At 40.5% G+C, this 576,716-nt stretch overlaps 2 protein-coding genes, 1 long non-coding RNA gene and 2 pseudogenes across 14 annotated transcripts in view; 3 read left to right on the top strand and 2 right to left on the bottom strand.

Moving 5' to 3' along the window:
- The first annotated feature begins 99,289 nt into the window (after positions 1 to 99,289).
- On the top strand, positions 99,290 to 443,807 carry JAZF1 (JAZF zinc finger 1). 5 transcript variants are annotated; one of them, XM_082472112.1, is made up of 8 exons: positions 99,290 to 99,642; positions 209,951 to 210,007; positions 282,530 to 282,602; positions 391,460 to 391,656; positions 435,304 to 435,473; positions 441,263 to 441,344; positions 442,926 to 443,003; positions 443,524 to 443,807. In XM_082472112.1, exons 1-7 carry the CDS (start codon positions 99,528 to 99,530, stop codon positions 442,973 to 442,975), a joined length of 744 nt encoding a protein of 247 aa, XP_082328238.1. In that variant the 5' UTR covers positions 99,290 to 99,527; the 3' UTR covers positions 442,976 to 443,003; positions 443,524 to 443,807. The 5 variants fall into 5 exon arrangements, with proteins under 5 accessions (XP_082328238.1, XP_082328237.1, XP_082328236.1 ...); XM_082472111.1 differs by having other exon boundaries at positions 442,926 to 443,807; XM_082472110.1 differs by lacking the exons at positions 442,926 to 443,003; positions 443,524 to 443,807 and having other exon boundaries at positions 441,263 to 442,396.
- LOC309665487 (heterogeneous nuclear ribonucleoprotein A1 pseudogene) lies at positions 391,663 to 399,165 on the top strand (annotated as a pseudogene). The gene has a single exon. The product of its transcript is annotated as a heterogeneous nuclear ribonucleoprotein A1 pseudogene (transcript).
- TAX1BP1 (Tax1 binding protein 1) lies at positions 443,660 to 536,020 on the bottom strand. Of its 6 annotated transcripts, none has more exons than XM_082471792.1 (21): positions 535,864 to 536,004; positions 530,611 to 530,727; positions 527,527 to 527,695; positions 516,326 to 516,428; positions 510,995 to 511,182; positions 507,214 to 507,372; positions 492,483 to 492,631; positions 492,283 to 492,373; positions 484,902 to 485,087; positions 478,676 to 478,900; positions 477,942 to 478,088; positions 477,456 to 477,579; positions 476,118 to 476,215; positions 472,842 to 472,967; positions 470,153 to 470,224; positions 457,134 to 457,317; positions 456,628 to 456,776; positions 446,216 to 446,298; positions 445,437 to 445,592; positions 443,983 to 444,151; positions 443,660 to 443,906 (listed from the first exon to the last, which is right to left on the bottom strand). In XM_082471792.1, exons 2-20 carry the CDS (start codon positions 530,667 to 530,669, stop codon positions 444,022 to 444,024), a joined length of 2,598 nt encoding a protein of 865 aa, XP_082327918.1. In that variant the 5' UTR covers positions 530,670 to 530,727; positions 535,864 to 536,004; the 3' UTR covers positions 443,660 to 443,906; positions 443,983 to 444,021. The 6 variants fall into 6 exon arrangements, with proteins under 6 accessions (XP_082327918.1, XP_082327919.1, XP_082327917.1 ...); XM_082471793.1 differs by having other exon boundaries at positions 443,660 to 443,887; XM_082471791.1 differs by having other exon boundaries at positions 443,660 to 444,151.
- On the top strand, positions 492,638 to 507,207 carry LOC309665526 (endoribonuclease YbeY pseudogene; annotated as a pseudogene). The gene has a single exon. The product of its transcript is annotated as an endoribonuclease YbeY pseudogene (transcript).
- Positions 536,021 to 562,596: 26,576 nt separating the features above from the next.
- The window catches only part of LOC309665631, a 20,590-nt gene continuing 6,470 nt past the window's right edge, over positions 562,597 to 576,716 (bottom strand). Inside the window, exon 2 of the long non-coding RNA XR_014266595.1 lies at positions 562,597 to 576,716. This exon is cut by the window's right edge and continues 756 nt beyond it. This is a non-coding gene — a long non-coding RNA (uncharacterized lncRNA).

Genomic DNA, 576,716 nt, shown 5'->3' with positions numbered 1-576,716 from the left:
TGGCAGATTTCTGCATTCAGTTCTTACTCAAAATCAAAGGGGAAAAAAAACCTCCTAAATATAAAAGAGTTCAGCCAACAAAAGATACAGAATAACCTTTCAACCATGAAAAATGGTGGGTAGTCTGGGACTTAAGGACAGTTAGGACATTTTCCCTTCATAGCACAAGCTCATGTGGAAGTAACCAACGGTATCTAAATGGTATCTTAGAATACTGTTTCTGCTTATACAAATTATTTTTTGTAGAAACAAAAGTTTGAAATTCAAACCAGGTAATTCTTACTCATTCAATAAAAAATTTTAATTACTTTTATTTTAATTGTATAAGAAATATTATTATACAGTGTTTTAAATATAAATATAAGAATTTGAAAAAATAAGTCAAAACAAATTGAAAAGGGAACCACGATTAACATTTTGGTATGTATCTTTCCAAATGTTCTTCTCCTCATTAGAGAACAAAACAACATATATGTGTGTGTGTGTGTGTGTGTGTGTGTGTGTATATATATATATCATACATTTTATTTTTACAAAAATAGATGACCACAGAAATTATGTCAACTCATATCTCTGCAATATCAGTTTGAGTATCTGCATAATATTATTATAATGTACAAACCATAATTTGTTAAACTGGCCATGTTTAGACATTTTTCCCACTTTATCACTATTATTTATTTTGCTAGTATTTAAGTTGCAATGTAACTGGTCTTAACAGATATTCCTAATTATTTTCTTGAAATATATTCCTGTCAATGGGATTGCTAATTAAAAGGATATACTCATTTCTAAGACCTTTGGCCTATTTTGCCAAATTTATCTCCATTTATGCAGTCAGTAAGTATACACTGAGTGCCTGCTGTGTGTTCAGTTCCATACCAGAGTCTGGGTTACAGCAGGGAGTAAAATAGGAATAGTACTCGCCTTTACAGAATTTACAATCTAGACAGAGAGCAGAATTAAGCAAACACCCACCTATAATAAATCTTGAGGGAAAAGAAGAGAACACCACGAGAAAACCTACCCTAGGCAGGGCTGGAGGATGCATGCCAAGGAAGTAACACTGTTGATGCTGCTGCTGAGACCTGAAGGCGGGAGTGGAGGGACAAACATTCTGAGAGAGGGACCAGCCAGGTGTCAGGCCTAGAGAGAAGAGCTCCACGAAGGAGCTGGAAGAAGCCGTGGTTGGAGCGCAGTGACTGGTAGGGACGGAGCCTTGGCAGGGGCCATCCTAATTGCCAAGAAAGCTATCGTTGAAGGGTTTTCAGCAGAAGACTCACATGGCCTGATTTATGTTTTATAAAAGATTCCCTCTGGCTTCTATAAGCAACATAAGTCACAAGACCACTTAGGAGATTAATTCAGTTGCCCAGAAGATCAGTGATGGTGTCTTGGAAAGAGGCAGTGGCAGAAGACATGGAAGGACTTAAGATATATTTGGAGGCATATCCATAGGCAATGGGGACTCAAGCACACAAGAGGGACCATTTTCCTGGACCCTCATAATACTATACGGTTTTTTTATAAAAAAAATAAATTAGTAAAATAAATAAGTACAATAATAGTGATAAAATAATTTGAATAGAATTTCAATGTTGCTTCCATTTGTATTGTGTTGACTATTAACCCTTGAACATCTTTTACCTGTTTATGGCAATTTGCATTTATTCTTTTGTGCCCTGCCTAAAGGGTTTTTTGTCCCCTTTGCTACTAACTTGTTCTTTTTCTTGTTGCTTATGTATTTGTTTCCTAGGGCTGTCATAACAAAATACTACAAACTAGGTGTCTTAAACAACAGCAATTTATTCTCTCACAGTCTGGAGACTAAAGTCAAGGTGTTGGCAGGACTATACTCCTTCCAAAGCCTCCAGGAGAAGATCCCTCTTGCCTTTTCCAGCTTCTGGCAGCCCAGGCGTTCCTCAGCTTGTAGGTGTATCACTTCAATCTCTTCTTCCATCTCCACAGGAGTTTCTCCCTGTATGTCTGTCTGTATCTCCTCACCCATAAGGACACCAGTCATATTGGATTTACAGACTACCCTATCCTAATAGGACCTCATCTTAACTAATTACATCAGCAGTGACCCTGTTTCCAAATAAGGCCACACTCTAAGATACTGGAGGTTAGGACTTCAACATATCTTTCTGGGGGACACAATTCAACCTGTAACAACTCGTAGGAGATCTTCACAGGCTGCAAATATTTTTCTCAGTTTGTCATTTGCCTTTTTATCTATTTCGTGATATTTGGGATATATAGGTGGTTTAAATTTTATTTTATGATTTAGTCTATCAATTTTTCTTTTTTTCAGTAAATACCTGTTGAGTGCCTACTGTTTACCTGATGCTATTCTAAATGCCCTCCATCCAAAGATGAATGAGAGTGGGTTCCTTACCCCTGTGTGCTCACAGTCTAGGAGGCAGACATGCAAACAAATATAGTTCAGTATGACCACTGCAATGATAGAGATTTGAACTAAGTAGAGAGTGGCAAAAATGAGGAAATATCCAGCTGAGTTTGGGTAGCTGGGGAACCTGCACGGAGGAGGTCATTGGGTAGCAGTTAAGGAATACCAAATTTCACTAATTATGCCTCAACCAGTAAGGTTTCTGGCCAGCTGTGTATAGAGTAGCCTATTCAAAGTGTGCCCCATGGACCACAGCAGCAGTGTTACCTGGGAGCATGTTAGAAATGCAGAATCTCAGGCGCCACCCCAGCCCTACTGAATAAAAATCTGCATTTAAACATCCCTGCATGCTTTGTATACAAAAAGCATGAAACATGAAAGTTTGAGAAGCACTGCCCTATTCTTTGGAAGTTATTTTTTTCAGATTCAGTCACAGGCCTCTGTCTGCAGTTGTAAGGACATAATTAGAAACTACCCTAGAAGCCTTGTAATACAAAGGCAAACTTTTAAACTCTTCCCATGTGTATGTCAAGATGCTGATTAGTACATCAAATGAGCAGCCTTCACCAAATAGCTTCATAATCCATGGGAAACGAGACCCAGTTTGCACATTTCAGGGTAAGCACAGTGGAAGCCAAGGGGACGATTTGCTCTAGGGATGACCCTGGCATGACCCTGTGATTCAGACTGAAGATAAGCTTCCAAATCCATGCCCTGGATCAGCTGTTCAAAGGGGATTTGTCTCCTTGGTTATAATTGGTCTCCCGCTTGTATTTTGAGCAGGTGGTTCAGGGAACAGGGAAACTTCGTTTTATTTGTTTAAGCAGTCAAATAAAGGAAACGTTTCTTTGGGAAAAGAGAGCGACAGGAGTGGTTTCTGGTGTGGTAATTGGGTAGAGTAAGCCGGAGGAGGTGGAGGAGCAAGTGATGGGGAGAGGAGAACTCTCTCACTAAAGTGTAACAGCTGCTGGGTCACTCAAAAGCCAAGTTCAATTCTGTAGTGAAAAAGAAGGGACACAAGGTTAGATGACTAGGTTGCAGGTATCAGATACCACAGTCTCCAGATAGAAAATATTCCTTAGGAAACATGCAACATGTCTGAAGCCAGCCTCCTGGCACTCTGCAGGGTGTACGCGACCTGCCCACACAACCTCTCCCTCGCTTAACTCAGTTACGGTTTTCAGTAGAACAAAGACTAGAGTCCGTCTTAAAATATGCTGAAAGATGTAACGGAAGCATTCAACGCACACAGTCACCAGGCCACTTTTTACTGCCTGCCTAATATGCGTTCTGTCCACCAAGAACTTGCCACTGATTTTAGAGGAAACTTAGGGGAATTCATTTCCACTCAACAAATAAATATCGAGACTTGCTGCCTGCAATTTACTGTACAGGTTAGGATCACCGTGTGCAGTTGGACAGATAGACACTGCTTCACTCCAGGCACCTTTAGAGTTGTGCACCACACAGTCCAGACCAGCACACACCGCTGGGACCTGGGGAGAAACAAAGATGATTAAGACAAGGGGCCTATATTTAAGGACTTATGATTTGATATAAAATTAAAGAGCTAGGAAAATACATCTAGGAGAAAGCCTCAAATTTCTTATGACCTATGAAAATGGGAGCTAGAAACTTTAAAATCCATTCATCTTCATAAAATGTGCATAAAAGTTATTTTGAGTTTCATGGACTATTTATTGAATATGTTTTAGTTGGACATTTAAAGCTTCTGTTATTTTTGAATTGCCTGTTTAAAATGTATAATCTAGACTTTTATGACTGTTTTTAGCTTTCTTGTGAATAAGTGAGATTTTTTTAAGGCAATGCTAGGACAATGGGAATATGGAATGATTTGTCATGCAGAGCGTCACAGACAGCAGCCACCTGAAGGGAAAAGCTCACTTTGTTTTCATATTTCTTTTTCTAATTCCGTCTAATAATGATCAATTTAAATGTCTAGTCTATGGGCATACAGATCTTGAAGCAACATATTTTAGGAATTTGAAAGGTGTTAGATAGTTGTGAGTATAAACTTATTTCTAAAATATTTTAAATTTTTATTCTTAAAAATATCATATGCCCCTGTTGTACACCATGTAGAAAAATTAACTAAATGTGGATCATAGACCTAAATATGAGTTAAAACTATAAAACTTTTCGAGAAGAAAACATAGGCATAAATCTTAGTGACCTTAGATTGGGCAATGGTTTCTTAGAGATGATCCCTAAAGCGGAAGTGACAAAAGAAAAATAAATTAATTGGACTTCATTAAAATTAAAAATGTTTTGTGCTTCAAAGGACACCATTAAGAAACTGAAGAGAAAACCTGCAGAAGGGGAGAAGATACTTCAAATCATATACCTGATAAGGGACTTATATTCAGAATATATAAAGAACTCTTACAACTCAACAATGAGAAGACAAATAACCCAGCTAAAAAATGGGCAAAGGATTTGAATAGACAGTTCTTTAAAGAAGTAAACAAATGACCAATAAGTACATGAAAAGATGCTCAGTATCATTAGCCATTAGAGAAATGCAAGTCAAAACTTCAGTGAGATACCACTTCACATGCACTAGGATGGCTATAATCAAAAAGGTGTATAGGGGGCTTCCCTGATGGCGCAGTGGTTGAGAGTCTGCCTGCCAGTGCAGGGGACACGGGTTCGAGCCCTGGTCTGGGAAGATCCCACATGCTGCGGAGCAACTAGGCCCGTGAGCCACAACTACTGAGCCTGCGCGTCTGGAGCCTGTGCTCCGCAACAAGAGAGGCCACGATGGTGAGAGGCCCGCGCACCACGATGAAGAGTGGCCCCCGCTTGCCACAACTAGAGAAAGCCCTCGCACAGAGACGAAGACCCAACACAGCCAAAAATAAATAAATAAATAAAATTAAAAAAAAAAAAGTGTATAATAACAAGTGTTGTTTGTAAGTATGTGGAAAAGTTGGAACCCTCATATAGTACTAGTGGGATTGTAAGATGGTGCAGCCATTTGAAAAATCAGTCTGGTAGTTCCTCAAAAAAGTCCCTCAAAAGATTAAACGTAGAGTTACCATTTGAGCCATTCCACTCCTACGTATATACTTGAGAACTAAAGTATACTTTCACACAAAAACTTGTACACAAATGTTTGTAGGAGCATTATTCATAATATCCAAGAAACGGAAACAAGCTACACGTCCATCAACTGATAAATTGATAAACAAAATGTACTATATCCATATGATGAAATACTATTTGGCCATAAAAATGAATGAAGAATTGATACATGCTACAACATAGATGAACCTTGTAAACATGTTCAGTGCAAGAAGCTAGACATAAAAAGCCACATATTGTATGATTCCATTTCTATGAAATGTCCAGAATTGGCAAATCTGTAGAGACAGAAAGTAGATTTAGTGATTGCCAGAGACTAGAGAGAGAGGTGAAGGGGAAATTGCTAATGGGTACTAGGTCTTTTGGGGTGATGAAAATGTTCTATAATCAGGTAGTGGTGATAATTGCACAACCATGTGAATAGACTGAAAAACATTGAATTGTACACTTTATCTTTTTATTTTTCTTCCAGTTTTATTGAGATATAGTTGACATATAACACTCTATAAGTTTAAGGTATACAGTATACTGACGTGACTTAATATGTCATGAAATGATGACCACAATACGTCTAGTGAACATTCATCATCTCATAGAGATACAAAATAAAAGAAACAAGTTTTTTCCTTGTGATGAGAAATTTCAGAATCCACACTCTTAACAAGTTTCATATATAACAAAAAGTGTTAATTATATTAATCATATTATAATTGTATACTTTAAAGGGATGAATTTTATGTTATGTGAATAATATCTCAGTAAAGCTATTATTTTGAAAAATGTATGTCCATTTGAGAAAGGGAAAGAACAGAATGGGAAGAATTCACCTCAAACCCTAACATACAAAAATTCTCCTGCAAATATTTTTTTTCAGAAAGATGAAAAAACTAAAAAGAATGCATAATTTGTCAATTTATAGCTCAAAAATGACTAGATACGCCACAAACAAGTCACGCAAGTGAATTCTATGTGGAAAAGACCCTGAGGGCTCTTGCATGAAGCTTCAGTACACCCTCTAAAATGAGGCTTCTATAAAAGGTGTGCTTACCCACTGCAAAATGTAGGAATACAGAATCATGATATCTACAACCTACTCTCAAACTGTTCAGCAATAATAATGACAACAATAAGTGTAAACATATAGAGACAGATAAAGAAAACATGGTAATAATAATTGATGAATCTAAGTTGAGGGTATATAGTAGTTCGTTATACAATTCATGCAAGTTTCCTCTAAATTTGAGTTTTGTTTTCAGAATAAAATATTAGAAAATAATAAGGTGGATTAAATACAGCAACTCTCATTTTGGGGGCCTAACACAAGGTCTCTAAAATTTACTATGTGCATTCACCTGTTACTTGAAAAATTAGATGGGGTGGTGGCAAAGGGCAGTAAAAATAATGTCCCCACCCCACCCCCACCTTCCCAGTCGTGGTTTATGATGTGGGTTTCTTGGTGATAGGTGGCATTTGAGGAAGAAAACATATCCTACCCCAACCAGTAACTTAAGAGCATCCCAGTCCTCACTCTTAGCTGGTCCAGGTACCAGTTTGGAATACTGTCATATGTGCTTTCATCTGGGTTTCTTCTTCTGCTCCTTTATTCCAGAATTATTTTTAAGTGGTTAATCTGTGTTATAAAAAATGTATTTCTATACACATAAGAAAAGGATGCCCACTAAAGTGGCAAGGGAGGGAGTAGAGAGAGGTAGGAAGGGATTTCCACTTTTTATTTCATATATTTACATGTATCTGTATTGTTTTAATTTGCTTTAGTGTTCATCATGAGCAGGTACTACTTTTATAATTAAAAACCACTGCTCAAGTTTCTGGGATGAAATTACATGATCTCAATAATTTGCTTTAAGATATTTCAGCAAAGAAAAAAAGGAAAAAGAAAAGTAAATGTGGCAAAATCTGGATAATTGTTGAATCTGGGGTGTGGGCATATGACCATATTGTACTCTCTACTTCTGTATATATTTAAATTTTTTATAATAAATATTGTTTAAAAGACCACTGTGAAAAAATATTTTTTTAAGAGCAGGAGAATGAGGAAGAAGAAGAAAGTAGCACCCATCCCACTAAACTATATGAAAATTGACTTTGCCTTCATTTTGAAAAATATTTAAGGGTATTGGAAAATGCTTACCCTGGGTCAGGGACTGGAAAATGTTTTCTATAAAGGGCTGGATAGTAAATATTTTAGACTTTACAGGGTTATAGTCCCTGCTTTAACTACTCAGTTCTACTATTGTGCTGTAAAAACAGCCATAGACAATACATGCAGCTGTGTTCCAATCAGACTTTATTATGGACACTGAATTTGAATTGCATATAATTTTCACGTCACAAAATGTTATTCTTTTGATTTTTTTCAACAATTAAAAAATGTAAAACCATTCTTAACCTGTAGGCCAAACAAAAACAAGCTATGGGCTAGATTTGGCCGCCAGGCCATATTTTGCCAAACCCAGCTCTATACTGTCTGAAAACCCTTACCTTATTATATATACAATGCAAAAGTGTATACATAACTTGTCAAAAAATGCTAAGCGGGGTTAAACCAAAATGTGAATAGTGACTATGTTTGGGTGATAGACTTATAGGTGATTTTTATTTTCTTTATTTTATTCTTCAGCATCTTCCAAATTTTTACAATAAGTATATATTTCTGGTAAATGATGTTTTTAAAACAATAATTTCACTGACCGTGACAAGAAAGACAGGAAGATATAACACGGAGTTTAAGCTCCTGCCCATCTGTCCTGAATGTCTTCTGGAGTCCAAATCGAATTAAAAAACTTCTGAAGATTTCCTTCCTGTTCTGGGATTCGGCCTCCTCACACAATCAAATGCCTGTAACATAATTCCCTTCAATTTGGAAAGCAATCCTCTCTCTTGCTTCACTATGAAAGTAAATTTCGGAAATTAAGTCTTGTAGGCTGAGGGGCCTCATCCCCCGTTTGGGCAAATGTGATTAGCAATCGCATCTGGTGTTCAGGGAACCAGGCGGTCTTGCTACTCTCAAACCAGCCTGGAAATGTGAAACACAGTAGAAAAAAATGCCCTGCGAAAGGCCACAAGGGGGCAGAGAACCTGCAGCCCAAAGAAAAAGCAGGCTTGGCCCCAGAGAGAACATACTCTTGTAAATTGCCCCAATTATCTAAATCCCTTTCAGAAACCAAATTAGGAATAGTATACAGACTTTGATTTGTTCACATGAAATGGTAATTCACAAAATTGAGTGTGCCTTTAACTAGAGTCTTTCAAAAAGGCCAAGCCAATTTTTTTTTTTTTTTCTCATGGTCCAAGCTAAAGGTTCTGGAAAATTTACACATTTTCCTCCCCAAACAGGGAGATTTGTTCTACCTCACAAGCAACCATTGCTTTACAAAGATCATCTTTTTTATTTCTTCATATGTAGCAAAAATCAACCAAGTAAAACTTAAGTGGAAAAAATTCCCATTTTTACAACTCCCCCCCGTAAGAAAAAAAATCTAGTAATCAAATGAACTACAAGTGGTATAGACAAAGGAACCACACTAAATCTGTTTAACCATATAAGTTATTCTAATAAAGTATCCTAATACAGTTTCCTAAGTATGATATTGTGATTTACAATAAGAAATATATATTTGGTCTTGGTCCCTTATATCTGGCACAGAGCTCCTAAAACCCTTAGACTTTCTTGATGAGAGTGGTTAAGGTGTCTTTTGTTATGTTAATGAGTGGCTTTTGGGAAACCCCTGAGGGTGGGGGCTGGTAACCAGTGGGGCCAATAGAAAGTAAGATATTTCTCTGAGTTCTGTGAGCCACTTTAGCAAATTAAGTGAACTCAACAAGGGGGTCCTTGGAACCTCCAGTCTATCTGTTGTTTTATATCCATTTTATGTATAAAACGGATAACTAATAAGAACCTGCTGTATAAAAAAATAAAATTAAAAAAAAAGTATGTTTGTCAATATAAGAAAGCTTATACAGTCTTCCTCTTTCAGTGGGAAACTTGCGAGAGGGTGGAGTGTGCTGATAAGCAGGCCTGAATTTTGGTATGTCTAGGTAAGAAACAGATAGATGAGATTTTGCATTTACAATAAAGGAAATAATAGTTCTATCTACACCCAAGTTCATGGTGATTACTTAACATGTGAAAAGTGCTTGTCATAATACGTGGCACTTAGCGCTGAATAAATGTTACGTATAGTTACCATTAGCTGTTTATTATTTCCTAAATTTTTATTTCTTCTAAATTTGTGAATTAGTATTTTAGAAAAACACAGTTTTCCACCTGTGTGTTCCCTTTGCTTCTCACACAGAACCCTTCACTTTTGGTCAGCAAATGTGTAGGATTTTTTTCCCCACAGCAAGCAATTCCCCACAGCCTCAGCTGGATGTCCTATAGCTCAAGCCTGACATGCCCAGAGATAGCGTCAGATCTCACAGGTTAAGTGCTCAGTCCTACAGGAGTGCCTCTCCATCCCCACTTCAGACACCAGTCACAAGCCCAGGTTCTCACTTGTGCTTCTGACTGACCCAATTTTGTTCCTTTTTATGGCTGAGTAATATTCCATTGTATATATGTACCACATCTTCTTTATCCATTCGTCTGTTGATGGGCATTTAGGTTGCTTCCATGACCTGGCTATTGTAAATAGTGCTGCAATGAACATTGGGGTGCATGTGTCTTTTTGAATTATGGTTTTCTCTGGGTATTTACCCAGTAGTGGGATTGCTGGGTCATATGGTAATTCTATTTTTAGTTTTTTAAGGAACCTCCATACTGTTCTCCATAGTGGCTGTATCAATTTACATTCCCACCAACAGTGCAAGAGGGTTCCCTTTTCTCCACACCCTCTCCAGCATTTGTTGTTTGTAAATTTTCTGATGATGCCCATTCTAACTGGTGTGAGGTGATACCTCATTGTAGTTTTGATTTGCATTTCTCTAATAATTAGTGATGTTGAGCAGCTTTTCATGTGCTTCCTGGCCATGTGTATGTCTTCTTTGGAGAAATGTCTATTTAGGTCTTCTGCGCATTTTTGAATTGGGTTGTTTGTTTTTTTAATATTGAGCTGCATGAGCTGTTTATATATTTTGGAGATTAATCCTTTGTCCGTTGATTTTGTTTGCAAATATTTTCTCCCATTCTGAGGGCTGTCTTTTCATCTTGTTTATGGTTTCCTTTACTGTGCAAAAGCTTTTAAGTTTCATTAGGTCCCATTTGGTTATTTTTGTTTTTATTTCCATTACTCTAGGAGGTGGATCAAAAAAGATCTTGCTGTGATTTATGTCATAGAGTATTCTGCCTATGTTTTCCTCTAAGTTTTATAGTGTCTGGTCTTACATTTAGGTCTCTAATCCATTTTGAGTTTATTTTTGTGTATGGTGTTAGGGAGTGTTCTAATTTCATTCTTTTACGTGTAGCTGTCCAGTTTTCCCAGCACCACTTATTGAAGAGACTGTCTTTTCTCCATTGTATATCCTTGCCTCCTTTGTCATAGATTAGTTGACCGTAGGTGTGTGGGTTTATCTCTGGGCTTTCTATCCTGTTCCATTGATCTATATTTCTGGTTTTGTGCCAGTACCATATTGTCTTGATTACTGTAGCTTTGTAATATAGTCTGAAGTCAGGGAGTCTGATTTCTCCAGCTCCGTTTTTTTCCCTCAAGACTGCGTTGGCTATTTGGGGTCTTTTGTGTCTCCATACAAATTTTAAGATTTTTTGTTCTAGTTCTGTAAAAAATGCCACTGGTAATTCGATAGGGATTGCATTGAATCTCTAGATTGCTTTGGGTAGTAGAGTCATTTTCACAATACTGATTCTTCCAATCCAAGAACATGGTATATCTCTCCATCTGTTTGTATCATCTTTAATTTCTTTCATCAGTGTCTTATAGTTTTCTGCATACAAGTCTTCTGTCTCCCTAGGTAGGTTTATTCCTAGGTATTTTATTCTTTTTGTTGTAGTGGTAAATGGGAGTGTTTCCTTAATTTCTCTTTCAAGTTTTTCATCATTAGTGTATAGGAATGCAAGAGATTTCTGTGCATAAATTTTGTATCCTGCAACTTTACCAAATTCATTGATTAGCTCTAGTAGTTTTCTGGTGGCATCTTTAGGATTCTTTAGGATTCTCTATGTATAGTATCATGTCATCTGCAAACAGTGACAGTTTTACTTCTTCTTTTCCAATTTGAATTCCTTTTATTTCTTTTTCTTCTCTGATTGCGGTGGCTAGGACTTCCAAAACTATGTTGACTAATAGTGGCGAGAGTGGACATCCTTGTCTTGTTCCTGATCTTAGAGGAAATGCTTTCACTTTTTCACCGTTGAGAATGATGTTTGCTGTGAGTTTGTCGTACATGGCCTTTATTATAACAAACATAATTCTTCATAAATATCAACAACCTAGGATCACAGTACAAGAACAAAACACTTGAAATCACCTCTACCTCCAGCTGTGCCCCATTTTTGCCTTCCCATCACAGAAAAACTCCTTGAAAATTTCTCTACTTGCTGTCTCTAATTTCTCTTCCCCTTTCTCTCTCCTTTTAATTAAAAAAAATTTTAATTGTTATAAATGCACATAACAAAATTTACCATCTTAACCATTTTAAATGTACAATCTGGTAGTGTTAAGTATATTCACAGTATTGTGTAGCCAATCTCCAGACCTTTTTCATCTTCCCAAACTGAAACTCATACACATGAAACAACTCCTCATTTTCCCTGCCCCCAGCCCCTGGCAACCACCATTCTACTTTCTCTCTGAGTTTGATTATTCTTTTTTTTTTTTTTTTAATTTTCTCCCCCTACTTATTTATTTATTTATTTATTTATTTATTTATTTATTTATTTTTGGCCATGCTGTGCAGCTTGTGGGATCTTAGTTCCCCAACCAGGGATTGAACCCCGGCCCCGGCAGTGAAAGCGCCGAGTCCCAACCACTGGACCGCCAGGGAGTTCCCGAGTTTGATTATTCTTGATACCTCATACAAGTGGAATCATGCAATATTTGTGTTTTTGTGACTGACTTATTTAACTTATCATTTCATTAAGGTTCATCCATGTTGTAGCATATGACAGAATTACTTTATTTTTTAAGGCTGAATGATATTCCACTGTGTATGTGTTTATCCATTCAGTCATGATGGACGTTTGCATTTTAACAAGCCCTGCAGGCTAAATTTTGAGGTCCATTGCTCTAAAGGTTCCAATTAGATTTTTTCTTGTTTCTTTTTTAGGCTCTTCTCCTGAAAAACTCCCGTGAGTGGGACTCTGGTAATGAAAGTGTTAGGAGCCAGAACCAAGTTATCTGTTTGGTGAGTCATTTGTAGATGTTTGTATTTTGGGAACTATATGCATATTTTGAATAATTAAGCTAAAAAGGAAGTGGAAAACCCTTGAGCTCAGATTTTACTCCAAAGTGACTGTTTCATTCATGTTATTGAATGCTTTGGACTGTCTCCCTGTAAAGGAGAGATTCTTATATAAAACTTTCTCCACAAAAGATTTTCTCTAAGTTACGTTCTTTCTATGGGGCCTCCTGCACAAAATAAATTTAGAAATTGTTTTGCAACAATACTGATGTCAGCAATAATAACCTCTTTTGTTTTATACTAAAAGGAAGTTTTTGGAGACTTGTTTAGAATTGTAATATATCTACTGCAAAGATCCACTTTTGTAGACATAAACTTATGATGTCTGGTGCTGCCAGAAAGATAAATGTGTATGTATGAAAACAATAAACTTAATAATATCAGGCAAAAATGAGACTAAAAATGTCTTCCAAAGAATCCTAAACATTTGCAAAAGTGTGAGTTATCCTTTGTGATAACTCCTGCCAAATTATGTTGTGATTTTCTGAAAGGTTGTTTGGAAAAATGTGTGCTCCAAGGAAATAAATTAGTATGAAAAGATAGAAGACAAATGAGAGTGTTTTCTGTATCTAGAGGTTATGTATAATGAGCAGTGATAGAAGAGAAAGACAGTAAAACTCCTCCAACAACATGATGGTAAATCCCAGCAAAATTTTTCTAGTCCCTCAAGTTGAAACAAATCAAAATACGCCAGTAAATTGGCCTTAACTCGTGTGTGATATATTAGGTGCTGAAGTGAAGTAACTGGTGATATGGCTGCCTTAATCTGATATAAATTAAAATCCTCCTCACTCCCATCCCTTTCCTTTAGAAATGGAATTATTTTCTTGTCTATTATTTTTCAATTACTCTTTGCTCTTTACTTTGAGGTCTCAACTTCCTGGTTTTTTTTTTTTTTTTTTTTTTTGAATGCAAATAGCTGGCATTTACTGGGCCATTGCCCTGGGCCAGACACTACACTGAGGATTGCTTTCACTATTTCATTCAGTTCTCCCAATGCTCTTGTGAAGTGGGAGGTGATGCCCTCTTGGCAGATGAGGGACTGGAAGATAGAGTAGGAAACTTACCCAAGGTCTTACTGTGGTAACTGGTATAACCACTACCAGGAAGCAAAAAGTGATCTGTCTTAATTATGGTTCATGTTCCTAACCAACTTTTTAAAAACAAAACCAAAACAAACAAAACACCAGATCCCTAAACTGGAGATGAACTGTCTGGGAAGTACTTGCAGAGATGAAGTCAAGTCATAAAGGGAGATTTTAATTCAATTAAGGGGATCAAGTTGTTTGTAAAGAACACTGCGATTCTCAGGAAACCACAGGAAGGCTGGATTCCTCACAGAGAGAGAGAGGAGGAGGGAGGATTTTTCCTCCATGTAATAACCATGAGCAGCTGTACACGCCCTTAGAGCAGTGGTTCTCAAAGTGCAGTCCCTGGAACAGCAGCACCAGCTACCTCTGAGAGCTTGTTAGAAAGGAAAACTCTAAGGCCGTACTGCAGAGTTAGTGAATTACAAACTCTGGAGTGAGGCCCAGAAACCTGCATTTTAACAAGCCCTCCAGATGATTCTGATGCAAGTTCCAGTTTGAGAACCACTGCTTTAGAGTTTATTTTGTCAACTGCTAGGAACCCTGATCAACATAACTTATTACAAACAAGATTAGCAAGTTTAAATTTTGGACCTGTCTACATGGCACATTTAATCTTAACAAATTTAAGAATGTTCATCCAATTCAGCCAAGTGCTTTGCAACCAATACCTAACCTAATGCTTTAATCCACTAGGTTTAAAATAACAGTTTCAAGCATTCAGGAACTTACTATGTGTCAGGTGCTATTCTAAGTATCTTAAATTGATTAATTCATTTAGTCTTCATAACAATCTGTAAGATGTGTGCTATTCTGACTGTCTTTTTATTGATGACACTTAGGCTGAGAGAGGTTAAGTAACCTGCCCAGGTCACTGAGTGAAAGTTGAACCCAGGTTACTTGAGTCTAGAGTCCCAGTTTCTAACTGCTGGACTATCTTGGAGACAAAAACTTTTTTAAAGAAATCTATTTAATGGAGTATTTTTAGGCAAAATAAAAATTTTTTTTAGGCTAAGAAATTTGAATATTGAAGAATTTTAATCCTCTCTGTCAAACCAGTCAGTCTATAAGAGACAAATATCAGAGTCCTTCTAGATGCATTATTGTGACAAAGAGTCTTCAGAAGCATTCATCAGTTCCTTGGGAAATTTGGAAGAGATACTAGGCTTAGGTGATTTCATGCATGTACTGATTTTAAGATTCAGTGAGGCTATTTCTGAAGCAATTTCTTTCCCTTCTTTCTTCAAATGATACTATGATCTTCACCATGTAGTAGTACATTTATCCCCAAATATAACAAAGAACCACACGAGAAAGCATATTGCACCAATAGATCAAATATCCACTCCATTTCTTATACTTTGGCCTAGAATAGTAAATGGAGAGAACGATTTTACGGCAAGTCCCATGACTTTTATTTTCAGCGTTTAATTATGTTTTTTTTTCAGATCCCTACTGGATAGCTGTCTTACTGGCTGTATATGGATACTAATTACTGATTTATTAGCATGTACATAGTTAACTAAACACATAAAGTGAGAGGCTTGTGAATTCAGAAAGTTTGAAAAGCTCTGCACTGGCCCCTCCATACTCCATGGACTTTCTGAAGCTTTGCCTCATTCTAGGGTAAAAGCTGGGTGTCCTGTACCCTCTGAAACCTGGAAAGTTTCATGACTGCTGCTTTGTAAAAGGGGTCTGTTTTTGAGTAACTGAAGAGGAGAGGAAAGGCTGGGATAGCACATGGGTGCCAGGCAGGATGGGTCCAGGCAACCCGAGAGCAAGTCTCTCTGCACTCAAGATAACGTCTTAGGATTTTGTTGAGAAGGACTCTGGAACAGGGTAATCTGGCAAGAACATTCCAGGCAGAAGAAACAGTAAGTTCGAGACAGAAAGGAGGTTGGCATGCTTGAGAAATTGAAGGTGGGTGTGGCTAAAACAGGGCTGCTCAGAGTGTTGTCTGCAGCCAGGTGAGGAATTTGTGCCAGAGTGTAAATCAAAGTACTACTCCATCAAGGAAGCTTTGTTACCACAATAAAAAAAAAACAAAACCTGAACTAAACAATGTACTTAGTGATGTGATTGCTTCCCTTATGGCACATATTCTTTTTTTGGTTTTGCAGAAATATATACAGAATATTGAAGAAGTAGAGTTTAAGATTCTGTAAATTTGATATAATTTTTGTGGTTTAGTAACTTAAAGATATTCTAATATCTCTTATTACTAAAAAGAAACACTGATTAAAAAGTAAGTCAATATTTTACAAATCTTCTACAATCCAATCACTACTACACTTTTATTTTTAATAGCATTCCATTCTTTGTTCCTGTGCATATATATCTTTATGCAGTTAAAGTCATATGGTACACATACTTCTGCTTTTCAGTTAATACTGAATCACATGCATTTTATAAATCTATAAATAGAAATAATAAATGTCACTTTAACAAGTACATAATAGTTCATTGGGTTTTTAACAGCTGACTTAAGCATCTACCTTTCATGAGACATTTATTTCCTTTTTTTCCCTCTACTATAAATAACCTGGCTATGAAAATCTAAGTGCATACTGCTTTTCCTTTTTTTGGATTATGTCCTTAAAACATCCCCAGAAACTGAATTACTGAATAAAAGAATATTTTAAAATGTGGGTTAAAAGGACCTGCATTTGCTGTACATTGCCTTATTGCAATACATTGTTTACTAATTTAAAATTTTATCTGCAGGGCTTTCAGTGCAATGCAAGACAATCAGTACCTGTTAAACTTTTTTCTTTAGAATCCTCAATTCTAAAAGAGTTGACATCCAAAAATGAACTTGTGCCAAATATTTTATTATATATGCATATATTTCTATAATTCAGTTAATAAAATAATTAATAAAATTATTTATTGCAACAGTTTCTAGGAAACAGTTTCATTAACATCTGAAATTTTAAGCACTCAAAAAACAGAAAAAGTCCCCTAATAGCTGTTGGTCCCTTGGAGTCTTTCTGTAATCCTGGCATTTTAAAGGCACCCAGTCATATATGCCTGTTACCAGGATAAACTCAGGTTGTGACTTCAAGTTCACTCTACTACAAATGAGGCAGGCTTGTACCTGCAGAAATGGGAAGAATCTAATTTATTGCACGTGGAAATTAGGAAATCAGACACAGAAGAATTCACCTAGATGTACCCAGGGACAAGCCAACCAAATTAAAAAGAGAGAAGCTTTACTTAATCCCATCTAGTTTTTTTAATAGCAACTATTTAGTTTTGATGTATTAACTAAATTACAGAGCTGAACACAAAGATTCAGCTTCTGTTTAGTCTTTCAAAGACATTAAGATCCTAGCCATTCTTTCATTGTTAACAGTATCATGGAATTTCAAAGGGAGTCTTTTCTTTTCATGACTTCCTGGTCACCCAGTTGTGACAGGCCCACACAGGTAGAAGTAAGAGATGTCGATGGCCCCATGTCTGATCCTTGTCCCCCATGACTCTAAAAAGAAGACATAGTTTAAAGAGAGCTGGGCCCAAAGCCAAAATGTGATTATATTGGTTTCCCCTCCATATCAGCATTCCAGGCCCATTTTGGCTTTTATCAGCCCTGAAAAGGAATTGGCTGCATTCAGCAGACAATTATTGTATATACCATGCTGAGCATTCAATAACATCCTTCCCTCTGTTCTGTGTGTGACTTTGACACTAACCCCTTATTAAATCCAAAATGTAAAGGGTAGAAAATATCACTTTTCCATGGGAATGTTTACTTGTGGCATTCTGCAAAGAGCATGCTGAGTGCTGCTTGCCACCTGAAAGGGTTATCGTTTCAAACTGTAAGTCACACTGTACTTTGAAGAAACTTCCCAGGAAAGGCCGACTAGAGGTACAGCTTTAACAGTGCTGAATGGAGTTGCAATTTGTGGACAAAGGCTCCAGGCCAACGGTGAGACCAAGAGGCAGTATCATAAACAGCAAGAGTCCCTTTAGGTAGCAGCCTCTTTACCCATAGTCACTAATCAAAGGGCTGGCTCCTCATGTGCTTAAAGTGGACGAACTTCTCATTTCCATTAGGCCTCTTCAGGCACACGTATGCAGGCACACACACCTACACCCCAAACACACACATACCGACAAATCTTAATAACCGTCTTCAAAAGATGAGGGTTGATAGGAAAAGTTAAGGCCCATGTGCAGTCCACTGCTACGTTAACTGGCTTTGCCATTGGCAAACCAGCAGGCAGGTTCTGCTAAAGAGAAGATTCTTTCTGAGCCTGTATCAAAATAAACCTTAATACAAAATATCTCTCTTGAGGATTTATTTTTAAAATGCATTTATTGAGAAAATATAAATTTTAAGGAAAAGGAAATAACTAAAAGAATATTTCCATTGAAATTTAAAAAGTAAAGTAAGTCAGATGTTTTTGAGATTCATGTTTTCAACTCAATAACATCAAGTGTTTTTATATTTAGAATCAAGATTTTCTCTGCACTGGAAATACTCTGATAATTTGCATGCTTCCAAGGAAATTGGCTAATGGGTAGATTGTTGTGTTTTTTTTTAATTTTTTATACAATTTTTAAAGATTACATTCCATTTACAGTTATTATAAAACGTTGGCTGTATTCCCCGTGTTGTACAATACATCCTTGAGCCTATCTTACACCCAATAGTTTGTACCTCCCACTCTCCCACCCCTATATTGCCCTTCCCCTCCCACCACTAGTAACCACTAGTTTGTTTTCTGTATTTGTGAGTCTGCTTCTTTTTTGTTGTATTCATTGGTTTGTTGTATTTTTTAGATTCCACATATAAGTGATAGCATACACTATTTGTCTTTCTCTATCTGACTTATTTCACTTAGCATAATACCCTCCAAGTCCATCCATGTTGCTGCAAATGGCAAAATTTCATTCTTTTTTATGGCTGAGTAGTATTCCATTGTGTATGTGTGTGGCCACCACAATGATATGTTTCCCCAAATTTTTTTAATTATAAGAAAAAGAAAATGGGCAAAGGATATCCTTTGGACAAAGGAAGAAAGGAAAGCCCTTTGTTACAGAAGAATGCCTTCAAATAAATGTAGAAGCAATAATAGAATTAGAAAAATCATCTTTTTTTAGTCCCCAAAGTAATAACTGATTTGGCAAATATTATCAGTGGATGCTAAAACACAGTGCAAACAGAGTTTCACCCCACAGGTTATTAACTAAATGCAAGGAGAAAATGTATGTTCCCAATGGAGAGATCCAGTGGTTACCACCTTAACCAAGTGGTCAAACCTGAGGGCTGGTTCCCGTGGGGAGACCCGAGTGTGTGTGCAAGCCCACCTCACATTTACAGGGCCTGGGGTCCAAGAACACAAGGAGGCCCACATGCCACTCTTTAAACATTAAAACTTGTGAATCAAGCTACCAGTTTTCATAACGTATATTTTATTCTCAGACCTTGACAAATACACCTTTATAATGTTTATAATATAAGTATAAAGCTATGGTTTTTATACAGGGAGTTTTAAAGCACTGAAAGCTGAAAAAATATCAAAGACAATTGAATTTAATTACTATTGTACCCATGTGAGTTTTGTTTGATGCACTGTGATGTTGTAATAAAGACATACATAATTTTATTATATATTTATTTTAATATATTAACATTTATTGCCTCTCAGTAAAATCAAAGTTATTATAATCAATAATTTGACATAAATTGCATCCTATAGATAGTAATAATCTAAAGAATTAGAAATATAAAATGAAATTACTTATATAAAACTTGAAGCAACTTTAAAAATGATGATGGTGATGATAATAATAATAGAGCTGATGATAATAACAATAATAGTGGTAGCAGCAGGCCTTACTCTGATGCAGGCACTGTTCAAAGTGCTTTACGTATGTTAATTAATTTCATCTTCACACCAGCCCTCTGAAGAAGGTTTTAATATTATTTCCGTTTTACAGACCAGAAACTAAGGCAAAGATTGATGAGCAACTTGCCTAAACTCCTAGAATTAATAAGCACTAGAGCTGGGATTTGAACCCAGGCAGCAGCTAGGGATGAACTGGAAATTAGCGCAGAGCAAAGGAAGTGCCGGTAAACGTGAGAGCAATTGACTTTGTATAATGAGTTACTTACATTAAAAACATGAAGGGCTTCCCTGGTGGCGCAGTGGTTGGGAGTCTGCCTGCCAATGCAGGGGACGGGTTCGAGCCCTGGTCTGGGAGGATCCCACATGCCGCGGAGCAACTAAGCCCGTGTGCCACAACTACTGAGCCTGCGCGTCTGGAGCCTGTGCTCCACAACAAGAGAGGCCACAATAGTGAGAGGCCCGCGCACCACGATGAAGAGTGGCTCCCGCTCACCGCAACTAGAGAAAGCCCTCGCACAGAAACGAAGACCCAACACAGCCAAAAATAAATTAATTAATTAATTTAAAAAAAAAGAAAAATCCTGCTTGATAGGCTGGATTCATTTTATATACATAGAGTAAAATTTTGCAAGATTGGTAAAACACAATGCAAAGTAATATTCAAAGAGCTAATGTCAAAGTAAAGCACTCTACCACAATGAACTCTGAAATGTTTACTTTAAACTGTTATTCAAAAAGAAGGAAAAAGCAATTAAGAAATCCAGATTGCAGAAGAGTTGGAAGGATTGAAGCTCATTTGTACATGTTTGTCAGGAAGTTCTCATATCATATTAAAAAAATGAGAGAAAAAAGTAATTCAGCAATTAATTTTAGACTTAGGTTTCACTTCAGTATTCTACCTTTCTTGATCTTTCCTATAAAGTAAAAAGAGCTATAAACCAGAAAACAACAAACATTAAATTGAAGTAAAATATTCTTATTCACATAAAGAGAATACCTCAACGCATCCATGGTTTTTGGCGACGTCAGGAGTTCTGTCTGCACACCATTCGTAACTTCTCCATCTTCTGAGTCCTGTGTGTAATTCTGTAGTGAAACAAACCCATAAGCATGTGGATACTATGCACACAGAACTGAAAATTTGAATAAAAATTCTCAACAGGAAAAAAACATGTAATGGTATTCAGAGTATCCAAAATTTGAATATATTTTATCAAAAACATAAATTATACAAAGAAAAATGTAGAAAGTTTAAATTTATTTTTATATAAGCTTTCCAAAAATACCATTTTCTTCCAAATATTCAAAATAATATATTGAAAGGCAACTGCAATTTATTATTAACAAATAACAAAACTTTTAATGAAAAGTGTGTAAAGCTGAAATTATACTTAATTTTTTGAAAATGTGATGAAAGCTTATTCAATATTTTTATAAAAATACATTTTTTTGTAATTTTAGTGTTCCGTATTCATCCAGTTGCCTATGTAAATATTAGTATCATATTCATACATATATAAAAATTGTTTGATATTGCAAAATATGTAACTTACACACACCACATGAATTTGTGAGGATTTCCAGAACCTCAATTTCCAATGTGAAGAGAAGCAAGAAAATGGACGCTTGGCAATACTTCATTATGCAAGAATTTTTTGCACTCCTGCTGAGAATAATGATTTTATGAATTAATTTGTGTTTTCTCCCAAATAAGTACTTCTACCCCTCACCTCCTTCTCACAGTCTAAAGCAGTGTCCCTCCATCATTGGCTGTAGGGACAGCTCTAAACTTGCAGGGCATTTGGTCAGAAGCACTTTGTGTTCCAAGGACATCGGTGTGGAGAAGCATTTCCATGGGACCTGAATGGTGTCTGTCATCAGGAGGACCCAAGGCAATGAACTGAGAATGATAAACTTCCTATAAGATGATTGGCTTGGTCTCCTCAAAAGTTAACATGGATGAGAAGTATGAGGAGACTGCTCTAGATCAAGAAACTAAGGACACACATCAATCACACACAACAGGTGAAGCCTGATCTACAACTGGTTCCTAAAAGTAAAACATTTATAAAAGGTTTGGGACAATTAGGGAAATTTGAGTAGGAACTGATTATTAGATGATGCTATGAAATTATTGTTAATGTTCACAGTTGTAATAATGACATTGTAGTTATATAGGAGAATGTTATTTTTTAAGAGGTGTATGCTAAACTCTTTAGGGATAACATCATGTTAAGACGTTAGCAACTTACTTTCAAATAGTTCAGCAAAATATGTTTCTTAACCAAGAGACTGGTAAACATCCATGTCATGGTGAATAGGTTGTGGTGAACGGACCCTGTTACATTCCTCTTGGGTGTGTAAATTTATGACCAATGTCAAATGTGCAAATCCACAAATCTTTTAATGCAAAAATTCCACCCCTAGGAATTTTTCTTACAGGTATATGTGCAAAATGATACATGTCCTTTGGTAGGGAAATGATAAAATTAATTATGGTACATCCATGCAGTGGAGTACTGTGCAGAAAAAAAATAGAAGGTTTTAAGTTAGTGATGTGGAAAGATCTCTAACATCCATTACTAAGTGGAAAAAAAGGCAAGGCTCTGAAAAGTATAATAGTATGCTCCTACTTGATTAAGAGGGGAGAAATGTTTATGCATAAACTTCTTTTGGCAGGATACACAGGAAGTTAAAATGGTTGCCGGGAGGAAGAGAATTAGGTAGCTGGTGGGACAAGGATAAGAGCTTTTATACTTTTATAAAAGTATAAATGACCTTTATACTGATGACCTTTTATACTTTATAAAAACTATCAACCAAATTAAACAGTACATATCAACATGAATGTCAAAGGTTTAATAACTATAATATAGAGAGAATTTTATAGACCAACAAGAAAAAAAGGGAAAGAGTGGGAGCTGTCTGCCTTGGCTAGGGTGGATGGGGAGTATTTTATCATTGACCTTGTTTAGAATGCTGGTGCAGACTGACTCTCAGTAGGTTTTATTATTAGTTAAAAATTGTCTAGGGGTTTCCCTGGTGGTCCAGCGGTTAAGACTCCACGCTCCCAGCGCAGGGGGCCCGGGTTCGATCCCTGGTCAGGGAACTAGATCCTGCATACCGCAACTAAGAGCCCACATGCCACAACTAAATGATCCCGCATGCAGCAACTAAGACCCAGCACAGCCAAATAAATAAATAAATATATATATTTTTAAAAAATCATCTACACCCAGTGTAGACTGCTTTCATTCCACTGCCCTTAATATGCCAATGTCCCAATTCACATACAGAGAGAAAGGAAGAGAAAGAGAAGGGAGGGAGAGAGAAAGAGAAAGAGAAGGGAGGGAGAGAGGAAGAAAAAAGAAAGGCCACATCAAAATATGTTCAATTTTATTAGTAATCGTTGAAATGCAAATTAAAACATTCATGGAATAATGTTTTTCATCTGGCAAAAAATAATTTTTATAAAACAGTAACATATTAGCAAGTGAATGAAGAAGTGAGGATGCAGATTTTTTACATTTACATTTTTAGATGATCATATCCACTGACCTCATCATTCCATTTCTGGAAATTTATCTAAAGAAAGGAATCAGATGGGAACAAAAGTATTATTTACAATAGCAAAAAATACCCATAATATGAATGTAAATAAATTGTTATATCTATATTATGAGAAATGATGTAATCATTAAAAATGTTATAAAATAATGTTAAGTGACTTGGAAATGGTAAGAAGGCAATTAAAACCATATGTACAGAAAGAAACCATTTTTTGTGGTAAACTTTACATAACATAAAATTTACCATTTTGACCATTTTTAAGTGAACAGTTCTGTGGCATTAAGTACATTCACAGTGTTGTTTCAACCATCACTATCATCCATCTTCAGAACTTTCTTCGCCTTGTAAAACAAACTCAATGCCCATTAAGCAACAACTTCTCATTCCCCCATCCCTCCAGCCCCTGGAAACCACCATACTACTTTCTGTCTCCATGAATTTGACTACTCTAGGTACCTTATATAAGTGGAATCACACAGTATTTGTCCCCTTATGATGAATTTACTTCAGTTACCATAATGTCTTCAAGCTTCATCCACACCATAGCGTGTGTCAGAATTTCCTTCCTTTTATAACTGAATAATATTCCATTGGATGGATATATGACATTTTTGTTTATCCATTTATAGACATTTGGATTGCTTCCACCTTTCGGCTCTTGCAAATTATGCTGCTGTGAACATGGGTGTACAAATATCTGTTTGAGTCCCTGCTTTCAGTTCGTTTGGGTATACACCCAGAAATGGAATTGCTGGATCATATGGCAACTCTACTTTTAATTTTTTGAGGAACCATCATAGTGTTTTCCATAGCTGCTATACCATTTTTCTTTCCTACTGGCAATGCACAAAGGTTCCAATTTCTCCATATCCTCACTAACACTTGTCATTTCCTGTTTTTTAATAATAGTCAATGGTTGTGAAGTGGTATTTCATTGTGGTTTTGATTTGCATTTCCCTAATGATTAATGATATTGAACATCTTTTCATGTGCTTATTGGAAAGAAACCATTTTTATAAAAGAAATAAACTTTTATATAAAAATGTAAAATTTCCTTCATAGGGGAGGAAAAAAGAAAATATAAACATCAGAATATTATCAGTGTGCTGAAATACTGTCCAGCAAATATTGACTCCCTTCCCTAGTATCATCATGGGAGGATATACTTCCCCACCCACTGAAGTTGGACTTCCTGTACCTTGTTTTGGCCACCAGTGGAGCATGGACAGAAGTAGCAGTGTGCCAGGTCTGAGCTCAGGTCTTAGAAACATCACATGTTCCCACTCATCCTCTGAGCAGACATTCTGCAGGTAACCACTGAGCCTGAGCCACAAAATGACAACTGTGGAACAAACCTGAAGTCCTGTAACCTGAAACAGCTGCTGGAGCTGACCCATAGAATTGTGATCAAAAGGTAATTGCTAGTTGTAGTATGCTAGTGAGATGTTTCAGGCCATTTGTTACACTGAAAAGGCTAACTGGTACACAGAGGTTATCTCTGGTTAGTGAGATTGAGTGATTTTTCCCCCCCTTATTTGTATTTTTATAGTATTTTCCAAATTTTCTATAATTCTCTATTTATTGAAGATTTAAAAAAATAACATGGGGGACTTCCCTGATGGTGCAGTGGTTAAGAATCTGCCTGCCAATGCAGGGGACACGGGTTCGAGCCCTGGTCCGGGAAGATCCCATATGCCGCAGAGCAACTAAGCCTGTGTGCCACAACTACTGAGCCCATGTGCCACAACTACTGAAGCCCGCACGCCTAGAGCCTGTGCACCACAACAAGAGAAGCCACTGCAATGGGAAGCCAGCGCACCACAACAAAGAGTAGCCCCTGCTCAATGCAACTAGAGAAAGCCCGCGCACAGCAACGAAGACCCAATGCAGCCAAAAAATAAATAAATAAATAAATAAATTTATTAAAAAAAAAAAATAAGCTGGGATATTTCATACCAAATTATTAACAGTGGTTATTTTTGTTACTGACCACATAGTTTTAAATACTTTTACTTAAATTCTGAATTTGTTTCACAATGAACATGTCTTATTTTATAATCAGAAAAAAATAATAAAGGCTTTTTTTTCTAGAACAATGGCCATTCAAAAATTCCAAAAGGAGTTTTCAGGAGTTATTAGTAAAGCCAAGTAGAGAAGGATAAAACATGCTTCCTTATTGGTTACCTGGGCTGGGAGTGGGAAGGGTAATGACTGTATATGGGCACTGGGATGTTTTGGGGGTTTTAGAAACGTTCTAAAATTGGATTGTGGTTACAGTTGTACAACTCTGTAAATTTGCTAAAGCTCATTGAATTATATACTTAAAAAGAATGAGATTTAAATAATTATATATAACCTCAATAAAATGTTAAAAAAAATTCTTCCTTTACATGACAATTTAAAGAAATAAGGTTTAGCTTCAAGAACTGGAACCACAGATAACTCTCTGAATAACAATGCAAACTATAACAACATTAAAAAATAAATGTACAAACTCTCATTGAAAAATTAGAATAATTAAAAGGCAAATTTGTGTGAGAATATGAAGCAAAGAGTCTTTGAAAAAAAGTTCCTAAATTTAACAGGAACATTTTACTTTCACTGAGCAAATTGTGATTTGCCAATTATAATCTATCACACACAAGGGTGGGGCTTGGGGGCAGAGGGGTAGCAATGGGATCAATTCATGTTCTTGGAAGCCAACACAACTTGAGGATGGGATAGCAGACAAAAGTGCAATAGCACCCAACTTGCTAACAACAATTGCAATATGACAGGCAACTTTTCCTTCCCTCATGTCTACAGGCTAACTGGTCAGCTACTAGTTGAAACTTGAAGGATATAAATGCGTATGTTGTAGAGTACCTTGTAGGATCTTGGGATATAACCAAATACTCCAGGGTCACTTCAGAGGTGAACTTATTCGAATTGAAATGATTTACAAATTAAGTAAAGTAGTTTCAAGTCAGTTAAAGCCCTGTGTCCCAGCCCAAAAGTCCTAAATCAGCCCCTCTGTCTGGAAGTCATCTGCTTGTCAAACCTCTAGGCTAACATTTAGCTCTTGCAACATGAAAGTTGCCATGACAACTGAGGGGAAAGTTTTGGTCAACAGAGTATAATCCAAAACCAATTTTTTAAAAAAGCAGCTTCTCTAAGCCAAAGGGGATTCAGATGATACACACCCAGAAAGCACAGTGTCTCACAGGTATAAAACCTGGGGGTCATGGGGCAAGAAACAAAAAACTAGATGGCAGAGTCAAATGGATAAAACAGGAAGCATGGCTGCCCAAGCACCTCTTTACCTCGGGCATTTTGAACATAAGATGTCCAAGAAATGTTTGTTGGTTTGATCTGATTGGGCTCCAAATCCTTATTTCATGTCCCAGAGACGAATGAACTTGTGTCATTTGAGCTAAAGCCCAAACACACTAAAAGGATATGCATTTCCAGAAATCCCAGAACTTGAAATGATTAAGATTTTATTGCTACATTTCCTCAGCCACCCTAGATGTAGTATTTGATTTGAGTTCAGTTCAAGGGAAAACTGCTTTTGCAAAAATTAAATTCAATTAAGAAAAAGTGGAGAGTAAAACATTCAAAAATAACTTATTTTTGAAGTGTATTTTTGGGGAAATGTTTCTCTGTATATAATGGGAATTTGCTTATTTTTCTGTGCATCATCTATTCTCTCCTCATCTGATGACTGCCCCTGATTTCCCATCTCCCATTTTCAGCTGTGTGGTTCAGGGGAGCTGATTCCATTCTAAGTTTCTGGAAGATACTGTGACTAGGCTTGGCCAAAGCAGAATCTTTACCCTCTCCTGGTCATAATGATTGGTTCAGGATTGTACACATGACCTACTCAGAACCAACAGAGTCAACTCTGGACCATTCTTTGAAGGAACTGAAAGAGTCTTTATAATGTCTTCATGTCCTTTTGGGTTGGAGGGCACTGTGGCAGACTGCAAATATACCACTACATTGACCAAAGGACTTGTTTTAAGGCCCTGCCTCCTACAAGCTGTGTGACCTTGGACAAATCACTTAACTTCCTTGGGTCTCATTTTACTCATCGAAAATTCCTTGAGGGTTTCTGTGAAGATATTATAAAGGATGCATATGTGAAGGCATGTTATAAATTGTAAAGCCTTACTGAAATGTAAGACCTTGCCTTTTGTCTTCCTAGCAGCCAAAACTGTAGTAAGCATGTAGAGATGTTTGGGCCTGTTCAATGCACTGGAAAACAAAGAACATAACCCAAGAAGAGAATCTGAAGCCACAGAATGTCAGATCCAAAAAAGACCTTGGAGGATATCTGGTCCGACCCCCTCATTTCACAGTTGAGGAAACTTGCTCTATCTACCCTTGAAAGGGAGGAAATGAGATAAGAACGACTATTGCAACCATTCAGCCAGAGTCTCCACATTAAATTAAAGCAATCAGATAATAAACTATGACCTTTAAGCCAGAACCATGCCTGTGTTTGAATAATATGGTTATCTTCTGCCCGCCGTAAACAGCCTCACCTCCAGGGAAATGACAGCTACAGGAAAAAAAAAAAAAAAGAATTTACCAAAGGGTTCACCTCCTCCACACAGCTCAACCCTTTGAGTTCTAAGATGGGAGGAAAAGAATTTTGCAGTTGGAAAAATTGCTGAGCCATGTGTCTGAAATGCTTAACAAATCACAGTGGGGACTTTATTTAATTTTTTTTCATTTTCCCTGTTGGTGAGAACCACTCCTGCCAAGAAATTGTTTGCCAAATGGTGACTTCATTTATGATGCCGGCAATGTGATGTTTAACAGCTGACATTTGACTACTTTTAAAACAATCATCCCTTAGCTTATACAGCAACAGAAGTGTTACAAAAATTTAGAGGAGGCTATGTAATGTTCAATAAGTTTGTATGGATAAGAAGGCATGGAAGAAATCATATCTGGTCGATATTTTTAAGCATTATAATAATAAAAACACCTAGTACAAATAGTACTTTATGTATATTAAATAACTCAATCTTCAGAATAACTCCAGGAGGTAGGTACAATTTTTATCATCTAGAGGTCTGAAGTGAGGCACAGAGAGGTTGAGTAACTTTCACAAACTTACTCAGCCAGTGAACAGAGTGACTGGGGTTTGAACCTAGGCATCTGTAGGCTCTGTAGTCTGACGCTTAACCACTCTGCTAGACTGACCTAATGGTAATCTTTTGCATAGAATGCCTTATATGTTCTTAAATAATTTGCCTATAAAATTAAAATAAGTTAAAACATCTACTCAAATTTATCTTTCTAAAAACACTTTTTAGAAAGCAGAGTGACATGAGTGAGAATGCAAGCTTTGGAGCCAGGTTCAATTGATCTTGAGTTCAGTGACTGGCATAGCTGTTATGACCTTGGGCAAGTTCCTGAACCTCTCTGTGCCTCAGTTTCTTCATCTGTAAAGTAGGGATAATAATGTTACTTAAATCCTAGAGTGGTGCTGGGGTTAAATGAGATAGTTTATGTAAAGTGCATATCCCAGTGTCTGGCATGTAGAATGGCCTCAATAATCATCACTCATTATCATTACTAATACCAATATCATCATTACCCTGTGTATCAGACACCACTTCAGTTTCTCTCAGTCTTACCTATCTCTTACTCCAGCCACCCCTCCCTACCCACTTTTCACCCCAGGACTGCAGCCCAGTCCTGCACAGGCTCCAATCTGCTTCTCCCATTGGCTACCTCCCAGGGCCTCACCTTAAACCCAGCTGTGCCCCTGTCACCTCCTGCCCTAGGACATCCCTGTTGACACCAGTGCGTGAGACTCCAGGGGAAACTGCTTGACACAGGAGCATATGCAGCCCAGAAGTGCTGGCAGTGAGCACTCCCAGGCAAAACTTTCACCCCTTCTTCTCCCTTGTCAGAGGGTGTATATGTTTGCTAGGGCTGCCATAATAAAACACCACAGACTGAGTGGCTTGAACAACAGAAATTTATTGTTCCACAGTTCTGGAGGCCAGAAAGAAGTTCAAGATCCAAGTACTGGCAGGATTGGTTTCTTCTGAGATCTCTCTCCTTGGCTTGTAGATGGAGACCTTCTCCCTGTGTCCTCACATGCTCTTTCCTCGGTGTGTACACATCACTGGTGACTCTGTGTTTCCAAATATTCCTTTTCTTAAAAGGACATCAGTCAGATTGGATTAGGGCCCACCCTAACAGTCTCATTTTAACTTAATCACTTCTTTAAAGACCCTATCTTCAAATAGTCACATTCTGAAATATTAGGGGTTAGGGTTTCAGCTTATAAATTTGGGGGGGACACAATTCAGCCCATAACAGAGGGTCCTGAGAGGCATTTTATTAGGCCCCTCAGAAAAACTTATAGGATAGAGCAACCAGTTGACCAGAGTGGTGGCCAATTTGAAGTATACCCTTCTCCCTGCTTTGTGTCTCCGCCCTTCTTTGGGATCACACTCACCAATGAAGTCCTTGCGTATGAGCCTTGGCCTTAGGTTCATCTCTCTGGGGAATTTGACCTAAGACACCTGTTGGAAACTGTGGATGGTGTCCCATCAGAGGGCCAATCAGACCAGTCAAATGTGACCCCAGCTGTCCTTTCAGCCCTCCCTGCCCAGCCTGCATGGGGCTGTGTGATCAAGCCTCTCGCTTGTCCTCTCCAGAACACGAGTCCTCATCTTCAAGTGACAGGGCTGGGTCCCTTCCTCCCCTTCAAGTTCTGTAAGAAAGCTCAGTTTCACTTTCCTATGCATGACCCTTATTACCTTCCTGAAATGAGTTATTATCTCTATCTAATTTTAATATAAATACATATTCTGGGCTAATTAGGAAGATTAAAATGTTCCAGATTCGCACAAAAAAAGAGGAAATCACAGTCCTTCAGAAAGTACCTAAATTACTGCTTGAGAATTATATAGGAAAAGTTAACAGATGTACAGCTGGCCAATCCCAGATTTTAATTAAAACCCATCTTTTATTGGTCAAAACATGACTAGTGTGACAGCCAAGCCAAAAGAGAAAGCTAGATTAAGGCACACATGCTCTCACACACACATACACAAACACATACTTAGCATTCTGGTATTTTATACTATATGGAGGCAGCAGGATGTGGATACAAATGGATTTTTCATGTATTTCTCTTGGCATTATGGCCATATTTAATGTAGCATCCAGTGAAGTTGAAATTTTAATTAAGTTTATGGTCTGACCATCTGTATTTGTTTGGAATTTCTGCCTCTTCAAAGCAAAAATGTGAACCTGGCTTTAGACCTGGAAATATCTCAGGCTGCAACCAAATGCATTATCAACAAACTGAGACTGTGTGGTCTGAAATATAAAATAAGATTAGAAGAAGGGGAGCCCATTATCAAAATATCACAAAATACCTGTATATTAATTATGCAGTCACCAGTTTATTCTGACATGCTTCATGGAAGATAAAAGGGAAATTTTATAGTTTTTCAATGGAAAAAGAGTCTTGGCATCAATAAACTGCCAAGGAATCAATTAAATACATTTTATTTGTTTCTGTGGGTTTGGATGCTACTTTTCTTTTAATCTTCACTCCTTGCATTTTATAACTTGATAAAACTGATGTACAATCTGGATCCAAATGTTTTAATCATTTAGGCTCCTTTTCTCTAAAACAGTAAAAACTCATTAATGTACACCAAATAAGAATAGTAAGCGTGGCCAATATAAATTGGTAAAAAGTATTTGTATGTATTATGCTTGGGAGCAATACAAAATATTCTTGTAAAATATTGCATAGTACAGACATTATGTAGACCTGCAGTCTCTTGCCTGCCCTTTGGGGGATGAATTGAGCTGCCTCTAGTTTACCTTTTCATTCTCTGTGAGGTGTTCATTAAGTAAATTAAAAGTATAACTACATGTCCAGTTTGAAATGGCAAATCTGGGTAGAAACCCTGAAACAGCATTGCCTACCTTCCTACTAAAATTCATATGAAGACCCAGGAAACAAAAATTCACAATACTGAAAACAAGGACAGTTAACCCACTGCCAGAATCTGGTAGGTCTTCCCAGTTCTTGCCTCTAGAAAAGGAGATTGGCTATCTAGGTAGAAAACTGTTTATCCCTTCACCACCACCCTGCTGCACAAATACAAGTCTAGGCCAAGCAGAAAAGGAGGAACTGTCCTATTATATGACGGCTGCTTTTTGAGGCAGTCAGGGCCCTGTCTCTACCGCTAAACTCTCCCATTTTTGAAATAACTCTCTTCTCTCAAACTTGTCCATTAGATACATTCCTGAATTTACTCAACAATTATTTATTGCATGCCTACGATGTGCATGCCAGGCACTGTTCTAGAAGCTAGGGATACAGGAGTGAACAAAAATAAGATCTTGTGCAGCTTCCATCGAACAAGACATATATCAGTTTTATGTCCATTTAGAGATTGACACTCAGAAAACAACTCAGCAGGAGGTGAGAGAGAGAGATGGGAGTAATAGTGCACCTTGGGAGGTGTGGCCCCTATGAAAAAGTGCTATAGGGGGAACACGGAAATCTCAAGTTTTTCTTGTGTTCCATCCATTCAGAGTGACGATGAAATGGGTCTAATGAAGCCCAGCAAAGCAGAAAGAATCCTGCTAGACAGCGTGGAAGTGAACCTGTTCTATGTCAGGTGGGTTAAGTGCTATGGAGGAGACCAAAGCAGGATAAGGGGACAGGAATGTAGGGATGGGGTGGGAGTGGGGACAGAGTGGTCAGGGGAGGCCTCCCTGAGGAGGTGACATGTGAGCAGAGCCCTGAAGGACGTGAGGAGGTGAGCCATGCAGGTGTTCGGGGAAGAGCAGTCCCAGGCTGTGTGAGTGTCAGCCTCCACCTCCAGGCCCTGGAGTGACTCCTGGTGTGTGCTTCCAGTTTAGTCAAGGCCCAGCTGTTTCCGTCAACAGCATCTCCACAACATCTTCCTCCTTCTGTGCTCTAGAGCCTTCTTTAATCCTGATGTCTCCACCCCTGGGGAGCTGGCTTCAAGCCCAGCCTTTATGGTGGAGGAGCTGCAGGAGAAAGGAAAAAATAATAATAAACTGAGTGGCATAGACAGAAAGTATATCCAGGGGCTTTACAAAAATCGTATTTCCATTATACATATTCTAGAGAAATTATTAAATTAAAAACAAAGAACAATCCAAACAAGCCGGGAGAATGAAAGGTTACCTACAAAAGGGTACAAATCAGCTCACCCCAGACTTGGCCTCTACAATAGCAAATTCTAGAAGACAATGAAGATATGTCTGCAGACTTTAGGAAAAGGATCGTGACACCAGAATTTCACATATATATGTAATTGTATATGTCATTCTCAAGGATGTGGCATCTCAGAACATGAATCATTCCTGTATCCTACTTGAGGAAATTTCTAGAAGATATATTCAGATGACCAGGATATCAATGAAAAGAAGTCCCGAAAGAGGAAGTTGTAGCTCAAAGGTCAGAAGGTCCCTCATCTACTCAGATCAGGACCTAAAATCAGGAGCTCCAGCAGGGGTCTGACCGCAGGGGCAAAGCTTGGCCCTACTGTGCTTCCTTCAACACAGCCTGTCCTGTGCGCCTCTTTCCAGTTTCCAGCGCCAGGAAATGGGCTCATTGAGCCATATCCTTCAGCTTTCATTTCAGAGGAAATCTTATGCATGCTTAATGGCCACTGACAACAGTAATGGATCGTGTTCTCTCCCACTGCTTGCTAACAATGGCTACACTGGTCACTCTGTTAAGAAACTGAACCAAAGAATTACTTTTTAAAGGTGCTTTCCCTGCACAAAAACAGCATGACATAGTGCAACATAATGGCCTCTTTTTTTTTCTGCCATTGAACATGACTGATGATTTTCTATACTTTTAGAAGTCATACTGAATGAGTGCTGAGTCATAGAGGTTTGATTGGGAAAGACTACTAAACCACCAAGTAACAGATCTGATATGTCACTGAACCTCTTCATACCCTCTTTCTTACAGGACCTGCAAATGTTCCTCAGTTAACAAATCTTTAATCCAAGATAATTGCAATCATGTGGGAAAAAAAGTATGGAAAAGGAATTGCAAGGAAATGCACCCAAAGTATGTCTGGGCAGTGAATTTCTAGGTGATTTTTTTCCTGCTTCATATAGTTAGCAGATTTTTTTTTACATAATTGACCACTTTTTTGGTGTTTTTTAAATTGAATTGTAATTGATTAACAATAATGTATTAGTTTCAGGTGTACATCAAAGTTATATATGTATATAAGAATATATATATATTCTTTTTCAGATTCTTTTCCATTATAGGTTATTATAAGATATTGAATATAGCTCCCTGTGCTATACAGTAGGTCCTTGTTGTTTATCTATTTTATATATAGTAGTGTGTACATGGTAATCTCAAACTCCTAATTTATCCCTTTCCTCCCCTTTTCCCTTTGGTAACCATAAATTTGTTTTCTATGTCTATGAGTCTGTTTTTTAAATAAGTTCATCTGTATCATTTTTTTAGATTCCACAGATAAGTGATATTATATAATACTTGTCTTTCTCTGTCTGACTTACTCAGTCGATAATCTCTAGGTCCATCTATATTGCTGCAAATGGCAATATTTCATTCTTTTTTATGGCTAATATTCCATTATATATATATATGAGTATATATATATATATGAGTATATATATATATATATATATATGTATATATATATACACACAAACACACACACCACACTTCTTTATCCGTTCATCTGTTGACGAGCACTTAGGTAGTTAACAGATATTTTTAAAACAGACTTTTAGGAAACCAGCATATGCAATTTTGTGTATACCATGTAATTGCAATTATGTAAAAATGTATACATGGAAAGGAAAATAAATCACAAAATATTTCTAAGTGAGACCATTGATACATTTTTTCCTTCGATTTTATTTGTAAATTTTCAATAAAAGCAGGTATTACATCTGTAATGGAAAATGTTTTTCTTAAATTAAAATAAGATGGTGAGTGATTTGAGCTTGCTTAAAGAGAGCAAACAGACTGCTATGTGGATGCCAAAAAAGTAACTGCTAATTATACGCAATTCTCATTTTCATCAAAACTGATCAGGCAGTTTCTACTTATACTTCTAGCAGAAGCCAGTCTTTTTAGCGGAAAGAGTGGAATTTCTTGTATAATATTTTAGAGTTCAAACTGCTCACATAAGCTGTTCAAGACCATTAGTAAAAATCTGTACTGAGCAAGTCCACATTAAAAAAGGATTTTCTATAGGGGGAAAGGGAACAGACCATCAGTCATAGCGTCAAGAGGGATTAAACAGTCAGATCTTTCTAGGTCCAAAGCAGATCCTGCCAGGTGCTCAGAAAGAGCGCTGGTCTTTTGCGTAAACCCCATCATACAGCCTGGTCCAGTTTGGACACCAACTCATTCCTTAATTCCCTTCAGACCCCAAGGTTAAAGTTAGAAAGACCCACAGATGTAGGATGCCAAGTTCACTGTTTTATCTTAGAACATGGTATTGACTCAACATTTGAGAGTTGAAAAATCTGCTGAATGTGCTCCCCTTTACTGAAGGATTGGAAATAACAAAAAGAAACAAGTAAAAAATCAAAATAAAAGCAAGAACCTTCAAGCTGAGTCATAATAGGCGTGCTTCCAAATGGGAGTCATCTGCTAGCTCTGTCTCTTCTTCCCTGGCGTGCAGCCAGCATCTTGCAATGGCTGGTACCTTCCCACAAGAACATCCTAGACTCAGTTTTCTTCTCCCCAGAGCCCAGGCCCCAGGCCCCAACCAATGCTTGAATGAGAACCTTGCACTTGAGGATCTTCTGCCTTCCAGGATGGCTGACCATCCAAGAAGCCCTGACCTTCAACGAACATCTCACTCCTGTCGCCAACAGGCAATGCATCAGGATTCAACCTGACATGTTACCTTTTCCAAAGTTTGGGACATTTTGTCTAAAGTAACACCAAAGGGAGTCATACACTAAAGGTGTTGGACTTTGCCATTCCCAGTCCCACTCCCACCCTTTGCAGGCTTCCCACCTGCAAAAAACAATCTAGACTTTCCTCCTGCTCCAGCTCACCTCTGCTCCAGCTCTCCTGGTGAAACTATTTGGTAACTCTTTAGGAAGCAAAATCATGTCCAGATTCATAGTAGTCTAAAGCTGCATTAAGAACAAACAATCATATCCTACAAGAAACAATCTGCCAAGATTTCATCTCACTCACAATGAAGACGGCCTTTTATTTTACTTTGCTGATCTATTTAGATTTCATTGTCTTAAATCTTTCCACTTCTGAGTAGATTTGTTTTTCCTTTGAATTACCGAATGGCTCATTAAAGAGGCTTTCCCAAAACAGTGTATTCTCAAAGTGTAAATCAAGGCACACTTTCTCCAGCCATGTTTCTCAGTTTGTCCACAGCTGTCCCGCCTCAGAACGACTAGTGTGCTTTTTAAAAATGCAGATTCCCTAGGACCTGCCCAAGATCTTCTGAATCAGAATTTCTTAGGAATGGGCCCCAGACATTCCATTTGAAAGCAAATTTCCGGAGGAAAGAATATATGTGGCTCACGGTATGTTTGCAGTTAATATGTGATGAATAAATTAACATGAAAAGGGGGAAAAGTTTTCTCAGTGCTTCTAATGCAAACTAAAGTATAAGAACCACTGTTTTCTCTAGAAAAACAAACTGAAGTTAAAAATTTTTGATCTGTTCTTTCCACACTCCCTTCGATGTTTTTCCATCAATTCCAAATTACTAGAGTTCAGACTGAGCTCAAGAACCATGTTGCATACCACTTAACGATAGGAAAAGGGATTGAAGACGTGCTCTTATACAGAATTCACAACTTCAAAAGCATCTGACTTCAAAAGCATAACAACAATAGCCAATATTTATCAAGCACTCACAGTGGTCCATGTGCTTTACAGACATTATCATACATAATCCACACTATGAAAAGATAAAATCTTACAAAATAGATGCCATTATTCCCATTTGGCACTTGAAGAAACTGACAGAATTTGAACCCAGGTGGTGTGTTTTGTCATCCACAATTTGGGCTTTTCCTGCTGTGGCCTGATGGCTGCACCTACCCTGAGTTTTCTTTTGTTTTGCCCAAATGTATTCTATATGCTCACCAATGCCTTCAATTACTTACTTAGAGCTATCCCATTAACTTAAAGCTTTGTTTTCTGCTAAAACTTGCATTTTATTACTCTCCGGGCATTAATATCAGATTAGTTACTGAAAAACTTTTGATAAGGAAAGGATGGCAAAAGTGTAAAAGGTTGGATGCAGAGGGTGGGAAGGAGGCCTCTGGCATCACTGAGGAGAGGGCACCCATGATCAGTGGCTGTTACCCTCACAGTTTTACCCAGGACCATCTTGCCCTGGAAGCCAATACTAACCTCTTAAGGTCCATGGTCACTGAGGACAGTCCTGTTATGCCAATAACTAAGCTTTTCAGAGGATCTCTGTATACGTATGAAAAGGGGGGAGATGTTAACCACCTGGAGAGAGACTAAGTATACAGTTGATATCAATTAAAATAGGTATGTTTGTTATTCATGCTACTTCTTTGTTGATCTCTGCTATAAAAATCGATGCATTGGGGGTGTGATTCAATCTGGTAAATCACTTTTATGAACTTTTCCTTAAAAGTTAGACCAGTACCTGGCCCTCCATTGTTCATAAAGGAAGTGACCCCAAAGAGGTGGTTTAGCATCTGAGAAGGCAATGGAAGGTGGGAGAAATCATGTAGAAGTTGGGCATTTGCTTCTTAATTTCACTATTTCCATTTTAGAGTATGTTTTTTAACTGCCAGCTCTGTGAGTTCAGGGAAAGTGTCTCTCTGGCTTACTGGCACCTAGTACTGCAGCTAGACCAGAGAAGGTGCTCATTAAACATTTGTGATGAATGTTGTATTTAAAGCCTTTCAGAAAACCCTATGTCAGCTTTGTTACAGTGATTCTGTATTTTCTAAACTCTTACAGAGCAATAGAATTAAATGCAGTAACAACGTCTTGAGTTGTGAAATAACTGAGCCCGTATGTAAGATTTCAAACATTCTTTTTTGTTATTAAAGATCTAACTAGAAAAATGGAATAAAACAAAGTATGATAGATTAGAACAGTGTTGAAGAATCACATCAATCCAAATTTTAAAATATCACAACAATGTTTGTTACTATTTTTCTCTTTCCTTTTGTTCCAGAATGATACTACTTGGTCCAGGAACAATGAATCATTTGTCATTATGCTCTTTTCCAAATAAAATAGCTATGTAGGGTGGATTTATAGACAAAAGCCTTCTTCGGTCTAAAGACAGGCTAGGGTAATATGTTTAAGACTGGTGATTAATTGCAGTTATAGGAATGTCTTACTTAAGTTTTAAAGTCTTAAAAAAAATCAGTCTTTAGGTTGCTCCAAGTTTGTTGCTAAGCATCATAAATATGGATAATGTATTATTTCTTTATGGAGGTATAACTCTTAAAGTAAAATGGCTTTGTTTTGTTTTCAAAAGTATATACTATTCAGGTCTATTGGATGTGGAGTCATAAACAATCTATTGTGGTTTATGTTAATCCTATAAGAATCATTGATACTTCCACATTAGAATGAGAGAATTATAGAATAATAAAGTTAGAAAAGACTTCAAAAGCCCATAAGGTATGGGCCTTGTTGATACTCATATTATGGGCTAAGCAATATGATAAAAATTCTTTAAAATATGCATTCCCTCTGACCCAGTAAGTCTACTTCAAGGAATTTATCAGAATGTGTGTAAAGATATATGTATAAATATGTACATCATATCCCTATTTATAATGGCATGAAATTGGAAACAGCCTAGATGTGCAACAGTGGAAGATTAGTAAAATACTTTATGGTTATCTCTGGTCATTTGCAACCACTGAAGCATATTTGTTGATATAGAAAATGTTCACCGTCTATTGTGAAGTAAAAGCTGAGAAGGAGACAAAGTATGGCTGGTATGATGCCATTTTGGTGAGTACAAAGCTGTGCTTTTATGTGTGTGCATGCACATGGGGGTGCCCACACACACAGGAAGAGAACCATCTAAATATTTATAGTGCTTGGATTGGATATTTCTTGTGCCTCACATCCCCTTACTCAGCCTTTTCACTTTAGTCATTGCTGTTGAAACCAGGTGAGCAGGTGTTTTCTCAACCTACTGATTTATCTGCAGAAACCCTCTCAACCTTCTGAGGTCTGTGCAGATTTGGAAGAGCAAGAGAGTTCATGCCCCGTATGGTGACCCCTGACCAAGGGAAGGTGGGAGTCAGTGAATAAATATTTCAAGTAGTGTGCTGGCAAGTGTTTAACATCAGCTCTATGACAAAAAGAGGCCTGATTTGTGGCATTCACCAATTTCCCTCTGGGAAATACCCCCACTGTGGTCAGTTTCAAGCAACCAACCTGATGTCACTGAACACAAAGTTGGCAAGAGACATGCACCGTAGACTGCGGCAAGCTGGGCCAAACAGGCTCCAGCACACCACTGAATGATACCCACCTCTTCCATCTCTTGAGCGGACAATCTACAGCACATTCTATACGTCTCATCTCCTCAGATGGTACCCAGTGATTGAGTCCTACTTGCCCAGAGTGGTCAGTAATTTGATAATATACCTTTGAATTGCCTTTCCATCCTTCCCTATTTCCGTCTCTCCAGTCCTCCACTGTTGTTCCCTGGGATCACTTCCCGAAAGAAACAACCTGAGCCCTTGTCTAATGCTCTTCCTGTGGAAAGCCAAGGTAAAACAGAAGTTATTTGGGGATATGACCATTCTGAGTAGCTTGAATTTTTTTATTTGTGCTTTGTAGTGTCCTCAGTTTCTTGTATCCGTTATGTCACTTATGTAATTTAAAGGAAAATAAGTATTATTTAAAACTATGGAGGGTGGGATGAATTGGGAGATTGGGATTGACATATATACACTATTTTTAACATCTTTATTGGAGTATATTGCTTTACAATGGTGTGTTAGTTTCTGTTGTATAACAGAGTGAATCAGCTATACGTATACATATATCCCCATATCCCCTCCCTCTTCTGTCTCCCTCCCACCCTCCCTATCCCACCCCTCTAGGTGGTCGCAAAGCACCGAGCTGATCTCCCTGTGCTATGCAGCTGCTTCCCACTAGCTAGCTATTTTACATTTGGTAGTGTATATATGTCAGTGTTACTCTCGCACTTCGTCCCAGCTTACACTTCCCCCTCCCTGTGTCCTCAAGTCCATTCTCTACGTTTGTATCTTTATTTCTGTCCTGTCCCTAGGTTCATCAGAACCTTTTTTTTTTTTTTTGATTCCATATATATGTGTTAGCATATGGTACTTGTTTTTCTCTTTCTGACTTACTTCACTCGGTATGACAGGCTTTAGCTCCATCCACATCACTACAAATAGCTCAATTTCATTTCTTTTTATGGCTGAATAATATTCCATTGTATATATGTGGCACATATTCTTTATCCATTCATCTGTCAGTGGACACTTAGATTGCTTCCATGTCCTGGCTACTGTAAATAGTGCTGCAATGAACATTATGGTACATGACTCTTCTTTTTTTTTAAAACATGGATTTAATTAATTAATTTATTTATTTTTGGCTGTGTTGGGTCTTCGTTTCTGTGCGAGGGCTTTCTCTAGTTGTGGCAAGCGGGGGCCACTCTTCATCGTGGTGCACGGGCCTCTCACTATCACAGCCTCTCTTGTTGCGGAACACAGGCTCCAGACGTGCAGGCTCAATAGTTGTGGCTCACGGGCCTAGTTGCTCCGTGGCATGTGGGATCTTCCCAGACCAGGGCTCGAACCCGTGTCCCCTGCATTGGCAGGCAGATTCTCAACCACCATGGGTTCGCCACCAGGGAAGCCCCATGACTCTTTTTGAATTGTGGTTTTTCTCAGGGTATATGCCCAGTAGTGGGATTGCTGGGTCATATGGTAGTTCTATTTTTAGTTTACCTCCATACTGTTCTCCATAGTGGCTGTATCCATTTACATTCCCACCAACAGTGCAAGAGGGTTCCCTTTTCTCCACACCCTCTCCAGCATTTATTGTTTGTAGATTTTTTGATGATGGCTATTATGACTGGTGTGAGGTGATACCTCATTGTCGTTTTGATTTCCATTCCTCTAATGATTAGTGACGTTGAGCATCTTTTCATGTGTTTGTTGACAATCTGTGTATCTTCTTTGGAGAAATGTCTATTTAGGTCTTCTGCCCATTTTTGGATTGGGTGGTTTGTTTTTTTGATATTGAGCTGCATGAGCTGCTTGTGTATTTTGGAGATTAATCCTTTGTCAGTTGCTTCGTTTGCAAATATTTTCTCCCATTCTAAGGGTTGTCTTTTCGTCTTTTTTATGGTTTCCTTTGCTGTGCAAAAGCTTTTAAGTTTCATTAGGTCCCATTTGTTTATTTTTGTTTTTAATTTCATTTCTCTACGAGGTGGGTCAAAAAGGATCATGCTGAGATTTATGTCATAGAGTGTTCTGCCTATGTTTTCCTCTAAGAGTTTTATAGTGTCTGGCCTTACATTTAGGTCTTTAATCCGTTTTGAGTTTATTTTTCTGTATGATGTTAGGAAGTGTTATAATTTCATTCTTTTACATGTAGCTGTCCAGTTTTCCCAGCACCACTTATTGAAGAGGCTGTCTTTCCTCCATTGTATATTCTTGCCTCCTTTATCAAAGAAAAGTTGACCATATGTGCGTGGGTTTATCTCTGAGCTTTCTATCCTTTTCCATTGATCTATATTTCTGTTTTTGCGCCAGTACCATATTGTCTTAATTACTGTAGCTTTGTAGTATACTCTGAAGTCAGGAAGTCTGATTCCTCCAGCTCCATTTTTTCACTCAAGACTGTGTTGGCTATTCAGGGTCTTCTGTGTCTCCATACAAATTTTAAGATTTTTTTGTTCTAGTTCTGTAAAAAATGCCACTGGTAATTTGATAGGGATTGCATTGAATCTGTAGATTGCTTTGGGTAGTAGAGTCATTTTCACAATATTGATTCTTCCAATCCAAGAACATGGTATATCTCTCCATCTATTTGTATCACCTTTAATTTCTTTCATCAGTGTCATAGTTTTCTGCATACAGGTCTTTTGTCTCCCTAGGTAGGTTTATTCCTAGATATTTTATTCTTTTGTTGCAATGGTAAATGGGAGTGTTTCCTTAATTTCTCTTTCAGATTTTTCATCATTAGTGTATAGGAATGCAAGAGATTTCTGTGCATAAATATTGTATCCTGCAAGTTTACCAAATTCATTGATTAGCCCTAGTAGTTTTCTGGTGACATCTTTAGGATTCTCTATGTATAATATCATGTCATCTGCAAACAGTGACAGTTTTACTTCTTCTTTTCCAATTTGTATTCCTTTTATTTCTTTTTCTTCTCTGATTGCTGTGGCTAGGACTTCCAAAAGTATGTTGAATAATAGTGGTGAGAGTGGGCAACCTTGTCTTGTTCCTGATCTTAGAGGAAATGGTTTCAGTTTTTCACCATTGAGAACAGTGTTGGCTGTGGGTTTGTCATATATGGCCTTTATTATGTTGACATAGGTTCCCTCTATGCGTACTTTCTGGAGAGTTTTTATCATAAATGGGTGTTAAATTTTGTCACAAGCTTTTTCTGCATCTATTGAGATGATCATATGATTTTTATCCTTCAATTTGTTAATATGGTGTATCACATTGACTGATTTCTGTATATTGAAGAATCCTTGCATTCTTGAGATAAACCGCACCTGATCATGGTGTATGTTCCTTTTAATGTGCTGTTGGATTCTGTTTGCTAGTATTTTGTTGAGGATTTTTGCATCTGTATTCATCAGTGATACTGGCTTGTAGTTTTTCTGTGTGTGACATCTTTGTCTGGTTTTGGTATCAGGGTGATGGTGGCCTCACAGAATGAGTTTGGGAGTGTTCCCCCCTCTGCTATATTTTGGAAGAGTTTGAGAAGGATAGGTGTTATCTCTTCTCTAAATGTTTGATAGAGTTCGCCTGTGAAGCCATCTGGTGCTGGGCTTTTGTTTGTTGGAAAATTTTTAATCGCAGTTTCAATTTCAGTGCTTGTGATTGGTCTGTTTATATTTTCCATTTCTTCCTGGTTCAGTCTCCGAATGTTGTGCTTTTCTAAGAATTTGTCCATTTCTTCCAGGTTGTCCATTTTATTGGGATATAGTTGCTTGTAATAATCTCTCATGATCCTTTGTATTTCTGCAGTGTCAGTTGTTACTTCTCCTTTTTCATTTCTAATTCTGTTGATTTGAGTCTTCTCTCTTTTTTTCTTGATGAGTCTGGCTAATGGTTTATCAATTTTGTTTATCTTCTCAGAGAACCACCTTTTAGTTTTATTGATCTTTGCTATCGTTTCCTTCGTTTCTTTTTCATTTATTTCTGATCTGATCTTTATGATTTCTTTTCTTCTGCTAACTTTGGGGTTTTTTTGTTCTTCTTTCTCTAATTGCTTTAGGTGTAAGGTTAGGTTGTTTATTTGAGATTTTTCTTGTTTCTTGAGGTAGGATTGTACTGGTATAAACTTACCTCTAAGAACTGCTTTTGCTGCATCCCATGGGTCATCGTGTTTTCATTGTCATTTGTTTTTAGGCATTTTTTGATTTCCTCTTTGATTTCTTCGGTGATCTCTTGGTTATTTAGTAGCGTACTGTTTAGCCTCCATGTGTTTGTATTTTTTACAGATTTTTTCCTGTAATTGATATCTATTCTCATAGCATTGTGGTCGGAAAAGATACTTGATATGATTTCAATTTTCTTAAATTTACCAGGGCTTGATCTGTGACCCAAAATATGGTCTAGCCTGGAGAATGTTCCATGAGCACTTGAGAAGAAAGTGTATTCTGTTATTTTTGGATGGAATGTCTTATAAATATCAATTAAGTGCATCTTGTTTAATGTGTCATTTAAAGCTTGTGTTTCCTTATTTATTTTCATTTTTGGATGATCTGTCCATTGGTGAAAGTGGGGTGTTAGAGTCCCCTACTATGATTGTGTTACTGTCGATTTCCCCTTTAATGGCTGCTAGCATTTGCCGTATGTATTGAGGTGCTCCTATTTTGGGTGCATAAATATTTACAATTGTTATATCTTCTTCTTGGATTGATCCCTTGATTATTATGTAGTGTCCTTCTTTTGTCTCTTGTAATAGTCTTTATTTTAAAGTCTATTTTGTCTGATATGAGAATTGCTACTCCAGCTTTCTTTTGTTTTCCATTTGCATGGAATATCCTTTTCCATCCCCCCACTTTCAGTCTGTATGTGTCCCTAGGTCTGAAGTGGGTCTCTTGTAGACAGCATATGTATGGGTCTTGTCTCTGTACCCATTCAGCCAGTCTAGGTCTTTTGGTTGGAGCATTTAATCCATTTACATTTAAGGTAATTATCGATATGTATGTTCCTATTACCATTTTCTTAATTGTTTTTGTAGGTCTTTTCCTTCTCTTGTGTTTCTTGCCTAGAGAAGTTCCTTTAGCATTTGTTGTAAAGCTGGTTTGCTGGTGCTGAATTCCATTAACTTTTGCTTATCTGTAAAAGTTTTAATTTCTCCATTGAATCTGAATGAGATCCTTGCTGGGTAGAGTAATCTTGGTTGTAGGTTTTTCCCTTTCATCACTTGAAATACGTCCTGCCACTCCCTTCTGGCTTCCAGAGTTTCTGCTGAAAAATCAGCGTTAACCTTATGGGGATTCCCTTGTATGTTATTTGTTGCTTTTCCCTTGCTGCTTTTAATATTTTTTCTTTGTATTTAATTTTTGATAGTTTGATTAATATGTGTCTCAGCGTGTTTCTCTTTGGATTTATTCTGTATGGTATTCTCTGTGCTTCCTGGACTTGATTGACTATTTCCTTTCCCATGTTGGGGAAATTTTCAACTATAATCTCTTCAAATATTTTCTCAGACCCTTTCTTTTTCTCTTCTTCTTCTGGGACCCCTATAATTCGAATGTTGGTCCATTTAATGTTGTCCCAGAGGTCTCTGAGACTGTCCTCAATTCTTTTCATTTTCTTTTCTTTATTCTGCTCCAAGGCTGTTATTTCCACCATTTTATCTTCCAACTCGCTTATCCGTTCTTCTGCCTCAGTTTTTCTGCTATTGATTCCTTCTAGAGTATTTTTAATTTCAGTAATTGTGTTGTTCATCACCATTTGTTTGCTCTTTAGTTCTTCTAGATCCTTGTTAAATGTTTCTTGTATTTTCTCCAGTCTGTTTCTGAGATTTTGGATCATCTTTACTATCATTACTCTTAATTCTTTTTCAGGTAGGTTGCCTATGTCGTTTTCACTTATTTGGTCTTGTGGGTTTTTAACGTTGCTCCTCTGTCTGTAACATATTTTTTGTTGTTTCTTTTTTTTTTTTTTTTTTTTGGTGGGTGGTTCTGTATTCCTGTCTTACTGGTTGTTTAGCCTGAGACGTCCAGCACTGGAGTTTGCAGGCAGTTGGATAGAGCCAGGTCTTGTTGCTTAGATGAGGACCTCCAGAAGGCCTTACTCCCATTAATATTCCCTGGGGTCTGAGGGTCTCTGTTAGTCCAGCGGTTTGAACTCAGAGTTCTCACCACAGGAGCTCAGGCCCAACCTCTGGCCTGGGAACGAAGATCTCACAAGCTTTGTGGCCTGGTTAAAAAAAAAGAAAGAAAGAAAAAAAGGAGCAGTGCAATATCAAAGAATAAAAAACAAAATAAAATTAGCAAGATAAAAAATATATTAGGAAAAATAAAACTGTAATTGAAACAACTGCAACGAGGTAAAATAAAACCACAACAGAAAAAAGAAAAATAAATAAAAGGGGGGACGGGGAACAAGCCAAAAGGAGAGAACAATAACAAAGTATAAACAATAAACTAAAATTAGAAGAATAAAAGATTTATTAGGAAAAATAAAAATGTAAAAGAATCAACAACAATGAATCAACAAGGTAAAACACAACCCCAATCTAAAAGAGGAAAAAAGAAAAAAAAAGCCTTGGCTATGGAGGCAGAGTTTAGGCAGGGGTGGAACGTAGGCAGAGGCGGGGTTTAGGGTGGGGTGGGACCTAGGCGGGTGGGGGGGGTGACGTTTGAGCGTGGGGTGGGGCCTAGGCTCAGGACCCACGTAGCCGGAAAAGGCCTTGGGAGCAGGGCCTAGGCAGGGCCTCTGCTTAGGACCTGCACAGAAGCAGAGAGGCAGCACGCAGAAAGGAGGGCCTCTGGAGTGTGGGGTTCTGGAGTTTGGAGGTAGGGCCCTGAGTGAGGGTGTGTGGGCGGGGTTTAGGCCCAGCGCCTTGGAGGGGGGTCTCCGAGTGTAGAGGTCAGGCTCTGGTGGGGGTGTAGGGGCGGGGCTTGGGCTCTGCGCTGCAGGAAAGAGGCTCCGAGGGTAGAGGATAAGGCCCGGGAGCCCAACAGGCTCCCTGGTGCCTAAGTGGACAGGGAAGGCACTGGCTGCATTCCCTTCTGTTCCTTCGTGCCCCTCCTCCCCATCTCCCCCAGGGTTTCACCTGTCCCCACTGGACCCCTAACTGTGGGTGGGTCCTGCTGGGTGTAGGAACTCCTCCTCTCCCCCAGCCACCCCTCGGGGTGCTGGTCCTAGAGGTCCGGACTTTACTTTTGCTCCCCCTTCCCTCCCTCCCATTCCCTCAGTACCCACGTGGCTGGAGGGGGGGGCCTCGGTGGGCACAGGATCAGGCCCCGGGATCTCAGCAGGTTCCTGGGTGCCCAAGTGGGCAGGGGAAACCTGGCCATACTCCCTTTTGATCCTCTGCCCTCCCAGTGGTTCCCCAGTTTCCCCCTTGGGGCGTGGGATCCCTTCCCCTCCCCCAGCCACCCTTCAGGGGCGCCAGTCCTGTCCCACCTCCACTTCTCCTCCCCCTTCACTCCCCCCACACCCCATGTCTTACCCAGTTGCTGGGGGTTCCTCCCATCCCCTTAGGTGTCCGTGGTCCCCCACCAGTGCCTGGTAGGTGCCCTAATTGTGTGGAGACGCGAATTCCACGTCCTCCTAGTACGCCATCTTGACTCTGCCCATCTATATACACTATTGATACTGTGTATAAAATAGGTAACTAATGAGAACCTACTGTTTGGCACAGGGAACTCTACTGAGTGCTCTGTGGTGATCTAAATGGGAAGGAAATCCAAAAAAGAGGGGATATATGTATATATATAGCTGATTCACTTTACTGTACAATGTAAACACAGTATTGTAAAGCAACTGTACTCCAATAAAAATTTAAAAACAAATAAATAAAATAAAATTGTGGGTAAATTCTGTATGTCATACTAGGGTCCCTGTAAATTGGAGCACATGATACAATTTAGGTAGGTCTAGCTGCCTCCAGGGCTCACATTTGTTTTTCTCCATGCCTGCTGGTCCTGTTCTCCTATAATGCAGACATGAGACTGATACATAGGATGGGGAAGGAAAGAAGGATATGCCCAGGAAAGCAAGAATTAATGGAATAGATAATTTTTATTTATTTTTCTTGTTGGCTTATTTTTGCTTTAATCCCATCAAGGGTCACATATAGGTATTCATTAAAGGATAATGGAAATAGTAATTATAGACATGAAAGTTATGATTCACAAAGCTTAATGATGAGAAAAAGAATGTTGGCATACCATTCATATTTAGAAAGATAATCACTAAGTATAATGAGTTTTCAAAACTTGCCGGTTGACAAGGAGGCGATAACATTATCATTATTTTCAGGAAATACTTCATCTTGAGAAAACCTCTGTAGGAAAAAAATCTTGTAGTTAAAAGAGAATTTAGTTAGGCATCCAGATACAAATGTCTGTAGATATTATAAATGGTAATAATTATTATTATTATAAATGGTAAGGGGGATATATAATAGAACAAATATTTTTGTTTGCAGTGTAAAAAAACCACACATATATGTATTAACCCCAACAATAAATATGTGGGACCCATATCAAAAATTGCCAAGTTTGGGCTTCCCTGGTGGCGCAGTGGTTGAGAGTCTGCCTGCCAATGCAGGGGACGCGGGTTCGAGCCCTGGTCTGGGAAGATCCCACGTGACGCGGAGCAACTGGGCCCGTGAGCCACAGTTGCTGAGCCTGCGCGTCTGGAGCCTGTGCTCCGCAACAAGAGAGGCCTCGATAGTGAGAGGCCCGCGCACCGCGATGAAGAGTGGCCCCCACTTGCCACAACTAGAGAAAGCCCTCGCACAGAAACGAAAACCCAACACAGCCATAAATAAATAAATAAATAAACTCAAAAGTTAAAAAAAAAAAAAAAAGCTCGTAAACTCAGTGATCAAAAGACAGGCAACTCATTTAAAAAAAAAAAAAAAAAAAAAAAATTGCCAAGTTTTACTGAGGGATATGAGTCTTAGAAAAATGGAAGGACTACCATGTGAAGGGATTTGGAGTCCTTAACCTAATTTCCTTTCCCCCTACGATAAGGTCAGAGATTGTTTTGAACCCCCAACAGTTACAGTGCCAGACTTCAGAGAATCTTTTCAGGATGCCTCTTTCCCATTTGCTCCGTCTGGAGTGTCTAGATGTGTGTGTATTATATATACATATATGTGCATACACACATACATGCATGCACACACAAAAATGTGTGTATATTTATATACATACATATAAAACCATAACTATGGAAAGAAATACACCTAAAGGTTTAAAAAATCTATATGCAGTAGATTTATAGTGACATTTATTTTCTTCTTTGTAGTTTTTCCATTTTCTGCAATAAGAGTATATATTATATATTCTATAATCAGAAAAGAAGTATTTAAAATCAAATTCAAATGGGACAGAACAGTTTTAGACTCTCAGGTACTTATGGCTAAGTTCTCCCCCTCAAGCCTGTATCACTACCCACCTGATGGCAGTCATCAAAATTCAGTCATCAAGTTCGAGGCACTTGGGGGTCCAGGCTTCATAAATTTGGCCTATTTCAGTGGCAGCACAGGTCACAACTGGGAAGCTTAAAATCTACATAGCTGAAATGACAATATGACTTAGCAATGTCTTGGAGTTCGAGATGCTAAGACACGAGTTCAGTGACAGGGTGCTATTCTTCTCTTGGGCAACTGGTTTATCAGGTGCTGGTTTTTATTTCCCTCTTTCCTCAGAGTGAAATTCATGTCACATCTTTTCCAACTCCATATGATATTAAAGTATATATTTTGGGAATATATAACATTTTGCTTGCTCATAGTTTCTCTTTGACCTGATTATCTTTTTATTTTGGCATTATTCTACTGTATTTTATGTCTCGCTATATAATCTGCCTGAAATCATTTTGGAAGAGAAAGGACACAAAAATCAACAAACTAAACAGAGTTAGGAACACACTGAGTTCCTCAGGGCCTTCCCAAGACTCTGGGAGCTCCCTAAGAAGCACCGGTCAGTGCAGGGGAAAGAATTAAGTGGGGAAAGGAAGACCAGCTTCCAAACATGCCCTTCTCACAAGTGAGGCCTGAGTCAAGTTGCTTAGCTTCCCTGGACCTCAGTGTATGGAAGGTTTGCTTTCTTCCCCCAGATTCTTTGGAACTTCCTCTTGTCCTGGTTTCCCTGACTTGTAAAAGCCATACACATTACCTGCCATAAAGTAAGTGTGGATGCTGAGGGCCACCATTTAACAAATGTTCTACGTAGATGTGTATGTAGGGCAGTATGGGACATTAAAATTTTCATACTTTTTACCCTAAAACCCAACTTCTCTGGGTTAATTCTGAGAATTTCTTTCAAGACCTATTATCAAGATATTTATAGCAGGTTCATTCCTAATGGCAAAAAAATTTGATACCAGATAAATATTCAACTATAGGGAACCAGGATAAGTAGTTTCTCAAATGTAATTTAAAAATTCTAAATATTAAGATGAGGTAGAAATGGGGAAAATAATATGTATAATAAAAACAAAAGAAAACATATAACTAAACTGTATATATACATATATGTATATATATATACACATTATATACATATATACATGTATGTGTATATATACACATTATATACATACATATATATTATATATACATATATATACATATTATATAGTCAGTATGACTGCACAGGGATTTAAATGGCTGAGTTTGAAGTAGAGTTATAAGTATATTTTGGGGGTATGACAGGTAGGAAAAAATTAAATGATTATTGCTAGTATCAAGTCATTGATTGCTTTGAACAGTTAAGTTCAAAACTTCGGATAGACTTTTACTTATGCAAGTGTTAGTGCCCATAAATGTATTCAAACCATAAATTCTTCAGCCATGGATCTGATAATCATTTGAGAAAATGTCAGCGTAAATTATTGCCTCATGAAAAACTGGGCAACTTCTCTCACGGTTTTAACAGTTTTCAGCTATTTTTGGCTTTAACAGGACTGTTTTTTCCAAGAGTTCTTTTGCTTCTGCTGCTTATTCTTTACTGTATGTCATAATTCTATGTTTGTAGCAAAATAATCATTTCTGTAGCGACCAACTGGGATGTCTCAAGGAGAAGATTATGACTTCAGGAAAGGAATAAACAATAGGAGAGAATGAATAATGAAAATAATCATGATTCTTATTCTCAGTAAGAATAGAATATGAGGATGAGAAAGTATCTTACAGGTCTTTGAGAATTATTGCAGCCTTAAAAATACTACTTCAGCCAGTTTTCCAGGAGACGTCAGTTATTCCAGGAGGCAAGCTCCTCTTATACCACAGAGCACTGTATGCATAAAAGAGGTGAGGGATGGAGGGAAGCCTAATAAAGTCTCCATAACACTTTGATTTACTATTGTGTATTAGAAAGAAATGCATAGGTATATGTAAGTACACTACGGGGGCAGAGCTGAACTACTCTTTTTTAATTTACTCTTTTTCTAGAACAAAAGGAATTCATGGGGAGTAGGACAGAAAGAGTAAGCCATTCGAAGACTTTGTTTAAATGAAGCAGGGATTAATTTGGTCTACACTTTTTTTTTTTTGAGTATGAATATTACTGTATTTATTCTCATAGAGGCAATTTTTCTATAGCTTGAACAATTAAAGAACATTCTGGATGAATCAAAAATATAAAACAGTTATCAATAGAATGTACTTGTATCATCTGTATTTTAGAGCAAGTATTACATAGTAAAGTGATTAATAACATGGCCTATGGGCAACCCTAAATGTGTAGCACGTCAACATATAGCAACTTGCATGTTCCACAATTTGCCCTTTGGGCTCTACACTAGATCTACCTTCGTTGTCAGTTACCTCAGCCAGCCAGCCAACATGCAGTCGGCCAATTCTGAGGAAAGATAGCCCCGCAGAACACCAGGAAATGTTTTTTGAATTTGTTTTCATTGTGGTATATGTTATAGATGGTAAACTGCACATATCTCAATTGTGTAATTCTAGGACTTTGACGAATGTGTGTGTCCAGGTAACCACTACCCAAATCAAGATAGACATTTCTATCACCCCAGAAAGCTCCCTCATGCCTTGTTCCTCCCCTCTTGCCTCTACCAAGGTAACCACCATTCAGATTGCTTTCACCTTAGATGAGTTTTGCCTGTTAAAGAACATTGTATAAATGGAATCATAAAGTATATGTTCTTCTGTGTCTAGCTTCTTTTGTTCAACAGTTTTTGAGAGTTTTTGAGATTCATCCACATGGTTACATATATCAGTAATTCCTTCCTTTTTATTGCTGAGTAGTATCCCATTGTATGAATGGCTCATTTTAATTTGTGCATACTGATTGATCATTTGTGACCTGTCTATATCATATAAATTGTAAACCACAAGCCAGCCTGCTTATATGACCTATACTTCTTCTCTCATCTAATGATCAATATTTTGCATTTCTAAGCATTAAAATGATGTTAAAACTCTATAATTTGGACTGATAGAAAAAGCCAAAAGAAAAGAACATTTTTAAAAGCAAAGTTTCATTACTTTCATATTTATACCTGAACTACTAGCTACCCTTTTTGCAAAGCGGAGATTTTCTTCTCAGGACTACTTTAATGAATCCACAGGGATTTTAATTAGCACATCAATTACGTCAGAGCTACCACAGGGCAAATTTTGTGGGGCAGGCAAACTTTGATTTGGAAATCCACCCCCATCGCCCCTTTCATTGCCCCCTCTTCCTTCTCAGGGCTCTTTACCCCATGCCCTCCCCAGGACGGCTATCCCAACTCCAGTCTCACATGGCCTTGGTCACAGCTGGCTATGACAGATGGAAATGGTTCTAATAAGTTAATTCCAGGGGTTAGATAATGAGGGCTTAAGGGGTTTTCCTTGCCAGAGGGAATTTACATTTTAAAAAGGGAAGTCTTGGAAAGCAATGCCCAGCATGTGGAAGGTAATCCATAAACGTTATCTCCATTCCCTTGAAGAACCAAAGTTATGAGACTTTAAAGTGAGATAGAGGACAAGATAGATATTGTCAGAACAAGATATCATAGCATCCTTTGAACTCTACTGAATTCTACTCACAATGTTGTTGCGGAACTGCCAGCGAGCATCTTGCTGTTGCAGAAAGATGAGCAGAAGAGTGGACTCTGACACAAAGAGGAGCAGCCTGCGAAATCATACCCGTCCTGGGATCGGACATCCCTTGGACTTCCTTTACTAAAGCTCCAGCTATGGCTGTGTGTGATCCTTCACAAATGGGGAAGAACGGTACTTAGAAATACTAACCTATGCTCCTTCTTTCCCCAATATTCGAAGCTACCCCATCCTTCCCCCAATTCAGAGAGCACAGGGTGTGTGTGTGTGTGTATGGGTGTACCTGTGTGCACATGCGCCCTCAGAGTACGGTTGCCATAACAGAAATGCAAAGAGACAGAAAAGAGACGTTGACTTTCAAAAAGGACTTTTGAAACTAGAGACAATAGTTTGAGATAAAGCATCTTTGAGTTTCAAAAACCTGGATTATCAGAATCAAAACCAAGATCCTTAAGGACTAGAGGCATAAAATGTATCCTATTATTCACAAATTTGGAAAAAACCTTTTCCAAAGGAGACACAGACCTTTCAAACAGAGAGGAGGAGAAAGCAAGCTATTTAGACACTGGTGGGTGTTCCAAAGAAGGAGTCAGATAGGTAGAGTCTCCTGATAAATTTGAGGATCTGAGAGCAATCAATGGCTGTGTCTCACTCCTTAGCTGAGGTGCACTGAAGTAGCAAACCTTGCCGCGATCTCCCACACTAGCATAGTAGGACAGCAGCAGTAGACGAAGTACAGTCTGTGTAGGCAGAGAGCGCCTTAGGCACCCAAGTCACACAGGAGAGTATTTGAAAGTCCTAAAGGAAATTACCTTGATGCCATGGTAGCCTCTAAATATACCAGCAAGTTATCCCAGAGGTGCTGGATCGGAAAGGCTCGGAGACCACATTAAGATGTGTAAATCACACAATTTATTAGATCAATTTAAAACACACAACAAAACAAAGAGAAAGAGATGGGGTCAGGTAGAATACTTAGGAAAGGGTGTGAGCAAGATGGAAGGACCACACTACCTGAAACCTGGCTTATGCAATGCTCGTAGGACCCCTCTCCCTGCCCCATCAGCCTTTCCAGCTGATGGTGTGGCTACAAGGACCAAAGATGAGGTTTGAGCAAAGAGGCCTAAGATACAGAAGATGCCTGGGACCAACACAGACACTTGTTTATAGGAGAGACACAGGGGTGTGTAGACCTGGCCAGAGTTGTGGCTCACCAGTTAGCCTGATGAGCAGCTGTGGATTTTATCTAGCAGAGGACATTTGGGGCTAGCATGGGTGTCACCAATGGCTGGCTAATGTAAGACCTCATGAATGTGGAGTGCTTCATAGCTCCTGCGTATTTAGTATATTATGAAGATTAGGTGCTTCTGGTGCCCCATGTATATTGAGTGTTTTATGAAAATTAGGTGTCTCTTTGTTCTTGCCTTTTCGTCTGTGTTCAGTACACATAAGCCTCACTTACTTTATGTTTAACATGTCTCACAAGTTACTAACTGAACTTATCTGTATTTAACACATTTAATGAGTGTTATCCCATTTCTTTTTTTCTGTAACAGAATTGAGTATTCTCAAATATTAGAGAAAGTGAATATTCACCCATTACACACATCCCCGCACACACACCACAAGGTCACAAACAATGTTTATGGGTTGACCTGCACACCAGAAGCTACAGTCACCTGAGAGACCAATTACCAGAGACCAAATAAGAACTCAGACGTCTTGGCAAATGACAGTTGGGAGACTGAGACCCAGAGACCCTTCAGGAGTCTTGTCAAACTTAGATTCAACTGACAGAATAAAGAGAGGATGGGGGTCTGCTGAACTGACCGAGAAACCCTGGCTTTGACTGAGTTTGCCCAACGTTGATTATGTTTTTCCACCTCTGGGAAGAATAGGGGCTCTGGATCTGTTCTGTTTAAGATGGCAGATGGCTACTATATTTGACAGTGGCAATACAGAATATTTCCATCATCCAGAAAGTTCTATGGGACAGAACTTCTCTAGATATAAATTGAGTTATAGAAAAATAAAGTATATCCCTGGAACACCTAGCCTTATAGACTGACATTGTTATTTGTTATACATATAAACATTCATTACTGGGGTATCATCGACACTACTCTCTTTTTTGCTTTATTTTCTCTTTGTTTTTAGCAGACAGAAATACTCTGATTCAGCCACTTACTCTCACTTAACTATTTTCTGTGTTCAGTGGCCTATGTTTTCAAGAGAGCTAGCTGCAGGAAAAGGATTCATGCAGAACAGAGTGAAACAAACCCTGATAAAAGAAAGAGAACCATAGTATCATTTGCTAGATAAGGTCACACCTAGGGGAAAATTTAAAGACTTTGCCTTTTTCTCTGGGTGAGACGGGAGCCATTGGAGGGTTTGAGCAGGGGAGTAAGATGATCCAATGCATGTTTTAAGAGGCTCACCCTGGCTATGTGGAGAATTAATGGGAAAGGTACAATGGTGGGTAGAGGGAGACCATGTATTGCAAATAATCCAGGCTCAAATGCTGGCTCCTTGGCCCAGGTTTATGGTAACAGAGATGCTGAGAAGTGGTCTTCTGAATATACCCAAAAGGAGAGCTGCACTATTGCTAATGGATTTCAACTGGGGTAGGAGAGGAACCAGGATAAATCAAAGTGCTTTGGCCTAGGCAACTGGAAGAAGAGTGTCTCCATTTATTGAGTTGGGAAAGCCTGCAGAAGAATAAGAGTTGGCAGGGGGAGTGTTTTGGAACATGTCAAATTTGAAATGACTATTTATTCATCACGCAAGTAGAGACACTTTATAGGTAGCTGGAAGTACAAGTCAGCATTTTGTATAAAGTTGAGTGTTATCAGCCTATAGATGCCATTTAAAGCCATGAGGCTTGGATAAGATCATTTCAGGAATAAGTAGGTGAGTGTAGTTAGGAGAGGCGGTCTGAGGACTGCTCCCCGGGGCCCCCGATATTTAGAGGTGGCACCAGAAAAGAGAGCTGAAAAGAAGCAATCAGCAAAGTCTGAAAATCAAGATAGTGGTGTCCTGGAAGCCAAGGGGAGAGGGTGAATGAGTAGATGATCAGCTGGGGTTGGTAGGTTGCACAGGTGTGAACCATGAATTGACCATTGAGTCTGGAAACAGAAGGCCATTGGACGTTGAAGAGAGAGGTTTTGAACGCATGATGGGGCTGATAGCCTGATTGGAATGTGACTCAAGCTTCCTGGGATGCCTGGTCAACTCTGTAAAGTGTAAACACACACAGAATTTAGAGCACTGAAGGAACTGATAGATGTTATTGATTTTGGTGGACCAAATGAAACAAATCTATAGAGAGATATGTTTCACAGCTGGGAGACAGGGCAAGAGCAACAGGGCAAGAAAAATAATGAGAAAATCAAGAATTTTGTGGTATTAAATCACACTGAAAATATATCAATTATTGAGGCTTTGGAAACACTCAAGATTATTTGTGTTACTGTTAGATGAATTTTCCTCATATTTAATTCTCTGGCGTTTCCTCTTAAAACTCTTGGTTTTTCAGATTTACTCATAAACTGTAGCTGATACTTTAAGAGGGATCAGATTAGTGAGATTAATAGAGAGTATAATCTGCCTCATTAGAAGGTTGTTGGTTTTTTAAAAAAATAAACACTTGATTTTGTTTGTTTGGTTGGTTTTGGCCGCGCCGTGCGGCTTGTGGGATCTTAGTTCCCCGACCAGGGATTGAACCCAGGCCCTCGGCAGTAAAAGCGCAGAGTCCTAACCACTGGACACTGCCAGGGAATTCCCAGTACTTTTTTTTAAGTACAGAAGAGTGTATAGTTAAAAGCCCCACCCTGACCACCTCGTCAGAGGAAATTTCTTCTAATCATTTCTGGGTTTGGTTATTTTTACACAATAAGCTCATGTTTCTTTTCAAAACTTTGTCAGTTTAAGGGATTATCATTCAAAAGATTCAAGATCATTCAAGGGTTTGCCAAAAAAGGATGGAGACTTAATTCATTTTCATTATTCTCTTTCTCCCCTCCAAAATGTTGATGGCTGTTTCTTTAGTTCTTTGTATAAGGTACTTGGATTATCTATTTAAATAAACTTCCAAGTTTTTCATATCAACTTTAACCATTACCTTCTGACTCACTGCTTTGATAGATAAGTATATTAAGACCCTTTTAGAAGTGTTTCCAGATACACCTGATAAAAATAATTTTAAGAGCATGATCGTTTGAGGTGAGGGAGTTACTTTTACTCCCCTCCCCCAACCCAATCAATCCCCGTCCATCTCTTTATCCCTGTCTCTGTTAGCTTGCTTCAGGCCACCAACCCCCACTGTCATTTCTGACCTGGATTATTGAAATAACATCCTAAATGCTTTCCCTCAGTCCTTTCGTATTTTCTAATCCAGAGGCACTCAAATTTCAGCGTGCATCAGAATCACCTAGCAGGCTCATTCAAACACAGATTGCTGGGCCCCACTCCCAGTGTTTCTGATTCAGCAAATGTGGAGTAAAGCCTGAAAATTTGCATTTCTAACAACTTCCCAGATGAGGCCAATGCTGCTGGTCCACGGTCATACTTTGAGAACTACTCCTCTATTACTTCTCCACACTGACACCAAACCCCTAAGCACCAGCATGAAGGATCCTTCATAATCTGACACAAATTGTGTGCTTTTTTAAACAGCTTTATTGAGATGTAATACACATACCATACAATTCACCCATTGAAGTGTACAATTCAGTCACTTTTAGTATAGTCACAGAATTGTGTATACATCACCACAATCAATTTTAGAACTGTGAAAGAAACCCCACATACCTTAGCCATCACCTCCAATTTCCCCTATCCCCTCACCCCAGCCCAAAGCAACATTAATCTATTCTCTATCTTTTTAGAGTCACCTATTCTAGACATTTCATATAATTGGAATCATACAGTATGTGGTCCTTTGTGCTTGGCTTCTTTCACTTAGCATAATGTTTTCAAGGTTCATACAATTATAGCATGTATCAGGACTTCCTTTCTTTTCATTGCTGAACTATATTCTATTGTATAGATATACACTTTATCCATTCGTCAGTTGATGGACATTTGGGTTGTTTCCATGTTGGGGCTATTACAAATAATGCTGCTGTGAATGTTTGTGTACAAATTTTGAACAAGTTTGTGTGGACTTATGTTTTCATTTCTTTTGGGCAATTCCTAGGTGTGGAATTTCTGGGTCATATGGTAATTCTATGTTTAACTTTTTGAGAAACTGACAGACTGTCTTCCAAAGGTGTTACACTGTTGTACCTTCCCAATAGCAGTGTATTTCTCCATATCCTCACCAACCCTTGTCTTTTTGAGTATAACAGTGCTAGTGGGTGTGAAGTGGTATCTTATTGTAGTTGTGATTTACATTTCCCTAATGATTAATAATGTTGAACATTTAAAATTTGCTTATTGGTCATTTCTATAACTTCTCTGGCGAAATGTCTATTCAGATCCTCTGCCCAGCTTTTAATTGGGTAATTTGTCTTTTTATTATTAGTGAGTTGTAAGAGTTCTCTGTATATTTTGGACACTATACCTTCATCAGGTATACTATTTGCCAAAAAGTTTTCCAGAATAGGAAAACTGGGGGTCACTTTCTTAATGGTGTCCTTTGATGCATGATTTGTGTGTGTGTGTCTTATTGGTCTTAGTATCCCAAGAACTTAACACAGTGCAGACATACAGTAGACATCAACCTGTATTTGTCAAATGAATGAAAAAATTCAATCAATTTAGTTAATAGGCTATAGGTAAGATTCCACAATATAATAAAGAAGCATAGAATATACTAGAGCAAACAGTATCCAGACTCCTCTTCTTAGTGATAGAACCTTAATTCACATTTCGGCACACTGCCATCCCACTCTCCCTTGTAACAGTTGGCCATGTGACTAAAATCTGACTGAGATGGAAGTGGAAATAATATGTAGAACAGCTGAAATCTTCCCAAAGGGAAGGGGCCACACCAATTTTCAGCCCTTCTTTTATCCTGATGCCTGGAACTACGATGTGATATCTGGAACTCTAGCAGCCATCTTGGACAATGAGAAAAAAGAGGCAGAAAGCTGGAAGGGCCCCCCTGACCCTGAAGACCAGTGAGTTTCATACCACCTTTTACATGAAAAATAAGTGTACTTCTAATTTTTAAGCCACTATTTTTGGAATTTCAATTATTCTAAGACTATCTAATTCTCCCTGATTTATAAAAGCCCATACTCTTTTCATTACACTACAGGATTCAAGGCACAAAAATGCCTTTGTCATTATTGTTGAATTTAGCACACTTTGTTGTCATTCATTAGTGTTCCTTTAAGCATCCCCTGAACTTGGGGTCAATGCCAAAGTTTCCCAGTCTCTTGGAGTATCTCTGATTTATTGAAAAAGAATGGGACCTGGAGTCAGACGGTCTTATAGTCAATCCTTGCTCTGTCTCTTAATAAACCTTGCTGAGCCTCAACTTCTTGAGTCAAAGGGTCATAACAAAACCTACCTGCAGGCTAGCTAGGAAGATAAAAGGAGATGAGGCATGTGAAGCACACAGAGGAGTAGGTGGCACATAGCATATAAATGCTTCTTCCTGCTCATATGGGGTCTCTCTAGAGAGCTCAGTTCAGAAATTAGTTAATTTGAGACATCCTTGGGTATTTCATGGGATCCACAGGAGACATGAGACAACTATGATTTAAAAGAACTTGAGCAGGATTATAAATTCCATGAGGGCAGGGGCTGTCTTATTTATTGCTATATCCCTGTTGTCAAGGGATATTGGCTGAATGAATGAATAAAAGTATGTAAGTTCCATGGCCCCAATGCCTCAGAATCCATATTCCCCTGAATGTAACCCAGACTAAATATAGGCCAGTGTTATATGTGAAAGTGACCAATCAGACCTATGTTAGGATCTCCTCAGGCCAGTGCCAGAACAACTTCCAAAACACCCCCTATAGCTGTTTTGGGGTCCTTGAACTCTGCAACCTAAAAGAAGGGCCAAGATGCTCAGCCATCAATAATAAGCAGCAAGCAATGGGATGCAAGCAAAAGTCACAACATGGCAAAACAGAGGCAACCTGTGTAAAATCGACTTAAATCGCAGATGCCAGGGAAGATTAAAATTCCCCTTCTTTTTTTTCCCACTTTTTTCTCTTCTTGGGGAGAGTATGACTGGGGGATAAATTCTGTGCCCAGGTCCTGCTTTACCTGCTCTGTTAAAAAAAAAAAAAAAGCTCTTCTCACCCCCAGAGCTCTTATGAGCTAATTACTTAAAATTTCTGTGAAACCTTTTAGAAGATATAATATCCCTATAGCGATTCTAGTAGATGCCTCAGGAGAGAAGCAGCATTCTCTCTCCTATTTTTATATTTTAAAAGGTTTAACTAAAGCTCCATGCAATCCCCCTGGAAATTCCCTCCTAAGGTCTGTGAATAAGCTGGAAACAGCTACCAGCGTCTCTGACTTCAGATATTCATTCTGAGAAACAGGTGCAAGACTGGTCCCGCATATCAAAGTACAGCATCAGCGTTGATCCACATAAAATTTTCGGGAAGCAGATTTTGCAGAGGAGGTAAGTTCAATATGTGGGGAAAAATTTGGAGCCAAAATCCTTCCCATGAGAAGTAGGGAAGGAATGAAAAAATATGACCTTCCTCTCCTTGGCAGGGCATTTGCTATCCTAGCCAAGCCCTCGTTACCCGAGAGGGAGGACCAGGGCACTTGCTCACTGTGTCACCCACCAGTAAAAAGTTCTCAGCATGACAACTCACCAGTCCTGCCCTTCGTTTACTTTCTTACTTTCCTGTAGTAGAGCTACATGATCTGTCGATCTTCATTACTTTATTACTGAAGGAATGAAGTGCTGACATGTTCTACAACATGGATGTACCTTGAAAACATTATGTGGAGTGAAAGAAACCAGGTCCAAAAGGTCACATGTTATATGATTCCCTTTATATGAAATATCTAGAATAGGCAATCTATAGAAATAGAAAGTGGATTCATGGTTACTTAGGGCTGGGAGTGCATGAAAGGATGGGGGAGTGTTAGCTCAAGGATATGGGCTTTCTTTTTGAGGTGATGACAATATTCTAAGATTGACTATGGTGATGTTTGCACAGCTCTGTGAATATCCAAAAACCATTGAATTGTACACTTTAGATGAGTACAGTGATGATTTAGATGATTTGTATGGTACTTGAATTGTATCTCAAGAAAGCTATTACCAAAAAACAAAAACAAAAAACCTTTTATGGCTAGTTTTAAATCACATTATTCTTTATGTAAAAACAATGAAATATCAGAAAGAGAAATTAAGGAAACAATCCCATTTATCATTGCATCAAGAAGAATAAAATACCTAGGAATAAACCTACCTAAGGAAGCAAAAGACCTATACTCTGAAGACTATTAGATGCTGATGAAAGAAATTGAAGATGACACAATCATAGGGAAAGATATACTGTGTTCTCAGATTGGAAGAATCAATATTGTTGAAATGACCATACCACCCAAGGCAATCTACAGATTCAATGCAATCCCTATCAAATTATCAATGACATTTTTCCCAGAACTAGAGCAAAGAATTTTAAAATTTGTATGGGAACACAAAAGACCCCGAATAGTCAAAGCAATATTTTTTTGGATCCATCTCCTAGAGTAAGGCAGACAAAAGCAAAAACAAACAGGACCTAATTAAACTTAAAAGCTTTTGCACAGCTAAGGAAACCATAAACAAAATGAAAAGACAACCTATGGAATGGGATAAAATATTTGCAAACGATTTGACCGACAAGGGATTAATTTCCAAAATATATAAACAGCTCATACAGCTTAATATAAAAAAAAAAACCCAGCCTAATCAAAAAGTGGGCAGAAGACCTAAATAGACATTTCTCCAAAGAAGACATACAGATGGCCAACAGGCACATGCAAAGATGTTCAATATCACTAATTATCAGAGAAATACAAATCAAAACTACAATGAGGTATCACTTCACACCAGTCAAAATGGCCATCATTAAAAAGTCTACAAATAATAAATGCTGGAGAGGGTATGGAGAAAAATAACCCTTCTACACTGTTGGTGGGAATGTAAGTTGGTGCAGCTGCTATGGAGAACAGTATGGAGGGTCCTTAGAAAACTAAAAATAGAGTTACCATATGACACAGCCATCCTACTCCTGGGCATATATCCAGAGAAAACTCTTAATTCAAAAAGATACATCACCCCAGTGTTCATAACAGCACTATTTACAGTAGCCAAGACATGGAAGCAACCTAAATGTCCATTGACAGATGAATGGATAAAGAAGATGTGATTGTTATGTACACACACACATAGATACACACCAATGGAATATTACTCAGCCATAAAAAAGAATGAAATAATGACATTTGCAGCAACATGGATTGACCTACAGTTCATCATGCTAAGTGAAGTAAGTCAGACAATGACAAATATCATATGATATTATTTATATGTAAAATCTAAAAAAAATGATACAAATGAACTTATTTACAAAATAGAAACAGAGTCACAGACATAGCAAACAAACTTATGGTTACCAAAGGGGAAAGGATGAGGGGAGGGATAAATTGGGAGTTTGGAATTAACATATACACGCTACTATATATGAAATAGATAACCAACAAGGACCTACTGTATAGCACAGTGAACTATATTCAATATCTTGTAATAACCTGTAATGGAAAGGAATCTGATAAAAGAATACATATATATATAACTGAATCACTTTGCTGTACACCTGAAACCAACACAACATAGGAAATCAACTATACTTCAATAAAAAATAAATTTAAAAAATTTTACATAATTCTTATTTTTTTAATTAATTTATTTTTATTTTTGGCTGCCTTGGGTCTTCATTGCTGTGGGTGGGCTTTCTCTAGTCGAGGCGAGCGGGAGATACTCTTCATTGTGGTGTGCAGGCTTCTCATTGCGGTGTCTTCTCTTGTTGCAGAGCACGCGGGCTCTAGGTGTGCGGGCTTCAGTAGTTGTGGCACGTGGGCTCAGTAGTTGTGGCTCACGGGCTCTAGAGCGCAGGCTCAGTAGTTGTGGCACACGGCTTAGTTGCTCCACGGCATGTGGGATCTTCCCGGACCAGGGCTCGAACCCATGTCCCCTGCACTGGCAGGCGGATTCTTAACCACTGCACCACCCCAGAAGATACTAGGTTTTCAGCTGTTAATAGGTGTAATAATAATTAATTTTTTAAAGTTTCCATAGTCAAAGCAATTTGGGAATGACAGAGTTAAACAGATTTAAACAGGATCTTTACTGTTGTAGTGCTCAGAGTTTTAATAGGCTGACATGCATTGTGAATCTCTAAGAGCGGGATAAGAGCATGCATGGTTTACTAAACTGGTTTAATCTTGAAACTTTTCGTCACAGAGCATCGTGCCGAATCAGTCTTCCATGACATTATGCTGGTAAATGCTGGTATAAGTCTCTAACCTCAACAGGAAACCCTGGAAACAAATGTTATTACGTAAAAATTAACACAGGCCTCCACAGTTGAAATATTTTCAATTACACGTCTGCATCCATTTTTAAAATTCAATCACAAACGTTTTTGCTTTGTAAGTTCTTTTCATTCTATATTTAAGATCTATAAACATCATGAGTGTGGTTTAGAGTAAAAATTCACTTCTTTACTAAATAAGTAATTCTCTGGTATAACTCCACTCACTTCTGTGAAATGGAATTTGTATTATTTTCCTCCTGAAATAGAAAGGCACTCTAAGAACACATAAAAATCCTCAGTAATCCTTCTATCCCTGACCCATAGATCAAATCATTCTCTCAGAATTCCACTGACTGCATTTCTCAGCAAAGATGTATTGGCAGGCTAAATGGGAGAGGTTTCAAGTTACTCAGGCTTTATTAATTTTACAGAATATGCTTTGAAGTACTAAAAATAATAAAAGTGAGCAGCACATTTGAAATTAGTGAGCAAATGTGTGGGGACATTACTCTTTCCTTTCTACCCCGTTGTTCTCTACTGATGACACTACAGAAAATACAGTAATCCCAGCTACATCTTCCTCTCTTCACTGCTTGCGTTCCATTGCCCAGACTTATTTAGAAATAACAATTTAAGAGGAAACGGAAGGAAACTAACGATTACTGAGCATAAGAACTCAACAGACAGAAATATGAAGGAAGAGTCCTCTAGTCTGAGGAAGCCACCAAGCTGAGAAACTTTAAATGAGGGTGACTTCTCTTAACAGGTCTCTTTGGTGACTAAAAACAGGCAGCATTTATAGTACTTTCCAGTATACAAAGCACTGTCATGTGCAATATCTTACTTAACCCTCAAATCAACCATGAGAGGTGAGTCCTCTCTCCCCATTTTACATATGGGGAAACTGGGGCCCAGAGAGATTAAGAAACCAGCCCAAGATTCTCAGATAGAATATCGTGGCACAGTGATGTAGCTCCGACATTTCTGGATTCAAAATGTATGACTGCTCTTTCCACTGATACTCAACCGGGAGAAGTTAGAAAGCCAGGCTGGGGGGAGGTTGTGAAGGTCCTTGAACGACAGATAAGTTTATACTTTACCCTGCAGGAAATATGATTATTATATTATCTTATCCAAATGTTTACAGATTCAATATGCTTGGACAAATAGATTAGCCGTTTCTGATTCTCCTAAGTTCCTGAGTATGTCTAACCCTCAAATGAGTTCATTATAAGCATCAAATATTCTACTTGCTGTTTTTACCCAGTTTACAAATGTTCATTGTGCAGTTAGGCCAGGAGCTTTTTGCCAGAGGTCAATATCAGTCATTCACAAAGGACACAAATAACTCCATTTCCTAACTGTATGTCTGTACCTGTAAGTTTTATAATGGAACAGAAAGCAATATGGCAGAAAGGTTTTTTTTCTTGAAGTATAGTTGATTTACAGTGTTGTGTTAGTTTCAGGTGTACAGCAAAGTGATTCAGTTATATATGTATGTGTATATATATACTCTTTTTCAGATTCTTTTCCATTATAGGTTATTACAAAATATTGAGTATAGTTCTCTGTGCCATACAGTAAATCCTTGTTGTTTATCTATTTTTTTATATAGTAGTTTGCATCTGCTAATCCCAAACTCCTAATTTATCCCTCCCCATCCCCCTTTCTCCTTTGGTAACCATAAGTTTGTTTTCTATGTCTGTGTGTCTATTTCTGTTTTGTATATAAGTTCATTTATATCTTTTTTTTAGATTCCACATGTATGTGATATATATTTGTCTTTCTCTGTCTGGTTTACTTCATTTAGTATGATAATCTCTAGAAGCATCCATGTTGCTGCAACTGGCATGATACACCACATCTTCTTTATCAATTCATCTGTTGATGTGCATTTAGATTGCTTCCATGTCTAGACTATTATAAATAGTGCTACTGTGGACATTGGGGTGCAGGTATCTTAAAGTTTTAAGTCCAGTTTTATGTAATAATTTACTAATATATTCAACACACATTAAATGAGCACCTACTACGTGTTAGGCATCATGCCTGGAGCTGGGCATTCAATAAATGAAGATGACACATCCCTATCTTTATAGAGCTTACAGCCAGATACAAGAAAGCATCCAGGCAAACAGAGTGCCCTGTGATAAAGGATATCACAGAGAAAATACAGAGGGGCTTAGGAGCACATAACCTAGACCTAGCGGGTGGGGAGGTTTCCCTGTGGAGGTGGTGTAAAGGCTGAAGGACTGGCAAATATAACAGTGACAGGACTGAGCGCAGGGATTCCAGTCCTGGCTTTGCATTAGACTCACCTGGAGAATTTTTTAAACTACTACTATCCAGACCCCACCCATGCCAATTCAATCTGAATCTCTGCAAGTAAGGGCCAGGCAACGATTTTTATAAACCTCCCCAGAGGATTCTAATGTGTGGCCAGGTTTGACAATGGCTAACTTACATAGTTACTGAAAAGTTTTTCAGAATGAAAACTACATGAACCACCTCTAAATTCAGATGTAAGTCCCATGTAAATTCAGAAGTAAATCATTTTAAAATGATTTTCTTAGTTACTATAATGTGACCTTTATCTTAATTATCTTGGAGTTCAAAAATATTTATGGCTACAGAGGTAATAAAACTTCTTTAAAAAAAAAGATGAATCTGAATAGTCTATTGCTAACTTTTCCTAATAGTGAGGGGAAAAATGCTTTGTGGTAAGTACCACTGTGTTTACCAATATTTTCTGCTCTCCTCTCATGGGCAATGTGGAGAATTATTCTTCTTTGCCCCTTTGAAATGATGAGTGGTCATGTGACTTTCTTTAACCAATAAATAGTGAGCAGAATTGACATGTGTCCCTTCCATGAGGAAGTGTTTCAGAGCTGGTCAGCTATGCTCTCTTCTCCTGCTTCAGAGATCCCTGAAGAATGGTGTTGACATGGGAGCATCAGAAGATGGAGGGACAATAAGGTCCAAGCAGCCTGAGCCACTGCTCAAAGAGCAGTCACCTTGCAGAGCCACACAGGTGGGCTCAAGAAATAAATGTTTGTTGTTTTAAAGGGCTAAGATGTTAGGGTTTTTTATCACTGCAACATAACGTAGCCTCACCTGCCTTCTTATACTACCTTCTCAATCAGGTGGATCCCTATTTTTGTATTTTCTTTCTCTGATTCACAGACTTTCTTTTTTTTTTGGTAGATCTTTATTGGAATATAATTGCTTCACAATACTGTGTTAGTTTCTGTTGCACAACAAAGTGAATCAGCCATATGCATACACATGTCCCCATATGCCCTCCCTCTCGAGCTTCACTTCCATCCTCCCTATCCCACCCCTCTAGGTCATCGCAAAGCACCGAGCCAATCTCCCTGTGCTATCCTGCTGCTTCCCACCAGCCAACTATTTTACATTTGGTAGTGTATATATGTCGATGCTACTCTCACTTCACCCCGGCTTCACCCTCCCACCCCATGTCCTCAAGTCCATTCTGTGTGTCTACCTCTTTATTCCTGCCCAGCAACTAGTTTCATCAGTACCATTTTTCTTTTTTTTTAGATACCATATATATGCGTTGGCATACAGTGTTTGTTTTTCTCTTTCTGACTTACTTCACTCTGTATGACAGACTCTAGGTCCCTCCACTTCACTACAAATAACTCAATTTCGTTTCTTTTTATGGCTGAGTAATATTCCATTGTATATATGTGCCACATCTTCTTTATCCATTCATCTGTCAATGGATATTTAAGTTGGTTCCATGTCCTGGCTATTGTAAATAGTGTGGCAATGAACATTGTGGTACATGTCTCTTTTTGAATTATGGTTTTCTCAGGGTATATGCCCAGTAGTGGGATTGCTGGGTCATATGGTAGTTCTATTTTTAGTTTTTTAAGGAAGCTCCATACTGTTTTCCATAGTGGTTGTAACAATTTACATTCCCACCAACAGTGCAGGAGGGTTCCCTTTTCACCACACCCTTTCCAGCATTTATTGTTTCTAGATTTTTTGATAATGGCCATTCTGACCGGCGTGAGGTGATACCTCATTGTAGTTTTGATTTGCATTTCTCTAATAATTAGCGATGTTGAACATCTTTTCATGTGCTTCTTGGCCATCTGTATGTCTTCCTTGGTGAAATGCCTATTTAGGTCTTCCACCCATTTTTTAACTGGATTGTTTGGTTTTTTTGATATTGAGCTCCATGAGCTGTTTGTATATTTTGGAGATTAATCCTTTGTTGTTTCATTTGCAAACATTTTCTCCCATTCTGAGTGTTGTCTTTTTGTCTTGTTTATGGTTTCCTTTGCTGTGCAAAAGCTTTTAAATTTCCCATTTGTTTATTTTTGTTTTTATTTCCATTACTCTAGGAGGTGGGTCAAAAAAGATCTTGCTGTGGTTTATGTCAAAGAGTGTTTTTCCTATGTTTTCCTCTAAGAGTTTTATAGTGTCTTACATTTAAGTCTTTAATCCATTTGGAGTTTATTTTTGTTTATGGTGTTAGGTAGTGTTCTAATTTCATTCTTTTACATGTAGCTGTCCACTTTTCCCAACACCACTTATTGAAGAGGCTGTCTTTTCTTCATTGTATGTTCTTGCCTCCTTTGTCGTAAATTAGGTGCCCATAGGTGCGTGGGTTTATCTCTGAGCATTCTCTCCTGTACCATTGATCTATATTTCTGTTTTTGTGCCAGTACCATTCTGTCTTGATTACTGTAGCTTTGTAGTATAGTTTGAAGTCAGGGAGCCTGAATCCTCCAACTCCATTTTTCTTTCTCAAGATTGCTTTGGCTATTCGGGGTCTTTTGTGTTTCCATATGAATTTAAAATTTTTTGTTCTAATTCTGTGAAGAATGCCATTGGTAGTTTGATAGGGATTGCATTGAATCTGTAGATTGCTTTGAGTAGTATGGTCATTTTCACAATATTGATTCTTCCAATCCAAGGACATGGTATATTTCTCCATCTATTTATGTCATCTTTTATTTCTTTCATCAGTTTTTTATAGTTTTCTGAGTACAAGTCTTTCATCTCCTTAGGCAGGTTTATTCCTAGGTATTTTATTCTTTTTGTTACAATGGTAAATGGGAGTGTTTCCTTAATTTCCCTTTCTGACTTTTCGTTGTTGGTGTATAGGAATGCCAGAGATTTCTGTGCATTAATTTTGTATCCTGCAACCTTACCAAATTCATTGATTAGGTCTAGTAGTTTTCTGGTGGCATCATTAGGATTTTCTATGTATAGTATCATGTCATCGGCAAACAGTGATAGTTTTACTTCTTCATTTCCAATTTGAATTCCTTTTATTTCTTTTTCTTCTCTGATTGCTGTGGCTAGGACTTCCAAAACTATGTTGAATAAGAGTGGCGAGAGTGGATATCCTTGTCTTGTTCCTGATCTTAGTGGAAATGCTTTCAGTTTTTCACCATTGAGTGTGATGCTTGCTGTGGGTTTGCCATATATGGCCTTCATTATGTTGACATAGGTTCCCTCTATGCCCATTTTCTGGAGAGTTTTTATCATAAATGGGTGTTGAATTTTGTCAGAAGCTTTTTCTGCATCTATTGAGATGATCGTATGGTTTTTTTCCTTAATTTGTTAATGTGGTGTATCACATTGATTGATTTGCATATATTGAAGAATTCTTGCATCCCTGGGATAAATCCCACTTGATCATGGTGTACGATCCTTTTAATGTGCTGTTGGATTCTGTTTGGTAGTATTTTGTTGAGGATTTTTGCATCTATGTTCATCAGTGATATTGGTCTATAATTTTATTTTTTTGTGATATCTTTTTCTGGTTTTGGTATCAGGGTGATGGTGGCTTCATAGAATGAATTTGGGAGTGTTTCTCCCTCTGCTGATTCAGACTTTCTATTCATATACTTATCCATAATCAGTATTATAATTAATATCCTTCCCTCTTTCCTCCCTTCCTTCCTTTCTCTCTTCCTTCCTTCCTTCCTTCCCTCCTTAACAGTTAATTTAAAAGGTCACTGAGGAGGCCCAAGCAAGGACAGCACGAAAGCAGTTGAATGAATGGTGGCCCAGCAGGTTAGAGAATTTGTTGCATACAGGGGGATTGAGCAAATAAGTAAATATATTGAGGATTATGGAGCCAGATTTCTTGCTGTCAGATAAGGGAATTAGAAGTATAAAAAGGGAGAAGGATAATGAACCCTGTTATATTGTGTTTGAACTGAATTGGAAGTACTGTTGTGAACTCGGATAGATAGATAGGGAGGGAGGGAGGTAGATAGATAGATAGATAGGCATATAGTGATATGAATATAGATGTATCTCTGTTCTGTTGTAGTTCTGTCCACTGAGAGTTCCTGGAAACTGCAATAGCCCATAGCAATAAGCATACTCAGCATGCAGATCTTGATTTCTAGAAACTGTTTTCCACTGACAGTTGAAGAGGTCTAAGAAAAAATGACTGATTTCAGGACTGGGGCAGCAAAAGCACAAGATGAGTATGAAAGGTAATTTAATGTCAGGAAGTAATGAAGTATGCAAAAAATGATAAGGGCACATCAAAAGGATGTAGAAGCCAGTTTGAAGAGCCAACCACTGGGCAAATCTGGGACAATTTGAGATCAAAATCAATAATGATAGGGATGAATTATACCCCATTGAATAAAATATCCTTTTAGTCCATGCAGGTTTAAACAAACAAATGAATAAATGGGAGAAGGAAAACCTCTTCCATTTAGTAGGTTGCCAACTATTAAACGTAAGAGAAATAAAAAAGAAAATCACCATTATCCAACAATCTTAGCAATACTCAATTCAGGCAAGAAATGTCAATGGATGCTACAATTTGTGGGTAAAAGATGACAAATAGAATATTTACATAGCCTCAAAGTATCTCCTCACGAAAGACTTACAGTTATAAAGGGGAAGGGACTTCCCTGGTTGTCCAGTGGTTAGGACTCTGCACTTTTACTGCCAAGGGCATGGGTTCAATCCCTAGTCAGGGAACTAAGGTCCGCAAGCCTCGCAGCACAGCCAAAAAAAAAAATGAAAAGAAAAATTATAAAGGGGAAAAGAATAGCTTTTCAGTGAAGTAAGCTGACAGACACTACCTTATTCAATTGTAACATTAAATGTAACATGACCAGATTGAAATCATGTGCCACCTGACAGGATACAAGGAGAATTTAGTATTGCTTTTCGGGTATTCCTGCCAAAAATGCACACATAACCTGAATCTAAGTATAAGGAAACATCAGACAACCCTAAATTGAGAACCATTCTATAAAATAACTTGCCTGTTGTCTTAAAAAATATGCTAGTCCTGAAAGTCAAGGGAGGACTGTGGAATTGTTCTGGGTTGAAAGAGACTAAAGGGGTTTGACAACTTAAAGCAACAGATGATGCTGTATTGGGTCATTTTGCTATGAAGGACACTGCCAGGACAGTTGGTGAAACTTGACTAGGGTCTCTGATTGATGTATAGATAGGAGATCTTTGAACTATTCCTACGGCTTTTCTGTGCTTTTGAAATTATTTCAAAAATAAAAAGTATTAATATTGTTGCAGTGTGAAATTCTTCTATAGACTTCCTATTCAGGTTTACATTATAAAGTGAAAAGATGTGGGAAGTTTGAGAGAAATCTCAAAATATTTGGTTTGGCTATGGTGTGTTTTCTTTCCTTTTTTAAAATAAAGTACCTGAAGTTAGGGATCTTAATTTTTTTTAAGTTCATCCTTATTTAAATTTGTCTTCTTTATTTAAGTTTGCAAATCTCTTAATGCTTTCAGAACTGTGATGGATTCTAGGGGAATATGGGTATGGCAGTTAGGCATGTGTATAATATAAGGGATTTACAAAGAAGTTATTTTCATCCAGGTCTTTAGCAATTTGAATAGATATTCAGAGCATAGCATATGCCAACAGAATATGACTGATGCCTCCATTAAATTCAAAATATAAAAGAAAAACAGACCACAAGCATTAAGTCTTTTCTCCATGCTAACATAAGTAAATTTCTTTGGCCAGAAGAATATCAAATGAAGATTTTTGAAAATCCTCCTCAAAAATGCAAAATATTATTTTTTATCATAGTCTGTAAATTAAACAATAGAAAAGTTTATTAAGCAAATGAAAGTTATTTTTTCTATCTCAATAAACACATGTAAATAGTTTGCAAATTGTGTTCCAAAAGGCTGCTCTTCAACTTGCTAGTAAGCAGGTATCCTGTTGACAATCCCAGCATGCATCTCCTGACACCTTCTGAGCCAAATTCTACCCTCATCTACTGAAGGAGAGACAACAGGGGCTTCAAATTCTTGGCTTAATATCTAGGGGTTGGTCTCTGAGTGAGCCTCAGATTGCCTTCATCCACAGAAGTGCGTGCAATCTATCCCACTCTATCCCCCAGCCATCCAATGAGGCATTGGTATTGAACGTCTGCCTTTGCCAGGGACCCAGGACCAACCTGAACTCTTTATTCCATTATGGGGGAACATAGTACAAAGAGAACTGTAAGTCTGACTCATAACTGTATTGAAAAGTTCTAGTTATCAATATATGTTATGCCATTTCATATCATAGTGCTTTCACAAAAAAATAAGAATAAGAAAATGTAACAGTTCTGAAAGTTTCACAGAAAATTTTTCATTTATCTCAGAATTGAATGACTTTGTGGACTCCTTAAGGAGTATATTAAAATAAGTAGACCAGAGACAGGCAAGTAAGTTTTCAAATAAGTTTCCATTCACCATATTTTCTTGATCTCAAAGCTGTAGGTAATTAAAAATCAGACATTATGTACTGACATAATTCCTTGGCCATCCCTAGCTGTATTCATGTGCTAAGGTGGCCATAACAAAGTACCACAGACAGTGTGGCTTGAACAACAGAGATTTATTTTCTTAGAGTTCTGGAAGCTAGAAGTCTAAGGTCAAGGTGTCAACAGAGTTGGTTTCTTCTGAGGTCTCTCTCCTTGGCTTGCAGGTGGTCATCTTCTCCCTGTTTCTTCACAAGATGTTCCCTCTGTGTATGTTCGTGTGTGTCTAATCTCTTCTTATGAGGACACTAGAAGATTGAGGGCTCACTCTGATGACCTCATTTAACTGTAATTACCTCTTTAAAGGCGTTTCTCCAAATACATTCTGAGATAACTGGGGTTAGGACTTCAGCATATGAATGAGGGGCAGGGGGTGGGACACAGTTCAGTCCATAACACTACATGTTGCTTAAGAATTGTTCCTGTTGCCTGGATCAGGGCTTTTATCAATAATATGCACACCTTTTCAAAAGAGAGAAAGTTCATCCCATAATGAGTTTCTAGAAAAATTTCAGGGCCGTATGGACAAATTCAGTGCTGGAGAAGTCACATTTCCTAGCCCCCAATTCAGATCCGGCTCAGGTCTCTCTGTGCTAGATCTTTGGGAAATCAGCATTATCATTAAATTCTAACTTGATCTCTGTCCTTCATGGGCTTACAGTTTATTTAAGTCCAGCCACTACGGGGCTCAAGGATATGACTGAACGATCAACTAGTTTGCATCTTATGGTGGGTTTTAAAAGCAGTTGTGGACCACCCTAAGCAGGTCCCACCTTGATCACAATCTCATGGCCACAATTTCTAGACAAGCCAAGGCAGCACTTGAGAACATAGTTTTAAGAGCTGCCTTCCCCCAAATTCAAAAGTGTTGTAACACTCAGTTAGGAAGGCAGTGGTGAAACTCTCATACATTGCTGGTGCATTGGTGTATAACTGGGTGATAAACTATCAAAAGTAAAAATGTATAATACATTTTGGTCCTGATATCCACTTCTGAGAATTTACTCTACAGAAAAATGTATGTGTATATATAAATGGTAGATGTGGAAAGTCATTCGTTACAGTATTATTTACTGTAAGGTCAAAAGATTAGAAAAAATGTCCCTTATAAGAGAGTGGTTAAATTACTTTGGTATATGAATATAATAGAAAAGTACGCAGCTGTTAAAAAAAAAATAGGTGATTATACTGCTCTCTTTGATAACGGCAAGCTAGTTATTCAGATCAACCCTCCCACTGAAAGCAATTAAAAATGCTGGAAAAACATTAAAAAAAAAAGTATCCCTTAAGACAAGGAAGATCTGTCAAATGAATAAAAAACCTAAGCAAAAGCCAAAAACAGAGAGAGAAGTGAACGCAGCAGCTCCTCGTGCCCTGAGATCGTTTGTCAATCCCAGCAACTTTGAACTTGTATTTGTTGTGATGAAAGAAAGAAGGAGAGAAATCTGAGTCTCCAGCCCATCCCAAGTTGGGAATATAACAGAAAACCCCTACAATAAGAAGGGACCGCATGGTAAGACCAAACCAGAAGTAAAACCAACACTGACCCCAACCCCAGGGGAGGCAAGGAAATTGCCTTCGTGCTGGGCTAAGCAGGGGGGAAACCTATACTGAGATTTTTTTAACCACAAAATAGCCCTCACAAAGAATTTTACCTCAAATTTACATCCTGTGTGTGGTCCAAAAGAACCTCACATCGTGAGTTTAGTTTAAAGTCATCCCAGACTGACAATAGTTATTCATGTGGCAACAACAAAGACAACGTCTTTGTAGAGGGGCACCTTTATTCTTGGCCTCAAAGAACTCCCACATAGAACTTTTCAAAGGCAGTGAGAAGCACATGTCAAAAATAACCAAGCACCCAAGGAAATTAGACATCATACATGAGAACAGCAGAAACAATAGAAAGTAGAAACAGACCCACAAATAATTGAGGTATTGGAATTATTAGGCACAAGTGGCAGATATAGAAAATATAAAACGTGATCTAGCATATTTGAGAAAGAACTAAATTGAATGTCTTGAAATGAAACTAGTAACTCAAATAAAAAACTTAATAGATGGGGTTAACAGTAGTATTAGAAGAAAGTATCTGGGACATAGCCAGAGAAAAAAAGATGGGGAAAAAAATGGAAGAGAGATGAAAGGACATGGAATGCAGAGTGATAAGGTCTATTATACATTTAATAAAAATATTTTCCATGTGCTGAAAGAAAATAGCTACCAATGTAGAATTTTATCTATTTCCCAGTGAAAATAACTTGGAATAATGAGGGCAATAAATACCTTTGTAAAAAAACAAAAGCAGATAATTTATTACCAGCTAACCCTCATTCAAAGAAATTCTAAAGAAGGTACTGCAGTCAGAATGTAAGTGAACTCAGTTGGAAGGTTTGAGATGTAGGAAGGAGTTAACCATAAGAAAAAAAGAGGAGGTAAGAATGGCAAGCAGAAAGGTGGGGAAGGGGTGATGGCATAAGGGGATAAAGCAAGAGGGTTGGACAAAGCCTGTGGGTAAACCCAGCCCACAGTTACAGCATCTTCTTTCTCTGTCTCTCACAACTTTTGGAGCGGAATTGACAAGTGCCTAAATATAGAATTAGTCATAACAAAACTAAAACCACCGGTTAGAAACCAAGATAACAGGAGACAGCGCCGTTAATTTATAGGCAAGGAAGGGGGTGGCTGTCAAACATCCTGAACTGATAATATGACAAAGGGAATAAAAATGAAATGAACACCAACAACAACATTGAAAATAGCGGGACCAATCTATATAAAAGTGGTTGTGAATCTTGACAATGAATAAGTAAAAAGTTGCAGTCCTTACCTGGAAGTGAGAGAGGGAAGAGATGAAGATGTCATCTCTGCAGGCTGGCAGACATGTCATTGCACCCTAAGAAGCGGCTGGGCCATGCTGTTGTCACCACCTCCCAGGTCTCAGCCTCAATTCTTCAGGTCCCAAACCCCCATTTGTCAGTGGACCCGAAGTGAACAGTCCTTTTGACATTGGCTGTCAGTTGCCCATTTATTCAAGTATAGCCTCTCCAGTGACCAGAAGGCTTGCACCCACTTTTATAGTCATCTGATACCAGAATGAAGGTAAAATAATCATGTATATTCATATTTTCTTTTATGTGGCTAAAGAAACTCTGAGCGGATGACCTCTGTGTGTTGGGAGCTAACTGGCTAGGGGATAGGAGTGGAGGAAGACTTTTTGGCATATATATATACATGGTTCAATAATCTTTGAGTAATGTGAATTGTCTATAAAATTCAAATAAAGCTTTTTATTCTTCTCTGAAAACTCTTGAAGTCAGACATTCTGAGCAACACGGTGCCTTGCAGAGGTAGGTGGTGATGGAACTTCTCCTCTGCTCTTATTCTGTTACATAAATCTCAACCATATATGCCTTCCTGCCTTAAATTGCACACTTCCTGCCACCTGCCGCTGGGCCACAAAGCAACCTGAATCCCTCACTGTTGCCTCCTCTGGACCTGCCAGGGAAGTGACCCCTCCAGAGCCAGGAATAAGCCTACAGTCAGATTCCCTGCAGGGATAAAGAGATGAGCTGCCACTAGGGTGACCAACTCATCCCAGTTTGCCCAGGACTTTCCCAGATTTAGCACTGGAAGTCTCATCTCCAGGGAAACCTCTCAGACTCAGGCAAACTGGAGCAATGGGTCACACTAGCTGCCATCAGCTTCTTCGTAGAGCCCAAATGACTTCAAATTCATGAAAAAATAAACCTGGTTGAATAGAACTGGAATAATAATATCAAACAGCAGATATGTAACAGTCACCATGTGCTAGACACTATTCTAAGCAATCCATTGATGTAGACTCATTTAACCCGTCACAATAATTTTTTTAACTCCATTTCATGGATGAGAAAACTGAGGCCCAGGAAAGTTAAGGAACTTTCCCAAGATCGCCGAGATAGTATGTGGCAGAGCTGGGATTCAAAGCCAGCCTGGCTTCAGAGAACACATGCTTAACTACTTCACTATACATACTGCCTTGTTTATATTATGTTCCCCACATAATTTCTATTCCCCAAATATTGCACTCGCTTCTGCCGTTTCTTCTCTCTGTTGTCCTTGCTACTTATATCTTGGCTCTGAGTCATGTATACATCTCCCCTTTACTTCTTTTTTTTTTAATTTTTTAATTTTAATTTTAATTTTATTTATTTATTTTTGGCTGCATTGGGTCTTCGTTGCTGCACGCAGACTTTCTCTAGTTGCGGCGAGCGGGGGCTACTCTTCGTTGCGGTGTGCAGGCTTCTCATTGCAGTGGCTTCTCTTGTGCTGCACGGGCTCTAGGCACGCAGGCTTCAGTAGTTGTGGCTCGCGGGCTCTAGAGCGCAGCCTCAGTAGTTGTGGCGCACGGGCTTAGTTGCTACATGGCACGTAGGATCTTCCCAGACCAGGGATTGAACCCATGTCCCCTGCATTGGCAGGCAGATTCTTATCCACTGCGCCACCAGGGAAGCCCTCCCCTTTACTTCTATTCTAATTATTCATTGATTCCACAAACATTTTTGGTATGCCTACTGTGTGCCAGGCTGCCTTCAAGAGCTTATGGTCTAGAGGGGGAACTAGACATGTAAATGGACAATAGCATAGTACAGAAGTTCCCAAACTTCTCTCAGTTCACAGTGCCTTTAGCATAATATTATGCTAATAATATTAGTCATATTTCACAGTGCCCCTACATCAAAAGAAATATCTAATGGTTTTATTTATTAGTTTAGTTCCAAACAACTTAAGAGCAGGAATTTATGTGGTGTCTGATATATGTCTCTGTATTTCTCTTAAAAATTAAAAGCTCCTGCCACGGTCTTTAGTGCCCTGTGGCCTTCTGGGGCACCTCGGCACACTTTTTGGGGAACTGTGGACATAGTGATTAAGGGCTCAGTTTCTAGAGTCAGTTGCTTGGATTCAAACTGTGGCCCTTCCCTTGCAGTGTGAGCTTAGACATGTAATGAGGCCTCCCTGAGCTTTACTTTTCCTCATTGGTAACAGGGATTATAACCATAGCTATCTCACAAGGCCATGTCAGGAATTTAATGAGTGTATATAAAGCCCCTGGACAAACACTTAGCATTTAGTCACTAGAATATAAGTTCCACAAGAGTGGGATTTGGGGTCTGTTTTGTTTACTGTTCTTATCTCCAGTGCCTTTTTTTTCATCTTTTTTTTTTTTTTAACTTTTTTCTTTCTGTATTTTAAATAAACCACAAAAAAGGCAGTCCTGAATCTAATGCAATTAGCAGGGGGAAAACCACAAAGGAAGTAAATTTCTACAACATGTAAAAAGCAAGAACAGGGTCTGTGCTACAGACTGAATGCACGTGCCCCTCAAAATTCATGTGTTGAAACCTAATCCCCAATGTGATGGTATTTGGAGGTGGGCCTTTGGGAGATGATTAGGTCATGAGGGTGGAACCCCAATCATAAGATTAGTGCCCTTATAAAAGAGACCCCAGAGAGCTCTTTCACCCCTTCTGCCATGTGAGGACACAACAAGAAGACAACCCTCACCAGACACTGAATCAGTCAGAACCATGATCTCGGGACATGGGTCCAGCCTCCAGAACTGTGCAAAATAGATGTCTGTTGTTGATAAGCCAGCCAGTCTATGGTATTCCATTATAGCAGCCCGAATGGACTAAGACAGTCTGGATCCAGTTCCTGGGTGGAAACCTCATTTTCATTATGGGAATGAAGGAGGCATATAGTCCTTTGCACTGGCACTCCTCACTTGTGGTATATCATACTTTATAAACTAGTGTTTTCCTGGGTCTTTCTCTGTGGGTTTTATCAGTGACTCCCTCCTGTGCTATCTTCACGTTTCATCAGACTAACTCATAGCTCAGACAATGTGGGGAGAGGTGGAAGAGGCAGGTTCTCCAGGAGCCCCATTACCAATGACAGACTTAAAGCAGCTGTTATCAGAATGTGGTAAGGCATTTCTCTCACCCTCAGCAAGATATACTAGATTATTGTCTTCCATAGCCTTTCATTCTCCAGAAGACCCTCTCTGATGAAGTTCTTATAGCAATCCTGTTTCTCTCTGAATGATTGGCTTTTTTCCTTCTAACTGCTCTGTCGTTTTTTTAGTTTATTTTTTTCAGTGTACAATTCAGTGGTTTTTAGTATATTCACAAAGTTGTTCAACCATCACCACTATCTATTACAGAACAGTTTTATCATCCCAAAAAGAAACCCCCTACCCATTAGCGGTCACTTCCCATTGCCTCCTCCCTGTCCCCCCCTTCCCCGGCTCAGTCCCTGACAACCATTAATCTACTTTCTGTCTCTATAGATTTGCCTATCAAGGACATTTCATTTAATGGAATCATACTACATTTGGTCATTTGTGACTGACTTCTTTTACTTAGCATAATGTTTTCAAGGTTTATTGTTGTGGCATGTATTACAACTTCATCCCTTTTTACTGCTGAATAATATTCTATTATATGATATACCACATGTGTTTATCCATTCATTAGTTGATGGACATTTGGGTTTTTTCCACTTTTTGTCTATTATGAATGATGCTGCTATAAACATTCATGTACAGTTTTTGTGGGGGTACATATTTTCAATTCTCATTCATATTTCTCATATTTCATGTTCATATTTCAATTCAATACCTACAAATGGAATTTCTGGATCATTATATATATATATATATAAAACACTATGTTTAACATTTTGAGGAACTGTCAAACTATTTTCCAAAGGGACTGCATCAGTTTACATTCCCACCAATAATGTATGAGGATTCCAACTTCTCCACATCCTTGCCAACACTTGTTATTATGTTTTGCTTTTGCTTTTTATAACCATCTATAACCACTAGGATGGTTAATTAAGCCATCCTAGTGAGTATGAAATGGTATCTCATTGTGGTTTTGATTTGCATGTTATGATAATTAATGATGTTGAGTATCTTTTCATATGCTTATTGGCCATTTCTTTGGGAAAATGTCAGTTCAAATCTTTCGCTTCTTTTAAAATTGGATTATTTGTCTTTCTCTTGTTGAGTTGTAAGGGTTCTTCCTATATTCTGGATACAAGTCCCTTATCAGATACATAATTTGCAAATATTTTATCCCACATTATGGCTGATCTTTTCATTTTCTTTATGATGTCCTTTGGAGTACAAAATTTTTAAATTACAGTTTCAATTAAGTCTAATTTATTTTTTCTTTTGTTGCCTGTGCTTTTGGAGACAAATCTAAGAAACCATTGCCTAAACTAAGATTTACTTCTATGTTTTCTTCTATGAGTTTTATATTTTTATTTCTCACATTTAGGTCTTTAAGTCTTTTTGAATCAATTTTTATATATGGTATGAGGTAGGGGTCTAACGTCATTCTTTTCACATGGCTATTGTTAGACTGTTGTCCCAACATCATTTATTGAAATGTCTATTATCTCCCTCAATGAACTGTCTTGTCACCATTGTTGAAAATCACTTGACCGGGACTTCCCTGGTGATGCAGTGGTTAAGAATCCGCCTGCCAATGCAGGGGACACGGGTTCGAGCCCTGGTCCGGGAAGATCCCACGTGCCGTGGAGCAACTAAGCCCGTGTGCCGCAACTACTGAGCCTGAGCTCTAGAGTCCATGAGCCACAACTACTGAGCCCATGAGCCACAACTACTGAAGCCCATGCACCTAGAGCCCATGCTCCGCAACAAGCGAAGCCACCACAGTGAGAAGCCTGTGCACTGCAACAAAGAGTAGTCCCCGCTCACCGCAACTGGAGAAAGCCCGCGCGCAGCAACGAAGACCCAATGCAGCCAAAAAAATAAAAAAATAAAAAAAATAAATTAAAAGAAAAAAAGAAAATCACTTGACCATAAATATAGGGGTTTATTTCTACACTCTCAATTCTCTTCCATTGATCTGTATGTCTATCCTTATGCCAGTATTGCACTGGCTTGATTAGTGTAATTTTATAGTAAGTTTTGTGGTTAGGAAGTATTAGTCCTCCAACCTTCTTCTCTTTCAAGATTGTTTTGACTGTTCTAGGTCCTTTGAATTTCCATATGGATTTTAGGATCAACTTGTAAATTCCTGTAAAAAAAAAAAATGGCAGCTGCGATTTTGTTAGGAATTAAGCTGATAAGTTTGGGTTGTATTGCTATAGATCAATTTTGGGAGTATTGCCATCTTAACAATATTAAGTCTTCCAATGAGATGTCATACGTAGTTACTTACATCTTTAATTTCTTTCAACAATGTTTTATTTTATAGTTTTCTGTGTCCACAACTTGTACTTCTTTTGTTAAATTTATTCCTAAGTATTTTGTTCTTTTTGATGCTATTGTAAATGGAATTGTTTTCTTAATTTCATTTTTAATTATTCATTGCTGATATACAGAAATACAATTAATTTTTGTATATTGATCTTGTGTCCTGCAATCTTGCCAAACTCATTTATTAGTTCTAATAGATTTGTGTGTATATGAATTCCTTAAGATTTTCTATGTATGAGATCATGTCATCTGTGAATAAACAATTGGCTTTTTTTTGCCAGTCAAAAGTCCTGCCTGCACTGGAGTCCAGGAGGGCTTGCCAGTGAGCAGCAAAATGCCTATTTTGTTATTCAAGACAAAAGGAAAGTTTTCATCTTAGGGTTTTGCTGGAATGTTTGATTAAGCAGCTGTTCTTGAACAGAAGAGATTCTGCCCCAGGGGACATTTGGCAATGTCTGAAGACACTTTTGGTTTTCACAACTTGATTAGGGTGAGGGTGGGGGAGGGGGTGACGAACTACACAGAAGCCAGGGAAGCGGGTGAATATCCTGTAACAGCCTCCCACCTCATCCTCCAACAAAGAATTATCTGGCACAAAATGTCAATAGTGCTGAGGTTGAGAAACCTTGGATTAAAGGAATGGCTTCCAAAAATAATCTCTTCTCTCACTGGTGCCTGAGCAACTCTTCTCAAATCTGCAAGATTCTAAAGAACAAGTTTGGAGTGGAGTTCAGGGAATGATTTCTCAGGCCACAGGCCTGCCTAACAGAGGTGGAGACAGTGTCCTGGGCCCCAAGTCAGCAAGTCCATGAACAGTTGGACCAAATCATGCACAATCTCCAGCAAGACAGAGATCATCACTCAGCAGAGAACACATTGCGGCTGCTCCGGTGCCAGTGGCCATGTGTGATAATTACTATGGCACCAGCAGGGCATATTAGGTTTTGTGGAGCTTAGTGCTTATACAGGTGGGAGACAGAGCTCTTTAAGAAAAAGAATACTGCATTAGTTAGACACAGGGACTTGGTAGAGACCCACGCAAGTTCCAGGGCCCTGAAACTGAAGTGTCATTAACTTTAGGGTGCATCTGCCTCAGAGCAGAGGTGGTATTGAGTGCAATGGGACTACCTACAAATTGCTTCATCCTTCCTGCTTTTCCGAAGAGCACTGTAGCTGATTTGCATTAAGAAACTATAAGCAGTATGGTGTGTTTTATTCTCTTATTCATGTATATTTTTTAAACTTTTTCTTTGGTGAAAACAATCTAAGTCCTGCAGCTTGGCTTTAAGATCGAAGTTGACAGTTGCAGAAAGATAAACAACAGTCCTAGACACTTAAAAGCAGGTGGTAAGTGATTAATCAGGACAACAAATGGCTTTGATGATATATATTTTCAAATGTTGCATGATGAATTTAGTTCTGAAGCAGTAGGCTTTGCAGATACTAATGTCAGGTAACCCATATTGCAATAAAAGCAGTGAAATGTACATTTTTATAGTTCAAAGCATTATTATTTCACATTTATGTAGCACTTTGTATCTGCTGAGTGTTCCTTTAATTATTTCTTTTAATGATCTTGTGAGGCCAGTACTAGTGGGTATTAGCATCATTACAAAGATGGGGAGAAAGAGGGAGAGGTTACCAAAAATGAGGCAGAAGCAGGAAGAAGAGAATGCCATAAAAGGACAGACTCAAGGGAGCAGGAGAATTGGAGAAATTCAAAGAAAGGCATGACTGAAATGACTGCAGCTGTGACCACCACAGAAACCTGAATTTTTAGGCAGTGGAGAGAGTTTGAGAGGAAGAATGTCAGAATCAATAAAAGGATGTATTGCTTGTCTCACTTATAAGTAAGCACATGGAACAAGGTGAGGTAGTACTTAGCTAAATTTATGAAATGGATTTGGACAAATTTACTAATGACCAGGTCTTAACTAACTACCGTGAGAGTGTAAAATTCCGTCCATGTCAGAGAGGAAATCCACGCTGTCTGGCTGCACATTGCCTTATTGCCACTGTCCCATCCAGGGTCCAGGGAGGGCAGGCCATGGACCTGAGCCAGGACAGCCATGTGTATGTCGCATCTATCTCACTGACTGGTCAGATCTGGGTAGATTCCTGCAAACCACTGAACTCATCCATGGTCTGTTCAGAACCAACTGAAACATTTAGATTCTTTCCAGGTGTCTGAAATTCCAGCATTATAGTTATTCATGTTTAGATAATAATAATGGCTGGCACTTAGTGCTCAATAATAAGTACCAGGCCCTGTCCTAAGCACTTACAGACATTAACACATGTAATCCTCACAATAACATTGTGAGATAAATACTAATTTAAGGGATGAGAAAACTGAGGCCCAGAGGGGTTAAGTAACATGTCCAAGGTCACACAGCTAGTAAATGGTGGAGTCCGGATTTGAACCCCATGCAGCTGGGCTCCAGAGTCTGTGCTATAATTATAATCTCTTCTCTATAATGCCTTATTGAGAGGTTTTACAATGCTTCCTCATTTTGTTATTTACAAATAAAATACCAAAGAACATAACAATAACATTAGAAAAATGAACAATGAGCAAGCTATTTTTAAAGATAGGAGAATAACTCCTAAATTATTGTCTTCAGGATCACCCACACACTGTATGTTCTTCTTTTGTGCTCCTAAATTGCGTTGGAACTTATTATAGTACTTTTTATTTTCTCAATTATAGTTAGTTGGTATTCCTGGGGCAAGTCCAGAAAAAACTCCTCCATTGATTTCTGACCTACCTGAGACAGGGACCTTTAAAAAAATCATCATCTTATGCCTTGTACAAGGTAGACATTCAATAAGTGTTCACTGAATAAATGGAGTTAATTGCACTTCAGGCAGTGGGTTGGTTCTAATTTGATAGACAATCAAAAGATCACTCTGTAGTAACACTGTCCAGTGGAACCTTCTACAGTGAAGGAATTGTTCTAGATCTGCACTGTCTCATGTGGTAGCCACAAGCCACATGTGACTATTGGGCACCTGAAATATGGCCAGTGTGTGACTGAGGAACTAAATATTTAATTGTATTTAATTTTGATTAACTTTACATTTAAATAGCCACAGCTTTATAGTATTAGGTGTTTAGCCAAACAAATTAATTTGGATCCCTATTTCTAAAACCGTTGCCTGAGATTCAAAGCCTTTTTTAAAGCCAAGGACCTAGTCCTAGCAATCACAGATAAGAAGCAAAAGAGAGTGAAATTCTATTACCTTCTAAATGGTTTTACGATAATTGTCCATTCAGAAGTATCTCAAGTAAAATAAAGTCTTTTAATTACCATGACAAAGATATATCAAAATTTCAAAAGTACATCCCCTTTGAATCTGTAACTCATTTTCTAGGAGTTGCTTCTATTCTGACACACACTGTAAGGCATATGTACAAGGATAGTCCTTAAAGTACTGCTTGTAATAATAGCAAAAGACAACCTAAAATTCCATATGTAGGAAGCAAATTACATAAACTGTGGTATGGTGGTAGGCACAATAATGACCCTCCAAAGATGTCCACATCCTAATCCCTGGAATCTGTGAATATGTTACCTTACATGGCAAAAGGAAATTTCCAGATGTAATTTAGTTAAGTAACTTGAGGAGAGTATCCTGGATTGTCCAGGTGGGCCTCATGTAGCCACAAGAGTCCTTATCGAGGGAGGCAGGAGGGTCAGAGTCAGAAAGAACACGATGTGATGAGAGACACAGAGGTCAGAGGGATGCAACTGCTGGCTGGGGCCACAAGCCAAGGAATGCGGTGGCCTCTAGAAGAAGGAAAAGGCACGAAGATGAATTCTGCCTAGAGCCTCTGGATGGAACAGAGCCCTGACAACACCTTGATCTTAGCCCAGTAAGACCAATTTTGGACTTCTGAGCTCCAAAACTGTGAGAAAATTAATTTCTATTGTTTTCAGCCACTAAATTTGTGGTAATTTGTTACAGCAGCAATAGGAAACTAATGCAGGTAACTTCATATATAATGGAATACTGTGCAACCACTAAAAATAATGAAGAACACCTATATGTTTTCATATGGAAAGATCTCCAAGACATATTATTAAATGAAAAAAAAAATAAGGTCTAAGACAAGTACCCCTCAGTTACAAAGGATACACACAGGCCTATGTATTTCTGGAAGGGGCAGGCTGGAGAAGGGGTAACCTGGGGAAGGGGTGGTCAGTGTTAGAAGGGAGACTTACTTCTCACACTGTGCTTCTCTAAACTAATACATTTTGAGAATTGCCACTCGGTAGAAAATCAATTTTCACACCAGATCTTTGGGGGATGAGACAGAGAAACGATACTAAGTTCTACAGGCCTTTTTCAGGTGTGTGGCTCTGAACTTCAGGGAAGAGTAGATACATAACATTCTCTGACATGAGCAATTAGCTGCTGGGTGTGAGAACTGCTAATGTGTGCTCCAGAGCAGCCAGACTTGAAGGTCAGATGGAAGCTAAGAGAAAAAGCCCCAAGGTCATTGTGGAAAAAAATAGACACTAACTCCATGTGCAGAATTAGACCATTCAGAAGGACGAGATCATGCTTCTTTCCCAGGGGTGTGCTAAGAAGAAAGTGTCAGAGGGAGATTTGAGTTCTGTGAGCCAGGAACCTAGAACAGGAAACTTAAGAAGGTGGTGAGGCTAGAGCTAATTATGAAGTGTGAACTGCAGAAGAGAGGAAACTGCCCGCAGCCACTCCTGCAAACAGGTGCCGTCATCACCTAACGCCCGCATCACTGAACAAACAGAACAAACGCGCAGACGGTCCAGACCTGGAGGCTCCTACCTCTGCAGGCAGGCACCTCCCATCATCCTGAGGATTTCACCGCGAAGCCTGGGGGCACCCTGACCCATCTGGCCCCGGGAGAGAGGAGGAGCCTGACTGGGGTGCATGATGGGAGTTAGCTTTGGGAAAAGGTGAAGGAATGGATTTGCAGTTTAGGTTTGATGTGTGGAGAAACAACTTTAAAGGCCTGACGTCAGCTGGGGAAGTAAGGTGATGACCCCTGCCTGACCTGTGGGATCTAGGGCTTCTCAAAGCAAAAGGAAAAACGGAGAGAAACCCCTGAGGTCCTCAAATGCACAGTTACTTAACATTTGAATCATTTAATCCTTCTAAACCACAGTTTATTTATCTGTTGGATGGGAATAAATAACGGTACTTACTTCTATGGGGAGGGTTAACAGAGCTTGTCACCGAGCTTGGCAAACTCTGCAGCACTCACTGTGTTAAAGTACATAGTACACAATTAACAGCTCTGAATGGCAGGCTCAATGTTGTCCCCATTTTACAGAGGGAGAAACTGAGGTGCAAAGCACTCAAGCATCTTGCCATGGTTACCCAGGGATTCAGTAGCAGAGGCAGGATTTAACCCCAGGCAATTTGGCATTGCAGGTCATACACCTCTTGTAGTACATGGGGAAAAATGGTAGTTGTGGTTGTGGTGAGATAATGGCTGCGATGTAGAGGCACCATGATTCCCATCTTAGCAGATAAACTGAAGTTAAGGAGGACCAGGTGACTCAGATGTTAAGTAGCTGTGCTTTTGTGACCTGATATCTGGGGCTCAGGTGCCCCCACCACAAGGGGATCCAGACAAGTGTCACTAGGCCACCTGCCCCAGTGACAGCTCCTGTGTGGCTGTGGGGACTGGTGGGAGCCAGGGAAGAGGGAGCATCTAAGCATGTCTGGATAGGGCACAGGTCCAGAGGCAGCCTGCGGTTCCCTGTACTGCTGGGACTCCTCATCACTGCTCCCAGGGTGAAGGGAGCCTGGGTGGGCCTGGTGTGGCTCCAGGGCAGGGGCCAGAGCACAGTGACACCGTGGTGGCACAGAGACCCTACAAAAGCCAGAGGACTCTCCAGGGGAGGCTGCCAGGAGCAGACATTGACACTGGCGGGCGTGAAAGCTGTTATAGGCCTCAGTGATTCCCTGTCTCCGTTGGGTCAGGAGGAGGAAGCTGGGGGAGCTGGGACTCAAGAGTGTGAGCTCCGTTCCTCATCAGCACTTTGCCTAGCTTGGCGGTCCAAGGAAACAGCTGCTATAGCTCTCTTTGAAGTTCACGCACACTAAGGTGGTCTTTGAGTTAAACGTAGTTTGCAAAGCTGTTTCCGGATCAGCTTCAGAAACCACAGGAGAGTGAAAAGTTTAAAGCTGCACCATTACTAAAATGACAGTAGTATTAAGGAAGATGGCTCAGGTAATTAATTTCATACCTGGCAGAACGTAGGAAATGTCCTTGTTTTGGAAATGGGCTCATTTATTTGCCAAGCCAGTAGGTCAGGCTTGCTTTTGTTTGTTTTGTTTTCCCAGTTTTATTGAGAAATAATTGATATATAAAGTTGTGTAAGTTTAAGGTGTACAACATAATGATTCGATACATGTATGTATTATGAAATGATCACCACAATAAGTTTAGTTAACATCCATCACCTAGCAGAGTTCCAAAGAATTTTTTTTCCCTTGTGATGAGAACTTTTAAGATCTATTCTCTTAGAAACCTCCAAAAAACAGTACTGTTCACTATAGTCATCCCAGAACTTATTTATCTTAAAACTGGAAGTTCATACCTTTTGAAAACCTTCCCACAATTCCCCCACTCCTATATCCAACCTCTGGTACCACAAATCTGATCTCTGTTTCTATAGGCTTAAGTCTGAACACATTTCTTTCTTCTTCTCTTTCTTCTTTTTTTCCTGCCTTAATCTTGTTTGCTTTAGTTTTGTGCATCTATAAATTGCTTTTTGGAAGCTGTACTTTATAAAAATGTTTCAGTATGCAGTTGACCTTTTTTTGTTGGGGAAACGAATTAAAAAAGGAGGAAAATGGAGTGAGGGTTAGAGATTGACTAGAACTGATGCTGGCCCCAGTGGTCAGATTCATTGCTGACTGCAGGGATATTTCCACTAGCGGTGGTGTTGTGGCGGGGGCTAGAGAAACACCGCTAGTCCAAGGCCAGGTGAAGGAAGACAGATGCAGTGAGAAGGCGTTCATGGGCTGATTACAGAATTATTTTATACTTTCCAGAAGATCTTGACATTTAGATTCAAGGGGCCTGATTAAACAGGGAGGCCTACAAGATCCAGTGTAAAAACAGGAGGAAGTCTCATGTCTGTTCCAACATATTGCCATGGCTCTCTCTTTGCTGCCATGACAACAGGCTTGAGAGCTCTGTTGTGATACCTCTCTGACCTCAGCCTTTGATTCTGCCCTGTGGACTTCCCAGTACTGCCCTGGAATAGGAGGACTTGCCCTGCCACCTAGTCCCTGGTTTCACAGTGGATAATTCAGCATGGCGGAGCCTTTAAAGCTTAATTTTTCATGATCCAGGCCAGAAGCCTGAATGAGTTGTATACATCTCTGTTGTACGGCTTCTGATCAAAGACAACTGTAAAATGTTGAACAAATCAAATGGAGAATTACACTGAATATTTTGAATACCAGAGTTGCATTTGACTATGAGCAATAGAATCCTGAGAAGCAGTGGTTTAAATAAGACAAGAATTCATTTTTCTCACAAAATGAGTATTCCAGAAGTAGGCACCAAGGGCTACTGTGGCAGTTGTAGGACATCATCCTAGAGTGTAGCCCTTATCCTTATGTTCATGAGATAGCCGCTAGAACTCCAGCTGTCACATCATGCTCTTCTTGGAAGTGGAAAGGAAGAAGTACCAAGTGAAAATGGTGGTTAGCAGTTGATTCCGTATGGTTTTTAAGAAGCCTTCCCAGAATCCCCATCCAACAACTTTCACTTACATCTCAGTGGCCGGAACTTGGTCATATGTCTACCCCTGTCTGCAAGGGAGGCTGGGGAATGTTGGGTTTAATCTGAACACATTGCTTCCCTTGACAAAATCTGTTACTAAGGAGCAAGGAGAGGATGGATATTGGTTAGGCACCTAGAAGTCTCTATCATGAGATGTCTGTGAATGGATGAAACTGGGAGCTGCTGAAAATGACCAAAAATAAGGTGGCAAGAACAAGGCCATGGAAGAAGCCAGAATTTCCTGAGGTCTGTTCATTAGCTCCCAAAGGCTGGCAGATAGTACTGACTGATAATAATACCGTTAATCTAGCATATATGACAAGTCGACACAATAGGACATTGCAATAGGGAACAAGGAAATCAATTCATGGGTTTGCCACCCCTTACTCCGACAATGGAATGCATGAAAGGTAACATAGGCATAAATCAGGTGCTACTGGAATGAGCCTACAGTTTTGTTGGTTTGAACGTTTGCTTCTTTTTAGTAAATACATATTTAAATGAGGATATACGTCAATTAAATTTATGTCCGTCTTCTCCACCATTTTCAAGTAAATCCTTCATGCTTAATAAGCCGTTGCCACGGGTTAACTAAGCTGAAGGTAATGAATTTTTTAGATAACTGCAACACTCTTTTTTTAATTTTTATTTTATTTTATTTATTTATTTATTTATGGCTGTGTTGGGTCTTCGTATCTGTGCGAGGGCTTTCTCTAGTTGTGGCAAGCGGGGGCCACCCTTCATCGCGGTGCGTGGGCCTCTCCCTATCGCGGCCTCTCTTGTTGCGGAGCACAGGCTCCAGATGCGCAGGCTCAGTAATTGTGGCTCACGGGCCCAGCTGCTCCGTGGCACGTGGGCTCTTCCCAGGCCAGGGCTTGAACCCGTGTCCCCTGCATTGGCAGGCAGATTCTCAACCACTGCGCCACCTGCAACACTCTTTTAAGCAACAATTAAAAAAAAAAAATTCAAAGTTATTACTGGAGATCATATGATGTCTTACTGCCTGTTTCAACATATATTGAATAACTTAATGTAATGGAACATTTTTGACTGTCTGCTTCTTGTGTAGGAAACAATCTTTCTTACCATTTACCACCTGTTCACCATCTGCCACGCACAGACACACACACACAGACACACACACTGCATACTCCCTCCCCAACTCCACCACTAAGTATAAGGAAGGGAAGTTTTGACAGTGTGCTGACATATCCCTGGTTCATGGAGAACAGTTTAGAACCAGCAGGTAATCAGGCACTTGTGTTATACTTGCATTTTTTTATAACTTAAGATAATTAAAATGTATTTACCTCTAAATCATCACTCCAAATTACTATGCTACTTGAGTTCTATGCCTTTGTGTGGAGGTGTATACTTTTTTGTTTTGGGTGTGTCTTATTCTAGCAGCAACCTTTTAATTTGCTGTTTGTCAACTGCTGTGCTCTGGTAAACCCAGAACACCTCATTTATTAGCCTGTGGGCAAAGTCAAAGTAAAAGGCTCTGGGAACTCTCATTGATGGTGGGTATGTAAGTTGGTAAATACACTTTGGAAAATGGTTTGGCAGCGTCTACTAAAACTGAGCACAGGCATATTCATGGATCATACTCCCAACCGTCAACCTACTGACACAGCTTTTTCCATCTCCCCGTGTTAGGACTCACCCCAGCCTTCTTTCCCCTATGAGAACGCAGGCATTGTTGTTGACACCCCCTCCAGCAGTTTCCCAGCCATCAGCTGATCTTAGGCAGCCCGGCTCAGCACATCAGACGCATGCTCATGATGGGGAACGTATGCAGGCAAGATTAGGAAACTTGAGTAGCTTCCTCTCAGTAAGCTCCTTGAACCCTATGTGACATTCCCACCCCTTCTCCAGAAACCTTCCAACTTTGTACCATTTAGGATGACTTCTCCATCAGTATCTAGTACTATAAAGCCCAACACAAACTGGCTTAGACAATAAGGGTGAGTCATTGTCTCATATAACTGCAAAGACCAATATGGGCTTCAGGCACAATTCTCTCAGAGCTCCCGTTCAGTTTCTCTGAAATCTCTTAACTCTGTGTTCTGCCAGGTTGGTTTTATCTTCAGGTAGAAGTCCTTCACGGTCATAAGATGTCTGCTAGCATCAAATGGGTAACATGCCTCTTTGTTCAAATGAGGAGAGAGCAGGCCTTTATCCAGATAATCACCAAATAAAAGCTCTGAGCACAACTCTTGGGACCTTCTGGGTCCATCTCCTGAACCAGTCATTTTGGTGGCAAGACCCCACCTGCCTGCAGAGTTGAAGCCCCAAGCCCTAGCTAAGCAAACAAAACAAGCAAAAAAAATGACTCCTGCTGCACCTTCTCCCAGAATAATGGGTGCTTGCTCTTACTATGTTTACATAACTAAAAAGGTTGGCCCTTTTTAGTGTCAACTGCCCTTCTAAAACATAAAGTTCTGCCTCTCTGCTATACCAGACTGTAACACCCACCTCCTTAGCCAGAAATTCCAAGGACATTTGGTGAGAAGAGATGCCCACATGCCATAGCATCTACAGCACTGGATGCAAGATAATAATAATAATAATAATAAGGCTTCCTCTTTGATTAGCATTTTACAGTTTCTAGTGTGTTTTCACGTGCAGCACCTCATTTCATCCCTGGGAGCTGGGTAGGATCTGTACTGTTATATCCAGCTTGTAGATAAGGAAATCTCAGAGAGATTGAATGACTGACTTAGCCACGGTCAATGACTTGTAAGTGATGGAGCTGGCATTGGAATCTAGGTCTTTTTGATGTTAAACTTTTGGGGGGAACTTTCTTCTGATTAGTCTTTTAGACCAGGGTACAGAGTAAGAAAGATAAGAAAGATGTAAATTTGATTGTGTGAGGCTGAGTAGGAGTTGTCTGAAAGGAGGAGTCCTCTGCTGCAGGGCTTTGGTGTATATGAGAGAGAAGACAGAAAAGATCTTCTCAATCTTTGCTTTTGCCCTTTTTTGGTTTTCTTTCCCAATTACCTTTTCCTTGTGTTTCTTTCTCAAATTCTCTTCTCTGGTACAGCTTTCTCAAATACAGTACCAACTACTTTTCATGCCTAGGCCCTATTCAAGAATCAATCTTGAAAAGGAATCCTGGGGTGGGGGGGTGAGGGGACAAGGTGGTGAATGTGAGAGATTTGTAGGATTGGGAAGGGGGGGTGAGAAAGGGGATGGCAGAAGAAGGAGAAAAGAGAAAGAAATTAGAGTCATGAGTTGGCTCTGACACCAAAGATTAACTGTAATCTAAAATGTGTAGATTACTTTATACATTTTTTTAAGAGAACTAATGCGTTCAAAGCAATGTGATCTTGAACTATAGACCCAGGAGTGGGAGCACTCAAAGATTGGGAAGGCCAAACCTACTAACTGAAGGGTTTAATTAACTATTTTAAAGTATACCTGGACACTGGCCAAGCAGTATAAAACATTATATACAGCATTCATTTTAGATAAATTTGGAGTACTCACATATTCAGTTGTTGAAAATTAATTTTTTTTTAATTGAAGTATAGTTGATTTACAATGTTGTGTTAGTTTCTGGTGTACAGCAAAGTGATTCAGATTATATATATATATATATATACATATATATATGTATATATATATATATATATATATATGTATATATATATATATAAATTCTTTTTCAGATTCTTTTCCATTACAGTTTATTATACGATATTGAATATAGTTCCCTGTGCTATACAGTAGGACCTTGTTGTTTATCTATTTTATGTATAGTAGTTTGTATCTGCTAATCCCAAACTCCTAGTTTATCTCTCTCCCCGCCTTCTGCCTTTGGTAACCACAAGTTTGTTACCTATGTCTGTGAGTCTGTTTCTGGTTTGTAAATAAGTTCATTTATGTTATATTTTAGATTCCACATATAAGTGATATCATATGGTATTTGTCTTTCTCTGTCTGACTTACTTCACTTAGTATGCTAATCTCTAGGTCCATCCATGTTGCTACAAATAGGATTATTTAATTCTTTTTTATGGCTGAGTAATATTCCAGTGTAAATATATACCACATCTTCTTTATCCACTCATCTGTCGATGGACATTTAGGTTGCTTCCATGTCTTGGCTATTGTAAATAGTGTTGCAATGAACACTGAGGTGCATTTATCTTTTTGAATTAGAGTTTTCTCCAAATATATGCCCAGGAGTGGTATTGCTGGATCATACGGTAACTCTATTTTTAGTTTTTTAAGGAACCTCCATACTGTTTTCCATAGTGGCTGCACCAAGTTACATTCCCACCAACAGTGTAGTGGGTTCCCTTTTATCCACACCCTCTCCAGCAGAAAATTAATTTTCTTAAGACTCTGATCTGCATTGGGAAATATGGAAAGAATTTGAGAACCAAGAAGTGTTAGAGTCTGGAAGAAGCCCTTACCAACTATTTCTTTCCTCTGCTATGACCATTACTGGGCAACTCTTCCATCATCTTGGAGATCTGTTTAAGGCTCAAAGGGTCCTTTTTGAATTATTTGCACCAAGAATTACATTGCATCTAACTTCATGGTGATGAGAAACTTAGAAAGAATTAATCCAGATACTCTTGGGCTGTTATCACAATAAAAGTCATCTAATTTTATACCGTGGCTTGGAAGGAAAAACAGAAGTGGTAAACTCCTGGGCTCATGGGCTAAATGTGGCCCGCAGATGGAACTTGTTTGCCTTCCACTGTTTTAAGAGAGGAGTGCTCTCCAGTTCAGCACTGGTCCCCACCATTCACACAATACACACATGTGCACTCCACACCACCCTCTTCTCTGATTGCTTCACCTTCCTGACCCTTAGGGCATCTGAGTTTGAGAACTCTGAGATTACAAAAGTCATTCAATATATGAGGCACTACAAGAGAAGAGAGAATCATTTATGTTGGGAAAAAGCATAATGAGATGAAAATTATAGAAAGGTAAATTTAGTCATAAAATCAAGATGAAAGTCCTTCCTGGAGAAGTTACTGGAATCTGGGTTGGTTTTGTGAAAGGCACATACGTCTAGCTCTGGAAGAAAAGGGATTGAGTTGCAGAGCCTCTGAGATGGCATTCAGCTGGCTGGCTGTTCTATGGCTCCAGGAACTAAGACTGTAACAGAAAATATGATTACGCCAAACAATTGGCTGAAAAGCAACATAATTAGAGTCATTACAGACTGGAGACAAAGACAAAGAGCATGACAAAAGCAAAAAGAGTCACCTTTCCACGTGATAGGTGATGCCTGTGTTCCCCGCCCCACCCCAAAATCAACAGTAGGAAGTACACAATGAGTGGGTAAGTCAGGAACTGGCTGAAGAACAAAACAAGGGTATCTTTTCAAAGTCTCACTTCTCTATAAAGTTCAGTTTTAAAATCAGGTATTTAAGACCAGTAAATGAGCTTGGCAACAGCAATGAAAGGACCTTCCAAAGGATAAGGAAAGGGAAAAGACAAGCCAAGATTCTCAATACCTGTTGGAGGCCCCAAGCCCTCTCCATCATCAGTACCCCATCCTGACCCTCAGGACCCAATCCTAAGTGCATTTGGTAAAGTAAGACACTTTTCCCCTCAATCTTAGTGTTTGTGATGTACGTGAGCCGGATCCTGCCTGTGGCAAAGAGCCCAACTTCTCCCCCAGATTCAAGGGAGAGAAGGAAAATGTTCTAGAACACCCAAATTCAAGGAGGAATATTATGTTAAGAGCCAGGACTCTGGAGTCAGACAGACCTGAGTTCAAATCCTAGTTCCAGCCCTTATTAGCTTTATGGACCTTAGTAAGTTACCTCATTTCCCTGGGTCTTGTTTTGTCTCATCCATAATCTGGGCATAATGTATTTAACTATCTCATAGCGTTTAAAAACAGATCTGTGTTAAGACATCTAGTCCAACAGTGCCTGACCCAACAGTAGGCACTCAGTGAATGGTGGTAATTGTTATGTAAAATAATCATCGTAATGAACTTGAACATCTGTGAAAGGGAAAGGGGTCCTACTCAGTGAAATAAAAGGAGAGCTAGTGTCAGATCTCATGTCATGGCTCAGTGCTTCCCAGCTTATCTCTGTCCAACTGAACAGCTTTGTCTGCATTAGCAGAGCCTAGGAAACCAGTGCTATCAAAACCAATGAGACAAGCATTTCAAAAGTGCCTGTTAGGGGCACAGGGCAGTGACACTGTGCTAGACCTGAAAAGAGGTCTCGCCAGAGGTTGAGCCATGATCATGGGAAGGTATAAGTGTTGTAATCTCTTCAAGCTGAGAGATGATTGAAGTCTATCTTTCATTGATGCTACATAAGAGAAGAACAGTAACAAATTGTTAGAAATTACTTCAGCATTGAAAACTGAAATCTTAGTGCCCTGCTCTATCACAGTACTGAGCTATACCCCCCATACAACTTTTACTGAGCCCTATGTGCAGGCACAGTGAGAGATAGTTTCCTTTTTCACGGAGACTAGGATCAGTCACCTCCAAGGTGGAATGCGTTTACCCCAGGATGGGGGCCAAACAATACTCCGGGGTGTGGGATGAAGATATTAGACCTTCCATTTCTGTTTTTTATTTTAATTTTTTAAAATTAATTAATTAATTTATTTATGGCTGTGTTGGGTCTTCGTTTCTGTGCGAGGGCTTTCTCTAGTTGGCGGCAAGCGGGGGCCACTCTTCATCGCGGTGCGCGGGCCTCTCACTGTCGCGGCCTCTCTTGTTGCGGAGCACAGGCTCCAGACGCGCAGGCTCAGCAATTGTGGCTCATGGGCCTAGTTGCTCCGCGGCATGTGGGATCCTCCCAGACCAGGGCTCGAACCCGTGTCCCCTGCATTGGCAGGCAGATTCTCAACCACTGCGCCACCAGGGAAGCCCCCCCAATTTCTGTTTCTTAAAAGGTCACCTTCTAAAAGCATCTCTTACTTTATAACATACATACTATATTTGAGTAGTAGTGTCTATATATAATTTGTAAATAAAAACATGAATGTTCATGTGATCAAGGTTTAAATTTTTTTATTGATGGGGTTCTTGATTTAAAAGGTTTGGGAACTACTGGTCTAGAGGAGAAGGAAGACCAGTAAGCCAACAGTCAAAATTAATGCAGAGGGAGCTTGGCTGGAGCACAGATGATAAGCATGTAGCTCAGCAGTGAAGGAAGAGGAGACAGGATGCAGGGAAGGCTTTCTGGAGGAGGTGACAGGATGAGCTGCTGAAGTGTGTTTGGTGTGGGGGAGAGGGGAAGAGGAAAGAATATTTCAGGCAGGCTATACAACACATGCAAAGGCAAGGTGGCCTGTGCAGGTACAGTGAATGCATCTTGAAAACTAAAATAATTTGATCCGTCTTGAACTGTCAGTATAGCTGAGGAAACTGCAGGAGGTAAGGCTGGGAGGTTTCTGCAGCGATCCAATTATTGAAGGTCATTGAATAGAAAGCTTATTCTGATGGTGCAGGTTGGCGCTGAGGGATTCCAGCAGGGGAGGGGAGATCATGGAGCAGTATTCCCAACTTGATCCTCTCGTCCAGTTTCCACTGATGCTTGTCTGAGTTCTAGAGGGAAAGGATTGTGCTTGTGGGAGCTGATGAAACCTCAAAAGGCTAGGACAAAAAAGGTGCTAGAAGCCTTTGAAGGGATAGAGAATCTTCAACACTGGGCATTGCTGGGTGAGCATCACCAGTGCCTAAAGACACATCTCTGGGCAAAAAGGCTGTGCAGTCTTGTGCAAGCATTAGTGCTTTAGTGGCGTCAGTACAGTCAAGAGCAACAAGATTTATCACCTGAGTGAGCCAGAGTTGGAAAGGAGGGAAATGGCAGACACCAGAGCAGCCAAGAGGACAGTATGTGGAGTCCACTGAGCCACCCCAGGCGGGCTCTAGGAACTGATGCAGGAGGACTTGCAAAGCATTTGGCGTTCCCTCATGAGGAGAGACTGTACTGGTCATATTCAAATTGTGGCCCTCATGTGTTGCACAGTGGATCAGGCTCCAGAGTTTACAAATCCTGAGGCCACTGTCCAGGCAGTTCCTCTATAAATATACCTTCAGGAGCTGTACAACAGGAACCTGGCATAGATGTTCAATCAAGATGTCAGGAAACGAATGAAACAGTGATTGGTTGGCTGCTCTCATGACCTTATTTAAACCTCAGACTGGGCTGGCCAAATCCCATCAGAGTTGGGTTTAGAGCTATTATTTGGGTGCATGTGGCAGATTGCAGCAGGGGAGTAAACCCAGGAACTCAGTTAGAACGGCAGTCAATGGCTGGGTATTTTACTACTTTATTCTGGAGAAATCTTACAAAAAACTAGAAATGTAATGCCATAACTATGTATATAGTCAGTAAGGCAGAAGCATGAGGGTAGAGAACTTAAGGTAACACCCCTTAGGGTAACACCCATGAGGACTTGTCACTGGTGTCGTCCGACTAGAGAACCCCCGTTACTCATTCTAAGGCCAATGCTTAATTCTAGGCAGAATGAGACTGGGGGCCAAAATGAGAATTAATCACCAAAGAGCAGATAAAGCTGATTCATTTCTGAGCTGGAATAAAAGCAGTACAAAGACCTTGAAGACCTGGTTGCATACATATTGAACAGGAAAATCTGGAATAGACACTGTCCTCCTTGGAAGAAGGTGGGAACCTCAAGAAAACATCCTGTTGAAGCAAAGGTTGCTGTTGGCATAACTGGCAGCCTGAGTCTTCAGGAGCTGGGCAGTGTCATATATTCTTGTAAGTGGCCAGACTGGCATGAGTTGAAGAAGACCTACCTGTGTCCACGATCTACTCAGTCTACGTAGTGGTGGCAGTAAAAGGAGTGCCTCAAGCCCTTAAGGGCCTGTTTACATCCAGTAAACCTGAAAAGTACCTTAAGAGGGACCTGGAAGAATGATCCAGAAAACCTGAGAAAGAGTTGAAGGCAGTATGGAGAGTTAACAGAATCCAGTGTTCATAGACATCCTCTTGTAGTGCTAACAGATGTCCATGCAGGGCACAGGAAGTGCCCACTTTCGATGATCAGTGTATACCTAAGTTAACCGAATCCTGTATGTGGAGGCCAGACAAGAAGCAGAGTCCTTTGGTGGCTTTGATTGGCTCCCTTAGACCAATGGATTCACACTTTCCTGGCAGCTGCCCCGTTTTGTGGGCAATAGCCATGCTGGATTTTGGAGATTGCTACTAGATCCCAAAGCATTTGTAATGGTAAGCACCAAGCTCTGGGGTCACTGTACGCCTGCATTTTGTGTGGGCCTACACATTGGGAGGACAGTGATCTGGGGGGAGGCAAATGGTTCCCAGGAAAGGGGTCTTAAACCCAGAGAGCACTTCCAGTCCACAGCCACCGTCATCTCCTTCTGCCTCCTCAGTTCTCTCACTGTCCCTTTCATTTGAAATATTTTTACTACCAAAATCAGGGGGACAAAATTTTTTTTAAGTATAGAGATATATCAGCCATCACTTTCTCTGGGACATAATAAGTTGAAGTGTTTGTTCTATAGATTTTTATAGCTTCATGTTGACTTTATATGAAGGGACACCCTTGAAACAAACATTTTTATAAATGCAAGTACATAATGGTAAGCATGGCATTGTAAAGCAATTTTTTAAAAGTTCGCCGGTGGTTACTGTATCTTTGTCCTTCTAATGTCTGTTGATGCCTTACTGAATACACTAAGAATACAGAGAGGAAACTTGGCTGTGTGTACCTGGAAAGAACTCACTCCATGCCTCTGGCCTCAGTGTACCATATCTATAAAGCCCGTGGGTCTGCTGGCCAGAGTATCTTCCAGATCTAAAAGACCATGATTATGTATCTAATACAAAGGCCAGAGATGCCTAGACTGTGCAGATTTTTAAAAAATAGGATGAGCAGTATGTCATATAAGCAGAGCTTCAGTTCACAGATGAAGAATTAGAGTGGGTTATTTTATGCAAAATAGAGTCCTTTCAAAATATTAATAATTGCCCAAGATAAAGAAAAAAATTTTAATCTTAGAAATCAAAATTTTGATTCATTTTATAGGTTATTTTGGCTTGTTTCATTTTAAAAATTCTATTTATTAAATGTGGCCTGTGAAGGTTTTATTTTAGGAATACTGAAACTCATAGCAGGTAGTGGAGACGTAAACATTAGTGAAACCCAGTCCCTTTACTTCCTTCATCTTTCATCTGCACATTTCTGGCACTTTCCATCTCTGAGCTCTCTTGCCTGAACTACATCTGTTCCTCTTCGCACTCTCTCTGGAGTTAATAATTCCACACGGACAGTTTCTCCTCCAGAGGACAAAGTTGCTACTTCTCCAAAGCTCTCCGTGCCTCCTCGCTTCCTCGACGCTGCCTCATGGTGGGGGTCCCTAACACTCATCTCTAGGGGGAAGCTGTCTTGGCGTCATTTTGGCTGAAGCTTTTGCATTGCATTTCCCTGTCCTGTTACTCGGTGTGGTGTGTATTCTGCCTGCTCTTAGCTGAAGGCCTTCCCAGACTGGGCAGCTGAATGCACTGCACAGCTGCCAAAATTCTAATTCAAGAGCTAGAATTCTTACTCCTGTTCTTTAGACCCTTGTCTGGCCCTGGCTCCAGTCTCCCGCCAACTGGGTCCCTGGCTCGTTATCAGGCCCACCCGGGCCCTGTCTCCACCCCCAAGTGGGCCCAGGAAATCATTCTTGGCACCAAACTAAACTTCAACCACACCACTACCCCAGCCTCACCCAACCCAACTCTCATCTCAGCACAAGTTGTTACCTTGTGAGCTGGCAGACAGAAGAGATGGGCTCGAAAAGAGGAAATGCCATGGGTGAGGGCACTCATCACCCCCAATTACTGTGACTGTCAGATTGTAAAACTTTTTGTGGTGCCTTTCCTCTATCAAAAGAATTAAGAATCCTACTAGAAATAACACTAGGGATGAATATAGTTTATGGAGAGGGGCATACTATTTCTCTATGTATCTGCACCAGAGGGTAAGTGAAATTTGTCCTAAAGAAAAATGCTAAATTCAGTATACGTGCATAATGAAAAAATGCACTGTTGGATCATAAACTGCTGATAATATGTAGGCAACTGTAAAAGTGCTATTGGAGAACACAAGCTTTAAAGGTAAAATATCAGTGAAATTGGGGGTGGGGTTGGGGACAAGGAGGTAGTTGATTCTTAGCAAAATGTTGGTTTCAGAGAAGCTACCTGATTCAGCCTAACTGCTTAACTGGTCAACATTATGGTTTAAATGCTCACAGGATGGTGTAATCTAGATTGATTGGAAGGATCTCTCTTTTAAATGAAGAGAAAGTATGTTCCTTGACCCTGTTTCTACTCCTTCTAGCCTTCACCAATGCACTGTCCTTTCTGCTGTGATAGTTTTGCTCCCAGGGAGACAGATGGGTTAGTCCCCAGATCTGAGATGGGGCAGTGGGGTATTATAATTTGGGGAAATGAAATTAGTTTTCATTTTCCCAAAAGGGGCAGGGAGTATTACAAACGTGGTACACATGTAAAACACAGGCAAATGCACTTGACAATCAAGCACTCTATTTTGAAATTTAAATAAAGCTAAGATTTTCTTCTGGCCTAGAGGGAAACTTCATTAAAATCAATTAGTACAAACCTCCAGAGGAAATGGGCTTTTTTTTTTTTTTTAAAGAAGGTTTAAAGAGTAAGGTGCACACAATTACCTTTCCTGGGTCCCCTGTGAATGTCAGTGTCAAACCTAGACAGGTGGCCAGGTGCAAACAAATGTCCCTGAGAGGGGCCTGGGTAACTCCCTGAGTTCTCACTGCAGGGAGGTAAGTGTAATTAATAGATGTATATATACCAGGAATGTAATACACAAAACCAAGGAGGCTCCAAACAGATTTCATGTATTACCAACTGTGAAGGGCAGGCCGAGTGAGATAAAGTTGGTGGCAGGCGCTCCCAGGTGAGGCCTCGGTCCAGGGGCGGAGGTTGGGGCCGCACAGCTGTTGCCGCGCGCCCTGGTCCCTCCTCCCAGCTGCGGCGGCCTCACTCCCACCCCCACCCTCCCCCCGCCGCTCCCCCCGCCGCTCCCGCCGCTCCCGACGCCGCCGCCGCCGCCTCCCCTCTGCCTCCCGGTCTCTCCTCGCAATCCTTCCATCGCTCTCGCCCCCTCTCCCTCCGTCCGGTCCTCTGCGCTCCCCTCACCCCGCCTCTCTCCCCCTCCCCCAGCCCCTCCTCTCCTCACCCCACCCTGCCTCCCTCCCTCCGCCCGCCCGGCGCTGGCTGAGCCGACACCAGGGGGGCTCTCGATGTAGCACCATGACAGGCATCGCCGCCGCCTCCTTCTTCTCTAATACCTGCCGATTCGGGGGCTGCGGACTCCACTTCCCCACCCTGGCCGACCTCATCGAGCACATCGAAGACAACCACATCGGTAAATGGCCCGGGGGTGGGCGGGGGTGCCCGGCGCGCGGAAACTCCTGCCCAGGCGAGAACCCCAGAATGGCCAGGGGTGGTCAGGAGGGAGGAAGGCGGCGGCGGGGCGGGGAGGGTGTGTGGGAGCCCGGGGCATGGGGGTGGCGGGATGCGGAGGCGCGAGGTGCGGTGGGGATGGGGGCAGGGTGGGGCTGGGGGAGAGGGAGGGGGAGGGGCGGGCGCCCCGAGGTGCCGCTGGCGGGCTGGGGGATTCCGAGGGGCGTGCGCGCCCGCGGCGAAGTGGTGGGAGTGGGGCTGCGCGGTGGAGGGGGCGGCGGGGGGAGGGACCCGGCGGCGGGGAGATGCGGCGCGGGGCGGAGGGCGCGGCGGGGCCGGCTCTGGGCAGGAGCGCGGAGTTAGTTGGCCCGGGTGGTCGGAGCGGCTGGGGGCGGCTGGGGGCGGGCGCTGCAAGCCGCCCGCCGCTTCCGCCCGGGCTCGAGCTGTCAGGGCTCGGCGGCGGCTGCAGCCGCTGGGAGGTGGGAGCGGGGGGGCGGGGGTGGCTCCACCGCGGCAGCCATTCCGCTTCCTCCTCCCGGCACCGCCGCCACTGCGTCCTGTCAGCGCTGGTTGCTAGGTGTGGTGCGTCGGGAGGGGGCCGGAGCCGCGGCCGGAGGACGCGGCGCTTGCTCTTTCCCCCGGCGGCGGCAGGGCTCGCTGGCCTGAGGGCGCCCGCTTCTGCCCCGGCCTGGCGCGGTTGCCGGGGCGCTGCAGGCTGAGGTCCCGGGTGCGCCCGCGGGCCGCGCCCAGCGCCCAGGGCCGCGCCGCCCCGGAGGCCCCTGCGGCTGCGTCCGCTGGAGAGCCATCCCCCAGGACCTGGGGCAGGGCATTTAAATGCGCTCCGGTTCTGAAATTTGCCTTTCAAATGGTGCTAGGCCCGAGGTGCGCCGGCTGCGCCGGGTATCCGCAGCGGCGGCCTGCGCAGCGCCCCGGGCGCCGGGGACTTGGTGGCCGCGGGGGAGGGGGCACCCCGCGGGGCGGCTGCTTTCTCTTCCTGCCCAAGACCCCGGGGCCTTTCAACAAGTCCTTTAATTAGCAGAAGCCCTTGCACACGTTTCCACGCTCCTATCCGGAGCCCCTGCGAGGAGAGATGGGTCGGGTTCGTGTGGTTCGGGCGATCCAGCCACCTGCGGAAGGTGTGGCCGGAGCCCACGAGTTGTCCTGTGTGGGCTGGAAGGTGAAGCGCCCGCGTGATGCCCCAACGGGGCTGCCTAATCCAGAGAACCTGTGAATTGCCCCCAGAAAGTCATTTCCCAATGCATGCTATGGATTCTGCCATGTGGATGCAGCTCACGTTTCTACAAAGTTGAGAGAATAAATCACGGCTGCTGTGTATTTATGCACGAATAAAGTGAGGCCGAGCCTTAAGCTCCTTCTCTTAGTATAATGCTTTCTCTTTGCACACAATGAGTGCTTAATAAACGTTGAATGCTAGTTTAGAATGGGTATATGATGGGACATCCAGAATGGGAAATACTCATTGAAAATGCCTACAAACCATCTTTCAAAACATAATCTGGATGAGTAATTGTCCAGGTTTTGAAACTTACAAAGTTTTAAAACATCCGTGTAATAACTTCTGCCATCTCCTCTGATAAAGGTGTGACAGAAGAGCTAGGGAAGTTTTGGTAGTCTTAAAAGCAGTTTAATGGAGTAACATTATTTGCTGATTCATCATCATGATTGAATAGTAATAACTGAAGGTGCTTAAAGGATAAATCAGATTTTTCATGATGGGTAGTTTAAAATAATACTAAAACTCCAGTAATGCAAAGCTCCAATGGAAATTTTGTCAGTTCAAGTTGTTTCTCTTACTTTCAATAATAAAAAATAATAAATATAAATAAAATAAATATGTATTATATAAATATATAAATAACATTTCCTGACCTAGGGAAGGCTGTCATTGCATATCCCATTCACTCGCAGTTATTTTAGGATAAACTATAATTAATGTGAGTAATAATTTCCCCACATTGCCTGCCCACTTGGACTAGCTGGTTAAAAGAAAATATAAATTATATTTATTAAAATGTGTTAAAGATAGTTATCCTTCTTGAGGGTTTAAGTCTGTAATCAGTTAGATAATTTAAAACTAACTATTGGTGAATCACAAGTTCTTTAAGTTTGTAGAAATTGTCTTTAGTATCATGCAAACATTTTTAAGAGGGTTAAGTGGTCCATAAATTTTCTAAAACTTTTAAGTAATGGTCACCCCCAAAGGGCTAGTGTTTTTCTCTTAGTGAAAATATGGAACATTTAAGTTTATAACAGTAGCTATGACTTAGGTGAATTTGGGGGCGCGGCTAACAATTACTATACTTTGGAATTAGTTGGACACCAGAAAACTTCATGGAAAGTAAATGTTAAGATGAACAAACACTTAAAATTCCCTGGCTGAAGAGACCAAGTGAAACTATTCTGTACCTTAACCGAGGAGAGGGCCCTTACTTTCAAAGACAGCCCCATATGCAGAAAGAAATAAGAATTGACCTCAAGAAGAATAAAAACAACCTGCTTAGTAGGCAGTGTCATGTAAATACACTTCTGGTGAAGGGACATGAGTGAAAATATACCAGATAAAGCGTTTGGTGAACGTTCTACACTACATGTATTGTTAAGTGGAATTTATTGTTTGTGGGTCAGTCTATAAATTTTTGGAGAGAGATTGTTATTTTTAATGATTGATTTACCAATTCTGAGTATTTTTCATCAAGTGGCCACATTAAAAAGATGCATGAAGACTACTAAGATATATGTTAATATTATCTTTAATTTTTTCAAGGAGTTTGTTATTTAGCAATTATAGGAGTATTAGAGATGTGCTCAGGTAACAGGTCCATCTTGACCTTTCTGAGTTATTACCATTTAACCACTAGTCAAAATCCTTAAGCAGTAATGAAATGAAGGTTTACGGATGGGAATATGGCATATTTCTTGCTTGACAGATTTTTCAAGGCCTTTAGTGTACAAAGCCCATAGTTTTCATTATAACTGTATTGTTTAGTTCAGATTAATTAAGTGCATTAATTTGAGAGTAGCTGTTATACGTGTACACTCAGCTCTTGTTGTTAACCAATTATCCATACCCATTAGGAACAAGGATTTGGGGATGTAGAGCCAAAGGAAGTGTGATTTGCACCATCCTCTGTTTTGCCTCTTTTCCTTTCTGTTGGAGGAGTGCTGCAGCTGAGGTCCCATTTTCTTCCTTGCATTTCATTGCTGGTTTAGTCCTGGAGCACCTGTCTCCGTGTACAAGCTGAGTACCCCAACTAAAACCCTGCCCCTACAACTTAAGTTGCCTAGAAATCCCACAGCCCTGCAGCTGTGAAGTGTTTCTCCATCAGCTTCACTATCAATTCATTCATAGCCTGGCTCTGTTTCCTGGAGATGGGGAAAGCTGATCAGAATTTGTTTGCTTCCTATTGTGAGTAAATACTTGAGTTAGTAGAAACACTCTTGACATACACATCCTAGGTAGGTGAAGTTGAACTGGTAACTAGGAATCATAGAAACACCGAGAGCACTAAATTTAGCACTGAAGGTCGTGTCACAGACTCATGAGATGTCTGCTCCGTCTGTGCATCCCAGTGCTGTGAAGTCTTTTGGCTTTTGGTCTCAGAAAGACAACTGTTTAATCATTCTTACTAGATTTGATTATTTGGTACATTTGTAAGCATCAAAAGCATTTTGATTTTTATTTATATATTAATAGATATCGAGCACCTATTTTGTACCAGGCACAGTTCTAGGCACTTGGTATATTTTGGTGAACAAAGATCCCAGCCTTTGGGGAGGTTATGTTCTAGTGGTGGGAGATAGACAATAAATAGTCAGCATAAGATGTAAATTATATAGTATGTTGGAAGGTGGTTAGTGGTATGGAAGAGACCGATTAGAGCAGGCTAAGGTGGATTGGGAGATGAAGTGTTGGAATTTCCAATTGGTTGGTCAGTACAGTCCTCGCTGAGAAGCTGACAGGTGAGCCAAAACCTTGACAGAAGTGAGGGAGTTAGCCATGAGGACAAACAGGGAACATTAAGGTCCAGGCAGAGGGAACAGGAATGCAACTTGCACCTCTTAAACTGAAACACAGATTTGACCGGATTCAGTTATTCTTGTGATGGTACTAAACGAGCAGGTCATTTAGAACTTTCCCCAGATGTTGGGAGCCTCAGTTTTGCTATTCTTGACTAAGACTTTCCTGTCGGGGCCGCATAAGGAGGTGGAGTATTGTTGCCTGATGGTGGCTTGCAGTAGCTATGACTTGGTTGGGTCTTGACCCTGAATGTCAGCAGGTTTCTTGTTGTGAGTCTCCTCATCTCTAAAATCCGGGTAATAAATCCATGCTGCTTCATTTCGTAGGATAGATCTGTAAACCATCTAATTAATAAAGGTCAAAGTCTCCGGAAAGAAAAATAAGGTAGTTACTATCAATAATGTAGAATTTGGCTCCAAGGACAGTTTGGTAAAAATTTGCATTATCTTAAAGCTGCGCTACTGTATACTAAATAGATGGGTGTATGATATGTAGTAGGCCCTTATTATCCCCACTTTATAGGTGAGCAAACTGAGGCACAGAAAGGTTACTTAACTTGCCTAAGTTTCCGTGACTGGTAAGTGTGAGCTGGAATTTGAATTTCAGATGGGTATGCAGAGCTGGGCTTGTGCCACATTGCCAAACAGCTGAAGAGCTAGACAGCCCTGGCCCTGCTCCCCTTCCACACCCAACCGGTCTGCTTCCTCCTTCAGGAAGTAACTCTGACCCCTTGAGATGAGGATCATCTCGGAGGCCCCATGGTGAACCCCGTTTGCTTGGTTTGGAATATGCATCTCTGCCACTTGTCAGCCATTTGACTAAGGACAAATGACTTAACCACACTGAGCTTCAGTTTCATCTTCTCTATAATGAGGATCATAACAGCGCCTACCCCATGGAGTGGCTGATGAGGGTTAAGTGAGCTAATATGTGTAAAGTACTCATTTACTTCAGTAGTAGTAAGTTATGTACGTCATCCAGTTTCTTGCCATTTTGTGTGTTTGCTAAGTATGTTGGAATCCTATGAAGGTCTACATTAGAGGTTAATAGAATGTGGGTGGTGTCCACCTACAACTATATAAAATCACCAGGCCTGTCCCAGGAAAGACGGAGAGTCAGAAATGGGACACCCACATTCCAGCGCTGGGGTTGCAGCCTCTGGCCACTTTCTCTTCCATGTGGCCAGAGGTACTTTAGACGCTGGCAAAGGCCTTTGCCGCTGTGGACTAGGAAGTGGTGTCAAGGCCAGCGGCTTCCAACATGGCCTTTCCTTGTGGCCTGCATTTAGTTGAAAAAAACCCAAGACTAGAAAGAGGCACTGTGCCTTGGGCCTGTGGGCACATTCCCACGAGGGCATTTCCTGTGGAGAGAAGGAATGACTGAATGAATAAATGGATGAATTAAAGGCTTGTCCCTGCCCGTCCTGCTCTTTGCCTGTACCCTGTGGCTTGGTGGCAAGATGCCCTGTTACTCCCTCCCATGGTTCACTAGAAGGTCCCAGGTAGAGAGCCGGGGAGATTTTAAGTGCGTGTGTGTGCATGAGTGGGCGCACACACATGTGTGCACACACCACCCAGTGGGGGACCCCTAAATGTAAAACTTCCTCCAAAACACCGTCTTCAGTGGCTTTTCCATTTGCCCACTTGTCACCTGAAAGCAGTCAAATCACCCTTTATAAAACATTGCTAGTGAACATCCTGTCTCATAGGTTTCACAAGTTTTTGATTGTTTTCTCCTGTCCATGTTTTCTGATGCATGACTGAAACGCACAGTCAGAAAAACTCTGCCTACAGCCGACTAACTTGACAGAAGCCTTCGTATTCTTTGGAAACTAGTTTCCTTTAGAGTGCAGTTATTTTGGTGACATCTCCCACCTTGACAATTCTAGAAGTGCAAACTGACAGCTGTTTTCAGAAAACCCGATTCTGCTGTTGATGACAGGGAAGAAGCTTCCAGACTGGAGCAGGCTGGTGATACTTGATGAGACGGGCTTTCCTAGGACCGTCTGGAAGCCAGAGGCCTTGAGTTTTAGACTGAGGTCTAGAGACAGGGCACAATGCTATTGAAGCCCTTAAAAATCCTCCCTTTTTTTCCAGCTTTTGCTTTTAGGACAAGAATCATACCCCGCATGTCCTTAGGTTTCCCTCCCCACCCCATCCTTACCCCTGCCCTCAGATCTTAACAGTGCAGACATGGCCTGGGTACTACTGAAGAAATATCAGTACTTGCTGGATTGCAGATAATACATTTTGTTTCATGATGAGGTAATAGATTTGTTCCATACTGACCTGGCTGAAGTGTTGAATAACAGATGTTGTTTTATTTAGAATTTGAAAATCGGAAACTGCAAATGTCAGAAACTTATTATATGTTTCTTTAAAAAAAGGCTTTCATTTTATATGCTAAATCAGTTGAAAGAAAATTATATTTTCCCCTTGCACTAAGCACTGTGATCATGCAGTAGTTTTCACCTATTTTTTTTAAAGTCCAGCTGCAAGCACAGACCAGATTAATGGATATTCTCTTTAAGGATGAAGCCTTCCCAATAACTCTCTCTCCACTTTGGCAGACGTCTAAGTGCCTCTTTTGGGTCACTAACCACAGACTCTCTGTCCAGCACTAGAGAGCATTGATAGTCTCCTGATGGCCTGGCTCACCCACTGGCCTCCTAAAGGAAGCCCTGTTCTTTGTCTGCCAGGCTCTAATAGTGCCTTTCTTCTGAGATAGACCTCCTTGAAGGGACAAGATCTGGATACCATGCTGTTAATTTGAAAAGACTCACTCTTTCTTTGGTATTATACATATATAGAATTAACGTATATACATAATGTATAGATAAATGTTATATATATAAAATATATAATACAAATACATATATAATGCATACATAAATGGTATATGTATATGTGTATATTTATACATGAATGCGTATATACACCACACAGATATATGTATACGTATATACATATGTGTATTTATAGGTAGGTATATAATATATACATTTCTCTCTCTCTCTAGATCACTGTGGATAGTGAGGGCTACCACAAACATTTTTGAGTATTTTCTATCTACAGTACTTAGGACTGTACTTCCTGTTTCCAAGGGATTGAAATTTATTTGGAGAGACCAGGCATGTACAGACTGAGATAAATGATGAAGAATAATGGGGACCACAGAGGCAGATTTATTGTGAAGCTAATGAATTGCAAGCCCCAGGGCCCCTCACTTGTACAGTATATGTTTTACCATTTCTGAATATATTGCTTGGGCTCACCCAGCCCTTTCCAAGGCCCTAGAGGAGCCCACCAGTGTACACAGCCACGCATTCATGGATGACATCATAACTTGTAAAATTTGTAGGGTGTAAGGTTTTAACAGCAGTCGGGTAACATTATCCTTTTCCACTCTGACTTCCCTTCTGTAACATTTCTCCTTGGATTCAGTGACATCAGAGTTGAGAGTGTTTCTGAGATATAAATAAGGGGCAGTAGAATTGGGGACACTTTTAGTTTGGGTTGAGTGGGATGTATTTATTCAGTTCACAGTCGTCTCTGTGTCTAGTTAAGTTATTCCTAGCCATCCTAGGGTAGGAATCACTTCCCAGGAATGTCATCCACCTGGGGATGTGCCAATGTGCCAGCTCACCTAGGGTCTGTACACAAAGGGGCAGGGATGGGTTAATATTGCAGCATGAATCTGTACTATGACTTCTGCTGGTGGGAATATGGTTTGAATATGGTATGGAGCCAGAAGCTAGTCTGGAAAATTCTTCTACGTATTAGATGTATAAAATTGTAAGTAGAAGATTCAGTTCTCATCTAAGTGTCTTTGACGTGGAAGTTCTTTCTGTTAGGAATATACTCAATAATGCAAATATACATTTATAAATGCGCCATGTTTTTTAATGGGAATTCTGTGTTTAAGTTTCTTGTTTGACGTGAGTGTGTAAATGTGTAGATACACACATACGTAAACACATATCAGTGACAACAAAAACACAACAAACTGATTACTGAGTGTCATCAGTACAAAAAATATTTAAAGTTAGTCAATGCACAAGAAAACTTGGAATGCCCTGAATTCTTGTGGCTCACATGTGAAAGAAAATTAATAAGCGTTTACAAATTTGACAACAATCCTAAAAATTTATATGGCATCATAAAGAGCTATGAGGCTAAAAGTAACTTTTCTGAATTATCAATAATTAAAAATAAATTTTGATCACCCATGCTGGAGGAAAGACCAATTTATCTTTGTGCCGTATAGAAAATGATATTAATATGAATCATTGTCATATGAGAAGTAATCAGAGTGTGCAGCCCCAAAGAAGTATTTACAGTGGTGTTTCAGGTGATAAATTAATTCACATACTGCGTTCTTTTTCTGAATTTTGATTTTGTGGTGTTTTGGTAATGTCAGCTTTAAAACTTTGTATTTTGCTGTGATTTTTTAAAATCTAAATAATCACTTTTCTAAGCATTTTGTATTTATAATGTTGCAGTTTTTTTCATAAACAGGGTCTAAAGCTGTAGGCCCTGTAAAACTTGGGTCCATTTCTTGGTACTAATTAGAGAGTCATTACTATGTGCCAGATACAGTTCTAAACAATTTTCATACAGTATCTAATTCACCCTCACAGCAAGCTATGAATTAGACATTTCCATCCTAGAAGTACCGCCTTCTAATTTGGAGTTAAATATGCTACCATATTAGTTAAATACCGTATCTGGTGAAATATGACTAGAATGCTTGTTTATTTTGGTAAGGTTAAAAAACAAACATTTCCCTCGGTAAATAGCATCATTATAACTGGTCCTTCCTCCTTTGTGCTGTAGCGTTGGCTCATGTCTCTGCCAGAATTGTGTGCACTGTACTTTATGGTAACCACCTATGTACTTTGCCTCCCCCAGAAACTTGGCCCCTTTCTGTAGGACTGGGCCTTGCCATCCTCCTAGCGTCTTCCTCAAGAAGTGTTTTCAGAAATGAAATGAAAATAAAAATCAAGAAACGTCTTGGGCTGTGGAAAGAATAGTTACAAAGGGAACTTTGGGCAGTGAAAAACATTTTTGAAGCTAATCATCTCTGGAGGTGTACATACGTGAGGACTTACATATTTATTTGTTTATGTGTATATGTTAATGGCACACATACAAACACTAGTTATGTAATTAGTCTAGGGTAGTTTATATTAAGGAAATTTGAAGAAGACTTTTTTTTTTTTTTTTTTAAAGGGAGATTTGGAAAGGAAATCCACTTCTTTAATTTTACACTTGGGAATTGAACTTGGTGAATCTTTTTCCAGGTTGAGAATATTACGAACCTTAGTTGAATCATTTTTTGCCTGATCTACAGTATTTTGTTGTCTAGAACATTCTAGGGCTTAAACAATGCTAGGACAAAAAAGTATCTTGCATCCCTTCCACATCTTTGCCAGGGATGTTTGGGGTAAGGGAGGCCAGGGGCTGCAGTGGGGAGAAGCTGGGGCTGTGAAGCTAGACAGAATTGGATTTTGAATCCTGATTCCACTTGGACAGTTCTGACAATCTTATTTATATAAAATAGTAACAATAACTACTATCATTAAGTGTCCACTAGTGATGCACTGGTTATCTGCTTTATACGCATTGCTTAAGAATTCAATATGAGTCCCATTTGACATAAGAAACAGACCAAGACCTAGACCAAATCACCCAGCATGAAGTACACAGCCAGTAAAATGCTCAGGGGAGTGAGGGACAGGCTTTGCTCTCAGGTGTCCCCATATACCTTAGCACTTGCTCTTTATAAACTGTGACTTTTTATGAGATGTTTGCATTTTAATAGAAGGCTGTTGTATACCTAAGTGTCTTACACACAGAATGGCTGGATTTCCAAAGGGAACAGATGTTTCAAGGCTTCTAAGAAAATGTTTATGTAGGTTAGGAGAGTCCATGAGCGTCCCAGCATCACAGTAACAGTAATGAAAACAATAATTTGGCAATTCTAAAATGGTTATAATTACTGAATTGTCTAAAGATGCTGACTGGTTTTCTTTCCTTTACCGATACTTATTTATCTGGGGGTGGAAGACTCTTTTTAAACATAATACCTAACACTATAAACACTTACAAACTTCTCTTTTACTTTAGATTTTCAAAATTAAAATAATGTCATTATGTTCATGTGCATTATTTTAAAAATCTGTTTGGACCAATGATACCTAACTGGACCCAGCTATATAAACATTGTGAATTAGGAGCCCTGACCTCTTGGCATGTGTTTAGAGCCCTCCCTGACGGACATTTCCCTGGTGGCACTGACGACACACTTTAGGTCACATTTCTGTATCATCAAACCTCGAACAGCTGGTGCAGGAGCACATCTGGGCTTAAAAATTGAAGCCCCCCTTTTCTTAACTAAATCATTCAGTTAAAGTCTCTCGAATGCTAATTTAGCTGCCTGAGTCTCAATACATGGCATAATTATATAAGAAATGGCAAAAGCAGGGGAATCTATAGAGGCATATTTGTATAGCTTACTGTTAAGTAAACTGAATAGCATGGTAATAAGCATAAATAAGTGTAAGTTATGCCCATGCTTCCTTAGGTATCAAACATCAAATAAAGGTGATGGGGTTTTGAAGCTTTTTTGTAAATTCAAGCTAAATACATATTACGGAAAGCTTTCACCTCTAAAATTCCAGATGAACTTTTCTAGGCCTCTGTCCTTGTGGAGCTAATCTCTTGTTGGGGTATCTGACAAGCTGGTGTGTCTGATAAATGTGGGCTAAAACTCCTCTTCAGGACTCCCAGCAGGTGTCACACAGGCCCCAGGTAATTTATAGATAGTTTAAATTTTAGATCTTTATTGAGTAGATCTTTTGATAGAATATTTCTGACACTAGACGTCTGGAGTTTGGCACCAACTCAACCCACTGGTTGACAGTGTGTGATTTAAGTTAATGCGTTTCAGTGTTCTGCTTGGGCTGGAAACTCCCGTTTGTATGTTGGCTTCACTTCAGCACTTTCAGGGGCCCACACCAAAATGTTTGCTGTAAAAATATGCAAACATCAGACCAAAAAATTTGATCAAGAGATGTTAAGTTATATGTGCTTTTCATTTCAGATGTTAGAATAAAGAAATGATATTTTGTCAAAACCTGGAAAGACGATAGCATCTTAAGTGTCTATGTGTCATATATGTTGGAAAGTAATGAGAATGTTTCTTATCTGTGGGAATCAGTCTTACTGATTTATAAGTCACACCCTGTATAGCAGTAGAGTTTACATCAGTAGTGTTCAACAAGAACAGAGTCACTTGGATGAACCTGGAAAAAATAAGGATGCCCGGGCTCCACCCCCAGACCTTCTGATGTGCTTGACCAGAGGTGGTCTGGGTCTGAGCATCTGTGTTTTTAACACTTCGAAGTTTAATCTATTATGTTGCCAAGGTTGGGAATCCAGTGGCTTACACTAATGAAATAATTAACATTGTGAGGGTTAGGGAGTGTTAAAAAGGAATCAAACTTTTAAAGAGCTGTAACCTTTTTGGGTTTCCATTCTAATAGATGTAATTTTTAGTTTTACTGGAGGCAAGCGTTTAATATAGGCGAGTATGAAGACCTGATACTAACTCAGGTATGTAGTTAGAGCAGAAGTGCTCAAACTGGGGAGCTTGTGGCCTAAGCGTCTCAAACCCAGATATCCTCAGGACACAATGTATGAGTGAACGGACCAAGTTCAATGTAATTTGGAGTAGAGGGAACTCTGGCAAACCAGAGAGTCCTTGCTTCACTGACCTGCAGCTCAGTGCTCCCACGTTGGAGTACAGGCCCTTTGTCCGCAGGTTCTGTTATTATAATTATTATTATTACTGCTACTTTTAGAAGCTAGGAATTAAGATTTTTATGTGAAATCTATCTTTAAATGTTTGCAACTAATACAGATGGGTTTTATAACATTGTGCGAGAAAACTACTGCATTGTACCTATTCACTGTATTTAATGAGAGATTGTAAGGATGGACCTGTGTTTATAATGGAGTACATGTGAATGCTGAGATGCAGAGTAAACTTTGAAGACCATTATTTCCAGCAGGGAAGCTATGCAGACTACATAAAGTGTAATGGAAAGAACATATATTTTTTTCCCCATTTCTCTTTGTGAAATTGTTGACTGTTTTTTTAATATGAAAACTTAGTGGCTTATCATTTTTCTTTTATACCAAATTCTAAAAAATGAGGCTTAGTTTTGAAAGTGTATTAGGATCATCCTCAGTGGTATTTCCCTCCTTTGGGGAAAAAAAGGACCACTCAAAAACTCTATCCTAGGTGTTTTCATCATGGCAAAGAAAAAAAAAAAAAAACCTTTTGCAGATGGATTGAATATCGTACCACTAGAAAACTGGAAGGAAACTTAGAGTTGATCTAGTCTGATCAGCTAATTCCATAGATGAAGAATCCATGGTGATTTAAAGTCATGAGCAGGCAAGAGAGCTTGGCCAGGAGGGGTGGAGAGCACAGCCCTGGAACAGCAGTTCAGCTTGGGGTTCCTGGAGCCGGCTGGCCTCACTTGGAATCCTGGCTTTGCTCCTTCTGTCAAGTGATATAATCTCTCTGTGCCTCATTTTCTTCATCTCTAAAATGGGAGTAATAGTACGTATCTCAAGGTGTAGTGAAATACCACACACATGTGGTGTGTTAGCTGTTGGAACTCTGGAGAATTCTGAAGAGAAGAAAACTCTCCAGTGAGTTCCCTTCATTGCCTCTGGAGGAAGCTGTGTGGGGGCGTTTCTGTAGGGTGGTCAGGGGCGTTGCCTCCAGTCCCACTGCCTGTGTGACCTTGGCCAAATTATTTAATTTCTCTAGACCTCAGCTTCTGTGAGATGAGCAGAGTCAGTATTTATCTCAGAGTGCTGTTATGAGGATTAAATAAAAACATGCATTTGAGGGGCCTGGCAACCAGAAAACACCCCATAAATGTTAATACTGATAGAATTGTGCCGTCTTCTTGCATCTGCGATGGTGTTCCCGATGCCACATTCCTCAGATTCTTCTATCCTCTTTGTTTTCATAATACAATGGAAGAAGGTGAATCCAAATAACCTTATACATTTCTGTTCTTTGTTAAGCATTTTTACTTTGAGATCTTTGGTGAGATTCGATTTCCCTGGTAGAGTTTTGGTTTGTGTTTGAATAAGTCGTACTGAGTGGTCGTCGGAATCCTTGAGCTGTTAAAACATTCCACACACAAATTCTTGCTGTTTCAAAATATACCAGCCTTAATTTAGTATTGTTTGTCTAGATCTAAGTTTTTGAGACGTTAGATCATGTGATTAGAAAAATGACTTCCATATTTGATAAATATAATTTTCTATTTGGGAGAAAAGGCATTTTAGGGGTCTAGAGAGGTTTATTAAACTATATAAACAGAAAACACAATTTTTTCATGTTGTACCAACTAAGCAGTGGAAAAACAGGGGATGGTTTTGTATGAATTGTTTGTGATGGTTTATTGTGAATCATTCGAAAGGATTTGTAGGGCTTTTATGAAGAAATCCAAGAACATGACTGTAGGACTCTTAACAAAATGCCATGTTCTCATTAAGTGGCTGTGCATCTCTTTAATAATAGTTCTTGAAATGTCACATACTCAAATCCTGGAAGCTTCTCAGGGAAGTCCCAGGATAGGCCTTGTTTTAGAGGCTTGAGTGGCAGTAGTTGAGTTTTTTACTGATTGCAGAGGATATTTAAAATACTTTATTCCTAAATGGTATCTGACAATGACTGAAATCCTTTTCAGTCCTATAGAATATGTTGCCACTGGTTTTCCCCTTTAAAGAGTATGCAGGGATCCGATACAGTTAAGCAGTTGGTCCAGGCTTATGAGACTTATCAATAATTGAATTTAAAAATGGTTTCCAGCTCTTTTATTACTGAGGGTCCCTTTAGTTATTTTCCTTCTCCCTCCCCATGGATTCTAAGTCTTGACAGATTTTTGTCCAACAAACAACCTGACTTGGTAAGTAATTAAATGCTTTGTTTTTCTGCATTTTCATGCAGCAACATCTAAAACTCTCTATTTATATATTTGATCAATATTTATGAGTACTAACTATGCGGGCACTGTAGTGAACAACGCAGTTAAAGTCCGTGCTCACAGGAGAAGCAGACAAAACACAAATACATAAGATAATTTCAAACAGTCATAACGCTGTGGAGAAAAACAGAGTGAGTCAGGAGAGGCTAAGAGGCCTATTTGAGATAAGGTAGAGGGAGGCATCTCGGAAGGGACCTGAATGAAGTAGGGGATGAATGAGCCATTCGGGTATCTGGGGGAAGAATGTTTCAGGCAGAGGGACCAGCAAGGACAAAGGTCCAGAGCAGGAGTGTCTGGTGTGCTTGAGGAACAGCAGGGAGGCTGGGGTGGTGGGAGCAGAGAGAAAAAGGAGGAGGGGGTGGAGGGTATGATAAGAGCAGTTGTCAGGGACCTCCGCGTGTCGACATGTGTCAGCCAGTGTCACCTGAAGGAGTTAAAATAACTCCAGCCCCAAAAGATGATGTGGAATGTTGTGTAGCTTTATTATGGTTATAGTTTTCACTATGCTTTTTGTAACATCCAAATAGCTCAAGGACCCCATTTCCACCTTCAAAGCCCTGTAGAGATTGGGAAACCCTAATTGGCCTCTAGATCTCTTCAAATCTAGTTTGCTTTTTGTTTAAACCTAAAAGCTCTATTTATATTTTGCAATCCATGTTGAGATAAAGATTTTTGACTAATATAATTCATTTAGTGTTTGCTGTTTTATTTTGGAGTGGGAGTGAAAATAAGGATTATCAATAATCATGATGCATAAAAAAATAATGTTTGGTATAGTTTTCAAACTCTGGGGACCTATGGATTTCTTAAAATTTTTCTTCAGGAGCTTTGTGAAATCTTGTATAGATTTTAGTGGATATGAACGTTGGCAGAAAGGGGGGTTGTGGGGTGAAGAGAGGAGAGAATGGTCTTGACAGCAGTAACTTAAAACATACTGACGGAAGGACAGAAAAATTACTGAGGGAGATTATGTAGACCATGAGCCTGAAGATACTATTTCGCCATCAGTTCCTTTATTTTGTTCTGAAAGGTAGTATTTTATGTAGCTCTTCCATGAAAAATAGATACTGGTTTTTCTTCTGCATCTTATGGGGAAAAGTTAGTATAAACATTTCACTGTCAAAGTGAGCTTTTGTTTTTATTGAGAGTACGTGAACCTGTTCTCTATATTCTAATGTGCCCGTATCTTTGTTCAAGTAATTGAGATATGGTGTGTTTTGGGTGACAGGATGCCTGTGCAGTTAATACATTTTAAGGGAAAAATGAAAGAGTGTGAGATACTCAGAAATACATGTATTTGTACCTGTAATTTAGCCTTTCCAATGAATATAAAATGATGAAGCATTAATCAGCTACTGCCACAATAATGCAGCATAACAAACTATCCCAAAACTCAGTAGCTTCTAACGCTAAGCTACTGAGCACTTATTCTCATGCTCTCTGGTCTACAGGGTGACTGGTTGGTAGAAGCTGGGATTCAGCTGTTTGGCTGAGCTTCAGGCTGCCAGTCAACTGTTCTACTCAGGTCAGGCACAAGTCAGCTGATGTGTACATTCTGGGGACCAGGCTGAAGGGGCAACAGCTACGAGGGGCATGCTTTTTTCATGGTGGCCACTGGAGTGCGAGTGCCACACCAAACCAGGGAAGCTCATTTAAAGGCCTCTATTCATGTCATGTCTATAACATTCCTTTGGTCAAATCAAGTCACTTGGCCAGGCACAGAGATGATAGGGCAAGGAAATATATTCCTCCCCAAGGGGAAGAAGGGGAGATGTGAGTGAACAGCGATCCATTATCACAGATATCTTTTATCAGAAATAGAAAAAATCCAAAAGCATTTGCAAGTTAGTACAGAGATATAAATTTTCTCTAAAATGATCATAATACTGTATAAACATGAAGTTGCTCCCAGAGATCATGGGAGGCACACCTTGGGAGTCCCCAGTGAGGAATGAATAAACATTTCACATGGGGAAATTAAGACTTAAAAGCAGTTAAATGATTTCTACTTAGCCACAAAGAACAGGGGAATCTACTTCTCCGGTTAGGAATGACCCCTTTTCTATTCTGAAGTTAACTTATGAATCCAAAGGCTTTGATTTGGGTGGCCCAGTGTTCTGTGCTTGTCTTCTTAGTTCCTAAGCTGTTTGGCAAGGCTTAGAAGGTTGAGAACACTCCCTGTGATGCCCTTTCCTAGCACACAGAGCTTGAGAAAAGCTTTGGGACTGCTTTGTGGGGTGGATCTTGTGCCCCTTCTTCCTTCAGTTCTGAGCCAGCATCACAGAGGATGGAAAAGGGCTGACCTGCCAGTAGGGAACCTACTTTCCCCATTCTCCCACTGTGCATCACACCTTCTGGTGGCGGAGGGAGTGGTCACTGGTATTGGACACCTCAGGTTCTGGTTGGGCTGCTCTGTGATTTTGGGCAACTTACTAATGTATAATTTTCTCATTTGCAAAGTGAGAAATGTGCTATCTACCATATAGGGCTGTTGTGAAGGTTAAGTAAGTGGCAAGTCCTAGCACAGGGTCTGGAACATGTTAAACATTTAATAAATTTGAGCAGATAATGCTTTTATTATTATCTGCTGTGACAGGTACTACAGACCGCATTCCATTATTGTTATTTCATTCCATTATTGTTATTTCTGTTTCTCCTCACTAAATCGTGAGCCTCCAAAAGGCATGGTTTGTGGCGCTGTTTCATCTCTGGTCCCCATTCTGCAGCAGCACTAAGTTTATGATGTAGAAACTTAAACTGATATCCACTGAATTGTATCCAGACATGTATCTTCTGCCATGAAGCCTTCAGCTCCAAGGACCAGATTAGACTGTTCCTAAAAACAGATTTAGTCATTCTTTTTTCCCTTTCACATTTTGCCTTGAAATAAAGACTTTTGAAGCCATAGGAATTTAAAGGTTTTGAGTTAGTTCCATGCTTTGCCTTTAATCAGACACATTCTACAAACTCAAGGAAGCCCTGGCTGCTTTATGTTATTGATGAAGAGTTGATAAGAGTACAGATACTGATTTTCATTGTGTGTTTACAAGACTTAAAGGGCATTTAAAGAAATTTTGTTCTAATATTCTTCTAACTCCTGTCCTTTGAGTTGCCTCTCAGATGGTGTCTGTGATCTTACCATCAGCCTGTTCAAAAGTATTGTACAAGCAGCTCATGCAGCTCAATATCAAAAAAACAAGCAACCCAATCCAAAAATGGTCAGAAGACCTAAATAGACATTTCTCCAAAGAAGATACACAGATTGCTAACAAACACATGAAAGGATGCTCACCATCACTAATCATTAGAGAAATGTAAAACAAAACTACAATGAGGTATCACCTCACACCAGTCAGAATGGCCATCATCAAAAAATGCTGGAGAGGGTGTGGAAAAAAGGGAACCCTCTTGCACTGTTGGTGGGAATGTAAATTGATACAGCCACTATGGAGAACAGTATGGAGGTTCCTTAAAAAACTAAAAATGGAACTACCATATGACCCAGCAATCCCACTACTGGGCATATACCCTGAGAAAACCATAGTGCTAAAAGAGACATGTACCACAATGTTTATTGCAGCACTATTTACAGTAGCCAGGACATGGAAGCAACCTAAGTGTCCATCGACAGATGAATGGATGAAGAAGATGTGGCGCGTATATACAATGGAATATTACTCAGCCATAAAAAGAAACGAAATTGAGTTATTTGTAGTGAGGTGGATGGACCTAGAGTCTGTCATACAGAGTGAAGTAAGTCAGAAGGAGAAAAATGAATACCATATGCTAACACATATATATGGAATCTAAAAAAGAAAATGGTTCTGATGAACATAGGGGCAGGACAGGAATAAAGACACAGACATAGAGAATGGACTTGAGGACACGGGAAGGTGGAAGTGTAAGATGGGTGAAGTGAGAGAGTGGCATGGACATATATACACTACCAAACATAAAATAGATAGCTAGTGGGAAGCAGCCACATAGCACAGGGAGATCAGCTTGGTGCTTTGTGACCACCTAGAAGGGTGGGATAGGGAGGGTGGGAGGGAGACGCAAGAAGGGGGGAGATATGGGGATATATGTATACGTATAGGTGATTCACTTTGTTATACAGCAGAAACTAACACACCATTGTAAAGCAGTTATACTCCAATAAAGATGTTAAAGAAAAAAAAAAGTATTGTAAATTTTCAGCTAAGTCATTGCTCCCAGTATGGGGTCACTCAGGATAAAAGCTTCAGATATTATAACAAACAGGCCCAACATTACATAGATTAAATGTCCAAGAAGTTTCTCTTTCACATAAGGATCCAGGGTAGACCGGCAGGCTCCTCAGTTCCATGCAGTCATTCAGGACTTTAGTTCCTTTCATCTTATTGCTCTGCTCTCCCAGCATCTACTCCCCTTCTACATGGTGCAGGTTGGGTTCCCTAGGGTCCTTCCCTGAGAATGACCCTTTGTGTTTACGTTGGAGGAAAGGAAAAGAGTGTGGAGCTGGGCACATACAATGTGTTATGGCCCAGGCCTCCAAGGGTGGCCTATCATTCTACTCTGTTTCATTGGTGAGAACTTAATTGCATTGCTCCATGCAGCTACAGAGGTGCTGGCATATGTAGCCCCCAACAGGGCCTAACTACAATTCTATTACTGTGGAGGAAGAGAGGGCCTAATTTGAGTGAACAGCTATCAAGTTCCTGCCCTGGACCAACAAGTAAGTCTGCTTTTGAGAATTTTGCATTTCCGTTGAATAGCTGACATATAGTCCAGTGCTTTAATGAATGGGTAGCTATAATAAAAATTGATAGGATTTACAATTTATTGAGCTCCAATGATGTGCTTAAACACAATTGAAAGCGTTATCTCTTTTGACCCTCTCAGAAAGGCCGTGAGGGAGATTCTGTTATTATCTGCATTTTATAGGTCAAGACACTGAACCTGAAGGAGGGTAAGTAACCTTGTCAAGTTTGACACCAAAGCCTTCACCTTACTGCCCTGGGAAGGATGAGAGTCCTCAGGAATAAAGGACAGCTCTATCCTGCTTCTAATTCTGGCTTCTGGAGCTAGTCAGTAGCAAAGGCTATCAGGAAAAGCAGAGGATTCTCTGGAAATATTCGGGCAGAGGCTGTACAGCCCTCTGTTAGGGATTCCATAGAGAGACTTCCTGCTTTGCACTGGCGGATATGGTGAATGTCCGTAATTGTCTGTGAAGGTCAAGTGCTCAGCTCCGTGCACTCTGGTTTCTGCACGTCACCTGTGACCCCTCCTTCCTACGAGAGCGGTGCAGTTCCATTGGCACACACATTCTATCCTTGCTTCATAATGAGGAGGCACCTGGTAGCACAGGGCACAAGAGGGTCAGTGGTTGAGGTGGGGTTCCTGGTGTGACTTTGACCAGTTACTTCAACCTTGAGTCTCCATTTATTGGGGAGTAAAGTATGCGCATTGAGCTTTATCACTGGTTTTCTAGGAATGCTTCTTGGGGCTCTAGGATTTCTATAGAACTCCCTAGTGGTTTTTGTCCCCTACATACAGGGCTTTTGGGTAAACTTTTCTTTAAAGGATTTTTTTTAAGTTTAACAGGAGTGAAAACCAAAAAGTTGATTATAGTGAGAATGGCTAATATTTGTTGAATGCTACAGGGTACTAGGCATTATTGTTGCTCCGAGTGCTTTACATGAATTAATTCACCTGTGGCATGCACGTGTTATTCCCAATTTACAGATGAGGAAGCTGAGCCAAAGGGTGGTTAAAGAACCTGCCCATTGTTGCTCACTAGAAAGTAACCAGAATTTAAACTTGGACTTGGACTTTGAGAGCCAGAGCTGCGTTCTGCTGCAGGAATGGATGATTTCTGAGGTTTCTCCCAGGTCAAAAAATGCTTTGGTTCTATGCCTATTGTGGTATACAGATAGCTCAAGAACTTTTCTTCTCCAAGAAGAGACTCCCAAACAATTCATGACCTCCCTCTTGACAAGTAGAAGCTGAATGCGAGTCATAAAGGTCCGTGTCTTGCTGATAATTTCAGAAATCCTGTAATCTGTTCATCATCACCTGATGCAGCATGAGGTTCTGTTAACATTGACATTTCTGACCCAGGAGCTGCTTTGATAAATACACCAAAGACTTTCTAAAACACAGCTGGTCCTGGGCAGGGGGAGTTCATAAAGGGGGCCAAATTCTTATGAGATGATTTTGGTATGCAAGGAATGGCCTCCTGGGATGGATCAGAAATGATACTTTGTGGCTAACAGTGCTATTAGAGGCATCTTAGAATCCTAGAGCCTTACAGCAGAAGGAACCTTTGGGAACATCTAATCCAACAGCCTGCTTTCACACTCAGCCTCACCTACCATGTGCCTGCGCTGTTCTAAGTGCTGGGGACATAGCCATGAACAGAACCTCTGCTCTCTTGGACCCTACATTCTTTTGGGGGGACCTAGATAAACCACCACCACAACACAGCGAATGTCATGTTAGGCAGTGGTAAGTGCTGGGAAGGAAAGCAGGATGAGGGGATAGAGAGTGACGTTGGGGGTTTGGTCTGTATTTTGCTTTAGGTAGGGTGTTTATATGAATCAGTGTTTCTCAGCCCTTTTTTCATGAAGCCCCTCCCCAGAACTATTTCAGACATTGTCTCCTATTCCCTTCACCCATGAAGTTTTAATACTGCAGATATACTGTATATTTGTTTCTGTACTGTATGTATATCTGCGCTTTATATATAGGGAGTGAGATTCCCCAGCCCCACCCCAGATCCAGTTTCACCACCTTGGGGGCAGTATCACCCCATTGTTCTGTTAAGTTCTCCTTTTTGCAAAACTGAAGTAGCTGCTTTTAAAAGATCACAATCTAAGCTAAAAGAGCTTTTTAATTCAGAGCACTTTATTTCCTAATGATGTTTTTATATATGAGAAGTTATCAGGGCTTTAGATAAAAAAATTTTTAAATTGTTTAGGCACTAGAAGTGAAGTCTAAGAATATAGACTCCCCGTTTTTATGCAATATACAATATAATAGGCTGTATATATACTAGGAAGGATGAAATTCATTAAGTGTAACTGATTCTTATTGCAACCGGGGAGGAGCCTGACAACGGAGACTCCCAGGCCACCATCATCCAATGCTACAGACTCCTAACTGGTCCCCCTGCCTCCGTGTCATTTCCTCCACCCCCTAAAGCTTGTCCTCTGCAGCAGCAAGAGTGGTCCTTTAAAAATGTCAATCATATCAAGCCCCCTTGCTTACCAGCCTTGCTGTTATAACAAGAGAAAACCCAAACGCCTTATGATGCATATAAGTCTCACCCCCTCCCACCCCTGTCCTTCTCTCCTCTGCACTCACCACGCTGCAGCCACACTCACCGTCCCCTCCCTTCAACACACCAATATCCTTCGTGCCTCAAGCCCTTTGCTTTTGTTCCTTCTGCCTGGGTTTCTCTTTAGATTTTTTAAAAATGCATTATGATTTTTAAAGCAGTTTTAGATTTACAGAAAACTTGTGATGACAGTACAGAGTTCCCCTCCATCCCACCTGCAGTTACTTCTCTAGATTTTCCCATGACTGTCTACTTATCATTCAAGTTTCATCTGCTCAGAGGCTTTCTCTCCACCTCAGCTAGTAGAGCAGCCTGCACGCCCTCCTCATTCTATCACATTACCCAGTTCTGTTTTCTCGTAGGACTTACCTCTAGTGGAATTATATTATTTATGTATTTGCTTTTTCCTTGTCTCCCCTTACCAGTATGTGAGCTCCTTAAGGGTGCGGATTCACAGCCAAGTGCACTGTTGTTTCCCAGGGCCCAGAGCAGTGGCTGGTACATAGGGATGTTCTGACCAGCTGACTGTCTCTCAGCCAGGGAAGGCTGGTCCAGGACCAAAAGCCATTAGCGGATGAGCCAAAATGAGGAGCTAGGTTCCTTGACATCCATCCATCAAGTTTTCGACGTCACTAAGCCCAGTCCGCGTCCATGTCAGACTGAATTCTCAGCTGCAGTCAGTGATAGGACTGCAAGTCCGGGGACCAGTCAGGAGGTGTCATAGGGTCAGGGTAAACCGATGGTGACAGGACCCTTGGGCAAAATTGGCTTTCGCAGAATCATTCTAGAAGACATCCTCTTGACCCTGTGTATTGTGCTCTCTTATATCTGAGAATTCTGTCTCTGAGCTGTGCACTCTGCGGTTGTGGGTATTAACTTTGCTCATTTGTGCAAATAGGATCTAATTTGGGGCCTATGTGAGTTAGAATCACATCGGCTGCTAGTAACAGACATCTGAGCACTAAAGTATTCTAGATTAGCTTGTTGTTCTTCTTCAGTGGCCCAGATGCCAGGTCCATGGCAATTGAAATCTTGGCCATTTTCTTCTTCTTTACCTCATGGTCCCAAGAGCTCTAGTTAATGCTCCTGATTTCCAGGCTTCCAGGACGGCCAAAAAGGCTTTCTGGGAAGCCTACCCAACAGCTACTGCTTATATTAGGTTGGCTACCGCTGTCTTAATGGGAGGGAGGAGCCTATTTACCTCCTCTTGGTCCCTCATGAGCTATGGTTTGGGGAGAGTCCCAGGAAGCATCAGGAAGTGCGTGTATGTGTGTGTGCGCGCACGTGTGCGCTCAGTGTGGCCTCCTTTCTCCTTTTAGGCCCACGGTCCCTGCTCACAGCTGAGCTTGGGGAGGCTGAGAAGTATAATTCTTCTGTGGAGTAAATCATCCAGGGTTCTGTTATGAAGAAATAAGGGGAGAGTAGAGGTCGGGCGATCGCTGCTGCAGCCACCAAGATAGACGTTTACTCCTGTTAGTTTTGCCACTGTAGAAAGTTATGAGGAAACATGGAGTGTAAGCTTACATCAGGGATTTTTTACAAAGGACTCTTCCATTCCTTTAATTTTTGTTCATTTCGAATAGTCCTGATATCTCAGACTATCATACCGAAATGTGATTTTGTACATGTAGATGCATGGTCTATAGGTGCACACTAAGCTTGTTTAACAGCGACCCTGAAATGTAATTGCTCAAAGAAGCTAGAAGCTTCTTTCTCTGTTGTTAACAGAAATAGACTGTGGTTCGGGGTAGGTAGTGCCTCTGCTCCATGAGGCTCTCTCAGGACATCTTCCTTCTCTCTTGTTGCTTCATCATCCTCTAGGGCACGGTTGGCAGATTACAGCCCATGCACCAAATTTGGCCTGTCCCCCGTTTTTCTATGGCCCACATACTAAGAATGGTTTTTAAGTTTTTAAATGGTTGGGAAAAATGTTTTCTAATGTGAAAATTATATGCAACGCAAATTTCGTGCCCGTAAATAAAGTTTTATTGGAACACAGCCACGCTCATTTATTTTCATATTGTTTGTGGCTGCTTTTGTCCTACAGTGGCAGAGTTGAATAGTTGCGACACAGATCATCTGAGCCACAACGCCAAAACACTTACTGTCTGGCCCTCTACAGAAGTTTGCCAATCTCTGCTTTAGATTGTGGTCCTAGATTTCATGGTTGAAGCTGGCCTTCTCTCACTGTGTCTATTCTTCAGCCTATGGGAAGAGGGACTTGTTATTCAGCACATACAGCCGCGGGGAGGTGGAGAAATAAAGTTTGCAACTGGGCAAGCCTTTGTCCAGCTAAAACTCTGGAACTTCTTTTTTTTTTTTTTAAACTTTTAAATTTTATTTATTTATCTGTTTATCTATTTATTTATTTTTGGCTGAGTTGGGTCTTTGTTGCTGTGCGCGGGCTTTCTTTAGTTGCGGAGAGCGGGGGCTACTCTTCGATGCGGTGCGCGGGCTTCTCATTGCAGTGGCTTCTCTTGTTGCGGAGCACGGGCTCTAGGTGCATGGGCTTCAGTAGTTGTGGTACTTGGGCTCAGTAGTTGTGGCTCGCGGGCTCTAGAGCGCAGGCTCAGTAGTTGTGGCGCACGGGCTTAGTTGCTCCGTGGCATGTGGGATCTTCCCAGAGCAGGCTCGAACCCGTGTCCCCTGCATTGGCAGGTGGATTCTTAACCACTGCGCCACCAGGGAAGCCCTGGAACTTCTATTTTTAAAAGGAAGAAGGAGAGTTTAGATGTTGGGTACATTTAGCAGACCATCACAGGGGTGCGTGTGTGTGCTATATAGTCTTTTTTCTGTTTTAAAAATCCATCGTGGTTGGTTGGATGTTGAAGGCCATCTTGATTTGTATGTAGTGTCCAGTAGTATGGGAGATGTGGTATTGATGGAGGACTTGTTCACTCATGTATTCACTCATCCAACAAATTTCTAATGAGAATGATTACTTCCTTCTTTGCTTCGTGGTGTGCTATGTCTTAGGGTCTGAACTTAACTTTCTTAACAGCTAGGGAGATACTCCTGTTATAGAACAGTGGTTCTCAGAGTGTGGTTCCCAGAGCGGCGACATCAATATCTACAGGGACTGTATTAGAAATGCACATTCTCAGCACCTGGTCCTCTTGCCCCAGACCTACTAAACTGGAAACTTTGGGGGTAGGACCAAGCAATTTATGTTTTAACAAGCTCCCAGGCAATTCTGATGCATATTTGGGAACCACTACTATAGAAGATGTAGCCTTAATCCTTAATTATAATGAATGAATGCCCCCCCCTTCACTGAATGAGCATTTTGTGCTTTCAGGGGAATCAACAAACATTTTCTCCTCTTACCTAGATTCCTTATCAATAGTCTCCTGTACTCAGAAAATGTACAGAAGTCAAAATAGACAAATCATATTTTGGCTCCAGGTTTATTCCAGCAGACAGTGGCAGACTCTGCCAAATCCACAGAGTGACTCCCCATGAAATTGGCCAGGTGACCAGCACCACCACCACCACCACCACACAGAGCGTTCTCAGTCCTTGACTGATTCCTGCGTGAAAAGGGGCCTTGACAGCCTTGACCCAGTGACTTTCAGATTCTAAGGAAAACAGATGCTTGATGCCCATCCAAAGTAAACAGGACCTTTCACAAGTAAGAACTTGGTTAAGGAGCCATGGCTCCAGCTGAATGATTTAGGTTATTTGGTATTTAAGTATATTGTGGCATAGCTCTTGGCAGCCACAAAACACCAATCTGCTGGAGTGTGCGGCAGTTTGGGTTGAATGAATACTGTGTCTGCCAAGGGTATATCTGTCTGTATTTACTCAGTACTGTACTTGGGACATTACCTGTATTAGCCTGTATAACCTCACAGCCACCTTAGGAGGTAGGTACCCTTATGATCACTTTACGGATCGAAAGCTGAGCCATTACAAGGTTGATGTGCACGAGGTCTTCTACCCTAGTAAGGGGGAGGATGAGAATTTGAAGCCAGGTATTTGGGTTCTACAGACCATCCTTTTGACGGCCATGCAGCACAACCTGTAAAAGTGGTGCTTGTGTTTGCACTTCTGTGGTTACACACACAAACACACATGCACACACACACATTCTGAGCAATCATAGCCTGGCCGTGGTGGTTTCTCTTGGTCTCCTTTGCGTGTGTCATTTCTTAGTGTGAGAATTCAGAATCTGGGTAGAGGTTCTACTTGTTGCATGGCCCTGGGCTGCCAGGCCCTGCTTTCTGCATTCAATACCTTTGCTGACTGACTCTGAAAGGGGAAGAAAGGATTACTTTCTAAGGGCCAGAGAGCTGTAAGAGGTTCCCAGATTACTCATTTCCCATCTGAATTCCTCCTCTTGCCTCAAAACTAAAACACACTTTATAGGGGAAGGATGACGACCGTATGTGGCAGCACATTTTGGTAATTAATGGATTTGTGCCTCTATCAGAAGACGGATGCATTATTCCAGAGTCCTGCAGGATGAGTTAAACCCAGAGTGAATTATTTGCTTTGACTGATGTGTACAGTAACTGAAGACAGTTTATTACTGGGGTGGGTTTTAATCTTCTCTTAAAATGAGTTCTCCTCGAATTCGGCCCAAGTGCCCAGTCCCTTTAATGGACCTGAAGTTGAGTAAGATGAGAAGCTCCTAAAATAGTTGCAACAAGAAGTGAAACCTTCTGTTTCATCATCTGTTCCAGAAAATATACAGTATATTTTAACTACAGCCTCTCTTCCATCCCCCTCCCAATCATTTTTATTAGTGATTGATGTGATTGTAGAGTGGTTTGGTGGGAAAAGCACTTGCAACCAAATTTAGTAAACCACAGGCCAATTTTATTTTTAGTTTTACTGAACAAGGGCAGATAGCAGTTGCAAGTGGATTACTGTATCTGCTGCTAATCTTTTACTTTTTGAAAATGTTTTGGCTCTTGCTCTCCCTAGTATGTTTTATCTATTTTGAATATAATTTTCTTTGAGGGGAAAAGGCCATTCTTTTCCATCGTAGAACCCCATTTTTTTATTTCAGTATGTAGGCTTCACCTTAGTAAAAAATGGAATGTATTTGTAGTCATTGATGCTATAGAAATTTTGAAACTGAGAAATTGTGTATCATAATTAATAAATGATAGGAATAGGGAATCATAAATAATGGCTTAATATTAATTGTCATCAACATCCTAAAGTTGCTCAGATTAATAAGGTACAAGCAGAATAATACAGGATGCAGTTAGATAGGGAATGTGAACGGGATTCATTTTTCATCTGTACAGACAAGGGCAGGCATCCAGGAGATAGTTAATGAATGTGATTTGGTTCGTTGGTTGATTGTTGAGTGAATGTTTGAGTCCTGCACTCACTCCCGGGCACCAGAGTTTTGAAAATGAGATTAATTTTGCCCAGGGATCTTGAAGGGGTTGTATAATTATCAACTCTTAAGCACTGGAAGGGTCATTAGAAGTCTCAAACTTGGCCAGCAACCCCACCCAAGATTTCTTCTATAGGAATCCTGACAAATGGCCCGCTGCTGTGCTTAACCATTGTAATGATTAAGGGCACATCAATTCTTTTCCGGTCAATTCTGGTCCATTCTGTTATTGGATAGCTCTGATTGTGGGACTGTAACAAAAGCTCAAATGTGCTTTGCAGATTCTCCCATATATGGCCAGATATCGTCATGGCTAGAGAGAAGTCAAGCAAGAGAGTAGTTCCGAAAACCTTGAGAAGCTTGTGTTAGGGGCTGCATTTATATACTGCCTTCATCCCATTTTGAAAGGCACTGAGAAGTCTCAGCATTTCTCAGCATTCTCCCTGGATTTTCCATAGTGAAGTTTTGATGGGGGCTTCTTTTAGATTCTCATAAAAATTGTTCTAGGAGGAGATATGGGGAAGGCATTTGGGAGGCAGGAGAGGTGATATGGTGTGTAAAAACGTTCTGGGCTTTTGGCTCCTCACAAACTCAGTATGAGCCCACGTTGTTGCAGGCCTCCCAAAGCTTCCTTAATGAGGTATCACATCCCTGCTGTGGTGAGTGGTAGCCCCACCGCGGTCATTGCTAGATCGCATCCGTTCTGATTGTCACGTTGAATGAAATAGGTCTCCAAAGAAGGACTGTCAAGAAATGAAGGCTCTCGACAGATGAATGGATGAAGAAGATGTGGTGTATATATTTGGGGTTGGCCAAAAAGATCATTCAGGTTTTTTTGTTTTTTAAAACAGAAAAACCCGAACAATCTTTTTGGCCAACCCCATATATATACACAGTGGAATATTAGTCATAAAAAGAATGAAATAATGCCATTTGCAGCAACATGGATGGACCTAGAGGTTATCATACTAAGTGAAGTAAAGTCAGACAGAAAAAGACAATTATATGATATCACTTATATGTGGAATCTAAAAAATAGTATAAATGAACTTATTTACAAAACAGAAATAGACTCACAGACATAGAAAACAAACGTATGGGCTTCCCCGGTGGTGCAGTGGTTAAGAATCTGCCTGCCAGTGCGGGGGACGTGGGTTCGAGCCCTGGTCCGGGAAGATCCCACATGCCGCGGAGCAACTAAGCCCATGCGCCACAACTACTGAGCCTGCACTCTAGAACCCATGAGTCACAACTACTGAAGGCCGTGTGCCTAGAGCCCGTGCTCTGCAACAAGAGAAGCCACCGCAATGAGAAGCCCGCGCATCACAATGAAGAGTAGCCCCTGCTCGCCGCAGCTAGAGAAAGCCCGCGCACAGCAACAAAGACCCAATGCAGCCATAAATAAATAAATAAATAAATAAATAAATTATTTTTAAAAAAGGGAAACAAACTTATGATTACCAAAGAGGATAAGTGGGGCAGAGAGGCAGGGGAGAGATAAATTAGGAGTTTGGATTAACATATACACACTACTATATATAAAATAGATAAACAACAAGGACCTGCTGTATAGCACAGGGAACTATATTCAATATCTAGTAATAACCTATAATGGAAAAGAATCTGAAAAATTTTATATATATATATATATGTATATGAATCACCTTTCTGAATACCTGAAACTAACACAACATTATAAATTAACTATAATTTTAAAAATGATTTTTAAAAATCAAGTAAGAAGAAGAAATGTAGGTTCTGGAAGCCTTGAATGAGGAAGAGATGAGAGACTGGTAACGCTTAGCTTGGGGAGGAGAACGTAGTTCCAGATTTGAGGAGGTCTGTCAAGGAAGAGGGAATAGATTTGTTCAGTGTGGCTGCAGAGAGTGAAGATGGGGAGATTGCTGTGAAGGGTGACTAGTGAAGATGGGGGGGAGAACAGAGATTATAGTGGGCCAGGTTTGCTTCAGAATTTCCTGGTATCTTTATCTAGAACTGACCAAACCCTCTGTTTTTTGGTCCTTACCTTTTTTATTATAATTGGAAAAGCTGCAATCTGGGTATTAATAATGAAAATTTCCCCAATAGAAAAGTTAAAGTCTTTTTTTTTTTTTAAATCATGATCTGAATGCAGACTTTAGGAAAAGAGATTTTTAAAAAAACATTGTTACCATTATTTTTGTGTAAAACTGATGCTCTTAGTCTAGGTTTGTTTGCAAAAAGCCAGATGCTGCTATGCAGTTAATTTTATTTCAGCAAAACATTTTCTAGGAGCCCACTCCTTGGCTGATACTGTGCTGGGAACTGTGTGATCATAGGTGAGCATATTTGGGGCTCCTTGGGGGTTCTTGGTGGCCCCACACTGCTCATGGGGCTGCAGTGGAGGTGAGTGAGGGGCTGGATGAGGAATGGGAAAAGGGCAAAGGTAAGGGTGGCCTTTAAGCAGGATTTAGGAGGAGGAGTCGGAAGGCAGAGAAGGGCAGACATTCCCACACAGGTGACTCTGTGTGCAGAGGCATGGGGTGTGGGAAGAGCAGGCAGCAGCATTTGGCTCCCAGGGACTGGTGCTGCACGGGACGGGGCACACACCGTAGAGGGAGGTGTAGGAGAAGCGAGCTAGGGCTTGCACATTGGTTTGGTTTTCCTTCTCTTTTGTTGGGTTGGGCTGGGGGCTGTATAGTTTGATTGGAGACAATCCCAAGCTGTTTTGTACCCAAGCATTTTGCTCCATCTTTACTTCTGGATCAAAAGAAAAATTGTCATAAATGGGAAATTGGCCTTTGGAAGTTGGAAATTAGCCAAAGAGCTCAACAAACCATTTATGATTTATAAATTTTAAAAAATTCTGCCTAGAAACTAGGAACAACACAGATTTACAGATTTTTAAAAGCATGTAGTCGTACTTCTAAACACCTTTTTTATTCAGATAATCTTTGTATATCTGTACTTGTTTATCTCTGCATCTTTTTTGTGCTTTCTTACTCTGTCATTTTTCTCACCGTCTCCCCTTTTCACACTCCTGCCTTCCTCTCCTTCTTCTATCTGTAACTCTTTCTCCCCTCCCTGCTCTTCCATTCATTATTCTTCATTAATTCACCACATTTACTCTTATTATATGTCCTGAGTAGAATTTTATATTTTCACCTTTCCCTTTTACAAAGGAAGACTAAACCAAGATTTATTTTTTACTTATGTGGCCTTTGATTTTTACCCTTCTCTCTGAGTCAATGGGAGATAGAATAAACTAATATATCTTGCAGAGGGTAAACATTTAAGTAGAATTAGAAGAAATACGGTAAAGCTTGAGAGAGAAAAACGATGTGCAACAGGTGGTTAGGATAGTGGGGTAACTGGTGGATGAGGTATCCGTGGGTTGGAGGACCAGCTTACTTATTCCAGAAGCTAGACTCAAGGTTTCACGAGTAATAAAGCAAGCCATTTTGGGGGTTCATACTGTTAGGACTTCATACTAAATATAGGACTTTTAGATATTTGTATGAATCTTAGTGAAATCATTGTAGTGATATGGTCAAATATGGGAAAATCTTACACAGAGAAGGTTTGGCAACCGTGTCATGAATCCACCAAACCTAATTCATGTCCTTTTGAACCTGTCTATCATTAGCTGACCTGTAGCCTTTTTTTTTTTTAAGTATAAGAGATGATCTGATTAATCAACAGATCTGGCTGGATTTCACCTCTTCATGATGAAATAATTAAGTCAAATGGAAGCTCCCACTTCATCACATCAGACTGAAACCACATGAAGACGTGAGCCTGCTGATTTGTTTTAGAAAATCTATAAGTAAAATGATAATGTAATAGGTATCCTAAAGCAGAAAAAAAAGTAATTAATAAGTATATGCCAATATGAGCCACAATTGGGTTTTTTTTTTTTTTTTTTTTTTTACTAGTAAAGAGTATTTTTGCAAACCTTTATTGAATTGTGGCCATCTATAACAATTTGAACATGCAGGATTTAAAAAAACATTTAGTTTTGACCCTCAAGGGTCTGAAAATAAAAATATTTTATCCTCTGGTTTTAAATGGATTGTAGAAAATGAAGAAGATACAGAAAAATACATACTTAAATTATAGAAAATTTAGAAGACATAGAAGAACATAAGGAACATTCATAATCCCCCCTTCCCAGGGCCAGTGCTATTAACATTTGGATGCATTTCAGTCTCTCTTTGTTTATGTGATTCATTAATTATTATATATAATTTATATCATGCATTTTTCCATTAACCTTATAACTTAAGCATTTTCACTTCTAGTACAGATTCTTTATACATGAAATTTTTAATGGCTCCTTAGATTGACTCCATGCACTGTAATTTAAAATAGTTCCTGAGTGAACTTCACGTTCAGTCTAGAGGCACCGAAACGGCTGGAATTTTGGATGTCAAGGGCCGCTCTTTCAGCTGTCAGGCCACTGCAGGGGGCTAGTGGCCACGGGAAGCACGTGCACTTGGCAGCCAAGCCGGCCTGCCTTCAGATCCCACCTGAGTGCTTCTTAATCCCTCACCACTGTGAACCTTGACAAGCTGCTTTGCCTCTTAGGAGAAGGAAAGCCCCGTCCTGAGCTCTGTAGTAATCCTGCCCAAACATGCAGACCTGGACCAGCTCAGGACATCGTGTCCACTGGTCTGCAGCAAAATGAGAAAAAAATACAGAGCCACGGTGTGAGTGTTTCTTCAAGCTGAGTGTTTCATTTGCGTCCTTTATGGTGAGATGATGCCCTTTGGTGAGTGTACGCTAGGCGGTTGTTTCTTTAATGAAATGAAGCTGATAATGGTACATAGGCGTCCTTGGCCCATCACTTGTCTTTAAAGCCCTGCTTTGTGAAATCCCAGTCTGCGAGCAGCTCTTTTGCAGGACAGCTGTGTCAGATTTTTGGTGTTTCCCTGGCTGTTCCCTGCATATCTTTGCTCACCTCGCTCGCTCTTCCTGGGATGCTCATCCCCACCCTTTGACAGGATGGAAATTCTGTCTGGGCTCCTCAAGCAGAGCCCTCCGAGCTTTCCAGACCTGCCTCTCCACCTAGAAGGATCATTTCCCCCTCGTGTAACACTCGTTCTGCTTACTTGATTCTCTGGCTGCCTTCCCCGAAGAGTCTAGATGCTCCCTGAGGAAGCAGAGTCCTGTTCCGAGGACCTTTCCTGAAGAGTCCTGGGAACGGGGCTCTGGGCAAGGGCACAGAGAAAGGCACGGCCCCTCCAGCACAGCCTCTCGTGGCCATGTGGGTGCTGTTTACTCTGACGGCACTGCCGAGGTTGCGGTCCAAAGGTGCCTTTCCAATCAACGTTGTAACACTTTTACAAACAATGAGTTTATGTCATCAGAGGAGGAAAATGTGGGAAAGAGTGTAGAATGAGAAAATGGACAATGTGAAGAAAACAAGATGACTGTTAAGAACAAGCAGATTATCTAGTAATTATTTAACTCGTTGTATCACATGTTTCCGGAGATACATTCGTTTTAAACAAATCCCAGGTTTAAAGATAGTGAACTTTTCTTTCCCCACAGATTCAAATTGAAGAAAAATGGGTTGCTTGTGTGGGAATGTATCAATATTGGAACCCAGGGGTAAGGGCTAACATTGCTTCTTTATTTCCACACTCTTACTAGCTAGATGCTTCCCCCAATTCTGACAACTGAGAAATTCACCAGTGAGAGAGGACCTGCTATAGCCCATAGAGCCAAGGCCCCATATGTCAGAGACTGAGGGAGGGGTGGGGACCTTGGAGCCGGCCTGTTCATGTTTGATCTTCACAGGAAAAGAAATAGATAGACTGCTGCCCTTCCTTTCTCCGTGGACATCTTTCCTGACCCTGGCGACATATCTCTTTGGCACTCTTTCCAGTCTGATAGGCATTAAGGGAAAAAAGAAGCTTTTCATGCATTTGTTGACAGAACGAGAAAGAGGATATGGTTGTCTGGTTCCGATTGTGAAAATCTGAGCTGGAGCTGTCTGAGGAGAGGAGGCTCGTTATGGGCAACACAGCCCAGCCTGTATGTGAACACTCCCTGCTATCACAAGAAGGGTCTAGCTAGATTCCTTCACCAGAAATGACAGTGACAGTGCTTAATGCCAGAAAAGAAAAAGTTATCATTTTGCTGTGCTTGATTTTGGATTGGGAGAAGAGATTTGGACCATCTCTTTGTTAGTGTCAGAGCAGTGTAGTAGAGAAAGCCAGTATACGTAGATGGGACAACCTTACCCGTCCTAAGACCCCTCGCCTGCCCGCGTCTGGCTGTATTAGGCACGGGGGGCTTTCCTTCCCCACTCGCTGAGTTGCACGTACCATCAGGGCAGCATGGCTTATCAGTGAATCCCTGACTGCTCCTTTGTTGCTCTCTGATTGTTTCAAGTGCAGTGAGCTTGTCTCCACTGCTAGTTTGTGAGCTTATGGAGGGCAGGGACCATATTTTACTTTTTTTTAACTTATTTTACTAAAGACCTCTAACATCAAGCGGGAACTTGGAAGTGTTGTTTTTGAATGAATGGTTAGATGGATGGATGAATTAATGAGTGAAACCGTTTCTTAGACCTTGCTCTGATGATCCCAAGGAGTCTCAAGCCGGATAATATTCAGGTATGCTTTCTGAGTAGATTAAAAGTCAGGAGATTAGACTATGTCCATAAAGGTGTTCCCTGAAGTCTGTGCACAATAGCAAAGAGTGGGAAATATCCCAAATGAGTAATGATGACATAGAATTGGTTCAGTAACTGGAACATTTACTTGCTCTACTATGCAGCCTCTAAAAAAATGATGGTTATGTAGCAACCTAAAGAAACATGTTTGAGAAAGTGTTGTCATGAAAGTGACATTCCAGATGCCACAAATATTTGGGAAACCCAGCTGCACAGGAAAAAAGAAAAGAAGGAAATTTACCAAAATGTGAATATTGGTTGTTAAAATGGTAGATTATGAGTGATTTCTTTTCTCTATTTTCCAAACGCCCTGGAAAGTGCCTAAACTACTTTTATGATGTGAAAAAAGCTTTTTTTTTTTTTTTTTTTTTTACTAGTAGGGGGAAAATGATCTAAAACAAATATATCAATTATGAACAGTTCTTAAGTCTTGGAAGGTGAGTACTTGGCTACTTATCCTCTACACTTCTCTGTATCCTGGAACTATTTTATGATTAATTTTTTAAAAGGAAAATAGTAATAGTTCAGCAGCAAGGATGTAGCAACAGTATCAAGAGTGCTAGTTAAAATTATAGGAAGATGGAAGCTTCTATTTAAACATGGTAATAGTCTTGGGCTATTTGGAATAGGGAGATACAAGTCTGCCAAACTTGGTAACCCCCGAGAACGTCTCTGTTTAAGAGCTTAGCACAGCAGTCAGACTGTTTATGATGATGATGATTCTGCCTTATCAAATAAATGTTTTATTATGTTCAGTAGACTCTGTTTAATAAGACGTGGAATTAGTACTTTTTAGTACTTAATTAGTACTTAAAGGCACTTAGTAAGATAAATTTGAGTTATCTGAAAATTCACTCACGTGAAACACCTGAAGATCGTGAATCTTCAAGGGCAGTGGGGTAGCTCACGTGCCCCTCACAGTGGACAGGTGGCAGCTGGTCAGGTGTATCACTGTTTTTTGTAACATAACATACTGATCAATCAATGGGGAAATGGTATTCGCTAACGTGGTGCTGGTCTCCTCTTTTATGGTCAAGAGATTTCGTCAGGATATTGGTTGGCTTCTCATCTCATTCTTAAGTACGTCTAGTCATTTCCAACTCTGTGCTTAAATTCTTGTTGGCTTGCCCAGCGTGGCCTTCCTGACAGTTGTTTTTGTAACTAGCCAAGTGACCAAAGTCATGTGGACATTTCTTTGAGGGACAAAATCAGGAAAGTCAAGAAATAGCTTCTGGGGTATTAGCACAGGGCTTACCTTAGGGCTTCTAGGGAGGATAGAAAAGTGATGGGAAGAAATGGAATACTGTGCAGCAATGAAAAGGAGCAGACTCCCAAACCATGCAGCAACATGCATGAATCTCCAAACCTTCATGCTAACTGAAAGAAGCCAGACACAGAAGGCCACATACTATGTGATTTTATTCATATGAAATTCTAGAAAAGGCAAACTACAGTGGCAGAAACCAGATCAGGTTGCCTGAGGCCTGAGATTGAGGAAGGGGCTTGCCTACAAAGAGGCACCAGGGAACTTTTTGGGGGTGATGCAAACACTTTTTTTATTGTGTGGTGGTTACACAACTATATACATTTGCCAAAACTCATCAACGTGTACACTTAAAAATAGATGAATTTTACTCTGTAAAGCTGTTTAAAAGAAGTTAATATGGAGAGAGCTTCAAATCGCTTTTCATGTTCCTTTGAGGATGAATTATTGCCAAACCATTTTCAGTATTGTTATGGTTTGTTGGATGCCCACAATAAGCTACCATCCTAAATGTTTGAAAGTGCCTCCTCTGACATTACTCAGGGTGGAGTTTAAACGCGTGATTGATTAAGCTGCAGGGTCAGGGTATAATTCATCCTCAGCTTTGGATTTTCCTTGTCTCCATTTCCTTGTCTCCATGTGCTCAAATGTGTTTTCATATTGCTTCCAGTGTTTTGGGGACATGACCTCATGGTATCATACCCTCAGGCCCTGGAGAAGCAGAGATTGTGCACTTGAGCCTTGTCTTGGAGACCTTTCAGTGCCCTGGACATTTTAGGTACCTTTTCCTTGGGCCTTACACTTGATGGAAATGTGGATCTGGCTTACAGGGGATCAAGGGCGGGGGCTCTCTTTTTTCCTAGTGCTCTTGGTTGCTTCATTCCCCGTTTGGCAGTGCAAACTCACTGTGACCTTTTTCCTTCTCACAGTATTGAATGGATGTTTTTATTTTTTAGTGGAAAATAATTTTTAAAACAGAAGAGAGGAGATCTCGTTTTAAACGAATTAAAAGTAAATTGAAAAAGACCAACCAAAATTAATTTCTAAGTTTCATCAAAATTTACATTTTACTCTCCCTTCTTGGACCATGAGTAATAATGCTGGGAAACCAAGGACAGTTTTTCAGCAACTTAAATTTTGATTGAAAAAACCTGAAATCGAAAGATTTGGACTCTTTTCCATCTGTCTATTTTCATTCATTTTGGGGATTACAATTTAGAGTCTCATTTGTAATATAAATGAGCATATTTGTTGCTCGGTGATTATACTGTGATTAAACTGTGATTATATATATTTATTTTTGATGTCAGCCTATTGTTTATTTGATTTAACTCTTTCCTTTTTTTTTTTTAAGTTGGTGTTTTATTCTCCTCTCTCTTTGCCCTGTATCCTCTCTGTAAAGCGCCTGTGCAGGGCCTGGTGGTGAGCGAGCCCCAGTTTCTTGGTGACAGAGTGGTTCACTGTTGATTGGCAGGCTGGGCCTGAGACTCTGGAGCAGCGCTGCAGCTCCCATTGTTCCCTGCAAATGTCTGCCTCTCCCGGCTGTGGAAATTGATGACTGAATAATGTAGTGTACACATACCGAGAACTTACCACTCCAGACAGAACAGTCTGTTTTTCTTTTGATGCAGTGTTCTGAGAATATGTACAAAGCTTTTCTGGTCCCATGCCTTCAACTCTTTTATTTCCTCTAATATTTCAACCTCTTACACATCGGCAGTGTCTTTAATCTTATTGTTATTACCAGCTAGGGGCTAAGCATGGAGCCTGAAGCTGATTTGCTGTGTGACCTTGGGTTTGAATTCCCTTATCTTAAAATTGGGAGGATAGTACTGCCTGCATCTGAGGGGATGTGGTTTACTAAAGCTAATTAGTGATTATAAAGCAGTTTGTAAACATGCTTAACAGTGCAAAATATGTTCCAAGTTCGTTCTCTTCTCTCTTTTTTTTTTAATTATTTATTTATTTTTGGCTGTGTTGGGTCTTCGTTTCTGTGCGAGGGCTTTCTCTCTAGTTGCGGCGAGTGGGGGCCACTCTTCATCGCAATGCGCAGGCCTCTCACTATCGCGGCCTCTCTTGTTGCGGAGCATAGGCTCCAGACGCGCAGGCTCAGTAGTTGTGGCTCACGGGCCTAGTCGCTCCGCGGCATGTGGGATCTTCCCAGACCAGGGCTCGAACCCATTTCCCCTGCATTGGCAGGCAGATTCTCAACCACTGCACCACAAGGGAAGCCCCGTTCTCTTCTCTTAATCCCCCTACCCAGCAACTTAATCTGCACAGGTTCATTTGTTAGCACAGTCATTCATTCATTTCTTCATTCAACATTTTTTTTTTTTTTAAACAGAGCACCTGCTACGCTCCAGGCACTGCTTTAGGTGCTAGGGATTCAGCAGTGAATGAAACTGACTCTTCCCTTGTGGAGCTTACATTTTAGTAGGAAAGACACATAATAAAATAATAAATAAGACCTGGCTTTTGTTTTTAAAGAGCCACTCTGGCTGCATTCATGAGAATACACCATAGACTCCTTTAACGGGTAGTATCATTTTCTCTTATACTTAAAAGATCCATCTGTTTGTAGTTCCGAAGACTGGACATGGGTAATGTCCCTTCTCCTTGATGTAGAAGGACACTTCAGTAATTGCTAGAGGGTAGAAGAATAGTCTTTCTATACATTAATTCTTTCAGTAAATATCGAGCATGTTATACACCTGTACTGGGTGGTCAGTGGAACACCCTTCTCAAAGGATGTGGCTCCTACCTGTAATGGGGAGACAGACACATCGGCCAAGAATTACAAGTCAGTGAGACACTGCTGTAAGGAAGGTGTGTGTGTTCAAGATGTAGTGGTCCCTGAGGGAGTCAGGGAAGGCTTAACCAGAGGAACAGAGAGCCTTGAACTGGAACTTGAAGGACACGGACAAGTTGGCAACATACATGTGCGAGGAGGGTCTCTCCAAGCAGGGAACACAACACAACAAAGGCCGGATGCGTCACAGAGCAAAGCCTGGAGGCTTCTGGCAGGAGAAGTGTCTCAGTCGAGCTGGGGATGGAGAAGGAGGTGTGGAGTTATGGAAGACGAGGCTATACCCAGCAGTTTAGCCCTAGGGTTAGGTAAAACGCTTCACTCGATCTCCAAAGAGATTGAAGACCAGAGGGACCCAGTGACTGTCCCAGTCATGTAACTCAACGGAGGCAGGATTGAGACTGAAAGCTCTCCTGGCTCCAATGCAGTGCCCGTGATTTTCATCCCTGGAACACGGGATGAGCCCTAGGCCAGGGTTGACCTATACGGTGGATCGCGTCTGATATGGTTGCCTGGGAGCAGGTGGAGGTGCTGAAATCCAGGCTGCTCTCTGCTGGCCACACTCTGCATCCTGTGCAGTTATCTTCCCACCCAAAAGAAGAGGCACTTCTTTAGAGGTCCCACACAGGGCCAGATGAGCTAGCAGGGCCCTCGGTGGCCTGCTGAGACATAACCCCGGCTTGGAGGGGCAGATACAGAAATGAAAATGTTGTCATTTCAACACCAGGGCTTTCTTCTCTACTTGGCCTCTTACTCTGTGCTAGGAGCTAAAAACGGGCTGGGGGAGGGGACAAAAGGAAAGATGCCCACAGTAGAAAGGCCCTGAGTATTTGGGAAGTACATGTGGAGTCTAAGGGCATCTTCCACTGCCCTTAGAACTGATTTCTGACCCTGGGAAATTGGTGCTCCCTGAGTGGCAAGCTCTCTGCGAGCCTCAGGAAATATGCTGCTGCTCACCTGACTCTGAGAGACTGCGAAGCCTCTGGCCTATAGTTGTGGTCTACTACCTGTCACAGAGACTTCACAAGCGGTTCTCAAAGTGTGGTCCTCAAAGGACCTGTGTAGGAATTATTGTTCGTGTGTGTGTATGTGTGTGTGTGTGTGTGTGTGTGTGTGTGTGTGTGTGTGTGTGTGTGTGTTAGAGGGGGTGGTACATATGAGAAATACAGGTTTGGGGGCTTCACTCTAAACCTACTACATCAGCATCTCTGGAGATGAGGCCCAGGAATTTCACCAAGCTCCCCAGATAATTTTTATGGGCAGTAACATCTGAGACATTCTTTTTTTGTGATTTTTTTTTAATGTCCTGCTGACAAAGAAGAGGGAGAAAATGTTTGAGCATCATTAGGAAGCTAACCCTAACATTTGAAAATTAATTTTCTTTCATTTAATAATCTAACTGGGAAATCATTCCATATCAGTAGTAGAACTGCCTCATTGTTTAAATGGCTGCATAGTATTTCACTCTGCAGATACACTATAATTTAGCTAACTAGTATTCTTCTGACTGTGGTGGTTTTTCCAACTGTAAATCCAGAAATAGGTTGTAAATCAATTTGTCTTGACCAGCATGAATTTTTAAGTATTATTTTTAAAATGAAAAAAATTAGAAAAGAATATTTGTGAAACTTTTTTTCCAGTTTTCCATGTGGTTGAAATACTAAAAATTATTTCTTACTGTAGGCTGTGGTCAGAAGTCTGAAAGCCACAGATTAAGAGAACTATAAATATTTAAAATATCTCTCAAGCACCCAACATCAGAAACTTATGTTATCTTTCTGAGGGTAAGTTCATAGTAACAGCTGAACTTACTTTATATGAACATTTATACCAAAACCAGGACTTTAAAAAAGAATTGTTATTAGTTTAGTCTATGCCTGATAATAATGAAGTCTTCCAGTTCTTAAGGCATGCTTTATTGAAAATGTCTAGTTTGATCTCAGGACTGTAGATAATATAAGAACATAAAAGTTGAATTGAGAGTCTTGTTGGCATTCACTTGACATTACTCTAAATACAGCCTTTTTATGGAGGGAACTGGCCTGGTTTGAGGAGTGTTGGCCTCTTACCAACACCTTACAGGAATTTTCTGGCATTCTATCACTGTGTACCTAAAGAACATACGGCAAGCTCTTTGGCTTCACTTCTGGAGCTCAGAAAACTGAGCCTTTAAAAAATCCTTTTCTTAAACCTTCTCTTCTGGTTTTCAGCTTTCTACACAGGAGCCGTGTGTTCGGTTTGTTTGTTAACTTAAACTTTCTAGAAGTCACATGTCTCTGAGTTGTGTCTAGATGGACTTTCTGTTTAGCATTTGGCTTAGGATTTCACTGGAACAGGATACAGGCTGTGGGCTGCATCTTTTGAGCCTGTGAATTTTTTGTTCTGTCCTGAATTGAAAACTGGGATAATAGAACATAACTGAGAGCTTCCTAAAACTAAGCCATGAATGGGTTTCACATGTGCCACCACATATTCATGGCTGTAAATTTCTGACTGTGCTAAAATGTAATATTTCCTACAACCATTCGAAAAGTTGTAACAGTTCAAATTACATTTGAACATCATTTGTGTGGCTCCCTTTGTAAAGTTCTTAAATTCAGTGATTTCAAAAGGTTACAATTGGAATATTTATAAAAATCCATTGTTCAGTGTTTTTCCTAGCATTTTGTTTTTCTTATAATAATGTAATACAAAGAAAGAAAATTGATTTTTTTCACCAGTCCCCACATAGGTGTTGCCAAATCACCCCTACATTAATTCAGTGTGTTGAAATATTATCAAATTTACTGTGTTCTGCCATCATGTGAAAAATGTTGGAAGCACCAACAGAAAATGCTGTGGACCAGATACTAAAATCCTCTCTAGAACCTTCTAAGGGCATACATGTTCTCTCCTGCCCCAGACCTACTGAACCAGAATCTCAGTGGGGGTTGGGTGAGGGCTGGGCAAGCATATGTTTTCCAGACCACGGTAAACATACCATAACGAGTATTCTTGTCTCTGTTAGTGCTCCTCCATTTTGGCACCTCAGTCACTTTGCCTGTCTTCTGGGCACCTGGGACTTGTAGTAACTTCATTCAGCCTTTACGGGAGCTCTTCAGCCTATCCTGGTCTTCCTCCCTACCTCCTCTTTCCTGAAAGAACCGCGACCTCTATCTCCTCACCCCCAGTGTGCTCTCAGCGGACCTTCCCGACCACTTTACGTGTTGGTCCACAGGGCTGTGCCTCCTGCTCCTTGAGGGCAGGATGTCTTCCTCATCCAGGGCCTGGTTGCATAGCGCACCCGCAGTAAATACTGTACATTGAATGAATGAATTACTGAGTGCCAGACAACTGGAAAAGCAAATGCACCTCTGGCTGGTGCAGAGGGGAGGGAGTGAATGGACCCTTGCTAAGAGTTTCCTTTGGTCTTTTCCTTGAAAGGTTTGGCCATTTCAGGGGCAGGCTGATGACCCCTCAGGTCCTCAGGCACTGATGGGAACACACGAAAGCAGTGTTTTGTGGCAGGATCCGAACCAGGATAGGGCTCACTAGAGGCAGTGGGGAAGTTTGTCTCTGATCTGAAGCAGGAGTAGTGGGGCAAGAGGTCATCAGAGTGGGCCGCAGGGTAGTAACTCAGCCCTTCCACTTTAGGTCTACCATGACCCAATTAATCAGCTAATTCATGAATCAATCAATTAACTAATTAGCCAACTAATTAGTTAATTAACTAATCAGTTAACTAGTTATCTAATCAATTCACATTTGTGTGGTTTGCAGTTTCCAGACAGCTTTTGTATATATTATCTCATTTGAGCCTCCTGCCAAGCCCGGGGGGTGGGGGGTAGTTAGCTGGGGGCCTCTATTTTATAGATAGGGAAACTGAAGGTATATTCACACATCTCCTAAGTGGTAAGTCTGGGAGTGAGCCCAGGTCTCTGGACTCCTAATTCAGTGCCCCTTTCCCTCTTCCCAATGTCCACAGTTTCTTCAGGGCCTGTCGGTCTCGGCCAGTGCGTACTCAGCTCAGCAGTGAGACCCAGAGAAAACTGGAGGCAAATATTCTTCAGAACACAAGTTTGGATCAGAGGCCTGTTAGGATATACAAATCAGATTTCCTTGTTCTCTTTGAAAAATGTCTTTAGTCTAATCTGAAAAGCTTGTCATGCCTGTCAAAAGGAGCTAGCGACAGGTGAATAGCAAAGCATTCTGAGAATGAGAATAAAGGGTTTTATTAGGGAGGGAGGGCACAGCAACTTAATAATTACTGTTGAAATAGTCACAGCAATGCTGAAGCTTCTCCATAATTTAATCTAACTTAATACTAGCTGCCTCCTCCCTAGTGGCAATACATAAATTAATTAATAGTAGGTTGGATTTGAAGCTATGCCTTTATATTTAGGCAATTATTAACTTGTTCTCTGTGTCTCTCTTACTTGGTTGGGTCTGTTCTCAGAAATGAGAGTAGCTTCTGGTTCCTATTTCTGTTGTGACTTCTACCAGCATCAGGATTTTGAAAACATATACTGTTTTATCTACTTTTTACTCCCTCTTGTAATAAACACCTGAGCCCTGCAGAGAGGTTACATCAACTTGCTTTGTAGCACATAGTAGCTGTGGTCCTGGAATGTGGATCTCGCCTCTTTAGTTTTTCTCCTAAGAGGCGAGGAGGGTAATGAAGGCTGTGGGCTCTGAGTGAGGTAACCTGGACTTGAATTCTGGCTCTACCAGTTACCTACTGTGTGACCTTGGGTAAGGTGTATAACCTGCCTGTGCTTCAGTCTCCCCATCAGGAACATGGGTAATAAGTACATCTACCCTATAGGGTTGTCGTGACAATTAAATAAATTCGTACCTATAACGTTCTTGGAAGAATGCCCAGTGTGTTCTAAGTACCGATAAACATTAGTTAACATGTTTAACAGTATCCCTGCAAGTCCTCAGTTGCTTTTCATTCCCAAGGTAATGACATAATATTCTCTTGCTTATCACCAAGTCACTCCATAGGCCAGATGGTCTAAAAGGATCAAAGCTGGCCATCTGAGGTCCTGGCTCCACTGCATACACCACTCGTGATGACTGCTCAGAAAGATCATTGGTGGAGAGGCAGAGGCACCATTCAGAAAGCATTGCCATCCAATCCACATCCTGGGGATATGCAAAGATGAATTATTGTATGTGTAATTCATCCGAGAGCTCACCATTCACAGGGCGAAAAGGACTTGCAAGGAAGCATTTCTGATACTGGTGATAAATGCTATTGATGAGCCGGGAGGAGTGGTGGGGAAAGGTATTTCTGGTTTGCTGCGGATCACCTGTCCCAAGTAGATTTCACCCTCATGTTTTGGAAAGCCACAGCCTTGTGAAGGGTGACTTGGAGCAGAACAGAGGAGCCGTTAGTGAGGTGGAAGAGTGTGGCTGCAGAGAAAATGCTGCATCTTAACAGTCGATCAGCCTCATGCCCCGAGTCCACCCCTTCCCCTTTACTTTTCCTACAGCTGGGAGGTGGTTTTCTATCATGCCACTTTCTTGTGTAAACCCCTTCTTGCCCTCAGGAGCTTGCTGAGCCCCTGAGGCCAAGCAGCACAGAGGTTGCTATGGGCTTTGGGATGGGACGACCTGAACAGCCCCACCGCGTTGCTGAGCGGCTTCATGCCGGTCAGTGCCTGCCTCTCTGCCTCAGCCTCAGCCCTAAGATGGCATCAGGGTGCCTAGCTCAGTGGGTTGTTGGGCAGCAGAGTGCTTTTGCACAGGGCCTGGCACAGAGTAAGCATGCAGCATTAGTCATTGTTATTTTCTGGCCTCCAGCCTCATCTCTTGCAGAAGTCTGGTGTGGACGGCCTGTCCTGCCCTCCTACCCTCAGCTTGCCTGCTCCCCTCACTCTGCCGGCTCCCTCATGGCTCATCTCAAGATCCAGTGCCCTTGGGAAGCCCTCCTGGCAGTCTCTCTGTCCTCCTCACCCAACATAGCCCCGTGCCTGAGCAAGTGGTACTTATGTCAGTATTGGGTCTTACCATGCAGTATTTTATTTTTATTTTTATTTTTATTTTTTTTTAAATAGAGTCCCTCTTTTTTTAAAAAATTATTTTATTTCATTTATTTTTGGCTGCGTTGGGTCTTTGTTGATGTGCACGGGCTTCCTCTAGTTGTGGTGAGCGGGGGCAACTCTTTGTTGTGGTGCGCGGGCTTCTCATTGCAGTGGCTTCTCTTGTTGCGGAGCACGGGCTCTAGGGGCGCGGGCTTCAGTAGTTGTGGCATGTGGGCTCAGTAGTTGTGGCTCACAGGCTCTAGAGCACAGGCTCAGTAGTTGTGGCACATGGGCTTAGTTGCTCCGTGGCATGTGGGATCTTCCTGGACCAGGGCTTGAACCCGTGTCCCCTGCATTGGCAGGCGGATTCTTAACCACTGCGCCACCAGGGAAGTCCGTTTATTTTTATTTTTAATTAATTTATTTAATTTATTTATTTTTGGCTGCGTTGGGTCTTCATTGCTGCATGCGGCTTTTTCCAGTTGCGGCGAGCGCGGTCTACTCTTTGTTGCAGTGCGCGGGCTTCTCATTGCCGTGGCTTCTCTTGTTGCGGAGCACGGGCTCTAGGCACGCGGGCTTCAGTAGTTGTGGTGTGCGGGCTTCAGTAGTTGTGGCTCGAGGGCTCTAGAGCGCAGGCTCAGTAGTTGTGGTGCACAGGCTTTGTTGCTCCGCGGCATGTGGGATCTTCCCAGACCAGGGCTCGAACCTGTGTCCCCTGCACTGGCAGGTGGATTCTTAACCACCACACCACCAGGGAAGCCCCTATTATGCAGTATTTTAATTGCTACTCCTATTGGTCTCTCTCCCCAACTAGACTGCAAATCAGTGAAGGCAAGGACTCTATGACCTCTGAAATTCTGGAGATTGAAGTGGCCGGTGTACGGCAGTTATGCGCTAAACATTGGTAGATTTGAACTGTCTAATCATAGTACACATTCAACTCCCTGCTTAAGGCATCCCAGCCTAGACCCACCTCAACTGAAGTGTTGTTTCTATGTCGATTCTAAACACATGACGGTTTCTAGACTCATCCTTGCTGGAGGAGCATAGGCCATATTCTTGTATGTGTCCAGGTGATTTCCTTTTTCTTCCCCCTTCTCAAGGAGGGCTGACTTTCCATTCAAGAGATCACAAGAGCAAGAAAAAGTTCAGTGTGGTGGATAAGGGCTTGGGTTTAGAGTTAGGAAGACTGGGTTTGACCAGTTCTACCATTTATTTTTAGCTGGACTGCCTCAGACAAGCACCTTATACTCTCCGTGATCCAGTTCCTTCATCTGTAACTAAGAAGAGTCTGTCTTCTTCATGGAGTTGTAAGGGTTACGTGAGATCATAAATGCAAACTGTTCAGCACAGGACCTGGCACATAGTGAACTTTTAATGATTCATACCTGCTACGATTATGATTGTTGTTGTGTTTGTAGCTTCCATAGCAGCATTGTAGATTGGCAGTGCTCTCCATACATTTCAGAAGAATGAATTTTTTTTGCCTGAGGTAAAACAGAACATGGAAAAGAGTATTTGTCCAGCTGCCAATCTCAGCAGCTTGCAGAAACTTCATTACATAAAGCTGCTTAAAATAAGAGAGCCAGTACAATAGCACAAGACGTTAATACAGGAAGAGGACTAGAGATGAATCTGTTGATAACCTCCTTCTACCTAGATACGTAGCTACAAACAGAGAATTTTATGTTGGTGCCACCTACTTAGCCAGAATACCACCAGCTTGTTTATGAGTGTTTTTTTGTTAGTGTTGCTGTAAATGTCACTTCACCTCAGCCTGAAATGAGTTTTTTAAAAGGCATTTTACAGTTCATGCTCTATGCTATTGATCGGACTTGAAAAGTAATTGCTTCTTTTGAAGCTCTCTTTTGCCCTTGAAAACATCTCCGTGTTCTCTCAGAGCAGTGCCTCAAAATGTCGTCCCCAGATGTCCATGTGTGGGGGGGCGTTTATCAGATAAGATTTTGGCTCAGAGTTTCAAGTTATTTTGCTATAAATCCAAGCCAGTTCTTATTAAAACAGCCACAGAACATGTGGTCCTGAGCACGTGGCAGGATGCTGTTTGCTCTTATAAGCAATTAGCTGACATAAGGACAATTGTAAAACTTGTAACACGCAGCAACCCCTACATCTTAAACCATATATTTTGTGCCACATGGTGAAAGCTCTGTCTCATGTCTGCCTTTCAGTTCACGCTTGTAGTAGCAACACGATTCTGTTGTTAGGCATAGAGCCTGTTGAGGAGAAAGGGGTTTTTAGTTTGCGGAAACAGAAACATTGGGACTAGAACTTCCCATGTTTAATGTTCACTCAAACCCGTGTCTCTGTGTGTATGCAGTGTAGTGCAGGTTTGTGTTTCCAAGAGTCTGTGTCTTTCAATAGTAATTGACGATGTTACTGTATAAGGAGAATATCAGTTCCCCCACTTATTCAGTTATCACTTAGGAAAATGGCTACTTTGCAGACAAGGTATCGCATAGTTTGCTTCATTTTGAGTAATAATGGAATATCATCCATGCATCTGTTTGGTGTTTACTGAGCACCTATAGTATACAAAGCACAACGCTCAGCATTTGAGAGGTAGGAGGAATCAGATATGAGTCCCAATCCCTCAAGGTGCTTAGAGTCCAGAAGAGATCATACAGATATATAACTATAATACAAAATAGACTATGATAAATGATAGCATAAAAAAGGATTGGACAATATACTGCAGGAGTTATAAACATACACACACGCACACATACACACACACACACTTTTCAATCCTCTGTTCTCATATCCCTGGGAAGTCCCCTACCCTGAAGCTTGTATTGTCACTATAGGATCCTGTTTTGAAACTAACTAAAATGACCTCATGTGGGTATATAAAAAAATCACTTGTAGACTGGGGTCTGATTGGTGCTCCTCAGGAACCAGGGTCATGTTCTGTTTCTTTAGTAAAAGACAAATACTGGTAAATTTAAAACAACAGTAGAGACCCAACTCTGGATTGTAAAACCATAAATGTTTAGTTAGAGATTGTCATTGCATATGCCCTCGATGCTTTTTATAATGGTGAAATCTCTAAATTAAAGAAAAGAGGTCGTGTCTCCTAAGTTTGTTAAAAGTTCTTTTTGGGACAACCAGTATTCCTGGAGTGCTTACTGCATGCCGGTGCACAGTGTACAGATTAGAGGACAGTGAGTGAGCAAGAGATTACACTCCTGCTTTCCTGAAAACTTGGCTTTTAGTGAGGAAGACAGGTGATCCACAAGTAAACAAATAAATGAACAACATTTTTGATAGGCCCAAGCTGCTAGGAAGGAAATAAAATAGGCAATGGTACCAATAAAAATGGACAGTTACATTTGAGTTTTGTGGATGGTAGGTGGGACAACATTGGTTAGGGTCAGGGAAGGCCCATCTGAAGATGCAAAATTTATTCTGAGACCAGAGTTATGTCTGGTCTCTGGAAGAAGACCGTTCTTGATAGAGGGAGCAGCAAGTTGCAAAGGCCCTGAGGTTGGAACAAGTCAGCCTGTTCGATGAACAGAAGGAAGTCTGGTGTGGCTGGAACATTGTGAGTGAGGTTGAATGGGAAGGTGGGGTCCTAGGAGGCCACAGTATGGAGTTGTTACAGCAGATAGTTGTCAAGGGTAGTGCACAAAAGGCCATTTATCTTAAGCTGAAGCCATACTCCAGTACTATTCATACTAGGTTGAATTCTGGGTCCTGAGAGCAAGTTGCTGCTAGGTAACAAAAAGAGGAAAAAAAATTCTATTTCCTTTCCTGGGTGCTCCTGGCAGATTTTTAATAGTAAATACAATTTGCATATTGTCTGTCATCATCTCTATCTGTATCCCTTTATCTAGGCAGCAGGCATTATGAGTCTTTAATTTGATTTCCCCGTTGTGGTACCCCTTCCCTTCTATCCCTATAGCACTTCATTTTCTAAACTTAATTTTACCTTTCTTACCCTTTTAACCATTCTCAATCAAAACTCTCATATCTTCAAGGCAGCCGATTATAGCTGGTGGTTGGAAAGCAAATCTGATTCATGGCGTGAATAACCAATAGGGTCTGGTCTGCTTACAAAATTATTTGCATTTTTAAAAGAGTGTTGGTTAAGCCAAATGAATCTTCTATTCTAATGAATAAGATGGTAAAATAAAGATGAGCAAACCATTTGAGAAGCTTGGAGGATGACCTTTTTTGGACAGGAGAGACCCAGCCTTGCTTGCTTGGAGTTTGCCTCTGTGGTTAGAAGTGTCTGCTTTGTATGGCTTCTCCCTTTCCTCTGCTCACAGATTCTCTCAAGAGTTCCATGTATATCCATAAAGATTCTTTTGCAGCAGGCAGTTCCATATTTGGGAGTAGTGTGAAGGGTCAGAGACGGGTTGGGGGTGAGAGTGAGATAGAGTGGTGGCTCTCTGGGTTGATCAATTGTAAATTGATTATAAATTGAGAGCTAATTGTATTCAGGTATTTTATTTGGAGAATTTCACCTGCAGTTGGAGGATAAGAAAAATTTGATTATGGTTGACCTTTCTTCCACATCTATGTTTCATTTTCACTCTATGTTTATGCATGTGGATGCAGGGTAATTCTGAATAATGGTAATGATGAAGGGCCATCGTTACGCAGATCATTCTGGGTTCCTAATTAAAATTATGGCTGGAAATTGCTTCCTTATGTGTGGCTCGAATTGCCTTTGCAGTAATTTCGCTTTATAACTTCTACCTAATCCTCTCTTAACCACCCTTAAGAATCCTGCCTCGTCCTTGAAATTCACTCCTTTGAAATCTTTATGGGCAGTCCTGGTTTCCCCTAAGCTATGAGTATCCTGATAATTTGTTCCCAGAAGTCTTCAAGCTTGTAGGCAAAACAGTCTTTGCTCCCTTTAACCACCCGCCGTCCCACACTCTTAATGAGTTCTGGTTTTGGAACACAACTTGATTTCATGTTGTGGTCAATATTATAAATTAACTGAGCCTTGCTGATCCTTCTCCCTAATGAATTCACTGCTATCTGTCTTTCAGGCCAAGGCTGCCACATACTGTTTACCCTAATTAGTATTCTCTAATGGTAACCAAGTGACCAATAACTCACATCTTTTTCCAAATGAGCACTTATTACATTCCATCTCATCAGTTATAGTAGGAAAATTACATATAATGATATTCTCGCTGAGATTCCAACTAAGAAATGTTTTAGCCAAGCAACATCTGATCATGGGGGCAGTAGGATCAAAGAGTTTTTTTTTTAAATCAGTATTTTATGTAGTCAGTCTCTGACCCATACGTTCCAGGTGAGATTGCTTAGTACAATAAATTTGAAGGTTTGTATGTTGACATTTTTTTATTCCATGGGATTTCAAGAATCATATCTAACAGTACTGTATTTTGAAAACTGTGCTATTGCTTTTCCCCACAGTAGAGGGAACTTCGGAGACAGAATGCCCATGGCAAAGTGACAGCCCAGTTTTCCAACCCAGAGTTTAGAAAACTCAGGCAACATTTGACTCTCTGAAAGAATGGTAACAGAACCCTTATGCAAATTGTAGGATATGCTCTGCGGATTTGCGGTTGGTGCTGAGAAATGCTTATTTTGGTCATTTGTTGAATGAATAAAAGAATGTTGTGTCCAGAGCTTTGTCAGTATGCGCAAAAAACAGGTTGTAGGGGCCAAATGTCTGTCCATTTTGCTTGTTGTTTATAGGAAAAAGAGAAGGAAAAAGAGATGATAATTATGATTTTGAGGATATTTTAAACCATTTATAATCATCTAGTGCATATTGTGGTATTATTTATGTAAGCAGAGAAGGTTGTGGTGAAATAAAAAATGTTTTGGAAGGGAAGTGGCAATCTTTTGTTATTTCCCTACTCTTGGGTACTAAGGGGGAAAGTTCATTGTGCATATGCAGGTAGTCATTTATATAGATGTTTTTGTTGAAGTGACTGGAGAGCAGTTTTGAGGACCTTCTGTCTTTGTGAATATACAGATCACTAACATGCCCTTCAGTCATATTGTTCTTAGGGTTCCGAGTCTTATGGAATCTAATGAACAATTTTTAATGTCAAGAATAATTCAGCTTAGAAACTACTGTGATAGGTCAGGGCATCTGAAAATTTCCTATGTGGTTACCTTAAAAGCTTACCAGAATCTCTGATGTGGGGTCTGGGAATCTTTGTTTCTTAAAAGCTCCCCAGGTACTGGTGATGATAAGCCTGCTGTGGGACCATGTCTGTCGCTCCCAGAGAACTGTTATTCATGAAGAACTTCCCAGAATACATCACTTTGACTTTTCATGATCACAGTAAGGGATCCTTGGGTCTGATTCAGTTGTAAAGCAGTTCTCGGGCCAAATATTGAAAGGTTGAATTATTCCTCATTCTTTGGCCTAACAAGCAGACAGTCTGTATTCTGTCCAATCTGTTGTGTTCAAGAGATTTCGGGTTATGGTGGGAGGGCAGTAGACTAAGAAATGGTGAGTCAGCCCCATTTCAGAGAGCTAGGTACCAGCTAGGCTCAGGATTACATTGGGGTAGTACTTTAGAACTTCACGTGTATCATCTCACCTGGCCCTCAGAAAACCCTTGGGAAATCAGTAACACGGATATTCTTTATTAGCGTCCTCATTTTCCACGTGGGGAAACTAAAGCGTAGAAGCCTGAAGTGGCTTACTTAAGTTCCCATGACTGCTAAGTGTTGAAGCCCTTGCAAGCTCTTTGATACCAGGGAGCAGGGGAGTGTGAATGTGGCCTCGTCGCATAAACTCACATTCTTTCTGCCCCGTTTATAAAACATGAAAGAATTTACCTTTCAAGTTATGATGAGTGTCTTCTGTGAAATGCATTTACGTTTTGACCGCTTCCTGGTTGAATAGAATTAAAGTTTATAGACTCTACGGGCATGTTTAAAAAGTTTTTTGTCTCAATTTTGTTCCATTAGAGGCTTTTGGCTCCTTTTGAATTTAATGAGAAAAACCTTGGTCTAATAAGTTTCATTAAAGTGAATACTTGTTGTATTAATATATTGTATATATGTCTAGAGGCCTTCAAGTATTGGGCACACATTCATTAAAATGAACTAATGAACTAATAAAAATTGCTAATAAACTGTATCAATGCTAAATCACTTAATAAAAGCAATAATGAGATTTTTAGCATACTTGTACAGATGGCACAAATATTTGTATTTATGTACTGGCCACATGAATAGAAGATTAATTCCTTGATTTTTAAAAATAAGATCTTAGCAACTGAGAGTTGATGTTTAGACAGTATGTCTTTTATATCTAAAAGAAACAAGGACTGGTAAAAAGATACTGACAATATTGTTAGATGTAAAAAACATATACTACAACAACTACGTATCCTTGGATCCCACTATTTTTTTTTAAGTGTGTGTGCGTGTGTGTGTGTGCGTGTGTGTGTAAAGAGCCTGCAAGTCGTCTGAAGAATATAATGTACCAAGTTATCTCAGATTGTGAGATTATGGGTATTTTTACTTTCTCCCTTTTGCTATTTTTTTTCTACAATGAACATGTATAACTTCGGTAATCAGGAAAAAATTATTTACTAAAAAGTTACTTTAATGTAAGATACGTACAGACTTTCTCTTAACTTTCTCTCAACTAAAGTTCTCCAACTTTAGCACACATGTAGAGAAAAAGGAACTTGTAGTTCTTTTGCTTATAGGATTGTTTTATTTTCCTATGTAAGAAAACCCCTTGTTAATATCCCTTGAAAATTGGAGAAGTGATCATGTTGGTAATTTAAATACAGATCCCTGCATCAAAATCACCTGGGCATGCTTATATAAAAGGCAAAATGCCTGGCCCCCAAGTCACGTGACTCAGAATGTTTGGTTATGTGGCCCAGAAGTCTGCATTTTCATCAGGCATCACAGGTGATTCTGATGCACAATTCAGTCTGAGATGCACCCTTCTGATTGCAGGTTTCCTCATGTATATTTACCTTACAGTGATTAGGGCATCTTCTAGATTCTTTTTTCATCTTCAAAGTTTTTAATGAATGTATGCCCGTATAACATCCATTTTATTGTCAGGAACACTGAAGATTGAATGTTCTCTCTAAAATATAAAAATTAGAGGGAGTCATCCATTTGGCAAGGGTTTTAGGGTATTTGCAGTGAGTCCTCCTAGGACCCTGTATCCACCCTGGGGAGCTCCTGTTGTTCAGGAGGGAGCCTTGACAGTGCTGGAACGGGTCCAGCAGGAGGGGGTAGCCTTAGATCAGAGAACTCACTGGTTCTCAAAGTTCTCTCAGAAGGCAACACCAAACTCAGGTTTCCGAAAGAATAACTAACTTTGCTTCTTTCCATTTCTCTCCTCGTCGGAACAATTGGTTATCTGAAGAAATCAGTACATCAGCATCTTGTGTTCTGAGTGGTGCATTCTTTGGAAAAAGTTACTGTGTCAGGAATTCACACGATTAGTGTGTTTGTTTTGAATGCGTGCCGTTATGCCGAACGTACAGAGCAACTATCCTTGGTTTCCAGTTGATTGAAATAATTTGCAGCAAGTTAGTGCTAAGTATAAACTCAGAGGTACACCATCTTGCTGAATTGGCCTCGGAAGGCCCTCAAATTTAGCATGCATAGAATCACCTGGAGGGCTTGTTAAAACACAGATTTCTGGGCCCACTGCCAGATTTCTAATTCAGTAAATGTGGGGACTGGGCTTGTGAGGATGCATTTCTAATAAGCTCATCAGGTACTGCTGATGCTGCTTTGAGAACCACTGGCCTAAACGAAACATCTCCAGGACCAAGACTATGGTCACTTGTACAGCTTGTTTGATTTTTAACTCAAAATGCAATATAGCCTCCTTGAACTGTGATGAGATGCTGCAAATAGAGGGTTATCCTCTATTTAATTGAGTGGGTTAGCATGAATTAAGTCAAGCCTAGTGAAATGTTTGTATCACCCAGACAGGTATGACAACTGCTCTGCAGACCGTGCCATTGTCACCATTCATTCTAGGCCAACCAGATAGATTAGGTCCCATCACCGGCATCTGTATGCCCCAAGCTAAACCCCAGCCCCACCGCAGCCCCAGGTGGGCTACACCTAAGGTTTCACGTGTCTCTCTTAAGGGCATTTGTGTTTAATAGTAACTTCTGAAGCCTTCAGAGACTTAAGGCATGGCTTACAAGGCTAGAGTGTGATATTTGGAAGAAGAATCTATCCATTTTCCCTTGGCCCAGCACTCATAAGGTTAGTCTGGGGGTCCTTGGCCTGGTATGGAGCTGTCCATAGAATCTTTGTCACTTCTCTTCATAAGCAAGTTTCAGAACTTCTTGGAATATATGTCCCGAGCTGCTGACCACCGCCTGAAATATCCCAGAGCCTTGACTGGGTGTCTGGAACAAACTGTTTGTCTAATCCCCATCCCTTGGAGGCTTCAGGCAGGGGGCTTTGGCCAGAAATGCTCACCCCACCTCCTCTAGGGGAGATCGGTCCAAGAATGTACTTTCCAGTTGGCTCAGAAGACTCTCGGAGGTCAGGAGGGGACTGAGCCTTGATCCAGAAAGGAAAGAACTTTTAGGGTTCAGTGGGACTGACTCTCCCCTTTTTCCTCCACATATGTCAGACTTAGGCTCCATCTTTTAGCCCTGAAGTATAGTGCTAGGTGGCCCTAGAGACAGTAGTGTCCCTGAAATGCCATGAGGCAGGGGCTTAGGGGTGCAGTCTTGTTGGCAGGTGGTGGGGGAACTTGGCTCAAAGTAGCACTGCTCATATCAACGCCCCCTCCCATCCTGTTCCTCATCATACTTAATGCCCCCACCACCTGTGCTTGGCTTCTTTGTTTCTTTTTTTAAATCTGTGCAAAAGACACCCTGTGAGAGACCTCATCTGCTGTGGTCCACCCAACCCTACCCATCCTCCTCTCCTCCTTAGGCTACTTTTTCTCTTCCTATTTTTTTTTTTATCACTACCTGAAATTTTATTGTGTATGTGTTTCTTGATTTATTTGTCTCTCTCCTGCACTAAGATAGTTGAAGATAGGGATTTTTTTTCTTATTCACTGCTGTCTCTCCGGCACCTAGATCATCTCCTGACAAGTGGTAATTATGCAATAAATGTTTGTTGCACGAGTATGTGAAAGCCTAGCAAGCACATTGCTTTTCCTTGGAGTGGGTGTTATTAGGGTGGTTTTGGAGGCCAATGGTGATTGTGAGGGGGCTACACGCTTTCCAGCCCTTCTTGGTGCCTCTTTTGCCTGTGGAACATGGTTGTTCTCCAGCTGCTCTGGAGCTGCCAGATGAGGCTGGGCAGAGTAGAAGAGTGGCTTATTCGGCAGTTTTGAAGGGAATTTGTCTGCGTGGGCTCTGATGGAGTCATCGAAAGGTTTGGTTCTGTCTGCAAAATCAAACTTGAGATCAACCTTGGTCTTGGGTTGGCAAGCCCCTTGCATCATCTGATTGAACTCTAAGCTGAAAGCATCATCCATCCATCATTTAATGAGAAATAATTGTAGTGCAGTTCAGCAAGGCCCAGCAATACTATTTTGTTAGTTATCTCTAATGCTTGCATTGGGGTGAGGGGAGACAGGGAGGACAGGTTAAGGAAGATGACAGCCCAGGCAGCTTGCAATCCTTCCAAAGGGAAGATTCTCAACTCTGGTGCTTTGAACACCAGAAGGATGTTAATCAGGGGATTTTTTTTGTATCAGCATTGTCAACATTTACATTCATTTTACACATTGGATTTGCATCTGAAAAGACCAACTAAAATCAACATTTAAGCGATAACACTCATATTTGCATATGATTGAGCAGACATGTTAAGTAATTTTAGCCTGGCTGTTGCTAGGAAACCAATTAATAATGTTCTGCATTTCATTAAAAACTGGGTTCTATCTTTGCTTTCATTTCACTTCACAATTTAGCTGCTTGTGCTGCACTTTTTCTCCCTTGGTAAATTGTGACAGATAAATTATCATTTTACTAAATTTATTTCTGTGATTACAGTTGTTAGTCATGTCTGTCAATACAACTTCAAACCTTTTTTTTTTTTAATGCTTCGGTTGGGAGGGAAGTGGATTTTAACTGTTAATCATTTTTTCCTCTATAGCTTATGGGGACTAAAATCATATTTCTGCAAAGGCCTCACAGATTGTGGGCTAACAACAAAAATAATTAAAGCAATCTTCCCTGTTCCATAATTGCACCTTCTCAGTGTGGTGACTAATAATTAGAATATTAGTCACTATTCAGACACTATTCAGAAAGTGACAGACAGCTGATTAAGCATTCATCTGCATTTTGTTTCTCATGTTTGCCATGGTTTGTGGGCTAGACCAGGTTCTGTCCTTTATGCGGTGCAATTAAAATTTTCATGACTTTATTTTACATAATAGACTCCTGCTCTTATGAAGAGAAAATACAGTCTAAGCTACCATAAGTGCCTCTTTGAACCAATCACCTGGGCAGTTGCATTGAAATTGTAATGACATTTTGCAGTTTAGCATTTTGTAGTATTGATCTGGTCAGAATGCTCATTAAAAAGCAAAATTTGTTTCTATTCATATCTGTTTCACAGTATTTCAATCACTTTATTTGGGTGAGGCATACAAATGCATCTGGTTCTTCAACTAAGCTCAAATGGTGATCTTGCCCATTTTCTAAGGGCAAAATAAAGCAAGTTAGAATCTGCTTTCACATTTTATACTCCAGTTTGGTCTTTAAGATCTGAAGGTATAGTACAAAAGAGGACATGGAATTTGGAAGCAGCCCTGGAGTCAAATTCCGGCTCAGCCCCCTCTGTGGTTCTGTGCCTCAGTGTCCTGATTTGTCAGATAAAGAAGAAAGGACGGCCCTGGGGAAAAGATGACACCTAGGATTGTAACGAGCAGGGCCAGCAGTGGGTACTTGGCAAATACTCTTTCCCTTTTCCGCAAGAGCTGCTTGGGCACTGCATTAGTTTGCTAGGGCTGCCATCCCAAAGCACCACAGACTGGGAGGCTTAAACAACAGACATTTATTTTCCCACAGCTTGGAGGCCAGAAGTCCAGGCTCAAGGTGCCAGCAGTGCTGGCTTCCTCTGAGGCCTCTCTCCCAGGCTCACAGGTGGCCGTCTTCTCCCTGTATCTTCCCTCTGTGTGTCTGCGTCCTAATCTCTTCTGAGATGAGGACACCAGTCACGTTGGATTGGAGCCCACCCTAAGGGCCCCATTTTCATTTATTCACATCTTAAAGGCCCCATCTCCAAATACTGTCAAGTTCTGCGGTCCTAAGGATCAGGGCTTCAACATGTGGATTTGGGGTGGGGGGACAGTTCAGCCACTAAGGGGCACTAACCGAGAAGCTGCACATGGCACACTGCTGTCTCCACTTGGCTTGGGTCCTACTCAATGGTCAGAACAACTGAAACCAACTGAAAAGGAGTCAGGAGATTGGGTTCTTTGGTTATGACTTTTCTGGTTAGGTCAGTGTTGATCAGAAATGCTCAATAATACTACCCTGCCCCTTTATTTTTAGTTCTTATTTTGATCTTTTTGGATTATATTCTAAGACCACTTCTTTCTGACCTTAGTAATACGTGAGGATCATCAACTCTAGGCTCATAAGATCCTTATATTTATCCTTCATTGTTACTAGATGTGGATATACAAGGTGTAGGCGGTAGGGACAAATGTCCATTTCCCTTTTTAAATGACTTGTGGGAAAGTGTTTGGCTTTGAGGTAGTGGGCAGAGGCCAGGCTTCGGGGCCAATACACTATTGGGCAATTGGAATTTAGTGACACAAATACTATAGAAGGTCATTCATTCATTCAGCTACTGAGTGCCTACTGTGTGGCACTGTGCTAGTCCCTGTGGTTATAATGATAAGTAAAAGTAGTCATGGTCCCTGCTCTTAACAGAGCTGACAGTCTAGTGGGGAAATAGACTTTAATCAAATAATATCACAGTTTTAACAGTGTAGCTCTGATAACCATGGGGGAGGAAAGGCAGGTGATGCTAAGAGGGTGAATAATGGTGAGGATCAGGGATGGCCTTTTGGTTCAACTAAGATCTGAGGGGTGGTGAGGCTTCTTCGATGAAGGGGTGAGCAGTAGGGGCTGTGGTGCTGGGGGTGGTCATGAGTTGGAATGTGGGCAGGAACATTTCAGGAGTGCAGACTGCATGTGCAAAGGCCCTGAGGCAGAAAGCAGCTTAACATGAAAGGCAGGAACTGAGAAAAGGGCAGTGTAGCTAGAGGAGAGTGTAAAGGAGGGTGTAGTTTTAGATACAGCTAGAAAGCCTTCTAGGAAGACCGGGGGAGTTGGAAAAGACTTCTAGAGAAGTGACACCTGTATTTTTAAGTATAAATATAACTGATTTCTTCTGGTAGAGAAAGGAGAGAGGCACTTTTAGATAGAATATCATAACTTGGTGTGTTTATTATGGCTCAAGTGTCCTTATATGAAGGAATCCCATTGTTCCAGTTAGTGGAAGTTCATACTTGAGTGGGTTCAAGCTAACTAGTTTACTAGATTTGCCATATTGAGATGTATCTGCCTACACTGATGCAGAGGCTCATTTAAATAGAGAATGAATGAATGAATGAATGAATAAATGAACAAACGAATGGGTGCTGTGTTACTGAGTGGGTGGCATTGGTGGGTGGTGCTCCAGGGTGGACCTGACCTTAGAAGCAGTGATGCATTATTGATCCATCTGTTCAGGTCTGGTGGACTAACAGAAGACAGGCTGCACTGATCTCAGGCCAGTGGCCCCCCAGCGTGTGTCTCCTCCTCCTCTGCAGTTCTGGGAGGGCCCCTTAAATCCTGCTCACTGGTCCAGCCTCACCCTCGTTGCCTAAACCAATCCCAGCTCCAGGCAGGAGAGACTAGAAAGAGCTGGGTCAGCAGTTACTGTAAGGCTGACCTAGGTCACCGTGGCCCAGTTCTGGGGAGCGAGATTCAGATAATCACGGAAGCTGAGCTGCAGAGCATGTTCCAGACATGGTGGGAGTCCAGACTGCTTGGAAGAGGTCTGTCTGCAGGGAGGTATGGGAGGAGAAGCTGGAACACAACGTTGGGAGCACATCAGAAGAGACTGACAGCTATATCTCTGACGGAAGAACTCGTATGTCATTTGGTTTTGGCTCAGGCATGAATCTTTGTTTCTTTCCCCCAAAGAAACTAAAATCAGATAAAAGAAGATTTAAAATTGGAGCTTAGAATGTTTTTTTCTGCTTTTAATAATTCATTTACTTAAATAGACATAAACAAGGCCACTTGCTAGCTGCTGTTAGGTAGGAAGTCTGTATTTCAAAGGTTTTCATAAATGTAAGGAGTATTCTTTGATCTTGAAAACCAAGATTTTTCTTCCCTTGTGAATATTGCCACCAAACAGTCCTCAAAGGTGGCTTGAGAGAGAGCTACTGATAGTTTCCAAGGTCTTGGGATTCAGCTATACCAAAAGACCACGACATCGAAGAATTATTGTAAATTGAGGGCACAGATTTACTTGTGAATAATGGAACAGCTGCCTAAAATAACATCTGAAGGGCAATTACCTCCAGTCTACTTTGATGAATGTGGGCTTTATAATCTGTGGCCAATTAAGACTATCAGTTCTTCTGGGCCCCACAGAGAAATGTACAAACAGGAGACGCCCTTATCTACATTGGCCACATGTGCACGACTGTGCTTCTGTTAAATTTGACTTGTTTTCAGCTCAAGCAAAGAATAACTGGTCTTTGACTTTGAGGAGATTCAGGAAACATTACTGAGCGCCCATTGCCATTTCAGTAGGCACAAGGAGTGGGATGAAAACATCACACATCCTCCCCCTTGGGTTTTGTGTGAAGAATGGGGAGCAGATCAACATGAATACAGGGAAATAGACATGGAGCTCATGATAAAAATCCTGGCATTTGCACATCATGCTACATCTCATGGCTTTATAGATGACTTCTGGACTCTACCAGCCTGGTCCAAAGAATACTTCTCACAGGGTTATTCTTATTTTGAACTTGTAGATACTTTTAATTGCAGTTCCATGTTGCCTCTGCCTGGGTGCTCATGCTGGTACCAGCCACCTCCTTCAGAGTGCTTTCTGGCTTCCTGTAGGGGCAGCTCCCTGGCCAGAGCAGAGCATACAGCATTGATACAGCAAGATAAGGGAAGCCCCGGATATCACAGGGGCAGTGAGGGGCAAGCGGTCTGGCATCTGGAAAATTATGCCTTAGAGTTTAGTTGTTTAGCATCATTGAGGTCTCAAGCAGTCTGCAGGCAGTGGGGAACTGGAAAGAGGACAACAGTGTAGAACTGGGCAAATCCATCAGTTGGGGTGGCTTTTCTGGGTTAGTTGGGCCTCAGCTCAGCAGTGGCTGTTGGAAAATTGTCAGACAACTTGGGAACACATGCATGGATTGCAGGGGAAAAGAACTGCTTGCAACTAGCAGTTCAGACACCTTCTTCCACCCTGTGGGACAAACGGCAGTGTGCCCGCTAATCTGCCGTTCATATTTATTCACTTTATTTTTTAGCACTTGATACTGTGACTTAAACTCTCTCTGCCTAAGGTTCCTCAAGAAGCAGGATGGGTTTGATGAACTGGAGTCAGAGGGTTTCCTTGGCTGTTATGTTCTGTGATTGTGGAATTCTACTAGGAAAGATGCATCCGGTCCTGAAAGACCTCTACTCCAGTTAGGAAGTTTCATTAAACTAATGGAGAATAAAACAAAACAAAGCAGCATAAAAACTTTAAGCACTTTCACAAGGTAAACGATGTCATAAGACAGAAAGGAACTGATGGCCCCTGCCACGGGCCGGAGTGCCCAGGAGAGTCTTTACGGAGTTTGGAGGGTTTGGACTGTGTATTTCAGGATGGGCAGGGTTTAGAGGGCGAGGAAAAGAGAAGGCATTCAGAGCAGGAAGGTAAGGGAAGGCCAGGGTGGGACAAATGGATAAGACATCTGTCTTGCTCACTCTTGGATCCAACACTTAGTAGAGGCTTGTTAGGCATCATTGAATATATAAATATACCAGAATATAACTTCTGGTATAGATTTATTTATAGATAGTGTTTACAGTTATCTAGGGGACTAGTGAGGTGAAGGGCAGGGAAAAAACAGGCTAAGACAAAATTAAGCAGGAATTTATTGTCTTGTTTATTGCTGTGTCCCAAATGCCTAGAATAGTGCCTGGCACCTAGTGGGTACTCAGCAAATATTAATTAAATGAATGAAATGATCAGTGACATGACTTCAGACTGTCAGGTAAGTAAATGGGGAACATTGGAGGTTTTGGAGAAAGTACCATTTAGGAAAGAACTGATTGTAAATGGGGGAGTGAGGAAACCAGTTAGGAGATTAGGAAGTAAGCACAGGGTCATGAGGAGGGTCTGAAATATGAGGGGCATTGGAAACAAGAGGGGAGAGCAGGATGGGGGACATCACAAAGAAAGCAGGATGGGGGAGTGGCTGTTGTGGGGTGTGAAGAGAGTCAGAAGATGCCTAAGATGGAAGGTGTGAAGGCGTCTAGGTGAAGAGGAAGATGACATAGAGGGGAGCAAGGTAGGGTTTAGCTGGAGGGGAGGGCACTTAGGTAGCATGTGGGGGTGAATTGCCTCCATGAGGTGCTCGCAAGTTGAAAAAAGGTTGCAATTCAAGAGCGTTGTCTCAGGGCTGGAGATCAGGTTTGTGAGTTGTTGACTGGAGAAGCAGTGGCTCAGGGGACGCAGGGTGAGCGGGGGGGAAGATGGGGAGACAGGGAGGCCATCCCGGGAGGAGCACAGCCACGGCCTCTGTTCACAGAACTGGTGGCTTCTACCCCGACTCTTTCTTTCTTTCTTTTTTTTTTTTTAAATTATTTTTATTTATTTATTATTTTTGGCTGCATTGGGTCTTCGTTGCTGCGCGTGAGCTTTCTCTAGTTGCAGCAAGCGGGGGCTTCTCTTCGTTGTGGTGCGCGGGCTTCTCATTGCCATGGCGTCTCTTGTTGCGGAGCACGGGCTCTAGAGCACGGGGGCTTCAGTAGATGTGGCGCGTGGGCTCAGTAGTTGTGGCTCGTGGGGTCTAGAGCACAGGCTCAGTAGTCGTGGCGCATGGGCTTAGTTGCCCCATGGCATGTGGGATCTTCCCGGACCAGGGCTTGAACCCGTGTCCCCTGCATTGGGCAGGCAGATTCTTAACCACTGCACCACCTTGGAAGACCCCCGACTCTTTCTTTTAGAAACATCACAGACATCTTGGAAGCTATGCTCTGTTCTCGTCTGGGGAGTTTTGACTTCTCAGGAGTCTCCTGGCCCACTTCCCCAGCATTTCCTCTATTACTTATGTCGGAGCATTCTGTTGCCATTGTTATTTTTCTGGTACTATTATCCCCTATGTGAAACTCTATAATTTGTGTCAAATACATGAGCATCCTCTATAGGAACTGATCTCCTTTCTATTTTTGAAGGGTATGCTGCTCAAAACTCTGTGTGTGTGTCTAAATCTCTCTTAGAAACTGAGCTATAATGACTAATTTCACAACCTCAAATGACAATATACAGTATGCATTTATTGAATACAACTTGACAGATGCTAATATAGAAGATGTGAATTAATATTGGAACAAAAGGACATAGAATACCTATAGAATACTATACCTTTCTCATTTTTACTTTAAAAGTTCTGGTTTACTAGAAACTTCTGAATAGAATTAATTGGGAATTTAAAATCCTTGTTAAAGAATATTTTCCACGCTCATTTCGGCAGCACACATACTAAAATGGAATGATACAGAGGAGGTTAGCATGCCCTGTGCAAGGATGACACACAAATTCATGAAGCATTTATGTATCTTTATGAAAACTCAAAAAAAAAAATCAGTTTTCACTTTTCCAACTCAGGTGGACCAGATATCTTCTGAACCGCCCTCTCTTTTCTCCCTCCTTTCTTTGTTTTTCATAAATCTTTTGAATATCACACTGGTGATTACCTAAAATGAACTTGGATAAACCAGAATTTTGTCACTGATGAGAGTTTTGCCAAACTTTACTTGTGGTGTGCTGCTTGCCTTTTAAACAAATAACTCGCAAAAAACAATTTGGCAGCCTCGCAATTGTAAATTTCTCAGCAGCAGTTTGTGTCTGTATATCTCTTCAGGTCAAGCGTCTGCTGAAAAGCTATTGAGGATGACGCGGGAGTAAAGATACTGCTGTATGAATGCAGTTTTTACAAAACTTGGCAGTTCCTGTAAATAAGTGAAGATCATAACTTGTATTTACCTCTGTAATGTCTAGACTAGAGAATAAGAACCATGAGTTTATAAAAATCCAGGTTGCTGTCTATAAAAATAGAAAAGTATTTTAAAATTATGGTTCCAGTGGGGTAGTGATTAAATTTTTAGTATATGGTCTTGGACCAAATGGGTAGCTATCTGGAGAAAGATGAAGTTATTTCTATATCTCATACTGTTCAAATAAATTCCATCTTGACCAGTTCAATTTATATGATGATCAGTGTGATATTCAAAAGAATTATGAAAAGAAAGGAGGGAGAAATCAGGAAGGCATTCATAAAATGGTCTTGTCTACTTCATTTGGAAAAAGTCAAAAATGATATTTTTAACAAGGATTTCAAAATATGAATATATATTCATATCTGCTTAAAATGAAAGGACTGGAAGAAACATGTAAATTCCTTTTAACTCTGAAGTTAAAAGTTAAGCCTTTTAAACTATGACTCAAAATTCAGAAACCAGAAAAGAAAAAGATTGATAAATTAGACTAAATTCAGATTAAAAAATTTTACCTGGTAAAAAACACAATAAGTAAATTCAAAAGACAAATAATAGTTGAGGGAAGAAATTTACAGTTGCCAAAGGGCTAATCTCTCTATATAAAGAGCTCCTACAAATGAATAAGAAATGAATAAGAAAATGACTGGCAAACCAGTAGAAAAATAGGCAAAGGACACAAACATATGATTCACAGAACAAGAAATATAGATTGTCTCTAAACCAAATAAAAGATCTTCAGACTCAGACATAGTAAGAGAAATGCAAATTTAAACTAAGTAGCACTTTTTACTTCATTGGATTGGCAAAAATTCTGAAATGTGATAATCGTACATTGTTGACCAGATGTGCACCGTACTTCTCCTGAGAGTACAAAATTGCACAACCCTTATGCAGGCCAATTTAGCTGTGTCAAGATTACAAATGCAGTTACCCTTTGACCCAGCAATCTGGCTCTGGTACTTTTTCCCTGCAGGTACCCCTGAATACATATAAAGTGACGTATGTACGAGGTTTTTCATTAGTCCATTGTTTATAATAGAAAAGATTGGAAACAATTCAAATATCCATTAGTAGGAGACCAGTGAAATAAACTGTGAATCATCCATACGATTGAATATTGTGTAGCATTTAAAGAGAACATGGAAACTCTTCATGCAGTGATATGGAAAGATCTCCAAGATATATTATTAAAATGAAAAAAGCAAGGTGTAGAACAGAGTAGGTAGTGTGCTACCTTTGGTGTAGAAAGGGGACACAGTATGAGTCTACATTCATATCTGCATGAAGAAATACTGAAAGGATAAGCAAACAGAAAAAAGAAACTTAATAAAATGGTTCTCTTTAATGAGAGGGTGGGGGGGTGGACAGAAAAAGGGTGAGGGTAGCACTGTTTGCTGTATTATTTTTATTTGTGAACCATGTGAATTATTATCTATTCAAAACAAAAAATAAGTTACATGTTTGTAAAATTGCATTTCAATGGCAGTTTAGCATATGTCCAAGGGCTGGAAATAGCTCCCCAGACATTTATCATCTCTTGTTTGGACTCTTGGCTACAGCCTGCTAAGTGGATCTTGTATGTGATTTATCTGGAGCTGTGCTGTCTAGTATGGTAACCACTCACCACATCTGGCTTTTGAGCGCTTGAAATGCGGCTCTTCCAAATTGAGATGACCTGTAAGTGTGCCAGATTTAAAGACTTAGCATGAGAAAAGAAGAATGTAAACCATCTCACTATCACATTAATAATTTTCAAAATATTGACAGATAATAGTGAATGATAACAGTTTGGATTAAGGGGGTTAAAATATATTATTAAATTAATTTCCCTTGTTTTTTCTTACCTTAAGTGTGGCTCCTAGTAAATTTAAAATTACATATGTGGCTTGGCTCTGTGGCTCGCATTTTGTTTTTTTTGTACAGCACTGATTTAGAGTCCTGTCCACACTTGGCCATGTCTGCCAGAATTACTTTCTTTAAAAAAAAAAAAAGCTAATCATGCTTTAAAACCTTCGCTGACTCTTACAAGCCTATAGAGACCCTTTGTAATAGTCTGAGATGCTTCCTTTACCCGTTCCCTACCTCCCTCGTGGATAAACACTGCTTCTCTTCACTCCCCAGACTGCAGGCCTCTTCGTAAATATGAGCCTTTGAATGTACAGTCACTGCTTGCAATGGTCCTGAACCTCCATTTCTTGGCCTTGAAAACTCCTACTTGTCTTATAAACCCAATTCATGTGGCCCCTTCTTTGATGACGCTTCCCTGGTTCTTTCGTCCTATTTCTTTATAGTATTTGGTATACCTGCGTGTTCTCATGCTCATCACCTGATACCACCGTTCATCTTTTCAAGGGTATTGTCACCCTCACCAGACTGTGAGCTCCTGGAGGGCAGAACCAATTGTTTTTGTGTTTCCAGAACCTGAAACTGCCAGTAAATAAACTCCAAAAAGTCACTAGGAAAATGAGGTTGGTTGTGTTTTGTTGAGAGCACACCCATTTACCTGCCTGGCCTGTGTATTGAGGAAAGCAGGCTCAAACCCTGCAGGTCTTCTCTTGGTTAGAGATAAACCTCTTTGCATAGCAAACAAACTTACTGTTACCAAAGGGGGAAGCGGGGGGAAAGGATAAATTAGGAGGTTGGGATTAACATATACACACTACTGTATATAAAATGGGTAAATAACAAGGACTTACTATATAGCACAGGGAACTATATTCAGTATCTTGTAATAACCTATAATGGAAAAAAATCTGAAAAAGAATAGATATATACATATGTATAACTGAATCACTTTGCTGTACACCTGAAACTAACACAACATTGTAAATCAACTATACTTCAATAAAAAAAAAAAAAAAAGAATAGACCTCTTTGGAATGTTCTAGCTTTAAACAGGTCAGCCTTCTTATAGGCAGAAGACTACAAACTGCAAAGATGTCAGTAGCACCAAACCCACCATGAGTTGTGGTTTCAGGGTTGTGTTCAGACTGGAAGGTGAGAGGTGTTTGTTCAGTCAGAGAACAGAAATCTCCAGGCTGGCCAAGTGCCTGTGTTTGCAGAAGGTGAGGGTGGCAGGTGGCTGGCAGAAGGTGAAAGCACGGGTGGAGGCTGGCTGGCCACAAGAAGGCTATGAGTTAGAATAATAATGAATTTCTCCATTATTCCATGGCCTTGTCGATCTTACTTTGGTGACCATCTTATCTGCTTTTTAAAATTCCCGTTGTCCTCTTCTGCTTGTGGGGTCTTAAGCTTTTGCTTGAAAGAGAAAATAAGAGTAATAAACAGAATATCCAGGATTGGTGGAACAAAGATTTTAGGAAGGAAAAACTTGGAATTTTGCAGGAAACTTCTCTCCTTAGTTAAGTCACCAGAAGACTCATGTTTAACCCAGATTTTAGAAGCTTTCTTACCATTGTTCAGGATCCATTTGTTTCTTATATTACAATTCAGATATTTTCACTAGACAAAGCTTCTTGTGCCGCTGTCATAATCAGTTGGATGGGGAACGCTTTCTTTTGCAAAACTTGGAGGGCTGGTGGTGTAGTAGGAAGCACAGTGTTTCCAGGGGGCTAGAAAAACTGGTCTGAAGCCAGGATTGGCACTTACCTAGTGGTGTGAGCATAAACAAGTTACGTCACCTCTCTAAGCCTCATTTTTCAGTAACATGAGGTTATAAACACCTCCTGGGTTGTGAGCATTGCAAGGAGAATGAACACTGGTGCTAATATGGCTCCTGGACCATGCTAGGTTTTGATAAATAATATTTATAGCTCCAATGAGAATGTCAATTTTCTTTTGCACCTGTCTGGTGTTGAATCGCCACGTGAGCACACCCAAGGCGGAAGAGGAGTGTGACCTTTCCTAACTGTGACGGGCTGCAGTGAGTGCTGGACAGTGGCAATCCTTAGGAACTGCTCTTCAGAGCCTCACGGTCATCTGAGCGGGGGCAGGGGGTTAGGGGTCAGGATGCCTGCTTGGAGAACTGGCTTTACTGTTAGTTAGGCCCATTCATTCTACCTCCTTGGTCCTGAGTCTCCTCGTTTGTAAAATGAAGGTGTTGATCTTTCCCATCTCTAAAATGCTCTAGTTCTGTCTCCAGAAAACAGCGGAAGTGTCCCCTGGTGGTTAGGCTGCGTTGTTTGTAGGGTAGCATTTCACTGTGCCCAACTCTGAGACCCTGGAAACTGCACAGCTGGGCTCTGCCACCTCTGAATAGCCCCGAATCCAAGGAGTGTTCCCATTTCCCTTTGGGATTATGTCCCAAGGCAATAGTCTTCTTTCTGGGCTCCCCATGGTCTGCTCGCACATTCTCCCAGGACCCACCCAGCTGCATCTGTCACCAGAGATGCTCACTTTTTTTCTGGAGTTGAGATCTGTTTCCTCCTCATTCTTTGGACAAGAGAGAGAGAATCATCATTTTAAAGAGGGAGATTATCAGGCTTTTTTAAAAAGTAACTTTGGTGCTTAGTAAACATTCTTATAAACATTTTGCTTTCTCTTAGGCACTTGGGGTCTGTGTGGTCAGCCTCCTCTGCCTCCTTGTCTTATGTGACTCCTCACCTTGAGGGCCCATCCTTCATTCTTGTTTGAGATGGAGGAACACAGCACTTTGTGTGCCTTGTGACCAGATAATTGGAGCTGACAGTAATCAAGATTTGGGGCTAATCATCATTAAAGGGTAATTTCATTGCTGCCCATAATTGATCTTGTCTTAAACCCATTATTGCACTTCTTTTGTCACATGATTAAAAAAGAAAAAAATGCTCCTGGCAATAAACTTTTGAAAACGGGTTTCCTACATTCAGTTCTTTTTCAAACTGACTTTATAAATTTCAGGTGTGCCTTTATTAATGTAGTGATTTGCCTGCTTTATATTACATATTCAAAATAGAAAATTGAAACAGTTCACCATTGAAGTAAATGTTACAAAATCAGCATCTGGTTTGAATAATGAGGTTTTTTTGTCCAAGTTTTGCTTCATTGAACGAGGCTGATAAAATTGCCCTTAGTTGTTATGTGACTTTTTCACTAACTTTTGGTTCCTTCAAGTTGCCAATTTGGAAGGCACTAGGGTTTCCTTTCGAAAGTTCTTTCCTAGCGGTAGTTGTTTTAAGTGACTCTCAGACAGCTTTTGGTCACCGGCAGGGTGGAGATGATGATACTCCCTGATCACAAAATCACAGCTTGGGACATTTCAGGTATCTTCTCCACCATTGAAGCTGTTGGAACAAGAGCAGAGTGAAAAAAGAGGTCTAGAGTCGTAATGCTAGAAATAGATGTTGGTATGGCAGCAACATAATATCATACTATTTGGGGTCAGGTATCTAGACACTGTCTCCAAGTTCTGTTTCTACCTTGAACTCGGATGCTTGCAGAGATATAGTTGCACCTGGGTAATGATAATGCTGCTTGGAGGACACAAAGCCATTCCCACTATGGCTGCCGATAAAAACATGCACAGGCACGTGACATGCCATGCACACACACATTCCTAGGAAGTTTCTTGAAGGTGACTACACTTTTTCTACTAGGTTTCCTGATCCATAGATATCCATGCTGTAATACTTACAACGTACTTTCAGATTGATCATTTGGTTTTGGCTTTCAGAAAACCACTTTTAACATGGAATCGGTAGATTCTATTATCCCTCGTTTACTAATGAGGAACCTCTTCAAAGAAGTATTGTGACTTATTCAAAGGTATATAGCTGTCACCTGGTAGGAAGGAATGGTATTTTATAAAGGCCTAGTTTTAAATTTTATCACAAAACCTGTACTGCATGTATGATAATCCTGTATTGCACATTCTACTTCAATGAAAAGCTTGACGAATGAATGAATGAATGAATGAAATGAACAAATGAAGAAACAAACAAACAAAACAAAACAAAATCCTGACACAACAAAACACTAAAGGGAAGTATCTCCAGTAGTCAGATAGTAAAAGCATGGCATTTTTTAGCTAAATAGAAAAACAACAGAATATCCCTTTATCTATGAATACTTTGATACACAGGTTGTTATCAAATACAAACTAGGCTGAGATTGACTATCAGTTCCCTACTTTCTTCAACCAGATGTAGCTGTCCATTGCAGTAGGGCCTTTGGGAAGCTGTAGGCAAGAAAATCAGAGCATTGGTCCATCTTGTTGAGTGGATCACAGGAAATTATCCCGCTCTACTTTTTAAAAAATGTTCTTACTGATTGTGTTTTCTACTGGGCTCCTCACAAGGAGAAAACTTTTGGGTGGAATCGAATGGTCCTGCCAAGCGAGCCTTGTGGGTATGAGCGTGAGTGAGTTCAGGTAACTGAAAGTTTGGCCACCTCTGTGGTCAGCATGTGGGCACGTCACCCACCAGATCTTAATCTTTTGGGACATTGGGGCAGAAAAATAGGTTCTTCTCTCACATTGTTGACAGAACTCCACTTTCTTTGTCTGAGAATCCTGGAATCCTTGCTCTCTCTTTTTTTTTTTAAGCTTTATAATTCTTTGTAGTCAATTTTTTCCCCCTCTTGATCATGCTTCTTTTAAAATTCTAACTCTTGAAGAGCCAAATGGATGTTTTCCTTTTTTACTGATTAACATGTGTGATGTTCAAGTGTTCCTTAAAAAATACCTCATATACTTTGTAATTTAACCTTTGCAGCTTCATTCCAGGCTCTTTCCTGACAACTCCTTGCTGAATCCTACTCTTTTAAATTCCCTTCGGCCATTTTAAGATTCCAGGCCTCAAATTCCTGTCTCATTGGACTTGGTTACTTCTCTCTTCATTATTTGGTTTCCTCATGTGTAAAATGAGTGAAGTACTGGCTATTTCACAGTGTTGGTGAGGCTTAATTGAGATGGTGTAATTGGAAGTGTTTTACGAAGTGGTCAGTGCTGTTATTATTGACACTTTTTCATGGGAAGGTGATTGATACAGATAGAGATTAGATTATTTTCAGATGAATTATATAGGGAAGGTAGGCTATCAGAGTTGCCTGAATAAGGAAAGGGATGAGCCCTTATAGATCAAGGCACCTCATCATGGGATTATTAGATCAACGAGGTACTGAGTAAGTTAATATTAGAGGAATGGATAGAACCGGCAGGGAAGAGGGAAGACAGAACATGAGCTGGTTGGATTATCTAGAGAGATGAGCTTGGAAACCAAGGGAATGGGCTCTCTTGCCACCAAAATGTAATTAAAGGAGCATGACGAAACTAGGATGCTGGTGACGTTAGGCACTGAATGAATTTGGCATTGCTGGAAAGGTAAACACGAAGGGAGTTTGGAAAGTTAATCCAGCCAAGAAATTAATCGGGCCTGGGTACACCTCTGTCTGCTAGGAAGAAGCGATGCTGAGAGCACAGGACCTGGCACAGAGTAGGCGTTGAATAAATGTTTGTTGAATTGATAAATGGATGCAGTAGAAATGATGTAGATAACCAGTGGCAGAAGTGAGCTCAGGTTAACTATCACTCTGCCTTGAAAAAGCCTGTCCTCTGAAGAAGAGAGTCATTGCGTCCCACCCAAGTGAACCTCTGCAGTCTGGGGAGGGCATGGTTTAACACCGCCCCCCCCCACCCGCCAAGAGTATGTGTTTGTCTAGCGCAGGAAAGTGAGATGTGCCTGGTAAGATGTGATGTAAAAGCCTTTAGTCTTATGTCTCCTATGTTTTAATTTGAAGGTCACTGCTAGTTTAATAAATTACCCCTATGAAATTGTTTTAGTTCTATTTTAGGATCTGGAAAGTGGAGCTTTGTATGCGTTCTTTGACAGTAAACTAAGTTAGATGTGTGTGTGTGTCCAGTGATGGTAACAGTGACTCCATGTATTCTTTCCTTTGAACCACTATAGAATGGCATTTTGTTCTGATAATATTGTAACCTGTGGAGTCACTATGTCCTTTATTCCTCCTTTGTTTGTGTACCTTAATGACATTTTACTTAAACTTGTATCTTGTCTGGTCTCTGCTGGTCTGCTGTGGGTGGTTGTGGTCTCTGGCTTTCACAGATGCAGTGTAATTTTTGGTTTATGAGGACAATTGAAACATTAGATCTTGTGTTCCTGGCTCTTTCATGCTGTATATCATGAAACACATCCCCAGCTGAGGTTTCATCACTGTGGTGTGCAGAGCACAGTGACTACAGGTGTCAGAAGATTCTCTGCCCTCCAAAGCCCTTTTTTTTACTCTAGGTCACCTGGCACAGAGACGAGCATGACTCCTGCTTCCGTTTTTTGCAGGCGACTTAGCTCAGCTACTCTGTGGTTTAACCTTTGCCTAGTATGGATGTGGTTTTTGAATATATAGAAGTGCTTCAAGGGACTGGTTGTAGAACACTGCACATGATGAGAAATGCCTCAAGACACTTCACTCAGTAAGAGCTGGAAACCTACTCTTGTGGAAGGTGTGTGGGTTGGTTGGTACTTGAGGGACAAATTATAAGGCACACCTGTAAGACTGGGAGATTTAGGTGACAGATTAATTTGATGTTTGTAGGTTGAGTCATTTGGAATGGCTTAAAGTTTAGCTGCTTCTGCTGCAGTTAGAAATTGGTAGTCATCTTTGTTCCCTCTTTCTGAGATAAAGCAACTGGGATATAATTTAAATAACTTTCCCAAACTTGAAACCTGTTAGCAACTGAGGAAGTCCTGTAACCCCACAGGTTTCTCCAATCCCAGACCTGTGTTATCCCCCTAGACCATGGGGCCTGCATGGAAGATGAAAGTGTAAACATGTGAGCCTGTATTTCCTAAGGCAGTGGAATTTTGTCTCTTGGTCATATGGAGTACAGTATTTCAAAGTGGTATTATGTATGGTGTTCTAAGCTGAAAGGAATATTTATATGGAGCCTGTCGGAGGTATGCTTGGTATGAAAACCATAAGTGATTTGCCTCACTGATTTGTTTAAAATTCTCAAGCATCGTGCTGTACTAACATAGCTTTTATTCACTGATTCTCCTTTACAGTGGAGGGAAAATGACCCATGTGGTAAATGAAATAAATATACTGGACTTGATCCTTAGAGCAAGAGAGACCTGTAACATTTATGTTAGAAGGTGATCCCTCTGTTCCTTCTGCTTGGCAGAAGGCCTGGATGTATAATGAGGTACTCACATGTGTCAGATCTCATGTCTCCCCAGAACCTGGGGTTATCTTGTAACACTTGAGTTCTATTTATTGAAATGACGACATGTCGTAATGGGAGCATTGATGCGCACCAAGCCAGGTGCAAGGCTCTGTGAGAAGCTGATGGAAGGAGTGCCTATTGGAACATTAACTCCAGATTTCCTCACTTGTATGTGATAAAAATATCAAACCCAGTATGGAGTCAAGAGCAAGTGAAAAAAAAAAAAAATCATTGCTCTTTGAAAGAAAAAAATGTCACATCAGCAATACTAGGGAATTTCTGTATTTGTAATCCTTGGGTCTGATATGGATTCATTTTTTTTTTTTTTTAAGATATTTATTTATTTATGGCCGTGTTGGGTCTTCGTCGCTGCGCGCGGGCTTTCTCTGGTTGCAGTGAGCGGGGGCTACTCTTCGTTTTAGTGCGTGGGCTTCTCATGGCCTTGGCTTCTCTCATTGCAGAGCATGGGCTCTAGGCACACAGGCTTCAGTAGTTGTAGCACGTGGGCTCAGTAGTTATGGCTCACAGGCTCTAGAGTGTAGGCTCAGTAGTTGGAGCATGGGCTTAGTTGCTCTGCGGCATGTGAGATCTTCCCGGACCAGGGCTTGAACCCGTGTCCCCTGCATTGGTAGGTGGATTCTTAACCACTGTGCCACCAGGGAAGTCCCTGATATGGATTCATTTATTTTTCTCTAGTTTCGCTAGGTTATGTAAAGCATGTTGTACACCGAAGTAAAGTGTAAGATGTAAGACACCATCCATAGGCAAGATTATTCTTGATACCTGCTGAAAACCTCCGAGTGTGCTTGGATTGGGTCCTAGCAGAATGAATCATGAGCGAGCCTGTGTGTCATCCTTAAAACAGTTCCCCCTTCCAGCTGATCCTTCTTGGGACTGCGTTGTTACTTCTGGAAGAGAGTCCAGATACAAAATAATTTGGGTTATTTTGTTGTTGTTTGTTTTGTTTTCTTTAATATTTTATTTATTTATTTATTTGGTTGGGCCAGGTCTTAGTTGTAGCAGGCGGGCTCCTTAGTTGTGGCATGTGAACTCTTAGGTGCGGCATGCATGTGGGACCTATTTCCCTGACCAGGGATCGAACTCGGGCCCCCTGCCTTGGGAGTGTGGAGTCTTAACCACTGTGTCACCAGGGAAGTCCCATTTGTTTTGTTTTTAATGAAGGAAAAAGAAGCCGAGTTTGATGAGGATGAGTTGCAGTATTCTCACGGAGTGAGTCACTCACATAAAGTGAAAACTGAAAGCCTTCTCTGTAGCAACTTGTGTAATTCTTTCTGATTGATTCTCTCCTTCCTCCCGCTTCTTGAGTAATGAAGCCTCCAAGTCATGATGTGAAAGGAACAAGACAGGCTTGGTATGTTGCTGACAAGCAGAATCTCACAATTAAGCTGATTAAGTCTTAAATCGGTCAGTTTTCTGACTTTGATGTTAGGGTCTTTAATAGGATATAATTTTATAAGTTGCTTTTTTCTAAAGGGGCTGGAGGGTCTGATGAAGGGAATCGTCTTGGAAAACTCAAGGCTGAGCTCTGTAGGACTGGCTTACTCTCACCTCTGCCTGCTCCCTAAATGGAGCAGGCACTGCTGCTGGGCTCAGGTGTCCCACGATGCAGTTTTATCCACTTGAAAACCCTTATGTGTTCAGCTAAATTAGGTTAATTACCTTGCTCTCCAGGATTCACAGTGCTTTGCAGTTTAGCTGCAGTGAGTAAATGTTAGTTTTGCAAGTAAAAGCTACTATTATTGGCCTCTAAAGGGCTATGGTTTTTTTGGAACTCATAAAGAGGAGCTTTAAACAATCATTCCAGCCAAGATGGAATATAGGTTAGTAAATCTGTCTTCAACTGAGTTTTCTACTTGACTGTGTGGCATCTGCGTTGAGAAGAGTGTTCTAACTCCGTGTCATTTCTGTTTGGTGCCTCCTAAAGTAATTCTGGGTGTATCATCATGAAACATGCTGTTTTCTGTATTTCCTGGTGTTAATAGAGTATTTTGTATACTCTTAGTTTCCAGATGGAGATCATTGAACAGAACCCAAGCTTCTGTCCATTGAGAGTTTGCACAGAAATCTACCCTGGGTGAGACATGGCTGTGTCATCAGGGTTCTGATACACAAGAAAGGGAAATCAGGCACTCTCTGGACTCTTAAGTGATCACACTTAATCTTTTAATCTCTTCTTCTGTCTTTCCATATTCTTCTCCAATGGAAGACAAAAATCCCAACTTGTGATTAAGATAATCATTTGTAGGGTTAGACATTGAGTGGATCTATGAACCTAATCCTTTACAGAATCCTAGCGTTGTGGGAATTTCCTATCACCACCTTTGTACTGAAACAGATAAGTTAAAAGGGAGGTGGGGAATCGTAGTTCAAGTTTCAAGCATGACTAATTCAGGCCATATCTGGCAAGACTTGGGACATATCTTCAATATAATAGAAATGATAATAATAACACCATCCACATATTGATCTAAGTGTCAAATTATTCAGTAGTTGCTTTCACATTCCTGATGTTCATGTGTTCCTTATGTAACTCTGAGAGAGGTAAGGACAGGTACCTTTTAATCCTATTTATTTATTCAATAAATATTTATTCAGTGCCTGTTATGTGCCAGGCTCTGTTCTAGGTACTAGGTCAGGAGCAAAACAATAAAAAATTTTTGCTTTTGTAGAACTTATATATTAGCTGTGGGGAGATAGACCATAAATAAATGAAGCGAGTGAAGTACAAGTTATGTTGGGTAGTGAAACTTCTATGAAGAAAAAGAAGACAAGGAAAGGGGACAGGGGGTGTGTTACTGGGGTGTGGGAGTCGTCATAATATTAAAAGGGGTGGCAGGGGTATCACCCCAGTGAGAGACATGGACCTGGAGGAGGTAAGAAGCTAGCTATCTGGGAGAACAGTATTTCAGGGAGAAGGAACAGCTAGTCCAGTGGCCCTGTGGTGGGAACCTGCTTGATTTGTTTGAGGAACCACAGGGAGGCCAGTGGGGCTGGCGGGAGTGAAGATAAGGGTAGTGGGAGATGAGGGTGTGCACCTGTAGGCCAGCACAAAGAATTTGGTATTTTATCTCTGGGAGATGCAGAACCTTTGGGGGGTTCAAGCCGAAGAGTGACGTGATGGATCGACACTTTAATAGCATCAGTCTGGCTGCCGTGCTCAGAAGATACTGCAGGGGGCGTGGGTGGGAGCAGGGAGACTGGTTAGGGGGCTCCCGCAATAATAATAATCCCAGACGAAGAGGGTGGTCCTGGACCAGGGTGGTAGCTTTGAAGGTGTGGTGTGAAGTGGTAGGGTTCTGGGTGTATTTTAGAGGTAGGGTCTGTAGACTTGCATTTAGGGCATGAGGGAAAGAAAGAAGCCCAGAGTGACTACAGAGCTTTTGGCCTGAGCAACGAGAAGGATTTGGTTGTCATCAACTGTGATGAGGAAGAGCAGGTCTTGAGGGCTGGAGGGAGATCGCGCTCTCAGTTTGGGCCATGTTGAGTTTGAGATGCCTGCCAGACCTCCAAAAAATTATCTCCAGTGGGCAATGTTTGACATTCGAGCCTGGAATTCAAGGAAGAGGTCAGAACTGAAGATGGATACTTAGGAACAGTTGGGTTATCAGTGGAATTGAAGCCATAGACTGGCTGAGAGTGGACAGAGTGGAGCAGAGGTCAAGGGTTGAATCCTGGGCACTGGGACGATGAGCAGCCAAGAGGCGTAGAGGAACCAGCAAAGGAGACAGAGGCGGAGCCGGGAGGAGAGCTAGGATGGACGTGGGCTGGAAGCCAGATCTAAGTTCTCAGGGCAGAGGGGGTGGTTATCTCTGTCCTGTTGCAGCAGGTCAAAACTGATTCCATCAATTGGTCATAAACTGAGGCCATGATAAATGACTCACCAGGGTCCATGGCTGGGAAATAGCTGGATGAGGGCTCAAAGCCAAGTTCACTTTCTTTCTGCCAGGAGCGTCCTCTGGCCATACCTGACCTTTGTGTGCCCTTTTATGTCATCACATGCTTCTTGCATCGGAGGTGGTATTGCACATGTCTGCACATTTTCACAATTTCAGCAGCAGTCTCCCGTGCTTTTGTTTTTTAGTTTGTATGAGAATTTTGGTCTCTCATATCTTTTGTATAAATATGGAATGTGTGTTCATTGTAGAAAATTAGAAAAATGGATGAGCAAAAGGGGACAAAGTTAAAATCATTAATAATAATTGTACCACTCAGAGATGACCATGCTCACAGATTGATAGTATATGTCCTAGTCTGTTTTCCAGCCATATATATGGACATACATATTCTTTTCAAAAGATGATTCTGTACTAAATATATAATAGTTATAGAACCTTTTTAATAACCTTTTGTACCAATAGCAGTGAGTGTCCATCATGGTGTCCATATTGTTTTGGTTTTTTAAATTAATTAATTTATTGTTTATTTATTTATTTTTGGCTATGTTGGGTCTTTGTTGCTGCACGCGGGCTTTCTCTAGTTGCAGCGAGCAGGGGCTACCCTTGTTGCGGTGCGCAGGCTTCTCATTGCAGTGGCTTCTCTTGTTGGGGAGCATGGGCTCTAGGTGCACGGGCTTCAGTAGTTGTGGCACGTGGGCTCAGTAGTTGCGGCTCGCGGGCTCTAGAACGCAGGCTCAGTAGTTGTTGTGTCACACAGGCTTAATTGCTCCGTGGCATGTGGGATCTTCCCGGACCAGCGCTCGAACCTGTGTCCCCTGCATTGGCAGGCGGATTCTTAACCACTGTGCCACCAGGGAAGCCCTCCATATTGTTGTTGTTGTTGTTGTTGTTTTAATAAATTTATTTATTTTATTTATTTTTGGCTGCATTGGGTCTTCGTCACTGTGCATGGGCTTTCTCTAGTTGTGGCGAGAGGGGGCTACTCTTTGTAGCGGTGCATGGGCTTCTCATTGCAGTGGCTTCTCTTGTTGCAGAGCACGGGCTCTAGGCGCGTGGGCTTCAATAGTTGTGGCACACGGGCTCAGTAGTTGCGGCTCGCGGGCTCTAGAGCGCAGGCTCAGTAGTTGTGGCACACGGGCTTAGTTGCTCCGTGGCATGTGGGATCTTCCTGGACCAGGGCTCGAACCCGTGTCCCCTGCATTGGCAGGCGGATTCTTAACCACTGAGCCACCAGGGAGGGAAGCCCCATATTGTTTTATATCTTAAAAAAAAAAAACCGGGCTTCCCTGGTGGCGCAGTGGTTGAGAATCTGCCTGCCAATGCAGGGGACACGGGTTCGAGCCCTGGTCTGGGAGGATCCCACATGCCGCGGAGCAACTGGGCCCGTGAGCCACAACTGCTGAGCCTGAGCGTCTGGAGCCTCTGCTCCGCAACAAGAGAGGCCGCGATAGTGAGAGGCCCGCGCACCGCGATGAGGAGTGGCCCCCACTCGCCGCAACTGGAGAAAGCCCTCACACAGAAACGAAGACCCAACACAGCCAAAAATAAAAAACATAATAAATAAATAATAAATAAAAAATTTAAAAAAAAACCCCAAAAAAACAGTGCCTGGATATCTATCTATAGTATAGTTTGTCAAGGTCATGGTGATAAGAAGTAATCTAGGGATCACCTATGGGAATTAACCAAGAAATAAGAGTGATGATAATGGGAAAAGTTTATATTCGTTGAGCCCTACCATGTGCTAGGCATTGTTGCCAAGCATTTTATTTGTAGTATGTCATTTAATTCTCCCAACAATCCTGTGAGGTAGGTACTGTTATTATCTCCATGTTCGTAGTTGAGACCCCAAGAGATGAAGACAGGGACATCTGCTCATGGTTACAGTGCAGCCAGGGTTGGAGCTGGGATGGATTTGGACCCAGTCAGTCCAGCTCCAGCCAGGGCCCAGAGCATTCTCCGCTTTCCATCTCATATCTCTCACTGTACTTTCATATATGACCCAGTACTCACTGTCCCATTAGCTTCTCCCTCCCCATTGCCTTCGTGGAGGACCTGAGCAGGCAGGATGGTGGATGAGAGCATGTGCTGGGCTCTCTTCCCACCCCAGTCGCTGAGACATGTTTGATGAGGTGCCTCTATTCATCTGTGATTCAGGTAGAAAATTAGGGTTTTACTCCTCGAGGTCTCCTCTGTTAAAAACAAAAAGTTCTATACCTAAAAGGATCCCTAGTCATATTAATCCCTTCAGGCTTAAAAAAAAGTGACATTTCAACCCATTAGTTAGATATGTATTTTTTTTTTTTTTTTTTTTGGTACAGATTCTCAAATACACCAGGCACACACTTTGAGTGGGCTTAAACGTTAACTGTCAGTTCCTTTTGTGATTCCTTTTTCAAACCTTCTGTGCATCTTAGTTTTGTTAGATATTCTCAGGGTGGAATAAACATACTATATAACGTGTAGTAGTGTAAATAAGTAATGTATAGTATATAGCATATAACTGGGTGTCTGCGATAGAGATGTACTTATATGTAGCACACAGCAATAGTTAAAATGTTGACAAGCTGGAATGGCAGACATATCAGATGAATTGCGTTTGAAATAATAGTGGTTATATTTGCAAAATTAATGTGGCACAGTGAGAATAAAAAGGGAACTCCTTATTAAGACGCCCCTGTTGTTACCTGTAAAGCTGTTGGAATTGACTGCTTACTTCATTAAGTCACTAAGCATCATGCTTCAAAGCAGTACTGAAAATGCAAACTTCCTTACAAATCACTTCAGTATTATTCTCCTTGTAGGTGCTCAGATTACATAATCTCTAACTACTACCACCACCTCAATGTTAGATTAAGTAAAAGCCTTATCTTCATCCAAAAGTAGACAAGTGATGCTTAAGGTTTTTAGCCCAACACAGAATACAGTGTTTCCACACAAATGCCCCAAAACTACTTCTTGGTGGTCCTGCAATCACTTTCCACCGAATCGGTCCAGCTGTTCTCGTTATTCTGCTCTTCCAGGCAGACTTTGCTGTTCAGAATATTGGCACGAGATTTGAAAAGCAGTGCCTACTGGTGGTGCTCTTGTGATTCTGTTTTCTTTTCCGTCCTCATCCTCCCTTAGCTTTGCATGTAGAGTGATCAGAAAATAAAGGCACTTCTGTGGTGGGTTAAGTTCAACTGAGCTCTTTCCTAGGAAACCAGTAATGCTGCTTATGGAGCCTTTACGTGCTGTCTCTAAAAAACAGGACAGTAAATTAAACTTGCAGGGTCATCCTTAGCATTCGAATGCTGTCTGAGTCCTGATGTCCATACCTCTGAAAGTACCCATCCCTGTTCATAAGCTGGAAAGCTCCTCATTCCACGAAGAATTTTATCTTGTTAGTTATGAATACATAAGTTCTACCCGAACAGTCAATAGTTTCAGAAAGAAACCATTTTTCATGTGGATTGGTAGTGGTTTACTTTACAGAAGTTTTAGGCAAGCCCAGAGATGCTCATCTAAAGCCCAGAGTTCATGTAAGGACTGTGGTTTATAAAAATGCTCTTATGTGTTTTTTTTATAAATCCTGGTTTATAGTTTGTTCTGAACGTGATTTATGAACAGAACTATGACTCATTTACTAAAGCCAATGGGTTTCTCCCCTCATCCTCTCTTCAAACTTGTCTCTTTCTCCCTTTTAGTAAATTGTATGGAGTATGGAACGTACTGTTCATTTCTCTTCCTTCCAACATTGGGCTTCAGACTAATCAACAGAATAAAGCAAGCATCTTTCAAAACTTTGACTTTAAGTACTTGGGTATATATCATCAGAACTATTAAAAAGAACAGGATGTTAGTGTGCCTCTCCTCCCTCAGTGAGCACAGAAACTTCTCTTGGCTGTTCCCGGTACTGAGGCCAGCCAAGTGTAGCTCTAAGCACCAAAATCTTAGAGATGAAAAGGCCACATCTCTTTGTAGGAAAGTGAAGACCCTCTTCTTGTTCATCCGTTCTGGTTTTGTCACTGAGTAGCTTTTGAGAATACATTAACAAACTGATCCATGTTATACACTCCCCCTCCCTCCATTTTGGTGCGGTTCCAAAGCTTGGTAGACTTAACCTTTCTAAACTGGAATTTATTAGCTGTAAAAAGTGCTTTTTAGCCTTACTGGAAGTTGTGAATAGACAGTGAAAACTTCATAGAATTTTTTTCAGTCAGTCTGAATACAAGTTAAAAAGAATAAAGTCCCAACCCCTTTAGCATTGAAATTTGGGGATGGGGCTGTGTTGGCTGAGTATAGGATAAGAGAAAGGATATTGGACATTTGGACAAAGTACACTATACTCTTTGAAGAGACCAGTTTCAGCTCCATTAATGCAAATAATTGCCGCAGTATTCTAAGTCATGTTGGCCAAGTTGTCAGAAATAACAGAAAGTCAGGAATGAGGGGCTGGCAGCCCTCAGTCCTGGTCCTAACTTTGCTCTGCTGCTTATTAGGAAAAGTTAGAGTAGCTCATGGCTGCCTACCATGTCTGAGAGAGAGAGAGGACATTTAATTAAGAACATTTAGCTCTGTTTTGTGAACAGTTTCAGAAGAGGAATTTGGGCATGATTAGTGGACTTGCCTTTCGGGATCTTAGAGGTACGGTGGGGATAAGTGCTGTCCTCAGAGTTTCCTGATGATGAGGTGACTACGGTGTGTGGTTTACTCAGTGCAGTGCCCGACACGTTGCAAGTGTACAGTAAGTGTTAGCTGTTGCCATTTTCACCATTATTTTTAATCATCTGCTGCCATCAAATGCCGATTGGAGAATCCTAACATTCCCTTATCCCCAGTGAGACATACTGAGAGGCATCCCTGTGTTCAATGGAACTAGAATCTAGGTATGCTTTAGTTAAAGGGGACCCTGAAATAAAAAGTGAACCCTGTTCCATGACAAACCAGAATTTACATGCTTATTAGGGAGGCTGTGGTTGAATAGGAGTTATTTACTAATGTCATTTGGTAGTTACTGAGCACCTTTTCTGAGGCAGGCACTTGGCTAGGTGCTGAATACATAAAAATGAAGGAGACAAATCTGGTCCCTGCGCTCAGAGAGCTTCTGTCTTCTTGGGGCTAGAGATGGGTTGAGAGGCAGTTGCAGTGGCTGAATAACTGCAAGGTACAGCATTCTCTTTGGTACCTATTGGGGGCGTTTAATGCAGACTTGGAGAGTCAGGGAGAGCTTGCTGGGGAAAGGGACATTTCAGCTGGGACCTGAAGGAGGGAGCAGGAGTGAGGAGAGAACACAGGGACAGTGGAGAAGGCATGGTGCACTAGAGGAACTTAAAGGACCTCATTATGGCTGGAGTGCAAGGTCAGGTGTGAGGAGGGGAGGGAGGGCAGGAGGCTGCAAGCCTTGGTAAGGAGAAGGGACTGGAAACAGCTGGAAGCAGGGGAGAGACGTGATTAGGGTTGCATTTCAGAAAGGTCACTTTGGCCATGCTGTGGAGGCTAGACTAGAGGGAGGCAAATTGGAGCCAGGGAGGCCAATTAGAAGGAGGTTTGAGTTGTCCAAGCAAGAGGTGATGAGGGCCTGGATCAGGTAGTGTAGAATGATGAGCATGATAACCACAAGGGGACCATCTACCCGACTCAGCGCTTACTGTGCCAGCCGCTGCTCTGAGTGCCTCATTGATATTAACTCATTTAATCCTCCAAAGATAGTTTGTATATACTACTGACATTTCTTTTGGATAGGTGAGGAAACTGAAGGCCAGGACTTGCCCAGTCACAGAGTTGTAAATGGCAGGGCTAGGATCTGAACTCAGGCAGGCTGTTCTTGACCACCAGGTGTAAGTGATTAGATTCAAGACATATTTAGATGGTAGAATGGTTAGCACTTGATGATCTTGACTTGAGGGTTGCTGATGAGCCAAGGTGATGCTTGGTAGAATTCTGGTTTGGGCATCCAGGCAGCTGGTGGTGGCCCTGACTGAAGTGGGAGATGCATGCTGTGGGGGCAGTCTTGTGACTGATGATGATGAGAGATGGGTTCTGGACATGCTTGATGAGTGCCTTTCCAGTAGGATTCAAGTATAGATTTTGGCAGCATCATCACGTAGGTGGTCATTGAAACCGTAGGAGCAGAGAAACTTGCCCCAAAGGAGAATCTATACTCTTAGAAGAGCAGAGGGCCCAGAAGAGAATAAAGCCAACATTTGAAAACTGGGAAGAAGAGAACCCCAAAGGAGACTGAGGACAAGCGGCAGAGAGTATGTACAGGGGAGCTGAGGGGAAGTGGGGTTTAGTTGACAGCCTCTCGTGTACCGCACTTTGTCAAGAGGTTTAGGAAGATTGAGGGGGGTCCACTGGATCTAGTAAACATGAGGCCATTTGGTGACTTCAGCTAGAGCCAGTTCTGTGGACTGGGGAGAATGAAGTCAAAAGTGCTGTGGGTCTGGGAAGGGCTGGGAGGTGAGGGGTGGGAGGCAGCTATAGAGACAGCTGTGGAGACAGAATCAGGGCTGGAAAGTAGAGAGATTGGGAGATTTTGCTTTGCTTGTTTAAAGACAGACAAGTAGGCAGTTTAAATGCTTATGGGAAAAGACGCTGATGGGCGAGTGAGGCCCCTGAGGAGGTGAAAGGGGATGGGAATCTAAAGAACCTCATGGGAGGGAAGGAGGAAGGCAGGGTGTAGATGCTGGAGCATTGCAGGTGTGGGGGCGACGAGCTAAGGGATTGCCATCTAGTGGCTTATTCTTTATGGTGTTTGGAGGCAAGGTCAGTCCTCTGCTGAAAATGAGGAGAGAGGTGGAGAGGTCAGATTTTTGAGAGTGGGAGGGATTGCTAATACCTACTGTTGAGAAATGGGAAGGAGTGGTGGGGGGATGTGGACAGTGTCACTACGAGGAAGGCAGCCTGATGGAGCTGGTTTATACTAAAGTAGAGTGATTGATGTGTCAACCCTTTGAAACCCTGAGGTTCTCACCAGCCGATAAGATATTGTTGAACTTTATTTTCTATAATTTATACTATACAAATCATAACAAACAGAAAAATCCAGATTTATCGAAAATGCTTTTTAAAACTACTGGCCCAGAGATTGGTTCAAGATGGCGGAGTAGAAGGACGTGCTCTCACTCCGTCTTGTGAGAGCACCGGAATCATAACTAACTGCTGAACAATCATCAACAGGAAGACACTGGAACTCACCAAAAAAGATACCCCACATCCAAAGACAAAGGAGAAGCCACAATGAGACGGTAGGAGGGCACAGTCACAATAAAATCATATCCCATAACTGCTGAGTGGGTGACTCACAAACTGGAGAACACTTGTACCACAGAAGTCCACCCACTGGAGTGAAAGTTCTGAGCCCCATGTCAGGCTTCCCAACCTGGGTGTCCGGCAACGGGAGGAGCAGTTCCTAGAGAATCAGACTTTGAAGGCTAGCGGGATTCGCTTGCAGGACTTCGACAGGACTGGGGGAAACAGAGACTCCACTCTCGCAGGGCACACACAAAGTAGTGTGCGCATCGGGACCCAGGGGAAGGAGCAGTGACCCCAGGGGAGACTGAACCAGACCTACCTGCTAGTGTTGGAGGGTCTCCTGCAGAGGCGGGGGGTGGCTGTGGCTCACCGTGGGGACAAGGACACTGGCAGCAGAAGTTCTGGGAGGTACTCCTTGGCGTGAGCCCTCCCAGAGTCCACCATCAGCCCCACCAAAGAGCCTGGGTAGGCTCCAGTGTTGGGTCACCTCAGGCCAAACAACCAACGGGGAGGGAACCCAGCCCCACCCATAAGCAGACAAGCAGATTAAAGTTTTACTGGGTTCTGCCCACCAGAGCAACAGCCAGCTCTACCCACCACCAGTCCCTCCCATCAGGAAACTTGCACAAGCCTCTTAAATAGCCTCATCCACCAGAGGGCAGACAGCAGAAGCAAGAAGAACTACAATCCTGCAGCCTGTGGAACAAAAACCACATTCACAGAAAGATAGACAAGATGAAAAGGCAGAGGGCTATGTACCAAATGAAGGAACAGGATAAAACCCCAGAAAAACAACTAAATGAAGTGGAGATAGGAAACCTTCCAGAAAAAGAATTCAGAATAATGATAGTGAAGATGATCCAGGACCTCGGAAAAAGAATGGAGACAGAGATCGAGAAGATGCAAGAAGTGTTTAACAAAGACCTAGAAGAATTAAAGAACAAACAAACAGAGATGAGCAATACAATAACTGAAATGAAGACTACACTAGAAGGAATCAATAGCAGAATAACTGAGGCAGAAGAATGGATAAGGGACCTGGAAGACAGAATGGTGGAATTCACTGCTGTGGAACAGAATAAAGAAAAAAGAATGAAAGGAAATGAAGACAGCCTAAGAGACCTCTGGGACAACATTAAATGCAACAACATTCGCATTATAGGGGTCCCAGAAGGAGAAGAGAGAGGGGAAGGACCTGAGAAAATATTTGAAGAGATTATAGTCGAAAACTTCCCTAACATGAGAAAGGAAATAGCCACCCAAGTCCAGGAAGCGCAGAGAGTCCCATACAGTATAAACCCAAGGAGAAACACGCCGAGACACATAGTAATCAAATTGGCAAATATTAAAAATAAAGAAAAATTATTGAAAGCAACAAGGGAAAATCGACAAATTACATACAAGGGCACTCCCATAAGGTTAACAGCTGATTTCTCAGCAGAAACTCTGCAAGCCAGAAGGGAGTGGCATGACATATTTAAAGTGATGAAAGTGAAGAACCTACAACCAAGATTACTGTACCCGGCAAGGATCTCATTCAGATTCGATGGCGAAATCAAAAGCTTTACAGACAAGCAAAAGCTAAGAGAATTCAGCACCACCAAACCAGCTTTACAACAAATGCTAAAGGAACTTCTCTAAGTGGGAAACACAAGAGAAGAAAATGACCTACAAAAACAAACCCAAAACAATTAAGAAAATGATAATAGGAACATACATATCAATAATTACCTTAAACGTGAATGGATTAAATGCTCCAACCAAAAGACACAGGCTTGCTGAATGGATACAAAAACAAGACCCATATATATGCTGTCTACAAGAGACCCGCTTCAGACCTAAGGACACATACAGACTGAAAGTGAGGGGATGGAAAAAGATATTCCATGCAAATGGAAATCAAAAGAAAGCTGGAGTAGCTATACTCATATCAGATAAAATAGACTTTAAAATAAAGAATGTTACAAGAGACAAGGAAGGACACTACATAATGATCAAGGGATCAATCCAAGAAGAAGATATAACAATTATAAATATATATGCACCCAGCATAGGAGCACCTCAGTACATAAGGCAACTGCTAACAGCTATAAAAGAGGAAATCGACAGTAACACAATAATAGTGGGGGACTTTAACACCTCACTTACACTTACACAGAAAATTAATAAGGAAACACAAGCTTTAAATGACACAATAGATGAGATAGATTTAATTGATATTTATAGGACATTCCATCCAGAAACAGCAGATTACACTTTCTTCTCAAATGCGCATGGAACATTCTCCAGGATAGATCACATCTTGGGTCACAAATCAAGCCTCAGTAAATTTAAGAAAATTGAAATCATACCAAGCATCTTTTCTGACCACAGCACTATGAGATTAGAAATCAATTACATGGCAAAAAACGTAAAAAACACAGACACATGGAGGCTAAACAATACATTACTAAATAACCAAGAGATCACTGAAGAAATCAAAGAGGAAATCAAACAATACCTAGAAACAAAGGACAATGAAAACACGATGACCCAAAACCTATGGGATGCAGCAAAAGCAGTTCTAAGAGGGAAGTTTATAGCAATACAAGCCTACCTCAAGAAACAAGAAAAATCTCAAATAAACAATGAAACCTTACACCTAAAGGAACTAGAGAAAGAAGAAGAAACAAAACCCAAAGTTAGCAGAAGGGAAGAAATCATAAAGATCAGAGCAGAAATAAATGAAATAGAAACAAAGAAAACAATAGCAAAGATCAATAAAACTAAAAGCTGGTTCTTTGAGAAAATAAACAAAGTTGATAAACCATTAGCCAGACTCATCAAGAAAAAGAGGGAGAGGACTCAATAAAATTAGAAATGAAAAAGGAGAAGTTACAACAGACACCACAGAAATACAAAGTATCCTAAGAGACTACTACAAGCAACTCTATGCCAATAAAATGGACAACCTGGAAGAAATGGACAAATTCTTAGAGAGGTGTAGCCTTCCAATACTGAACCAGGAAGAAATAGAAAATATGAACAGACCAATCACAAGTAATGAAATTGAAACTGTGATTAAAAATCTTCCAGCAAACAAAAGTCTAGGACCAGATGGCTTCACAGGTGAATTCTATCAAACATTTAGAGAAGAGCTAACACCCATCCTTCTCAAACTCTTCCAAAAAATTGCAGAGGAAGGAACACTCCCAAACTCATTCTACGAGGCCACCATCACCCTGATGCCAAAACCAGACAGAGATACTACAAAAAAAGAAAATTACAGACCAATATCACTGATGAATATAGATGCAAAAATCCTCAGCAAAACACTAGCAAACAGAATCCAACAACACTATAAAAGAATCATACACTATGATCAAGTGGGATTTATCCCAGGGATGCAAGGATTTTCAGTATATGCAAATCAATGTGATACACCATATTAACAAATTGAAGAATAAAAACCATATGATCATCTCAATAGATGCAGAAAAAGCTTTCAACAAAATTCAACACCCATTTATGATAAAAACTCTCCAGAAAGTGGGCATAGAGGGAACCTACCTCAACATAATGGAGGCCATATATGACAAACCCACAGCAAACATCATTCTCAATGGTGAAAAACTGAAAGCATTTCTTCTAAGATCAGGAACAAGACAAGGATGTCCACTCTCACCACTGTTAGTCAACATAGTTTTGGAAGTCCTAACCACGGCAATAATAGAAGAAAAAGAAATAAAAGGAATACAAATTGGAAAAGAAGAAGTAAAGCTGTCACTGTTTGCAGATGACATGATACTATACATAGAGAATCCTAAAGATGCCACCAGAAAACTACTAGAGCTAATCAATGAATTTGGTGAAGTTGCAGGATACAATATTTATGCACAGAAATCTCTTGCATTCCTATACACTAATGATGAAAAATCTGAAAGAGAAATTAAGGAAACACTCCCATTTACCATTGCAACAAAAAGAGTAAAATACCGGGGGCTTCCCTGGTGGCGCAGTGGTTGAGAGTCTGCCTGCCAATGCAGGGGACACGGGTTCGAGCCCTGGTCTGGGAAGACCCCACATGCCATGGAGCACCTAGGCCCGTGAGCCACAATTACTGAGCCTGCGCATCTGGAGCCTGTGCTCCGCAACAAGAGAGGCCGCAATAGCGAGAGGCCCGCGCACTGTGATGAAGAGTGGCCCCCACTTGCCACAACTAGAGAAAGCCCTCACACAGAAACGAAGACCCAACACAGCCATAAATAAATAAACAAATAAATAAAAATTTTTAAAAAAAGGGAGAAAAATAATTTAAAAAAAAAAAGAATAAAATACCTAGGAATAAACCTACCTAAGGAGACAAAAGACCTGTATGCAGAAAACTATAAGACACTGATGAAAGAAATTAAACATGATACAAATGAGGAGATATACCATGTTCTTGGATTGGAAGAATCAATATTGTGAAAATGACTGTACTACCCAAAGCAATCTACTGATTCAGTGCAATCCCTATCAAATTACCAGTGGCATTTTTTACAGAACTAGAACAAAAAATCTTAAAATTTGTATGGAGACACAAAAGATCCTGAATAACCAACGCAGTCTTGAGGGAAAAACTGGAGCTGGAGGAATCAGACTCCCTGACTTCAGACTATACTACAAAGCTACAGTAATCAAGACAATATTGTACTGGCGCAAAAACAGAAATATAGATCAATGGAACAAGATAGAAAGTCCAGAGATAAACCCACGCACCTATGGTCAACTAATCTATGACAAAGGAGGCAAGGATATACAATGGAGAAAAGATAGTCTCTTCAATAAGTGGTGCTGGGAAAACTGGACAGCTACATGTAAAAGAATGAAATTAGAACACTCCCTAACACCATACACAAAAATAAACTCAAAATGGATTAGAGACCTAAATGTAAGACCAGACACTATAAAACTCTTAGAGGAAAACATAGGAAGAACACTCTTTGACATAAATCCCAGCAAGATCTTTTTTGATCCACCTCCTAGAGTAATGGAAATAAAAACAAAAATAACCAAATGGGACCTAATGAAACTTAAAAGCTTTTGCAAAGCAAAGGAAACTACAAACAAGACAAAAAGACAACCCTCAGAATGGCAGAAAATATTTGCAAACAAATCAGCGGACAAAGGATTAATCTCCAAAATATATAAACAGCTCATGCAGCTCAATATTAAAAAAACAAACAACCCAATCCAAAAATGGGCAGAAGACCTAAGTAGACATTTCTCCAAAGAGAACATACAGATGGCCAAGAAGCACATGAAAAGCTGCTCAACAGCACTAATTATTAGAGAAATGCGAATCAAAACTACAATGAGGCATCACCTCACACCAGTTAGAATGGGCATCATCAGAAAATCTACAAACAACAAATGCTGGAGAGGGTGTGGAGAAAAGGGAACCCTCTTGCACTGTTGGTGGGAATGTAAATTGATCCATCCACTATGGAGAACAGTATGGAGGTTCCTTAAAAAACTAAAAATAGAATTACCATATGACCCAGCAATCCCACTACTGGGCATATACCCAGGAAAACCATAATTCAAAAAGGCACATGCACCCCAGTGATCCTTGCAGCACTGTTTACAATGGCCAGGTCATGGAAGCAACCTAGATGCCCATCAACAGACGAATGGATAAAGAAAAAGTGGTATATATATATATGTGTGTGTGTGTGTGTATATATATATATATATATATATATATATATATATATATATATATACACACACACACACATATATATATATACATATATATATACACAATGGACTATTCCTCAGCCATAAAAAGGAACTAAATTGGGTCATTTGTAGAGACATGGATGAATCTAGAGACTGTCATACAGAGTGAAGTAAGTCAGAAAGAGCAAAACACATATTGTATATTAACGCATATATGTGGAACCTAGAAAAATGGTACAGATGAACTGGTTTGCAGGGCAGAAATTGAGACACAGATGTAGAGAATAAACGTACGGACACCAAAGGGGGAAGGCGGTGGGGGGTTGGAGGAGTGGTGGTGGGATGAATTGGGAGATTGGGATTGACATGTATACACTAATATGTATAAAATAGATAACTAATAAGAACCTGCTCTATAAAAAAATAAAATAAAATTCAAAAATTCAAAAAATAAATAAATAGAACTACTGGCCCACCTTTCCTGGAGATTCTTAAATACTCCTCTAAGGAACCTTGCCTGCCTTCCTCTATTCAGAATCTAAAGGGTGGAGTGTCCCATACTACAGAGGAAATGTTTCAGGTAGGGGACCTGGTACCCACTTGGAGAAGAAGTATATATAGGGATAGAAGTGTCTGTGTGTGTACCCCTGAATTTTGCTCCTTTAGGGCAGCTTCTTGTTTACATAGGTCACCATTCCTTCCCCTTTGCTGGTATCATGTCATGGTTTTTGTTTTTTTGTTTTGTTTTTTTTTAAGATCTTCCATCCCCACCGTAACTCCCGACTAGAGCTTGGAACCAGCTGTTCCTCTTTGGTTCTCATCTCCATCCTCCCCCCATGTTTCCTCCCTGCCTTGGGACCTTCTGTGGGGTGAGCTATGACTCACTGGCTTGCCTTGACCTTGGTCTTCTCTCAAAAGCGTCATCCCAGGCCCATTCCAGGTGGTATCCCATTGAGCCACTGGTCTCCCATCTCCTCCAGGATGGGATTCCAAACTCAGAACATCAGAGCCCTATTGCTCTGTCCCTGCCTCTCTCTCCAGCCTCGGAGTGGGGTGTGGGAGGGTGGTCACCAACGAGGGAAGTCAGCAGGGGCAACACCACGTGTACTTCTTACCGGCCTCTATGAACCGACTCCTTTCACAACTCGTTTACCCTTAAAACCAGGTTTTACTTAAACAGTAAAAAAAAAAAAAAAAAAAAAAGTTGTTCATGGCCTATGCATCTTGGGCAAAGGCAAGAACAAGAAAAATTAATCTGTCTTTATATTGGGCGAATGAAAATACAGCCCAAGTTAGATATGTATTTTGCTTCATTGAAAAAGAAAAAAAGAATCCTGGTGTGATCCGCTAACTGGATTGACCCAGAATTTGAAAAACACTGCCTTGCCCTTGTTCAATGACACAATAGAAAACTTGTGTTTTCAGTCACCATCCCCACTCATATGTAAAATCTAGGTTTGTCAACACTTTTGAATTCAGCTGGGTCATATGGTTATTAACGTTTACACTACTGCCACCATTTGGCACTACACATATTTTTCTTTAGGAGTAGTTGTGTAATTGTGGAAGCAGGACAGAGCTGATCACTGGGTGGGGAAGCAGTGTGCACATCCCCTCGTGGATCCAAATGAGTTGTGTGGCCTTGAGCCTCTTTGTGTTTCAAATTCTTCCTATAAAATGCAGTGCCTGGACTAGAATTTTGGTTTATATTTTCTTAGTTCTAAAATTTTTTCAATTTATAAAATAGCTTAGGGACTTAAATGTCCAGAAACCTGTTTTTGAGTACTGCTCAGATATAAACATTTCCCCAAATCTGAACTGTCCAGTGTGTGTGCTTTCCCAGTATGTTTTCTAGTTAATTCAAATTTCACATTTACCTTTCAGAAGTAAGTAGAGGAAAAAAATTATCATTCTAAGACAATGTGATTTTATTTCCCATTGAAGTGCCCAACCTATTTTTGGGAATTGACAAAATTATCTTGCGAAAGTTTCATTTTCAGGCAGCACGTGTTCACGTCTCACTGATGTCACTCTACTGAAAACCAAGGAGCTCTCACGGGTCGGCTTCTTGCTTCCCCAGCTACAGAGCACCATTTCTGAGCGGCGCTCTGTCCAGAACACATCCTCTGCTCCAGGCAACCGGCCTCCCTCCAGCTGCTCAGTCTGTTTGTCTGTGTTTCTGGGCTTCCATCATAAAGCCACATAAAGATTTATTTCCTTCAAAATGCATATCACTTCTCAGATTGCTGATTTTTTTCCCACCTGAGTGCGTCAGTTGTGTCCAGTTAGTATCCTTGTATATTCATTTGCCACTTTTATCAAGTTTTGCGCGTGTGGAAATGCGGGCTTCCCCAACTAGTTTGAAAGCGGCTACTTACTAAGTGCTTTGGATGAGTGAATGCATGAATGAACCAGTGCTGCTTGATTAGATGCCTGCAAATCCATTACTGCAAGTGGAAAAACAACATGACGTATGTGAGTGGGCCAGTGATGTCATCTTTGTTTACCAAAAGTGTGACATTACTATTGCAGTTGTCACTGTATTGTTTTGTGGTAGTCTTTCCTGGTGGTTTGCCCAATATTTCCACTTCTACCTCCTTCCGGGCACAGAGTAAGGGCACACTTCCCAGACCCTTGGCTGGGGATGAGTTATGTGATTGGTGAATCAGATTGGCTGGTCCCTATGATTGATTCCAGCCAGTGGTTCCAAGTAGGAAATGAGTGATGTGGCACATCTGGGCAAGAGCATGTAATTGCTGATGTGAGGTTCTCTGGGGCCCCCTTGTCCCTGTTGCGTGCTGACTGACAACTCTCAATGGGCAAGTAGTGTGAGCAAGAAATAAACCTTGTGGATTTGGAGGTTGTTTGTTTCCTCAGCAAAACTTATCCTCTCCTGACTATACAGTGTTCTTTTTTCTACTTGGAGATTGTAACATGCGTTATGTTTTCCGACACAGCGTAGCAGTTAAGAGCATAAACTCGGAATCAGAATGCCTCGGCTTGATTCCCGTCTCTGCCACTTACTAGTTGTGTGAACTTGAGAAAAGTGTTGACTTCTGTGTGCCTCAGTTTCCTCATATGTTAAATTGGGAATTTAATAATAGTGCCTATATTATGGACTTGTTATGAGAATTTAATGTGTTAATATTTGTAATGAGGCTTGGGCTATGGTTAGGTGTTCGTTGATTAAAATGAATAAATGTACCAAAGAGCTGTGGGAGCACTTCGGGTATTGCCCATCTACATGAAGGAAGGTGTACACTCTCAAAGATGACCTGGAAAGCAGGCCAGTGACTAAGGCAGGCCAGTGATGTGGAGCTGACTTTGCACCTGCATCTGGAACTCTCTGAATGCGTCTGAGGCAGTGGCAGACTGGCAGCCCGGAGCCCATCATGCCTGTGCAGAAGCACATGTGCCCTGGACTTCGGTAAGGAAGGTTGCTCTGTGGGCTTTGGGAGTCGTGGCATTTCGAAGATTTACTGCTTGCTTGTCATCGTCCCACTCATCTGTGCAGGGAGACCTCCCAGCCTGTGGCTGCCTCCTTTGTTCTGGGCTTCCCAAGCCTCCTCCCTTCATTTAACTACCTGGAATCCCACCTCCTTCCAAAGGCATCCTTATTAGAATTTTAGACAACTGTGATTTCCTCCCACTCTGCTCTTTATAAACATCCAGCTCATAGTACACTCCCATTTTTTTGCCAGAACAAAATACAGGTACAGTCACCTAAGTTAATACACCTGTGCTGTTTGTTCCATTGTGTCAGTTGTGTGTTACTTCATCTGTTTAAGGAAACAAGCTCGGAGGTGAGGGTTTGGCTTAACTCATTTCTACAGGGCTTAGTAAAACGCTCTGTGGAATTGGAGACACCTAATAAATGCTTTTAGACTTTCAAATGATGCTGTAATCATTTTAATGGAAGCTGATGTGTGCATGTTGAAACAAATGGCATATTTTCCAGCAACATTCTGGCAAATTAGCAGCTTCTAAATTTTTTAAAAAAGTCTGTACTTAGAAAATGAATTTTGTTAACTGCAGTAATATGCAGTTTTTTATTGCTAAGCTGATTTAACCAGAGGCTGAAATGCGGTAGTAGAACCAAGATTTTTTTTTTTTTTTACTATATTTGTTTGTTTTCTGAAAAGTTGGTTGGCATGGCAAGGGTTAGGTGTGAAAGGGGACAATTTAAAGTCGTTATTGTGAATTTAAAGCATATTTTAAAGAGAGTTTAAAAACCCTTTCTATTAGGTTAGCAAATGTGATCTGGCACCACCTCTTCCCACACATGTGCCCTTTCCATTAGGAATGTGTGCCTGATGTGGTGCAGATGGTATTTAAGCCACTTAGTAATATTTTCCACAACCTGTTTTTAGTAATTAGGCTTGAATTTGCTGGTTCACAATACTAGACTTTTGGCAACTTTGTAAACTAAGGAACTTGACATGTGGCCAGTGAACCAGCAGAGGGCAGTGTAAGTCAGTGTTTTGTTGGCAGTCGGCTTTCCACCACTGGGTTTCCAAACAGGAGAGCTGGAATGTTCTCAGTGTATTTGAGAGATGTGATTTGAGAATTTTTTTTTTCTTCTGGCTGTGTTGGGTCTTCGTTGCTGCGTGTGGGCTTTCTCTAGTTGCAGCGAGCGGGGGCTACTCTTTGTTGCTGTGCGCGGGCTTCTCATTGCGGTGGCTTCTCTTGTTGCGGAGCACGGGCTCTAGGCACATGGGCTCAGTAGTTGTGACGCATGGGCTTAGTTGCTCCGCGGCATGTGGGATCTTCCTGGGCCAGGGATCAAACCCGTGTCCCCTGCATTGGCAGGCAGATTCTTAACCACTGCGCCACCAGGGAAGCCCCGATTTGAGGATTTTTTTTTTCTTTTTTAATTAATTGACAATAAGAAAGTTTTGAAAATCCTTTGTTGACTGTCTTCTAGTAAGAAAATAAAATGTCCAGAACAGGGCTGCACTTTTATAAATTGAATTTTTTCCTGATTTCTCCATCAACCAATATGCATGACTGTGTGAAAGATACAGTCCTTCTATAAATCTTTTCATTAATGCCCTTGAAAGACATAATATTTAATTTGATGAGAGGTGTTTTTCCTCAGCTCAGTTACTAATGGTTTTCAATATCATGTCTATGAGGGATTTCCGTTGTTTTTATGAAAAGGTAGTAAAGGTCATTTTCAAATTTATGTGGTCCAGTCAAGTGTCAGCGACCTTCAGAGAGTAACACCAAGGATGGCCTTTTGTTATATACTATTGTGCTCATAACAGGGTTGCCTTGTACACATAAGTTTTTCCTCATCACAAAACCTCATGGCTCTGTCGTTCCCCTTACTCCTGTTTTCTCCAACAAAACCAGACACAGTCCCTGCCTTCTCACTTCTCTCTCTAAAGCAGTGTCTCTGCAAGTTCTGCTGACCCCTCTCCCTTTTTGTGTCTTACATCTCACACCATACTCCCTCTGTTATGGACTGAATGTTTGTGCTCCCACCCCAAACTCATATGTTGAAGCCCTAACCCCCCATGTGACTGTATTTGGAGATAGGGCTTGTGAGGAGGTGTTAAGGTTGAATGAGGCCGTAAGGGTGGGGACCCAATCCACTAGGGCTGGTGCCCTTAAAGAAGGAAGAGATGTCAGAGCTCTCTCTGCCATGTGAGGATGCAGGAGAAGGTGGCTGTCTGCAGGCCAGGCAGAGGGCTCTCACCAGAATCCGAACTGGCTGGCACCTTGATCTGGGACTTGTAGCCTCCAGAACTGTGAGAATATAAATGTCTGCTGCTTAGGGCACCCAGTCTATGATATTTTGTTATGGCAGTGGGAACTAAGACACCCTCTTAGTATCTATGAAGATCCAAGGTTCAGAGAAGGGGACCATCATTGCCTGTTGGAAGGTAGCAGAGGCTTTGCTGGAGGCCAGGTAGGCTGAAGCTTAGCAGAGGCTTGAGGTGTGGTCTGGCCTAGGAGGTCTACAAGAACGAGTGAGTGCATGAAATGACTGGTGCGTTTGACAGAGCATGAAGAGATGGACTTGGACGAAAATGAAGAATTGTGAGGATAGATGGGGTAAATTTGGTGAAGCCTTGAAAGTTAGCCAGAGTAGTTTGGCCTTGATGCTGTGGGGAGCTTCTCAAAGGGGGGGGATGCCGAACTCTTGGGAGCACGTGGATGTCAGGGCTTAGCCAAACCACAGAATAAGGACTGTGCGCCTCTCTGGGGTGCCAGTTTTTCTGTGCAGGGCTTCTCTCTGGATGGGACTTCAGATATATTTCTGGGTATTTATTCTCTTCTGCCTTACTAAGGTGCTTTGGTGGGAAAACCCAGAGCAGTGGAGGAAAAGAGGGCATCGTTAAAGACCAGGAACAGAAAAATGAAGAAAGTTTGGGTGGAGCAGGCTTTGGGTCTATTTGTCCCTATTTCCTTCTTCTAGAAATTTCCAAGTGCTCTGTGCCTAATGGTTCATTCTTCCCTGGTGGCATTCCTATAAGACAGGTGGCTGCTTTTCAGCAGATGGTAATCTAGAAACAAAGCTTACTAATGTGTGTAGGGTCACAGACACATTAGCTTATGTTTCTAAGACAGAAGCCCAAGCCAGTCTGAGCCTCTTCAGGGCTTTCAAGCTGCTTACTGTTGGCTTTTAGATGACTTGCAGAGCAAGGCAGCCCTGAGAGATGGGGCCCGGAAAGGTCGTGACCTGTAATGTTGGGTGAGCTGGTTCTTCAGTTTCTGCCCCACCACTTGCCAGCTGTGGAGTGGAACTTGAGGCCAACCAATGTAGCCTTTATGCGGGGTGAACATTAGGGATATGTGTTAATGGAAAAAGGAAAGGATGGGTATTGGGTTGACAGACAGTTTTTTGTTTTTAGATTACTTCTCGATTAAAAAAAATACAAATGTGTGTTGCCACAAACAGAACTTTGACTTCTATTTCAAAGGATTACATTACTGATACTTGTGTATTACCCTGTTTCATAGTCTACCACATTTTGGACATTTACACTTCTTCCCAACTCTGAGAAGGGGTGGGTCATGTCCCACCCGACATGACCTTATTTCTGTGTTTACATGGTTATTGTCTGTCTCTTGCTTTCACTGTACAAGAATATAAGTTCCATGAGGGCCAGACCATGGTCTGTCTCACAGGTGTTTCTATGTTTCTCATGTGCTCATGGCACTTGCTAAATATTTGTGAGTGGAGGTGTGGGAGAGTGAAGGGGAAGGAGCAAGTTTTACTGAGCGCTGAATTCATTCTTTGCTCCTCTGCTTCTGCTGTCAACCCACCCCTTACTCTGTTGTCAGTGACACATCCTAAAAGGCATCCGTGTTTTTGGCTTGTTTGTGGGCATTGCCACAGGGGGGCGCTACAGCACTTGAAGGGAGCAGCACCTGTCAGCTGGGGTGTGCTCTGGGCTCTGTGATGGGCTGTGTCCTCCTGACTTGGCACCTTACCAGCAAAACAGCCCAGCGAGTTCATGGCCTGGTAGACCTGGATGGATTTTAGCCCTGTGAAACAGTCATACATACCAGGAGAAATGTTTAAAAATTGAGAAGATATCTAAGTGGTAATAGATCAAGACTCTGGTTTCTCAGAGAATTTAGTTCGAAGTCATTCAGTAAGCACTTTTTTGTTTGCAACACCAAATTCACTGATTCTAACTAATGGTGGAAGATGGGGGTGCTAAGTCACATATCGAAACATCACAATTGAAGAATGTTTTTAAAAAGATGTGACCTTTGATGTACTTCAAATACATATAGTAACTAGAACTAGAACACTGCGTAGAAAATGTTCAAGGGACATGTTTTAATAAAGGGATTAAAATGATATGAACTAACATTGATTATTTGCCTATGGATGGAAATTTCTAGATAGAAATTTCTAGAAGCAGATCTATGAAGTAGTTTAAACAGTACCCCCACTTATAATTTTTTTAGCACTTTCTGAACACATGGTATAAGAGCAAAGATGAGTCCAGCTCTGTATTTTAACTAAGTGAAAGCCAAAATTAAGGAGGTGTCATTTCTGAAAATGAGATCTCTTTATTGCCTTCTTTTTCTACTTTGGCAATGGTTGATGTGACTCTCTGCTTTCTTTTCCCTAAAATGGGATGTTAAAATTAGATTATTGCTGCCAGATTTTAAAAAGTAGTTTGAAACTAATTAAAGTTGATAGTTTAAATATTAACTCCTATCCTGTGGGTGCCCTTTATATATATGTGAACACAATGTTTATTTATATACATGGGGTCATATATAACACTCCAAATATGCCCCCAAGGAGAGGACAAAATATCGAAGAGGTTCCCAAAATCTTAACCTCTTTTAACCGGAGGTTGAATGTTGCTATGTATGCTTGTGTAATTAAGCCATTCCAGCACAAAATTTTTTCTCACAGTAAGAACACTTGAACTGTATGAAGTGTTACTGCTAAATTGATTTTACAAGGTTTTGACCTATGGGCATGCTAAGATAAAAGCTGAGTCCTTTGATTTCCATCAAGTGGGATTTAAGGACCCTTATATGTAATTTAAAGTAAAAGAATATTTTCTTGGTTGAGCCACACACACACTGACTATTCTGATGGAGATATGGCTGTTGAAGTATATTTCTGAATTTTAAAACCTAAAAGTAATGAACAAATTTTATATTAAATGAATTCCCCTTTGATCTTATTATGTATTTAAATTTACAGAGAGATCTTCATTCAGGATTCATTTTTTTCAAGTTAATATTAAGTTGACTTTAAGAGCATATAAGAAATTAAAACCTTTTTCTCTTTGTCTAAAAGTGGATTTAATGGGAATAATACCTAAATTTAAACATCTAAACTATTTTAAGAATGTTCTTAGTGGTGAAAATTGTTATGGTAGCATATTGGGAGTAAGGGAAAATGCCTCATATATACCTAGTTTAACAACTGCAGTTTTTAATAATTGTGAAAAATAATATGACCATTAGAGGGAAACATTAAATATTCAAGAAAATGTGGACTCCTATTTGAGACATTGAAAAATTGAAGTTCAGGGTGATAAAGTACAGCTCTCAAAAGTATATAAAAATAATAATGCTATTTCATCTGATAGAATTAGAAAAATGATAATTCTAATTGATTTTTAAATAAAATATCTAAAACAAAAAAATCCATGGGATAGGAAAAAATGGATGATTTGAATAGGAAAAGAGGAAGACAAGGGGATGAAGAGGCATGGTTAAAAGTCAGATAACTTACCTTCATTCTGGGCTCCTTCAATTATTAGCCTTGTGGCCTTGTAGGTTGTCTCATTCTTCTCTATGAAATGGGAGTAATAATACCTGTTTCAGAGGGTACTGAGATGCTTAGATGAGAGGATTCAAATATAGACTGAGTTAGCTATTAACTCTTTGTCTAGATGGAATAGAAAATGTTTTAGTATTGTATCCCTAAAATAATCTCTCCCATTGGCACATATATTGGCCTAAAATTTATATTAAGCGTTAACTGTAGATTCTTATGCCTTGGTTTGGTAATGTTTAAAGTTCTAACAAATAAGATATAAAGAATGGGCAAGTTAAACACAGTTGTAGAAGAAATTGGAAGAAACCCGATATTCAAATTGCATTCTTACTGGACATCTGCATCTTTGATCAGCAGAGAGGTGTGTTGTTCGTCATGATGAAGATGATGATGACGGTTAACATGCATTGAGTTCATAAGTGCCAGGCACTGTAAACGCTACATAGGCAAGGTCTGATTTAATCCTCACTATGGCCCGATGAGGAAGGTTCAATCATTAAACTGACAGTTGAGGAAACTTTGGTTTAGAGGGGTTAAGTAATAGCCCAGTATCCACAGTGGATGTTGGGGTCAGAGCCCTGGCTGACTCTGGAGCCCTATTCTTGATGGACATTGGCACCGTGATGGATTTGGGGGTGCTTAGGGTTATATTCTTGGGAACCCAAATTTAACATGACATTTTCAGTCTGAATAGTATAATTCCACCATTGAATTTCTTGTTTCTCTTACCTGTTCTTCATTTTTTTTTAGTTATAGAAGCATAGTTTTGACAAACTGTCATTAGTAGGTATGTAAGGAAGAGGTTGTAACTGCTTAAATTTATTTTGTTTTCCTAGATATCCAATACTATTACTGCTTTAGTCTCCGTATTTTTTCCCCTCTGTTGCTCACTGGAATGTAATCTGATGACAGGGAGTATGCAAATGGGGACTATGGCATGGAGAGCATTTTCCTTCTTGTTGAAAATCAATGGTGGTTGACAATATGATGAGTATATGCAGTGCTAATAATTTGACCAGTTTCCTACCTCAGAGATGATAATTTAAAATGACCTAGGAAAAAGGAATTAACATGGAAATCAAGTCCTTTAGTAGTTTAAGAATGAATTTATCCTTAGAAGGATTATATAAACTCACATAAACACCCATCTCCACTAAAAAAAGAAATGCATGAGGCAACAAAATGCAAATAGTGATTTAGTGGAATAATGATGGTTTGGCAGGTGAAAATAACAGTATTCCAGCAGAGGAGGATCAGAGGACCGCTCCCCAGAAATGGAGACAGTCCCCCTTCCTTTTGGGGAATGGTAGGGCAGGGTTTGGAAGCAGAAGGAAGAGGAGACACTGAACAAATCTGGCCAGACTTCATCACACTCTCCTCTGACTTTGATCTTCACGGTAGGCAGCACTCCTATAAAATGGGAACTTACTGAGGTTTTCTTGTGTAATTAGGAAATTGAAAAACGTGTTCCACCATGGAGCCTCCAGGTCTAAATACCTGCAACCTAGTTGTACCTTGATGGCAAGAAGCGAGCCACCAGCAGCATTTATAATGAATTGCTGAATTTCTTTGTAAGACACTGGAAGCCTGTTGGGAAACTAGCTCCTAAAAAGAAAATGTCTCCAAGTCAACAACAACAAAAAGATTTAGCAATATGGAAGAGAGATTTGTAGAAAAATGAAGAATTAGACTGTAAAAGGTGATGAAATTTTTGGAGCACCATTTCAGGCGGAGGTGCTCTTAGCTGCCATGCTCCTGTTTTACTGGCCCTTTCCCAGCAAGTTGTAGCCAAGTGGATGTTAACCCACATAGCCCTTAAGCTCTATGAAGGAGCCTGTCTTCAGACCTCCCCTCCCCAGTTTTCAAGTCTCTATCTGTCAACATTGGGCCTCTAATCTGCATGAGGGGCTCTGGATGTAGTTCAGAAGTTGGCAGGGAGATATCCACTGGGAAATGGGATTGTCTGGGTAATTGCTTGGGAAGAAATAAAGACCCTTTGTCAAACCCCTCTCCTTACCTCCTTCATTTCCATTAGGAACAAATCGGGGAGGAGAAAGAATATATGAGTATACTGATGGTGATCATTTTTTCCCTTTTAAAACTGGCATTTTTAAAAAGTTCTTCATAGGAGAACAGTCACTTGCCAAGGAAAAGAAAAGGAAACATGACAAAGACAAGATTAGATTTTCATACTCCTCATTTCATATAAACACATGGCCTTTTCTCTCGGTAAGTTTGAAAAACCATATGTACAGTGGTTACGTTCTGAAGCTTAATGTTCTAAGTAGACAAGTCCTCAATAAAATTTTCTCTAAGAAGCAAGTGATGGTTAACTGTATGCGGAGGGTCTTCATTTTTTGTGACTTTTTCCTCAGAAAATGGGGAGATGAGTTTTTCATGCAAACTAATGGTGCATTTCTGAACCATGTTATTTTCTGAAGTAGTACTGTTCTGGTAGATATAGGTTTTCCTTAAAGAAATAAAAGCAAACGAAAGGGAAAATCCCCAAACAGCCAAGAAAAAAAATTAGGGATCACTTTGAAAACTATTCTCGTTCAGATGTGATCATATTCATTTTACCCTCTGAAATTAAATGGCATATGATTTTTTACTTTGAAAAGGGGCTTTGGACCAAGTCACCCCTCCAGGTTTACTTCCTAGGATGGTTCTGGCTAGTGTGGTCTTGAAGTCAAAATGAGATCCTGACTCACTGTCAGTAACAGGATTTAGGTAGCTTTTCGAAATGATATTGGTCCTTGGATTAGCAGTTGGTACATACTTTTGTCTATTTGATCGCTAATATATAGAATATCCATATAACTTGTTGAAAAACAAAACAAAACACAAAACTCTTTAAATCAGTCATTTGATATCATAAAACTGATTGTTTATAACATTCAACTATTTTTAAAAAATGAATTAAATCAAACTGACTAGTGTGAGTTATAAAGAGAAGAAAAACAAAATAGGTTAAATAAAGGAATCTGTGTTTTCTGCACATCATTCTTGTAGGAAAGTTTCCCAGAGTACATTGCCCTTCTAATACTACTGTGAATAAGTTGTTAACTCTTACAAATTCTACTTTTGAGGATATTTGTCGTCATCAGAGGTGACCTTTTCTCTTGCTTCAGATGTGTTAAGTCTTTACACTTATTAATTCTTTTATGTAGTGTTTGTAGTTTGTAGAAGGAAATTGATTTTCTTGTAATGGGAAAATCATTGCTCCTATTATGACATAAAACTTTAATTTGATGTCTCCTCCACTGACCCAAGCTAATTACAACAAAAACATATTAACAAAGTGAGTAAAGTTCTTTCTTTCATGCATCAATTTTACTACTCAGTGCTGCCCCAGAAAGTCTTAAGTGAAGGTGCTGCTCTGTTACCCTGGGGGCTGTGTGTGTGTGTGTGTGTGTGTGTGTGTGTGTGTGTAGCCACTGACAGGCTGTGAAATATTGATGTTCAGGGTGAAACTTGAACTTCTCAGATCATTGGCTTCTAAGGAGCTAACAAATATTAAAGGGGGTTATCAGTAATGGTCAGAACACACAACAACTGAAAATATGGACATAGCTTCCTCTTTAATTTGGAAAGGTTGGAATGCACTCCCTCAAAATCAAACGGAAATAGTAAAATTTAAAAACTTTTATGAGTACCCAACTCAGCTGCACCTGGCTTCCCTAATTGCCTTCAACCAAGTCATTACTAGGGAGGCAAGATGTTTAGCCACCAACAGCCCTCATTAATATATAATAGGAATTTACTTGTAAAACAGTATTATTGGGATGGCATGATGTCATAAAAGCAGAGTGCTGACATTTTAGATTGTTTTATATAGGAATGTTGAATTATAATTTAGGAGTGGAATATTCCTTTGGTAATTAATCACAATTTGGTGTGGCCTCAGTGTAGGTTAGGTGAGTGGCTACATGGAATTCATGATTGTAATGGACCTCCATTAAAGGTTGTGTTTGTGCAAATGCATGTCATTCTCATGAATTATCTATGGGAAAGAAAAATTTTCTCTAGTAGCTTGCAGATGTGCAAAAATGGGCCATAGCAGGTGTAAATAAATGAAATGCTTTAGCAAGGCTGTTTCCCTGATTTCTGAAAAAATGTCAAAGCCTTACAATTATTAAAATGCCTGCAAATTTTTTTCTTGGTCTCAATGATGTGAGAAATGGGGTACATTAATTTGGCTGGACCCATGAGGCTGGACCTCAAACTTAGGGTCTGTCACTATGGCTCTGTGATGAATGGGTACAGACTTTTACCTGCCTCATAAATGTAGTGTGCCTTGATTCCTGGGCCCCGTTTGCAGAGCAACAGTTAACACGATGTCAACACTTCCATTGTAAACCCTGTATTTGGAGGGGTTTATAACTTGGCCATAAAAAGTCACTCGGGATGGTACTGTGAATATGAGGTCTTAGTCTTGGGGGATGAAGATATTTAAAGGTATAGATTTAAGTGTTCCATTTACCTATTTGTAGTTTTATGAAGGCCTAAGCGGCTTCTAAAAAATTTGTCGTATATACTTTAAAGAGAACATATTTAAATAATAAAGAGGGTTTCTTATTGCTCATTTTGTGCAGTTTTTTTTCCTTAGGAAATAATCTATACTTAAGTGTTGGATCATTTATTTTAAACCAGAAGGGAACATTTTAAATGTGGTTATGATACATATCAGAAGACGTTTTAAAAATCATTCAGTATTAATGTCTTTGGGATTTTATGCCAGTTAGCCACATCAATTCATGTTTTAGGTCAAAATCCATAAGAATTCTAGGACAAAGCTTGAAATATGCAAGGCTTGGAAAGTATAATATGAAGTGGGCCCCCGTGGGTAAGAGGACAAACATCCTTTCTGAATTAGATCATAGATTTTCTCTTGTTCTGAAGTGAGAGACCAGCTCTTTTCCACCTCGTGAGGCATGAACCTTGCAGGATGATGCTTACGCAACATCGTGGGAGTGGGGAGATGGGGTCACCCTCAGGATTTGGGGATTTCTTATGTCATGTCTGGAAAGGACTAAAGGAACTCTTACGGTTTTTGGTCTGCAGTACTTCTAGTTTGTGAGCGCAAAGGCCAGGAAGCCAGGATTAACTCTGTTGGAATTTGTGGGGGGTTGGATGGGAGGCTGTGGTCAGAACCCAGACCTTTGAAGTGGGTATTGAAGCTGCCACAATTTACTTGACTTGTTGGATAGCTTAAGAGTTTGAATTTAAAAAGTCATCTCACAGTGCTTTGTAATTGGTTCCAAAGCCACTAGTTAGTCTGACCAAAAGGGTTTTTGTGTTTGTGTTTTTGGAGTTTTTTTTGTTTTGTTTTTGTTTTTTACAGTTTTTGCCTTTTGAAGGGATGGGGAGGCTTAGTTGTGCCGTAAAATCAGTAAAGCAAGATTCTGTTAGATCCACAATGGTGGGCAAGTTTTAAGTTTTCTTCCTCCTTTTCTCCCATCTCCTCATCCTCCTTCGCTCCCTCCCTTTCTCCAGCCATCTCTCCCTACTTTACTTGCATTGAAAAATAGGATATTCCCTTAAAGGCAGCAGTAACAAACCATTAAAAGGAAAAAAAAAGTAGGGGAGCTCTTCCAGAATCTTCAGCAGGCAGGAAGGGTTGCAGTATGATGGTTACAAGACTGGCGTATATTTCGGTACTCTTTGTACTGAAATGTTTATCAAAATACACTCACAATTGTTCTCTGCCCTCCTTCAACCATCCTGGGAAAGAACAAACTATTTTCTTTATACTGTTACACTTGTTACCATAAAATGTAAATTGTAGAAGCAGTACCTATAATTCTTAGGTTGACAGGCATTGGACTGACCAATTTGCTTGAGTAATAATGCAGGGCCCTGAATGAAGGTGCTGGGCCAGTGAGCAAGGCTTATTTCTTTGAATAACTGCCCACATAAAGAACTTCAGAAACGTCCCAGATGGCCTAAAGTTTAAGGTAGCAATAGCGTTAATTAGTATTGCAATAAACAACTTTGTAGCACTGAATTTTGAAAATAATACAAGGTACATTGGTACTTTATATCCTATGTATTTTAATCCTCGCAACAAGTCTGTGAAGTTGGTTTATTCTGCCCCCGCAGGTTTGGATACTGAGCTTTAGAAGGCTTCCTTACATGTTCTAAGATCACAGAGCTTGTGATCTGTGGAACTGGATGGGAACCCAGGCCTGTCTTATTCTAAAACCCATGGTGTTCCCACTTTGTATTAACAACTCAGAGCTCGAGTACTCATGAGTGAAGTAGTAATAATTATTCATTAATTCATCAGTAAACACTTATTGGGCACCTATCATGTGATATGCCTTGTGCTAGGTTCTAGGGGCACAATTTGAACAAAACAGCCTTTAAGAATTTATAGCCTTCAACAATTTACAAACAAATGGGGGGAGGTACTAGAAAGTAAACAGGAAATTGTAGACTAGACCTAAGGGTTAACCTGAGGGGCATGAAGAGACCCAAAGGGAGCACCTGGACAGGTTACCAGATCTAGATTTAAGGGTTCAGGCAAAACTCCCCAGAAGCTGAAAAGCTGAAGGAGGGAATGGCCTCAGGTGGAAGGGATCGTTGTGGGTAGGGTGAGACAAACGGGTAAGGGAAAGCATTTTAACCTGGGAGTGCAGCAGATGCAAAGTAGGGGAGAAAAGTATTTAAGTCGGGAGAGTCTGGAGCCCTGGGCAATGGTCAGGACTGGGGGGGCCTTTGAACAGAGTTTAAGGAGTTTTGATTTTCTTCAGGGCCATGGAAGGCATTGGAGGGTTTTGAGCTGGGATGAGGTGATCACGTTAGCGTTTAAGAAGCTGGCCCTGGCTGCCTTGTGGAGCAGGGAGTAGATTTGGGGGCACCGGAGCCAAAGTTCCAGGCATAGTTGCCATGTCTGGGAGCCAGAATGGATGCTGGGGATCCCCTGTGATTTGGGAGAGGTGAGGGGTAAGGCCTCAGGGAGGGGTCTTGATGGGCGGCTGGGTGAACAGAGGTGCCTTTCACCCAGGAGACGATCAGAGGACGGTGACCAGGTGCAGAGGAAGGAGCAAGTGATGCTTCTGATCTTGAACATGCTGGAACCTGGGGAGTCACCAAGTGTACACATCTGATGGGCAGGTGAAGCCAGAGAAGGAGATTTGAGAGCCATTACTGTACAGATATTAACTAAGGCCATGGGGGAGGAAGGAACATGTGGAGTGAGAAGAGCACACAGGAAGATGTTCTAGGACAAGGACACTCCAAAGTTAGACAAAGGGAGCCTGCATAAGAGCAAAAGGAACGGCCAGAAGTGGGAGAGCAGTGATGCTATGGCCTGAATGCTTATGTCCCCCAAATTCATATGTTGAAATCTTAACCCCCAAGAGGATGGTATTATTTAGGAGGTGATTAGGTCACCAGGTTGGAGCCCTCATGAGTAAGATTAGTGCCCTTATAAAAGGGGGCCCACAGACCTCCCTTGCCCCTTCCACATGTGAGGGCCATCTGTGAACCAGGAAGTGGGTTCTCACCAGACACCAAATGTGCTGACACTTTGATCTTAGACTTCCCAGCTTGAAGAATGATGAGAAACAAATTTCTGTTGTTCATAAGTCAAGTCACCCAGTTTGTGGTGTTTTGTTGGAGCAGCCTGAATGGGCTAAGACAAATGAAGCCAAGAAGACGGTTTCCATGCGGGAGGCTGGCCGGTGCAGTTGGGGACTGCAGAGGAGCGTGACATCTGTCTCCCTCCCACGGGGAGACACATGCCCTTGGTCTCCAAGGAAGTGATCCTCTGGCACGATTTTTTTCTGAAAAATCCCATCAAATCTCTCACTTCCTTTTGTCAGAGGACACCTGTCTAAGGAAAGTTTTATACTTTCTCATAATGATCAAACATACTCTATTCTAAACTAGCATAGGGACTTTTCAATAATAAGCACATTTGCTATCCCAAAACATACCGTTTTTAGGTTGAAAGTAACTTTTGAGATCAATTTATCTAGCCCCTTAATATTACCTTGTCATTGATTTCTTCAATAAACACTTATTAAACTATCATCAGTCAGATGTGTAGATTAATCGAGCTTTACTTTATTGATCTTATCAAGAGAGTATAAGAGTACAGAGTTTTGTTAGAGAATGTCATAATATGTGAATATATAAAAATAGAAGTTCAGTCTGTGTTAAGTTTTTTTTTTCCTATTTGGGAAGATAGAAACACAAAAAATAAAGGCATATCGAGTCATTCTTCATGAGGTTTTGAGCACCTCACACTTGTTGGCCTTTACATTTCACTAAGTTTCTGCTTGTCATTGTTGCCTCAGCTCTTGTCCCACATCCCTCTGTAGGTAGTATCAGGCTCCGGGCCAAGGCCCAGGGGTAGAAGCAGAGGCTGCTGCAAGTGCTCCAGGCCCGGCTCGTTCACCCGGGAGCGTGGATGCTGCCTTCTGTCAGACCCAGGTCCCTTTTAAGTCCCTGAGACCAACCACTCTAAGCCAGAGGGAATGGGTAGAACAAGCTAGTGGATGTGGCAGTTACTTGCCTTATTGGCACTGATTATGACCAAACCTTGCGAACTGATACCTGGAGGCTCTTGACTCTTCCCCCCATGCTCATCCTCTGTGGATACAGACCCCTCCCACACTCCTCTCAAGACCTTTCTCCAAGTTGGAGCTGAACAGGCTTGCTCTGTCTTCCAAGGTGCCATTTGTCTGCATGTGTTTTCTCTCATCATAATGTTATTATCATAAGGGGGGAGCGCTCTGTTCCAGGCCTACTGAGGAGTGGGAACACGCAGCTTAGTCAGTCCCCAAAACCTTAACATGACTTGGTCACATTCCAACTGTGTTCTCTGCTGCCCTGAGGGCAAAAGAATGCAAAGCATGCTCTAGCTCTGCCAGCCGCTTCTCCCTGTGCTGTTTTCCACTGGGTTTTCTTGCCCTTCCCCCAGATTTACCAACTTACTCAGTTTCTTCTAAGGAACCTTGATAACCCCCCCTCATTAATAGATCACTTGTCTGATCCATGGTGCTCACTGTGGTTTGTAAACTGACGTAGTCAATAAAGGTTGTTAACAGCATGCTGGGTATCGTGATGAGGTTATAAGGAGCAAAGAAAGCATTTAAAACAGAGCCGGCTGCATAGTGAGTATAATTAAATATTTCTTAATTAAACATTTGAGAGAGGAGCCAAATTCTTGAGTGCTTACTCAGTCCACCAACAAGCCTTTGTTGATTTGCTTGTGAACTAAACTGTTGTTGGTATTATTTTAATATTTGCTAACCCAGGGATAAACTGTCAAGTTTTTTTTTTTTGAGACTTGCTACTTCCATGATTTCTCATAATGATAATATCAATATTTTATTTTGTTCTCCTTAGTTTTTCAGTAGTTTTCAGTATTTCTCATTGCTGTATACCAGAGTCACAGAGGAATGGGGATGAAGTTGTATTTTGAGCGGTGAGTTGAGACATGATAAGATTGGAAGCAGGAGGCTGCTGGGTGTGACCGTGTGTGCTCTGATGGGATTCAGCCCCAGTTAGGTCTTTTCAATTATCTGCATCTTAGATTTCTTAACTGTAAAGAAAGGAAGTGGAACAACATGATATCTCGGGTCCCTAGCAGTTCTAAAGGTCTGTTGTCCTAGTTCTAGAGGCAGATCTATCGATGGCTTTTTGTTCCTACAATTCGTCAATAATTCCACTGGCTTGAATATCTATGTGCAGAGTAGGATGGAGGGCAAGACTTCCCACCATTCCTCAGCTGATCTCCTGAGACAAGTTCTCTTTTCGTCTAGTACTTTATTTTACACTTTCCAAAAAAATTTTTATCCTTGTCTAGTGGTACAGAAAAATTAGTAGGAGTACAGTGTCTGGAGTCACTGTTCAAAAATTTAGGATTCTTTCCTTAAACTTCCTTTCTTCAGGTTCTGCTGTGTCATCAAGATAAAAAAAAAAAAAACCAAGTAGATCCTTTTCATTGTATATTCCATGTCAAGTGTCCCTCTCTCCACTAGCCTAACAATCAAGGGTTAGTTGCATAAAAATAATCTGGTAGTAATAGAATCTGCAATTCACAAAATAACTTGGCCTTTTGAGTAGCATTGCAGCCTGCTCACCACAAGAGGGCAGCACAGGTGATTGAATGAAGGAAATGGCTTCTATAGAAATGTTTGTCGTTTGTAACGCTTGTTTCCAGTTTACAAGGTGTTTTCATGTGCATGTGTGACAGACTCAGTGGTTCTCTGTTATAGGTAAAACAGGCATAATTATTACCATTTTATAGATGGAGAAGCTAAAAAGGCTTAAAGATGACTTGCATACAGTTGCACAGCTATTCAGTGCCATCCAGTGCTTGGATCCAGCCAGGTCTTCTTACCCGAATCTAGGTCTCTTTCTACCGTATCACTCTGCCCATAAATGGTGCATTATCATCATTACAATGGCCTCCTAAAGCAGAGCTGGGACGGTGTACAAAAGCTAGAAAACCATCTGTTCTATACCAACGGTTCTCAAATTTTTTCATGCGATATGGCATCTTGTGAAAGTGTTCCAGACCCCTCCGTGTCCTTCTGTTCCAGAAAGGTGGGAAAGGCTGGGGATGTTTGCCTCATAAGTACCACCATGAACAGCCGTCACTGCAGTCTGTTATTTTGATCTATCTTATATAGTGGGCCTTATATATATAGGAGGAGGGGAGGATAATGACAGAGGTTGAAGTGAAGGAGAAACCGGACCTGGATATACAGAATCCAAATGACTACTTCAGTTTCCATGGTGAACTTGGAAATTCCCTGTGGACTCCCAGAGCTCCACCCCTTTAAGTAGTTTCAAAGGAGACTGCAGAACACAGTAAAGGCACAAGCAAGGCTGACTCAGAACTGGACCAAAAACCCTACTATTGAACACCCAGATCAAGTTCCCAAATTCCAAGACCTAGCACTAGAGGGCCTGCCAGCTGTCACACAAGTGGTCACTTTGCTGGGTGACTTACATACAGAATTTATTCTAAAGGGATTTTGCCACGCTTTTTTTTTGTTTTTTTCTTAGGGTGAGTCTATCAGGTAATTAATTCTAAGTGCTTTTATTTGTCTGTTAGAAAAAACAGAATAAAAGGCTAAAGTAGCAGCCTGTGGTTATACCAGTTGCCCAATGATTCATGAATTCAGATTGAAAACCGGAGTAGGTACAATCAATATGTGAAAAATAGGTGCTGCCTAATTGCCTTTTTAAATCAGTAAAATAATTAAAGCCCTTATGGTCTGGTCAATTAATGTTTGCACATCTGTATGGTCGGCTTAATAAGGAAAATGCTTGGGAAAGATAAAATTACAATACTGAAAGCAACTAATAGTTGAAAAAAATTTCCAAGTGCAGTTGATTAATTAGCCTCCTCTTTTTCTCTTAAGAGACTAAACATTTAGTAAATCCGTATAGCTCCAGTTTAGTCAGCATTCCCATTGTAAAGTGCCTGTGTGATAATTTTTCATTCATCGTTTTCTTAGATTCCAACGTGAGTGTCATTGTTGTGTTTAGTAAAAGAATACAAATATTTATTTTAAACGTTTCTTTAAACAGATTCTTGGTGGAGGGTAGAGCTCACTAATGCTCTGCAGCTGGGTTTTGGGCTTTAAAATTGGTTGTTGTCTGCATACTAAGTCCTCTGCAAATACTCAGCCACAGAGAGCAAAATCCCACTTGACAAGAAGTTTCTAGATGTAGATTTATGCAATGGGTTGTAATGTTTACTTTGAACCTGCTATGATCTACCTGGGAAATTTTTCCTATTATACATTTATTAAAAAGCTCTAAATACATATTTGCCCAATGTTTTCTCATGGAAACATCTGTGTAAGGCATCTTTAACTTACTCATTTCCAAAAGAGAACTTTTAAAAGTCAGAAAGACAGCAATGGTGTAAGCAAACCAGAGAAAAGGTATGGACATAGTCCATTTAAAACTAACACTCCGAATTCTGGCTGAATTTTCTGTTATCCTAACTAGCATTCAGTATCTGCCTCTCATTCTGTTATCCTGAAATTAAACATTTGATCTGTCCTTTTAGCGAAGGCTGTCAGGGGAGGAGTTGGGTACTGGCTTTTTTATCCTCCTTTTTCTTTCTGTTTAGCCTGCACTGAACCTTTGGCCTTACCCCAAGTGTATGGGTGGTATATGGTTTTAAATTGATATATTAATGTTGAATTTTTATTGTCACAGTTTCTGTTCGTGCTCCTTTCAGACCTTTCATTTATTTGTTTCTGAACCTTGGATATCTCGTAAAAATGTCACCATTGTGGTTGAACATTAAGCACCTTCCCATTTTGCCCTGGGCTGTTGAAATAAATTTGGACCAGGTGCTCTGCTCATAATGGAGCCCCTTGAAGTGCCCTGATAATGAGCCGGGAGCGGAAGCTGTCAGCCTTCAGCTGGCTTGAAGAATGCAATTAGAGCAGTTTTAATACTGCGGAGGGACCCCATCCAATCAAGGCCATTTTAGTGAAACCAAGTCTAGAATCCTAAACACATACTTCTAAGCATGTGAGCTTTGTCTCTGCCCTGAGAATGGTGAGAAGGCATGCCTCCACAATGGATACGTTTTGAGTCAAAGTGAAAAAATGCTCCAAATGCCAATGGAAGTTCTCTTTCCTTCTCATCTCTCTTGTTATGTTATTTTGACCTTATTTATGATCTGATGTCACTATGATCAAGATAGCTAGTGTCAGATTGTTTCAAATCAGTCAAGTACTTAGCAAGACCACTTAGCTCAACTTTTTTTTTTACTAGCAAAAAAAAAAAAATGGATTCACTGAAATATCCATTAATATGGGGAATGCTTAAATTATATTCACTCTAGGAAACCGTTAAAAAGGGTTATTTTTTACTCTGTTGTTGAGTAAAGCAAGTCTGCAGAACAGTTATGTACAGTATGAACCTGTTTTGGCGGGGGGGAACCAACCAACTACAATATACACATAAGTGCATAGAAGAGGTTTGGAATAACACACATGAAATCGTTAAAGGTAAAAAATAAGGGAAAGTGGGGATGGGAGTAGGTTTTACCTTCTCTATACATATATGTATTTTTAATTTTCTCATTTATTTAACCAATAATTTTTTATATTCTTGGAGTAGGTCAGCTCACTATCAAGCCAATGGCTTATTGTAAGTAAATTAATGGCTTCTGTGGAGCAGGAGAAGTAGAGAGGAAGTCTCGCTTCTGTTACTACCGGAGATGCTGGGGTATAGTAATGAGAGAAGTTTTCTGCCGAGTGAGAGCTTTCCCTTTGTCATTTCAGATAATCCTTCCAACAGCCTGACTCCACAGATACTCACTGATACCTGGGGACACACAGGTGCGGAGAGATTCAGTGATTTGCCAGGTCACAGGTTCGAAGTGAGATATCAGGATTTAAACCCAGATCCGCTTGGCTCCAAAGACTATGCCCTTAACCCCCTCTCTCCACCCTGCTTGGTGTCTGAGTAGATTACTTTAAAAGCAGATTTTATTTTCAGGCTCATGTTATCCTTTCATCCTGGATTTCTTTCCAGAAAATGAGGAAATAAATCAGGAGTAGTTGTTATTACTGTTAATGACATTTCTTATGAACGATTCGACCAGGCCTCAGAAAGTCTCATTTTGGGCCCGTGGGATTCACAGTAGATCCTCCAGTGAGTGGGGTAGGCTTTGTCCCAAAATGAGGCTGTGTATAGTAATGTCAATTCAATTTCAATTGAAAAATAATTTCACACAGTGGGGAGGGTGGGGGATGTTCTCATTAGTAAGAAATATTATGCAAAATGTAAAGATCACAATAATTATGAAAGTATTCTTTTATAAACTCCAGATTACTGAATAGTAGCTTACTCAGCTTTCTTCTACCATATTTATTATTTAATAAGCCATGTATTTTTTTTTTTTTTAAGAAAGTATTTTTATTTTTAAATTTATTTATTTATTTATTTATTTATGGCTGTGTTGGGTCTTCGTTTCTGTGCGAGGGCTTTCGGTAGTTGTGGCAAGCGGGGGCCACTCTTCATCACGGTGCGCGGGCCTCTCACCATCATGGCCTCTCTTGTTGCGGAGCACAGGCTCCAGACGCGCAAGCTCAGTAATTGTGGCTCACGGGCTTAGCTGCTCTGCGGCATGTGGGATCTTCCCAGACCAGGGCTCGAACCTGTGTCCCCTGCATTGGCAGGCAGATTCTCAACCACTGTGCCACCAGGGAAGCCCCATGTATCCTTTTTATTCCATAAAAATATGAAGCTTATCCCGTAGACTGGAAATCTCTCTCTGTGTGTAGATACATACACATATATGTATTTCTATTTTTTAAGCCCTACAAATTTCTTTGTTTCTCAGATCTTCTTTACCTTGGATTTCTGCTTCATATGGGATATTCCTTTCCTGTTGGCCTTTTAAGGTGTTGTGCATAATATTAAAATCCCATTTCAGGTTTCAGCTCTACTCCACGACTCAAACTTTGGAATTATTCCCATAAAAGAAACAATTACTCAGAGACAGAAAGTAGACTGGGGGTTGCCAGGGGCTAGGCAGGGGTGGGGGGCATGGTGGGATGGAAGGGTGAGGAGGTGGAAGGGAGTTATTGTTTAATGGCTGTAGAGTTTTGGTTTACAAGATGAAAAGAGTTCTGGAGACGGATGGTGGTGATGGTTGCACAACATTGTCAATATATTTAGTATCACTGAACTGTACACTTATAATGGTTAATATGGTAAATTTTATGTTATGTGTATTTTACTACAATTTAAAAATTGGAGAAAAGTTTACTATATTTAGCCACAAGCGCACCTCATTCAGCGACCTGAATGAATGTTTAATGGTCCTTCTTCTGACATTATGACACTGACTTGTTAACTTATCTGGGGCAAAGTAATGTATTGGGGCCAAATAATTTCAACATCCTCTCCCAGACCCTGAAAAAACAGCACTGCATAGGTAAATGTGAGGTGCTTTGAAATTTTGCAGTGACTCCTTTATAATGCTGTTACTTAGCTGTATCTTTATAAAGCATAAGAAAGTGATAGAATAAATTGGACAGGGAAAGCCTCACCTCTGATTTTTTAACTAAAGAAAACTATTCTTTTTCAGCATCTATTTCAACTTAAATGATTGTATTTATGTGGCATTTGGGTTCCTTTTTCATATATGATTTCTTTCCAGTTATGATTATTTTATTTTATTATATTTTACTTCTTATCAACCCATTTGACCACGTAGTCATGAGGTTTTCTTTGAACCTGCTCTCCCTCTGCAGCAAAGAATTCACAAATCCAGGGGCTTCGGGCATGGAAGGTTAGTTACTTTGAAACCGACCACAAAAGAGTGGTTATCCCTCCTGAGGTGGCAGCCAGCATCGCCCCAGGCAGGGAGAAGGATGCAGACGCGAAGTCAGGGACATAAACAGGTAGCTTCAACGTGACGAGGGGTGAGGACTCGGTATTCCTCAAAGGGGAGTACACCTTGGTGGTTTTAAGTGCACCTGATAAAATTATGAGTGGTGGAGGGGAGACCATTTTAGGCCAAACCATTAAGAGAAAAACTGCTTTGGTTTAAAAATGAAAAGTACAGCAAGATGCAAAGATTCAGGCTCAAAGAGTCCGGTGGGGAGAATGTGGTCATGACTTGATTTGCAAACTGTGAGCATTCCTGTGTTGGGGGGTGGTGGGCAGCCTAAAGTCACCACCCCAGGGGGCAGGTCTGAGGACTGAACCTGCAATGGGGCAGTGCAACGGCAGATGTGAAATAGCCCTTCTGAGAGCAGCCTCGGTTGGGGTGGGTGGGAAGTCAGAAAGCGGGTCTCCAGCCAGGCTCTGGCAGTGCGAGCTCTGCGTGTGTAACTTTCTAGGCACTGGTTGCTCGTTTAAAAACTTAGGAGATTCAAATGGGTGAAATCTAGAAAACAGTAGTCTTGTATTTCATGTGAAAGAAAGATTGTGGGTCACGTTTTCCTCCCTGCACACACCTACAGATAGTGCTAACTATAAAAGTCATATAGCCCCGGTAGAGGGCAGAGCTAGTTTCTTCCCCCACCACCATGGTTGGGAAGGAGAGGGGAACAAGGTGAGAGAGGTTGTCTTTCTGTTTTTCCTAAATATAATTCTTTTCTGCCATTCACACAATGTAATCTCAATATGTACCCAGAGGAAAGTCTGGAAGGTATGTACATGTGTATAAACTAGTTATTTAAAATTAAAATCGTGTTACATGCACATGATAAAAAATTTAAATGATAAGTTCATCCTCCCCTGATGCTCTAACCCTACCCCAACTTTTTGAACCAGCCACTATTCAGTGTTTATAGCTTTACTTCTAAAATGTTAGTTCTAGGTTTTTTGAGGGGTGGAAGGGAGCCGAATTATGGGTGATTTATATATATTTTCTTTTTTCTTTTCTAATTTCTGCAATTATTTCTAGGCTTTTTTTTTTTTTTTTTTAAGTTTTATACAAGAATTTGTATGTCTGGGGATATTTCTTTCAAATGTGAAGCAATGCCAATTTACATTAAAGACCTGACTGGAGGAGTTGTTTTTTTGCTATTTAAGCGTGGAGTTGTATGTAGTCATATCTGTAAGTAAATATGGTAACCATTATTTTAAATGAACTTTATTCTTCAGCTTGAACAGATTAAATTCTATAGTGCACGCACACCATTTCTTTAATTGCATTAATTATTTATTACATACTACCATGCATACAGTTCAGTTGGTCTGGGGGAAGTTGATTATAGCAGTTTGTTTCAAGTCAGTTTTGCACCCTGGGCTGACAACATTATCACACTTTCTCACTGAAATGAAAGAGCTGGCCTAGTGCTCCAGGGCAGTTATAACAGATGCAGGGTTAAGGTGCAGACTGTGTTTGAAGTATATCCATCCTATTTGTAGTGGAATCCAGTTTATACAGGCAGTCTGTATTTCCTTCATGCATCTTCTTGGAAGTTCTTCATTTTGGCATATTTTAGAATGGAAGACATGCTTAATGCAAATAATGAGTTTTCTCATAGATTTCAGATGGTTATGTTAAACCTACAGGATCACTAGTTTCTTCTTTAGCATTTTCCATCTTCTGATAAGAAAAAAAAAGCCAAAATCAGCTCCTTTTCATTAGTAGTAGTTTTGTTCCATAGTTTTGGAATAAGAAAGACCAGGAAGATATTAAGTATGGGATCCCCCAGGACACTGTGCCATGTAAGCATCTGGACCGGCCACTCTCTTTCTGAACCCGGGCAGTCAGAATGCAAATCAAAAGCAGCTTCCTCTGCAAATCTGTGCTTTTTCTGGTCACAGATGTGCCCTTCCATGTTGCCTGCTTTTGTAAACCAAGCATATTTTTGTCATCACCTCCAAACCCTTTAATCAGCTGTAAGTGCTATCACCGGGTGGAAGGTCCATCTGTGGGTCTGTATGTGGGTGGCAAATGGTAAGTGGAAGGTTCAGCAGAAATACTGGCAGGTTAGGAGTTGGGTTAAAAATACTTTTACAGAAAGTAGTAACACTTGTGTATTAATATATTTATTGAAAAATCAAAACCTTTCCAAAGGGCCCCATGAGAAAGAAAAGAAGTGAAAGTTTCATTGTAAACATTTGTTTGGGAGGAGGATTAAAGATGTTGTTGAGGACAGTGGAGGCAGGATTTTTCAGAAGAATCTGAATTTAGCAATTAAGTTGTAACACCTTCCTGATGTCGTGATTGACGGAGGTGTCTCAGCTAAAGGTATTACATCTTCATGCCAGTGGATAAAAGCTGCAAAGAAATATGCTGTGATCTGAACTCTTCTCTGAACATTTTGGGGGGCTTTCCTGGACCCTATAAAACCCACAGGGTCTCTTTTGGTGCCAGACCTGTCCCGTGCACCACTTCCAGGCTGCATCTAGTGTGGAGCCTTTTGTATCACATCGCATTACCTGCTGACATTTTGGATGCTTCCCTACATACGGGGAGCTGGCTTTTCTTATGGTGGGAAAACCAACCCCATTCCCTATTAGGCAGCTGCATTCACCCTGGAGGAATACTCTGTTTATCTTGCTTTTACCTGGCAACCAGTTCTAGTTAAGATGCCTGCTGGTCATGGCCCTATTCCCACAAAGGTATTTGTAGCTTTAATTCCAGTCAATCAGATTTATTGAGTGTCTGCTGTGTGTGTGCAGTATGCTAAATGCTGGGCAAAGATGAATAAAAACAAGTCTGTGCCCTCCAGGAGCTCACTTTTTAACAGGGGATTTTAGATGACCTTCATGCTTCAGGACGTAGTAAGAAATAAGTCTTGTACTTGTGAAATTTTAGGCTTTGCTGATGAATGTTATGGAGGGAATTTGGTACCTTTCTGCTACCTTCACACTCTGCTTCTGGACCTGCATGCTGTTCAAATGCCAGAGACTCCTTTTAGCATGTAGGGAAAAATAATGGGTTAGGGGAAAGAAAAGAATTTGTTCTAAAGGATCAGAGGGGCTGTATGACTTGGGGCCCTTTTTTCTGACCACTGATAGGCCACTGACAGCCTGCCTGGGGGCTGAACATTGGGCAGAATCACATAGCACTACAGCCACTGGACGGTGGAAAATTTTGTAAAAACATCTGTTCTATTTGGATGGTCCAGATATTTTCAAAAACATTTGCTTAGCCAAAGCTCATATTTCATAAAACCTTTGCAAATATCTCCAGTTTTTCTTCTTCTTTTCCAAGTGGGCATGGAAGCAAAGGAGAGGAAAAATGTGGCCACGTGTATGTTTTCAACTTCTGATTTCCAAGGGTTTGGCTTTTTCAGGCATGAAAACCAATCAGGTGACTCTGCTGAGGGTCTGCGGTGCCTCTAGACTGTTCTCTCTCTTCAGGATGGATACACGAAGTCTTTAATAACGAAAAATCTCCCTAAATGCAATGTGGAGGGATTACAATAATGATATCAAGCTGTAGTTTTAATTGCTGGAAAATAAACGAAGGAAAGGGTTCACAGCTGTTGGAGGGTGAGGAGAAGTCAAGGACAGAGCAGCAGAAAAGCTCCCCTTTCCCGGGATGGCTGCCAGGACTCTGCTCTCCACCTCTTCCCCAAAGTGCACTTCCCCGCGCGCAGGGAGGGAGAGGCATCAGGGGAAGGTGGCGCAGGGGCGCCCAGAGGTGAGCAGCCTGGGTTCTGGCTTTATTCTGGGCCCGCAGACCTCAAGAGTAGGTGTGCCGACACGCTGGCCCGGCGGGGCTTCTTTGGGGATGGGGTGAGGTCGTGAGCAAACCCCTCCACTCTCAGCACTTGGAGTGCTGTGAGCCGAGCATCCCGCCGCCGCACCCCGGCACCTCCGAGAGGAAGAGGTGCCTGAATCTAGCTCTGCGGGCCTCTGCACATTAGTGAACCAGCTGGGTTGAAAATAAGTTCATTTCCCCCCTGTTTGTACGAAAGATGAAAACAGTGACTAGGAAAAGACCCCAGGGATTTAAGTTAGAACTTAATCGTAAGAGCTTTGGTTCCCCTGATGGGTTTGAGTTTAGACGTGATCCAGATGCCCTGGATCTTGGCCCCCTCCCTGGTGGCGTCATCAAAGGCTGTTGGGTCATCTGCAAGGCGGGCAGAACTGTTCACAGTCTCCATAAGCCCCAAGTCTGATAGGAGACACGGAGGCACAGTTTTATTTCCTCCGTGATTCCAACTTGGGCGTGGTGAGAAGCTTTGCGGGTATTTTGAATGTGGCACAGACCCAGGAAACCAGGCCTCTCCTCCAGCACATCTCACTTGAGGGGCATGGCTTGCTCAACGACTCAGCTCGCCTTGCCTTTGTTCCTTCACACTAGTTAGCAGGCAGGGAATGAGATACCTGGGGAGGCTGAGACACATGTCCCTAAGGCCATCTTTGGTGAAGTGGAAAGTGTAGGATCTGCCATTTTTCATGTCACCTTAAAACAAGGAAAAATCCATGGGACACAAATATCTCATTTATGTCCGCTACTTAGGTCTCTAGATTAAAAAGAAACACAGTCATGAAGCATGAGTCTCCTTGTGAAAACAACTGAGTCGTGAGAAATTTCAGTTTTCACTAAAACTGGAAAGATTAGGCAGTGATATAAAGACGGAAGGGCACTGAGCCAGGAGTGCAGATACCCGGGTGCTGTTCCCTGCTCTGCCACAAACTGTGACCCTCGTTAAGTCTCTGGGGCTCCACTCCCACTCTGTCTGTCTTGTATAATAGGCAGGTGGATGATGTGTAAGACCCCCCTGCTCTGAGAATCTGTGAACTGAGGACAGTTCAGAGGACCTGATTTCTGGAGCCCTTGGGAACATCTTAGAAGTGGAGTGAATCCTATGGGACTTTCCCAGTGGAGGCCTTGATCACATTTTGTATGACATTCATTCAGTGCAGCTGCCATGATGCCAGGCAGCGTTTTGAAACCATAACCAGGGATGACTCAGTTAAGGGGCTGGGCCATCTGTCTTTGCTATCAGAGCCAGCTTTTCTGCAATTCCAAGGGGAAATAATGGGCAATCGTTAATACCCCAAAATACTTAGTACAGTTTTAAACAAAGTTGTCAACAGATTGTTTATCAGTGACTCATGTTTTCTTTTTCTCTCCTCTTCCTTTTTGTTTTTTTAAAATGACATTTCCAAGGCTATTTTTCTATTCTATGTTGTGTGTTTGGAGAGGTATCTTGAAACCTGAAATTTAACCTCTATATTTTCTATATTTATCTGGCTCATGAGATTTTCCTGTGGCCCTGGTTAAAATTTTAATTTTTCAGTAGAGTTAAATCTTATTAATGGCATTGCAACAGTTGGGCACAGAGATCACTGGCAAGGTCTGTGGGGAAGTTTGTCTTTATGCAGTTTAGGGATGATTTTATTAATTAGATGAGTAGTATAATTAATATGACAAGGGGAATGTTTAACTTAAAGGAACCAATTCATTTTGCAGATGTCAGGAACTTCTAGATGTTCACTGATCAATTGCATGCTGATTAGAGATCCTTCTTGTATTTTAATGGAAAAACATCTCATATTGTTCACCTCCTAGCCCAGTCTCTGGTACACCTGAATGTAACACAAATAGTTTGTCTTAAAACAAACAAACAAACAAAAAAAAAACAACTCAGGAGAAGCAGAGTGAGCCAGGGGAGAGACTGAGGCCAAAGCATTGACCAGCAGGTGACTGTAGTCTCTTAACTCATCTGTAAAGCTTGGAGATTGGATAGAGCACCTGCGGAAGGCCCCCTTCCAGCCTTTTCTAACACTGAGATTTTACTAATTAAAGCTGATTCCCATACTTGGTTCCAATTCATTATATTTTTCTAAGCGGCCAAAGCCCATCCTCCTCATTTTATTTTTTTCATTTTATTAGACTGAGCAGAAAACAAGAGAAGGTTTGCCCAACCCAATCTCCATCACCTGTGCCCCAAAGTTTCCCAGGGGCAGTCATCAGATTACCTAACACCTTGGCATGGAATGGGCAGCCCCTGATGAGACACTGGCTGGAGCCTTGGTATTGATGTCCTCTTTAGTTGCTGGATGGTGGGGAGGCCTGAGGTGGCCCCAGGGAAAGGAGGAGCTGCAAGGGATTCCTTTGGGGATATGGGCACAGCAGCATTTGCCAACTGAGGGAGCATTAGTTCACTTGTTTAAACAACCAGTGCCAGCAGAATTCAGCCCCGTGGGTGCCTAGGTCATCATCCCCTGGACACCTCCCCCCAAACAACACTGAAGTGGCAGGGAAACATTTTCAGTGAGGATTATATTTCTCCCAATTCAGTTTTGTTTGAACCCAGCCTTTCCTGCCTCCATCTGCTGTGGGCCTAGGAAATGATAAAGCTCTGCCTAGATTGCTGAAGTGGACACAGATTCCAGCATTGCCCTCTTTGGTTGTCATCCAGGTGGTTTCATAGCTGAGGTGGATGGGAGAGAGCCTCATGTTCAAGAGTGAGGCAGGTGCAAAGGAGTTAACTGGCTGGTGGGAGCATCCGTCTAGAATGGGGTCTGGCCCTGGGCCAAGATTCCGGAGGTACTTGCAGCTACTCTTGGCTCTGGATGAGTGGGGGCCATCTTTGGATGGATTTTGTGGGGTTTTTTTGGAAAACCTTTCTTAAAAAGGCCATTCATCTCTTCAGGTCATAAAATAGAATCACAAACTGATTTTCCCAATTAGAGTCTTAAAACAACAAGAACAAAATCAGCAAGAGCAGCAGTCCTCTGGGGAGTGCTGTCGTCATGTCCTAACAGCTGAAGGGCACAGGTAGCTCTGTTCTGCACGGGGATCGTACAGTACTTTAGCGGAGGAGCATCGTTACAGGGGCTGCTGTTTCCCATCATTTGTTGTTGATGCTCTCCTCCCAGCCCTGACCCAGACTGTGTCAGAGCCTTTGCGGTGTTCTTTTTGAAAGTATCTAACAATTTTTGAAATACCTCTGGAGAAATTCTGCCGCCTGGGAGATTTATTTCTGTAATTGTTTGTCTTAGAGACCAGTGCATCTAAGGTGTTAACACTTAGGTAATGTGTAAAGCAAAAGACTGAATCTGCCTGGGGGTCATTTCCTTGGCATTTCTTAGCCATTGGTTGTTGGAATAAAACAAAAACAGAGATAGAAGAACTAGCAAGTTCCATGCTTATGTTAGCAGTCCTCCTGCGAACATTTAACTGTGCTCTTGGCAAGTCTCTGCAATCCATCTGGTCCAGTGTTTTTGTCAGAAGTAAAAATCTGCTTGATGGAGCTCAGCGTTCCTTTTTTTCTTTCCCCCTTCTGTCTTTGGTGTCAGATCTAAAAGGTACATTGTTTGGGAAAGGAAAAGAAAGAAAAATAGCCCCAGGCTGAATAGCTAACACAAAAATAAAACATGTCATAGTTTTATTTTCTCTGCTTTGTCCCCATTTAAAAAGAAGGACAAATATAGGACCTATATAACTTACAACTTCCTAAGAGAAGAAAAAAAAGTCATGAGAGAGTTTGGTGATTTTTCCCCCTAGCTATCACATTAAACTGCTGTGACTTTACTAACCTAGCTAACAAGATTTTAAGAATTAAAACGTCTTTGGTAATTTTTCAAAATAGTTGCAAAATTCATAAGTCATCTTGCATTGACTTACACATGTTGAGATAAGATAGTGACATTTACCCTCCTCCTCCTCTCCCCTCCCCCTCGTCCCCCCCCCCCCCCCCCCCCCCCGCTTCTTCTTCTTCCCCCTCCTCTTATTCAAAACTTACCTCTTTCGAGTCTTACTCCCAAAGGATTCCATATCAGCACTTATCTGAGTCATCTGATTCTTTGGCCATTTTCACCAACACTACAATTAATTTGCATTATTACCATCTGCCAGGCTCTGGGGTTATGGAGACCCAGTCATTTCCGTAAGAGATCTTTACCTATGTGTAATTCAGATATGCACCTTGAATGAGTTTGGACTAATGATCTATAAATGCCCTTCCCACTCTCAGTCTCAGATATAATGCACAGTCCAGTAGAATAAGTCTAATGGCACTATTCCAGGTACCCTCTAGGCTGGTCAAGAAATTGCAAAGGCAGAGTGATCTCCTCGTGCCTCTAAAATCGCACCCTATTTATCCCACCTGTTCGTAAGGCTAGTCACAGAGTAGTTTTTAAAGAAAAACAAAGAAACTTATCTGGTCTTTGATTTCATAATCTGTTAAAGGAGCCTGAGTTAAATGATAAGGTCTCTTCCTGCGTTTCCCCACATTCCTGATACTTTGTTTGGCAAGCAAAGTATGGGGTGCTCTGCTGAAGGACTTGAGTGCTGGTGACAGTTTGTTTTCTCAACTGTCATTAGGTTAGTTTGAAACTTTACAGAATTTCTTTTGCAACCACTTTTTGGAATGCCTTGCTTTAGTTTTTAAAAACTAGTTCTTTGCTGAGTGGTAATGAACAGGCAGCCTCCTTTCATTCCTTTCTAGTTAATAATCAATTTCCAGAAATGTTGCTTTCTGCTCACATGGTGGGATAAGAATAGAAAAAGCATTTGCTTATATTTTTACATAGTTTCCTTCTTTTAAATTTTATGTTGGTTTCCTGATGGCTAATTAAAGTAGAAAATGCTGAGGATTGAAATATATTTACATTTTTGTGGGAAATTAACTTACTTAAAATTTTAAAAAATGGAAATAAGTGAATATATGGCCAGATTTTTCTGGTCATTGAGAGGATGTTAATTCTCTATCTTTGTTTTTTCTTGATGTGTATAGATTTTGCCTGCCTCAGTCATTTCTATTTTTAAAAAATCATAATTTATAAGATGCCTAATTTTTAAAAAATTCTTGGCAGTTTCCTATCACCATTAGACTGGTGTGACCTTTTAGAATTATTTTGGGGGGGAAGGAATAGAACATTTCTTGCAGTCCTGTTGAAGCTCTCTACGCAGACATGAGATGCAGCTCATTACATTTGAAATTCCATTGTGATAACTTTCAGATGGTGGCATTTCTTGAGGCCTCCCTCACATGTCAGAGAGACGCATATAGATTGGAAACTATTTACTCAGGGAGTCTCAAATGATACTGAAAATACAGTTGTAGAATGTCAAGTTATTTGCATGCTGGTGAGTTGAATGTCCTAAACAGATATTTGCTTGTTTCCATTACTAAGGCATATAGGGAAGTATTGCAAATTCCCCCCTACTTTTGTATAGGAACTGCTCAGTTGTACGTAGTTTTATTTTTAAATTTAATTCAGCTTCTTCATTTAAGAACTCAAGGCCAAATAGATGTGGTATGAAACTTTTAAATTTTTATTCTTGAAGATATTTGATTCTTTATCTTTTGCTACTAAGTCTCTCTTCTTTTTCTTTCCTTTTTTCACCTGGTTCTGGTCCTATTCTAGTGAAGAGAAGGGAGGGTGCTTCACTTACCTTTTTATGCCGTAGTAGCTAATCTAGGATTGGACTAGTACTGGGTCCTCAAAGAACATTGAATAGGTGGACAAACCATCCATATATTTTTTTTTTTTTTTTTTATGGCTGTGTTGGGTCTTCGTTTCTGTGCGAGGGCTTTCTCTAGTTGTGGCAAGCGGGGGCCACTCTTCATCGCAGTGCACGAGCCTCTCACTATCGCGGCCTCTGTTATTGCGGAGCACAGGCTCCAGACGCGCAGGCTCAGTAATTGTGGCTCACGGGCCCAGTTGCTCCGCGGCATGTGGGATCCTCCCAGACCAGGGCTCGAACCCGTGTCCCCTGCATTGACAGGCAGATTCTCAACCACTGCACCACCAGGGAAGCCCCATCCATATTTTTAAATGCACTTTGAGTATTTTAGCTGCAAGTTGTTACCCTGTAAGTAAATAATTAGAATCTGCAAATGCCTGTCAAAATAAAATGCTTTAGAATAAGGCATGATGAAATCTTCTACTTGTTATTTTGAAATTATGAACAAAAGACTGTCCCCTCTTTGTGAACGGAAGAAAAAATAGGGTGTGAAAAGAGGGTGAAGTAAGTAATTAATTTGACTTTATATCCCTGGGTAGGTGAGGTGCTGAGCTTGGAATTCTTTTATATGATATAAGAAAAGAATAAAATAAGCTTGGAAGATATTCCCTGGCATCGTTCAAGGATTTTCAAAACATGCAAGGAGCATGGTTGGCCAATATTTCAGCTGAGATGTACATGATTAAAAGACCATTTTTTGAATCACTAGAGTGAGGGGTGTATGATGAGGTAAGAGTACATGGCTATATGAATTCAGAAATGCGGAGTCAACCACTGTATCAGTCTGGGTCAAACCAGGTGATGGAAACCACATAGTCATTCAAATAGGGGAAGTTTAAAATAAAGAATGAATAAACTAAGATAGGAAAGTAACCATAAGGATGTAAAGAGAATTCTAAATGGTCCTCTAGAGCTGAAGAAGAGTACCCAAAGAAGGGCAGACTTGGAAGGGGGCTCTTCCCGCAGGCTAGGGTTCAGATCTCATTGGAAAGGGTGTGGATGCAGCCCGCTGGGATGCAGGAAGCTTGCCAGGTTGTCTAGGCCACCACTGGCCCACAGTTGCTGGACTGGCAGTAAACAGTGCTCTTGGCACAGGCAAGCTGGGGCTGGTGGGTGTAAGGACTGCAGCACACAGGGTCTGTTCAGGAGGGCTTTGGGAGGTGGTTACTAGGCCCGGGACACTGCTGTGCGGTCACTGAAGGACTGTGTGCTCTGATCTCCTGGCTGGAGCAGAGCATCACAGATGTTCCGGTATGCATGCAACACTGAGGGACAGGACGATGCAAAAACACAGTGTGCTGGAACCACTGCAGTGTCCCTGCAGCACCTTCTACTGACAAAGCCTAACATTGGCCTCACTGTAAGGAAATGCCTAAAGAGTCAAGTTCATTATCACAGAGCAGCTGTTAAAGGGTGAATTGGGAGTTGAGCTACAATAAACTGGTACCTGGCACAGCCCCAAATTCCAACTGAGCCAAAGATGTTCTGTTTTGTTGTTGTTAAGAAAAGTGATAAATCAAAGGAGCTGATTTCCCTTTTTTTAAAAAAATATTTGGTCACACTGGGTCTTAGTTGTGGCACGTGGGATCTTTAGTTGTGGTATGCGGTATGCAAACTCTTTGTTGCGGCATGTGGGATCTAGGGATCCCCTGACCAGGGATCGAACCCGGGCCCCCTGCATTGGGAGCGTGGAGTCTCAGCCACTGGACCACCCTTTGAGGGCTCACTCTGTACTTTGTAACTGAAGAATCCATCAGTGCTGGCAATGTAAACTCAGTACTCAATTAAAAATTGAGTTCATGATAGTGAGATTGATTTTGGCACTTTATTTTTTAAATGAGCACATCAAGAAATCAATACTTGTTTTACAAAACCCATGTCTCTGATTACTAAAAGATTAAAGACATTATTTGTAATATATTGGCTTTTTAGCTTTCTAAATGTGGCTACACTGGGCCTGAAAACTCTTATGCCTCTTATTTGTGTATCTGTATCTCATAAGGCTTAGTAAGAGCAAAGGATAATCATATTTAACAAACCCCAGTTCATTCTCCCATCACCATGCCACATGGTTGCTCATCTTTACACTTGATGGCAACAGCTGGTTCCCTCCATTCGACATCATTAAAATTACTCTTTGGGTTTTTTTTTTTTTTTTTTTTTTTTTTACAATTTATGTCTTCTAATTTTATTGTGTTCTTCTTTGGTCCTAAATGACAATAGTGGATAAAAAGAAGTGTTCAGTAAAGTGTTTCTGCTATTCCTTGTTATCCATATATTTATGTGTATTGTATACTTTCTTAAATAGAAGCTTCATAAAAATGAATACATTGGTAGAAATGTTAATGTAAAATTACATTTTTGCAGAGTTTGATTTATAAAATGGTAATACAAGAGAACAATATTATGGAGCAGAAAGTCAGCATCTGCATTGTAAGGTCTCATCATGGCACCACCATTTAACAGTAATGATAACACAAAATTTTTTTGGAGTTCTGGCTATGGCCAGGCATGTTCTTAGTGCTTTACATGTGTTAACTCATTTAATCCTCATAAAAACCTACATATGAGGCAAGTACTATTCTTATTCCCATCTTACAGGTAGGAATACTGAGGCAGAGAGTTTAAACAACTTCCCAAGACTACCTAGTTAGTAAGTACTGTTCAGGAATTTGAACCTAGGCAGTGTGGTTTCAGAGGTCTCATTCTGAACCCCTATATACCATCCTGCCCACAGGATCAATGGAATGGATTCTTTCTCAATGCCCTGCCAATCTGACAGGACAGGAAGATATGCTCAGATGTTAAATACCTAGTGAAATTTGGAAATCCAGAGAGAGAAGCCGAGCACCACAGGCCAACTTTCACCTTACCCTTGCTCGTAGATTTTTATAACCTCCAGGGCCACAGAAGGCAAAAACCTGGACCCACCCAAGTTGGGTAGTATGAGTAGCAAAGGCTTCTCCCACCATGGAACTGGAACCCCTAAGCTACATTTCTCTTGGTAACGGTAAGCTAGGGGAAAAAAACAGATTCCTCCAAGGAAAATTTTCTGACTTGAACTTTAGAACTATGAGGAAAAGCAAAAAATAAATCTCCTCAGAAAATATGTAGCTTCAAAGTAGCTCATGGATTTATGGCTAGAATTTACAGGAGCTGGATGGTCAGAAACAATGTCGACTAAGAATTAAAGTGGTACTTGGTTGGTAGTCCCTCCCAGCACTGAGCAGAAGCAGTGCAGATTCTTTGTGGAGAAACTCGCCTTAATTTGACCATAAATAACCCTCACAGGAAGTTTCTAAAATAAATTAGCTCCCATTCAAAAATCTCAAAATACAAGAAAACTAGTCATCATGAAACAAGAGTCAGCAGAATCAACCTGCAGAGACTTCAGGTAGTGAATTTATCAAATGCAATATACAAAATAAGGATGTTTTCTGTGTTTGAAAAATGGAAGAAGAGATTGAAAGTATGTCTAAGGAGCAAGACTTAAAATGACAAAAAAAATTTGAGAAAGAGGCAAATATAACTTTTATAAGTGAAAAATATAGTAATTGAAATTAAAAGCTCAAAAAGCAGTTTAATGACTGATTAGACAGAATTGAAGAGAGAATAAATTGGAAGATAAGATTGTATAAAGTGTTCAGAATATAGTACTATGGGACAAAAAGATGGAAAATATAGAACAAAGGCTAAGAGACAAGGAGAATAGTGAATTTTCCAGAAATGGTGAAAGATACTAATCCACAGATTCAGGACACCCAGCAAATCCCAAATAAGATTAAATTTTTTTAAAGAGATCCATACCTAGATAGGACATAGTAAAACTGCAGAACACCGTGACCAAGAGAAGATGTTAAGTAGTCAGAGAGAAAGGAAATGTATATATAGTCTTACATGCTTATTTTAGAATGGAAGAAAGACTGAAAATTAATGAGATTCCTGTAATGTATTCCTTCTTTCCTATTTTGGTGGTTGTGCTTCCCTAACTGATAGGCATCCAACCTAAGTTAGAAAAAGAACCACAGAAAATAGAAGGAAGGAAGTAGTGAAATAAATGCAAGAATTAAAGGGAAGTTTAAAATATTTTACGCTAGACAGGATCAAGAAAGCCAAATGTTTGTTCTTTGAAAAGATTAATAGAGTTGACAATCCTCTCCCAAGATTCATCAAGGAAAACAAAAAAAAGCTCCAAATAAACACTATTAGTAAAGGAAAAACTGCATATCTGCAGTCAGGGCAGAGATTGAAATCTAATAAAAGAATATTTTGAACAAATTTAAGGCCAGTACATTTAAAGTCTTAGATGAAATGTATAAACCCCTAACTTACTAAAACTGACTCAGGAAAGTACAAAAAACCTGGATAGCCTATAAGCATTAAACACAGGACTCAAAGTCTTTTAATAGAGAAAACACCAGGCCCAGGTGTTTTTACTGCATAGGATGGCTGAGGAGTGCTTTGATAGTATTGGGTTGGCCAAAAAGGTTGTTCGGGTTTTTCCATAATGTGTAACAGGAAAACACGAACAAAGTTTCTGGCCAACCCAATATTTGGCACAGTAGTAAATGCTCAGGAAAGTTTAGCTGTAATCACTGTTGCCGTTTGTTCAGTTTATGTGTGTCGTCTCCCTTTAGTATGTACAAGGTCTAAAGGTAGAGTCTAAAATGTCTATAAACCTCATGGAGGCAGACACGTAGGTTAAAGTGATGAAAACATTGTTTTCACATGTATTTTTACAATAATGAGGATGAAATCTTCCTATACTACCAGTTCATTTATTTAGCAAATTTTTTTTTTTACTAAATATTAGAAATTTTACCAGTAAAATTCAACCTATCCCCCACCATTGGCAAACCCCTCTTTAGTGTATGGTAACCACTGGACTTTAAGTACTTCAATGACGAGGGTCGCAACACGATGGTTCACTAGGAACCAGCTTTAGTCTTGCTTTGTATTGTTGAAAAACTGAGAAAAATGGCCAAATTAATGTGATTTTTTTTTCAAGTGTTCCAGAACAAATTTAGTGACTTAACATTTTAGCATGTTCTAGAATAGCAGTTCAAAATCCTATCCCTTCAAGGCACAAAAAATTTTATAGTCATTTATTAATAAAGGATGATATAGGTAGTCTCCAAATTAGAGATGAGTGTTTTCCAAAGTGTCAGTGTAAGTGATTTATGGAGCCATGGAGATAAGGGGCTACAGACTTAGGGAAGGCTTTCAGGAGCAGGGGGTGAGTGTGCACTAGGCATTGTTAGAATAAGAAAGACAAAGAGAAGGGTAGTGCTCAGCCACTCTGCTTATTATTGCCAAATAGTAATGTGAGCCTCATCTGAGGATAAAGCTGGGGAACTCTCCTGATTTCATAAGCTGTGTTTGCTTTTAGTTTAATCCACTAGTATAGCACTTGTGATATGGTGGACAGGATTCTTATGGAGTAAAATGTTTGGAATGATTTCCTCTTCTGTGAAATTTCATACGCACATTCACATAATACATTCAGTCCAGCCTAAAAAGATCCTTTTTACTTTTTTCCAAAATAGTACAAGAAATGAAGCTGCCTTCAACATATTGGTGCCCTTTGAGCCTTGCAGTTAATTTTTATATGTTAAAGACTCACTCCCAGGAGCCCCATCCAACACAGAGCTGTTCTCTGCTGTCACGTGCACATGCTGTGAACTGCTTCCTTTTCCTAATTAGTGCTCATTTAGGTGTTATTGCACACTTCAGGTTTTTCTTTTTAAGAGACTCTAAATCATACTCTCTCTACCCCTTTATCATCTACCCTTCAGTATCTCACTGGATATTTATGGAGCCCCTACTTCGTGAAGCTCTGAGCTGGGTGCTTCAGAGGAAACTGTGATGGTTAACACTCTCTCTCTGCTAATAAAGAATGGAAACAAGAAGGAGAGAGCAGGCTTTTACATAACTGCAGTATCAGAACATCAGCATCACAGTAGTGGTACATTGTTTTCTGAGAATTCAAAGGCAGAGGAATCCTGACTCCTGAACTGGATGCCTTGGACAAGTTACTAACACCTCTGAGCTTTAATTTCTTCATCTAGACTGTGGGGCTTATGTTAGACATACCCTAAGGGTATTTTGAGGAATAGAAATGGTATGTGTGAAGCACAGTGTGTGGGAAACAGGCTCTCATTCATGAAAGTTATTATCAAATCAGCAAATAATTGTGCACCTACAGTGGGTCAGGCACTGTTCTAAGCCCGTGGGGTATATCAGTGAATAAAACAATGAGCCCTGCCTTTGTGGAGCTTATGTTCTATGTGATAAATTGCATTAAAACATTATTAATTAACAAACTCATAATAAATATTTGTTGCTGTTACTATTACATTATCCATTTGGAGGAATCTGGGAAGAGATGGGGAGGGTTTTGACAGTCTGAGATGGAAATTCAGAGAGGGAGGAGGTCCGGGAGAAGGAATAACGTGCACCAAAGTGTGGGGTGGGAAATCTGCACGGGATGGGCTCAGGGACAACGGCCGAGAGGTGTGTTATCCTGGGTGAGGGCCGTGAGTGCTGGGCCGGGGAGTTTATAGACAGTGATAAGCTGTGGTGAGCCATCGGAGATATTTAACCTGGGGTGTGATTTGGCTAGATCTGGATTTTAGGAAGTTTTCATGTTTGTGATGCATAAAGGAAATTGGAAGGGAGAGAGACTGGAAGTTGGAGAGCCCAGGTCATTGCAAAAGTTTAGTGATGAAAAAACCCAAAAGGGAATGAACTGAAGCCATCCCCCTGTTATTTACTAAGCCTTTATTAGGAACTTTTAAAACTTAGTATTTCAAAGTTTTATTGACATAAAATACAGATATCCTAAATGTACTCAGCTTATTTTTGCAAATATATATTACATATGTCCTCGTGTGAACACCATCTGGACTGAGGTAGAGAACATTACCAGCGCCTGTAGTGGGGACTTTGAACTCAAAGTGCAGGGCGGGCACTGCTCGCTCTGGCCCCGTTCAGGGAAGGACGTTGGGCGAGTCCACGGGTAAATCCCACCTAGCGGCAGCTGCCTTGTCAGCTCTCCAGTCCATCTCCCTCCCCTTCCTCCCTGAGCGGCCAGTTGCTACATTAACCAGACAGCAGGAAGGAAGGCAGACTGTGTCTCCCAGAGTCTGCACCTCTTCCTGAGCTCACTTTTCAAGTGGGCTACACAAAGCACGTCTACCCTAATGGCCCCAAACACGAGAGAATCACATTTTATACCAAGCCCTGGGTTTCCTAAACGGAAACAGTAGAAATATTTACAAGTAGCTTTAGTGTGGCCAGAACATACCTAAACAAACCACAAATAGAGATCCTGTCAGCCAGTGCACAAGGGGGAGGGGGTCACTGGGTCTCGGGTGTGACCAGGGAGCAGGGGGCCCCAGGTCAATGCAGTTTGCTATCTCCCTCTCAAAGTAATTGTACTGTGTTCTCTTCATACACAGGAGGGGACCCATTTTTATTCCATCGCTGATAATTGCATTGCCATATATTAGTTAAATATGTGTGTATCAGTTGTTGTGAAAGACCACCAGGATTGGTCAAATATAGAAGGGTGGATTCTTTAAGTTCTATTTATTCAACTTCTGTAACTATTGTGTAGTTTTACACCAAGGCAAATAGGAAATGCTTTCTAGATAAAAGGTATTGATTGAGCATCAAAGTAGTGTTTTGTATATTTAAGTATATGCAAGAATATATACTCTGTGGCAAATAGAATTTGAAGCTTTTGTGTTCCCTAATTGGTTCATGGCACAAAAGTTTACTTTTCAAAATGGACTTAGGCAATGTATATTTGGGAAGGCATGGGATGGAAAGTCAGAAAAAACAGACAAAGAATTACATTGATTCCTACCCTAATTAAATTTTAATCCTGGGAGGAGCTTAAAGATTAGTGGTTTTCCTTTTTCCTCTTTATTTTTGCTGAATTCAACAGATAAAAAAGATTAATTCAGAGCTGCTGTGGATGAGGGTTGCGGTGGGAAAGGTGAGCATGGCAGGGTTCCAGAAAGCTCTCCAGCATCTTCCCGGGTCTGAATGGATTCAGCCCAGGTCTTTTCAGCCCACTCCAGTTCTTTCCACTCCATTCCACTCCTTTGCTGAAAACTCAGTTGGTGGTGTGATGAATGTTAAAAAAAAGCTGTTTCATTTCAAACTTTTATCTGTTGAAATATCTCATATAGGATCACAGCATGTTTTGGATCTTTGGGATACTTTTCCCATTAATAGGAGATAGGAAAATACTGTTTTATGTACTGTTTTCTTTTGCTAGCTAGCTGAACAGATTACTCTTCTTCACTTATCTCCTGAATGTACCCATGAAAAGATTCTTCCTAATTGTAATCGTCGTAATCTTACCCAAATCAATCCATTTAATTTAGAAACCTAGAGTTGAAAGTGTAATGAATGTCAGTTGCAGTGAATTGATTCTCTCAGGAATGTGTTCTGATATCAGGACAGATAATCTTTGCAGTTTCTAGTCTACCTTTAAAAATAACTCAAATGAATTAAGCACATAAAACGCATAGAAGAAAATATAGGAGAAAAGCTTCAGGACATTGGATTTGGCGACAATTTTTTGGATATAACACCAAAAGTACAGACAACAGAAACAAAAATAGACAACTGGGACTACATCAAATTTAAAAACTTCTGTACATCAAAGGAAATAGTCAAGAGAGTGAAAAAGCAACCTACGGAATGGAAGAAAATGCAAATTATGTATCTGATAAGAGGGTTAATATCCAGAAAATGTAAGGAACTTCTGCAACTCAACAACAACGGAAAACAACTGGATTAAAACATGGGCAGAGGACCTGAACAGACATTTTTCCAAAGAAAGATGTCTGGCCAACAAGCATATGAAAAGCATATGAAAAGATGCTCAGCATCACTAGTCATAAGAGAAATGCAATTCAAAACACAATGAGATGTCACCTCACACCCATTAGGATGGCCAGTAACCAAAAAACAGAAAATAACAAATGTTGGTGAGGATGTGGAAAAATTGAAACCCTTGTGCATTGTTGGTGGGAATGTAAAACGGTGCCATCATTATGGAAAATAGTATGGCAGTTCCTCAAAAAAAAAAAAAAAAAACAAAGAATTATCATATGATCCAGCAATTCCACTTCTGGGTATGTACCCAAATACCTGAAAGTAGGGTTTTGACAAGAATTTTCACACCCGTGTTCACTGCAGCAATAGCCAAGAAGTGGAAGTAGCCAAGAAGTAGAAGCAACCCAGTGTCCAACAGATTAATGCATGAAGAAAATGTAGTGTTTAAATACAATGGAATAGTATTCAGCCTTAAAGAGGAAGGAAATTCTGACATATGTTACAACATGGATAAACCTTGACGACATTATGCTAAGTGAAATAAGCCAGTCACAAGAGGACAGATATTTTATGTTTCCACTCATCTAATTTAAAGTAATCAAAATCATAGAATCAGAAAGTAGGAAGTTGATTGCCAGGGGCTGGGGGGAGGGGAGAGAAGGGATTAGAGCTGAATGGATACTGAGTTTCGATTTTGCAAAATGAAAATGTTCTAGAGGTCTGTTGCACAACAATGTGAATGTATCTAACCCTGCTGAACTGTACACTTAAAAATGGTTAAGATGATAAATTTAACGTTATGTATTTTTTACTGCAATACAAAGAAAATAGTCTTCATACTTGTCCCTGTTTCTTTGGGTGAAAATGATTTCTCCTCTTCTGAGTGTCCTTTATTCTAAAACTGGGAGTCTTTGTGATTTTTGCAGGTTTGATTTTAACATCCTGACTGATCAGCATTTCATATGATCTTAAGTAACACAAAGCTGCATGTTGCTTTGCTCTCCTTGTGAAACTGGAAAGATGGAGAGGATTTTTTGTTTGTCTCTTAATTTTTAAATACTTCCACAATTCGTGCTGTGCCAAATGGCTTCATCATTTTCAGACGAGGCTGAAGAAACCACTTATAGGTGAGGGCTTGGAGAGTAGATGACACATCTGGATGCAGCATTCACGTTCCCTGATGTACCGATGGAAGGTGACAATATCAATTGGGATTGCTTTCTCCCACACGTTTTTAGAGTAGGTTTTTATGCCTGTGTTTCAATTATCAAATTATCAAATTTATTCCAGACTCAAATAAAATGAAAATGAAGTAGGGACAAAAAGGTATGTAGTTTCCTTGGTGCAATTCAACTTAGGAGGGGGAGCACCCAGTTTTTAATACGAACAGTTTACAGCCACTCATGGTTAAATGGTTTATAGGATTCTTTGTAACAAAAGGTGGTCTAATTACCAAGGAGGAGAGAATAATGTAGCCCAGTTATTTACAATGTGAGACTTAGTTGAATTATGATCCTGTTAACTATACAAAAATGACAGAGAGCAGAAACATCAGAGCAAATTAAACATTTTGGCTTTTCATTAATGATCTTGAATATAGGAGATGTGCACAAGGTTAATTTTTTTTTCCCTTTAAAGTCACATGAGTCCTGCCCTCGGAGTGAACCTGCCATTTCAAAGATTCAGTGCATCAGCTCCTAAACAGAAAAAAAATGACGGTAGTTTTTTCTTTTACACTGGGCCACTCTAGAGTGTTTAGTTTCTGTCACTAAATCACATGGTAGGTTTTCTAATGCCCATCTAGATTGATTTTAGGTGTGATTTCTTTCCTTGTGATTTTTGTTTTACTCTGGGTTACTAGTTGATTTTAATTGTTCTTATTTGCAGGCTTTAAATATTGAGGGAATGAGTCATTTACAACACTCTTTTGTGGCACTGACCTTTGTGAGTGTTTACATATGAATCCCAGGACGTTTTTTCAGCACTGTAGATTGGATGGGGATGGGGGGGGAGCTTGTTGGAGAGATTCATTGGTTATAAGTACAACAGATGAAGAATATGCAAAAGGAGCTGGAAAAATTAGTATTCAGAAGCCAATTTGTAGGAGAAAATATAGAATTTTACTAGATTAGAGACATTATTTATAGTAAGTAAATTTTATTCATTTAAAATATAACAGTAGTTTTTTTAAAAAACACAATCATAATGTCCCTCTCAGAAATTGCCCAGATAATTAATAACAAAAGAAAACATATAGAAAATATTAGTAATGCTTGATTTAATGGGAGTATTAATACTCAACAAAAAGAGAATATATACTCTTTTCAAGTGCTCGTGTGACAAAAAAATCGAGTACGGACCAAGTCACAAAGAAAATCTCTGTACATTTCAAAAGTTAGGCCCCATACGTAGTCGAGGTTCTTCAAACAAGATACAGTAATACTAGATGTCAGATGTCAGCCTTCCCCCAATCTAACAACTTGGACATTTGAAAATACTTTTCTTCATAACTGTTTTATTTGTTGTTTGAGATACAATTCACATACCATAAAATTCACCCTTTTAAAGTGTACAGTTCAGTGGTTTTTAGTATATTCACAGAACTATGCAACCATAAACGCTGTCTAATTTCAGGACATTTTCGTCACCTCTGGAAGAAACCCCATGCCCATTGGTAATCACTTCTCCTTCATCTCTCTCCTCAGCCCTTGGTAACCACTATCCTACTTCCTTTCTTTCTGTATTTGCCAAGTCTAGACGTTTCATACACATGGAATATGGAAGATTAGAATACGTGTCCTTTTGTTTTCATACACATGGAATATGGAAGATTAGAATACATGTCCTTTTGTATCTGGTTTCTTTCCCTTAGCTTGTTTTCAGGGTTCATACATATTGCAACAGGAATCTGTACTTGATTCCTTTTTTTTTTATTAAAAAAAAATTTTTTTTTTATTTTTATTTATTTTTGGCTGTGTTGGGTCTTCATTGCTGTGCACGGGCTTTTCTCTAGTTGCGGTGAGTGGGGGCTACTCTTCGTTGCGGTGCGCAGGCTTCTCATTGTGGTGGCTTCTTTTGTTGCGGAGCATGGGCTTCAGTAGTTGTGGCTCGCAGGCTCTAGAGCGCAGGCTCAGTAGTTGTGGCACACGGGCTTAGTTGCTCCGCAGCATGTGAGCTCTTCCTGGACCAAGGCTTGAACCCGTGTCCCCTGCATTGGCAGGCAGATTCTTAACCACTGTGCCACCGGGGAAGCCCCTGATTCCTTTTTATATAGCTCAGCCATATTCCATTGTTTGATTATGCCATTTTTTCCCCAGTCATCTGTCAATAGCCATGTGGGTTATTTCCATCTTTTGGCTGTTATGAATAATCATAATCATGCTGTGAACATTCGTGTACAGTTTTGTTGTGTGAACATTTTTTAAACTCTGAGTGAAAGAATAAAATCATAAGACTATTCTTATAAGAATAAGAATAGTCTTATAAGAATATAAGTCTATTTAGCAGACTGTTTCTAAATTAACTGGATATGAGAACACTCCATACAGAAACCCATATACTGTGGCCAAAGCCGTTCTCAAAGTACAAATTATAGTCTTAGAGACAATTTAAAAAAAACTTAGAATTGCTGAAAATAAGTAAACTAAGTATTCAAATTAATATTTGAGAAAAGAACAATAAAATTATTCCAAAAGTCAAATAACATGAGCAATAACTATAAATTCAGAAATCATATAAAATAAGATTGAAGAAAAAACCTAACAGATTTGATAAATAAAATTGAAAAACCATTTCTTTGAAAACATTGATAAAATAGGAACATTTCTGGCAAGCTTAATTGGGGAAAAGAGGGAGGAGATATAACCAAAGGTTTACAAGTATTTTCTACGCACCTATCTTTTTACTAACAAATTTGAAATTTTAAACAATTATAAGTTGTCAAAATTGATAGGAAGGAATATGTGAATATAAAATAACCACAGAAGAAAATTACTCTTCCATCTTCCATCCATCCAACCATTCATCCTTCCATTTCCATCCTAACCAATCATCTAATTCTTTTTGAAAAGTAGCCTATCTCCTCCCTCCTAAATACCAGGTACAGATTTTGGTCTTGGCAATTTGTATGCCTCCAAAGCGTAAAGGCAGGAAGCAAACAAGTTTTTCCTACAGACCAGCTTAAGTTGTTGTGTTACCTAAACCAGACAAGAATGTGACCAAGAAAATGTGGAACCATCTCACTTATCAATATAGGTGCAAGCCAAGTACAGAAAAATACCAAAATAATAATACACCACCATGTTGTAAGCTTAGTCTAGGAAGGTAAGGATAGTCCAATATTAGGAAACCAGTGTAATTCACTAATAGGATAAAATGCATATGATCATCTCTCTATATAATATCAGAAGCAATCAGTTAAAAGTGAAAAAGTTTCAGTAAGATTGATTCATCATTAGATTATGAATCAACAAAAATGAGTATTTCCCCATATAATAGCATTAACCACATATACAGCATGATGGGAAAAAGGATACCTCTCACAATTACATCACAATCTATAAAAATATGAATGTAAAATTAACAAAGATTGTATATGAGACAAACAATAAAACTTTACTGAAGCGATGAAGAGTTGTTGATAAACGGAGATACATCCCACTTTTGGCCAGGAACTCAGTATTATAAATTTTCTCCAAATTAATGTAACACATATGCAATTCCAATAAAATCCTAACAATTTATTTTTAATGCTTGACAAATGGCTTCTAAAGTTCATACAAAAGAATAAATAAGCAAAAACGGCCCCCAAATGTATTTAAAAAGAAATAATTGTTGGGAATTTGCCCTACTAGATTTTAAAACATGTTATGGAAAATCTTTAAATAGGTCCATGTGTACATGAGACTTTAGTATATGATAAAGATAAAACTTTCATATCAGTAGGAAAGGATAGGCTATTTAATATATAGTATTAAGTCAACTGGCAGTCTCCTTGGGAAAATACACATCTAGATCCCTATTTCATGCCACATACTATATTTCAAATCTATAAAATCCTAGAAGAAAATAAAGCAATATATATTTATAGTTGTGGAGGAAGCCTTTAAAAGCATGACAGGCGGCCCTGAAGTCTTAAAATGCCTAACAAATTCAGTTTTATGAAATTATGGTGAAAGAAACTATAAACAGAATTAAAGTATGAATAGCCAACTGGGAGAAAACACATGAAACTATGTAACAGATAAAGGGTTAATATTCACAATTTATAGAAAGCTCCTACAAACCACCAAGGGAAGACAATGGAATAGAAAAGTGTAGAGATGATATGAAAAATCACACGAGAAATACAAATGGCTAATAAACATATCAAAATAGCTTCACCTTCATTTTCAATTAAGAACACAGGAATAGTAGTAGAGAAATCATTTAATCTCAGTTCAGCAGAGCTTTTCTTCAAGTGTCCCTTGAAGGTTTTTCTTTTCCGGGCAGCTTTTCCCCTTCTTTTGTTATTCAATGTGGGTTGACTTGCCTGAGGAAGAAAGGAGGCAGTCGAGATAGTGCAGAAGAAAACGTTTTGGATTTTATGGAAAATAGGCCGTGAGTGAAGCACTTAGCCATTCAGCAGCTTTTCTGTAACCATACCTCTGCCTCCCCGATCCCTGCCCTCACCTCCTACCCGCCCCCCACCTTCTCTGAAGAAGCAAAGCAGATGCATTTCTTTTAGATCTCCCTAATTCTCACCTTCCTCCTCCCAGCCTTTCTCCTTCCTTCCTTCCTACCCCTTAGACCAGGCACTGGTCCCACCTCATTCAGAGTTTAAGAGGCTGGTGACCCCTGCAGTCAAAATTTCATCTCTTTTAGACAATTTTTAAAAAACTACTTGTTTTTCTGATTATTGGAAGCATTAAAGGAAAAGCTGAGACTAAGTTCCCAAGAATACCCCTCACTCCGAGTTTCAAATAAGGTTGCATCAGTCTTTTGTCAAGTGTGATTGTAATGTCTCGATCTGTATCTTCCTCGCCCACTCCACACCCCAGCAAGTAGGTGGTGTGTAGAGACCCCTGGATTCTTTGATGATTCTAACCTTTTTCACCGTACTGCCACACTCCTAGTATCACCAGCAAAGGACATCACTTTTCATTACTATAGTTGCCTCCAGCCATAGATTCTGAAAGGTCAGTTTTAATTAAAAACCAAAGAAAAATGCATTTTGTGAGGGTTTTTTTTTTCCCTTAGAAGAATAGGTTATTAGCTTTCTTTGTAACTCTTGCTACCTTGCTGAACTTTCAGAGAACGTAGGCAGACTCTTAAAATTCTTTGGCAAATCACCTCATCAGCTGGCGCGATGCAAGCACTTTGGAGGAAGGGGAACTTTCACCCCAGTGCCCATTCTCTGCTAGGGGGTGTCCATGCATAGGATTTACATCATCCCAATAAATTATCCATCAAATGTTAGAGCAGAAAAGGTTAGAAGTCCATCATCTTAGAGCAGCTCCCGTTTTGCAGATGAAATTGAGGACTGAAGGGTTTGCTTGACTTTGTCCCAGGTTCCTAGAAAGCTGGGAATGGAGGAAAGAGGGAGAAAGGAAGGACAGATGGACACTTACACAGGCTAAGAAGGTTCGCTTACTTGGGTCTTCAATGAGATTAGATTCACAAAGATGTGTTTTTTTCGCATAACATAAAATTCACCATTTAACCGCTTTAAAGTGTACAAATCAGTGGTTTTTAGTGCATTCACAGTGTTGTACAACTGTCCCCACTGTCTAATTCCAGCACATTTTCATCACTCCAAAAGGAACCCCATACCTGCTAAGCAACCATTCACTATTCCTCCCTCCCTGCCACCCCGCCCCCTGGAAACCACTCATCAGCTTTCTGTCTCTATGGATCTGCTTATTCTGCATATTTCATATAAGTTGAATTATATAATATCTGGTCTTTTGTGACAGGCTCCTTTCACTTAACATAATGTTCTTCAGGTTCGTTCACGTTGTAGCATGTATCAGTACTTCATTCCTTTTTATGGCTGAGTAATGCTCCATTGTGTAAATAAATCACATTTTGTTTATTCATCAGTCAGTGGACATCTGGGTTGTTTCTACTTGTTGGCTATTATGGATAATGCTGCTTTGAACATTTGTGTACAAGTTTTTGTTTGAATACCTGTTTTCGATTCTCTTGGGTATATACCTAGTAATGGAATTGCCAGTCATATGGCAATTCTATGGGTAACTTCTTGAGGACCTGCCAGGCTCTTTTTCACAGTGGCTGTGCAATATTTTTAGAGAACCTTTAACTGACAATGTTTCTTAAAACAAACACTGAGTTATGTGCCAGGCCTTGAGAGCGAAGATGAATATAAAGCAGCCCCCATTCATAGACAAAGATCCGCAAGGAGATACAGTTGTAGTTGACGTGGTGGAGGTGGGATGTGCGGGGCTTAAGGAGGACAGGTCAACCTCTGGCTTGGCGGTGGCACTTGAGCTGAAAGTCAAGGCTGTAGGTCACATGGGGAGACACAAACTTAAAATACTTGGGATTCTTGCATGCAAAAAGTACATCTTTTGGGGTGAAGAGGGCTAATGGTCGGCCATTAATGGGCAACCATCTGGCTGCTAGCCGGAGTGTTGGTTTCCTAGATTTACTGTTCATTGCCTTCATTACCAACTTAGCTCCCCCTCCTGAATGTGAACCCTCATTCAATAGTCCAGTATACTTCCTAGTAATACTCAGACGTTTTGCAGCATTTTCCCATCCATTTTATATTTTTGTAGGATTATAGCACCCCAGAGGCCTCTGCCAGGTAGGTAGACAAAGAAAATACACACCCTTAATAGTAGAATGTTATAACACACATGAAACAAGCAGGAAGACAGTGTAAACCAAAGCCCCCTCCTACCAAGTGGCAGGTGAAAGGCTTGCTGTTATTTTGGTTTTCTGTTATCTTTGTTCCTTGATCATGGTGCACCCCCGAGCCCCCAGCCTTACCCCAACCCATTCTCCAGTGGCTGCCAGTGCTGTTTCTAAAATGCAAAGTTAATCATGTCACTAGCCCCACTCCCCCCCCCCCCACACACACACACCCTGAACTCAGAATTCTTCAGTGCATCTTCATTTCGTTCGGGGTGGTCGTCACACTCTAGCAGGACCTCTAGGGCCCTTCTGTGTGGCGCTGGCATCAGCCTCTTCCACAGCCTCATCCTCTCCTGTCCCCTCCCCCCGCCCTGTGCTGTAATCCAGTGGGTCTGCTTGTTCCCCAGACATCACACTCCGTCTTGCCTCCTTATCCTCACACAGTTGGCTCCTTCTTTGAAATGTCATCTTTGTCTCCCAACCCTCTTAACCTGACCAACTCCTATTCGTCCTTCAAAACCCATCCTGTGAGACTTCAACATGTTCTTTCTCATGGTTGTAATTGTTTTACTTCTCTGCTCCCCCATGAGGACTGTCTCTTTCAGGCACCCAGGGCTTTATTTTCATGTGGGCACCCCATCATCTTAGACTGGATTAGTGAACAGGTTTGAAGGCAGCACTTCACAAGATGCTTTAGATTCTGGCACCCGGTTAGAGAGGCTTTCTCTCCTATTGGATGGGAGAGGGGCTGTTCGTTCAAACTCTGACAGTTGTTAATGTTATTCCTTGACAGTTTCTCAGAAAACATGGTAATTAGTAGCATTTGTAGGTATGAGAAATACTGTTTCTGAGGTTCTCAAGATGAGTTTTTAGGCCCTATCTACTGCCAGACAGCTAATTACAGAGGAATTCTCTCCCCTCAAGATGTGAATAAAGAGGAAGGCAGCCCTTTCCTAAATATTGGCAAGGACGCTCAGATTCAGAACTCTTGGCCCTTGTGTGTATTATAATCATAATCCATAAATTCAAATAATCTGAAGTATGTAGGTCTTGCTTGCCCTCAGGCTGATGAAGGTCAGACACAAAAATGTCTTGGAAAGTGAAGAAACACAAGATACAATGATATTTCCTTGGCTTCTGGAGACTCAGGCTTGGGAAGTAGATGCAGTCATGGAATTCTGTGCTGCCTCATAATTTTACACTTGAGTAAGACGTCTAGTTTCATTTTTCCCACGTCTGTGTCACCTTTTAAAAAAAAATAATTTATATCAAATCCATCTAAATTCGAGCTCAAAGAATCCCAAGTAAGGAAGTGTAATCATTTGGGACAGTGACTTGGAGAGGAGGTGAGCTCTCCTTCCTTCCTGTCAGCCAGCATCCCCTCTCCTCCGGGCAAACATATACACAAACATGGTCACACACACAGACGTTCGCTAGCCAAACAACAGTTCTTTGTGTTGAGAGCCACAACTAAAAGTCTTTTGCCTGTAATATCTGTTGCACCGCTTCTTTTGCATACATTTCAATTTTTTAAAAATTTGCCCCATATGTTTAAGGCATCTGTTGGTTTGCATTCTGTGAAAGAATTTGTGTGTTTGAAAGCACACAATAGCTGTAAAATAGAAATAATCTGTGTGGTTTCCAAAAGGACTGTCTTTCCTTAATAGATGTTTTATGATTTGCTTACTAATTGAATTTGGGCCATGTGAAATTAAACATTGCTTGATTAAATTGAGTATCTAAAGTGACTCATGGAATGGAATAAAGCTGGCTAGAGAACTAAGGTTTTCTACCCAATGTGGCCGTAGTCAGCACCATCCATTCCAAATTCCTCCCTGGATGCTGGGTGATCATGTAATGGCTATAATTTATTTTTTTATTTGAACCACTTTTTTAGATGGGCATCAAAAACTCCACATGTCAAAATAGAGCTCTTGAACCCCACCACCCCTGCAGACACACACACACACACACACACACAGAGACACAGACACACACACAGTCTCACACACACACACACACTCTCTCTCTCTCTCTCTCCTGTTCCTTGCCCAGGTGTCCCTGTCTCAGTAGGTGACACCATCCCCTGCCTTGTGGCTCAGTCACTGTGACCTTCCTGCCTTCAAACCTGCCGAGCTCACTCTCACCTTTTCCCAGCGACAGTGTCCAATCCCTCTCTCTGAGATGTTTATCCCCAGATCTTTGTGTGGCCCACTTCTCATCATTTAAGACTTGACATAAATGACTTCTCCCAGTCACTCTTGATCATATTATCCTTTTGTTTTCTTTATTGTTCTCATCACTTGTAGATATTTTCTGGTCTGTTTGTTTGTCACTTTCCCATCTAGACTGTAAGCTGCACAAGAACAGGATCCTGCTTGCCCTGCTCAGAACAGTACCTGCCTGGCATGGTCTTGGCGTGCAATAGATATCTGAATGAATGAATGAATGAATGAATGAAAGAAAGGAATGAAATGGGCTTTAGATGTTTCTTAGGATGAGTTTGAAGAGCCCAAATAGTATATAAAATGGAAGCCTTCTTAACAGTTGAACTTATTTTTAATAAAATTAAGGATTTTTTTTTTCATGTGTAAAGAATACCCTTTAATAATACTTTAGATTTGCATTATCTGGACTCTCAGCATTTTTTAATGTGTTAGAGTCTTCAGTTCGAGGACTTTCTGAAAGGCTAACTTTAATAACATCAGACCTGCCATTTCCACAGGGCTTAGAATAGATTCTAAAATGCCAGAGAAAATTAAATGCAAAAATGCTCCAGTTAATTAATGTTTCAGAATAAATTAATGCTTTAAGTCTGACTTTAACTGACAAGCATGGTGAATTTCAAAGTTAAAACTGCCACCCTTTTCCCATGCCTGTATTTTGTGCTGTATTCAGTCATTCCAGTTATTTATCTCCTTGGGGGGAAAAAGAAACATACTTATTGAATTTCAAGTTAAAATGAAAAACACAATTGTACTGGGTATTCTTAGGGGAATGGGTTTTAGCATTCCTCCGAACTCTAGTTATGTGATAATTCCCGAACTTTCGAAGTTGGGAACAGATCCTAAATATCTTTGTCACAGCAATGCTGTAACATATGGAGAAGACAGGAAGCTAACATTTTTGTGTATGGTGTGTTCCAGGGACTGGCTTGGCTTATTACATATATCTCACTAAATTAATTACAGAATGTTGGGGTGTGCATTGGACACAGGGGAAGGGAGACACCTTTTCATCTTGTCTGCTTTATTTCTTGTTTATCCTTGGATCTTAGACCATAGAAAAGAATTGGCAACAACTTGTGACATTTCTTTCTTTTTCTTCTTCCTCATCTTCCCTCCTTCACTTTCTGAATCTTCGTTTCCTTGTTTGCAAGATTAATGATTAATATGTCTATCTTGTAAGAATACTGTGAGGTCATGAGATGATTGTCTGTGTGTGTCCAGTAGAGTACTTGATACTACACTATTTTTTTTAAACATGAGAATGTTCCTGCACTGAGAAGGGCTAGATAGCTCTACAGAGTCTCCTTAAACCTTAAGATTCTGTGATCTTACTACACTGTACTGTACTGTGATTCCATGTACTGCACAGTCACGAATCTTTAAACATTTAATGTCTTTTGCCTCCGATTCACCACTGTTTATTAATTTGTTAACACAAATATTTCAGTATGGAATTGTAATCATGGTGCCAAGCAGTAGAGTTACAGAGATAAAAGATACTCTCTACTTATATTCTACTTTGTTCCGCAGAAGGATTTGAGGTAGAGATAAGTGTTCATTGTAAACATTTGTTCTTCTTGTATAATCTTTAAGTGTACCAAATATAGACAGGCTAGATATATACTGACCTGTAAATATGTTCAGGAAGTCCTTTGCTTTAAATAAATACCTATTTTTTGGTAGTTTCCTACTTTCTTGTAAAAGTTATGTGGGAAGGACAAGTTCCATGTAATCTGGAATTCTGTTTGGTCGGTTCCAGCTTTCAGTTAATCATGTATTTACTGGAGTTAGGAGGTGTGCACATGTCTCTTTTTTTGAAATTATAGTTATTTGATATTTGCAAGTAATTCTGGGGAACAAGCATTTCAAACACAGTGTTCACAAGAAATAACAGTATTATAAAAGGCAGATGTTAAACTCTTTTGTTGAAAAAAAAGATTATCTCCATTGTTTATAAAGGATTGAAAGAAAATAGCAAATGCAGTAGTAGAGTTTTTATCTTTTCCTCTTTTCCTTCTTTTATCTACTCCAGTTATGCAAATTAAGTTATATGAATCATTTGCTTAACAAATTCAAATCTGCATAGATTTGTAGTGTTAGAACCATAAAGACCCTGAAAAATGAGAGAATATCTATTAGTAATGTTAATAGAAGCACATTAAGAAGTTATTTGCTAGGCATTGTGTAGCCAGTGTTCTTAAATTAGGCCTGTTGATCTGGTGTTTAAAAGGACAGCTGCAAAACTCATTGGTGAGCCTATTTTTGGCTAGGTAAATGAATCATGGACACAAACAATATTAAAGTAATTCAGTTGAAAGAAAGCATACAACACACAAACTTGGGGGTGGAAAGTGATTGTGGCCTTGAATTATACACGTGCACAATCTCCTTTGCATGGAAAATTCCCTTTCTCCCTGCTCTTTGTCTGGTGTTGGCCTGCTGTTACCAGATCAGATTGTTTTTTTTCCCCCCACCTTTGTTTAGGACCAGTTGTAAGAATTATCAACTGAGTTTCAAGCTATTTCCACTGGAAGAAAAGAAAGCTTTTTTTCTTAACTAACATGGTGACATTAGGACCTTGCAAGTGAAAATTCCAAAATCTGTCTGTTTTTAGTAAAGCAATTTAGATGTACGTGTGACTAGAAGAGAGAAGAGTGAGTGAAGAAGTTACTGAAGGCATGTTGTCAGGAGACATCTGTGATCACTAGTGCTATGCAGAAACGGAGTGAACTACCTAGCAGAAGATTCTGCATTGCTGGAGGTGTCCTGGATGGTTTAGAGCTGACTCATAAGAGTTGAATTAAGTTGAGTAAGAGTTGAATATTTTTAACAATTAATGCATCTTTTATTCGCAAATAAAAAGTCTAGCAAGATGTTGCACATTTATACAAAGGTTTGGACACCCCTAGAAAGTGCACAAAGGTCACAAAACGGAGCCCGTCGTGATGGGAATGCCACACTGGTCGGCAGGCTCACCCCTTGTCTGCGTTTGGCAAGAAGTGCCTCCTGAGGACCCCTATCCCTATGTGGGGTGCCCTCCAGAAAGAGCCCTGCCTCAGGTACACCTTTCATAGAAAACCATAAAAACATAGATCATTTGTCTTCAAATTCCTACTGGAAATACTGCATTTATAGGCAAAATAATATAAAAATATGAACCTAACCTTATGCCCCCGTTTTTCTTGCAGTAACCTCTCCATCCCACTTACATCTGGATGCTGTATGATCCTGTGGATCAGAATTTAGAAAGAGGGTTTGTTTTGATGTTTTCCCTTTCTTTCAGATGAGGAAACGGGGGCTCTGGGAATTTAAGTGATCCCTCCAAAGCCACATAACTAGTTACTGAATTTGGGAATATGAACTCCGATCTCATGACCCCTTCTCCACTTCATCTCACTGTGTCCCCTCTCTTTCTGTGAGTCATTTTCAGGATGTTTTATATGAATCGTAAAACTCAGCCAAGGTCAGAACGTGGCCTGCTCTGCTCTTCTACTGCCACACAGATCAGTCATTAAAGAGCTGCTGGAGAATGAAATCAAAATTGGCTTAATTGTTTCTCCCCGGAAAACTGAAAAATAAAACAAACTGATTTTGTTCTGACTGAGCAGATCTCTTGGATGTTTTCTTTAAATTCCTCAGCCTCTGTATCCTCTTGCAGAGGACAGTTGCAAGAAAACATCATTTTCATTGCTTTCGAGTACATCTCACCTCGCTGCTTTGTCTTTATAGTCACCGTTGTTTTCAGCCAGAGGTAGTCAGAGGTTAAGCAAGGTCTGCATGGACCCAAATCAACTCTCACCAGATTGATTCTCTCTGCACCCCCTAAGGATTTGCTCAGCTGCCCGCTCTTGTCACACAGATCCAGAATCTTCCTAAAGTAACCTGGGCCACTGCACTGTGCCCACCGGAGAGTAGAAAGGAAGCCCCTGTATGTCTGTTGGCTCCTTCTGTACCTGAAGAGTTTGTTCTTCAGATGCAGATGGTGTGCTGTGAGAGTTGCTAGTATGTTTGCTGTCTTCTATATAACTGTGTATATTCTTTCCAGATGCTTCACTCAGTCCCCAACTATACTGCCCTGTCCTCTCCAGGAGCATAACCTTACCCCTGACATTCCCCACCCCAGAGTACCAAGGCAGAGTTAGGAATCTCTAGGCGTCTAATAAAGGGAGGTAAAAGCCACTGGCCCATGTCAGGAAGGCGGTTTTCCTTCCTTCTCCTGTTTGGGCAGACCCCAAAATAATGTCCTCACCAGGAGAAAGCCCCAGTGCCCTCCAGAGATGGTCCTGCCTCCTCTAAGCTGTGGGGCCTTTGTCAAGGTGTGCTCTGAGTCCAGAGCTGCCTGCAGAGTGGGGTTTCATTCATCTACCACTTAGGTTTGCATCCTGGTTGTTCCCAAAAGATAAGCCAGATGACAATGACACCAGATCAGGAACGAGCAAGAAAGAGAACTTTATTTTACTAATAGTCTTGAATAGTATGAATGTCCCTAAAAACCTTCTACAGAAGGTTAGATATGTTTTAGTTTGTTACTATGTCTAGTTTGTTAATAAATACTTATCAAATAGACTCTAACCTGTAGTTCATTCCAGGCTGGGCTGCTTTCCCAGTAGACTTTAGTATATAATAGAATCATAATTATTGCAAACAGTGACATGTTAAAATGACTGGTTTGGGGAAGATTTGATTTGCTTTTGTTTTCCCCCATGGTTTTTACACACTAATGCATCAAGACAAAGAAACGATTGTAACTTACTGAGAAAAGTTGCAAGGGTCCTTAGCGATCATCTCACATACATTTACTTATAAAGAGGCTAGGGGGACTCGATTTGACTTTATATGTTACAACGAAGAAAAGATGGTCTTCTTGCCGAATCATTGCAAATACAGTACACCTTCACTCAAAGATGTTATGTTTGACAACTACTTTTAATTTTTTCTTCTTTCTTTATTTGAATGTGTTTATTGTCATACATGCCTGTGGTCTGTTCTCAAGAATTTCAGTTGCTGTTACTTGAGAGTCGAAACTGAGAATTGGCCAGGACAATAGTTGAAAGCCTTGGTGGGTTTTGAAAACCCAGAAGGAAAATGTATCGGATTATGTGTTTTCTGGTTTACATTTTGTCATCCTGTGTACGCTCTAATAACCACAGGCTAACAGTCTCTAAGTATGTCATAACTTTTCTCTCTAAACCTTACCCTCCAGCTTATTCTTCCTGTCCCCTCTGTCCCCAAAATAAAACAAAAAACAAAATCAACAGTGAGGAAGAGGAGCTCTGTGCCTTAATAGAGTAGCTCATTTGCTTTTCAAAGTTTATTCTCTCAGAAAATATATTCTGAAAAATTTATTTTCGATGATGTGCTTCTTAATCCCTTGGTTTTTTTTCTTGCTTCTTTACTTTACTTGAGATTAATGCCATCCTGATCTTTCTCAACTGTTCAACAGATAAATTGGGCCTCTTTTTTATTTACATATATAATATTGCAATGTGAGGACAGTAATTGTTCAAGCTTTCATGTCCTCTGCTTCGTGTTGCAAGTTCCTCCCTCTTACTGGTTGTGATGATATTTCATTAATACACAGGCTAGTAAAAAAAATCACACTTTGTTTGCAGAGGCCATGGCATGTTTACCTTTTATTCAATAACAAATTCCTTTCTGAGTGAATAGGGGAAGCATGATTTCTCTTTTGATATTTCATCCAGCCCCATGTTTCTGTTAAGGAGTCATTTGCGTATTGTCCTAGAAAGTTCATGGCATATGAATTCAGAAGACCTGGGTTCAGATTCCAGCTTGGCCACACACCTGGGTATGTGAGCCCAGGCCAGTCACTTTGACAGTTTAGCCTTTATTTTTTTCATCTGTGAATTAAAGACAAGAAGTCTGTCTCTTTTGTAAATCCTCTTTGGAATGAGGCAGCATTAGTATAATGAGAATATCTTCCATACAAGGATGTTGTGAATATTAAATGCTACGTTACATAAACTGTAAATCACTGTGTATATGTTAGTTATCTTCTTTCAAATTTGATTTTCAGTTGTAACTGACCACCCTCAGAGGCTGCTACTAATACTCAAAATAACAAGTAGTGAGACAGACTTATTTGGTCACAAAAGAAACTGAAAGGATGTGTTTCAAATGTTCTTCCCCACTGCTGTTTGTTTTAAAGGCAATGGGACCCCGGTGGGCAATGTCTTCTAGGTCTTGGCTGAAGGGAGCAAAAACCCACCTTAACCCAATGAGAACTCATCAACATGGCTCCGGGGGTGGGCCTGGCTTTAGAAACTTTTTAGAACAGAATTACAATTTCTCAAGGTCATTGAATCAGTTATTTAAAAAAGATGTATATAAACTTTGTATGGTTTTTAAAATTTTTATTGTGTTAGATTTGAAGTGAAAGAGAATCCTTTTTTGGGGAGAGAGATTGGTATTCTTTATGCATCAAGACTAGCTGGTTTTGAAAAGAATTAAAAGTCCTTGAAGAGGTCCATAATTATAAGTTCAGGGCTATTTCAAAATTAGGAAGGAAATAGTAAATTATTTTTTTAAGTTATTTTTTATTGAAGTATAGTTGAATTACAATGTTGTGTTGGAAATGGTAAATTATTACAGTATGGCATTTGAAAGAATTCTGTCAAACCCTTAGGACAGTATTAATCGTGTGGCTGGTGTGTTCTTGACTTCATCAGCTGGGGCTTGGGGGTGCCCTGTGGTCACATTGCAGTAATTCCCTCAGGTCTCAACGTTCCAGGCCCCCAGTGCTCATTTGTAGGGTATCCTCTCTTTTCCAGGGGTTCTGCTCCCCAAATAACTTCGTGAGTGGCTGGAGGGGCTTACGTGTACAGCCGCAGCATTGCCGAGGCCCAGCCAGTTCTGAGTCCCGGGCTGTGTCCTGGATCAGAGCCACTGTCTGTTCCTCCTCTGCCCCCGCATCCGCTGCCACCCCCGGCCCTGTTCCACTGTCCTCTGCCACTTGGCCAGTCTTGTGTCTCTGTCCCACGCCACACACCAGCCTCCAGATGCACAGTCTTCCTCTCCACCTCTTTGGAAATGTTTTCATTTTTGTGAACTTTTGATCCCATAATAGAAGTTCAGTGCCAGTGTCCAGCAGTCTCCTCATTATCTCTTCGGTCAGCGTTTTATCAACTAAGTACCAAGCACTTTCCTTTGTTCTAGGGATAAAGATGAAAAAGGTGAGCTAGGAGCTCGCCATCTAGTGTGCTTAAGTGATTATAATATAATCCACACTCAGGTAGGTCCTGGGCTAAATGCAACTGGTAAGGTTCTATAGTAGCATCTTTAGAAAATAGAGATGGCGGAATCAAGGACCAAAAGACATGTCTTAGGATGCTTAGCATTGTGTGGGGAGCTGAGGAGAAGTGCTGGGCATGGGGCGGGAGGACAGAGACACAAAGGGAGGCAGTAGAATGTATGTTTAGAGTGCAGATAGTCACTAGGCCCTTTGTGATGATGTTAACCTCCTTACCTGGTAATGAGACTTGCCTGGTCTCTCCTTGATCAGAATTATCCAAACCCAAGTTTTTAAAATCTTCCACCTCCTTGTGTTGGCTTTTAGACCTAGCTTGAAATGCGTGAAGCACAGAGGCAGTTCTGTTTTTTCAGGGAAGAACCTTGACTCATATTTTAAACATATTGGACAGATTCTTGTTAAAGTGAAGATAAGGTTTCACTTATCATAAATAGAAGAGGCAACCTGATCCAGTGAATGAGGTAGTGGGTTTGACTCTCTCAAGCTGTCGCTCACACTAGCAAAATGACATATGCTGTTTACAAACACGCCAGCGCAGAGAAGGCCTTCAGCAAAGCACAGCTGAGCTTCAGCTTTCCTTTCTCTTTAATTCCCAAACTTATAAGATGTATTTATTCTTCGTGGCTCTTACAAAGGATGCCCAATAAGTTTATTTTTAATTTTCAAATTGCAGGCCTATTTATTTAGTTCTTATCTAGTTCTCTCAGAGAATACATAATTCCTTTCTCTGGCTTTTATCCAAAATGTGGGGACTGTTTATTGATTTTCTTTAGAGAATTCACAGTGCCCATGTGCAAGAGGGAAAAGAGAAGGTAAACGGGGAAGAAAGAGAAAATCATGTTGTGAATGATTTGTTTTACGTATTTTGGTTTTACATACCCAGGATAAACTCTTGCAGAGGCCATACCCAGAGCTTACTGTAGATTTGTTGTAAACATTAGAGAACCAGCCCCCAGGCTTTGCTTCTGCATATGAGACACTCCAGAGTGTTCTTGGAAGAGCAGAACCTCCCACATGGAGGAAGAAATCTTCATTCTTTCTCACTGCAAGTCCCCCTGGTGAGAAAGCTTAGACACCTGCCTCCCCCCAGGGGATCTTTATCAGAGAGAAGAAGCCCAGTTTGTAAGTGAAAAAATTATACATACACAAACATATACTTACAAATGGTGGGCTGTACAGAATGGTGCTTGTAACCTGGGTAAGGTCTTGCTGGGTCACTAACTGTTTGTCCTGCTCTCTATTTCCCATCCTCAGAAGCAATCTGGGGCTGAGGGGTGGGGAATTGGGAGTGGGAGTCTTCCCACAAAATGCCTTGTCTTTCTTCTCTCCAGCATCTGTTCAACATCCATCCTGCCCTGCATGCCAGTGTTTGCTTTCTATGAACTTTCACCGTGTGGACACACAGGCAGAAATGGCCATCACAAAGATCCTCCCGGACCCCTCTTGCCCATTGTCTTCTGAAGACCCTTCTTCAGAAAGTGTGGTCTCTTTTTCAGGATCTAACGAATGAAGATGCCATCAATAGAGAAAGGATGCAAAGGAAAGGTGGACCTGGGATGGGTGTCTGTATAGCTGTAGAAGGCTCCACACCTTACCCATTGGAGGGATTTTAGGAAATGTTTATGGACTTACTCAATGTAAATACACTTCACGGAGAGCAACCAAACTTTGCCAAGAGGAGGTACCTTGGGTAACTGAGGAGGTGCCTGTGAACTCTGACTACTTTTAATGATAATTGTGCCTTTCTTGGTATGAATCATAACACAAGAATGAAAGTGATTAATATATTCATGTGAATATATCATAAGAAGGTTTGTATCTTCATCATGGGAGCAGTTTAGTTCAAACTTGGCAATCTTCTTAGTAAATGTTTATGAAATCCTTTTGGTCAGGACCAAAATAGAAATCAAAACTTTTATTATCCTCTCCCCCTAAACCAAAAGAGAGACATTATTTAAAGTTTAAGTTTTAAACCAACACAAAGATAAATAAAAACTATTTTAAAGTCAAGATGGTAACTGACGACCTGTACTTCACATCATAAATAGTAGAATGGTTCATAGTAACTCATGTATTTCTTTTTTTTTTTAATGGCGCATGTCTCAATCTGACAAATAGATAATGTGAAATAGACAAGATTTTCCCTCTCCCTTCCAAAAAGAAGGAAAGCCAAAACTTGAAAGGATTAACAGCCCTTGCTTATACAGCATTGTCCGCCACAAGTCACACTCACCTTGGAGATTTACCTGCACAAAGCATCATTGCTTTTCTCAGAAGGGCACTGCTGTAGCTTGTGTGGTTTCATAAAGCCCTATAATTGGAATACCCAGGTTGAAATTTTCCAAGTCTCCCCTTTTGGCAGTGAAACGGCTGCAGAAACATCTTAGTTGTACACGACATTTAAAACTGTTTATCTCTTACTCCTGTCCACATTGATTTGTTTGTATTCCATGCCTGCCTTCCACAAGCCTATAAAATTTCGACTGCACTACAGTCAGGGCCGAGGCTGCATTCTATATCTGTGTATTTAAACTGAACTCTCCTTTTCAATTCTTTAAAAACATTCTCCACCCTGTGCCAACTGCTTAAAGGGCTCTCTTGCTCCTTCTCGTTTGCTCAGATCTAAATCTAGAGATGCAAAACCTTCAGGGTCCTTGTTCGTGTTCTCTGAATCTCATCAGCTCACACGCTTTTATACCCTGATATTATGTAGTCAACCTGTATTATTCACTCTTGCTGTTTTTTAAGTCTTTAAACTAAGTAGAACCTGAGATTGGGGCTTTGGCCAGGAAGGCTGTGTTTGACTGCAGATGCCCGACTTTCAGGGAATATGTCTGAGTATTACTTGGCCTGAACCTTCCATCTTATTCCTGTGATTTGCTTTCCACTTAGAAATGAACTGCAGTCATTACCCAGGTGAATGCATAATTCTTCATCTTGCCAGCAAACTTGGTTCTGATTACTTCAAATGAAAATAACAAAAGTTAATATTGACTTCATTTTTTAAAGCTTTTTAATAATTAGCTTGTAAAACATAAGATCTGAACACAAGTTGAAAAAAATTTTTATATCTCAGTTGCCTCAAATTTTTTAAATGGTTCTCATTTTATATAATAACTTATTTCCATGGCATTTCGTAGATTTCCCCACTGTAGCCTTTCATTCTTTACTTAGGTCTTGCAATGTTCTACGGCCACTTTTATCTACCGTGCATCTGTTTGGGATAATGAAAGTTAGCAGTTGCCTTTGTGGTAACCGTATGTTCCATTATGTTCTGTTGCATGTATTTGATAGCTGATTATTGAAGAGGGGATTTTTAAATGACTTGCTTTTCATCTGTTAGCAATTCCTCCCCCAAAAAGAAGTGTGATACATAAGATACTCACTCTTGATTACATTGCCTCATCCTCACTCTTTGCCTTCATTCTTAAGATAGTTCATCAGCTTCTGCCAAAGTTTTCTAAATAAAATGTTGCCACGTTATTTAATGGTCCAGCATACAAAAATGATTGTTGGTTTTATAGGAAGTAACTTTGACTTGGCAGGACGTTGCAAGGGTGAGTCCTGTGTTGGGAACCATTTTCCTCTAGGGGAAAATCCTCTAAAAAGAATTCAGCACAGTCCCTTGAATCACCCCAATCCCTAGAAGTGAAAAAAAACTCGAGAAAGATATTTCAAGAACATGGATATTAACAATAGATATCTGCATGATTTTACTTCAAGTTAGATATATTGTTTAAAATCTTTTGCAAAATAATTTTTTCTCTTAGTATGAAGAAATAAAGAAATCTGAGCAATTCATATGGGTTTCTATGTACCATGAAAACTGTCCAAAAGTGAAAATACTTTTTGATTAAAATTTTCCATTATAATTTTAAGAAGTAAAGTTTTTACTGTGTATCATCAGTCTACTCCCAACTAGAATGAAAAGTCCATAAGGGCAGGGGTTTTTGTCCATATTTTTAATTCACTTCTGTGTCACTGTCACCCTGAACAATGGCTGGCATTTAATAGACACTTAGTACATGTTTGCTGAATGAATGATTTGTTGATTGCCTAATATTATTCCCAACACTCAATAGAGTTGTTATGACAAAGGAGACATTCCAAATGAGGTGCCCAATCATACCATTATTTGTGACGGTTATATACACTAATATTAATGTACTAATACTAAATGCTATGTGCCCTTAAGATTAGAGCCATAGTGTGGTTTGTGCCTTTTTGGAAAGTAGCAATAACGGTTAACTTGTACATCTACAAATGATACTCAAATGAACTCTTTGGTCCTCATATTTTTCAAAATCCTTCCACTTAACACTCTGATAGCTCTAAAGAACAGTTATTTTAGCCTTTCCTAACCTTTTTTAGAGATGGCAACAAGCAGTAAAATACCCAAAGATAAAGAGAAGGAGGATGGCGACTACTTGGGTAATTTAGATTTGGCTGAATAATACTACTTTGCAGCGTAACATCTGAGGTTAGGTGGTTCTTTCGTATTGAACTTGGGCCTCTTTTGATGAAGGTCATTTCCAACGATGAAATATTCAAATAAACTGATTAACAAATACAGAGAGTAAACAAAATTCCATTGTGCCCTCTTTGTGATCACCTGGGTTTCAATATAGAAACAGGCTCCCTCTACAACTCAGCGATTAACTTGGAAGCTTTGTTGTGCTTGTTCAGTAAAGGCCTGGAGCCTCCCTTCTTCCCACCCCATACTGCAGGGCAAGAAATCAGGCTTCGGGGCTGAATCCCAGCCTTCCACCAAGTACTTGGTGTTACCTTGGATGAGTCATTTACACCACCGCCCCTTCCTTTGTGTCCTTAGGTGTAAAATGGGAAATGTCGTTATCTGTTTTGCAGAGCAGTTATGAGTATGATCTGAGATCGGGTAAGCACGGAGCCTGTTGTGCAGTAGGTCTGAGGACATCTGTGTTGCCTTCTGCTTTTTATTTATTTATTTATTTAATTTATTTATTTTTGGCTGCGTTGGGTCTTCGTTGCTGCACGTGGGCTTTCTCTAGTTGTGGCGAGCAGGGGCTACTCTTTGTTGCGGCGCGCGGACTTCTCATTGTGGTGGCTTCTCTTGTTGCGGAGCACGGGCTCTAGGCCCGCGGGCTCTAGAGCGCAGGCTCAGTAGTTGTGGCGCACGGGCTTAGCTGCTCTGCGGCATGGGGTATCTTCCTGGACCAGGGCTCGAACCCATGTCCCCTGCATTGGCAGGCGGATTCTTAACCACTGTGCCACCAGGGAGGTCCCCTTCTGCTTCTTGTATTAACTTAGGTCTATATTGCACTGAACAGACTGAAGTTCTGAGACAAGAGTCTTCTCCCCACTCTCACCACCCCCATGGCCATTTCTCTGCTCTTCAGAAGCCCTGGCATGGAGTCTTGGGCGATGTTTCCTAGACTTCTGCCTTTCATGCGCAAGTAAAATTTTACCAAAAATCTTCATCAATACACTGATGCTTTTTATTTTGCCAATTGAAGATTTACCCCAAAAATAAATAAATAAATAACATCTACTGTCAACATCATTTCACAAGAGATGGGATGTTTTTATAACCTGAAGAGAGTATAAGCTGCAAGTAAGAACTGTCCTTATCATTGTTTCATCTCTCATCAGAGATCAGAAACAGTCCAGGGACCAGCATTTTGGAACCACTTTTTCCTAACGCCTGACACCAAGAAAGATGATTTCCTTCTTCACTATGGAAGCAACTCTACCCCCCAAGTGAGCCCCTGTGGCAGCAGCCCCTGAGACTGGCACGGGGGATGAGTCAGGGGACCTGTCCACTCAGGCTGTTTCTCCAGGAACAGGAGACAGGCCATCACCCCCTGACAAGCCTGCTCAGCTGTTTCCATTTAGGGGCCTGAGTCTGTGGTGAGCCTGGGGCTTGGAGACTTTCCCCAGCCCTAAATGCCCATAAATCAAAGAGCCTGTTTTTAAACATGGGTAGTGGAAAAAGACACACTGGTGAATAGGGGGGAAGGTGTGAAGCCCACTTGGGGCAGCAAATCAAATCAGTTCTGACCTGATGCAGTGGAAAACTGAGGTAAGTGGTATATGTGACTTCTTGGACTGCAGCCGCTCTGTGGACATCTCTTTCTAACCACTCAGCGCTGAGGAGCCCCTTGTTCCATTTCCCATGCTATTAATTTGAAAAATACTTGATTTGGTTCTATTCAGTTGAGAGAACCTTTAGTAAGTGACTACTAGGTATAGAGGACTGTGTCAGGGGTAGGGTGCTGGGTCTGTAAACGCTGGTTGGTCTCCATGGTAATTATTCTTTTTATAAATATACAAATTATAAAAGCCATTTACATTTGTACACTTGGAGAAAATAGTGTTTGCATTGGTGCTTTATATCGTTACACTAATGACGTGGGTGCTGTCGACAGCATTCCCCTACACCGAGGATTTCTCATCACCTGTACATTCTAGGGGGATGCATTATTCAATATACATCTTGTGCATATGTTAGAGGCTTTCCAGTCTTTAGGAGGAACCTCGGGCTTGAGGGGAAAAGGTGCTGATATGGGTTCTAGATCAGGCTCTTATTGGGCCACAAGTGCCCAGGACTGCTACTTTGGTGCCTGAAACGTTAAAAGTTCTGTGTCTGTGCTACACTCCCTTTCTCTTATTTTCGTATCCCTCTCTGGGGGAGGATATTGTGTTGGCCCCAGGCCTAGATGTAGTAAGGAAACAGCCTGCCTCCAAGACTTAGGGCAGGTGGTTTAAGCTAGCTCTGGGCTTTAGAGAAGAATGCTTTTTGCAGTTCTTTTTTCCTTGGAGCTTCATCTTTAGAAGCCACTGTTGCTGTTGGCAACAAGATGAGGTTGTAAGCCTGGGGACCAGACCCAGGCAGGCCTCTAGACTTGCTATAATCTAGGCCTTACACTAGAGGCTAAAAGAGCTCCTTCTGACCAGGGGGAGCATAAGTTCTGCTTTGCCCTGGCCCAAATTGGATTCTCCATTTATCCTGGTTTAATTATTAATAGTGTCCCCTTCCACTCTCAGAGGTGTCCCGGTGGTTTGGACAGTAAATTATATGATCACCCTACTTGTGAGACACTCGCTGACACATAACCTGCCCCGTCTCGCCAGAGCCACGGTGAAGTTCAGTGCCAAAGCTCCGAACAATAACAACGTGCATGTGGCCAGAGTAACGCCAGCCCCAGCCCATCTCTCACGAGGCTGCAGCCACTATGGAAGACTGGTCTAGAATTTAGGCTTTCCCATACCCGGACAGAAGTCTATCCACTTCACATCAGTCCAACATCTGGTGCTGTGAGAGCTGTACTGACAAAACTAAATACACCACCAAACCAGAAAGGAAGGTTTAGGAGTTGAGGGTATGAGATCGAAGTAGAATCTTAAACCCCGGATTGGGCCCTTGACCAGACTTCTCTAACAAACACAGTATCCTCCAACTTGAGAAAAGTAGTATATTTTCGAATGACCTGTTTTTATTTCTGCATAACTAAATGATATAGTAGAATGAGGCTGGGCTTGGAGTCAGAATGGGGTTTGAATCCTGCTTGTGTCCTGATTAGCCATGTGTGTGAGCTCAAGCAGGGCGATTTCCCTTTTCCTGTTTTGTCATCTGCTTTATGAGGACAACCGTATCTTTTTCTCAGGCTGGTGGTTGTCAGGATTTAGACGTGATGTTGCTGTACGGAGCCTGTTAGATACACTGAAACTTTAGTTTCCTTTCTCTTCCTTACTCAGAACTTCCAGGGAAAGGGAATAAGGGGTTGACTGGAGTGATGTTAAGAATGGGAACAAAATGTCTTCAGAGAAAACTATCACTCGTAAGTGGAGTTTCTTCAGCAGTGAGGTGACAAAGAATTAGCCCTGGGCAGTCAGCACGCTGAGTGGACACTGTTGGCGGGAGACCGGGTCAGGACGGCAGGGCTATGGGAAGGTGTGAGGGGACGACCCTGTCATTGTCCCGAGGTTGTCACACACTGGGCTATAGCTATAGTCACTTCCTCTGTGGTGTAGGCTTTCTCTTCCTACAGAGGCTTGGCCATCTTATAAGGAGGAACCCCAACCTATGATTCAGTTGGACATGGCTCTTTAGGAAGTAGTTGGACTATGGAATCTCTGCCAAGGGCTACAGAGTGCTTCGGGTGCCCCAGTACGGTGTTGCCCTTGTAGATGATAAATTCCTTAAGGACAAAGATTCTGTTTTATCTACCATATAATCCCTCAAGTTGCAGACTCAGGACCTTGAATGTCAGGTGAGAGAAAGTGAGCCCTTTAATCTCTCTTGGAAGTCTGGTAAAGAGTTCATCACCACTTCCTAACAGGCCTCTCTGGAGCCCCCAGAGCACTCTCCACTGCACCAGCAGTACTTTCCCAGTGACGCAGAATTCATCGTGTGCCTCCCTGTGCGGTATGCGTTGGCTTCTTATTGTTTATCACCAGCTAGTGTTCTCTTGTGCCTCAGTATCCTCAACTGTAAAATGAGAATAAAAATGATAGGATTGTTTTGAGGTCTAGATGAGTATATGTGTGTGCGTGTGCGTAACGCATGCGTGCACACACACGTATACATACACATGTATTCATGTACATGCACATATACCTACATATAGCTTCCCCTCCAGCCTCCATCTCACCAAAATCCTCCCTTCTCCACTCTGACCTGGCCTTTCTGAATGCCTCTTTTCCATGGTGTCACCATGTTTTTCTCTCCTCTAGAACTTCTAATGAGCTGTTCTCCCTTCCTAGACACCTCTTTTGCTGCCTCACCTGGCTGTCTGCTATTCTTCCTTCAACATAAATCCCATCTCTTCTGAGAAGCCTTTCCTGATTCTCCACGCCTAGGTTAATCTAGCGCCCCTTCCAGTGCTCAGTCCTTAGCCCAGCATCTGTCCAGAGCATTTGTCACATTGGCTTGTAATTGTCTGTCTGCTTGTCAGCCCCTCTTCCACGAAACTGTCAGCTCCATGACAGCAGGAACACTGTCCTTCTGGTCCCCTTCACCTCCAGCGTCTAGCCCGGCTCATTAACAGACACTCGAAAATACTTATCAGTGTTTTATAAATGAATGAGTGGGTGGGTGAAGACACGCTGCTCAGGAAAGTCTCTCCTCAGGAATTAAGTTTGGTTGATGAGTGGATGCAAGCTTCATGGTCACATGTGGAATAGTTTCTACCTAACCTGTTTTATTCCTGCTAATGTTGTATACATGATACCTTGCACTGGGTATTGTTTAGACACCAGGAATCTGGAATTCCAGAATTTACTTCTACGAGATAACATCTTGATTTTCACGCAAAGCTCTGGTTTTTCTCATGAAGAGAAACACAATTTAAAAATTGCTTTGAATTGCTTTTAGGCTCTTTTATGATATTTTGAGAAACAGCTTTTGCAGGGGTTCAGTTTTGTCCGTAATAGTGAAGGCATAGCAATTGGAATGACCTCGTGAATCAATTGCTGTGTATGTTGGGAAGGGGAGAGGAAGTGAGTAGAGTCATTAGCAATTCAAAATTATCTGTAGACTTATAGTGCTTTACAGTCTGACTCATGTCTTTCTCATGAAACCCCCTCAAGACCATTCTAGGCCATGGCAATCTTGTCTAGGTTTGACCTTACACTGTGGTTTGTGCTACCCCTTCCTGTCATCGTTACTGTATACCATTAGTTATTCTTCCAGTGTGCTGTCATATATCCTTAGCTAAAGTGCAGGCTCCTGGAGAACACAGACCTCATCGCCCATGTTTTTCAATACCTCTTAGTGTCATGGGCATCTTTATGTACTAAATGAGTACTCAGTAATATTTTTATGAAAAGTGAAATATTAAACAAAAAGTTTAGGTTATAATAAGTGAAAAGATAAGACTGACTTCAAATTTTTTAAAAATATGCAAAGAGGACTAAAAGGAAATACAGCAAAAGCACAAGCTGAACTATGTTTCAGTAGTTGATGGTGGGCAGTCAGAATGGCCATCATCAAAAAATCTACAAACAGTAAATGCTGGAGAGGGTGTGGAGAAAAGGAAACCCTCTTGCACTGTTGGTGGGAATGTAAATTGATACAGCCACTATGGAGAACAGTATGGAGGTTCCTTAAAAAACTAAAAATGGAACTACTATACAACCCAGCAATCCCACTACTGGGCATATACCCTGAGAAAACCGTAATTCAAAAAGAGTCATGTACCACAATGTTCATTGCAGCTCTATTTACAATAACCAGGACATGGAAGCAACCTAAGTGTCTATCGACAGACGAATGGATAAAGAAGATGTGGCACATATATACAATGGAATATTACTCAGCCATAAAAAGAAACAAAATTGAGTTATTTGTAGTGAGGTGGATGGACCTAGAGTCCGTCACACAGAGTGAAGTAAGTCAGGAGGAGAAAAACAAATACCGTATGCTAACACATATATATGGAATATAAAAAAAAACTGGTTCTGAAGAACCTAGTGGCAGGACAGGAATAAAGACACAGATGTAGAGAATGGACTTGAGGACACGGGGAGGGGGAAGGGTAAGCTGGGATGAAGTGAGAGAGTGGCATGGACTTATATACACTACCAAATGTAAAATAGATAGCTAGTGGGAAGCAGCCACATAGCACAGGGAGATCAGCTGGGTGCTTTGTGTCCACCTAGAGGGGTGGGATAGGGAGGGTGGGAGGGAGACGCAAGAGAGAGGGGATATGGGGAATATATGTATATGTATAGCTGATTCACTTTGTTACACAGCAGAAACTAACACACCATTGTAAAGCAATTATACTCCAATAAAGATGTTAAAAAGAAATAGTTGATGGTGGGTAACTTTAATTTTCTGTAATTTTCTAGATTTTTCCACGTTTTCTACAATCATCATTTTTTTATTATGAACAAAACTCCACAAATGTTATTATTTCTTAAAGAAGATTTTTCTGCCCTATTTAGTGTTAGAACCTGTGGCCACCCCTTGTTGGCAGGTAGAAGTAGATGTCGGGGTTAAACCATCTTACTGTAGCACAATTTACCCATTTGTTAGGATGATTAGGATAAGGTTGTGCCGACCGCATTCCTTTGATGGAAATTTGAAAATATTTTGTCTGGAAAAGCAGTTAAGGGCAGTGCTGCCATGGTGTGTATTTGGAGCTATGCCTAAAAACTGAGAAGTTACGTAATGCTGAGAGATTAGGATAATAACCCAATTTTCTTAACAAATCCCTTAAAAATATCTTCGTGGCAGTATTGCACAGTCCTCCCTGATTCATCCAAAGCATATCCTTAGGTCTCCGAGACTGGATTTCATAGAAAGTAACTGCTCGCTGGTGTGGCTCTGATAGCAGTCACGCTTTATTGAGTCTGTCTTGTGTCACATGCCACTTGCATTATCTTATTTCCCCTTCACAGCAACCAAAGGAGACAGGGATTGCTCTTCATATTTTATTGATGAGGAACCTGCGACTGAGAGAGGTTAATCCGTTTGCCAGAAGTGGCCCAGCCCAGTAAGGGGCCAAGCCAAATGCTTATGGCGTGTCTGCCATGCATGCAGCCCTCTGCTGGGAGCCTTGTGATGTGTGGCCCATGCCACCAAGAAGCCAAACGACCTCTAGAGAGGGAGGATATAAAGAGATGAAAAAACTAAGTGATAAAGATTCAGGGACACTTTGGGAGCACAGAAGCAGGAACTGGTCACGATGCCTCAGCTTGGTGCTCAGTGACCTCTGTTTTCTCACCCTACACCCGCCACTCATGTCCTTGTCCGGCATATGCCCACCATACTCACACACTTCCCGTGTCAACAGGTGACAGTGGCCTTTCCTGCCCATCGCTGCACGCGCTGCAGCCTCCAGCTGTTAACAATGATCGTTAGCATTTGTGTGTCCTTAATATGCACTGAATCATCACTTTTACCCATGATTTCATTGATCCTTCACAACTACGATATGAAAGGGATTATCCCTGCTTTCCAGATGAAGAAAATGAGGGTTTGAGAGCTCGGATTACGTGCTCAGATGTACAGTTGGGAAGTGACGGGCCTAGGAATTCAGTCCTGTTCTGTCTGATTCCCAGGCCCGTGACCTTAACCACTGCTGTCAGTGCCTTTATGCCCATCTTTGTGTGCCGTCAGCGCTTGTCCTGCAAGGCGAAGGCTGCCTCCAGGGAAGCCTCTCCTGTGTCCCCCGCAGCAGAGCTCCCATGGCCCTTGGCGGCCTTTCTCCGCTTCTCCCATGCTTTATGGTGCCAGGGCCCCTGAGCTCTCTGGGCTGCACCAGTGCCCCCAAGTGCTTTGGATGCAGTAGACACTCCATCCAACCTGGGGTTCTGCAAGATGGAGGATTTCTGGCCTCCATCCTTCACCAGGTAGCTCCTGGGTGTGCTTGGGAAGAAAAATTTAATTTTGAAATTCCAGAGAACCAGGTTCTTTTTCTGCTTCCTCCCTTCCTCTGTCAGACTTAATAGAGGGAGGTATGGTTGGTATTTGAATGCCAGTTTCATTTCACTTTTAAATAATCAATACATTTCAGTAAGTCTCCTACCTGGAGTCTCAGGTGCCAGGTAAGAAGAAATGCTCACCCAGGAGTTGCCAGTGCTTGAAAACGGTGACATTTATCAGAGGTATTATCACCGATACAATTGGAGTACAAATGCCAGTATCACAGTTAAGCTGCCGGCCAGTATACATGTTCCTTGATACGGCAGCCGCTTCCTGCCCTCACTTCTGTTTCCATGGTATGAAAACAGTGAGTCTGTGGTTGAGAAAACAGTTGAAGTTCTTTAAATGCTGCAGAATGACAGATCGTGGTGATATTAGTATGCAGGTCTGTTTTGCTTTGGGGCCACCTATGTGTCATGATACTTGTAGCCACAAGATGTCAGTGTGGTATCAGTCCTGGGTGTCAGAATGAAAACCGCGGCCTTCAGTTTGTAAGTCAGAAGAGGAAGACATGGTCCAGGGGGTTGGCTCGCCTCACCTGTTTCCTCGGGCTGTGGTGTCAGTCCCCAGGCTGCCTTTCCAATTAGTTTTCCCTGTGCAGTTTTCCATTGGTTCACACCTCATCAGGAGGCTTTTCTTAGTTCTCTCTCCAAATGTAGATACTTTCCTATCTCCTACTTATGCACAAATAGCCTCAGGAATCCCGCCATTTTGGTGTTATCTCAGCACTTTAAAAAATTTGCAAGAGGATATAAGTAACAGCACAGTTTTCCCTCATTCTAAAGAGGGTTTTTAAGTAGTTGAGGATGGGGGAAAAATAGTATCTCTAGTCATAGTACTGTTAGGGTTTTTTTTCCTTTCTTAGTCTCTTTTTATTTTTTGGTCAAAGCTTAACCTCCAGAGAAAAAAGTAGGAGCTTGTATTAACTGTACAAAGCAAGCAAAAGAGGGGAAAATAGGGCTCAGGGAAGAACACAAATGTGTGGAGGCCCTGGTGTGCTCCTGCAGCCTTCATAGGGAGGGAGGTATGTTATGGCCATTTTTCTGATGAAGAAAGATGATATATCCTTCCCAGGGTTAGTTAATTAGTAAACGAGTGCCAGAGCCTAGATTTGGACCTGGGTCTGTTTGTCCCCAGAGCCTGTGCCTACCAAAAGCCTGGTAACATTACTTAAAAAAGATTTTTTTTTATTGAAGTATAGTTGATTTACCATATTATATGTTTCAGTTGTACAACATAGTAATTCATTATTTTTCAACGTTATACTCCATTCATAGTTTGGTACTGTTACTCTTGTTGACTGTCTGCATCATAAAATAAATGAGGAGTAACCTGAATAATCCATGTACATACTAATAAGCAAATATCTGTTGAGTCCTGGCTACATGGAAGATACCGTGTTGTGAAGAATACCAAGACCTATTAAATATATTCTCTGCCCTCAAGAAGCAAAACAAAGTTAAGGAGAGGGATGGAAAAAGACATGGACACACAGGTCAGTAGAAAACAATCAGAGAGCAGTGGCATTTCCTTGGAACGATGGAGAGCAAAGCAGAGGGCAGGGCTCTGGTCCCAGCACTAGTTCTAGCCCTCCTATGGGCTCTTTATTATATCAGCCTGAAGTAAATCTGCTCAATGAAAAGATGTTACTAAGGTGGCCTCTACCTTGACTTTCTGTGGCTCTAAGATGGAATATGAGAAGGGGTGGCTAATCCGCGCCACCAGAGGTTGCCACCTATGCATGCCTTTGTAACCCAGACACGGTAAGATTACACTTCATCCTCTCTTACGGTGGTCTGGTCCAAGGAGGACAGGTCAGAGCAAGCCAGGAGGCATGGCCTGGTATGGCAGGGCTGTTTCCAGTTTCCCAGCCCATGGCTTAGATGTGGAGGAGAACAGATTTGAAGTTTCTGGAAAGCTTTGGTAGCGGAAATAGCAGAACGCTTCTGGCTTACAACTTTAGAAGTACTGTGTCAGTGTAAAGAACTTGGCCAGGATGAACGGAGGAGCCACAAGAATGACTGGACATTTGAAAAATAAGACCTGGGATGAGAGGTTAGAGAAACAGGGGTTATGTAACCTGGAGCTCCTCGGAGATGATGTTGGCAGAACTTCCTCTAGAACAGGGCTGTCAGTATCTCAGTACAGAGAGCAGTGACTGACCCTGTTTGTCCATATCGGGTGAGGACTGACTCCAACTGAGCCAAGAAAATTTTAGATTTGATCCATGAAAAAGTCTTCCCCATGCGGCAGCTGTGAAACACAGAATATATCATGGGGACAAGTTGATAGAATTTTCTTTTTTTCTTGTCTTAAAAAAAAAACAACAACGGAATACAGTAGAACTGTTTAATAATTATGGTGCTGGAGGACAGGCTTAACTTGATACTAAAGAATATGTTGTATCCGGCTCCTGCTGTAAGTGTTTGGTTTGAGTGGGGCGTGATCGGCCCAGAGAATATCAGGTTTCATATAACAGTGAATGATACTTTTTACAATAATGGGTCTGGAGAGGATGACCGTATCATTTTTCTTTGAATCTGTAACAGTTTGGAGAGTGAAATGGGGTGCTATTAATAATATCCTTGGGTGTACAGTTCTGTGTTTAAAGAAGTCAAAAACAGCCCCGTTCCTTCTTGAATGTAGGGTATCTGGCTGAAGAGGCAGCACAGAAACATCCACCAGCTTGAATAATGGTATGTGCTACGTGTGCTCGTGAAGGGACCAGCCTCCCTGCCCCTGTTCTTCCCGTTTCCTTCCTGATATCGTATACATAGTAGTATATATTCGCTTATTTCCTTATTGTCCCTTTTCCTTTCTAGAATGTAAAGTCCACAGCAGAAGGGATTTTTCTCTTTTTTGTTCACTGCTGTATTTCTAGTGCCTGGAGTAGTACCTGGCACATAGTAGGTGTTCAGTCGATATTTGTGGAGTGAAAGAATGAATGAGGTAAAAGCAAGCAGAGAACCCCCGGGCTGCGTTTAGGACTTTCGTGGGCCCTTCGGGGATGGGTTGCATTTGACTCCACCGAGAGGTGGCGGGAATGAGATAATAGCACAGATAAGGACAAGGAGGAACCAACTAGGTACATGCAGTTGGTGTTGAAATCAAACCAGTGAGCTCTCAGTTTTACTTCTTCAACGCCCAAATGATGTCCCCTTGCCGCCCCCCCCGCCGCCATCCTTTCTCACGTGGCCTGGGCAAGACCCAAGGAGGAGGTGTCGGGAGAAGGCTGGCCACCACACACATTGCTCTTGGTACTGGCGTTCAAACAGCCGAGTGAAAATAGCCCTCCTCAGGAACGCGTGGGCAGCCGTGAACGCCCCACTACTGCAGGGATTAGCTTCCAGTTTATGGGTCGTCTAGGCCTCTTAGCCCCTCTTTTCCTGCACTCCCATTCCAGCGGGTTCACCACCTGTTTTTAACTCCTTTGGAGGTTGGATGACGTAAGATAGCAGTATGTTAATCTCTGTGACTTCGGAAATCATCACTGAGTTAGAGAGGCCCCGGGAGCAAGGGGGATGGGTGTTAGCTCTGCCCGAATGCAGTCCAGTCTGAAGCAAAGAAGGGACGTAGGCAGCACCCATGTGGCTTGCTGTGAAGGCACAGGTGGCCCTCTGTCTGTCCCCGTGCCTTGAAATTCCACCTTTCAGTTCCCTCCTGTGGGCTCAGAGGCTCTTTTTTTTTGTCATCGTTAAAATGCTTCTTCTCTTTGGAAGAGTCACATCCTAAGGCCACTTGCAGCTAACACGTGAAGGGGTCTAGCTGGGTTTAAGGCCCCATGGGAATGTAAGTGTGATGAAACGTGGAAGGCCTCTGGTGGATGAGAAGGGAGAGGAGACCGGGAGCCTGGGGAGGAGGTGGGACCAAGTTCACGTCCTTCACAGTTTTCCTCCAGCGACAGTCCTGAGATGGGGGAGGGTGTCCCCTCCATGGTAACAGAGCTAACAGTCCAAGGAAGCTCAGACAAAAAGGATCCATGGCAACTCGTGGATTGAGGGTGTGTTTCAGGCCTGCTTTCAGCATGGCATCCTTATGGAAACAAACACCAGTCTTTTGGGGGATCTGGGGGTGGAGATGTGTGTGTATGTGTATAGTTTTCATAGTTTCCAATTATGAAATATTTCACAAATATTTGAAGCATACAGAAAATGATGCAACAGACACCCACCAGTGTATCTACCACTTTGCTTTAACAGATGTCTCAGAGTATCAGTGTCCTAATTTTTCTAAACAACCTCTTATTTTAGAACAGTTTGAGATTTATAGGAATATTACAGACAGTACAGTTATATATTCCCACACCCAGTTTTCCCTCTTACGAACATCTCACATTAGCATAGTATACTTGTCACAATTGTGAACCAAACTGATAAGTAACTAAAGTTCATACTTTATTCAGATTATTCAGATTTCCTTAGTTTTTACCTAATGTCCTTTTTTCTGTTCCAGAATCCCATGTAAGATACCACATTACATTTGGCCATTATGTCACTCCCTAGAGCCATTATGTCACTCTGGCTGTATGTAAATGTAAGGCTGTATAATTATCGTGTAGGTGAGTCCTCCATCTTCATGCCCCTCTCTTCCTAATAACAGAGGTCTTTTTCAGAAGCCACAATTTCCTATTTACTTCTGCTCCAGAAACTCCTCACAGATTAACTGTTTCACAGCCCCAAAGTATTCAGTTTTCTGACACCCAGATTTATCAGCGCTGGCCAGAATCCAGAGGACTGATAACTAGCTACGGAGAGAATAGCCCTGCCCAGGCCACTGTCACGATTCCATTTGTGCCGCTGTTCAATGGCTCCTGTGATTGCAGGGCAGTGGGAAGGGTTGACAAGGATTCCTCCTTCCTGTTTCTGGGAACCAGTAACCAGTACACTCGTGGGAAAACCTGATGCACTGGGCATTTTCCTTATTCCTTACCTTTGTCTCTTAAGGAAGAAATCACTTAACTGAGAGCAGTTGAAGAAAGCGTGCATTTTTTTCCTAAGAAATTCTAGTACAGCGTCTATTTGGGTGGCTATTAGAAGCTTGCATTTTAAACCACTGTATTTTTACAGCTGTAGAATCTAGTGCTCGAGTTGATTTAACAAGCAGCCATGGGTTTGTTTTCTGTCCTAAGTCTGCCACTGGTGCTCTGGGAAAACTTGATCTTGGGCCTATTTCTAGGAAAGTGTTCTATAATTTTTACTTACATGTTGATGCTGTCTATTGTTCTTGCTGGCCACACCTTAATCCTGCATGGGTATGAGCATGTGATAGATGATTCAGATACTTAAGCTGTGAAAATTAAAGGTTCCTGATGGAGTTGGGAGTCCAGAGGGGTGGTGTCCTTGGCCCTGGTCTGTGGCCAGCAATCCCTTGCTGTGATGTTCCCCACCGTATTACAGCCCTTGGCCACACAGAGATGCCTGCAGCTGTCACGTGTTCCTATGTGTCACCTAACCTAAGATTACTAGGCAGCTTCGGTCGTTTTTAGTGCAGTGGTTCTGGAAGCATTTGCATCACCTGGGAACTTGTTAGAATTGCATCTTCTCAGGGGTGGGGCCCAACAGGCTTGAGCTGTAACAGGCCCTCCAGCTGATTCGAATGCACATCCAGTTTGAAAAGCACTGTCAGTGTGTAACCCATGCTGACGCCCCTCCTATCTTTACCCCCACTTCTCCAGTCATTGAACAGCATTTTTTATTCATTCAATTAATATTCAGTGAGCAGGCACTGTGCTGGGTGCCAGGGTGGGGCTGGGTGCCAGGGGTGGGGGAATCAAGGGTGAGCCAGCCACAGTGGGTGTCCTCGGGGAGCTGGAATCAGCTGGAATTCAGGGTTCTCAGCCCTGGAGGCATATCAGAATCACCTGAAGAGCTTTTCAAAATCCAGGTGACTTCACTTAGTGGATCTTTCATCCCAGATCAATTAAATTGGAATCGCCCAGGTGTAAACTAGTTTATAAAGCCCCCCAGTGAGAGACACTGGCCTGATGGGAGAGAACACCGGGCAGTTCCAGAGCAGTGTGGTGTGAAGTTGCGGGTGAGTGGAGGGTGCCCTGGGAGCAGACGGGAGGGTTACTTTACCCAGGCTGCGGTGGGGATAGTGAAGGAGGGGACGTATCTGCAAAGCTTTTCTCCAAGTTTTATTTAAAAGAAGGTAACAACATGGTTTAAATATGGATCCATGTGTGATTTCAGAACAAGTAGTAGAGGAGGATCTCAGGAGAGTTGCTTTCTCCTACACTTCATGTAATTCATGCTCCCTGTGTGCGCCTTAACTCTCAATGGCAGCGGCAAAGGGCAATCGGGGCCACACCCAGAATGGACAGCCTGCCCTTTCTTCTGTATGCCTTCAATGGAAACGCCTGTGCAGGCTTTGTCTTCCGGGCTGCTTAGACACCTAGAGCTCCCAGCCCGCTCCTAGCTGTTGCTAGAGAGGCGGCTCAGGAGTGTAACCCACACCCTTCACTGGTCTTCAGCGTCCATCACATCAACAACAAAATTTCTTCCCAAGGATTTTGATCGATCTTTCCATGCTTTCGGAGATTTTTTTTTTTAAGAAGTAAAGGAGATATTTATATAATAAATAATTCCTTATTCATGAGCCTCTCCACTTTTGATTCAGAAGGTCAGGTGGGGAGATTTAATATGAAATATTAGCTGTCTTTGCCAGCTGCTGTCCCCTGTTACCATGCTGTAAGCCCGAAATAGAAGCAACCTGTTTTCAATGACAGATCAAAATTTAGTGCGATGTTGATGGTCCAGAATGAAGATTTTTTTGACACAGTGAATGAAATACATACCAGTGCATTTCTGGTTGTGATTTAGCTGACCAAGTAGTTCAGTTATAATTATATTATTCTTACTGGAGATCATTACTCTGAATGAAAAATGCTTCTGTGTCCAGACTATTAAGATGTGGATGGTGAACATTATTTAAAACAAAAGTTTTTTTTTTCTTTCTGGACTGTTAAGCAGCTTTTTGAGCATGTGGAGGCTAGAATATGGTTGTTAGCATTTAAAATTAAATGAAAACTTGGAAATATTTTTTGGTGTAAAAAATAAACTCGACTGTCAATTATTGTATGCTGCCTTCTGGTCCCTTAAGCCCCTTATAATGTAAAGGGAGGGACACGTCTAGTAAATATACAGTCAACGTAAATCTGAGGATATTATAGAAGGGAATTGAAGAGCAGGGCTGTGGGGAACAGGCCGGTGAGGGATTGTGTATCATTTATATGAGGGACATATCAATGCTCTTGGGGATTGAAGTACCTTTCAATAGTAAGCGTAGGTTTGATCTGATCTCTGGATCACTGTGTTGTTTTCCATTGGCAAATATTTCTCTGGGCCCTGATTACCGAGGTGTTAGAAGAACTTAAAACGTCCTCTCACCCTCGGGTTTAAAAGGCCAAGTGTTTATATGGGACAAAGATGGTGTAAACATCTGGCAAACCAAATAGTGTTCTCATTAGGACACCTCCCTCCCTGCCTTTCATGTAAGAAAACAGAGGCTGATGTTTGTTGTGTTGAGAAACCCTTGAGTGAATCAACATTTTCAAGAGACTCAGTATGAAATGAATGCTGTCTCCGCCTTATCACCTCCACCTTTTCATGCAATATGGTGATGAAATAATTCTGTTGAGCAATGCATTTTAGGACCCAAAAGTTTAAACCGAGACTTCACTAGGAGTCATTGGAGTAAATCTGAAATGTAAACTTTCAAGAGACTGTAATTGAATAGATTTAACCTATATTTATGGAACAGAGAAATCTCTAGGTGATTGTCTTTTTTTCTCTTCTCTAAGGACCTTTCTTAAAGTCTGCAGCTCTCTTGTCTGTTGACTTGATTGATGAATATTTTTGCCCACTGAAATTGGCCATTAATTATTTCCTTGAGTTGCAGCAATAATTATATCTTTCAAGTAAAATGTAATTAGCATAATAAGCAGACAACAGGCTGCCAGGTGATGCGGGATCGTTGGGGAGCTAGTCAGTCACCGCCAGAGATAGCCGGGTTACCACGCGGTGGTAAGCAGCAGTTGTCTGGAGCTGACTCCCAGCAGTTACATTTAGAAAAGATAGACTAGGTCACCCCAGAGTGGGAATTTTGATGAGGTAGCTCTATAGCCACCATTGTTAGAAAATACTACCTCCTGGCATATGCTTGTGATGTCATTTTGATAATTAAGGATCCTCTTACCTTTCACTCATTTATTGACCCTTTCAGTGATCACAGTTACGTGCCAGCCTCCACGCTAAGTGCGGGGGACAAAGAGAAACCGGGTGCTGGCTTTGGAGAAGCTGAGTCTGCTGGGACATAAACACTTGAAAGCGTAATTCATCCTTTTAATAGAGGTGTGTACTAGGGTGAATTCTACGAAGTAGGTTCCTGGAGTGCTTTGGAGGGGAGGTACCCCTTGTAGTGGACTTTAGAGCATGAATCTGAGCATGGCTACGGGAAGTGGGGAGCAGGTGTTCCAAGTTGGGGAAACAGCCTGTGTTACAAAGGCTTATCAGCAGAATACCTCTCTCTCTCTCTCTCCCCTCTGATTTCCTACTGGTGCTTCCCATTGGCTAAACCTGGCCAGAGAGTCTGGGTAAACTAGCTCGAGGCACAGAACAGGGCAGGGAAGGGCAGGCAGTGGACCTGAAGAGGCAGACAGGGTCATCAGAACAGAAGCTATGGCATGTGAACGAGGAATGTGCAGAGGAGGAGATGAAGTTAGGAGTTGCATGAAAAGAACTGAGGAAGATGAGTTTGGAGCCAAATTGTAAAGGATCTTCTGTATTTTACCTAAATCTTTTATCATATAAACAGTAGTCCTGTGTGGGGTGGGCTTATTAATGCACGATATTATTGATTTGTAATTTAGCAAGATTCACATTTTTAAAAAATCACCATTTTGGGACTCATTAATGGGTCATAAAATCAATTAAATGGGCTAGCCCAACATTTTAAAAAATGAAATAATATGTGCATTGCATACAGTGAAGTTGAGTAATGTTCTGTGAACCCTCTGTGTATTTCTGTGGGGGAAGTGTACTGGTTACAATTTAAAATACGTATCATACCGTGGAAATGTTGGGAACACACTGAGCTAGGTCCTAGAGTGTGGAGGTGGATTGAAGGGGAAAGAGAACGACAGGCAGCCTGGCTATGTCTGGTCAGCAAAGAACATATCTATTTAAAAAGTATATGTTATCTCTGCATTCCTTTTTAAAGCCATTCCTTTTTTAATATCTTCATGGTATTGAATCCATGTCTAGAGTATTAAGCCTCATCTCCAGTAAGCTGAGAAAATCCATCAGCCTCTCTGTCTTCCATTTTCTGAAACTCAGCTGATAGTAATGTTTACCAAATCCCCAAAGTCTCCTGAACCTCTCTGAGGAATCCAATGTCTTGTGCTTACTTTGATAATGCCTGTTTTACTCAAGCATTATGGGGAGTTTTGCATTTGGTTTGAATGTGTGATAAAATCACTTCAGTGTGTTTTGGTTTATAAATTGAAAGGCTTTCCTTTTAGCTATAAAGCAAGTTAATTGATCACACTGTTTTTAGTTAGTCAGAATGGCTTAATAAACTCAGCTGAAAACTAGCCAAAAAGTTTTCTGTCTCCACTGGCAAGACACATGACTCTTTGGAAGAGGAATTGGAGAGCTTTCTGATGAAGGTCCTTACTCTTGCGGGAGAAAAGTAACACCAGTGCGTATGCATGTGCTCTCTAAGCTTCAGGGATGAAGGAAGATGAAGTCTAAACTCTCTATACAAGTAACTCAGGTCACTATTTCAGTGTATAGTTTGATCTTTCTCTTCCCCACACAGTATTTGTTCAGGAGACTAACAAGTAGCTAATGTGGCTGCATTGGGCTGCTCCTGTTGGAGGGATAATAATTCCAAGGCCACCTTAGGTTGGCAGCCGGAGGTGGAGCCTTAGAGTTTATACTGGAATCGCTCAGTTCAAAGGTGATTCTCATGTCAGGCTTGTGGGGTGGGTGTACTATCATTATGGTCATTTCATAGGTAAGGAAACTAATTTGCTTAAAGTTATAAGTTGGAACTAGTTAGAACGAGGACTAGAATCTATATCTTCTGGATCCAGATCTGGTGTTCTTTTAGATCAGTCACCCAGAGGAGAAATTGACTAGGAGATGCAGATAAATAACTGTTTAAGCCTGTGTCCCAGGTTCTGGTTTTCATCAGAATTTGTCCATGTTTTTTGTCCCAGTGCTTCCAAAGCATTCCAGTGCTTTATCCATGAAGCAGTGTTTTAGTGAGAAAAAAATCAAGAACAGGCCAGTTGGCCATTTAGTTTGAGAGCATTGCTATTGAATAGTGTGGTAGAACTAGGTGGTGGTCAGGGTCAAATAGCTGCACTTGGAAGTCACACCTGGATCTGAGGTCTTATCTCTGAGCTGTGTGATCTGGACCTTTTCTGAGCCTTACATTTTCCTTTGAGAAAGGGATGGGGGAGGTACCTCCCCTGCAGGGTTTTCATGAGGATTGCACGGAGAAAGCAGCTTATTCTGCATGGACTCATAGTCGGCACTTTGTAATGCTAATTATACTTTTGTTGTCAGTTATCATTGCTACTTAAGAACAGTTGGTTGTTCACAAATGTGGTCTGACAACGTAAACAGTAAATGCTTTCAGACCTGACTACCTACAGTAATAATAACAGGTATGGTTTATTAAGTATTTCGTGTATCAGCCACTACGCTCTGTATGGCTTGTCTCTTTTAATTCTCATAATAACCTCATAATGTGTAGGAACTGTGAATCACTGTCTTTTATATCAGAAAACTGAGACTTAGGCTGAGAAACTTGCTCAAGTCACAGAGTTAAGTAGCAGACTGTGCCCATGAATATTATATTGCCTGTCTAAAGAAATTAAAGCCTTGGAGAGAAAAAAAAAAAACAACCCGGAAAGTCTAGAGTTGCTTCCCAGAAGTTCTTCCATAGAAGCCAAGAATGCCAGGAGCTGTCTGCCAGGTGCCAGGGCCTTCCCAGACGCCCAAATTCACACCATCAGCGAGATTGATCTGAGGGCAGCCCAGCATGTGACCCTCCTCATTAGCAAGTAGAATGAGTGCACAACCCACACAGAACGGGGAGGAATAAATCCCCGAAAACTGCATAACCTTTGTGGCCCATGAGCCTGCACACCCTGTTCCTGGCTGCTATCTGGGCACGGAGATGCCATGAGGCATCCCAGAGCCCACCAGGCAGAGTGTTGCATATCAGCCCTCTACCCCGGCAAACTGTAACTGATTTGTGCCCTTGTGTTTGATGGCTCTTAGGCAGAACAGTCAGGTCACTCCATTTCCAGATGTTCAGCTATTTCTTCTTTCTTTTCTTTTTAAAGCAATGATTCTGCCTCCCTGGGAGGCGAGAAGTAATGAGGGTGATTCCTTTTGCCAAATCCTTAACTGGCTTCCAAAATGCAAAATGAATATGCTTGGTTATGACCTGATTTCTAAGTGAGGTGAATAATAACAGAAAGGAAAACCACACTGGTTGGGGCCAATCTGAATGACAGAAAATTCTGAGCCATGGAAGACTTCGAGGGATGCAGTCTTACCATTTTAGGGACATACTGTGAGGAAAATCGGTGACCAAAAGGAAAAGGTTGGCGGGGGGAGCGTGTCCCAGTAAGAGGTCTTTGTCAGAGCACCCTTATTGAGTGGATGAAAATTGCGCACAAGTCAAGGGCCGCTGGTGTTTGGTTGTTTGTGATTTGCTTTTAAAGATACATGAAGACACTAATAGTCTACATAATCATTAAGCTTAGCACTTTCTCTATAGAAAGCAAAAAGCTGGGGCGGGGGGATGGGGGTGGTGAAGATCTGAGCCTCAAGTGAAGTCTGAATTTAGAGGTTTTACTGGATGTTGGATTTATTTATAAAGCTTTTAAATTACTTTCAATAAATCATTTCCGGTTTTACAGTTGTCTTTTTAGCTTGGGGAAAAATGCAAACTGGTTTAATGACTTTCCGAACCAGATCTTCATCCCTCTTCTGGTTGCATGTTAGAATCTTTGGAGATGGGTCTTAGGCCTCAGAATTTTTTACAGCTACCCAGGCGGTACTAGTGAGCAGTTCTGGTTGAGAAGCACCGGTCTCCAGGTATTTGGCGGCATAGAAATGGCTGAAACCAAATGAGACAAACTTGCTTATAGGACCCATAGGCCTCACATCTTCGAACTCAGAACACGGGTTTCTTCTCTGCTTGGAAAGACCTGTTCCAAGTGGCTTACCTCTGTGTCTATTCCTGCCATTTCTTTAAGTCCTTCCAAGTACTTAAATCACAAAACATATGCAAGCAGGGAGTGATATCTACACTTTGGCAGAAAATCAGATATTTTTTACACCAGATCATTTTAATTAGAGATCACTGTAAGTCAGATCCTCCAGAGTCTGGACTACTTGAGAACTGGGACCTTTGGAGGATGGGTGAGGGGCCTTCAGTGCCTAGCACACAGTACTTGACATATATTTGGCCTCCTGTATGTTAATTATTTTAATCTTGATTTTGTGTTGTCCTAATTGGGGCTTACTTCCTTATCAACTTTTTCTTCTCTAGAATCCAGGCTTGCCCTAAATCTATATTTTGGTCAAGGGATAGCAAAGGAAATTTCTTTAGGTGAAGACGGGAGGGATGTCACACTGCATGGAGGTTTCAGGTGAATGCAATCCATGGTGTCAGAGCTGCCCTTTAAAGAAGAACAAAAAAAAATTTGGCAGGTGGGGGTGGAATGGGTTACAGGGGAAAAAAAAGAGGAACAAATGGGAACAGATCTGCATTAATAAATATTCAGACTGAGTCCCACTCTTATGTCAGTGTTGTAGGTGGTGTTATTACATGTAGTACTGGGTGATGGAAGTTGTGCACACTTTCATTTTTCACTTTAATTGCTTGCCTGAAAAGATCCTGACAGCTTCAAAGGTTACTGCTGGTTGCATTGTTCATAACTCAGAAGTAATATGCATGTGCAATTTGCTTCATTATTGCCCGTTAATAACCAATTCTAGAGAAAGTCCTAAAGCCACCAAAGGAGCCATAATTTGACATGATGGTTTCCTCCTCCTCTTTCTCCCATTCTTTAATTATCCCAGGTTAAGAGTGATCCACAGATGGTGTGGTGATGTGGGTGTGATTTTACTCTTATTTTCTTTCCATGAGCTGGCATATTAAATTGTTAAAGAGAATTTTTTAAGAATCTAAAAAAACAAAGCAAGACATCGGATTAGAACTTTTGAGTCCAACAAAATAAACCGGCATTCCAGTTGTTTCATGTTTCTGTTAAGATCTGGTGTGGTTTCATGTAACTGAAAAACCCTACATAGCACGTGCCTTAAGTGGAAGAGTTTATTTCTTTCACTTTCAAGAAGTCTGGAGGTGGTCAGTCTCAGAGTGGTGTGGGTCTTCATGGGATCAGGGATTCAGGCTCCTATTGTGTTGCTCAGCCATGTATGACTTCTGTAGATTATATCATATCCAAAGTAGATGCAGGAGGGAAAAATAACCACAAGGAAAGGCACATGACTTTAAAGATGCTTCCCAGAAGCCTTACATCCTATTGGCCAGGCCTTAGTCACAGGGCTACACCTGGCTCAAGGAATGCTGGGAAATGTAGTCTTTATACCAGGCAGCCATATTCCTAAGCATTATGGAGGAAGAAGGGGAAAATGACTACCGGATGGTAGCCAGCAATCTCACTACATTATGTGAATGATGAGTTCTTAGATCATCTATGCATCATTATGCCACTGACTATAAAATGGAGATAATCCACAACAGTACAGAGTCTGATTTCAAAACATTCTACGGGCTAAAGAACCGACAAGTAGCTACACCTAACACATTGCTTATTTAATCCTCATTTCAGCACTCACGCAAAAGTACTATCCTTATCAAAATTTTACAGATGAAAAAAAACCCTAAGACTTAAAGAAGTTATACAGCTAGTATTGAACAGAGGCAGTTTGACTGGTGTGGAGTTGCATTATAATCCTTAGCATCACCAAGAAGTGGGAGCAGGGATTCCAATGGGAGGGTGACTACAGTAGTGAGCCTTAGAGTCTTGGGTACCAAATCAGTTAAAACACTGAACTCGGGGTACATTTTGACTCAGTTCTCTTTTTGTCCCAATCTTTTACATTCACTCCCTTGTGAAATTTGCCAATTCCTTGGTTTCAAATGCAGTACAACCTCTGGCTTTTCTTTATCCCTGCTGGGATTTTATTAGGCCTACTAAGTCCTCAGTCAGTACTTCCTATTGAATTGGCTGAGTTACATGATAACCAAGTTTTGACTCAGAGTGGTCAGGTTTTTGCTGTATCGTCGTTTCGTTTTGAGGGACATGGTCTGGTTCCAGTGCCTGCTGGAACGCGGCATTATGGTGGGAATCTACAGTGCCGCAGTCCCTATCTGTGTCCTGAGTCCTTTATCTCTTCTTCGTTTAAGTCTTCTTGGTTCTGCAAAATGTCTTACCACACATCAGAAGCAGACCTCCTTTTCTTGCCTGTCAAACCCTTTTCACTTTCTAGTTTCTTCCTTACTTTTGGTAATGAGGCCCTCAGATCTGTAACACAAGAAAAACTGTGTATTTCCATTTCTACTTTCACCAAATCTTACATTCCTTCATTCCAGCTTTTTCCCCCCATTCTCCACACCACCACCAGTTATTTTTCTGAAACATGGACCGTATCAGTTTATTCCTTCTGAGGCTCTCCATTGTTCACGGAATTAAGTCCAAACTCTTGGAGACCATTTCAAGCCTTCCAGGACGTGGGCATGATCTGCATTGTGAGGCTCTTCGTGCAGAGTTCCAGCCACACTGGCTTTCTTGCCCCTGTCTCTGCTTGTTTCTGCTAATGCTCAGACCGTTTTCTATTCTGATTCACCATTTTCTCACCTTTTCTGACTAGAGATTTAGTTCGAGGCTCATGTAAAATTCCCTTTCAAGAAGTTTCTCTGATTCGCCCAGAGAATCCTGTTTTGTTTCTACAGCAGCTAGTGTAGTCCTCTAGGTTGGCACAGATCAGTCTGTCTTGGATTATTGTTAACTGTGAATTGTGTTGTCTTTCTTGCTCAGTTGTAAATCTACTGGCTTAGAATTTCCCTTTTGCAACTAGTGCATGACAAGAGTGCAGTATGTCTTTCTTGAAATGAACTCAGTATCTTTGTCTCCATGAAGAAAGTCTGAGCTCTTATAAGTCCAAACAACGTCTTGTATCTTCTGTAGCCTCCTAACCAGCCGTTTGATTTAGACCACGGAAAATAACAGAGATTATCATCTAGAAGCAATAGCTCCATCCTCATAATATTCATAGAGCTCTAACACAGGGTTTCTCAACATCTGCATCATTGGCATCTTCGGCCAAGTAATTCTTTTGTGGGGGCTGGGGGGTGCTGTCCTGTGTGTGCACTGTAGGATGTGTAGCTGCATCCCGGCCTCTACCCACTAGATGCCAGTAGCATCCTCACCCCAGTTGTTCTCTAGATATTGGCAAACATCCTGATGGGCTGGGGGTGGGGGGCAAAATCGCCCACAGTTCAGAGCAACTGTTTTAAAGTATCTCTATAAATATTTTATAACTAATGAATATCGGCTCTGCAGCCCACGTTTCCATGGTACCCACAGACTTCTCACCTGTGCTTTCTGCTTCAAATTTCATGCCATTTTCAGATCCCTAACCTCACCTATGAACCACTGCCTATGCCTAAGTCCCTTCCTTCAAAACCCAACTCAGTTCCTATTCATCAGTAAATCCTTCCCAGATTAGCCCTTTCTGCCCCTCTCTCTCATTATTCTGAATTTTGCATCATTTTCTATCCTTTTGCACATCTGTGCTTACTGGTATATATTTTTCTTATAAGTATCTCTCTGTACTGGCAGTCACTTACACTTGGGTCTGTTTTCCTCTCCTGTCCGTTTGACTCTCCTAGTTGAATAGTCTGAGCTGAATGCTTATCTTTATGTCTTTTGTGTTATGCATGCCCAGGGCATTCATTTATTTGTTCAGCATATGTTCACTGATTATTTACGAAGCACTGGACTTAGGGTTTGTGGCTTCTAAGATCTGGTCCCTTAAGGAGCTTCCATTTTGGTGGGGTGTTAAGACAGATTGGCAAATGTGTGTAGCATAACGCATGGTAGAGGTAGTGCATAGGCCAGCGCCTTGGAAGATGGGTAGAATTTCCTTGGGCGAACAATTTTAGGCAGAAGGAGTTGAAGGTCTCTTTTCATGAACAGCCATTGCCCTTCCAGCCTTGCAGAGAGGACTTCGAGAGCCTCATTTTCCCTGCCTTCTCTTTTGTCACTTACCTTCACCCACCAGCAGCTCTCTTTTCTTCCAGATACGTGCTTTTAGGCTCTTCCCATGGGCAGCGGTGACATAGAAGCTCCTTTACGGTCTTTTGTATCACATGCTACTTGGATCCATCATCAGGTTCATTTCTGGGGAAAGCAGACACGTCCATGTACATGCACACATGCCTGTAAGATCAAATGGGACTAAGTTTTGGCCTTATTCCTGTTTGGAAGAATTTTATTGTTGTGTAACCCCAGCACCCCAGTCTTCAGGGTCGCTATATACAGATGTACAGGTTGTGCACTGCACAAGCATACCTGGCAGCCACGATGGACTCTGGCAGTCTCTCTTGTCCCAGGTAACAAGGTAGAGAATTTGGCTGAAGAGTGCAGACTGAGAGTGTCATACATATAAGGCTACACACCTTATACTTGGAGAAAAATAGCTACCACTCTCAAGCAGTCATCAATGATCCTAGGAGTTTGATGGGTTGGTGAAGAGTTAGAAAGCATCCTGGTCAGAACTGTCTATTTCTAATAACTTTAACCCTCTGGTCATGCCGGAAACTAAAAAGGCTGCAGTATGCTGTGTTTGTTTATAAATGAGCCTCCTAGAGCATTGTCCAAATGGTTCTTGGTTGAATAACGTTTATTCATTCACTTGTGGAGGAAAACTCAGGCTGCAAATGGGAACATAAGTGCTTTTTTTAATAGATGGCGTTATTGTATTGCACAATGTCCCCGACTTTTAGATATTTAACTCATAAAGTTTACAGCAACACTTAACTGCATCTGGATTTCACATTGAATTTGGAAAGGCAAGAATCTCACTGTAATTTGCACTGACTGCCCTGTAATGGAAATTATGGCTTGGGAGAAGTTTCAAATGACGTGTCTATAAACGAAGGAAAAGTTGATCCATTCAAAGGCCAGTTATGTGCAATTGTAGGGTTTTTTATTTTTATTTTTGAAAGGACCATTGCCGGCAAGAAATATTTATTTCAGCAGCTGAAGTAAACTAGCTGTGAATTAAAAGTTGGTCTTCGTAAATTGTCGGTTCATCAAAATTCAGTCCTAAAAGTGGAGTGAAAGTTGCAACAGAACTTTGCTGGGCTTTTAAGAAAGCTATAAAGATTGTATGGAGGCCAGTGTTGCAACTGGTTGGTAGCAATGAGTTGACTTCAGAGGATGAGCATTAAATGGTCAAAATGCTGGCCTAATGGGACTCAGGACTCAGGGCTTCTGGTCCTAGCCCTGCTGTTAACTGGGTTTGTGTAAATAGGCATGTCACTTAACTTGCCAAGCCTCAATTTGTCTGCTCCTTTGCTCCTGTCTCCCACCATTTATTTGTTTTGGTATATCTTCCATTCACATTCAAGACTTTCCCTCAAATGTCTAATGATCACTCCTTGACTGTTCTTGGCTCCTATTTAAGACACTGAGGCAATAAAAACCTGATGGGAGGCTCTGGATAGAGGCATGGATGGAGCTCGTTGACCATAGACTTATCTGCAGGGAAATCACTTAATCAAGGAATTGCCACATGTCGGCATCTGGCGATCTCTTCTCTGCGCCCACTTAGCTTAATCAGAGAGGAATCCTCCCGCCTGGCTGTCAGTGTTCTTGGGACCAGTGAAGTAGGTATATTTCCACTTTAATCCCCTTGTTTTCAGCCCTGTGTTCTCCCCACTCCCCCTCTATCTCCGCTGCGCTTGGTTTCCTGGTTCAGTGTCTCTAGATAATCAACCTTTTAAACAATTCTCCTGTTTTCAGCCCTGAACCTTCCCTTCCTTGCCTTTTGCAACACCTGGCACCTCCAAGTCCAGGGCCTCTCGGGGCTAGAAGCATGGGCCAGGAGGGGAACCCATTGGGTTCCCCTCCTGGCCCATGCGTCTCCCCCGCTGCAGGCGCTTGAGACTATAGCTTCCTCTACTCTCTGAGTCACTTGTCACTCCTGTATGAGTTTTCCATCTTCCAAAACACTGGTCCAAACCACTTGTCTGCTGATGTCTCCCCTTTTTTTCCTATCCCTGGAGAGGTTTTAATTCCTTTATTTCTTCCTTTAGTGGGGCCTTGGATGGTGAAGGAAAAGAACGCCTTTGATCAATCTGCCATGTTTGACCCAAAATCTTCCATTTTCTCATCATAAAATTAGTGTATCCATTTAATAATGATAATGCATCTCCTACATGCCTGCCCCTGAGCTGAGTGCTGGAGAAAGGAAAGGAATTGAGATGGTTCATCTCTGAGAAATGTGGGAAGGGGAAAGGATGTGCCCAGCGTCTGCCTCTATGGTGACACAAGTGCGGGGACAGTGCTGGGGATGAGGTAATGCAGAGGAAGGAGGAGGGATGCACACGCTCAGCCAGGGATGTTGTGGAAGGCTCTGCTGAATAAACTAAAACTCTGTGGTTTTGTGAGTTCAGCTGTTGGGGGGGAAGACTGAGAACAGACTGTGCCCATTAATTATTACCAAGTGAGTCTGCAGAAAAGTGGTGTTTCCATCCCAGACCTTCAGTATCCCTCATCTGGCTGGGTGGGCCTTTGCCTCTCCAGGATCTTCTGGGGCTGCCTTCCCACTCACGTCATCTCAGGCCTCCCACTGTTGCCCTCCACACGGAGTAAAGAGCCCAGCATTTGGAGAATACAGAATTTGAAGAAGGCCTTCTTGGGCAGGGGCGGCGTGATATCCTGTCTCCCCCTCACTGCTGCCTCCCAGCCTACAAATAGCTTATTGCTGATAGAGGCCTCATTAGTCTTGTTGAGAGGTAGTATGGCTGGTTTCTGACATTCTTAAATTGGAAATAAATCCAGGCATATAAATCCCAGCAATGTAGACTAGCTGAAGCACAGCCAAAGCCCATGAGCTCCTCAGTTAGCTTCTGTTAACCCAGCAAACAACCTTGATAGAGTTTTCCTGGAAACTTGAAGATAGCGCTACAAAAGACTCAACATAGGTCCCAAATCCAGGCACTTGGTAGACGTTGGTTCCCAACACCAGCGACAGCAGAGCTGATGGACACAGGCTTCTCTGATTGAACAAGGTGTGCTGTTTGCCCTCCTTTCGTCATGTTTAACTCTAGTTCCTATCCAGAAGGGTCTGAAGACTGTCCTTTCCTTATTTCTGCCGTTTGCCTGGCTTTTCTCTTAACTACTTGAGAAGTCGTGGGAGCTGGTGCTGCGACACTGAGCCTTTTGCCGTTTAATTGACTCTATAAAACCACAGGGTAGTAGGACCAGATGAGCTACAGCAAGCTTCCACTTTGTGTCTCATCCTTGTTGTAGAACTGTGCATTCAAGCTATTACCCTGAACTAGGAACGGTAGAAGAAGCACATTGCTGTCTACTGTGGAGGGTGCTATGTTTTAGAAACTTTGAAGTTGATAGGTTTTTATTGCTTGGACATCTTAAAATACATTTTCATATTTGAATTCTTTTATCTTCAGTCAGCTTGAAATCTGTGAGTGTGCAAGGGGTGATGTGAGACAGAAAACAGTCAACTCTTAGTGGGTTTTTTTTGGCTGTGCCCTGCCCTGCTGAGAAATTTTGGGCTCATCTTCCTGTGCCTTCTTTGTGATATAAGAGTGGTAGAGCGTTGCTGTATGGGGCTGTAGGTAGCCGCAGTATGGGATGCTTTACTTTCTTGCCAGTTGCCAGTTTAAGGAACATCGTGTGGCCATGAAAAATTCAAGCGTTTCTATCCCACAGACCATTTACTGAGGTGGATTTTATCTCTGGGCAGCGGTAGCCAACGTTCCAGGTTCACCTTTTGATCAGTGCCATAAACAAGCCAGAGAAATATCTGGGAGATTGTGCACTATGGTCACTGCACTTCATATCACATTTCTTATTGTAGCGACTTGTGCAAAAACTGTCTCGATGGTGTAGCACGTGGTTTAAAGAAGTTCTTCCTGTTGTAGTCAGCAATTTCCAATGGACCGTGTTACTCTCTCCAGTTCATTCTGCTAATGACGTTCCGTCTTCACAAGGAGGACGTCATCGTCCTGCTGTGAACACCCAAGGCCCTTGTCGCTCCAGTCCTCTCCTGTAGAGAGTTTTTAGCGTCCGACAGTTACTTTTTGGTCAGGGAGGGAGAAATAACGAAGACGGCCATTATACTTTTACTGAATGCGAAGTGCTCCACAGTGTAATTAAATCCATAAAATGGTGAGTCACGATCATTGCACGCCAGTCAGCCAGGAAGCGGGTGACGGAGCTGATGTCTATTCGCGACCAGCCCCTGATGCTTTTCCTCTGGTAGCGCTTGTGCAGGCTTCTCCTGATTTGTGGGCACCAAGTACCTAATTTCGTTTTAAGAACACGAAGCTTTCATGGATGTTCTGAAGGTTGCCCAAGGAAACATTTAATCTGAAAGAGATGTCTCAGGCCTGGTGGACATGTGTCTGGAAGTTCTACTTTCTTGTCGGTTACCGGGGTCTGCATTCTAGAAAAACAGGAGAATCCTGCCTGAGGTGCTTCCAGATGGTTTTATTGTTGTTGTTGTTACGGAAAGGCATTTGGAAGCTTCTGGAAGTCCATTTCACCACTCATAATTTGAGGGTATGTGAGCATAAATCTAGCCTAGGTTATGGAAGATGGTGGAACAAAGAAAACAGTGTTGCTGTAGGCCAGGGATCTATCAATACAAACAGCCTCAGGTGCATATGTAATCATCATAGGAGGCAGAGGAAATGCTGAGTTACTGATCTGTCCTCACTTGCGCTGCCGAAACCTCGAGACCCAACTTGATGGAGCCATTCAGAGAACCTTTGTCTCTTGTTTCAGAATTTGGCTTTCGTGGCTTGCGATGGCAACGACCCAGGAAGCAGGATTTCTGAATAGTGTGTCCCTGAAATTCTTGGCATAGGAAAAATAATAAAGTGAACATGAGATTCTTAACTATAACACCAATAAAAAAATCGCCACTACTGTCCAGTTTTAGTCTGGGAGTGGAAAGCATTGTAAATTGATTTTGATGCTGTCATTTTTGCCACCTGTGCTCTATGCCACTGTGTCTGCACCCCCTACCCCCATCACCTGTTAACACACTTTGGAGTTAGCATGTGTATCTTACATGAACCATGGGCAGTAAACACTTCCTGTACCAAGGTGCTTGAAACGATATCTGTCATTACATCAAAGAAGGTGTTATTGCCAAGTGCAGCTGGAAGAGTTCTAATAATGAGATGGTTTTAAACGAGGTTGTAATGAAATCTGTGTGAAATGTCTGAACCTTTTTCTAAGAAAACAAAAATGTGTTCACATTTCTTTATAGTCTTACTATAGAAACATTGTTTTTGCATATACTTAGCACAATCATTTCTCTACATGAGAAGTTTGAATATATTTCTAGTTGTTAAAAGTGCATTTCCGGTGCTGTGTTGGAGAAGCACTGTTAGGGAAGTTTGCTCTGGTGTTGAATTCTCTCTCTTCAAGGGGGAAAAAAAACCCTCTGATGAATGTGGTGTTTGTGGATTCTGAACCAGCATGAGAATTTCTGATTGAGAGTCTAGAAAAGTTATAACAAACTTATTATACAGTTAAGAAGGAGAAGAGTTGCCCTCTAGAATGTGAATCCGAACCCAGAAAAGTATGCAGTGAATAAGAACAATACTCAGTAGATTTTCAGATTGATGGAGCTTTCCAATGGCAACTAATTTGTTCCAGCATTGAAGTGAGCATAATTATAACAGAGCCTTTCTTTCTTAGGCCGATTAACCACCAAAAACCATGCCAACATTGTAACTTTAAGCAGTGAAAACCAATATTTATGAGGGGGATTGTGCAAGAGTTTGTGTGACAGATGGACATTTTATCACTGTTGATGTTTGGAATTCTCTTGAAAAGTAATGCAATATCTTGTTATTTATGAATGAATGAACAAATGATTGTGCTTTGCTGACTGAGTTTTCGTTAAAAAGCGCTCTACTAAGTTAATCTTTTTCTCCATTTAGCCTCTGTTACTTTAGGTTAGGTAGCCACATATATTCTGATGTGAAAGCTGAAAAATCATAATTGTGTTTTTATTTCAGATACGGATCCACGTGTTTTAGAAAAACAAGAATTACAGCAGCCAACCTATGTTGCCCTCAGTTACATTAATAGGTAAGCCATTTTCAGAATTTATAGCAACCTCATATCTGCCACATGTTTATTTTTTAAATGTATCTTTTTAACGGGGTAGGAAAAATGTTTTCAGTCTTCAGTTATTTGCAGGAGATTATTTAAAATCAACTTCTATATGGAATTTTCTTGTTTCTCTGATGGGGAGAGGCAGGTTGTAGTTTTCTGTTCATATGGCTGAAACATGACTGATTTATAAGCTCATTCTGGAAGTAGTTTGCATGCAGAGTTAGAATATACTCTTTTGACTTCATAGGGCAGTTTGGAGATTAATGGATTTATGTTTGAGTGAAACTTTTAAACCCTGGGGTGAAGAGGTGCTTTATGAATTCAGAACATTGTTGGAATATCAGAATATATCAGGATATAACAAACTGAAATAATTGAATATCAGAGTTATTTAGTAGCAGTTCACCTTTTAGTAAAAACATTCTCAACTGTGAGAATTCTCAGAGAATTCTCATTCTCCCATCTGTGTTGAGTCACGCGAGTTTTTCCTGGAACTGAACGTCTGAGCACGACCTTAGAGAACAGTTTAGAACTTAATATATCAGGTCTAAAAGAGGACTTGTTGTTTCATCCAACTTAAATAATTAAGGAGACAGGGATTTTTGAAGAGAACCTGAAATCAACTGATGTTAGGAAAACACCCGCCCCCCCAAGAGAAAAAGGCAAAGGAAAAGCGAAACTAGTTTTTAATGGGAATGAAAAATTCTCGGCTCGTAATTCAGTGCTTGAATTTCTATTGACTGTCCCCTTTTTATATAAGGCGAAGAGTGTTTATGGTTTCTTGGTACCAGAGCTGAGGTTCAGGATCTGAGGTGGAAAGCTGGGAATGAATTATCTGTACTGTTTCATTTTAATGCCTTTTCAGAAAATTTACTTAAATCTTGTCTAGAGAAGGTTTTGAATTGGAGTCACTGTGCTCAGCTTCAAGTTCTTTTATGAAGCATGTTTTTTAAAGGATTCATTAATATAAACATCTATTTGCATATCTTCTTTGGCTTTCCTACTTATCAGCCTTTCCTGGAAGCGAGATAAAATATCTACAGTTTTTCATTAACCATAATTCTGGGGCTGTTTTAAGTAGAACACCTTCAAAATCACATCAAATACAAATAAAGATGTATGTGCTTATCTGGATTTCTCACAAAACCTGTGTTGTTTCCCGAGTTTAGCACAGGTTTTGAAAAGTCTTTAAGTATACATTAGAATTATGTGGAAGAGATGTATGTGAATTAGCCTAGTAACATTGAGGAATAGGATAAATAGTCTTATAGATCAATTATGGTATTGAGTAGGACTTTTTAATAGTGTGGCTATTGTATTTTTGGTAAAATATGTTACCTATGTATATACAAACGCGTGTATTACTAAGCCTTATTCTAATGCGAGTCTGTGAGATTTTCACATTCATTCTTCCTGTGCGTATTGTCAGCCATGTTGGCAACAGGGATCTACTAATTACACAGGCGTTACACTCACTAAAGAAAGAAATATTCTGCCAGGTGTGATTTGGGACTCTAGTGAAGTTGAAGAATAGGACCGAGGGCCACAGACAAAAAACCCACCAGAGAACTTGAATCAAGTATGATAGTTTAGTATAAACTGTGCAGTAGGATGTGCTTCAACCCTAGAGAGTCAGGGTGTAATCAGTGGGTGTGGACTTTCTGAGATGAGTCTTCTGGGAGAAAAGGAGCATTTTAAAAAATAACCTTTTATTATTATAGCCGTATATTGTAGAAAATTAGAAAATATAATCAAAAGAAAATTTTTTTTTAATTAAAACATCACATTCCCGCCACCCAGATATCACTACTGGTAACACCTTAACACACATTTTTCAGGTCACTTTTAAAAAATACTATATAACAGCAACTGTACTTCAATAATTAATTAATAAATAAATACATACATACATACATACATACATACATACAAAACACAATATAATTTTTAACAAAAAGCTGTACATACTCTTTTGCAGCCTGCTCAGTTTTGTCACTGATCTCTACTTTTTCAGTACATTTGCATCTAATCTAATACTCTTATCATATGCAGGTTTCCCCAGGTGATCTAAACAAGGCCATTATTGCTGTTTGTCTAACCCAGTGTCCAATCCAGAACATCATATTGCACCTGGATGTTTTGCCCCCCAAGTTTCTTTTAATCTGGCACAGTGACTTGTTGAAGAGATGGGCCAGTGTCCCACAGAATACTGCCGCCTTCTGGGTTTCCTTTAGGCTTTCTCCAAGAGGCCATTTGGCAGGTTCCTCTGTATCCTTTATTTGCTATAAGCTGGAAGTTAGATCTGGAGAAGATGTGTCTTGAACTGGACATGTCATTGTATTTAGAGGTCTGAGAGAGTAAAGAATTCGCCATATCATGTCCTAGCTGGTAGAGAAGCAGACGTATGTAGGGGATTGAGATGTTTATTCGTGATCTTTAAGTCAAGAGAAGGACTGTGTATGGAAGGTTGCCCAGGTTACTAACCACCCTTCTCACTCGGGATCCCTCTGTGGACAGTGCCGCATACATAACAGGACTGAACACATGGTGGACACTCTAGATATTGGTGTGTAGGTGATATATAAACACCTGGTAGATGGAAACGAGAGCTGAGCAATGGAGAGCTGCAAGGAGGAAGCCAAGTCTGGCCATAGGGGAAAAAGTGCTAAAAGGAGCCTTAAGGGGACTGGATACACTAAAACTCCTAGAGGAAAACAGGCAGAACACTCTTTGACATAAATTGCAGCAATATTTTTTTGGACCCGTCTCCTAGAGTAATAGAAATAAAAACAAAAATAAACAAATGGGACCCAATTAAACTTAAAAGCTTTTGCACAGCAAAGGAAACCACAAACAAAATGAAAAGACAACCTATGGAATGGGAGAAAATATTTGCAAACGATGCGACCAACAAGGGATTAATTTCCAAAATACACAAACAGTTCATACAGCTTAATATCAAAAAACCAAACAACACAATCAAAAAATGGGCAGAAGATCTAAATAAACATTTCTCCAAAGAAGACACACAGATGGCTAACAGGCACATGAAAAGATGCTCAGTATCGCTAATTATTAGAGAAATGCAAATCAAAACTACAATGAGGTATCACCTCACACCGGTCAGAGTGGCCTTCATTGAAAAGTCTATAAATAATAAATGCTGGAGAGGGTGTGGAGAAAAGGGAACCGTCCTACCCTGTTGGTGGGAATGTAAATTGATGCACCCACTATGGAGAACAGTATGGAGGTTCCCTAAAAACTAAAAATAGGGTTACCACATGATCCAGCAATCCCACTCCTGGGCATATATCTGGAGAAAACTCTAATTCAAACTCTAATTCAAAAAGATACATGCACCCCAGTGCTCAGAGCAGCACTATTTATAATAGCCAAGACATGGAAGCAACCTAAATGTCCCTCAATTACTACTCACAATATTAGCCGTAAAAAAATAATGCCAGCAACATGGATGAACCTAGAGATTATCATATTAAGTGAAATAAGTCAGACAGAGAAAGACATATCATATAATATTGCTTATATGTAGCTTCTTTAAAAAATGATACAAGTGAACTTATTTATAAAACAGAAATAGACTCACAGACATAGAAAACAAACTTATGGTTACCAAAGGGGAAAGAGGGGGAAGGGATAAATTAGGAGTTTGGGATTAACATATACACACTATTATATATAAAATATAATAGATAAACAACAAGGTCCTACTGTATAGCATAGGGAACTATATTCAATATCTTGTAATAACCTATAATGGAAAAGAATCTGAAAAAGAACATATATATATGTATAACTGAATCACTTTGCTGTACACCTGAAACTAACACAACTTTGTAAATCAACTATACTTCAATTAAAACAGAAAAGAAAAAAAATTGGGATAAAAAGGAGTCTTAAGGGCCTTTGATCCAGAAGGGAAACATATTGAAATTCACATCAAGCCAGTAAAGATGCAAGAAGAGAGTAATAAAGGTTAGGTAATGAGAAAGAAAGTCAGCTTGATGGCAATATCCTGAATACTGCAGGAAAGAGTACTATTCAAAAAAAAAAAGTTGAACAAATAAGTTTTTTTTCCCCTTAAACCTCAGGGGGAAATAAAATCTTAACTTTGCTGGGCAGTGAAACAGGAAAAGAATTAATATTTTTCTGCTCATATATCTGTTTATGCAACTCTGATGTTCTTTTGGGCACCTCAAAATTGAGTTGAAACTTTCTTTGGCAATAACACTGACCGAAATTGCAGAGTTAGGGTTCTTAAAATGGAGCTAGCTTTTTGGATTAAAAAAAAAAAAAAAGAACTGAGTGGAAATCGGAGAGCCTTTGTTTATACCTATTTTAAATTGCTTTACTCTCTTGAACATAATGTGTTGAACAACCTTTAATTCCTTTAAAAGTGCATCTGTTACAACACCTGAGCAAATTTTAAAATAAAAATAGTTTAATGAGAAAGAGGGAGATTGAATGAATTAGTGAGGGTTGAAGGAGTTGTTCCAGGGGAAAAAAGATAGATATGGATTTTAAGGATAGGAAGTTCTGTTAATTTTGTGACGTTAGAAACAATGACAAGTTCATGTAATAGGAAATTTAATTGCTTAGTTTGTATAATATTTATACACCTGGCAAAAAGGTATAAAGGGCAAGAAGAAAAGCTAGATTTTGGATATAGGAGACAATATAGAATAATACTAGAAAGAGCAAACATAACTCTTTATGTCTTGAGCTCTATGCTAAGCATTTTTCACATTACTTATTTAATCTTCACAGTGACCACATAAAGGAAGTACTGTGATGATCTTCATTTTACAGGTTCAGAAGTTGAGACTCAGAGAAGTTAAGTGACTTGCCCTAGGTCCCCGGCTGGTAGGAAGTGGAGTATTGGGTTCAGACCTGCACAGTCAGGCTCCAGAACCTGTGTTTCTAATCGCTCTACAGGCTGCCTTGTTGGGATATCAGAGAGTAAAGTACTAGCTTAGAAAAGTAAGAGGAGAATGTGGAAAACTAATGATGAAAAAATCGGGTAGGACGGCTGGGCAGAGGGGATGCAGAAAGACATAAAGATGAGAGTAATTCCCGTGCTGTAGATAATTGGAGGGTAACAACCTAATAAAATTGAACAGTAGGAGACAGCAAAAGCTAAAAAATGCTAGGAGAAAGGTGACCAGGAGCTCCTAAGTGATGTTTTGCTGCAAGGAAACTGGCTTGAGCGTGCAGGGCACAACCTAGCATAGCAGGCTTCAGCTAGAGTGGGGAAGGATGCCTTAGCATCTCAGAGTGGGAGGAAAGAAGAAAGGGCAGAACCCTGTGAAGGCACAGGAAACTGTCCACCACCACCTCTCACCAGTAGGCAGGTGATAGGTGAGCTGCGAGGTGAAGTCAGGCATCTCCTTAGAAAGGTTGATGAGAAGCGCTGGGTTGCATCTGGGTATTTCCTTCAAGTTATTGTTATATAGTTCAGGTAGCTGCCTCGAGGTGACAAGATAGCTTATTAATAACTTGTGACTCCCCAGAAATGGGTAATTGGGATAACTTAAAGACATGATAACAGACATGGCTATAGCTGTTAATTACACTATTTTCTCTACAAAATATGTTTGTATTAAAATAATTGAATTTTCCAAATTCACTTTTAATTTTTTAAATGTATAAATAATTTTGGTGTGAACTATAAAGGAATATCATGAGTAGGCACAAATGGGTACCTTCTTGCACTCAATTCTTGTCATTTACTACCTAATAAACATGTAATAATCTCTCATTCCTAAACTACAGCTCTACTAGAATTCTCTTTGGTAAGATTCCCTGCACCACTTGGCATAATAGTAGTTAGGTATGACCTCCTCTAAAAATGAGTTTTTGTTTAGCTTAGTGTTTGCTATTAAACAGCAAATTCTAGTCCCTAGAATAGTAATTCCAATGGGTGTTTGCCAGCTCTCCCCTCTCTCCCTCTCTCCCTCTCTCCCTCTCTCCCTCTCTCCCTCTCTCCCTCTCTCCCTCTCTCCCTCTCTCCCTCTCTCCCTCTCTCCCTCCCTCTCTCTCTGTCTCTCTCTCTGTCTCTCTCTGTCTCTCTCTCTCTCTCTCTCTCTCACACACACACACACACACACACACACACACACACACACACACGCACGCAAAACTCATTTATTCCCAAAACCGTTCTGTGGTCAATTGATTTGAGGAAATCCGGTGTTAAATAGCATGGGTTTCTTTACCACAGGACTTAATCAGATCTTCTCCTATGCTGATATGCATTTTAAAAAAAATTTTTATTTATTTATTTATTTATTTTTGGCTGTGTTGGGTCTTCGCTTCTGTGCGAGGGCTTTCTCTAGTTGCGGCGAGCGGGGGCCACTCTTCATCGTGGTGCGTGGGCCTCTCACTATCGAGGCTTCTCTTGTTGCGGAGCACAGGCTCCAGACGCGCAGACTCAGTAGTCGTGGCTCACGGGCTTAGTTGCTCCACGGCATGTGGGATCTTCCCAGACCAGGGCTCAAACCCGTGTCCCCTGCACTGGCAGGCAGATTCTCAACCACTGTGTCACCAGGGAAGCCCTGATATGCATTTTAAGTCTCCAAGAGAGATAGTATAATTTTCATATGTACCTGATCCCAGAGCACTTTTTCTTGAAGCATCTGATGGGACTAGTTCTGCTAGTTGGGGGTTGCTAGAATTCAGTCACTTCCACTTACATCCTCAACTTCCCCAAGGAACCATGAAGCCTTTTATTCAGGACAGCCTGCTAATCTTTTTCTGATTCAAAATGCAGAACACTACCATTTCCCTCATGTTCAACTGGGAAGAACAAGGACAAAATTCTGCCCTTATGTGCCAACTCCATCAACTTCTACTCTGTGCCTGTTTGAATAGTGATCCATTTGCTTCTCTCAACCTGCCCAGACACCTAGGTGGCTTCTATTAAAAATAAAGCTTTTTAGACATACAGATGGCCAAGAGGTATATGAAAAGCTGCTCAGCATCACTAATTATTAGAGAAATGCAAATCAAAACTTCAGTGAGGTATCACCTCACACCAGTTAGAATGGGGATCATCAGAAAATCTACAAACAACAAATGCTGGAGAGGGTGTGGAGAAAAGGGAACCCTCTTGCACTATTGGTGGGAATGTAAATTGATACAGCCACTATGGAGAACAGTATGGAGGTTTCTTAAAAAACTAGAAATAGAATTACCATATGACCCAGCAATCCCACTGCTGGGCATATACCCAGAGAAAACCATAATTCAAAAAGACACATGCACCCCAGTGTTCATTGCCGCACTGTTTACAATGGCCAGGTCATGGAAGCAACCTAAATGCCCATCAACAGACAAATGGATAAAAAAGATGTGGTACATATATACAATGGAATATTACTCAGCCATAAAAAGGAACGAAATTGGGTCATTTGTAGAGACATGGATGGATCTAGAGACTGTCATACAGAGTGAAGTAAGTCAGGAAGGGAAAAACAAATATCGTATATTAACACATATATGTGGAATGTAGTAAAATGTTACAGATGAATTGGTTTGCAAGGCAGAAATAGAGGCACAGATGTAGAGAACAAATGTATGGACACCAAGGGGGGAAAGCAGTGGGGGGGGAGGTGAATTGGGAGATTGGGATTGACATATATACACTAATATGTATAAAATAAGTAATAAGAACCTGCTGTATAAAAAAATAAATAAAATTTAAAAAACAATAAATAAACAAAACTTTTTTGTTTGTTTAGAAATGATCCCTGTTTCTTCCCACCCATCTCCAATGTCATTCTCTTCTCTCTCTAAGAAATAGAGCAATGCAGTGGTGAAGAGCATGCGAGCAGGTGTCAGACTGCTTAGGTTTAAGTGCTGTCTCTGCTATGTGTGAGCTATGTGAGCAAGTCGGCAAGTCTCAGCCTCTGTTTCCTCAACTCTAATGATAATAATAATACCTTCCTAACAGTGGGTATTAAATCAGTGTGGACAAAGCACATATAGCAGTCAGTGCCTGGGACATAGGAAGTGTTGTATAAGTAATAGGTCTTTTATTATTCTTTATATTCTGCTCATGCTAAGTCTCCCTTTTCTCTATCAAGTCAGTAATTAGAGGAACAACTGCAGAGGAAGCGTTGCTTTGGAGCCAGGCCAGAACAGTTCCTACCAGGAAATAAGCTCCACAAGGGCAGGGATACTTTCTATCTCCCACGACTGTGTCCCCAGCCCCCAGAACAGTATCTGGCACATAGTAGACTCTCAATAAATGTTTATTGAATGAGTAAATGAGTGAGTATGAATTTTCATATGAGTGAGTGAGAGAGTGAATAAATCATTGATTCTAGGGACACTTCTCTGAGACACCAGGAGCCCCTACTTCCCATGTGCACTGAGAGGGCTATGTGATAAACATGGAGTAGGGTACAACTTTTTTTTTTTTTTTTTAACATCTTTATTGAAGTATAATTGCTTTACAATGGTGTGTTAGTTTCTGCTTTAAAACAAAGTGAATCAGTTATACATATACATATGTTCCCATATCTCTTCCCTCTTGCATCTCCCTCCCTCCCACCCTCCCTATCCCACCCCTCTAGGTGGTCACAAAGCACCGAGCTGATCGGGTACAACTTTTATTCAGTATTCACATGGAATGTAGCATAAAGTATGCTAAACAGTGGCCATTGCTAATTCCCCCACCATAAACAACTGGACAGATGGATGAGACAGTGGTTTTCAAGCTCTGGACAGTAGGCAGTACCAGATGATCCCTGAGAGAAAGGAAACTTAGGAGGTGAGCCCTGTGGTCATCTGGCTCACTGACAGGACAATTTCCTTACTGCAGTCGAGTGAGCTAGAACCCAAAGAGAGAGGGGTCAGAGTTAGGGCAACTAAAGCTGCTGGAATCTGTAGCACAGGGAGACTGGAGATAAGAGATCTGTGCAGAAAGGGACCACAAAGGTCTGTATGAAGGTCCTTCATGAGTCCATGGCTGAGGGTGGACATGTTCAGGGTAAGACTGTGAGTCTCATCAAAGAGCAGCAGCTACAGGGGTAAGAATGGAACAGCAAGACCAGAGGTCAAGCAGTACTGGTAGGCATTGCATTCTAGCCCAGCCAGCGTGGAAACAACAACCTGTTAATACCCTAATCTTCCAACTGAGGTACCAGAAAGACTCAAATTAGAGATAAGGACTTTGTTCTAGAGTGTGGCCTGCTCTAGAGATACCCTAACAGCTCCTAAAATGAAGACTCCATAAGTTTTTCAGAGGAGACAGTTTGGAGGTGAGTCCTGACAAGTTAGAAGGTCTTGGGAAACACTTTGGGCTTTCCACAGATCAGCCTTAATAAACCATAAATGTAGGCCTACACAAGTTCAACATGATCAGCCTGAAACTGAGCTGCCTGCTAGAACAAAAATCAATAGTCTTCACAGAAATTAATCAGATACACAATGTCTAATACACAATAAGAAATTACTAGACATGAAAGGCTTAGGAAAGTCTTACTCTCTGGCGTGAAAAAAAAAAAAAAAGCAGTCAATAGACACCCTCCCTGAGATGGCTCAGGTGTTAGATTTAGGAAACAGACTTAAAAGCAGTCATTATAAATGTGTTCAAGAACGTAAAGGAAAAATATACTAAATAAGAGTTTGTTTTGAATGAAAATAAAATTAGTCTGGATGCTTTTTTAAAAAAAATTCTCCTACCAGAATCTGAACTACTTAATGAAAGCTTTCTTCTTCTTTCTTACTTTCATTCCCACTCCAAAACCTCACCTAATTCCCCCAAACCCTCACTCTTGCTATTTCAGTTGGACTTATTTTTGCCACATTATAGTCAGTCATGGCCTCATAAAAAGGCTGTAATTGGCCAAGTGTGTACTGCCCTTCTATTTATTTTATACAAACAAGCCTGAAGCCTTTGTGTTTTTTCAGTCTGAAAGCAGTGGATTTTTTTTTTTCATGAAACCACCTGTTGTGGTCTTCTGAGAGCAATCATATTTATTACAGTACAAGAAATGCTTTCCTATTTCCCTCTGTCCACCAGATCTGAGGTTCTGCTGTGTGCCCCGGCCCCAGACTGAAGTTTGTGGCCTAATGCATGCCATAAACATGTTGCATGCTGTCAGATCTCAAACACCAGACATTGTGCTACCATTTTCTTAGCCTATGTTTTTATGGACATCAGTTGAAACAAAGCCGAGATGGCTGCCTGCCAGATTTTCCTTGTAATATCTCTAACCTGATTTGGCTTGCTCATTGTGTTCTGCAAGACCCATGTACTCTCAGGAGACATTGGGAAGCTAGAAAGAGCCCTTATGTGACATTTTGGCTTGCTCCAACAGAATTAGCTTGTGCTGCTGGCATAAAACACATGGTAGGAGAGGTGAGTCTTGGCAGAGCTGGGTGATATGATTCGCTTCTTAGATACTGGGCCTCCCTGTATAACTTACTCGTCAGCTACAGTTAGGGCAATCAGCATGTTAAAACAGGCTGCTTATACAACTCAAATCATACTGGGCCATTTTTTAGTCTTTCTTATGTCTACCCATAAGTATTTGTAATTGTTCTTTTTGTGCATCTTTAAGTCCATTTCAAAGCTGCATTACATATTTTCAAAATCTTCAAACTTACTGGTCGAAAGAGATTCAGTGATATTGAAACCATTTAGAAATAGTCTTAGATTTCCTTTTTTTTTCCCCTTTGTAGAAACCCATTTCTTGGACTTTGTCCTAAGCAAGAGCTGCTATATTTTCAATATCTCCAGCTGTGACATTGCCCTGTGGATCAGAGTCTCCAGTACCGCCTCCCTCTTGTGCCCTCTTCCTGGCACCATATTTACCTAGAGACCTCTAGGATCTCAGCCCTTCCTTCCTTGCTTACCTCCACATTCGGGCTGGTTGCTGGATATTAGCTTTGAATTTACCAATTTAGATTAATCCCTCATCCCAGGGCCCTTGCCCACTCATTATCTCCAGTCTCAGGTCAACCTGACATGATGTGCCCCGCTTCTCAGGCTAGCTGCTGAGAGCCGCTACAGAAAAGTGCCTTACAGCACAATGTGTTCCACCACAAACACAACCATTCCAACCTCAGCTGGACCCTCAAGACTGTCCCATAATCCTTTCATCCCAAGTTAAAACCTTGCTAAACTTACCACAGTCAGTTTCAGGTGTTTCCCATTGTATTAATGTTCCTAAAGGAATTCCCAGTCCCCTCATCAGCAGATGTTCTCAGTTCCTGTCCGGAGAAGATGGAGACCATTTCTGCATCCCGTCTCAACTTCTCTCTTTTCCGTCTCCAATCTCATCTGGATTTTTCATCCATGTTCTGTTCATTCTCTCTCTCCCTTGTTCAAAGCTGGTGCCAAGGTCCGTACTCCACATCCATCTCTCGTCTATGTGGCCTTAAACCCCCTATTGTCTGACTTCATTTAGTCACACTTCATATACCCTAAGGTCTGGTCTATCCTAAGAATGCCCTGTCCATTTCTGTTTTCTCTTCATGGATAACTATGGCATCTTCCCTGAGACCTTCCCCTACTTGGCTTACCAAATTTGATGCCGTTGGCCACTGTCTGTTTCTGAAACCCTTTCCTCCCTTGCACCCACAAACTCGTCCTGTCCTGGTTTTTCTCCTACCTCTTGGCCACACAAATAGAGGCTTCTCCCTAAGTTTTGTCCCTAGAATTTTGCTTTTCCGTCTGTATTCACTCCATTCTTTGAGTTTAGCTCTCACTTCTGTGGAGAGGACTCCCAACCCCTAATGCCAGGATTCCTCCAATTCTCATTTCTAACTGACGATTGGTACATGAATGTTCAGTACAGGCTCAACTCATCCAGTGCTGGGCCCATTGTTTCACATCCCCCTCCAAAGTGGCTTCTCCTTTTTGGATTCATAATGTTGTTTCATGATACCTACCCATTCATTAGCCTAGGAAGTTTGGAGTTAATTATTTTCTACCCACCACTTTCTCTCACTCCCATTTCCAAATAACCAGGCACCAAATCTGTAACAGCTGCATCCTCATCACCTTTTTTTAAAAATAAATTTATTTATTTTATTTATTTATTTTTGGCTGCGTTGGGTCTTCGTTGCTGCACGCGGGCTTTCTCTAGTTGCATTGAGCGGGGGCTGCTCTTTGTTGCAGTGCATGGGCTTCTCATTGCAGTGGCTTCTCTTGTTGTGGAGCACGGGCTCTAGGCGCATGGGCTTCAGTAGTTGTGGCTCACGGGCTCTAGAGTGCAGGCTTAGTAGTTGTGGCGCACGGGCTTAGTTGCTCCGTGGCATGTGGGATCTTCCTGGACCAGGGCTCGAACCCGTGTCCCCTGCATTGGCAGGCGGATTCTTAACCACTGCGCCACCAGGGAAGCCCCTTCATCACCTTTTGAACACTTCCCCTGCTACTGTCCTTCCTTGAAACTCTAACTCCCTGTTTCCGGATTGTCTCAAGAACTCATGAACCTCTCTGCCTGCCTCCACCCTGAGTGCCAGCTGCCATTAGAATATTGGTCAAAAGTATCAGTCCATCAGCACCAGGTACAAAAACCTTCCATGCTTTGCCCTCAGCTTGCCGTGTTCTTCCTCTTTTCTTCACTCTTTCCTGGCTGTGACAGTTCTGCTCTTCAGGATCAACTTTTAATGCTACCTATTTTATGAAGGTTCCCCACAATCCCAGAATGAATTGTTGAAATCTTTAAGTTCCTTTTCCAAAATCATAGCATTTACACACTTTGCTGTGACCATTGACTCATAAAGTTTAGATTTGTGTACAAATGTATTTAAGATCAGTAGCTTATCTCCTCTCTCCCCAACTCCCCACCAAGCCTCCTACCCCAGAGCAACCAACATCATAGTGGGTATCCATCTACATTTGTACTCAGGTGCAGACATGTATTGTAGGGGTTTGGTTGTTGGTGACATTTGTTTTTATAAAAAATGGGAGCCTGAAATATATATATATATGTATGTGTATATGTGTGTGTGTGTGTGTGTATAAATTGCACACTTCTTTTTTTGATTTCCATTTAACTTCTTTCAGGTCAAAGTTAGAGCTAGCTCTAACTCATTCTTTTAATACCTACATAAAACTCTAAGAAACAGATGTATAATAGTTCAACTCTTTCACTACTGATTGGTGGACATTCAGGTTGTTGCCAGATTTGTTTGCATGTGTTTGTGTTTTTGCCACTAATAACAGGGCTGCCACATGGATTAACCCCTGTTTATTCTGCATGCTGATATTCTTTGCTTGTGTTTCTACATTAGTAGACCCTAAGTCAGATCACCTCCCTCTCCCGCCAATGGCTTCCTGTCTCATGTGGAGTCAAAATGAAACTCCTCACCATGGCTAACAAGGCCTCTGTGATGGGCCGCTCGCCACCTCTCAGCCTCACCCCTCACCAGCACAGCTCCTGCTTGGTGAGATCATCCTGCTCCCAGCCCTTGTGCTTGCTGGTCCCTCTGCTGGGATGCTCTCCCTCCCATCAGAGCTTCACGCAGTTCCCTCCCTCCCCTCCTTCAGGTATCTGGTCAGATGTCACCTGCACAGCAGGCCTTCTCTGACCACCAGCTGAAATAGTTCCCTGTCAGCCTTACTCTGCTTTCTTGTTCTTTATGTCACTTACGACCACCTCAAATCACAGTTTAATTAATTGCTTTGTTGTTTGGTACCTGGCTCCCGCTGGAGAATGGGCGCTCCCTGGGGGCAGGGACTTTGTCTTGGTCATCACTGTGTCCTCAGCTTCTGGAACAGGGCCTGTTACATCATAGGTGGTCAGTGAATATGTCCTGAATAAGTGTGTGACTAACAATCGTAGTTTTATATGTATGTGTCTCGTGTTGCCCTCCCATTACGTGTTTTATTCATCTTTCTGTTTCTTGCCTCTTCACACCTGACTATATGGCAAGTACTTTGCCTATGGTATGAGATGCAATCAAAGGACTATTGTGTGCGGTGGCAAATTTTAACATAAGGGACGACCTTGGAGATGCCCCTCCGCCTGCCACCATACACATTTAGAAAATGACTCAAGGCGCTACACCTCTCTTATTTCATTTGGAAATTCAGATCGCTGGCAGTAATCTACTTGATTTATCGTTTTCCCCTTATGTGTAGCACCTCGGAGTTAATTAAGAAGGCCATGAATCTTCTCTCCGTTGCTCTCGCGCACTCCCCTTTGCTGGATGCTCTCATAATGCTGAGACTGTTGATTTGGGACTCAAGTTGAAACATTACTTAATTTTCTCACATTGAGGTTCATTATGCTGAGCCTAAAGACTAGTCTTGCCTCTGAAGGCCCCTTCACTGGCAAGCTTTAAAATAGTTTCGTGTTCCCAGTTTCTAAATAACTTGTTCTCATTTCCACAACCATGGCCAAGACCCTGCCTGTTGGCTCACAGTAGAGCAGCTGGGTCAGCCCCGTGGCCCCAGAAAGACCTCACCGTCCTCACAGTGTAGACTCTCAGCTCTGGTCCGTGCATAGGTTGTTTCCAGCAATAGCAATGCAGACTTAGAGGGGAGAGCCACACGGCCGTGCCCCGCAACACCACACAAGACCATCCGGCCTGAATAAGAGAAGACAGTCAATTCATGAGAAAGCATTAGCCTTATGTCCTTAAAAGACCAAAGCTAAATTTTATTGAAATTGTCATGTTAGGAAGAATGGAATGTGTAATACAGGAAATTACTTCCTTTGTCTCATCATTTTCAACACAGATTAGCTTCTGTTAGTTGAGCACCTACTGTGTGCAGGGCACAGGGCAATGCACTTCACTGTGTCATCCGTAATCTCACAACGACTCTGCCTCACAGCTCTGCTCTCCCTTTTACCCCTAGTAAAATGAATTCCCAGGGAGGTTGTGGGACTTTTTAGTGCCTTGGACCCCTCTGGTGAGCTAGAGAAGCCTATGGACTATTTCCCAAAATAATATTTTTAAGTTCATAAGCTAAAATATATAATATTACAAAGAAAACCAATTATATTCCAATGCAATTGTCAAAATATTAAATTTATGAATTTTTGATATGTGCTTCTTAAGGCCTTAAATAAGAAAGCTTAGGTGCTGGGTGAATAGTTTCCATAATTTCAAATTAGTATGAATATAAACAATATTTTGAGATATCTGTTACAATTATACTGTGGTATCAAAATATCTGTGACATCTCTGGGTGCGAAGTCATAGACACTGCGAAAATACTATGATTAGTTGCCTATATTCATAACTGAAAGAAATGCTACATTTCAGTTAGAGGTTAGTGAAAGGTGTAATTTTTTAATTCAAGTTCACAGGTCTCCTGAGTTCTATCCACGGTCCCTTTAGGTCCACATACCCCAGGTTAAGAACACCTCAGGTAGGTGTCACCGTTACTAAGTAACTTTCAGAGCTGAACACAGACCCAAATTGATGCAATTCCAAAGTCGTTGCTTTTTCTTGTATGTCATGGTGCCTCCCCATACTATTACCTTGCTTTCCGTAAAAACTTCACATATTTTACTCATCATCATACTGCCCTGTGGGGGAGGTCATGGCACAAACAAATAATAAAAATTAAAATGTATATAATAAACCTTTTTTTTTAAACAAGGAACTTCCACAAATAATTCCAAGTATTCTGATTTCTTATGGAATCATACATTTTTCTCCACTGAGCCATGATTCTATTATAAAAATTTCTCTGACCTTATTTTTTACAAGGATCAGAGAAATTCAGTGACTTACCCACGTTCACACAGCTAGTAGATGACAGACTCGGGATTTGAACTCCTGGATCTTTTTGTCCTGTATTCTTATCATCCTTCAGGATTACCTGGATACCAAGGTAAAAAGATGTCAGATAATTTCTCTCAAAACCACATGGAATCCAGGCATGTCCAGGAGAAGTCCCATGTCTCCTAATCTCCAATCTGTTGTCTTGCCTCATACACATTGCACCTAAAAACCTACAACTCAGAATTTACCCACATATAGTTCTTCAATCGGACATGCAAACCATGTGCAATTACCAGACTTGAATAATTTAAGTGGTAGCTTGTATTTTATGTCATTGTCTGCAGTTGCTGATAAAACCCAAACAACAAGCAGGGAGGATTTTTCATTCCACCCTAAGCAGGTGGTAATTTAGTCTCTGGTCATTGCACTCCTGTCAGTTCTTTCCCAGGGGCTTTTCTCCCTTGCTTGATGCCAGTTAGTGCATTTTCCTTGACAGTCAATTCACTCTGCACCATTGCTCAGGCCATAAACATGATGTTCGACAAGCAGAAGGATTTGCAGAGAAGCCTTCCTGGGGCTTCCACCTTTCGCGATCACCGAAATTTCCCTGCAGATTTAGGTGACAACATAGGCCCATGTAATTTACAGATGGTGGGGCCAGTGTACCATCAGTTCTTGCCAACTCCCTCTCTCCTCTAATGAGATACGATTCAGCATGCCAAGACCAGAAATTGCATCTGGCTTTTGGAGTTGTCCCTGCCTTCTCAGCAGTGTCTGTATACATCTTTTCTTGACTGTGCCTGGCTTAGCCAACTCAATTTTTCATTTCAAGTTCAGAGTTTAGCAACTGTCAATACTTGGTTCTCTCGAAAAGCAGTCTCACCAAGGCAAATTGCATGCCCTTCTCTTTATATCAGATACTGCCCAAGTTTGCCTTTTGCCCAAACTAAGGTTAGCCAGAAAGGATAATTGGTGTCACCATCCCTACAACCAGAGAAAGAATGCACAGTGTTCTTTGGCAGTGTGTGTGAACTGCAGATTCCTCTGTACTTTAGTCTTCCAGGAAAAATAGAATCAGTTGTTGGTGCAGACTTGATTTATTTTTTCATTTTCATTATTGGGGCAGATTCATTTGGAGCAAATAAGCTGGGAATTTGCTTAGACTTGTTCTTCATTGTGACCATACAAACATTCCTCTTTCTTTTATTGGCCATTTTATCATTGTGTTCAGCACCAGCCACAGTCAGTGATGTACAATTCTCTTGGGCCAAACAAGTATGATGGAAAGCTGGTTTCTGTATCACATTCATCTTTGGTAGACGTCAGCCCTATTTTTGAAAACTCAAAGCTGGAATGCTTTTAATTAATAAAGGCACATTATGCGCTTAGCTCATTTACCCTTTAAAAATTTTTTTATGGTCTTTGGCATAGATTTCTCTAGGACTAAGGCATCAACATCTTATTTTCTAGAGTTTTAAAGGGGCAGGCACATATTTGTGTATAATATCAAAGTCAAAGAAATCTTAATTTAAACTTGAAAAGCTATTGTAAACCCTTCAATTTCTCCCTTAGGTCACCCAACATCCTTGTAGCCCCTAAAAGATGTTCAATACAAAAGACAGGTCTTGGCTCTAGAATTCTACCTGATAAGACTTTTTTTCCCCATCTTCGAAATAACCAGAGCTTTGCCCATGGCTGTCATCTCTTCCCATCTGTTAATAAGTTTATTACATGAACTGTGAATTATGAGACTCATTCTGTTATGTAGAGAATAATACTGTTTATGGCAAAGCAAATTAATCAGGAATTTCATGTGGGCTTCCATTTAATTGTATTTTGTTTCTTTGGCTCACCATGTGTTTTTGAGATTCATCCATGCTATTGCATGTATTAGCACATGTTTTGTTTTTGCTTGTCATATCCATTCTCCCAATGATGATCTTTGACTATTACAAGTAGAGAGTATGTGAACGTTCTTGTTCCAGTCTTTTTGTGGATATAGCATTGATCTCTCTTTGGTGTATTTCCAGAAGTGGAATTGCTGAGGCATGGTGTAGTGTGTATTAGAAACAGCCAAATAGTTTTTGCCAGCGGTTGAACCACTGCACTCTCCTACAGGCGAGGAATGAGACTTCAGTAGTTTTGCCTCTTGACCAACACTGTACTATCAGCCATTTCAGTTTCATTCATTCTGGTGGTTGTCTAGTGGTATTTAGAGCAATATATTTTTGGTCCATCATACCTCTTTATTTTTGGTATATAAAAATGCTAAAATAAGAATAGGGATTAAAAATGGAAAGAAATAAGCACTCAGATTTCATCAACAAATTAGATGCTTTTATCTTTCCCTCCAAGTGTTTATCCACACATATGTTTAAAAATTGTGATAAACTCTTTATAAAATTTTGCTTTGTCACTTATGTTTTTCTAGATTGCTATGCAATAATAAGTAGTTTTTAAAAACCCTGGCAATGTGAATCGACAAATATGGCTGGTAAGAAGACATTAGTCCACCTTTTTACGAATAAAAGTGTGGGTCTGTTGAATCCTGCCTTTACCACTGTAAGAAAGGGCAGACAGTCAGAAAACTGTGGAGTGCCACTGTTTTCTATTTTCTCCTCCTGTGCCCAAGCATAGAACCCCACAGGTGTGCCTGAGCCATTCCTGCCCATGCCTCTGGGAGGGATGTGGCCAGACAGGATGCAGCTGAACCTGTAGTGTCTACTCCACTGCTCCCACAGAGCCCCTGTATGCATCTTGCTCTGCTAGTGGCTTTGACCCACTGCCCAAAGAGTGAAACTATGTAAGGTATTTCTTTTAAAAAATGAGAACAGCTTTTTTTTTCTAAGAGTAAACGCAATGTGCCTAAGTATACGGATGTACATAATAAAAGTGTAAAGAAGTGCATGGCATAGAGAACTATAAAAGCCAGGATCACCGTTATCTCTAGGGGCAAGAGTACCACAGGAAAGAGTAGGGAAAGGGCTTCACCTGTGTTGGTAGCATTTTATTTCTTAAGCTGGAGGTGGGTTTACAAGTTTTTGTTGCAGGGTTCTTTAAACCATTTTGAAATCTTAATGTTTTAGTCAGTTCATTCTCATTATTAATGATTCACATACCAATGAATGATATAAAAGAGAAATGAAAATATATTTCCACCACCATGCACAGGAAATACTCCTCTTAACATTTTGGCCCATGTCTTTCCAGGATTTTGTGTGTTCTATTCTCTCTCTCTCTCTCTCTCTCTATATATATATGTATATATATATGTTAATGTTTTATATATACACATTTATTAATGTATGAACATATCCACAATGAAATGTGTGTGTGTGTATATATACACATATATATATAAAGAGAGAGAGAAAATATAATATATAAATGGAACATACTCTATACTCCCTTTTTTTTTTTTTTTTTTCTTTGGCTGTGTTGGGTCTTCATTGCTGCACATGGGCTTTCTCTAGTTGAGGCAAGCAGAGGCTACTCTTCTTGGGGTGCGCAGGCTTCTCATTGTTGTGGCTTCTCTTGTTGCAGAGCACAGGCTCTAGGCATGCACGCTCAGTAGTTGTGGCTCACGGGCTGTAGAGCGCAGGCTCAGTAGTTGTGGTGCACGGGCTTAGTTGCTCTGCGGCACGTGGGATCTTCCCAGGCCAGGGCTCGAACCCGTGTCCCCTGCATTGGCAGGCGGATTCTTAACCACTGCACCACCAGGGAGGCCGTATACTCCATTTTTATAATCCTCCCTTTTTAAACAAATTTCATTGTGGAACTATTTATATATTAATAAACACAGCTATATATTATCATTAAAATGGGTATGTATTAGCCTATGTATAAGTTTACTATAAATTTATTTAAACCAGCCCTTTCTTGATGAACATTTAGGTAGTTTTCCTTCTTTTTTTTCTTTTTTTTTGTCATTAATATAAAAACAATACAGCAATGAACAACCAGAATTTACATCTTTTGCACACTAGTCCAGTTATTCCCTTAGGATGAACATCCATCAGGGGAATTGCTGAGTCTGAAGATGTGTACAGCTGAAATTTAGATAAATTTCACTGAAGTATCCTCTAGAAATGGGTTCCAGTGTAGAATGTCTAAGAATCTGTTCTGTCCTTCCTTATCTTCAGTGGGAATTAGGATTCTTTTGACCCTTTGCCAGCTTGAAAAACTTAACCACCTAAAAACATATTTATATAAACATTGTTATAATTTTCACCTATTTGATTCAGCATCTTATTAAGATAATGTTTTTTTCTCTTTACAAAGCACTATCTCGTCATGGTGGAAACTTAGTAAAATAAAGAAGATAATGAAAAACCTTAAATATCTCCACCCAGAGTTAATCACGGTTAATATTTCTGGATATTTTCCCCTAGTTGTTTTTCTTGTGCATATTTTTCCAGAATCATACCATACAGGGAATTCCTTCATCTGCTTTTCTCACTTTCTTAACTACATTTAGAGTGTTTTTTTGGTCTCTAAATATTTTTTGAAATAATCATTTGGCAGCACTAATACCTAGAACTTATTCATCCATTTCCTGTGCTGGCCATTGGACTGTTTTATATTTTTCAGTGTTATGAATGATGCCATGATTCCCTCTGACCTGTTTCTAGAACTGGGATTCAAGACTGTGAACACTTTAACACTGATACAGAGTATCAAAGTATTTCCATAAAGGCTGTAGTCATTTTGATTCTTACCAGTAGTGAACAAGAATATTTCACTATTTCCTTGCTGACATTAAGGATTATCATTGTAAAAGACTTTTGCCAAGTTAATATTAAGGAAGACGTGGCATATGGTATTTATGACCGACTAGTGTGACGGATCCCAGTTTTTCGTGTAACAGGACCATGGCACAGTCAGAAGAGGGCTGGATCCTTTCAACACATGAAAGAAGTGTAGAATTTCCAGGTTGTCTTCTGGAATCCCTTCCAAAAGGGTACTTACTGAATGTGAGATCCAGCTTGAAGCCAAGATTTATACCCCCGGACCCCATAGAACAATGATCAAGTCATTCATATACATTATAGAGTCCCTTGTTTGAAACTGAATGACTAGATAAACATTCGTGTGACTCCTGAGGAATAAAGATCATCCTGTGTTTAGATTTGCCCCTTCCTTCTCACCATTTGTGATCAGTCTGTGAAAATCACAAAGGTTCTAGAAGAGTAGAGAACCAGATGTAAGAGGGTGGAAAGGAGATAAGTGTGCTGCCGGGTTTCTGGTCCTCTCTCTTTTCAGCAGCCCCTCCCTCCAGCTCCCCACTTTCTTCCCATCCTCCCAAAATGAGCAGAAGTCTAAGATGAGAAGCTAAATAAGAAATAGTAATTGGGCCTTTTCAAATCTCTTGGTTTGGAATTGACGTAGACCCTGACTAGCCCAGGTCCTTAGATCTATGAAGTCCATACCATCTTGCAGTTAACCTGGGTGTCCCAGCTTGTTTTCTTCTCTTGTCTGAACTTAAGCAGCTGGAAGTTTAAGCCGCTACCTCATCTTTGCTGCTTGCACTGCTTCTTTGCAAGTTACCGGATCAGAATCCCAGACCCCGAAAGGAATTAAGAAAGAACTGGAAAGGACTTTCCAAGCAGGGTACCACGGGAAGGTCAGACAGTCAGGATCATCCCTTGAGAGTTTCCGAAGAATTTTGTTTATTCAAAAGCTTTCACTCATATAAAAGCGTGAAAATAAACCTGCCTTTCCCACCAGAGAGATTTGGCCACCAGTAACGATTGTGGCAGACTGTTATCCTGCTTCTCCTCTGTATTTACAGAGGCTCAGAGAAGGGATAATGCATTTTATGGACTTCATCTCATTACAGGTCTGGCCACATTCCATATGTCATTGGTGCCCTTGCCTTCCAGGAGTCTTTCCTCCCTCCTCCTGACCACCCCCCGCCCCCCCACCCATGAACGTAACTGTGTCCAGGGTCAGCCTTGACTTGTGTTTTTCTCACTTGTGACAGGAATAGAATTTTGCATCTCACTCTCCACCTCCATCATCCATTGCCAAACCACCTCAATTCCCTCATCGCCACTTCAGTCTGCACAAAGTGAGGTTTCATTATTATATTTGCAATAAGAATACTATAAATTATGTAAGGCTGGTGTAAGAAAGAGTGGGTGGAGATTGAAAAACAAAATCACTCTCTTCCCAAGTTTAACTCAAACCCAGCATCTTTACAAGGTACCTTCTCGGAAGAGCCTGGCGTTGTGTTAGTGGGAGTCTTACCCTTCCCTGTAGAGTTCCTGAGTGTACTGTATAGTGTTAATGTGTTGAATACTTTTTCCTTTAGCAAATCTTCTAGAACTGAGAAGTGATGCCAGCATGCTGCTCATAAAGCATTGGCTTTTCCTGATTACATTTCCATGTTTTGCAATTGCAGGGGAAGGAGAATTCAGATCCTTCCAGTAGCTTTCCAATTGAACATTCACGACAAACTGCAGAAACATTTGTGTCCAAGCGACATGTCACTTGACAGTTCGTATTTTTCTGTCCCATCTTGTTTTTGTATGTGCAGTGGCCGCACTGGTCATGTGTTTTTATTCATGTAGTCATATCTTTATACCCTGCCGCCTGACTTGTTCTAGAGATGGAACAAGACAAACTTCAGAAGTTAAATTCAAACAAGATGTGAGGGAATGAGTTTCTTTTAGGGATAAGGGAGGAATCCTTCTGGTCAGGAAGGATTTATGATTTTTGGCTTTGTTTTCCTCTTTCGTTTTTCATTAGTCTTTAGACTTAACCAAAATCTAATGTGCTCAAGATTTATAAAACACAACAACCTTTGCTTTCTTGTCAGGAGTAAAGACTAAGAAGGGTTAATCAGCCTTCTACCGAATATACTCACAGGTAGTCTAGAAAGATGTGTCACATAGAAATATAACATTTTTTAAACAGAGACACGTTTACCAGTCTTCTTCGTGTAGTCAAATTTGAGGAAATTTAAGGATGTTTTGATTCATGGCCCTTATTCATCTCAAGCAGTAGTTTTGAGATGTCAGGAGACTTGAGTGATAGGCATTTATGTGTGTTAATATTAGCTATAAGGAAAATATATGTATCTGTGCTGTGCAAGAAAATAAACATGTTCAGACCTTCCTTGAATGCTGTCACCAAGTTCTCCTTTATCGTAGACTTTGCATAAAGAATGGATGCATTTTTATTAGATGTCTAACTTTTTGTTTGCTTATTTGTGTTATAAAACAAAATCATGGAGCAGTTATCTTGGGTGTACAGCAACTTGAAGAAATAAGAAATGCAGCATTTTGGTACTGTCAAGAGTTATGATCTTTTCTTGGATTTCGTGCTGAAGAGCAGTATGTACATATTTTAACCTTTGAGTCTGATATGTACTGAAATGTGCAGTGTCAGTGCCTGTAAATGAAACCCTGTAGCTGTCACAGCTGTCTTGACTTCTTCTGAAAAATCTACAGTGTCTTTCTAGTCGTTCTCATGCTGATAATGTTAGAAAAAAGAAACACATGCGAACATACACACTTACAGTCACAGATACCACAATAAATTCCAGACCACAAGATATACTGGGAAAGTCTCTCTCTCCTTTTTTTTTTTTTAAATGAATTTTCTTGAGATTAGCTTAAGCATTTTAGCCAATATTTTAAGGGCTAACAGACTCATGGGTTAACCATCATTGGCATCTGAAGGTGATCCAACCAGCCATGTAGGTAGGATTCATGATCACCAGAATAGGTTGGTTCCTTTTTCCTTTGGTTTCCTTAGTCATCTCCTGCTTAGGTCCTTTAAAAAAAAAAAAAAATTAATATGCTGTGTAGACCACTAATGAAAGCCTGGATTTCTCAATTATTAAGGAAATCCTAGAGTAAGCTTTGAAGATGGTGGACGAGAGTTGCATCATTTATATTCTACCCTCCTAACACAATACTTTGTGTGTTCCTTTACATCTTTTGAGTCCCATTCTAATTTTATAGGCATTTATGAACGCTTAGAATCAAGACACATTTAACTGTGTCATTTCATGAGCACTTTTCCATGTTGCCACATCTTCAAAGTGACTTTTTTTAATGACCACATAATATTTCATAACATAGAATTCACAGAAACATGCTATCCATTTTGTCATGATGGCCACTTACGAGCTCTCATTATTATAGATTATGTCAAAGCAAACATCTTTCACTGTGCTAGTAGTTTTTCCCTTTTAGATTATTTCCATAGGACCTTTTCTCAGAAGTGGATGCTCTTTGCCATTGAGTCTCCAACTTCTTCTGCCCCAGTGTGCACATTGGATGATTATCGTCATTACACATTCCCAAGGGAAAACTTCGATTTCTACTACATCCTAAAACATTTTGGGGAGGAGGCTCTAGGTGAAGCCCTAGAGCAGTTCACACTTGGCATCACTATTTTTTGTGTTCATGAGTAACCGGTTCCTGTGTAAGCATCACTCTCCACTTAAAAAATGTTAGAGAAAGTACTGCTCACATGAGGCTAACCTTACGCCTACCTCAGCTTTTTAAAAATGGAGTCTTTTCCAAACACCAGTCTATTTGCTGTTACTTGTACTGTTACTTATGATACACTCCAAACATGTGCAAGATCCCAGGATCGACAGCCGCCTGCATGCCACCATTTTAACTTAAGAGGAGTTACCACAGGGAACCAGCGACAGGCAATTCAGAATTTGAAATGAAATAGAGAGCAAGAGTCTTATCCTCCAAAAATGAGCTCTTTGGAGAAATGTCTATTTAGGTCTTCTGCCCATTTTTGGATTGGGCTGTTTGTTTTTTTGATACTGAGCTGCACGAGCTGTTTAATCCTTTGTCAGCTGTTTCATTTGCAAATATTTTCTCCCATTCTGAGAGTTGTCTTTTTGTCTTGTTTATGGTTTCCTTTGCTGTGCAAAAGCTTTTAAGTTTCATTAGGTCCCATTTGTTTATTTTTGTTTTTATTCTCATTACTCTAGGAGGTGGGTCAAAAAAGATCTTGCTGCAATTTATGTCATAGAGTGTTCTTCCTGTGTTTTCCTCAAGGAGTTTTATAGTGTCCGGCCTTACATTTAGGTCTTTAATCCATTTTGAGTTTATTTTTGTGTATGGTGTTAGGGAGTGTTCTAATTTCATTCTTTTACATGTAGCTGTCCAGTTTTCTCAGCACCACTTATTGAAGATGCTGTCTTTGCTCCATTGTATATTCTGGCTTCCTTTGTCATAGATTAAGTGACCATAGGTGCATGGGTTTATCTCTGGACTTTCTATCCTGTTCCATTGATCTATATATCTGTTTTTGTGCCAGTACCATACTGTCTTGATTACTGTAGCCCTATAGTATACTCTGAAGTCAGGGAGTCTGATTCCTCCAGCTCTGTTTTCTTTCTCAAGATTGCTTTTGCTATTTGAGGTTTTTTGTGTTTCCATACATATTGTAAAATTTTTTGTTCTAGGTCTTTGAAAAATGCCATTGGTAATTTGATAGGGATTGCATTGAATCTGTAGATTGCTTTGGGTAGTGTAGTCAACATCACTAATTATTAGAGAAATGCAAATCACAAGTACAATGACATATCACCTCATACCAGTCAGAATGGCCATCATCACAAAATCTACAAACAATAAATGCTGGAGAGGATGTGGAGAAAAGGGAACCCTCTTGCACTGTTGGTGGGAATGTAAATTGATACAGCCACTATGGAGAACAGTATGGAGGTTCCTTAAAAAACTAAAAATAGAACTACCATGTGACCCAGCAATCCCACTACTGGGCATATACCCAGAGAAGACCATAATTCAAAAAGATACATGCACCCCAATGTTCATTGCAGCACTGTTTACAATAGCCAGGACATGGAAACAACCTAAATGTCCATCAACAGAGGAATGAATAGAAAAGATGTGGTACATATATACAATGGAATATTACTTAGCCATAAAAAGGAACGAAATTGGGTCATTTGTAGAGACGTTGATGAACCTAGAAACTGTCATACAGAGTGAAGTAAGTCAGAAAGAGCAAAACAGATATCATATTAACGCATATATGTGGAATCTGAAAAAATTGGTATAGACGATCTTATTTACAAAGCAGAAATAGAGACACAGACGTAAAGAACAAATGTATAGATACCAAGGGGGTGAGGGGAGGGATGAATTGGGAGATTGGGATTGACATATATACACTATTGATACTGTGTGTAAAATATATAACTGATGAGAACCTATGGTATAGCACAGGGAGCTCTACTCAGTGCTCTGTGGTGACCTAAATGGGGAGGAAATTCAAAAAAGAGGGGATATATGTATACGTACAGCTGATTCACTTTGCTGTACAATAGAAACTACCACAACATTATAAAGCAACTATACTCCAATAAAAAATTTAAAAACAGCAACAAAAACAAAAAGAAAACAAAAATGAGCTCTGATCCTCTTAACAGGTAGAAACACAGCCACAAAGCTACACCGTTTCAAATTTGGAGTTAACTGAAATTTAGCTGTGATAGGGAGGAAGGTGATTATTTTTGTACTCCTAAAATTCTCATTGACTTAACCAATAGAAACTAAGCTTGCAGAATGCCATATGCCAAACTGTACCTGGGGTATATGACAATATATTCCCCAGAAAATTTGCAGTCTTACTATCTGTGTTCACCTTGATTTACAGAAAATCAACCCCAAAGAATTCCACGTCAAAGCACGATATACTTTGGAATTTGAATTCCCTAGTTCTGAAAGCTTCACTGTGCTTCAGTTTGCTTGGTTTATTAAATTAAAGAGGTAAATGCTAACGCTATACAGTGATATTTTAAAAGAAAAGATGGCGGGGAGAATCTTTTATGCTCACCTCTGAGGAACTTTAGCCTATTGATTTAAAGGAGGCAAAAAAGATTTGCAGTTTATTCCAGACAGGCATATGTAGGATTATTCCACAACCAGGCCAAAGTTCAAATTCCCTACAATATCAGGGGAAATTCTCTCTTCAGCATGTTACTGTTTTAAAAACAACTGCCTTTCTGGCTGATTAAAAGTGATTTTAACTGTAGTGCTAAATACCACAATGAAGGCAGCAGATAGGGAAGTGCTTGCATGTCTATTTGCTTTTACTCTAAGCCTGGCCATTAAAGGTAATTAATTTATGGCCTGGCAAAGCCTGCTGCCTTTCTTCTATGGATTTGTTAGTTCTGCATGCAGTATGGGATTCCAAATATAACTTGTATCCACCGGTTCTGATCCCTTTGGTTTCCCTTGTCGCTTGGAGATTTCAGGATTAGCATGAAAGCCTTCTGTTTTTAGAAAAGCAAGTCTTGACTCTCTGGTTTGGGCAAGGCTGTGAATCACCCAGTCATTAGAGCCAGTTGGATTCTTAACATGTAAGGCTATGGGCCTCATAAGAATTTTCTAAATATCACCATGAACACTCTTACCCTTTTCTAATATAGAGTCAACAAAATTAAGCACATTCACAATCAGAAAATTTTCAAGAAAAATTATTTGATACTTCTTACCGCCACGTATTTTCTTTCCTATGCCACTCATCTTGTATCTGGTAAATTCTCAAGTTAAGTGAGACAGTCCATTTTGTGGTAAACCATGTTTTTGCACATGGAGGACTGTCAGGAATTCATATCCACCAAAAGTTGATATGCAGAAAGCAGGAACGTTTACGATTATTATTTAAATACTCTGTTATTATGGCTGAGATGCCATCTTCATTTTATAAATGAAACTGAAGCTAAAAGGAGGTTACTCACCAGTAGTGGAGCTGAGATTTGAACTTGGGTCTTTCAGGTTCCAAAACACCGAACCAGCACAGCATTCTGCCTCTGGGTGATTACAGTAGATCTTTGATACCCATGATGGAAAGATCCTGAGAGCATCCTGAATCCTTAGATTCTTAAATACCATCATTCCGCCTTACAATTAAAGTACAGCATTCCACTGGCTCAAGCTCCTACTGAGACTGTTTTAATGATCACATTTCCTTGTTTTATATAAAATGTCTAATGGACAAGACCATACCATAGAGCTGATCAAAGTCAGCATTCCAATCTTTAATTTATCCAAAAGTGATTTCTTCTATAATCAGGCGAAACCCATCTTTCCTGCCATCACTAGATCTCACAGTCAGCTTTCTTTGGGGGGAATATCTTCCTGAAAGATAAACTGTTTAATGTCATTACCAGCATTCCTGAACATGTGTTTGGTGACGAACTGTAAACAGTTTCTCTCACTAATGAGGTGGTACAGGGCAGTCACTGGGGCCAGGTCACCTCCTATGCCGCTCACCCACACACACCAGCCTCGGGCAGCAGTCAGAATTGAGAGTCCTGCCTCAGCCAGTTGTATCACACATACAAATCATGGGTATTATAATTGCCTGTCATGGGTCTGTGGGAGACAGTACAGCTGAATGACTAAGAACACAGCCTCTGGGGACAGACTACTTGGGTTCAAATTTCATCTCTCCCTGTAATACGCTGTGCAGCCTTGGGCCAGTTACTTAACCTCTCTGTGCCTTAGTTTTCTCATTGTAAAATAGGGGCAATAATAGCTACCCTGTAGGCTGTTGTAAATAATAAATAAGGTAATACATGGAAGCATCTAGACCAGTGCCTGGCATGTATCAGTAGTAAGCACTATATAATTGATAGCTGATACCGTCCTCTAAGTTTCTTATAGAAGAAAGTTTAAATTGTAAGTCCTCCAATGCCAGGTTTCCATTCTGATGAAGAGATTTTATTTACACGGTTGGCTGCTCCATTGCCTTCTCTCTCATGCTCTCTTTGTAACAGCCTAATTTTTCTCCTACTGTCTTTGGCCTGTCATGCTTCTTTGTGACTCCTCTTGTTCTTAACTGTGCCTGTCTTCTATTCTTCCTGCCTTCAGGGTCTCCCAGGGACTCACCCCTGTGGTTTCTTCCTTTTCTGCTTACCTTCCACCAGTTTTCATCTCCCAGCAGACTCTTCTGCCAGGTCATGAGTAGAGGGAACAGTTTGAGCTGGAGAGGTGCTGACACAGCCTCCTGGGTCACTCTTGGAAGCCAAGCTTTCTCCCTCCAGAGTTCACCCTTCTGCAGCTTTACTTTTTACCAGGTTTCTCAGATTCCCACTCTGCAGATATGCCAACCTGCACCTGTCAGGACAACCACAGCAGCCTCAGCTCTCTCTGCTGCCCAGAACATGTGCACAGGAAGGCTGACGTGCACCTCAAGCCACGGCGTAACTTCTTTGTGTGCTGCAGAACACAAAGGAGCCCACCTGCAACAGCGGCAAAGCCCCCCCGAAACTGTTAGAGCCCACCAGTCGCCACGTTTCTACACCAGGCCTCTTCTCAGTCTTCATGCTGTTCATCATGGGTTATCCCCAGATGAATGTAACCTACAGAAATTTCATAGGCAAGATAAGTGCAGAGCCCCCCCGAGAAAGGAGAGACATGCAGGTTAAAAATTAGCACGTAGAAACCAGAGGTTCTCTCTCCCCAAAGAAATTCTCACTACAGGACTTTTGGGGTACTTTCAGTCATGTGGTTTAAAAGAGATGCCTGAATTGTTGACTATATAAAAATTTCCAGTGGAAAGGCTGTTTAGTTAAATAAACACAATGAGTCTAATGAACTAGGAATTTAGGTTTTGAAATTTGCTTTTTTTTTTTTTCTGTTAGAAAGTTGCTCACAGATGTATACCTTTTCCGAAGAGAAGAATTGGGGGAATTTAAATGCATTTTTAGCTGAGTAAAGTAGATGTTGAGGTTACAGTATTTCGTTCCAGGTCCACTGTGGACCGTCCTTACATTGCAGTACTGATTGGTGTCATCTGGCCTTATCATCTGTGAAATAAAGATAATATATGCCTACAAGTGTTAGGTATTGTACTTTAGGAGAGACAGAAATAGAAATGTGGTCTGTACACTCAGGTAAGATGACATACGTGGAAACTTAGATAAAATGCAAAGTATGTCACAGGGCATATTGTGCCAAGTTAGCAGCTCGGATGGTCAGTGCTATGACTTCAGAGGAATTGAAGTAGTCAGGGAAGCTTCATGGAGGAGGGAGAAACTAAGTTGGACTTTGCAGTATAAATAGGAGTTAGCTAGCTAGAGAGGAAAGAGAATGGCATTCCATGTAAAAGGAATGGAAGAATAAATGGCTCAGAGGTATTTCCTGAGATTTGTCCAGAAGACCCTGAGTATGACTAGAAAGTATCAGGAACATCCTAATTAAAATCTTAAGTCTACTGTTTAGTTTGTATGGCAGTTAGGTTAGATTACCTAACCTCAGGGCCACAATTTTCTCATCTGTATAGTGAGGCTAATAAAGAAAAGTTAATAAAAAGTCTGCATAGTTCTGAACACTCAGTAGGCATCTCCCCAAATATTTGCTGGTATTATTTATATTACTACTGCCATCACTATTCTGCCACCACTACTACTGTTGCTAATCACCACTCCTCTACTTTTCCTGTTACTGCTTTTACGATCACTGTTACTATTAGTGCCACACTGATTCCTAGTAGCAAGTCGCGTCCCAGTTTTTTGCCTGATTGTCCCTCCCCCCAACCCACCCCATCATCGTCCATTTCCTCTTCTCCTCTCCCAAAATTCTTTGTGAGGGGACCTGACTTGGACACAGCAGGGTGGGTCTGGTGCAGGCTGGACCGAAAAATCAAATTCCAAGACTCAGTTCAAAGCGAAAACATTTGACATTACTCGAAAGTTATGGTGAATAATGAGTCACACAGTATTGGACCCTCAGGCTCATAACAGGAGGGAACCAGAGAACCTGGACTGGGCTTCCGGTTCGACTGGAGCCGTTTCGTAGAGCGCCAGGGAGGCTTCGGATGAGCTGTGGAACCTGGCTTGCTTGATGGCGCACCAGCCCCGCGTGCCCAGCAGCACGCACGCTGCGCTGACCCACTGATGGTGGTTGCGTCCGACAGCTCTGTTGTCACTCTTCCTGCTTTCCCCTTGATTTGGAGCTGGTCGTGTGGCATTTCAAAGAAATGGTTTCTACCTACTTGCTTTAGAAGGCATTCCTTCCCTTACAACATTTGAACTGCTCTTTAATAGAAACTAAGCATCAACCACCTTAATGATATGTATCTTAAGCCTTTTCTTGTCGAGCTATCCTGAATATCAGATGCATCCTTTCAGAACAGGAGAAGATGTGAAGATATACAAAACTGGCAAAACCCATGCATTGTTTCTTAAATATGCCTGTATGCCATTGCAGAGCAATGAATCTATAAAGGAATAAGAGGAGTAGGTATGTAGGAGTAGATTAATAAGGTGACCCCCATTCCTTGCACCTGCTCTGTGTGATAAATAATAATAATTTCCAATTCTCATTCCTGATACATTAGGCCACTCTCAAGGTTTCTGTGTGTGTGATGACCTACTCCCTCATTTCTTATTTCGCTGACCAAGGTCTCCTACTGCACAGATATGTAGAACTTGTCTGGCAGGTATGTTAGATAGGTGTTTTATTGCTGCATCTGGAGGTCTGGATTATTTTACATGCTATTCTTAGAATTTTCAATTAGCAAATTTTAATTAACTAATTGAGGTTTCATATTAAGAAGCTTTTATGATTTGTCATAGTAGTCTAGCTGTGTGTGCACCCTATTCTATTAAGAAGCCATTAAATCCTTAGAAACAGCCTGTGAATTCATTAATCTTACTGTATAATTGCAGTAATCTGGATATAGAGCCAGGAGCATTTGTAAGGCAGTGTCTTAAAATACGAGGATCTTCTAGATGGTAGGACATTACAACAATAGAGCTGGGCTAGGGAAGAAAATACAATACCCCACATAACCTGAAGCACCCCATTTGGAGTTATTTTTGAGTCAGTTTTTATTCATCCATTTTTTTATACAACTATATCTGATGTTCTGGAAGTTTACAACACTTCGTACCAGCGGCATGACTTGAAATCCTGCAGAAGCATACCTGTAAGGTAAACCAGCCTAAGATGTCGCTTCCTCAGAGACCACCTTGAGCATCACTCCTTGTGTCGCCATTCCCTAGAAAATAAAAAGCACAAAATAGGTTTATTTTGTAAATAAAATAAGTAAGCACTGAAAACTACTTCTGAAGTGCCAGGTGAGGTCTAGTATCTAGGATACAGAAGCTAGAAATTTCAGGAATAAATATGGCCAACTGATTCAGGTTCTAACCCTTGTTCCTGAAGGTCACAGGAGGAGTGCTTTGAGGATTTAAATACAGTTCACTTACCCAGGAGATTCAGAGATTCGTATGTCAGATGCAGACAAGCCTTTGTACCTAGAGGGACAGGGAGGGGAAAATTCAGACTCAGGGCAGAACAGAACTGAATCAGCAGCACACACTTTCCATCACCAAAAGGCTTTATGAGTTACCACACTTAATTATTCTGTTAAAACTCAAAAGCAAGATTTGCCATTGTTCATGTACAGCCTTGACTCTGTGGGATCTCAGATAAACAGACTCTTACTTCAGTGGTAGCACTTCAAAAGTCTACTGCCCCTCGGGTCCCCAGGCCCCCAAGAGACTGAACTTACAGTTTGCAGATGTTCTCTTCACACTGGTCCTCTGTCGTGGAGGCAGGTGTCTGCGGCAGCCAGGCTTGGCCTTAGGCAAAATGGTGAGGTGGTTGAAGTTTGCTGTGACTGCATTTTCACCCCATCCTCCTTTGTGTGACTTTTCTGGGGTCCTCTGGACTTGTGCCCAATAGCCCTTACACAAAGGGCCTTCTCCTCCAGAGAGCGGTCCCTGGCATTTTTGTGAGGAGAGAAAAAACTTTCTCCTCAGTAGCTTTGAGAGTCTGCGTTGGGGGTGAAGAATGGGATAGAATAAACGTCAATTCCAAGTAGAGGGGGCATTAGGGAATAATAATGAGCTACTCATAAGGTTCAAGGGCACAATCACAGCCTAATACATTACCCTCCCTGATAGCATTCCCATGTTAAAATATGTTTTGAATGCCTGAATCATAAACCCAAAGATCTTGATCTCAGTAGGGGTCTTGGGACACATGACAGAATCAGTGAGAGAAGTAATTGAGTCAGAAGACCCCTTGTTTTATATGAGTCGCTGGTCATGTGCTGTCATGGGAACACCAAGGGTAATGAGTCGATCTGGATATAGGGACCATGTTAGCCCATATATCACCTTCTACGCTGGACTTCACTGCAGCTCTCGGATCTGGATAAAGGTTCTGATCCTTATGCAGTGCCTTTAAGATCTGCTGCACCCTACTCAAGGCCTTTCTTGGTCCTCCCATTACTCCATCCACACTACACCTACTCACCCCCCCAACCCACCCAATCAGAACACAAGTTCCTCTGCTCGTTTCTCCAGTGCTCTATTAGTTCCATAAATGAGGCGAGCATGTCCCAAAGTGAGTTCTTCACAGCACTCATCCCATGAGATGCTCTCCAGAAGAAGTATCTTATGGACAAGCAAGTGTGGAAAATGGTGTATGTCCTAGTTACCTACTCATGATGCAAGTTTGAAAGGTTCGCAATGGAAATTAAAAGCCTCTGAGAATTTTTTTTTTATTGAAGATATCTGATTAACCCTGTTTAGCCTAGGGGTTCCCCCACTTATTTGACTGTAGAACCCTTTAGGAAGTGACCCTTTAAGTCAAGGTCATGCCTAATTGTGGCCTCACATATTAAAACCACTCCAAGCTGATATTTTTGTGTAAAAACATGCCTTTTTAGTGACACCCTCACAATCATTTGTAAAATAAAAAATGCAGTCAAGGGGCTTTCCCTGGTGGCGCACTGGTTAAGAATCTGCCTGCCAATGCAGAGGACACGGGTTCGAGCCCTGGCCTGGGAAGATCCCACATGCCGCGGAGCAACTAAGCCCGTGAGCCACAATTACTGAGCCTGCGCGTCTGGAGCCTGTGCTCCGCAACAAGAGAGGCCGCGACAGTGAGAGGCCCGCGCACCGCGATGAAGAGTGGCATCTCCGCAAATGGAGAAAGCCCTCGCACAGAAACGAAGACCCAACACAGCCAAAAATAAATATAAATAAATACATAAATTATAAAAAAAAAAAAAAAAATGCAGTCAAGTCACTGAGCAGGAACTGGGGGTGGGGGAGAGAGTAGAGAAAGAAGCCTGTCCCAAAATTGTAACCCCAAATTGGCTGCACCCAATTTCACAAAACAACAGTTTGTTCTTGTCCCCACAGAAAGCCTGTAACTCAAAGAATCTGAGTCAACTTCTTGTTCTTTTTTTAGAAGCCAGGAAACTTACAGGGCTTTGGGGAGGCAATGTCCATCAGGAAAACACTCTCTAGAAAGCTAATTAAAAGTCCTTGAGTACTGAAGGTGTTTCAGGGAAACAAACCATCCCAGTCCCATTGGAAAGGTCTCTGTCAAAAGCAGCCAAGAGCATTAACTTAGCACCATTATAAATGAAATGATGTAAATTACACCTCTTTTTCTAAAAACACATTGAATTCAGGGAATGCATGTTGGCTTGATTTTCATATGAGCTACAAAGGATGTGTTTCACTTATTACCGCTCTTTTCTATTACTTCACAAATCTGGCAGAGACTGACGTTGCATATGTAAAAGACTAACATATATTTTAAGAAGTATATGTAGGCCAAACCACAGGAATTTATTGGCCAACCTCCTTAATTGTCATGAATTTAGAAGAAGTCAATTAAGAGAGTCCTGTGTGAGCCCGGAAAGTCAAGGGTGGTACTGAGAGAGAGGTCTCGTTCACAGATTGGGGCCGAGCCTGCCGGGTCCTCCAACCATGGGCCTCGAGTTCATGCATTTGATTTCCACGCGTTGGTCACCTTTATACATGGCAGGTCGGCACCCGAAGCCACCTTTCTTTGAGTGAATTTGGCCTTCATATGTGCGCTGACCAGTCACAGCAGTGAAAGATTGCTGGAGTACAAGGCTGGACTTCTCCTCTGGGGGGTGGAGGACAGGATTGATATTGCAGGAGGACAAGGAGGTCCCACAAAAGCCACCATTCTAAATAAGCGTTCCCGGACTCAGGGGTCACACTCACTGCCCACCATGCCCCATCCCCTATCCAGCATCCCTCTGCAGGGGGCTGCAGGCACTGAGCTTCTTCAGGGCCATCTTCGTCAACACTGCATATAATCACTGGGACCTCACCCACCCCCAGCCAGGCTGGGCAGAGTAGCTGGGGAGGAAAGTCAGTGATGGGAAGCAGGGAAAACACGATGGCACCCACAAACCCACATGTTTACCGATAGGAGCTGTAATGGGTTGGCCCCTGAGGTGGACTCCTAACAGAGAGGGACAAAGGATGTTTGTCAGAAGCCTCTGGGATGTCGGCAGTTAGTAATTTAAAGCCTCATCTTTGCCTGGGAGAGGCCGGCTGAGGGGTGAGTACGCACACTGCCCCGAGGGGCCTGGTGGGACACCAGGGCAAGGCAGGAGTTGGAGGTCCCGAGAGCCACCAGTCACAGCGGCGAGCACCAGGGCGTACTGTCTTACTCACCACGCTGGGGCGGTGTTCATACTGTTGCTGTAGCTTCACTGATGAAATCTCCAGTGAGAAATCTCACAGTCCGTGTTTTCCCCAGGTCGTTGTGGAGCAGTGTTCATTTCATTAACTTCTCGCAAACTCAGCCCATAACTTAAATGGGTATGGTTTTGTGGGGTTTAGTTTTGTTTGAACAGATTTTTGGTCTGATCTGTAATGAGGTCTAAACAGCGATTTCAGGGACTTCCCTGGCGGTCCAGTGGTTAAGACTCCATGCTTCCAATGCAGGGGGGGCTCAGGTTCGATCCCCGGTCGAGGAACTAAGATCCCACATGCCATGCAGTGCGGCCAAAACAAAACAAAACAAACCCCATCAATTTCAGTCTATTTGTTTTCTAGTTGTTCAAGTTAAAGATTCATCTTTTTTAATCCTCCCCATTCCCCTAACCAACCGTGGATGTGTGCATGTCACCTAATTGGAGCCCTGTTTAAAGATTCCTGGGATCTGAACCCTTCTGGTTATGTCAGTTCTGAGGTCAGGCACACCAGCCAAACCGTGGAGCCTTTTGAAGCCTCTCCCTCTCTCTCCCCACCTCAAAGCTGAGCTTGCAGTAAACTGCAGGCACTTCAGCTAAGTGCAGTCTCAAAGGGCTGGATTTGTCATTTGCCTTGGTGACTAAAACAGCACATTTTAGGTTCACCATTAAGTTTGAAAATCCTTTTTATACACATAAATTTTAATCTCAAATGTTACCTTCCACGTGAATGCCAGAATTGGGTTTGGACAGCTTTTACCTCTTGGCTGAAGTTAACACAAAGCCCGCACCTGAAAATGTTGTTCAAGCTTAAAATTTACCCACCTACACGTGGGATTAGAGGGGCTTGAAAAATGTTGGCGGGTAATATTTTTAGTACATGGGGCTATATGGCCTCGTATGACTTAACTTTTCAGACTGTGGTTCGCCAGCTGGAAAAAGTTGAGTTTGGTAGGACTTGAGGCATCATCAAATATTTGTTCCATGCTTTTAAAATAAAGTAAGCTCAGGATTTTGCTAATACTGTAACTAATATCCCATGCTACTGCCTTTGGAGCCACAAAAAGAAAACTGTGCTTTTTTTTTTCTCTGTGCTAAAGATGATTTTGTTTAATAGTATGAAGCTCTCTGTTGATCAGGATGTGGTTCCATTTGGTAACATTTAAGGGATCAAATAGGTAAGACTTATATTGAATATTGATAGCAGGTGCCTTCAAATCCCTACCATGCTTATACTCTTAGAAGAATAAAAAATATCTTAATGTGTTTTTTCCTGAACATGTTTTAAACATGTTTTAAATGCACTTCTCCGTCCGTGCTTATAAAGAGAAGAAAACGGACTAAAGTTGATACCATCTGATTTTAATAAAAAGGGAACATGCTTGTCATGTAGCTCTCCCAGCCCTGTGGCTGCTTACAGTTCGCTTTAGTTCCTTTTCCTCAGTGATTCATAGTCCAGAGAGACAGCTCTGCTCCCAGCTAAAGCTCAGCCACTTTGGGAAGGCCTAAAGGGATTTGATTTCTTTTAGCCAGATCTGTATTTCAGCTGTTGGTTTCACTTATGAGATCCACGAAAGAATGTAACAGAGAATCAGTAGATTAGAATGTAATTTTGTGCTCATGGTTGTGTCTGAGTTGGCAAAGCCTCTTACGAAAAGTGGGAAGGGACCCCCATCTGGATTGGTGACACAGGTAAAGCATAGGAACCATTTCACTGGGTGCCAGGATCAATGCCCTAATCCCCCTTTCTATCTGATAAACTCCAGTTGATCCCTCAAAACCCACCTTCTCCCAAAATGTTTCCCTGACCCTTCCCACCCTTATAGATAATGACTCCTCTGTGCTAAGGGCTGCTTCCACCTTGCGCACAGTGGTTATGTTTACCTGCCTATGTGTATACCTGCCTTCCTTACTAGACTATGGGCTCTTTGAAGGCAGAGGCTGTTTCTTACTCATATTTACAGCCCAGGAACTGAACCACAAACTCATTGTTATGTTGAATTGAACTGCTGGCAATGTAGTTGCTTTGAACACTCACCCCACTTGCCTTGTCATTAACCAGTTTTTCATTCCACAAGTATTTATTGAGAATCCTGAATATCAGAATTTGGAATACTTGGAGAATGAATTAATTCATTATGCAAGAATGGGCACATTTAGATTCTTGCAGAGACAAAGCAAGCATGGTTCCCCAGGAAAGACGACCAGAATCAGAAAAGTAAGCATACAGCTTACGCGTTAACATCTCAAATGCGTGCTTTTATTTTCATTTGTATATAAAGCAGATGCTTTGGAACCTGGTAAAAATTGCACTTTCCAAATGGTCAGAGACCTTGATATTTTATATAGGGTAATAGTATTATTCTTTGGGCTTAGCTGAGCTAAGGAATGCAGGAACACAGGGTAAGGACCGTTATAAGACATCAGAGGGTGAGCTAGAATAGTATTCTTCCAGGGAAGTTATCATGCCCAGATTAAAATGAAAGAGAGTATTTCAATAGGGAAGATATGCTTAGTAATTATAACTGTCGGGCTTCCCTGGTGGCACAGTGGTTAAGAATCCGCCTGCCAATGCAAGGGATGCGGGTTTGAGCCCTGTTCTGGGAAGATCCCACATGCCGAGGAGCAACTAAGCCTGTGCGCCACAACTACTGCACCTGCTCTCTAGAGCCCGTGAGCCACAACTACTGAAGCCCGTGAGCCACAACTACTGAAGCCCGAGCGCCTAGAGCCCGTGCTCCGCAACGAGAGAAGCCACCGCAATGAGAAGCCCGCACACCACAATGAAGAGTAGCCCCCGCTCACCGCAACTAGAGAAAGCCCACACGCAACAATGAAGACCCAAGGCAGCCAAAAATAATAAATAAATAAATAATATATAAATAAAAAAGAATTATAACTCTTTATTGAGCCCTTACTGTGTGCCAGGCACTGAGCCAAGCTTCCTGAGTCAGATGGGTAAATGGGAGTAGTTAGTCTGGTTTAGGTGGTTTATTATCATAAAAGAATGGACAAGGTTATAGAACACATAAAACATTTATTTAAATACCATTTTAAAAAGAAAATGTAGTAGCCTCATTTTGTATTTGCAGAAAATTAGAAGAGAAAAGATAAATCATGTTGAATGCAAGGGATGTGTCTTTTTTATAATTGAAATTCAGATTGTGCCATCAGTGCATTTTTAATAGACTCTTATTGAATTGATTTTACAGTTATTTTCTGTCCTATGATTGGCCTTGGGATAATTAATCTATGGATATGGTGACTACTGGGGTGTAGTTCTGTGCAGCACCTTGCAGGCCAAGGATTGGATTAAATGAAATATCTAGCTCATAGCACATAGTCAGTACTCAGTAGGACAATATAGAATTCAAGTTTTGTTAACTAAGTTTGGTTCAAAGTTAGAATGACTTCATAAATACCAGCCCAATGTTTGATCTATAGTTTTCAATTACTGTAGGTTGATGATTATTGAGGCCATTATTATAAAAAGCCCATTTTTAAATAAAATATATGCCTACCTAGACTTAAAGTTCCCATGAGCACAATAGTGGCCATTCAGAGGGCAGACAGCAGAAGCAAGAACAACTACAATTATGTAGTCTGTGGAACAGAAACCACATTCACAGAAAGACAGACAAAATGAAAAGGCAGAGGACTATGTACCAGATGAAGGAACAAGATAAAACCCCAGAAAGACAACTAAATGAAGTGGAGATAGGCAACCTTCCAGAAAAAGAATTGAGAATAATGATAGTGAAGATGATCTAGGACCTCGGAAAAAGAATGGAGGCAAAGATCGAGAAGATAGAAGAAATATTTAACAAAGACCTAGAAGAATTAAAGAACAAACACCTAGAAGAATTAAAGAACAAACAAACAGAGATGAACAATACAATAACTGAAATGAAAAATACACTAGAAGGAATCAATAGCAGAATAATGGAGGCAGAAGAACGGATAAGTGACCTGGAAGACAGAATGGTGGAATTCACTGCTGCAGAACAGAATAAAGAAAAAAGAATGAAAAGAAAATGAAGACAGCCTAAGAGACTCTGGGACAACATTAAATGCACCAACATTCACGTTACAGGGGTCCCAGAAGGAGAAGAGAGAGAGGAAGGACCTGAGAAAATATTTGAAGAGATTATAGTTGAAAACTTCCCTAACATGGGAAAGGAAATAGCCACCCAAGTCCAGGAAGCACAGAGAGTTCCAGGCATGATAAACCCAAGGAGAAACACACCAAGACACATAGAAATCAAATTGACAAAAATTAAAGACAGAAAAATTATTGAAAGCAACAAGGGAAAATCAACAAATAACATACAAGGGAACTCCCATAAGGTTAACAGCTGATTTCTCAGCAGAAACTCTACAAGCCAGAAGGAAGTGACACAATATATTTAAAGTGATGAAAGGGAAGAACCTACAACCAAGATTACTCTACCCGGCAAAGATCTCCTTCAGATTCGACGGAGAAATCAAAAGCTTTACAGACAAGCAAGAGCTAAGAGAATTCACCACCACCAAACCAGCTTTACAACAAATGCTAAAGGAACTTCTCTAAGTGGGAAACAAGAGAAGAAAAGGACCTACAAAAACAAACCTGTAACAATTAAGAAAATGGTAATAAGAACATACATATCTATAATTACTTTAAACGTGAATGGATTAAATGCTCCAACCAAAAGACACAGGCTTGCTGAATGGATACAACAACAAGACCCATCTATATGCTGTCTACAAGAGACCGACTACAGATCTAGGGACACATACAGACTGAAAGTGAGGGGATGGAAAAAGATATTCCATGCAAATGGAAATCAAAAGAAAGCTGGAGTAGCAATTCTCATATGAGACAAAATAGACTTAAAAATAAAGACTATTACAGGAGACAAGGAAGGACACTACATAATGATCAAGGGATCAATCCAAGAAGAAGATATAACAATTGTAAATATATATGCACCCAACATAGGAGCACCTCAGTACATAAGGCAAATGCTAACAACCATAAAGGGGAAATCGACAGTAACACAATCATAGTAGGGGACTTTAACACCCCACTTTCACCAATGGACAGATCATCCAAAATGAAAATAAATAAGGAAATACAAGCTTTAAATGATACATGAAACAAGATGGACTTAACTGATATTTATAGGATATTCCATCCAAAAAAAGCAGATTACACTTTCTTCTCAAGTGCACATGGAACATTCTCCAGGATAGATCACATCTTGGGTCACAAATCAAGCCTCGGTAAATTTAAGAAAACTGAAATCATATCAAGCATCTTTTCCAACCACAATGCTACGAGATTAGAAGTCAGTTACAGGGAAAAAAATGTTAAAAACACAGACACTTGGAGGCTAAACAATACATTCCTAAATAATCAAGAGATCACTGAAGAAATCAAAGGGGAAATCAAAAAATACCTAGAGACAAATGACAATGAAAACACGATGATCCAAAAGCTATGGGATGCAGCAAAAGCAGTTCTAAGAGGGAAGTTTATAGCTATACAAGCCTACCTCAGGAAACAAGAAAAATCTCAATCTAACCTTCCACCTAAAGGAACTAGAGAAAGAAGAACAGACAAAACCCAAAGTAAATAGAAGGAAAGGAATCATAAAGATCAGAGCAGAAATCAATGAAATAGAAACAAAGAAAACAGTAGCAAAGCTCAATAAAACTAAAAGCTGGTTCTTTGAGAAGATAAACAAAATTGATAAACCTTTAGCCAAACTCATCAAGAAAAAGAAGGAGAGGACTCAAATCAATAAAATTAGAAGTGAAAAAGCAGAAGTTACAGTGGACACCACAGAAATACAAAGCATCCTGAGACTACTACAGGCAACTCTATGACAATAAAATGGACAACCTGGAAGAAATGGACAAATTCTTAGAAAGGTATAACCTTCCAATACTGAACCAGGAAGAAATAGAAAATATGAACAGACCAATCACAAGTAATGAAATTGAAACTGTGATTAAAAATCTTCCAACAAACAAAAGCCCAGGACCAGATGGCTTCACAGGTGAATTCTATCAAATATTTAGAGAAGAGCTAACACCCATCCTTCTCAAACTCTTCCAAAAAATTGCAGAGGAAGGAACACTCCCAAACTCATTCTACGAGGCCACCATCACCCTAGCTCCAAAACCAGAGATACTACAAAAAGAAGAAAATTACAGACCAATATCACTGATGAATATAGATGCAAAAATCCTCAGCAAAATACTAGCAAACAGAATCCAACAACACATTAAAAGGAACATACACCATGATCAAGTAGGATTTATCCCAGAGAGGCAAGGATTCTTCAATATATGCAAATCAATCAATGTGATATACCATATTAACAAATTGAAGACTAAAAACTGTATGATAATCTCAATAGATGCAGAAAAAGCTTTTGAGAAAATTCAACACCCATTTATTATAAAAACTCTCCAGAAAGTGGGCACAGAGGGAACCTACTTCAACATAATAAAGACCATATACCACAAACCCACAGCAAACATCATTCTCAATGGTGAAAAACAGAAAGCATTTCCTCTAAGATTAGGAACAAGGCAAGGATGTCCACTCTCGCCACTATTATTCAACATAGTTTTGGAAGTCCTAGCCACAACAGTCAGAGAACAAAAAGAAATAAAAGGAATACAAATTGGAAAAGAAGAAGTAAAACTGTCACTGTTTGCAGATGACATGATACTGTACATAGAGAATCCTAAAGATGCCACCAGAAAACTACTAGAGCTAATCAATGAAATGGGTAAATTTGCAGGATACAAAATTAATGCACAGAAATCTGTTGCATTCCCATACACTAACAATGAAAGATCAGAAAGAGAAATTAAGGAAACAATCCCATTCACCATTGCAACAAAAAGGATAAAATACCTAGGAATAAACCTACCTAAGGAGGTAAAAGACCTGTACTCAGAAAACTATAAGACACTGATGAAAGAAATCAAAGATGACACAAACAGATGGAGAGCTATACCATGTTCTTGGATTGGAAGAATCAATATTGTGAAAGTGACTGTACTACCCAAAGCAATCTACAGATTCAATGCAATCCCTATCAAATTACCAGTGGCATTTTTTACAGAACTAGAACAAAAAATCTTAAAATTTGTATGGAGACACAAAAGACCTCGAATAGCCAAAGCAGTCTTGAGGGAAAACAACGGAGCTGGAGGAATCAGACTCCCTGACTTTGGACTATACTACAAAGCTACAATAATCAAGACAATATGGTACTGGCACAAAAACAGAAATATATATCAGTGGGACAGGATAGAAAGCCCAGAGATAAACCCACGCATCTATGGTCAACTAATCTATGACAAAGGAGGCAAAGATATACAATGGAGAAAAGACAGTCTCTTCAGTAAGTAGTGCTGGGAAAACTGGACAGCGACATATAAAAGAATGAAATTAGAACACTCCCTAACACCATACACAAAAATAATCTCAAAATGGATTAAAGATCTAAATGTAAGACTGAACACTATAAAACTCTTAGAGGAAAACATAGGAAGAACACTCTTTGACATAAATCCCATCAAGATTTTTTTTTGATCCACCTCCTAGAGTAAATGGAAATAAACACAAAAATAAACAAATGGGACCTAATGAATCTTAAAAGCTTTTGCACAGCAAAGGAAACTACAAACAAGACAAAAAGACAGCCCTCAGAATGGGAGAAAATATTTGCAAACAAATCAACAGACAAAGGATTAATCTCCAAAATATATAAACAGCTCATGCAGCTCAATATTAAAAAAAACAAACAACTCAATCAGAAAATGGGCAGAAGACCTAAATAGACATTTCTCAAAAAAAGACATACAGATGGCCAAGAAGCACATGAAAAGCTGCTCAACATCACTAATTATTAGAGAAATGCAAATCAAAAGTACAATGAGGGGGCTTCCCTGGTGGCGCAGTGGTTGAGAATCTGCCTGCCAATGCAGGGGACACAGGTTCGAGCCCTGGTCTGGGAAGATCCCACATGCCGTGGAGCAGCTGGGCCCATGAGCCACAACTGCTGAGCCTGCGCGTCTGGAGCCTGTGCTCCGCAGTGGGAGAGGCCACGATAGTGAGAGGCCCGCACACCGCAATGAAGAGTGGCCCCCGCTTGCCGTAACTAGAGGAAGCCCTCGCACAAAGACCCAACACAGCCATAAATAAATAAATAAATAAATAAATTTATAAACAGCTAAACGTTCTCTTCTGCAAAAAAAAAAAAAAAAAAAACCCTCTCATTTAAAAAGAAAAAAAAAAGTACAATGAGGTATCACCTCAGACTGGTTAGAAAATCTGGGCATGATTAGAAAATCTATAAACAACAAATACTGGAGAGGGTGTGGAGAAAAGGGAACCCTCTTGCCCTGTTGGTGCGAATGTAAATTGATACAGCCACTATGGAGAGCAGTATGGAGGTTCCTTAAAAAACTAAAAATAGGGACTTCCCTGGTGGCGCAGTGGTTAAGAATCTGCCTGCCAATGCAGGGGACATGGGTTCGAGCCCTGGTCCAGGAAGATCCCACATGCCAGTTGCAGAGCAACTAAGCCTGTGCACCACAACTACTGAGGCTGTGTTCCAGAGCCTGTAAGCCACAACAGCTGAGCCTGCGTGCCGCAACTACTGAAGCCCGCACACCTAGAGCCTGTGCTCCGCAGCAAGAGAAGCCACCTCCATGAGAAGCGCACGCACCGCAATGAAGAGTAGCCCCCGCTCGCCACAAGAGAAAGCCCGTGCACAGCAACGATGACCCAACGCAGCCAAAAATAAATAAATAAATAAAATTAAAAAAAAAAAAAAAAAAAAAAACTAAAAATAGAATTACCATATGACCCAGCAATCCCACTACTGGGCATATACCCAGAGAAAACCATAATTCAAAAAGACAACTGCACCCCAATATTCATTGCAGCACTATTTACAATAGCCAGGTCATGGAAGCAACCTAAATGCCCATCGACAGATGAATGGATAAAGAAGTGTGGTACACATATACAATGGAATATTACTCAGCCATAAAAAGGAACGAAATTGTGTCATTTGTAGAGACGTGGATGGATCTAGAAACTGTCATACAGAGTGAAGTAAGTCAGAAAGAGAAAAACAAATATCGTATATTAATGCATATATGTGGAATGTAGAAAAATGGTACAGATGAACTGGTTTGCAAGGCAGAAATAGAGACACAGATGTAGAGAACAAACGTATGGACACCAAGGGGGGAAGGTGGCGGGAGTGGTGGTGATGGTGGAATGAATTGGGAGATTGGGGTTGACATATATACACTAATATGTATAAAATAGATAACTAATAAGAACCTGCTGTATAAAAAATAAATAAAATAAAATTCAAAAAAAAATAGTGGCCATTCGTGGATAGTCTTTCATAGATATATTTTCATCCCACTAGATGAGGTCATTGTACTATCCCAGCCCCTCTTGGAAGGGATGGAGTTCCAAGGCGATGGCTCCAAACATGCCTAAGGACACTGGACCATCTTAAAAATGAGGCAGCTTCGCATATGTAGGCCTGCAGATGATTCACTGTCAACTGTCTAGGGTGGCAGCTGGGTGTCCTACTGCGACTTCAAACTGGATAGACTCAACAACTCTGCCAAAAAAAAAAAAAAAGTCTTATATTGTGAGATCTGGCTCACCCAAGGAACCACTTCTGTAGTACTTTACAGATTATAAAACCTTTTGGTATACATAATCTCATTTCCTGTGCTCCTGATGGTACTATGAAGGCTGGAGCCTTGAGAATGTTAACAGATGTCTGTGAACCTAAAATGGACGCCTGTGTCTAACAAAGAGGGGTGGGGGTAGGGGGTGAGGCTGTGTCAAAAGTGTCACGGAGAGCAGGAAATCTCTCTAATGTAGGTTGGACACCGAGTGACCAGTAAATAGGAGGGGATCCTGTAGTCAGGAAACCTGGGAAGTTTCTAAGTTGGAATGAGGAGGCAGTGGGGCAATAGTTTTGCCTGAATGTGAAGGGGAAACTTGAGGCTCCGGACATACATTCTACAAAGCTGGCAGAGCCGTGAGGTGGAGCTTCCTCAAGACTGGCATTGGCTAGGAGGCAGAATGTTAAATGACCACAAGAGCCCATTTTATGGGTCAAGACCCACATGGCAAAGCTAAGCATCCCATCATGAGCATGACAGCATTTCCCCGTGTGTAATTTCGATCTTGGGACTAGCATGCATTCTGAAAAGCCAGCAGCGTGTGGGCCTCAGCTTATCAAAGAGGAAAAGGGGGAAAAAACCCCGCAATGGCAGGCGGGCACAACTACCGAAAGGATCATAGCAGTCAAGGATCAGGATCCCCCAGGATGTTTCTGTTGAGAATTGCCTTGTTTCAAAACCCCTTCCCTTCTCAACTGTCTCTGGCCTCTCAGAATCCTGATATAGAACAATATTTTCTGAAGAATTTATGTGACTGCGAATTGGAGGGTTCTGGGTGGGGGAAAAAAAGCACAGAGTAACAATCCAGATAAGGATGCAAAGGATGTAACTGATGGAGGTTACATGGGATAAAAGCATGGAGCTTTTATGGGATATTATGCAGCTGACAACAGGGCCACTGAACTCAGCCTCTTATCTAGACTTGTGAATTTGTGGGTGCACATTTTAGCATATGTCATAACCTCCCAGCTATTCCGAAAATGGATGTCTTCTAAGGGCAGGTAATAGTTAATGATGTTAATTGCCAGGTTTTCTCATTGCTGGCCTGGGGTTGAACACTGACACAATTATGGTGTGGGTTTAGATGAGAAAGCTTCAAAAACAGAGCTCCCAAACTCAACCACTACCTTCAAGTATGGTATTTTAAATCCAGGAGTCTCTTTACTTTTTTTAATCACCAAAAAGATGGATATAGCTTGCAGGAAGGACTCTAGCTTGGTTAATATTACTGTTGTGAGAACTGATAAATAAGACTGAGCTAGATTCCTCCATATTTTGAAAGTTAAAGGAATCTATGTGCAAGCCCTTGTAGCTCATCAGCATATACAGACCATCGCTGTGTTCCTTGGCCATAAATGCTCTGACGTGTCTGAGGCCAATCTTCAGAATATGGGACATTTGGGATTATTCTAACCCCTTGACAATACAGGGGTATACAAATGCTAAGTTATCACTGTAGAAGTCATTAGAGACGCTTACTAAAGTTTCTACTTGCGTTCTTTTTCCATAGGCATGTGGTGTCGTGGGAAAAATTAATGTAGAAAAAAACTTTATTTGTACCTTAAAGACTGGAATATTTATTGACAGATTTGTTTGACTAGATGAGACTTATGTGAGGGGAAAAAATAAAACAGCTGCCTTCTATATAAATTTTACCAAATACCAGCATGTAGTTTTTATTTGACCATCTTTGTGGTGATAAACTGAAGCATAGAGGCAAGAAGCAGTAAGTAAAATGCTCAAAACTGAGCGCAGGTGTAAACACCCCTGGGTCTTATAAATCTCCCTGTAAAGCCCCTCAGAGCGTTTCTCTCTTTGCCCAGCCTCCCCGGATCCCTTCAGTCTACACTATATCGATGAGCTGCCTGTTACCCACCCGCAGAGCGGCACAGGTCACTGTCACTGGCAGGGAGGCTTCTGCAAGCCACACCTGCCCCCTTCTCCCCCAGCATTCCTGGCAGCCTCTGCTGCAGGTTGACTTAGGTAAGATGAGGAAAGAGAACTAGGAAGGCAAGGGGAGGCCAGCCCTAGAGGATGGAGGCAGGGCTGGCTGGCTGAGATGCCCAGCTGTTAGTCATCAGAGTCTCTGTCTCCAGCCCAAGGTAGCGCTGGCGGCGGGTACTGTGAGCGGCCAGGTGGGAATCAGTGGGCAGAGGCCTAATAAATTTTCATCAAGCATTCCAAGGCTTTGATCCACAGTGAGGAGTGGATGGTGATAGCAATTTATTACCATATGTCAACTAGCGATGTAAATAACCAAATAGAAAGAGTGGAGAGAAAAAAGAGTAAATTTGCTACATTTAGAATTTTATAGCTTTTTGTTTGGCTTTACAGATCATCCCAGATCAAAGGGATCAAAGTGTGGACTTGACTAAGTTATGTGAAATGTCAGGAAATTAATGCTGTATTAAAACAGATTAATTTGAAAGGAGCAGAAGCTCTTGCGAGCCACAAATACCAAAAACAGAAAACACTTACTGTGAGTGGTAGATTCTTAGGAAACTAATTGTTCCTATTATGTCGTCCTTTATGGACGGTTACTATGATGTAGCAGTTATAAATCCATTACAGAAAGAGTATGTCCAGTGATGAAATGAAATTGAACTGTCAACAGAGAGCAAAATAACCCAAGACAGTTATTTTAATCTTGGAAGCATTTGAAAGCATATTTTTGCAAACATATGACATTATGCGCATCCTTGGGCATAGTGATGAAATAATCTACCCTACTAGAAAGCAAGAAAAATGTAGGCTCTCTGAAGATAATCAAAATACATAATATCACTTGCTTTATTAGGTAACATGGCACATGTAACAGACATAAGGTATTTCTTTTCACCTCAGAGAGGGAAAACAAACAGTTTCGGGATGCCACTCTCAAATGATCTAGACTTTAACCAAATTTTCCTGAAAGCAAAAATTACAGAACCATTTCTGATTAAATGTAGCAGGTGTAGATAGCATGGCTACCCAGCACATTCTGAATTCTTCCCACCCCACCCACCTTAGGACAGTGGCACTTGTTGGCAGCACATATTTATGAATTAAAGGGATATTCTCTCCGCACTTATTGGCATAATAAATAGACCAACATACCTTACGAAGCATATAGTACAACCTCAAAGACTGACACTTAGTCAGCAAAACCCTTCTTTGCCTTTGGATTCACAATTCTACCTCGTCTAAATCTGTGTTTAAATCTGTGTTTGTGATGGAGGTTAAATAGCAACAGCATTCAAGCCACCTCTGGAGCCACTCAGTGGCCTAGAACAATGGCTCCTATCCCTTCCTCAGAGTCACCTAGGGAGCTCTTAAAAGCACAAATCCCTGGCTCCAACCTCAAGAGATTCTGCTCTAGAGGAATGAAGTGCAGCCCAGGCATCTGTATTCCCATCTTCCTAGTTGGCTTTCGGAAGCATTGAGAAGTCCACATTCTCAAGGAGACTTAGTTGGTTATTGGGGGATCCATGGAGACTCTTCACCTCTTTCTTCCGGTAGAACTTCAAGTAAAACAGAGGCAGCTACGTCCCTGGTTTCTGTCAGCTGGTGCTGAAGAGGAGTCCCTGCAAGGTCCCAAAGTGCCTTCATAGTTGCATATTAGATAGATCTTCTTTAGGTTAATTCTTCAAAATTATTGATCCCTATTTGGTGCGTGTGGGAACTAGAAAACTTAATTTCCCTTCTAGACGAAATAACTAATTTTACTTCAGGTTTAGACATGGCTCCTGGTTGCCCAAATAGAATAAACACTCCGTCTGTGAGGTTTTGGAAAGTGGGGGGGGGGGGGCAGGGGGGGTTGCTGATATTCTGAGGACTGCCTCAGGTTCCGAGATCACTGCTGAATTCTGAGAAATTAGTAACTTCCAGAAACGTCTATCAGTTCCAGACCAGTGCTCCTCAAACTAACCTACATACAAACCACGTAGGTCTGGAGTGGAGTCCGAGAGTCTCGGTTTCTGACAAGGGTCCAGGCCATGCTGATGCCGCTGATCCTGAAGGCCCCTAGCAAGAGTCCCGCGATAAACCAGACCCCTGAGCTGTGTTGTTCTGGAGGGAATAAAATAACCATAAAAAAACCAACAGGAGTAACCTGACCTAGTCGGGGAAGTGATGGTAATTTCAGAGAGGGGGAGGAGGAATTGCTGAAACGGTCTGACTTACAGGGACCACGAGCCCCTGGGGCTGAGAGAGGAGGTGCACAGGGCCCTGCTGGTCTCCCTCAAGGCGAGAAGTTGGGAGATGCTGTGCAGAAGCTCAGTGGGGATAATCAGGAGAGCTCGTCACAATCCAGAAAGCTAGTGCTAGGTGTGGCTCATCCACTGGGCTTCACCGAGTATTTTATGTACTAGTACTGTCATCATTTTGTATAAAGCCAATACCCACATACTCAATTCTGTTTGAAATAATATCTTCTTGTTTTACTTTGTCTTAAAACACTGCGCCCAACAGCTGTGTGTTTAAGCTCTGGCTCCGAAAGATTTTTCTAAAGGCTTTTTTTTCTAAAACTCAGTGCCCCAGAAGTACCAAAGTGGATTCTCAAACACATCCCTCAAAGACCTGAGATGGAAGGACTGTTTTCTTGTAGGTCTTGTGATAGTTTTAAGGTGATAATGCAAAAAGGGGGAGGTGTCGCAGATTATCTCTTGAAATCCAAAGTGAAATAATAATCTCCTCATAGCTGGTTATCGATAGGTTCCCAAAAGGGTGTGGTTTGGAGAAACAGAAACTAGGCAAGAGGTTTCCTGTGGAGCCAAATGCTCCAAAATCTTTTTCTGCCCCTTGAAAGGACAGTGAGACCCCAAAATAGAAATGAAGCTCCCTGGGGCTGGCTGTACTCACTCTGCAGGGGTGCTAACTGCTGACATGTGTTTTTATAAATGTCGTTGCTAATGGAAACAGCTTCGGGCAAATGACAGCACCCCACCCAAGATTCTCGTGTGCACGATTTGGGGAAGAACGTGACTTTACCAAAAACCATAAATGAAATCCTGAGTCCGTATGTTTCAGGCAAATTCAAGGAACTATACTGTTGGCCTGAGACCAGGACTGTGAAATAAATAACAGGCATAATTAATTTTTAAGATGTGGTCATCATTAAAAAAAGGAAAAATTGATAATAGCTCAAATCTGGCATCCACATACAAAACAGAGTCCACCACTTAAGTCACAGTTTGTTTGTCACATTACTTGATTTTTCAGTAGAAATGTGTCGACAGGCATATCCAAGCCAAATGGCAAATGGCTGAATACCCAGAAGATTAAGGGATTGGCCTGCAGGCAGGGAGAGGCCCGTTAAAACCTCACGCACTGTGGACTCTGCCTTTGGGCCACACTTTGTGTTGAACTGGACTCATGCGTAGGACAATTTGGAATGCAGAGGATACAAGTAGGACTCCAAGAGCACACTGGGCGCATGTCTTACATTCCTTATTACTAATGTGTTTGACAAGATTTAGTTCTCTTTGGAGTGTTCAGAGGGCAGTAAACGGTACCAGAGCATAGGGCTCTGCCCAGTGGGGCAATAACTTTTGTGGTAAACTTGTCTGTCGAGCAGCGGTCCCCAGCCTTTTTGGCACCAGGGACCGGTTTCATGGAAGACGATTTTTCCATGGACCAGGGCCGGGGTAGGAGGGATGGTTCAGGCAGTAATGCGAGCGACAGGGAGCGAGGGGCAGCGGCAGATGAAGCTTCGCTCGCTCGCCCACCGCTCACCTCCTGCTCTCCAGTTCTTAACAGCCGGGGCCCTGTAGCAGTCCGCGGCCCGGGGGTTAGGGACCCCTGTTGTAGAGGATGTGTTTCCATAGTTCCTGCAAAACCTTATGTGGAATTTGAATGGATGTTTACGGACACACCGAGGAGGGAAGGGGTACAAAGTAATTTCCACATTAACATTGCATGATGTCTTAGGAATCAAAGGAAATGTGACAATCAGGAGACAGACTTAAGCCCAGGGAGGTTTTATTCCCAACCGAAATCGGGTTTACCTGGACTTTACAAGACAATGAGAGGCTTCGGGAAGTGGCAAACGGGGTCACCATGTTTCTCTGTGGAACACGTTAAGCCTCAGCTAATACCCTAGAGGAGGAGCTTTGTATGTCACCCCAAATGACAATTAGCTGCACTCATCAAAGAAAACGCAGGTGTGCTTACTTTATGGGGAACCCGCGAATGCTCAGGACAGGGGATGGCTGACTGGAGCACCATGGAAAGAAAATTAGCCAACACAGTGTTTATGAAACACTTGAGATCGTATGTGAAGGAAGTAATGAAGTAGGCCCGAGGTGCTGGGCAAGAGGGAACACATATCAGAAGGAAATGATCGCATTCCTTTCTTGCATCTCCCCAGATCTGTCACCCAGAGACCCTCATCTGGGCCTCATTAGCCATCCGGCCGCGCAGCCTCTGGCGCAGTGAGGCCTGACACTGCTTTCCTTTCCCAGCGTTGTTTCCCACAGCCCCGAATCCTTCCTGCCAGCCAGCCTGGGTGTGGCCACGGGGGAGACGTCATCTGGCCCCTCACAGAACAGGGTGGATTCTCTGTCCTTCCCACATAGACCACATCGTCCAGATGTAGGGAACGTGAACATCTGTATTTTAATAGGGGTTCGCCTAGGCGGTACCTTCTAATCTGGGAAGATTCAGAGCCAGTTTTAAGGAAGTTGCTTCAGGTTGTGCTCGGAACTCCCTGCATGGCTCTGGGTTCCTGTCAGGTCAGCCTGGGAAGGGCAGGCAGGTAAGAAGGCAAGAAGGCGGCGATGTGGCCGAATTGAACAGTGATGGCATTTCTACTTGAAAAAGCGAGCCTCTCTGGAGTCATAAAAGCCAGGAGGGAGGAGGTTTGTGCCCCCAGGATTACCGGCTAAGGCTGCAAATGCTTGAGGTCATGTGATAAAACAGCAACTCCTCTCACTTCGCTCCCCAGCGCCCCTGCCCCCCTGAAAAGACTGAACGTGTGTATCAGACGTGGTCCCTGCCGTGCTCCTTTGTGGCTTGTCACTGCAGAGAGCCAAAAAGGCACATATTATTTATTGTTCCTTATAATGAAAGTGCCGCATAACGGTGTAGTGTAACATCCTAGGGCTGGTGTCAGCCTCTCCCATCCTTTCTACTAAAAGCCTTTGCTGAGATACATAAAATACAGCCAGGTTCCTCCAGTTTGGGGAGGTGGGGCGTTTGGCTCTCGACTCAGGCCTGGGCTCTGAAACCTGCCAGTTATGGGATGTTGGGCAAGTCACCTCACCTCTCTTACCCGATTTCCCAGTCCCCAAAGGGGAGCTGATAAGAGGCATATTGTGTGAATTAAACAAAGTAGAGCACTCCCCACAGGGACTGGCCCGGAATAAATGCTTAGTTCAATCGGTGCTGCTCCTTTTACTATTACCAGGGTAGGTTGCAAAGTGTTTGCCTCAGATAATCTTTGGGAGACACTCATCTTTGGTTTTGAATAGTTTAAGGCATTTTTCCCTATAAACAGGGGGCTGTACTAAATGATCTATAGGGGGGTAGCCACAGCTATTCTTTTTTAATTGACATATCTTTCACGTACAATATTATATTAGTTTCACATGTACAGGATAATGACATTGTATACATTGTGAAATGATCACCCCATAAGTCTATCATCATACAAAGTTACCACAATATTCTTGACTGTATTCCCCACACTGTATGTTACATCCCCATTATTCTTCTAAATTCTGACTGTGGTGAAGGAGGAAGACTAAATGACAGGTACATGTTAAGACATTGTGCAGGGCACATAGGGAGAGCTTCATAAATGTTACTTGTAGCTATTGTTATTATCTGTTATCTTGGTCACGGGAAGAAAAACAAGCAAACAGGAGACAGTAAACAGCTATTCATTACCCGCTATGTGATAGGACCATGCTAAGTGTTTCTATAATGTTACCTCTTAATCCTTACCCCAGCCCACAGTCAATGAGGTGGACGGTGTTGGCTCCATTTTTCAGTTGAAGTGATTTATGCCACGTCACAGCAAGTAAGTGACAGAGCTGAGATTGAACTCAGACCTGATTCCAGACACCCTGAAAAACTGTAGAAAACAGTTGGGCAATTCTGTGCCTCCACCTCCCCAGCCCCGACTTTCCAGTAGCTTCCCTCCTGTGGGCCATGCTTAAGCTCGCATAAATTTAAAAAACAGCTAATTCTTCCTGCTGGACAGGCCATAAGTAAGATGCATCATAATTAGCCATGTCTGATGGACCTCCTGTTGTCCTAAGCTGTAACCCCTAATTGTATGGGAGTAGGGGTTGTGCTATGGCTAGTTGTATCATTTTGACAGTTTGCTAATAAAAGGTCACCACAGGTACAGAAGCCCTCTGATTTACATATGGCAAGTAAAAGGGCATTACGGGAAGTCAGCGTCTAAGGTAGGCCTGGGCATTTGTTCCTATTGACACCCATGCTGCGATTCCATAATTGACAAGAAATGCTGTTATTAAGCAGGTCTGTTGAGATAATTAGCACTCAGGGTTGCATTTTTAATCGGACTTGAGTCAGATAATTTATCACAGCAGTAGCAAGCTGTCAGGGTCACACAATAAATACTCATTAAGGCTGAATAAAGATTAACTGCAGGCTGAAAGAAAATTAGGCCAAGTAGTAACATTTGATTTCAGTATTTACAGTGCTCATTTGGACTTATATTGGCAAAAAGATCAGATCCCCAAATCGAGCTCATTTATGAAGGAAGAAGAAAGGGGGTGCTCTGCTGAGATGCCTGAGCGGGAGTCTTTTTAAAGCTTGAAATTGTGTTCCTAATTGATCGCCAAAAATATTAATTTTGAAAGGCTCATTTGGCACGGGTGCTCTAGGAGCCTTGATATCCCTGCATTAATAAGATGACAACTCCGAACAGAGAAATCGTGCATCTTGAAGGCATGCCTAATTTGTTAGCATTAGTCAGATACTGCGCTTTTAATTTAATGCAACTCGCTTGTCTTTGATTCATACATGGGCATTTTATGGCACTTCAAGTTAATTAGAAACACCTACCATTAAAACATGCAACATCTTTAAAGGAAAAAGGAAGTCATTTCAGGCCACTATATTACCAGGCCAAGACATTTATGTACTTGCTGATAATTTACAGTATACTAAAGATAGGGAACCAAATGAGAACATTAGTATTTATGAATACAGTAAATTTTGTTGACAAAACCAGTGTAAAAGGTCAGATACAGAATCCACAGCAAATGTGCAGTTTGTTTATCAGACTGAGAGGCTTAAATTTTAATAGAAAATTAATTTCAAGGGCTGCTGCATTGGTGTAAAACTCTCCTGAAGACTCAAGACCCAGGCAGCCTCTGCCAGAGCCCATCCCCCATCCGAGGGCCAGTGGCCAGTGGCCGCCCTGGACCATCGTTGGCATCTCAGTGCTGCCGTCAGACTTGAGGGATTTCAGCCAAATCACTGCCGTCATCAAAGAGCTTAGGTTAAGAGCCTAGCTGTGCTTGCGGTTGTTCTCTGCAGAAGGATGTAGGTAGACACCTAATACAGGGCTGCTGGGGATGGGTGTGCTGTGTATTGGAAACGCAAGTTGTAGAAACAGTGAATTAGACTGAGGCAGGGGACTCTGGGGTGGGTCCAGGTCACAGAAAGGGCTCATAAGAGAGTGAGGGGACCAGGCAGAGGGTATTTTCCATGTCCAGAGGTCAGGAGCGGCAAGGGGGAGGCTGACCCTGAGGGGAGTGAGAGGAAGCGAGCCCTGTGGAAGGCGTGAGGGCGTTTGGTAGCCGCAGCAGAAAGGTGTTGCCTTATTCCCAGCCTTTCCAAGGAACTTACCAAATATAAACTCTCAAGCGGACCTTGTGTTCAGGGTTCATTTCGAACAGCACGAAGAGGGCAGGCACAACACTCTCAGGACCGGTGCTTCGAGCAGGTGAGAGCACAGGAAGACAGGTGGTCAGGAGGCAGCCTTTCTTCTTCCCAGGAGACTGGGAGCTGCTGGGTGCTGTCGCACTGGGGGTCCTGTCCACACCTGCAGTTGGACCCCCCCATCAGCCTTAGTCCTAGTCCTCAGAACCCTCCTCATTGGCCATGGGGGCCACATAACAGGCTTTCAACCTTAGCTAGAAAGTGCAGGGGTTAATTGGGGGCATACAGGAAAACAGAGCCCCCAGTTCCAACTTACTCATCTTAATAAACATAGTGTGTAGACCTTGTGATGGGAACCCCGGGGTGAAAACAGATCTGAATCCTCAGAGTTTCTCATGAAGTTGGGAGCCCGGCCAATGAGTAAGTAACTGTAAACCCAGGCAGCTCTGGTGAGTGCCAAATGTAAAAAAACACATCAGGGTGGCTGGTGGCACCAGGCCTGTGGCCTTACACACAGGATCATCCCACTTTAAAAGCCACCTTTATTTCTTGCCTGAAGCTGCTCAGGGCTGAAATTGCCTTAAGAGGGAGGAGGAAATAAGCCCAAGGCTGTGGTTACCTGGCTGGCAGGACAGGACACAGGGCCATCTACTCCAGGGATGCACGGTTCATCCCCTGCTCTCTGGGTCCAGGGGCCCCCTAAGCCTGGCTTGGTGCTCTCAGCTCCCAAGACCTGGGAGCTGCACCCTGGAAAGTAGGTGAAGCTTTCCCCCCTTCTAGGCTGTTCCTCAGCCCAGTTCTCAGCCCTTCCCCATCCCCGGAGCTATTACTTCCACCTATTTTGGCTTAGCTCCCTGTCAGCTCGTCTTGGCTAAGCAGAAAACTGATAACTAAAGGGTATTCTTCCTCCCAGGAATCTTAGTATTTTAAGCAGTGAATTCCTGATAACCAAATAGCTGCTGAGGCCCCAGGTCATGAATCTCTAAGTGTCGCATTTCATTAGTGTATTTTGGAGTGGAAAGGTCTGCTCTGTGCTCCTCCAGCTGCATTGCATGGCCAGCTGCTACCTGGCTGTGAATCACTAGGGGTGTTTGAGGGACAAGGCCCAAGCATCTGGGTTCCAGCTAAACAGTGATGGAGGCGAAAGAGGCAGAATCCCGTTACAAAAACAGGAATGAGAAACGCTCCCCACAAAGGGGCAGAAATCGGTATTTTCAGGTCTTTAAAAAAGAATCATTAAAAGCAACCACGCAACTGTTAATAATAATGGCTACTGTTGATTGAACACTTATTGCTAGGCACTGCTCAGAGCACTCTGCGTTATATTAATTCATTTAATCCTCATTTCTGTATAATCCCCATTTCAGAGATGAGGTATTTGAGGCCCAGAGATCATAAGTAACTTACCCAAGGCTGTAGCACCAGTGAGGGGTGAAGCTGAGGTTAGTATGTGCTGGACCTCCATGAAAATTGCTGCAGAGGAAAGAGCTACTGAACCAGATGAAAGGGCCAGGACAGAGAAACGTGCTTTCAGAGGATTTTAACATAAACACAGACGCTTTGGGTTTTTGTTTTTGTTTTTATTTTAGGGAAGAGTTAATGTTGAAAAGTTAGGACAAAACAAGCCATGTTCCTATGCACAGTATAACCTAAACTTCCTAAAGAGAAAAAGACATAAAATAGGAACATTCACTTGAGGATGCATGTGGCCATTCCAGAGGATAATGATGAAACTTGGAAAAGCTTTCTTAAATATCTAGAGACTAGGTCAGGCTGTGAACCTGCTAAGAATTTGGCAGTGAAAGTGTTGTTTGTGATGGAAAAAAACCTGAAAATAACCAAAATGCTCTTCAGTTTGAGATTGGTTCAATAAATTGAGTGCATCTATCCTGTTTAAAACCATGAGGTACATCCACATGTACTGACCTAAAAGATGTCCAAGATGTATTGCTGAGTTTAAAAAGGGGGAGGGGGAGCAATTTGCAAAGTGCTACAATCTTTTATATATATTTTTAAAGTTGGTAAAGAAAACACACAGAAAAATGCAATCTGGAGTATTCCCCTGCAACTGACAGTGGTTGGGATGGGACTGTAAGAACTTTTCCTCTTTACATTATAGATAATTCTGTAATGTTTGGATCTTTATGGCAAGATATGTTGCCTTTGAATTCCAAAGAAATAAAGAGATAAAGAACAAGTTTTAATGGACAGTCCTATGCAGTGAGGTATATGAGATTTCCTAATGGGATATAAACCTTTTTCATGGCATATAGATTCTATTGTTATATATCCATAAAAACGAGAGCACTTATTGCTTAACTTTTTTCTTATTTGTAAGCAGTAAGCCTAGTGATTTTTGAGGGTTTTCAGGTCAGTAATTTATTTTCCAGTTAGCCCATATGCTCTTGAAAGAGAAGGATCCTGTTTTGGTTACCTCTGAGCAAACCAGAGTAATAGTACATGATGGAAGCATCCTAAAGGCAGAAGTTCAACAACCAAAAAATAGCCACTGCCTTTTACAGAGTAACTACTATGCACCTCGTTTAATCCTCATAACAGCCTGACAGGATGGGTGTTATATTGGCCCCTGTTTTTTAGTTAAGGATACTTGGCAGATGTAGGATAAGCAATGTGCACAGAGCCAGTAAGTGGTGAAGTGGAGTATCAAACCTTGTCTGTGAGTTACTCTTCTGGAGTCCTTGTTAACCATTAAGCTTAACTGCTTCTCTGTGGAATAAATGACTTGGGTATACAAGAGCTTTCTTCCTAATGCCCAAATCTATTTGCTCTCTAAGTGGTATACCCAGAAAGTCCAGTTGGCAAGGCTTCAAGAACTCTAGTTGATACCAAGCAGTTTAAGTGCACAGAGACACCCTAGCAGTGTTGGCAAAGCCCCATGTGAAGACTTAGGAATGAGTGAAATGCTCATCTGGGGAAACAAATGAAGCAAAACTAAACGTTGGAACAGTGAAGCCGGGCATCTGTTTAACTTGCTGTGTAATGGGATCCTTGTACTTGGAGTTACCAAGCATGTCCGTGATTTCAAGTAGGTGCTGTGATTAAAGCAGGAAGTGGTATGAAAGTATGTTTAGCTGAGGTTTGCAGTTCATTCTGGAGGGGATAATAAACAGGGAATCTTTGACAACAGCAAATAAATCAGAACATGTAAATAGAAAGGCTGGCCTTATGAGCCATTTTATGCCATTGACAGGCAGGATAGGCAATCAGGGTAGATGTGGGAGAGCACTGTCATCTTTCCTACCATCATCTGTGACCAGAATCGAGGTAGAAATAAACAAGTGGGCAAAATAAAGCTGCAAGCCTACACACTCTTTCAGGAATACTTCATACCTGAGTTTGTGCATTGGATATAAACCAAAGGGTGTGTCCTGAGCTGGCTTTAGAGAGAATGCCTAAATGTGCAAATAAAAAATAAGGGATTGTTGAGTAGCAGTAACTCCACATTTTCACTGTAGCAGTTAGACCACGTGCACTGATAAGCCATATTCTCCATAATGGAACGCTTTCTTCACTGCACTCACAAAGAAATTCAACCAATGGAAATGAAGCATGTTGGTACAGACATGAGTAAGAGGTTGGCAGATTATGGGTTGAGCTGGCAGCTGTGGAGACGTGTTGCAGAGACCATGCTAAAGGAAGTAGTTGAAACAGGCTGTACTCTTTGTTTGCGTCATCCAAGAAAACATGTCCTCTTGGCAAGCCTGTGTTTTTTCTCACTTGGTTTTCCTTCCAAGCTCTGCCTAACCTCTTGTTCTTTTTGGGTCATCTCTCTTTCCCCTAAAGTAAAAGAAAAGAAAAAACTTGTATTTTTCTTTAATGACTTTGTAGGAAAAACAAATGACTAATGAGGGTTGAAGCTTGAACAATAGTGTTTCTATGTACAGATGTTTTCATTTTGAATTTCCCAGGGAGGTGATGTGAAAGGAGTGTGCATGGAACCCACGGCTGGGCCAGACAGGCGAGGCACTGAGAGTGGCACCTCCTTAAATGTTGTGCCTCACCCTCATCCCAGGCCTACGGGGAGTCGGGCAGCCCAGGTTCTAGCCCCATTTCTGCTGCTGACAGCAGTGGGATTGCACCAACTGGTAATTGTGTCCTCCCCTGTAATGTGGTAGCAGGGGCTTGGAAACTACAGGATAACAAAGGCCATGGGGATTTTACTTTTTTATATAAATAATACCTTCCATTTTGCCGGTTGAGTGGCAGTTGAAAACTCCGAATCTTTCTTTCTTTCTTTCTTTCTTTCTTTCTTTCTTTCTTTCTTTCTTTCTTTCTTTCTTTCTTTCTTTCTTTCTTTCTTTCTTTCTTTCTTTCTTTCTTTCTTTCTTTCTTTCTTTCTTTCTTTCTTTCTTTCTTTCTTTCTTTCTTTCTTTATTTATTTATTTTTGGCTGTGTTGGGTCTTTGTTGCTGCTCGTGGGCTTTCTCTAGTTGCGGCGAGCGGGGGCCGCTCCCCATTGTGGTGCGCGGGCTTCTCATTGTCGTGGCTTCTCTTGTTGCGGAGCACGGGCTCTAGGCGCACAGGCTTCAGTAGTTGTGGCACGTGGGCTCAGCAGTTGTGGCTCACGGGCTCTGGAGCTCAGGCTCAGTAGTTGTGGCGCAAGGGCTCAGTTGCTCCGTGGCATGTGGGATCTTCCCGGGCCAGGGCTCGAACCCGTGTCCCTTGCATTGGCAGGCAGATTCTTAACCACTGCGCCACCAGGGAAGCCTGAAAACTCCGAATCTTTTTAATGGCTTCATTGAGATATAATTCACATACCATATATTTCACCTCTGTAAATTATATCAGTGGTTTTAATTTATTCAGAGGATTGTGACCGTGACCACATCTAATTTTATAATATTTTCATCACCCTTAAAAGAAACCACATACACATTCATTTTTACTCCATTCACCCACTTTCCCAGCCCAAGGCAACCTCTAATCTATTTTCTGTCTCTAGATTTATGTATTCTGGGAATTGCATATAAATGGAGTCATATTATGTAGCCTTTTGTGTCTGGCTGCTTTCACTTAGCATGATGTTTTCAAGGTTTACCCATGTTATAGCATGTATCAGTACTTTGTTTTTATTGCCAAATAATGTTCCAGTGTATGGATATATACCATACTTTGTTTATCCATTCATCAGTTGAGGTACAGTGGCATTTTGAGGATCTTCCAAACTGTTTTCCAAAGCAGCTCCACCATTTTACATTCCCACCAGTAATGTATGAAGATTCCAATTTCTCTACATCCTCAGCAACACTTATTATTTGTCTGTCTGGTTATGGCCATTCTAGTGGGTGTGAACTGGAATCTCATTGCGGTTTTGATTCGCAGCTCCCTAATGACAAATGATGTTGGGCATTTTTTCAAATGCTTATTGGCCATTTGTATATCTTCTTTGGAGAAATGTCTATTCACATCCTTTGCCCATTTTGAAAATTGAGTTATTTATCTTTTTATCGTTGAGCTGTGAGAGTTCTTCATGTATTCTAGATACAAGTCCTTTATCAGATATACGATTTGCAGATGTTTTCTCCCATTCTGTGGGTTGTCTTTTCACTCTTTTGATGGCGCTGTTTGCAACACAAAAGTTTTTAGCTTTAATGAAGTCAACTTATCTATTTTTCCTTTTGTCACGTGTGCTTTTGTGTCATATGTAAGGAATCATTGCCTAACCCAAGGTCAGGTGGATTTCCTCCTGTTTTCTTCTAAGAGTTTTATAATTTTAGCTCTTATATTTAGTTGTATCATCCACTTGAATTAATTCAACCAAGTTTTAAATTTTACAAAATGATCTTTTCTGTGGATTGCATTGGTTTTGTCCAGTTTTTCAGATGGGATGTAGAGCCAGAATATAACTTCTCCAGAGATTACCCCACAATGTACCATCTGTCAAACTGCATTTATCATAGCAATCTTATACATTGTACCTTCAAGCAAAATAAAAAGTCCTTACTGCTTATCCAAACTTTGTTTAGTTTTTATTGCAGTTAAATGCCCTTTAGGTGGTGCTATTGCATTTCTTCTTTTTTCTTTCTTCTTGGCTTTGAAAATAAGAGGATTTACTTTCTACTTTGGTATGCCACATAATTTACTTGAAGAAAACATTACACCAAAGTAGAAGACTAAAATATTGCACTTAGATGACATTAACCTGATATTCCTTATCTATCTGAAATTCTTAAAAACATTGCCCAGTGAATATACTTCTCCAGCATGGTTACTTTGAATGCCCTGACTGTCAAATGAGCATGCTGGCTTCTGAGAACGGGGAACGCAACTGGTTAAGATCTCCATGTGGAATCAATGACTGTTTCCAGCTCTTTCAACTTCCATGTGGCTAATTAAAAAGTAAAACTTTCAAGTGGTTGACTTCCTAAAGAGAAATGCATTCTTCATATTGGCTGTTTGCAAAATGCCTCTTCTGTTAAAGAACCTGTGTACAATTTTTACATCTCATTTCCTGGATTATCTTCCCTGTGCCAACTCACAGTGTGGGACATTAGGAAACGGTATACCTTTTTTTTTAACCACTTAAAAAAATTCCCAGGAAGGTTTTTTTCCACTTCAACTGCCTTCCCATTATGTTCTGCAATCTGCCAAGCGTGCCAGAACTCAGCAGGTAGCCCACATGGTATGCGTGTCTGTGTGAGAAAGCTCCCCTGATGTGGACAAGATGTTGGTTGTAAAACGAAGCCAACATCTTGTCCACAAGTGTGGAAAAATACAGTATATCCGCAAGCACCCAAGTCATAAAGAATATTTAGTTAAATACAGCTTGCTAGAATGACTCTATTATTGGAAATGTGATTCAGGGAGAAAAACTTCTAAATCTAGGGAGGAAAATCTGCAGCCAGACTACTTGTTTTCCTTTGTACCTTTTCCTAAACACGAAACATCATAATATTCATGGTTTTTTGTTTTTTTTTTTATAAGCTGGAGAGTCCCAACGGAGGATCCGGCAGAGATTTGACTGTAGATTATTTCCTACTGCAGAAGCAGCTCTGCTGGTTTTCTGGAGTTTGAATTTCAGTCGGTTCTTACCTTCTTAGTGCTTGAAATGTCATTTTGGAAAAACATCTGTTTAGTAGTCATCAGTCAGCTAATGATTGTTTCTTATTTTCGCCTTCTCTGACGAAATTCAAAATTATTATGCTGCATCGCTTGTCTACTTAGACTATGGATTTAATGTTATCTTTATTATACCCTCAACCACTGCTTCCAAGACAGTATAAAAAGTATTTGATCTTCTTTGGCCTACTGTTACCAGGAAGATTTTGAGCCGTGTGTAAAAGACAAATCACATGAGTGAGAATTTGAGTATGTTTACTAAAAACAAACAATGAAATTTCAAAAATGGAAGTGTTTGAAGGGAGCATTTAATAGCCTTGCTCTATTTATATATGCCTTGAATTATATTCTGTTTGTATGTATTTTTCTCATCCATTGGACTGTAAACTCCGTGAGGTGAGAGACTCAAATTTGTTTTACTGTCTAACCTGCGATTACCACAGAGCTGGCCTCAAGTAAGTACTCAGTGTTTGTGGAATTGAATTCTACTGAGCTCCTGGAGTAGAAGCTATAGCCAAAAACAAGCACCAAGAAAAGATTGTGATGCCTTTTCTTTTAGTATATTACTTAGGAGCTTACGTAATTTTCATTGTATATTCTTTTTCAGACTCAGGGTCTTCTTGGGAATTAGAGCAGACAGTTGCCACCACTTAGTCAAAATTAAGGTGTGATGTGAGGGAAGGAAGGTGGGGTTTTGAGGGATGGAGATGGTCTTTTTTAAAAGGTGATAATTTGGTCTCTGCTTTTGTGTTCCTGTGTTTCACCAAGTTAAAATGGAAGTGTGAGTTTGTCTTGGCCCATACCATGCCTTGGATTTTTTCTGTGCCTGTGAATCCTCTTGCTGGCCATTCCCCATGGTCAGGACTGGGAGGAGCTCTTCATTAGCACATGGGAACGTGGCTGTGTGAGGAGGCTTTGAATAGCGTAACCATAGAAGGCTAACACAGTCAAAAATACCGCCTTCTATTTTATGTACCTCCAGTGTAGCGGTAGCTCCTGATTTACAAATGGGTTGGATTCCAGATGTTCATTTAGAAATCAATTGCTTAGAAAATAATGCACTTTCCATAGAAACAATGTTATACACGGTGACCAGGGTCCCAGGTTAGCCCACAAAAGCTCATCTAACCATAACGTAGCCAGAAATTTATGATGTGTGATAAACCAATGAAGAAAACCATATTAATGAGTAAATGGGGACTTGAGTATAAGTAGTTTATGTTGAATGTTGCTGATGGTCTAAAGAGATTTTAATTAGAGAGGGAAGTAAATGGAAATGTTTGTGGGGAATTGTAAAATAAACTCTAGGAAAAGTAAGGAAAAGAACAAGGAGAGAGATTCTGAAGAGTCCTAACTAGGAAGCAAGAGGAAACAAGAGAAAAGGAGTAAACAAAGATATAAATCTAAGCATTAAAAAAAATAATAAAAGACTCTCCCCAGAGAAGTCATCTGAGCTGTGAAGAATGAGACAATACAGGGAAGATTTCTAATCATCCCCTGGTGATGAGTGGATAAAGGCATTTCTTCCGAAGATTCCAAAGGCCCCGCAGTGTTCATTTATTCTTACACCAGAATGGGTGTGGGAGGTTTTTAAAGGTTTCTATCTGTGAAGAGTATAGTATTATGAACTTAGAAAAAATCATTCTGCCAAAAGATATGGCATTTCTCTTTCTTTGGTTGGTACTCAGTCACTTTAGAATTGATCCCATTTGTAGTAGGAGGAAGTGTGGCTTCATGGGTTTTGGAGTCAGAAACAGGCCCAGGTTTGAATCCCAGATCATTATATAGGACCTGGGTCACTGTGGGCATCTTGACATCTCTGAGCCCACTTTCCATTATTTGAGAATAGAAATAATAATACCCCCATCACAGGGTTGTGGAGTATGTCCGTCTTGGTAACATTCGTAGAAGGGCCTGTGTGGTGAGATGCCTGGTGAGTGACAGCTGTCGTTACCAGATCTTACAGATCAGGTTTGCACGTCACTGACTCAGCCTGTTCATATTTATCCAGAATATCCAAAACACCATCAGCATAAAGAAGAATAAAAAATTTGTAATGTCGGTTCATATGTAAGCTACAAAGCTAGAAGAAAAGAATCTTGTAGCCTAACAGAACCACAGTGAAATGGTTCTAAAATCACTCAGCTTTTAGTTTTGCAGGAGAGTGGGTGAGGAGACTTGTTAAATATATCATTACTATCTTCATTTTCACATCTTGAAAGACTTCGTTTTTCATCTTTGGTCTTGATTTAGCTCTAGCTGTAGCTATTTAAAGAAAAGATGAGTTTGCAGTAAATGGATACCCATTAAAATGGTTTGGGATAAACCATGTGTGACTAAAACCTTCATTTTTAAAGTTCTTTTTTTTTAAAGTCTGTATTTCATGTTGGGAATCATGAGTTTCATTTAGCGTTTCAGGCTGCATTCAAAGATGAATAAGAACATAACCCACGCCCTCTCTCCCACCTGCACCTGTGTTACAGATGATGGTATCTGTGATTTTACATAGCAATAACCACCTTAAAGTACGTTATTATGTGGCCTATCAAATATCAGTGTTTTTTGGGAAGTCTTTGGCGGACCAGTGGTTAGGACTCCATGCTTTCACTGCTGAGGGCGTGGGTTCGATCCCTGGTCGGGGAACTAAGATCCCACAAGCTGTGCAGCGCAGCAAAAAAAGGAGAAAAAAAATACCAGTGTTTTCCTTAACTGTGACTGGCCATCAATCCAAAATTATGATACTACAAATAGCATTCTAATTATCCATGGACTGACACAACCTGTGCATCATTTTATCCAGGATGGGACTTGAGAACAATTGGGGAAAATGCCTCAGGTAACTAACTGTCTGGTCCCCTCCAACTCCAAATGTCCTTCCAAACCTTGGGTTTCTCTTTTGCTTCCTTTCTCACTCTTCATACCCAGGTATCTTTTCTCTGTCCTTGCCCCCTTTTCCCTAGACTTATCACTCCCTTACCCGCTTCTTAGAAAGTCACCAGAGCCCATACTTTTTGTGCATCAGATGAGTTTCTACTCAGGACTCAGCCTGTGATGACTCAGGGAGAATTCTTCCCAAGCACATCCAGGCAAGTCACCCAAACCTGATTTTCACCATCATGTGCAAACATACATACGTGGTACAGGAGTATCCCAAATCTGTTCTTGCCCCACAAGCAGAGTTTACTCTCATAGTATGGTAGTCATGTGTTTTTCTTTTTTTAGACTACGCATTTTAAAGAATGACTTTATAATTTAATAGTTTTTTTTCCTCTACACCAGAGACCAGCAAACTTAAAGCTTGTAAGCCATATCTGGCCTGCCCCCTGTTTTTGTAAATAAAGTTTTATTGGAACGCAGCCACGACCACTCATTTACAAATCCTCTGTGGCTGGTCTTACACCATCACAGCAGAGTTAAGTACTTACAACAGAGACCATTTGGCCCACAAAGCCGAAAACATTTACTGTCTTGCCCTTTATAGAAAAAGTTTGCAGACCCATGTCCTATAAGTAAGCTCATTGTAGATGGCCGTCCAGAAGACAAAGATTTAGTGCTGCACTGAGAAATTCTCCTTTGCCACAACCTACCCAAGGAACAGTAGACAAAGTTATTTAATCCCCTTAGGTCTGGTTTCACATTCTGTAAAGATGTGATTGTTAACACCGGCTTTGTTTTTCCGAGAACAAAGTGATAGACTTCAGATTACTCTTCATGTGTATTTGAGGATCTGGTGTTGGATGTCAGGCCACTGTCCTGGTTATGACTCTGTTCGTATTTAGTGTATACTTTCCTCAACACTTCACATTTCCCTGTTTTTTTTTTTTTAATTTGTTTTCAATTTATAGGAGAAAGTTAGATGGACTTTTTGTATTAAGTGATAAGATATAAACATTTTCTTAAAAAAATAAATATAGGACAGAGAGTTTATGAACCTTTTCTTGGTGATAGAGCAACTGTCTACAATATTGAATTCTTACGAACGCATCTGAAGAAAAAGACTGAATCATTTCTTTTTTCATGAAGAAAAGTTTGACCTTTTCTTTTTCCTTAAATATATTTCAAACCCAATAGAATTATCAAAAAGTGAACATACATATGTTGTATTGACATTTTTGTATCACTGCGAGAGTGCCTTATTCCACTAATGTCAGTGTGACCACTGAGATGTGTTCTTGGGAGAAACGGAGGACAAGGCTGGAATGTTCCAGAGGCTGCCCAGGAGAGCAAATGTCAGGCTTGCAATAACATTTCCTCATGTTGTTCTTCCTTGTAGTCATTTGTTTATTATTTTCATATAAGATACATTTTAGTATTGTATTAACTTTGTACTGATCAAAAAGTAATACATGTTTATTATGGAAAATGCAAAAAATACGGAAAAAAGCACATAGAAGGAAAATTTTCTATAATCTCACCACCCTGAGATAACCACTGTTGATATTTTAATGTATATCTTTTCAGGCTTTCTTTCATATATATTGTATGAATTTAAAAAGTTACTATTATGGGGAATTCCCTGGCAGTCCAGTAGTTAGGACATCACGCTTTCACTGCCGAGGGCCAGGAGAGCCCGGGTTCAATCCCTGGCCAGGGAACTAAGATCCCACAAGCCGCTCGGTGTGGCCAAAAAAAAAAAAAAGTTACTATTATGCTTTCTTTGGAACAGTAATAATACTGCCATTTATTTTTTGACTATTTGGTTTGACTGTGCACTTTGCTGACAGCTTTGCACGCGAGATCTCATTTAATCCTTACCGTGTCCCACTGGTGTGCAGGCATTATAAACCTCATTTTGAGAGACTGAGACGCAAGAGGTTAAATCATTTGCCCAAGGTCACACGGCCCATGCCTAAACTCTCTCTTGGACACTGTACTCTCTGCCTGTAAACTTCTGCTTAAAGTCAATAAGCCAGTGTTTGAAACTGGCAAGCTAAGGAACTTCTATGTGGTTAATGTCCTATTTAGTCAAAGCGGTTCTTCTGTAGTGCCCCCTGTAGTGAGTGTTTTCACTGAAGATTCCAGAATGACCCTCACTTCCTGCTGCGAGCCTGGATCTCCGCCACGTGGCTTCAGAGACACTCCCTGGCCCTTGGGCCACTGGAGTTTTCAGGGTGGCTGCCACTTCTGCTCCCGCCCCCTGCTGGCCGAAGCACACAATATGCTGGTCATCCCACAGACCACCGGGCAATGCCTGACTGGCCCGCTGGAGCCACCTGACCCTAAATCACAGAGAAATATTTGAAGCACTAAATAAATTATAAAACAGAATGTAGCAGCTCCTTTAAAGGAGTCAGCTTCTGGAAGACTGCTTTATTTGTAAGCTTTGAAGAAGAGTCCAGAGGGAGAAGTTGCTTAGAATACTTTCGGTTGCAAGAAAACTGAGCTGCCAGTTGAAATCAAATCTTGAACTCCCCCCACCCTCGCCCATTCTTGGATTTAGGGCCTTCAGGTCAGCCCTGTCCCCGCCCTCCTGTTGCTAACTGCCACGTGCCCTGTGGAAAGGTTGCAGCTCAAAGATGGTTAAGAAAGTAGTTGTGCTATACTAGGGAGGGCGCTAGCAAAGAGCAAAGGAAAGAATTAGTGTACTTTAGAGCATACTAAATTAGAACTTCACAAAAGCAAGCTTTTACCAATTCTGTTTTCTTCTGTGTTAAAAGGTAAATCGAAAATGAACTGCGACGTTCTTTAGTGGGAGTCATAAAAGTCCTTGCCTGCAACTGGCTTTCCATTAGGAAACCTAATAAAAATTTGTTAATGCATTGTGATTCAAAATTACTATGAAAGTTAAGAATAATAAAGCAGAACCTAAATAAAGTGCTCTTAACTGTGTTTATATCTGCATTAGGCTTAAGCTGTGCTGGCAATTACGTGTTTTTACTTTTCGTTGTTCAACAGTTTCAAATGTACCAGAAAATGCTGGCCAAAGACTGTTGCCTAACTAAAACCAGATAGGTCCAGACTTCCAAAAGCTATGAGAAGAAGATAAAATCCCTCTGTTCAAAATAATCTGTACATTTTAAGTATAGCAATCACATATACCATTTGACACAATTTGGTACAAGTCTGTGTTTTCAGTAAATATATGATTAAATAAAGAAAAATGAACTATTTTGATAATGTTGACACAAAGTTATATGACCTCATGTTGAGTGTGAGACTCGCAGATGCAATTATTATTTCATTTTATCAATTACATGTAACGTGAGACATTTTTGTTGTAGGGTCCCTAAAAATTGATTCTGGGGAAGAAACTCTTACTTTCAGAACTGGTTCTGACCTTCTTGTAGAATACTAATTAACATTTGGAGTGACTTAAAAGGTGCTGAGGACCCTTACCCAAAGAGTGTTTCCAAAGGCTGGCAGTATGAATTATGCCCTTTTTGTAACTTTTCTCCATAGTTCTTTTTTAAAGTGCAGATACTATTCTGAGAGAGTTATTCCGACAGAAATAGGGATTGATGGCTCTCTGTAAGACACCGTGGTCCCTGCCTCATTGGGCTTATGATTTACAGGTGCCCCCCCCACTTTTTGAGAGTTTGCTTTACACCACTTCGCTTTTATTAAAGACCTACATTAGTACCTGTGTTCACTAACCAAAAGAGATCTGAAGAGGATTTTTTTCACTTTTACGAAAAGGGGGGAGGGAAGCAAAAATAGGGTTCAGTGTGTGTTTCACAGCCAACTGTTCACAGAGGCAGCACACACCCCAAGCAGTGAGAGCAGCACCCCCAAGCTCTTTCCCTGGGAACTACACTCAGCCTCTCAGCATCAGGCCGCTATATCCTTGAACTGTGTCTATGAGCATCTGTGCTTTATCTCGATTCATTCTGTGCATTCGTTTGCAAGATGTGCCTTTTGGTCCTCGCTGCTTCGATTTATGCCATGTTGGCTTACGTTCATAGGAACACTACTTTCACATAGTGGGGGAAACCTGTAGTTGGAAAAAAAAGAGAGAAAGGAAAAAGTCATTGACATTTCACTACTTGTGGAAGGCAATATGTGGTTCTATGATCATAGAAATACTGTAATACATTTGAGCACTTATATATGTGTATGCATATGCCAGCCATTGTTCTAAGCACTTTACATCTGTTATATCATTTCATGCTTACAACAGTCCTGTAAGGAAGGTACTGTTACCCCCATTTTACAAATGGCACAGAGATGTTAAGAAATTTGCCCATAGTCACACAAAGAGGAGATGATCAAGCTGGGATTCAAACACAGCAGAATGGTTCTGGAGCCCATGCTCCATTTAACGTGCCTCTAAAGCACCCTCTTTTTTTTTTTTTCTTTTAAAGGTTTTGCTCCAATTAGTGCACATCTGGGAGGTTTGCCTAGATTTCATCCTATTTTTTTTAAATTAATATTTATTTATTTATTTATTTTTGGCTGTGTTGGGTCTTCGTTTCTGTGAGAGGGCTTTCTCTAGTTGTGGCAAGCGGGGGCCACTCTTCATCGCGGTGCGCGGGCCTCTCACTATCGCGGCCTCTCTTGTTGCGGAGCACAGGCTCTAGACGCGCAGGCTCAGTAATTGTGGCTCACGGGCCCAGCTGCTCCACGGCATGTGGGATCTTCCCAGACCAGGGCTCGAACCCGTGTCCCCTGCATTGGCAGGCAGATTCTCAACCACTGCGCCACCAGGGAAGCCCTAAAGCACCCTCTTAATAGCGAGAACTTCATCATTCATTTCTATAGTAAATACTATAAATAGAATGTCAACAGAGAGCATTGAGGTGGGGACTCCACAAGGAATTCTCAACTGAGAGGAAGAAAGATGCAGCTGCTGCCTCTGGGAACCTTAGGAAACTCTGAAGAAGGAGATGGAGCAAGCCTCTGGATCTTCTGGTGCACCCTTTGCCACCCAGCATGGACCCCTATACTTTTGAGTATTGGAGGGCAAGGAGGGAGTCAGACTCCAAGTTATTCCCTTTTCCCCCACTTCCCTCAATTTCTAGGAGACCTTGGGGGTCAGCTGAAGCAGTTCACAGAAAAATCCACCCAAGTCTTTGACCCTGGCAATACTATGAAGATTAAAGGGAAAAGTGTGTCCATTACAAAATGAAAACCCCCTTCCAGAAAACCTACTTCTCTGTTACCCGCTGCCACCAAGCCTGGACTCTGCTGAATCTCCTGTCCCCAGCACAGAATGGACTGGGAAGAGCACCAGCCTGGAGGGATTCTTGAACTCCTTATCCAAAAACACTACCTCTTAGCCATTCTCTGCCTCAGTTTCCTTGTCTGTAAAATGGGTCTTATAACACTTTTCCTGTTTACATCACTGACATTATTGTGAGGATCATGAAACCTTGGTCTGTAGAGACAAATATTTATGGAATGCCTAACATGTACGAGGTTATAAATGAGAGAAGACGACAAAATAGTGAGGCTGGAGTGCTGATATGGTGACATCTCTCAATTTTTCCAATGAGTTGGGAGAGCACCACATATTCTATTAGCAGAAAGTCAAGTTTTCTTCTTAACATACGCAAGTTGTCCAAGGACGAGTCTTCCGACGTTAGGGTGAGCTTGCAGGCCTAGGCGTGGCCCACACCAAGGCAGAGCCCCACGTGGACGCCAGCCACAGCCCTGTTCTATCATCCTGCTCTTAGCCGTCGTTTTCCCCAAAACCAAGCGCTGCACTCAGAAAGCTGGGTACAGAGGTGCTTCCAACACAGTCACGTGCTGTACCCAGACCAGCCCTCCTCTCCATCTTGAGCCTGGTTCATCTGTCCATACTCTTCCTGCCCTAATGGTGACATCACTCCCCTTTGGGACTCTCTTACGGCGCATGCAGAGGGGTTCACGTCCTCCCCAGCGTTCTGCTCCCTATGGCTGAGGAGCTTGTCCAGACTGGCTGTGGTAAGGTTTCTGAAGTTTCTAGTACACACTTCCTCATAGCTAAAGTTATGTTTATAAACACACACACACACACACACACACACACACACACACACACACACACACACACACACACACACACACACACACACACACACACACACACACACACACACACGTTAAGTTATAAAGATACTCAAGTGTCTGCCCCAGAAGAAAGATGATCTGCCTCTCAGAGACCTCAGTAGAAGTTCATAGATGCAGGAGAGGCCACGATGATTTTTAAGGATGCCTCTGGTGGGCGTTTTGCTTGCCCTCTGACACACACATACCAGAATGTATACATCCAAATGAGTATCATCCTTTAAAAGCATTACACTGGGAGGTGTTGGCAGGTGTATTTCAGTGATTCTCCCATGGCTCAACACATGTTTGCAGCTGCTCCTTCAAAGGCCATGGCCTTATTTGGGGGAGTTCTGCTGTGTGCGTTTCACTCTTGAGGTCTTAGGGGCCAGATCACCCACCTTATTCTCCAAACTTGATTACAAGTGGCCTCTGGCCCCTCCGTGATACAGAGTTACCACCCTCAGTGATATTCCACAGGATTCCAGGCATTTTCCAAGGTTGTCTTCAAGAGGAAGTCTAAAATATTTTTGCATAGCGAAATGACAGCACAGTGGTACATATACATATGGCCGCCTCGGGTGGCGGCTTTAAAGACGAGAGCGTTATCTTTTTATATGTGCTCTGGCATTTGTCTTAAAATTAGTCTGATTACTTTATAGTTAGACATCCTGTGTTGGTCAAGTTCTGTGCTCATGGTGGGTGGTGTGGTGTTTGTGTCCTAAGCAGTTCTAGATTTTTGCTTACTTAGAGCTGAACTCACTGCTGTCTTAGCAAAAAACAATGTAAAGCAGCTTTTGCAGATTTGCCCAGAGAATGCACCTAGCACTGTATTGGCTTCGCGAAAATGAGAAGAAACTTTTAGCGGCATCCATTTTTCTAGATACCTTCATATGACAGCAAAGTGAAATAACATTAGCTGCCTTCCTCCCTGCTTCCATTATCAGATGACACAGTTGTCTAAATAATCATTTCAAAAAATCACCTCTCTTCCTGGTCTTCCCAAAGGAAAAAGCCTTAGAACGATGAAAATATACTTCATGGGTGCTAATTCATTCTTTTCTCTTTTACTTAACTTTCGTGAGAGATTTTTAAGATGTCTCTCTGCTCCTATTATAGTGAAAAAAATTCCATAAAGTGTTCAGTTTCTGAAATACCAAATTGTCAGACCGTTTCTGAATTTGGCTGCAGGCAAATGGTGAAGAGTGTGATTGAGGGCCTCTCAAAGCTATAAAATAGGTACCTGGACAGATAGCGATAATGACCAGGAACAATCCTTCCTCTCCACCCGCATCCAACGAGAAGGAGGTGAAGGAATCATTTCTTGTGGCCAAGAATAAAGCCCACTCGTAACTTGTGGGTGAATTGTAAGCAACACTTTGGACCCAAAACTGATTCAGTTCTTTCTGTTTCTTCCATTAACCCTGGACTAGCCCATCCCTGCCAGATGTGCTGCGTTTTCCATCTCCTTCGCTCAGTCTCCTGGTGTTCCAAAAGTGGTCTAGGGCTTTGTCCAGTTTAAGTTCAGCCACTAAATCATGTCACTGTGGTGTTAATTTCCTCCCCTGCCCTGAGGATATGCAAATATGCTCGGCTTAATCCTCATCACCTGTCCTCTCCTAGTGGGCCCAGTCTGCACACAGGCCGGCACTGGGGAGACGGGGCGGGGGGCCCACGGGAAGCAGGGGAGGGAGGCATGACTGTAAATGTTGGTGGCGCCAGGCCGGGTCGCGCTCCCATTGCTGGCAGCCCAACATCTGCTGAGAAGCGTGCAGTTCCATCAAGCCAGCCACCGCCTCCCGGTGGGAGATAAGCCCAGGGAGGGAGGCTGAGCCTGGCAGCCGGATTCCAGGCCTGGTAAAGTCATGTCTAACATTCAACTCTGTGAGGTTGGGATGGGGGAGTGTGGAGATGGTTCCATAGGAGCCGGCAGCTGCCCTGTTTTTAGCTCGGGCTGTTGACAGTTCCTGCTGAGAGCACTTGTTTCGGAACTCAACAAAGCTGGAAACTCCAACTTTTTAATTTGGGGTTTGCGTTTGGAAGAGTCGTTTTACTGGAACCAAAACCTTTGCTGACATTACCCTTTGCTGGGCTTGTCTATACCGCTGAGTAGAGGAGACAAGAAAAACCTCCAATACCGAAGTGTGTATTCCTGGGAACAGCAACAGTCAGATAGTCTGACGACCAGAGAATGCACGGTGGCTTAGTTAGACTGTCGTCAGAATCCCCTGGGAACCGCTGAGAATCATCTAGAGATTTGCTGCAAACAACTGCAGCCGTGGTCCTTGCCCCAGACCACTGCCTCCTCGTAAGTCCCTACGGGTCTTTCAGAAAGATCCTATTAACCGATTACAAGTCCTGAGGAAGGAAGGACATTTTAACATGCAGAATATCAGGTTCTTTTCATCATCACATCACTCCCCATTCATTCCACTTATCCTGGCTGCCACGTTTTGCTACCAGGGAGAAGAGCTTTGAGGAGACAGCCGCAGCCCCTTTGAAAGTTGTTAGAAGCATGTATCTCTGGGTGCTCCAGGAAGTATACGAGTTAACTGGCACAGATTAAATGCAGTAAAAGAAAATATTTTGGTCAAATGCTTCCTCTTTTAAATTAATATTCTCTTGACCATTGTGGGAAAAAGAAAAAACCACTATTAAAAGTTGTCAGTACTTTTGCTGACTTGAAAATATTATGAAAAAAATCTCCTATTAAAAGTTGTTGGTTATTTTGCTGACTTGAAAAATATTTTATAACCCACGTAAAATGTGGTTCGAAAGTATCGTCTCAATGAAAACAAGAGCTTGTTTTATTTTGTTCTGTCTTCGGCACACTTCCTCATATTTATCTTTTACATGTGGATTTCTTTCAGTAGTGATTTATATCTGCTCCATCCAAAAAGTTTAAAACACAATATAAAATGCCCTGTAAAAATTTACACTAAGTTTCCTAAAACACTTGAGAAATTCACTGAGATTTGCTAGGCATACACTTCATTCATTAAAATGAAAACTTGGCTGAAGAAATCATGGTGTTTGTCTGCATAACTAACTCCTGGTTTCTTCTTCCTGGCCTCAGAAAGCCAGATGTGCTAGAAATTGCATTTTTCAAGTGAACTATTCAGAACCCCGTATTCTTCATGGGTAATCATAAGAATTATGAAGACGATGATATTGTCCCTAACACTATGCAGTGCATTATCATGTTCCCAGGGGCGTACAGAAATTTTTCCATCCAGGCAACATGCCTTAAGTGGGTTGACAAAGTGTTCTTTTGGAAGAGTCAATGTCAGCCCGCCCTTATGACAAACATCTTTCCAGTGAGATCCATTGTGTGCAGTTTGGACGGTTCCCCCTTTACTGCCACTCTAAGAAAAGTCTTGCTGGTTAAGCGCCTACAAACCTTCTGGCCTGCAGAGGGCTCTATAATACCATGTTTTCGTAGCTCATGCTTGGAAAAAAGCAAAAAAAAAAAAAAGGTACTTGCTGGAAGGGGGAAGGGGAAGCCCAGAGACTTTATAATGCTCCAGCAGTCAGTCTGGTAAACAGACTAGGAATTGTGGGCAAAGTGCTTTTCCTTGAGTTTTGTACAAAGCCTGAGATCGGATGACTCTGTCCGGACTCATCACTTTAAGAGCCTAGAGCTAGTTCACATAGCAGCAGGAGTCCACCAAAAAGACATTTCATTATTGAAACCGAAACTGGGTATATTGTAACTGCTGATTAATAGATTGTTTTTCAGTATTTCAAGTAATTTATAAAGCGTTTACACACATAAATAGAAAGCTTTAAATGCTGATATTCCATAAAAAGTAAATAAAATATATTTTTGTGCATTAAGACTTAAGTGCCATGATTTCATGTCACAAATTTAAAGCAGCCTGGTAAGACTTGACAACATTACTGCAGCTGTGTTTTTACATTAGGAAATTAATTAAAGCAGTAATTTATGCTTTTTTCCACTTAGAGGTATTTAGACCTCTCTGTGTTACACCCTATATTTTCCCTTCAATCATTATATTATAGTAATCTATCTTAAAAGACTCTATCTTATTCTCTTGCTGGTAGAAGAATGAGATGGGGAGGTGGGCATTAATTAATCTAATGGAACATTTGTCCTGTGCTACTGAGGCAGGTCCAACAGGGCTGAAGGGACTTCCTGCGGACTTCAAAGGGGGGAGCGGGCGCCTTCATATTTATTCACATGCCCCCTCCTTTTTTCCCCATCTTAAAAGAGAATTTCATTTTATATTACGTTAGAACAGTTTTGTTTCTTTTTTTCCTGGTGTCGGGAAGGGAGGCAGAGGAGAGCAGGAAAGTATCTGACACGCCATGTGACACATCATCATTTAGACTTGGCTGTTCTGAGAGACCTCATTTTTGAAGCAGACCTGCTATAGAGTTCAGTTATGTACTGTGCTAACCCTAAAGCACATTAAAACACGCCCACCTGGGTAGGTGATATGCAGTTTGCAATTCAAATGAATACTGTCCTGACTTTATATCAGAGCTAAATAATGACTCTCTTGAGATATCAAGAACAAATCGATCACACTGTACTTATTCACTACAGTTATTTCTGTTAGCAACTATAATAAAATTATTACTTGATGAAATTTTAATAATGTAAGTAATTTTGTTCCCCAAGAGGCATCAGTTGCCAAATGAGGCTGAAGTTTTGAAAAAGCTAAGGGCTCGGTGCATGAAAATACGACCAGAACACCTTTACTCTTGGATATCATTTGCAATACTGTGGACTAGTCTTAGGTCAGAGCCAAGGACTTTTGCTTCCTCAAGCACCAAAGGTGCTTCCCTTTAGGCATTGACTCCTGTGAGGCATCCATTTGCTTGGATTTTAAGGGTGGCATTCAAGGAGGATTCTAAGGTGCCAGCAATTATACCACTTCCACTCAGAGTTAACTCAACTATTGGAAATAGGGAGTGAATTATGCATTGTCATTAATGATATTTAGAGCGAAAGCCTACTTCCAACTTGTATTTCTTGAATTGATGAGTTGCTTTTAATTATTTAATAAGAGGCTTAGGTGAAATTAGACTCCTGGAGTCCTGAATCTTCCTTAGCTTTGTGGCGTCCATAGTCCTCATAGTCAAACAGGACCAAATTGAGCCCACTCCTTCCTTTCGTAACCTTAAGTCATTCCTCTTTTCTAAGACTTCACCCAAACCTATCGTATGTTTTCCAGCAAATTTGGTATTACTTTAGTAATTATAAAGCTATTGTTTTGTGTTGTTGCCATGTTATCACAGAACGTATCCTCATGCTTGCTGTGTTCTGACTAGCACTGGTAGTTACATTTTGACCAAAAAATATGCTGCTACAGAGCATTAAGGCGTTGGCATGCTTGCATCTCGAATAGTCTAAGCTCAGTGGTTCTCAAACCAATAACAGCGGTATCACCGGGGAACTTGTTAGAAATGCAGATTATTAGGTGTCACCCTAGACCTATTAAATCCATTTACCTTTGAAAAATTAAATGATAGATTTTTAAAACTTTCATGGCAGGTTTGAGCATGACTGACTTATGACCTCTATTCCTTATTGGTTTATCTCCCCCAAATTTCCCCATTTTAGCTCCTATTCACAACTTGGGGCCAGGTCCAAAATATTTCTCTCTCCTGAGAGTTCAAAAGTTGTAATTCTTCAAAGTGTTAATTTTATATCCCATCCTGATGGGCTAGTCTGCCACCTATGCTGAGTATTTAAAGGATCTGTCTTTCAATACCACCTCCATCATTTACTAAGTAGGTAATCCACAGTCAGCCTTTTAACATCTGCTTTTAAGAACTCTAATACTTTGCATGCTTGAACGCAAAAATCTGAAGACAGAGGGCTGGGCCAGGTGACTTTGCAGAGTCCCAAATTCAGATTATTGATATTAATGAAACTTGAAACATGCTTTAGCATTCCTTTTCAATGATCAGTGTCACTTCCCACATTTGAGCTCACCAAATTTTATTTTAAACCCCACTAGCTGATTTCTCTCCTTAAGTTATCACCACTGTTTTCTATTTCTTAGTTCATTCTGGGAAGATATTGTGAACAGGCCAGTATATAGTCAAATAGCTCAGAGAAAATGGAAATTTCTATAGGTGCTAAAAAGTGCAGCCATGTAATGAAGCAGCCATGTGGTTGCTTGCAACTCTGCTCTTAAATTTCCAGTGTAACTCCAATATGAGCAGACAAAAAGTGCTTAATAACCACCTGATTGCACGCAAATAATAAATGGAAAAGTTCAAATACTGTAAAGTATGGACAGCTCCATTCTTCAGCTAGATTCTGTCTGTAAGCTGCTAATTTCCCTCCTTTGCGCAAAAGGATATAAAGATGTCTGTGACATGATCTCTGCTCTCAAAGTCTGCAATCTAATCAGTGAAGTGATATTAATATACATGGGTAATTATAAAATAGCCAAGTACGGAACCTTGTGATTTTCTTATAGTTGAAATTGGCATCCACGTGAGAGAAATGTTGGCTGGAGTCATGATGAAAATGTAACTTGAGCCAAGTGTTGAAGGATCATTAGGGTGTTTTGTTTGTTTGTTGGCCGTGACTTGGCTTACGGGATCTTAGTTCCCTGACCAGGGATTGAACCCGGGTCACTGCAGTGATAGCGCCGAGTCCTAACCACTGGACCACCAGGGAATTCCTTGTTAGGGTTTTTTAAGAAGGGGTGTTCGAGCTAAAAAAAATAATAATTATTTAAATGCAGTATAAAATTTTTATATACTTTATCAGGATGGGTTTCACTATACTGCTTTAACAGATAATCCCCAAATGTCAATGACACAACAAGTTTATTTTTTGCTCACTGTACATGTCCAACGTGGCTCATTAAGAAAGCTCTGCTAATTTCAGGCTCTCGGGAACCTAGTCTGATAAAGGCTTTACCTTGACCTACGTTCTGTAATTACTACAGCAAGAGGAGGGGTCGCTGTGAACTGTCATTTCCATGCCATATTTCACTGGCCAAATCAAGTCGTATGGCCATGCTGTATCATGTGCCCAGACATGGGCGAGCCAGAGGTACTTAAGGAACAGCATCACTGACTGCCACATCTTTCTGTAAAATCGTTAGAAAGCATACAACACTTGGCGTACCCCGGAAATAAAACTCTTTCTTATGCAAGCATCTCTAATTTACTTTCTGAGGATTTTTAGTTTGCTTGGTTTCAGCTTCCGTCTAGGAAGCTAGGGATACAAGTTGCTAGCCTTCCTCAGTCTCCCCACTTGCAAGTACCCTGACCAGTGTTTCAACAGAAACCCTATGTTCTATAAAGAGTATGTGTAGCTGCCATTACTGGTTTCCATCCAACACTATCCCTCCCCTTCTCATTTGCTGGAGGGGCCCTAAATTTATTCAGGTGGTAAATCTTAAACAGTCTAAGCTCAGAGGTTCTCACATCAGCAACATTAGCACCACCTGGGAACTCGTTAGAAATGCAAATTCTAAGGTTCCACCCAAGACCTGAATCAGAAACTTTGGTCCAAGCTAATGGTGGCAATTCATTCTCCTTCCCACTGATTGACATAAGTTAATATCGTGATGCAGGTCTAGCCAATGAAACATGAGGGGAAGTAAGCTGGATGGGAGGGTGAAGAAAAAGTCCTCATTGTCTTTTTAAAAGACTGTGTCTCAAAATAAGTCAGACAGAGTAAGACAAATACTGTGTATCACTTATATGTAGAATCGAAAAATACAACGAACTAGTGAATAAAACAAAAGAAGCAGACTCACAGATATAGAGAACAAACTAGAGGTTACTAGTGGGGAGAGAAAAGTGGGGAGGGGCAATATAGAGGTAGGAGGGAAAAAGGGTTATTATGGGGTTATATGAAACCATGTGTGTGAAACTTTTGAAAACTGTAAAGCACTATAGAATTTAAAGAATCATTCATTCAACTTAAAAAAAAACAAAGACTGTGTCTCCAGGAAAAGATGTGATAAAAAGAGCTGCTGCAACCTTCTGGCAACCAGGAGATGGACAACATGCCAGGGATAATCAAACAAAAAGAGAGAAGGAACCTGAGTCCTGGGTGCTACTGAATTAACTAACAGCCTGGAACCACCCTTTAGCCAACATTTTTATAGGTAATAAATTCTATATTCGTGAGGTGACTTGAAGCAAAAAAGCATCCCAGCTGTGGAACAAAAGTTCCACTATATTCCCCAGCAGTGCTCTCCCTGCTTTGCCACAGCTCTCAGGAGGTACCTTCTTCTTTGGGGATCAGGGAGACCTGAATCTCTGCCTCCTGCTAGTTTGTTCTAGTCTAAGACCACCTTTGGCTGTGCAGGCAGCCCTATTAGCTCATTGATTCTCCAGCTATATATCAAAGTTTTCCTCTTTTGTTCTACACAGTCAGCTCAGTGTTAGGGAGAGCTCCAGATTCAAAAAAGGATATCTAACAAGCTCAAATTTGTTGTCCGAGCCCCACTATCTCAGTTCCAGAGCATCAATGGATCGGTTTCTGCTCACACTGCTGCATAGCCAGGCCCTCCTTAAAACAGGCTTGAGAATATGTCAGCCAAGTCAACTGTGAAACCTAGAACAACGACACGGTCACTAGCGCACAAATTGGCCCCTTTGCAGGTAGATCTCTACATGTTCCGAGGGGCAGATGAATCCTGAAGGACTTTTTTTTTTTTTTTTTTTGCATATAGTTTTTTTTTTTTTAACATCTTTATTGGAGTATAATTGCTTTACAATGGTGTGTTAGTTTCTGCTTTATAACAAAGTGAATCAGTTATACATATACATATGTTCCCATACCTCTTCCCTCTTGCATCTCCCTCCCTCCCTCCCTCCCACCCTCCCTATCCCATCCTTCTAGGTGGTCACAAAGCACCGAGCTGATCTCCCTGTGCTATGCGGCTGCTTCCCACTAGCTATCTATTTTACGTTTGGTAGTGTATATATGTCCACGCCACTCTCTCACTTTGTCACAGCTTACCCTTCCCCTCCCCATATCCTCAAGTCCATTCTCTAGTAGGTCTGTGTCTTTATTCCCATCTTACCACTAGGTTCTTCATGACCTTTTATTTTTATTTTTTTAAGATTCCATATATATGTGTTAGCATACGGTATTTGTTTTTCTCTTTCTGACTTACTTCACTCTGTATGACACTCTCTAGGTCCATCCACCTCATTACAAATAACTCAATTTCGTTTCTTTTTATGGCTGAGTAATATTCCACTGTATATATGTGCCACATCTTCTTTATCCATTCACCCGATGATGGACACTTAGGTTGCTTCCATGTCCTGGCTATTGTAAATAGAGCTGCAATGAACATTTTGGTACATGACTCTTTTTGAATTATGGTTTTCTCAGGGTATATGCCTAGTAGTGGGATTGCTGGGTCATATGGTAGTTCTATTTTTAGTTTTTTAAGGAACCTCCATACTGTTCTCCATAGTGGCTGTATCAATTTACATTCCCACCAACTGTGCAAGAGTGTTCCTTTTTCTCCACACCCTCTCCAGCGTTTACTGTTTGTAGACTTTTTTGATGATGGCCATTCTGACCGGTGTGAGATGATATCTCATTGTAGTTTTGATTTGCATTTCTCTAATATTAATGATGTTGAGCATTCTTTCATGTGTTTGTTGGCAGTCTGTATATCTTCTTTGGAGAAATGTCTATTTATGTCTTCTGCCCATTTTTGGATTGGGTTGTTTGTTGTTTTGTTATTGAGCTGCATGAGCTGCTTGTAAATTTTGGAGATTAATCCTTTGTCAGTTGCTTCATTTGCAAATATTTTCTCCCATTCTGAGGGTTGTCTTTTGGTCTTGTTTATGGTTTCCTTTGCTGTGCAAAAGCTTTTAAGTTTCATTAGGTCCCATTTGTTTATTTTTGTTTTTATTTCCATTTCTCTAGGAGCTGGGTCAAAAAGGATATTGCTGTGATTTATGTCATAGAGTGTTCTGCCTATGTTTTCCTCTAAGAGTTTTATAGTGTCTGGCCTTACATTTAGGTCTTTAATACATTTTGAGTTTATTTCTGTGTATGGTGTTAAGGAGTGTTCTAATTTCATACTTTTACATGTACCTGTCCAGTTTTCCCAGCACCACTTATTGAAGAGGCTGTCTTTTCTCCACTGTATATGCTTGCCTCTTTTATCAAAGATAAGGTGACCATATGTGTGTGGGTTTATCTCTGGGCTTTCTATCCTGTTCCATTGATCTATATTTCTGTTTTTGTGCCAGTACCATACTGTCTTGATTACTGTAGCTTTGTAGTATAGTCTGAAGTCAGGGAGCCTGATTCCTCCAGCTCCATTTTTCGTTCTCAAGATTGCTTTGGCTATTCGGGGTCTTTTGTGTTTCCATACATATTGTGAAATTTTTTGTTCTAGTTCTGTGAAAAATGCCAGTGGTAGTTTGATAGGGATTGCACTGAATCTGTAGATTGCTTTGGGTAGTACAGTCATTTTCACAATGTTGATTCTTCCAATCTAAGAACATGGTATATCTCTCCATCTATTTGTATCATCTTTAATTTCTTTCATCAGTGTCTTATAATTTTCTGCATACAGGTCTTTTGTCTCCTTAGGTAGGTTTATTCCTAGATATTTTAATCTTTTTGTTGCAGTGGTAAATGGGAGTGTTTCCTTAATTTCACTTTCAGATTTTTCATCATTAGTGTATAGTAATGCAAAAGATTTCTGTGCATTAATTTTGTATCCTGCTACTTTACCAATTCATTGATTAGCTCTAGTAGTTTTCTGGTAGCATCTTTAGGATTCTCTATGTATACTATCATGTCATCTGCAAACAGTGACAGCTTTACTTCTTCTTTTCCGATTTGGATTCCTTTTATTTCTTTTTCTTCTCTGATTGCTGTGGCTAAAACTTCCAAAACTATGTTGAATAATAGTGGTGAGAGTGGGCAACCTTGTCTTGTTCCTGATCTTAGTGAAATGGTTTCGGTTTTTCACCATTGAGGACAATGTTGGCTGTGGGTTTGTCATATATGGCCTTTATTATGTTGAGGAAAGTTCCCTCTATGCCTACTTTCTGCAGGGCTTTTATCATAAATGGGTGTTGAATTTTGTCGAAAGCTTTCTCTGCATCTATTGAGATGATCATATGGTTTTTCTCCTTCAATTTGTTAATATGGTGTATCACATTGATTGATTTGCGTATATTGAAGAATCCTTGCATTCCTGGGATAAACCCCACTTGATCATGGTGTATGATCCTTTTAATGTGCTGTTGGATTCTGTTTGCTAGTATTTTGTTGAGGATTTTTGCATCTGTGTTCATCAGTGATATGGGCCTGTAGTTTTCTTTCTTTGTGACATCTTTGTCTGGTTTTGGTATCAGGGTGATGGTGGCCTTGTAGAATGAGTTGGGGAGTGTTCCTCCCTCTGCAATATTTTGGAAGAGTTTGAGAAGGATAGGTGTTAGCTCTTCTCTAAATGTTTGATAGAATTCGCCTGTGAAGCCATCTGGTCCTGGGCTTTTGTTTGTTGGAAGATTTTTAATCACAGTTTCAATTTCAGTGCTTGTGATTGGTCTGTTCGTATTTTCTATTTCTTCCTAGTTCAGTCTCGGCAGGTTGTGCATTTCTAAGAATTTGTCCACTTCTTCCAGGTTGTCCATTTTATTGGCATAGAGTTGCTTGTAGTAATCTCTCATGATCGTTTGTATTTCTGCAGTGTCAGTTGTTACTTCTCCTTTTTCATTTCTAATTCTGTTGATTTGAGTCTTCTCCCTTTTTTTCTTGATGAGTCTGGCTAATGGTTTATCAATTTTGTTTATCTTCTCAAAGAACCAGCTTTTAGTTTTATTGATCTTTGCTATCGTTTCCTTCATTTCTTTTTCATTTATTTCTGATCTGATCTTTATGATTTCTTTCCTTCTGCTAACGTTGGGATTTTTTTGTTCTTCTTTCTCTGATTGCTTTAGGTGCAAGGTTAGGTTGTTTATTTGAGATGTTTCCTGTTTCTTAAGGTAGGATTGTATTGCTATAAACTTCCCTCTTAGCACTGCTTTTGCTGCATCCCATAGGTTTTGGGTCGTCGTGTCTCCATTGTCATTTGTTTCTAGTTATTTTTTGATTTCCCCTTTGATTTCTTCAGTGATCACTTGGTTATTAAGTAGTGTGTGGTTTAGCCTCCATGTGTTTGTATTTTTTACAGATCTTTTCCTGTAATTGATATCTAGTCTCATAGCGTTGTGGTCAGAAAAGATACTTGATACGATTTCAATTTTCTTAAATTTACCAAGGCTTGATTTGTGACCCAAGATATGATCTATCCTGGGGAATGTTCCATGAGCACTTGAGAAAAATGTGTATTCTGTTGTTTTTGGATGGAATGTCCTATAAATATCAAGTAAGTCCATCTTGTTTAATGTATCATTTAAAGCTTGTGTTTCCTTATTTATTTTCATTTTGGATGATCTGTCCATTGGTGAAAGTGGGGTGTTAAAGTCCCCTACTATGATTGTGTTACTGTCGATTTCCCCTTTTATGGCTGTTAGTATTTGCCTTATGTACTGAGGTGCTCCTATGTTGGGTGCATAAATATTTACAATTGTTGTATCTTCTTCTTGGATTGATCCCTTGATCATTATGTAGTGTCCTGCTTTGTCTCTTGTAATAGTCTTTATTTTAAAGTCTATTTTGTCTCATATGAGAATTGCTACTCCAGCTTTCTTTTGATTTCCATTTGCATGGTATATCTTTTTCCATTCCCTCACTTTCAGTCTGTATGTGTCCCTAGGTCTGAGGTGGGTCTCTTGTAGACAGCATATATACGGGTCTTGTTTTTGTATTCATTCAGCCAGTCTGTGTCTTTTGGTGGGAGCATTTAATCCATTTACATTTAAGGTAATTATCGATATGTATGTTCCTATTACCATTTTCTTAAATGTTTTGGGTTTGTTATTGTAGGTGTTTTCCTTCACTTGTGTTTCTTGCCTAGAGAAGTTCCTTTAGCATTTGTTGTAAAGCTGGTTTGGTGGTGCTGAACTCTCTCAGCTTTTGCTTGTCTGTAAAGGTTTTAATTTCTCCATCAAATCTAAATGAGATCCTTGCTGGGTAGATTAATCTTGGTTGTAGGTTTTTCTCCTTCATCCCTTTAAATATGTCCTGCCACTCCCTTCTGCCTTGCAGAGTTTCTGCTGAAAGATCAGCTGTTAACCTTATGGGGATTCCCTTGTATGTTATTTGTTGTTTTTCCCTTGCTGCTTTTAATATGTTTTCTTTATATTTAATTTTTGATAATTTGATTAATATGTGTTTTGGCGTGTTTCTCCTTGGATTTATCCTGTATGGGACTCTCTGTGCTTCCAGGACTTGATTAACTATTTCCTTTCCCATATTAGGGAAGTTTTCAACTATAATCTCTTCAAATATTTTCTCAGTCCCTTTCTTCTTTCTCTTCTTCTTCTGGGACCCCTATAATTCGAATGTTGGTGCGTTTAATGTTGTCCCAGAGGTCTCTGAGACTGTCCTCAGTTCTTTTCATTCTTTTTTCTTTATTCTGCTCTGCAGTAGTTATTTCCACTATTTTATCTTCCAGGTCACTTATCCGTTCTTCTGCCTCAGTTATTCTGCTATTGATCCCTTCTAGAGTATTTTTAATTTCATTTATTGTGTTGTTCATTGTTGCTTGTTTCCTCTTTACTTATTCTAGGTCCTCGTTAAATGTTTCTTGCATTTTGTCTATTCTATTTCCAAGATTTTGGATCATCTTTACTATCATTATTCTGAATTCTTTTTCAGGTAGACTGTCTGTTTCCTCTTCATTTGTTAGGTCTGGTGTGTTTTTACCTTGCTCCTTCATCTGCTGTGTGTTTTTCTGTCTTCTCATTTTGCTTATGTTACTGTGTTTGGGGTCTCCTTTTCGCAGGCTGCAGGTTCGTAGTTCCCATTGTCTTTGTGTCTGTCCCCAGTGGCTAAGGTTGGTTCAGTGGGTTGTGTAGGCTTCCTGGTGGAGGGGACTAGTGCCTGTGGTCTGGTGGATGAGGCTGCATCTTGTCTTTCTGATGGGCAGGTCCACGTCTGGTGGTGTGTTTTGGGGTGTCTGTGGCCTTATTATGATTTTAGGCAGCCTCTCTGCTAATGGGTGGGGCTGTGTTCTTGTCTTGCTAGTTGTTTGGCCTAGGGTCTCCAGCACTGTAGCTTGCTGGTTGTTGAGTGAAGCTGGGTCTTGGTGTTGAGATAGAGATCTCTGGGAGATTTTTGCCATTTGGTATTAGGTGGAGCTGGGAGGTCTCTTGTGGACCAGTGTCCTGAAGTTGCCTCTCCCACCTCAGAGGCACAGCCCTGATGCCTGGCTGGAGCACCAAGAGTCTTTCATCCACATGGCTCAGAATAAAAGGGAGAAAAAATAGAAAGAAAGAAAGAAAGAGGATAAAATAAAACAAAATAAAGATAAAATAAAGTTATTAAAATAAAAAATAATTATTAAGAAAAAAAATTTTTTTAAGTAAAAAAAACAAAAAAACAAAAATGGATGGACAGAACCCTAGGACAAGTGGTGAAAGCAAAGCTATACAGACAAAATCTCACACAGAAGCATAGACATACACACTCACAAAAAGAGGAAAAGGGGAAAAAATAATATATCTTGCTCCCAATGTCCACCTGCTCAATTTGGGATGATTCGTTGTCTATTCAGGTATTCCACAGTTGCAGGGTACATCAAGTTGATTGTGGAGCTTTAATCCGCTGCTTCTGAGGCTGCTGGGAGAGATTTCCCTTTCTCTTCTTTGTTGTCACAGCTCCTGGGGTTCAGCTTTGGATTTGGACCCGCCTCTGGGTGTAGGTAGCCTGAGGGCATCTGTTCTTCGCTCAGACAGCACGGGGTTAAAGTAGCAGCTGCTTCAGGGGCTCTGGCTCACTCAGGCCGGGGGGAGGGAGGGGTACGGATTCGGGGCGAGCTTGGGGCGGCAGAGGCCGGCGTGACGTTGCAGCAGCCTGAGGCACACCGCGCGTTCTCCTGGGGAAGTTGTCCCTGGATCACGGGACCCTGGCAGTGGCGGGGGCTGCACAGGCTCCCGGGAGGGGCGGTGTGGAGAGTGACCTGTGCTCGCACACAGGCTTCTTGGTGGCGGCAGCAGCAGCCTTAGCGTCTCATGCCCGTCTCTGGGGTCCGTGCTGATGGCCGCGGCTTGCGCCCGTCTCTGGAGCTCGTTTAGGCGGCGCTCTGAATCCCCTCTCCTCGCGCACCATGAAACAAAGAAGCAAGAAAAAGTCTCTTGCCTGTTCAGCAGCTACAGACCTTTTCCCGGACTCCCTCCCGGCTAGCTGTGGTGCGCTCACCCCTTCAGGCTGTGTTCACGCCGCCAACCCCAGTCCTCTCCCCGGGATCCGACCGAAGCCCGAGCCTCAGCTCCCAGCCCCGCCCGCCCCGGCGGGTGAGCAGACAAGCCTCTCGGGCTGCTGAGTGCTGGTCGACCCCAATCCTCTGTGCGAGAATCTCTCCACTTTGCCCTCCGCACCCCTGTGGCTGCGCTCTCCTCCGTGGCTCCGAAGCTTCCCCAGTCTGCCACCCGCAGTCTCCGCCCGCAAAGGGGCTTCCTAGTGTGTGGAAACCTTTCCTCCTTCACAGCTCCCTCCCACTGGTGCAGGTCCCGTCCCTATTCTTTTGTCTCTGTTTTTTCTTTTTTCTTTTGCCCTACCCAGGTACTTGGGGAGTTTCTTGCCTTTTGGGAGGTCTGAGGTCTTCTGCCAGCGTTCAGTGGGTGTTCTATAGGAGCAGTTCCACGTGTAGATGTATTTCTGATGTATCTGTGGGGAGGAAGGTGATCTCCGTGTCTTACTCTTCCGCCCTCTTCTCCTCTCCCCTGAAGGACTATTTAATGCCATTCAAAACCCATCACAGGATCTTAGTATATTAAAAACAATTTCTTTATTGAAGTATAGTTGATTTACAATATTGTGTAAGTTTCAGGTGCACAACACTGTGATTCAGTTATATATACATACATATATATATATTCTTTTTCAGATTCTTTTCCCTCATAGGTTATTACATAACACTGAGTAGAGTTCCCTGTGTTGTATAGTAGGCCCTTGTTGGTTTTTTTATACACAGTAGTGTGTATATGTTAATCCCAGCCTCCTAATTTATCCCACCCCCATCCTCCTTTCCCCTTTGGTAACCATAAGTTTGTTTTCTGTGTCTGTAAGTCTCTTTCGATCTTAGTATATTTTTTAAAAAGGCATGTAACAAAGTAAGAGGCCCTCCCTGTCCATACTGCTAAGAAAAACCCTTCCCAAAGTGAATCCAGTTCTTCCTGGCCAAATAATTAAAGTGATGTTCTCACAGTCAGTGCATCCTACAAATACCAATTCATATCGTGGCTCTTTACCTTAGGTCTGCCCACCGCCCCCTGCACACTCGTGCACACGTGCAGCTCCCTCATGGAGGAATCCCATTTGTATCCGCCCTTGCCAACCAAAATCCTTCTGGTACATTTTTAAACTTCATCTCTTCCCTTCCCTCACTGAGAATTGCTGATCTGTTGGTGGCCTTTTTGTTTGTTTAGATTGATTTTCTTACCTAGTTCAAGTTCTCCAAATTGGAGGGAGGCTTAGCTGGCTATTTTCAGAAAGCCAGACCATCTAATAAATATTTGTTGAACATGTTGTTGAAGTTTTTTGCATGTCTAGGCAAAGGGTAGGAAATTTAGGTGCTTAAGAATATCAGCCAGATGATGTAAATGAGTGGAGCTGGCTGGGTACTAGAAAACTAGGGAGTGAATTTGAGAGCCCATGCCCCTTATGTGGGAGGCAGGTTGCTTCTCTGCTTTCAACTCATTGCTGTGTAAGAATTCAGGCCCAGTGATGCCAAAGCTGCTAATTTTCCAAAAGAATCTGGAAATCTGGAAATCTGGATTGCCACGTCAAATCTCATTTTTTAGTCTCGAGTCAGCATCCTGTAGGCCATCATTTTGTGATCTCTGGCCCAGATGCTCATATAACAACTAAAACGTTTTAATTGAATTTCAACTCTTCTAGATAGAGGTCTCACACATTACCCATAAGGTTAAGTTGTGACTATCCTTCCCATGAAGGTAACAGGCAAGAAATCTTTTGTTGAATCTTTTATATCAAAAATGTCATCTTTGGGCTTCCCTGGTGGTGCAGTGGTTAAGAATCCGCCTGCCAATGCAGGGGACATGGGTTCGAGCCCTGGTCCAGGTAGGTCCCACATGCTGTGGAGCAACTAGGCCCGTGCGCCACAACTACTGAGCCTGCACTCTAGAGCCCACGAGCCACAACTACTGAGCCCGTGTGCCACAACTACTGAAGCCCGCCCGCCTAGAGCCCGTGGTCCACAACAAGAGAAGCCACTGCAATGAGAAGCCCGCGCACTACAACGAAGAGTAGCCCCCGCTCGCCGCAACTAGGGAAAGCCCACACACAGCAACGAAGACCCAACACAGCCAAAAATAGATAAATAAATAAATTAATTTAAAAAAAAAGAGTCACTGTTGAGTTAGAGCTAGACAAACCAGGATGTTACTTAATGTCTCTTAGTGTGAAATGAAGCCCTTCTCTGAAATATGCAGATAAATAAGAAAATGTTTGACAAGAACATGAAATGTCCTCAAAATATATATGACTTGAAACTTTAACTACTATTCCAATTCTTCTAAAAGTTAGTGATTCCCAGAAATTTTTCAGGCTTTGCTAAATAAAGTATGTATGTTCTGGGCCATGCCATTGCTTAAAAGGCTTATAATAGGGCTGAGGTTGTCCTATAAGTGAAGAGAATTACAGCAGATAAGCAAATGTAATACATGGGTGAATGCATAGTATAAGTTTGTGGTATAAGGTACAGTCAGTCCTCATCATTTGCAGATTCTGTATTTGCGAATTCGCCTACTTACTAAAATTTCTTTGTAAACTTAGAATCAGTACTTGCGACACAGTGGCTCCATTTTCACTAGTTCAGTGTTTGCAGCAACTTTATAGAACATAACTGCTGTGAATAACTGAAGAATCAACTGTAATTCTATTTACAGGAGTTTAAAAAACACATTCAACTAGCGCCCTTTACATTTAATGAGTTTTTTTTCTCTTTCTCCTGAACCGTCACTGAAATGTTGTGTTTGAGTCTTAGGCTACAGACTACCTTTTAGGTGTAACTAATATCTTCTTGGTATTTTATTATGAACTCCTTTTGGGTAGTCTAAGAGTGACCAAACCAGTACTGACTCACCAGAGAATTCCAGTTCACCAGGGTGCAGAGTACTGTGGAAAGCTGTCTTAGGGCCCTTCCCCACCTCTCTCACACACATGCGTGTGTGCACCTGCACACACACAATTAAAACTCTTTTAAGGAACATGTGAGATACAGGGGTAAGAGGTTTGAGGTTGAATAGTTAAAAATGTGAGCTGAAATTTCAGTTGAATTCATTTATTTCATGATCAGATCTTCTCTTGCAAGAACCCTGGTATTTACTAGATAATATTTCACTGTTATCTTGAATAAGTCAATAAATCAAGTCCATCATGTTTGAAATTTAATAGCTGCCTTATTAACCAAAACTGAGTATTAATAATAAAGTCAACATATTTACTGCCCTTTTCAGTGGGGTGATTTTCATTATTCATTACTCAATTACTTTTGCAGTAAAAAGAAATGAGTTATGATTTGTTTTGGATGAGCACGTTATTAAATTAATGACTTGTTGCAAATGTTTTAACCTAAATGTTGTAGTTGAAAAACATTGGTAAAACTTTGCACTTTACCTTATCCAGGATAATGAACCTATTCTAGTCAAAACCCTAAAACTCAGTCCACTTTAAATTACGCTACAATAATAGCGTACTGCTATGTGATACCTGGAATATGAAATTTTTAAAAAGTTATAGCGATCAAATTATGCACCTCAATTAATTAGGCAATAAGCCATGAAAGATCTGTTGTTACCAGTGGGTGAAAACTAGTTTGCTATTTAATGACCCAAGCTGAAGTCAGGCTGAGCTAACCTGAAAGAAGGTACTCGTTAACCACAGGAAGGATGAATTTTGAGAATTGTAATTACCATATTAAATGGAACTTGGTGGTTTATTACAGCCCCCTTTTGAAACATAGCATCATAAAGAATTCCTGCCCTCAGCAAGGCAGGAAGCTTGATATCCTCCCCTGTTTATTTTATAATTACTCAATAAAATCCAGGTGAAATTAGTTGTTACCAGTAATTAATGACCAGTTTAATAAAAAAGAAGGGAGTCGAGCAGATGGTGATTATTTTTTTAATAGGGCCTGCTCGAAGGGATCATCCGGAGAGTAAACTCTTAACAGAAGTTTGTAGCTGAAATGGCTGGTGGTTGCCCATCTCACTGGTTACCGGGCTAGTGTAATCCTTGCTTTTAAGAGCTAGGGCCCATTTCTTCACCAGCTAAAATTTTTAAAGTAAATGGCACTCTGGTTACTGCCACAAATAAAATAGTTTTCATTAGCACACCGGGGGTTGGGATGGGGAGATTCTGAAAGGAAGGTGAGCCCTGTGCATGTCTTGGGAAATCCAGAGGCCCCTTTTCTATGGGGATGTTGAACATGAGATGGAGTCAAGGTTGAACAGGTATTAAAGATGCTCAGAGAACCCTGTGTGAAAATGAAAGTTAGTATCATCCAGTCGTTTTTGAGCAGTGGCACCTCTTTATGGGAGACGGAGTAAGAATGGCGAGGTCAGTGTTGGCCACACGCCCCTCTTACCCTTAGCTGGTGAGCAGGATTTTCCATTTTTTTGTAAGAGATGTGAGCGCTGCTTTCCTGGCAGTCATCTTATTAACACGTGAGAGTCGGAAATGCAGTCTGGAAACAGAGAGGACACAGAATTCATACAGACATAGCAGATGCTGAGGGTGCCTGCACACAGTTCTCAATACCCAGGACCCTGGCCCAACCTTACACAACCTCTGCTTGAAGCCTCATCCTGCTCCTGACGTGCTCGCCACGTTCTGCTGGAGAGTCACTGGCGCTGTCCCCTAGGTCCCCCCACCAGGCTGCTGGCTTCCTCCTCTCCACGTCTCCCTCAGCCCTTGTACCTCCATACATACTTGTTAAGTAGAATTACAGCACACATAGTCCTGGGCTCAGTAGCTGCTGCAAATGTTGGGAGCAATTCCCTACATTCATTCACAATTTTCCAACTTACAAGGATTTTCAGGAACATTCAACCCACATGGCAACTATGTCAGCGGACATTCTCAGCCCCATTTGTTTTAGCCCCATCCCTGCCTCTCTGCTATGTCCCCAGCCTCGTGTTTGTCCTACTTCTTCTGCCCTTCTTATCAGTCATTCTATTTTATTGTACTTTTATGGATCCCGGAGAGCCACCTTGCATTCTTCCAGAGCTGGCAGAAAGAAAGCAATGAGTAAATCATACCCCCATTTTACAGATAAGAGAACCAAAACCCAGAGAGCTTAAAAATTTGATCACAGGCATGTGATTAGCATGCGGTAGAGCTGGATGTGGGTCTTGTCTGCAGTTCCCACCGTGGTCTCTCTGCACCACAGCCCTTGCTGAGTCTGAACCTCACCAAGAATGAATGAGAGAAATTAGGCTTCAGTTACAGTAAAATGAGGGCAGGTCAGAATTTAAGTGGCCAGAGTATCTCTTTGCTTGCATATAAGAGGAATGGGGCGTCTGGAAGGGCTCCCATGGGTGGGCTGGAATTTCTTCCTCTGGAAATTTCAATCAGGGCAGGAGATGAAGGGGAAGGAAGGGTTTGAGCTGAGCTCTGATGCAGCCTGAAGGGGACAAGTGGTTTCCATCTTTAGAGCAGTAAATGTGCCCACCGTCTAGCATCCTGAAGGCCCCTTGGAGGTTGCCCAGGCCTCGCCCACCCAGCACTGTTCACGACGGGGTCTCCCTGTCCACGTCCCTCCTCCACCCACAGGTGGAGAGCGAGAGAAGCCAGGCCTTAGAAAAGAACATTCTCTTCCCAGTCCTCCTTGCCCGAAAGGTGCGGCCTTATTCTGGTTTTTGTTTTTTCTTAACAATGCACTGTTAAGAAAATTAAAATTAAAAAGATCAGAAAAAGTCAATTTGGTTACAAAAAAAAAAAGGAAAATAATACAAGCTCTTCTGTAATGACGTCCCTTTGGTTCCATTAGGCCTGATGAGGCACATTCTCAAGGCCCCGCAGGAGATGAATCAACTCTTTCAAAGGCACTGGGGTTCCATTCAGTGAATTACCCACTAAATGGCTCCCAGTTATCCTGAAAGAGATAACATCTCCTTGCAGATTCTTCATGTTCTCCCAGGGAGTGATGCACACACAGAAAAGTTGTGGTTAATTGCATAAATGAGGCGGAAGTCGGCTGTATGTAAATTCAGCACTGTGGTTGCAAACACTACCTAGGACAATCAGAAGCAAGGGTGGGGAGAATGGGAGCTTCATTTTGGCATCCTCCAGTCTTTTCCCCATTTTAATAGGCAACCCTGGCATTCTGTTTGCATGCTTCTTGCATTTTAATCCCCAGAATTCCTCTCTCCCCAATTTTGCGTTGTGTGCTTTAGGGCCACTTGGTGCAGTGAGTAGTCACCAAAGCCCCATTGTAATTATATAGAGGAAAAAGTTGGAAAATTTTTTTTTGTCATCTATATTTGTTTTCTATCTTTTCTTTTTTTTAAAATTTATTTATTTATTTTTTGGCTGTGTTGGGTCTTCGTTTCTGTGCGAGGGCTTTCTCTAGTTGCGGCAAGCGGGGGCCACTCTTCATCGCGGTGCGCGGGCCCCCCACTATTGCGGCCTCTCTTGTTGCAGAGCACAGGCTCCAGACGCACAGGCTCAGTAGTTGTGGCTCACGGGCCCAGTTGCTCCGCGGCATGTGGGACCTTCCCAGACCAGGGCTCGAGCCCGTGTCCCCTGCATTGGCAGGCAGATTCTCAACCTCTGTGCCACCAGGGAAGCCCATAAGTTGGAAATCTTTTAATGGGCTTTTCAGAACTCTAAATTTCAAGGTTTGTGTTTTAATTTTAACCTTAACCTTAGCAGGCTCCTTTATCGCCTTGCTCGTACCTTTCTCATTACCCCCTCCCCTTCCTCCCTCTGTGCATCACCCACCTCCATCTACAGGGGTGGGTAGGAAATTCCCTTTTGAAGTCAGTGGGCGCTCCAGACACTAGGATAAAGAGCATGGGGTAGACTGGCCCAGGATCTTTCTCACCAAAGGAAAAGAGTTTGGTCTCAGATCTTACCAAAGTGAAACTCCTTACTGTAAAGGCATTGTGAGCGAACTTTTCATTCCCAACGAGGAAAAGAATTAGACTTTTTCTCTGGATAACTTTGATTACACAGTAAGAAATACAGGATCAGATAAATTCATGAAGACTTCCCCCAGGCAACTGAAAGGGGAGGTTTAAGTGAAAATCATCGTGAAGTACCCTTCGCAGCAGGGAGCTGCATCAGAGCTTTTATTTCAACAAGTTGTTGGGATCTCTTTATTAAGGGAGTTTGTGGACAGTTTGCAGTTGAATTTGAACCACTTCCTGCATGTTGCATCAAAGCCATGGGATGCTGTGTCTTGGGCTAACATTTTTCTGCACATAGTGTACCCAGCTCTGAGCTGGAGGGCATAAATGTCATACCTTTCAAAGGGAAGATATCTTTGCACCAAACAGTCATGTAAACAGTAAATACATGTACTTTTTTTTATTATAAAAGGTAGATCTTCAATCTTAAGCAAAATATTTGTTCCCCAAATGCTTATCTAAAAGTGTAAGAGGAGAAATAAATTATTAAGCCTGAAAAAAGTATAAGAACTCCATTTTTCAGTGATTTTGGGGGCTTCTTTCCTCCTGCTGGCTAAAATTAGGCATTCTCCACCGCCACCCCCAGTTTCTCTTCTCAACCCTTGTCCCTGCTCTCCCTCCCTGCGTGCCCTCCTGCTTTCCTCTCTGGGTGGATGACTCCCAAGTCTAGGTTGCTTACCTGTTTGTTTATCCCCCTTGGATGTCGCACCACCATTTCAAACCCAGCATATCCAGAACTGAACTTTTATCAGCTATAACAGCACCGTCCAACAGGACTTTCTGTGATGATGGAAACATTCCATTTCCATGCTATCCAATATGGTTGCCACTAGCCACATGTGGCTGTTTAGGTTTAAATTAATTAAAATTAAATAAAATCAAAAATTCAGTTCCTCAGTCACACTAGCTACATTTCAAGTGCACAGTAGCCTCATAGGCTAATGGCTGTTGGATTGGGCATCACAGATCTTGAGCGTTTTTGCTTATATCTTTCCCGCAGCATTTTATTAGCATTTAGTGGGTCCTTGGGCAAACTACCTGATGTCTCTGAGATTCAATTTTGTCATCTGTAAAATGGGACCGATAATAACCCCTGACGAGGTGGTTGTGAGGATTCAGTAAGGTAATAGAAGACGTCTAGCTTAGTACATACTGAAAAGGCTTTTTTTAAAATTGTAAATCCTTTTCCCTTCTCCAGTATTAACTTCCAGATATCCACCTGAAGCCTAGATGATGTGAACTCACCAGAGCCATTGTGGCTCAGTTTGCACTTTGTAGGAACACCTAAAAGCACTCTGGGTTTAAGCTGTAGACCTTTGGGGTTTGGTTATTGGAAAGGTTCTGAGCGATTCTCTGCAGGCGGGTTAATACAAGAGGGCTCTGCAGGATCTAACAAGATTCTCCTAGGTTGCTGGGAAGTATTCAGTATTTTAGTTAGGACATTAGCCTTGTTTCCCAGGGCATAATGGCAGTAGAAAAATCCCCAAGAGACTAGCATGTATAGGAATGTTTAGAGAGAACCCGTTTGCTTCGGTGAACACCAGAGGGGTGGGGGGCAGTTCGGTTTGTGAGCATGAACCTGACGAACGACTGACTCCCTGGGCATCAGAAATGGCCTGGGCATTGGGTGAGAGGTGTCCAGGGCCTTCTGGGAGAGCAGGGCCTCAGTCCTCACACAGGAAGCCCTCTGCCGTGGACCAGTCCTGCACACTCATCAAGCAACAAGTTTAAAAGGGGGGTTGTGTGGTTTATATCCTGGCTGCAGTCCATTAAAGCTTTAATTACATTAATTAGGGATTTGGAATAAGCAGGTTGGTCAGCCTGAAATGGAGGCCTGTGCTCTCTGTGAAGAAAAGCTTTGCTAAATAAACCAGCAGGATAAACAGGATTTGGGGGGCACATGTATTTCTGGGAACCAGCTGATGCTGAGGATTAGTGCACGCTTTTGGCATGCAAATAAAGACTGCTCATTGTAAATCCACTGAAGGTCTGGAAGCCCCTCCAAGAAACACTTCATTAGCAGTTAAATACAGCGACATTCTTGAAAACTTTAAACACGTACCCACACACATACCCTGAATTTTTTTTTTTTCAAAATAACCTGTAAAGTCCCTGTTTGGGATGGAACATATGGGGGAAAGGTGATTAGGGGATCTTGTAAAATACAAATTAATTTTGAAGCAGTACTGACTAGTAATTTTGTATTATTCCCTTTTCCCCCCAAATTTAAAGGACCCCAGCAGTACCATTATGATATTCAAAGCAGTGCACCATTCAGCACTATAATGGGTCCCCCATAGCTGAGAGTTGGGAGCCATTGGCTCAGACCTTCCATATTAATAAACCTTTGGTGTGTCATTCAACAGTATATCCTCTGTATAATAGTGCTCAAATTTTGCAGACATTATAGTTTAGCTGTGTCTATGTCAGAGGGAGACCCTGCAGTTATGCCACTAACCATCTTACTCAATTTTGAATCTTCATTAGGTATTTCCCAGGGACTATGTTGAAATTTTTTTTTCTCTCTTCTCTCTTGCCTTCTCCCTTATTCTTCTGCTATTTATTTTATCCCTATATATTTTTCAAGTGATCAGATGAACACAGGATGATAAGAAATATGTGAATGATAACAATCATGGCCTAAAAAGGGAAGAGGGGAGAAAGTTTAACCAAGATGCAAAATGTTGGTAACATGGCAGTTCATCACACTAACCTCTCTAGTTTTGTGTGTTTTTGAAATTATCTCTAATAAAAAATTTAAATAATCACCATCCTCAACCCCCTCATCCTCTTCACCCCCAGCATTTACTCACAGTTTATAGCTTGTCAAATATCTTTAGCATTCACAAACTCCTTGGGTTAAGTCAAGCAGGAAGAAGAGACTTGGACGTTCATATCCCTTTGATTTTTTAAAAAATGATTATTCAGTCCTCAAATGTGTGTGTACTTATCTGAAGAATCCAATACCTAAATGCATTTATCAGGTGCAAACCTCCTGGAAAACAGGGAACACCAAACACTTTAGTCCAGAAGCAGCTTAACTGAACTCTTGCAACAAAAGGAAAGAAAAATCACTTGGAAAAATAATCAGCTTCCGAGGCCCATGAAACTTGAGGTCTGTAAGCTTGTGATGCCCACAGGCATATACTTTGTAAAGGCACAACCCATGTATAGAGCTGACTTTGCCCCCCAAAATAGTTTCACTGCCTAAGTGGATTAATCCATTTAAGAAGAAAATGCTGCTGTCTCCACCCTGTTCCCAAACAATGCTCTTCTGACTGCTACTCTGTATATAAGTGAGTCACATATACACAAAAATAAATTTGAATGAGGAGTTGGCCCTGTAATTGTATTCATGAATGCATGCAGTTATCTGAATGTGTGCTGAATATCCTTGCCTCGCTTGGGGACAGTTCTCGTCTTGGACAAAGTCAACTTTCTCTCTCAGCTATTAAGTGTATTGTATGCCATCGTTGCTCCCTGCTTCTCTGAGGATGGATGATGCATGTACCAACTGAGTTAGAATATGCCTCGGGTGGGATATTAGTTGAAATATTAGTGGAAATATCAGTGGATATTGGGGGAAATGTGTAAGTCAGAGATGGCACAAACTTTCAACTTACGCGTCACCTTAATCAGTGGATAGTGGCAACCTAGGGCTGGTGAAAAGGAAGATTCTAAGGCTGAATCCATAAGCAGCACAGGGAAAAGGGCTGGGATGGAGCTGCAATGGCTCTCACGGGCTGAGTGGATTATAAGTGGCACTGGAGACCCTGTGCGTGCCATCCCTGGCATAAACAAGCCCTACCTGTGTGAGATCTCCTCTGACATTGAGAGTCCTCTTCCATCTCACATGCTTCCTCTCCTCTTTCTCAACCCAAAGTTTCCGCAGCCAGAGTCCTCCAGTTCACCCCATCCCCTGGCTCTAGATTCACTCCAAGTCACTTGTCTTAACTAAATGTTGACCGTCACCCAGCCCACTTGGTCAGAAGAGCCGACCTAAGTGGATTGGTCATGGCAGCATCAGAGAAGTGCTTTTCTTTGGAAACAGAGACTTTTGACCCCAGACTTAGATTTCTGTCTAAGTCCATCTTAGGTAGACTGGCCTGCATAGGTTCCCTGCACAAATGACCTCTTACATAAGAATTATCCAGTCAGATGGCTGTTACATTTTTAACATAATTCCTGGGTGAGAGTCAGGGGCATAGGGCCAACACCCATGGAAATACCAAGACTCTGAGCAGCCTTCTGACATATGTGCAGTATTATGCTGAGCCAAGTGTTTTTCATGCGAGATCTTGACAATAACCCCCATGAGGTAGGTGTTAGGGTTACCTCTGGTTTATAAATGAGGATCCCAAGACGAGAGAGGGTAAATGATTTGCCTAAGCTTGAATACCTAAATCAGGAGTTTGCCCCCAGAAGCTCGACTTTCAACCAAGCTGTGTTCACAGCTGTTAACGATACTGGAACTAAAACTCCGGAGACCAAAATCCAATTTTTTTTTTTTCTTTAGTTTTTAAACTTTTCCCAGCTTATGAGGAGAGTTATGCATCATCTCATTAGCAGTTTACATGGAAACCTCAAATAACTCATTTAATTTACTTCCAGAGGAGGCAAAACAAGGAAACTCAAAAGCTATTTGTAGTTTTGTACCACAAAACCTCATAAAATACAGCTTCTTTGTTTTGTTCATTGGTTTTTACACGGATGTCAAATTAGCAATGAAAACCATGTGGAAGAAATAGCCATAGTTATTTCCAATTCGATGAAAGTAGAAAAGGAATGGAAAGGATGATAGAGAGTTGCCAACAGAGGGATATTCCAGTTGGCCGTCAAACTAGAGATTTGTGGGCTTCGTTTTCAGAAGTGGTTTTTATTCTTGGCATTGACGATGAAAGAGACCACGGTTTACTCTATTCGGGCTAAAGTAAATCAAAATTAATTGCTTCACTGATAATTTACGCTGACCTGTGGCTTTAAGTAGCGATTGCTGGAACCTGAACCAGAGATGCCATTAAGGTAGATTAACTGTATTATTCCTTCGTTGTGAGAAAATACCCAGTATTTATTGGGAATATACAAAGTAATAGTATTCAGAGATGGGATTTTGTTCATTACTGCAGTTATTTAGCCGCCATGCATGAATTTCATTTGAGTGCTAAAATTCCGGGAAAGAGATTATCGGTTTTAAAAAAAAAAGTAATTCTTAAGTACTCTTCACAGACAGCTACTAGTCTTTGAATGATGCTGTTCGTAAGGGTGTTTCTGTTGGTCTGCAGCCTCCAAGTTGCCTAGGGTGTATGGGGCCCAGGGGCAGGGGCATGCAGCACCCACCGCCCCTCTGTGTGTTCTTTCTCCAAGCTCTGGGAAAGGAGACGTCCCCGGGTTTGAGTGCTCATGTATTTGGCTTCCTTCAGTTTGCAGCATATTGCAAATGATTCCTCCTAAATTTAATAGTTCCATTTTAGTCAACATTCCTTGAAACTGAATTTTGAGCAATGGCCATGATAGAAAATAAAGTTGGATATTTTTAATAACTTGTATCTAGAGAATAATTATAAGCAACATATTATTATAAACAGTATATTACAATGTACATATGATGTGATTACAAAATAATAAAATTAAATTTTATATTGTAGCTCCTCTGCATCTCAAAAAAATTTAAGTACATTTATTCTTCTCTTGTTCTATTGTTATCATAATCTCAGAATAAAAGACAGTCTTTCTCATGAAAGGATTATTTTATTCCAGGATTATGTCCTTCCTATATTTTATGTTACAGTGGCTTTTTCTTCTTAATGAGAGGCTGGTGATGGTAGATGGTAGTTAGATAAGGTATACCACTTGGCAATAGAAATGGGCAACCGAGTGTTAGTTATTAAATAAATTTATTTACTTATTTTTGGCTGGGTTGGGTCGTTGCTGCGCGCGGGCTTTCTCTAGTTGCGGTGAGCAGGGGCTACTCTTCATTGCAGTGTGCGGGCTTCTCATTGTAGTGGCTTCTCTTGTTGCGGAGCACGGGCTCTAGGCGCGTGGGCTCAGTAGTTGTGGCGCACGGACTTAGTTGCTCCACAGCATGTGGGATCTTCCTGGACCAGGGCTCGACCCGTGTCCCCTGCATTGGCAGGCGGATTCTTAAACACTGCGCCACCAGGGAGGTCCCTAAATAAATATTTTTTAACGTTTTAGAATACTCAAGCTATACTATAGCTGCCCTTAAAAAAAAAACAAAAAAACAAAGAAAATATAGTTGTCAAGAGAGTAGTTAAGAGGAAGATCACCTCTTCTCTTTTTTCTTATGTCCTTCTCTTTTCTCCTCTCCCTGTCCCCAAAAATAAGGTGAACTCTTAATAAACTAGCTACAATGTCTGATATGAAATTGGCTTGCCCTGGTGTTAATTTATTTTGTGCAAATTAGACTGGAACTACTCCTCAAAGTCCAGGAACTATATCCTCCTGTATGTATCACATGTAAACTTAGTAAAGAAAAGGGAGGAAGAAGAAAGGTGTCTCACTTAATGCAATAAATCTGTTGGTTTTGGTTTGGTACCCAAGAACAAAATCTAATTCATTGGTGGTGCTTCACAAATTATGCCCACAACCCATGTGAATATCAGATGAAAATCTCACACACACAAACACACAAACCCCTCACAAGTTAAGTGCCAAACTGATCTGATCAGATGGTGTGGGTTTTTTCCTGGTGCTTCTTTTAGTTTTATTATTTTGCATTAAATTTTTAATAGCAGTGTATTAAAAGAGGCTCTGAGTTTTGGTGACACTGTGAAAAATTTTATGAAGCTTCAAAATCCACCCCATAGGCCTCAGATTGTGAAGGCAAAAATAGCTCTGGGATGAGAAATGAAACATATGATTGTTCAAAACATTACTAGAAACTTTCTGAAATTAATGTTACTTGGGAATCCAAATTGTCTCTTGTCTTTGAAAAGAAGAACATTTATTAAGTTCCCTGATCACCAGGAAAGGCACTTCTCTTAATGAAGGGGCGCAGACAAGCAGTCACTCCACTTGCTGCCAGCAGGTCATGTTTCACTGGCCAGCTGTTCTCACCAAACACCCCTCAACCTCACTGTGGCTTTAAGTTGCTAAAATGAGAGTGGCCGCCCCATGAATTTATTAGCAGATGTGTGTTCTGAAAGCCATCATTACTTTGAGACCTAGAACAGCCAGATCCTCTGACATGTGGACCACACATGATCACATGCTGAAATGTGCCGTTATTCCCATAGCCTCTATTCGAATGTCTTACGGATCATTCTGCTTCCTTACTGGCTTTCCATCCATCCTTGTCCTGGATAGCGCATCGTAGTAGTTGGAGAAAAGGAAAATCCCTAAGGTACTCTCCACTGGAAAGATCGATTGTTGTCCTTGTCAGGTCAGAGATCCCACTGTCCGGAGCGATGAGTTAGCAGATTTGAGAGTGTTTAGAACTGTGGTCTATCTGCCAGCTCCTAGCAGCTTTCCTCAAAAGCTTTCTTGGTTTTACAAACTGGTTTTCACCAAAACATGGCAATGCCCAAAGGGCCATTGAAAAGGCAGATCAAAGCTTTTGAGCTTCAGATGAAGCAGTTGGATGTGGTACTTTGTACAGAGGTCTGGTTGTGGACCACATCTGAGCCTTGTCCGACTTTATGAATCTCCCAAGTAGAGGGCAGCCTATAACTGCATAGAAAAACATCTTTCCATCAAGTAGCTGTGCTCCTGTTGCCTGTCCTGCTAGAAAAGTCTTCTACAATTGGGTTCTTCTCAAGAAATCAAGGCAGAGAAGTAAAGAAGAGGAGGTGTGTGGTTTTATAGATGCTCCACCTCCCAGCATGTTGTCCCTAAGGAGAGGAACCATCTGTTTGTATTCCAGCTACTGTAGCTACCTTTTTCAAATTTGCCTGTGATTGAAGCAGTAATTTAATCAATCAATGCCTGCAGAATCAGTGAAGGTGGCTTGTTGCTTTCAGAATCAGCAGAACTCATGATGGCAATACTTATTCTAATACTCAGTAGTGCAGCTCAGAAGTAACCAAACTGCTGACGTTAAGCGTCAGAATGAAAGGTTTGTGAGTTAGGATTTCCAGAACAAGAGTCGTTCACATGACATTTGTCAAACACCCAGTGCCAGGCCCTATTCCAAGTGCTTTACATGTATTAATTCACTTCATCTTCACAACTCTGTAAGATAGCCCTTATTTTCACCATTTATAGGGAAGAAAACTGAGGCACAGAGAGGTTAGGTAACGTGCCCAAGGTCACACAGCTGGAGAATATAGAGGAGAAATTAGCATCTAAACAGTCTGCCTACAAAGCCCACCTCTTAACTGCTACACTGATATTTTCAAACTGCAGGCCATGACCTATTAGTAGGTCAAGAAATTAGTGTGGTGGTCATGACCAGGATAGTTTGTTAAAATCAAATAGAATAGAAAAATATCAGAGTATATCGCAGGTAGTAAGGATTGTTTCAAGAAATTTTTGTTTCAGATGTTTACATAAAAATTCTTTGTCTTTGCGCCCAGATATGTTTCACAAGTCATAGTTCTAATTTCAGAAAGACAATATGGTGCAAATACTGCCTATTACATAACTCTCCCTACAGGGTCCAGGGCAGCCCCCTGTAATCAAACACACTGATGTTTGTGCAGTGAAGCATATAAATATTCACACTAAATACAATAAATAAAGTGTGTAAATAGCCTTTAAGTAGTTCACGGCAGGGTTGGTCCCCCCGTGAGTTTTGCTGTCAAACATAAGAAACTTTCCAATTTTCAGAGCTCTAGAGATTTCAAAATTGCAGATTGCGGACCTAATTATACATATGTGTGTACAGGCTTTCTTATAATGGATTGAGGTCAAAAAAAGTTTGGGAAACACGGCCTGCGGGAATCATTGACTGTTGGAGCTGGGAAGGAACATAGGGGTGATATATTTCTTATACCCATAAAACCAAAACTCCTCAGTTTTAACAAGTAGAAAAACCAGGGCCAGACCGGGGGTTGGGGGGAGCATTGGGACTTCCAGAGGCCACCCGCTTCTTCTCCCCAAAACGAGCCTCCTGACACACAGCTCCGGCCTCTGGACTACACGGCCTCTTCAGAGTCTTATAATAACAACCAAACCACGCCATGCATCTCAGAGTTTGGATTCTTGCAGGTTTTTCTGAGAGAGGCTCGAGTTTCTAGTGGTCACTTCCATCACTGGGTTCTCCAGAGCAGGCGGAAGCCAAGTGGTTTTGCCCCAGCAGGACACTTGGGCTCAGGTGTTTGGCCCAAGAGTGAGGTGCAGGGCGGGCTCGGCCCGGGCTCCAGCCAACTCTGTAAATTTCCTGAGCTTGTGGTTGAAACTGGTCTCCATGGACCAGCAATTTGACATTTTCCCCCTGCGGTGTTATAGTCATGTTTCCACGTTTAATATGTCAGACTGAATGAACTGTGGTCTAAGGATTTAAAAGATTTATAATGGAGTCTTGAAAATTTACTTAAGGAATATGTACTTCCCCAAGCAATAACAAATATTACTGCAAATGACCATATTAAATTAAAGTAACTTGGGCATTTCTGATTTGTAGGAAAGTTAAAATTAATCTTATGGCAGTTTCAGTTTCAAAATGAAAACATGACTTTGCCTGACCACAGATTTGCAGGGTGTTAGTCAACAGTGAATGAACCCTCAAGTGACTATTTTTTTCTTTAAGAAATATCCAGTTCACTCTATGTGTAGAAAAGCAACACTAGAAGGAAAATACCCTGAAAAATCAACCATAGTTGTATCTGCAAACTTCAAAGGTTCTGGTAAAAAATTTTTTCATAAGCTGAGTGGTGAGTACATGGATTGTCATTTTATTCTTCTTTAAACTGGGCTTGTAAATATGTACCCTCAATTGTGTGTGTATTACTGAATTTTTTAAAATGTTTTTAAGCACAAGTCACAAATCCATAAAAATTTTTCTGTAAGTGTTCTTTAATGAGAAGTCTTACTTTTATACTTTTAAAAAGGAAAAGAAGGCTTCCGTATCCATCCTTCATCCCTGCCCCCGATTAGCTCCTTTAGTGAATAGGCAAGGAGCCTGGTTCAAATGCTCTTTTTCCATATTAAAATAATAATAATAATAACTACAGGTATACTGGTAAATGTTTAACGGCTGACTCTTGGGGTGGGGAGAAAGCCCTGATTTGTAATATTTGCCAATTTCCATGGTTTAAATACTCCCATCATGGCCGATTTCAAGCAACCAACATTACATTGCTGAACAGAGTTGGGAAGAGATGTGCAGTAGCATACAGCATCATATAGTAGTTCTACCAAACAGATATGACATTATTAATGTAAATAACCTAAATAGCATAGATGATAGTAAAATGAAAGAAAATGATAAGAACTGATAAACCTTGTGTATTGTTACCTTTATTTTTAATATGCTTTTTTTAATTTTAAGTTCACATAATTTATTTTTAAATTTTTATTTTATATTGGAATTTAGTTGATTAACGATGTGTTAGTTTCAGGTGTACAGCAGAATGATTCAGTTTTACTATACATGTATCCTTTTTCAAGTTCTTTTTCCATTTAGATTATTACAAAGTATTGAGCAGAGTTCCCTGTGCTATACAGTAGGTCCTTGTTGGTTATTTTATTTTATTTTTTTAACTTTTTATTTTACATCAGAGTATAGCCAATTAACAATATTGTGATAGTTTCAGGTGCGCAACAAAGTGACTCAGCCGTACATATACATGTATCCATTCTACCCCAAACTCACCTTCCATCCAGGCTGCCACATAGCATTGAGCAGAGTTCCCTGGGCTATGCAGTAGGTCCTTGTTGGTTATCCATTTTAAATATAACAGTGTGTACATGTGGATCCCAAACTCCCTAACTATCCCTTCCCCCGCCACCCCGTAACCATAAGTTTATTCTCTAAGTCTGTGAGTCTGTTTCTGTTTTGTAAATAAGTTCATTTGTATCATTTCTTTTTAGATTCCGCATATAAGGGATATCATACGATTGTTATCTATTTTAAATATAGCAGTGTGTACATGTCAATCCCAAACTCCCAATCACATAATTTAATTTTTAATAATGGGTATGTTTAACAACTGGCCTAAATCCCTAAAAATTTAATGATCAGCTCTCACAAGCCAGCATAAGCCCGCACCAGCACACGAGTACTCAGAACAGTTGCCATTGCAAAGCAGAAAGAATTCAGGGACGAGGGCACAGCAAGCCTTCCCTGCATCACAGCCCAGTGAGGCTACAAATCCAGGGCCCCCAGGAGCCAAGGGACCCCACACAGCAGAACTCGGCAGACCCTGGGAGGATGAAGGCTCCTGCTCTTCCAGTTGCCCCACTTCCAACGTGTAAACCCCCGAGGGGTTCCCTCTGCATTTCCTCAGGCCCTAAGCTTCAGCTCCTTAACCCCTTTCAACTTAACCGTGACTCTCCAGCAAACACAAGAAAGCTCAGGGTTCTTTGCTGTGCCAGTGGCAGCCTGGCGGAGCAGGAGCGTTCGATATGGTCCCAAGGCTGACTTCTCAGATGCCAGCTCTGCCACCAGCCAGCAAAGTGACCTTGAACAGCCCCCTTCACCTCATTTCCCAGTTACTGTGAAAAATGAGGGGGTTGGACTAGGTGATCTGTCTCATCCAGGTTCCTCCCTGCTCTAAAACCCCATGTTGGCTGCGATTACTGAGGACTTCAGAGAAGATCACCAGTCATGTCAAAATCCATTGAGAAAAACTCATCAGACCACAGAGTGGTGTGGCTTCCCAAGCCTGAACTCCCTCTCATCTGGGAATACAGGGGAAACATTTCTAATCCTGATGAAGGAAAGATCTGGGCTCTGGTCCTTCAAGGATATGTCAAAGTGCAGCTGCCCTTGAAGGTGGAAAATGCTCAGAGCCAACTTACTCAAGTCCGGTTCTTGGCTGCGGTCACAGCCTTTATTTATTCTGCCTCATCAGGTTCTTTATAAACTTGTCTCCCCAGGTGATTCTTTGCCATTAGGAATCCACCCATCTTTTGACAAACAACTGTATTGATGGAACATTGCTTGAAAACTGTAAGGTTTAAATAAGTCTCAAAAAAATAAGTAAAGTCATGGGTGGTAAGTGAAAGAGGAACAGTGCAACACTGCCAAGGGAGAAACTGGTGAATTTTATCCAGCGCTCCAAAGGCGTTTTTATGCCCATGCGTGTGTGTGATTTGTCACCAGGAATAAATTCTGCAGCTGTGTATCTTGGTATGGCAAGCTTGCCTTGATTTATGGGTATAGCTGAAAGTTCATAACCACCAATCCAAGGGAGAAGGAGGGAGAGTGGAGGGAGAGAAGGGTTGGCAGAAGTGTTTTATGAGTTTCATGTTTAATGCTTTTAACATGGTGCCTCGTTCTCGCTTCTAGAAAGCACTTAGCAGATACAAGCCAAAAATAGATGGCTGTCCATAGCCAACCAAATCCATGAGGGGGTGAAGGTGAGGGATATGTGTGTGCACATTGTCGTGGTTGTTTATAGTTGTTTTTATCTCTGAGCTGTAGGAGAGTATTTATTTTACAATAAAAACTGTGAGCTGTGATACTTTTATACTTTTTAACCAGAGTAAGAGAAGACACTGCAAAGCTCGCTAGCTCGCTCTCTCTCTCTGGCAAGAGTTTCTTTCTGACACTCTCTATGCACTCTCTGGGCTGATTCCTGGTCAGCTATTCCACATCCCATCCTACTGTACATGAGGCATGAACCAGGTGCTTTCAGAGCCATAGACATGCAGTGCGTCCTCAAGAAACTTGGAGTAAGGTAGATGGAATATACAGATAAGACCACATTTATGAAGCTTTCTATAATAATAACAGCCACTTCCTACATGACAGGCACTGCTGCCTCGTTTAATCTTCACAACAGTCCTCTGAAGTCAGCACTATTATTGCCTTGTCCACCAGCAGGTGACCTTCCTCCACCATGAATATTCAGACTCACAAGATGACCAGAGGCCGCCATGGGCGCTGGGTCTTTTCAGAGATAAAAGACGGAGCCACAGCCTGCCAGCAGGGCCGCGTCACACCTTCTGTGAAGTTCTTACTGGTACACATGGCAGTCTATCCAGATGCAGATAGAAGATGCCCCTCGGGCAAAGGTGGGAGCTGCCCTGGAATCAAAGCTCTTATGACACTCCCTAGCCACGCTCCCCAGTTCTCTGCAAGGGGCATGTTCAGGGGCAAGATCACTGCGCTCAGGAAGCCCAAAGCTCTGGCTTCCTAACAGGTGTGGGTAGATGGTTTCTAGCTCCTCCCAGTCCAGATGTCATTTACCAGTTGGGGGTCAGTCTTAATATAAGCAGTGTTGCCCAGTAGCATATTTGACTTACCGTCTTGGCAGGTTACCAGAGTTAACCAAAGATCAAAGTCTCTTATAGAAAGGGAAAAGAGGTATGTTAACCCTTTATCTACAATTATTAGTCCCATTTTTCAGAGAATAAAGCTGAGGCTTAGAGAGGTTCATCAACTTGCCTCAAGTCACATAGCAAGTCACACAGCCAGCATTTGAACCCTGGCCTGCCGGACTCCAAGTCCCATGCTGTTAACTAAGATGCAAGATGTAAATTTTTCATTCTACTCCATAGCATATCTGTGTTTATTTTACTATTTAAAAAACTAACTTAGGGCTTCCCTGGTGGTGCAGTGGTTAAGAATCCGCCTGCCAATGCAGGGGACACGGGTTCGAGCTCTAGTCTGGGAAGATCCCACATGCCACGGAGCAACTAAGCCCGTGCGCCGCAACTACTGAGCCTGCGAGCCACAACTACTGAAACCCACGCTCTGCAACAAGAGAAGCCACCGCAGTGACAAGCCCACGCACCACAACGAAGAGGAGCCCCCGCTCACTGCAACTAGAGAAAGCCCGCACGCAGCAACAAAGACCCAACACAGCCAAAAATAAATAAATTAAATAAATAAATTGAAAAAAAATTAAAAACTAACTTGAATGACCTACACTGAGAATACTTGGTCTTCCTGGAAGAAGCAATATGTTTAGCCTGTGGTCTCACCCACTCCCTGGTGCACTGCATGCCCCAGTTGAAGAAGCTCAGCACTATGCCAGTTAGCAGTTGTACTTAGAATAATAAGCGAAAGCACCAGTTCCTGCTTTTCTCTATAGTCCAGATTTTGAGTAGAGGTTTATGAGGAGGGAAAAAAGAAGTTTTAAGAGCAATAGAACCAACTTTACATCTGAAAATAAATGAGTACGTGGCTGCCGGGTGCAAACAATTCTGTTTTACATTGTCATTCCTTTCTTCTTTTTAAATCATCACCATCTTGCAGCACAAAACCTAAGAGCTCAAGGCAAAACTTGTAGCTTTATTACAGTTTGGTTCAACATATAAAATCCAGTTTATGCATATAGATTATATTGCAAAAGCCCTTCAAGAAATGTGCCATCCATGTTCCAAGTGTAAAAGTAGACATTTTAAGACACTGTAACTCCATTGTAACATTTTTTCATTGGGTGTTTGAGCAACTCAAAGCTTTTTACCAGGCATGAGAACTATCTGTTGACTTACAAAATGCCGCAGTGTAATGAAGACAAATATGAAGGAATTTTGTAGGCAGAATGTGAAATGGGTTGGGTAAAATACCATGTTTAAGTGCAATGGAATTAGTTTACGATGAATTGTATTAAAACAATCAAAACACAGTTGGTGAGAGGGCGGGGTACGGAGGGGAGTTGAGAGGTATGGTTATGGTCTGGTTCTTCACTTAGGCAGTGGGCACAAGTGTATGTTTTTTTCACCTAAACATTTTCATATACTCTATTCACTAGGCTTTTCATCGCAATTTTCAAAAATGCAGTTGACATTTGCTCTTTAGGTAGGAGATACCACTTCATAGATTGTTTTCAATCTCTTATTACATGAATTTATGAAATGCTAGGTTAAACAGTGAGAAAAGAACAAAGTTTGAATATAACTAACATAAGAGAAGTGTTGAAAGAATAACTTTGAAGTTTCCGAAGTGAAACTATCAAGGAAAGTCACCTTTCCCTTTATGAGTAATAAGATCACAACATAAACAAATCTTTCTCCGTGATCTTCCTCCTGGTACAGTGCTCGTACCCTCTTATTGAATCTGCTTGGTCAGGTCTGTTCACTCATTTGATAAATGTTTGCTAAGATGGGCCTGGCAGCGTGCTAGCAACGATTATAGGGACTCGGGTCCTTTCTTTTCAGCTAATGGCTGGGGAGACAAGACCTTCAGTCAGCCAAGAAAGTGTTAAAAACCCAAATAATGATATGAGAATCCAGAGTACAAAAAAGAATCAAAGTTTTCATGAAGCCATATATGTTCAGTGGCACAAACAATAAATACTACCAACCTACAGATGAAGGAAGTCCTCTGTAGCTGGGGGTGGTTGGGGAACTTTGAGAGCAGGTGTACTTTCTGAGGGTTGAGAGGACCTTCCCAGAGAGGCAGTCTTGTAACTGAAGGCACTGTAGTGAGTACGGAGTCTATGTGGATCCATTTCCTGCACAGAGGGTTTGCCCAGGGAAGAAAGGATCCTGACTTTGAGGAACTTTAAAACAAGGAGCTAGGAGATAATTTCATCATGTAGGAAAAGGGCAACGGTTGTGAGTTTTTGAAATTGGGACAGACCTGTGAATAAGCCCCTTTCCCGGCGTGGAGCACCTGTCGAGACTTGAGTTAACGGTCATAATCCTGCTCTGTATATGGTCCTGGTTACTCATAAATGGTCCCTTCCACTGTTGCTGCAGATTCATGACAGACGCTGCCCGCCGAGAGCAGGAGTCCCTAAAGAAGAAGATTCAGCCGAAGCTCTCGCTGACCTTGTCCAGCTCCGTGTCTCGAGGGAATGTGTCCACGCCGCCTCGCCACAGCAGCGGAAGCCTTACTCCCCCCGTGACCCCGCCCATCACCCCCTCCTCTTCATTCCGCAGCAGCACTCCGACCGGTGAGTGGCTTGGCCCGTGGCGGGTGTGTGTGTGTGGTGTGCTGGGGGCCAGGGACAGATCATGATTCAGACCCACCTCTTCTTTGACCCTTTACCGGTCCCTATAGCGTTTGCTGATTCATTCATCTATTTATTATGGAAGAAATATTTATAAATTATCATTTATAATATGCATGTGATAATGGTTTTATAGATATGTTTTCAAGCCTTTACCATTTGTTATGTATGAAGTGATGCAGTGTCTTGGATTTGCTTCGGTCAAGTTGAGAAGTAGATCAAACAAGATCGATTATATGTTGTTTATTGCCATGTGTTGATTATGGTTGAAGCTGGGTGACGTATACGTAGGGGTTCATCATACCATTCCCTCTATTTTTGCTTATTTAAGAAATTTTCCATGATAGAATGATGAATTTTAAAAAATTAGAGTGCCTCCCATGTGCCAGGCCTGAGCTATAGTAGTGAGCCAAAGGAGACCCCTCCCTGTTCTTCCTGATGGACTGAGGCCTAGTGGAAGATGTTGGCATTTTAGGCGGCAACAAGAACACTCTTTCTTGCCTTCCCCTCCCAAATGGAAGCAATTTGAAAAATAAAACAAGACTCGGAGGTGAAGATTAAAATTGACTTTATTACTGCATAAGGCTAAACTGCAGAATAGAGCTAGCTAGCATCTGTAACAACTGTCTTCCCTGAGTTGAACTTATTCCCAAACATTCCTTCTAAGCTTGCCTGACTGGGAGCAGACCAGAGTGCGCCCAGGCCCTGAGCTGAACATGCACAGAACCTTCTCCCAAGTAAGGGATCCATTAAGTCAGCAGTGATAGAAGATGGTAGAAAGAGGCTGGAATGGTCCCCTCCTCTTCTTTTTTGCATCTGAGCACAGGGAATATATTTCCCCTCACTCCCATAGGGGTATAGACAGGCATTCATCAAATAAATACACCAATAAATATAACATTGTAACCATAAACTCGCTATATGGAAGAACTCAGTGATAGGAGAGCATACAGAGGAAGGACTTGACAGGGTCAGGAAAGACTTCCCTGAAAGGTAAGTAGGTAAAGAGGGAAAGAAGGCACATTCAGCCAAGCAGACAGCATTTTTCAAAGGCTCCATGATGGGGATCCTGGCAGGTTCCAGGTACTGAAGGTCGGCCAGGTGGTGGGGTGTTTGTTAGATGAGGCCAAGGAGGTCTGCAGGGACCAGGGCACTTAGGGTGTCATCCTAAGAGCAAGAAGAAGCCGCTTAGAATCACACCATCACTTCAGTAGCATTGCCCCTTGACCATGGGTGAAAACGTTTATTTTTCTCTTACAGTTTATGTATTTCTCTTTTATCCATCTCCCATCAAGGGAGGTGACCGCAGTCATATTTCTCAGAGTGTGTTTCAGGATATAACTTTCACAAAATAGTAATTGGGAAAAGGGATTCCCTAATAAGTTTGGGGAAATGTTGGGTTAGACAAAGGTAAACTGGTTTCTTCAATACAGGGCTTTAATATATACATTGTTATTCTCCAAGAGGAGGGTTTAGAAAGCTTTCCAAATTTAGTCGCTTTGATTAGACCTCTTTTTCTAGGGGCATCTCTGGGGGCTCATGGTTGGCAGATACCCTGTGTTCCATCAGGATTGGACATCTTTTTAAATTTTTATTTATTTATTTATTTTTGGCTGTGTTGGGTCTTCGTTTCTGTGCGAGGGCTTTCTCTAGTTGTGGCGAGCGGGGGCCACTCTTCATCGTGGTGCGCAGGCCTCTCACTGTCGCGGCCTCTATTGTTGCGGATCACAGGCTCCAGACGCGCAGGCTCAGTAGTTGTGGCTCACAGGCCTAGTTGCTCCGCAGCATGTGGGATCTTCCCAGACCAGGGCTCGAACCCGTGTCCCCTGCACTAGCAGGCAGATTCTCAACCACTGCGCCACCAGGGAAGCCCAGGATTGGACATTTTGAAGACAGGATAGGTGAGCGAGGCAGACAGACTGAGTTCCTACCGAACTTCGCCCTTTACAAATCACTGATGATACCCATTACTTACGTTTCTGTGTGAGAGTTAAACGTGATAGATGTGCATGCCTTAAACACTCAGTATGTTCATCTCTGTGGTCCAGAGTCTTTAACTAGTTGCTTCAGGAACAGAATCGGAGGTCATTCTGTAGAGGATGAATTGGGTTCATTTGTGTTGGGCATTTGTCCCTTTCTTTAGATAGACCACCCTGTTTCTCTTACGTTTTATTTCATGAAGATTTACTTTCCAGCACCTCTGTGTAACATTTACTGTGTAGATCTAAGGAATGCCATGATAGTGTAGTGTAATTCTTCAATTCTCTTTTCTGAATATTTCTATGAATATTTATTCATATATAATGTGAATTATGGGGGTAGTTTTATACCTGGCTGTGTTTTATACCTGACTTAATATGGATTGACTCATAGCCAGCACCAGATAACCGTGACCTCCCCAATTAATAATGGGAGCTTTAGAACCCCATGAAAATAAAGACATTTTAAAAGTGAGAGTTTGTTATTTTTCATGTAAGAATGTTTGGAAGAAATGGAATCATTTCCTTTCCTTCAGACGTAAAGAAATCTTTCTGACACCTTGTCTATTTTAGCAATTTCCCACTGAGAGAATTAATATATGTTGTGGTAAAGATGTATCATTTTCAGTCTGTCAACATCATTGGTAAGTTATTTGCTGCTTGAAGAACATTCCATGTAAACATCAAAAATTAGCAGGGGAAATGGTTTCTTAAACCCCTACCCTGTACCATTTTGACTGTGTACATTTTTCAATGTTTGAAATGTTATTTTACCTGTAGTTGGAGAGATCAGCTTATTTTGCCTGACTAATGTGGTTTCAGTCACTTTCATTGCCAGGTTATAAGTAATTTTCCTTGTTTCTACCTCCTAAATTCACTCTTCCAAGTTTCATATTCAGGATGCGTTCCTGGTGCAGAAGTAATAGTCATCTTGCAGAAAATTTCATTTATAAAGTATTCTTTAAAATATACTGTCTTAGTATGGTACTGGCACAAAAACAGAAATATAGATCAGTGGAACAGGATAGAAAGTCCAGAGATAAACCCATGCACCTATGGTCACCTTATCTTTGACAAAGGAGGCAAGAATATACAGTGGAGAAAAGACAGCCTCTTCAATAAGTGGTGCTGGGAAAACTGGACAGCTACATGTAAAAGAATGAAATTAGAACACTCCCTAACACCATACACAGAAATAAACTCAGAATGGTTTAAAGACCTAAATGTAAGGCCAGACACTATAAAACTCTTAGAGGAAAACATAGGCAGAATACTCTATGACATAAATCACAGCAAGATCCTTTTTGACCCACCTCCTAGAGTAATGGAAATAAAAACAAAAATAAACAAGTGGGACCTAATGAAACTTAAAAGCTTTTGCACAGCAAAGGAAACCATAAAAAAGACGAAAAGACAACCCTCAGAATGGGAGAAAATATTTGCAAATGAAGCAACTGACAAAGGATAATCTCCAAAATATACAAGCAGCTCATGCAGCTCAATATCAAAAAAACAAACAACCCAATCCAAAAATGGGCAGAAGACCTAAATAGACATTTCTCCAGAGGAGACATACAGATTGCCAACAAACACATGAAAAGATGCTCAAAGTCACTAATCATTAGAGAAATGCAAATCAAAACCACAATGAGGTATTACCTCACACTGGTCAGAATGGCCATCATCAAAAAATTTAGAAACAATAAATGCTGGAGAGGGTGTGGAGAAAAGGGAACCCTCCTGCACTGTTGGTAGGAATATAAATTGATACAGCCACTATGGAGAACAGTATGGAGGTTCCTTAAAAAACTAAGGATAGAACTACCATATGACCCAGCAATTCTACTACTGGGCATATACCCTGAGAAAACCATAATTCAAAAAGATACATGTACCACAATGTTCATTGCAACACTATTTACAGTAGCCGGGACATGGAAGCAACCTAAATGTCCATCAACAGGTGAACGGATAAAGAAGATGTGGCACATATATACGATGGAATATTACTCAACCATAAAAAGGAACGAAATTGAGTTATTTGTAATGAGGTGGATGGACCTAGAGTCTGTCATACAGAGTGAAGTAAGTCAGAAAGAGAAAAACAAATACCGTATGCTAATGCACATATATGGAATCTGAAAAAACGGTACTGATGAACCTAGTGGCAGGGCAGGAATAAAGACGCAGACGTAGAGAACAGACTTGAGGACACAGCGGTGGAAGGGAAAGCTGGGATGAGGTGAGAGAGTAGCATTGACATATATACACTACCAAATGTAAAATAGATAGCTAGTGGGAAGCTGCTGCATAGCACAGGGAGATCAGCTTGATGCTTTGTGACGATCTAGAGGGGTGGGATAGGGAGGGTGGGAGGGAGACTCAAGGGGGAGGGGATATGGGGATATATGTATACATATAGCTGTTTCACTTTGTTGTACAGCAGAAACTAGCACAACACTGTAAAGCAATTATACTCCAATAAGGACTTCCTGGTGGCACAGTGGTTAAGAATCTGCCTGCCAGTGCAGGGGACACAGGATTGATCCCTGGTCTGGGAAGATCCCACATGCTGCAGAGCAACTAAGCCCATGCACCACAACTCCTGAGCTCGTGCACCACAACTACTGAAGCCCACGTGCCTAGAGCCTCTGCTCTGCAACAAGAGAAGCCACCACAATGAGAGACCCGCGCACAGCAATGAAGAGTAGCCCCCGCTCGCCGCAACTAGAGAAAGCCCGCGTGCAGCAATGGAAGACCCAACGCAGCCAAAAATAAATTTAAAAAATTTTTAAAAATTATATTCCAATAAAGATATATAAAAATATATATACACTGTTTTGACTAGACAGAATTAGATCTCAGTTTCATCCTAGAGTTTCAAGTATTTCTTAAGGATTCTGGAACTAAGATTTATTTTGCAATTTCTAAACCCTAGGGGAATCTTCTTTTCTCATTTTTTTCATTTTCTATCCTCATTTGTTTTGTGTTCTTTTTTAATGTACTTTTTAAAAGTATTCACTTAAGGAAAGCTTAGAATGGTTTAAATTGTGGGTCAAGGATCTTTTCTATGAAGGACCAGATAGTAAATACTTCAGGCTCTGCAGACGATGGGGCCTCTGTTTCAGCTACTCAACTCTGCTGCTGTAGCAGGAAAGCAGCTATAGAACTATGCAAACAAATGGACATGGTGTGTTCCATAAAACTAAAAGTTTTTGTGGAACCTTATTTACAGATTTGGTCCACAGGCCATAGTTTGCCCACCCTGGTTTAAATCACAGAGATAAAGAATTAAAGATAGGGGACTTCCCTGGCCGTCCAGTGGTTAAGACCTCGCCTTCCAATGCAGGGGGTGCAGGTTCGATCCCTGGTCAGGGAGCTAAGATCCCATATGCCTTGGGGCCAAAAAAGCAAAACATAAAACAGAAGCAATATTGTAACAAATTCAATAAAGACTTTAAAAATGGTCCACATCAAAAAAATCTTTAAAAAAAAAAAAAAGAATTAGAGATAAATGTGATTACTATGTACAAAACAGTCAACAAGGACCTAACTGTATAGCACAGGGAACTATACTCAATGTTTTGTAATAGCCTATACGGGAAAAGAATCTGAAAAAAAATCTATCTATCTATCTATATGACTGAATCAGTTTGCTATACACCTGAAACTATCACAACGTTGTAAATCAACTGTACCTCAATTAAAATATATATATATAAAAAAAGATAAACGTGATTAAATGCCCTGAAAATAAAGTGTTAAAACAATTCATACCATTCTCCTTTAAAAGTAATAATAATCTAGAGTATAACTACTGAGAAGGAAAGGCAACTTAGATTTTTTACTATGTATGCTTATGTATGATTATTTAATCCTAACACCAACCCCACTGAGACAGCATTATTAATTCCCATGTACAGATTAAAGAAATAGAGGCTTAATAAGGTTAATTTGCACAAAGTCCCATGTCTGTCACTTCCAAAAATGAGGTCTTTCCAGTGTACTCATACTTTCTTTCCACATTAATCATTATTGTATTAACACCTTTTTAAAAACCTCATTAGAGATACGTTCGGTAGATTACTCCTTTCTGCCCATGGACGCCGCCGAGTAAGCACTGTTGACGTCTCCCCCCTCCACTGCCGTCATGTCTAAGCCAGAGTCTCCCAAAGAGCCCGAACAGCTGCGGAAGCACTTCATCGGAGGTGTGAGCTTTGAAACAACCGATGGGAGTCTGAGGAGCCACTTTGAGCAGTGGGGACGCTCACAGATTGTGTGGTAATGAGGGATCCAAATGCCAGGCGCTCCAGAGGCTTCAGGTTTGTCACGTATGCCGCTGTGGAGGAGGTGGGTGCAGCCATGGAGGCAAGGCCACACAAGGCGGATGGAAGAGTTGTGGAACCAAAGAGGGCCTTCTCAAGAGAAGATTCTCAAAGACCTGGTGCCCACTTAACTGTGAAAAAGATTTTTGTTGGTGGCATTAAAGGAGACACTGAAGAACATCACCTAAGAGATTATTTTGAACAGTACGGGAAAATTGAAGTGATTGAAATCATGACTGACCGAGGCAGTAGGAAAAGAGAGGCTTTGCTTTTGTAACCTTTGATGACCATGACTCCGCAGACAAGATTGTCATTCAGAAATACCACACTGTGAACGGCCACAACTGTGAAGTAAGGAAAGCCCTATCTAAGCAAGAGATGGCTAGTGCCTCATCCAGCCAAAGAGGTCCAAGTGGTTCTGGAAACTCTGGTGGTGGTCGTGGAGGCGGTTTTGGTGGGAATGACAGCTTTGGTCGTGGAGGAAACTTCAGTGGTCGAGGTGGCTTTGGTGGCAGCCACGGTGGCGGTGGATATGGTGGCAGTGGGGATGGCTATAATGGATTCGGTAGTGATGGAAGCAGTTTTGGAGGTGGTGGAAGCTACAATGATTTTGGCAGTTACAACAATCAATCTGCAAATTTTGGACCCGTGAAAGGAGGAGACTTTGAAGGCAGAAGTTCTTGCCTCTATGGTGGTGGAGGCCAATACTTTGCCAAACCCCGAAACCAAGGTGGCTGTGGTGGTTCCAGCAGCAGCAGGAGCTATGGCAGCGGCAGGAGGTTTTAATTACTGCCAGGAAACAAAGCTCAGCAGGAGAGGAGAGCCAGAGAAGTGACAGGGAAGCTACAGGGTACAACAGATTTGTGAACTCAGCCAAGCACAGTGGTGGCAGGGCCTAGCTGCTACAAAGAAGACATGTTTTAGACGATACGCATGTGTATGGGCAAAAAACTCGAGGACTGTATTTGTGACCAATTGTATAACAGGTTCTTTTAGTTTTTGTTCTGTGGTAAGTGTAAAGCATTCCAACAAAGGGTTTTAATGTAGGGTTTTTTTTTTTTTTTTTTTTTTTGGCACCCATGCTGTTGATTGCTAAATGTAATAGTCTGATCATGATGCTGAATAAATATGTCTTAAAAAAAAAAAAAAACCTCATTAGACCTTCAGCCATTTAGCTGCCCCAGTTACTACTTCTAAACCTAAAATACAAAAATACATTAAGATACTGGAACTGTGGTTCACCTTCATTCGCAGTAACCCTCACTTTTATCCCACACTCCATCGTTCAAATAGCAGGTCAGAACTGAAGAACTTAGCGGTTTAGTTTAGTCAGGGTTTTCTTTAAGGGTGAGTTGGAGCTGACTCCAGGGAGCCAGCTGTTAAATATTCAGGCTTGCAAACCAGTTGCTAAAAGCTCATCCTGAAATTGTCCACGGGCTCCGCTCTAGAGACCCTGATCCGGTTGGTGGGTTGGGCATTGGGGATTTTTAAAAGCTCTCTCTAGGTAATTCCAACCTATAGCCAGAGTTGGGAAACCACTGCTTTTAAATGGGACCCGTCTTGTCATAGCTGTGTGTTTTCTTGCCTGGGTTAACCTGTATTCCACTTTGCTTGGAGAAAAGGTACTGTAATCTACTTGCTTAGCTTCCAGACATGAGTCCAATGGGACTGAACGAATGCTTGCTTATGTTTTAGTGGAGCAGCCGTGGAAAGAGTTGGCTGGATTTCTGGTTATAATAGCACTGCACAGTCTCTCCTGGAAAATATTTGCATATATTTTTTGGCCCACTTGGGAAAAATTCAAGTATTAAACCAGAGAAAGGTACCAAAGGAAATTAAACCAATTTTCTTGTTTAGGCGGCCTATAACGACCATGAAGTCACAGATTATATCTATTAATGCGTAATTTAAGTTTCTGCATTGTGTTGTTTCATTTCATATTCCTGTGTCTCCTACTACCTGGCCTGATAGTAGACCTTTAACATTCCTTTATAGTTTTGGCAATAGGTTGCTCAGATTATAACATTTTGCAGTTCTCCGGAGTTACTAATAAACAGCAAATCATTTTAAAAAGTGAAGTATTAATTTTACCCTCAGGATGGAAATGACTGATAGAACTGACAAAATTTAGCTTGACATTTAGAAACTCTGTCTGAGTGGAGTTGAGGTGAACTCTCCCCCAATCCCTTTATTTTTAGAAAACGAAATACACCTAAACAGCCTTACTAAAGGCAGAAAATCTGAGAGGAAAAGGTAACTAAGGTAAGGTCTAAACTAACATAATTCCACCCACCCACCCAAAAGAAGAGAATGAAACAGAAGGAAAAACCTCAGAGAGAGAAATCCCATCCTATTTAATGGCGGAAAAGAAGAAAAGCGAAATATTTCAGCCTGACTGAATTTTGTGACCTACTTATAAAGTCCTGAGACCAGGGTTTGGTATTTCTAACAGATTCTGCCCTGAAGAGTTAAATATCTGGGCAGTGCCTAAAAAACATTCTCTAAACTCTTCCCATTGAGAAAATGGCCTTGATTTATATTTCCCTTTTCACATAAACGTGCCATCTTTAGCTGGAGAATGACTTCATGTTGCTGTACTCTCTGACTTGCGTATATTCAGGGTCACTAACACACCCTTTCCTGGCCTATGACTTGTTTGCTTGTTTGTTTATATACTGCTTTGTTCTAATCACTGGCCTTTCATCTTCTTCATTGATTGACTTGTAAAAATTTTATCCTGCTTCCTGAGTGTTATGGCCCAGTCTTGTAGCTAATTTGCTTCCTTCCCCACTGCATTATGCGGCTGCTTATTTTTAATCTCTTACTACTCAAAGCGTTGGTTAGAGTAAGGATGGCAACGACGAGATAGTACTTCAATTATTTTTCCTCAACTACATCACTCATAAGAGACCTTCCCAAACAAAACATTTTCTTGACTTGAAGAAAGCAATCAAATCGATGCTGATCTGTAATTATAATAGATTATATCTTTATAGTGCACAAAAACATTCACATCACCATTTATTAACCCCACTTTAAAGACAAAAGAAATTGAGGCTCATCTAAGTGAAAACTGGCCCAAGTTCAGCAGTCCCCAAGTGAGTGACCCTGTTTTCCACAGCACCAGGATGGGGTATCTTCTCATTTCACATAATTTATGGAGCATCTATTTTGTTATAGTCACTGTTCCAGGTATTGGGAGTACAAAAAAAGCAGAAGGCATAGCCCTTATGGATTAGAACTTACATCTCTTAGTAGAAGCAGGTTATACACATGTAGAGCAGACACTTAATGAACATGACATATACACACAGGTGGGCTAAATTACTAGCATGGATGATTAGCTAGACAAGATAGAGATACACATAGAGTCATTCTTTCCATACTGTTTTAGTGCAGTTATAATCTATATATTCACATCCACAAAATGTCTTAGAAATTGTGAGGCAATGTGAATTCCAAAGCAGTTGGAATAAGGTGAGATCAGTGGGAAGGTGATTTGGGGCACACAATTTTAGAGCATGATCATTATGGTATGTCAGCTTAGGGAATTCGTAAGCAGACCCAGATATGTTGACAAAAGGTATTCTGTAAACCTGGAGTTTTCTGGGCCATCTTCTAAAACCCTGGGAACATAGAGGTAAAGTGGTGAGAGCTTTTGGCATCAGAGGGATCTGGATTCAAATCTTGGTTCTGCAGCTTGAGAGACAGATGGCCTTAAGCCTTTGTAAGCTCGGCCTCCTCATGTATACATTGGAGACAATGCCTACCTCCCCATGAGGATTAATGTGATAAAGATAGGGACGGAAACAACTGCTTGTGTTAACACTGTCTCTACTTAAACCTCCAATTTAGAAAGGACATTAGCTCTGAAAGCCCTACTCTGCATCCAAGGCACCCAGTGCGTTCGGGAACCACCGGGTCAGTGGTGGAAATGGCCAACATGTCAGGCTGTCAGGGCTTCCTGAAGTAGCTATCCAGCACGTTCAAAACAAAGAAAACATTTCGTGCTCTTAACTGAATCCTGCCCTTTTAGACAGTATTTCACCAGCCCTGGCCAGGACCACTTGTGCATGTTTATTTTTTGTCTGTACTAACCTCAGAGAAGGTTGATTCCAGGAATGTGCATTACTGGTGTCATTTGCTAATGATGTGCTTTGGGCATGGGCATATTTTCCAGGGGAAGGGGTGTCATATCTGAGAACAAAAATGACACTATTTGTTATCAGAAATACAGGAGCATTTAAGATAACCATTTTATGACCAGAGCTGGTAGAAGTAAAAGCGTTAGCAGGTTTACAGATTTTTATACATAGTCTTGTTGTTTTAGTAAAGGTAGCAATAATAACCCTTTTAATTGTGGAATTTCAAAGCATGAAGAAAATGGAATATTGGATGTTTCTAACAGATACACACACTTATCAACGAGCTCTCTCCCCTCCCTTGTTGAAGGATGCGCCCACATAGGCCCAACCGCCATCACTATCTGGGGGGGGGCACCCCTTTGTCCCACCGTCTCTGTCAGATGCCCCACTGAACATCTCACTGATAAGATATGTCCAGGTCTTAGAGCCATGTAAAGGGCATCTCAAGGTCTTCGGGACCAGGTGAGTTTTGAGTACAGTGTCCGGGAAACTCCTTGCCCTCTTTCCTGTGAAGGACGGAAAACATCCTCAAAGCTGCTCTGAGAGGAGAGGGCATCAGATGTCACTGTTCCTCCACCCAGCCAAGGAGGGAGAGCCCTACAGAGGTCATATAGGTTCTCCAGGGCTTCAGGCTTCAAAACCAAAGTGATGTTGGCTGAGCAGTACCACTCTAGGTATTTACCCAAGAGGAATGGAAGCATACGTCCACAAAAGACAGGTGCAAGGATATACAGGGCAGCTTTATTTGCAATAGCCCAGACTGTTAACTAGGCCATCTCCAGGTACACGTACAAACAAATTGTGATCTGTCCATACAATGGAATACTATTTAGTGATTAAAAAAAAAAAAGAAGAACAAAGTACAGTTACACCAAAAAAAAAAAAAAAAAAAACCATGGATGAGTCTCAAAAACATTATACTGGGGACCTCCCTGGTCGCACAGTGGTTAAGAATCCACCTGCCAATGCAGGGGACACAGGTTCGAGCCCTGGTCCGGGAAGATCCCACATGCCTTGGAGCAACTAAGCCCGTGCGTCACAACTACTGAGCCTGCACTCTAGAGCCCGCGAGCCACAACTGCTGAAGTCCGCGTGCCTAGAGCCTGTGCTCTGCAACAAGAGAAGCCACTGCAATGACAAGCTCGTGCACCGCAGCGATGAGTGGCCTCTGCTCGCTGCATCTAGAGAAAGCCCACGAGCAGCAACGAAGACCCAATGCAGCCAAAAATAAATATATTTATTTAAAAAAAAAAAAACAAAAAACATTACACTGAGTGAATGTTCCTCATTACACTGAGGAACCAGACACCAAAGAGTACATATGAAATTCAAGTAGAGGTAGCTGATCCGTAATGATGGAGATCTGAATAGCAGTGGACTCGGGGAATGCGGGGAAGGGTCGTACCCAAGAGAACTTTCTGGACTGATGGATATAGTCCATATCTTGATTGAGATGTTGGTTACACAAAGGTAGACATTTATCAAACTAACTGAATTAGACACTTAAGATCTGTGCATTGGATTTACCTCAGTTAAAAAAAAAAAAAAATTGTTGGCCCAGGCAGAAATGAGGAACAGGAGCCCACAACTTCCACTCACTCCTTGAAAGAGCAAAGAGCATTTCCTCTGCTGTAAACAGGCCATTTAAGAACAAAGGAAGTAAATTACACGCAGTAGTTGGAGAAGAAAATCTCTGGAATTTCCTCTCTGTTGAAGAAAGACAGCAGAATCCTTATTCTCAGCTTTTGAACTCTGCAGAAACGATAGCATGGTCAAATAAAACAATTGCTACACTTATTAAATGAAGAAGAACTAGTTGCCAGACTCTGGGTCTCAAGACACAGAATCAGTGTTTCCGATAGAAAATTATAGCATCTGGGTCTTCCAATATCCAAAATATTTTGCTTTCCATGAGATAGAAATTTTTTTTAATGGCTTTTTAAAATTTTATTTATTTATTTTATTTATTTATTTATGGCTGTGTTGGGTCTTCGTTTCTGTGCAAGGGCTTTCTCCAGTTGCGGCAAGTGGGGGCCACTCTTCATTGCGGCGCGCTGGCCTCTCATTATCGCGGCCTCTCTCGTTGCAGAGCACAGGCTCCAGACGCGCAGGCTCAGTAATTGTGGCTCACGGGCCCAGTTGCTCTGCGGCATGTGGGATCTTCCCAGACCAGGGCTCGAACCCGTGTCCCCTGCATTGGCAGGCAGATTCTCAACCACTGTGCCACCAGGGAAGCCCGATAGTGAGAATTTTACAGTAAAGAAAATTAAAGCTGCTCAGTTTCAGCCCACATCAAGCACATCCTCTGAAACTCTAAGTAAACCCCGTTTCTATAATGGGCAGCCACTTAATAACAGCTTATCTTCAGATTTAATATTTGCAGTAACAAAAAGGCATCAATAATTTATCTTCTAATGAAAATATTTTTGAGTCCTACCATTTTAGCAATACCATGCTTAACCATTTACATTTAGTTATAAACCTGAATTTCATCTCTTAACTGTGTTATTGTTTAATCAAACTCAATAAAAATATGTCCACTGTTAAGAATTCCCACAAGAAATCTTGACGGTCTTTATGTCATGTTTCACCTGGTGCTAGAAACATAGTTCATGGCATGGTTTTGGCCTTGGATCGTTGTTGCTTTTTCTTTGTCCCAGCAGGGGTCTCTGCACTGGCCAAAAAATATCAAGAAATATCACAAGATAAAGTTATTTTAAAGGGCACACTCCCTACCCCCCAAAAGAATGCAGTCTCTTTAAGCTAGGGTCCAGAGCTCATTCGTATGCCAGCTCCCATCAGTACACACTTTCACTAATTTTCCTCTGGAAGCAAGTACCAGAACCGAAATATGAGTGCTAAAGAGAGCCACACATTGTAAGCATGGAAAACGGCGCGGATTCCACTGAAAACACAAACAAGCAGACGCTCAGCGCTGCCCTACACCTCTACTGCGAAGGTGATGGGGATTTAACACCTGATGAATTCGTAGCCCAGCCAAATGTGTGTGTTTCCAAAGAACCCTTTTCATTCTCCTTCCCGTCTAAAACTCAGCATATTAAAATCAGAGAAGCCCTTTCATCTTCGTGGGTATCATAGCAGCAAACTTATTTTAATGTCTTTTCCACATGGGTCTACTTTTAACAATAAAAGGATCCCCAGGCGCACGCAGCTGCACAGCATTACGGACAGAATCTGCCGGAAAATGAGAATGCTTTAAGCTAATTTGTTCTTGCCAAAAGGACAATCCAGGTACAGAAACTCCCTGCTTCTGTCCCCGGGCTTTGTTCATACTCCTTGGAAAGGCACTAAAAGGGAAGTGGTATCTGACAAGAAGGGAGAAACAGGCTGCTGGAACCTTTCTGGTACCTGAAAAGGAAAGGAAGCTGGCCACGCACTCAAGCCCCTTGCCACCAGACTTACATAGTCGCTCCTCGGAAAACGGGATGCTGGTGATAATTTGTATTCATCAAAACAGCAACAAGTTGGCTTGATCTTATCAGAGATGTGTTTCATACTCCACTGGACTGAATTTTTTTTTAGTCTAGCCAATTCAGGCTCTCTTTGGTATGGAAACACACATAGAAAATCACCCCTGAGAGTCTAAAGTTGGTTGGGAGACCAGTATACAGGAATTTGAAATCTAATCATGCCATGATGTGCTGTGTTTTCTACCTATTACTTTTTTTTTTCTAAAGGCAAAAAAGGGAGCCAAGATGTTCCAGATGCTTACACGTCCAAGAACAAGTCACTCTCAGGGAAACTGCTTTTCCTCTTGTCAAAATAATTTTGCATAAAATAGCTAGACGGCACCCGTCATTGCCTACCAGCTAAGACATCTCTTGGCAGCCTGGGTCTGGGAGGATTTTTAGTTTTCAAATAGATATATTTTTCAAAATTACCGTAATTTTCAAGTAACAAGAAAAAATACATGTAAAGCAGATTTCTCTTATAGCAAATAGTGAAAATGGTACTTTCCACGTGAGCTATCTCGAGCTCTCTATGTGCTATATAACTGGATCCTAGAGAACATCCTCGTCACAACGTTTGACTTGAAACAGTTGCATAGGGAACTCCCCGGTGTCCAGTGGTTAGAACTCTGCGCTTTCACTGAAGAGGGCCTGGGTTTGATACCTGGTCAGGGAACTAAGATCCCGCAAGCCGCAGGGCACGGCCAAAAATTTTTTTTTAATAAATTTTTAAAATGTTAAAAAAAGAAAGAAAACAGTTGTATAGAATCTTAAACTCAGGGGTGGAAAGAACCTCGACATGCTTTTCTATTGGCTGTCCTTTTCCAGTTTCTGTCTGCCAGGCAGAAATGTATGGTGTGCTGGGAGATTTTGATTGACATATATACACTAATATGTATAAAACAGATAACTAATAAGAACCTACTGTATAAAAAATAAATAAAATAAAATTCAAAATTTGAAAAAAAAAGAAAAGAAAAGAAATGTACGGTGTTACCCAGGCTGAACTCCAAGGCTCTAACTATTACCAGGACCAGTGCCAGGCATTCAATTCAGGATGATGTCTTTGAAACACGATCATGATCCTGTATCTTGAACAGGCCCCCAAGTGACACCCTTAAATGACCACTTTCTAATATAAGAACTTTGCATAAAGTTCTAGGCCATTATTGTGTTGACAGTCTCCCTAAAATTCACCTTGGTGAAGTTCATTTTGGCAGAGCATGTTGATGCTACCAACAGTATTTCACTGCCATTAAAAGGAAACAGTCTTTGAAAAAAATGTTTAATGAGAGCCACTTGGTTTCAGTAATATATGTGTATATAATTTAGAATATGCTATGCTGTACCTAAAAGAAAATTATTTTCGTAAGACTAACAAAACTTGACAAATGATTAACTTTTAAAAGCATATAATTAAAATGTTACAGCTCACTTGTGAGTGAGGTGCCGGAGGGCGCCTGCCTGGAGATGCTTGTGACAGGCTAGGTGGGTTCCTACCACCACCTGTAGACAACACACCTCAGCCTGGAGGGGTTTTTTTCGCTGGGAGATGAATAAGACCTTTTTGGAAACTAAAACCATAAAATTAAAATTATGAAGTAACTACAAGTATAAAAATTGGAATTAAAAAAAATTTTAATCAGAGTTTCTGGAATAACTATATAATAAACATGCATTACAGAAACATACTATTGGTAACTAATACTTAGTACTTGGCAAGTAAATAACAAATTGAAAGTTTAGTAGAATCCAGTTAACACATTTGTAAATAATCTATAGGGCTGTGTTTCCTAAATGAATAAGTAATAAATATTCCAAAGAAGATTTTTTTTTCTATCTTTTTTTTTTTTTTTTGGCTCACAATAAAGATCTATTTTCTGGCATCATCAAAAGAGGAAGGTTTGCCAAGACCAGAAAGCTTGTCCTTTGCCACGTAGGAGCCCTTTAGCGAAAGCTATAAATGTGGCATACTGAATGAACATTGTCATTTTAATTCTGTCAAGCAAGAATGGCAAACTGGAAAATGAATTATGCTGTATTGGAAAGTAGGTTCATTTTCATGGTAGCTGTGCCTCTTTAAAAATAGCATCTCACAGCCTCCTAGAATTTCTGTTCACTTTGTCTGTATTTTCTATTATATAATAGTATATTTTGGAAAGATGACAGGGATGAAAAGTGAATGGATATTTTCTCGGAACATTTTGCCTCTTTTGTCATCTTCCAGAAGACGGCAATTTGTGGCTCCTTCAGAGTGATATCAGGTTCTTGTCTAGAAAGTGCTCTGAGTGGCCTGAATTTATTAACCTAATAAACCATATTGTTACTTAGGTGCCTGGTTAATAGTTGTTGTTGACTCTTCTCATTGACAGAGCAAGATACCAAACAGAATCAGTTCTGAATGCCGGTTCTTTGCAGACTGGTAGTAAGTCATCTTCCCTCGCCCAAAGGAGCTCCAGGACTTAAAGTTGGCTCAAGGGACCGGAGCCTGGGGTGACTAAATCTGAGGTCCTGGGTTTGATTCCCATGTGGACCAGTTCACTTGGCTCCATCCTCAAGCCCTGAACCATGCCCTTGAGGCTGGTTGAACGTAGTCCCTTCAAATCTCTCAGGAAAGAGATGGTGGAGGTCTGGTCAACACAGGTAGGGCAAATCAGGTTCCCAAAGATTTGCCTTACTCTCTGGCTTGGCCCAAGGGGATCAAGGCCAGTGTAAAAATATGATTATGAGAAAAACCAACTCGGATAAACAACAAGGTCCCACTGTATAGCACAGGAAACTATATTCAATATCCTGTGATTAAACCATAATGGAAAAGAATATGAAAAAGAATATGTATAACTGAGTCACTTTACTGTACAGCAGAAATTAACACCACATTATAAATCAACTATACTTCAATATTAAAAAAAAACTCACAGTGCATGTCTGTGAGGTAGTCTGAATGGCCTCAATTTATTCAGTGACAGAGCAGCAGTACTGCTGTGACATGTTCATCTCCATGGTCTTTTGTGTTCAGTACAAATGCCCTTAGAATAGTCAAAAGAATAGGAGACTGACAAAGACGAATTGGTAAAAATAAATGTCTTAAGACTGGGGCGGCCTCAAACCATTTTAGTACTTGTTGCCAAGAAAGGGCGGAGATTCTGTGACTTGGATGGAAGGGGGTCCGTTCCACTTCCTGCGCTCTTTAAAGTGACAGTCAGAGAGCAGCTCCCTCCCCTCCTCCACCCCGTGGGAGCGGATTCCTGGGGGAGTGGCGGGTGGTACAGTGGCTTCATTACCTAAGTTGTCATTCCTTAACACCCCTGAATTTCGGAGGTGTGTTACTGCCCCAAACTCCTCCTGATGAAGCAACAGAGGAAAAACAACATGCCATAAAATAGCATGAGATCTTTACACTGTGGAATTTTAGAACCAGAAATATGTGTCAAGATCACCTTAGCTATTGTAATTTGTAAGTCATGACCAGCATTTTTTAAAATAAGGAAAGAAAGAAATAGAAAATATGGTGTTTCACACTTAGTAAGGATAAATATTATCTGAGGAAACCTGTAGTTTTGTGTGTGTGTGTGTGTGTGTGTGTGTTATTTTCTGAGTGGTGATATAAAATGTTTACTTTTTACCAGATCATGGTCAGAAAATTTGAAAGCCAGTGACCTAGACTCACCCTTTCATACAAGTGTAGTGTCAAGCCCAAGGTCATGTGGCCCAATTCGGTCAAAACAGTATCAAGACCCAACCTGCCTGATTTCCATTCTAGTGCTTATTCCTCTCAGTCACTCCAGCCAAGGCAAAATACTGAGTGTGTCCTCATCATCAGTTGTGCTGTAATCGTAGTTCTTCATTCACGAGACCTCATCAAACCGTAGCCATACAATTTCTTCTGGGCCTGCAGATCCCGGAATGTTCCCGGATTCCCCATTCCCAGAAAGAGCACAGGGTCCTTCACTAGAGCTTAACCACAAAGAGGAAGAAAAATGTTCGTGTTTCGGTGTGCCCTTTTTTTTTTTTTGGTAGAGATTTCTCTTTGATCAGTTACCCATCTTAGGCAGTAACTGAGCACTCAGCATGAAGACCATCATTAGATACATCTGAATAAAGTAAAGGTGGGAAAAGATACAGTCTACACCCTGAGGGACTCAAGGGAAAAGAGAAGAAACTGTGTCACAACAAAGATACCAGTGAGAAAACTGTGTCTGATATTAGTGCAAGATAATATGAGAGCAGACGGGTGCCAATGGCAAAGAAGTCTCCTGTGTGGGGCAGGTGTGGCCGGGAAGGGCTTCTGGACATGATCTCCCACCAGAGATGTTTTGTGTTTGGATGTGAACCTCGGGGAGTGCAGGCTTCATTTCCCTTCACAGAAGGCCATTTTTTTCCCTCCCAAAGAGTCAGCTCACCAGAACGCAGAGATTTCAAGACAGGTGTTTTCTCTCGGCTCTGTCCTGGGGTAGGTGAAAATGATTTCTTCCAAATATTGAAGGAACAGATACTGCCACCTACCTCTATGGGTCCTGTAAAACCTGAGGTGAAAATAGTTGTGAGTTCCTCTGGGTTTTAGCACTGTAACACTGATATTTTTGGAAGCATTTTACCCCATACCTAGTTCAGACCATTGTATCTTTACATGGTCGCTTCTAAAGATCTAAAGTTGCTGAGAAAGCTGAAATACTTGATGTAGAAAATATGAAGCAGACAGATGGTCGGTATTTCCCTATCCTTGGTGAAGGCCCAGCCCTCTCAGTCGGAGCTCTGGGCAGCCTTCATTTTTTGTTCTCCCCTACTACCCTGAGTTGATCTTTCTGACTAGCACTCTTGTTCCCCTTTCCTGTCCTTGTTTTGACAGGAAGGAAAATAAACGTAGCCAGTGATAAAGCTGGGAGTATGGCTTTCCAACCGCAGCCTCTGCCAAAGCCTAGCGCCCTCCCGGTAGCCTGCCCTCTGAATGGTAATTAGTTGGATGGGAATTTTCACAGGGGCCTCCCCCTCGGAGCAATTTCGCCAAAGAGTAAACCTCTTGTCTAGACCATACAAACCCATAAAGTCATCACTAGCTGGGATTTCCAAGCTACAGAGCAGTAATAGAAAAGCCTGCCTCTAGTCTTAGGGGATTTTTCAGTATAGAGCGCTCATTGTGGAAACCTGCCCTACACACCAGCGCGCAGACCTCTCTCCAGGAAGAGGGACGGAAAGTCGCCCGCCGCCTCCACCATCCCTGGGAAGACACCCCTCACCGTCTCTGCTGTGTTGGGATTTACACACAGCCTCACCCACGCCTTGCGTCTTAAACCCGGGATACTCGCCTTGATTTTATTTGTGCAATTGATTTTTGAGAACGATCCAACTGTGCCTTTTACTTTCTTGTTTGCCAAAGCTAATTATTATTAGTGAGATAAAAGCACTTTTAATACTTGACATTTGAAGAAACTAGGCTGGCATAACTTACCCAGAGAAAGACGAAAAGGATTCAGACTTCAAATCCAGGGCTCTTACCACTTTTGGTACTTAGCAAAGTATTGACAGCTGTTACAGCAATAGCGAGGATGAGACTGGAAAATGGAAACGTGCACTTTGGAGGGAAGGGGGCAGAAAGGGCAGGGTGTGTCCTGAGCCCCCTCAAATTCTCTCCTAAGAGTAGGCGTGAAATCAGGTAACTGAACTCTGTTGAGTCCAGTGCAGTTGGCTTTTCAGAAACAATATTAAAACAGAGATGACCTAAGGAGGAAAGCAAATCAAGAGGTATGATTTATGGAAAAAAATATTTATGGAAGCAGAGAGCCCCTCTGGTCCCTACGCCAGCTTGGTGAGGGCCATTAGAGTTAGCCTGTGGTTTGCCTGCCTGGAGTAATAAGAATGACAATGTTAGTCACCTGTGTCAGGACGCCTAGAATGTGTTGGGTGCTTTGCTGAGCACGTGATTCATATCCCCACTTTATATATGAATGGAAACCAGAAGTTCAGAGATGTTAACTAACTTGCGCGAGGGCACACAGTAAGTTTGGGTGCCTGGATTTTAACCTAGGTCTGCCTTTCTCCAAAGCGCACTCCTGCTGGCTGTCCTCTCCGACTCCTGAAAATGTGAGGTATGACCGATTCGTTTGTGTGCCCTTCAGAAGTGCTCAGTACCTCCTGCGCTCCTAGAATGATTATTTTTCAGCTTTCACTTGGAGGTATTATTGTTCATACACAGAACAAACATTTCAGTGCCTACTACATGCCAAACGTATGCACAGAGATGAAAGACATCACCCCTGTCCTCAAGTAGCCCAGAGACTAGCAGGGGGAGACAGACGATGAAATCCACACAGGATGCTAGGTTCCCTGGTAGAGACAAGCTTGGTGTGTGCACGGCCTTGGGGTGGGGAGTCACAGGAGACTTTTTGGAGGCGGTGATATCCAAACTGAGTTTTAGAATGAACACATCTTAGTCAGATGAAGAAAAAGAAGAGGGTGTACGAGGCTGGCTGGTTCAAATGGGTGGGGAGGGAGAAAAATGCCCAGACAACAAAAGTTTGCCCAGTATTGTAAGTGTAACGTGAAGCCTTTGGAGGGTTTTAAACAGGAGAATGTCAAGATTGGCTTTACATTTTTAAAAGATTATTCTGACAGGTGAATGAATGTTGGGGGTGGTTGTCTATTGCAGCAGTACCAGGAGAGATGGCAGGGATGGGACTAGGCTAGTGGGGGCACATGGATGGACTCGGGATATTCTGGAAGTAGAGCCTGGAGGAGCTGGATGAGTTGCTGGAGGAGGAGACAGAGGAATGACTTTGCTGCACAGCTGAGTGGATGGTGGGGCCGTTCCTGAGCACGGGGGGCGGGGACGGGAGCAGGTTTTCCAGGGTGGTACACAGTCAAGAATCCTTCTAGAATCAAGACGTGATCTTAAATCATCAGCCACCTCTGTCATGATGTACTGTATTTCAGGAGTTCCCTAACTTACCCACTGACCTGGGAGCATCTTAAAAATATGGATTCCAGGACCCGTCTTAGATTTTGTGAGTCAGATTCCAGGAGGAGAACAAGGAATTGGGAGGTTTCAGCAGCTCCCAGGTAACTTTAGCACTGCCAGCCCACTATCAGTTCAGGGACTTTGTTTGAGAACCACTGCTCTATTTCATATTTGCCAAGGCCAGTCTTGATGACCTGAAGGCCATTTGAGCAATATTCCTGCCCAGATGCAAAACCAGTGTCACGCCACACCACCTCTCCCATCTCTCCTTGCCCAGTGAACTACGAGCAACTTGCCCAGATAAGTCATTCTGAAACTAAAGTAAAGGTTTGCTGACTGGCCTGATTCAGGCTGTGTAGCTTTGATGTTTTTCCCTCAGCGTCAGGCGCATCCTAATAAGTGGGGAACCTTGAAAGATTAGCATTTCCCTAAGTGACAGGAATGTTCCCGTATATTCATGTTTTTCCTAAGGACCTAAGACTCAGATATCTGTCTGAATGATCTGATCCTCATAAATCGGTGGGTTGGTTCTGGAAATCCCACAAGCCTGGGCTTTCTTGAGAGATTTATGGCACTTCCCGTGCGCACGGGGGCCAGGAATAACATCGCAGCTCCCTCAGCACTTCTGGTTTTCGTTCCTGAGGGGGTGGCGAGGGAAGGGAAAGGTGTGCTGGACCAATACCACTTTTAGAGAAAACTGTCCAGACTTAGTTTCCAAAGCCTCAGAAAAAGCCTCCCGTTCTGCTAAGGGCATAATAGTTTTCTCCCCTCTCCGCCTCTCTCCCTGGGGTTTCCCCAGCCTCATCTCCTCTCCTGAACTGATTCCCTGGTGTGCGAGCAGGGCCAGAACTGGCTCGAGCCCACGGACGCACTCCAAGATGGGGCTAACCTCCTCAGGCAGTGGCGGCCTTAGACCTTTAGCAGGCAAAGTGATGCTGAACTTTAGATAAGCTCATTTACACTGTGTTTTAAGATTCTTCCAAAACAATGTTAATTCATTCCCTCTCGCCCTGGCCGAGAAAAGGGACTGAGATGACCATTCCAGTTAGATCCCATGCCTGGCAAATCTGTTTGACCAAATTACACATTATGTTGATGGAAGCAAGTATGATTGATTTTTAGTCCATGTGATACTTACCCCAGAGCATCTGCATATACCTTAGCAGCGTATCAGACAAGAATCAAAAAATGTTATACCAACTCTAGAAAATAGACAACCAGGGAGCTGGGTCTAATGACTGTGCTGGAAGACCCAGTTCTGAGGTCTGCAGGGGATGGAGAGGTGAGTAAAAAGGAATCACTGTCCTCAAGGAGATGAGAATCTAGTTGCAAGGGAAGACAAGTGTGCAAATAAAGCTCCTATCAGGCCCTGAATCTGAGAGCCTTAAATTAAGTTTATAATCGTCAAAGGAAGGAGAAGTCACTTTTACTTGGCAACAGTTCAATTAGTATTTCATTACCTGCGGAAAGTAGCATTGGAGAGAGGCTTTTAAGGATGGGTGTAGGGGACTACCCTGGTGGTCCCGTGGTTAAGAATCCGCCTTCCAATGCAGGGGACGTGGGTTCGATCCCTGGTCAGGGAACTAAGATCCCACATGCCACAGGGCAAGTAAGCCCACGCGCGTTAACTACTGAGCCTCTGCGCTCTGCGTTAACTGCTGAGCCCGAGCACTCTAGAGCCTGTGCACTCTAGAGCCTGCGCGCCGCAACTAGGACTCGACACAGCCAAATAAATATTAAAAAAAAAAAAAAAAAGGGATGAGTGCAAGTAAGGGTGAGAGGGTAGGGGTTGTGTATTCCAAGCCCCCAAAACCTAGCCAGGTAGCACAGAGGTGGTTTGGGGACCAATGATGGTTTACACACCGATTTGATTGGTGTATTGGATTCACGGAGCATACACCTGGGTATAAGAACCTTAAATGCTAGGTTAAGGAATTTTGTGTTTAATAGACTTGACAGTGGGGAACCATTTTTAATAAGAGAGGTAACTAATGCGATCAAATAAGAGTGGTATTATGGATTGAGGCTCTTTGGGGGAATGTTAATTAGGCAGCAGAAGGAGGGCAAAGACACTGGGGGCTGGTCAGTCAGGGAGAAGGTTATTTCCATAGTCAGGGTGAAGGTATGGAAATAGATTTGGTTTTCTTGATGAAGTTTCTGCGTGTTGGATGGGAAATGACTTAATGTGGAAGGCTTTTCAGCGCTGTTCTGCGTTACCCACGAATCCCTCCCAGTTGATAGAAACCTGCCCACTTGCTCAACAGAAGTAAACCTCGCAGACGTTGGAATGTTTATGTTCGGCCCAAAATGGCTCTGGTTTTTTACACGGCTGTAAAGTGTATTTAACTCCCAAATATAAAACACTTCTTGACTACTGTTTCGTAGCTTCATAAAACGGGGCGCAATTGTGTAGGTGCTTTGTGTTGTCATCCCCTGTCTTTCTACGCAAATCTGTTTCCTGATATTGTTATTCCAACGGAAAAAAAATTCAGCCCAGCATAAACTACCTTTTTTACAAGCAGCCATAAGAAGAAAGCCCCAAAGACAATGCGGAGCCTCCACATTTATATTTTTAACCCAAGATTACAGTTCTAACTAGCAGGGACACAAAATCGCTTTAATTATGAATGTTTTTCATTGTGGTTCTGAGTGTAAGTCAGTAACAGATGTTCATTTTCCCCCAGCTCAACTGTTTTTAATTCTTTCTTGGACATGAAGAGAGAAATCTTTAAACGTGAGCCAAAGTTCAATTAACATCCCTGGCTGAGGGTGGAAAGTGCCCTACTTTGTTTTTTTCTCAGCCATATACCTGCTTTGACTGCCTGTGCCACAGAGGACCAGGGGAAAGAGTCCAGCTGGCACGGGTTTTATTACTGCAAAGTTAATTCGCAGATTAAGCCTTGGGCGGGCGGGGTCTGTTCCACCTTTTATATATTTATTTATTTACTCTCTTTCAGGTATAAATAAAATTGCACTGTAAAACATTGCAGCTTAATTGCAGGAAACCCAGTGCATTTTTTATTGTTGTTACTGTAGTTCTGCAATGGTTAAGAGCTTGTGTTTTCTTTCTTTATATGGAGCTGTAGAAATCTCGCGTAAGAATATATTTACAGCCAAGGCTGTGTGACTTGGTTTGTCGTGTTTTTCCTGTGCTCTGTGGAACAGACAGCTGTTCATTATTGAAAGGCGTTTTTCTCTGGCGAACAGAGTTTGCGGGGAGGGGAGCATTTATGTGAGAATGCAGAATGACTTCCAGAGACCACGGGTACTCTGGCTAGAAAGCCTCAGCAGCACCCAGGGCAGGGACATGACAACAATTCGCTTTCGGGCCCTAGGTGTATTTTGGCTGCGTTTTCTGAAGTGCATCCCGCTGAACAGAGCACATGCCTGACGAGTTCCTGTTTGATGGTCGGAGGCCGAACCGCAGCTTCACACGCTTCTCTTTCTGGAACCCACCCCCAAAAGATTGGCACCATCGTATCATTTACATTTGGCTTGGCTTTCTAAACTTTCACCTTTTATTCTATTTTATTTATGGCGGAGGCGGGGCCTGCCATAAGGTTTGCAGGATCTTAGTTCCTCGACCGGGGATCAAACCCAGGCCTCCAGCAGTGGCAGCGCGGAGTCCTAACCACTGGACCGCTGGGGAATTCCCCACTTTCACCTTTTAGAGGAAGATAGCCATGCGTTTCTCTTGGATGCCAAAACTTAAAGATTATGCCTCTGAAGTCGTCTGAAAGGGCCATTTATAAATACAGACTGTGCAGGTTGCTTGGACTCTGATGACGTTGCCCATTCCAGAGGTTTTCTTGTGTCTCCCCAAAGGTTCACTGAATATCAGTTCATTAATCCTCATTTAGGCCACTGGAAAATGCTTCCTTTATAGTCTGCGACACATGGATTATCCCATTAGGAAATCTGTAGATGACATATGGCTTACGGGACTTGCAAAGGGTCGTTGGTTTGCCTTTGGATAAAAAGTAACATTCTCCTTACAGAACAAAACCAATGCAAACGAAGAAGTAGTTAGTAGACCTGAGCTGAAAAATAGGTTGACTAAGGGTTGTATTAATCACATTTACAGACGTCACCCCCTTGGCACGCGGGACTGACTGCCTCTCCAAGGTCCACCTTTATGCCTGTGTGCCAGGATGGATTTGAAAAATGGACCATCTAGATTTAGTGCTGGCCACAAATCAAACTCCAGACCATAATGGAGGGAGGAGGATGGGGCAGTAAAGTTGTCCAGTGGCGTGAGAACTTAGAATTGAAAATTCTCACCTTCATCTTCCCTTCAGGACCAAACTTCTACCTTGACATTAGAGTGACAGTTGGAGAGAAGTGTTTTGACCTCCTACTCCTTAAATACTCGTGAAGCTGCATCTGTGTATACAGATCATGGCTGGGGGCTACGTGGACTCAGTCAAAACTACCTAGGAAGCATCGCTAACTACCTGTAGTTTCCAGAAAAAGATAGCCATGGGTTTCCAGAACTTACTCTTTCAGCCTCACGTTCTGAAAAGTAAACAGGCAGCTGGTGTGGGTAAACACAACCTTGGAGGACTGTGGGTGTCCACTGGGCAAACCCCTGGGTGTCCACTGGGCGAACAAGTTTTAGACAGTGTACTGTGCAATCTCTGTGAAATGAGGGCGGTCTCTGTCCTCTGGCTTGCGAATGCTGGGTTTCCCATTTATTTGACCCGGGGAAGCCACTGACAGGACATCAGCTTCGGGAGGAGGTGTCCAGGACCTGGGTATCAGACATCTGCCCCTGGCTGGACCTTTGCTGAGTATGTGACCAGGGACAGGTCACCTCCCCAGGCCTCAGTGTTGTCCCCTGTAACAGGGGAGTTCGGCACAAAAGACCTGAGGTCCTTTCCAGCCTTGAAACGTTATCACTTAATGACCCAGTAATGACAACTTATAAAGGTCAAGCTTGGGTGTTTTAAAATCAGTCGGGAGGTAAGTACCGACGGTGCGCTCAGGACTTGTAGGTGTAGGAGAGAAGCACAAAACTGAGTCCAGCCTCTCTTGGAACTTAAAATAGACCTGGAAGACATACATGAAAGAGGCAGGTAGAAACCAGAGCAAAGGTAGAAGGGCAGGAGCTGAGGGAGGTGCGAAGTCAGAGCAGTGAAAATACCTCCTGTACGTTCCTGAGGAGAGGAGCTAACAGCCTTTTTAAATGAGGCTAGAGAGCTGGGACCAGCTCATGGAAGGCCTAGGAATATGAGATGCAGAAATTCAAAATAAATTCTTCCTTCACTTTGCATAGAGTCTCAGATCTTGGTATAGAAAATACCATTTCCTAACTATAAACATGAAGGAAATGGCAAAAGGACAGTGAGATGGTATCTTATGTCACTGGGTTTCTATTTTTTGTTTTTTATGGACAAGGCCTTCTTCCACCCACATGTTGGAAATAGCGGGTGGGGTGTCTTCCTGGCCTTCCCTGTCCCAGATCATTCTGGAAAACAGGCCAGAAGCAGCCCCTCAGCACCCACCCCCTCTGTGGAATTACCACTCAAGGAGGCGACCCACATAGAAGCCCCTGCTGAAGTTTGATAATCTGTCTTGGAAACACGGGGGAGGAAGGGGGGAGGGGAAGAAGCAGGTCGATGCCACAATGTTTGCGTCTTCGGGTTGGTGCCTTCAAGACACAGCTGTCTAACGTCTCAGAAATCTCTGGTCCATCCTCATCCATTATAATAAAAATTCCCATCCCGACTGGCCACAGACAGTGCAGGCAGAACAGAATTCACGCACCTGATGATTTTGGAGTCCGATCTGTAAATAGATCATCCATCACATTTCCATGTGAGCGTTTGGGCTGAGTGGGTGGGTCTTTTGTTATTTCTGTTGCAGCCTGTCTGGAGACCAAGAGGTGTGGTTTATTAGGTCAGGACTGTTCCTGTTTTCAGCCTTCAATAGATATCTAATGATAAACCCTTAGTCTTGTTACTAAGCCGTGGGAAAACATCTTGTTTATCGCTGTGTGGCATTTATATGGCATCGTTCTGTTAGGCATGACATACTTACTGTAAACACAGTGAGAGGAAGCAGCCTGCACATGTAGGATTTCCATCTGACAATGCCTGTGTCCCGGGAACCCTGAAGTGGCCTGAAGAGGGGCAAGGATGGAGGAGAGGAAGGAGCCCACCACCTCTCTTTTGGACAAGGAGGGAAGAAGACGTGCTGTCGTGTGACCAGGTCTGTGATGAGCTTTTCTCTGCTGGGAGCCATAAAAAGCCTTTTCCGTGTTCCGGCTCAGTCTGCACCGCGGCTGTCAGGGAGATCCTGTTGCAGGTCTCATTGTTCAGGTGGGGTAACCGGGACTTGAAGGAGATGGGTACGTTCCCTAGGATCTCACAAACAGGATTTGAATTTTGGCATCTGAGTCCGGGAACCATGCTCCTATCACTAGGCAACCTCTCGTGGCCAGAGCTGATGGATATGAAAGTCACAGCAACAGGGAAAGCTCAAAGCCACTTCTCAAGTCAACTCTGACCAACTGAAAGGAAGCCAGTCTTCCGAGGACGTCTTTGTCACAGAACATCTGCCAGGATGGGCTAGGGCAGGGTAGCTGAGGGAGCCGGCTGCCAGGCCACAGCAAGCCACCCCACATTCTTGTCCAAGGTGAGAAAATCCAGGGAGGCTGACCAAGAACAGCACGTGGGGCAGGTAAATCTGGAGGCAGTGGCCAGGTGGCCAGAGCAAGCCAGGAGGGAGCGGCGTGGGAACGGGAACCAGCCCCACGTGGAACACCGTGCCTGAGGGCAACTCTGTGGCCCTGCTGCTCCGGGTTCTGACACTGACCCTGGATTTTAAAAAAGCCACTGAGCAACAGCCATCATCCTGGTTGGCTCTTTAATTTGTGAAATCTTGTGTGTCTGCTCAGCCAATGAAAATACTAACAACAGAGAGTGCCACGTGGCAGGTACTGGTTTAAGCACTTACACAGATATTGACTCACTGAATTCTCTGATGTGGGTTCTTTGGCAAAGAGAAAGTTGAGTTGCCCGAGGTTACTGAGCGATTCAGTGAAGGAGGTGGCATTGGAATCCAGGCTGTTGGGCCCCAAAGCATGGGCTCGTGGCCACGTGAGATATTGCCAAAGAAATAGAAATACAGGCGAAAGCATTGCCAAGGTCACTGGATGGTCACACTAAGACCTTGGACTTCAAGGCCTGCCGCTACACCAGGGCCCGGGAGAAGCTTGGTAGTAATCATGTAGGGAATGAAAAGGACCATGAGCAGGAAAAGCCACGCTCTCCCCGTCTCACTCGAGCCATTACCCTCGTGCCTGGATGCAAAAAGTCAGACTCATTTTTAGATCATGCTTGAGACAACCTCTGTGACCAGGAAATTCTTGCCCTTGCAGTTTCTCCCAATTGCTTTGGTCGAGGTTTGTCACTCAAGTAACATTTCACCAGATTTAAACGCGGCCCTGATGATTATGAAGGCAGCCTGCTATGTGCAATATGTAAAAATGACATTCCCGGGGCTTTCAGGAAGCTGCCCTGTTAAGAAGCCAAATAGCCTTCTTAAAAATCAGAAGTACTCTCATAAAACTCGTTTTTCATGTGGCCCTGGCTAAAGTTTCCACATGGGATGAAGTGTGAAACAAAGCTTTTATGAGAGATCGTCGAGATTTCTGTGAACTTACAGTGACTCTCATGACATTATTCCCCAGAGAAGCAACGTATTTTCTGTGGTGGCGCATTTTCAGGTCCTCAGCTGGGTGTGGAAAGAGACGATGACTCTGTTGCCCTGGAAACTGGTTTTTGCTGGTGGACCCTAGTTACTTCTTACCTTGATTATTGCATCATTTTTCTGGATATCCATCCTCCTCCTCTTCCCAGCCCTCCCCTTTGAGCTTCCTCTTGGCATAAAAATGTCCATCCTGTCTGTCCATATAGCACATTAAATTTATAGTTAGAAAGGAAAACACCATTCCAATACCCAGCCCTGGCCAGCGCCTCTGCATCGCAGAGAAGGCTGCGCTTGTTTCAAAAGACAGTCCTCTGCTCTCATCGCTTCCAGAATTCACATTATTGAGAGCAGGGCACTTCCCCACTGGAGGAACCCACGGTGTGACAGGCTGTCGGGGGGCCCTTGTCCCACTGCACACCTTGAAGGCAGAGAGACTGCTTGTCTCTTTCACCCCCAGGTCTCCAGTATTATGGGTGAATTAATGAAAACTAAGTTCAGGCTTTTAACCCTGAATGGGCAGTCTGTTTATTTCTGACAGCATTAGAAATCAGTATCCTCATCCATTGTGTTAGAAATGCAAACTACATCTGAGGCATTTTTGTCCATGCATTTTAGACAGATGACTCTAACCAGATGATTTCTCGCTGGCTTTGTCCATACCTGGCCATCTCTTTCAAGTCTAGACAGTTTTAAATTACTGATTGAAATAATAATACCATTCAGAGTTAATATAGTACAGAACTCTGTGCCAGAAATTAATCTAACCACTTTATACATATTAAATCATACAGTCTTCACAGCAGCCCCATGAAGTTAGCTCTAATGTTTTTCCATTTTACAGATGAGGAAATGGAGGTGTAAAGAGGTGAAATAACAGGTCTAAGGGCACCAGGTGGTAACAGCAGAGCCAGAATCCTAATACAGGCACCTGCTCCCAAGTCCCTGAATTGCCTGCCTTACACACAGCCTCTGGCCAGGGTTCGGCTGGTTTCTGTAGTTGTGCTAATCGGGTTTAATGGGAGATGGCGCTGTTGTGTGCGTGCATCTCACAGATTGTGATCCCTGATGGCGTCATCATTGTTCCTCTCATTTTATCATATACAAATTGTAGTGTGTATTAAATAAGCATAATTACGAAGCACAAAATGTGTATGTTACATACAGATACCTGTGTACGTTGTGTCACGTGATTCCATCCTTCCGGTGCACAGGGCCTCTGCCGTGGAGTCCCTTCATCCCAAAAAGACAGGCTGAGCCATGCTGGGTGCTGGGGCCTGCTGGGAGTTAGAACAGCCCAGCCTGAGGAACCCACCCTCTGATGGCAATCTCCCAGGAGACACGTGAGGGTGACGGGCAAGACAAGTCTGCCAGCCGCCCTTGGACACACCCAGACCTCCCCCTTCCCGGCTCCCCTGCAGCTCCTTCCCAGCGCCGGGCAGGTGTGATTCTCTGGGTCCAGCCACTCACCCCTCACAGGCACCTGCTTGCTGGCCAGCCCTCCTTAGCTCCTTAGCTCAGCTGCAAGATTCGAAACTCTGAGAACCTATTCTATTCAGCAACCTGATGACAGCTGGTAATAGAGTCCAGGGCACCCTTCAGGAACTTTTTAATTCAGCAAAAGGGCCCTGAATGACTTGGGGCCATTTCTTAGAAGCAGATTCACCCACTCCACAAACAAAGATTGGCTTCCCTAGAGAATATTCAAAAAAAAAAGTGAAGTGTCATGGTCCAAAAGGACACCTGAATCAGTGAAGAACTGTCTTCATACTTTCTCTCCATTATACGTGCCTGTCACTTTCACCGTGAGATGCTGTGTGTGCCCTCCTGGTGCCCCTGAGGTCTGCGTGCTGACAGCCTGCCTCCCCGTTACATTGTAGGTTCCTGCTAGCTGACACGATGCCTTATTGACAGGCACCAAAAACGACCTTTCTCTTCTATTTCAGCCTGTTCTATACCCTATTTAAATGTCGGTTAAAATTGTTTGATTTGTTTCCTCTGGATGAAATGTTGGTTCTTTTAGAAAGAAGTTCTGTAAATGAGATACTGGTGGTTAAACATGGCTTTATGCTTTCTTCCTGTGACCTGTGGTCAGAATGATTTTTACACTGCGACACATACCTGAAACAAGTCTTACAAACACATGTCACACTCTGATACTTTCTGTCCCATTCTGTCCTTTTATTTTTTTTAATGCTGATTGTGCCCCACAAAAATGATTTCACGACCCACTTACGAGTCGCAATTTGAAAACACTTCTGCATCGGAAGTAGGTCTTAAGAGGTGCCTGTTGCCACAGGAAACCTTTATGTTAAGTCTCCATGAAGCTTGAGCAGCAGCTGGAAGGCTCAGGGGAAAGGAGCCATTTTGATCTCCTCCCAAGGTAAAATAGCGGAGCTGATGAGGAGGGAGGAGAGGTGGGGTAGCGACGTCACTGAGCTCCTCGCGGTACTGCAGGGACGTTGTTGTTTCTCATCGCTCATTGTTTCCCTGAAAGATAGCCAAGACGTGGGAACAATAAAGGAGACACTATTTTCTTGTGCTTTGGGGGTACTTTCTTTCTCCTCTCACCAAGATGGAGAGCTGGGAAATTAGGTACCAAAACTCAGAGTTAGGAACAAGCTGTGGGGTTGCCTCCAAAATAAGGTGAGAGAAGTACAGAGGAGAAAGAAGAAAAGGATTGAGGCATAATAAGAAAGCATGGATGAGAAAGAGGCTGGTTTTTTCTTTTCATCTTCTTCTGCAAATGTGCCATATTCGAATACAGGATTTCTTACCCTTGATCTGTGGAATTGTTTTAAAACCTGAACACCCAGTTTTTAGAAGACGTTGATTTCCATAGCCTTGATCTTGACCTCCAATTAAATCACGAGCTGTGGAGTGAGAGCGACATCTTCCCCGCTTCCCTGACAGAGGAAGGTGCCAGGAGAGTCACAGCCTCGGAGCACAGCATAGGCCGTCGGTGACAACGGTCACCTCACGGTGGCCAGGTGGCAGGCGGGCTGCGCTGTGCTGGCTGAGGGCCCGCTCCGGCTGCGGACCTGGCTGGTTTGGGGGTGGCAGCCTCCACACCCCTCCAGCGCGCCTCTCACTGTGAGTGTACCAGCAGGAGCGTGGCTGCCTGTGACCATGCCATCAACTCATGGGTCTCACTTCCGTGTCAAAGAAAATCAACCCAGAGGAAGGTCACTGGGGATTGGACTTCTGCATCTCATCTGCCATTAAGTGGCAGACCCTGGATGTCAGAAATACGACTGCGTGTGCATCTCCACTATGCCTTCATCACTTGCACTGTCTGCAGGTAACGATGTCACGTGGTTGGAAAGCAGTGACCTGGGTGTCAGGAGGCCTGTGTCATCCTTGCCTTTCATTGGTCTGTTCAACAAATACACACTGAGTGACTCTTGTGTGCCAGGTACTCTCCAGGCCACCGGGAATTCAGTGATGTGGAGCTTCCATTCCAGTGGGGAGGAAAGATAACGACGAAAACAAGATCACTTAGGACATTAGATGTGCTGTGAGGAAGGTACCCACCTGGGGAGGAGGCTGTGCCCGGAGGTGGATGGGCTACTTCAGTAGGTGGGTGGGTGGGGCAGGCCAGCAGGCCAGCCTCTTGGAGGAGCTGAGACCTGGATCTTCTGAGGAGGAACCAACCGGAAAAGCTGGGAGAAGAGCGTCCATGGAGAGGGAAGCACAGGAAAAGGCCCTGCAGGGCGACAAGCTCAACGTTTTGCAGACACCTGGCCTCTAATTCAGAGTATGGAGAGTGTTGTCATTGCCCGGCTCCCAGCGCAGTGGACAGAAGGCAAACAAGCATCAGGAAAGAGAAGGAAGGAAGATGACAGGCTCGGACAGTAGCCACATTGCAGAGAAAATCTGTTTCAGCCTTTATTTTGAGTAACATTTGAATGGATTTGTTAAGGTTAGAGTTAAATTGGAAATGTCCGTTGTGAACCCATGGCCATAAGGCGTCATCTTTACAGCTCCATCCCTCCGGCGGCTCAGCAACAGTGGCCCCTGCCCAGCGCCGGCCCTCGTGTGCAACAGTGACTCCAGGGCCAGCACCTGGCATTGGGTCTCTGTGCTGTCCTCTGTTGGAAGAAAAGGAGACTATCTTGGGGCAGGAGAAGTCCAAGACGGGCCTGGAACTTGTGTTATTGCCAGAAAGAAGGATGTTTTCAAAGCAGCCAGGGAACCTCCATTTAAAGGTGGCAGTCTGAACACACACATGCACCTAAGATGACAGGAAGTGAGGTTTAAAAGTCTTAACCCGCCAAGATAAAGACAGAGATGAGGCAGCAGCAACCAAAGGGGTGGCCGGTGGAAGCAGACGGACAGGAGCGGCTGACCGAGCAGGCGGGGGACAGGTGGAGCCGAGGCCGGCGGGTGAGCCAGAAGCGAGCAGATTCTCGCCGGAGAATCCCAGGAAGCCCCGGGAATCAGAGCCACACAAGGGGTGTGGTCTTCCTCGTGTTCCAAATTTGATTGTGGTAGTGACTGCACTGCTCTGTGAATATAGCAAAACCCACTGAGTTGTACAGTTAAAATGGGTGAGTTGTGTCGTAGGTGGATTATATCTCCATAAAGCTGTTCTATATTTTTTTAAAAAGAGTTGGAGCGACAGATACCTCTGAATGTGAGGACAAGGAGGAAAGCTCCCGCGTCTCCTGAGAGGGGGACATATTCTGAGAAGCAGGTGTGGCAGGAGACTCTCAGCAGCACCCAGAGGAGATGGGAAACGCTGGAGCAGTGCCTTCAGAACCCCGAGAGAAGACGGCCATGAACCTCAGAGGCTACCGTCAAGTGTGAGGGTAGAAGAAACATTTTCAGACAGGCCAAGGAGTCGACATTTTGCCTCCCGTGACCCCAGCAAGAAGTAAACAAAGAAAGGGAAAGACATGGAATCCATGAAAAAGGGATCCCCCCTCCATCGGGAGAGGCAAAGGGAGGTCCTGGTGGTGGTGAGGAAGGGGGGGCGGATGCAGGGTGACAGCTGTACAGCAGGCCTGGGAGGCGGGTGGCAACAGGACAAAGAGCACGGAAGGAGTCGGGGGAGAGGGGACGCGAGAAGTAAAGGGGGATAAAGCCAGACACCTGACGGGTTTGAACGTACTGAGAGAGTTACACTTCCGGAGCTGGGGATGAATTCAAGTTAGCAGGACCATGGACCAGTTAGGAAGGCAAGCTCTAGAGCCAGACGGCCAGATTAGAACCCTTGCTCTGCCGTGGAAGAGCTTTGTGACCTCAGACGAGGCACTCTGCCTCTCTGAGCCCCCGTTTTATGTAAAATGAAGATACCGTACGTACTAGGTACCAACCTCATAGGGCCGTTGTGAGGTTTAAATGAGTTAATAGACGCACAGCGCTTAGAACTGTGCCCGGCACGTGGTGAGCCCCAGGTAAGTGTCAGCTGCCCTTATGATGATGATGATGCTGAGAAGAGGAGAAGGATGCAGGTGAGAAAGATGGCAACAGCCAGACGGCCTATGGCTGTGCTGTTTATTAACTGCAAGGACGACAACAGTGTGATCCTAGTTCGCTACATGGCCTGGTGTCACAAGAATGCAAACATTGAATGACAATGAAATCAAATATTATAATGAAATTCTGCTAGGAGGAGGGGGAGGATGGAAGGAGGGTTGGGAAATACGTGAAAGATCAGAATTCTTATCTTGCATAGGGAGATCAATAGATACCCAAAACTGAACATCAGAAAATAGCAATAGAGGCATGCTATTTAGCAATGGGGAGTAAATCCAGGTAAAAGACTTGTAACTGGTTGCCATGGGGGAGTGGAGAGGGGGAACGGGCCGGACAGAGGGCTCCTCTTTTCATTATAGCCCCATAGATCTATCTTTTTTACTGTGTACAATGATGGCTTTGATTAAAGAGAAGAAATTTTTCATTAAAAAATGATAATGGAGGGACTTCCCTGGCGATCCAGTGGTTAAAACTCAACGCTTCCACTGCAGGGGACACGGGTTCGATCCCTGGTCAGGGAACTAGGATCCCACGTGCTGGGAGGCATGGCCAAAGGGGGCTTCTGTGGGCCAAGTTAGTAAGATTAATTAATCATACTATTAATTACCGTTAATAGTAATTAATTAATTAATTGAATCGGTGAAAATCAATGAGTCCAAAATGATACTTAACATGGGGAAATTAATATAAAGTATGCCCAAAAGTAGCTATAATACAAGGACAGTGAAAATAATAGTGTGCATTTATATTTCTGTAAATTTTGCTACAGCAAAACTGGGAGCGTCGGCATAGGTAGGGGTTGTGTTGAAGTAGATGTCTGTCTATAAAATATAGGTGTTCTTTTTCCCCACCTCCGTTAGCAGATTGGCAGGGAATTGTGAGTAAGCCTTATAGTTGCAGGAAAAGTCGCAACTGGGGCAAGAGTAGGAAAGACCAGCTAACACCCTGGTCCCAAACAAGTGGGAAGAGGTCCTGAGTGGGAGTGGCTTGCCAGATGGGGGAAGGAGCCGCGTGGCCGGCAGGGAATCCCTGGTCCCCTGGGAGGTGAGTTCTCCAACCTGGGAATTATACTGAAGACGTCAAGTGGCAAGAAAGACAGGGGCTTTAAAAATCCTATTGTGGAACAAGCAAACCTTGAGTAAAGAAGACCTAGGCATCCAGCCCAGGAAATGCAGACTCACTCTTGCATCATCTTGCCCTGATGGTCCTCGCCGAGGGTCAGTTGGTCAATAACTTGGAACCCTTATCTTCCACTGGCCGACATCAGCTCCCGTTTCTTTTAGTCATCAGATTCTTGTACCCCAAGAAGGCCAAACCTAAGGATGGAAATAATGAAGAAATAAATCTGTAAGGCCAACTTGTGTAATAGGTTAAATGTATGTTTTGTGGTCACTGTGATCATTTGTATGATTTGTCTGTTTTTAAGATATTAAGCTTATCTACTTAAATGGTAAATTGTCATCATTTTGTTGAAATGTGTAGAATCTAAGTTTGTAACCAACCCTTAAATGTGTAAGTGCAGTCTATTTTTAGATAATGTTTTTATTTATTTAATAGCATCTGAATATTTAGAAATGTTTGTTAGATAGGTTTATAGGTGTAAAAATTTAGCACTAAACCAAATACAACTGACTGTTGAAAACTCGTGTGTGTGTGCGCGGGGACGGTGTTAGAGGCGCTAACCCTCCACGCAGTCAAAAATCTGAGTATAATTTAGTTGGCTCTTCATGTCCACAGTTCCTCCATATCCATGGATTCAACTAGCCAAGGATCGTGTAGTACTATGTACTATTGAAAAAAAGTCTGCATATAAGTGGACCCATGAAGTTCAAACCCATGTTGTTCAAGGGTCAACTGCACAAGTAGTTGTTAAGTTTTCTTATTAAAAAAAAAAAAAAAAGTCCTCCAGATAGTAAAGATCCAAGCAACTGCGATATGGAGTAAGGTCACCACAGGGCCTGGGGCTACTCCTTGCTGTGGGAAGCCCTTGGAGGGTTTTAAGCAGGCAACTGAGATCATCTAATTTACTTTTCTTTGTTTAAGACCGTAGGAGGCCAAGAGTGGAGACTGTGTAATCTTGGCTCCCTTTCTACCACTAGAGTCTGTGAAGTGTATTCCCTCATTCATTCATTCAACAAACACATGTCTGTTGGCTCCTTAAGTACAAGCACTGCCCTGGGCACTGTGGTCATTACCAAAGGTAATGACCAAGAGCCTCCTAATACATTAGAAAGTGTTCAGTCCTGTGAGGGAGGCATTACTTCTGACTTGGAGAACCAGGACCAGTTCTACAGTTATGGAGGGGACAGGGGAGGATGACATTCTAGGAATGAGCAAAGGCCAAGAGCTAGGAGGTCAAGAAGTTTTGAGACTTGGTGATGGTCCCCGGAGGCAATAGTGTGTCTTCCGTTGTAATCACACATTGCCAGTTCATTTAGATTGTTGTTGCTTCAGCTCGTATAAAGTGGGTCAGTACCAATTAAAGCTAATTTATAGTGATAAGTCCGTAAGGCAGAAAGGCAGCTCTTTGCTAATGTCCTTGCCAGAGTTTGACACCCCAGGAGAGTTTGAATTTGCTGTCACTGCAGTTATCACTTTTGCATGAATATTAATGATCTGTGTAGAAAGAAAAATGTGGCATATTGGGTTTCTGGAAAAGGTTGACTTATTTTTATCCATCTGTGTGTCACTTTGTTTATGAATACAAAGAACGAGAACCCTATAGGCACTAAAATAGGTCAGGGCCATCTTCACAGAGTAAAGAGGTGAGCAGAGGACAGAGGCGGTGGGTAGAGGCTGGAGGGGCTGAACAAGGTTTGAAATGGCCCTTGTGGCAAGTGAGGGTGAGCTTGATGGAGACACTCAGCTGGCTCCTGGGCCATGAAGTGGGCTCATCCAGGTGGGTGGATGTGGATGTACGTGTGTACACGGACTCTGGACCCCCTTGTCTTTTCATGTGATTCATGAAACCAGCTCTGATTTTTACTTCCTTGGCTGACAACCGGGAGGAATCTTTCGGCAGTCCTGTAGAACCTTTCATAGTCCTGCCCTATGAAATCCTACCTACTAGGTTTGCTCATTTCCCACACTGAAATGCTGGCCTGAGCTCTTGGGCCCACCCAAAGGCACTTCCCTTAGCCACTGTCCTGCCTGCCTCAGGCCCCCACGATGGGGACTGTGCAGCCGTGGAGGATGACAGTGGAAAATTCAACCTGAGAAAAATTAGTGCCTGCCAATTCCTACCTGTGACCCTGCAAGGTGAAGTGACATTTTCTTGTAGAAACTCTAACCTTGGTGAAAGTCATTTTTAAATTGCTTAGTGACTAAGACTAAGAAGAGCCTGAAAAAAATCAACTCATGAAGCTTTTCTTTGGAACACTGGACGGCCGCCATCCAGGAGGGCAGGGTCCACCCTGACTGTACGAGGCTAGCCCTGTGCTTCCCACACGCTCACACACCCGCCCCACATGTGGCTGGGACTCCCTCCTCCCCAGCACCTCCAGGGCTTTGCTCTGTGTGTCAAATCTTTATCTCCCTCGATCAGGGATATTCCTTTTGAAAATAAATCAAAGAAGCACAAACTTTGAAACTGAAGGCCCAAGTACCAGTCCAGTCTGCCTGTATCTAGCTGGATGACCTTGGGCACGTTCCTCACCTCCTGAACCTCAGGTTCCATGGAGAACACCTCTCCCCATGCCAGGCTCACAGGAGCCACCCCACCACCACCACCACCTAAATGGCAGAGGGATCTCCCAATCCCTTCTGCTTCCAGAAATGCATGTGTAAAGCAAAATTTGCTCGCTCTTAGGCAGCTACAATTTTTATTTTTTAAAAAAATGCAAGTTGGGACTTCCCTGGTGGCGCAGTGGTTAAGAATCCGCCTGCCAATGCAGGGAACACGGGTTCGAGCCCTGGTCTGGGAACATCCCACATGCCGTGGAGCAACCAAGCCCGTGCGCCACAGCTACTGAGCCTGTGCTCTAGAGCCCGCGAGCCACAACTACTGAGCCTGTGCTCCACAACAAGAGAAGCCACTGCAATGAGAAGCCCGCGCACCACAACTAGAGAAAGCTCGCGTGCAGCAACAAAGACCCAACGCAGCCAGAAAAAAAAAAAAATCCAAGTAGGCACAGGTCAGGTTAGATGGAGAATTAAGTGCCAGAATTTAAGTAGCAAATGATTTAAAGCAAAAGGAGGCCAGATAAAAAAAAAACCAGGCATTTTGGCTATCATGCCTTTGTGCATTCCTCAAATCTTCATATTGTGCCCATTAGTGCAGTAAAAATAACAGGGCTTACGGGAGAACTAAGGTTGGGCAGAACCTCAAAGCTATGGGACTTTGTAACCAGAGCATCAGCAAAAACAGTAACCATCCTAACAAAATAATTGCTTGGCTGAATCCCCATTGTAAATCCCCCCTGGCAGTTCATCCAGCATCCCAGCCCTCTGTCCTTCGTGTCCTTGAGATGCAGATCTTTGAAGGTATTCTCTCTTCTAAGAGAACAAGTTCATCCAAATTAGAAATCTGACCCCATCAGTCAATCTTTGTTTTAAAATACAAGGACAATGTCTTTACAGTTTGTGTCCCTGTGCTGACAGCCTCCCCAGGTGCCACAACCCAGAGGAAAGGGTGGCACTTGTAGAAGCCACAGAACCCGCCACCGTCGCTCTAAAGAAGCCACGTCCATGGGGTTTTCATCTGCTGTTCTTAATTAAGGCCTTCAGGCTTTCTCTTTAGTTGTGAGAATGCTCTCCTCTGGACTCTTCAAGACGGTCAGTGTGGGGAGGAGGCGTTGGCCTACAGCAAGTTTTCTGTTTCGTGTTTGAGCGCTTGTCCCTTTCAGTTGCCAGGGCTTAGGGTCGACTTGCAGGAAGGGAAGGGTGGGAGGTGGAGAGAAGAGGGGCGAGATGAAGATGAACCGGTACTCACCACAGCGTCGTCTTTCCCTGCTAGAATCCCCAGCCAGTAGCCCTGGAGAAAGGGAGCCCGCCCGGATAGACTACTGAGCACCTCTCCTTCTAGTTGCAAAATTCTGACTCACCGACTCAATGTTCCCCAACCCTGCTTGCTGGGAGGACACCTGCCAGCCTGTCCCCAGACACCTGTTCTGGGCCCCAGGGGGATAAATTCTTCTTGTGACTCCCATGCTTTCCTCCCGCCTCCCTGCCCCAGTTACTTACAGCTACAGGTAGGGTGTTTGGGGGTCTTTTTCCTCTTTTACACAGAGGAAATACTTTTTATAATTTTTTTCTTCAGAAACTGATGTGGCAATTAACATTTTGTGGATTCTGGGTGATGGGCGCTCAGAACTAGAAGCTTGAATTGATTCCGCGTCCTCCCTCTGTCTGGTGGCTGGAGCCCAGCACCCGCTCTGATGGGCTGACAGGCTGGGGCTCACACGGGGCCTCAGAGGTCACCCATTAACTCAGGATCAGGGTGAATGAATGAGCGTATCCATTCCTTAACACCCCATACCTCTCCCCTGGAACAATCCAAAGGCTCATCGTATCTGATAGCCTCAAAGCTGGCTGTGATGGGGCCCGTTTGACCCCTCCAGCTGACCTGCAGGGCAGTGGGCTCCAAAGTGGGTGCACAAGACAATCTATGAGGTGGAGGAAGGAGATGTGAAATCTTTACACTTACTAAGGAAAATACTTCTCATATTAATATATATAAAATAGTTTATTAAACTATTTCATCCTCATCCTTTCATTTGCATATCTGTTTTATATAGTGATATGTTAGTACATGCATGTCATTTATAATCAGTATATTCACACACGCTCCCCCTCGGGGGGGGCAGTGCCCACAGTTTCTTATTGACCGGGATGTAGGAGAGGATCAAAAAGCTGGGAGACCCCTGCTGGGAGAGTCAGCCTTGGTCCATCCTGCTTTCCCTAAATGGGGGGCAGGGGGCGGAATTCTCTAGCAGAGGGCTGGCAAGCGCTGCAGATCCCTTGGTTCAGAAGTTAGTTTTGAGATGGCAGGTGAAGCAGAGATTGAAAATGAACCAGGTTGGGGTTGACTTTTCTCCTTCGAAAGGCATGAGGACATGAATAAAACAAAGCAGAGAGGGTTGGCCCACATGTTTCTGAACTAAAGCCATAACTCATTTCAGGTTAGCATTTCCTAGGGTTCAAAGATGTGTGAAACGAGACTAAGAGCAGTAGGTGTCGGGGCCTCGGATGTTTTCTTCAGGACACTGCAGGCCCTGCTGGCAAGTTTTCCAGACATGAGCACCAAGTGGATGCCAGCGTCTGAGCTCGTGTGGCTTTCTGGGACGATAGCAACCCCCGTACCTGCAGGATGCCCTCTGGCTGCAGGGCCCGCCTCACAGCCGGCGACATTTCTCCTGTTTGATGACAGGGTAGCACTTGGGGTACAGGAACACAAGCAACAGTAGACGCCCCCCACTCCTGTTTTTAAAAAGTGAGTACCCTCAAGAGAAAGCGAGGGAACGGTGGATGAAATAAACTGCTCACGTGACCTTTTGCCTATTTATTTACCAAATGCTTCTTTAATGCTTACCGTGTATCATTGTTCTAAATACTTTTAAAAACAGGAACTCAATTGCCCCTCACAACAACCTTAAGAGGTAGTAGTATTATCAGCCCATTTTACAGATGAGGACTCTAAAACTCAGAGAGGTAACGTCACTTGCCTGGGGTCACACAGTTTGTCGGTGGCAGCACCAGGGCTCACACGGGCTCCCAGCCTGGGCTCCCAGCTTGGCCCCTGTAGATGCATCTGCACGAACAGTCCCCAGCCAGCACAGCGCCTCTCTTGTTATGGAATCCCTCTTGTATTTTTTCTGGTGGAGATGCCCAAACCTATCAGAATTACCTTATTTTTTGTTTGGTTTCGCAACAGGCCTTTCTAAAAATAGTATTATTTTACATGTAATGTTATAAATAGTATTATTACAAAACTGGTATTATACTGTCTTCTGTTTTTTTGAGCACTTACTATGTGCAGGTCCTCCTGTGCCAGGTGCTTTATAGACATTAATTCTAATCCTTAAATTAAACTGTAAGGAAGAGATTTTTCCCCCCATTTCACAGAAGAGAAAGTAGAGGCCAAGTAGGTTGGTCACTCAGCTGACAATGTCTAGCCAAGGCATGAACCCAGGGTTGGGCCTTGCTCGGCTTTGTTATAGGACAGAACTAAGTAGAAACAGATCCTTCTCGATCCCCATCCAGGGGAGACAGTTTCACAAAGCACCCAAAGGACCTTGTGGTGTGCCGATGACGAGGATGTGTGTGTGTGTGGCCCCATTTTGTGAGCCTGTTGTCGCCGTGCTGGCTTTCTCTCGCAAGGGCTTCCTGTCGCGGGCAGTAGATCATGTGCTCCTCCTACCTGCCCCACTTGGGACCAGATGCGGCATGGCTTCCAGGCGAGTGTGTCCTCAGCATTAGCCCCCCAGGCCTGGCCCCTTTTGATCCCAAAGAGTTTTGAAGTTTTATCTTCTGCTGGGCTTCATTAAGCCCTCGGTTGGCCTGAGGCTTTCACCCTGCCCCCAGTTGTAAATGTTGTGCGATTCTTGGTATTCAGGTTAACAAATTAGCTCAATTAGATGGGTAAATTAGTCATTCTCATGTTCTCAAGTCCTGGTGGAAGAGCTTTGCGAAATAGTATTTATAGTTTTCTAACAAGCAATTTAAAGGACACCAGCATGTGGCATTTGTTTAAGAGTAGAACGTCCTAAACAGTGCCCTTAGAAACAGGTTTCGAGATTTGCTCATGGACCGACTCAGGGATGCGGCAGAGCAGTACCCCCGTGCTGTGTCCTACGAGCACTTCCCAGCTGGGTCTCTTGTCTCTGGGGGCTCCAGCCAAGCGCAGCGGGGCTTACTGAAACCCACACTGAATTCCAGAGCCTCATTTTTGTCAAATTGTTTTTTCCGTACCGCCTGAGTTTCTAAACAGGCTTCAAAGCAGGCTGCTTTGAATCCTGAGCGGGAGATGGTGGAGGCCCAGCGACGTGGAGGTTGAGAGGGACACACCCCACCCCCAGAGCGCTGCCGGCACTGGAGGCCGGGAGGCAACGTGGGAAAAGGTGACCCCCTCACTAGCTAATTGAGAACGCGTCAGCTCTTGAGGCTCGCAGGGCTCATCTCCCCACGTGTCCGAAAGTGACACCCCACCTCACAGGGTCACCAGAGGATTAAATGAGCTGATGCAGCCAGCGTGCCTGAACTATACGAGGCACTCGTTCACCTTGACGTCCCTTCCTTCCTGCCTGGGTCCTTTTAAGTGTTCGCCTCAGATGCTGGCGTCCTTGTTCCTGGCTCAACTGGCTCTTCAAACAATCTTATTAATGCCTATTAAAAGCAAACCCAATGAAAGTGCCAATATCTGGTGCTGAGATAATTGATGTAGCCGGGGGAGGCCAGGGAGCACCCAGCCGGGCCCCGGGGGCAACGTAGCCTCCCACCTGGGGGATGAAGTTCACAGCTGTCATTGCTACCATATAATTCTTATTGATGTTGTGCCGTAATTCCTGTTTATTCCATGGGGCTTGTAAATGCATTAGGACTTGTCAACATATTATTTTACACTGTTTATGATCTGTAGAATTATGTCCTTCAGGGTTATATTGTGCAAAAGCTCCAAATAAACGGCTGTGGACCTCGTTAAAAAAAGAGCAAAGAGGGGCTGCTTGTTGAAGTGGTTCTCCATCCCTGCCGTCCTGGGCAGAAGTCAGCAGAGCAGATTTTTAATTCAGTTCTGAGCGGAGCTCTTAACCAGGATGCAAGGGAATCCCCTCGTCTGTCTGAGCTGTCTGCTGCGATGGCTCAGCCCTCCCTCCCAGGGAGGGTTTTGTGTAGCTGAAAGGCAGGTGCCATTCCCTGAGGACAGGTGCGGTAGGGAATCGTTTGGTCTTCCTCGAGCTGGACCTGCATTCTGATGATGATGATGACATTGTGCCCTCAGAGCGCTGGGCATTTCTGTCCCCCTGCTCCCTAGCTTGGGGTAACCACACCCTTTTAGTTCTAAATTTCTTCATGGTCTTCCCAGCTCAGCTTATAAAGAAAAAGATCTGAAATTCATTCCCACCTAAGTGTAAATACCTAGTAAGTGTAAAATGTAACCCCCTCCTACAGATTTTTGTATTTACCATGCCAATAAAGCATAAAACTAAGGGGACAGAATTCTGTCCATTGTAATGTCAGGCATATCGTGTGTGTGTGTGTGTGTCGGGGCAGGGGTGTGTCTGTCGTAGTTGGTTATTTTTGGTTTTAGCCTTCCCAGCACCTTTGCAGTCAATCACCTTGGCCGCAGAATATTGAGTCCAAGTTCTTGCAGAGCTAATTCCTCGCCATGAGTCGCTGGGAAGCCCTCTCCCTGGTCCCTGCGGTGGGAAGGCAGATACGCTCCCCCCAGGACTGTCCCGGAGACTAGATGCACTTGCAGCCCCTGGGTGCCTGGATGCCCTCTCCCGGGGCAGTAGGCGCGCCCGCCGTGCGGAGGGAGCCTGTGGGCACGCTCCCAACAGCCCTTGCGCTTCTCCTCTGGCCCCACAGGTAGTGAGTACGACGAGGAGGAGGTGGACTACGAGGAGTCGGACAGCGACGAGTCCTGGACCACGGAGAGCGCCATCAGCTCCGAGGCCATCCTCAGCTCCATGTGCATGAACGGAGGGGAGGAGAAGCCTTTTGCCTGCCCGGTTCCTGGATGTAAGAAGAGATACAAGGTAAGAGAAGTACCACCTCGCTCGGCATAACTGGATGGAGAACGGTAAGTCCCGTGTCAGCAGAGTCTGAGGAGAGGTGCTTCCCTCTTCTGCGCTGCTTGGGTGTGTGGTCCCCTCGGAAACCCAGGCCTGGGCCCGGGCTGCCCTCGGGTCAGTGCTGTCCCTGGTTTCTGGCCGTTGGGTGTGTTTTCCCCTTCACTGACCTGTGTGGGAGCGGTACGTCCAAAGAGAGTTTTTTGGTGGGAGAATCATGTCTTTGATACTCTTCAGATTCATGTCAGATCGGTCAGAATATCAAATGTGTCACCTGTTTATTTGCCGAACACCTTCCGCAGTGGTTGGCTCTGCAGGTGGTTCACAGAAGACCACTTTGAAGTCTTAAAAGCCCGCAGACGGTTCACAGAGCCCTTTTGGGAAACGCTGTAGGGTATTTACTTCCAGCTGAGGAAGCCCTTGCTTGAAAGGAGTTCAGGAGAAAAGGGGCTTTGGTATTTTTTCTCACCAAACCTGCCCACTTTAGCTTCGATGAACTCTCTGTAGGCGGCGCAGAGCCTGTGTCTCTCGGGCCTGCCTCTGGGTGTCAGGGCAGCTGGGGGCGCTAAATTCTCTACTAAGAAGACTCAAAGGGACAGAACAGTGAGAACACCCACAGCACTCAAATGTGGGTCCAGAGGGCATGTGGAAAAACAAATTTGCAAACTTTCCCATGAGGTGTTAGCAGCTCTTTAAAATCCAACTCTGAGATAGAAATGTAAAAATCAAAAACATGCCTGGTGCATTTAATGAGATGCTACTTTCCCCAGCAGATTGACTGTTTTTAAAGAAAGGCTTGAAAAATGTGTGGCAGCATAAGCACTTCCCGTATCGCTCCTTCTTCAGTATGTCTCTGAACACTAAAAAAATCTATTTCGATACTTTTTATACCTGCTTCTGATATAAAAGCATGAAACCCAAATGTATCACAGGTAAGTGGCCCAAGATTTCACCTAGTCTATATACTGTTAAATTTTTATCATGGGAAGCACAGATGCGCTTTGTTTAAACTACAATGAAAACCCCAGGATGGAGATGTGAAGTCCCATCAGGGTGTCCTGACGCGCTGTCTGGTGTCCCAGGTGCACGTGTACATTCCTCTGTATCAAGGTGGCGTGGAAGTGGGCGCAGGGGTGAGAAAGCAGCAAAGTTGTTATCTCAGGAGCCCAGGGGATTGTTCGACAAGCTAGTTTGTCCGGAGGATAGCTCTGCTTGCAGAAAGAGATTTTTCCCTTCTTTCTTTCTTTCAAAGTGGAGAAAGCTGGACAGCGGTGCTGTCCTTGTACCCTGCCTGCCTCCAGATGCGCCTTCTCTCCATGCTTCACGAGAGCTGGTCCTCTGTGCTCTGCCGTCTTGCTGCCTTCTCTCAAGGGTCCAAACACTGTCTAAAGGATGTCTTGCACATCAGCGATGTTAAAAGAGGGAGCAAAGTAATGACCCAGACTACAGCTGACCAAAAAAACCCCAAAAAGCTGGTGGGGGGGTATAAGCTACACCCTTTATGATGAGGCCTTCTCTCTTTCCCACCTCTCTTTCATTCCTTTTTTACATCCTTTTCCCCTGATCATTTTTATTTTCTTGTCATTATCCTTTGGCTTCTATTTTTCTCGAGTATCCAGCAATTTCCTCTCCTGCAGTTTGTCTGCGTCTAGGTTGGTGGGGCCTTTGCGGAGTGTTGTTTCTCCATCTGAGGCCAAAAGAAGATTGCATGAACCTTGGGCTGCGGAGGCTGCCTGCTTCAGTACCACTAACTGGCGAATGACATGGGTGGCAATTAGTGGTCCTGATTTCCATGACGGAAGTGTGAGTTTCCTTTTCTGGGCCAGAGTGCCACGTAATGGTGCATGAGACAGGAACAAATGCATAACTGCTTCTCCTAACCAAGTGCTTGAGATGAGTGTGGTCATATTCCCTAAAGTTTTAGTCTAACTCTTTCTGCTGGGAAGTTACTGGCCGCAGGGTGTACCAGGTGTTCTCTGGTATAATTATTTCATCTTATTTACTGCGTGATTGTTGGAGTGGGTGTTGGTGAGTGGAGGGCGTAATGAGCTTGGTGTGCTGTGGAGTCGGGCAGAATCCACAACTGCTGCCATCTTGTCCATTCCCAGGGCTGACTTCACATGTGTCTCATTCCCTGCCCCCGTCGGCAGGGAGTCTCTCACCCATGAGTCTCTTGGGCACTGACTGAGGATCAGCTCTTCTCACCATTTCATTGGCATTTGCAGAACTGGGAGAAGATGAGCATCTAACTCTCCAGACTTCATACAGAGTAGGGCAAGGGAGCAGGGCCCAGCCGTACAGCTAGGTCTCCGAGTTGTTTCCCGTGTTAATTCTTCTGCCTAGAATGCCCCCCTTCCCCTCCGCTCTCCTTCAGGACCTCTCATTTTCTTTCTTTTTTTAATTAATTAATTAATCTATTTATTTATTTATTTTTGGCTGCGTTGGGTCTTCGTTGCTGCATGCAGCCTTTCTCTAGTTGCAGTGAGCGGGGGCTACTCTTCATTGTGGTGTGCGGGCTTCTCATTGCGGTGGCTTCTCTTGTTGCGGAGCATGGGCTCTACGTGCGCAGGCTTCAGTAGTTGTGGCACGTGGACTCAGTAGTTGTGGCTCGCAGGCTCTAGAGTGCAGGCTCAGTAGTTGTGGCGCACGGGCTTAGTTGCTCTGCGGCATGTGGGATCTTCCCGGACCAGGGCTCGAACCCGTGTCCCCTGCATTGGCAGGGGGATTCTTAACCACTGTCCCACCAGGAAAGTCCTGTATGTCAGTTTTATTTAAAACCTGAGTACTGAATAAGACAGTAGTTATCAAGTTCTCAGCATGACGAAAAGTTCTCACTGTAGTGACCTTCCTTGCCCTATTGGAGCTTAATTCCCTTTCCCCCTTTCAGAGACCAGAGGATTTAATAAGCATTTCATTTTCAAGTTGCCTGACATTATTTATTTTTGTTAATATTTTTGAAAGACCAAACTCATTTCAGGATCTCTGCAATTAGGAGTTTCAGTGAAGCTTTTTAAGCTCCTCAAGTCTTAGAAAGTGAAGTTCCCATTGCTATCTGTGAATGAACAGATAGGGGAAATCTTACATCTGATTAGAGCTTGTACTAACATTTGTGATAAGGTGTCCCATGACACTTGTGGACATTTTAAAATCACAGCAACAAAGAGAAAGAGATGGTAAGGTAGTTTATTGTAGGCTCTTTGGCCAACCCTGGAAATGCGATGTGTTTCCACATGTGCAACTGGCTTAATTTTTCCAGAGTAATAAAGCTGACATGTGTGTCAGTGCCACAGCCACGCACAACACAGTGTTGACATTCCAGCTGGGAACTGACCACGGAACCTGTTGGAATCACCTCAACCCTGGGCGTGTCCTTCCCCTGCTGAACTCCAGATCTGGTTTCATGTTGGAGTGGCTTCTGGTAGCTTTGGCAATTTCTGGTTTCAAACCTTCCCTCACCTAATTAGTTATTTAAAAACAAAAAAACAAAAACTCGGGCCTGGATGGAATATCTAAGACCTGGTCCTGTTGGAGTTGCTATATGCCTTTTTGTTTGTTGTTCAAATGTTTATTATTTTTGGTTTCCTCTCTTTTCTGACAAGGTGTGAGTGGCACTGGGGCACAGGGGTAGCTGGATTTATAATGATCCGTCTTGCAACAAGTTCCCTGTGAAAGCGAGGACATGAAATGTTTTAGTAACCCTTCATCCACAGGAAGGAACCCTATGAGGTACTCCGTGAATATCTATTGAGCTAATAAATGGGATATTATTAAGCAGGCAGGTGCAAATTATTAAGCATTTGTGAGTCAGGAGACTTCCCACCATAGTGTTACTATTAGAAAGTTGACAGTCTTTTTCTAATGATCATAAAACAGTTATTCCCTCCCTGTCTCCCTCCCTCCCATAGCTTAAAACAATGCTTATCTTTGTTGCCTGGCTCCAGCTAGGTGGCTCTCACCTGGGTCTCTCATGCCACCGCAGTAGGGTACCAGCTGGGGCTAGATACACAGGTTGGCTTCTTTACCCATGTGCCTGGGCCCCTGGTGGGATGGCTGGAGCAGCAAGGGGCTGGCAGGGCGTATCTACCCATCTCTCTTAATGGGTTGGATTCTGCACCGTCACTGCCCTCCCCACATCCCACCGCAGCAATCTCCTACTCCCCAACATGCCTCTAGAAGACCAGTGAAGTGTTTCCTCACCCTGCATTCAGGGATTAATGCAGGAATGACAAGGGCTGAAGGCGCAGAAGGCCAACAGCTGGACGTTCAGGGAAGAAGTCGTGTCTGTCCTTGTGGTTCAACTCACTGGACAGCCTTCAGACTCAAAGCATAGACAACTGGTTGCTATTTGTCACCCCTGGGTTCAACAAAGTCAAGAGGATTCTCTTCCATAGGACTTTTGAAAAGTATTAATGTGCACTGTGAATCTCCAATAGGGAAATATAAATAGTAATAACCACTGAACATATTTTGTTTCATGGCAACTCTCAATTTCTGCCAGAATGAGGCATGTTCTAACAAATTCATTCATTCACAGATACTAGTGGAGCATCTACTATGTGCCAGGCACTGTGCTAGATGCTCATGAAACAACTGCAGTTCGTTCTTATTCTTTGGGACTCGATAAGGGCATCCTATGAAGTAGAAGACACCTATGTCGGACACCTTTCGTTGGGCACAGGACTGGCCTCAGTGGGCCTAGATTCAGATAATACTTTAGAAAACAGTCCACTCTTCTGGTGATCTGTACTCAACAACTTCCTATCTTCTCTTTTCCCTTACTCCTCAATCTGACAGTAGCTGACTTGGAAATTAAGACCTGTGCTCTAGTATCACTTCTGCCATTTATTCTTACTTAAATCTCCCATCAGTTTACTCAATGTCCTGAGCCTGCTTACTCACCATGTAATTGGGATAAGCAAAACTAACTTGGTTGAATCTGTAGAGTGATTCTAGGCATGACGTCTTAAATAGAATATGCAAGTGAGCTAGCAAAACCAATTAATAGAAATCCAGAAAGCATTTTGGTATTTCATGTTATCATTTAGGATTTGTAGGCCAATTTGAAGTTTGGAACTTTTCTGTTGCTGAGACTTTAATAACCTAACATTTTTAAAGTTCACTGTATGTTTGGAATAGTACATAAATAAAAGTAGGGCCTTGTCTGCCCATAGGTGCTTATTTAACACACACAACCGTGCTGGGGCAGGATGTGGGCAGAGATACTGGCTTAATGCAGAGTAGAAAATGGACAAAAAATCCCTACGTAAGGTAGGGATTATCATGATTGGCTGGGAGCAAGGCATAAGCTGAGTTTCCAAATGAAGAATTTATACACGTCTTGAACTTCATTACCCTAACCTATGTTTTCTTTCTTTAGATTTTTTCAGTGCCATCTTGAGGATATTTGTATGTAATTGTTCATCATTAACATTCTTCAGAGTGGAAACAAGATTCAGAGGGAGCTGTGCCTCTTTATACAGTCTGGGTCTTAAATACGTATTTTATGTAAAAGTCGAAAGTCAGTACTTTCAGAGTAACTGAGGTGTATTTGAAATTGCCTTGGCTGAGCTGTGTGCATGACCCAGTCTGCACCGCCCACGATTAACACACGACTGCGAGTTCGCGAAAAAGCCTGTTCTGTATACAGCTGCCATCCAGGAGCTGTCCGGTTGCAGTCAGACCCGCACTGAGGTTTCCCCCCCCATCTGACACTGTGTGACTCCGTCTAATAGGTGGTATTTTTGTCCTCTCCACAGAATGTGAATGGCATAAAGTACCATGCTAAGAATGGCCACAGAACACAGATTCGTGTCCGCAAACCATTCAAGTGTCGTTGTGGTAAGAGTTACAAAACAGCTCAGGGCCTGCGGCACCACACAATCAATTTCCATCCCCCGGTGTCGGCCGACATTATCAGGAAGATGCAGCAGTAACATGCTGGTCGTAACTGTGCCAAGAAATCCTCACCAGCAGTTGCTGATTTTGAAAACAGCCACCTTTTTTCAGGGGAAGCATTCAGCAACCCTTTAAAGAATAAATGCATGCTTTAAATTTTTTCTGTAATTTTGGAATGATGTATCTTTGTAGAGTTAATGATTTTGTACATTTGCACATGTAATCATCATACCCATTTTCATTACTTTGATATAAGGTGCTAAACAAAAAAAGCTCTAGGTTTTTCAGCACATTTCCCCCAAAACAAGACAGAAATTGAGGGCATGTTGCGTATTGTTTAGCTGTGTTGCAGTGATGTCAGTTGTGGGGGAGGAGGGGCTGGCACTGAGGGTTTTTCCCCCAAGATTATAATGTGATTGGTTGAAGTTTTTCAACACATCAACTCATTGTGTTCAAAACCAAAATAATACCTTCACTGTCAAACTGGTTACCATGCCTTACATAATGGAGTTAGTTAGTACCTGTGACTAGAAAGACTTTAGGTAACGGAAATATAAATAAGAAAGAATGTTTAACATAATATGCTAAAAATATTTTCATATTTAAATAACATACATAAAAGGTGTGCTTTCTGTGTTTTATATTATCTTGCAAATCCTTTTGACCTTTAAAAAGCTGAAAATCTTGCCATCTGACTTAGCAATCATTTTAGTGTTACAAATGGCATTTTTGTACAAAAAGTCTATTCAGTTCACTCATTAACACACATTCATTTGAGTGCCTGCTAGGTGCAAGGGATTCAATTTATGCCTATTGATATCTGTGGACCAAGATACCAGTTTAGTGAAATACTTTCCCCTGGAATCTGTTAGGAAACACTTTGAAATACTTAAGTGCAAATTTTGTGTGTGTGAAATTTAGTTCTACCTTCATCTTTAGGTGAAGTTTTAAAGCACTTTGTAGTTCTCTATTGCCAACAGATTTAATGTTTTATGTGTTGCCAATTCTTGCAACCACTGCCCTAACAAACCTGTGGGTTGCAAATAAGAATTAAAATTCCAAGCACGTTTCAAAGAGGAACATTTTGTTAAGACCCCTGTCGCCTCCTCATGCTCATTGTTTTTAGACTTTTTTTTAAAGGCACTTTTTCCATCACATTGTAGATGTCTGTGTTCCCACTGGAAATGTCTGTTTAGCTTTGTAAGACATTTTGCTGAAATATGAAATTGAGCCTTATTGACAGTTAAGTGCTTCTTGCAGCAGGTGGTCAAAGAGTGACTAATGCGTGACCCATTAGAGCATAACCTACGTCTGGACCATTCCTAAAGTTTTTCTTACCAACAGTACCATCATGCCTTGAGTGTTCATTTCTCCCAAGTGCTATTCCTTAAACATGAGTTTACCAATTGCCTAATTATGCAATAAAAATTGCTTTGAGATGGCTAACTGCCCACAAAACTGATGAAAATCAAACTCGAAATGCTTGTAAAATAACTTTCTTCCCGTGTTTCCATTTGTTGAAAGTCTTACAGATGGAAAGCAGGTGTTCCCCCTCAATTTTTCAGACGTTTTGAAAGGAAGACAATTCTGTTAGCCAGATGGGTAAGCTTCTATTAATACACTCTTAAATTGTGAATCCCTCATAATGAGGGATTTAAAAGATATTTATAAAGACACTGCCCGCTAAAAATGTCCTCAGATCTCTGAAGAGTAGTCTTGGTCCTGAATATACAGTGTTATCCTTTATGTTTTAAAGGGTGATACAGACATGAGAAGCCACTAGTTGGTGCATAAGAAGGCCCTACTTGGCTATTTCATATCTACGTAGAATTGACCAAAATTTTTTTTAGGCCAGCAGTTATTATTTAGCTTCGCTCCTTCTAGTGCAAGAAACTGTAGGCTGGATCAGTAGTTCAACAGCTAAACAGTCATAAAATAGTCATTGTGCATGTTCAATTTCTTTCAACTATAAAAATTGCCAGTTTCTATTTACTTATTCATTGTGACAGTATTACTAAACAGGTAAGGATGGGAATATTTTGTTATACCGTGTATAGTGAATGTATTGTACTGTGTCTGTGAAAACTGTGCTTTAAATTATATTTTCATATGTTTTGTTCAGGACAGAGCACATTAAGTTTGAAAGCAACAGAGGTTTGTTTTAGAACTGAAGGCAACTTAGTGAAACAAAATTGCTGTCAAGAAAAGCTGCTTATAAATGTAAATGAAATCACATTTAAAATAAACTGCCTCTGACCCAAAATAAACATGGCTCTTTATTTTCATTAGCATCCATTATAAAGACCAGTATCAAGTTTGCCACAGAAACGAATATATCCATTCAGTACCTTGTTCTAAGGCTGCCTTTTTTGGGCGGTTGGGGGGGGGGGGTTGCAGAATTCAGCTGACAGACAGACACATGTAGATTTCATCAATGTTTTGCCTAGGTCAGTATGATGAACAATTTCATTTCACTGGTAGTAGCACTGTAATATTCAAAGGATACTTTACTTTTAGGTTAGCATGGTCCATAATTATTAACTGATGCAACAAAAATGTTCATATCATTGAACTATTTTACCTGGATATATTCTGCTTAGCCTATAACCTATCCAGAAGCTTAAAACATGGAGTCTTCATTACTGTTGCATCCCAGGTCTGCCATGTCCTGATATCTGACTGGCCAATACTGTTTTGCCCTAGGCTCAAACCTTTTAAAGGATTCCAATGATGATACATGAATTCTTCTCCTAGAAACAAATGCAAGTGAGATGTTGTATATGCGGTTCACATATAGTACCCCGAAATGCCACTACACTGAATATTAAGTTAACATCTTAGATAGCTAGTTTGCTTAAGACAAGCTTAAATATTTTGATATAACCACAAAAAGAGAAAAATCAAAAAGTCAGTACTTTAAATCCTTAACATTCATATTCTAAAAGAGGAAAGGACTGTAGTTCAGAAAATTTTAATGACCCAGACCAAAAAGACATTCAAGATGCTAGACTTAATGAAAATCACAAATAAATCTGACAATGAAATTACACACTTCTAAAAATGTGTCTACTTTAATGTTAATGAATACACTATATACAGCAGAGTCATAACGAACACGATAGTTTGATTTGGGTTTATGCATTACATATTTAATCACTTACTGAGAACATTTTTTCAAAGTTATACTCTTATCAGGAAAATGTGAAAAAAGACATACATTTTCTGTGATTTTATGCCACAACCATCACTGTTTAGTAGATCATTTAATATTGAAACAATTACGCTGACATATCTTGTTCCATTTCCCCATCAGATAGAAATACAACTTTAAGATGGCTTAAAAATAATCATTCAGGTATTCTAAAATTTTTTAGTCATAAAATTAGCAAAATATGCTTTCTATTAATTCCTAAAGCAAAGATTTCAAATATAAAAAGGATATTTGCTATCTTGGAAGCATGTGATCTCATTCTACATGCAGCTCCCTTTCTAAAGGGGGTTAAAAAAAAAAACATTTCATGGGCTAAATTATGAAGTTTCTGTATTCAAAAGAATAACTGCAAGACTTATGATAAATTCTTTGTATTACATAATTTTTAGTAGTCATGCTCAATCAACAAGGTCAACAGAGATGTGTAAATATTCTGCTAAATAACACACTATACATACCTATTTTTTCAGTGTGGTAACATTAAAATAATCCGTTTCCTTCATTCATATAATTTTGCAAAATGGGGAATAAATAAAGATACAAAACACACAAGAACTTCTTAAGCAGGTAAGATTAACAGAGGTTAAAATTATATTTATTGATAAGTGGTAAGCCAAGGACTGACCCTGACACTAGTAACACCAAACTCAAAGTAGCTCTTGGTCAGAAAAGTGCAGTAGAGGGTGCATGAAAGTGACACCTTGTGGTCTCCTTAGTGGTCTGAGGTGATTTTTTTTCCAACTGCTAAACTGTATTATTAACTCCTAATAAAAATTAACTAGTCAAAATTTAAAACATTCTGATCAAAATGGGTCTGTACATGCCTTTCAAACCCCTGCTGGTCATAGTCAGGAGGGAACTGCTCGCTGCACATTGGGCACACCTTCCAGTGACTTTCAACATGTTCTTCAAATTTGCTCTGATCATAGTTGGGAGGGAACATTAATTCACAGAGTGGACATTTCTTCTGAACATCAAAGCTTGAGGAAATAAAACGAAAGAATTACGTATTTCTAATAAACAAATTTTTAACAGCAGTAGTCTTCAGATACAGCAAGGTTACATTTATCTAGTTAAGCTGATATTCATACTAACACTTACCTTGAAAGTCTTCAGTTACGCCAAGAACCTCTTTTTCTGCTCCTAAAAGCTTGCTATTGACAGTTGTGTAAACCATTTATAAAGCCTCTAATTTTAGTTTTACAATTAGATTGACAAAGAAAATCTTTTTCTCATCAAAATCCAAAAAATACAATCACATTATGTGAAATGAGGCTCAGTGACAAGAATTCTTCAATTTTTAACTAACAAAATATGCCTTTTGTAAAACTATAAAGATTCATACAACTTGTAGCTTCCCAACAGTGTTCATTCAGTTTAACAACTAAAGGTGTTTACAGCACTGGTCCTCAAGGTACGGCGCGCATCAGAACCACCTGGAGGCATGCTGAGACGCACACTGCTGGGCCCTACAGCAAGGATTTGGGGTTCAACAAGATCTGAGTTAAGGCCCTGGACCATATGCATTTCTAACAAATTTTCAAGGACCATACGTTGAGAGCCACAGGTAATCCCAATTCTACACAGGAAAGAGCAAAATTACCTGGGATCAAAGCAAAAGCCTGTTCCGTGCCCACGTAAATGCTGACTTGGAGGATCAGGAGCAGGGGGCACGTTCTCATCTTCCTAGGCAAAAAATAATCGTGCAACTTTTGAGAAAAGTGAAACCAAATAGAAGTTCCTCAATTAACTCAATCAAGCACCGTATAAAGGAAATAAGATTACACTTTTAAAAATTTACTTCTATTATCATTAAATTAGATTTTCATGTAAACATGTTTGAAAGTAACTTTTTTTTTAGAGAGTATTTCACTATGGACTAAGTCTTACCTTGAAATAAAAAGCAGTATTCAGTGGAATGGAGAGTATACTACACCTGTGTGTGAATGAATCAGAGATCAATAGACTTTTTTGACCGATATGTAGGTAACTTTACCAACCTTTTATCATTCCATACACTGGGTGACCACTTTCATAAAAATCTTAAGACTGCATTATTTTTCCTGTTATTCTCATTTAATGACTATTAGTCTGTAAGATAGGCAGGATCTTCTGTGATAATATATATCCACTGCACAATACGTAGAAATTATAAATAAAGGAAAACTAACAGTGTGTGTGTGTATGTTTTGGGGCAAATACACAAGTGAATCCAACTGGAAAACCATGTTAAAGTGAAGCAATGCACCAAACTACAGGCCTCAAAAACCCTGATGTAAAACAATCAGATTCAAATTTAAATATCTGATTAACAGATTATCAAGGAAGACTCCTAAAACCCTGTAAATCTGAGTCTGAATCAGAAAGAAAATGCTGGTTTGAATTTCCATGCCTGCATCCCTCTAGTCACTTTTTATACATTTGCACATTGCTGCTACATCAATATCCAAACACAGACTGTCACTTCATATCCAAAGCAGCCACATCCATCTGAAGTGCCCACTTGCTTTCTTTCCCTGAGCAGTTTGTTAGCTGCTTTCATGCCATGAACTAACAGCACACAACAGGTAGAAGAGGCACTGATGAAAGTCCGTATGTTGCTGGGTAGTCATGATTGCCCCAGAACTATTAATAGGCTAAGTCAGGTCTGTCATAGGAAGAGGTTCCAAAAAAGTGTATGTGACTTGAAATTTGAAGTGACCAAACAAAAGATAAATTGAATTCTTTTTTTTTCTTTTGAAGGGGGGGAGGGAATAGTTAAGGGAAGGCAGGGTAACTTAGCTATTATCCTGACAATTATCCCCCCCTAAAAGCTCAAAAAAGGAGGCGAGAGACTTTTTTTTTTCCCATGTGCACCACATGAGAAAACACTTTTGTTTACATATGATTCCCTTAGGATATAACTGGGCAAAAGAAAAACAGGATCAATAACCTAATAGGGCATTGAGAAGTTGGGGAATATTGGGCAAGTACTTCATATACTTCAAAAATTAAAAGTCTTTAAGTAACTAAAATCCAGACAGTTTTTAAATCTGCAGGTACAAAGAGGGAAGATGATTTAGTAGCTGAATCTGCTAAGCTTACATATGTATAACAGGCAAATTATGATTCTGTGCCACATTACTCCGGCTGCCATACTTAGGCCTTCCAGCAACAATATCTGAAAATGAATCTGCTTAAACAACTACATATAAAATAATGAATAAAATTTTCTCATATCTAAATGACATAAAAATATATAAATGTTTTAAAAAATTTTGAAATGCTATTGAAGAAAATGAGAATAATAAAACGAAAGGTCTTCATATTCTACTTTTCAAAATTCTTGATGAGACATATTTATAATATTGTACAACTTTCTAGGGGTGAAAAATATAATGGAACCAAAACACTCACAACCACCTTTCCCTGTGTTTTACAACAGCTGCGGCTCACACCAGTTCACTGCTTCCGTGAAGCAGCTAACAATAGAGTTTGGAACTAGCTAAGGTGCTAGGTTCAGACCACCTATCAGACATGTTAACCCTGCTTATAAAATATGTGGATGAGGGGGCAAAAAAAGCAATTTATACTTTCTAAGCCATATATAATTTGGTAAGGGTAACTATTATTCTGTATCTTCTACCAGAATAAAAGGGGAGAGGGACTGAAGAGTAGAATTCTAGATGTAATAGTGAGACATAAGTCCTCACGAAATAAGAAATCACCTACTGGGAGAATAGTTTAAAACCAGGAAGTATGTAATAAAGTCTGAGTAACCAATTCATATAATAAAGTCTTTGGTGATCTTGTCATGCAAAATGACCAAATTTTCACTCACAAATACAGTTATTCCATTTTACTCATCAAGCTCGGCTAATTAGTTTCCAAACCATACTAGTTTACACATAACAAATTAGCCCGGGAAGTGAGGCTGTTAAGGCAGGCTCACGGCCAGCAACAAAAAATGGCTACTGGTGAAAAAAGAGAGGAAAGCAGACAAGAACCCAAAACATCAAATAGGATTTCAACACTGGATCATACAGCTTTACTATACACCTTAAAAGAATGTGAGGACATCATTCACTATTGAGTTTTTAATTAATAAACTTCAGTCATCAAGGTTATTAGTATTCTATTTTAGCAAGATTTCCACCCCAAACTACTAAAATAATCAAGTTTTAGCACTGAAAGTTGTCAACTCAAAAGAATTTTGAATAGCAAGTTTTAAAGTATAAGTACCTAGTATTTTAGCTAAACTGCTGAAATAATCTTGTAAGCAAATATTACTGGGAATACCACACTGAAATGTATTTATGAACAATTCCAAATAATTAAATTTTTCTTAAGAAAACATTTTCAATAGCATTTTAATCTCTACAAAGGTCTAAACACTCTACATTGTTCATGTACCTTTAGACCCATGAGCACAATACTCTTTCTATTTGCAAACTGGTTTTTAAGCAAAGGAAACATGCTACGGTAAACTGAAGCTCTATTTGAAACCCAAAACTTCTCATGAGATGCTCAACCCAAAATCTAGTCTCTAAAAAATATTCTTGTTTTTATCAAAGTATATAACCAGTTTGAACATCTGAAATAGTATTAAAATTGGTTAATCTCTCAGACAACAAAATACATTTAATCATAGTAAATTCAAAATGCAATCATGATCATAAAAATACAATTACCATACGATACAACAATTCCATTTCTGGGTATATATCCAAAAGAACTGAAAGCAGGAACTCAAACAGATATACTGGTACACCTATGGTCATAGCAGCATTATTCACAATAGCCAAAAGGTGGAAACAACTCAAATGTCTATCAATGGATGCATGGAAAAACAAAATGTGGTATACACATACAATGAAATATTACTTAGCCTTAAAAAGGAAGAAAATTCTGACATCTTACAACATGAATGAATCTTGAGGACATATATTAAGTGAAATAAGCCCATCACAAAAAGATAAATACTATATGATTCTATTGTACTTATATGAGGTATCCAGAATAGTCAAATTCAGAGAGACAAAGTAGAATGGCAGTTGCCAGGGGCCAGAGGGAGGGAGGAATGGAGTTGTTGTTTAACGGGTATAGAGTTTCTGTTTTGCAAGATGAAAAGAGTTCTGAAGACTTGCTGCACAACAACGTGAATATACAGTTGACCACTGAACAATGAGGATTTGAACTGCATAGATCTGCTTTTATCTGGGATTTTTTTCAATAGTATATACTACAATACTACATGAAATGAGGTTGGTTGGATCCTCGAATGCAGATCTGTGGATATGGGAGAAACCACAGATGTAGAGGACCAACTGTAAGTTATACTCAGATTTTCAACTGCATGGAGAGTTGGCACCCCTAACCCTCGCGTTTAGGGTCATCTGTACTTACTGCTATAGAAGCATGTACTAAAAAACAGTTAAGATGGTAAATTTTATGTGTATTCAACCACAATAAAATATGCAATTGTGATCAAACTAGCAATACACACTCAGGAGCTAATGATTGAGTTACACCATCTAAATCATTAGGATTCAGACAATCAGAATTTCTGAAACTGTGTTATGGTTCCACCTTTGCCAGGAATTATTAATTGAAATATTTAGATATCATTAAGGAGCTAGTAATGAATATCAATGAAGAAAGATCCACCACTTAATAGAACTTTTACTAAGTTAATAATTACTACTTTAGTTTAAGAACATCCTATAAGAAACATTTGCTAAGGCCAAAATCAACACATTAAGAACAGAGTACCAATGACTCTGGGTAACTTTTATATACAACTAAAGAATTAACGTTTATCCTTATAACTGTATTATTAAGTAATATTAGTCAACATTCTCTTTTTATGAGATGTTACTGTTTAAGCTCAGCCAAACATCCATTTCTAGTAATATGTCAATGAAGGAATATCACTGAATTATAACTCCATAAAATTTAAAGGTATTTTAAAAATAGGAAAGCAAATAATTTTGTAAGATCTCTATTTTCAAATGTCACTTTTCTCAGATACATGCAGCCCTATGTTCATGCAGCACTATTTACAAGAGCCGAGACATGGAAATAACCTAAATGTCCATCGACAGATGAATGGATAAAGAAGATGTGGTATATATGTATACAATGGAATATTACTCAGCCATAAAAAGAGTGAAATAATGCCATTTGCAGCTACATGGACCTAGAGATTATCACACTAAGTGAAGTAAGTCAGAAAGAGAAAGACAAATACCATATGATATCACTTACATGTGGAATCTAAAATAATGACACAAATGAACTTATCTACGAAACAGAAACAAACTCACAGAGAGCAGACTTGTCGTTGCTGAGGGGGGCTGGGGGGAGGGGGGTGGATTGGGAGTTTGGGATTAGCAGATGCAAACTGTTACATATAGAATGGATAAACAACAAGGACCTATTGTACAGCACAGGGAACTATATTCAATGTCCTGTAATAAACCATAATGGAAAAGAATACCAAAAAAAGTTACTTTTCTCCATATCCAAAACTTAAAACAAACCAAAGACCTAAATTAGAAGCTAGAGCTACCTTAGATAAAGCAATGGTTTCTGAGATACGACAACAAGAGTACAAGCAAAAAAAGGATACGTAAATTTGACTTCATCAAAATTTAAAACTTTTGTGCTGCAAAGGATACCACCAAAAGAATATAAAGACAATCCACAGATGGGAGAAAATATTTGCAAATCATTTATCTGGCAAGGGACAAATAATCCTATATAAAAATGGCCAAAGGACTTGAATAGACATTTTCCCAAAGAACATATACAAATGGTCAACCAGCACATTAAAGATGCTCAATATTATTAGCCATCAGGGAAATGCAAATCAAAATCATGATGATATGCCACTTCTCATCTACTAGGATGGGCTATCATCAAAATAACAGACAACAAGTGTGGGTAAAGATGATGTAGATAAACTGGAACTCTTACACTTACACACTGCCAATGGAAAAGGAATCAGGCAATTCTTCAAAAGGTTAAACACAGAGTTACCCTATGACCCAGCAATTCAACTCCTAGGTATATAACCAAACTGAAAAAGGTATTCAAACAAAAACTTGTACATAAGTTCACAGCAGCACTATTCACAAGAGCCAACTGTTAATCAACGGAGGAATGGATAAACAAAATGTGGTATATCCATACAACACACTATTCAGCATTTAATGTACTGCGCCAGCAGTACATTTTTCATGCTAAATATGTATGCATGCTAAAACATGGATGGATCTTGAAAACATTATGCTAAGTGAAAGAAGCCAGTCACAAAAGACCTCATATTAGAAGATTTGACTCACATAAATGTCCAGAATAAGCAGCTCTACAGAGACAAAGTAACTGCTAAAGGGTACAGGGCTTCTTTTTGTGGTGAGGAAAATGTCCTAAAATTGAATGTGGTGATAGCTGCACAATTCTCTGAATATACTAAAAACCACTGAATTGTATACTTTAAATGGTAATTGTATGGTATGTGAATTATATCTCAATAAAGCTGTTACCAAAAATTACTTTTCTAAGATGATCTGAACATTAGTAGGCAGAAAATAAAAATAATTAAAAGCATTTCTTTAGCTAAAATCGTTAGTCACAAATATTTAAATAGACCCTACTGTATATGAAAGGCATTGTACTATATGGTATAGAGAAGGTAAAATTCAGCATTAAGAGATGCCAACCAGGGACTTCCCTGGTGGTCCAGTGGGTAAGACTCCACACTCCCAATGCAGGGGGCCTGGGTTCGATCTCTGGTCAGGGAGCTAGTTCCCACATGCATGCCGCAACTAAGAGTCCGCATGTCGCAACGAAGATCCCGCATGCCGCGACTAAGACCAGGCACAGCCTAAATAAATAAATATTTAAAAAAGAAAGAAAAAAAAAGAGATGCCAACCAGAGATACAGAATCAGCTGGAAATAAGTGTGTATTAAAAAAACTAAAAATAGAACATATAGAATTCATGTAATCTTTTTTTTTTTAATTTATTTTATTTATTTTTGGCTGTGCTGGGTCTTCGTTGCTGTGCGCAGGCTTTCTCTAGTTGCGGTGAGCGGGGGCTACTCCTCATTGCAGTGCGTGGGCTTCTCATTGCGGTGGCTTCTCTTGTTGCGGAGCACGGGCTCTAGGCACGCAGGCTTCAGTAGTTGTGGCTTGTGGGCTCTAGAGCGCAGGCTCAGTAGTTGTGGCGCACGGGCTTAGTTGCTCTGTGGCATGCAGGATCTTCCAGGACCAGGGCTTGAACCCACGTCCCCTGAGTTGGCAGGCGTATTCTAAACCACTGCGCCACCAGGGAAGCCCCTCATGTAATCCTTTTGATGAAGTCTAATTTATCTATTTTTTCCTTTGTTGCTTGTGCTTTTGGTGTCATATCTAAGAAACCATTGTCTAACATCACAAAGACCTACCTCTGTTTTCTTTTGAATTTTATACTTTAGCTCTTATATTTAGGTTCAATTTGAGTTAATTTTTGTATATGGTATGAGGTAGAAGTCCAATTACATTTTTTTTTGCATATGGATATCCAAATGTCCCAGCATCATTTGTTGAAATGATTATTCTTTCCCCTTTGAAATGTCTTGGGGGACTTCCCTGGTGGTGCAGTGGTTAAGAATTGGCCTGCCAGGGGCTTCCCTGGTGGCGCAGTGATTGAGAATCTGCCTGCCAATGCAGGGGACACGGGTTCGAGCCCTGGTCTGGGAAGATCCCACATGCCGCGGAGCAACTAGGCCCGTAAGCCACAATTGCTGAGCCTGCGCGTCTGGAGCCTGTGCTCCGCAACAAGAGAGGCCGCGATAGTGAGAGGCCCGCGCACCGCGAGTAAGAGTGGCCCCCACTTGCCACAACTAGAGAAAGCCCTCGCACAGAAACGAAGACCCAACACAGCCAGCCAGCCAGCCATAAATGAATGAATGAATGAATGAATGAATGAATTGGCCTGCCAATGCAGGGGACACGGATTCGAGCCCTGGTCCAGGAAGATCCCACATGCCACGGAGCAACTAAGCCCTTGCGCCACAACTACTGAGCCTGCGCTCTAGAGCCCGCATGCCACAACTACTGAAGCCCGTGTGCCTAGAGCCCGTGCTCTGCAACTAGAGAAGCCACCGCAATGAGAAGCCCGCGCACTGCAACGAAGAGTAGCCCCTGCTCACCGCAACCAGAGAAAGCCCACGCGCAGCAACAAAGACCCAACACAGCCAAAAATAAATTAATTTAAAAAAAAGTCTTGGCAGTCTTGATAAAAGTGAATTGACTGTAATTATATACTACTTTTGTAAACAGAAAACATATTGGTTATATTCAAAGTAAAATTTTAAAAATAAGACAACACATGAAAAATGGCAAAATTTAAGAAAGGCAAAAATTCCATGTGTCATGACAATGGGAAACAGGACTTGACTCTTTCAAGCAGTGATTCCCAACAATTTTGGAATCATAGCCCCTTTGAAAACCACAGATCCTTCTGAGAATAAAAACTAAAAAACTCATCAGAAAAAAATGTAAATACAAAAATTGTCAGTCTTCAATTGGGGGGTTCATAGTGAAGGATTCATGTGGAAAGCTGCAAACTACACATTAACAGAATGTGTGAACCTCAGTCTTTCAGAGATAGAGGAGAAAGGAAAGAAGTAAAGCTAGTCAGGTGGAAGGGAAACACTATACAAAGGCATAAAAACAACTGGAAAGTGGGATATGTGTTAAAGGAAGAGAAAGTAATCCAACCTTGCCTGATGGGCTTTAGGAAGTTTAGACCAGTGCAACTCAAACTTTATTAAGCACATGATCACTGAAAGACTTTGTTAAATGCAGTCTGATTCTCTGTAGGTCTGGAGTGGAGCCAGAGATTCCTTATTTCTAACAAGCTCCCAGGAGATACCAATAGTGTTAGTCCAAAAATGATATTTTTGTATAGCAAGAGTTTAGACCATGGTTCCCAAAACTGTGCAGGAGGCTACTGAGATGCTAAAGGTGCCATTAACTGAGAAAGTTTGGGAACCTCTGGTTTAGTCGTTTGGTAGGTTGATAGGTGGTAAAACCACAACTTCCATAGCCAAACTGATGAGGCTGTACGCTTACCAGCTGTATGACTTGAAGCAAGCCAGGTAGTCTCTCTCTGTTTCCTCCAATATAGTAACAGTTTCTACCTCATAGGACAGCTATGAAGAGTTAATATATTTAAAGTGTTAAGCATTAGCTGTCCAATAAAACTACAGAAATGTCTATTGCCATCACTATCATCATAATTACAACTATGAGGTGAAGGGGAGTGAGTCATAAAAGCCTTTTTTGATCTGACAGAAAGTGTTTGGTGCAGAAGGGAGGAGATATGGCAGGTATGACTGGAGGGGGCTGGAAGTGCAGCCGCTTCAACCCCAACTGAAAGGCACTGGGTCCCGGGCTGTTAAATACTTCCAGGGCAAAGAACCAGAGAAAAGGGACAGGTCAACTCAGAGCTGCTTTTTATACTTTAACTAAAACACTTCATTTGCAAGTGATTTTTGTTGCTGTAATAACAAGAATTTTTTTTAAAAAATATGGTCTGAATGTACATAAAAATTAGTTTCTGTCTAATGTGAAAAATCTTCTGATAGCAAAATACAATTACCCAAGGTGTGCCTATTAAGACTCCTTCCATCTCATTACCAAATCTAAGCATGTCAGCAAATGAGCACAAGACTCTAACACTGCTTCTCATGGGTTTGCAGGAGGGCAAAGCACACAGATCAGAAAGAACATTCTGCTAATTAAACTGAAGCAGATGACTACAGAAGAGAAGAGCTTGTCACATGTAACATCTGTGCCAAGAATGATCAGATTAAATATGCAAAATGTGAAGTAAAGGTGTGAAAAAGCAGTAAGATGATACTCTAGACTTCATATAGGCTACCAAAGTTCTGACAGTTTTCCTAATTATTCCCAGTAATGGATATAGGAGGCCAAAAGGCAGAAGAGAGAAATACATTTTTCTCCATTATGGGTGTTGAGCACTAGGGCTAAAATCATGCCTGTCTGAACACTGATCAGTTTCTGCAAAGGTTAATAGCAATTAAATGCAGCAAACTAGATTAAATGAGAGACAGGTCATGATACCGCTGTACTTGCAAAGAGCACGATAAAGCATTTCTTTTAAACACATCTTAGTGCACAGAAAATCCGAAAAGAGCTGCTATGAGGAAAAGGATCTATTAAATGGTGAAGAAATCTCTTAAATGAAATAAAAAGAATGCCATGCCACGTAAACTGATTCAATTATCAACAGTACTGTACTGCTGAGAGATTAAATACTAATGATGTCTACAAGAGTATTTCTCTGAAAAAGAAAACTATGATACACACACTCCTTTTTCTTGCTAAAGATAACGAAGAGTCCACTTTATAATTTAAAGTGGGATATAAATGCAAAACTGAAAAGATGCACACCAAAGCATAACACTGTCATTAACACTTTGCTTCTTGCAACCTAGTACATCTACAATCAAAAGAATATAGTAAATAACTCTGTGATAATTAAGATTAAACTATCTGTGACTACAGTTAATACTGTATTGTATATTTGAAAGTTGCTAACAGAGTAGATCTTAAAAGTTCTCATCACAAGAAAAAAAAATTATAGCTGTATGATGATGGATGTTAACTAGACTTGTTATGATGATCATTTTGCAATATACACAAATACCGAATCATTATGTTCCACACCTGAAACATATGTTATATGTCAATTATAGCTCAATCTAAAAAAAATTTTTAAGATTAAACTATCTTATAACTACAATATTCTAAGGTCATTCTCTCCATAAATCCTAAAGTGTAAGTCTGAAGCATATTAATGGTTGATTTTTCAAATTTAAATACAAGCAGATTTTTCAAAAAATCAAGTAAGCAATCATGTGTACACACAAGCATATACATTCTCTCTTTCCACACACACATAACTCTCTACACAGGACAAAAAATAAAAGGGACAGGCTCAGAAAACAGAAATTCAATTTACTTTACTATCCTCAGGGTCTTCTAAACCATCAGGTCGACTTAGGTTTCGAGCAGGCTGGCTGCAGACAACATTATCTTCCAGTCCCCAAGAGGGTACTCTCACAGGTGGCCTTTGGATTTCATCTGGGTAAAAAGCACCATCTGCTCCATCTGAAATAAAAATTTTGGAAGGGTAGGGTAAAAGCTGGTACTAAAATTAGAATCTCTGTGTATAGCTATGATGAACAGAATATAAAGAACCACTTTAGTGTATCCAAAAAAATGTCTTTTTTTTAACCCAAATGATCTTTAAAAATAAGAACTATGTGCAATAAGCAAATAGACTCCTCATTCATGGTGTACTGCTTCTAGATGAAGCCAGTTAGTGCTAAACATTAAAACTGCTTATTATAAAACAAGATTTCTGTTAGAGTTGATCATACCAACAGTTCTCTAATCCCAGGAAGATACAAACAAACAAAAAAAACTCCACATTCAGCTAACCCCAACCAAAAATATTTTAATAACCTCTTGTTTCCTGTGTTGCATAAGGATTACCAAACTGCAGAACTGGTTGTGTATTTGGCACTGCAGGAACATGACCATTTTGCTCTGAGCTGGTGTTGAAACACTGTGAGATCTGCTGAGGACTCTGGGAATTCTGACCCTCCAATTTCCTTTCTGCTTGATTTTCTATACTCCTTTTAAGTTCCTAAAATTAACAAAAACAAAGGTGAATAAGCAACCAAATATTTTTTAACAAGAAGAGCATTAAATATTTAGCCAAAATATAACAATAAAATGATTTCCCTATTATATTTAAAGTATACAGTTGGAAAGGCTGGTTCTCAACTTCTCATAAATGTCCCTTCCACATCTAACAAAATCAGAAAGCAGGATAAAGCCCAATATATTTTCAAATTTATTTGTGCCAATAAAGTACCCTTTTTATTGCTAATTGAGAGGAAATTGCGAATCTCTTACAATTTAGCTATTAGTAAAAATCACAAGACAAAAAACAATTCAGACTGCTTCCCTAGTAAACTCTATTGAACATTTAAAAAAATACTAATCTTGTATAAACTCTTTCAAAAACTAGAGGAAAAAACACTGTCTCAGCTTACTTTACAAGACCAGTATTATCCTGATACCCAAACCTGTGACATCACAGGAAAACGGCAGACCTCAACTGCAGACCCTCACGAATACTGATGTAAAAATCCTTAATTAAGAGATCAAATTCAATATTAGAAAAGAATACATTGGGACTTCCCTGGTGGAGCAGTGGTTAAGAATCTGCCTGCCAATGCAGGGGACATGAGTTCGATCCCTGGTCTGGGAAGATCCCACATGCGGCGAAGCAACTAAGCCCGTGCGCCACAACTACTGAGGCTGAGCTCTAGAGCCCGTGCTCCACAACAAGAGAGGCCACCACAATGAGAAGCCCTCGCACCACAACAAAGAGTAGCCCCCGCTCGCTGCAACTAGAGAAAGCCCACACACAGCAATGAAGACCCAACACAGCCAAAAATAAATAAATTTATTAAAAAAGAAAATCATGACCAAGTGGGTTTTATCACAAGAATGCAAATTTAGTTTAACATCCAAAAATCAATGTAATTCATCACATGTTCATAGACTAAAGGAAAAAAGCATACAATCATTTCAATAACTGCAAGAAGAAACATTTTATAAAATTCAACAGGCATCCATGATTTAAAAAAAAAAAAAGACATCTACAAAAACCTACAGTGAATCTTAATGGTGAAAAATTAAATGGTTCTACCTAAGATCAAATATTAAGGCAAAAATGTCTGTTCTAACCACTTCTATTCAACATTATACTGGAGTTTCTTTTTTTTTTTAATATTTATTTATTTATTTGGCTGCACCGGGTCTTAGTTGCAGCACTCGGGACCTTCGATGCGGCGTGCAGGATCTTTTAGTTGCTGCATGCGGGATTTAGTTTCCTGACCAGGGATCAAAGCCAGGCCCTGTGCACTGGGGAGCGCAGAGTCTGGACCATCAGGGAAGTCCCTATACTGGAGGTTCTAAACAGTGTTAAGATTAAGGCAAGATTAAGATTAAGGCAGACAGACTGGAAGGGAAGAAGTAAAACCATCTTTACTCACAGATGATATGATCTAGGAAGTGGAAAATCCTAATGAATACACTAGAACTAGGAGAATGAGTTAATTTAGCAAGGCTGCAGTATATAAGGTCAATATATAAAACCAACTGTACTGATATATATCAGCAACACACAACTGAAAAATGAAATTTTTTAAAATTCTATTTATAGTAACATTCATAGATTAAAAATTAAATACTGAGGAATAAATTTAGCAAAAGATGTGCAAGTCCTATGAACTAAAAGCCACAAACATTACTGAGAGAAATTAAAGAGAGCCTCAGCAAATGGAGAAATATACCACATTCATGGACTGGAAAACTTATTTTTATGCTATTAATTCCCCCCAAATTGATCTACAGATTCAATGCGATCCCAATCGAAATTCCAGCAGGCTTTTGTATAAACTGACAAACTGATTCTAAAATGTACATGGAAACACAAAGGTCCTGGAATAGCCCATTTTTAAAAAGCAGAACAAACTTCAAGACTTACACAGTCTGATTTCCAGACTTATTATAAAGCTATAATAATCAACTGAGTACAGTTTTAGCCTAAGGATAAACAGATTGGGGGTAGGCAAACTTTTCCATAAAGGGCCTGATGGTAGATATTTTCAGCTTTGTAAGACACAGTCTCTGTCACAACTACTCAAATCTCTCTCTGCTATTGCAGCCATAGACAATACCTAAAAATGAATGGGCATGGCAATGCACTTTAATAAATCCTTATTTACAAAAACAGGCCAGAAGCCAAATTTGGATGTAGGCCTTAGTATGCTGACCCCTAATATAAATCAATAAAACAGAAAAGAGATTCCAAAAATACACCCATACTCTTGTCAATTAATTTTCAACAAAGATGCAGAAGTAATACAATGGAGGAAAAATGTTCTTTTAAATATATGATGCTAAAAAACTGGGTATCTGCATACAAATAAACAAATTTTGACTACGTATCATTCCTTACACAAAAATTAATTTTAAGTAGATCATAAATCTAAACATAAGGCTGAAACTATAAAATATACTGGATTAAAAAATAGGAGAAAATCTCTGTAACCCTGGGTTAGGCAAAAATTTCAGATAGGACACATATAGCATGAACCATTAAGAAAAACATTGCTAAACTGGACTACTTCAGAATTAGAAGCTTTTGCTCTTCAAAAGACAGTATTTTTAAAAATGAAAAGGTGAACCACAAATTGGGAGAAAATATTTCCAAAATACATAACATAGAAATTGTATTTGGAATATATTTTTTTAAACTCTTAAATCCAAAAAAGATAACCCAATAAAATATCAGGTAAAAGATCTGAACAGACACTTCACAGAAGAATATATATGAATGGCCTGTAGGCACATGAAAAGATGTTGAGCATCACCAGTCAGTCATCGGGGACTATCCGGAAAAAAACAAAAACACTAATCTTCAAAGATACATACACCCTAATGTTCATAGCAGCACTATTTAAAATAGCAAAGATATGCATGGAAGTAACCCAAGTGCCCATCAACAGACAACTGGATTAAGAAGATGGGTGTGTGTGTGTGCACGCGCGTGTGCACTTGATTCAATAAGTCAAAGACAAATACTATATGTATGGTATCACTAATATGCGGAATCTAAAAAATAATATGAATGGCTGTATATACAAAAAAGAAACAGACTCACAAATATAGAAAACAAACTTGTGGTTACCAAAGGGGAGGGGGGAGGGGGGAGGGACAAATTAGGGGTATGAGATTACAGATAAAAACTACTATATATAAAATAGATAAGCAACAAGGATTTACTGTGTAGCATAGGGAATTATATCCATTATCTTGTAATTACCTATAATGGAATATAATCTGCAAAAATACTAAATCACTATGCTGTACACCTGAAACTAACACAATATTGTAAATCAACTATACTTCAATTAAAAAAAATTTTTTTTAAGTTTAACATTAAAAAATAATAATTAAAGGGCTTCCCTGGTGGTGCAGTGGTTGAGAATCTGCCTGCCAATGCAGGGGACACGGGTTCGAGCCCTGGTCTGGGAAGATCCCACATGCCACGGAGCAACGAAGCCCGTGCGCCACAACTACTGAGCCTGCGCGTCTGGAGCCTGTGCTCCGCAGCAAGAGAAGCCGCCATAGTGAGAGGCCCGTGCACCGCGATGAAGAGTGGCCCCCGCTTGCCGCAGTTAAAGAAAGCCCTTGCACAGAAACAAAGACCCAACACAGCAAAAAATAAATAAATAAATAACCATGCCCTACGACTAAAAAAATAATAATAATAATAATAATAATTTAAAAAACACTAGTCGTCAGAGAAATTAAAACTAAAACCACAATGAGGTAACCCTACACACTCACTAGAATGACTAGAATTAAAAACTGACAATACCAAGGGCCAGTGACTGGAATGCTCATACACTGCTGGTAGGAATGCAAAGTGTACAGCCTCTTTGGAAAACAATCTGGGTGTTTCTTAAAAACATACACTTACATACCATATAAGCCAGCAATTCCCTTCCTAGGTATTTACTCAAGAAAAATGAAAACACATGTCCACAAAAAAACTTGTAAGAGAATGTTCATAGCAGCATTACTCATAACAGCAAAACATGAGAAATAATTTGAATGCCCATCAGCTGGTAAAAGGATTAACGTCTATCAACTAGTGAATAAATTCTGTATGACCACATTTATGTGAAATGCTAGAAAAAGTAAAACTATAGAGTAACAGAAAGTAGAACAGTGGTTGTCTGGGGCTGGGGGTAGCTGGAGGAACAGACTACATATGAGCGTGAGGGAATTATGTGCAGCAATGAAACATTCTATAGTTTGAATGTAATGGTAGAGAACTATATGTATTTGACAAAATTCATCAAATTGCACTTAAAATGAGAGAATTTTATCATATGTAAATTGCACCAGGGACTTCCCTGGCAGTCCAGTGCTTAAGACTTCGCCTTCCAATGCTGGTGGGGTCCAGGTTCAATCTCCCTGGTCGGGGAGCTAAGATCCCACATGCCCCACAGCCAAAAAAACAAAACATAAAACAGAGCAATACTGTAACAAATTCGATGAAGACTTTAAAAATGGTCCACATCCAAAAAAAAAACTTTAAAAATAAAAATTAAAAAATTCAACCAAACATATTAACAAAGGATATAAGGATGAAAATTTTCATCTGTAAAGTAAAATTCAGCTGGTTTTGCTGATTGTCATCCCTTGGGAGTAGAGATGAGACTCTATGTTAACAAATTTTTACCTATAAAATGACCTTAAAATACAGTAAGTGGCCTTCAAATGGAATAAGTCATTATCACTGAGAGCAAAACTGGTAAACATGAAAAATGCAAGTCAATTTAGGTTTGAAAAGAGAAATGGGAATTAAAAGTTCTTCCTAAGCACGTGAAAAGAGTACAGAAGGCATATGAAATATAACATATTGCAGGATTGGTAAGTGAATGATTTACTTAGAACACAGGATGCATGTTAAGAGTAGAAGAAATGCAACTAAAAACAACAGGTTGAAGGGCAAATGTGCCAGATGCGTCATGCAGTTTACTACAATGGGCCTAACAGTTCTTGAACAATAATAACACAGTGAAATGGTCCTTAGCAAGGTTAATCTAGCAAAAGTATACTGGGCACAGCTGAAATTAGAAACAAATAATCAGGGGGGCAGCATGACATGGTGGATTGGAGTCAGACCAGAATTGGCTCATCAGCTCCAGCACAAATAACCCTGAGGAACTTATCTTCTTCAGGCCTCAGAGGACTACTGAGAAATGAGGGGAGTGTTTAGAACACAGCAGGCCCTCAACGGATGTCCCCTCACCTCCAAGACTCAAACACCCCTGACATACCACTATAGTAATTCAAGATGTTTAAGTGGAAATGTGAAGAGAGAAAAAGGGAGAGAGTAAATTTTTAAAATATTTCAAAGATGATTCAAGAAAAGCGAAAAAAGGGCATGAAAGCAGCAAAAGAGTTAAGAGATGATAAAATACTTCTACAGAAGTGTAAGCAAATCAATTTAAAGGAGTATGGTTAAGTTCTTCTGTAAGCAAACAATAAACTACTTAAATGGAGTCAAGGGTTTCATCAAAACATTTATGCATGCGCTGACAGAGCCAAGGAACTTCATAGAGAATTCCAACCTAATAAAGAGTTTCCTCTAGGTTCATACTCCACTCCTCTACCATCAAAGATAAAATAAATCCTCTGCAAATAGTATAAGGGTAAGAAAAGGAGGAATAAGCAGCTTTGATTCCTCATGGGGGAAACTGAGGCAGGGTAAACAGAACACAGGAACATGGACAAAATAGTTATGATTAGGTTGTTTGGCAAATTAGAAGACTGAACTCTTGACTCAGAGAAGATTCTTAAATTTGTATTCACAATGCATGCTTCCCCCCCTCCCCCACAAAAGGATCCATGTTTAGAATTCAGGAGATCCATGAACTTAGATTAAAAAAAAAAAAAAAAATTTATATCTTTTCACTAACTTCTAACTGAAATTTAGCATTTTCTTCAATTATGGATGTAGGCAAAAAAACATAGCAACAGTTGCAGTACCTTTAATTCTGTCACCCACAAAAATCACAGATATACTCAAGATACCTTCCATTAATCATTTATAAATATATACAAATATTACTCTTCTATTCTTAAAAAGGAAGCAGATCATCTGGAAATATGAAATGATGATTCAGAAAAATCGCTAGTCAGGTACCTGATGTTAAACAACATTTTGAAAGTTTTACTTTAAAAAATTTTTTATTTTAATTTTTTCTCTGGTAATAATAGTTAATAAAGTACTTCCCACCATCATTTTTACCATTATTTGCCATTGTGCTTTTGCTTTATTATTTTCTTTACTCTTCCCTTTTCATATTTCTAGTAAGGGGCTTATATAGAATATCTGAAATAGTATGAAAATGATAAATAATTCTAAATAGTGGATTTGGAATGACATGAAAAAATAAGATACTTTAAGGTATATTAAGTTTCTAAATAAATTTAAATTGGTAGGGTTTTTAATCCTAAATTACTTCATACTATTAAAAGTTATTTTTAAAATATATTTTTTTATAATACTAGGGAGTTAGTTACTTAAAAACACTATAATGAGTTTTTATCCACATATATGTTCAATACTTATTGAGTATCTAATATGCAGCAGGCACTTCCAGGCACTAGAGATTTAGGAATAACCAAAACACACAACAATTCCTGCCCACATGAAGTCTGTATCTAGAGCAGGGCAGATGGACAAGAAACAAAATAAGTAAAACACACATTCTGTTAGATGGTGATACATCCATTTTGTCATTTGCTCACTCAACTCATGCTTAATGATCACTTGGTTCATTCCAGGCACTGTCTGGATCTAGGTTTCGGTGCTGAACAAAAAGGACGTAATCCTAACTCTGCAGAGGATTGTGGCAGGAGTGAGGGTACTGAGAAAGACTGGGGGAGAAGACAAACATGAAGCAAGCTGCTGAAATAGCAAACAGAAATTCTTATAAATACAGTCTTTAGAAGTAATATAAAACTATAGTGTCAGTAGCAGGGAAATCAAGAGTAACTCAAGAAGACAGGAAGTAGAAAGCAAACTGGCCTACTTCTATTGTATTCCTGGCAGGGCAGGGTATTAAATGACAACAAAACTGCTGATCCCACTACATTTCTTTTACCAAATATTTTTATAAGCAAATGCTATAAATTATGTTTGCCCCATTAACTTGTTTAGTCATTCAACAAATATTTAACTTCAAATATCAGGCACTGTACTAGAGGCTGCAAATACAGTGGTGAATAAAATAAACATGATCTCTGTTCTTCATGGACCTTATAATTAAGCAAAGGGAGTTGTTACAGAAATAAGCACAGAAATATTAACTACAAATTATGGTTAAGTGCTATAAAATAAAAGTACAGCTCCCAGGTTTAAGTTTAATAAAGGTACCTAATTTAGACTGAGAGGTCAAAGAAGTCCTCTCTGAAAAAGAGAGATTTAATCTGAGACTTAAAGAATAAGTCAAGAGTGGTAGGAATAGTTAAATATTCAGAGGAAAATAATAGGAATTATGGGATATACTTGAAAAAATACCACTGGGGGAAGAGAGAAGGGAATTACGGTTGAACAGACAAAATAAGATGGCACTGGGACTTCCCTGGCGGTCCAGGGATTAAGACTTTGCCTTCCAATGCATGGGGTGTGGGTTCGATCCCTGGTCAGGGAGCTAAAATCCCACATGCCTCATGGCCAAAAAAAAAAAAAAAACCAAAACATAAAAACAGAAGCAATACTGTAACAAATTCAAAAAAAAAAATACTTAAAAGAAAATTAAAATAAGATGCCACAAAGTAACATCTGTTGATTGCTCGATGAGAAGTACAACTGAGTTCGCTACATTATTCTCTTCTTACATATGTTTAAATTCTTCTGGGACTACCCTGGAGGTCCAGTGGTTAAGACGCCGTGCTTCCACTGCAGGGGGCACAGGTCTGATCCCTGGTTGGGGAACTAAGATCTTGCATGCCACGTGGCGCAGCCAAAAAAAATTCTTCTTTAAAAAAAAAAAGTTAACAAAGAATTGTAGGCAAGAATATTCCTAGCAAAGTACATGAACAAGGGCCCTGAAACAAGAAAGCAATTCATGAGTTGTAAGGCCCGAGTGACTACAACAGTTCTCAAAGTGTGGTCCCCAGACCAGTAGCGTCAGGAACTTGTCAAATGTGCAAATCTCAAGCCCCACCCCAGATCTACAAATCAGAAACTTTGGAAATGGAAGCCAGAAATCTGTATTTTAACAAATACATTGTAGGGGGCTTCCCTGGTGGCGCAGTGGTTGGGAATCCTCCTGCCGATGCAGGCGACATGGGTTCGAGCCCTGGTCTGGGAGGATCCCACATGCCGCGGAGCGGCTGGGCCCGTGCGCCACGGCTACTGAGCCTGCGCTCTAGAGCCTACGAGCCGCGGCTGCTGAGCCCACGTGCCACAACTACTGAAGCCTGCGCCTAGAGCCCGTGCTCCACAACGGGAGAGGCCGCGACAGTGGGAAGCCCGTGCACCGCAACTAGAGAAAGCCCACATGCAGCAACGAAGACCCAACGCAGCCAAAAATAAATAAATAAAACAAATTAAAAAAAAAAAAAAAAAAAAACAAATACATTGTAAAGCAACCATACTCCAATAAAAATTAATTTAAAAAAAAATGTGGTACCCTAACAAACTATATTAAATGAAATTATATGAATGTAATGTGAAAAAGGGCAATTTTCAAGATAATCTAGTCTGTGGCATTCTATATATATGATTTTACGTTGACCTTTCCCTGCAAAGGCACAAGCTCTGCTAACTTTTGTTTAGCTTGTAATAAGTCATGACTGTACTCTTATCATTACTTATAATGTTGTATTTGCTCATATTTCCCCAAATACATGTTGTATATCGCCATTTAATCTTTAATATTACAAAAAGGCAAAATATTTAAATAAATTTGATAATTACCTAAAAAACAAACAAATAATACAGGTGGTTCTGATTCAAGGTCAAGATTGAGAACACTACTGAGAGAAATTCTACAATAGAGGAGAGTCAAACAAGAAACTGTGGCTTAAAATGGGACTAGAGAGAGAGGCCAGTCATATAAAATATTACATGCTACGTTGAATTTTGGCAGGAATTCCTTGGTGGTCCCGTGGTTAGGACTCCGTGCTTTCACTGTTGCTTTCACTGCCAAGGGCACAGGTTCAATCTCTGGCTGGGGCACGAAGATCCCACAAGCCACACGGTGCAGCCAAAAAAGAATTTTGGCATTTATCCTAAATGCACTAATGCATGGGAGGCCCGTTAAGGAGCTTCAAGCAAGAAAGGATCAGCTTTACATTTTTAAAGGTTACCCTGCCTGTGGTTTGAATAACCTTTTACTTCAGTCAAACATAGAGGAGGACGGACTTCCCTGGTGGCCCAGTGGTTAAGAATCCACCTTCCAATGCAGGGGACGTGGGTTCGATCCCCGGTCAGGGAACTAAGATCCCACATGCCACGGGGCAACTAAGCCCGCATGCCTCAACAAAAGATTCCGCATGCTGTGACGAAGATCCCACACGCCGCAACTAAGACCTGATGCAGCCAAATAAATATTAAAAAAAAAAAAGAGGAGGAGAGTGACCTCATGGAAGATGGCAGAGAAGAAATTATGGCCCTCACCCAACTATCTGCATGGAACTGAATCCTGACAACAAGTAGTGAGCTCAGAAGTAGATCTATACCCGTGAGACGACTGAGCCCCATCTGACACACTGACTGCAGTCTTGCAAGATGTCTAAAGAGGACCCAGCTAAGCCACACTGGATTCCTGACTCACAGAAACTGCGAGATAACAAATACTGTTTTAAGCCACTACATTTTCAGGTAATTTGCTGTGCAGCATAATTAATACAGTCACCATATTGTTTTCTGTTTGTGATTTCAGCCATTTGTAACACAACAAAATGTACAAATGGTTATAATCATTTAGCACTATCTTTCACTGTTATATATGAAACTTCAAAATAACTATATAAAACATTCTATATATATAATTTTACATATAAATTATATATAAATTTTATATATGAAATATATATTTTTTTATAAATGTAAAATATATAAAAATAAAGTATCTTGATTGCTTCTCTCTAGCATTAGCTATTAACTCCAAGCACAAAATACACTTAGAGCCAGGTTTCTTACCAAAAATGGTTAAGGTACATCCATATTTCAAAAAGTTGTCTTAAGCATTTGGAATATATATTTTGTCAACTTCTTGTCAAATCTGATTAGGTCATCATTGTTTTAACTTTGAAATACACTTGAGGAAAACTCATACTGGAAATAAAAAATCATTTTCTTACTCTTCATTTGTGCTCCTATTGTTTTAATTAGCTTTAATCCACTGTTTATTTGCAGGGATCTTTTTAACCCACTTGTCATTTTTTGTTACCATACACTGAAGGGGGCGAGGGAGAGAGAACAAACACAAGTAACATTTGAACGCGATATACTGACAACCTGGGGTGGGGGGTGGGGGGGAAGGACTTGCAAACAATCTTGAATTCAATTCTATTCTTAATAGGTTTCCTTCTTTTAGTGATATGGCTCTAGCAGTTCTGAAGGTGTGGGATATTGGAATTAGCAAGTAGATTCAATGTATTGACACTATTGGGCACAGGATTCTCACTGTGGAAAAAGTGTACAAATAGGAATTAATGAAGGCAAGGGGAAATTCCCTGGTGGTCCCGTGGTTAGGGCTCCACGCTTCCACTGCTGGGGTTTGATCCCTGGTCAGGGAACTAAGATCCTGCAAGCCACGTGGCACGACCAAAAACAAACACACACACACCAACATCCTTATCCTGATAATCTCTTTCTGTAGTTAGATAAAATTACTGTAATAACGTCTATTAAAAAATGCCTCTTTAAAAAAAAAAAAAAAAGGAAAGGAAAGCAAGGAAGAACCAGTGCGGAATTGGACTAGAACTCATGATGTCTAAAATACACACCTTTCCCAGCTCAGACACTGAAAGGATCTACAAGCAATGAGCACACCTAGGGCCTGTATTTTGGGTTCTAAATACCATTTCCCACTAATAAGCAACCAGAACTCCTTGGAGAAATAAGGACCAGAGCTTCTTCATTGTAAAAAAATGGCCAATTCCAAAGATGAGGGAATAAAGGTATGAGAATACCTTGCAGTGCTAGAAAAAAATTAAGTGCTCAAAAGACCAACAATATCCTTTTGATATTGAGGCAGATCAGGAACCAGCTTGAAGGTAGTATTCCCACTGACCAAATCTCAGACTATGTGAACATCAAAAAAATTCTTAATCCATTGACTAAAAAGAGCTCATATTGATGACTACCAAGTAGGAAGATAAGATGATATGTATTAAGATTAGATTAGATAGACACACAGATGAACACAGACACCCAAATATAAATTAAAAATACAGTTGGCCCTCCATATCTGCCAATGCAGAGCCAGCCAATGCAGAACCCAGGGATACTCAGGGCCGATGGTACTACACCATTTTATATAAGGGACTTCAGCATCCTCCTATTTTGGCATCCTTGGAGGGGTCCTGGAACCAACCCTGAGGATACCAAGGGATGACTGTACATAAATACACACTGTGATATAAAAAACATTTTTGGTCTTGTCCCCAGTTCCTGGCACAGATCTCCTAAAACTTCTGGAATTTCCTGAATGATAGGAGTGTCTTTTGTCATTCATAACAAGCCGCTTTAGACCCTACCTGAATTTATGGCTAACAAGGTGACTCCTAGGTTTACAAAATTCTAATTTTTTCTTAAAAGCTTGAATTTTATCATTGGCAACAAATACTATCAACTGGTTTTCCTTAAAGTAACAGGCTCACTTCCCTTCTTTTCAAGAAAATATCTGCCAAATACCCCAGTCTGAATAACCAAATTTTGTCTATTAGTCATTCTTAAAAATAGAAATGATATGCCATATAAAAAGAGGCTAGTTCAGCTTAGAACTCAATCACACAGTGCTTTACCTTTAAAGGTATTTAATGCCACTTTACTTCATTAGGCAAAAGTGTTTTCCGAGTACTTCCCATTTCATCACACAGAATATTAAAAACACCCCCCAGGGTCAAGCTTCAAGAAAATTAATATTTTACTGTTTCGTGATCTTAAGTGAAACTGTTTTCTATTTTTTTTTTAAACTGTGAACGCATGTTTAGGATGAATACAGTAACTACTAGTGCAGTTTGGTGCCACTGCCTTGATTCAGTATTAATACACCAGCAGTTTTCCCACCACTGCTTTTATACCAACAGTGCAAATGTAACAGAGTAGGGAAAAAAGCAAATACTGTAATATTATGAAAACTGTTTTATCTTTGTAGACCTCTGAAAGGGGATGGGGACCCCCAAAGGACCACAGACCATACTGTGAGAAATGTTGCACTACAGCATATTTTATATTATAAATGTATGCTCTGAATGTTAGGTTACGCTACAAATCATTAAACAACTTCTAAAATGTTTCCTATTACAAAAGAAAACCAGATAAATACATTAGGTATAATTTTAAATTTGTTTACTGTTCTCTTAAATTTGAACACTGTAAAATTGTTTAAATACAAACTATGTAACAAAAATCAAACTAACTTTCAACACTTGAGCATTCTTCTCCTAACAAAATATTTTTAAATATTATTTAACTAAAAACATTTTCCACCTAAGTGTCTTAACACCTGGTTTGTCTTTTCTTTAGTCATTTAACTTTTTAAAAAAAATCACCCTCACATAACTGTAAAATGTGTGTCCCTTCATAAAGCTGTATTATCATTCAGTGTCACATGAAACTTTTTTTTAAGTACACTGTTCAATACCTTCTCCCTGGAGAGGTTTTCCAAATATGAAGTTAGACCATTTATCTCTTTGTCCTTCTCTGCCAATTGAAGCTGAAGAGAGAAAGAAATTATCATTATTTTTCATCATCTACTCTCTCCTTACCCTTCAACAGTTAGTTTATACCATTCTATCAAAATAATTCCTATTACCATATCCATGTATTTTCCTTGTTCTTATTCTTTGACATCTCTGAATTACTTGTCATTATTGACTAACTTCCCTCACTCTTAAAGCTTCTCCCCTGGTTTATGTGAAACTGCACCAACACTGTCATCCTCTCATGCTCTTTTTTAAAAGTCTGCTTCTTCACCATTATAAATATAAGTATTCTCCAAAGTTTCTTCTTTGGCTTCTTCTCTCTACATTCTCTGTAAACTCCCTTTCTTCTACGCCTTCAACAATCATGCTCATATGAATAAATCACAAATATTAACTCATGTGCCACACTCTCTTTCCCAAGATCCAAATCTGCCTTTTTAATTGATGGGTAAACATGTTTTCACTGTTGTCCTTCTGCACTGTAAGGGTAAAATGTCCCAAACCTACTTTTCTACTTTTGTTAACTGATATTATTAATCTCAGAGCCCACTGTGATTGAAGCTAGGAAAGTATATTAAACACTCCTTCTCCTCTTCCTCTACTCCTCAACATTTTCAGTCTCCAAGTCTTTCATTTATTCAACAACTACCCATTATTTGCCTATTACAGCATAAGCAGTATGTATACAAATAAAACTATTCTTCAATGGTTTTTCCCTAAGGCTTTCCTTGATAGATTCAATGGTAGGTGATTGGGGAAGGTATCCAAGGAGATGGCCTTTATCAATTCATTCTAAGAATATTTGTACCTAATTTTCTTACCTTCAAAAACCCTTCCCACCTGTAAATCCTCTCAGTGCTACCAAATTATTTTCATAAAGACCCACTCTGGTTGGGTCCCTTTTCTCCTAGAAAATTCTTAACAGCAAATAGCACCCACATTCCAGTTTAACTCCCCCCAAATCTGGCTTCAACCTATCTTTCACATCTATCTACTCCATCACAGATATTAAAGTCCTATTACTCAAGACTGTCACAGCTCCCAGATTATGCTCTCTACTTTTGACCTCCAAACCTGTAATGCTTTTCCATCTGTTTAGAAAGACGTTTCTTTTTTTCCCAGCTCTGTTTATCCTCCCCTCCTGTTTGGTCTTTTCACAGGTCTAGTTTCTCTGTAATATCTAACTCCTAAATATTCCATTGGAAACAGCCCTAAAGTACTTAGACTTACAGCTTATGTAGAACTTCATCACATTTTGCCTTGTCTCATGGTGTTTGTGTCTAAGCAGCACAAAATAAGGGGAAAGGCACTAAACAAAAAGCCAAGCACCGTTACCAGTTGTACAACCTTAAATATGTTGTTTAATCTCGATGTTAATTTTTATCATTAATGAAATAAAAATACTATTTAGCTTCCCATGGGTTTGAAAGATGATTACCTAGGTTGTGAATGTGAAAGTTTTGAATATCAAGATTACACTTCTAGCACTCCTTACTAGATTATAAACTCCTTAAGCACAGCATTGTGCCTTACTTATATGATCACCCACATAATAGCTAACATAGTGCTTTATATTTAATAGGCTTCAATAAATATGTACTAAATCATTTTTCCTAATCAATCTTCAAAAATAAACTTTCATATAAATTCAGTATTCATACTTTTTAATAATAACAGAAGTTCCCAGGCAATAAAAACAATATTCACAGTGATCCCAGGAACAACAATAACCTCATGAAATAAGTTTCAAAATTTCATTCTGACAGCAGATGAAAGTAAAAAAGGATCAAGCAGTTAAATTACCTTAGCCTGTACCAACCCAAACAAAGTAATTCTTGGTGCCTTTAAGAATGTTATATTTTAAAATTAGATTATAGGTACAATTAGCTATGACAGAGCAAATTTAAATCATTTAGAACTTCCAGGCCTTTAGTCACACACACAAAAAAATGCCAATTATACACACATGCACATACCTTAAAATACTTAAGATTACATTTTATTACTTAGAGGGAAAATGTCTTTCCACTTATTAATTAGCTAGACAGCCTACTAATTTTTTTCTCCAACATTTTTACAAATATCATTTACCATTCAGGCTTGTTTGTTGCCTAGTGTTAAACTGGCAAAAATAATCTTCATTAATTAAGACTGTATTGCTTACTCTGCAGTATCTCATTTAGGATCACAAGTAACACATTTTGGTGATATATTTAAAAACCTTTAAATTTTTTAAATTACTGATCCTATCTTATTACACTCCCAAAAAAAACCACCAAGGCCCTAGAATAATTTTACAAACACATTCACAATTAAGTGAAAAAGGAATATGAAATGATCACTTTCATCTTAAAAACTAAGCATGATTTAAAGATATAATTTCAATAGCCATCTGAATCCGCAAAATGAAAGCCACAATGGCAATGCATATGGGTATCTATTTTCTCAGTTCATAGTTAATGAACTGTATTCAACATAACTAAATACATAGTACATTTTTATCTATACACGAAAATACTATCCCAATTACCCACGTTGAAACTTTACGTTAGATTGACCAAATTATAGATAGCACATTTTCAAAAGTATCAGGTACTATGCCTCAAGTTATACGAATAGTAAACTTACTTTGTAATTCTCTTCTACTTCAGCTAGTTCTAGTTTCACATTTTCAGCAATTTTCACTTGTTCTTTCCATTTCAGCTCCATTTTTGCAAGTTCATCAGCATATTTATTGCATTTTGTTTTCTCATCCTAAATGAAATTAGTATAATTACCAAAAGATTTTAAATCCATATACAGCTAATATCTATACAAACATACTTGTGCTGAATGTTTATTATAACACTGTTGTAAAGGTATAAAAATTGAAATAACCAAAATGTCTGTCAGTGGAAGATTGGACAAATCATTTTATATCCATACAATGGAACAGAATATATTTATTGAAAAAGAACAAAGTGATCTAAAAATTGACAAGGAAAAATGGCAAGATACATTAATTGAAAATATCAAGTTGCAAAAACAGAATATATAGTATAATCCCATTTCTGCTTTAGAAGTTGTTTAACACAATTTTATATGATGTCTATGTAGTATATGTAGAAAAAATAAACCAAATTTATTTATTTTTTTTGGCCACATCACACAGCTAGTGGGATCTTAGTTCCCTGACCAGGGAATGAACCCAGGCCCTCGGCAGTGAAAGCTCGAAGTCCTAACCACTGGACTACCAGGGAATTCCATAAACCAAAATATTAATAGCCCTTATATCTGGGGATCAGGATCATAATGGTACTTTTTACCACCTTTATTCTTTATTTCTGTAACATCATAAGATTTCACAATAAGCACACATTACTTTTGCAAAGGACATAATAAAAATCACATATTTATAATGCTGTTGTTTCCATATATTAATAATTAAAACTGTGGGATTTCCTGATCAAGACAATCTTTAGATGGATTTCTTATACATTGCTCTTCTCTACAACCCAGAATGTTAAAAGAATGGAGTTTTAAAACATGACGAGAAACTTCCCCAGCGGTCCAGTGGTTAGGGCTCCACGCTTCCACTGCAGGGGGCACAGGTTTGATCCCTGGTCAGGGAACTAAGATCCCACAAGCCATGCAACAAGGTCAATAAAAAAAATTTTTTTAATTAAAAAAAAGAAAGAAAAGAAAAAAATATATGCTATAGGCTTTGAGCAATTCAATGGAGAAAAGTCCTTTCAACAAATAATGCTGGATCAATTAAATATCCTTACTATACACACCACACCTCACACCATACACAAAAATAAACTTAAAAATGGTTAACAGGCCTAAAAGAACCTAAGACTACAAAACTTCTAGAAAACAAGAGAAAATCATTACAAGTTGGAGTAGTAAATATTTTCTTAGAACGTACAAAGAACACGTAAACAATAAATTGATAATCTGTACTTCAGCAAAACTAAAACTTTTTCTAAAAACACCATTAAGGAAATAAAAAGGCAAGCCACAGACTGGGAGAAAATATTTACCCCACATATCTGACAAAGGACTTGTATCTGGAATAAAGAACACTTACAACTCAATAATAAGATGAACCAATTTTTAAAATGGCAGAAGATGAACTCACAATAAAAAGGAATAAACTATGCGAAGTAAGTCAGAAAGAGAAAAACAAATACCGTATGCTAACACATATATATGGAATCTAAAAAAAAAAAGTCATGAAGAACCTAGGGGCAAGACAGGAATAAAGACGCAGACCTACTAGAGAATGGACTTGAGGACACGGGGAGGGGGAAGGGTAAGCTGGGACGAAGTGAGAGAGTGGCATGGACATATATACACTACCAAATGTAAAACAGATAGCTAGTGGGAAGCAGCCGCATAGCACAGGGAGATCAGCTCGGTGCTTTGTGACCACCTAGAGGGGTGGGATATGGAGGGTGGGAGGGAGGGAGATGCAAGAGGGAAGAGATATGGGGATATACGTATAACTGATTCACTTTGTTATAAAGCAGAAACTAACACACCATTGTAAAGCAATTATACTCCAATAAAGATGTTAAAATTTTTTTTAATAAATAAAATTTATTTAAAAAAACAAACAAAAAAAGGAATACCAATAATAAGCAACAATATAAACAAATCTCAAAATAACTGTGCTGAAAGGGGACAGGAAAAGAAGAACATACCATATGATTCCATTTATAGAAACGGTGCAGTGGTTAAGAATCCACCTGCCAATGCAGGGGACACGGGTTCGAGCCCTGGGCCGGGAAGATCCCACATGCCGCGGAGCAACTAAGCCCATGAGCCACAACTACTAAGCCTGTGCTCTAGGGTGCGCGCCTAGAGCCCATGCTCCGCAACCTACAACGAAGAGTAGCCCCTGCTCGCCACAACTAGAGAAAGCCTGCGCACAGCAATGAAGACCCAATGCAGCCAAGATAAATAAATGAATAAATTTATCAAAAAAAAGAAAGAAAAAACACTGACACCAATAAAGATATTATATTTTAAAAAAAGACAGTAACATAAAATATTTTAAGTTAATTACTATAATAATATATGAATTTCCTTACATGGCTCTAAAAATTATCCCTCTCCTCTCCACATGAACAGAGAAACAAACACACAAAAAATATTTAATTGAACGAACGAAAAACATACACAAAACATCTTTTCCTCTCTTCCCCAAATCAGGTACAAATAAGAAGCATTTTCCCTTTGTCCTTTAACTACCCCAGGAGTGAATACTACTAGGAAGTTGCAAAACTTATATGTCTGAATAATAGTTTAATATAATCAAAATAATACCATAAAGGCAACCACTCATTTGGGTACCATTCCTTTTTTTCCACTTTACATATATAGTCACTTTAGGATGTGGTGAAAGTCTTTGCTATTATTACAGTAAGTGTAAAAAAGAATACTTCTTTTTTATGCAGTTCAAACATTTTTCATGTATCCTTATCAGAAGAAGAAGACAGAAAATATCCAACCCCAACCTCAATTAATCACTTGCCCATTATCAAGAGAAGGACATCAGGGGAACAGAAAACAATAGTTTTAGGATCGTGGGTTTTTTTTTTTTTTTTTTTTTGCCCATGCTGTGCAGCTTGTGGGATCTTAGTTCCCCGACCAGGGATCGAACCCTGGCCCACGGCAGTGAAAGTGCCGAATCCTAACCAGTGGACCACCAGGGAATTCCCAAGGATCGTGATTTTACACACATGCCTACATGAACAGGTACACAGAACAACCCCCACTTATCATCTCAAAAGTGAAACTAAATATCAGTATATGGGTATAAAAAAGAAACCCTGGGATACCCATCAATCAAAACAATAAGGATAAGCTAAGCCATTACATTTGATAAATCTTTCTCTTACAAGAGAGCTAGCTTACCTGCAAGAGTTGTTTACATTTATTATACTTTTCTGCAGCAATTTCTTTGGTCATTTCAGAGACTTGTCCCTTAGTTAGGTTGTCAAAATCTACCTCAGCTATAACAAGGCAGAAAATTAAAAGATTATTAAAAATTATTTTGATCCTTGTATTATCTTCCTGGTCAGAATAACTTGAGGGTCACTATACTGTGAAATATAATAAATGGAATACTAAAGGAGAGAAACATCTATTTGAAAACATCTATTCATATACTAAACAGAGAAGGACAATATAAACATTAGATGAGAATTTTTTTAAATATTTTTTAATTTTAATTTTTTCATTCAATAATTTTAAAAATCATTATTTTTTTAACTAGCTAAAAATAGTTCTAAAATGGCACAGAAATTGTTCTCTATATACTTAATAGATAAGATATATAGGAAAGCCATACTCTTTGAGAAAACATATTAAATCATTTTTCTAGTCCTTCACTACTATTCAATAAGTCTTTATTAAGTCAATATAACACCTTTCTTGGTACTACACAGGATATATAGAAATGGAAGGCAGGATCCTGTTCTACAGCAGTTGAATCTAAATATTTAATAGTATGGGAAACTTACAATACATTTTAAAAGTCTAAAACACCAATTGCCCCAGACACTACACAATTAAATATACTTTCATGCTCTAGTATTTATTTTTGTTATTGTCAAATCTTTAACAAATGGTGAAAAAAAGACATTAGGACAAGTGAAAACCTAGAGTTAATTTAAATTTTCATGTTGTTCATGTATTCACTATGTCTCTCTAATCTGTTCTGTAAGTTAATAAACTCATAAAATATTTAACTTATCCACCAACAGGTACATTAATGAGGAAAGTACCCTAATGATCCAAAGCAGCCAAAACAAAACAAAAACAAAAAAAAGGCAAGAAGGAGAGAAATATGAATACAATTAAAGGGATTTTTAAGTTTTTCCCCACAGAATTGTACAATTAGTGCCATAAATGGTTCAGAATTCCACAGTGTTAGTAGAATATTAATTAAAAATTCAATTCTTGGCTCTCTTCCTATAGATCAAATACTATAAGCATTTGCACTTACAAACACCAGCTCATTTGATTAACCATGCTCACGAAGATAAATACTAGTTCACACTCACATTTTGTATATTCACCACATGCATGGCTGACTTTTAGACCTTTACTTTCCCTTTGCCTCAATCCCTCACTTAGAAGGATTTTTTTAAAAGCTCCCTAAAATTCTGACACATGGAACAGGCAGTATAAATGAGTATAAATACTTTTCAAGGCAGGACACTTCATACAAAAAGTCTAAAAGATTTTTACCTGTAGAAGGTGGTGGCTTTACATCAAGAGTAGAGGCAGTAGTAGCTGGGTCTGTGTTTATTGAGGCATCATTCACTTTCTGCTGACTCCCAATTTTCTTTGGGAAGATACTATTGTTATTAGCCTATTCAAAATGTTAACAATCAATGGTTAAATGAGTTACATTTCCCTCCTTCAGCAACCACGTATCATATAAATAAATCCTGAAAAGTCCACAAAGCTGCTGCTGTCTTAAAGGCCAACAAAGACTAAAGTTACACACATCACTTTACTAACTGACCTAAATGTTACAAAACAGAACATTTTATTTCTCCAACAAATAAAAATACCAGATTTAAAAAAAATTATCACTACAATATTAGGCCAGTAATGTGAAATGAAGCAGAGAGAAATTATATTCAAAGGGTATAACATTATAAATTTGATTTGTAAACAAAAATATTGATAAAGGAATTATTTTACTGTGATGAATTCAATTATTCTTACTGATTGGTCTGAAAGTTTGTTTATTTGTTTTTGGAGCCTCTGGCATTCCTTGAATTTTTCTTTATAATGATCTGCTGCCATCTGAAGACGAAGTTTCAGATCTTCAACTTCTCTTCTCAGTTCGTGTTCCAGTGTATCAGTCTTTTCCTAAGAGAGAAATAAACTCTTCCTCTAAGAGAAACATAAAAATCTCATATCTCATAATGTAGTAGCAAATCCAACTTTCTTTTCACTTTTTTCTTTCTGGCTCTTAATTTTTATTTGTTTTGCAGTTTTGGCTACTGAGTCACATTAGGTCTCCTAACAAATCCAGCTTTATATTCCTAGGACTAAGGTTCATTAAAAAACAAACAAACAAACAAAAACAAAACACTTGAAAAGAATATTCTATCTCCTGAGAAGCAAGCATCCCCTGTTAAATAACCATAGTACCATTTTATGCAGCTAGTAAATAAGAAATTCTAAACAAAGCAATATATACCTCATACCAGAAAGTTTAATTAACAATAATAGAGCAGTTTTTACTAACGATTAGGAATTTGCTTACAGAAGTTTTTCTTAAAGCCTGCATTAATTTCAACCCAAGAAGTTACAGTGACTAAACAAAATGAATGGCAATTTAAAATTCTGTGACCAGGAATGTGACCTCAATTATTTTAACATAACTCATTCTCTTTCATAAGCTTATCATCAGTTTTTGACTAAAATGGAAATTCAAAATTAACCCGCTTTACCTGGTCTTTTCTCACAGCACTTAGTTTAAGCTCTGCCACTGCATCAGCTAACTGCTTTTTCACGCTCTCATTTTCCAAGCGTGCAGTGTGCAGATCTGCCATCGTCTTATCCCGCACGTTTACAGCATCGCTAAGTTCTTTAGCCAGAAAGACAGCTTCTTGCCGAGTTGCCTGAACCTGTTCCTCTGCTTTACGAAGTTGCTCCTTGAAGAAAACTGTATCTTCCTGAAGAAAGGCAGATAAAATATATTTGTAATTAAACCATTCAAGTAAAAAACAGAAGCAGAAACAATATTTATTCCTATTTCAACAGATCTAAAATTTTAAATTAAATATTGCTTTTCTATTCATGACTTAAAGTATGTATGTCTATAAAAAACTTAAGATGTGACTTTGTTTTAGAGACCCCCATATAACAACCCTATGCATCACTACTATCACTTTATACGTGACAAAACTGAAGTACAGGAAGTCAGGCAACATGACCAATGCTTAGCTAAATAGGGACTCGAATGGAAGCAGAATTCTGTCCCCCAGAATCTCTCCAGCTAGAACTACTGACCCTCATTTTTTATGATAAGCAGTAAAAATAATTACAAAAACTTCTTTGTAACTCCAAAAATGTTGGTTAAAAAAATGTTTCCTATGATCTAACCTAAAACATATACAATATAATATTAATATACCATTACATATTACTATGAAAACATAACACACTTTTTAGTTCTAAAAGAAAAATATCGATATGCAAATAGCAAAGATGAGGCCCTGGGAAAATGAAAAATAATTAGCACCTCTTACCAAACCTAGAAGTATCTTTAAAAAGTTTAAATTGCCATGATAGGGCTTCCCTGGTGGCGCAGTGGTTAAGAATCTGCCTGCCATTGCAAGGAACACGGGTTCGAGCCCTGATCTGGGAAGATCCCACATGCTGCAGAGCAACTAAGCCCGTGCGCCACAACTACTGAGCCTGCGTGCCTGGAGCCCATGCTCCGCAACAAGAGAAGCCACCCCAAGAAGAACCCGCACACCGCAACGAAGAGTAGCCCTCGCTCGCTGCAACTAGAGAAAGCCCACGCACAGCAACAAAGACCCAACAAAGCCAAATAAATAAATAAATAAATTTATAAAAAATAAAATAAAAATTGCCATGATAAAATTATTTCCTTTAATATTAAACAGACATAATGAGCTCAATAAATCTAGTTTATTCAACATTCGGATTTTTATCTCTGTATTAGAAATAGTGTAAACTCAAAAAGTGCAACCCATTCGCGGTTTTTAAATTGTTAGCTCCTTAGAAGGAAATGTAAATGATTATTTATGTAATGCTGGGGTGAAGAAAATCTTTCTAAGTATAACATTAATAGAGCTAATATATAAATGTTATCCGCTTCTATATGTCAGAAGGGAAAAAAGCAAAAAAGAGAACTGGAAGAAAATTATTTGTAATATATTCCAAAAATGTATAATACTCTGATATAAATAGATGTTCTAATCAATAAGAAATGGAATAATTTTAAACCAAAAAAGAAAAAAAAACCCGAAAAAGGAAAAATATGGAGAAAGGCATGAACATGAAATTTCTTTAAAATAAACGGCTATTATACATAGAAAAAATATTCAACTAAAATATTCAAATAAAGAAGGTAAAACAAATACCATTCATCCTCTTTCAAGCTAACAAAGACTGAAAAAAAGTAATGCTCTAATATTTGGATGGTTTAGGAAAACTGGCACATTTACAAACATGTGGGCTCATATAATCTATAAGTGGTAACCATTCTTATCAGATTTTTGAAACAATCATCAACACCTTTTAAAAGCACATGGCTTTTGATCTATCAATTTTATTTTCATGAGTTTCTGATTAAAGAGTATGGACATAAGTTTAGTTTTGCAGGGTTAGTTTTGCAGGGATCCAGTAAAATATTAAGATTATGAAAAATTATTAAAAATCAAATGTCTAAACGGGAATTTATTATAAATAAACTATGATATATCCTCCACACAATGAAAGTCTATGCAACCATTACTAGCAGCAGTAATATGTCATACCCTGTTGATACATTAATTTTTTTGAAAGGCAATTTGAAAATAACTGAAAATTTAAACATTCAACCTGGCAATTGCACTTTGAGGAATTTATTCTACAGATTTATACACATGCTTAGATATCTGTACAAGAATGTTTAGTGCCATCATGCTTATAATACCTAAGGGTTGTACACTAAAACTAAAAACAATTGCACACTACACAGCTGTTAAATAAAAGGAGAGATACTACACAGCTGTTTTTTTTTTTTTGGCCTCACGGCTTGCAGGATCTTAGTTCCAGGGATCGAACCCAGGACCCCAGCAGTGGAAGCGTGGAGTCTTAACTACTGGATCACCAGGGAACTCCCTACAAAGCTGTTCTAATGAATGAGGAAGACCTGTAAGTGTACTCATACTGCAAGATGTCTAGACGTTCCATAAATTTTTTAAAAGTTTTTGTAACACTATATTCTCATTATTTGTTAAAATATAAATGTTGTATGTACATTCACAGATTTCTAGTAAAATTTAAAATTCTATAACAATATATCTGGGAAATGATATGGGTTACTTTTACCTTGTACCCTCACATACTACTCGAATTTTTTTATAACCATGATTTTTGTATTGCTTTTATAATTTTTTAAAAAGTTTTAACAACCAGGTGTCACTTTCTCCAGGTATTTCTATACCTATGCTTTCCTCACAGAAGTCTTGCTTAATAAGTAGCATCTTATTAAATAACAAATAAATAATGAAACACGCTTTTCACCTTCCCATTTGCATCTGCTATATTCAATACCCTGAAAAGTAACCTGGGTCTTAATCATTAATTCTAAATATCATGCACATCTGATGTTTTAAGTGTTACATTAACTGTACCTGAGTGTATTTATTAGCAAACTACTAAAAACCAAATAATACTCCATCCATAAAAGTTAATGACTAAATCAAGGTAAATCTAAACAATGTAGTATTACACAGCCATTTTTTTAAAAATTAGGAAGATCTCTATGAACTGCTAGGGAATGATTTTCAGTCTATACTGTTCAATGAAAAAAAAGCAAAGTGAAAAGGAGTATAAATAGCATGGCACTTTTAAGAAAGAAGGGGATAGAGAAGGGTGTGTGCGTGCACACACATACACCAAGCTTATTTTTGCAAAAACAAACATAAGAAGAAAAAACTGAAAACTAATGAAAATGTTTACCTATGGGTACAGGTAAGAAAGGAGTTTCTTAGGGAAGAGTATATTTTTTTGTTTCATTTTGACTTGTGAACGATACAACTATTTTACATATTCAAAAAATAAAATTAAAGGAAAATGTCAGGAGAAAACAAAAAAAACTGAACTGTATTACAAATTCATAACATAAATATGTTAAAAAAATTAATTCAAGTAACCTTTGAACATGGTACTCTGTACATCCTTAGTGAAATATATTCTAAGATAAAAGAGCTGGAAAAGATCTTATTTAGTAGACATACTGTTGGAAGTGGCATTAATATAATAATTCTGAAACTACTGGTATGTATAGCTGGTTAGAAAACATGAATAGATATAATGTTTTGGAGACAAGGGTTCTCACACTGGGAGAAGAGATACATAAATATGTAATGGAGGAAGATAAGGAAGAACCCTAGGAGATACTGAATTTGAACTGGAGATATCAATATAAATTTAAGACTTAAAATGTCTGTCTATTGAAAGTGCAAAGTAGCAAAAGGATCCAGTTCTTGGCTTCAAAATACCCTTCTCTAATGAAAAAAATCAGGCTCTTTGGAGAAATGGGTAATACCAGATCTGGGGCAGAACCTAAAACTGTAATACACAGTTCTACCACAAAACAAGGAAGTATTCAAAGCATTAGGGGGACATATCAGAAAGACACAAGAGCAGGTTTGAGAAGGTTCCCCCCTAGCTAAATATAGGACAATTTGAGTATGAAAAAAAATAATGATGAGGTATAACAGGGGTCCCCAACTCCCAGCCACAGACCATTAGCAGTCCAAGGCCTGTCAGGAACCGGGCCACACAGCAGGAGGTGAGCGGCAGGCAAGCGAGCGAAGCTTCATCTGTATTTAGTCACTCCCCATCGCTCGCATTACCACCTGAGCTCTGCCTCCTGTCAGATCAGCAGCAGCATTAGCTTCTCATAGGAGTGCGAACCCTACTGTGAACTGCGCATGCGAGGGATCTAAGAATTGCGTGCTCCTTATGAGAATCTAATGCCTGATGATCTGAGGTGGAGCTGAGGCGCTGATGGTAGCTCTGGGGAGTGGCTGCAAATACAGATTATCATTAGCAGAGAGGTTTGACTGCACAGACACCACAATAAATCAACTGCTTGCAGACTCATATCAAAACCCTATCAGTGCGTGGCAAGTGACAATGAAGCTGCATCTTACAGAGTAGACTGGACATAAGCAACACACTTCAGATGTCACTGTCTCCCATCACCCCCAGATGGGACCATCTAGCTGCAAGAAAACAAGCTCTGGGCTCCCACTGATTCTGCATTATGGTGAGCTGTATAATTATTTCATTATATATTACAGTGTAATAATAATAGAAATAAAGTGCACAACAAATGTAATGTGCTTGAATCAGCCCAAAACCATCCCATCCCCACCCCGCGGAGGAAAAACTGTCTTCCATGAAACCGGTCCCTGGTGCCAAAAAGGTTGGGGACCGCTGATGTACAATATACTGAACAAAAAAGAATGAGTCTATAGTGATATAAAAAAAGGGGAGAGGGCAAGAGGGAACCACCTCATTATAATAAAAGAATACCTACTAATAAACATAAAAGGTATGACAGAATTTTTAAAATCACCATTTTGCAATCATTAATTTAATAACTGAGGCAGGTAAGGATCATCAAGGGATAAAAAACACTGGGTCAAAGAGTACTGGGGAGTAGGATGTTCACATGATCTCGAAGTATTACCCCACAGATTACTCAATAATCACAAAGAGAGAAAGGCACCAATATATGGAGAGACAACCAGACATAACTTTAAACACATGATTAAACCTAATAATATCAGCAAGAATGGAATTGATATTACATGACTTTTGATGTGATTGCACCAGAATATACAAAACATCCTCTACACCTTTTCTTGCCAAAAATCTTTGACCTGAATCTAGTCATGAGGAAACAGACAAATCTAGATTATGGAATATACTCTCAGACAAGCCTGAATTCTTAAAAAATATCAATGTCATAAAAGACAAATGGTATAGGGACACTGTTCTAGATCAAAGCAGACCAAGAACACAACAATAATCATTAATGTGTGATCTCTGACTACCGGGGATCAAGCAATTTTAAAGGTTATACAGGGCTTCCCTGGTGGCGCAGTGGTTAAGAATCCGCCTGCCAATGCAGGGGACACGGGTTCAAGCCCTGGTCCGGGAAGATCCCACATGCCGCAGAGCAACTAATCCCGTGCGCCACAACTACTGAGACTGCGCTCTAGAGCCCACAAGCCACAACTACTGAGCCCGCGTGCCACAACTATTGAGCCCGCGTGCCACAACTACTGCGCCCGCGTGCCACAACTACTGAAGCTCGTGTGCCTAGAGCCCGTGCTCCACAACGAGAGAAGCCACCGCAATGAGAAGCCTGCGCACCGCAACGAAGAGTAGCCCCCTCTCGCCGCAACTAGAGAAAGCCCACGCGCAGCAACGGAGACCCAATACAGCCAAAAATAAATAAATAAGATAAATAAATTTATAAAAAAAAAAAAGAAAGCAAAAGCAAAAATACATGTGGGACAATTTGAATGTGGACTAAAACTATATACGAGCATGAATATTATCATATCAATATAAAATTCCTTAGATGTCATAATGGTATTACGGTTATACAGAAGAATGTACTTGTTAATAAGAGAGACATGCTAAAGTATTTAGAGTGAAATGTCATAATGCCTGCAACTGACTTCCAAATGGCTGGGGTGGGGAGGAGAAGGCATATAAATGGGGGAGATAAAGATAGCAAAATATTTAAGGATATATATGTATTCATTTTTCTGTTCTTTCAACTCTTCTATAAGTTTGAACTTTTTCCAAAAAAGAAGCTGGGGGAGGAAAGATTAAAAATAAAAACGACCATACTGTATACGTTTAATACAGATAATATTTTACAATCTTCAAATACATTATTGCAAAAGTACTTACCTTAGTTGAGGTTGTAAGCAAGAAAGCCCTTTGTAGATTCTCCTTTTCAGCCAAACAGAACTGCAGTCTGCTAATCTCTTCTTTGAAATGAGTAATCATGTTTTCTTTGTTCCCATCTAAATTCTTTAAAGTCTGGACCTCTGACACAAGCTTGGTATTTTCTATTTCTGTATTCTTCAAATGTACCTGAAACAATGCTTGAAAATGTCAAGAATATTCTTTCTAACTCTATAACCTAAGTTACTCAAAGTTTAAAATATTACTATTTATCTCTAACCCAAATATGATCCAAGAGAAGGGAAGACTCACTAGACGAGAAGTCAGGAGACCCAAATTCTGCCAAATGACTAGCCAAGTACGTGGGAGCAGAACACAGCTTTTCTGAGTTTTGTTGTTGTTGTGTTAGTTTTCCAAAGAGATTAATTCTAAGGTCTAACACTACTTGATCTCTGAAGTCTTTTCCTTTGATGATTTTAAGTTAGTTCTCTTTAAAATTACAAATGAACTTAGTTGTTCTTTTGCGGAAACATTATGTTACAGGCATATTCATATATAAAGGCATGACCAGATTCTGGAAAACTAAAGGAATACATTCAAGAACATCTTAAGCAATTCAACTTTTTGCTTATGAAAAAATACTATGTCATTTACTTCCTGTGTGCCTAAAAATATATTTGTTGATTAATTAACCCAACTATATTGATTTTTCCAGGAACTTTGGCTGCTGTTGTTCATAGCATATATACAAATCAAATTCCATAACTGAAATTATAAAGAGTACAAGTATCTGGTTTCCACTATAAAGAGTATCTTGCTTTGGTTAAGAGCATCAAAGAGAAATGAATTAACATACTTCTTGCACTTTACTCTTTAAATGTATGGAATGCTGAAGACTAATTCCTGTTCACAAGGATAGACTATAACTCCAGACAATCTAAAGGCATCAGCAGCCAAGGCCTTTGCAGCATCACTTTAAAAACACTACCCAATTTTCATAATCATCAGCTCATGAAAGCATTTTTTACCAACCCCTCTAAATTCTGTTAGGCCAGGGATGGGTCACATGATCCAACAGGGGTTACAGGAGAGAGGCAAAGGAAACTATTTGGTTACTCATGAGAACAATTTGAAAGGGAAAGTGTTTCTGAGATTAACAGTATAGTAGGTCTTATCACACTTGGTAAGTGGAATCTCCTTGCCAAAAAAACACGCAACAAAAATCCCTAGGGAAGTTTTACTTCCAATTTTCGGGATACATGCATATAAATGAAATACTGTTCAGGACAGTGGGAGGTTGGGAGAGAGTGTATTCAAATGGAAATTTCAGAGTCACTTTGATCCCAACTGCTAATTCTTACAGAAAACAGGCGATATTAGCACACTGTAAAAGAATAAACCCCCAAGACACCTCGTTCTTTCCCTTCCTCCCTCCCAAGTCTTATGCAAAGGACTCGTCACTCAGGTGTACAACAGAGACACACAAAATCTTTGCAGAAAGTAAGAAAAAAGGAATATAAGGAATAAATAATTTAGAGCAGTAAAAGAAAAATAAATTCTGGATTTACCCTAAAATGTACTTGTCAACCCTCTACAAAACATTGGAAGTACTGTTTCTCAGGATAGAAGAGAGAAAAGAAAGGCAGGATGGAAAGGTGACAGCTTCAGGGAAAAGTTTTCCTCTTTCCAAAATAAGTCATTCTAATTATCATTACACCTCTCAAGCATCAAACCAGGTAAGTAAAGTAAGTAAACGAGGTCCTGGTTTACTTAGGACCTTCTTAAACCCTTCCCGATACTAACTAGTATACCTTCAGAATTCATTTTATTTAATTTATTATTGAATTAAAATGACTGAAAACATAGACATTCTATTTACCTAATTATCTCTCACTGTTCTAACAGAGAAACAACATGGAAAGTACTTAATTATCCACAGAGAAATAATGCCCAGGCCTTTTCCTGGCACAAAACTGAAACATTATCACTGCAATTCATAGTAACATTAAATAAAAAATTATTACAGATGCAAAATCTTCATTTAGTTAAAAAATCCTTTATAACTTTAAAAAACTGCATTTGGAAGTAGTTTTCAAAACAAACAAAAACAAAACAAAGACACTGTATCCAACTGTATCAATTCTTTCTCTAGATATCTGTATTACTTCCTTTTTTCACAAAATCTTGTTCAAAAACCAAACATTATACCTGGGCACTTTTCCTTAGAATCAAACCATAAAATCATCCACCAGTGAGTCTTCACTATTTTCCTTCCTATTCTGGGGGAGACACACACACACACACACACAGACTCACGCTCTGGGGATGGTTGTTCCAAGAAACAGAATGGGTATAACCCATGACATGCAAAATGTTCCTATCTATGCTCTGCAATGAGGTGCACAGTGGACTCAAATTTTTTTATTTTAAAGACAAAAAATTTTAAAGACTAAAGAAACATTAACCATCCCCCAAAATAAGAAGGAAATTACTGTAGCTTTGTGGTACGGTTTGAAATAAGGGAGCATGACACCTCCAGCTTTGTTCTTCTCAAGATTGTTTTGGCTATTCAGGGTCTGTTGTGTTTCCATACAGATTTTAGAATCATTTGTTCTAGTTCTGTGAAAAACACCATAGATATTTTAATAGGGATGCACTGAATCTGTAGATTGCCTTGGGTAGTATGGTCATTTTAACAACGTATATTCTTCCAATCCATAAGCACAGCATATCTTTCCATTTGTTTGTGTCATCTTTAATTTCTTTCATCAATGTCTCATAGTTTTCCCACTACAGGGCTTTTAACTCCTTAGATTTTTTCCTATTTTATTCTTTTTGATTGTAAATGGGATTGTTTTCTTAATTTCTCTTTCCGAGAGTTTGCTGTTAGTATATAGAAATGCAACAGATTTCTGTATATTAATTTTGTACCTTGCAACTTAACCAAACTCATTGAGGAATAGTAGTTTTTTGGTGGCATCTTTAGGATTTTCTGTATATAGTATCATGTCATCTGCAAACAGTGACAGTTCTACTACTTCCTTTCCAATTTGGATTCCTTTTCTTTCTTTTTCTTGTCTGACTGCTGTGACTAGGACTTCCAATACTATGTGGAATAAACGTAGTCAGAGTGCGCATCCTTGTCTTGTTTCTGATCTTAGAGGAAGTGCTTTCAAGCTTTTCTCCATTGAGTATGTTACGATGTTAGCTGTGGGCTTGTCATATATGGCTTTTATTATGTTGAGGTATGTTCTCTCTATACGCACTTGAGGTTTTATCACAAATGAATGCTGAATTTTGTCAAAAGCTTTTTCTGCATCTACTGAGATGATCATATGATCTTTATCCTTCAATTTTTTAATGCAGTATATCACATTAACTATACTTTGTATATTACAAAGCTACAGTAATCAAAACAGTATGGTACTGCACAAAAACAGACACATAGGACTTCCCTCGTGGTCCAGTAGTTAAGACTCCAGCTTCCACTGCAGGGAGCATGGGTTCGATTCCTGGTCAGGGAAATAAGATCCCACATGCCTCGAGGCACACCGCCCCACCCCCCCAAAAAAAAAACTTTGGGACTTCCCTGGTGGTACAGTGGTTAAGAATCCACCTGCCAATGCAGGGGACACGGGTTAGATCCCTGGTCCAGGAAGATCCCACATGCCGCGGAGCAACTGAGCCCGTGCACCACAACTACTGAGCCTGTGGTCTAGAGCCCGTGTGCCACGACTACTGAAGCCCACGCACCTAGAGCCTGTGCTCTGCAACAAGAGAAGCCACCACAATGAGAAGCCCGCACACCGCAACAAAGACCCAAAGCAGCCAAAAATTAAAAAAAAAAAAAAAAAAAAGACAGACACATAGATCAATGGACAGAACAGAAAGCCCAGAAATGAACCCACACTTATATAAGCAATTTATCTATGACAAAGGAGGCAAGAACATTACAACAGGAAAAAGACAACCTCTTCAATAAATGGTATTGGGAAAACTGGACAGCTACATGCAAAATCAACAAACTGAACTACTTTATCACACCATATATAAACTCAAAATGGATTAAAGACTTAAATGTAAAACCTGAAACCATAAAACTTCTAGAAGAAAACATAGGCAGTACGCTTTTTGACATCAGTCTTAGCAATATTTTTTTGGATGTGTCTCCTCAGGCAAGGGAATCAAAAGCAAAAATAAAACAAATGGGACTACATCAATCTAAAAAGCTTTTGCCCAGCAAAAGAAACTGTCAACAAAATGAAAAGGGCACCTACTGCATGGGAGAAGATATTTGCAAGTGATATATCCAACCAACATGGAGTTAATATCTAAAATATACAAAGAACTCATACGACTCAACATCAAAAACACAAGCCCAATTAAAAAATGGGCAGAGAACCTGAACAGACATTTCTCCAAAGAAGACACACAGATGATCAACAGGCAAATGAAAAGGTGTTCAACATCACTAATCATCAGGAAAATAGAAATCAAATACCACCTCAATGAGATATCACCTGACACCTGTCAGAATGGCTACTATCAAAAAGACAACAAATAACAAGTGTTGGCAAGAATGTGGAGAAAAGGGAACCCCCCCCTGCACTGTTAGTGGGAATGTAAATTGGTGCAGTCACTATGGAAAACAGTATGGAGGTTCCTCAAAAATTTAAAAATAGGGACTTCCCTGATGGTCCAGTGGTTAAGACTCTGTGCTCCCAATGCAGGGAGCACAGGGTTGATCCCTGGTTGGGGAACTAAGATGCCGCACAGTGCGTCCTTAAAAAAAAAAAAAAGTTAAAAATAGAACCATATGATCCAGCAATTCCATTCCTGGGTATTTCTCTGAAGAAAACAAAACACTAATTTGAGAAGCTATAAGCACCCCTATGTTGCAGCATTACCTACAATAGCCAAGATATGGAAGCAACCTAAGTGCCCATCAATTTTTTTTTAAATTAGAGTATAGTTGCTTTACAATATTGTGTTAGTTTATATTGTACAGCAAAGTGAATCAGCTATACGTATACAATTATCCCCTCTTTTTTGGATTTCCTTCTCATTTAGGTCACCACAGAGCATTGAGTTCCCTGTGCTATACAGTAGGTTCTCATTAGTTATCTATTTTATACATAGTGTCAATAGTGTATATATGTCAATCCCAATATCCCAATTCATCCCGCCTCATGCCCATCAATAGATGAATGGATAAAGGAGACGTGGTGTGTACATACATACACATAAACAAACACACACACACACACACACACACACACACACACTGGACTATTACTCAGCCATAAAAAAGAAAAACCTTGCCATCTGCAACAACATGGACAGACCTAGATGGTATTATGCTAAGTGAAATAAGTCAAAGATAAATATCATATTATTTCACTTACATGTGGAATCTAAAAAACAAAACAAATGAACAAACATAAAAAAGAAACAGAGTCACAGATGAAGAGAACAAACAAGTGGTTGCTGGATTGCGGGGGGAGGATGAGAGAAACAGGAGAGGAAGATTAAGAGGTACAAATTTCTAGTTACAAAATAAAATCAGTCACAGGTATGAAGTGTACAGCATGGGGAATATAGTCAATAATTATGTAATACCTTTGTATAGTGACAGGTGGTAACTAGGCTTACTGTGGTGATCATTTTGAAATGTATAGAAATATCAAATCACTATGCTGTGCACCAGAAACTAAATTCAGTTGTGTGTAGGTCAACTAAACTTCACAAACAAACTCGTGAAAAAAGAGATCAGATTTGTGGTTACCTGAGTGAGGCAGAGGGTGGGTGGGAGGGGGGAATTATGAAAGTAATCAAAAGGTACAAACTTCCAGTTCTAAGATAAGTAAGTACTAGGGATGTAATGTACAGCATGATAACTAAAATTAACACTGCTGTATGTTATATATTGATATGAAAGTTATTAAGAGAGTAAATCCTTAGAGTTCTCATTACAAGGAAAAAAAATCTTTTAGTTTATATCTATATGAGATGATGAATGTTCACTAAACTTACTGTGGTCATCATTCCATGCCGTATACAAGTCAAATCATTATGCTGTACACTAGAAACTTACACAATGCTACATGTCAATTATATCTCAATAAAAATGGAAGAAAAAAGAGGTGATCCTCAGAACAGATTTGGAATTTCGTACTTGGGTACCCAATGTTGGTATCTAGCTTATCAATGTATATAAATAAATGAATAGTTATTTTTTAAACACAAGGAGGAAAAAACCCACTGGTAATACAATAAATCATATTTTAGTTTCTTAGTGCAAATTGAGACTCTCAAATACTGAATATATGCAGAGTTTTATGTTTTACCTTTAATATATACCATATTATCAATATATAAATGAGTACTGTCCTTTTCTAATCTAACAAAGAGATTGAATCTATCCAAATAATACTGACTTAGCTCAGACTGTTCTTGAAATTCCTCATCTGGAACTTCCTTCAGGAACTGCTATGAGCCACTTAAAATAACTAAGTCCCAATACGCATCCACAACATTATTGACAACTAAAGCTCACTACCCTACTTCAGAGTCACTTAAAAAGGAAAGGAGGAAAAACTTCAAAAGGTGAAGATTTGTCAACAGGATCTTTTTTAAAATGACAGTCTCCGAATATTATTCCAAAAGGCAAACTCCAAAACATGATCATCACTGAAGTAAATTAATGCTCTCCTTAAGGTTTATATATTCTTAAAAGGGGAAAATAATTAGTTGCACAAATTCTGATAAACAGGTATCTTGTTACCATTACAACTCTTTGACTTATTATACATTACCTGCTAAGTATCTAAAACACCAGCAATTTAATTCCCTGAAAACTAACTTTTAGGGACTATACACAATGAGGTAGCTTTAAAATATACTCCCAAAACCTTTGATTCTCCTCTCTTAAAGAAGTGGAGCCTAATTCCCTTCTCCTGTGTATCAGCTGGAGTGACTTGCTTCTAATTAACAAGATAAAGAAGAAGCATCAGCGTACAACTTGGAGACCAGGTCATAAAATGCACTGACTTCCTCCTTGCTCTCTCTTGTATAGCTCACTCTGAGGGAAGCTGGCTGCCATATTGTGAGAACATCCAAGCAGCCACTAAGAGGCAACATTCCAAGAAACTGAAGGGCCTCCTGCCAAAAGTCATGTGAGTGAGCCACTTTGACAGCAGGTTCTCTAGTTCTAATTGAGCCTTTAGCTGACTGCAGCCCTTGCCAACATCCTGACTGCAACTACACAAGAGACCCTAAGCAAGAACCACTCAGCTAAGCTGCTCCCAAATTCCTGACCACTAAGTTTTAGGGTAACATGTTACACAGCAAAAGATAACTAATAAAAATGTAAAGAATAAATTACCTTATAAAGTTCCTTCTCATCCTTTTCTGTCTTCAATTGACATTCAAGCTGTTCTCTTTCATATTGTGCCTTTCTGAGTTTGTCCTTTAAACTGAGTTAAAGTCAAATAACGTTAACAATAACTTTTAACATAAGTCAAAAACAACTTTCTAATAACAGTTTTAAAACACGAAGATACTTTTTTAAAGCATCGGGAATACCTGTCTAATTCAGTTTCTTTTTCAATCGCTTTATGTGTGACTGACACAATATCTTCCTCAAGCTGGAGGGCTTTGGATGTAGCATCATTGTATCTCTTCTTAAATTCTTCATTTTCCATTTTTAAACTTTGTGAGACTTCAAAAAGAACCTTACAAACAATAACAAAATATTTTGAGAAACACAGAAACATAATTAGAAATACAAATTTGTATATCTCTAAGAAATCTATTTATGCTTAAAAGTTTAATCCCACATTTGTCCCCTCCAAAGTTTATAAGATTAAAAACTAAACCTGAAATGGTAACATACATTAAACTTTTCAAATACTAAATTAAACAATTATTAACTTTTTTCCAGGACTTTTCACACACTGCTGATTTCACTAACTTCCCCACCAGAGGGCAGGCAACTGAAGTGAGGAAAAAATTTAAAAATTAGTCACTTTGCTTTTTACATCTCGCTTTCCAATGTTACCTCAATGACAAAACAGGTTTCATGATACTAAACAAAGTTAACACCAACTTCTTCTAGCATAAATCACTAAGTGCCACTGATAATTATACCAAAGCACTAAGTTAAGATATATGCCTAAAGCCATGTTCCTAAAGCTCCTGTCACTGTGATTCAAGAGGGCGGAACAAATATTTAAAGACACTGACATGAATATGAAAGAGGTAGTAAATGTGATGAATTTCATTTTAAAATAGAATAGTCTACTTTAAACAGATAATTTAAAATTTTTTATCACATCAATTAAGACAATTAAGTAACTTATGAGAATCTGATCAAGCCTCTCCCTAAGCCTGTTTTATAATTTGTAAAATGGAGATAATAAGCCCTTTTCTGCCTCGTTTATAAAATTATGAGAACCAAATATAACAGCGCATTTGGAGGTTTCCCCATACTTATGGGAAACTATACATCAAAAGAACTGATAAATTAAGACAAATTGTGTTTGTTAAAAAAATAATTTTAAAATTTAAAAATTTTAAAAGTCCCGGGTGGTACTAATGAAAGTACCACCTGGGACTTCCCTGGCGGTCCAGTGGTTAAGACTCCGCGCTTCTGCCTTTCCTTGTGGCGCAGTGGTTAAGAATTCCCCTGCCAATGCAGAGGACACGGGTTCGAGCCCTGGTCTGGGAAGATCCCACATGCCATGGAGCAACTAAGCCCATCTGTCTCAACTACTGAGCCTGCGCTCTAGAGCCCGTACTCCGCAAGAAGAGAAGCCACCACAATGAGAAGTCCGCACACTGCGATGAAGACTAGCCCCCGCTCGCTGCAACTAGAGAAAGCCAGAGCACAGCAACAAGACCCAACGTGGCCATAAATAAATAAACAAATAAATAAATAAAGACTCTGCGCTTTCACTGCAGGGAGCACGGGTTCGATCCCTGGTCAGGGAACTAGGATCCCGCATGCCCTGTGGCACAGCCAAAAAAAAAAAAAAAAAGTACCACCCATCAACCCAGCAATGAAAACTAAAGAAAATCACCATTCTGCCAATTTAAATGTATCAAATGTTACAAAGTATTTATAAGCCACTTTGATTTTCATAAAGTAACAGCCAAATTTTTTACTTATAGGTAGAATATCACTTTAAATATCTTGCTAGAATATGAAAATTACTAAACTGCATCTAAGAACAACATAATTCATTAAGAAGCTTATCACAATAGAGGTCAGATACACTCTATTGGTTTTATTTTTGCTCAAAACAACTGTTTGCCGTACTGAATTTGCAACATAAACCAAAGACTGTTATGCAAAACTAAATGCTTTTCTGATTTTAATTCTACACAACACCAGAGAAAGCAGGTGATATTTATTTACTCCCTCTGCCATAATTGTTGTCACTATCCAATGATCCTTTAATATTTGACACATTTTCAGTATTTGTCTTGCTGATTTATAAGGTCAGAGAGGTTTCTAAATAGTTTTTTACTTTTTTTTTTTAATTTTTATTTTTACCAAATGCTCTCTTGGTACTGTGAGTAGGCTACAGATTTAATCCAGGTATTTCTTCCTAGGAAAAAGATTAGATTGCCTAGAGGCAAAAACTAGTTTCTGATTCTTCAATTAATGAAGTTCTATAGTGGGTAAATAGCATTCTAAAGAAAAGGTATAGGAGAATAACTAGAAAAGATTCATAAGCAACTAAACACAAAACATAAACTAACTGCTTTATCTATGAGTCAGTTAACCCTATAGTGAGTCACAAATTAATTCTAACTATACTTGAGAGTCTCGGAATCTTTTCTTGGTACCTATAAAAGCAACCAATAGCTTCTCAGCATCCAAGCCCACTGCAAAAGGCATGAAAATACTAAAGTGGGGATTATTCTTCAGGCCTGTAGCACTCATGTCTGAGTGAAGGATAACCATCTTCAATGTGTCTAAGTTTTCCTTAGCATGAAAATGACATCAAAGCCCTTAGTGTACATACAAATAACTAAGAGCCATGTTTTCTTTAAAAAAATAATAATAACATTTTTAAAACAGTAAAATCTACAACACAGTCTTTGAAAAACACTTGAAATTTGGAATAAATATTCATTTGGTCAGTATTTGCAAGCTATGTCAAAAGGGCACCATAATTCTAATATCAAAACAGAGAAAAACTTAAAGAGATGAGTAAGTCAGCTACACTGTGCACCAAGATAAGAACAGTAACAAAAGTGGGGGCAAAAGGAGATTAAGAGATTTGGGCATTTCAGATTCATGCAGCAGACTTCGCCCCCTCCTCCTAAATTGAAGGATCACGTCACCATGACCCACTATTACCAACTCCCCCAAGTCATACCCTCAAATATGAACAACCAGATAAAAAGACTGTGAATCATCTATGTGACTAAACATGCACTAAAAATATCTTAACACATTTATTCCTATGTTAAATAAACACAAAATTAACTCTGACTGCAAATGAATATATGTAAAGAAATCAGACAATTATCTAGAAAAAAGTATGATGATATTCTGGATTCAAACATATACAGCAATAAAATTTAGTAAATTAGTACCTGAATACTCTAAATGGCAAATCATTGGCAAAAGGATTATGTCATTTATGGAAATTGCTAATAGATTTTAAAATAAATCTTACTCATTTGAGGTAATCTGGCTTTTCTCAAACACTGTGCTTCTTGAAATCAACTATAATACCAAGCTATGTAGATAGTTATAGAAAATATAAATATATCTTCTCTGGTTCCTAGAAATACACCAAACAAAAATATAACTGACAACAATGTACTATAATAAACTATCTTCATGGCATTAAAATAATGTGCTAAAAGGCAAAATAAATAACAATAATAACTAGGGAATTAACTGTTTCATTAACATTGCTCCCATAAAAACAACCTGTTTAAGTTTCAGTTAGTTTTTTTTTTAAATATGTATTTATTTATTTGGTTGCATCGGGTCTTAGTTGCAGCAGGTGGGCTCCTTTGTTGCAGCTCGCCAGCTCCTTAGTTGTGGCATGCGAACTCTTACTTGCAGCATGCATGTGAGACCTAGTTCCCGGAAAAGGGATCGAACCCAGGCCCCCTGTGTTGGGAGCACCGAGTCTAAACCACTGCGCCACCTGGGAAGTCCCTCAGTTACAGTTTTTGTTTGTTTTTTACTTGTAAACTTTTTATTTGTAAACTAACCTGACAGAAACCATAACTTACTTTTTTAGCATATTTCAATTTGCAGTACTTTAGGTCTCTGAATTTAAACAAATATTCATATAACCTCTTCGGTAATAAACTTCAAATTTATCTTAAGAAAACCTTATACTTTTATTCAAGCAACAACGGCAAAAAATTGCACTAAGAACATTTCCATGAAGGGACTTCCCTCATGGCCCAGTGGGTAAAACTCCGCATTCCCAATGCAGGGGGCCTGGGTTCGATCCCTGGTTGGGGAACTAGATCCCGCATGCATGTTGCAACTAAGAGGATGCATGCCACAACTAAGACCCGGCTCAGCCAAAATAAATAAATTTTTAAAAAAGAAAAAAAAGAAAATTTCCATGGAGAATATTGTCCATATTCCAAGAGAGCAAAGTTTAAATACAATAAAATGTAATAAGAGCCACTTCTACTATCAAAAGTCTGCTATGAGCAAAGACACTTAAATTCTACCTTTGTGAAACCATAAACAAAACGGAAAGACAGGACTTCCCTGGTGGTCCAGTGGTTAAGAATCCACCTTCCAATTCAGGGGACATGGGTTCGACCCCTGGTCGGGGAACTAAAATCCCACACGCCATGGGGCCACTAAGCCCGCACGCCATAACTAGAGACTAGAGAAGCCTGCACACCATGACTAGAGAAACCCATGCGCCACAACTAGAGAAGCCCGCACACCGCAATGAAGAGCCTGCACACCTCAATGAAGACCCAGCACACGCACACACACACACACACACACACACAAAAACAAAACACGAAAAGGCAACCCATAGAATGGGAAAAAATATTTGCAAACGATGCAACCAACAAGGGATTAATCTCCAAAATATACAGACAGCTCATGTAGCTCAGTATCAAAAAAAACAACCAAATCAAAAACTAGGAAGGGAATTCCCTGGTGGTCCAGTGGTTAGGATTCCATCCTTTCACTGCCAAGGGCCCAGGTTTGATCCCTGTTCAGGGAACTAAGATCCTACAAGCCAAACTGCACAGCCAAAAAAAAGACAGAAGACCTAAATAGACATTTCTCCAAAGAAGACATACAGATGGCCAAAAAGCACATGAAAAGATGCTCAATATCACTAATTATTAGAGAAATGCAAATCAAAAGTACAGTGAGGTATCACCTCACATCAGTCAGAATGGCCATCATCAAAAAGTCTACAAATAACAAATGCTGGAGAGGGTGTGGAGAAAAGGGAACCCTCCTACACTGCTGGTGGGAATGTAAACTCGTACAGCCACTATGAAGAACAGTATGGGGGTTCCTTAAAAAACTGAAAATAGAACTACCATATGATCCAGCAATCCCATTCCGGGGCATATATCTAGAGAAAACCATAATTCGAAAAGATATATGCACCCCAATGTTCAATGCAGCACTATTTACAATAGCCAAGACATGGAAGCAACCTAAATGTCCACTAATGGAGGAATGGATAAAGAAGATGTGGTATATATATATATACACACACATACATACATACAATGGAATATTACTCAGGCATAAAAAAGAATGAAATAATGACATTTGCAGCAACATAGACAGACTTAGAGATTATCATACTAAGTGAAGTCAGAAAAAGAAAAATATTATATAATATCACTTATATGTGGAATCTAAAAAAATGACACAAATGAACTTATTTACAAAACAGAAACAGACTCACAGATTTCAGAAACAAACTTATGGGGACATCCCGGGTGGCGCAGTGGTTAAGAATCCATCTGCCAATGCAGGGGACACGGGTTCGAGCCCTGGTCCGGGAAGATCCCACATGCCGTGGAGCAACTAAGCCCGTGCGCCACAACTACTGAGCCTGCGCTCTAGAGCCTGCAAGCCACAACTACTGAGCCCGCGCGCCACAGCTACTGAGCCTGTGCTCTAGAGCCTGCGAGCCACAACTACCGAGCCCGCGCACCACAACTACTGAAGCCCACGCGCCTAGAACCTGTGCTCCACAACAAGAGAAGCCACCGCAAGGAGAAGCCCACGCACCGCAACAAAGAATAGCCCCCGCTTGCCGCAACTAGAAAAAGCCCGCGTGCAGCAACGAAGACCCAACACAGTCAAAAATAAATAAATAAATAAAATTTTTAAAAAAAAACAAAAAACTTATGGTTACCAAAGGGGAAATGTTGGAAGGATAAATTAGGAGTTTGGGATTAACATATACAGGATTAACATATACACACTACTATATATAAAATAGATAATCAACAACGACCTACTGAAGACCACAGGGAACTCTACTCAATATTCTGTAATAACCTATATGGGATAAGAATCTGAAAAAGAATGTGTGTGTGTGTGTGTGTGTGTGTGTGTGTATATATATGTACAACTGAATCACTTTTCTGTACACCTGAAACTAACACAACATTGTAAATCAACTATACTCCAATATAAAATAAAAATTAAATATAAATAAATGGTTAAAAAAAATTCTAGCTTTACAAGAAAATTCCAGATCCAAAGGATTAAATTTTTTTGGTTGGAGTAGAAAAAGGAGAGGGAAGAAAGGCTACAATTATATCTACAAATGTCTAAATTATTTCCTGAACATGTACACATTCCACAGACAAGTAATTTTTAATGTTAGGTTTCACATACGTTTTTAAATAAGAAGAAAAAATTTAGGATGGTATAATTTTACTTATATTAAGTTGCTTTTTTAATTAAAATTGAATGATTTACGTTATACCAGATCAATGCAACAGAAAAGAGACCCAGCAATAAACCCATGCATATGTGTTCAATCAATCTATCAGTACAACAAAGGAACCAAGAATATACAATAGGAAAAGGGTACTCTCTTCAACAAATCGTCCTGGGAAAGCTGGACAGCCACATGCAAAAGAATGAAACTGGACCACCATCTTAAACCATACACAAAAATCAACTCAAATGAATAAAAGACTTAAATTTAAGACTTGAAACCATACAACTCCTAGGAGAGAACACAGGGGGTAATAAGCTCCTTGACCTTGGTCTTGGCAATGAATTTTTGGATTTGATACCAAAAGCAAAAATAAACAAGCAGGACTACATCAAACTAAAAAAGGTTCCGCACAGCAAAGGAAACCACCAACAAAATGAAAAAGCAACCTCTGAAATTGGAGAAAATGTTTGCAAATCAAATATCTGATAAGAGGTTAATATCCAAAATTATATTTAAAGAATTCACACACCTCAACAGCTGCCCCCCCCAATAAAAACCCCACAATCCAATTTAAAAATTGGCAGAGGAACTGAAAAGACATTTTCTTCCAAAGACAACATACGAATGGCCAACAGGCACATGAAAAGGTGCTCAAGGTACATGAAAAGGTGCTCAAAATCTGGGAAATGCAAATCAAAGCCACAATGCATATCAGCTCACACCTATCAGAATGGCTGTCATCAAAAAGACAAGGGATAGGACTTTCCTGGCAGCACAGTGGTTAAGAATCCGCCTGCCAATGCAGGGGACACGGGTTCGAGCCCTGCTCCGGGAAGATCCCACGTGCCGTGGAGCAACTAAGCCTGCGTGCCACAACTACTGAAGCCCGTGCTCCTCAACAAGAGAAGCCACCGCAATGAGAAGCATGTGCACCGCAAGGAAGAGTAGCTCCCACTCGCTGCAACTAGAGAAAGCCCACGAGCAGCAACAAAGACCCAGTGCAGCCCTAAATAAATAAATACATACATACATACATACATACATACATACATACATACAAGGGATAACAAAATACTGGTGAAGATGTGGAGAAAAGGGAACCCTTGTGCACTGTTGGTGGAAATGTAAACTGGTGCAGGCACCATGGAAAACAACACGGAACTAAAACTATACCATGTGATTCAGCAATCCCACTCCTGGGTATGTACCCAAAGGAAATGAAAACAGGATATGGAAGAGATTTATCTGCACTCTCATGTTCACTGCAGCATATGCACAACAATCAAGATAAAGAAACAACCTAAATGTATATCAGTGAGTGAATGGATACAGAAAATGTGGTATATAAATACAATGGAATACTATTCAGTCACGAGAAAGAAGAAAATCCTGCCATTTGCAACAACATGGATGGACCTTGAGAGCATTATGCTAAGTGAAATACGCCAGATAAATACTGCATGGTATCTACTCATATGCAGAATCTAAATAAAAAGTCAAACTCACAGAAAAAGAATAGAAAAGCGGGTGCCAGGGGCTGAGGGGTGGGGGGCAGGGAGGTTGATAATAGGGGACAAAGTTTTAGCTATAAGATGAATAAAGTCTGAGGATCTAATGTATAACATTGTGACTACAGTTAACAACACTATACTGTATGATTGAAATTTGCTAAGAGAACTTAAATGTTCTCTCTTTCTTTCCCTCTCTCTCTCTCTCTCTCTCACACTCTCTCTCACACACACACACACACACACACACACACACACACACACACACACAAGGATAAATAGGGGAATTCCCTGGCGGCCCAGTGGTTAGGACTCCGTGCTTCCACTGCAGGGGCCATGGGTTCGATCCCTGGTCTGGGAACTAACATCCCATAGGCCATGCAGTGCAGCCAAAAAAAAAAAAAAAAGGATAAATATGTAGTTGAAGATGTGTTAATTAATTAGATGGGAGGAATCCTTTCACAAGGATTCCTTTCACAATCCTTTCCTTTATACATATTCAAATCATCATTATGTACACTTTAAATATCCTACAATTTTGTCAATTATACCTGAAACTGAATGAAAAATACTCAATGCTACAAGTCTTGTGAAACAAACTATAAAAAATACTTCATGTACCTAGGGGCAGGACAGGAATAAAGACGCAGACATAGAGAATGGACTTGAGGACACGGGGAGGGGGAAGGGTAAGCTGGGACGAAGTAAGAGAGTAGCACTGACATATATACACTACCAAATATAAAATAGATAGCTAGTGGGAAGCAGCCGCACAGCACAGGGAGATCAGCTCAGTGCTTTGTGACCACCTAGAGGGGTGGGGTAGAGAGGGTGGGAGGGAGACGCAAGAGGGAGGGGATATGGGGATATATGTATACGTATAGCTGATTCACTTTGTTATACAGCAGAAACTAACACAACATTGTAAAGCAATTATACTCCAATAAAGATGTTAAAAAAAAATGCTTCATGTTACACCTCTGTATTAGTCTACACAAGATTATGAGCTAGTTCAAAGTATATAAATATATTTTAGAAACAAAAGATTATGAATTTCTGAAACTATTACTTAGCAAATCAGGTGCAAAATGAAAGTAATTGGCTTTAAAGAAACGTATTGCTAAATACATTAAATTATGCATTAAAATTAAGCCTTTGTGTCTTCTCAATAATAAACCGGTAAAAGAGAATTAGAAATTCAATGATATCCTAACTTCAAAATTGGTTTTTAGCAATTCTACACATTAGATATATATATATATATAAGCAATTGGGGCAATCCATACATTAAGCAGTTTAAATGCCTTAAACTACCTCTGTCCAAAACCAGGTATCCAACGCAAGGATAAATAAAGCCAAAAAAATAAAGATAGTTGAAGAGGTCCACACTAGCCAGAGCCACCATCATAATGAGAGATCTTTCATGTTCTCTCACTCCTAGACCTATGATAACTCCCAAATGCCTGGTAATGTCTCAAGGTACCCTACCTAGTTTGTGAAACTTAAGAACCAGAACAATATGAATATATACAATAGTTCATAACACGCTCCTCATATTGTTTAAGCAATATTGACTTAGTACCCACAAAAGAAATTGGTTTTAAAATATCTTGAAGTACATCTTAAGTTACCAATATTCAAGTTAAGAATATAATTTATGTTATGAAAAAAACTCAATTCATAGTTTAGGGACCAAAAAATCATAAACTAAACTAACTAGAAAACTTAACAGGATCACAGCACATTTTAGTTCTACTTGGAAAACAAGATTCAATACCATTCAATTTTCAATCTTCTAATTTCAAATATATATCTAGTTTTCAATCTTCTAATTTCAAATATATATCTAGCACTCCAAAACAAAAACAAGAACACATGGAATATACATACAACCTGCTAATTTTTACATAAGTCTAATAAATGTAAAGTTGGGGGTTAAAAAAAGACTAATACAATGGGATATTATGTGACATTAAAAAGAACAAACTGCTGACACATACTCTAAAATGGGTGAAGCTTGAAAACATTATAAGTGAAAGAAGCTAGTCACAAAAGGCCACATATTATTCCATTTGTATGCAATGTCCAAAATATGCAAATCCATAGAGACAGAAAACTTAGATTAGTGGTTGCCTGGGACTTGTGGGAAATAAAGAGTGACGACAAATAGGTACAAGATTTCTTTTGGGGCGGGGCTCCGGCCGTGATGAGCTTGGTGCTGAGGAACCTGCAGCGGACAGTGCCCCTGAGGCGGGCGGGCGCGGTTCCGCGAGAAGGTGCAGGTAATGCGGAGAGCCCTGTGGGTACAGAGGTTCGACCTGGGGGTCGTCTGTGTCAACAACAGAAAGATTCAGCCGATTAACAGAATCTACAGAGACAAAAATACCCCAACAGATGTGCTTTCCTTTCCATTTCATGAGGATCTGAAAGCAGGCAAAATTCCCCAGCCTGATTTTCCAGATGACTATAATTTAGGAGACATTTTCCTAGGAGTGGAGTATATCTTCCAGCACTGCAAAGAAAATGAAGACTACTATGACATCCTGACTGTGACTGCCACCCACGGGCTCCGTCACCTGCTGGGCTTCACACACAGCACGGAGGCCGAGTGGCAGAAGAGGTACCAGAAGGAGAAGCAGGTTCTCGAGGAGCTGAGCAGGCACAAAGGGACCAGGTTTCAGCCCCTGAGCAGGGGCCTCTTCTGACCGAAGAGCCACAGTGTGAATGGAAGGTGGACCACCCCCTCGGGCCCCAAGGATCAGGGGTCCCCCACGCTGAGGTCCCTGCTGGCCACTGCTGTCCTGTGGGACTGCGGAAGTGCCAGCCCTAGCAGGTGCTGAATTCTATGAGTGGAACCTGCCTCTTAAAACACTAGAGGGCTTCCCTGGTGGCGCAGTGGTTAAGAATCTGCCTGCCAGTGCAGGGGACACGGGTTCGAGCCCTGGTCTGGGAAGATCCCACATGCCGCAGAGCAACTAAGCCCGTGAGCCACAACTACTGAGCCTGCGCGTCTGGAGCCTGTGCTCCGCAACGGGAGAGGCCGCGACAGTGAGAGGCCCGCGCAACGCGATGAAGAGTGGCCCCCGCTTGCCGCAACTAGAGAAAGCCCTCACACAGAAACGAAGACCCAACACAGCCGAAAATAAATAAATAAATTAAAAAAAAAAAAAAAAAAAAACACTAGAGAAATTTCCACTCATTTCTTTGTTCAGGACACAGGTAGGTGTGTTATTTTCAATGTTGTAAATAAAATAGTTCTAAGTGCTCAGAAAAAAAAAAAAAAGATTTCTTTTGGGGGTTCTAAAACTAGGTTATGGTAATGGTTGCGCAATTCTATAAATATAATAAAAACCACTGAATTTTATACTTTAAAGTGATGAACTTTGGGGGTATGTAAATTACATCTCAACAAAGCTGTTTTTAAAAAAGATCAATTAGATAAGCCCGCAGCAGTAGGTATAGTGTGCCATTAAGAACACTGGTATAGTATACAGTGTGATTAAGAGCACTGGCTGGAGCCAGACTGCCTGCCTGCACCACTTATATAAACTGTTCAACTGTAGGCAGGTTAAGTAACCTACACTTCATAGTATAAAGAGAGTTAACAGACGTAAAACACTCAGAATAGCACCTGGCTTACATCAAGTATTATATGAGTTACTCTTATTAATCAGCCTTTTACAGGAGAGAAAAATCCACACTTCTTTGAAGTTGAACTAAAAATGAATGTAAAAATTATCCTTAATGAAAATTGTTACTTTTTAAATTTAGAGTATCCATGGATAATGGAACATATATATCACATTAAAATAATCTAGGGGAAATACAATATATAATTTATAGCTCTCAATTTATAAATATTATTTGGTTTCAGTTTTAATCTACTTTGTAATCCTACCTTATACCTTCAAGGAGCCAACGTTAAATATAATTAAACGCATCACTTATACCAATTGGTTTTGATAATCTTAACTTGTCCAATTCTTTTAATTTACAAAATGAGTGTTCCCTCTAGTGGCATTTTACAATGAGAAAAGTCAATGTTTACAAAAGATGGAAGATTTTATTTATAAACATTTAATTATTATAAACATTTAACTGTTTTAGTATTTGTCAAGTATTGAATGGGTAATGAGTTAATCATAATTTATAAAACAATGAAAATGCAATATATTTCTTCTACCATGAAGAAACTGAAGTTCTCTACAGATCATTCCTAGTATACTATTATAAAATTTTAAATGAATTGTAAATATCTTAATAGTCCTTCAGATATTCAGAGGGTATATACTCATACCTCAAAGAGAAGCCCTTTAGAACTATTATATGAAGATTGTTTTTTAGAATTCATACCATGGAATAGATTTTAAACAGATGCCAAGAAATGTCACAGATTTTAGAAGCCACGCAACTAACCCAGGTTTGAAAGTTCCTGAGCTGTTCTAACTGCCCAGCAGGCCTCCCTGATTAAGATGGAGACTATAATTTTGGAAGTAAAAAGCAAATTCATAAAAAACTACAAGCCTCACGACTAGTAACAAAGAAGAACTATCTCTCCTGGCAAGCATGTTATTTTATCCCCAGAAATAAGCAGTTGCCAAAATATAACTCATAATTGTTTGTATATAACATTATACAAATATTATCAATACTTTTAAAATCTGGGGAAAATGCTGTCAATTTCTATTCCTCTTGAATGACACTCTTCATATTTTAGTTCTTCCTTGATGATTCTCTGGTCTATCACTATGAAAATTAATACAACAATAATAGCTACTTAAAGTTAGTGAGCATCTATTACGTAACCAATACCATTCTAGGTCCTTTTATCACCATTTTCTACAGTATAACATATTTTTAAAAATCACTTCCACATACTTCATCTTCCCAGAGAGTATATTCCAATGGAAGGATAGCAGCAAGGAAGAAGTGCCTTTCAAGATTAGTGACTGTCATCAAGATTTATGAGTTGCCATAAAAGCTTCCAAAGATCTCTTCTGGGTACCACTGCCACAATCTCCTACAGATTTTGCTTCATTAATCCCTTGACCTCAATCTACCACTTTCTCAACCAAAGTCTGTCAGAATAATCTTTAGTCTTGTCTGTAGTGCTTAACCCCTTGTCACCTGGACAGCAGAGAACCTGAGACTGTTTAAATCTCAGCTAATACTCGACTGAACCGGAGAAATGGCCTAATGTACATCAGTATTTCACGCAATTGAAGGCCTCTCATTCTGCCATTCCTACTCTCGCAAATCATCCTTTCTTCCCTTGGATTTCAAGGCGATCAGAGTCTAACCTTAAAGGTCATATTTCAAGGTATTCTTGATCTCATCGGCTAAGTTCATGCTGTAATGGGCCACTTTGGAAAACTATCAAATCCAGGTACAAACATCGAGAGAAATGCGTGAAGAATAGAAAGAGAAGGGTAAGAATTATACAAAGGATAGCAAAGGAGTTATAACAATTGAATTAAAAATTTAGCTGAATGTCCTAACAGTCAAGCTAGGCACATACAATGAGGTTTTATCATAACATTTGTAATATAATATTTGGTACACCTGCTTAAAAAGTTCAAATTTAAAAAGTGGTTCCTTGGACTTCCCTGGTGGTCCAGTGGTTAAGACTCTGTGCTTCCACTGCAGGGGGCACTGATTCAATCCCTGGTTGGGGAACTAAGATCCCACACGCCCCACGGTCACAAAAAAAAAAAAAAAAAGTGGTTCCTTACCCAAATAGAGTATCTTACTCCTACTGTAGGATACTCCTACTGCAGGACTGCAAGTATTCCCCAAGAGTAAAATTGGGGGAATAACTGTATTTTAAACTAAAAAGGCTAACGGTAATAAGGGCAGAAGACTTTACAGATGTTTATAAGGAGATTCACAACTGTATACATTGCTATACGTTACGTTTACCCTCTAACTCAAATAAGCAATCCTCAAACAGAATAAGGCTAAAGAAATCTTTTCAGTTTGAGCCCTATCTGTATATCATCTCTGCTCAGGTGTGCAATATACAACCACTTCACTGGAGTATAAAACCTACTGAGAATCACTGTACTAATGGTTCAATTAACAATTATTAAGCAACTGTTCTAGGTCTTGCTGCACAAAAGAAAAATGGAACAGACCCCATCCCTAGGGAACAATAGATCAATCCTGTCAATGGACATTAGCATATCCAACTAGTTACAACATATGTGAGACTGTGATATGTATAATCATAATCTGTGCATTTGTCAAAACTAACAGATTTTCTTATGAAAATATTAAATAAATTAGGTGATTGTTTTTTTCCATTGTTTTTGGCTACTGACTTAAATCCATTTGTATCTCTAATCAAGCCACACTGTTTTACACTTATACTTCTTTTTTTCTTAGATTAAGAAATTGTGCCTATTTTTAGTTAGGTGGTTTTTAGTATAATTTATTGCATTTCTCACATCAAGGATTTCAAAATTCTAATATTACATCTTATTTCACTAAATTCTACTTTTTAGAAAAGTAATTTTAACTACTTTATTCTATTCTTCCCTTTATTCAGTGTTTATCATTCCTAATTGTATTTCTAACCCCTCTCCCCAAGATCAATCAAGTATTCTACAATTAGATGTAAAGCATCTAGAAACAGTTGTCGGGGACTATGTCACAAGCCTGATACCAAAAATCTACAGGTATTTTAACCATTTACAACATAAAAGAGGCTATGACAGAAGGGTGATAGGCTCTGACCTATTCTCATACAAACATCTATCTAAATGCTACTTTTTTCAACATGTGGTCTTCACTCATTTTAACTGGTTCAGTTCCTGAAAAAAGTGGGTTTCAGACAATATACTATAACTCCAATCAGTTACATAAGACACAACTAACCTTTTGCTCTGCTTGCAGTTGGTCACATCTTTCTTTCTCATGGTTAAGTTCTCTTTCCATTCTTCCAACTTGTTCTCGAAGTTGTGTTGTTTCTTTTTCCAGAACAGCAATTAACTTTAACAGTTCTTCTTTTTCTTTCATGGTTTTCTCAATTTTCAACTATAAAACAGAAAACTCAAATTGTTTTTTTATAATCCTACAATACATTACTAATTCAGTTTTCCATTTCAAAAAAACAGTGAAGAAATTTGCAGAAAGAACTTTTACATACTATCTACTTCGTATCAATCAGACTCTTTTAGTCTTCAGTTAGAAAAATTCATGAATCATAAATTTAAACCATTTTTTGGTTGGGCAAAGAAAAAAACATTACAAGAAGGTATAAAAGTAATGAATTTTATTATAAAGTTGCCTGTTAATCACTTTTCAAATCAGTACTAAAAATAAGGCATATTAAGTTTCATAAGTGACTTAATTCTGGGCTGTTCTTATTTTGGGTAATAATCAAGGAGAAAAATGTGTACCTCTCCTTGAATGCAAATCTATGGGAAATTTTTGAATCTATTAAGAACTTCCTTGTGTGTTACATAAGGCCTTCATCTATGGGACTACTGTGAAAAGCTTTGGTTCTTTAAATAAGGTACTAAGGAATAAGTTTCTATATGTATAAAATGGCCTCTATTTAGCTAAATTAAAAGAAACTTTATAAGTAAATGCAAATTTTAGGACAAAAATGCAGACTGTAACATATTAACAATATAACTGACTCTTACATGAACACTAATAGTTACTTAGTTCAGGAAAATCTAAACTCCAGTATTCTAAAAATTACCAAATTAAGGGACCTAAAATAGTAAATAAAATGGTTAATATTCCTCTTACAGCAAGAAGTCTGATTCTAACAAGGGAAGAAGCATGGAGACTCAGAGGGAAAACTTCACAAAGGAGGCATCATACATTTAGCTAAAGTAAAATGTTTTCCCCCAGTACACCCCAAGTCACTTTTCCAGGGTCACGGAATCAAACTCTAATTAAACTCTAAAATGGCTCTTATGAAAGTTAAAGAACTGTAAAATTTTCAAATGACCCGTCTATCTCTTCCATCAGACTAAACGAAAATGACAGGAGTAAATGCCCTCAAAAGAGAAAAGTTTACTTATTCACTGAATTTCTTTTTACCTTACCTATTTTTTAAAAAATGATTTTTGGCTCTAAACTTTCTGGCCGCTTAAAAATAAAGATACACCTTGACACAGTACAACAGAAACATTATAAAAGAACCATTTTTTCCCAGTGATTCATTTAACTGACACATACTTTAGAGTTCACTGAATCTTAAGTAAAAATTTTTAAAAGGAATTAAAATTATATAAAAGTGTACACAAGTCTAATTCCTGCCCCCAGTTTTGTATTCTGGTATCTTTCGAGCACACAAAAAGGTGAAAATTTTACCATGAACACCCATCCACCCATCACCTAAATTCAATAATTATTAATATTTCGCCATATTTAATCTCCCTCTATATACCTAAGTTTTATTTCTTTTTCTTTTTTTTTTTTTTTTTTGCTAAAGCATTTGAAACATAATTGCAGACACTTCACCCCTAAGTGCACAGGCCAAGCATCTCCTAATAAGTACAGTCTTGTATTTAACCACTACCATGATCATAGCTAAGAAAATTAACAGTAATTTTGTAACACCCAATGGGTAGTCCACAGTTAAAATATCCTACACTACCCCCAAAATATCTACTTTTCAAAAATCTAGGATCCAACCAAGGTTCACAAACTGAAGGATTGTGGCTCAATTATTCTTAATGACAACAGTGCCCTAGATAATGTCTCACACCTGTACTAATTTGGTGCATTTTTAGTAAAATCATTAAAGATTTTGATAAATGTGGAAATTTAAAAGACTTGTCAAGGGCTTCCCTGGTGGCGCAGTGGTTGAGAATCTGTCTGCCAATGCAGGGGACACGGGTTCGAGCCCTGGTCTGGGAAGATCCCACATGCCACGGAGCAACTAGGCCCGTGAGCCTCAACTACTGAGCCTGCGCATCTGGAGCCTGTGCTCCGCAACAAGAGAGGCCGCGATAGTGAGAGGCCTCGATAGTGAGAGGCCTGCGCACCGCGATGAAGAGTGGCCCCCGCTTGCCACAACTAGAGAAAGCCCTCGCACAGAAACGAAGACCCAACACAGCCAAAAATAATAATAAATTAATTAATTAATTTAAAAAAAAAAAAAAAAGACTTGTCAAAAAACTGATCAGAATATAAATACCTAATCTCAGAGACATTTACCTAAGAGACAGCATACATTTTATGAGTAGGAAGAAGAGAACTAAATTGTGCAATGTCCCAATTTACTTGCAGCACAAAAGATAGGTAGATGCCAAAATGCCTTTTGTTTTTCTGTTGGAGGTCCTGAAATCAGGGTGGTCTAACAAGTATTCAAAAAACTGCAATATAAACAGTCACTGCATTCTTCGTAAGATCTAGGCTTGTTTCAGCATCTTTGACTAGCATTCAAATACCAGGCTAAAAACCTTGATCATCAGGCGGTTGTCACCACAAAATGTTTTAGTCACCCTATAAAAGTTACATTTCTTTATTTAAGATAAGAGAGGAATTTCTGGAAGGGGGAAGGAAAGATACAGAAAAATTCACAGTAAGTTACTGGTTCCTTCTAACCTTCTTAGTTCGACTGTCTAATATCTATAACCTCTTGTCTTTCTTCTGTAGTCTGTTTTTGAAGATAAATAAAATCAAAGGCATAAAATATTTACATATAAAAAACATCCATCTGAGTATAAAGAATAAGCAATGACTTGCCATAGACTAAACAGGAATGTCAAATAACCAAAAATGTATACTGAACCAATTAAAGAAGATCTTTTTCACAGAAACTCAAATATAACATTCTAATTTTTTAGGTTTAGGGTAAAGACATTGAGAAATATCTTGAAATAGGAATGCTGTTCTATTTTTTTCCTTCAATAAGTACTAAAAATTAAGACATATGGCATCATTAGACCATCTACATAGAAAATTTCTTTTGATGCAAGTGCAATGACTCGAAAATATTCAGTGAAAAACAGTGAGAAGCTTTTTCACCTTTTTTTTTCTTAATTATGGTTAATCCAGCTTATTCATTTGATCAGATAAACAGGAAAAGAAATCATTCTAAAAATGCTGAACCTAATTACAAGACTGGGATGCTTCACTGATTCACTGCCACACGTGAGATAGGGCATGCTTGTGGTACAGTGAAATGAAGTTCACATCCAATTACAGTTAGACTTACTGCTTTATACCGCTTTCCCATCAGCTTCACCCCCAAATCTGTACTATTCTACAATCAACAGATTAGGCCATCCCTAAAGAAGAAAGGTTAGGGTGAGGGAACAGGAAGTTTTAGGTCCAAATTCTCTCAATAATTACTTATTGCATATACACTATGCACAAAATACTGATAAGCCTAGGGACAGTCCCTGCCACAGTGAAACCAGTAACATAATTGTGACAGAAAATTTTTTTTAAGTATTTCAAAAACAACACTCTAAGTTTATTATTTTAGTTAAAAAGCATTTGATTTTCAGGTTATACTCCTGCATAACCTAAAAATTCTTAAAATGCCAACCAACATGAGCTCTGTTTGTAATTTATCTATGATTGATTTGTCTTTTTGAAAACATTCACTATTTTTAAGTCACAGTTCGTAACAAAATAATCCAGATCATAATGTAAATTTATGAATCACCAGCTCACTGTTGGTACCAACCTCAAGAAGGCCAGCTTTTGTGGTCACCACCAACATGTCAGAATTTCCTTCATCTTCCATAGTAAGCAACTCTTCAACTGGAGAAGAAGCTCGAAACTGAAAAGGTGTACTTGCTCCACGAATTTCACCCTTATGGGTAACATAACAGAACTGATAAAATTCTCCATCATCATTTGGAAGGTAATATCCTAAGTGGAAGTTAACAAACAAAAAAAGTATTAAATTTTCTGTTATAAAATTATTTGAATTTAACAAATCTTGCCATATCCTCTCATTTCTGACCCTGTTTCTAAGCACTCAGGATATGTCTTTCCTATCTTTCACAAATTATCTATCAAAACTAGACTCTTTCTTCCCTAAATATGCCCATATTTTTCTTATCTTAGGTCTAAGCTTATACTCTCAGAATATTCTTTCCCTGTATCTTCACTAGGGTAAAACCAATTCATCTGGGAGAGTCAAGTATGCAGTTTTCAATGAGAAAGAGGCTGAAGGCGGAGCAATGGAAGAACCAGCATAAAAGCCTAGGAGGACCAGGGGTTGGAATACATCATTTAAAGAAACGTTCCCTCAAATATGACATTAATTAAATGCAAAAGAGAGATATTAACAAAAGGAATACGCTGCACATGTGCACTGTGTAAGGGCAGAAAGAGGATGAGGTCTACTGATGCAGAACAAAAATAAGCTTTGGAACCACACAGATTTATTCTGGAATTCCAGCTCTACCACTAATTATTATTTACTTAACCTTCCCGAGCCCAAATTTCTTATCTGTAAAAGAAATTTGAAGCCATCTATCTCAAAGTTCCGAAGTACCATGGATTATGTAGTTATATCATCTAGCCCACTATCTGACAAATAATATGTGTTCAATATTTGTTCCTTCTCTCCTCAGCTCAACTGTTACCCTCTTTTAAATTTTGCTGGATTATCCTAGCTCAAAATTAATCCTCTCTAAATCCTAGCTCAAAATTAATCCTCTCCAAAGCTCCCATGGTATTTTTTACATTAAAAAAAAAAATCCTCCACTGTGTACTTTGCATTACCATTATACACATGCTTTACAGGCTACATCCAGACCTCAGAAATACTGAGGGCAGATTATTAATAAATATAAAAATTCTTGAATTCCCCCAGAATGACCTGAAAAAAGGAAGCATTCAATGATTGTGAAACGAACATACAAAGGTGAATATATTCCCCTTATCTTGGATATTAATATCTACCCAGAAATGTGCATTCACTATGCCTATTATTCCTTCATATCTTGAAATTTTTAGTCTCATTATTATGATATTGACTTCACTTGACTTCATTCTTTAAAAAATAGCTGAACTTTGTCCACAGAGGGGAGGGGGCAGAGAAAATATAAGCCTGAAACATCCTGTGGTGCTTAAAAATAAGAAAGAAGTTGTCAAAAAAGAAGGGGGTGGGGGAGTCAAAAAACACAGGAGCCCCCTTGACGGACCTCCCAATAGCCAAAGAAAGCTAAAACAATTTGAGCAACAAAAAAATGATAGCATTAGACTTTATTCCACAGAAGAAAATATATATGCATGAATGAGAAAAGGATGACTCTTCCTAACATAATAATTGCAACTAATGATGTCCAAGAAATGAGAATAGAAAAGCATCATCAGGCAAAAACAACAATAATTATTGTAGACAAGATCCACTGATGGATACTAAAATTAGTGGGTGAAAGTTTGAGGAGAAACAAGGTATCTCAAAATTGCTCCCCATAATACTGTTAAATTACAAAGGGAAAAATACTAACTTTACAGTGGAGAAGCCCAGCAGACACCACCTTAACCAAGTGATCAAGACTAATATTACTAGTAAGAAGACAATCAGACATCAAGTACTCTCTGATACAATGCACTGAAAAGAATACATCATCACTTCTATGGTATTCTTCCTGAAAATGTATAGCCTCAATCTAACCATGAGAAACTGTCTGAAAAACTCAAAATGAGGAACATGCTACCAGAACAAAACAAAACTGAACAGTACTCTTCATAAATGTAAAGGTTATGAAAGACAAGGACAGAATGAGGAGCTATCACAGACTGGAGAAGACTATGATGCTATGACAACTAAATGCAATGTGGGATTATGGACTGGATCCAGGAACAGAAAAAAGAACACTACAGGAAACACTAGTGAAATCTGAATAAAGTTTGTACTTTAGTCAACAGTGTTGTACCAATGTTAAATTCCTGGTTTTTTAAACAAATGTACTGTGGTTATGCCACATGTTAACATTAAGGGAAGCTCGGTGAAGGGTAGATGATAATTCTGTATACTACTTTTGCAACTTTACATCTAAAATTATTTCAAAATAGAAAGTTTTTTTAAAAAGTAATACAGGGAATTCCCTGTCGGTCCTTTCCAGTGGTTAGGACTCTGTGCTTCCACTGCAGGGGGGCAGAGGTTCGACCCCTGGTTGAGGAACTAAGATCCTGCAAGCCTCGAGGCACAGCCAAAAAAAAAAAAAAAGGAATTAAAGGTACATCTAGCAATAAATTTTTGAAGTTTTTAAAAACCCCATCCTCCTACTATCTACTACTAAATTTATTAATCCGTGGCTGAGTAACTTTGCAAAGGCCACTACACTTACTTTTAAAGTTTAAATAGAAAAGAAAAATATAGTTTGACTAATCAGCTCTGGTATCATGGCATTAGAAATTCTACAAACTAGATATTCGAGGTCTGATTTTTTTTTTTAAATCTCACAAAAATAATTCACTAAAAATTATGGTTCAAATACCACTAGAGATACAAGATATAGTTATTCAGAACTGCAATTTAAAGCTACCTAGAAATAGCTCTCCTCAGATCAGTAAAACTGAAAATAAAATATGAAAAAGTAAAAACCAAACTCCAAGTCAAATTTTATAGCCTGTAACATTAGCAATCAAATTATAGTAAACAAATAAAGGTCCATTTAGGAAAACAGTACATTTATGCACACTTTATTAGTTGTTCTGAGTTTTGCATTTCAGGATTCTCATGACTACTCTACAAAATGAGCAAAATTGGATCATGCTTAAATTAAAATTCCTTCTGGCTCTAATTCTCTATGACTAAGTTTTTCATGACTCTATCCTGAGTTCATTATATAACAAACAAGTTCTAGACAGGCAGAAGATTTTATTTCTGAATTTCAAAGTAAAAATTATGATGACTTTTCAAAAACATGTAAAACTTAGCTCCCATGAAAATGCTTTTACAATATGAACAGAAATAAACTGGATGCTTTTCTCCTTTTTTTTCTAACTGCTTTTAAACTTTCTGCTGTCATAAATAAGCAAATTCATTAGTCACTATAACAAATTCTGTTAAGTTTCTTATTTATTATAAGAAAACTAATCACATTAAAAATGACTGGAGGGCTTCCCTGGTGGCGCAGTGGTTAAGAATCCGCCTGCCAATGCAGGGGACAAGGGTTCGATCCCTGGTCCGGGAAGATGCCACATGCCACGAAGCAACTAAGCCCGTGCGCCACCACTACTGAGCCTGCACTCTAGAGCCTGCGAGCCACAACTACTGAGCCTGCATGCTGCAACTACTGAAGCCTGCACACCTAGAGCCCATGCTCCGCAACAAGAGAAGCCACTGCAATGAGAAGCCCGTGCACCGCAACGAATAGTAGCCCCCACTCCCCGCAACTAGAGAAAGCCCGCACAGCAACAAAGACCCAACACAGCCAAAAATAAATAAATAAATTTTAAAAATTTAAAAAGTAGATTAAAAAAAAAATGACTGGAAAAACCCACAGCTTTTAAGAACAAATCTCTTAATAACAAAATCAGTTCCAATATACATACTTGAATTTGATTATCTAAAAAAAGGCTATGAATTAAAAGATAAACTACATATATAATTTATAACTCTCTTAATCTATAAAACATCTATGAGGACCTAAATCTTTGTCTATATTACAGAACAAATTTTATTCTCTGAATATGTGTTTCTTGTCACAGTACATAAGGAAACTTTTTTTATATATGCAAACTCCATGTGATTACATTCCCAACTGATGTTCACACCAAACATATACAAACCTCATAATAAAAAGTTTTTTTAAAGACATAACCACCAAACTCCAAAACACTAACACCAACAAATGCTGGTAAAGATGCAGACCAACAAGAACTCTCATTCATTGCTGGTGGGAATGCAAAATGGCTTTGCCACTTTGGAAAAGAGAGTTTGGTGGTTTCTTATGAAACTAAACATATTCCTACCATATGATACAGCAATCATACTCCTTGATATTTACCCAAATGAGTTGAAAACTTACATCCACACAAAAACCTGTACATGAATGTTTATACCAGCTTTACAGCTTTATTCACAACTGCCAAAACTTGGAAGCAACCAAAATATTCTTTAACAGACGAATGGATGAATAAGCTGTGTTACATCCATACAATGGAGTATAACTGGTTTCCTTTGCAATTCTGGGCATTTCATGTATATTAAAATATTATACTGAGACAGAGTCCATTAGCTTCCCCAGACCAAAAACAGTCCATGGTATAAACAAGACTAAGAATTTGCTTTAATACAATCCACAGTCAGTACAATTTTACTACAAAAATCACTCTACAGCAAATTCTGTTATAGATTTCTAAATAAAATTTTTGTGCTTTGTTTTAAAGCAACAGGGTGTATTTTTTTCATATAACAAGCAATCTGGAGGCAGTTGCCTGCTGGCCTTGATTCAGTGGCTCAGACATGTCAGGACAGACATATATGTGCTTGTCTCGGCCTTCCCCTCATGGCCACAGGAGGGATGCTGAAGCTCTAGCCATCACCTTTGTGAAGGCAGAATGTGGGGGGAGGGGCAATACCAGGTATATCTCCTCCTTTAAGAGAATTTTTAAAAATCTGCATATAATGCTAAGCTAAGACAAAAATGAATTTTATATTACTCACATCCATTTTATAGGCAACTTTCCCTATAGAATTTCTACTCTATAAATCCTGTTAATCATTTTTGTGATTTTCATACGGAATATTTGTCTCACCTCTAATTTGTTATATTATCTAGTATTAGTAACAGCATTATTTTCTCATTTGAAAAAAAAGATAATCAAAAGACTTCTCTTAAATCAAAGACAATAAGGAAAAAACCTTTGTCTACATAAAATATCATGTGACCTACACTAGATATTTACATTCTTATGACTTTTGATAAAGAAAGATACTAATTCAACTTTAGTCACTAGACATGCTTAAGTAGATCATTACAATGGGGTACAACATTTTTAATGGCAATAAAACATGTAATTTCATCGAGTTCTGCTTTTCAGTTCTCACCTTGAAATGCTAACACACAATTGACTGTTGATCCTTCTACATAATGTTCAGGCACAGGGGACCATAAAAACGTGTAATAATCACGAGCAGTACTCCATCCAACCTAAAGGAAAACAACAAAAACATGGACATTATAAGTGGTTTAATATGAATGATATCTTATAGCATATTGTTTGTCACTGCATCCTAAAGTTAAAGCATGTGCTTATGTTTACAAATCATGAGCATTTTTAACAATCACGTCAAATTTTTATTATAATTTTTATTAAGCTATAACCTAATGCTATAAAAATCTATAACAGCAGAGTTTCTACTATGTATTAAAATGCAATTTGACATCCAATTTCTCAAGGAAAACCTTAGTACACATATGATCAAATATAAAAACGTTTCACTTAAAATTTGATTTCACTAAACGTAAGTTTTTAAAATTTATTTTATGCCTCGAATTTAACTGTTTTTTTTTTTTTAGTTAGATTTCCCCCTCCTCCTTAAATCCACTAATTAAACTTCAATAGTCTGTCATCTTTAGTTAAGTCTTGCCTACAGGCAATGGTAAATTCTGTAAAAATTTATTTTTACCTTTATTCCTAAGGTGTTTATATATACAAAAAGACCACCTATGTCCCACCAATCTCTAAAACATTTCCACCTTACAACATGAATATATACATTACATGTCTCAGTCTTTATTTTCCAGATGAACTGTACTGTGGTAAATACTGAATATTAGATACGTTTAAAACAGGTACTAGATATCCATTTGCCAGTATATTACAAGAAATTATGCATCATCCACAAGGTTTGATTATACACATATTCTATAATTCTGATCGACTTAGGATTAGAGAGTCCAGAATATTGAAACTGGAAGAATCTTAGTAATCTTTAGTTTCTAAAGGAGTGTTTTCAAACTGTCAGTCACAACCCAGTAGTATGTGGTAACATTATATCAATTTAGTGGTTCATAACCACATTTTTTTATTTTACTTATTTATTTTTTTTATTAATTTTATTTTTATTTATTTTTGGCTGTGTTGGGTCTTCGTTTCTGTGCAAGGGCTTTCTCTAGTTGCGGCAAGCGGGGGCCACTCTTCATCGCGGTGTACGGGCCTCTCACCATCGCGGGCCTCTCACCATCGCGGCCTCTCTTGTTGGGAGCACAGGCTTCAGATGCACAGGCTCAGTAGTTGTGGCTCACAGGCCTAGTTGCTCCGCGGCATGTGGGATCTTCCCAGACCAGGGCTCGAACCCGTGTCCCCTGCATTGGCAGGCAGATTCTCAACCACTGCGCCACCAGGGAAGCCCCCACATTTATTTTTTTAATTAGAAAGCATCAGAGGGCGTGAAGGCTAAGTACTGCTTCATGAAAATTTGTGTAACTGCATGCAACTTTGCTGGGTCAAATCACAGAATCATATTATTTTTATTTCTTTCTGTGTCATGTCCAAAAACATTTGAAAGACACTATTCATCTCTTTACAGATGAGAAGCTTGAGGAAACCATGATGTAAGTGATTTCCCTGACCTAAGGCTCAGTTTTTTTCTCTCAGGATTGTTAGAAGCATTACATTAGATGATGAACATAAAAGCAGCACTTGGCAGAGGGTCTGACCGATGATGGGCACTCCATAAATGGTAGTTTTTGCAAGCACAGTATACTGCAGTGATTAAGAGCATAGGAAGTAAGGTCAGACTGCCAAAAAAGATCACTTACTAGCTAAATGACTTCAGACAAGTTATTTCTGTTCCCTCCTCTTTAAAATGGAGATAAAGGCTTCTATGTGTATTAAATGAGATACGGCACATTAGCGGCACCTGGCACGGTGCCTAGCACATTAGTGTTCATTAAACGCTACCATTCATTAATACCCAAGGGGACACAACATATTAGGGACAGTGATCTTGACTCTACAATGTTCTGTCCCTCATTCCATATCCCCCAGTGCTTCTATCATCTCCTGAAAAAGACCCTATTTGAAGTTTTTCCCAAAAGATACACCTGGTACAAGTCACACCTTGCATTCTTTGTCCCTGTCCATATGGTGGTCTTGAAAGGAATATCAATACTATCTAGAGCTACATCTTTCTTGAAAAAAAATCTGCCTAAGTTAACAGGCTCTACCTGGACCAGGTGGTCAAAAGACATGCTAAGTGTACCATTTATTTGTGATGGCTGACATGCAAAACTGCTAATGTCAGAATTACAGATACCTGATTCAAGTGGCACTGGGAACAGCAGTAACAGATACAGTTCAATGTTCATTTTGGAATAAATATTACCCTCATCTTACAAATTAAGAAACTAGTAAATGGCAGAGTCAGAATCTGAACCTGAAGTTCAAGCTCTTAACCACCAGGACACTACTCACTCTCCTCCTAGCAGGATATAAAATACTCTCATATTTTCTGAAATTCCACTTCCTTCCTTCCAACACTGAGTCAATGACTATACAATTCTTAAAAGAACTGCAGTTGACAAAAGACAGAAACAGTAAGGTAAAGGGGGAAAGCACTGTTTCTAGCTTTCTCTCATGAGAAGAAAAACAAAATGGGGGAAGTGAGATCTTTTACCATATAAGAAAAATATGTTGGGCTTCCCTGGTGGCGCAGTGGTTAAGAATCCGCCTGCCAATGCAGGAGGCACAGGTTCAATCCCTGGTCCGGGAAGATCCCACGTGCTGCGGAGCAACTAAGCCCACGCGCCACAACTACTGAGCCTGTGCTCTAGAGCCCACGAGCCACAACTACTAAGCCTGCATGCCACAACTACTGAAGCCCATGCGCCTAGAGCCTGTGCTCCACAACAAGCCACCGTAATGAGAAGCCTATGTGCCTCAACGAAGAGTATCCCCCGCTCACCACAACCACAGAAAGCCCGCGAGCAGCAACAAAAACCCAACGCAGCCAAAAATAAATAAATAAATAAATTTATTTTTTTAAAAAAAGAAAAATATGTTTAAGAAAAGAGATATGTTGAGTGGTTTGGTCCTTGCTGTGTTTTCTCTAACTGAATCACAGTAACTCAGGCTGTTCCTTATTGGTTGACTATAATGGTAACTTATACTTTGCTTTCCTTTACTGCATAAATCTGGGCAACTCTTCTCAAGACAGTGGTTGACCATGCTCTAAAATGTCACAGGTAACCCATGCTGAGCCATCCAAGGAATTGGGGCAAGATGCAACCGAATCTGAGTATAAAAATCAGCAATATAGAACTATGCTTCAAATTCCTTTTGAGGAAGGAAAAACTGAACAATAGTTCTTAGGTCACTCTGTGAGCAGCATGTCAGGCAAATATAAAAAATAAATGTAGAAGTCTCTCAATCTGGAAAGATAGAGAGTACAGATTCCTTTAGGATGGGTATGTCTAACATCTAAACTCCCACACAGTAGAGTGGACCCACAGTGGAAGAAACAGAATTTGGACATCTGGAAATTATGTGGGCGCTCATGGTAAGAATAGTAAACAAATCTTATTAGAAGAATCAAACCACAAAGTGTCCAAGGCACACAGTTTTTCTCTGTATTTTCCTGGTTACCTGGCTAGAACTTGACTGGATTTCTGGATTGCAGATTTAGTAGCAAGTATAGCCATTAGTAGCCATTAGTAGCAAGTATAAAGAAAATTATTACATTTAGAGTTGGTAATAGCAATTTTAAAACATTGAAAAATGGCAGAGAATACATGACAACACTTAGAACAATAGGACAGTCAGTTAAAGTTACCTATCACTGTCAAAACATATTGCTTTTAGGAGCTACACTTGGATCCAGTTAAGAGGGCGTATCTATGTTTAGGAAGGAACCAAAGCAACAGATATTTCACATAGTTTAGTTTGGGGAATTACAATAGTACTGGACATCATTCTTTCGCTACTAATGCAATTAGCAAAGTAAGAGCAAAAAAGGAAATTAAACAGTAGTGACATAAAAAAAAACACACAAATGTGTTCCCTTTCAATAGAATTAATATTTTAGAAAAACATGTTGGTATTGATCATTAAGGAAATTCTGAGAGAAATGTAAAGATCAGAAGGACAACAAGGTTACCAAGTAAAAATATAGGTGTTAATAAATTCTGGAGAAACCTCAAGAGAAAGACAGAAACATCAGGGTGGAGAGAACACACAAAAAGGGGGGGGGAGAGAGAGAGACAGAGAGAGAGGCAGAGAGACAGAGAGACACAGAGAGAGAGAGAGAGAGAGAGAGAGAGAGATGGTTAAGAATCCGCCCGCCAACACAGGGGACATGGGGTCAATCTTGTCCGGGAAGATCCCACATGCCGTGGCCCGCGAGCCCCAACTACTGAGCCCACGTGCCTAGAGCCCGTGCTCCGCAACAAGAGAAGCCACCACAATGAGAAGCCCACACACAGCAAAGAAGAATAGCCCCCGCTCGACGCAACTAGAGAAAGCCCGTGCACAGCAACAAAGACCCAACACAGCCAAAAATAAATAAATAAGTAAAATTAAAAAAAAAAAAAGAGAGAGAGAGCAGGGGAGTGGTTTTGGGGGAGGGGTAAAGGGAAGATAGACACAGGACATGGAGCAGGAAAGGCACTTAAAGTAAATTTGCTGATTTTGTAAGGTAAATACAAAACCTACAAAATAGTACAAAATGAGCCTATGAATTTTTAAATTCTAGAAGAATATACACCACACTTCACAACAGATATTTCTGGGGAAGGTGAGGGTACGGTAAGGGTATTATATTTTCTTTCTTTCGTATATACTGAGTTTTCAAAAATCATTACAAAAGTAAAGATCCTTGGGACTTCCCTGATGGTCCAGTGGTTAAGAATCGTCTTCCAATGCAGGGGATGCAGGTTCAGTCCCTTGTCAGGGAACTAAGATGCCACATGCTATGGGGCAACTAAGCCAGAGTGCCGCATCTATGGAGCCCGCTTGCTCTGAAGCCCGTGCACCACAACTAGAGAAGCCCACACGCCGCAACGAAAGATCACACATGCCCCAACGAAGATCCCACATGCCGCAACTAAGACCCAAGGCAGCCTAATTAATTAATTAATTAATTTAAAAAAAAAAAAAAAAGAGTAAAGGTCCTTCTTTTTTAAAAGGAAAAAAACTGCAAAAATGCCTAGATATACACAGGGAGGATGCAATGCTGCTTCTAAGATAGAAATATCATAAACAGTATAAATGTCCCAGCATGAGATAAAATGTTACTAAGAAAGCAGTTACGGGACTTCCCTGGTGGCGCAGTGGTTAAGACTCTGTGCTCCCAATGCAGGGGGTCTGGGTTCGATTCCCGGTCCAGGAACTAGATCCCACATGCATGCCACAACTAAGAGTTCGCATGCCACAACTAAGGAGCCGGTGAGCCACAACTAAGGAGCCGGTGAGCCACAACTAAGGAGCCCTTGAACCGCAACTAAGGAGCACGCCTGCAGCAACTAAGACCCAATGCAACCAAATTAAAAAAAAAAGGCAGTTACAATCGTAAGTGAAAAATTCAGGACATAAAAAAGGTCATGTACTACTATTCCAACTACTTTCAAAATATAAGCATTAAAAAAGACTGAAAGTATTCTTCCTTTAGTTAAAAAAAAAAAAAAGACTGGAAGGAAACAGTGAAAACATCAACAATGCTAACCACTGTTATTAGATAGTGGGCAATGGGACTGCTGGTCATCTTAATTGTATCTTTTACATTTCCTGTTTTGTTCCAAGTATTATAAAATTATGATTATTTTTACAACAGGAGAATTTTTTTTTAAAACAGAAAATAAGAAAGGACTGGAATGGAGACCAGGGCAGGAAGACAGAACAAGCAGAATGAAGAGAAATATGAAAAGGTAAGGAGAAACAAGGAAGAGGGAAACAAAAGCTTGAAACAAGATAGTCAAGCACAAAATCACTGCTCAGTTTCACTTTCCACACCAGGAAATTAAAGTTTTTTATCTGGTTGTCAATAATGATTCAGTGAGAACAGTACCATACTGGGAAGCTTGGTTTGCGTATGTGACCCTGGACACATGACATAATCACTTTGCACTCCCAACTTCCTCCACTAGAAAAGTATCTTTGAAACATGAGAACTGTTAAAACTCCTTTATAGTTAAAAAAAAATCTCAAAAAAAAACCAAAAAACTCATGGACCTTTAGTTTAAGTTATTTTAATTATAAGGTAATTCAATTTGTACTAAGCATAAATATAAATGTAAATAAATTCTTAAAAATAAATACTTATATAACTAAGACCAAATCAAATTGATAATAATAAAACTCAAATGTAATGTGACATATAATATTTTATTGCAACTAATGTTGGGTTTAATAATAGATATGGCATCAGGTATAGTTCTCAATCTTTTCCTGTATTTTTTTACTTCAATTCTATCACTCATAAAATGCACATTGAACTTATTAGGAACTCTGTTATTAATTTTGGATAACCAGATCTCTCACTTAACCAAACTGCCAGAGAACAATTCTTGAATGCCAATTTACATGAGGTTCAAACCTCAGCTCCAAAGTTTAATTTGGAGTGAGCAAGACACTTCTCTCTAGACCTTAGTTTCCTCATCTGTAAAATGGCAACTATAATGCTCTCATGAAAGACCTGTGTAAAGTATAAAGTAATAAACATGCTACGTGTTTTAGTTATAATTTAAACTAGTCAACACTAGAGAAGAGGGAGAAAAACTAAAAGGAAAAAATGAAAATCTCCATGATGAATGGATAAAGAAGATGTGGCACATATATACAATGGAATATTACTCAGCCATAAAAAGAAACGAAATTGAGTTATTTGTAGTGAGGTGGATGGACCTAGAGTCTGTCATACAGAGTGAAGTAAGTTAGAAAGAGAAAAACAAATACTGTATGCTAACACATATATATGGAATCTAAAAAAAAGTGGTTCTGATGAACCTAGGGGCAGGACAGGAATAAAGATGCAGACGTAGAGAATGGACTTGAGGACACGGGGAGGGGGAGGGGGAGGGGGAAGGGTAAGCTGGGATGAAGTGAGAGAGTAGCACTGACATATATATACTACCAAATGTAAAATAGATAGCTAGTGGGAAGCAGCTGCATAGCACAGGGAGATCAGCTCGGTGCTTTGTGACCACCTAGAGGGGTGGGATAGGGAGGGTGGGAGGGAGGCACAAGAGGGAGGGGATATGGGGATATATGTATACGTATAGCTGATTCACTTTGTTATACAACAGAAATTAATACAACATTGTAAAGCAATTATACTCCAATAAAGATGTTAAAAAAAAAAAAAAGAGGGGCTTCCCTCGTAGCGCAGTGGTTGAGAATCTGCCTGCCAATGCAGGGGACACGGGTTCGACCCCTGGTCTGGGAAGATCCCACATGCCACGGAGCGACTAGGCCCGTGAGCCACAATTGCTGAGCCTGCGCGTCTGGAGCCTGTGCTCTGCAACAAGAGAGGCCGCGACAGTGAGAGGCCCCCGCACCGCGATGAAGAGTGGCCCCCGCTTGCCGCAACTAGAGGAAGCCCTCGCACAGAAACGAAGACCCAACACAGCCAAAAATAAATAAATAGATAAATAAATAATTTAAAAAAAAAAAGAAAAGAAGATCTCCGACACAGTCTACATCCCTTGCCTGGCTTCACTCATTCCCCTACCGAACCTGGACTTCATGGTCAATTAATCATTTCAATAATAATGCACCCAAAACCACCCTAGTATCCTTTGTCCTCCTGACTTCTCTTCCCAAATTCCCAGTCTGAATGACACCCACTTTTTGAATTCTTCACTCAATTCTAGGTGCTCAATCTCTCTAGACAAACTCACAAAATGGCTGCTCAGAAATCTCCTGGTTAACCTACTCCGATTCCCTGTGACATTCTTCCACAGTAGCAAGACCATATCTTCTCCATACTCAAGCCCTCCCCAACTCAGCACATGACCTTGCTCCTCATTACTGAGTATACTCAATAAATGAGTTCCAGTCCCAATTCATTAAATTAATAGCTGACAAACCCTACAGATGCCTCTTACAGATTATTACCCACAACTGATTCCCTTCTCTAAGGCTTAATCTCACCTAGAAAATGAAGATGGTCTAAACATTCTCTCTGGGACTTCCCTGGTGGCACAGTGGTTAAGAATCCGCCTGCCAATGCAGGGGACACGGGTTTGAGCCCTGGTCCGGGAAGATCCCATACGCCACGGAACAACTAAGCCCGTGCACCAGAACTACTGAGCCTGTGCTCTAGAGCCCACAAACCACAACTACTGAGCCCAAGTGCCACAACTACTGAAGCCCATGCGCCTAGAGCCCGTGCTCCGCAACAAGAGAAGCCACCACAATGAGAAGCCCATGCACCGCAACGAAGAGTAGCCCCCGCTCGCCGCAACTAGAGAAAGCCTGCGCGCAGGAACGAAGACCCAACGCAGCCAAAAATAAATAATAAATTTATAAAAAATAAATAAACAAACATTCTCTCTGCCTCCATTCTTTTCTAATTCTAATTTATCTTATTCAGCACTAGAAGATTAAAGTTCACCTCTAAACTCTATTACTCTCTGCTTAAAAATTATTCCTCAGCTAAATATTAAAGCAATCTACGTGATCCAAACTAACTTTTCCCATTCATCTTCTAAAACTGGTACCTGTCCCAGGAAAATTAAATTCCTTAACACTTTCTCAAGCACACAACACACTTTCCCTTCATTCCTTCCCCTTAAAATTACTACCTGGGCACTCTCTCCCTGCCTACCTTGTCAATATCATATCTATCAAAATCATTCTGGACAGCAATCAATTTGCAGTACACGTCAAGTGTTTAAAAACATTCAATGCCATAAACATGGCAATTCCACTTCCAAGAACTTATCCTATGAAATACAATGACAAACAAAATAAAAACAGATACAGAGATCTGTATTAAGCATTGTTTAGTGATAAACATTTGGAAACATTTCCATGAATTCCACAACGCATCAACAGCATGTGTGTATACTTTATTACACACAAAGTATGTGTATAATTATTAATTATAGATATATGCCAATATGTTAACAATGCTTATTCTAGGTAAGCATTAAAATAGTATTAAAACATGATTTATTTTCTTCCTTGAGTCTTCCTGTATATTTCAAAATTTTTCGTACATGCTTAAACTTCCCACTAAGTTTTAAGTATTATCCAGGCAAAAAAGATGGAAAGGGTATTCTATACAAACTTATTTATCATGTATGTATTTATGTAAGTATTATTGCTTAGAGAAAAGTTACGGTCCTTGGAGTACACAAGTTAAGAGATAATAGTTTAACGTTATCAAAGCCAAAAAATAAGCAGGCAATGACAAAAAAGGAAGCTATAAATCAAGTCGTATAAAGGAGCCCTATTTGGCACACTAAGTTATTTGGTCTTGCCATTATCCCATAGAGGATGAAGAACCACTTAAACAAGAGGAAGATATGTTCAGATTTTCATTTTCTATTATAGTTTATATAGAGCAGTTTGAAGAACAAATAGAAAAATGAAAGCAGGGACAACAGGTGACCTATTGCAATCATCTTAGAAATCAATAAGGAGGGCATGAACTAGGGCTGTGATATTAAAAATGCATTAGTAGGTAGGCAGGAAAATAGACAGAATTGGTGTTTGGCTGGATTTGAAGAGAAATTCATAAGCTTTTGGCTTAAACAGGCCATTAACTAAAAATGGGGAGAAAAAAAACCTAAGACATAAATAAGTAGTCTGAAAGAAAACTGTGAAGATTCATCTTCTTGAAATACAATTTATCACACATCAGCCTCCATACCTACATATGCAGACTTCCCACTGCCCATATGGAAAAGTTTGCAAATTGTTTAGCCTAACACTGAAGGTCCTCCATGGAAAGACTGACGCTTAACTTCATCTCCCTCCACCTCCCTAGATTACGTTTATGTTCTAGTTAAACTAATTCATTCTCATGAACATTCTCACCCCTGTGCCTTTGCTTATGCCATTTTCCTGCCAGGAATGCCCTTCCCTTCCCTCAATCTCATTACCCTGCTCTATTCTTCCTCTCTGACTCATTCTTGCAGAAAATGCCAATTCTTAGTATATTTAACTTGTTATTCATCTCTTACATAAAATTTAAACTGATACTGATTTCATAAAAAGCTTACAATGAAGCTTTTGGAATCCATACTGGAATCCATATTGGAATCTGACAAGCCTAAAAAAAATTACATAAATAAAGAGTAAATGACTCATCTATCCAGCAACACCAAGGGATAAGGGATTCAAAAAGGAACTGAAATATCATTAAATGCCAAAACTTTGTTTTGTCCAATATAGTTTTTCTGCCCTCCTCACTCTATTAGGCCAGACTTTCACTTCTAAATGCTCTCAATGTGCCTAATTCTAGCGGCTACTCTTATTTCTACTTTGCTATTTAACTTATACAGACGACACAATCAAAATTTCAAGACCTAATGGTCTTGATTTTAATAAATCACATCTAAAATAAAATAAATTGATTCTCAGGGAGAATCTAAAGTAACCAAGGAGAAAAGTAAGTTTTACTGTTTAGACATTTATAACACTATTTTGACTATTCAAAGGACATTCTTATGTTTTGGTTCTCCATTACATTCTCAGGAATTGAAATTGCCAAAAAACTTCCACCACTGTAATGATCATTCAATGTAATTTTCAAGCATATATTACACAAAATGATTGGCAAAATATTAGAACTGTGACTCTTGCCATCAAAGAATTTACTATTTAGTCATGTAAAACAGAATACTCTTATAAAAGCAAAAGACAATATAAGGAATATTTAAACAATGCAGGACAACAGAAGAGATAATAACATAGTTGTAGAGCTATACAAAATTAATTACAAATGACAAGATAGTAAATGATATAGTAACCCAAAGGAAAAGATCATTTTTTTAAGGTAAGGAATGGAGAAAATGGAAGAAGAAAAAAAAAAGATTTGAAAAAATTTCTGTAAGAACTTCAGTGAAGTTGAACCTTTTAATCATAGAGAGGAAAGTGTGCTGAACTGAAAGTCATAACATTTGTTGTCCACTACCCTGCACTATTAAATATTTCATGTTTACACAATGTTTCACATTTGATGTTTACAAAAATGACCCTTAAAGTAGAGTTAAGACAAGACTAGTATAAACTACTTGTCAACCTCTTAAGAAGAAAATAAAGAGTACCTACATGGAAGAAATATGGAGAAAGTCCTCTTACCTTGAATATACCAACCCAATCTTTTGGATGGGGATGGATATATGGAGTTAAGGTATAATGACATTCTAGGTGTGCATTAGGAAGATAACTCTTGGCCACATTTTGAAAGATGACATGGGCAAAGTTGGAAGTCTGCAGTGGAACTTCTTGAAAGGATGTCATTGTGAATCTGAAACAAGTAAATCATACAAATTTAATGATACCAACTAAGAAAAAAATTATACCTTCAGAAAATACATAACATTTAATGCAAATTACATGTATAATTTCATACCGTAATTATTGAAAAGACATACTTTTATATTATATATATATTATACTGTAAATATATTTAATGTTGGAACTCCTTCTTAAAAATGTGATGAAAGCGGGCTTCCCTGGTGGCGCAGTGGTTGAGAATCTGCCTGCCAATGCAGGGGACACAGGTTCGAGCCCTGGTCTGGGAAGATCCCACATGCCGCGGAGCAACTGGGCCCGTGAGCCACAATTACTGAGCCTGCGCGTCTGGAGCCTGTGCCCCGCAACAAGAGAGGCCGCGATAGTGAGAGGCCCGCGCACCGCGATAAAGAGTGGCCCCCACTTGCCGCAACTAGAGAAAGCCCTCGCACAGAAACGAAGACCCAACACAGGCTAAATAAATAAATAAATAAATAAATAAATAAAACTTAAACAAAAAAATGTGATGAAAGGGAATTCTGGTGGTCCCGTGGCTAAGACTCCACGCTCCCAATGCAGGGGGCCTGGGTTTGATCCCTGGTCAGGGAACTAGATCCCACATGCCACAACTAAGAGTTCACATGCCACAACTAAGACCTGGAACAGCCAAATAAATAAATAAATTTTTTAAAATGTGATTAAATATAAAAATACAAACTGAGAAGTAATTAACTTACAATATGGCTCAGAAAGTTACATGAGTTAAAAAAAATATGTATTTATTTATTTATGGCTGCATTGGGTCTTTTGTTGCTGCATGCAGGCTTTCTCTAGTTGCATTGAGTGGGGGCTACTCTTCGCTGCGGTGAGCGGGCTTCATTGCGGTGGCTTCTCTTGTTGCGGAGCACGAGCTCTAGGCGCGCGGGCTCAGTAGTTGTGGCTCACGGGCTCCAGAGCGCAGGCTCAGTAGTTGTGGTGCGCGGGCTTAGTTGCTCCGCGGCATGTGAGATCTGCCTGGACCAGGGCCCGAACCCGTGTCCCATGCGTTGGCAGGCGAATTCTTAACCACTGCGCCACCAGGGAAGTCCCGAGTTAAAAAATTTTAAAAACCAAAATCAAAAACAAACTCTCAACTCTCCTGCAAAGCCTAGCCCTCTGCTTCTTTTGCAACCGAAAGCAAATGAGCCAGCAGTGTTTCTATGTTGAACCCTTGAACTTCATCATTTTCCTCCCTAATCTGATCCATCCCATCCCTCCCCTAGGCTCCTGTAACTGATGCTAACCTCTCCGTGCCTGCATTCCTGACCCACATTCATGATCCCCTGGACCAGCTTTTTCTCAACCCTGGCTAGATATCAGAATCATTAGGGGTCTTAAAAAAGAAAAAGAAAAGACAATGACTTTCCAGAAATGGGACCTGGGTGCACACATGCATGTGTGTGTATATACACGCATTTTTTTTTTTTTAAGCCTCCCCAAGTAATCTCAATCCTGTATACAGCCAGGATAGAAAACTACTACTTAGACTTTGACCCAACCCAACAATTTAAGTCTCCATTAGCAACTCTCACAGATTCCCAGACCTAGGCTGTCTTCTTGGGCTTCTGGTTCATACTTGTTCAAATCTCTCAAATGATGTAAAATCTCAGTTGGTCTACTTGAAATAGTTCAGAGCCTATTTGTTCCTCTCTACCTATACCAAAATTCTACCCTTTCATCCTACCTTGACTTCCAGTATTATTGTACCGTTTCCATACATTCACTGATTAAAAATAAATGTATAGGGGCTTCCCTGGTGGCGCAGTGGTTAAGAATCCACCTGTCAATGCAGGGGACACGGGTTCGAGCCCTGGTCCGGGAAGATCTCACATGCCACAGAGCAACTAAGCTCATGCGCCACAACTACTGAGCCTGTGCTCTAGAGCCCGCGAGCCACAACTACTGAGCCCATGAGCCACAACTACTGAAGCCCGCACACCTAGAGCCCGTGCTCCACAACAAAAGCCACTGCAATGAGAAGCCCGTGCACCACAACAAAGAGTAGCCCCCCGCTCGCCGCGACTAGAGAAAGCCTGCACACAGCAACAAAGACCCAATGCAGCCAAAAATAAAAATGATAATAAATAAAATAAATATTTAAAAAATAAAATAAAATAAAATAAAATAAATGTATAGTGTAAATGAAACACATACTGTTGAGAATCTATTATAGATTCAGTGAATGCTCACTGGTTTAGTGAACACCAAGCACCAGCTAGCAGATGAATGGTGAAAGTGGCCTATAAAAATCTGTAAGACCCAAATGTTTTCCATATCTTGTGCTCTACTTTTGAGAAAAAGGATACAACTGAGGATTTACTCAAAAAATCTATCTCTATACAGTGTGTCACAGACTCAGTACAGTCATTGATCCTACAGTACCACATCAGAAACAATGACACTGACACTATGGCACTTACTTCTGAGTCATCAAAACAGGAATCTCTGTAACAATGGGAAAAACTGGGACAAGAATTTGCTAACCAAATTATTCTAACTTACTTCACAAATCTATGAATTTTCTACAGGACAAGCACAGAAGTAACACTACTCACTTTTTTTTTTTTTTTTTGCCACGCTGCATGGCTTATGGGATCTTAGTTCCCCAACCAGGGACTGAACCTGGGCCACAGCACTGAAAGCGCCGAGTCCTAACCACTGGACCACCAGGGAATTCCCAAAACTACTCACATTTTAACAATTACTAAGAAGTCTTTATTGCTAGGAAAATCTAAGACAATATGCTTTTACAAATATTTCTTTTACTGAACTGTTTGAAATACTAAGGCAAATTTTTAAAGTTCTGAAATAAACACTTTTAAAAATGTCTACTTTTCCTCTCATGCGTTCTCTGCTTCTGTTATGGTCAAAATACTGCTTTGTACTTACAGTATTACACAATATACTGGACAATATACTGGACATCCCATAAAGAGACGGTCAATCATCAACCTGGAAGCCACTGTGGTAGAATTCCAGGCTGGATGTCTGTCAGCCTCTCCCCACCTGAGGTTTGCCAGGATTCCAAGGGTAAAGAGAATGCATTCAGTAATAAAAGGCCTGTACCTCTGCACTAACAAAAAGGCTTTATTACCAGCGACTCTACTTCACAGAAGGACTTAACAGTCAATACTCTCCAGCTGGGAACGCAAAGCCTTCAGGAAAGTGAAAAGGTAGCACAAACACTAGAAACTGCCTAAAATAAGTGAAGAGTTCCACTACTTTCTTTGAATAGTCTGAGCAAATATGGGCTCAAGGGGATGTCATGATGTTAATGAAGTCACTAATGATAATCTCAAGTCAGTGGCTGCCTTAAAAAAAAAAACAAAAACAAAAAAAACCCTTGATTCTGGTTTTGAAAAAAATGTTCACTGTTGGTTATAAAATACCCAAGAGAGAGACTTATAGTTAACTGAACCAAACTCTTTTAGATACAACTACCAAAACTGAGGCAGGTAAATCAGTAATGTTTATCTATGAAGAGAGTGAATATTTAAGTTTCTCTGAGGTAGATATTCAGTAAGGAGAAAACAAGGCTAGCTTAGGATGAGTTTCCCATGTTTTTAATTAAAAGCCATTTAAGAATGAAACTTTTTTCATAAAACTTGTTTCCTAAAGTAAACTAAATCAACAAAGTAGTAATTATTTGTTATAAAACAAGGTAGTGGAGTTTAAACTTTTGTTTAACCTCAATTACAACTGCGTTTAAAAATCGATAATCCAACCTTAGACTTTTACTTCACTGAAAAGATTTTAAGGTATAAAATAGCTTGAAGGTGTACACATATGTATTTATATATGTACATGTGTATATATGCTTATAAATGCATCAAAAGGACTCAAAAAGCACACATCATACAATCTTTACTCATGAGGGCTGTGTGTGAAAAGAGAACTTAAGAGGACCTTAACTTTTAACTCAACTGACTGAATTTTTACCAGTATATTTAATGTATTATTTTCATTATTTTAAATAAACACATTAACATGAAATTTCATTTTAAAACCCTCTCCCCAAAATTCAAGTTTTTAATATAAAACCCTAACATCAGACTTTAAATATATTCATTATGCTTATAAATCTTTATAGCATAATCTATAATTATCCCATTAATAACCTTCATTAATCTCTCACCAACACTCCAACCTTTTTAAACATTTCAATGCGACTATAACTATAGAAATATTTTACAAACGTCATTCCATTCTCATTATTACTTTTAATTAATTTTCCAATATAGCTTCTAGTCATAAAAAAGTTAACATGGATAAATGTAATCTGAATGTAATTACAACATGAATCAACCTATTTTAAACAGTAAAATATCTAATTCCCATACAGTTCCTGTTTCACTCTTCACACAGATAAGAAATGGAGTAAAAAGATGGGCAAGCTTATAAAAATGTTGAAATTAGGGCTTCCCTGGTGGTGCAGTGGTTAAGAATCCACCTGCTAATGCAGGGGACACGGGTTCGAGCCCTGGTCCGGGAAGATCCCACATTATAAAAAAAAAAAAAAAAAAAAAAAAAAAAAAAATGTTGAAATTAGCTGGGAATGCTAATGTATCAAGATGATTCACAGGCAGATTTATACACTACACACATGCTCACAGGCACACACAAAGACCTGCACACACACAGACCCACACACCACCCAGTGGAGAAGTAATATACAAAGTCACTGCATCACCTTGTGGTAATGCTTGGGAAGTGTAGCTTCACTAACATCCTGAGTAAAACAAACTGTGCCTCAGTTAGAGAGAGGAAATATAGCTCCTACCACAAAAGGAAGTGGAAGCAGCTTTACCATATCAAATTTTGTTTCCCATTCTCTAAGTACACCTCTAGAAACATGCACACATTAAGATGCAAGCAAAGAATAAGTAAAAGTTTTCTAGTTAAGAAAACAGACAAAAAAACCCAAAATAAATGAATGAAACCAAACCTGGACACACGAAGAACAAGAGTAGTGGCGGGGCAGGGGGGGATATAAGTAAAGGGTACCAACTCTTTGATGGAGGATGGAAACTAAAATTTTGGTGGTAAATATGCTGTAGTGTATACAGAAGTAGAAATATAATGTTATACACATGAAACTAATATAATATTATAAACCAATGTTGCAGCAATTAAAAATATTAATAAATAAAAAACAAAAATACATGAGAACAGTAAAAAAAAAAAAAAAAAGACCAGACAGATTTGGCTGGGAAACAAAGTCTGAAATATATATACATGCTGCCTGCAGTGCCCTCTCCCATGTTTCCTACTTTATTCCCCAAAGTTCTAACATCTCTAGAGTTCCTTTTATGTGTTATGCTGTATACTTTGGTCTACAATCCAATTTTGTTATTTTTGAGGATTCATCAATACCTAAGGAAAAAATAACTAATATGCAGTGGTCACTAAGTAGCTAGAATAAATTTGGGGGGTGAAGGGGGAGGATTTCAATGTTATCTTTACTTCTTCCTCCTGGAACTTTTTCAAGCCCAAACCAGATCTGGCTTTTGTGGTAGTATTTTTCCAGTGGCTCCTGATACACATTTTATTTAACTAGCCCAAAACGTGTAAGCCTTAATCAAATAAAGTAGGAAACTGACCATATTAAGAATTTCTGTGCATTAAATGTCCAGAATCAAATTAAGCTTTTAAATTTAGATAAATATTGTATATAATTTGCCAATTCTAACACTTAGAATTCAAAAAGAAATAAAGTAATTTTGTTCTATGTGATAATATTATCATGGTGACTGTATTTTTTTCAAAGTCCGTACCAGTTAAAGACGGACGGTAAACTAATTATAGGTGAAATATCCTGTTGTCCAGGATTTGGACAACAGGGGAAAAACTCCAGGGGAAAAAATAAATGTGCTGACAGTGTAATAAACCAAGATTAGCAAAATAGTGGTTCCTTTAACTGTTTGTTCTCCTTCTGGGTATTTTGAAAATTTCCATAATAAAAGCTAGTAAAACCAAAGCAGACAAAAATTAGTAATAAAAACTCATATATGACCTTCTGCAATAGAAACACATTACACATAGTGGTTGACAAACTTAGTGAAAGTTTTTTAAAATATTCAGTTAAAATTATATGAACTTTTAAATTAATCTCCGAACTTCAGTCCTGGAGGAAACTGAACATCTGAAGGGAAAAAATACGTCTGATATTCTAATAGCTTCCAATTATTTATACTTCAGCTCAAACAAAGACTATCAGCTGGTTTACAGACCAGAAAAATATTATCAGCAAGCTTTCCGGGAGGCAGAAGCAAATCCACCAATCTGTCAATTTGCACTCTTACAGTCCTCCCAATCTCCAGAATGCTTTACAGCTGAGTACCACTACACTCTGCCCAGGTGTCACTCACACCACTTTAATTTTTAGATTGTTTTAAAAGTTGGTTTCTAAAAAGCTATGATCTTGGCTTTTTATTATATTAGAGGGGAGGGTATCTTTACCCTCTTGTAAGAGTTTATTTGGGGCAAAATAAACTTTAAAAGGCTAGAAGTGGATATAGCCAAAATTTTACTTAGTAACATACAAATTCCAAAAGAATGCAATCCAATAAACTTCACATGTGAGGCAATTCCCCCAAAGCAGTAAAAAAGGAGCATAGTTACGATCCTTCATAAATATTTAACATCATTAAAAAGGTTGAAATTTTAATTCCAAAATACCTGTTATTTTGTTAAGGAAAAGGTATTTACTGGTTAATTCTACACAAATGTCTGCAGCCATAATGGTAAACTGGGGTGTGCAATTTAACAATGTGATGACTAGAAAACGTAATCAAGTAATCCTTCAAGAAATCAAGTTTATCCTTGATAAGAACGAAAGGAAGGCCTGGCCTCAGCCCCTTTTCCATACCCAAATAGCACTCTGAGGGTAATCAGCCCATTTTTTTAGATTAACATGTTACTCAAATGATCTCTTTAAACACTTTGGGAATTGAGCTCCAAAACTATAATTAGTAATTGTTGCATACAGCTTGTAGAAATTCTACGATTAGCGGAATGCAGAGTTGAAAACAAGATTTATTTTCCCATCCCTGACACAATAGCAATTCATAACTACCTCGTGAAACCTAAAAATATATGTAGAGACGCAAGAGGGAAGAGATATGGGGACATATGTATATGTATAACTGATTCACTTTGTTATAAAGCAGAAACTAACACCATTGTAAAGCCATTATACTCCAATAAAGATGTTAAAAAAATAAAAAATAAAAATCAGAAAAATATATATATGTAGAAAGTCAAATGTCACGGCGTTCTCAAACGAAATTATTACCAATAAGGTAATATATGTTTATCAGTACACACATACGCACACTAATCTCAACAAAGATTCCCCGAAACGACGAGCGCCTGTCGGGACTTGTCCACAACCTGCGGACCTCCGGGGGTGCTGGGAGGGAGAGTTGTGAAATCAAGAAAAATTGCCTAAGCAAAGACAAACGTGACTCTCCTCGGAATATTTAAGATCCCTTCGAGCACTAGGCGTAAGGCCATTTATAAACAGACAAGAAAGCGTTCACTAATTCTGCAGCCCAGGTGAAGTCGGAAAGCCGGCCCAAACCGCTAACTCCGCCCACGGCTCGCAGTCAGTCTCCGCCTCCTAATCCACTGGCGACTCAAACCAAAACACTTGGGCTTCACTCCGCACGGGCAAACCCGAGCGTCCGATCCCGATACGACCTAGATGTTTTCCCAAGCTTACCTGCCCCGGCAGCACACACGCTGCCCTCCAAACACTCACCCTAGAGTGGAGCCTCGGGCAAGGCACTTTCTTCTCCGGCGGTCCCCCGCGTCACTCGCCCCCCCCCCCCGCCAAAGGGCCCACGTCCCACACGGCTCCCCCAAATAGCGAAAGCCTATCCAGGGCCTCCCCGCCGTGTGGGGCGGCCACCCATCGCTTTTTCCAACTCCATTGCTAACCGAAGTTGCCCACACCACCGTCACAATCGCAGTCCGGGAGGAAAGGTTTGTCGTCGGGAAGGAAAGCATCGTCATTCGGCAGCACCGTCACCACGGAGACCGTTCCCGAGACCGACCAGGCCCCTAGACGCTAGAGCAGAGGGACGTATCACGAGCCCCCAAAGAGCTCCAGCGGGCGTCCGCCCCGCGCAAGGCGCTTACCGAGTGAGGAACTCCCGAGCAGAGGGGAATGTTAGAGAGGCTTCCGAGCCTGAGCCGCCATCAGCCGCCGAGCCTCTTCCGCCAACACAGTCTCCCTCTACCGACCTGCTACACCTCCCCACAAGGCCAAAAGCCGGCGTTATGTCACTTCCGTCCACGGCCCGGCCCCTTCCGCCGCCGCCTCCGCCGCCGCCGAGCTGCGTCAGTCTGGGCCAATCGCTGAAACGCCAAGTTGGTCGTACGGTCCTTTAACCACCCTAGCTCCTGACGCCCTGCCATTGGACCCGAACAGATCCGAACCGGCCTTTTCCCTCGGCTCGGCTATTCCTCCTCTTTCTTCCTCTTCGCCGTTTTCGCTCAGAGACCTCGTGGCAACCAAACAGGGTCCGTTTGGATAATGCATTTTTGACTTTTTAATTATTACTTTGAGCGAAAGTTAAGTAACTTACCAGTTAAGTGGAAAGGGTAGCCCTGGAGTGTATGAATTAGTACAATGTCATTGCCTGGATCTTTAAAAATCTAAGCGAATCCATTTATTTTGTGGATCGGAAAGTAGAGAACCATAGAAGCAAAGGAGGATCACGCGGCTGGGGCGGCGACCGCTCACTCCTGGGCTCTTTCCCAAGTCCTGGTACAGTCCGGTGCTTACTTAACTACGAGGTTTTGTTCTCTGTAAAACCTCGGGGTCTCCTAGGAGATTTTCAGTTCTAATGCTCTATGATTCTATTTCCGCTTACTCCAGCACTGACCTCGTTCTATGAGTTGTTAACTGCTTTTGTTATCTATTATTTTGTGTGCATGAATTTAGCCCTGTATTCTCTGTTCAATGATAATTTCTAAAGTCACTTTTTTATACATCTTACCCTCCTAGAGTAGGCATTCAGTTTAAATTCTAACTCCTCGGAAGCAACTGTGTTCTGTTCTAATTCACTATATTCCTGTGTTGCCGTAAAGCCCTGATAAAATTTGCAACATCACCAGTGAAGGAAGGGTAATAAATTAGATCAAGTTAAACGTTGAAGCATCTTCTAAATTCAGAACATACAAAATCCTCTTCAATATAATTTACTTCCACATATTTTAAGATTACAATGCCTTTGATAATATAGGTTCTTAATAACTGCTGACTGATTTGTTCCCTATATATTGAAATCTTTGAACTTGGTATTGTTCTGTATATAATATTTGGTCATAGATTTCAGAAGAGTCTTTACAGATCATTTAGTACCAATCTCCATATTTTACCGATGAAGAAAACGGTGTGATAATATCAGTAATCACTGGTGTTACTGGTAGCAACCTTCTAGTAGTAGTCTGTGTCTCTTAGGAAAAGTAAATACAGGGCTTCCCTGGTGGTGCAGTGGTTAAAAATCTGCTTGCCAATGCAAGAGCTACGGGTTTGTAGCCCTGGTGTGGGTAAACAACAAAGACCCAACACAGCCAAAAGTTAATTATTTTTAAAAAGAATTTTTTAAAAAAGAAATGTAAACACAGCAGTGAAATTTATAAGCACAGTTTTTCAGAAGTGTCACTCTTTGTATTTTTTAATCACATGACTAATTTGCATGTAATAAATTTCTAATTACCTCCAATTTTCAGTTAATGAAATCAGGAGAACAGTATGCTTAATAAAAGCCATAATTTGAAAATATTTTTTGTGCAGGTATTTTTACTTTATTTTGTTATTTTTAGTAATTTCTTGAATTTTTAGACCTTATTTTCCCCATGAAGGTATTAGTTCAGGAACTTTAACTTGCTTATTCCCTTTAATAATGATCCCATGAATTTTAGACAGTGTTTCTCCCAGCAAGGTAAATACATATCCCTTAAGTATTTAATTGAATTTTTTTAATTAGGAGTATAAGGGATATGGATCCACAATTCCTTATATGAAAGATCTGGGCCAGATAGGATTCCAGAATTCAGAATTTTTCAGATTTTAGAGAAGTGTACTTATGTTACATAATATCCCACAAGTCTGGGGCAGCACTCCATAATCAAGTTAATATTTTTTTCAGGACAAATTATGAATATGACACCACTAATTAGGATAAATAGAGCGTATAATCTTCAGCTCAGAGCAGGTTTTTCAGATCAGGTTTTGCCACTTTGCCCTCATGGGTTCAGATCAAGTTTTATTGACAACTGAGTTCAGGTCAGGATAAGTTTTGCCACCAAATGTTAAGAAAACATTTGACTTTCAAAGTTTTTTGGATTACGAAATAGTGAATGAGGGATTGTAGACCTGATCAAAGAACTATTGGAAAGAAACTCCCTCGGCATCCCGTGATATTTCTGGAGCAATCACAATTTCAAGCAGTTTTGAAGCAGTTGTCCTAACCTAGCACAAACCACCTCACCTGTGTTTTGACTGGGAAAATATCTAAAAGACACCCTCTATTAGAAGAACTCATGACAGCAAAGGCAGGAAAATAAATAAATCCATTAAAAATGTGGGTGACAAAAGTATAAAATATAGTATAAAAATAAAGTATAAAATAAGATATTCAGAGATGGGAGAACTCATTACAGGCTTGTGTGAACAATACACTTCTCTTGGTGGAGGTAGGCCTAGACTGTTAAGTAGGGTTTTGATGAAGACATGGAAGAAGACTTCAAGTCAGGATATAAGAGCCTGGGCAAAGGAGTCATGTAGGGAGAGGATTGTTAACAAACAATAATAATTCCCATAGATATTTAAGGTTATCTCCACTCCTCACAGCAAAACCCTGTAAGGTTTTATCCTTGTTTTGCAGGGGAATGTGGGTTCAGAAAAGTTAAATAACTTGCCCGTAATCCCAAAAAGGGCAAACCAGACTTGAACTCAAATTTATCACTCCCAAAGTTCCTGCATTTTCCACCAAGCCATGCTGCTTCTTGATAAGTGCTTTTTGGTCATTTACTATGTGCTCTGGGTTATACTAGGTTTATACTAGGTACTCTGGGGAAAACAAAGAATAAAGCACAGTTTCTTCCCTAAAGCTGCTTTAAATCTAGTTGAGATATTACAAGATGGGACAGTGAAGTGTTAGATTTTGTAGGAAATGGACTCTGAGAAGTAAAGTGGAAAGAAGGATTGATACAGAATTATTATTATTATTATTTGCTAAAGAAACTGGACTCTAAGCTTTGAAAGAGTAACAGGATCTGAAAAGGTATAGAAAGAGCTTATGTAGAGAGAATAATTAAAAGGGCACAAATGGGACAATTAGGTGATACAACATGGGTTGAAAATCAGAAAAAAATAAGTTCACATAGGCACGTTATAGAAGTATCATTACAGGTTTTGAAAACATATAAAATGAGTTGTCCTCATCTTTTGAAACAGTGGCTTTCTTTAGAGTTTGTATTAAAGGTTCCTATTGCTAGAAATGATTCTTTCCTTAAAAAATAATAGATATGTAAACATTTGTTTAAAAAAGAGTGCTTTTAAAGACAAGATTTGAATAATGGTATGTTTTGGATAAACAGAGAAAGAGAAGATTCAGAACACTCTAAAGTAGGGTGGTTTATTTCCTCTTACCCTATGTTAGAAGATAGTTGATGTACTCTTTGCTCCTTATAGCTTGCCTACCATTACTCTCCCAAATGTTTGAATAAAACTTTGCTCCTTTGAGTTGCATGCCAACCAGTTAAACCCCCTTTTCCCTTCTTGTTGCTGTCATCTGTTGATCTCCAGGTCACTCTTCCTCATTCATTGAAGACTATTACCGAGTACATAGTCTTCCTCTCCATTCCAAGCCCCTCAGAGTCTACTTGGATGAGATTAAAATTAAAAGGCTAACATCCTGGCCTTTTAATTTCTTGAATCCCTCATCTCCAATAATCTCCTCCACTCTAGTCCATATATTTCCATGTTCATACCTTGGACCTTAGCATCACCCATAATTGTTTCACCTTCAAAATCAAGTATCCTGCTCTGGTGACAACCTCTTGTTCCTCAAACTTGCTTATACAAATATGGCCACTGTAACTATTTTTCAAACTCATCAGGATCTCTAATCCATTAAGCTTTCTCTTTTAATACTTCCTTCATTATCCAACTCAGAGTCTATGGACTATCATTTTATTAACATTATTTCGAATACCCCAAACTCCCTTGATTTTTCATCTTGCAGATTAAGTACAATTTCCCATAACAAACACGTCTACAGACTCTGGTCATCATATGCTTTATCACTAAAGGTTTTGTTTGGGAATACTAAGCAAAAACTTTGAAGTTAAAATCGAGTGTTTGGGGAAGTTTCCTGCACTACTGAAGCTGAATCTGGCCTCTGTACCCCGACACCGAATTGAATCTCAGAGACAGAGGTTTGGGTGAAGTAGAAAAGAATAGCTTTATTGCTTTGCCAAGCAAAGGGGGCCACAGCTGGCTAATGCCCTCAAAACTGTGTCCCACCTTGGAGAGGGTAGTGAGAAGTTTTATAGTAATGGTTCAAAGAGGGCATGATCAGTTTGTGGACATTCTCCTGATTGGTTGGTGGTGAGCTAAGTGGGAGTCAGCGTCGTCAACCTTCTGATTCCAACTGGTCTGGGGTCTACATGCTTGTGGGCAGCACACCATCGTTAACCGTGAACTTCTCCCACCTGGTGGGGTTTTCCGTCTCTGCAAAAGAGCTCAAAGATGTGGTGTGTATCCCTTGATGAGGAACCAGGACCTTGTCCCAAGGCTGCACTATTGTTTCTCTTGACTGTTTCTCCCATGTCTCGCATCCCCTCCCTCCCTCCCCTGATGAACAACTGCCTGAATCTGCCCGTTAGAACTCCGGGAAAGTCATGGAGGCTGAATGAAGCCTAGTCCCTGTAATCAAAGAAATGGGGGACATAGAAAGGCTTTTGTGCCCAGGAGCCCCACAGGGGCTATCACTATCAAAGAGAGAAACTATATAATTTATGATATTAAGAAACAGAGCCTGCAGTGGTTTATACTTTAGGAAGACCTTTGCCCCACCTGGCTCCTAACAGTATTCTTTGTTCCTTGTGCAATGAGGTCACTGGTATGTAAATATTCTCTAACCTTTCTTCCTTATCTTACTGAGAAGAGGAATAGCCAGCACAGTACTTTGAATTCTTAAAGTACTTATGTCAACAAGGTCCATTCCTCTGCGTTTCTCATCACATACCTTTATTTGTTGAGTCACTTGCATAACAATGATACTTAAAATTAATAAAAGTTATTTTAAGAAAATGTTACTAAAATAATCTTCTAAAGTTTTAATTTTAATAAGCTTTGAATCAGAGTTTTAGTCTAAAACGTGTTTTTATTTCCATAGATCCTGTCCCCTCCCACCTTCTCAGGAAGTCTACATTATCTCTCTTATAGTCAAGCCCTCTATCTCCACTGGATCTTTCCCATTGTCTTTTCCACATGCTCAAGGCTCTATCATTTATTTTGTTTTTAATTCCCCAGCTTCATGTTGCCCTCCAGCTACTACTGCCTTTTTGTCTTCATCTTCACAACCAAACTTCTCACTAAAAAGAATTGTTTATATTTCACTCCATCATTTCCCACCCTTCCCCTACCCCACTTATTCTGAATGCTGCCCCCATCACACCAAAAGTAGTTGCATTAATATCATAATGTGCATATTGTGCTCTAGACAGGCAAATCCATCTTAATATTCATGCACATCCCACCAATGCTAACCTGGTATCTGGTCACATCCCATGATTTGGCTACATCTCAAGAGATCCATGAAAAGGAATTTGAATTTTGCCCGTGATTGGAGAGTTCAGCTGTTTACCTGATTGATACCCAGCCTGCTTCATATGACATTAAAACATTTTTGAGAGGCCTAGAAATTCGGGGGGGGGGGATGGAATTTGGAGATTATTGTTGTGTAAATTATCAATGCATTGCCTCTCAGTTCTAAATTCACCCTTTTTACCTGCTCTGTGAACATGAACTAAGTCCTTTCAATATTTTTCCATTGCCAGCTGGAATGATTTAAGCTTTGTCAGTAGAAAGTGCTAGAGGGACATGAGGAAAGGATTCTGGGACTTCCCTGGCAGTCCAGTGGTTAAGACTCCGTGCTCCCAATGCAGGGGGCACGGGTTCAGTCCCTGGTCAGGGAACTAAGATCCCACATGCCGCGTGGCACAGCCAAAAAAAGAAGAAAAGAGGAGAGGATTCTGCTTCCTCATTCCTATGTACCCACTCAACAGACTCTTGCAGAGCATACGACCTCAGTGTCCTGCTTCTGCAACCCACTCAGCTTTCCCAGTGCCCAGCTCCTGCGGTGCAGGGGTTTTTTTCTGTTGCTGATTCCTGCAGTGCATGGAAGCTGGCAGCAGCCAGCACCCAGCGTTCCCCTCTGGGCAATTTAGTGGTGGAGTGCCTGCAGTGAAATACTTCTTCATGAACAACTTTCCCCAGACCCTAGAGGGCAGATTTCTGACAAGTTCCGAAAGCCAGATTTCCAGGAAGATGCAGAATGCAGATTTTCAGCAAGTTCCACGTATATGTCCAGAAGGTAAATTTCAAGGTAAATTTCTGGCAAGTTCCAGAGGGTTTCACCACCTCAGCAACACAGGGACTTCTCTGTAAGATTGTCTGTGGGACTTCCTCATTCAGTGACCCATAGCCATGCCCTCTCCAAGGCCTGGATTTCAGCCCTGAAGGTGCTCTTATTGGGCATGTATCTCAGTCATGGGGGTAGTGTCTGCTCCTTATATCTGCTATTCTTAGTCTTTACAGTTCTTTTCACTCCTTACTAGCTTAGTTACTCCAATCCCCTGTTATAGATAATAATTCTTTACAATAAACTTTCTCTATTCAAATCACTGTGTGGGAGGCATCCCTGGTGACGCAGTGGTTAAGAATCCGCCTGCCAATGCAGGGGACGCAGGTTCGGGCCCTGGTCCAGGAAGATCCCACATGCCCCGGAGCAAGTAAGCCCGTGTGCCACAACTACTGAGCCTGCACTCCTACTGAGCCCACGAGCCACAACTACTGAGCTCACGTGCCACAACTGCTGAAGCCAGCACGCCTAGAGCCTGTGCTCTGCAACAAGGGAAGCCACCGCAATGAAAAGCTCACGCACCACGGCGAAGACCCAACACAGCCAAAAATTAATTAATTAATTAATTAATTTTACAAAAAAACCAAAAAAACACAAATCACTGTGTGGTTTCTCTCTACTGATTGGACCCAGACTAATGCAACCATTATAACCTTTCCTTTAGTTTCATCAGCCTAGATTATTTTTCCTTCTCCTTAAGTAATTCCTTGGTGAGTTAATTTAGTTCTGACCAGCTAGGGCTATTGCCATGTATCTCTTTGTTATACCGCAATTTTCGACTGCTACTTGATGTTAATTATGATGCACAGGGGTTAGAATTTCTTCTGTAACATATCAGGTTGTAGAATTCAATGAATGATGATTTTTTTTAAAATTTATTTTATCTATTTATTTTTGACTGTGTTGGGTCTTTGTTGCTGCGTGAGGGCTTTCTCTAGTTGTGGCGAATGGAGGCTACTCTTCGTTGCGGTGCACAGGTTTCTTATTGCAGTGGCTTCTCTTGTTGCAGAGCACGGGCTCTAGGTGCACGGGCTTCAGTAGTTGCAGCACGCAGGCTCAGTAGTTGTGGCTCGCGGGCTTAGTTGCTCTGCAGCAGGCATGTGGGATCTTCCCAGACCAGGGCTTGAACCCGTGTCCCCTACATTGGCAGGCGGATTCTTAACCACTGCACCACCAGGGAAGTCCAATGAATGATAATTTATTGCTATTTAGCATTGGGTTTCCTAGATAAAAGAAATGACTTTATTCCCAGAAGAGATCATGGCCATGCTGATTCTGCCATGAGGTCAAAAGGAAAAAATGAAATTATTACAAAGTACTGAATGTTGAGCATCTTTAGAAAGTGATTTATAATATATTTTATTAGTAAATTGTGAAAATTTACTTTTGTGATTGGTTTGTGTGATATAACAAGTTCTAAGAAGCTGATAGTAGACAAAATTCCCCTTCCTAAATCCTTCCTTTTTAATACTTTCCCCTCCCTTTCAGGTACCCTTCCCAGGCTCAATAACCCCCACCCCTCAGGCAACAAACAGTCTAGTCCAGGGAAAACAAAAAAATTGATTGTCAATAAATTAATCTCTGTGACTATGAGGGACTTAATCTAAGTATGAGATTCTCAAAATAAAACTTGTGAGCATGAAGCAATGAGCATGTTATGGTAGATTTTCCTGCATCCATGGGGAAGATTTCTTTAGATAAGGGACCCTCCTTGTGCTTTTAAAATCACAATTGCAGTCATTCCAGGAGAACCTTCTTTTATCCCATATCTTCTTTCAACTCTCACCCTATTTTTTTCTTCCCTTCCCAACTTAGCTTCTTTAAAGACCAATCTATATGACAAGATAGTATATTTGAGATATTAACCCATTTTTTTCTTGGTATTTTCTCCTTCCATAGCTTGCCACTTTCCCAGATCTTGCTTCCTATCAAATCTATAAGTTCGTTGCCTTGGGGAGGGATAGGGAAGGAAAATCTTTCTGCCATTTGTTTTCAAAATTTCAAGCCTTCAGATGGGGAGAGAACTTAGGCCACAGAGAAAATGGCTTGAAGAGGAGCAAGGAGCAGGGAGATAAAGATGGAGGGAGAACAGGGGGCATCTTCCTCCCCAACTCTAGAAATAGGTTTCTCTGGGCTGGAGAAAGGTGAAAGGGTATATCTAGGTGGACAAAACCACCCAGCCTGTCTAACATTCCTGAGTCTCCAAATATCCCCTCCACTATCTTTGTACTGAGTAATCTTCCAAAATCCTGACAAAACTGAAATTGGGGGATTCAAAATAGAAATTGAATTGGTGGAATGTATCAATATGAAAACAGAGGGAAGGAGGCAGGGCACAACCTTTGAAAGAATGACATAGCCAGAGGACGTGACATAAACTGATTAGAACCAAATGGGTCCAAGATAGCGGACAAGTCAGCTTCCACTAGACCTTGAGCCTCAGTATACGCCCATTGTAACACATCAGCAAGCTAAATGACACACTCACAGGCACCATGACAGTTCCAAGTCTGACCATAATGTTCAAAGAGTGATTCTTATGATGAAAAAAGTGATCCAGTTCCTGAAAATCCCTGCCCCTTCCCAAAATAGCTGGAATACTCCTCCCACTCATTAGCCTATGAAATTACCCACCCTTATAAAAACTGACAACTCCATACCATGGTGCCGCTCTCACCTTCTGAGATGGCCCACACTCTGTCTGTGGAGTGTGTTTCTCTCTAAATAAATCCACTTCTTACCCATCACTTTGTCTCTCACTGAATTCTTTCTGCGATGAGACATCAAGAACCTGAGCTTCACTAAGTCCCAAAACCGGGTGTGTGATCTCAATTGGAAGACCATGGGTTTTGGCTGGGTTCGAGTCCTGACTGCATGGATTAGAGTCCCAATCTGAGTTAGGGTGGGTTTGAGTCCCGACACATGGGTTCAAGTCCCCATCTGAGGTGCACAGTTTCAAACACGTTTTTTTACAGACTTGAGTTTTGAGCTAATATTTATACTCTATGTGTTCATTAACCTTGCGTGCCCAGCTTCTTCACTGACCATTCATTCCTCACACCATGGAGTATGCTCAAACCCTACCAGTCCCATGATAAGCTCATCCATAACCCTAAGATTTCCCAGCCTAATTTTCAATTCTCAGAACTTTTCAATCAAGAGGTTGATATTCTTGATATTACTGTTCACTCCTTCCTTCTTAAAACTTTTTCCTACCTCTCCTCTATGACAGGATTGCATCCTCATCTTTCTTTTCCTTCTCTGAATGCTCCTTCTCAATTGCATTTGCAGGCTTCTCATTTTGCAGTTGTTTCCTTAAATACTGATCTTTCCCTGAGTCTAGCCTTCTGTCCCTTGAGCTTTAAATTATTTCCTATTATTAGTACTTATTTTCAACTGCCAAATATACTAATACTTTTATTAATGGCTACCAGATCTATACCCCAGTCCAGGCTTTCCTCCTGGCATTAGTTCCATATAGACGTTGACACTCGGATGTCACACAAACACCTTAAACTCAATGTTCTTATTTTTTTATTTATTTAAAAAAATTTTTTTAATTACAAAAAATTTTTTGGCCATGCCATGTGGCACGCAGGATCTTAGTTCCCAGACCAGGGATTGACCCTGTGCCCCTTGCAGTGGAAGCACAGAGTCCTAAACACTGGACCGCCAGGGAAAGGAATTCCCTTAAACTCAGTGTTTCTTAAAGTGAATTTGTAATCCTTTCCTCACTTCACCCCACCTTCCCCTTTATTCACCTTCCGCACCAATCAAGGTCCTGGCAGGAAACAGATAATACGCTCAAGAAGTCACTGAAGAGAGTTTAGTGAAGGGCTTAAGAGATTATTCAATAAGGGTTCTCTAGCAACAGGAGAAGCTGTTATCCCTGCTATGCCCTCAAGGGGACAGAGGAGAGAGATGTTACCTGCCTGTGGAGGAAGGGCTGCCTAACAGAAGCTGTGGCCAAATCCAACCTGATTTGATTTCAGGTTGGGTTTGTTTTTTCAGGCAGGGACCACAAGTTTATTGGGGATCTGTACACACACACTGGCAGTATCACACAGTGACAGCACAGTTACTCAGTACACACAAAGGTGGCCTCTAAGGGCATCTGGGGCCTGGAGGCAGTAGGGTGCGGTCTCCTCTCTTGAGACCCAGACCCACCTGGGTGCCTTCCTCCTGGGCACTTGAGGGAGGGGCTGTCAGAGGTGGTCTCCAGGCATGGACTCCAGGGACTGCAGCCTCAGCCGCTGTTTCAGCACCTTCATCTGGCTGGTCTCACAGATCTTGCTAGTCACCAACGTCAAGTCTGTCACCGAATAAACCTTGGATGTAAAAGCAGACAATTCACAAACATTGTCGCAATATTTGTTTAAGATCTCCACAAAGTGGTAGATAGCCGGGTTGTTGTCATGGACATCTACCCAGATCCAGAAGTAGAGACTGGCATAGTTTCAGTAAATGATTTTAAAGTTCCAGAACTCCACAAATTTGGTGTTTTGGCATCTCCAACAGTGACTCTGGTGGCGTGCACCTCCTCTATCAACTTTGGTTTCTCACTGTCATCAAACTGCATGTACCACTTGACTAGATGTGTCTTGCCCACCAGGTTCTGGAAGAGGATGAAGCAGATCATAGAGACCCCATGACACCAGAGGTCAAAGTTCCCAGGTGATTCAGTCCACAAAGGTCAGCTTTCTGGGGCACAAAGCAATGGCTAAAGGGTGGAGAATAGCTTGGTGGGGCACTTGAAGAATCACCAGCACATTGCGTCAGTGAATGGCGTTGCAACCATCCAGGCTCTCTAGCCAGAAACCTGGGAGTTTTTCTCAACTTTTCTCTCTTACTTACTCTGTGATATCCAACCAGTCACTAAATCCTGTACATGTTACTTTCTGAATGTTTCTCACATTAATACCTTCCTTGCCATTCCCTACCTGTGTGCCAGCTCAGGTCTCTTCTTACCTTGATAAATGCACACATCTCCATTGAGTCTCTCAGCTTCTAGCTTCAAACCATCCTTTCACATCAAGTTAAAATGAGGGCATCCTGGATTAGGGTGGGCCTTAATCCAATGACTGATGTCCTTATAAGAAGAGGGAAAGTTGTACACAGACACAGACACAGCAAGAACACCATGTGCCAATGGAGGCAGACATGGGAGTGATGTATCTACAAGCCCAAGAATGCCAGGAATTGCTGGCAAACCACTAAAAGCTACAGAAGAGGCAAGGAAGCAATCTTTTCTAGAGCATTCAGAGAGAGCATGGCCTTGGTAACACCCTGATTTTGGAACTCTAGCCTCCAGAAATGTAAGAGAGCAAATATCTGTTGTTTTAAGTCACTTAGTTTGTAGTGATTTATTACAGCAGCTCTAGGAAACTCAACATTCCGCTTCCCCCAATGGTAATATTTAATTTAACAATATCAAAGCAAGGAAACTGACATTAGCACAATACTGTTTAACTAGACTACAGGCCTCATTCAGATTTCACCCCAGATTTTTTTTTTTTTTTTTTTTTGGTCGAACCTTGCGGCTTGCGGGATCTTAGTTCCCCAACCAGGGATTGAACCCACGCCCATAGCAGTGAAAGCACAGAATCCTAACCACTGGACCGCCAGGGAATTCCCCTGAGATTGATTTTTAATCATAGAGAAGTGTGCATGTGTGCATGCTCACACACACACGTAACACACTTCCATTGCTTTTAAATTCTTCAGTTTTCAGTTTAAAGTTTAACGATAACATATATGACAGACAAAGGATTTTTATATAAGCACACCCTCAAATCAAGAAAAAGATTATCCAATGGAGAAAACAAGGTTAAAAGATGTAAATGGGCAATTCATAGAGGGTAAAATATAAAGAGCCAATGAACACACAAAAGGTGCTGAGGTTTACTATGATCAAGGAAATATAAACTAAAATCACAATGAAATATTTTTCACTATTAAATTGTCACAAATGTAGAAAACAGTTAAGAGAGAGAGATACGGGCTTCCCTGGTGGCGCAGTGGTTGAGAATCTGCCTGCCAATGCAGGGGACACGGGTTCAAGCCCTGGTCCGGAAGGATCCCACATGCCGCGGAGCAACTAGGCCCGTGAGCCACAATTACTGAGCCTGCGCGTCTGGAGCCTGTGCTCTGCAACAAGAGAGGCCGCGATAGTGAGAGGCCCCCGCACCGCGATGAAGAGTGGCCCCCACTTGCCGCAACTAGAGAAAGCCCTAGCACAGAAACGAAGACCCAACACAGCCATAAATAAATTAAAAAAAAAAAAAAAAGTATACATTAAAAGACATTAGAGAGCTTTAAAAAAAAAAAAAAGAGAGAGAGATACTCATACTCTGTTAGAGAGGTGGGATGTAAATTGGTACAAAAGTTTTTAGAAGGCAATTTGGCAATATCTATAAATTTTAAGATGCTTATACAATTTGACCCAGCAATTGCACTTCTAGGACTCTTGGAAATACTTATACAACTTATACATATGCACAAAGAAAATGTCTAAGAGGACATTTATTGAAATATTGTTTTAATTAGGGAAAAATCAGACAACCTGAATGTTTATCAATAGGGGAATGATAGATTAATTGCAATTGCCCTTATTACTCAACCATTAACAGAATGAAGTGGGCAATCATATACTGATAAGCGAATGAAGAAAGTAATAAAACAATGATACCAGAGAGACTGTGTTTAATGAGCGTAGGGACTATCTGGATTCATAATCCTGGCTCCACCACTTACTACGTCTGGGAACTTAGATAGTTTAAATATACTTAACCTTGGAACTTTAGTTTCCTCAAAGGGAAATAATAATGTTAGTCTCTATATCATAGGGTCTTTGGGGTCGCTGTGGGCATTAAATTAGTTAATTCATATAAACATATATTAAAGTGGTATCTGGTACACGGCAATTGTCAGTAAATGTTATTATTGTTTATGTAAAAAAGTCTGTGTATGTTATCAATACTTTAGATAGATGGAGAGATAGATAGATAGATAGACAGATACATACATACATATTAAATTGTGACTTCCTCTGGGAAGGAGTGTAACTTTCACCTTTAATAACATCGACTTCTATATCAGCTGGAGAAGCAGTTGGCTTTTGTTACTGTTCTTCACCAATCAATATCTGAACCACCTTGCTATTTCTGGAGAATCCCCCACCTAATGAAGCAGGCCAAGCATTCCACTATAGAAACTGAAATGCAAGATTCGTGCTTTCTCAGACTCCCTCGTGGTCAGGGCATGGGCTACCCAAGTCAGATGCTTACAAAATCCATTCTGGCCCAGGAGAGGCAGCAGTTCAATGGCAGCTATATTGTGTCTCCAGAGGAAGACAAGGCAGCCATTGCAGCATCAGTGGCAGAACAAGCTGTGAGGTCGATGGGGACAGAGTGAGGAGTTCACAGGACGTGTGGGGTAGTATGATTTTCAAGTTGTCCCAAAATCTGAGAGCTACCCATTACCTTTTTAATAAAAACCTTTTTCCTAAATTAGCCAGAGTTGGTTTCTTTACTAGAAACTAAGAACGCTGACTGATGAAATATATTTGTGTGTGTGTGATTTTTTTTTTTAAATAAATTTACTTATTTATTTATTTTTGGCTGTGTTGGGTCTTCGTTGCTGTGCACGGGCTTTCTCTAGTTGCGGCAAGCGGGGGCTACTCTTCGTGGTGCTGCTTGGGCTTCTCACTGCGGAGCATGGGCTCTAGGCGCGTGAGCTTCAGTAGTTGTGGCGCGCGGGCTTAGTTGCTCCGCGGCATGTGGGATCTTCCCAGGCCAGGGATAGAACCCGTGTCCCCTGCATTGGCAGGTGGATTCTCAACCACTGCGCCACCAGGGAAGCCCGTGTGTGATTTTTTTAATTGAGATATAGTTGATATAAGATTTTATTAATTTCAGGTGTTGGTGGAATATATCTTTGGAATTTAAATCCTTCCCAACTTTTTATTATGAACAATTTCAAACATATAGTAAAGTTAAAGAATACTAAAATGAACACTTGCATATCATTCACCCAGATCCAACAATTAGTAATGTTTTGGTATATTTGCTTTATCTGTGTATGTGTGTGTATATATGTATTTTTTTGCTGAATATTTGAAAGTTAGTTGCAAGCACCTAGGAAAATGAATAATAATCCCACAGTATCCTCATGTATCTGGCCACAGCCAAATTTCCCCAAATGTCCCAAGAATGCCTTTTTCACCTGTTTTTTTTTCAAGCCAATGCCCAATACAGTACATTGTATTTGATTATGTCTGTTCAGATTTTTTTAATGTAATTTTAAAAATATAGGGGAATATATCGGCTCTTGTCTTTCTTTTATTGGTTTCTACCTAATGATTGAGACGATAAATACAGGAACTAACAGTGATTAAGCACTAATCTCAGGTCAAGCTTATGTGACGTACTAGACATAACAGTATAAATAGGACTAGGTTCCTGATCTCAAAAATGCAGGCCCTTTGGGTTTCTCCAAATGCACACAAGTAACTGGTCTCTGTTTTAATCAGATGAAGGAACAGATAGAGACAGGGGATGTCAGAGTTTATCATTTCCTAGGCTCAGAGCTACATTATGAAATGGGAGAGCTGAGCAGGGCTGGTTGCATTCGTCCAATAATTTATCTTCTGCTACTTTCTGAGTCTTGTACAAACCTCAGCATAGCAATCAAGAGCTGTCACAGCCTGATTCGAATCTAACTTTCCGGCCTCAACTCTCACTACTTCTTCTTACAGAACTCAAACTGGACCCACAATTTCTAGAATACGTTTCATGTTTTCCCATTTGTACATTTAACTGAAATGCTTTCTCTCCCATGTCTATCTTCAAATTCCCACCTATAATGCAAGGCCCAAAGTATATGCCGCACAGTCAGTGAAAATATTTTAGAGTCTACTAGCTAGAAGAAAGTTTTTCTTCCGTGCTTTTGCTTGTATATCACTTATTTTGCTTATCAAGTTTTGTTTTATATTGTTGTATTGTGCTTTTCTCCCTACTCAGTAAACTCACTGAAGGCAAGAACTTTCATTATTTTAGTTCTTTTCCATACTACCTGTCACAAAGTAATCAATTTTTGTGGATTTGATTAAAATTAATCATATATCTTTGAGAGTGATTCTATCAAAACACCAGGCATTAAAAGGAATTCTAGTGAAAATAAGATGCAAATCATGGATTTTATATATCTGGGCTTCCTCACATCAAACATCACGTCCTGGGGGAAGCCTTCTGAGATCCTTTCTAAATAAGGTGTATTTACCCTATTATAATCTTTAAGCACCATATACCTTTTCTTTATCCACATTTTGTAAGTTTCTTTTTGTGATATCTCATTAACGTCTTTCTCCATCACTAAGTAGAAAGTTCTGTGAGGTAAAGGATCCTCTTTAATCATTATCATAGCAAAGTGTCTGGCATTTTATAAATATTTGTTGAATGAATGAATGGACAGATATTGTATTATCATGATGCCTAAAAATCAAAAGTTTATAAAGGACAATACTAATAACAATGTAAGAAATAGTCCCAGGAAAGTGACCAGATCCTTAAGCAACAAAATAACACCTGTATATCATGTTCTATGCAATGTGCCATTTTTGGATGACCATAATTTTTTGAAATTACATGTGAATTAATTTGCTAGAAAATCAGTTTGCTATTTTTATAAACCTGTTGCTACTTATTCCAAGAATAGTGGGCAGTTTAAAAATACATTTTTCATATATATGTATGTGTATATTATATATGTGGTGTATATAGTATGCATACACACACAGCCTTCTGTAATTGGTTTATTAAAAACTATTTTTTAAATAGATCTTTATTGGAGTATAATTGCTTCACAATACTGTGTTAGTTCCTGTTGCACAACAAAGCGAATCAGCCATATGCATACACATGTCCCCACATCCCCTCCCTCTTGAGCCGCCCTCCCATCCTCCCTATCCCACCCCTCTAGGTCATCAAAAAGCACTGAGCTGATCTCTCTGTGCTATGCTGCTGCTTCCCACTAAAAAGCTATTTTTAATTTTGTAAGAAAATTGCCTTGTAGCCTAGATCAATGATTGACACTGTGTCTTGTCTGAAGAAAGTAAAGTAAAGATTCAGCAATTACCTGGTTCATGTGATAAAGACACTTTCATTGACAATATAAACCAAAAAATAAATGTATCTAAATGACCAGCTTATTTACATTGATCATATCTTCTGGGTGATTTATAAATCTTCATCTTCATTATGAAGAAAGTAAGCCTAGTTATAGATTTTTCTTGTCTAAAACTTATCATTAAAAATAATGAAGAAATTTCCTTTTCAGAGCACTTTTAATAGTCTCCACAAGAGTCTGACACCGTAGACTACAGTACAAGTATTGTCTTTGTCACACAGCTAAGGTCACATGTTGTTAACATTCCTTATCAAGGGAAAAGTCTTAATGTGTGTTTTTGATTTTCATTTCTGCAACTTAATTAGAATTAATGAAGTTACCCCATTTATAGATTGCAAGAGCTGCCAGGACTCCTGAAACTGCTATAAAGAGTGATGATATCAGTGACTTTTCTCACATGAGGCAAGTGTTATCAGACACATTAATTCCACATATGTAGTTGAGAGTTTGTGTGCCTCCCTGTATGTGGAGAAGAGCCCAAGTGAATCTAAGGCATGATCTTTGGCAGCTTTATACAACACGATGGGCATGAAGAAAAATGTTTATAAAAGAACACATTTGAATCCCTGGTACCTCTCGGTGGGATCACCACATTGTCAAACAGTAAAGGAATGTTTAGATACAAATAAATTATTCTTTCCCTGAATGAAGTCTCCTCTCTGGTGCATAATTACTAGATGTGTACTTGGGAGTTCCAAGTTTGAGTGTTTCATTTCTCACTTATGGGATTCAGCTCACCTCTTGGCACCAATGATGCAGTAAACAACAGCTTCCAGATGCCCGAAGTATACTCCTGACAGCAGCCAGCAGACGTCTGTGCGGATGACAGACATAGTGCCTTCACACACAGCTCCATCCTGGGCTGGCTGGCTTGATTTACGCACTTATTTGATAGCCGATACATATAAAAGAAGTCATGTAGTTTTATATCTAAGATTTGAGGCATTTTAATAAGCAGCCATGAACACACCACCCAAACTTAAGAACTAAACATTATTGGGGTTTTTTTGCATCTACTTATATGTTCTTCTCCTACCTCTTTCCTCTGCCTCTTTTTCAGTGGTAGCCACAATCTTCAATTTTTGTGTTTATTTTTCCAATGCTTAATAAGTAGTTGTGGCACATATGTATATATCTTTAAACTTTGTACTGTTTCATTTTCCTTGTTTTGTGCTTTATTAAAATATCATATTGAATTAGTCTTCTGCCACTTCATTTGTTTTTTTTAACCCAAAGCTATGTTTCGAAGATTTATCTGTGTTGTTGCTTGATGATAGCAAAACTTATGAATTCACTCTAAAGTCCTTGGATGTTTGGGTTGCTTAGTGGGTTTTTATTTTTTATTTTAACTTTTTTGCCATTATGAACAATGCTGCTGCAAATGTGTCACCTGGTGAACAGTTACAAGTTCTCTACAAATAATGTCTAGGAGTGCAGGGGTGGAGGTCGGAATTGCTGAGTCTCAGAGTATGAGCAAGTTCAAGTTTAGAAGCTAGTACCAAGCTTTTTCAAAGTGATTGTATCAATTCACACTCCCACCAGTGGCATGTAAGAATTCCTGTTAATCCATATCCTCACTAACACTTGATATTTTCAGACCTTGCTTTTTACCAATCTAGTAAGTGTAAAATAGTATCGCATTTGGGATCAGTCCTGAGCCTTCTTCACCTTGCCCAACCCTGATGGCATTCCAAGCCATCCCAGAGCTGTGGATCTAGAAAGAATTGAAGAAGGCAGAGAGAAGGTGGAAAGTCTCATACTGAATCATGAAGACCCTGAAATTTGTAGAGATGATCCTTGCAAAAGCATTTCCTGTGAGACTCAAGTATATAACATGTACATTTACTTATTGAATTAATATTTTTAATTTCTCCTATGTGCCAGGTACTTTTCTAGGCCTGAATGAAACAGACAAGATCCCTGCCCCCGGGGAGCTTATATTCTGGTTGGGTGGGGGGAACAAACAATAAACAAATGCATATATAATACATCGTATCAGGAAGTGAAGACCAGCTTTGGGGCCACATAGGCCAGTGCTCAGTTCTGTTCTCTACAACGTCCCAGACACCTGACCTCTCTGAGCCTCAGTTTCATGTTTTATAAATAAGAATTAGTATCTTGCCGGGTTATTGTGAGAATGAAGAGCTGGTGTATAAAGGTTCCCAGTTTAGTGCTGAGCAGAAATGTTGGTATTCTCTCCTGCCTGGCCACTTTGAGGAGTGTCTGAGAGCAAAAAATTCAAGGACCTCAGGAGTGGGGCAATCTCATCTCCTAGATGGCTCCTTCTGGAGGCTGGGCAAACAGACCAATACTCCCCACAAATGCAAACAGAAGCTTGTGCATCTCTGCCGGCCGGTACCAGCCTGTTCATTTTCTCCTGATAACCTCTGCTCACCTTCTTTCACTTACTTTAACTGGCTGTGAGACATGGTATTCAGTTCTATTCTTTCCAGCCACACTTTACTCCTTGCTATTTTTCAGACCCTCCAGATAACCGCATTTAAAAATTGATTTTAACAAACCACTTAGTAAAAATATATATGAGCCAATATGGGGAAGTTGAACACTAATGAATATCGGATGATATCAAGGAATTGTTGATAATTTTTATATGATAATGATAGAGTGTCAAGTCAAAGAAAAGTATTTGTACCTTTGTAAATACATACTGAATATTTATCTGATGTCTTGGATTTGCTTTCAAATAATCCAGTATGCGGAGGGAGGCTGGTGAATTGGCTGGGAGTATGGAAGCAGAGTGATGGATACAGGGGGTTCATTATACAATTCTATCTACTTTTGTATATGTTTAAATGTTTCCATAATAAAAAGTAAAAAATGAGATAAGTATACTTCTGCCTCAGAATATGCTTTGCACGTGCCGTTACCTCTGCCAGGAATGTTGTTCTTCCAGATAGCCACATAGCATACTTCCTTGATTTATGCTGGTCTCTGCTCAAATGTCATCTCCTTAGAAGTGCCTTCTCTGACTACTTTACACAAGACAGCATCCCTCTTCTCCTGCTTTACTTTTCTAGCCCTTTATCCTCCTATGTTTTTCTTCAGAGTACTTCTCACTAACTGGTATTTGCCATATATATATTTTTTATAATTTGGCTGTACCGGGTCTTAGTTGCAGCATTCAGGATCTTCGTTGCGGCATGCGGGCTCTTAGCTGCGGCATGTGGGATCAAGTTCCCCAACCAGGGATCGAACCCGGGCCCCCTGCATTGGGAGCGTGCAGTCCTAACTGCTGGACCACCAGGGAAGTCCCTGCCACATTTTCTTTTGTAAAAATGTAGGCTCCATTAGGACAGGGACTCAGTTTCATTTATTGCAATGTCTCCATGCCTTGAACAGCACCTGGCATGTAAGAGAAACACCAAAGATAACCAATGAATGAATGTACATGTTACACAGCTTACAGTCCCCATCAAAGCCGGATCAGAATTCTCGCTATGCAGAGTTCCTTTATACTCTACCAATTGATTCTCTGTCCAGAGCTCTACTCCTGCATTTAAGGGTGGGAGAAAGCACTTGGTAAACGCTTAGGTGCTATATAGGTTTGTTATCATCATTCCCAATACAGTTTGGAGGCACTAAAAAGGAATTATTAGATCACTATGCTGAAGTCACCAGGTCTGCAATATCTTAGAAAATCTTCTGCTGTAGAAATCAGCTCTTAACAAGGTAACTGCCTACAAGCAAACGTATTCTGGCTAATGTAACCCTTAGAAACAGACCATTAGGATATTCTGCAATTGAACACTGGAGTCTCCTTTTGCGGAAGATATGTAATCACTCCATGCTTTGAAGAGCATAATTTTGGATTGCTTTTCTAATAGCAGTGAATTTACTCTGGGCTCCTTACAGCTGTAGATTGGTCCTTCTCAGGGCCAGGTGTGCACATTCACGTGAAACTGACCCTGGCCACTGTCCATGGAACTGAGAAAACCAGGGTCCTGGCTTCATTCCCCAAATCACAGAGACTTGCAGGATCCATGCCCCTAGTTCTCTTTCCTTTACCCTATTTAATGGACACTCTTAGCAGCCTTTGACTTCTTGCTCTTCCTTGGTTCCCCTCCTGGTGTTCCCCACACCTCTTTTGGGAGGTTAATAGCAGAGACACCTACTGAGCCAGCAGGCCTTAAAGCTGCCCATTCCACAAAGACCAGCCCACAGGCAGAAGGTAAACGTCACCAGCAAAACCTAGATGTCCTCCTTATGAGGCAAGAAATTTTGAAAAGCATGAGTTTATTTGAGGATTTCAAATTTAACATATTTTACTTCAGGAAAATAAACATATTTCTCCAAGATTCTAAGAACAATCTTATTGCAAGCATTATACATAACACAGATGCACATGATATCAAAGACCTTTCTTATCCGAACTACATTCATAATGGAATGTTATATAACTGTTGGGATGATATCTAAAAGGAGAACAAAATTTTAATAGGAGAAATTGTTAAATATAGTAAAGTTTGTGTAAGTAGTGCTAAATAAGCACTTTCATAATGCTTGTTTAGCATTTGCTTTCAAGAAGATTTTTCTGCCTACCAAATAGATCCATGACTAGGTTCCCACATCTTGTTAAGACTGACTAATGTGGACTCTGGCTTTTTTTACGTGTCAACTATTATGGGAAAAAGACTGGGATTCTGGGAAAGGCCTCTCCCATGTAATAATGATGCCTTATTTTCAATAGTTTCCATGAGAAAGGAAGCACAGAACCAAAAATGCAGAGAGCATGACAAATGAGCAACTTCTGCATCATGCAAAGGTAAGTCTAGGAGGATACATGCAAGAAATGACTGAGGGGGCAGGAATGTGATCACAGCGGCCTTGGAGGAGGCCAGGAGTTCCTCCAGTGCTTTCAATCTCCCTCTAAGACTAAAATGTCACACTTCACATTCAAAATGGAATCACGGGGGACTTCCCTGGTGGTCCAATGGTTAAGACTCTGTGCTTCCAACATAGGAGGTGCAGGTTCCATCCCTGGTCTGGGAACTGGGATACTGCATGTTGCACGGCGCGGCCAAAAAAAAAAAAAAAAGGAATCATTTTCCACAGGCACTTTGTCTGCAAGCCTTCCTCTTTATCTGCCAACTAATTCCTACAAAGAATTCTGAGCATGAAGGGCATTCAACGATCAAGAAACATCAAAGGACACAAGAAGCTAATCCACAGAAGAATGGCTGAATAGTAAACAGTTCATCATTCTCAAGATATTTGACATAGAAATATATTTTGTGCTTCTCTGTCCCTAGCTTAGATGAATTAATGCAAACTGTACAGGTATAGCTAATGTATCACGAAATATTTCAGGCATTAAATGTAAAAAGAATAATAAACACCCATTTACCCTTAATCCAGTTCAAAGAATAAAATTTTATCATTACAGGTGTAAGCTCCTATGTACCCCTTCAAAGACTGCATTCCCTTTCTTACAAGGATAACTACTGTTCTGAATTGAACGTTTAACATCCCGTGTATTTCTTGAAAATTGCATTTCATGCCAACCTGTGGAACTTATGAACATACTCTCAATTCTAAAGTTCTAGGGCACTTTAGACATTGTGCTAAAAATATCTCTTATTGCTCTAATAAGTTAATACTAAAAATATTTTTAGCATAACATGAAGCTTTCTACAGTGTATTATTTTAAATAAGTCAATTAATTGATAGTAAATATCTCAAGCCCAAGAATAAATGTAAGAAAACTGAGGACTCTAGATTAAATTTATAGTTTTTATTCTACCTTTATTTAAACTTAAAAAAAAAATCAGCCATTCAATAGTAGAAGGAGCTTGGCCAAAGTCCATGACATGTATAATCAACTGACAGTAGCCAGAATGTAATACTTTAAAGGGACTAATAACTAAGGGGTGTACTCTATACTCTTTAAGGTGGATAAAATTTCCAATGAACTCAGCCTTATGCCTGACACTCCCTGGTTATAATTAGGCATGTTTCAGAGTTGTATGAATGCTTGTTAACTAGCGGGGCACCGTTTAATAAATCTCTGCACTGTTATAGTCATCCAAGAGGCCTGTCTGCTAGACACCAAGTACTTTTGCCAGAGTGGTAGAACAATTGATGCACTTAGAAAGGGCATTGTTTTCAGCTAGCTCAGTAAAACATGAATGGGTCAAATGAAGCACAGTTTATTTTGTAAAGGGTCGGATCAATGATGCATTGTTGGGATTCAGCAGTGAGGATAGCTACAGTCTAGTGACTTGGTTTGTTGGTTTTCAGTTCCCAGGGCAAAGACCTTGTATTCTTAATTCAAGTCCACAACGTTTTCGTCAGAAACTGAAATCTAAGGAACTCTGAAAGCTGGCAATTTGTTCACAACTCATTTGATGCCAACACCTTATACTGATCTGGACTCATTCAGTGGCGAATCATTACCTGCATTGACATTAATTTATTTAAAGTCTTTATGTAAACCAGTTACTGTGACTATTTATATGTTTTACTGCAGAAATATTAATGTACTTGATTAGAGGGTTTTGCTCCAGACCCCCTGGGGGTACTATATAATACATAGAATTACCATTTTATGTTATTTTATTTTAGAATTACCATTTTAAAATCCTAAATCTTATGAATTCTGGAACATAATTGGCCCTACAGGTTTCAAATTTGGGGTTGCTGAATTATAGTGGCTGTCACTGATTGAACAGCCACTATGGGCTGGGCTGTCAGCCCTTTCGCTATTTCATTTTAGTCCCACATTGACCTATGATTGCAATAAGCATAGTTCTGCACCCTTGTTGTTGCATTAAAGCACATAATCGAATGTTCAATAAGATTTTTCCTGCTGCCTCTGATTTCTGGGAAAACCCCAACGCTGACAACATTAGGTGCTAAAACTGAGGAAAATAGGTGCTTGTACTTTCCACCTTCAATTCTGAAAAAAGATGTGTGCCCTCGAACTTGCTAAAAACAAAGTTAGATTTGCTTCTCTAGCTATCACCCCATCACCAGCAGCTTGCATACAAAAACCAAAAAGTCTAAGAGAAATATCAGGTTTGTGAGTTCCTTCTCTCTACCATGTTTTCCTTCTGCTTCCTCCTTTCCCATCCCCTACCCAAAACAAGTGAGGAGGACACTAAGAGAACGACAGGTAGATTCATACATTTGAGAAGTGCCTTCAAGAAGAAGAGAGACATTTTCCAGCTGAAGTTATGATTATGCCCTGGAATTGCTGATCTGCCCTCTGTACCATTTGGGCAGAGGGAAAAGGCACTGGGGAGTGATGACAAGGAGAACCAAAGGGACAGTCGAGGATCAACCTGCTTCTTTGCTAAAGTAGCACAGCCAGTGTACTCAGACAAGGCACTGTTTTAGGCTTAGCCGGTACAACATCAATTAAACTGCAGTCGTTTTTTTAATTAGTCAGATTCCCAACAGGAATGGCAAGGACGTGGGATTTTTCTCTGACCAAGTGCACAGTGAAAAAGATAGGCAGGCTTGAGCTATCTTGTGGGTACGCTACTCGAGAAGGCTGCCTTTGGGGCAAGAGGACCCCAGCATCAAGTAGGGTCATATGGGAGAAAAGAAGGAGTTGATGGACTTCAACATACATCAGGCTAGTTTATCCCAGATCAAAGGAACAAACAGTGGAGAGGTCAACGATAGAGACAACCCGCCCCCCAAAGAACCCCTCTATATGTTCCACTGGACACCTGTTTCACAGAGAGCAGCTACAGTCAAGAGAGGACAACAGCCTAAGTAAGTAAAAGGGCATTTGCCCCCTTTCCCTGCTCTCCCTTTTGTCCTGGAGCAAAGGACCCAGGAGTGTGTGTGTACGTGGGGCTCACTTTCAGGCTTCTCTCATCTTGATATTCACTGTTATCCCCATGCTTCCCTCCATCCCATTCCACCCTTTCCTCCACCCCTGACAGAGAAGTGTTTTTCCCTGCTTTGTGGCTCAAGCACGAACAAAAGAACATTGTCTCTGTCAGCACAGCAAAGCAGGCTGGAACTTTCCAAAGGAACCTGGCTGAAGACAAAGAGACATAAGCAAAGAGAACACAAAGTCCGTAAGTACAGTCAGGCTAACAAAGTACAGATTTCCAGCCCCATGATAGCTAAACAGTGACAGGCTCTCAAGTGTTGTGCACAGCCCCACTCTCCGAGAATCCTGGCCAGAGAAACTCGCTGCAGATCATCCACAAACCTTCCCTGCAGACCTTTCTCTGTCTCCATACCTCCTTCGAGGAGGGTTCGAAAGACATCCTGGCTGAACCATGGGTGATGCATCCATGGATTAAGAAATGGTACACTTCCTTAGCTTTTGAGTCAGACAGACCCGAGTGACTTCATGAGAGTTACTTCACCTCTCTGAGCTTTATTTTTTTCATCTATATTGCACCTATTTTGTAGAGCTGTGAAGTGCTCACACAAATGCTTGTGTATGGTAAGTACTCAGAAAATGTTTGCTATTTTACCAATATTCAGTGTAGGAAGACAATGCTGGGCAGTTTCAAAACCACACGTCATTGTCTTCCTTCTTCTCCTATATTTATGTTTCCTGCTCCCCTTTCTTTCTCACATTCCTCCTACTCTCACAGAGAGGTAAAGTTTATTTCCTCATACCTGAATGCATCTAACAGTTTGCCCTATTAATCTGAACACACCATATCAAACTCATCAATCCACTCTCAGGTGAAGCTTGGCTTCTTAAAGTTCTAGCCTGGCATCTAGACCATAAGACCTTAGTACCGCAACACATTATTACATCCCAGGACTAGACGAATATTTCCATCCGTCTCTTCTCTGAAGGACATCTTCATTTCCAAAACCCTGGTGGTGGACCTGATCAAGGTCAGCCACTCAGCACACTTTCCCCGACTCATCTGGCTCATGTTTGAGCAAGTAAACTGCACCCTTCTCATCCCCATCCAGGCAGACCCAGGCTCAAACCTTGGCTCAGTACTAAATGGCTAACAGCAAGTGCTTAATCTTTCCAAGCTTCAGTTCACTCTTTGTGGAATAGTAATTAGGACATCACCCTAACAGTCTTTGAATGTTAAATAAGGAAATGTATGTAAAGCATTCAAGGTAGAGGCCGGCTCACAGTACCATGGGTGTAATAAATGGTGGCTGACAGCATCACTACATGTCTATAATGTCACAGTTACCTTACATGAACAATGAAGTGGACAATTTACATCAAAAGATCAAAAAGGACTTTCTTTTACATCGTCTTTCACCCACATAGAACCTAGTCTGTAAACCAGTGGTTCTCAACCTTGTGATTCGTTTAGAGTCACCCGTTTACCTCTGAACCCTGATAAATGTCCTACTCATTTTAGACAGAAGTCCAAATGGCACATTTATGGACCGGGGTACTATCGGTTTCCTAATTATGGTCCATCTTTATTGCCAACTCCAATCACATGATTAAGCAGAGTTTATTGCATTTAGTGTTCTTGGAAGCCTGTCAGTTAAGGGTAAAGAATTCGAATGACTACTAATAGATTTACATTTCACACTCACATATCAGAGCTGGAGCCCATGCTCCAGGCTGCCTTTCATTTCTATCCAAAGTCCCTATTGCAAAATAAAGCCATTTCTCCTCCACAGTAGGAACTAAAATGTTTGTTAAATAAGTGAATCCACCGGCAGAGGATGGTTAAATGCCCCTCATGCTGCCATCTTGTCTGAACAATGAGTGGTTCGTGAATAGCAGACATGGCAGACTTTGTTTAAAATATACCAGTGGGGACTTCCCTGGTGGCGCAGTGGTTGGGAATCTGCCTGCCAATGCAGGGGACATCGGTTCGAGCCCTGGTCTGGGAAGATCCCACATGCCGCGGAGCGGCTGGGCCCGTGAGCCACAACTACTGAGCCTGCGCGTCTGGAGCCTGTGCTCCGCAACAAGAGAGGCCACGATAGGGAGAGGCCCGCGCACCGCGATGAAGAGTGGCCCCCGCTTGCCGCAACTAGAGAAAGCCCTCGCACAGAAACGAAGACCCAACACAGCCATAAATAAATAAGTTAATTAATTAAAAAAAATATATACCAGTGGGAAGCAGTGCATTGAGCTTCTGAGTCTGACACACCTGGATTCGAGATTTAGCTCTGTGTGACCCTGGGAAGGTCAGTTAATCTCTCTGAGCCTCTGTACCTGCTTGGTGGTTTGGAAGATTAAATGAGTTAATCAATGAGAAGTGTAGAGATTTTTTTTTTTAATATTTATTTATTTGGCTGTGCTGGGTCTTAGTTGCAACCAGAGGGATCTTTAGTTTTGGCATGTGGGCTCTTTTAGTTGCGGCATGTGGGATCTAGTTCCCTGACCAGAGATTGAACCTAGGCCCCCTGCACTGGGAGCATGGAGTTTTAACCACTGGACCACCAGGGAAGTCCCGAGAAGTGTAGAGCTTTTAAAAGACAATCTTCTGTGGTGGTGGGATGAACTGGGAGATTGCGATTGATATATATACACTAATATGTATAAAATAGATAACTAATAAGAACCTGCTGTATAAAAAAAAAATTAAATTAAATTAAAAAAAAAAAGACAACTTTCTGGCTGTTGACCCTACATCTGTTGTTAGGGTTGCCCCACCCTCCTTTTCTTATTTTTGTTCACTATCTAGTTTCTCACCAGAGATCTGCTCTGACTAGATCATATGTGGAGACTCATGCTTATTTCTGGGCATTTAAAAAGGACTTTGACCAGGATTATAAAGGCCAGAAAACTGGCATGTGAAAAGTGGACCTTCAAAGTCCATTAGGTAAAAACTAAGGAAATATGAGTCAAGTGTGGACTTTAGTTAATAATATTGGATCATCAGCTACGAGAAATGTATCATAATAAGATTAACAATAGGAGAAACTAGGTGTGGAGTAAGTGAGATTGCAGCTTTCCTATGGATATAATACTATTCAAAACGGAAAGGTTTATTAACTGTTTAAAAAAATCTAACAGTATCAAAATGATAAAAAGTAAAAACTTATATGTATGCTTAGAATTTATTCCTATAGGTATAGAGTAAGAACATGTCAGAATAAAAATGAAAAGAAAAACTTTAAATAGATTTTTAGCCAGGAATAAGGAACACTCTGATGAGAGGATACAATTGATCACTTTTCTTCAAAACTTTGCAGGTCGCTTTTGTGTGGAAGATAAGCTACAGACTGTCTAGTACCCAAGGCAGAAAAAATAAGTGGAAACTACAGATGATCCAGTTTTACCTCAGGCAATGATTAAAACTGTCCACACACACACACACACACACACACAAATGGACACACTCTGAAGCAGTATGTGACCTCTTTGAAAGGTGTTCATGGAGGTGGTTGAAGAGCACCCATCAGGTGGCTGCTGCAAGGAGTGGCTAAGAAGCTGTCCTTGAAAACATTTTATGTATCTTATGACCGATTCCTTTTCCTTATGTCCATACATTTCCTTATGTTCTCCCTGGCCCTCTTCTACCTTTATCTTTTTGGTACATTAAGTTTCAGATTTGGAAAGGACTTTGGGGACCATCTAGTTCTTTCTTATCTGGTGTGTGAATTTGCAACAAACTTCTTGGCCTCTGGTATTGTATGCAAACACATCACGAAGGCTCCCACTTGTTCAGCTTAAACCTTATTCTTTGTTCTTTCTTACACTGGCTCAAGAGCCTCATCTCAGGCTTTCCCTTCTTTGACAACCTTTTTGGACACACTTCTCCGCCTCTGACATCGGAAGGCTCACAGTTTTGTTCCTGCCTCCCGCCACACACTGAAGCCACGGCTGGTCCTGCTGCCAGTAACGTCCCAGGGACCTACTAGGCAATGAGGAAAAGAAAAACATTTATCACTGCCTGTCCCTAGGGCTGACATCCAATCTCAGTAATTACTTTCATGCAACGCTTATAATCGGGCCATGGCCTTGCATGTCCTTGTACATTTTCACAAATGGATCCTGAGAAATAAAACAGAAATGCAAGTTGAAAAATGCATCATGACTCACAAAACAGATCAACTGCACAGAACCGTAATGTATCACACACACTATCTAAGCTCAAACTGGCTGAACCCTAATTCCTCCTGATTCACATATTCCAAGTAAAACCGTAGATAAAATAACAACTAACTTTGCTGACTCATGTGTTCTATAGATAGGACCCCTGGCTCTTCCAACAACTCATCTCATTTACAGATTCTGCCCAGACCACACTTTAACCGCCACCTAAGACCATCTGATGATTAACTGCAGCCTCTAGCTAAGGAAATTTCCCTCCCAATCAAAAAATGGAGAGAAGACCTAAATAGACATCTCTCCAAAGAAGATATACAGATGGCCAACAGGCACATGAAAAAATGCTCAACATCACTAACTATTACAGAAATGCAAATCAAAACTACAAGTGAGATATCACCTCACACCAGTCAGGATGGCCATCATCAAACAGTATGCAAATAATAAATGCTGGAGAGGGTTAAGGAGAAAAAGGAACCCTCCTACACTGTTGGCGGAAATGTAAATTGGTGCAGCCACTATGGAGAACAGTATGGAGGTTCCTTAAAAAACTAAAAATAGAGTTACCATATGATTCAGCAATCCCACTCCTGGATATATACCCAGAAAAGACAAAATCTCTAATTCAAAAAGATCCATGTACCACAGTGTTCATTGCAGCACTATTTACAATAGTCAGGACATGGAAGCAACCTAAATGCCCATTGACAGATGAATGGATAAAGAAGATGTGACACATATATACGATGTAATATTACTCAGCCATGAAAAGGAACGAAATTGGGTCATTTGTAGAGACGTGGATGGACCTAGAGACTGTCATACAGAGTGAAGTAAGGCAGAAAGAGAAAAATACCATATATTAACGCATATATGTGGAATCTAGAAAAATGGTACAGGTGAACTGGTTTGCAAGGCAGAAATAGAGACACAGTTGTAGAGAACAAACGTATGGACACCCAAGGGGGAAAGCGGGGAGTGGAGTTGGGGAGTGGGATGAATTGGGAGATTGGGATTGACATATATACACTAATATGTATAAATAGATAACGAATAAGAACCTGCTGTATAGCACAGGGAACTCTACTTCACTTCGCTGTACAGTAGAAACTAACACAACATTGTAAAACAACTATACCCCAACAAAAAAAAGAATAAAAAAAAAAAGATACATGCACCCCAATGTTCATAGCAGCACAATTTACAATAACCAAGATATGGAAACAACCTAAGTGCCCATCAACAGACAATTGGTTTAAGAAGATGTGGTATATATAATATATATGATGGAATACTACTCAGCCATAAAAAAGAATGAAATATTGCCATTTACAGCAACACGGATGGACCTAGAGAATATCATACTAAGTGAAGTCAGAGAAAGACAAATATTATATAATATCACTTATAAGTGGAATCTAAAAAATAATACAAATGAATCTATATACAGAACAGAAACAGACTCCACAGACACAGCAAACAAACTTATGGTTACCACAGGGGAAAGGGAGGGGGTGAGGGAAAAATTAGGAGTATGGGTTTAACAGATACAAACTACTATATATAAAACAGATAAGCAACAAGGATTTACTGTATAGCACAGGAAACTATATTCAATGTCTTGTAATAAACTATAAAGGAAAAGAACCTGAAAAAACAAGTGTGCATATGTAACTGAATCACTTTTCTATACACCTGAAACTAACAAAACACTGTAAATCAACTATACTTCCATTTTAAAAAAGTAACCTTACCTATCACCTCCCTTTTGAGACACCGTAATGATTGTGCTCTGCCTTGCTCAATATGTACAAACCCATACTTTGGATGATCAACAGGGACCACTAGGGATTTTTGACACAGAAGTTTAACAGTTCTTTTGCCTGGTCATGCCAGTTTCTTCTTGTTTCCCTAGCACACACCTACTCGTGCTTCAAGAATCCATTTAAATATCACTACAAGTCTTCCCTGATTCCTTCTTTACCTTAGTCCTCAGCACCATTTGTTACCCCATCCTGTGCATTCCCCATGCACCAGGCTCAGACTTCCATTCACTTTTCTCTCACTATATTTTCATTCTCTTATTTGTGTCTGCCCACTCTCTCCACCTTTCCTTAAGGTCAAGATCACTTTCATGCATCTTTGTATGTCACTGTCTACTCTGATCCTGGGCACAGAATAGGCACTGAATAAATAACTCTTAAACCCAGATTATTGTTCATAACAAAACTTGCAAACAGAGCTTTAAGGGATACCTGTGTTAGTTATTTTTTCTTGGTCATTATCTGTGTGTGAGGGAGCCTAATGTAGAACAAATCTCTATAATGCCCATTCCTTTGTGGTGGGAAAAGTCTATATAAATCATGTACTGGTGGCAAGGGTCACAAGCACTGATGTAGGATTACAGGGACCCAGGTGATGGTCCTGGCAAATACTGTTAACAGTCCTCTTTGGCAAAGAGGAAAATCAATTGCATTAAACATTTTCATTAAAAAAACTATTTTAATTATTAAAATTATAAATGATATAAGTATTCAATACCACAGATAAAGCTTAAGTCCTCTTAGAAAACCATCTCCATCCCCGTCCCGGCCCTACTTCTCCAGAGGTATTCATTGTTATTAATTAAGCATGCATCCTTCCAGATTATTTCTATTCATTTATATATATACACAGGAAAAATATAGTACTGTTTTGTCTATGTTTTTAATATAAATTTAATCATCAGTGTCTTTAGACCTTCATAAACATGAAGTTTCACACATGAGACACTAATGGCAAAAATTGTTTAAATTATCCTCATTTACTTGGCTCTGTTACTTAGCATACATCTAAGAAAAAATGTTAAGAATTTAGCATACTCAGAGTATGTGTGTATTTTACACATAACATTTGAATACTTATATTAATAAATATAAATATGTTACATTAACCTTACATTCCCCAAAGATTATGACTGATTTCCAATATAGTTTGAGGGAGTGTTGTGAAGATTTATGAGATAATTCATAAAACTACTTCAGCTATTTAGAATGCGAACGCTAAAAGTAAAGCAGCAAGCTTTAAGTGATCAAAAACACCTTAAATGTATAAAAGCCATATATTGTCTTTAGTGGAAAATTGATTATTACTTAATAACCAGAAGGCCTGCATATAATCACAAAGTACTTATTCAGTACTAGAGAAATAATATATGGAGATATCACTTCTTTCTCAGTCACCTACATAAAACTTTAGTTTACCTATGTAAATGGGCCATCATTTCATGTAGAATTTTATGTTTTATGATAGGAAGATCACATTCATGCTCAATAATTTTATTTTAGCAGCTTCTTCAAGTTTTTCCAACCAAACACTGAGAATGCACTTCTGAGATGTATGATGAAAAAGTATCAAGGAATGATGAATTGATATGTTCACAGCTGGAAAGTATTAATTGTGGTTGTGGACTGTATTTGTTAATAAACTGTTTTAAAATCTGCAAAGTTTTTAGAAATGCAATTAATATGCACATGAATAAGCATTCCAGGAAATCACCAGCGCAATATTGAAAAGTGATATGAATAAAATACATAGTCAATGTAACACTTTATTTATATAGCCCCTACCTTATGTGTGAAGGCATCCTCTGCCCTAAACATGGCTAGAATAGGCAAGGCACATTTATACCCAGCTAAGAGTTCATTCTTTCCCCACTTAACCATCCTGGTTAGTGAGCAGGCCATTGGAGATCATTCCGAGATCCACAAGAACCAATTAGCTTTTGCTTTCAGCGTGAAGTCTGCTGGTTCTGAGAAGCCCTTCTAAGTAGACCTCACCTCCAGATCTCCTCTTTTAAAATTACTTTTCAGCAGATGGCAGTGCTTGAGTCCCTGATGACTTTGTGAAGTCATTACACCAGCCCTAAACTGCCATGTCTACACTTTTTAAGATAATTAATATACAGGGACTTCCCTGCTGGCACAGTGTTTAAGAATCCGCCGGCCAATGCAGGGAACACAGGTTCGAGCCCTGGTCCAGGAAGACCCCACATGCCGCAGAGCAACTAAGCACGTGTGCCACAACTACTGAGCCTGTGCTCTAGAGCCCACGAGACTAAACTACTGAGCCCGCGTGCCACAACTACTGAAGCCCGCGCGCCTAGAGCCCATGCTCTGCAACAAGAGAAGCCACCGCAATGAGAAGACTACACACCGCAATGAAGAGTAGCCCCCGCTCACCACAGCTAGAGAAACCCCAGGCGCAGCAACGAAGACCCAACGCAGCCAAAAATAAATTTAAAAAAAAACAATAAATTTTTAAAAATAAATAAATTAAATTAAGTTAAATTAAAAAATAATTAATATACAACTGACAACATAGCATTGTGTAAGTTTAAGGTGTACAAGGATGTTGATTTGATCATTTATGTGTTGCAATATAATTACTACCATAGCTTTAGCTAACACCTCTACCCTTTACATAATTATCATTTCTTTTTTGTGGTGAGAACATTTAAGACCTAGGCTCTTAGCAATTTTGAAGTATATCATATAGTATTGTTGACTATAATCACTATGCTGTGCATTAAATCTCCAGAACTTACTCATATTCTAGTTGCAAATGTGTTCACTTAGTACCTTATTTTATGAGAGATAATAAACAATGAGTATGTTTAAGCCTCTATACTTGAGTCTCTGTTACCCACAGCTGGGCCTAAGTCTAACTGATATAAGATTATAGATTGCTTGGGGTTAACTCAAATTTTCCAAGCTCACAGAGAGATTCAGTACTGTCGATAGTATTCTCCATATTAAAGAACAGGTTGTGAAGAGAGAGACTATAAGACAAGGTGATTTAGTCAAGTCACTCCAAATTAATTCACTGATGGCCTCAGGATAGACAGATCTGACTCTGAAGTCAATCCCCAAACATGTGTAACATCCTTTCTACATTTTATCCTCCTGCCTAAACAAATAATTGTGATGCTTTTGAGAAACAGTAGGTTTTTTGCCAGTTTTTCTAGCTGAGAATAGATGCACAAGATTCCTTTTGCTAATGTTCCTGAGATGAACTCAAAACCCCAGGTTTAAATACTTATATTTTTATTTCTTGTATTTTGTGATTATATGAGAATGAATTGCATGAACAAAATACGGAAGTCAATTTTGTTTTTCTTTTTGAATTCTTATCACTACTTTTGGTTCTTAATAACTATGAATCTCATCTTTTCATATTTTGCATTCCACAAACTATTTTATCCACAACGATAAAAATATACATATATCTTTCCTGAGAAACACATTTTTATGTCCACAGACATTCTGCTTTATGTTCATAAATGTATCAAGGACAAAAATTGTGCTTTTCTCCTTTGATTTTACCTAAATCTTGACAAATGACACATACACCTTTGGCTGAAGACTGCTTTTCTGTATCATCAAAGGAACTGGGCTGAGAAATAACCAAGTAGATGCTATATACTGTCTGAAACGCAACTTGAATCTTCTCAGAGTCAGTCTCTTTATGTTGGAAAACTATATGTGATTTTGAGTAAATATTAGCTAAGATGCTTTGGGATGGAGGTAAAAAAATGAATAAAAGTTAAAAGTGGCTTTAAAAATAACTTATTTTTGTCACACAACAAAAGTCCAGAAAGCTCGAAGATGACTTTTCTGCCATTTCTTGATCTTTTTCCTCATTGTCACAAGATGGTCTCCTGGGCTCCAAGCATCACACTTTCACACAATCACATTAAAAACAAAAAAGTTGGGGATGGGAGGTGGAGAGAAGAAACTTTTCTTTCTTTTCTTCTTTCCCAGAAATTCCCAGCAGACTTCCCCTTACATCACAAGCCAGAATTGAGGTCACAAGAGAGGCTGAGAATGCAAGTACTTGGTATTTTCTGCCTCTGCTGTGGGAGATATTTCTGCCAGCCAGGAAGACAAGGGAGAGGAGGTTGACCTTGGGAAGGCAGCCAACAGTGTCTGCCCAGGGGCTTTGTAGCTATGGTCGCTGCATGTGCCTTGCCGGTTTCTAATGGCCAATGAGCAAAAATACAGAGTGTGCCATGTCACAAAGAGTAGTAGGAAGAGGAGAGTGGAAAACATCTGGCTGGTATAGAAAGGCAGTCTGATGAATTGTTAGACTGCAAGAGTCAGAAAAGTTGTAAACTCTCCCTAATCCACAAAGCCACTCAAGTCAGTAGGACAAATCAGCCAGGGTAATCAGCTGAATACAAAATACTGAATACTAAGCACTGAGTGTTCCCCAGGAAGACCTTACTGGATCTTTCCCCACTCTCTGAAGCCTCACGCATATTGAAAGTGATCTTTCTGTTGAGATTTCCCCTCTTAATGGTTTGCCTGGAAGTTTACTCTGTATTTGTTTTTTCACATATGTTTATTCATGAGTTCTCATGCAATGCCGGAGGATCAGGGTCAGTAGGTACTTAGGAATTCACAGTTAGAAATCCAGAAGCCAATGGACAGAGCATGGTTTACTCTGTTATTAAAGATAATATGATTTCTCATTTGCTTTTATTAATGAGGACACCTTTCCTTACAGAATCCAAAGAATGACGCCATGCCAGATTTGTGTTTAATTCAGTAGAATTCCATCTTCCCAGCAGCCTCAAAAGAGCTATTCTCAGTATTTCCTTTAAACCAGAACACTTAATGCACAGCAATGCAAGAGGGGGTTGACTGGTCATTGTACATTATAAATTGTAGACAAACATCTTTTGTTGTTGCTGTTAATAAGAGCATGATAATAAACATCCTAATCAAATTTAAAGGCAAGCATTTGAATATTTTTAATTAGAAGGACTAGTACATAGTGCCACATTTAGTCAAATCTAGAGTTCCCATTTCAAGCTTAAATCATAAATGTGGGCATTATTGCTTTTTACAATACACCATTGATAGAACACCAACTTTAAAGCCAATTAAAGGTTGGCAATCTTCCTACCATCAGCAAAGTAACACTTGTTAACAGTTCCCCTTGTGACACGTTTCGGCATAATCACTGATTTCTGGAAACCTTATTTAGCACTTACGGATATTTTGAAATCTCTAATGAATTTCTTTTTATAGACATTTTTACATTTTACTCTAATTTTTTAAAGGTGTTCAGGTAGTTTAATTTTATACACTCAGATTGTGCATGTACCGAGATATTTATACGTGAAGGACAAAAGGTTAGAGTTTGTAGAACTATACTCTGTAAATAATGGTTTGCTCAGATTTTAATGGTTCCATTTCTGAAATCTAATTGTACCCATATTCATTCAGGAAAAACTTCACATTAGAATCTGAATATGCAGGTATTGTTCTGTTTAATAAATTACAAGTTCTTGTCATTTAAGAACTGGTTAAAAAACAGAATAAGTAAATTCTTTCACAGTTGTTTACTTCAAATAAAAGTGTTTTGGAGGCTTGTAAAACCTTTTTTTCATTTCATATGGAAATAATTTGATAAGCTTGGCAAGGATGTGACAAACAAATGAGCTAAGAACATTCAAGTTATTTTAGTCTTGAGTTACTAGCACTGAACAAAGAACTAGTTTTCACCAATTAAAGAACAGCTTGATTATATGCTATGCAAATGCTAATGGGAAAATGAACAATAGCTAGTTCTCACCTAGGTGTTGTATTCTGGCAAGCTTCAAGTAGGTAATATTAATTCTAGATGACACAATGCATCCAGATCCTCAATATCAGAGATGTGATAACCTTAAAACAAGATTATAGAAGCCATCTTGATATTCAATATTAGAAACAGATAATATTAACACAAGATGATGCAATGCATCCAGATACTCAATATCAGAGATTTGATAACATTAAAACAAGATTATGGAAGGCATCTTGATAGTCAATATTAGAAACAGATAATATTAACACAAGATGATACAATGTATCCAGATATTGACAGTAGATTGATTCCGGTAGAAGTAGGTGATCTTCACAAAATCAACAACCTTCGGATGTTACTTATATTATTTTTGCTTTTTGTCATCTAGTCACACACAAATTAGCAATACTGTACAGGATCAGAGGGTCATAAAAGCCAGGTAATTTAACACGTCTTTATCTTTAGCTATCTATTCCTTGACCCACACAGTGTTTATGTCAGGACTACATATCAGTATAAATGTTTAATTGCCCCCCCACCCCGTTTTTGTAAAAAACAAAAACCAAAAAACTCTACTGTTGTTATCATTACATGTTTCATTAAGTACCTATTGTTTATTTTGACTTCATAAATGGAAAAATTCTTCCAAAGAAATGTGTTAGTTGTTTAGGAATACTTTTTTTTTTTTTTTGGCCACGCCATATGGCATGCGGGATCTTAGTTCCTTGACCAGTGTTCGGACCCAGGCCGCCTGCACTGGGAGCGCTGAGTCTTAACCACTGAACCGCCAGGGAAGTCCCATAGGAATACTTTTTTAAAAATTAGAGTAAGTTTAAAATTTAAACTTAAATTGTAATTTAAAAGTTTTTAAATGATGTTGATAATAGTGAAAAATCAGAAACAACCCACATAAATAAAAATTGAGGTTTGATTAAATATGTTATCTTTTGGCATGGCAGGAACAATTAGTTGCCCATCCATGTCAATTAACCTTTATTTTTTAATAACAGCCTGATTTCATTCCAGGTATTCAGGGTGGCAATGCATCCAGCAAAAAGATTACATTTCCAGCCGACCTGAGAGTTAAATGTAGACTCATGACTAAGTCTTGATTAGTGAGATGGAAGCAGAGCTGGGCTTCTGAAAGGCTCCATCAGAGCACTGATTCAGCCTGGAAGAGTTGGTTCTTTTGCACTTCGCCCTTTTTCCTTTCTGCTGACGTTGAACTCCAGCAGCCAACTTGGATCATGAAGTACCTTGAGAATGGAAGTCCCCACACAGAAGATGAAGGAGCAAAAAGAGAAAAGAAGTCTTGCAGACTTGGTGGAGCATGGCAGCTCCATGGGTATGCAAGCTATGCTATCGCACGAGGACCCTGCTCAGAGGGGCTCTGCATTGGTGGCTTCTACTGTGGCTATCTTGAAATTCTTAATAATTTTGTCTTTGAACTTGTGCTTTGTAAATGAAGACTGATAGAATGACGGAGCATGTGTGTAAGAAGAGGGTTACATGCAATATGCTTGGTTGCTGTACCTTGTTGCCCCATTTGCATGAGCCCCATGAGCTCAGAATTCCCATGGTCCCACAATGAGCCAGAGTTCAGCAAGACTCAAAGTGAGTCCAAGGAAAGCGCGTTCCATCTACAGCTGATTAAGCCGGGGCCCTGACAGCCCTGAGAGGACACACTTTTTGTTTGAACCAGAACTTGCTACTCGGTGAGAAGGCAATGGCGTTCCTAGAAATATGACAACCAAGGAACCCTGTTATATCACTCCTTACTCATGTTATGTTACTTCCCTGTAATAGTCAACAACTTATCATGCAAAGGATGACATAGAAGGAAAAGAGAAGATAACCCAAAGATCCTTCTCCTTTCAGTCTTTTTTACTCAACAGTAAGCTGAAGGTAGAGTGTTGGTAGAAGGTGTGTGTGTGAAGAACTGAAATAAAAACAGTTGATTTCCTTTTGTGCAACGTTGTTCTGGTAAGAACAAGGTACAAATGTTTGTACACGCTATGAATTATGAATGAATGTGATTTTAGTGATTCCACATAAAATTTAAATGTTCCTCTATTTACTGTTTTTTTTTTTTTTTTGGCCACACCATGCAGCTTGTGGGATCTTAGTTCCCGGACCAGGGATGGAACCTGGGCCCACGGCAGTGAAAGCACCAAGCCCTAACCACTGGACCACCAGGAAAGTCCCTTATATTTGCATTTAAATTGGCATGACTCAATATAAACATGAAGGGTACAACACATACTAATAACTTAAAATTTTTTCTTTTTGTTACGCAGAATGACATTAAATAGAAAATAAAAAACACCATAACAAATCAAGAAAGAGATCTCAGAAGGAAAGAATCTTCTTTTTTTTTGGCCATGCCCCACAGCTTGCAGGATCTTAGTTCCCCAACCAGGGATCAAACCCATGCAATGGAAATGCAGTGCCTTAACCACCGGACTGCCAGGGAAGTCCCCCCTGTATTTTAGTACTTTTAACGTTTGCCCAAAGAACAACAAGTTCATGCTGAGACACCAAGATTTGCAGCAGAGAAAGAGTTTATTCACAAGGCAGACAAGTCAGAAGACAACAGAACAAATCTCAAATCCGAAGCAACCAAGTTACATGCTTCTTCATGGGATACATGTTCAAAAATAGAGGTATTTAGCATGATTCGAGGGTGGGGTTTTGGGCCCTCTGACATCAAAAGGTCATTCATCAGACACCTGCGCAGGTCCAGTTTTAGGGTCGATGGTGCCAACCAGTCTTAGCTGGCTTGAACTGGACAAGAGCTGACTCCAAGTTTCTGAAAAACAACTTAAGCCCCCCCGTTACAATAGCGAAGTGTTATCTATAGGGTAGTTAAGGAGTGAAAAATAATTAAAACAGTTCAGAGAAGCAGATTACAAGCAGAGGGATTTTTAACAAGCTGTTCCCTTGCCTGCTGTTCTGTAGGACAAGCTCAAGAATTTCTGTTAGTCACCAGTTTCTGTTAACCCTGTGGGGCATGGTTTCAGAACTCTCTACTTTTTAAACAAGAAGACCCACATTCTCATTTTGCACTGGACTCCACAATTATGTAGCCAGCCTTGACTTCTTGGAGCCAACATACCATCTGTGATCTGCCTACTTTTGTGTTTAAATCACTGTTATTTTTTTATAGCCAAATCTAATTCTAAATGACACTGATAGTATACAGGGTAGCCACTAACTCACTGCTAAAGAAGAATATTTGATTATTGGGAAAACTTACCTTTGATAGGTTTTTAAAAATGGGATATGCACAGTATGCAACTTAAAAAAAAATGCACAAACACATAAACACACATAGAAATAAAAGACCAAAAATGATTACACTGAAATGTTCATAGTGTTTCTCTTTAGGAATTGCAATTGTTGATGATATTTATTCTCTTATTGTGTGTGTGGTTTTCTGCATTTTTCAACCTTCCTAAAATAAATATTGATTACTTTTACAGGTAGATAAAATTTAGAAAATTTACAAATGAATCCTGAACCAGTATAAAATTTACCATTAAATCTAGAAACTTTGTAGAACTCAGCCTCATGTAGTTTTTTACAGTTTCCTTAATTTGGGACTTTTCAGATTATAAAAGTGATCCAGACTGGTTGTAACAACTGAAACAAAACAAAGTTATATAAAGAAAAACTGATTTCATCTCTCCATTCTATCCCTGCCATCTATCTAAGGTAAACGTGTTAAAAGAATGACATGTATCTTTTCACAAATTATATAGTGGAATCAAGCCTATGTGACTTGTTCATCACACAGACACACACACATAGACAGAAAAAAAAAAAAGAGAGAGAGAGAGTGTGATTAATTTTTGGGTTTGCTTGTTTTCCGTGAAATAGAATCCTATTATACGCATTACTCCACAACTTACTATTTTCACTTACTGTGTCATAAACTTCTCTACAAGTCAAAAGATATAAATTTAACTTTATCACTTTTCTTATTTCTCCATGCATACATGGAGACACATTTTACCCATTTCATTTTGGAGCATGGAGGTGTCTTTTAAATGTAATTTCTTCAACATTCTGTCTATAATGCTGTGGAGGCAGGAGGTGGTTGGGTGGGTGGGATATTGCTTCTCAGTGAATTCCCTCTGCCAGTCTTGATCAGAAATTCATGAAATAAATTTGTGTTTCCAAACAAAATATGTTATATTATGGTATTTCAATATGTTATTGAAATCCGATATGTTATTGTATTACGTTATATTATCGTATTTCGATATGTTATCTCCTTGCCTCTACTTTCGCATTCCATATTTCATCTTGTATCATACTACAATGTTCAGTCAGTTCCCCGGTTTGCAATTTGCTTTTTGATGCATCCTCTTCTTACTCTTTAGAGGGAAACTAGATTTTGTGCCTTGAAGAAGTAAGACAATTTATAATTTAATATTTATTAGTTTAACCTTAGAAGCCTAGGCAAACCAGAAGTTTTCAATCTAGCAGTACCCACTGAGGAACTGAGGGAATTTTTTTAGGGCTGGAAAAGAATTACAAAATAGACT

Source organism: Balaenoptera physalus, assembly GCF_965194825.1.
Source record: "Balaenoptera physalus genome assembly, chromosome: 8".
In the NCBI taxonomy this organism is placed as follows: Eukaryota; Metazoa; Chordata; class Mammalia; order Artiodactyla; family Balaenopteridae; genus Balaenoptera; species Balaenoptera physalus.
The sequence above is the reverse complement of the archived record's forward strand: the minus strand, read 5'-3'. Positions and strand labels throughout refer to the sequence as shown.

What these genes read in the sequence shown, in the direction of transcription:
- JAZF1 (XM_082472110.1), top strand. Translation starts at nt 99,528, where the DNA reads ATGACAGGCATCGCCGCCGCCTCCTTCTTCTCTAATACCTGCCGATTC. An exon ending in CATCGAAGACAACCACATCG is followed by an intron (nt 99,643 to 209,950) that starts GTAAATGGCCCG and finishes TTGTCATTTCAG; the next exon opens with ATAATCCTTCCAACAGCCTG. An exon ending in CCGCAGCAGCACTCCGACCG is followed by an intron (nt 391,657 to 435,303) that starts GTGAGTGGCTTG and finishes CTGGCCCCACAG; the next exon opens with GTAGTGAGTACGACGAGGAG.
- TAX1BP1 (XM_082471791.1), bottom strand. Translation starts at nt 530,669, where the DNA reads ATGATTGACCGTCTCTTTATGGGATGTCCAGTATATTGTCCAGTATAT. An exon ending in AACTGCAAGCAGAGCAAAAG is followed by an intron (nt 492,632 to 507,213) that starts GTTAGTTGTGTC and finishes ATTGTTTGTAAG; the next exon opens with GTTCTTTTTGAAGTCTCACA. An exon ending in GGCTTTTGCTTTGATCCCAG is followed by an intron (nt 445,593 to 446,215) that starts GTAATTTTGCTC and finishes TATTTCCTCAAG; the next exon opens with CTTTGATGTTCAGAAGAAAT.